A 550,641-nucleotide genomic window follows, 5' to 3' on the forward strand; every position below is an offset into this window, starting at 1 on the left:
AGTATCACCATGATTGTACAAAAAGGTCATCGCTACCTAGACAAGTCTTCCACCAAGCTGTAAACACCTGAGCCCCATCAGAACTGTGTAATCTGCTGCTTGGTTTTTAGTACGACAAATTGCTGAAATAAATTTGCCCAATGTCATTTTGCCAATGTAATACAGTCTAATTACTAGTGTATCGAGAGGGAAATGATTGAAGGACACCTTCATAAACAGTTATTGACGTCAGAGCCACGCAAGACACAGGCCCACTTCTATCTCAGGTGAAATATGTTTCTGTTGCTGGCTCGTCGCCATTGATCAATAATTTGATGATTGAAGGGGTTGGTTTTAATACATGATTTAATCCGTCTTTTTCATTCACTTGCTCATACTGGTTTCAGAGTAAGGCATTCTCTGGCCTGGCATTGCTTTCTTATTGGTTGTAAAAGCCAATCTCTGGATAGTGACAAATTGTTTATTGCCCCTACAAGATGTTCATTTCTCATAAATCATTTATATTTCATGTTTCTGCTTGTCAGTTACAAAATTCATTCATTTCTACTTTGCGTGTGGCAAGACTTGCTTAACGCTTATGTCCATTGGTTTCGTCGATAGCCAATTGTTAACATGATTGATGGGTGATAATTATGACCTGAATTGTATATGGACAAAACTGTGTTTATTGTTGTTTATATGTGTGCAATGGAACCAACGACAGGGTCAATATGACTGATGAAAAATTGATTCATATTACATCTGTGAAAAGATGTAGAGAGTAGCTTACTTCTTCTAATGGTTTTATGTGAAGGGGCTGAGAGCATATGGATCAAGCAATAATTAATATTCATTGTTTTCAGTGTAATCAATACTGGCAAGGTCGACCCACCTTGCCATGCTTTTACTCAGCATATTGACAAGATTTATTGAATCTCAATCATGCTTGATGAAAACCTATGAATCAGCTATTTAATACTTTGATCATTTCATATTAAAAACCATCTCCTGGAAGGAGTGAAATATGCATTTGATGAAAAAAAGTTGTGATTCCATAGAAATCAACATTATGTTTTAGTTGGACAGTTTCATATTTCACTGATTTCTATGCTGGTAATAAATCAAGGGCTGTCATAAGTTGTAAAAAAATGTGTTATTGACCAATTTTTTACTGCTGTATATTTATTTAGGTTGAAATAACAAACATGAAAATGATTGTTTGACGTGTGGGGGATTATCTGAGTGATGCATTACTCTCTGTCAAAGAAGAGATACATGTCAGTTAGTGTGATGTATATTTCACTGAGCTGGGCATTCCTTGTCTGGGTTTAAGTTAAAATGAGTCATGCCTTCATGAGATGGGGGTGTCTATTTCATCCTTGTGTATTCCTGCTCGTTATGTATTCAATTATACTTGCTGTCATTTCAAAAGAAACCCTGATCCTAATGTGTAACTAAAATAAGATGTAATATGCGAATGTGATATTTGACATGTTTCATAGAAGTAATCAAATGTCTGGCTCTGAGATCCATCCTAACACCCACTCCAGGCCTTAGTGCACTGCCTCTACAAACTTTGAGCTTTTTTTGCAATTTAGATTTGAGAGCTTGTACTGCTTCAGAGACCTATTGCTGATAGATGATAATGTCACAAATATGTTTAGCGTTGCTGTAAAAATAGATGATGGGTGATTTAGTCATTTAAACATTCCTCAATGGGGCCTTGCCTTTTGAGTTTTATAGAAGTCATTTCTCAAGGTTTTGAAGTGAATATACATGTCTTCTCTAAAACTTAGAATTTCATCCACACAGTTTGTACAAGGCCAGAAATTATTACACATATCTTTGTCAATTTTGTTAAATGGGTTGTATTCTGTTTTGACCTTTCCAACTGGTCTGTCTGTTTAAGTTAGGAATATGTCAGATTGGTAGTATGTCTCCTGTTTTAGGAATATATAGTACTGGGAGTATGTCTCCTGTTTTAGGAATAGGCAGTACTGGGAGTATGTCTCCTGTTTTAGGAATAGGCAGTACTGGGAGTATGTCTCCTCTCAGGCTGGTTATTTTCTCCTTTAGGATTAGGTCAGGCTGGTTATTTTCTCCTTTAGGAATAGGTCTGGCTGGTTATTTTCTCCTTTAGGAATAGGTCAGGCTGGTTATTATCTCCTTTAGGAATAGGTCAGGCATCATAATAAAACTAACACTCATTTCTGCCCAAGGACGTTAGATCTACCAAGGGAGGCCTGCAGCTACTGATAACAAGACTTCACAGTTGCCCAGTGGAATGAAGCAGGCCATCTTTTTAAATAGAATCTTTCCCTCTCAGTCTCTGTTATAAATATGAAGTATGCGCATCTTTTTGTCTAGGTGTTATATGGGACTTTCCTCCCACATTAAGCTGACACGCCGCGATATAACTGGAATAATGTGAAAAGCGGCGTTAAACCTAACTCACACACTCACTCACTCTAGGTGTTATAAAGGTTCTCATTTTGCAGGGCGGTTGGGTCGCCTAGTGGTTAAAGCGTTCGCTCGTCACCCCGAAGACATGGGTACAATTTCCGACATGGGTACAATGTGTGAAGTCCATTTCTGGTGTCCTAGCCGTGATATTGCTGGAATATTGCTAAAAGCAGCGTAACACCATACTCAATCACTCACTCACTCACTCTTTGTCTTTAGATGCTTTCATTCATAAAAACTCACTCACTCTCATTTCACAAGAGGAGGTTGGGTAGCCTTATGGTAGAAGCATTCACTCTTGCCAAAGCAATATGCCACAATGAATAATGTGTGAATAAAAACAGCAAATACTTTCCATACTTATAAGGAATCTCTAAAGAAATCAGAATCCACTGGAATATGTCACAAGTGCATCCCTGGTGTCCCCATTATGTGCTTGAATATTGCTGAAAGTGGTGTAGAAATCCAACACACTCAGTCATTTTACAGTTTAGAATTGTAAATTTGTGCCATATTTGCCACAAGTGTCATTTGTGTACTGTTACTTTCATTGCCCTGTAGTTGCACAAGAGATCTGGGTTAGAATAGGTCTTCAGAAACCCATGCTTGTCGTAAAAGGCGACTAACAGGATCGGGTGGTAAAGGCTTGCTGACTTGGTTGATGCATGTCATCGCATCCCAATTGCGATAATCGATGTTCATCACTGGATTGCCTGGTCCAGACTCGATAATTTCCAGACCGCCATCATATGGCTGGAATATTGCTGAGTGAGGCCTTAAACAACAAACAAACAAACAAACAAACAAAGCATAGAAGTGAACAGAAAAGCAGGTGCAGTACATTTCTGGCTGAAATGTTCACTACAACCACAATACAGAATGTACAGCATGATGGTACTGTGACAGGCTGGAGGAGTGTAGGGATGCATGCAATTCCATGTTCCAACTAAAATGATCTGAAGTGAAATATCATCTTATTGATGAAGTTAAGTTAATCACTAGACCCCAGATGTTATCTTGATGTAATTACTAGCAAGATGATGACTGATTTCAGAGATGCCTGGGGTAATTGAATTCTCAATGGCTTTAGTCTTATAAGCTGCCGGGTTCTAATATCCTCAAAATATGAATCATATCTAGGTTCAAACAAGTACAAAATAAACAACATTAAGCATGTCAGATATTTATTACAACACTTTATTGATGTATGACAAGTTACGCCATGTAAACCATGTTCATTTCAAGCATGCTGAAATGTACCAGGCTCCAGTTTTCACCCCACTTCTTATGGGATGAGTGAGGGTTTTTGTGAAACATGGGAGATAAACATCTGGTATATCCAGTCTGGACCAGCCTGTACACTTCCCAGAATGCATCTGTGACATTGACATAAGCTCCATGTGTGAGCTGCATGCCACTCCCTGTTTCAACAGCTGGGGAGTGTTGTCTCTTTCGAAATGTACAACTACCATTAGTTAATGACCCAGCTTAGAATGATGATCAGCTTGATGGATGTATTTCACTTCACATTATATAGATTTGGTTAGGTTTTTCAATGTGTTTTACTCTACCTTTTATTGTGTTGGATTCAGTATTACGAATGTTGTACTCTGCATAAAAAAAGTGTTTGTTTCAGTTTTACAGTTGTACTTGACTGTACCATTTGAGAAAGATAAATGGAATAAAACAGATCCGCTGGTCAGGAACAAATAAAACTACATTTGAGCAGATACTAGTCCCTGGATACCTGCGGTATATAAATGTATAATATAATAATAATTACCGACGTAATATAATATTCGACGTAATAAGCGACAAGGGCACTTTCAAAATTAGAAATAGGGGGCTCTTATTAGAATGGTATTTTGGTGGAAAGAAACAGAGTTGAAAGATAAATTTCGTGGTTTATGCTGGCAGCCTGAAATGTTTATATACGACAGATATATTTTTCCTGAATTTAATTGCCCATAATTTAGGGTGCAAATAACACACGAGTGCGTATTGTACACGAATAAATAAGTCTTGTGTACATTGCTCAATTGGAAGGGGTGCTAATTGGGATTGTTCTCTAGCCAATATATTAACAAATATTGCCGTGGGCGCTTATTAGAGCGGGGCGCTTATTACGTCAAATATGGTATATGTGAGAAACAATGGGTAAGATTGACAAGAGGTATTTAGTGTTTGCTTCAGTTTGATATTGTTTTTCACTATTAGCATAATATTTCCCCGGCTGCTGATACAACAAAAATACAATTCAAGAATAGATTTTTTACAAGAGATTGTTCAATGAACTTTATATTTTAGAAATATAATTTTAAGATTTTCTGAAACATGTTGAAATATTAGGAAGAAAAGATTTTAAAGATCCTTTCTGAAAATGGGAGGAATGGGGATTTCAACAAGATGGTACAGTTATGAAAAAAAGATCCAAAGTAGGTTGAACAGCAATTATTCATCACATTCACATCTTTGCTCCCTGAACAAATTACAGTGCAGGAGCCTTTAATAGTCTGTCACTGTCGTGTCAATTTCCAGAAAGTGTGAAATTCAATCAGCTTATTACTTTTCACCATCTTTGCCTTAATCAATGCTTCTTCACTACCTGTGTTAACCACCATCCTACCGCCTATCATATCACTATGGTTACCATAAATAAAAAAGATGAAAAGAATTTGTGATGTATATTTTTGTCTACATAGTATGATAAATCTGATGTTCTTCTGAAGAATCACACTGTTATTCCTATTATTTATGTTAGAGAGTAATTTGATAATGTACCTCGTGTCTCATACAAAACATGTTTATATCTGTCTGAGACAGAACACATTAGTGTATTTCATATAAAATAAATGAAAATTGGTGTTAGAAGTGAAGTGAGCGAACATCATACTGCCTTACATTCTGCACCATCTAACATGCTAGATAGTTTTTAGAGGGTTTTTTTTATAACTTTTTTTAAGAGTATTCTTTCTTCTATTTTGGGGGCAAGAAACTGCAGATGAGGAAAAATATAATTTTATTTTTTCGGAAAATTATCTACATACATTGTTACGTGTGCAGTGCTATTTAAGTTTGTCTCACATTTTTTTTACCTATTGTATCCTCTTGTCTTGAATTTTTTGTGTGGTGAAAAACTAACTTTATATTTCATGGAATAAGTAAAATAGTGCTTCTCAGATATATATGTGAGGTGGATGTAAAAATCTTCTAGCGCCCCCAAGCAGCTTGGGTTGTATACTCCCCAAGGATTTGAGAAATGATAACTAGAATGCAAACGGATCCACTGGTCGAGGAACTGGTCACGAGAGGCAATTTAAATGGATCGGCTGGTAAGACTTGATGACTTACTAACTTACTTACAAACAAGTTGTGACCCGGCTGATTGAGCGTCATCCTACCCTGTAGTAACGTATTGTTGCTCGCACTATCTACCACCATCTTTGTCTCCATGACTACATGTCTCAGGGCAAAAGACTATGTGTAATTTATAGAATAATCTTCCACACCTATGAATTATGGGGGGGCACGGGTGGCCCAGTCGTCTAAGGCGCCGCGATTGGCTGTGCAGAGTTGCGTCCCTTGGGCACGCCAGAAACCTATGATTGTGGGTTCGAATCCCGGCTCGCCACGATCATGTTTCTAGGTTTGTCAGCACCATACCCATGCTCGTGGGTTTCACCGAAGAGGTAAATGTCTAAGACCTGCATCACTTCAGGCTTTCTTCCCACATTAAGCTGACACGCCGTGATATAACTGGAATACTGTTAAAAGCAGCATTAAACCCAACTCACTCACTCACTCACTATGAATTACGGATCATCTAACCTTCGGGAAATAATGTTGAAAGCTCATAGCTCCAAGATTATTCTGTAAGTTTACCTTCTTTGCCTTGTATCCCCCTATTTTCCTATGTTGGAAGAAAGACTATTAATACTGTTACTTTGCAAGCTGAATAGATATCATGCCGGCCCAAGGATTAATCAATACAGATTAAATTGCATCTGTAGTTTTGTTTACTAATGTATTAATTATGCCTTCGCTGCTAATATCAATGTCAAAATTTCTCAATTATAAGCATCCAGGAATAGTCCTGTCTGACAAACCCTCTTCAATTATGGATCGCATAAGCTATTTTCATCAGCAGCAGAAGTAACCTTTTTCTAAATCTACATCTTTATTTTGGTAATTAAGAGCAATAGAAAGTTTTGGGTGTTACCAACCATAGCTTCTGTTGTTAGGCAGAATATTGATTCTATATCTCATGGATAATGATGGATTTATTTAAATAAAATAAAATAAGATTTTTCAGTTTGGCCTTATGTTGTTTAAATCACCAAATACAACTATATGCTATATTTTGAGACTTAAAGTACTTACTGTTTTCGATGTAATAACCGCCCCGCACTAATAAGCGCCCATGGCGATATTTGCAAATATATTGGCTAGTGAACAATCCCAATTAGCACCCCTTCCGATTTATCAATGTACACAAGACATATTTATTCTTGTATAATACGTTTGTTATATGCACCCTTAATTATGGGAAATTAAATTCAGGAAAAATATATCTGTCGTATATCAACATTTCAGCCTGTCAGCATAAACCAAGAAATGTATGATCTTTCAACTCTGTTGTTTTTCACCAAAATGATATTCTAATAAGAGCCCCCCCATTTCTAATTTTGAGAGCGGCCGGTAATTGTCTTCACCTGAAATTGGCATATGGCTTTTCACTCAAAGATAATGTGTTGTCATGATGACGACTAATCAGTCTGAGACGGAAGCCTGTCCGAAAAACGGATGGTGTGAATATTGAACAATTTCTATCTAGGTAATTACCTTGGTTCCTATTTTACCTAAATGGGAAGGTGATCATATTTCCATAGGGACCTACCAGAACTCACTGATGCTGTGACATGGTAAAAGCTTGTCCATTGTAGCTTCATTTGGTCATGTGAACTCCGCAAATGTCAGGATATTGACAGTGATCTGTTCATCTTGTGGTTAATTGAGACACAATACTCCTTGATTTATCAAATGATTTCTACTAAGTAAGCATCAGAGATCGGTCACTTCCTAGTTTGTGTTGAAACTGACAAGTGAGATAGTGAGCAATTGTTTTATGCCGTCAGCAATATTCTAGTAATATCTCAGCAATAGTAATATCTTAATCGCATCTTGGTCATGCAAACGGGTGGGTGAAAGTATGATCAAAGATCCATCAACATAGGTCACAATGACATACAATCAGCAGGTTTACACATTGAAAACGAGCTATTTGTGTCTGCAATCTCAGCAGGTATATTGACAACTGCAGTGACCAAGCTCACACATAGCTCTTTGAAACATGTCACAGGGACGAGCAGTGAGACCAACTGACAACTGCAGTGACCAAGCTCACACATAGCTCTTTAAAACATGTCACAGGGACGAGCAGTGAGACCAACTGACAACTGCAATGACCAAGCTCGCACATAGCTCTTTAAAACATGTCACAGGGACGAGCAGTGAGACCAACTGACAACTGCAATGACCAAGCTCACACATAGCTCTTTAAAACATGTCACAGGGACGAGCAGTGAGACCAACTGACAACTGCAGTGACCAAGCTCACACATAGCTCTTTATAACATGTCACAAGGACAGCAGTGAGACCAACTGACAACTGCAATGACCAAGCTCACACATAGCTCTTTGAAACATGTCACAGGGACGAGCAGTGAGACCAACTGACAACTGCAGTGACCAAGCTCACACATAGCTCTTTGAAACATGTCACAGGGACGAGCAGTGAGACCAACTGACAACTGCAATGACCAATTGGGATTACAATGTCCATGATACAATGACAAACCTACATGAGACTTTTCGTTATCATATCACAACAAAATAACTTCTGTTTAATGTGAGTTTGATTTTACACTGGAAATAAAACCAGTGAAGATAGTTTTAGACATTAAATCCCAGCATCAAAGAATGACACAAAATACTGTTTTTCATCTTGTGGCCAAACAAAAAGAATTTCATTCTCCCACTGCTGAAGATGTGAAATAACTTATTATTGAAGTCTCCATCAGGGTCTGAAACAGAATCAAATTATATGCTTTGTGATTAACTTGGCTTTTTTCCTGTTATTACAGTTCCAATAAAAGCATTGCTTCAGAAAGTTCTATAATTTCAAAAAATCATCCATTTCAAGAGTTTGCCCTTTGAAACAAGCATTCTTTGAACATGCTTGCTTGGCTCTGCAGACAAGCAAAAACTCGTCTCCCTGGAGTCAGGCAAGCATTTCTGAAGGCACACTCAGACAAAAAAATTGCTTCCTATCTATGTCCTAGGGCCGTCTCCACATTCCTAAAGCATTAAGATCTCTTGTAGATGGTATGAAAAAGGTGGCTGAGAATTAGTAGACAAATATGTACCCAAGTAGTCTACGGGTAAGGAAAACTCTGAAGAGATTTCATGCACAAAGAATCATTTTGGATGTCTTCTAGAAAAATTTCATTTGGCTCACTTGAAAATATCAACCAGAAGTTGTGCAAATTGAACTTAGGGCATAACAGAATTGCAGGGCAAACAATCATAGCTTTGATTGTGTGGGGAAGATTGGGAAGAGTGTGGCTGTCGTCTGAAATTTGACAAAAATGAGGAAATTTCTGCTAGACTAGGAAGTACTTGATCATAAATTTGTCACAGAAATACCAAGAATAACCTCCTTCCTATGGAGTCGCTGTCTTCCTCATTTTCAGCATCTGTGTCATTCCTGTAAGTATTGCTGTCTGCCAGACGATAAACGATTTCTTACACACATGCCACCAAGGTGAAACATTACTCACCGAAAGATCAGGAAATTTGGGGGTGGAAGAAAGGGAGCATTTGCTTTTGAAGTCTGCCTTATCTAGCTGGTTATTTGAGCATTTAAATCTCTGCATTTTTTGCTTTTTGTCAGATAGAAATAGACTTTTCGATCAGTTTTCATTCCTGAGCCACTAAACCGATTGATTTGGTCAGGAGGTTGGTATTTTTGTGTTCATGTAGAGGTGTTCGTCTAAGTGCATTTCTAAAATGTTTTTCAGTTGACAATATTTGAAGGTTTGGGGATTATTGTTTCTGTAATTTTGGCACTGTTCCTCCTGTTGTTGTTTTTTCTCTTTTTTTCTCTTTTTTTCAACTTGAAATTTGAAAATGTTGAACACCCCCTGGAGAATATTGTTGGAGCTTTAGAATTTTCTTCACATACTTCTTGCATCTGTTTATCATATGAACATAAATACTCACACAAGTGGGTGCTATGTCAAACAGTCAATTTCAAAAGTTGCAACCTTTCCAAAAAATTGGCAAGAAACCCATTGAAAACAGATGCAGCACTTCAGAAGCTTTTATTAATGTGTCCAAACCCCTTGTTAGCTGTCACACAGCAGGGCTTATCATGTCAAAGACGATCTTGTGACGTCAGTCTTGATAGGAAACTGCAAGAAACCATGGAGAAATCCTCAAGGCTAGTGCACACTTCATGTCCAGCGCTGGTGCTTCGCAAGGACAGTTGATGCTGTGCTGATAAAACTGAAAAATGGTACACACAGAGAAGTTTCTTCCCGCTCTGTCGCAGTCAAGTCTTACAGATATATTAAACTTTATGGCTTGTTTGAGTAACAAGATAAAAAAAGATCTTCTTTTTAAAGTGTGCATGTGTTGATGTTGGTGATAGATGGATTACATCTGCCACGGTTTATCTTTACATCATGATTGTATTTGTTTCATCAGTAACTGTACACTTTTCAACAGGTTTTTTGTCAAGAACATTTTTACCAAAGGAGATGTCCCAGTATATATGGGTTGGAGTACATGTGTTAATAATAGTTTCTCTGATATGCGTGGAATAAGAAGCTGAGTAATTAGATCACCAAACTTAAAGTTGAAATTAGAAAATTCTAATTGAATATCTGGTTGATTGTTGATAAGAAAGCAGAATGTTTCTGATAAAGTCAACCACAATTATATACAATGGGAATGGTAACATTAATGAATAGCTGGTTGATTGTTGATAAGAAAGTTGAATGTTTCTCATGAAATCAACCACAATTATATACAATGGGAACGGTGACACTAATGAATATCTGGTTGATTGTTGATAGGAAAGCAGAATGTTTCTCATGAAATCAACCACAATTATATACAATGGAAACGGTAACACCAATGAATATCTGGTTGATTGTTGATAGGAAAGCAGAATGTTTCTCGTGAAATCAACCACAATTATATACAATGGGAACGGTAACACTAATGAATATCTGGTTGATTGTTGATAGGAAAGCAGAATGTTTCTAATGAAATCAACCACAATTATATACAATGGGAACAGTAACATTAAGGAATAGCTGGTTGATTGTTGAGAGGAAAATAGTATGTTTCTAATGAAATCAACCACAATCATATACAATGGGAACAGTAACAATAAGGAATAGCTGGTTGATTGTTGAGAGGAAAATAGTATGTTTCGACGGATGTCAACCACAATTCAGTATCTATGGTCATATAATTTAGAGCTAACATTGATGAAAACAATCCCTGTCCACTTAACCATAATAAATGACCATCCCTTCACCTGGATTCTTTAGTGCCATGCAACTGTGCACAACCACTTCACCGCCAACCTCGTTCTAGAAGTCCATTAGGATTAAGGTTATTGGGGTCAAGGGGATATTTTGAGAGATTTATACTCTTTGGAAGATCGAGAGGAAAAGCTGAAAAGGAAGTCCTTCGGAATCTGATTGTTTAGTTAAAAGGAATTACTTTTTTCCTTGAAGGAAGCTGAGCCAGGAGGCTATAAACAATGTCTTATCTCTCACATTCCATCACAACAGCTAACATTCAAACCAACTAGGGGAAAAGTACATGTTTTCTAACCAACACTACAACTTGGGAGTATACACGTTTTCCTTACCACCAGATACATTAGGGAGAATATATATAATTCCTAACCAGGAGGAAGAATGTATGTTACCTAACCACCTCCAACACATGGAAGATTATACATGTTTCCTAACCACCTCCAACACATGGAGATTATACATGTTTCCTAACCACCTCCAACACATGGAGATTACACATGTTTCCTAACCACCTCCAACACATGGAGATTACACATGTTTCCTAACCACCTCCAACACATGGAGATTATACATGTTTCCTAACCACCTCCAACACATGGAGATTACACATGTTTCCTAACCACCTCCAACACATGGAAGATTATACATGTTTCCTAACCACCTCCAACACATGGAGATTACACATGTTTCCTAACCACTTCCAACACATGGAGATTATACATGTTTCCTAACCACCTCCAACACATGGAGATTACACATGTTTCCTAACCACCTCCAACACATGGAGATTATACATGTTTCCTAACCACCTCCAACACATGGAGATTACACATGTTTCCTAACCACCTCCAACACATGGAAGATTATACATGTTTCCTAATCACCTCCAACACATGGAGATTACACATGTTTCCTAACCACCTCCAACACATGGAGATTATACATGTTTCCTAACCACCTCCAACACATGGAGATTATACATGTTTCCTAACCACCTCCAACACATGGAGATTACACATGTTTCCTAACCACCTCCAACACATGGAGATTATACATGTTTCCTAACCACCTCCAACACATGGAGATTATACATGTTTCCTAACCACCTCCAACACATGGAAGATTATACATGTTTCCTAACCACCTCCAACACGTGGAGATTATACATGTTTCCTAACCACCTCCAACACATGAAGATTATACATGTTTCCTAACCACCTCCAACACATGGAAGATTATACATGTTTCCTAACCACCTCCAACACATGGAGATCACACATGTTTCCTAACCACCTCCAACAAATGGAGATTATACATGTTTCCTAACCACCTCCAACACATGGAATATTATACATGTTTCGTTAAACAACAAACAAACGAGCAAAACAACACAATGACATGTACATGTTCCCTAAACCACCTCCAATAGGAGGAAGAATGCACATGATTCTCAACCACCTGCCCAGGCTTAAACCTAGGCCAGTGGTTCCACTTGTCAGACAAGCCATTAATATGGCCGCCCTGTAATAGTATGGTCTGTGGCAGTGTGGGAGACCAATGGGAGCTAGGTGCTACCGTCAAATCAGCACAAGCTAGTGGTTAACAGAGCAGCCACTGTGATTACCTTGTCAGATATAATGGGTAGATTTAAGGTGGCCTACACTTTGTGTGGTGATGTTGCTTTCTGTTTGTCTGGAATATTGAATGATGAACGGTGAATGAGGATGTATAACTGTCTTACCCAAAGAGGTAATCAGTAGGACAATATATCAATGTTTAGTTATCGAAATGGAATGTACAGAGCAAGGTGGTTAACTACAGTTAACAAACAACTGAACAACATGTAAAAGAAATGTCAAGCAACAGTTCTAAATCAATCACAATGTGAATGAAAGTATTATGACGAAGAATGTTTCAAAGAAATTGCCATAGGTATGGTTGGTGAGGTTTCATTGTACCTTTTGTTAAATGATTAAAAGTGTGCCAGCATGAAATCTTGGAAAAATATTCAATATTTATACAAACATTAATATATAGAACAGCTTTGCAAAAAAATGTATGGCAAAAAAAAATAAAGGCAAAAAAATGTACTGAAATATTTTGGGATATATATGCATGTGCATACTAGTAAGGCCAGGTTCACACAGTGCAGATTATGGCTCCTGTTTGAGATCAGACAGCGCTATGACACAAAAAGTGAAAAAGTCAGATCACTATCCTCAGTGATCTGGAATGTCCTATCGTTGTCTGAACGCAGTCGTATATGTTCGTAAAGAGATCGGGAAAGGTCCAGAGAGGTCGTCCAAGCACTTCCGACAGTATGGTGCATCCCCATAACATTCGGGAAACATAGCCGATTTTGTTTAGTCGGATTACAATCGTGACTATGTCGTGATAGATTCTGCTGTATCAGATCAAAATCAAAACAATGTCCTGTGTTGTCTGGATGGTGTCCTGTGGATCGGGAAGCTGTTGTGATGAAGGGGCATGAATTGTTCATTGCCATTCCTTGTTGATTGAGTCCAGATTGCATCCAGATCTTGCCAAATGTCTTTGTTGGTTCACTGTCCGGTCACTGTCTGATTTCTGGATAGCATTCTGGAGAATCAGGACCCTGTCTGGACAGTTTCGGTCGTTTTTTATCATGTGGAAGATACAAATCGGATCAGATTCGGATTGAGAACGGGAGAATCGAATCGGGACAAATTCATCTGGAAACGGCTGAATCGGGACGCTTCCTGAACAATATCTGATTGTTTGTGAATTTTCCGCCACAAATCACAGGATCTTGACAAATTTTAATCGGGAATGTTCCTATCAAGGATGGCAGTAATAATCCTAACTGTGTGACTGAGCCCTAAGGCACTAAACATAGTATCAATATTGCCTTACAACATGAAAAAGGACCCAGTCCTTTTAAAAGCTCTCTATGGCCTGAGATGCTGTGACAGAAAACATAAAAAGTGCTTTAAACCAGGATGCTTTGGTCATTGGCGTTATTGACCTGAATTTTTTTGTGGCTTGATTTAAGAAGGTTTCATGTAATCCTTCTGGACACAGAGGACCATGAAGACAGAGAAATGGTTTGACCTCACCTCGCATGAACATTCACTGGCCATTCACTGACCATGTATATGCCTGACTTGGCCAGAACACAATTCTCATTAGCACCTTGAGATTTATCATGCTTGAACATTAATATGACCACCATGATGGCCCCACAGACAACCAGGAATGAGCACTGCAAAAGCTCCCAGATGGTTATGTGTCATGTATTATTAATTTGATGGCCATTGGGTATTGGAAAGAATGTCAAAACTGGCCAAGTGTGAAACTGACCACTCATGTCTGCAGGGTTGGACATAGACGTCAGCTCCTATAAATTGCAGGGTTACAATAAACAGGTCTACATTGGCTTTGGTGCTTATTGGTGATTTGTAGAAATTGATTTATTCTGGTGTATCATACAATTCATTGGGTGTTCATGTGATGTTTGTTGCATTCTGAGTTGTTTTGTACCTTTTAAAATTTCACATGCATCGTTTGAAAATATTCATTTTGTAATATTTAGTAATGTCTAAAGATGCATGTGCAACATTCCATCAAAGACCTATTGAATTGATTTTGGTTTTGGGTGTGAATTTTACTAATAACAAATCAAGCTGGTAAAGGTTTATTTTCATCTTGCAAGGAACATACACTCTCTGCTGGAACTTGACAATCATTGACACGCATGTTACTTTCAAAGCAATCTTACAAAATCCAATTTGGCTTCCATTTTCATCTCTGCATTCATGATTAACTTTGCCGATGTCTTGAGACATCTGTGCCTGGATTAAGGTACAGAGAAGACTTGTGTATGGAGATTCAGCAGCTGAGCTCATTTCTTGCCTGCAGCAAAACATCTGTGCATGTCTCCTCTCTGTAAACAGGGACGTGTTGATTGCAATATTGAAGGCTTGAAATTGACAACTTGTGGTGTAAATATCTTTGAAATTAACACATTTCAACAGCAATTCCATCGAATCATTAACTTAATGAACTCTAGAAGCCAAGCTTTTGATTGATGATTCCTTTCTTCCTTTTCTGGGTTATTTTTTGTCGTAAGTTTATCTGACAGGTTTGAATATGAGATGAATTGGAATAAATAGCGCATGTGAAATGCAACCTGACAGGTACCCTGTCACATGACAGTTACAAGTGGAGGCACTTCAATTGAGGATACACCCCATCCAGAGGAATTTAATAGCAGGAAGGTGTATAAGTTCTGTGTTATCTTTTAGACCGGAAAATGTTGACAAAAATACTTGAAAATGAATTAGATCTGTCAAACTGCCTTCCTTTGGCTGCCTCCACAATGTGTTCGCACCAAGATAGCCATGACACAGACTGAAAACTGGAATGGTATTCTTTACCTTGGAAGAGGTCTGAGAATTTTTGTGAATTTCCAGCCAATGAAAATTCATCTCCACTCCCTTCTGTGCCAGGAATGTATCACAGACCATAGATCAAAGATAGCTATAGTCACAAACCTGTATCTATTTCTTCCATTGCTTTTGTCCTCAGGCATTTGGTTAAGAGTCCCTTGCTAGATATATCATGATGGCCCATTTGGTGGGCAACTGCGGTCTACTGAACTCGCTAGCTTATAAGTAGCATGTCTGCTGTCTGTGCATGCAATTTTCTTTCATTAATTGTAACTTTGGTAAATTTACTTTTGGTAGGCCTCTAATTTTATCCGAGGATGGAATATATAGCAGGTAGCCTTTGTTAATTCAATCTGCTACCTGCTAGGAGGTTTGTTCATCAGATATAACCTTGTGTGTTATGTCTGGGTAAAGTTAATTACGTAGGGCCTCTTATTAGCTGAGGATGTAAGTCTTTGGCATAGCATGCAACTCAGTTCCTTTGAAAATTGTTTCAAGGGTTTTTAATCATTATGGAATGATTACATGGTAAGGAAATTAATAATGATTTTAAATTTAACTTTTGTTACCATTTGCTAGCCTTTTAGTTGAGTAAATCTGAACAAAGTTTTTTTTAAATTTCAAACACTTATGGACATAGGCCAAGCTTTCACAATGATGCAGGAATTGATCACATTCACTGCTGGATTGTATTCTGCTAAAGGTGTTAATGTGCACATTTATATACAGCCTAATGAGGTAAAGATTTCAACTTTCTGGCATGCTTTATGTGAACTCCAGTTTGGGTTTAATTTCCCCCACAGATAAAAACTTGTGTAGCGTGTAGGAAATGTCTGGGCAAGATATATCGGTTCATCATGGGATACGAAATGGCACTAGTTTTCATTCATGTATTCGGGAAGACCGCGGACAAGATTTACACAAATCTTCCCTCGTATGCCCACTTTTGTTCCGCCCCATATTGATGGTCATCTCTTGCTCTCATTCACAATTGAGGTTTCTCCAAATTGTGGAACCGAATTTGTGAATGGAAAGAAAATGAGTGCATCATCCAGTCAGCGCTCTTCATTCACTGAAATCGCGTTGTCTGGTTTTTCTCGTTCTTGCTGAAATTGGTGTCAGGGGTCGCTTCTTGGACAATTCACGTCAAGTTGTCTTTCATTTGCAGTATAAATTGTGTGTAGCAGGGCTGAGGTGACTCTCACACAGTTGTCACGAAGGGTCGGGGATTTGATCAGCTTGTAATGACCTGGTTTCAAGGTCACCCTTGACATACAACCAATAACTTTAGTTGTTTGAAGATCCTGGCTTAATTACTATCTCATTATGGTTCCGGTGAAATTAGTTTGTACACCAATAGGGCTGAAGTGGGTTTCCTTTGTGGTTACATAATGAATTTCTTACAAAAGATTGTCATACTGTTACCTGAACATTTGACTTGAAAGAATCTTTGAAGAATGATCTTATGTAAATAAATAAATAATCTTTTTTGGCTGTTGTCATTTTATTATGCATGAAATCTATCAATTACATAGGATTATATATAATGTCAAATAAGTAAACTAGTGTTGTGTACACTCAATAACATTTTTGTCTAATAGCTGATGCTGATTCCGGTTGTATTCTAAAAACAGGTTTAGACCATACAAAGTTCAGTTTCTAAACAACTATCTCCATATTTTCCATGTTGCACACATTTTCTGCATCCTAAACTTTGCCATTTGAATTAGAATTAATCATACAATAGATGTGCTTCTCTGAAGATACTATATGCCCAATGACAGGTTTTCATCACTGCTTTTGGCAGATTGCTCTTTCTTGATGGCAATGTTTTAATTATAGCCAGAACTGCCTCCTCTGTGAAATCAACATAAAACTTTTTTCACTTTTTCACCTTCAGCTATAAGGGAGTCTGGCCCAGCTAAATGTCAAAGTAAAATCTTCATTAATCTACGAACAAGGATAAGCGTCTCATGTGGGAACCATCAAGAAGCTAACACAGCCTTTGATATGTTCACTGGTAGCCATATCTCTATAATCCTTCCCTTTGTACTCTCTTTACAAATGTATTCTGTTTTCCTGAAAACTACTCTTACTGATTTTGTAACCAAATAGACCTGACAAGAATCTGAATGCAGGGCTGTAAAGACCGTTATTCTGCAAATTGTTCTTATATAAATTTATTTAGTCTAAACTGTTTCAGATGGTAGAATTATTTTTTTTCAAATGAAACAAAACTCAGTCCAGATTATGTTCACATATGGTTGAAAGTTAACATAAACTTCAGAGGTTTCCTTTGGACTATGAAGTAATTATTAAAAGGTTGACTTTTCTAAGTTGGAATGTAACATTGTAAGTAACTGACTGTGTGTTGCGGCAGTTGTGCTCCTCTCCTCAACAGTTTCTATCTGGATGTGAATTTATAACAGAGTCCATTTTGACAATAACATTGTACAGTCCTTATGAATTGTTTGTTTTTGTTATTATATCTGTCGATGGAGGTATTAATAACTATATCATCTGCTGATAATTTATCCTTAACATGTTTCAGTGAATCATTTTTTAAGAATTGGTTACTGGTACCGGTACTTCAAAATAAATTTATTCATATGTATTTTTCCTATTATTGGTACAATTATGTCAAATCAGTGATTAAGATAATGTTCTGATATATAAGTATGTTTGTTACAGAAGTCAAATTCTAAAAGTAAAATGGAAAAATTATTTTTAAAAATACAAATTTAAAGTGACCAAAAATTGTGAGTAAACATTTAAGAAAAATATTCATCCAGTCTGTGTGTTCTGAAATGTTTGTTTATGAAAACAATAGCACATTTCTTTGCAAGCTTACTCTTCAAAACAACAGAAGATCACGGTCCTTTTCCAAATGCTAGACCCCAACAAACATTTGCACACAATGGTAGATGACATCTTGTCAATTTCATCTCGGATATTTCTGCAGTGATTTAATGTATTGTGCCACAATGGAGAAGAATTGTATGAACCATTTTCCAACAGTGGGTATCTGACCTTCTATTCTATTGCTTTTGTACCCTAAGGACTTTCTCGATGGTGATCATCTACAGCTATTAATTGTATCGTTCGGCATTGCAATACACTTGTCAGTATCACAGGGTTTCTGCTTTGTGTTGTCAGCAACAGTTTACTGTACTGTAATCATCAAGTCATGTGCTGCCATTTTTACATTCTTTATCTTATTCTTCATTTATTATATGTCCAGGAATGGTGTTTTCGGCAAGTCTTGGAAATGAACATGCCCAATTCAGTTGATGAAGGACAACGAGATGAAATTGATCGGTATGGATTAATGAAATAGCTGCCTTTAATAATGAATCCTGATTAATTAACTGTGAAATAAATGTGCGCCCATAAAATTGACATGGAAATAGCTTTGTGTACATTTACATTGGATGAAAGCTTATTGATGGAGGTTATCTGCTTTTCAAACAAGTGTCATTATAAGACATACATGACTTTGTCTGAAACCCATTATGAGTATGTGCTAATTCGTGTCACATTTTCCTAATTATGAATTGAGATTGTTATGGCTTCATTGGAAGAGGACTGAACACTGTATACATCAAGTAAATGATAAAAACGACAATCGATGACAGTTCTCAGGCTGGCAGCTGTATTTACCCACTGAATACTACTTTCCTGAGAACACAGTTAATCATATCAGTTAATTCTCTATTTCTATATGTGACATCAAAATAGCTTGGCCATTCCTTCATTTCTGATAACATGGAAGAATGATAATCTTCACAGCAACAATGCTAAATTGTCCATGCTTACTTTCCGTGTACATTTCATTTGATGAATTTATTATAGTATTCATGAAATATTCATGATATATTGATTTTTATATTGATTTTTCATGTGGTTTCATTAAAATGCCTTTCCAGTACATGGGTCGGATACCATTAAAAAAATGTTGTTCTGAATTGGCTATCAATGATTGTTATATGTTATGTAATGATATAATGATGATGATTATAATCAAATCAGGACACATTTTCCATTCTGAACACATGATTAAAAAAATATGTGTTTAGTTTAGTTTGCAGTATCATAAATACTGTCTCAAGTTTGGAAGCAGTTTCAGTTTTCATGTACAAAGGCTCATTAATAGCAATGATTGTTCCAATATAAGGCTACCTGCTGTTGAGGACCGGTTGTATGGAAGACACTGTCCCTGTCCACAACGCATACACAATGCATTGATTTTCCCAATACTAGCTTCCATCATGTGGCCACCGAAGCCACTGTGATTTAACATTAGCGAGACTTTAAAGATTGTCCGAGAAGTCTATATATAGATGGTATGACGTAAAAAGTCATGCGTTGCTTCTGATTTTCTCTTCTTTCATGTTTGGTGCTCTTGAAGTTGACAATTTGCTTGGGTTTAGCACACCTGAGTTTGGGCGTATGGAGTTTTCTATATTGACAAGCAATGTTCTTCTGTATCTGAACATGCTAAACATGTTAATGAACAGTTGCCTTGTGATATGTACACAGGAAAGTTAAAGAAAAATATACTATTTAACTACACTATATATTATCTGATTTCAGAATTTTTATATGTTACATGAAGAATGACCAGCATATGCTTTTAATCATTGCATTCCAACTTTAAAGGGATTTGTTGTCAAATATTTAAACACATTGTTTAATCTGTAAACTATACAAACAAACATGATTTTACATGCCGCAGATATCTGTAGTGGAAGATAACTCTTTTCAGAGTTGCCTCCCTTGAATGTTCTCAAGTTGTCAGTTTATCTTGTTTATTCAACAAGTTTGAACAAATTTCAATAGGTCAACTGATGGATTGTATATAGGGAAATATCTATTCACTGATTTTGAGAATTGTGTCCAAAGAATTTTCTCTTTGACTGACTGTATATTATGTAAATTCAGTTTAATTTTTTTTAAATTTGCCTTGTATGCATGTAAAGCATCAATTCCCTTAAAGTCTGCTTGAGATCTTCATCTTGGAATCAAACCACCAGGAACAGTGAAAGCATTAAAACATCATTACCCCATTGAAATAATACTATGTAACTGTACACATGACCAACTGCTACTAACGACTGCAATCGACATTCTGGTAGTTGTAAATATCAAGAGTGGCGTTGGGAACCAGCTTGAGCCAACTCCTAACCATTTGGCAGCCATCTTGAAGAAACCTGAAGCTAGTAAAGACTGCAAAATGGTGTGTTACCATGTTGAGATAGACTACTGAACCTTCTCACAGATATACATAAGTAGATCAGGGTGCTTACAAACAACAGAGATCTCCAGCAGGAGATTGTACTCCTCCACCTGGGACAGGACTACTGGTAACAGCATGGAGCTTGTATAGAAAATGTACATTGGATATCAAATTCAGTACCATTGTCATTCTTACTTAGTGACATAATGTGAGCTATTTGAAAAGCTTACTTTTATATTTCAAATTCATTACAATTCTCATTCTTTCTGAGCAACATTGTGAGCAGTTATGTTTGTTTAGATTTCATATCATGTACAATTGTTATTCTTCCTGACTAACTTCAGTTGTAGCCACATTGTATTTGTAATGTGTTAATGTTCCCCAACGTGGGATATTTTGTGTCGAATCTATTTCAGTTATAATTCATGCTATTGAAGCCTCATGAACAATTTTATTGTTCCTAAAATTGCCAGCATATACATTTTGAAGAACTTGAATAAAACATATGGATATTTAAATCAAGACTAAGTAACCATGGTAACATGTTGAAAGTTTGTGCAAGGTTCTTTGACAATGGAAATTTAAAAACCTTGTTTTTGACGAAGAGTAAAAATAAAATAGGGAATTTTAGTTACCTTCATCTATGAGTTTTAGTCTATTACCGGTACTAAATTTGAAAGGTTGAGCTAGGTTGACGAGATTAGCACCAGAAAGTTAACCCTACTTTGTGAGGTTTGCTGTCCAGTGAGAAGAATCGGTAAGCAAATCATGAGACCTTCTACAACCATGGTCAATATAGACACGGTAAAGAAAATGGACATTGTTGATAGTTGCAAACCACTGACCAAACCCGAGAGCACAAATGTACTCCCTTGCTTTTATCCCGATGTTTCTTCGATCAGTTGGGGTCAGCCATTTTGTACCACATTTCATTGATCCAGCAGTCTGATGATTAGAAGAGACCTTTTCCCCGTTGTGGTCACTGGAGCCATCAGGTGCTTGTTGGCAATAGCCTTCCCACTGTCCATCAGGTGCCTAACACCACTGGACATTGTCCTCCATGGTCATCAGTGAGTGTGCAACTAGCATCCCTCATTATTGCCTTCTTGGAGGATGTTGGAAGCAATGGTGGTTCTTTTGGTTCTGAAAGATGCAGTTGCAAAGGAGGTTTTCAGGGCATTGTCTGACCAGTGATGGTTCTGCGCTTTAGAGAATTAAAAGGAAAGGATTCAACTTTAATGTATTTATTACATGATTTAATTCATGTGTTTCAACTATTCTATGTCAGAATATCATTCTTGATCATTTTGCTGGGGCTTGTATCTACATATTCTGGTTTGTTGATGTTCTTGTGCTGTAATGTTTAGGGTTCTTAAATCATTTTAACAACATGACTAAGAAAGTTTCAAATTGATTAAATATGGATAAATATGATGGTATAAACGTGAAACATCCAATTAGATTTGACAAAGGAGTGAATCTGTTACATTTGACTTTACTGTTTTTGTGTGGTTCTTCTTCATGATAACATTTCAATTTTCTGCTTGTGTATATAATAAAATCAGCCTTTACCTATTACTAAATTTTCAACAAACAGAAACGATTCGCTTGAATGCAATTTTTGTGATAAAACTGCAATTCTGTTAACACGTTTGCAATTTGTTTGGCCAATTGAATGCTGAGCAATCCAAATAAGGTGAAACAAATTGTAACTAACATCAAAAATTGACAATGGATCATTTCCTGTTACACAATATGCATTGAGTCAAAAGGCTACAATGTGACCTGTATTCTAATAATGTGGTAGCCCAATGTGAGTGTACCTCATGGGCAATACAAATGTAACATTTGCTAATTTATACAATACGTAGATAAATAACACGACAGAGGACCAAGGAGGTATTGATCCTGCCTTGCCCTGTGTGGATTCATGGCATCAATAGCCAAATTGACATGATGTGTCGTGTATTTCACAGCAGTGATACATGCACACAGTTGGGGTTTTGGGGCTGCGAATTTTCCCTTATCTGTACTGATCTAATGGCATCCTTCCGACTTGGCATAAATGCATTTTCATGTTGTCAATAAAACAATCCATGCTATATTTATTCTTCTTATTGCTTCAAGTCAGCTGACACAGTTTCAAAGCATTAAATGATATCAATGTTGGACACATTACAGCATAAGATATTACAAGCTTTGCTGAAAAGGTGATTTGAACAAGAAATACACATGTACACATTCACAATCTTTTTGTCTACAAATTGAGCTGTAGTTCATAAAAATAATATGTGAAATAATTTTGACACTGGAATCATATAAAAATAGTAAATATATATTTTAACCTGAAAATGTAAAAATTATTGATTAATGCAACTATTTTGTGATATTTTTATGAAATAATGGAATTTTCGCAGAAAGCTGTTACAGTTCAAGAAGGTCTCTGCTGAGCCATTTCCAATTTCCAGACATTGTATTAGGGCCACATGTGAAACTGAATAGTCTCTGCTTGTTGTTTAAAGCCACACTCAACAATATTCCAGATATATGACGTAGGTCTGGAAATAATCTTGTGATTGACATCATTGATGTACACGACTGTGATCTGATGACATGCATCACCTGACCACCTAATCCCATTAGTTGCCTCTCACAACAAGCATGGATTGCTAAAGACCAATTCTAACCCAGATCTTTGGTGGGTGGGGTATTGTGGGAGGAAACATCTCTGTGTAATAATTATGGGTAATGATTAACTGCTAGATTGATATATACTAAGCAAAAGATGTTAAGGATCATGAATATACTGGGGATATTTATTTGTAGTGATTTATTATCCCCATCCATTAAGTATATATCTTTATATATAAGTTGGCAGACAAACATGGGTTTTGACTGACTTGAATTCAACATGCTTGGCCTGCCAACTGGCCAGGCTGTAGTCCCCTTAAAGAGCTGTATAATTGTCAAATACCTGTCTCTTCAACTGATGGATGTAAAATATTGTTAGGATTATTTCGTTTGTGAACAGCAACTGAGGTGGAAAAGACCACCAAATCCAATTGCAATATTAATAATATAACATATACCCTCTAAACACCTATAAAAGGATTCTGTATAGTGAATTAGAACTCTGTTCAAAAAATATTTTTTTCCAAACCACAGGTTTAAGCAAGAGTTTTTTCAACATATTTAGATTGACATAAAAAAAGGAATTTGTATGTATGAATGTATGTAATAAGCCCGGATACATTGGTGTTCCTCATTAGTGGTGTGGGTGCTTTGTCAACAATACCTTTCTAGATAAAAGATGTCATCTTAGTAGGTAGTTTATAGTGATTCTCGGGAAGTTCAAGCATAGAGCATGGCTGAATTTGGATGCTGATGGCATTTGTATATATGCTAAGAGCTTGAGACCGACCATTTTTTTAAAAGGCTTACAAAAATCAATCTATGTAGAGAGATGTAAACTTGACAAGCCTGAAAACCATCAATAAGCAATTATGTCAGAAATTTGAAAGTGTTGAGAAAAATTATTTCTAAATCTTAAGCTGACACTAATTATTACGAAACCCATCAAAATCAACTTGGCGCAACACTACTCATTTTGAAGGTGACAAAAATCAATGGCACAAAAAGAGACCCCTGCTGGCAGTGATATTAAGTAGAAATGAGTGTCAAAATTTAGTTGCACTCTGGATGTGGAAGTGGATGAGGCAAGATATTCAATCAGGAAAAACCCAGCTGATTGTTCTTCAGGGTTGTTCCATTTACTCATCAATTTCCTCATCGATTTCTCACATACTGACCATTTTGTCACAACGAAGTGATTGAAATGTCTGTTCACAAATTGTTGGAGGGTTTGTGAAAGATATATCCCCGTTTGAAATTGAAAATTATTATTTGTCAAAATTTGACATGCGTATGGATTTTTCAATGATATTGTTTCTGAAAATTGTATATGAATCCCCAAAATACACCTTTGTTTCATGTGTGAAAAAAGACTTTTGACAGTTTTAAAAGTTTTGCTATAAGATAAAGTTAGAAAGAGATTTCATTGTTTTCAGCTGAAAAAAATCCCATTGCTCTAAGCGTGATGGACACACATTGCTGCAACTGGCAGTGATAAGAAATGTAATGAACACGATCTTCACTGTAAACATAGTATCATTTTCCACACACAGATACAGTTCATGTAGATTTCATATGAAATCAACATTACATATATCAAAGTCAGAAGGTTGGACTCAAGTAAATACACCTAGCTGATTGACAGTCCATTTCCTAATAAAAAAATGGTGTAATTTACTTTGTATTCTGAAAAATGACACCATGGTAAATTGACAGAAATATATTTTATCAGCTAAGTGATTTGACAAGGCTTTTAGTGAAATTGGCAATTGTACAACCCATGATTGGCCAAAAGCCCTTGAGTGGGCAATGGTCAGAAGAGATTGAAGGTTGATGATGCAGGGATCAGAACAATCTGAAACATATGATGACCATGTTGGAAGATAAATATGTTTGTTAATACATTATTTCAAATCCCGAGATATTTGAGACACTTTGTAGTTAACATAAGAACCATTTGGGAAATGTGATGGCAGTTATTACAATGGCACTGTTCAGATGTGGATCACTGTCATTATTTGAAACTAAGACTGTCTTTGCTCTTTGGAACAAAATGACTGATTATATTTTCAACCATTACCTTGACAACTGATACTGTGCATCGAAAAGCCTTTTTGATAATTTTCAGATACAATTTCATTTAAAGTCAGAAATTGTATCCGAAAATATCATTTGCACTCAATAAGATTCACTTGCCAATCGGTAAGCATTGCTAAGTTTTTGGCAGCAAATACAAATTGTTTGATTAATAATTAAAGGCGAAAGATTACAAAGGATGCTTTTTGAGATGTTTTTATTTAATTATTTATTGAAGCTAAATGTTTTAAGTCAAAGACGCCTTTTCTTGGCAAAAGACATTTTATATTTTTGTTAAATCACAGTGCTACAGGAATAGGACAGAAACAGGACAGCATTTTGAGGTGGTTTTGTTCATTCTGTTATTTTGATCATAGGCCCTAACTGCAGAGAACATGATTAAATTGACTGACCTGTGTTCAACTTCTCAATAACACTCGAAATACGAAAATTATGCTTGAGACAGAAATTTCCCAAGTGATACAACGTTCGCCTTGTAATAAAAAAAAAGTTCTTGTAAAAAAATTAAAAATAGTCACCTGTGATCTATCAATTGTAAGAATTCATGTCCATAAAATGATTAATCAGATTCCATGTCAATGATGAAAAATGTTTGAAGGCCTAATCAAATGAATTTATATGCCTTGTATCCTGGACTGTTGACAAATTGGAACAAAAGCATTCGCAGAGTGTTATCATGTTTTCAAAACCAATGCACATATTTGCCAAGTGTGGAACGAAGCAGGCTGCCAGAATTTGCCTTTTGGGAGCAGAGAGGCGTAGTGAAGATGATCAAAGACAAAATATGTAGGATATTGGACAGGCTACTGCTCGGTCATGAGGAATAGGATGTAACTGGCAAAACAGATAATGGAAACTGAAGGCAATAGTAAAACCTTCTCAGATCTGGTCGTAAATCGCTGAACAAACACCGGGACTAAGATGGCTCTTGAATAAGGTTATGCCTGTGTTGAATAACTGTTAACGTAATGTCATACTTTGAGACTTAAACATGCTAGGAAGCCTTGCTTATCTTCGTCTTGAGACTTCAGGACTGTCATGAAAACGAGGTAATGCATGTAGGCATATGGGAGAAAGTAGTTTATGTGAATATCTGATTTTGTTATGGCTACAAAATGAGTCTTCACAAGACATCAGTCGTTGAAATGCTGTTCCAAGTGAAATATTGCCCAGGGAAGACAGTGTGATAACGTGATATCAAAGTGCATGTGGTACATCACTGTTAGAGGTCAGCGTGTACACACTTGTCTGTGGATGTATTGCTGTATTACATTTGACATGTATCTCCAGGGGAGAAAATATATGTTCATTCCCTAAGGAATTTTTTGCTGTTTTAGTGCGTCTGTTTACCCTCAAGGAATATCATTCTGGTGTTGTGTTACTTTTCCCAAGAACGGTCATTTGTGTCTCCATAGAATCATCTTTTACTTCTTCATGGAATGGTCTTTTACTTCTCCTTGGAATGGTCTTTTACGTCTTTGTGCAATGGTCTTCGGCTTCTTCATGGAATGGTCTTTTACTTATGCTTGGAATGTTTTTTTACTTCTTCATGGAATAGTCTTTTGCTTTTCCATGGAATGATCTTTTACTTCTTCACGGAATGGTCTTTTACTTCTTCATGGAATGGTCTTTTACTTCTTCTTGGAATAGTCTTTTACCTCTCCATGGAATGGTCTTTTACTTTTCCATGGAATGGTCTTTTTCCTTCATGGCATTATCTGTAGTTCTCCCTCAAACGGTCTGTTGATTCTTCATGGAATGGTCTATCACTTTTCTCTGGAATGGTCTATGACTTCTTCATGAGATTATTATTTTTTTGTCAAGATTTATGATGATTTAAGACTTACGACAGTCTTAGTGCTAAGATCGCTTTGTGGAACGGGGCCCAGATAATGTAACGGTTGTAATAAGTGGACCAAAGCCTAGAAAGCCTGATTGCAAGATAAATGCTCCTTCTAGTCAACTTCCAGACAGTTGTAAGCAGAATGTCTGAATGCTTTTAGCTACTCTAAAAAAACTCATATATCTTTTGCACTGTTATAAAGGTAAGACGCATAAGAAATGGCCACCACGGCGATGACAGGCAGGTGTATACATCGTCTAATCTTGCCTTGTCGACAGTGTTAAACAAACTCAGCTAAACACCCCTGACCATTTTGGTAAGCACTGGAATGTTTACATCCAGGTTTGTGGGCCAAGAAACCTACTTCTCAACATGAGTATGGCATCTGGCAGGACTGAAACGATTTTTGTGAGGGGCAACCTTTACAATTGGCAGATTGGGTTAGCAGTATGGAATTTGGACAGTCTGCTTGATGTTGGGTCAAGTTGCTCTACACTGTAGTGGCTTTTGATGGTCCCAGTCAGACTTGGTCTACCTGGCCAACAGTTGGCTTTAGTCACACACCACGGTCAGTTTGGAATGTGGTCAGGGAGGCAAGGCCCTTCTCATGATGAGGTTGTGTTTTTCTGAGGGGAGAGTTAGTGTAGGGGTGGATGTATGGGAGGCATGCTTTGGAAAAAGTGGGATGTTCTTGTGGGGTTGTTTTTAAGCAGGGAGATGTGAATCGTGGCTGAATTATTGTGGACAGATGAAGGGGTTTGGAAGTAGTGACTGGTGTTGAGGAGTTGTAATTTAAGGTGGCGGTATGGATGTTGTAACTCAGAGTTTTACATGGACTATGGTCACCGGTCATAGACCGATATAATTTCAATTTGACAGATAGTTAGTTGAAGTAGTCAGACTTTTGACCATTAGAAATTCTAAGCAAGGCATCACTTTTTTCATAATTTCATAATTAAAAAGTAAATAGTAAGGAATAGTCCTACTTACTGTATCAATTTAATAAAACAATACACAGCCATGAAAAATCATAATCGAAATGCTGAGCAGAGCATGTCTTTGCATGATACTTTCTGTGCCATAGGGAAAGGAGCTATAGTGACTTAGTCAACTGCTTTAAAATTTTCTTATGATGTTCATTGGCCAGATCATACATTCATCCAATCATGAATGATTTTGTATGGATTTGCTGTTATGGTTTGTCCACCATTTTGTTTATTTGACTTTTTGACTTTTGCCAGTGACTTATTACTTTTCTTGGGTCCAAGTCATTGACCTATGTACAGCTTTTTATGTCAAAATCACTAACTGTTGGGGTGGATGGGGATTGTAACTTAAAAGGGTGCTGCGAGAGTTTTAAATGAAGCGGGTGAGAAGGAATTGAAACTCAAGTTGGTTCGGTAGAAGTTGGAAAGGGAGGGGTAGGGATGGGGTTGTAACTGAAAGGGATGGGGAGGATGTTGTCACTGAAGGGTTGGGGAGGATGTTGTCACTGAGGGGTTGGGGAGGATGTTGTCACTGAAGGGATGGGGAGGATGTTGTCACTGAGAGGGTGTGGATGATGTTGTCACTGAGGGGTTGGGGAAGATGTTGTCACTGAGAGGGTGTGGATGATGTTGTCACTGAGGGGTTGGGGAGGATGTTGTCACTGAGAGGGTGTGGATGATGTTGTCACTGAAGGGATGGGGAGGATGTTGTCACTGAGAGGGTGTGGATGATGTTGTCACTGAGGGGATGGGGAGGATGTTGTCACTGAGGGGTTGGGGAGGATGTTGTCACTGAGAGGGTGTGGATGATGTTGTCACTGAGGGGTTGGGGAGGATGTTGTCACTGAGAGGGTGTGGATGATGTTGTCACTGAGGGGTTGGGGAGGATGTTGTCACTGAGAGGGTGGGTTGGGAGCTGTAACTGAAAGGATGTGATAGTTGTTAGTGAACAGGAATGCAGTACTGTTGTCCCCATCACCAAGTCTACTGCAACACGTGTCAGGGTCATTCACTGATTGACTTCCAAGTGAGTGGTCTCTATCAAGGGTTCATTACTCGCATCAGCAGCAACACTAATTACCAGTGGGCAAAGATTAGATTGAAGTTGGTAATTATAGATTGTTTTCGCTTAGGGTCACTTCGTTACTGACATGTTCGTACTTTTACACGGTGAAATATTCTCAACTAATAGTTCCATCCAATTTCCAAACAGGCTTGTTTGAACAACAGCAGGAAATAGGTCAGACCAACATTTGAATAAACTGTCTGATCTTCACACCTAGCCAGAACTATTTAAGGCAGTCAAAGAATCTTTTGACAAAGTCCTTTGACAAATCCTCTATCTTGTTTTTCTTGTTGAATATTTCAAGCAGCAGACACTGATAGAGTATTCAAAACATCACATAACAATTGCATATCCTCAAGCAGCAAACAGGGCACAGATAGTCCTGTCATCTAAGACAGTGCAATCTGGTGTACAGAGATGTGTCAGCAAGGTCAGCAAGGTCAGCAAGAAACCAGTGGTTGAATCCTGGTTTCGTCCTGATTAAGTATCTAGGTTTGTCGGCACCATACCCATGCTTGTGAGTTTCACCAAACTGGTAAACGTCTAGGACCTGCATGATCTCTGGCTTTCCTCCCACATCAAACTGACCTGCCGGGATATAACTGAAGAACTGAACTCACTCACTCACTCAAATTGTAGATCCGGGGTAGAATAGGTCTTCAGCAACCCATGCTTCCCGTAAAAGGCGACTATGCTTGTTGTAAGCGGCGAATAACGGGATCAATTGTTCAGGCTAGCTGACTTGGTTGATACATGTCAATAACTGGATTGTCTGGTCCAGACTTGATTATTCACTGACCGCCGACATATAGATGGAATATTGTTGAGAACAAACAAACAAACAACAAAACCAATGCCATGAAAGAGTTGCAAAACATTAGAAAATCAATTTTGGTATCTGTATTTCAGTGTGAGTATTACACTGTGTAATTAAAAACAAATGTATTGCATGAGAAAATTAATACAAGATAGGATTTATTGAAATGGCTATTATATATGGAATTATTTAGAAAGTTGTGCATACTTTATTCCCAGGTGTATTTAACGTATTTAGCCATGAAGCCCCTCTCCATATCATCACTGGAGGGTCTTCATTGTGAACGCACCAGAGCTCCACTCAAGCTGTGCATTACTCACAAGTTTCTTAATGTGTTTCTGATATGGACAACCTGTATCTCATGTACATTGAGGTGTAACAGATTGAATTTCTTTCCCAAAACCTTCAATCGTAATTCCTGATTAAGGTTAGCTTTTGCCACAAACAGCTGCCAAAATATAACTAAAATGTGCCAAATGTCCTTTCAAAGAGAGATTATCATCAAAATGTTCTCACCTTACTTACTTTACTGAGTTAGTTGGTGTGAAATCGTTAAGCGTTAATTTCAATGTTGTATATTTCGCATTTGGATACCTGGTCACATGGTTTTACTTTGAAAGAAAGCCAAATATTTAAAGAAGTGTGTGTTATTTTTGGCGTCAAGTTGAAACATTGAACCCACCTGCTCACACTTTAAGAACAAAAGCTTTCTCGGAGATTCCACCCAGTAGAATATTCAGTTATGAAATACATCTTAACTGTTGGCATGATGCCCGAAACTTTCCCATGAACTATATAGGCATCATATCCATAGTGTTGGTCAGCCAGAAGAGGCTGTGGTCTGCTGTCAGTTTGTTCATCACGTTGAAAAGAAATGAAAACTATGAAACTATTACCAATGTATTTTGCCTTATTTCTTTTTATGTTTTCATAATATCAAGCTGATATTTGAATTAAACTGTCACCATTGATATTTCATTAAATTTATGAGAAAGTTTTAATATTTTTTCAATCAAGTCACTTGCATTTATCTTATTGTAAGTTTGATGTATACGTTTTACCATAATTCATTATTTTCATATATTTGGAATATTTTCATGATGTTTATGAAATTCATAAGTTAACGGTTGAATGTTTATTACAATCAACCATGTTTTATGTTTGTATCATTGTATCATATTTATCGTTGAATGCAAGTCATACCTTGATGGCATGGGTTGCTCATAATATCAGTCACTGGTTTGTCTGGTCTTGACTGAATTAATCACATACTGCCTTCATATAGCTGGAATACTGCTAAGTGTGGTGTTAAACAAACAAACAAAATCAAGTTAGCCTTATTTCAACAGTTCAGCATTATTTCATAACATTACCATATTGTCATTTCTTTATCAAATCTATATGCATGTACCGTATTCTACTTAATAAGCGCCCTGCTCTAATAAGCGCCCACGGCGATATTTGCTAATATATTGGCTAGTGAACAATCTCAATTAGCACTCCTTCCAATTGATCAATGTACACAACACTTATTTATTCACGTATAATACGCACCCGTGTGTAATATGCACCCTTAATTATGGGCAGTTGAATTCTGGAAAAATATATCTGTCGTATATAAACATTTCAGGCTGCCAGCATAAACCACAGAATTTATCTTTCAACTCTGTTGTTTTTCACCAAAATAATATTCTAACAAGAGCCCCCTATTTTTAATTTTGAGAGCGCCCTGGGCGCTTATTACGTCGAATACAGTATTTGTAATCAAGTGAACATTATTGTCCTTAACTCTGATCACATGGTTTGAGCGATGTAGCATGATGGTGATTCTACTCAACTGTCTGACCCTTGGAATGTACAAGCCCTGCGATGACCAAGTGTGCTCCACCACCAGGTGTCGTGTTCTGGAGGGATTTGACCATTTCATATTCGCATTTTTTGCCGTGGAAATGCTAATCAAAATGATTGCAATGGGTATTTGCGGAAAGGATACCTACCTTGCTGATTCCTGGAACAAGTTGGACTGCTTCATCGTTCTGGCTGGGTAAGGTTTGGTTTTCTATTTTCATTTTTTAGAAACTCATTTCCAAATCTATTTTTCAGGGTTTTTGAAGAGAGTTCATGTCATTAATCATTTTAAGTTAGGCAATAGGATCTATCTTGTATTTCCCTCTGTCTGCTTGGATGTATTGACGCAAATCATCTGATTTTTAAAAGGAGCATGAATGAAAACGATAATCATAAAAAATAATTATTTGACGGTATGTGCTCCATAATATTAAAAATCAAGTGAGAATGCAACTGATATGTTGTGAAGATGTGAAGAACTTAATGTTTCATGACAAATTGTATTTGAAATTCTTTTTCTTTAGATAAAAAGTATGACTTTGTGTAATTACTGAAGTCCTGGCATGAACATACAGTGATCGCTCGCTATAACGCTACCAATGGGGTCCAAATAATTGGTGGGCGTTATAGACGATGAGCCGTTTAACCGAGGCCGAGGCGCGTGCGCTCGGAAAATCTCAAATCATCAATATGTGTTTATCTCACGTCACATCAAAATAGTATATATTTTTATGGACCTAGATCTACCTGTAATATCATTCATTTATTAAATCTGTCACATTTCACAATGTCTGAAATACGTAGTCCATTTCAATTTATCATTTTTAATCGATAAATTAAAAAATTATTCACTATTTCCCGCGATGTTATTGAAAATAAAATTCTCTGACACACATTTCGACAACGGGTCCACATCAAAGAGCAAAATAAAGACGTTTTAAACAAATCTTTAAATATATTATACAAAGTGATAAATAAAATCAACAAAAATATATCTAAAAGTAATCAAACTTACATCTAAGTTATTATTTCCATCGTTTCGTGCGATCGCGTGTAATGTAAGTCAAATGACATCTCGGCTTTCGTCGCCTTGAATTCTCGGCTCGGACACAATGTTTAATGCAAAAATTTATGCATGAAAAATCTTTGTCACAGCTCGTAACCTAGCACGATACATTCGCGAAGTTCCATATTTTTAATATATATCGTGATTTCCTGCTTAAAACGTTCAGATTAACACGATTTAACAAAAAATCTTTTGCCAACTTCTGAAATTTATCAAACACGAGCGTGGTATCACAGCTATAATTTGATTGGCTGCCTGAGGTCACATGCTCAAAATTGACCAATCACGAAACTTGTAGTAGATTTCGGCAAGAAAGCGTCATTAGAAACAAATTTTAATCCAATGAAATCGCTTGTTATAACTACGAAAAAAAACAGGCGATGTTACGAAAGCGCGATTACGAAATGAATGACCGCCGTGTTGTGACAGCAACTACATGTGTGTGACAGTGTCGCCTCAAATTTGATTGCCTCACTAATTAAGAATATAAACTTCGCTTGTGGTTCTCTTTTATTGCATGCATGCGCTTCTAAGATCAAAGGTCGATAGTGTGAAAAGTTAACTAGTTGAACAATCGTATTTCCGGGACTTGCCGCGGATGTTTTCAAACAGATTATTAGAACTCCATTCAGCGATAAACGGTTGATTATGCAATGAGAAGCGTTATGTGCAAATGAACAACGAACAACAATACAATTATGTCTGTGTAAAACTATCAGTAATAAAAGTGTACATAAATTTTGGGAGCCATGCGTTACCGCGCGTAGTAACCGAAGTAGCGCTTTATCGAAGAGCGCAATAGCGAGCGATCACTGTAGTTATACTTGACCAAAGATGATAATTGCATGGAGAGAAGGCATTAAGAGCTTCACATCTTTGAAAACTCATGTCAAACTCATTTAGTTATCCTTAGATAGACAAATTTAAGTATAATTAAAATTGTTAAGAAATTGGAAATGTTTAATTACATTTAGAACATATACTATTGAAAAAAGTTAATGATCACCTGATTCTTTCATATCACTATGGAAAATTTGTTCCACCGTGACGGATTAGGTATAGTATTATTAAAAAAATCGAGGGATCCTTAACTTCTTTTGAGTAACATAGTTAATTATCAATGAATCATATCAGTATGGTGGGATATCAATTGAAAAAAAAAGCTATTTTCATTGTCCTACTAGTTTTCAAGATTACAAAATGGTTTTGAAACTTAAGATTGTGGAATTTTGTGAATATGATTGACATGAGTTATGGATCCCATGTTATATATGTGAATTAGATGTTTTTGACTTTGTAACTGCCATTAGTTTCAGCTTCTTGCATGTTCGTTCCCAGTGCTATTGCTTGCCAGCCATGTCATCAGCAGTGGTTGAAATTAATCACTGTAATCGATGTCTCGTCAATTGTCAGTCTGTCAGTATCTTGAAATTTAGAATTAGACCTGTCTGATTTTGACTCAGTTTCATATTGTATTGAGTTTGGTGAAAGTTTAATTGTCAGTAGAGTCCACAGTTGTCATCTGGTCCCATTCCATGAAGCAATCTTAGTGCTAAGATGATTGTAACTCCCGTATTCAAACACTGACCTACGACTGTCTTAGCGCTAAGATCGCTTTTTGGAACGGGCCCCTGGTATTGAAATATTTGTGAATTATTTGTATTTATCTGGAAATCTTTATCAGATCATTTCAGAGAATGAATGGCGTAATAGTGTATGTATTGTTTTCATTCCTGAACAAAAATTCAAAGGTTAATTCATATGACATCTCCACGTATTCCTGTTTGAGTGAAACACATCAAGCATGATGAAACACAGCACTTAACATCAATTTGAAATTTGATTGACATATTGGTGTTGTAAATATGTTTCATTCACAAATACATTTGAAAAACACAAGAAAAGGAAAACACGTTTTTTTCAGTCAACATTTTGATATTCATAAGACAGCACACTTTCATCTAAATTAAATTCACAATCAAGCATGCATTATTTTCAAATATCACAATTTCATATAGATGTGAAATCATTATAGTACACATCACCATTGTTTCATAAAAAGAATTTGATTCACATTCAAATGTGTAATATTGTACCAGTAGAATATAAATTTTATGACATATTTTTATCAAAACTATTGTACAATTTGTACTTAGAGATTTATGGGAAATAATCTCGAGGAACTGATGTTTGCATGTTTTATGAATGGGAAGATATGAAATATGAATATGAAATACTTTTATGAGAGATCTACTGACATTCTGACATAATATGTGGTACTTTGTTATAACAATTTCAACTGCATGAGAATCATTGACCCTTCAGACTACTGAAGGCCTTTAACACACTGTACAGTTGTTGTTATATATAATAAGGTGTTTACCATGAAGCACTTGCATGTTCTCCAACAGGTGGAGAAGGAACTAGGATATAGCAACAGCAAATGCAGTGTTCATGTTGCGTCTGTCCACATTTTACGTTGCAATGCATGTGTCTTCATTTTTCAGATGTATGTGTCAAGATCAACTGTTTCTTCTCCATTGCTATATGCCCCAACCTATCTTAGTCAGGGGTGCATGAATTTGGTTTGCCAAGTGAGATAAGGAAATTAAATTGTGTTCAAATTTCAGGAATCAGGCATTCAGCTTCGTAAGGAATCTACACTAATAACTGAGGGAAGGAAATGATTATTTGAATCATTGAATATTCAGTTGCAAGAGTTCAAAAAATCCCTGCAGTGTTTAATTTAGTAATTTGGGTACTAAATATTTCAGCCATATGTTGATTGTTGTTTAAATATGAAGAGAGGAAATTGCTTTCTTCATAAATGAATTATAGATCAAGAGAATTCAACCTCTTTCATACGATGCAAAATATGTTGAAGTGAAAATAGGATACTGAAAGATCAAGAAATTCAACAGTGAAAATTACCCCAAAGTTAGGTTAGCGTGATGTCTTCATATGCTTGGGGCTTTATATGTTCACGGTTAGAATGTTTATTGTCTTCATGTTGAGGGTCAAAGACATCCCTACATTGTTTCCCAAAGCCTCGTCTCCTTATGAATCTCCATCCTTATCATTTGTATGAAGTATGTTTCTAATTTCTCTTTATCTGTGACCAAACTAAACTCCCATTTCCAAATGTCCATGCTCCAACTCTCATATTGAAATGTCTTTTCTGAGTGTTTATGTCCATGAACCATTTTTATGTTTCATGTTGATGTCCCTATGCCAATGAATAAATAAGTAAATGTTCATAAATGTCCCAATTTTTCATGTCCTTATATGTCCATGTCCCAATCCTCATTTCCATTATGGCTTTGTCCAAGTTTTCATGCCCCTATGTCCATGATCCATATTTATGTCAATGATCCAGTTTTATGTTTCTATGTCCATTTATCTATGCCAATGGTGTCCATAAGTGCCCCATTTCTCATGTCCCTATATCCATGTCCCAATCCTCATTTACATGATGGCCATGACAAAGTTTTCATGTCCCTATGTCCATGACCAAGTTTTCATGTCCCTATGCCCTTGACCAAGTTTTCATGTCCCTATGTCCATGACCAAGTTTTCATGTCCCTATGCCCTTGACAAAGTTTTCATGTCCCTATGCCCTTGACAAAGTTTTCATGTCCCTATGTCCATGACCAAGTTTTCATGTCCCTATGCCCTTGACCAAGTTTTCATGTCCCTATGTCCATGACCAAGTTTTCATGTCCCTATGTCCATGACCAAGTTTTCATGTCCCTATGTCCATGACCAAGTTTTCATGTCCCTATGTCCATGACCAAGTTTTCATGTCCCTATGTCCATGACCAAGTTTTCATGTCCCTATGCACTTGACCAAGTTTTCATGTCCCTATGCACTTGACCAAGTTTTCATGTCCCTATGTCCATGACCAAGTTTTCATGTCCCTATGTCCATGACCAAGTTTTCATGTCCCTATGTCCATGACCAAGTTTTCATGTCCCTATGTCCATGACCAAGTTTTCATGTCCCTATGTCCTTGACCAAGTTTTCATGTCCCTATGTCCTTGACCAAGTTTTCATGTCCCTATGCACTTGACCAAGTTTTCATGTCCCTATGCACTTGACCAAGTTTTCATGTCCCTATGTCCATGACCAAGTTTTCATGTCCCTATGCCCTTGACCAAGTTTTCTTGTCCCTATGCCCTTGACCAAGTTTTCATGTCCCTATGTCCATGACCAAGTTTTCATGTCCCTATGTCCATGACCAAGTTTTCATGTCCCTATGCCCTTGACCAAGTTTTCTTGTCCCTATGCCCTTGACCAAGTTTTCATGTCCCCATGTCCATGACCAAGTTTTCTTGTCCCTATGTCCATGACCAAGTTTTCATGTCCCTATGCCCTTGACCAAGTTTTCTTGTCCCTATGTCCATGACCAAGTTTTCATGTCCCTATGCCCTTGACCAAGTTTTCTTGTCCCTATGTCCATGACCAAGTTTTCATGTCCCTATGCACTTGACCAAGTTTTCATGTCCCTATGCCCATGACCAAGTTTTAATGTCCTTATGCACTTGACCAAGTTTTTATGACACTGCATGTTCCAAAGCTTTTATATCTGTGGCCACATTTCAGCATGGTCCCTGTGGCTATTGTGGAGCTGATTGACTATGTGATATTTCAGTTTTATGATAAGATCCCAAATTTCACCTATCTTGCTATTTTTTTAAAGACACTTTGCTTTCATTTTCCTCCACAGGTAAGTGATATGGATGGTTTTAGTTGCATCATGTGCAAATCAAGAGTTTACTGAAATATATTTACAAATATATATTTTTTTCATGGTTTTGTTGAGGGGAATCATGTTGTGAGATTTTCCTAGCCAAGGTTTGTATACGTATATTGTCAGATAAAGAATCGGTATTTCTCATAATGGGAATGTTCAAACACACTCAGTTGTACAGAGAAGTCGTGTAGGTAACACTTATAAACAAAATGTTTTTCGTGCAACTTCGTATTAAGTTTTTGAATGCCCATTAATGATTAATATACAACTGAAACTGACAGCCACTCACAAGCCACTCTACCAAAAAGTTAAAACATTCTATATAAAAAGAAAGGCGGGAAAAGCAGAGTGCTGAAATTAAATTCAAATTTGAAAATTTAAGAAATGTACTTCGCAACTCAACTTTTGATAACTCAATTACAGTGATTCAAAGTAATCAAGAAAACTAATTAATTGATAAAAACTACAAGAGTTTTTATTCATAGTTTAAGTTAATCATTACACAAGTGTCAATAGCAAAACAAGATAGACAAAAGTTAATTATTGAGTCAGTGTCCTTCAGATGTACATTGTGCTTCAGATAAAAAGATGTCTTAAAGAGTCTCATCCTTTGACAAGAAAATGTTATTATTTCCAAAGGGTAGGATGATTTAAGAGTGAACACACTTACCATAAGCTCAACAAATATGATCAGCTGACAAAAAAGTAGTACATTTCTGAGTAGCAAGGTAGTAATGAATGGCAATGTTGGATAATTAACTTGTTCAGAATATCACGACTTGTTCATTTCCTGAAGTATCTGTCCCCATCTCAGAGGAACATTTGAACTAACTGTGTTGAAAGGTTTTATGTGTGAAGGTAATAGCTGCTCTCTCCTTGAGCTCATCCAAGGGGGTGGAAAGTTTGAACCTATTCTTGAAGGTGTAAGGAGGTTGAATGTCAAATAGGTTCAATTTGAGACCCTGAAACGTTGAAAAATACACTGGGATGAAATGCATTTGGTGACTTTCACCAAGAGCTGCAGCTAAGTGTACCATTGTTAGAGAGATGCTCTTCAACTTATTAACCATAGCACCCTTTCATGACATTTTAAAGTGCTTTCATCCATTGCAATGGACTTTGAATCATCAACATAATCAGAACCGGAATAAAATATAAGTGGGATGCTAGATATACATAAAGTCCCAAATCTGCAACTTTGAATAAGACTAAGTAGGTTATGCAACCTTTTATTACTAATGGTAACACTTACTCCAAACAACTATCCAAATAATTATTAATTTGACATTGACACCATTATAGTTAAAATTGGTTATTGTTTAGTGTTATAATGCCAGTCCAATTTCAATCCTACAAGGTACCCATGCTATAAATGGAGGACTTAGGTTCAACACAGGAACAATATGACAGTTGAATATAAATCATTGACCTCTCGGTAGAAAGGAATTTGTGATTTGATTTAACATCAATATTATCAAATATGAAATATGACTGATAGGAAATGAAAGAGATAATTACAGGAGGAAAAACTGCCTTTTTAAAGATTATGATTTAAATCTGTTCCCTGCAATACTCTTGAAGACGCTCAAAGGTATATCTAAATATAACCTGGGTTCTACTTCACGTGACCAATCACTTGGGATATATGACCTCAATTTGTGTTTCATCTGAGAATCAAAAGTAAATGGGAAACATGTAGATAATAGGGTCCAAAACAAATTCAATCAATTTTTTATGGTGTGACTGCAGTTGAAATATTTCTTCGCCGATGGTCAAGCTGAGCACATTGGCACTGAATGACATGGCTTCAATGTCAACAGAAAATCAACAAGAAATGCAAATTGTTTACTTGTTTACAAACCGGCAGCTTCTGACTCCAGACTCTTCTGTCAGTGTCTCTTTCCCCGATCCTCCCTGTAAAACTCTGGTTGTGTATATAGACCTAGATATACCTATACACCATGTCAATGTCTCCCACCAACGTCTTGTGCGAAATGTTGTCGCGATGCAAATTGTCTCTATATCCCATGCCACTATCCACACCCAGCTGTACGCAAATGTGTCAACTATTTGATGTGATGAAATAAACATCTCACTGCTTTGTGTTACCGTGGACACACGAACCTCCTGTTGCCATCTTCATCATGTGATGTAATTAACCTTTAGTGACAAATATATATCCCAAAATGCATTATTCCTGTTCCATCAAAGGAAATGACCATATTGTTCTGTTGTAATGTAATCATACATTGTACATTAGTGATGGATGTAGAATGCGGTTACCATTGATGTTTTGACTGAGTATTTTCAGTTCTAGTTCAGACCAATCCTGTTTGCTTTCCACCAATTCCACTGGTAAAACTAGTCATCCTTGTTTTAACATTTATGTATGAAGTTTGTTTAAGTCATCGAATATGCTTATCAAATTTTGTCTTATGTTTTTTACATGTTCCATGACCGAATAGCATTGCTGAATATAGTGTTAACAAGTAAGCCTTTTGCCTATTTCTTGTGTTTAATGAAGGTCTGGATTGGGGGTAGGCCGATGTTTTTTTTAGAATAAACATGTTTTTAACTTGTCCATTTTCATAATTTTGCGTGAAATTATTTATCTTTTCGTGTGTTATCAATTGTGGCACTAACAGGTCTGACAAGTTCTGTTTGAGATTATTTTATTTTATTTCAAATTAAGATTTATTTTATCATTCATATCATACCCCCTATCCTGACCCTCATATGATTACTCATGTTTACAGTTAATCCACACTTTGTTATTTGCATGTCTTGCATTTGATTGGCTGGAGCTGAATGCCTTTGCGTTTCATTGGCTGTTTCTGTTTTGCATGTTCAACTTACCATGGCAACCCAAATTATGTTTGGTATACATTTCACAATATATGTAGAAAGTGCACTTTGCTAATTTACTGAAACACCAACACCAAAGTTTAGTTCTTATGAAGAAAAAATGTCTTAAATCAAAATCATAGGTTCAAATATTTCAAATACTATTCTTTCCAAATGCAACATATTCTAATCCTTTGACAAAAAGCAATGAACTACATGGGTTAATTTGAAAACAAACAGATCAAAAATGAGTTTATTCAGGTCCTGATATTGTTGCTTTGGCTGCTTTATCAAGTGATTCTCTGATACATTAATTCTTTTTCAATTCTTGGCATTTTTATTTATCTTCTTTTATGTTTTATCAGCAAAAAGGCTTTTTTTGCTACCAGAGACTCTGCTTTTGAGTGTATTTGCATGATAGAATTATCACTTGCAGTTTAACATCTAACATTTAGTTATTTAAAAACTTTCAACTCTTTAATGTTCTCAGATTAGTAAGAAATTTATTTTAACCTTAAATTGAAATTAACATATGTTTATTACAGTATTGTTCTTTTAGATTTTGTTATGCTCTCTAACAGGTAATGGTACAATGTCCTTTCTTTCTCTTTTATTAATCAATCATTATTAGTTCTTTAGTTGCATTTATTATAATCTTTCCTTTCATTTAAATATAATGTTCAGTTGATTAATTTTTGGATTAATACAAAACCAATTTGACCAGATGGAATGTGATTGACACTTAGGTTGCTGTGGTATATTGCATGAAGGAATGGGGTGTATATTTCATTTATTGCATGTGTTGTATATTGCATTGTCCTGCATGCTCACTGATGGTTCATTTCAGTAGGTGAAATAAACAAATATACAAGTTCTTTTAACTTCTCTGAAGACAAAATTACTCATGGTGATACTTCTTTAGTATTGACTTTCTTTCATTTTATGCTCTGTATGATAGTCATTCCTAAAGAAAACCATTTCAACCTTACAGTCCCGAAAGAACGGAGTTTGTTTTCCTTGTATTACAACAAGTCATGAAATACAAACTCAATAAAACTAGATAGCAATGTTTTTAGTCCTTCTCTTCACTTATTTCTTGTCAAATTCATTTCAATGTCTAATTGAAATCTCTGACATAAGTAGGATGTAGCATCAATAACAAAACTTTCAGAATATAAAAGGCAGTACTGTTTAGAATACCAATATTTGAAAGTTCTTGGAATATCAGGATTAACTCTATAATTCTTAGAATAATAAATTCAGTGATCCCCCAAACTCAGTGACAAGCTGTTCTGTTGGGCCTGCTGAAGCCATTTCTTTTCACAAGTAAGTCCCTTAAATTAGCTTTATGGTGCCATATTCTACCTCAATGGCAAAACAGGATGCTTCAAGTCTTTTGTACTTGGGGATTTGTTATGTAGCATGTTTGAAGGTTTTGAAACAAAAAACAAAATGAACACATGTAGGTTTAATGATATGAATAGTCTGTACAACGTGTTCTAGGAGCTAATTTTAAAACTTTAAAGAGCTTTATACATAATGACAATTTTTATCATCTCATTAAGCCAGAATAGATCCCCAGGCGACGAAGATGCTAATTAGCACTTTGCACCCAGTAAACACTGCACCCATGAAGACTACAGTGCTTGAGAAAGCAGCTGCATCAACGGACCTGGTGCAAGTGATGATGAAATTATTATCTTAATGACTGTTTAAGAATTTATGGGAATTCCTGTACCTATTAATGTGAACTTTGGCCTTTGACTTGTTTGTTTCATGTTAAATTGGCAAGGTCAGCTATTAAGTGTTAAGTAATACTTGCTTGCAGGTGCATTCATGCAGAAAATAACATAATTTTATGTTAATATTAAGTTAAAAAACAAAAAATGTGTAAATTGCTAATGGTTCACCTTGGAGATTGGCAAAGACTGAAATATGGTAAATATTGAAAGTTTATCAAAATATAAAGTAATAAATCAATGAGGTTTTATTTCTTACTGAGTTTTGTCACTGAGTTTAATTTGAAACAACTCTTGATTTGCACATAGTTGTGGTGCACTCTCTTTCTGCTCATATTCGGGTTGAATGTTTATGGGTATTTCTTTTTCCAAAATATATTTTCTACAGCAAGGTATTCCTTTTGCATATTTCAGGCGGCATGGAATGATGTCAATTTCTTGCTTTCATTTTCAACATATTTTTTTGTTTTCATGTCCATATGGGCTAGACAAAAGATAGGAATATTTCCCCACCACAGATGTTAGCATTGTCGTATGGGCTAAGCAAAAGATAGGAATATTTCCCCACCACAGATGTTAGCATTGTCGTATGGGCTAAGCAAAAGATAGGAATATTTCCCCACCACAGATGTTAGCATTGTCGTATGGGCTAAGCAAAAGATAGGAATATTTCCCCACCACAGATGTTAGCATTGTCGTATGGGCTAAGCAAAAGATAGGAATATTTCCCCACCACAGATGTTAGCATTGTCGTATGGACTAAGCAAAAGATAGGAATATTTCCCCACCACAGATGTTAGCATTGTCGTATGGACTAAGCAAAAGATAGGAATATTTCCCCACCACAGATGTTAGCATTGTCGTATGGACTAAGCAAAAGATAGGAATATTTCCCCACCACAGATGTTAGCATTGTCGTATGGGCTAAGCAAAAGATAGGAATATTTCCCCACCACAGATGTTAGCATTGTCGTATGGGCTAAGCAAAAGATAGGAATATTTCCCCACCACAGATGTTAGCATTGTCGTATGGACTAAGCAAAAGATAGGAATATTTCCCCACCACAGATGTTAGCATTGTCGTATGGGCTAAGCAAAAGATAGGAATATTTCCCCACCACAGATGTTAGCATTGTCATATGGGCTAAGCAAAAGATAGGAATATTTCCCCACCACAGATGTTAGCATTGTCATATGGGCTAAGCAAAAGATAGGAATATTTCCCCACCACAGATGTTAGCATTGTCATATGGGCTAAGCAAAAGATAGGAATATTTCACCACCACAGATGTTAGCATTGTCGTATGGGCTAAGCAAAAGATAGGAATATTTCCCCACTACATATGTTATTATTGTCATATGGGCTAGACAAAAGATAGAAATATTATCAGATAAGAATATTTGTGCAGTGCAGTGCAGCGCAGCGTTTAATAACAAACAAACAAATAAACAATATCCTGTGAACATAGGGAACATGCTGTTTGAACAATTTTCGTCAAGGCAAGCAACATTTAACTATGGTTAAAAATCAGGTTTTTATATAAGTTTTATGAATGTCAAATTTTGTCCATTTTTATGGAATATTAACCATTCCTTACCTCAAAGATGGTTGGCCTACATAGATTGTTTTTGGGGTGGCACAAGTGAGCTACAGTGCCATGGCACTACTTTCTCGTGCATTGGAGTGTTCATTTGAGATATATGTGAGGCTTCATGTATATCTGCTATCCTGGTGGGATTGGACTTCAAGAACCTACCTTGTAGAGATTCCAGGTTAGAACAGGTTCCTGTTAACCTATGCAAGTTTGAAGAGGTGACTGAGTGGAACTGGTTGTCAGGCTCAATGACTTTGTTGATAGCATGTCAGCTTACCCCCAAGGGAATGGATGGTTGCTGACAATATCAATCTCATTAAAATCAGATCTTAGTTCTCGCTACCCCTAAACAAAAATCTGCAGACATCCCATAACGGGTCACGTTAGACAGACCTTTCGCGAACTTTGACCGACCAATGGAATGACCAATCAGAAGGTAGCTTTCTCGTGCCTACGGCACTAATTTCAAATTGGCAACTACGCTTCGAAACATATTTTGACAAATTCTCGATTACAAATTTGAAACCTGAACAAAAGAACATTCTGGAATGGCTAATAGATGGTCCAGATGGTAGGGATTCAGTCGTTAAACCCGTAACTATCGTTCAGAGTTAAAGTTTTCGAGGCTGCATGATTAGAAATCACATTCCAACTGTCACTTTCATAATCTGGTAACCGATGCTCTGATTGGTCGGGTGAAAGGTCGTTCTGACGTGACCCCAAATGGGATGTCCTCAGATCTTTGTTTAGCGGTAGCGAGAACTGAGGTCTGATTTTAATGAGATTGTGACAATATCAATCGATGGATTGTTTGGTCCAGATTTTATTATTTACTGGCCAGTCATAGCGAAGGAATATTGTTGAGTGCGGCTGTCATATAGATGGAATATTGCCAAGTGCGGCTGTCATATAGATGGAATATTGCTGAGTGGGCTGTCATATAGATGGAATATTGCCGAGTGCGGCATTAAACAATATACTTATCCAGACTAGGGCAAAAAAAGTGAATTTCATTAACTTAGGCACCCATGGCAAGAACTTAATGTTCCTTTATCGTTTAGACTGACATAGCCAAGTGCTTCTGTTGGATGTTTTTTGTTAAAGCTGTTGATCACGGCATATTAATGAGATACACCATAACGTCAAACGGGTTTATTTTTATCCTGCGCTCATGGTGATAGATGTGCACCATCATTCTGAGCTTGTGTAGGGCGGTGGTTATTAGAGGCCTGGGTTAATTTCCCCACTTGAGCATGATGTGTGGAGGCTGTTCTCTGGGAAACAGAAATAATAATGATGCTGTCTTTTGTTTTTTGTAAGCTAACCATGAAACTTCAATGTTAACAGTCATACCATACCTCAGAAGGTGAGTTAATTTGTCCACTGCAATGATAGAGTTAAAAATCCAGAATTTGAACCGATGCAGTTGTACCATAGATAGTGAAACTATACATGGCTCGTTACCCTGGTATGTATTCTGTAACAGACTCCTTTTATAACCAACAGACACAGTATCACAATCTCATTCAAATCAGATATTTTACTTAATCACTTCAGCTTCATTTTCTTACCATCTTGAAATTTCAATCTTAAAATTTCAATCTTAAAAAAATCAAACTAACACAGAATGCATTTATACAGGTCTGTGGTCCCTTTTTGTGTATATGCCATGGCATGAAACGATGGGGTGTATGACATATCCACAACAATATAATAGTACAGCTTTTATCATTTACATGAGGAACTGTCTGTGTTTGTTCATTTTTTAAGACATAGATTGCAAGTATTGATACAGTGTTAGAGATGACACAGGATATCTCAACACTGTCTCAGTCTCATTGTCTGCTTAGTAAATTCTGGTGTGATTGAAAATCATACTCAATGAATTGCTTGATTTTCCATTTCTTTCTAAAGCTCAACCAGACTGTAAAAGTTTCTCTAACAAAATGTACAGAATGTTATCTTGAGTGAAACAGTTAATCTTCCATTGCCGTTACATGAATTGAGACATGTGAAGATCTGGGGTAAAATAGGTCTTCAGCAACCCATTCCTTCCGTAAAAGGCAACTATGCTTGTCAAAAGAGGCGACTAATGGGATCGGGTGGTCATGCTCGCTGACTTGGTTGATGCATGTCATCAAATCCCGATTGCGTGGATCGATGCGCAGGATGTCAATCACTGGATTGTCTGGTCCAGACTTGATTATTTACAGACCGCCATCATATAGCTGGAATATTGCTGAGTTCAGCGTTAAACAACAAACAAATAAACAAACAAATAAATGTATTTACACTTTGCAACCAGGATTTGAATAACAAAAATGTATTGGATAGATCCTGTAAACTATTTAAAAAAACTGTACTGTGCCATTTCACAGAATATCAATTTAATTTTTTTTTTCAAAATATGTTGCCAATTAATGCTGAAGGGGTGAATAATTGGCAAAAAGTAGTCCTCAATTTTAGTAATCTGTCTACCTCTGATTTAATGCTCTGTATTCATGAAGTCTTATGTTCTATTTGGGGCGGTCGGGTAGCCCAGTGGTTAAAGCGTTCGCTCGTCACCCCGAAGACCTGGGTTTGATTCCAGACATGGGTACAATGTGTGAAGCCCATTTCTGGTGTCCCCCGCCATGATATTGCTGGAATATTGCTAAAAGCGGCGTAAAACCATACTCACTCACTCAATATGTTCTATTTACCTCAGGAAAATCATGCTCTGTGTACCTGTTCCTGTTGGGGATTCCCTTACAGATTGGGTCCCATTACCTCAGTGTCTGTCATAGTACGAGCCCTGTGATGAGGATAGGGAGGTTACAGTGCGTGACCTAGCTGGTTGTGTATGACTATGCCTCAAAATAGGATCATGTTTGTGTTATCAACCCCTGGTTTGGTTTTCCCAGTCTTGGTCATTTCCAGGTCATATGATATAGCTGAATTATTGCTGCTTTGGCACAAAACAACATTCATTAACTCGTCCTCCTCTCAGATGTAATGTTATGTCAACATCCGATTTGATGTTATGTCTACCTTGGACATAACTACCGCAGAAAAATAATGTTCTGTCTGCCTCTCCCCTGTGTAAGGGCTCGTATTCGGGCCTACCTAATGAGGAAAGAGTGGTTACTGGCTCTCTGTGTATGACTCCAATGGCATGGAACTTTGTTCATGTTATCAACCACCGGTTTGGTTGGACCAGTCTTCATTATTTACAGGTCACCATGATACAACAGAAATATTGCCATCTGCAGCACAAAACAACATTCATTCCACTCAGATGCGCTGTCTATTTCTGATACAATGTTCCTTCTACCTTAGAGTTAATGTTCCTTCCATCTTAGAGTTAATGTTCCTTCTACCTTGGAGTTAATGTTCCTTCTACCTTGGAGTTAATGTTCCTTCAACCTTAGAGTTAATGTTCCTTCTACCTTGGAGATAATGTTCCTTCTACCTTAGAGTTAATGTTCCTTCCACCTTGGAGTTAATGTTCCTTCTACCTTAGAGTTAATGTTCCTTCTACCTTAGAATTAATGTTCCTTCTACCTTGGAGTTAATGTTCCTTCTTAATTGGAGTTAATGTTCCTTCTACTTCAGATGTATTGTCTGTCAATCCTGGATGTATTTTCCACCTTCTCTGATTATTTTTTTCCATCAACCCACAATGTTATGCTCTGTTGACCTCTGACACTGTGTTCTGTCAACCTCTGATTCAGTGTTCTTTTGACTATGAAGTTATGTTTTCTTTCATCCTTTCAAATTTTGTCCTCTCTACATTTGATGCTATGTTCAACCTACATTTGATGTAATGTTATCTTTACTTGTGAAGTTTAGTGTTCCTCAATCATTTAACAGTTTGTTCTCTCTACATATGACGCTATGTTCAACCTACTTTTGTTATCTTTACTTGTGAAGTTAAGTGTTCCTTAATCATTTAACAATTTGTTCTCTCTACATATGACGCTATGTTCAACCTACTTTTGTTATCTTTACTTGTGAAGTTAAGCGTTCCTTAATCATTTGACATTTTGTTCTCTCTACTTTTGACGCTACGTTCAACGTACATTTGATGTAATGTTATCTTGACTTCTGAAGTTAAGTTTTCTTTAATCATTTGAATTTTTTTCTGTGTACATTTGATGCTAGGTCATCTACATTTGATGCAATGTCATGTTGACCTCTGACATAATTTTCTTTCTACATGTAAAGTTTCATCTACCTATATTCCACCTACTTGAGATGTAAAGGTTGTCAAACTTTGAGTGGTCGTTCTGTCAACCTTACTTCCGTTTACAAAGTATGTTTATCCTATTCTACCATGACAGAACTAATTTCAATTCTTTGATGGTAGCAAATATAGAAATGAAGTTGTCAAGTCTGAGGCCTTTAGTTGGATGCCAGCTTTAGTAAAGAATCATTTATTATGGTCTTTCAAACAAACATCTACTCAAACATTGATTGTTCATGAGTGGTCACAAGCAGTCATAGAATATCACTATTTGATACTGTCTGTCATACAGGTTTGAGAAAGTGCCTTTCCACAATGCATGTATTAGAGTCATGTTATTGAGATTTGAAACCTCTTTCACCAATCAGATTCAAGCCTTCCCAAAACTTCATGGGTGAAGAAGGTGTTATTTTATTCTGCATGGCCCAGCTCAATCCAATTGCAATAAATTAATAAGCTTCATAACACCAATCTGGACTGACCCCCTCCTACATCCAAAGCCTCCAAACTGTTGCCATGCAGTGCCCATCCAGGTCTCAGTGTTCAATATGTTCTGCAGCTCGCTATCCAACCAGTTCCCACCCATATACACAACTGTCTGCAATGGCATCATTTCTAATTTCCCTCTCTGCATCCTGATCAATGTTTATGAATGTTTGAATGGCCTTTACAAAGTGTGATGTTATACACATGTAGTTTTTCCTTCCCTTCAAGCAACCGGAAAGTTAATTGCAAATCTTTAATTGTAATTGAATAATGCTTGCTACATAAGATCCTTCTGGATGAAGGTGGTTTAAAGTCATGATTTACTTCACAATGGAATGATGCATAATTAAGGTCTAACAAAGACCTGCTCCATTGATGTTCAATAGACCGACATTTGAATAAAAACTTTCCACAGACAAAATCAATCCTACAGAGCTTGAACCAGATAAGGTATCCTTCACATATACTCGGAGGATTGTGTAAATAACCTTTTATTGGTTTGTAATGAAACAGTTTCAGGAGATATTTTTCAAACAGGTTTTCAGAAATAATGTTTCCTAGTATTTCCTTTTATTCTAAGTACAGTCAATATTTGAACATATTAATCAATACAGGTTCATAAGATGGGTGTTTTAATCAGTCATTGAGAAAGTAGTATTACACAAATGTAACTGGGGAAAATAGGGCTTGTATTGACTGGCAACCATATTGGTATGGGTGATTTCTTGAAGAGGAGATCCTGAGACTTAAACATCATGAAATGATATTCAATATATGTCTTGTGTGATGAATGCAATGTTTCATGTGGTTTCTTACCAAAATGTTTTCTATTCATGATGGGAAGTTTAATCTGCTATTAACTTGTGCTAAAGTATGTTAGGTGATGGGCATATTGAGTTGATTTCAGTGTCTACCTTTTGTGAACTTTGATGATAGGAGGAATTAACATTTGATGACGCATTTACAAGAGACAATCATAGTTCCATTGAGAACAAGGCTTATTGTGATTATGCCATTGCTATAAAACCATTATGCCATCTACTCTGTGCATGATGTGATTGACAGAATCATGTTGAATTTGAATGACCAGTCCCCTGTTGCCTTGACAATGCTTTGCATGCGCTTTGCATGATGTCTGTTGCCTAGTAACAGAAAATTAACAATCACACAACTGAATTTAGTGTGGATTTTCACTGTGTTCCAATATGAGAGATGCAACTTGGTGCATGCATTCTTCACAGGAGTATTATCGCCTGTTGATCTTCAGCTGATTGAATAGCAAGGTGTTAACGTGTTTGTCATTAAATTCCTGTGGCATTTTGCTGCTGGTTAAATCAGGAATGATGGGTGAATGCCATCGAGGCACAAAGTTCAAACTGTGTTTATTTTCTGAGTAATCGACTGTTTAGAGGGAATTGCCAAACTCATCAAATGAGCACAAGGCCATTTAGTTTTACAATTACAGATTTATTTTTTGTGTGCTCTCTCATGTCATCAATAAAGTGCATGTCATTATCTTGTACACATTTGCTGGTTATTTTCAGACACAGTAATTCAGAGTAATTATTAGAAATCTTGATTTCAGGCCAGATTTGTTCAGTATGTTTAGAAATGATTGTAATTCCTTGAAGGTACTGAAATAGAAGGCACTGCAACTGCTGCAGATATTGAAAAGGGTTGTTTTGGAATGCTTTAACTGGTTTGGGGTTTGTGTTTGGGTTTGTGTCAAAATGTGATCATCCCAAGGTCAGGGGTTGTGTGAGAGAGGGTGTTCAACCCAGGGTAGGAATTCTAGGGAGAGGGTGTTCACACTTGGATCAGGAGTTGTGGTAACAAAGTGGTAATCACTGAGTCAGGGCTTGTGGGAGGTGTTCAATGGGTCAGGGTTTGTGTGAGAGGGTGTTCACTGAGTCAGGGTTTGTGAGAGAGGGTGTTCACTGAGTCAGGGCTTGTGGGACAAGTTGTTCACCACTGAGTCGGGGCTTGTGAGAGAGGGTGTTCACTGATTCAGAGCTTGTGAGAGAGGGCGTTCACTGAGTCAGGGCTTGTGGGACAAGGTGTTCACCACTGAGTCAGGGCTTGTGAGAGAGGGCGTTCACTGAGTCAGTGCTTGTGGGAGAGGGCGTTCACTGAGTCAGGGCTTGTGAGAGAGGGAGTTCACTGCGACAGGGGTTCATGGCTTTGTCAGGCTTTTTGACAAAGGATGTTTAATGCAAGGTTGGAGGATAGAAGGTAACACCCTTACCTTCCATTTCTCAGTCTGAGATATGTTTGACAAGGGTGTTCAACACCAGTACACAAGATTGTACGACAGGGTGTCAAGGGTTGTTGGAGAAGACAGATGTAGGAAAGGGTATGTAATTTATAGGTAACTCTTCTCAATTACTCACTCAGGGAAAGATCATGGTCAGTGTTTTTATAATATACAGGGTCAGAAGGTTTAACTATTGGGTCAGAGGGTTTAACTATAGAGTCAGAGGGTTGATGGGTAAAATGTTGATGGGTAAAATGCTGACTGTCATGAGTGTTTGTTTGAAATATTTCACAATGTTCGCAAATGTTTAAGAAGGTGATTTGAAGTTAATTTTGCAGATAATGGTGTAAGGGAGGTAACTGCTGTAACAGAGGTATTTGTATTTGTTAAGAAAGCAATTAAATGAATATATAGTTTTTGTGGTCAAAGCATTTTAGTTATAAATATGTATATGTTAAATTCATTTCCTCTCACTTAAAACTTTCAAACCATGCAAATTTTAAGACAGCGTGTTATGTAGGTGTGTCATGTTATGACAGTCTAAGATCTTTTATCTAAAACAGTTAAATACCTTTGAAAGTAGCTTTCTGAAATGGTAATTAGTTGCTGCAAGTACATACAGGACATCAATTATAGCAAACCTGTGTTGCGGCTTCCATTTGTAAACCAGCTTAGATAAACCTTTATCCAATGTTTATTGATACATGCTAGTTAATTCTTCCATTTCTATTCCATTCTGTAGAGGACATAACACTGACATGTTTGTTTCACAGGAATCTGATGACAGAGGTGTCAACAATACAATGTGGATAGCATGTATATTGCATACCACTGATGAAACACATCGTCTATTTCAGAGCTGTGGAGTATGGCATAGATACAGAAAACCTCAGCATATCTGCAATAAGAACAATCCGTGTGCTTCGTCCATTGAGGGCCATCAACAGAATACCCAGTAAGTAGATGATGATGATATGATGATGATGATGATGATGATGATGATATGATAATGATGATGGTACAGTAGACTAACTTTTAGTACCAGAAAAAGTCTTCTTAAAATGTATATCTATAAAATATAACATGGACTCCAAATGGAGCCCAGAACAATGCTTATTTTCAGGAGCGAGGCAATCTAGACTTGCCATATCATTCTAGACTTGAGTTGGATTCCTTTCTTAATTTATTCTCTTGGGTCTGGGAGACCGACTAGTGGTATGGATATGGTTGGATATATATGCTTACCATTTTGAAACCAAATGCCTGCCAAATTATACCTCGGCACCTGCTACATTGGATCCTCCTCCTATGTGTCTGGGTTTAAACAATATCATTCCATCAAGTTGAGGCCCCTGTTCAGCCAGGCACTTGCTGTCAGATAGTGTGGGGCTGCAGGGATGTCCACATCAGCCTCTGTTAGACATTAGTGGGAGAAGCAGGAATATTTTACTGTGCTTCAATTACTGACTGGGATGGAGAACACCAACGTGAGATCTTGTGAATATCTCCATCCAATCATGGATCAATGCATGAGACAATGTTTGTGAAAAGGGACATTGAAAGAATTGAGCAACAAGAAGAAGAAGTAATGTTACAATGTGCTTGACAGTTTGTTTTAATTAACGCACTCAAAGAATGCAAGTACTCTCTGTTCCCTCGGGCACTCCTGTTAAACCTGCAGATTTACATCTGAATTTATGCACAGCAATCTGGCATTGTATTTCGACAAGCCAGTGTTACGTTTGTTTGCCTGGTGAGGATGCAGTATCCGTCACTACCTGTTCACTTGTGTCAGACTGTTAGACGGATACATATGACCCTTATGACAACTGACACATGCCCTCACTATTCAGCACTAGATAATATCAGCAACTCTTACATCAGTGAGTGAGAGATGCAAGTCACTCTTAAAGATGCAAGTCAATTTTGAACCAGTTTGTGAAGATGCAAGTCAATTTTGAACCTGTTTGTGATGATGCAAGCTACTAATGAACCAGTTTGCGTAAGATGCAAGTCAGTGTTGAACCAGTTTGTGGAAGATGCAAGTCAATGTTGAACCAGCTTGTGGAAGATGCAAGTCAATGTTGAACCAGCTTGTGGAAGATGCAAATCAATGTTGAACCAGTTTGTAGAAGATGCAAGCTACTAATGAACCAGTTTGTGGAAGATGCAAGTCAATGTTGATCCAGTTTGTGGAAGATGCAAATCAATGTTGAACCAGTTTATGGAAAATGCAAGCTACTAATGAACCAGTTGGCGAGAGATGCAAGTCAATGTTGAACCAGTTTGTGGAAGATGCAAGTCACTGTTGAACCAGTTTGTGAGAGATGCAAGTTACTAATGAGCCAGTTTGTGAGAGATGCAAGTTACTAATGAACCAGTTTGTGAAAGAGGTCAGCCATTGTTGTTAAGGATGACAGCCAGCATTGAATCTTGAAGAGATTCAAGACATTTTATAAAAGGCTATTGAGAGTTACCAGCCACTACTAAATGTATTGCTCAGACGTGACACTCCCTTTTACATAATATTTGGAGAGGCGACAGTCAACAGAAAACTATTTGTCATAGTCAGTCACTGTTGAAGGGTTTTTGACCACCGGGCAATTATTATGAAAAATAATAAGTTCCAGGTAAATTTAAACCAGGTTGTGAGCTCTGCTCATCCTATGCAATGTGGCAGGAACTATCAAACCTACCTTTATTGGAAATACCTGACACACATAGGACCACAAAATGATATTTAGCTTCCAAACATGTACTTGTAACAACACCATATCTGTGTTGACCACTCCATTACATTTTAGAATGTCATTGTGGCATACAAATTCTTCAGAATACTAGTATGCCTTGCGGGGAATCCATGCTGGAATTGCTCCCAAGCCATCTGTGTTGATTGTAAGATGCAACTTAGTGGATTGGGTGGTCAGGCTTGGTGACCTGGCTGATGGTGTGTCATCATACCCTATGTATGGATCGATGCTCATATTATCAATCACTGGATTGAATATTTACAGGCTGCTGGCATTTAGCTGGAATATTATATGACATTAAACAATGAACAAAGTTAAGAATGCCTTGGCAACAGGTAACTAATTATGAGGTATGATGGTTACAGTGTGCAAGGAGTCATGGGTGGCTGTCGTCTAAGGTGCCGCAATTCACTGTGCAGAGTTGCAGCCCTTTGGCATTCCAGAAACCTATGATAATGAGTTCAAATCCCAGCTCACTGACAAAAAACATTCTCTCAAACTGTATATGCAGTCAAACAGCTATACAACTCTGACCTCTTATCCAGCTGCTTGATTTGATATAACCATTGGGAGCATCAGTGGCCCGGTTGTCCATAACTCCCTGTTATTTACTGGTTGTTTCTCTCAGTATTAGCTCGGGTCACCCCGTTAGAATTAGTGCCCAAAAACCTTTGGTGGTAGTAAGTGAGTGATTGAGTTGGGTTTAACGCCGGTTTTAACAGTATTCCAGTTATATCACGGCATGCCAGCTTAATGTGGGAGGAAAGCCCGAAGTGATGATGTCTCAGACGTTTACCACTTCAGTAAGACCCACGAGCACAGGTATGGTGCTGACAAACCTAGAAACCAAATCTGGGTGAACTGGGATTCGAACCCACAACCATTGGTTTCTGGCGTGTCCAAGGGATGCAACTCTGCACAGGGATTCGCGGCACCTTAGACGACTGGGCCAACCATGCCCCCCGCTGGTAGTAAGACCAGTAAATACATCGGGTAGTCAGGCTTGGTGACATGGTTAATTGCATGTCAACGCACCCCAATGTCTGGTTCGTTGCTTGTAATATCAGTCAGTGCATTATCTAGTTCAGACTTGATTATTTACAGGCTTTTATCATATAGGTGGAATATCGCTGAGTGTAGTTAGGGTCTGTTGTTTGAGGGTTTGAATCCAACATTCAACCTGATCATGATCACCATTGTTATAAACACCTTGGACCTATGTTTCTTATGGCTTCCCTTGCCTATTTTGCTGACAAGACATTTTACACTGTTTAAAGCGGAATCAAACCCAGATGACTCACTCCCTTCTTTCTGTTTCAGGCATGCGTATCCTGGTGATGCTCCTCCTCGACACCCTCCCCATGCTGGGGAATGTTCTCTTGTTGTGTTTCTTCGTCTTTTTTATATTCGGGATCATCGGTGTACAGTTATGGGCAGGGGTTCTACGAAACAGATGTTTTTTAGATATTGGGGAAAATATTTCATATGTGTAAGTATATCACAGGTTATTTTGTCATTTTATTTTTAAATCTTTTATTTCAAAACTCTCATCTCATAAGTGTCACAATTGTGAAATAGCCTTGAGAGGGTATCTAGTAGGATGAAATGATAATGTGCCTCTTGGGCAGCATGGGTTGTATATCGGCTTTGAACATGATGTCCAGCATGGAAAAGTGCCACACAAATGGACTATTATTATTAGTAGTATACCGTGAAGATCCGGGGTAGAATAGGTCTTCAGCAACCCATGCTTGACGTAAAGGCGACTATGCTTGTCATAAGAGGCGACTATGCTTGTCAAAAGAGGTGACTATGCTTGTCTTAAAAGGCAACTAATGGGATCCCAATTGCGTGGATCGATGTTCATGATGTCAACACTGGATTGTCTGGTCCAGACTTGATTATTTACAGACTGCTGTCATATAGCTGGAATATTGCTGAGTGCAGCGCTAAACAACAAACAAACAAACAAACAAACAAATAGTAGTGGTATAGTATTCGCATAAACTTAACACAAGCAACTCGTATTTCACTGATATCAAGTCCAGTAGATGCTTAGTTATTAGTGCTTATTTACATGCCATTGTACCCTGCTGGTGATCATAATATCAATCACAAGTTTGTCTGGTCCGGATCTGATTTTTCCAGGACACCATGATTGTGGTGATAACACCAGTCAAAGAAACATCAAAGCAGAGTAAGACCCATTGCTCGCTCGCTGAGATGATAAATCGCAATTAGTCCGTATGTTTTCTACTTCATTTCAGACATAATCTGCCTTGGTTTTACCAGCCTAAGAAGGGGGATTACATCTGTAGTCAGGAGGGGATGTCAGGGATGCGGACATGTGGCAACATACCTCCATTTGAATTTGAAGGATTTAAGTGCAACGGTAGTGCCAAGGAATACAGCAATAACACTCCCACATCAGAGTCCTGCGTCAATTGGAATCAGTATTATTCGACATGTCAACCTGGAGACAGGAATCCATTCCGGGGAGCTATATCGTTTGACAATATAGGATTAGCATGGGTAGCTATTTTTCAGGTGAGACAATACAAAGAGGATGGTGAAGACAAAGTTTTTCTTTTTCATAAATGCATCATGTAGCAATGTAATACACAAGATAGACTGACATATTGTTTATGAAATCTTTCATTTTCCCTATTTCATGCAGAATATGTCTGACTGGCCTATCTTTTGTATCTAAACTAATTTAATTTAGTGCAGATATTCAGCTGTCAGTCAGTAGGACTTGCCACCTGATAAATGCTGCAATAAGTATTCACCATTGAAATGTAGTGCAATATATTAAGGGCAGCATATAGTTTTTCTGTGCTAACTGCTAAGAGTGAATCAGGTTTTCTTCATTATTACTTCGTTTTTATTTTTGTGACATAATTGCTGAGGGTGTTGTGATGACCTACTCCATTTGAGAATACATAGCATGATACTTGAGTAATGATATGTGATGCATTGAAACATCAGGTTATGTGTCAGTTTTAAAAATTTATTAACATTTTAAAGGGTCTCTTGTCTCTGGAAGTGTACTGCTGTTGGTACTATCTAAATGCCTGTGACCTAACATCTACCTGTGATACCCCTTATTATTGTTCAAGTCACCCCTGATAATTTCTCAAGACACCCCTAATAATTGTTCATGACACCCTAATAATTGTTCATGACACCCCTGATAATTGTTCATGACACCCCAGATAATTAATTGTTCACGACACCCCCAATAATTGTTCATGACACCCCAGATAATTTTCATGACACCCCAGATAATTAATTGTTCACGACACCCCCAATAATTGTTCATGACACCCCTGATAATTGTTCATGACAGCCCCTAATAATTTCATATGATACCCCTAATAATTTCTCATGACACCCTAATAATTGTTCATGACACCCTGATAATTGTTCATGACACCCTAGTAATTGTTCATGACACTCTGATAATTGTTCATGACACTCTGATAATTGTTCATGACACCATGATAATTTCTCATGACACCCCTGATAATTGTTCATGACACCCCTAGTAATTGTTCATGACACTCTGATAATTGTTCATGACATCCCTGATAATTTCTCATGACACTCTGATAAATGCTTCAAGTCCCCCCTCCCATGTGTTCACTGTATGTTTCAAGTGTGTGCTTATTGTATGTTTCAGGTGATAAGTTTAGAAAGCTGGGTGAATATTATGTACTATGTTCAAGATGCTCATTCCTTCTGGGACTGGACCTACTTCGTTGCTCTCATTGTGGTAAGTGGGGCATTTGGAATGTTCAAAAGTGTCTTCCTTCAGTGATGACATCTGGTCAAAGCCATGACTGGCCTGAAAAGCCAGTTGGTTGATGGGAGGGGGTTGGTTGGTCTAAATACCACCCCCTTAGTTTTACCATGCTCACCGAATCTTGGGTTCAGACTCAAATTTGTTCTGATTATGATGTTTGGTTTGTCAGCACCATGCCCCTGCTGGGTACTCCACCTCACTCACTGGGGTAAATATTTTGTCATGTCGTTGAAATATTATGCACTTCAATCAAGGTCATCCCTTTTGAAACAATCAGATGAATAACCTTTCTAGCTGATAGGTTTCCAATTGTCTCCCTAGATAGTTGGGATTTCCAATTGTAGGCCGATATAGCTGGGATTTCCAATTGTAGGCCTAGATCGTTGGGATTTCCAATTGTAGGCCTAGATCGTTGGGATTTCCAGTTGTAGGCCTAGATCATTGGGATTTCCAATTGTAGGCCTAGATCGTTGGGATTTCCAATTGTAGGCCTAGATCGTTGGGATTTCCCATTGTAGGCAAAGATAGTTGGGATTTCAATTTGTGGGCAAAGATTTCCAATTGTAGGCATAGATAGTTGCTGAAATTCAATATTGTTTTGCTTGTTCTCGCCACTGCCTACTATTCCGATGTACAGAAATACTACTATTGTGATTTTGATATTATGGATTACATTTATGACTTTCTTTAATATATCATCTTCTATTTTTATTCCAGATTGGCTCATTTTTTATGATCAACCTGTGTTTAGTTGTCATAGCAACTCAATTTTCTGAAACTAAGAAACGAGAGACTGAGCGAATGCTTCAGGAGAGAAAGCGTTACCAGTCTTCAAGTACTATAGCAAGCAACTCCGAGCCAGGAGGCTGTTACTCGGAGCTCTTGAAACTTCTTGTGCATTACGCCAGGAGAGCAAAACGGAAACTTATACGATATTATTTTAGACATAGAGGCAAAAGGCAGCGAAAAGTTAACCCAGAAAAAGCTATATCTTTACGAAAGAAGAAAAACAGGAAGAAAGGTATTCAAACAGTGTATTTACATCAACCTCATCATCAACATCATCATCACCACCACTTGAACATTGTGACACCGGATATCTTCCCGTCTCGGGCCGCTTCTTTGGATAGTGCACAAGCTCCGCGCGCCAGTCCTGAGGCTTCGGATGTGGATCCTATATCATCGCCACGACGACCCAACTTCTTAATGTTACCGAGTAACAACAATAGTCTTAATCCTTCTTCGGAATCCTTAAACACATTGCCGTATGCAGCAGAGGCTTTGACACCGACGTTGTTCAAACCCCTACCCTCGCCCAACCATCTCACTGCAAATTACTCTTTGAGTCGAACCTCATCCTTTAATTGCGGGGCTATGGGTAGTGCCAAAAATATGCCCTCTCTCCCTGAGGTTCTCGCTGCGCATGGCGCAAAGAACGCTGCCCTTGCCGCCTCAAATTTACTGCTGAATGTCGACACTGATACCAATAAACTCCAATCGCTAGTAGATAAAGGTGAGTTATCTCCCCTCCTGCTCCAGCCACATCACATGACCACACAGAAAGAAATGGAAGTTTGTGGAAATCCATTGAAATTTTTGCAAAGCAGATTTTAGATACTGCATGGAATTAGCATTATCTCATTTTAGATTTGGAACTGTTTTGGAATGTTCAGGTCTTAGAATGTTGAATATAGAAATTTTCCCAAAATATTAGTGTTTGTGCTTTAGAATATCTTCAGAATTTCTATATGTCATATGAAGAAACATGGACATATGTAGCAATGAAATAGTTGATTTCAGTAGTTAGTAGAAAATCTTGGTCAGAAACAGTTCTACATTTCCCATTTCTTTTAGTAATATTTGGAGCAGACATTGACTTCATATATGTATCATGTATAAGGATTCATTTCATATTTATTTGTTCAAGTCCTTTCCATATACAGAAACAACACTTTTTTAAGTGATGGAGGCGTATATAACAATAGCTTTCTAAGTATGTTAACGAATATGTATTCTTCACATTTTAAGATTAAACGAGCTAAGCATTTTATCTCCTATTCCTCATAAGTGTAATTGTTAATTTCTACATTGTCGCCAAATTAAACCATTGTTATGCTCTCAAATAATTTTCTAAGACAAACTCTGAAGTTAGTGTCTGTTCTGCAGTGCAAAGGTTTTCCAAAGACGTATCATATTTCATAATGACAATATAATAATATTATTTCGTAATAATCAGAATAAGGAAGATGTTTTTTATGTCTTTCATGATCATACCTATCAACAGTAATTGACCCGAGTTCATGTGAAACTTGTCAGACACGTGGATGTATTATCTCACTGTCGGTCTTTGGAAGGTCATTGTATGTGATATACACACAAGCACTGAGTTGCTGCACAAGTATACATAAGTGATTGACAGGTCACTGTGACACAACAGGTAAATTTCAAAAACAGTACCACTGGGTTCTGGAGTTTTATCACAAGGATAAAATAATTTTCTTTTTGTTCAACATCAACTTTAGATGAAAATTAACATGATGATACAATTAACCTGTAATATATTTTGTGAAGAAATCCATTGCCACACATTAAAAGATAGATTGAATTTACCTAAACCACAGTAGCATCATCAACTAAGAGAAAATTAAATGATGATATGAGGGAGGGTAAGGGGGGACATTCTTCTCTCCAAAACCCAGTGTGCTGTTCCTAGTATATATGCCTGGATAGACTGGTTTCTCTATATTTATTGGGGTATGGCATCAACATGGCTGTCTGTCTGCTGCTTTCTCATATATCCATTAGAGATTTCTTTTATAATGACACATATATATGCATTTCCTAGATCACGAATATAGTTTTAGGTATTATGACAATTGAATTGAATTTTACCTAATTTTTTTTAAACACAGTCTCAGTTCATGTCATTCACATTTTTGTCTTTTATCCTGCTTTTACCACAGATGAGAAACATATAACCCCACTTTTCAGGTTTACCAGAAATCATAGACAACATTTATGTTTCTTTCAAATCATTTTTTCCAAATTGTTTCTTTTTTACCATTTGTGGATTGGTTGATACATGTCACTCTCTTTGTTAGTGGACATTAGTTTTAGAAGTAGTTTTGATGTATATTCATAGTTCAATCTGTATTTTCTAGACATTTACCGTGCTCCCTTGAATTGTGAATTCTTTTGTCTTTTTTTGTAATTTCAGTCACATTAGAATTAACTTCTTTAATACTGTTTGTATCACTTTGGAAAGTCCAATTTCAAATTATCAATTCAATTGATTCTTTAGTTTTTAATTTCATGAATTGGGAGCACTGTATCTTTTCCTACACTGCTTTTCGTTTGTGCACAGCATGCTTTCCTAAGCTTTTTGGCCAATCCAGTGGCTTGATTCACGTCACATGACAAGCAGTGAGGGCAGATAACGTTTACACTACAACTTCTCTACACCTCCGAAGCCTCACCGTAGACCTCGAACGATGTCGAATTTCCTGTCGTTTATTTCTCGATGCGTGCATTTTTCTATCTGGTTGTCTTCATAAAAGTATTGATCTTGTAAAGTCCTGTATATTTTTCTAATATTACCAGTTTGGTACCGTTTTAATTTCTCCTTACATCTCCCATGCTGATCAGATCTTTTGACTGATTTCAAAATATGAAGCCTACAATGATAAATTTATGAATAATGCATTAATTATTTGGATTAATTGTCAAATTTTGAAAGTTCTGGCCAGCAGAAAAACAACTCCTAGTTAAGAGCTCTCATATGTGGAAATGTTGCAAACCTTGTTTTGGTTGATTCAATGAAAAACATTTTTATCTCTTTCCTGAACTTAAAGGAAAACGAAATCCAACAATTTAAAATTTCTGTTTAGTTACTTCATGTACGAAAACAAGAGAACAACATTTCATGATTGATATTTCTAATGATTCTTGCTTTTACAAAGATGCATCAGCAAACAAGCTTATTTCAATCAAAAGCAAAAATAAAAATCATATATTGAGTTAAAAAAGAAACAGGAGTTTGTGATGACTTTGTGATTAATTCTTGTTTGCTGATATTATATTGTAGATGCCATACTTCTTCCATTCATTCATATAGTATAAATAATTGAATAATTTAAATTATTTTATGATAATGGAAATGCCTGTGGCATCTTTTTTTCGAAGTATGGACTTGTTTATGGGTAAAATTAATCTATTTATTTAAGTTCATTTTCTGGAAGAAATATGGCATTTATGTGTAATGTGATCTGGTATGCTATTTGTACTTATTTGCAGAATATTCTCAAAGTTAACTATTGTCTTTTTGTATGAAGAGGTATGGAGCATGCATCATTTTCAGTTTGATGTTAAGTTAACTTGTGGATATCTCTTGTATATTGTATTTAGTTCTGTAAATTTTTAACTTTTTTCTCGATACTGGTACATATCAGCTTAAAAGGGGTATGATGTGTTCTTTGTGAAAAAATTGACTGTACGTCAGTGTATTTTTTTTCTTTCAAACTTTAATATGACCTGTATCATCAATGCCTTTTATTAGGCAGGATGTTTAATTTTTTATTTGAAAATGATGCATGTTCTTTAAGATTTGAATTCAAGTTTTCATAACTGATGTGTATTTTCATCTGTCTTTTTTATCCTTATTTCAAAGTCTTTCTCCTCGAAGGAAGTAAATGTTCGGTGAGAGTAGAAGTCTATTAAACTAAGCCAAATCTTTAAAAAGAAATATGTGCACTTAAACATGGAAATGAAATCACTAAAATGGAATGGACCTTTACCAACTGATGCTGTGGAAAAAGCAGGATAGAAGAAATAAAATAAATATCCTATTTTTTTGTCTGACTTTGTGAAAATAAATCTCTCTTCAGGCTTGATGGATGTACGTAAACAAACTGAAGTTTTTGAAAAAAAAGTATGAAGAAAGCATTCGATTAAGAATAGTGCATACAGATGGGCAGATGGTTTTCGGTGCTTTTCCTTCGGCTTTGGTTTGTTTTTTGTGACACTGAAAATCATATTTGAACTGTGATCTTCATTCACAGGCCTATTTGCAGATCATCTGCTTGTGGATATCGTGGGCGAGAAAAGAGTGTCTTGCGTATCTCAGAGTGAGTGTGATACCACCCATAACAGCCATACACACTCAGAGTATGAGTTGAGTGACAGCGACAAAAATAACGACAGCGATTCTGATTTTGATTGGAAAGAAGAATCTGAACCAACAAAAAAGCCGACAAGTAAGTACAGGCATTGATGCAGTATTTCCAGGATCTCCTTGTATCAACTCTCTGCAACTACTTTCTTAAACTGTTTGCTTTGGTTTGTGATAATTATTGTAATAAAGGTGATAATATCAATATTCATTCATATAAATATAAAGTAAGACTATTTTAAACTTGTCTAGTTTAGAAAGTGTCTATCTTTGGAGGAGGGTTCAGAGAAGATGTAAAAATATGTTACAGGTGTAATGTTAGGTTAGTGTTTTCATCAGTTTTCATCAGTTTTCATCAGTAAAACTTTGACTAAGTATTGCAAATTCGTCTTAAATGGATAAAGTGACATTAACAGATTGTTTTATGCATTTTCCATACTGCAAATGTTAAGAATGGTGATTCTTTGTTTTGTTGTATGTAGAAAATAAATGAAGCATTTGTGATGTGATGTTTTACTAACATCATTTTGTGTAAAACCTTCACCTGCTGATTTGCATATTGTTGCTGGCACAACCTCATACCTCTCGGTAGATCAAGTATGTTGGAATCTTAACATCCTCTGTGGTTCATTGATCATCTCATCATCCTGGGGTTAATGTTAGTGGTAGTGTCAGATTAGTGTTACATTAGTGTTGGGTATAGGCTAGTGGTAGTGTCAGGTTAGTGTTACATTAGTGTTGGGTATTGGTTAGTGGTAGTGTCAGGTTAGAGTTACATTAGTGTTGGGTATTGGTTAGTGGTAGTGTCAGGTTAGTGTTACATTAGTGTTGGGTATAGGCCAGTGGTAGTGTCAGATTAGTGTTACATTAGTGTTGGGTATAGGCTAGTGGTAGTGTCAGATTAGTGTTACATTAGTGTTGGGTATAGGCCAGTGGTAGTGTCAGGTTAGTGTTACATTAGTGTTGGGTATAGGCTAGTGGTAGTGTCAGGTTAGTGTTACATTAGTGTTGGGTATAGGCTAGTGGTAGTGTCAGGTTAGTGTTACATTAGTGTTGGGTATAGATTAGTGGTAGTGTCAGGTTAGTGTTAAATTAGTGTTGGGTATTGGTTAGTGGTAGTGTCAGGTTAGTGTTACATTAGTGTTGGGTATTGGTTAGTGGTAGTGTCAGGTTAGTGTTACATTAGTGTTGGGTATAGGCTAGTGGAAGTGTCAGGTTAGTGTTACATTAGTGTTGGGTATTGGTTAGTGGTAGTGTCAGGTTAGTGTTACATTAGTGTTGGGTATAGGCTAGTGGTAGTGTCAGATTAGTGTTACATTAGTGTTGGGTATAGGCTAGTGGTAGTGTCAGATTAGTGTTACATTAGTGTTGGGTATTGGTTAGTGGTAGTGTCAGGTTAGTGTTACATTAGTGTTGGGTATAGGTTAGTGGTAGTGTCAGGTTAGTGTTACATTAGTGTTGGGTATTGGTTAGTGGTAGTGTCAGGTTAGTGTTACATTAGTGTTGGGTATAGGCTAGTGGTAGTGTCAGGTTAGTGTTACATTAGTGTTGGGTATAGGCTAGTGGTAGTGTCAGGTTAGTGTTACATTAGTGTTGGGTATTGGTTAGTGGTAGTGTCAGGTTAGTGGTAGTGTCAGGTTAGTGTTACATTAGTGTTGGGTATAGGTTAGTGGTAGTGTCAGGTTAGTGTTACATTAGTGTTGGGTATTGATTAGTGGTAGTGTCAGGTTAGTGGTAGTGTCAGGTTAGTGTTACATTAGTGTTGGGTATAGGTTAGTTTAGGTTATGGCTAGGGTTAGTGTTATGTTAATGTTCTGTCAGTGTTGGGTATAGGGTAGGGTCAGTGGTTGTTTCAGGTAAAGGTTATGTTAATTTTGGGTTTAGGGTAGGGTAAGTGGTAGTGTCAGGTTAGTGTGATGTTAGTGATGGGTATAGGTTAGTTGTTGAGAACAAACCTTCATACCACCAATGCAACACTTCAATTTTATAAATGTAATAGCATGACATAAATAACATGTGTCTGCAAGGTTTCAGTAAAAATTGTCGGACATTGCTTATGATCATTTTCATTGTTTACTTGAACAATGATATTCTGATCTGACATACATAACCCCCAACGCGGATGAGGTTTGAGGTTGTGACTACAGGCAGCTGTGTGTATGTCTCCTGTGTGCCTGGTTTTCTAGAAATGAGTTGGTTTTAGTTAGACTCAGCACATCTCCACCCCTACCACTTGCATCTCCCCCTGTTAAGCAGACAGCTCATGCTTTACTGAGTGAATATTGTTTTATGCTGCTTTTAGCAATATTCCAGCAATATCACAGCCCAGGACACCAGAAGTGGGCTACACACATTGTACCCAACTCATGCTTTAAACAGGAATATGCTTGCAAGTTATTGTAGCGGTATTAAATATATTTAGTGAATGAAAGATTCATCTTTTTTATCCTGTTTTTTTCTATCATTATAAATAATAAAAAATATAAATATTTAGGAAAGCAATAAAATAATATATTATGTGAGGCCAAATTATTTTTTCATATTTTCTTTGTCATTTTTTTTTCTTTTGTTGTTATTAGTCACCGATTCCTTTGTACGTTATATCTTTATATTCTCATTTCCAAGGAAATTTCTGCAAATGCTGATTTCAAGTTTGTATTTAAAGTTTCTTTAGTTCATGTTAGATAAACTGGGTACACATAGTCTAAACATGACACAAAATATACAATAAAAAATATCACCTTCAAAATATGTTCATTTTATGGATTTTATGTTTTTCCAATCAGTTTCACTTATCACCATGGCCCCCAGTGATAAGGCACTTATAACCCAATGTCAATGTTCCGTTTCAATTTATTTCCTATAGATAAGAGGAAATGCAACCTATCTTGCATTGCACGTGAGTTTGTCCATCTCTTTTATCCACTCTCCAGGCCTTTATGCAATAGTTGTCATTGGAACACACAAATGCTTTCTGTGAACAAAAGGTCTCATGTACCCACCAGATATGAAAGCTGTAGCAATTTGACACCAGCCAATCAAAATAAAAAAGGAAAACATTTTTGTGACAACTGACCCAAATGACAAATCTAGGAAGATCACACATATGCAGCATGATACTAGAATAATGAATGGCTAGATGATATATATGGATATATGTAACAATATTGCTTTGGTTGCCTTGAAATGCTTTTCATCACTATGTGTGGTTTTGTACAGGCTCATATTAACATGTCCTAGAGAAGCATGTGTCTTATTGAAAATTAACTTTCAAGTCTTCTGCAGAAACTCACAAGCAAGCTTCTTATAGTCACGGTGCCAGGACAGCAAACATATATTTTATGTTTTATATGAATTACATAAATATGTATCTATATATTTTAAAAATGAAACCAATATTTTATGTAATAATGGTTCCTTCTTTGGATCACATAGTTGTATGTACTGCAGTGTTGGTGTGTGTCAAACTGGACTGTACATTCAAACAGCACAATCCCACTTTTCATATGTGTTCAAAGTGTCTTGGTGAAGTGGGCAGACTTGACAAGGCTCTTGTTGAAATTTAGGAACTTACCAATTTGCTAGGCGTGTGATATGATTGATTTAGCCTAAATCTCCAGTACTACTCCACTCAAACTGAAGTAAAGGCCTGGACTGCCCTGTATGTGTTGAGAGTATGGTCGGTGTACAGTGACATGGTGCTGGTGCAGTTTTCAACTTCGTGATAATTGTGATGACTCAAGTCAATATACTTTTTGTCCCCACTGCCTCCCCTAACCCTCCAGTCTCATTGCCTTTTTAAACCAAACATTACCAGCCTGCTGTATTTTTCGTATATAGTTAAGGCAAGCTTTGTACTCAATACCACATGCTCCCACAAAAATCTCCCCTTCCCAATTCTAGATCAGTATCTTGTACTCCACCCCTACAAGTATACTAGCTTCTCAGTATGTCCCTCTTCCCAATCCTAGATCAGTATCTTGTACTCCACCCCCACAAGTATACTAGCTTCTCAGTATGTCCCTCTTCCCAATCCTTGATGTCAGTATCTTGTACTCCACCCCAACAAGTATACTAGCTTCTCAGTATGTCCCTCTTCCCAATCCTAGATCAGTATCTTGTACTCCACCCCCACAAGTATACTAGCTTCTCAGTATGTCCCTCTTCCCAATCCTAGATCAGTATCTTGTACTCCACCCCCACAAGTATACTAGCTTCTCAGTATGTCCCTCTTCCCAATCCTTGATGTCAGTATCTTGTACTCCACCCCAACAAGTATACTAGCTTCTCAGTATGTCCCTCTTCCCAATCCTTGATCAGTATCTTGTACTCCACCCCCACAAGTATACTAGCTTCTCAGTATGTCCCTCTTCCCAATCCTTGATGTCAGTATCTTGTACTCAACCCCCACAAGTATACTAGCTTCTCAGTATGTCCCTCTTCCCAATCCTAGATCAGTATCTTGTACTCCACCCCCACAAGTATACTAGCTTCTCAGTATGTCCCTCTTCCCAATCCTTGATGTCAGTATCTTGTACTCCACCCCAACAAGTATACTAGCTTCTCAGTATGTCCCTCTTCCCAATCCTAGATCAGTATCTTGTACTCCACCCCAACAAGTATACTAGCTTCTCAGTATGTCCCTCTTCCCAATCCTTAATCAGTATCTTGTACTCCACCCCCACAAGTATACTAGCTTCTCAGTATGTCCCTCTTCCCAATCCTTGATGTCAGTATCTTGTACTCCACCCCCACAAGTATACTAGCTTCTCAGTATGTCCCTCTTCCCAATCCTAGATCAGTATCTTGTACTCCACCCCCACAAGTATACTAGCTTCTCAGTATGTCCCTCTTCCCAATCCTTGATCAGTATCTTGTACTCCACCCCCACAAGTATACTAGCTTCTCAGTATGTCCCTCTTCCCAATCATAGATCAGTATCTTGTACTCCACCCCCACAAGTATACTAGATTCTCAGTATGTCCCTCTTCCCAATCCTAGATCAGTATCTTGTACTCCACCCCCACAAGTATACTAGCTTCTCAGTATGTCCCTCTTCCCAATCCTAGAGATCAGTATCTTATATTCCACCTCTGCAACATGATAGCTTCTCCAGCAGAATCTCCTCTACCCAATCCCACCTCAGGATCTTGTATTCAAGCCTCAGGTTCATTGCTGTAGCCACTCAATGTTCCAAACACTTCCCAACTCTGGCTATGCAAATGTCCAACCAAAGGCTATGTAGACAGATCTCTTGTAGTTCCCTTCTTTTGTACATAGATAGTTTAGGTAGCATAGTATGATATATCTGTTAGGTTTATGAATATGTTACCTGTTGATTTTGACTGCAGTTACATTATGTAGAACATGTTTGTTCTAGTCAAGTGACCGGGGAACCATAGGTGCAATCACATGGTGGTTTTTGATATGAAACATGCATGTTTTGTTGTACAGTTGCATCAAGTAAATTTGATATTCTCTTTATAATTATTTACAAATGAACAGCTTACAGAAGTCATAGCAAGAGTCATTGCAGTAGTCTGCATATGTTTATCAGGAGTTTCGCCCAAATTAATGACACATACATGTGAAGAAATTTTGTGAACAATGTGGTGAACTTCGTCAAATATGGCTGTCTCTTTTTAAAGGGAAAGAACTCATGATCACCTTTGTATCAGTGATCTCCCATTGATTAGTGTTTCATGCAGGTTTAGTCACATTCACCCCTTTGTAATGATGATAATATTGAATAGCTATCTTAATATAATGCCACATTTCGGAAATCCTTTTTTTTCCTGAAATTTCTGAAGTAAGTGCAGGCATTTATAATCTCATCTCATTCTATGAGGTCATACATTCATCCAATATATATATTTTGTAAATGAATTAATTTTTAATCTTTGTTGAATTACAGCTTCATAATCCGATAATCCTTTGTTTCAGATTGTATTAACAAATTCACCAGTTTCATGGTTAAGATAGTGGAAAGCAAATTCTTCCAGCGTGGCATCCTTGGGGCGATCTTGCTCAACACCCTCAGCATGGGAGTGGAGTATCACAAGCAGGTTGGTCGATGTGTGCATGTGTACGTGAATAGGGTAGTGAGTGTGTATGGGAGTGAATAGATCAGTGAGTGAGTACATGTGTAAGTGAATAGATCAGTGAGTGTGTGTATATGAATAGATCAGTGAGTGTGTACATGTGTAAGTGAATTGATCGGTGTGTGTGTGTGTGTGTGTGTGTGTGTGTGTGTGTGTGTGTGTGTGTGTGTGTGTGTGTGTGTGTGTGTGTGTGTGTGTGTGTGTGTGTGTGTGAGAGAGAGAGAATAGGTTTGTGTGTGAGAGAATAGGTTTGTGTGTGTGAATAGGTGTGTGTGTGTGAATAGGTGTGTGTGTGTGTGTGAATAGGTGTGTGTGTGTGTGTGTGAATAGGTGTGTGTGTGTGTGTGTGTGTGTGTGTGTGTGAATAGGTGTGTGTGTTTTGAGTGACTAGGTCAGTGTGAGTGAATAGGTAAGTGAGTGTGTTTGTGCGTGAGGGAATAGATCAGTGAGTGTGTGTGTGAGTGACTAGGTCAGTGTGTATGTGAGGGAATAGGTAAGTGAGTGTGTGTGTGTGTGTGTGTGTGTGTGTGTGTGTGTGTGTGTGTGTGTGTGTGTGTGTGTGTGAGGGAATAGATCAGTGTGCGTGTATGATAGTGAATTGCTGGGGGTGTATGTGAATGAATAGGTGAGTGTGTGTGTGTGAGGGAATAGATCAGTGTGCCTGTATCAGAGTGAATGGCTCCGTGTGTATGTGAGTGGATAGGTAAGTGAGTGTGTGTGTGTGTGAGGGAATAGATCAGTGTGCATGTATCAGTGAATGGCTCCGTGTGTATGTGAGTGGATAGGTAAGTGAGTGTGTGTGTGTGTGAGGGAATAGATCAGTGTGCATGTATCAGTGAATGGCTCCGTGTGTATGTGAGTGGATAGGTAAGTGAGTGTGTGTGTGTGAGGGAATAGATCAGTGTGCCTGTATGAGAGTGAATGGCTCCGTGTGTATGTGAATGAATAGGTAAGTGAATGTGTGTGAGGGAATAGATCAGTGTGCGTGTATGAGAGTGAATGGCTCCGTGTGTATGTGAGTGGATAGGTAAGTGAGTGTGTGTGTGTGAGGGAATAGATCAGTGTGCATGTATGAGAGTGAATGGCTCCGTGTGTATGTGAGTGGATAGGTAAGTGAGTGTGTGTGAGGGAATAGATCAGTGTGCGTGTATGAGAGTGAATGGCTCCGTGTGTATGTGAGTGGATAGGTAAGTGAGTGTGTGTGTGAGGGAATAGATCAGTGTGCGTGTATGAGAGTGAATGGCTCCGTGTGTATGTGAGTGGATAGGTAAGTGAGTGTGTGTGTGTGAGGGAATAGATCAGTGTGCATGTATCAGAGTGAATGGCTCCGTGTGTATGTGAGTGGATAGGTAAGTGAGTGTGTGTGTGTGAGGGAATAGATCAGTGTGCGTGTATGAGAGTGAATGGCTCCGTGTGTATGTGAGTGGATAGGTAAGTGAGTGTGTGTGTGTGAGGGAATAGATCAGTGTGCATGTATCAGTGAATGGCTCCGTGTGTATGTGAGTGGATAGGTAAGTGAGTGTGTGTGTGTGTGAGGGAATAGATCAGTGTGCATGTATCAGTGAATGGCTCCGTGTGTATGTGAGTGGATAGGTAAGTGAGTGTGTGTGTGTGTGAGGGAATAGATCAGTGTGCATGTATCAGTGAATGGCTCCGTGTGTATGTGAGTGGATAGGTAAGTGAGTGTGTGTGTGTGTGAGGGAATAGATCAGTGTGCATGTATCAGTGAATGGCTCCGTGTGTATGTGAGTGGATAGGTAAGTGAGTGTGTGTGTGTGTGAGGGAATAGATCAGTGTGCATGTATCAGTGAATGGCTCCGTGTGTATGTGAGTGGATAGGTAAGTGAGTGTGTGTGTGTGAGGGAATAGATCAGTGTGCATGTATGAGAGTGAATGGCTCCGTGTGTATGTGAGTGGATAGGTAAGTGAGTGTGTGTGTGTGAGGGAATAGATCAGTGTGCCTGTATGAGAGTGAATGGCTCCGTGTGTATGTGAGTGGATAGGTAAGTGAGTGTGTGTGTGTGAGGGAATAGATCAGTGTGCATGTATGAGAGTGAATGGCTCCGTGTGTATGTGAATGAATAGGTAAGTGAATGTGTGTGAGGGAATAGATCAGTGTGCGTGTATGAGAGTGAATGGATCCGTGTGTATGTGAGTGGATAGGTAAGTGAGTGTGTGTGTGTGAGGGAATAGATCAGTGTGCGTGTATGAGAGTGAATGGCTCCGTGTGTATGTGAGTGGATAGGTAAGTGAGTGTGAGTGTGTGAGGGAATTAGATCAGTGTGCGTGTATGAGAGTGAATGGCTCCGTGTGTATGTGAGTGGATAGGTAAGTGAGTGTGTGTGAGGGAATAGATCAGTGAGTGTGTGTTTGATTTAATAGGTCATGTAAGAGGAAGGTATCGTTCATATTCTTCAATACATTACTTTCAAGTTTTACATGTTTCTTTTGAAGTTTTTCTACAATGCTTTAGGCTTGAAAAGCAGCATTTAATTCATGTGAAAGTTTACATAGACAATGAAACCAACTGTAGAAGGAAGGGATCTCAGTATAAGTATAACCAGTATATATCTCAAAAATATTTATGCTAGTATAAAAAAGAAATGGGTGGTCCTTAACTTCTTTTGAGTCGTATATACTGGGAAAGTAGGTAATGGGGTCAATTGACACATTCCCATTTCTATATTCCAATGTCACCAGACAGTTAACGATGACAGTATTTCTGTTTTCCAGCCTGACGAGCTAACACTGATACTCGAGTACAGCAATGTCGCATTCAGCATCCTCTTTGGTGCCGAGATGCTCTCAAAGCTGTTGGCCTATGGCCTGTATGGCTACATCAGCGACGGCTTCAACGTCTTCGACGGCTTCATAGTCATACTCAGGTAAGCTGCCAGAAGTTTCATTTGAGATCTGTCAAGTTTCCTTTTTAATAATTGGGGCAGTGATATAATCCAGTTGTTAAGACGTCCATTTGTTTCCCGAAACACTTATGACAGTGTATGAAGTGGGGTTAATAACAATCCATTCAAAGTAAAACAATGTCTTGTCTTTTGCAGTATTGTGGAACTTGCCCAGGGTGGCGCCAGTGGACTGTCTGTTCTTCGTACATTCCGTTTGTTACGTATCCTCAAGCTAGTGCGCTTCTTGCCGGCACTCCGCCGCCAGTTGGTGGTCATGCTACGTACTATGGACAATGTGGCCACTTTCTTCGCTCTTCTTCTTCTCTTTATGTTCATATTCAGGTATTTAATCCCTTTACATTCATTTTCTGAAAATGCTATAAAGAAAATTTTAAGAAGTAATGTTGAAATTTTATGAAAAAATATGTAACATTTTTATATATATTTATACAGAAAAAAATTACTTGACAGGATTGTATATTATTTCTAGATTCTGAATTTTATGCTCTGTAACATGTTATAAAAAGTGTAATTTATTTAATCTGTTGATCATGTCATACTCATATCTATGCCTTTTTAACAAGGATTTTTCATAAATTATTTCTTTTTTTATTTTTCTGCTCCTGAAAAATTTACGACTTTAGCATCTTGGGAATGAACTTGTTTGGCTGTAAGTTCTGTACTGAAAAACACGGCAGGCGAAAATGTGATCGCCGGAATTTTGATTCCCTTCTCTGGGCAATTATTACTGTCTTTCAGGTATGGTGAGACATGTTAGCATGCCCAAATTATCTCCCAACTAACCCTTGAACCCTGTTCCGTTAGCCCAGTTTTATTCCTCAATTCCTAGAGAGTATCTAGCTATTCTGTTCTGCCATTGGCAGCTTTACTAAAATGGCAGTAGTGTAGTCCAACTTTCAACTCTTTTATTGCAGAGGTAGTTTGTAGGCTTAACCAGCATGAAGCTGAAATGATCCTCGTCAATATGGTTTCATAAGATTTTGAGGAATGGTATTTTAAGTTCTTAGTGTCTTAGCTGTGCCTGATTTTATGTGGCGATTTGTGCAAAATGTTCCACTATGCTGCAGTAATTTGATCTGTAGTTGAGTTGTATGAAGTAACTTTTGTTTTCTCAATTTTATGCAAATAATGCTCACTGCATGATATATCCGATGTACTCTAGCTTGTTATATATTTAATACATAAATGCATTTCATTTGCGTTTTTCATCATATAACCAATCAAATGCTTGTTTGCCTGTTTTAGTTCGTATCTATTTTAACTTTTAGTTGTAATACTGTAAATGCCTCACATATAGAGCATGCGTATCATATAACTTTAATATGTGTTGTTAATGTTTGTACACTCAAGTGAAAAAAAATGACACAAGTGTTTTTGAGAAAAAGAATTGTTGAAAATTTGGCCTTGTAGATTTTTGTGATGTGATTGTATATTGGACTTAACTTTAGCATGTATGACAAGCTGCTGGTACTAATCCTGGCTTAAATGGTAAAATGTCATTCCTCAAGTCTGTGAAACCATATATTAGTGTGTGTACATAGGGCTAGAACTAGGACAGTGCATGATTGATTGTAATACATGTGAAATGTACGTCCTTGTCCCTAAACTGACGTTTTGTCCAATTTGCGTCCAAGTATTTGTCAGCGAGTGAATGAACTATCGCCGAGTCATGTGATCATCCCCGCTGTTGAAAATGTCACCCTTACAACTCACGTCAAACTACACCATTTCTCGTCCAGTCCTAGGTGTGATCCCAAGATGCTTATTTCGAAATTTGTTTTATTAACATTCAGAATGTGAAGCTACTGACAGTCTTAAGTTTGCTATCTGTCTATATTTGTCACGTGACAAAAAAAACATGTGAACATTTCATGTCACTATGACAATATGACAGAAATTGTTATAACTGTCATTTTCATATAGACTTCGCCTAACTGTTAGTGTTTTTTCAACCGAAAAATTACCAAAATTCAAAAGCCACAAAAGTAAAACCTTCAATCATTTGACCATTTCATGTCCATTTCAAATTTCTTGAAATTGACCTCTTACATCCCAGAAAGTCCCTATCAGTGTGGTGTCGTCTCTGTGACAATGACGACATATTTAGCCCTGTGAAACCTCTCCATGGTGTGTGTTTAATTCCCGTTTCTCCCCGTTACCGCATGCAGTATCCTAGGAATGAATCTGTTTGGTGGTAAATTTTGTGAGCGTGAGGACGGATCTTCCTGCACATGTGCAGATCTACGCAGCAATAACGTAACTTGCTTTTGTGATCGGGTCAACTTTGACTCAACTCTGTGGTCACTTGTCACTGTGTTTCAGGTAGAGTATTTTTCCAAATTAACAACTATCAATTACATTATTAATGACTTATTGCCATCAAATATGATATAAATTGTGGTAAATTTTAACTATCTTCAATAGATGGCAAATAAATCATGATCTGGTTTTCTTTTAATGTTTAAAGTTCACTATTATAACAAATTTTCAATTAAGAATCTATTAATCAAAGAAATATTATTCATCTGTGGAAAATGTATTATAACTATGTTTTATTATAAGTTGTATATTTCATGATGTGTGTAACAAATAATATATGACTATGAATACATGAATTATGAAACGGTTAGGTTACAGATGATGTTAGTGTTAGAGTTATGTGAAGTCCTCGAAGTCCTCGTTACTGCATATCTGTAACCACAAACTGCATGGTGTTGAGGCCTCTGTAACAAAACGTACTGAACATGTGTGTTTGCTATGTAGTTTCAAACTGTTCACACACCCCTGTTAACTCATACAGTGTTTTGTTATGGAATTAACTGTTAATATATTAATACCTGATTCTAATCAGATTTCTAATAATTTCTAATTGTATTTTGCAAAAATTTAAAATATTTCTGTAAAGTAATATGTAAAATAATATGTGGAAATTTGCAAAAGAATTTGGGTTACATTTTAGTTGCATTGTAAGTAATGGTAAAACAGTATATAGTGACATGAGAGTTACATTGTTAGGAAGGGTAAAAGTTACAATGACATTTTAATTATTGTAAGTGATAGTAATGTAGTATAGTGTGACATTTTAGCTACATGTATGTAAGGATATAGAAGTATACAGAAACGTAATGATTGATCTATTTCAATTTTGTAGCCTTTTTCCTGTGGTATGCCTTGTTGACATTGTTGTACATTTCAGGTGTTGACACAGGAAGATTGGAACACTGTGTTATATAACGGCATGGCCAAAACATCGCCATGGGCCTCACTATACTTCATTGCTTTAATGACATTCGGAAACTATGTACTTTTCAATCTTCTTGTTGCCATCTTGGTGGAGGGATTTTCAACAGAGGTGAGATAATAGAGACGACCAAACCATAATGAGGGCAAAGTGCTTCTTGAACACAGCCCTTACTATGAATAAATAATAATCGATTGACTACATATTATTTGACTATGTCACTACCTACTTTAGGATAATCGATTGACAGCATTTTATTTCTGCTTTGAGTGAATGAGTTAAAATTTAGCGTCACATCGGCTTTATTTCAGCCATATAGCGACTTCTGCTTTGAAATGACAATCGGTACCTCATCCTCGATTGTCCAGTGTATAATATCTCCATTCTATTTTGATGGCCACCCTAGTGCTCTAGTGTATAGAGCTTCTCCCAGGAGAGTGGAAGATCGGGTATTCAATTCCTAGCCATGTCATACCAAATGATGTTAAAAGTTTATACTTGTTGTTAGGGATGACTATTGGTCTGGAAATCACTATTGCAATAACTATTGATATTGAAAGAAATTATTGCAATAACTATTGATATTGCAAGCAACTATTGCAATAAATATCGATAGTTTTCAGTTTATCATTTTAGATGGATTTTAGAGTTGAATTAAACCTTGGAAGTGAAGTTTCCTTTGAAGTAACCATAACAACAAATAAAAAGTAAAGTTTGTGATATGACTGATTTGTTTTTTCTTTACCCTAATAATTTAAGAAAAAGAAACTTCCACATTACCATGTGTAAATTACTACCACTCATGATCAAAAGAAAAACAAATTTGAACAGCATTGCATGTATGTTGTTGATATGGTAAATACAATCGAAACTGTTGATATTCCTAACTGAAATCGGTACTATTGATCGGAAACTCATTTAACAATCAATTTATTGACTTTAAGTGCTTACCAATAGCCATATATCGAGATTTTTATTTATTGTGACACCCCTACATGTTGTTTGCCTGCCTGGTGCCTGGCACAAGGTGATGAAACAAAGACCGGTCAGCTTGGAGTCAGTATACTGTGGCTGGTATCACATTTGGCTAGCACCGCAAAAGCAACATTAGTCCAGGCTAGGACCAGCTCATGCTACATCGCTATTTAAGTGGAATAATCTTGAACATGACATTTAACCACATTTCACATCACCTCTATTTTTATTTTATAAACCTCCGGTGACGTCATCCTATTGTTCTAAAGTCGGCTTAAATCTCATAAACAGGGATGTTGTAATGTTCCTGGGATTTTATAGGATATTCAAGTCATATTTGCTATATCATGTGTTATAATATCCCAAGGATTTTATATAATGTCCTGGGTATTTTATTAATATAACTTCCGTTCAGATTGTAACATGTAATGAAATGTAAAATCAAATGACAAATATTTTCTTTATATTCCCGAGATTCGAACATGCAACCTTCGTATCTGTAGCCCAGTAAGTGTAGCACTAGGTTAGATAAGGCGTTGATAAGTCGCACTGCTTTTAAGAATGTGCTTTTCAAGATCCGTATGCCAGCAACAGATATTTTACGCCCATTTCCTAATGTTCATGGAAAGTATGTTCGAAACATAAAAAAGGTGATAAATGTTGTTTAAAGGTTTCTTTTTTCGGTTTATAAGTAAGATAAAACACTTCCCCTCGGGTTGTTATGATATTTAAAACCCTTTCCCTCGGAAAATCCCCGGGATGCATGTTTGAAATATCATAACAACCCTCAGACGTGTTTTATCCTATACATAATACTCTGGGCAAATTCGTCACCATGGCTTCATTGTGGAAGTGATGTCACCACCTCCATCACTCCATCTCTAACTTAGCACAATTCGAATTGGACTCAAAGCTATGGGTATGGCCTGGGTATTTGGGATTATAATTTGGAGGTGTGATACACTGGGTAATCGAGGATGTCGATACTTTGGACAAACAGGTGTCACACTTTTCCAAGGAAGACAGTAGCTTCCATACTTGCATGCGCTTTTCAACAACCAAGTTTCAAATTCACTATTGAATAGGCCTCTGATACCCCATGATTAGCATAAGAGCTGCCTAAAATGGGTATTGGGTGGTACAATGTCACCTGGATGATCATGCTCTCGACCACTTGTTGGTTTTGTCAGAACTCTTAGTTACTGGCTGCCATTTTGTTGTTCAGGACGATGAGAAAAAGAAGGAGAAAGTGAAGGAAATGGAGGAACAAGAACTGGAGGAGAAGGAGAAGCAAAGATTGGCAGAAAATAACAACATTGACGATGCTCAAAAGGAAAAAGAAAAACTCAACAGTAGTGAGGTTGATGTCAAGAATAATAAAGAAAAAGGTAAATGTTTATACTTATCCTAATTCACACTATTCATTTCTCATTCTTCCTTTGATCCGGTGACTCGGGTGGCCCAGTCGTCTAAGGCGCCGCAATTCGCTGTGCAGATTTGCATCTCTTGGGCACCTATGATTGTGGGTTCGAATCCCGGTTATGTTTCTAGGTTTGTCAGCACCATACCCGTGCTCGTGGGTTTCACCAAAGTAGTAAACGTCGTAGACCTGCATCACTTCGGGCTTTCTCTAAACACACTGGACATGTGATTTCCCCAGCCAACTCATTCTCTTTCTGATCACAACAGTGTGGTGACATGCTCTTGCAAGAGAATCCATTTTGGCTTTTCTCTTTTCCACTTTTCCCTGTTTGAAGACTTCAAGACTTCTTCCCTTTCGGCTCAGTTTTTCAACGACGTCATATATTTAACGACGTTTGTTTTGAGAGGGAAGTGTCTGGTAATTTGTTCCCTATAGATGTAACTGGGCTACGCAGATAAACGCAGTGGTCGAAAGATAGCATCCAAACACAGGAGAGATATGACAATCGGTAATAGGGAAATGGGTACAGATAATCAACACAAGGATCGTGAGAATATGCAGTAGATACCCAGACTTAACCCACCTGTTCGCAAAATGGGACTTATCCGAGTCGGATTCTTTTCAGGGTGTCATCATTATTAAAATTTGGGTAAATATTTTTAAAGCTTGTACATTTTATCAACATCCTTAAAGATGTGTATGCCTCATTGTTTATTCTCCCTGCAGTGTTTTATTGAATGATAATTTAACAAATCCCATTCGTCAATTACTTCTTAAATAAAGTCACAAGTGAATGGGTTTTGGTAAATAAGGAGGAATATTATATTTGGAAATACTGATATACATTTTAATGCTGATTGCAATATCATTATTGATTTTTATTTGATCTCATTAAGTTATCAGTTTATGGAACATCCATTGTTTGATGACATATGTGTTGTATTGCAATGAAATGTTTAATTAGGAAGGGACACAGTTACTTTATTACTTTTGATCTTGTTCTACGGTTGCATGTGATCTGTAAGATATTTCTCCATAAAAAGACCGCCTCCATGGTCTAGTGGTAGAGCGTCCGCCCACAGAGAGCGGAAGGTTCAGGGTTCGGTCATGCCAAAGATGTTAAAAGATGGCACTTGTTGTTACCCTGTCTGGTGCTTGACATGAAGGGGCTAAAAACAAGGACTGGTCGGCTCGGAGTCAGTGTACTGTGTCTGAGTGGGGTATTCATGTTAAACTGCGGCATGTTATCTCAGTGAGCTAGCACTGTAAATCGGCATCACTCCATACCAGTACCACACACACATGCATGCATGTCGCTATATAAGTGTAATAATATTGGATGTGACGTTAAACCCCATTTCACCTCGCCTCTCCATAAAAATATATGTTTAAATTTGAATAGTATCAAACAAGATGAAATATTGTATTTTAAGTAAAGACACGAATCCTTGGTTTTTCAGAGAAGAAGATGCTTGCCCTTCCCCCTCCAGTCGCAGTCACCAAGGAGGATAACACAGCGCAGGTTTTGACGGCGCAGCCGCAACAACCAGATGGCCCACTGAATCCACCAATCATAACACACACCGCAGCCACGCCCATGGCCACGCCTCAGGGATCACCCAATGAGAGTGCTCTTAAAGATATCAACAACAAGCTTGCTGTATCCATGGGCCGTAGTATTCAACGTAGCACGCTTTCTGTAGAATCAGAGCGAACATCGGTAAGAAGCTGGTATTGGATCTCACATCACAATAAGATTCGAATGACGCCAACAATGCCGTTTAGATGACGGAAAAAATACACTATTGTCTCATGATGTGATATGATCCTAGGGCACATATGATTTTTATGAATCTCGATATGTTTGCGCTCGTAGGTAATAAATAAACATGTATTTCCTCAGTTCTACAGCTGATAGGTCAGGCAATTTTGAGGTGAAGATTTGTTTTAAAGAATTCAGAAATCCAGAACACAACATCGCAATTGTGATTTATTTATCCATAAGAGCTACATTTGAAATATTAACCATTGTGATGTAGATATACCATGATGCCTCTCTTCCACAGACAAGCCTCAGTTTCCGAGGTTCTCCCCGACCCTCGCCCAAACTTCGCCGGACCAGTAGCCGTGGAAGTCAGCGCAGCAGCAGTTGGCGCCTAAAACATCGGCGCCGTGATGCTGAGAAGACCAGTCTTGTTGTAGACAGCCAGTCCGACAGTGGCGACGATCTCGACGACGATGTGTTTACACTGAATCAGTCTCAGTCCCCCACCTACACACCAGGAACCCCCCGCACCCCCAACAACCATGGGTAAATGTCACTTTCCAACTGTACACTCGAAATTAGTCAGCATCAACGTAATGTCCCTGCTTCTTCGCCAAACCTTGTTTGAATATAGAACATTTTTAGAGAGAGTATACATAATAATATTAACTACAATCACAAATCCTGAGCAATCCTTTTGGGATTGCAAGGAAACATGGTTCCCAGGGTACCTCATGCTTGCCATTAGAACTGACCCCGTGAGGTCCTGGGTTAGAATTGGTTTTCAGCAACCCGGGCTTGTCATAAGTGCTGTGGGCGGTCGGGTAGCCTAGTGGTTAAAGTGTTCGCTCGTCACGCTGAAGACCCGGGTTCGATTCCCGACATGGGTACAATGTGTGAAGAACATTTCTGGTGTCCCCCACCATGATATTGCTGGAATAGTGCTAAAAGCGGCGTAAAACCATACTCACTCATAAGTGCTGTTGTAAAGCTGGAATATTGCTGAGTGCGGCATTGAAATGAGGATTTGGTGGTCAGACAGGTTGACCTGGCTTATTATGTGTCACCTGCCTCAGTGGTATGGGTCATTATTCATACTTCTAGTCACTGGTTTGTCTGGTCCAGCTTCAACTATTTACAGAGTGCCGAGTGACTGTGGGGTCCACACACACACACACACACATATCACATATAGAAAAAACTCAAATGTTTTTTAAGGAAGACAATGTTGTGAACCCTAAATATCATTCGTTGGCAAAACTGAATTATATGCTAGTCCTCATTTTTTATGAAGAATTCTATCAAGTTACTGATTAGTTTTTCATGCTAAAGGTCTTATTTTTCATGGGGTAGAATAATTTCATTCACACTTATAAAAATAACCCCTTTTGAAATGTTGATAATAATCTATTATTTACATTAACAATCATCAGGAAGAGTGTACTTTGATACGAATAAATGGGAAAAAGGTTACCGTATTCGACGTAATAAGCGCCTCGCTCTATAAGCGCCCACGGCGATATTTGCTAATATATTGGATCGTGAACAATCCCAATTAGCACCCTTTCCAATTGATCAATGTACACAATACTTATTTATTCGCGTATAATACGCACTCGTGTGTTATATGCACCCTTAATTATGGGCAATTAAATTCTGGAAAAATGTATCTCTCGTATATAAACATTTCAGGCTGTCCGCATAAACCACAGAATTTATCTTTCAACTCTGTTTTTTTCGACAAAATAATATTCTAATAAGAGCCCCCTATTTCTAATTTTGAGAGCACCCTGGGAGCTCATTACGTCAAATACGGTCTATCAGAAATGAAATTATAGAAATTCTAAATCTCATGTAACTATTGTTAGAGTGTGGTTATTATTGTGTATATAAGTGACTGATGATGACTTAGCAAATATCTGTATCAGTATTCATCCTCATCAGTAGCCACCTCACTCTCATCATCACTGTAGAGAATGTATATGTCAATCAATGCCTTGTCTCTTGCAAACTGTCATATGTTCATTTCAGCTACTCTGTCACATATTTCTTCAGGTATTGAATCTGCATGCTTCTGTTGTTCAGTTGGTAGCATGACCCACCCATAGTGACACATTCCCAGTTTTGTTCATCAGTTGTAGTGTGGAAGGTTTCATTATCAGGTAGCAGTAGAACATTTCAAGTAGACCCGTGAAGATTCGGGGTAGAATAGGTCTTCAGCAACCCATGCTTGACATAAGAGGCGACTATCAGGTGGTTAGGCTCACTGTCTTGGTTGATGCATGTCATTTTATCCAAATTGCATGGATCGATGCTCATGTCAATCTCAGGATTGCCTGTCCAGACTTGATTATTTACAGACCGTCGTCATATAGCTGGAATATTGCTGGGTACGGCGTTCAACAACAAACAAACAAACATTTTAAATGATATACAATGATTTTTATATGAAGTTTATGATATATCAGATTGCATTCTCCAAGTGAATGCTGATGTCACTACATTATTATCCCAGTCTTTGGGTCAATCTCAAAAAAAAAATTCCCAACTCCCTGGGGAGTATACAAACCAAGCTGTCATATTACAAGGTATCCTTTCACTGCTGTATGAACAGAGGCATATTGGGAACTAAGTTTAAGTAACCTGTGTTTCAGTGATGGGCAATTGAGTAAAGTAATAATTGGATATTTTAAGAAATATGAGAAAATAGTTATGTTTAGTGTGTGTGTTGTATTTGTCTAGTGATATTATTTTCTGTCCAAGTGCTATTGTTGTCCTGGCTTGTGTTGTAGATAATCATAATTCTGTGGTGGATTGTCTTATGTGACCCTCCCTCCCCCTGTGTTTAAATCCTCCAAATGGCATGAATTTGATTAGTTCCACTACCGCCTAGTGTCTTTATTCTGAAATGGAAACAATAAAAGAATTTCTTCAAAGCATGAAAACATTAATATCAGATTTGCATGTAACCATACTAATTATGACGTCTGCTAACATCCTCATATTGTTTCATATTGAAGCTAATCAATCATATTTCCATCATTATAATCATAGGTATTCAGGACAAATTTGACCCATGTGTATTGGATGGGCACAATGGTGGTTAAGTGTCACTAGACGTGTGTCCTGATGTTTTTGTAAGATGGTTTGAAACAGATTGGATTCTAACAGCATATATGAAGCTGAAATATTGCAGAATATATATAGCTGAAATAGTGCTGATAATTAACTTAACGCAGATACAGTTTTAGCTGACAGTAAAAAGGCCTTTAATGTGGCAAATCAGCAAGATAGGCTGTCATGTTGCAGAAAACATCTAAGAAGTTCTTAAGCTGGTAAGAAACATAGTTATACCAAAAGTCATAGATTGTCAACATCTGTGGTCATGTTCAGTTTGGGGTTTTTGGTTGATGAAAGTATGACATCATTGTTTTCAGTGATTGTAATGGCCATCCACCCCTCAACAACCAAAGAACACTTAGTCCCCAGAATTCAATCAAGGGTCACAAGGCGCTAACGCCCAAGAACTCCATCAAGAGCAACCATAGCTGGAGTCGCAACAACTCCGTCAGTAGCAGTCGCAGTATTTGCAACTCCTTTGAGCTCAGTCGGCAGAACTCGTTCACAAGTCACCGAACTCTCAACTCCATGGGGAGTGGAGCATCCAAGGAGGAGTACAAGCCTAACAACCTGAGTGATCCCCCTGAGGTCAAGGTCAGCAGTGATAAGGAAGACTTTGAAGGAGAGGAGGATCCAGATGCCATTGATGAGACAGTAAGTATACTCCCCACACTGCCTCCCTCTACTGGGAGCTGGGTTCGAATCCCGGTCACCCCGATTATGTTTCTAGGTGTGTCAGCACCATACCCGTGCTCGTAAGTTTCACCGAAGTGGTAAACGTCTAAGACCTGCATCACTTCGGGCTTTCCTCCCACATTAAGCTGACACGCCGCGATATAACTGGAATACTGTTAAAAGTGGCGTTAAACCAAACTCACTCACTCACTCACTCTACTGAGAGCAGATAGCCAGTCGTCTAAGCCGACACAAATCACTGTGCAGAGTTGCATCCCTCAGCTTGCCAATAACCTATGATCATGGGTTCGAATCACAGTTACCCTGTTTCTGTTTCTTAGTTTGTAAGCACCATACAAAGTGGTAAACATCTAACACCTGTATCAGCTACGATCTCCCTATATAAGGTGAGATGCCATGATAATATCAAATAACTGAAATATTGTTCAGAGCAGCGTTCAACAACACTCACTCTCTCATCTTGTGGCGTATTGCAAGATGGCCAAGGGTCATTTGCAATTTGAGTTTACTCATCAATCTGCTTATTGAATGTACATCTGTTGACTATTAAGGATGTGAGAACATTATAAATCAACACTTCAGGAATTGAAATGTTCAGTCTTTCATGTACGTAAGTCTGAAACTGTTCCTGCTTATGTAGCGGCCATAAAATTTCCGAGTCCCGTGATGGGATTTGAACCACGGACCTTCTGATCCGAGGTCGGATGCCTTGTCCACATGACCAAAGAGGTTAACCCCGTCAGCAAGCTGACAAGGTAAGGATGTCATCTGTGGGATGACTCCACACCCTGCTACATACTCCCTCGTCAACAGAAGGCACGTACCGGGCCGCATAGTAGCGTACTGAGGCTTATTTAGCTCAAATTTAATATGAACGTGCTCAGCCCCACGTTGGGCGCCAATGTAGCGGCCATACAATTTCCGAGTCCCGTGATGGGATTCGAATCACGGACCTTCTGATCAGAGGTTGGACGCCTTGTCTACATGACCAAACAGGTTAACCCTGTCAGAAAGCTGACAAGGTAAGGATGTCATCTGTTGGATGACTCCATGCCCTGCTACACTTACAAGGTAAGGATGTCATCTGTGGGATGACTCCACGCCCTGCTACACTTACAAGATATGTTCCATTTGTAGCCCATTTTAGTTAAAATGTTCAGTATATTTATTCATTAAACAGTCCTTAGACATTATGTGTTTGTATTCTTCAGGACTGGAACTGTTCATGGTTACCAGAGCCGAAAGGATGTTTCAAAACTCGAAAAGAATACAGCCTCTACCTCATGTCCATGGACAACCTGTAAGTACACTCGGGTCCGTGTGGTTTATTCCGCTTGCTACAAAAAACCTGGGCAGCCATTTAGACGTGATGTTACATGAATTCACTGTAAACCGTGTTACGACCGATCACACTGCATATAGTGCATACAACATGATGTCTGTTTTAGGTAACAGCTTATAATCTGCTCTCGCCACGAATAAATGCAAAATTGCTGATGCGATGTTTAGAAATATTCACTCACTCACTCACTATAATCTGCTCTACAGAAATTGGATTTATACACTTTCATTGGAAGAAGTATGCAATTGGGAACAATTCTTTCTGTACTTAATAAACATATGCTGTGAAGTACTTCTTCCTAAGAAGGTTTTTGCTTCAGGTTTCCACCTTGGAATTTTTCAAAACTTTAAAAAAATCTAATTAATTTGTTGTGGCGCATTCGTTAGAGAATAACCTGCAAGCTCTGAGGAGTTATGGATATATCAGTCCAAAGTTAATTAAGTTCTAAACCTTGGCGAGGAACTCTCACTTTTAATTTGCAAAGGACAGGTAATTTGTAATTTCAAGTTACAAGTAGGTTATTTGTTATTTTACACATTCTTTTTCTGAGAAAATGAGGGTTTCCTCATCTCCAGTTGAGACATCAGCTCAATCAGTGTGCAGCGAAACTTACGGTACTCAGTGAGAATTGCCAAGAATAACATCCCCTGTATCTGTGCCCCGTGGGTAATATTAGAGTCCTATGTTTCAGCTTGAGGAAAGTGTGTCACCATCTGATCTCGCGGAAGTGGTTCGACAACTCAGTGTTGTTCTTTATCGCTCTCAACTGCATTACGCTCGCCATGGAGAGACCGGACATTCCACCCGAGAGTGTGGTAAGTAGTGGTAGGGAATACACCTTATATCCAATGTCCACTCTGCTACACTCTACTATCCTTCTACCACCTCTGAGGAGATCTCATGGACCATGCAGCACAGTTGGCAAGCATAGTGGTTAAAGCATTCCCACCAAAAGCCCTTTCCAATATGGGTACAATGTGTAAAACCCAATCTGGTGTCCCTTGCGGCTTGAATGTTACTAAAAGCAGCACTAAACTTAACTCACTAACTAACTCACTTATTGACTATGATGACCGTTATCTTGGGTCATGCAATAATCTGAATTTTGTTACACATCCTAAACCTTTGTGTTGCATGTCATGTAAAAGTCCCAGGTTCGATTCCCAAATTAAGTATATGTGTGAAGTCCAACAATGCCATCACTGGTATATATAAAGTAAGTGAAATTTAAACAAATAGGGTTTAAATACTGACTCTTAAGTCCAGTCATTTTTACATCCAGTATACAACATCCCAAATCATCAAGAGATGAAATGTGACACAAAAACATTTTTTTGAAAGTCCTGTTTCTGGATCCAGATGGCCATATAAATATGTACATAAAGGTAATGAAAGAAGTTTTGTGTATGCCTGGGCCCCGTTCCACAAAGCGATCTTAGGGCTAAGTTGATTGTAATTCACTAAGTATGCGATCTTAAATTTTTGTTACGATCAGCCGCCCGTTCCACAAAGCAATCTTAACTAAGAGAGTTGTAAGTTAAGATCAAAATGCTAAGTTGCTCCGGACCAACTTAGGATTGCTAAAATCGATCTTAAATATTGTACCATAACAACAAAGATGGTGACTTTTATTATGGTGTGCAAGGAAATGCGTCGTCTGCTAAACATGACCAAGGGAGGCCACTCCAAGGGAAAATTTCGTATCTTTATGCGTGAAGATTCCGATCTTTGTTAAGACCGGCTACTTAAGAACTTGTAAAGTTACCTTCGCCCTAAGATCGCTTTGTGGAACGGTTGACAATTTTAGAATCGACGTAAGTCTCTAAGATTGATTGTAGTTACGATTGCTTTGTGGAACGGGGCCCTGATCTCAGTCTTATCCTTACTTGGACACCTAAACTTCTAAATGCCTCTTAAAGAAGGGCAATTATCATACGGACAGACTTTTCAATTTTTTTTCAATTTTTGCTGTGGCATTGAGTAAACTAAAGAATGTCACAATTCGTGGAAATATGATATGAGTGGAGGTAGAAGAAAAATAGCACAGATAGGAAACCTGGGCAAGGCCTTTTCTTTTATAAACTATTTCACCTTTTTTATTTTTCCTCTCGGGCGGTCGGGTAGCCTAGTGGTTAAAGCGTTCGCTCGTCACGCCGAAGACCCGGGTTCGATTCCCGACATGGGTACAATGTGTGAAGCCCATTTCTGGTGTCCCCCGCCGTGATATTGTTGGAATATTGCTAAAAGCGGCATAAAACCATACTCACTCACTCTTTTTCCTGTCCCGCGATTCGCTGTGCAGAGTTGCGTCCCTTGGGCACGCCAGAAACCTATGATTGTGGGTTCGAATCCCGGTTCGCCCCGATTATGTTTCTAGGTTTGTCAGCACCATACCCGTGCTCGTGGGTTTCACCGAAGTGGTAAACGGCTGAGACCTGCATCACTTCGGGCTTTCCTCCCACATCAAGCTGACAAGCCGTGATATGACTGGAATACTGTTAAAAGCGGCGTTAAACCCAACTCACTCACTCACTCACTCTTTTTCCTGGCAGTTTTGTTTCCTTTATTTGTCTGGGTTTTTTCTGTCCCTCATAAAATGTTCTTGTTTTGGTATCCAGTTAAGAGAATTTTATTAACCATACATGTACATTTGATATGAAACCATTCAAACCCTTGATTTTTCGCATCTGGTTCTCTTCAAATGACTTCTTTTATGGGCTTGAGTTTTTATTGACTTTGCACCCTGTATTAAACTCTTTTCAGGTTTCTTATCAGGTAAACATTTGCTAGATGACAGATTTTATGAAGTGTTTGAAGTCATTTGTTTTGTTAATTTTGCAAACAGCTTGAAGATCATGCATGGTTTGCCTGGAATATTGTATAGTTTGGAAAATTGAGCAGAAAGTTGTGCTTTTGGTACCCGAAGATTATTCTTATCTGTGTATTTACTCGTAACAGCTCGCCACAAATAGCTGCAAGTTTGTTGATGCGGCGTTGGGCAATAACTACTTACTCAATTACTCGTAATGGTTTTGGAGATTTAATTGGGCAGTTAATTTTTGTTGTTATCTCCAAAGTCAAACATGTTCAATTCAAGAGTCAGTCATATATATAAGAGCCAACTGAAATGTTGATTCTTTGTTTACAATGAATGGAAACCAAAAATGACTGATCACGAGGTCAGTCTCTGTGGCAAATTGTGTGTTACGTAACCACTTTGATCTGGAATGTTGCTCATGCTTTCCATCACTGGTTTGCCTGGTAAATACTTGATTATTTACGGGTCACCATTATGTTACTGGATGATTACTGACTGCATCAATTCCCAATATTTATTGATGAGATTATGTCCTCATACCTTATGAACAATGGCCGTAGTTAAGACCTGTGAAGATGCGGGGAAGAAGAGGTCTTCAGCAACCCATACTTGCCGTAATAGGCGACTATGCTTGTCGTAAAAGGCGACTAACAGGATCGGGTAGTCAGGCTCGCTGACTAGGTTTGTACATGTCATCGTATTCCAATTGCGTGGATAGATGCTCATGATATCAATCACTTGATTGTCTGGTCAGGACTCAGTTATTTTCAGAACACCTTCATATAGCTGGAATCTTGCTGAGTGCGGTGTGAAACAACACACCAACCAACCAACCAACTATCCGTAGTTAAGCATGTTTACAAGTTGACATCATTGACCATTATTTCTATGTGTAAGACTTGCCATTGCTTCTGTAGACTAGCTGGGGGACCTCAGGTTATGGACGTGATGGAATGGCCACAGATTCATACACAATGAATTAATTAATAGTTCACTTGGTTTATTGTGGTTGTTCATAAATAGCTAGTGGTTTCAGCCTTGCCTCAATCCCCACCTCAAATGGAATGCCTCTCCAAATGTCATGTTTTGTCAGATAAAAGTGCATCAGAGATTTTTGGAACCTTTGGGTTTGGTTCTTGCAAGGACTATTTCCATTTTACCAGTTCTGTGAAAATGTGTGCTCCTTGGGCGTGCCAATGTTCACATATTTTTAAGAATAAACTAATTTGAATGCTTTTATATTTTGTCAATATGAAATCAAAGTACCAAAGGTATTATTTATAGATATTTTTTAAATATTGCTATGGTAACTATTTGAATAACTCTTGTGATGTGAAAAGAAACTCTCACCAGTGGAACATGAAATGAACATCACTCTGTCATAGTGTAGTAAATAAACCTTGCCTTGTTGTATTATTCTGATATTTACTCTTATTCTAACATCCTTTAGGAATATTATGTCATGTATTAATAACTGTCTTCTTCTTTTCTTCAGGAGCGTCAGTTTCTCACAATATCCAACTATGTCTTCACTGTCATATTTGCAATTGAAATGGTGCTCAAGGTATGTTGATTTCACATTAATTTCATCGTTAATTTCATCGTCAATTTCGTTGTTAATTACATAGAGATTCTCACTCTTGTGTCTTGCAGAATCAAATATATCAAGACAAGTTGATAAAAGTTGAATATATCTCAGGCTTGAAAAGGATATTTTTACTTTTATCAATGACTTTTGATATATTTTAGCTTGTTAGACATGATGATGAGATTCTGTTTATCATACAAAATCATTCTTCCGACTTTCCATTTTGTAAACAGTATAAACCAGTGTCTTGATTGTAAATAGTACAGCTCACCAGCTTCAGTGGCAAAGATATTAGTGATGTCTACCCATTGTCATCACAGTGGTCTGCAAAGCAGTGTGATGCAATTTCACTGAAGCTGTATCTCTTGAGAGACATCGCTTGATCTCAGGCAAGCGATAAGTCCTGTTGAAGCCTGTTTCCTGTGGTATCATTACTATTTGATAGTGAACATAAACACATGCTCATGATACAGTCGGAACCATACAATCGACTCTGCTTTATGCAGAGATTTCTAGTGGATATGGAAAGAGTTTTGTCGCTTATCATTATTACTATGATGACGATGATGATGATTATTAAGTGTAAGATGAGCTCCTGATTAATTTAATCAATACTTCCTTAATACTAAAGTACTTAAATCTAGCTATTATAAATCAAAATGAGTATTTTTCTATAAATACATTTTTACAAGTTTTTATGGTATTTGTTTATTCTTTCTATGATTAGATGCAGATGTAATAAAAGTGTTCCTATTTAGAAAGATTTATATTTTTGTCAGCAACTAAATTAAAAATATATTGCATTTCAGGTTATAGCTAAGGGTTTCTTTGTGGGTAAGCATGCCTATCTGAAGAGTGGTTGGAACGTGATGGATGGATTCCTGGTGATTATCTCCCTTGTCGATATTCTCATCTCTCTCGTCGCTAACAGCAGTCCTAGAATCTTCGGCATCCTGCGAGTCTTCAGGCTGCTCCGTACTTTGAGACCACTCAGGTTCGTGTGACAAGAAGGTGGCAGTGCCAAGATCATTTGAGAAATTGAAAATATATTAATAACTTTACATTTAGATAGAATCCAATGGCCAGGTGAGAAATTAACATTTTATCCCAATCCTATCAGAGGAACTACAGAAGCATGCTTGAATGTATGGTTATACAGCTTTCCAAAAACTGAAAAAATTGTCACTGTTTGAATTTTTGAAAGGCAAGGCATTAGAAGTGATTAATTATTATATTTTCATCCATTTTTCTTTTCAAATATGATTTGTGGAGCCATTTATTTTATTTTTTTTTTATTTATTTATATATTCATTAATTTCAATTAACTATTTATCTCCCTCTCACCGACCCTTTCTCTTCCCTCCCCCCCCCCCCCCCCCCCCCCCTCCCCCCTGAACTGAACTGAACTGAACTTACTTAACTAAACTGACCACCAGCAACCTATGCTGGTCGGTAAAACATAATCAAATCAATCGGTGACAGCAAGTATCATTGTTCACAATATCAAACATTGGATTGTCTGGTCCAGACTCAATTATTTACAGGGCTTTATCATATAGCTGTAATATTCCTGAGTTCACTGTCAAACAACAAACTTTGTTCTCCTATTTTATTTTGTCGGTTATGCATCTGCATCATTTATTTTTTCTTTGAATTTTATCACTGTTTCAAGATGAAGAGGATGTTAATATAATCGTTGGTTCATTTCAGAGTCATCAGCCGAGCCCCTGGCCTGAAACTAGTTGTACAGACACTACTATCATCACTTCGTCCCATCGGAAACATCGTTCTCATCTGTTGTACATTTTTCATCATCTTTGGAATTCTTGGAGTGCAAGTAAGGCCATCAACATTGTTAAATACAAGTTCATATAAATTTAACTTCATCATTAAGCATTTCAAAATATACGTTTGTATAGCTGGATGATATTTGAAGAACAGCTCATAATGCTGGAATGTTTCCTCGTACATAACTGGAGGGTTTAGAACTGAGGATCACCATAATGTATATATCAATAACCCACAGCAAATATCGTACTCAGCATTTATTTAAGTGGGCAAGAATATTTGTTTAAAACGTTGGCGCCAGAGAAAATATAACCCTGTTAATCCAGACAATATCATTCTCAGGGTCTGAATTATCGGTGTTTCACTATGATGATGTTATTATTTCTCTAAACATGCATTATGTCATTGAAAGGGAACTTGGAATAAGATTCCAGATCAAAAACTAAATATGGTAGCTGTCTCATGGGGGCTGTCATTTCATTTCCAAGTACCTGTAACTTTTTTCTTTTCAATCTTAAATCTATGAAAATAAGTATAGATTTTTGGAAGAAAATAGTGATTAAGGAAGAGAAAAGTGTTAAGGTTTTAGTTTTTTTACAACTGGTAGCCAATCAGAGATGTAGAAGTGTGCTGTAAATCATACAGTGAACATTGGCAGACTTTTCTAATGATTTGATCCATAATCTCTAGTAGTAAGATGTAGAACCATTGATAGTTATTAATCAGTGGTAGTCTTAAACGTCATGTGAAACTCTGTGTTGGTATGGCATTGTTTGACAGTTGACTGTTGTCTGTGTTTCAGCTGTTCAAGGGCACATTCTACTACTGTAAAGGCCCACCGGGGCTTGTCAAGGACATCAGGAACCGGACACAGTGTCAAAACGACACACGCTTCATCTGGATCAATCGGAAATACAACTTTGACAACCTGGGTCAGGTAAACAGACCACATCCTGGCATTGTACAAACAAGACTTCCTGTATAGTCATTCTAACTTATCTAGGGGGCACGGGTGGCCCAGTCGTCTGAGGCGCCACAATTTGCTGTGCAGAGTTGCGTCCCTTGGGCACGCCAGAAACCTATGATTGTTGGTTCGAATCCCGGTTCGCCCCGATTATGTTTCTAGGTTTGTCAGCACCATACCCGTGCTCGTGGGTTTCACCGAAGTGGTAAACGTCTTAAACCTGCATCACTTCGGGCTTTCCTCCACATTAAACTGACATGCCGTGATATAACTGTAATACTGTTAAAAGCAGCGTTAAACACAACTCACTCACTCACTCTAACTTATCTAAATCTGTTGGCAAACCCTTTCAAGTACCCTGAGTATGGTTTCCAATAAGTTGGTTACAACGATACAAATAATTGACAGAATTTTCACATTATCGACTCTTTGGTTTTCTGCAAATTCTCAAAAACAATCTATAAAATCTCAGATAAGGGTATGTCAAAAGGTAATTTCCTTGTTTAAAACAATTATTTGAGTGCAGAAAGTCATAAACAGACACTGTGAACTTTGATTGTTTTGTTAGTTGAATTGAAATGTGGGTTAAACATGACCGGCAATTGAACTACTTTTGATGATTCACACAGGCATAAGGGGATTCAGAGTACATATTATTCGCATCCATTCTTGATTTGTATGCATATAGGACACAATAAAATGTGTTGGGTAAAACCCTATCAGGGTGAAAGAGTTCACCCGCCATTTTGTTGCCACCCAGTGTGCTCTATAGGTAGACATTGTAAGCAAGACTGGTTGTTGCAATCCACCCTTCACTTTGATACTGACACAGTAGTCATCAATCTCATTAAAATCAGATCTAAGTTCTCGCTGCCGCTAAACAAAGATCTGAGGACATCCCATTACAGGTCACGTCCGAACGACCTTTCGCAAACTTTGACCGATCACTGAAATGCCTAACAAGAAGTCGACATCAGCCAATTAGAAAGCAGCTTTCTCGTGCTTCACGGCACTCGTTTCAACCTTGCGACTTCCATTTCAGACTAAGCTTGAAAAATATGTTGACACAGTTCTCGATTAAAATTTTGAAAACTGAACAAACGAACATTCCGGAATGTCTAATATATGGTTGAGATTGTATGGCAGTGCTTCCCGCGTACTGTGCAACGCCTCCCCTATTCAAATGTTTATCCCACGGAAACGAGAGATAGACGATAATTTTGATGGAATCAGTCGTAACTGTCTTTCGGAATACCCCGTCTTAACATTTTCGAGGTTGCATGACTAGAAAACACATTCCAAATGTCACTTTCATGATCTGGTAAGCAACGCTTTCATTGGTCGGATGAAAAGTCGTTCTGACATGACCTGTAATGGGATGTCCTCAGATTTTTGTTTAGAGATAGCAAGAACTAAGATCTGATTTTAATGAGATTGAGTAGTCATTGTCATGGTGCCTTTCTGGAAAAGGGTAAAGCAATATTGGTAGATGTCGACCGTTTTGTTCAACCCTATGTCTCTCACTCATTGCATTACCATCATTGCAGGCATTAATGGCCCTGTTTGTTCTGGCATCAAAAGATGGCTGGGTTAGCATCATGCATACAGGACTGGATGCTGTTGGGATAGATGAACAAGTAAGTAAACAAAAGATAAATTTTGTTAACATTTCTATAGACAAATTGATTTGTAGAATATCATAAATATTTTGCAAGCTAAAAACTGTTCAGGGCCCATTTTAACAAAGCAATCATAGCGATAGATGACTTTGTGAAACATGACCATTCTACAGTTGTATTTCAATAATATGTGGCATATATACCATTCTGAACAACAGATTTATCTATACAAAAAGTGACATGACGAGTTGTATCTAATGTTGTATGTACGTCACAGTAGGGAGCAAATTCAATTAACCTAATTTTGCATTTTATTCTCTAGGGATGTTATTCATAAATATCATTAACTTTGTATTGCAGCCAATAGAAAACTACAACGAGTGGCGATTATTGTATTTCATTTCCTTCCTCCTGCTTGTCGGATTCTTTGTCTTGAACATGTTCGTCGGCGTTGTGGTAGAGAACTTTCACAAGTGCCGAGAATCACAAGAGATGGAAGAGCGAGCTGTACGAGCTGCAAAGCGCCAGCAGAAATTGGAACGTAAACGAAAGAGTGAGGACCCTAAGAATCTCTCTGGTTCGTATTGTCCTACTGAGTCTGGCGACCACATTAACAAGGCTGATTTCACTCAATTTCATCACCATTTCATGATGAGACTGAATGCTGCATGCACAAAACTAGTTTTCTCTCATGTGAATATTTCATCAATAACACAGTTCCAATTCATTACTAATTCTCAACTAATATCTGATACTTGACTAGCGATCCCATATCCTTCCTTTTCTTTAAGACTAAAAACTAATTTCCTAATTCTTGTCATAACTTGTCTGTCTAAAATCTTAGACAAGTTATAGCACTATTATATTTTCTTCTACTATCTCTGTTGCTCCAGCTACTCTTTACATCCTATTTAGAATGTAGTTGGACTTACGGCATGGTCTTCAGCAAAGTTGTGTGCTGAGTCCCTCTCTTTTACTTGCTGATGCAGACCTTACCAAAGCCTTGTTATGTGTTTTAGTTCTACATGAATGCTTGCCTGAAGTAAATTACATGTATTTTTAGGAATGCACAATTTTATCACAAAATAGGATACTGCTCAAAGCACTATATTATTTTATGCTGAAAAGATCTTAACTGGACATGTCAATCTTTCTAATTTGTAAAACTGTTGCTGTCTTTTCTCGCAGCACAAATTATCAAATCATGTGTTTATCTTATCTTTATTAAAGTTGTACAAGTTCATTTTATTTGATTACAATTTTTACATTTTGACAATCTGATTGAAGATATGTATTGAAAAGTTAAGTTTTATGAATGAAATCGGTATGACATGTCAGTTGAAGGCCAATCCACCCCTGCAAGATATAGATGTAGTGTAGTGAGAGATATTCCCAATCTCATTACAATAAGATCTCTTACTGTGATGCAGTACCTCTATTCATGCAGATCTGACTTGTCCTCTATGGAAGAACCTGTCAGGTGAACTTTCTCATCAGCCTCTCAGCATCGAGGCTTCTAAATTCTCTGTAAGAGTGACCGAAGCATTCAGTCCAGCATATCGGACTGCTGTATTTTGAAAATGAACTTAACTAAAAGTTCCAAATGTTCCACGCTGTCATACCCTTGTGGGAATTTTATGTCATTTCTGAGCTCCATTGCATCTACACCCCCGAGGTAGTACCTTCAAAGGAATATTTGTGTTGTGTGTGTGTCTTCTGTTGTTAAAACTGAAAATTCCAAATTAAAAGTAAATAAAGAAATGGAGCAGAATTGTTTTTCTGTAAGCTGACATCTGATTGTCTCAAGAACCCACACGTCCTTCATTTAGGAGGGGGTCAAAGTTCGCTCGGGTTTCACCTGACGCAGCCTTCCATGTTTTGTTGTGAGATCTTCACCCAGAGAGGTTTCATTTCGGAGTAAAACATCTTATTTTAATGAGGTTGGGTTATTGCACATATCATCTGTGAAAGCTGACTTGCTCGCATTACTAACACTCAGGGACATCACCCAATCATCATGTTCATTATTTCATGATTTCATGATTTTTATTTTTGTAAATGATTGAGTTTTGTTGTTGTTGCATTTTATTTGATTAATCCTCTCTTCTTTCTTTAACAAATCACATGAACAGTTTTAACACATGGTACTTGTTTTCATCATTTTCTGTTTGAAGCAGGATTTTTGTTCGTTTCATTGTTTGATTATTAACATTGGCACAGACATGTTTTTGTTCATGTGTTTCACCTCTTTGGTTGTAACATCACATCCGTCATTCACCTTTATACAAACATGTCACTTTAAGGAGAGTACAATGGAAGTCAAATCGTTATAGAAATAAAGTGGCTCACTGTACATGAGAGATGTACATTTAGTTAATTTTACTGGAGAAAAAATCATCTTTGAAACTGATGTCTTGTTTCACATTTCAAATTTGAAAGAATATTTCACAGACTAAAAGGCACTATCTAATCGATTGCGTTATCCAGATGTGAGTTCCTGGTTTCACACAAACTTACGTCCCTTGAAATCTGTGAATTGTGTTTTCCTTAACTGTGTTTAGACGTAGGTTGACCAGTTTTTTATAGATTTAACTAGATCAAAAGCCTCGCTATTTTATGTCTAACTTATTGAATTTTTAGTAGCATCTTATAGTTTTCAAGTCTATATGATTGGCTTCCATTGTAATCTCCTTGCGATAAATATTTCATTCTCATCATAGATAACAACTTGATCATCTCATACTGTGATTACATACCGTATTCGACGTAATAAGCGCCCAGGGCACTCTCAAAATGAGAAATAGGGGGCTCTTATTAGAATATAATTTTGGTGAAAGAGTTGAAAGATCGTAATTTTCGTGGTTTATGCTGACAGCCTGAAATGATACAAAAGAAAAGTCTGTGCATATTATACACGACAGATATATTTTTCCAGAATTTAATTCCCCTTAATCAAGGTGCATATAACACACGAATGCATAGTATACACGAATGCATATTATACACGAATGCATATTATACACGAATGAATAAGTTTTGTGTGCATAGATCAATCGGAAAGGGGCTAATTGGGATTGTTCACTAGCCAATATATATGCAAATATCGCCATGGGCTCTTATTAGAGCGGGGTGCTTATTACGTCGAATAAGGTATATGATTATCCATGCAGAGGTATCATCACAAGAATCTCAGACAAGTGTTAACATTACCAGAACTTAGTCCTTGAGATTCTGTGACAAGGGGTAATTAATTGACCCTATATGTAAAATACACACTTGCTGATCCAGTTATCCCACTAATACTATTTCTTGGTGCTTGAATCCTATTTTACTTGAAAAACATAATGTAATCACACCCTTGAGACCGAATTTTTGAAATCTGAGTGGTCAGAGCCATAGTATATAGAATATGTGTGTCCATGAGGATCCAGTGTTCCATGTCTCCATTTTATTATGACATATACCCTTGACCCACTTGCCACCACAGCTCCACTTTGAATGACACAATGCTAAAAGAAAGGTCTCCAATCAAGTTACACTTTCCTGCTTAAGGGGCGGTCGGGTAGCCTAGTGGTTAAAGCGTTGGCTTGTCACGCCGAAGACCCGGGTTCGATTCCCGACATGGGTACAATGTGTGAAGCCCATTTCTGGTGTCCCCCGCCATGATTTTGCTGGAATATTGCTAAAAGCGGCGTAAAACCATACTCACTCACTCACTTTCCTGCTTAAACTAAGTGGCAGTATCACCAGTACTTGACTTGACTTATTATATATAAATAAAGCAACAAAACCCTTTCGATATCCAATAGAAATCTCTGCATAAAGCAGAGTCGGTTGTACGATTCCGACTATATCATGGGCATGTGTTTATGAAACACTATCAAATAGTAATGACACCTGGTGTTCGCGCAAAGATGAGCGTGCCCCCTGCCACCGGTGGCACCATCACAAACACATGCAAAGGCAAGTCATATGTTCACCTGAAAAAATACGGGAACATATGGTAAAAGTCAAAAAACTGAATTGCATTGGACATCATTTTTGTCATTGATGCGTCAATTTTGGAAATGTCCTCCACATGTCTACCATAAAACTTTTTGAAAGCTTTACTGAGGCCTTGAATATTGTAACCTTGATCCAACGTCTGAGCAAGACTTGTATGACACTCTTTGAAATCTTGGTAGAAAGAGCATGCTTGCTTGTATGTCAAAAGTTGTGAAATGTAAAAATCAAAGGCTGGAGCTGATGGAATATTACTCCACATGAAGGGAAATTAAGCTATTGGAAAGTCATTGGATACATCTGGGAATGCTTGTAGACACCCCTCCCTCCTCATTCTCAGGAAAACATCTTTTCAAGCTAACAGTTCGTTTATGGCAGTCTTCTGATTCGATGCAATTTGTCAAGGGGTGGTCAAGATTTTGAATGTAGAAATGTAGAATGTAGAATCTATGCCAAACTCAAGTTTGAAGGAAGCATTTCGATTGGTTATTGATTTCAAGATGATGAGCAAGAGAAATTCTGAGCGATGGTGACCTCACTTCCGAAATAAAGCCATGGCTGTGAATGGGCCAAGGGTATTTATCATAATAGAATGGAGATGTCATACCATGTCTTATCGAGGATGGTAGGGAACAGGATTATGTGTATGTAACTTATCATGTCTTTGGAAAGGGTAATGAGGATATGTTTGTCTTTCACAAACCCTAAATAGTAAATATTATTCTACAAATGCATTTCATGTCAACATTTACATAATCCCTTCTTTTAACAAGATATTTTCAGTGGCATTATATTTCCACATAAGTTCAAGTAGTAAACTAACCATTCAAGTACGTAAAGGTGTATTTGATCAAACATTTTTTCTTATCTTTATTTTTTATTAGTTGTTTTACAAAATCTTTGGCCTAAAATTCAATGTAAGTAATTTTCTACTTTCAGATTAGTACTGCTACGAATGATTGAAAAGCAAACAAGTTTTAACATTGCAAGATACAGAAAGATAACTGATTGAGATTTTTGTGAAAAATAAAGATTTTTGTATATTTTATTCACCATTCCCAATGAACAGGGGTGAGAATATATCAGCTTCTTTTGGACTTCTTTTTGGACAAAACAAGAAATTGTCAAAAGTCTTACAGTTGTTTTTTTTTGGTCAGTCAGTCCATAAACTAACTAAAAAAATACTCAGGTAGAATAAATACCCTTCACATATCCTCAGGGGGCACGGGTGGCCCAGTCGTCTAAGGTGCCGCGATTCGCTGTGCATAGTTGCGTCCCTTGGGCACGCCAGAAACCTATGATTGTGGGTTCGAATCCAGGTTCGCCCCAATTATGTTTCTAGGTTTGTCAGCACCATACCCGTGCTCGTGGGTTTCACCGAAGTGGTAAACGTCTGGGACCTGCATCACTTCGGGCTTTCCTCCCACATTAAGCTGACACGCCGCGATATAACTGGAATACTGTTAAAAGCGGCGTTAAACCCAACTCACTCACTCACTCACTCACATATCCTCAATTTATTTCAATTTGGTAATAAAAATTATTGTGATAAAGTATTTTTTATACCAGCAATATTAAATGATAGTAGTTAAAATTGTATAATATATTCAATGGCTGAATTAATTTGATCATATGAATTTATTTTTGGCTGAAAATTCATGATTTGGCTGGATGGTTTTACAGGTTGATAAATGTTCTAGTTTTGTACACAACAAACCACCCATAAAGTCAAGACAGCTTTTCTTCCTTGTATTGGGTCAAATAGAAAGTCACACGTCAAATTGTCTGTCATTACCCAGTACTAAGAGCTGTACAACTCTAATGGAGATTAAAAGTAACAAGATATAAACTGTATCAAGAGCACATAAATTACAGGCAGAATTTGAAATAGGATTTTTTTAAATAAAAATTCAAAGAAAAAGAAATCTTTTGAAAGCCTATTAGGGGATCCATATTCAGCCCAATTAAACACCTGAGCACTGTTCCACACAGTCATCAGTGTGGTATATTGTCGTCTATGTTAAAGCATGAGAGTAATTGTTGATTTAGCTTTATCTACAGGGGAGAAGAGAAGAGTTATATGCTTCCAAAAGATCTCAGTATATGATAATAAAAAAATGATCACCGTTACTTTTTCTCTGGGTATATTTCAAAACATGTACTTAATATTATATGCATCACATGAACTGAAGAAAGTTCTCCTGTATATACGATGCTCACGCTTGCATCCCTAGCCAACTCTTGATATGTTATATTACTCTAGCTGCATTTATCTGGAATGACCCCAAGTGTCACGCCTCCCAATGACATGTATCCTCGTTCATTCCCCATGACGCAACCCATCCCTTTTTCTCAGCATCCACAGCATCCTTGTCTTCATGAAATGTACACAAATATGCAGCTCTTCCCAACTGCTCCCATACCAATACCAGTGTGTTGTTAGATAGCTTGCATTGACATGTCCTTGTGCAGCATCATTGTAGTGTAGAATGTTGCCAGGAAAACATCACCACCAATTCTATCAGATTTTATTTGAAGTTTCAAGCTCATTTCTAATTCGCACTTCAATTCTTTATTTCTTCTGGTGTTCACTGAAGGGAATATTTTTGGTAAATGTTAAGAATTTTTCTGGTTTTGTAGTTTTTTTTAAAATATACTGTGGCAGATGTAATTTAAACTGAACAGTCTTTCATTCCTTTTCTTAAGAGGGGATTTTTTTTAAATGAATTGTGTTGGTAATAAAATGGTTCTGATGGTGATGGTGGCTATGCATTTAAGGCAACCCGTCCTTTTGTGTCTAATACCCCTAGTCTAGCTGTCTGATGTCAAATATGCAATAGATATACTCCATTTACACCTGAATGCCCTTAGTATAGCTAGTAGATTTCATATGCATCAATGGATTGATTTTGGAGGATAAAATGCAAAAAGAAATTAACAGATATTTGTTTTTTTAAATCGAACAGTTAGATATTGTTTTGCCAAGATCCTTTTAGAGCTACACATGGCTGAAAATTACAGGAAATTGTACTCTCAACTGGTGTGGGGTTTGATATTTTTGCACTTTCACAATCAGGGTTGATGTTTATGAGGCCCTTAATTCTGCATGTTGTTTGAAGATAGTGAGTAGTGTTTCTTGCATTGTTACAATAACCAGCCAGACTCAGTTTAGTGTTGTTTAGTGTTGTATTGTAGTTCAAATTGGCAATCCATAGTCAAGTGATGAGTCATGTGATCTGGATTGATGAGTCATGTGATCTGGATTGATGAGTCATGTGACCTGGATTGACAAGTCATGTGATCTGGAGATGTCATGTGACCAGGAAGAAGGTGATGTACTGAAGAAAAAAAGTAGTATGTTGAGATGTGTTATTTCTTGTCTTTTGAATAAATGCTTTATGGAAGGGCTATTAATCCCATGTAAATTTGGCATGGTGTTTGGGTTAATGCCATTTTTATAAAACACATTGCAAGATTAGGATAGTTAAGTGGTATTGTATGATGCTGATAAACAGACAAATGATAGTTTAGTAGTGGTAGTGTCATGGACTTGTATGAATTGCATCTGTCAACCATCATGTAGATTATTTGTGAATGTGATTGTAGATTTCATAACAGTAAGGAATATCGTTTAATCATAAATTCATCATTTCTTTTCTCATTATTACTTTCATTGCTCTCTACAAAATGCTGAAAAGATCTGATTTTGATTCTGTTGATATTTCAGAAAAAATGTTTTCTAAAACTTTGAAATTCTGCTTTTGAGTTAGATATAATTATTTTTCTTAAGTTATTTCTTTTTTAAATTCTTAGAATAATTGTAGTTGTTATGCAGCTGTGCTTCTTATACATATGTAAATATATACTGCAGCTTCCGTCTCGGCTTCTTTATTCTTCACCTGTGCTTCAGTGCTGTGGCAAAAACATCGCAACACACAGGAGAGTTATCAGTGTAGTATTCAATACTAGTCCCATTTATCTACAGGTCTGTTCATGTGATTTGTTAAGGAAGGGATGGTAGTGTCAAATTTCTGAAAAAAATATTAATGGTCTTTATCAAACAATTTCTTTTACTAATTCAATCTTTTAAAGATGTGATTTTCTTGTTTGGATGTCTATTCTTCTGTATATAACAGATACTGATAGTATTTCATGTGTACTTTAAATGATTGGATACAAATTTATTTCAGCAATTAAGATTTTTTGTGATGATATGGTTCAGGTTTTCATTTTTGTTTTGCTTGACTATTTCTTCAGAGTTGAGTGAACCTCCATACTGGGCTCCCTACTCTCGTCCACGTCTGCTCATTCATACCGTCATCAACAGCAAATACTTTGACCTTGCCATTGCTGGGGTCATTGGGCTCAATGTCATCACCATGGCAATGGAATATTACATGATGCCCCAGGTAAATATTGGAGACAGATGCATGGTTTAAAGAGGGCATCCAGAGAATCTTTTGATCACCAGTCTCAGATGAATGATTAAGTAACTGTTGTATCAAAGTGTGACGTCAGCATTGTGAACTGCTTGTAAAAGCATTGTCATTCAGGCAGAAGTTACTTTTTTCTTGAAAATGTCACTCACTCATGCATTCATACAAACTAATTATAACCTCTAAGCCTAATTTTATACCTCAGTGCAAAGTTGCAATATATTAACTCTTTATGTGTCAGTAGACAAAACATTTTGATTGTCTAAGGTGCCACAATTCAATTTGCACAGTTGTGTCCCTTTGGCCACGTATGATCGTGGGTTTGAATCATGGTTTGCCCCATTAATGTTTCTTGCTCTGTCAACACCATCCCCGTGCTCGCGGGTTTCACCCAAGTGACAACCATCAGAGTGAGCGAGTTGGGTTTAACGCCCCTTTTAAACAGTATTCCAGTTATATTTCGGTGTGTCAGTTAAATGTCGGGGGGAAAGCCTGAAGTTATGCAGGTTGCAGACGTTTACCACTTCGGTGAAACCTACGAGCACGGATATGGTGCTGACAAACCTAGAAGCTTAATCAGGGTGCAACCATCAGAGACCTGCATCATTTAGGGCTTTCCTTCCACATTATGCTGACTCATGATATAAGTGAAATACTCTTCAAGGCGGCATTAAACCAACCAACTCACTCACTCACTCACAGCTGCTGGATATGTAAACTATTGGAATGATGACCTTTGTGCTCCAGTTGCATTCACATTATCAGTCACTGGTTTGCTTCATTATCAGTCACTGGTTTGCTTCATTACCAGTCACTGGTATGCTTCATTATCAGTCACTGGTTTGCTTCATTATCAGTCACTGGTATGCTTCATTATCAGTCACCGGTTTGCTTCATTATCAGTCACTGGTATGTGTCATTATCAGTCACTGGTTTGCTTCATTATCAGTCACTGGTATGCTTCATTATCAGTCACTGGTTTGCTTCATTATCAGTCACTGGTATGCTTCATTATCAGTCACTGGTTTGCTTCATTATCAGTCACTGGTTTGCTTCATTATCAGTCACTGGTATGCTTCATTATCAGTCACTGGTTTGCTTCATTATCAGTCACTGGTATGCTTCATTATCAGTCACTGGTATGCTTCATTACCAGTCACTGGTATGCTTCATTATCAGTCACTGGTATGCTTCATTATCAGTCACTGGTATGCTTCATTATCAGTCACTGGTATGCTTCATTATCAGTCACTGGTATGCTTCATTACCAGTCACCGGTATGTGTCATTACCAGTGACCGGTATGCTTCATTATCAGCCACTGGTATGCTTCATTATCAGCCACTGGTATGCTTCATTATCAGTCACTGGTATGCTTCATTACCAGTCACTGGTATGTTTTGTCCAGGCTTTGTAACTTTCTACAGGCTAAACGTGATTTTGCTGCACCATTAGACACAAAAATGAACGTTGTATTTCTTAATTACCTCCCTGAACAGGCAGTAGGGGCATTGTCTAGAAGATAGCTTTGATTATCTATTGATGTTGTTTCCTTCAGGAGCTGGAGTTCGCTCTGAAGATCTTCAACTACTTCTTCACCAGTGTCTTCATCCTTGAAGCTATCATGAAAATAGTAGCCCTTGGATTCCTCCGATATATGAGAGACAGGTAAAGAACTCAGTTGCCTTGAAAATAATAGCTCTTGGATTCCTCTGATTTTTTAGAAATAGGTAAGAAATCAGTTGCCGAGAAAATAGTAGCCCTTGGATTCCTCTGATATATGAGAGACCGGTAAAGAAATCAGTTGTCTTGAAAATAGTAGCTCTTGGATTCCTCCGATATATGAAAGATAGGTAAGGAAATCAGTTGCCTGGAAAATAGTAGCTCTTGGATCCCTCCGATATATGAGAGATAGGGAAGGAAATCTGTTGCCTGGAAAATAGCACTTTGATTCCTCCGATATATGAGAGATAGGTAAGGAAATCAGTTGTCTGGAAAATAGTAGCTCTTGGATTCCTCAGATATATGAGAGACAGGTAAGGAAATCAGTTGTCTATAAAATAGTAGCTCTTGGATTCCTCTGATATATGAGAGATAGGTAAGGAAATCAGTTGTCTATAAAATAGTAGCTCTTGGATTCCTCCGATATATGAGAGACAGGTAAGGAAATCAGTTGTCTATAAAATAGTAGCTCTTGGATTCCTCTGATATATGAGAGATAGGTAAGGAAATCAGTTGTCTATAAAATAGTAGCTCTTGGATTCCTCCGATATATGAGAGACAGGTAAGGAAATCAGTTGTCTATAAAATAGTAGCTCTTGGATTCCTCCGATATATGAGAGACAGGTAAGGAAATCAGTTGTCTATAAAATAGTAGCTCTTGGATTCCTCTGATATATGAGAGATAGGTAAGGAAATCAGTTGTCTGGAAAATAGCTCTTGGATTCCTCTGATATATGAGAGATATGTAAGGAAATCAGTTGCTAGAAACTTAAGAGTTCTTAGATATATTTGAAACAAATATAGATATTACTTGTGAAAATTGTAGCATTTGATTATGTTTTGTACATTGCTGAAAGAGATACTTTAGATATGCAGATATGTTTTAATAATATTTTGGATTCATCAGATGCAAAGCGATAATGTCTGGTTATGATCTGGTAGGTATATTGAGATGATGTTCAATGACAATAGTTCTGTACTTCATTAGTACTTAAGGAGTGACATATCTATAGATGTGGACAGCATTACTTGGTGTTCCAGAGACTGTATGACTGAAGACACATTTACATAACTGGGTGTCCTATTGCAGATGGAACCAGCTGGATATGCTGATTGTCATTCTGTCCATATTTGGCATCATCCTGGAAGAGATGAAAACCTACATCATTCCAATCAACCCTACCATCATCCGTGTCATGCGAGTACTTCGCATTGCAAGAGGTAAGACATCAGTCGTTGACATCAACCACATTGCACATGTCCCAATGGTGTTATCTTGTCTTGCAGAGTTGATGTGACTGAAGATTGTTTACCTGTACTATTAGTGTTACCTTGACTTGCAGAGTTGATGTGACTGAAGATTGTTTACCCGTCACAATGGTGTTATCTTGTCTTGCAGAGTTGATGTGACTAAAGATTGTTTTACCTGTCCCAATGGTGTTATCTTGTCTTGCAGAGTTGATGTGACTAAAGATTGTTTTACCTGTCCCAATGGTGTTATCTTGTCTTGCAGAGTTGATGTGACTGAAGATTGTTTACCTGTACTATTAGTGTTACCTTGACTTGCAGAGTTGATGTGACTGAAGATTGTTTACCTGTACTATTAGTGTTACCTTGACTTGCAGAGTTGATGTGACTGAAGATTGTTTACCTGTACTATTAGTGTTACCTTGACTTGCAGAGTTGATGTAACCGAAGATTGTTTACCTGTACTATTAGTGTTACCTTGACTTGCAGAGTTGATGTGACTGAAGATTGTTTACCTGTACTATTAATGTTACCTTGTCTTGCAGAGTTGATCTAACTGAAGATTGTTTACCTGTCCCAATGATATTTATTACCTTGACTTGTTGTGTTGAAGTAACCAAAGATTTTTTGTTCTTCACTCATGACGCTACCCTTTTCTCTTGCAGTGTTGAAGTTACTGAAGATGGCCAAGGGTATCCGTGCCTTGCTAGATACTGTGATACAAGCATTGCCTCAGGTGGGCAACCTAGGGCTGTTGTTCTTCCTACTGTTTTTCATATTTGCTGCGCTGGGTGTGGAGCTCTTTGGAAGGCTAGGTAAGTACCATGTGTTGGTGGCATAGGTAATCGATATTTGAAAGCCAGGTTTCATGTGAATGGACAATGGTAATGTTTAAAGCCTCTACCTTGCTATGTAGGATAGCACAATGGTTAGTGCACATTACTTGTTGTACACAAGGTCCAGGTTTTGATTTCCATCACAACAAGGTGAAGCCAGTTCTTGGTGTACTCTATTTTATGACTTATTCCTTTTATGGTCCCTGATGAAGTGTTTGCTCATGCTATCAGCCACTGGATTGTCATGTCCAGACTGTGTATCACAAATCACTAATGAATAACTGTAATAGTCTAAGCTGCTATAGAATTACGTTCACTCACATTCATATTTGAAAATTGTGGAATTAAATTGAGTGATTTCTCTGGTACTTACTGGGGGCACGGATGGCCCAGTCGTCTAAGGCGCCATGATTCGCTGTGTAGAGTTGCGTCCCTAGGGGTTCCAATTGTGGGTTCGTATCCCAGTTCGCCCTGATTATGTTTCTAGGTTTGTCAGCACCATACCCATGCTCATGGATTTCACCGAAGTGGTAAACGTCTGAGACATGCATCACTTCGGGCTTTCCTCCCACATCAAACTGACACGCCGTGATATAACTGGAATACTGTTAAAAGCGGTGTTAATCCCAACTCACTCACTCACTCACTCACTCACTCACTCACTCACTCACTCACTCTGGTACTTACTTCAATGGATTGGGTGGTCATGCTTGGTGACTTGGTAACTTCATTGACTGTTACAGCATCATACTCCCAACAACATCAATCATGATAATGATCACTGGATTGACAGGTCCAGACCCGATTGTTTACAGGCTGCAAATATGGCTTTAGTATTGCTGGGTGCAGCGTTTGGCATCAAACAAACACTTACTTTTGTTATGAAGTATAATAGGGCAGTTGCTACTGGTAGTGCAGGACATGCTTACCCTTTAAAGAGAACACCTGGTGTCATCACTGATTTTCAGTGATCCATTCATATAATTTTCATCACTGTTTTGCTTTTTAAGCCCCAGAAAATGTTTTGGGAGATAATCAAGACTGATTATTCTTGGATGTTGACATTTTGAATTCCTTTGGCAGAGTGCTCCCAATACCACCCTTGTGAGGGTCTTGGAGAGCATGCTCACTTCCGCAACTTTGGTATGGCATTCCTGACACTGTTCCGTGTGGCTACGGGTGATAACTGGAATGGAATAATGAAGGTAAGACAGTTCGTTTCTGACTTGTATGTTAAATACCGTAATTACAGTTTCATATATCAGGACCTCCAGACAGAAAATAGATTTCCCCTCCTCCCCTGTATATGATGATAGATGGAGTTAGTTGAAGTGACTTTGTGAGATGACTTGACATTTTCACCATACTCATTTTGTTCTCCTCAATGTCAGAATCAATATTCAAGATACTTTTAGCACCTTGGGCTTTCCTCTCTCATCAAGTTGACATCTGTATCACAACTGAAATACTGTTCTAGGGGGATAATTGGGGGGCATTGGTGGCCCAGTCGTCTAGGGCGCCATGATTTGCTGTGCAGAGTTGCGTCCCTTGGGCACGCCAGAAACCTATGATTGTGTGTTCGAATCACGGTTTGCCCCAATTTTGTTTGTTGGTTTGTCAGCACCATACCCGTGCTCGTGGGTTTCACCGAAGTGGTAAATGTCTGAGACCTGCATCACTTTCCTCCCACATTAAGCTGACACACTGCGATATAACTGGAATACTGTTAAAAGCGGCGTTGAACCCAACTCACTCACTCACTCACTCACTCACTCACTCACTCACTCAAGATAATTTTAGCACCATGGGCTTTCCTCTCACATCAAGTTGACATACTGTAATACAACTTAAATACTGTTCAAAGTGACATTAAATCAAACTCACTCAAGATAATTTTACAAATGTCTCCAGACATCAGAACATAGTGTATGTTTGTTTCAGGACACATTGAGAGACAACTGTGACGCAACGGACAACTGTCTGAGGAACTGTTGTGTCAGTCCCATCATCGCCCCCGTCTACTTTGTGGTGTTTGTACTCATGGCCCAGTTCGTCCTCGTCAATGTCGTGGTGGCTGTGCTGATGAAACACCTAGAGGTATGTTCTCATTGTGTACATTTCAGTTGGTAAAAAACTTCAAGCCTTGGCCATTTAACCAAATCAAAATCCATTTCTCATTGAAATAAAAGTCGACAAACATTATTTGTAATTACATACTTGCATACATAAGTAAGTCTAAATGTAATTGTTTATGTATGAGATTAATGTTTCTGTTTCTTAGAGAACATTTGCCAATATAGGTGTGTTTTGTTGTAAATGGTGGAGGTTCAGGATAGATGGATGGTTCTGGTTTGTCTTCACGAGTTTCATGCATTTTAATTCACTTGGGTGTGGGATTTGAAATTTGTTGTGATTTTATGAACATTTGTTGAAATATTTTACATGTATTTTGTGGTGATGGTTTGTTAAGATTGTGATCACGTTTGATATTGATTTTATTATTGATATGTTTGGTAGGTATATTCAATAGGATTTAGAAATGAAATAGAGCAATAGAGGAACTATTTTGCTGTGCAGCATGATAATGAGTGCTGTGTCATCATCATTGCCAGTTGAGCTAGCGTAGGAATTGACTGTTTTGCTTGTGTATTGAATATTACATTTGCAGTGACTCTATCACATTATGACGATCACGTAGACGCCCAATTCAAACCAATGCATCTAGTTCTCATACATGAAACAGGTTATGAATTTCAAACTAATTGTGATTCATCGTTTTGTTAAGTAGTTACAAGATATGAGCCCCATTAGAAATATGAATGGCCTTATGTTGTAGATAATATGAAATAGGTTTGACTTGATGTGAAGATAGGGTTTTCAGCTCTAGGTGCTATGAATAGTTGCTTCTGGTATACTTCACAGTTGACCAGCTATACTTCACAGTTGACCAGCGTTACTTCTGTCCTTACAAAAGTAAATACTGATTGGATGTGACAAACATTTATGATTGTGATATTTTCACTGAAACACAGAGAACAGGATTCCCAATATACGCTCCCTCGGACTTGGAGGATGATGAGGATTTTTTTTCTCTGGATGATGACCATGATGATGATGATGATGATGATGTTGATAAAGAACAGGTCAAAATTTGATTGTTTTGTTTTTTAATCAGATTTCAAATTTCTGAGTGCTTTTTGCCACATATTTCCTGACTGCCTGAAAAAGATGTTTAAGATTTCAAGAAAAACATCCCTTTACTCTGTGCTGTTTTCAACCTTTCTTCACAACATTTCGACACAGGAGCACTTTTGTGTGTGTATATATATATATATGCACCAATTGCTGATTCAGCTAAATAAATCCTTTATCTTCACATATAACACAAGATCTGTTTTTATATCAGTCATTAATTTCTTTTCATGACTCATCACAATCTGCAATTTGAAATATTTTTCACCGCAACTTTCTTTTTTTTTTCCAATTCTAACATTTTGAAACTACAATGACTGTGCCTTCACTTGCATAAATCTATTATCTTCACATATGACCAATATATATTCGTGAATGACCTTGACCCAAAATGACCTACATCTGTCCATCACCTCAACATAAGTCATTGTTTGTAATTCAGAACTTCACGCTTGTCTTACCAGAATGCAAGGGCCCAGATTCCCAAGGATTTGTTGTACAACCATGACCCCAATTTGATCTGACCTTGACACCAATTTGACCTGACCTTGACCCCTATCCCAGTCTGACATAGTGAAGCGCTGGAATATTGTTGCCCCAATTATGTGCCCTAATTGAGCGTGTTACTTGGCTCTTGTTGTATGCTGATGCTACAAGCTCTGCTCTCCTATATTGTAATGTCTTCAGGTATGGAATGGGTTTGAGCTTCTGAGAGTGATTATGTGATTTGTTTGTAATCTACACCTCTTTTCCAGAGCATTTCATGATGTAAAATGACAGATTTTTCAAATTGAAATTCAAAATTTTAATAATTATTTTTTATGTTCCCACCAAGTGTGTGATTTAACACCTCAAAGCAATCGTCACGTTTGAATATTTACTGTTTGAAAATGCACTGTTTGAAAACTCTGTCACTAGATTATTGGTCTACCTATCCCACTTGCTAATGACGTCTGGCATGCATATCTTTCTCTTGTGCACGGCATGTTTAGGAGACGTACAAGTATAAAGAGTTGGATGACGAGGTTGAGGAGGAATTGCGCCTTGAGATGGCAGCACGCAATGAAAAACAGGCAGAAATGATAGAAATGAAGGTGAGATAAGGGAGATAAATCTAATAAGAACTCTCCTGTTTTGTGGAGGTCGGAAACTTCTCCCAGGTGTCTAGTAGCCATTTTGTTTTTCATGTATTGATTTTAGTTTTTTATTAATTAGCAATCAATAAAATATTTGAGGGATTTTATTTTGTACTTCTTACCCTTTTTCTTTTCATCACATATTTGAATTCAGCATTTTCAATCACTTTTCTCCCACATTGCATGGCTGCACTGACACAAACTGCACAAAATCAGATTGACTACTTTTTCCCTATTTTTCACTTTTGGTAGATTTTCAGAAATATATTTTCATCTAGTGTTTAGTTGTACACAGATGTATTCTTCACATTGTATATTTTGTGTATGATTTACATTGTATATGGCTGTACTCGGGTACTCCAGGATATACCACCTGTTTAGCAGAAGCATGTGGATTATTGCATGCCTGTTGCCTTAAGCATGATCCATTGCACAACCTCCATGTCATCCATAAGTTGTTGAAGCCTTCAATAAGACAAATGAATATGAAAAATGTAGGCCTTTTATTAATAAGTGTAAGTTGTATCAGTTAATCAATTATAATGTATTATATTATGACATGTTAATGATACCTGTTGCAATATTGATACTAAAAATTAAAAGATAAAGATTAATTATAATTTTCAGTTGAAACATTTATGTTTCAGTGTTTGTTTCATCATTTGATCAGCTTGATGAAAAATTAAAATGATCCATATTATTTACAAGCAATTACTCCCACTGTGAAGTCTTTCAATAAACTACCACGAATATGTTGTGTTAAATTTAAAAACAGTCCAGCAGAAATAAACAGACTGTGGCTGGACATGTTTATATCAAATTACTCACTTCTTGACTATTAAGAGGAGGGCACATGTGGCCCAGTCGTCTCTGGGTTTGTCAGCACCATACCCATGCTCTTTGGTTTCACGGAAGTGGTAAACATCTGAGACCTGCATCACTTCTGGCTTTTCTGACCGCCTCTGTGGTCTAATGGTAGAGCGTCCGCCCAGAGAGCGGAAGGTCTGGGGTTCGATCCCCAGCCACGTCATACCAAAAGACGTTAAAAGATGGTACTTGTTGTTACCCTGTCTGGCGCTCGGCATTAAGGGGGTATTCATGTTAAACTGCGGCATGGTATCTCAGTGTGCTAGCACTATAAATCGGCATCAGTCCGGACTAGTACAAGCAACCACACACACACACATATATACACGTGCATGCACGTCGCTATATAAGTGCAATAATCTTGGACGCGACGTTAAACCCCATTTCACCTCACCTCTGGCTTTCCTCCCACATTAAGCTGACACGCCGCGATATAATCAGAATACTGTAAAAAGTGGTATTAAGCCAACTCACTCACTCTGTCAAGAAACAATAATGATTTCTTCTATCAAAGCGGTTGTTGGTTTATGATCCTTCTCCAAATTTCATACTTTTTCATAACTTTTTCTGATCTTAAATCCCACGTGAGGATTATAAAATACCCCCAATACCTAATGTAGGTCTTGGGTGGTCTGAATGTCGACTGATGATGAACTTGGATTGTGACCACCAGGGATAACGTCACCTGATCCTTGCTGACAGTGTCCACCACTGGTTCATCTGGCCCGTGCTTGATTAGCGGGACCACCTCCGTGGTCTAGTGGTAGAGCGTCCGCCCCGAGAGCAGAAGGTCCGGGGTTCCATCCCCAGACGCGTCATACCAAAAGACATTAAAAGATGGTACTTGTTACCCTGACTGGCGCTCGGCATTAAGTGGCTAAAACAAGGACTGGTCGGCTCGGAGTCAGTATACTGTGTCTGAGTGGGTTATTCATGTTAAACTGCGGCATGGTATCTCAGTGAGCTAGCACTATAAATCGGCATCAGTCCGGACGAGTACAAGCAGCCACACAAACACACACACATACATGCACGTTGCTTTATAAGCGCAATAATCTTGGACGCGACGTTAAACCCCATTTCACCTCACCTTGATTAGCGGCATGATGTGACTGAAACATTGTTCATCATCATACCAAATACCTTGCACTTCCTGTATACATGTACCTGAACATTTGCACTTTTTCGAATGTGGTATTGGGCTGTCCTCAGTTCATCTGTATGGTATTGGTTGTCTAACGGGAGTTGGTGTGCATAGTTGCATCCCTTAGGCATGCCAGGATCTTATGATCATGGGTTCACATTCCAGATGGTGGCTTTCACCAAAGTGGTTAACATATTTGACCTGTGACTCTTTGGGCTTTCCTCCAAAATGAAGGGGACAGCCTGATGATATGTCAACTCAGTAAATCAGAAGATATTAAGCTGACGTTGACCTAACTTATTGTAATTGTTCAATTGTTGAAAATAGTTTCATTACAGTACAACAATAATTGACTTTCAGGTTTAGATTCAGATCAACCAAAAATATTACCTTGACTAAATATTGATAAACGTAAAGAGGAAATTATGTCTATCAAAAACTTATCAGAGGTATTACTTACATTTATAGAGAATTTTGCAACTCATATACTACAGTTATAATCATATATGCATTTTTAAAGTATTTATCAATATTTATCATATATATATATGTACTCTTTGATATATGGCTGAGCCCTGTTCAGAGATTTATCGATATAGGCAACAGTCTATGGCTACTGTCTTCTCAGAAGAGGCAGACTTTGGGTTGCTTTCTGTTAACTAAAGGGAGAAGAAATGTATAGTGTGCAAGTTGATTTGCAGGAATCGCATCGCAACTTTACGGAGGATGATGACGAAGTTGCTGCCATCACTGAGGGTGGACAGTCGGATGAGAAGGTGGAGGATGAGGAGATAGATGGTGACAAGAAAAGCTCAGAAAAAAGCTCTCAAGAAAATAATGAGGTACATGAATCTTGTTACATTAAAGCATTTATGGAGAAAGAACTATCTTGGTGACATCAGTGGTCAATTTGAGAAAATTTAAAATAAGTGACATATATAATAATTATTGTGAATACTCACTGTCATAATTCCCATAGTATGGCCATCATCACATTAAAATAATTATCAGATTTTCAACAGAAGTCTGCTACACTGTCAAGTATCAATTTTAAGTTTGCAAGAGAATAATATCTTTCCTGTGTCTGTTTTTGTCAACAATAAAATGTATGTTGGGAAACACACTTATTTCTGTGCAAATATATTGGTTGTTAAACAAAAGGAAATATGGATCTTTATCATAAAAAAAGGTACAGCTCAAAGACAGCAGGGAACCAGTCCTTGTCATTAATTTTGTTTTGCTGCACATGTAGGAAACAACATGTAAACAGTTTCAGGATTTAAACATTGCATGCCAGTAAATGAGTGTCTGTGTGAGTTCCGTGCAGACTTATGAGTTACCCAATAGTCCAGGATGCTGCACTTAGTCAGAAATATAAACATGGGTTTGAATCCAAGATTAGCTCTGATTATGTTTCTTGGTTTGTTTGCAAAATACCTGCTCTCCTGGCCTTCACCAAAACACTAAGACCTGCATCACTTTGAGCTTTCTTCCTACATCAAGGCCACCTCCAAGGTCTAGAGGTAGGGCATCCGCCCAGAGAGCGGAAGGTCCGGCGTTCGATCCCCAGCCGCGTCATACCAAAAGACGTTAAAAGATGGTACTTGTTGTTACCCTGTCTGGCGCTCGACATTAAGGGGCTAAAACAAGGACTGGTCGGCTCGGAGTCAGTATACTGTGTCTGAGTGGGTTATTCATGTTAAACTGCGGCATGGTATCTCAGTGAGCTAGCACTATAAATCGGCATCAGTCCGGACTAGTACAAGCAGCCACACACACACACGTGCAAGCACGTCGCTATATAAGGGCAATAATCTTGGACGCGACGTTAAACCCAATTTCACCTCACCTCACCTCCTACATCAAGCTGACAACCTGTGATATAAATGAAATACTGTTTTAAGCAGTGTTAAAGCAAATTCCCTCACTTACTTCTCTGAATAATCAAGCTTAAAACGTCGGCATAGAAGAGAACTCGTTTCCAATGCAACCCTGACATGCTGCTTTGATCACTTGTCCAGTCAACCCTTTTTAGAAAATGGGGACATTCTCAAAGTATTGAAGTCATATCCCAGTTTGACATTTCACTAAGTTATCCTGTAATCTTAATCTAATTAACTTGAAATATATCTGTAAGCATTGGTTGTCTCAAAGAGCCCCTGTTTTGATGAGGGAGCACGGGTGGCCCAGTCGTCTAAGGCTCCGCAATTCGCTGCGCAGAGTTGTGTCCCTTGGGCACGCCAGAAACCTATGATTATGGGTTCGAATCCCGGTTCGCCCCGATTATGTTTCTAGGTTTGTCAGCACCATACCCATGCTCATGGGTTTCACCGAAGTGGTAAACGTCTGAGACCTGCATCACTTCGGGCTTTCCCACGTTAAGCTGATATGACTGGAATACTGTTAAAAGTAGTGTTAAACCCAACTCACTCACTGTTTGGATGAACCAAGAACCATGGGGTAGGTAGAGCTTCTGCCCTGACCCAGGCGAAACTTGAAGCAGGGGTTACGGGTGGAAATCTTGCCAGCCGTGGTTGACACATTGACATACATTGTTATGTCACCCGACGAACATGTAAAGGCTTCATAAACTAGAAGTGTTTGTTTGTAGGTAGAGGTCAAGACTTGTATTAACCATGTTGGATAGAAAAACAATCCAAATTGACCTAAGAGCAGAGTTGTGTCCAGAGCTCCAGATAAGCTGCGTATCTGCGTGAAATATGCATCAGAAATGCAGAAATACACAGTAAAATAAAATCCAAGCGTATCAAATTTGCAACGAACATTACAGATGCGCTACAAAAATAAAACTTGAGAGTATCATCAAAATATTGTGAAGTAACCCTGCGTATTTGATTAGCAAATCAGCAACTGAAATTATAAATGGGCATTCCGTCAACCTTGCCAAACTCCACGATGACAGTTACATCATGATCATTTGCCATCACATTGAATCCACCATTGTTACAGAGTTGTCCCTTTGTCAGAATCCACTGATCATGGGTTCCAACACCGGATTCTCTCAAGTAATCATCCCTGATTCACCAGAGTTACATGACCTGTGAAATTCACCCACATTAAACTGACAATCTGTGATAGCAATGAAATTCTGTTCAAAGTGGCATTGAAAACAGCACACACACACACACACACACACACACATTGAATCCTATTTTAATCTGCTGCAGTCCCCTGAAGCGCAGACCGAGGAGGATATTGAAGGGCTGACCGTGAAGATCCCGGATGACGTCCCGACAGTCCAGGTGGCCCCGAGTTTTACCTTTAGCGTCCGGCCACCCAGCGAGGAACAGTCACAGGCGGAAGATGACAGTATGTAACGACACAGTTGTTATCTTACAATATGATCACAACTCAAATGTCTGAGGCCATTATCTTCTTATTTATTGGATCCTGCATGGAAGAATATTTTGTTATGTTACACCTTTTTTTCCGTTGGCATACCATTGGCATAATTTGTGATTACTCAGCGTTTTGAAAAATCAACACTAATACAATAATCAATTTATCATTCATTTATGGACGAATCATTCATAGCTGATCCAATGCATTATCAGTCTAGAGTTCTGTCCCTTGTCCTTGATACACAAACACTACCGCAATTACCTCCCTTAGTCATCCAAGAAATTATAATAGTAACTCATATATGGAGTTAAAAAATCAAAGGCACCTACCTATATGGTGGATGATGTCATTTTTAAAACATTTTTCCCTCTACCAACTTCTGATTTGGCAAAAAATATTCATGGTCCAACAAATAAAAAATTAATGTCAAATTTGGAATCATTTCTTATTTGTTAAAACAGAAAGTCTCTGAATACTGTAACTATTTGTTTTTTAATTGAATATGAAATTGATGCTATGATATCAGTGGAAGTTCTCAGAAAGGGACAATAGGGGTTTTATTTGATGGAAGTTGATGAGAGTAAATCAGGGAGGAAGCGGTTATGTTGTAGGCAAGTGTCCTCTTCATGTTCTGTTTTTGTGTTATCATGAAGAAAATACATGACAATTAATCTCAACAGGAATCCAAAGACTTATACGAAGACTCCATGGCAACATTCCCAAACATTGGTGTAATTAAGATTTACTTCTAAGTCTGCGGCACATTTTATTTCTCCATCATATAGCTCTTGGAGGATCTGTAGTGGTAGTATGATGTTATGCATGACTGATTTCCCGCTGATAGATAGTCAGGCTGACCCACCTTACATCCTCAGTCCATCAAGGTATGCATACACCATTCCTCCTCAGGTAGCCTCCAGGTTAACAGGCTTTTGCCATTAGGGGAGCACTTCCAAAGTCCAATGTAAGATAAATGAATTAATTTAAGTTTTAAGACGTAACCCCACCCTACAAAATAAAAATAGACAACTGTGTGAACTGTACTTATTTATTTATTTATTTATTTATTTGAAAGTCATTCTCCTGTCGATTTAAGACTGCAGCTGGCTTTTTGAATCACTGATAGTGATGTAGACATGGAACTTATTTAAATAGTTTTTTTGCTATTAGTGGGAGACATGATAAAATAAATATTAATATGTTTCTTGGTTTGACTGCTTTTCATTCCCGTGAAACGAAAATGAAAAATGTGTGGCCTCACTTCATATATAGCTTGATTCAGATGGCACACCTCAAAACCTATTGTCCCATCAGAGCGAAATTCTGAGATTGGAGTGCGGGATGATGTCACTGCACTCAGCAATATCCAGCTCATTGACATCATCAGCATTGATGCAAGCAATTGGGATACATTGACATGCCGACAACCAAGTCACATAGCCTGACCACCAATCCATTTAGTCGCCCTTACAAGACAGGCATAGGTGACTGGGAACCTGGATTCCTACCCAGAAACCCCATGGGTGTCATCACTTCTGAAACAAAACTATCTTTACAAATGGGTCCAGAGTATTTATTATAATAGACTGGACAGTCTAGGATGGATTAAAGTGTGAAATACTGTTCAAAGCAGCACGAAACCCAATCTCATTAAAATCAGATCTTAGTTCTCGCTATCGCTAAACAAAGATTTGAGGACATCCCATTACGGGTCACGTCAGAACGACCTTTCATCCAACCAATCAGAACGTCGCTTACCAGATCATGAAAGTGACAGTGGGAATGTGTTTTGTGATCATGCAACCACAAAATATTTAAGACGGGATGTTCCGAACGACACTTACGGGTTTTATGATTATATCCATTACAATCTATGCCATCTTTTAGCCATTCCAGAATGTTCTTCTTATCAGCTTTAAATTTTTTTATAGAGAATACGTCAAAATATGTTTCAAGGCGTAGTCGCCAGTTTGAAAATAGTGTCGTAAAGCTCGTGAAAGCTGCCTTCTGATTGGCTAATGTCGATTTCTTGTCAGTCATTTCATTGGTCAGTCAAAATTTGTGAAAGGTCGTTCTGACGTGACCCATAATGGGATGTCCTCAGATCTTTGTTTAGCAATAGCGAGAACTAAGATCTGATTTTAATGAGATTGCACGAAACCTCTCGCTGAGACATGAAATATGTATACAGTGAAACCCATATTGACTGTATGTGGAAGGTAGACACAGTTGTATGGATAACTTCTTTAATACTGTGAAAAGCGACGTTTCGGTATAGATCCTTATACCGTTGTCAAGCAGGACCGCAGTATTAAAGAAGTTTTTATCCTTAAAACTGTGTCTACCTTGTCACCCGTCAACTTCTAAGTAATGCCTATCAAACAAGTTGACTGTATGTAGACAACAAGTGTAGTGTATGCATTACCCTGATGGTTTGAAGATACAAATTGTACGTTAAGGTTCACACCTGATGTAAGAAATGACACTTATGTAAGTACTTTGTTTGATTATTTGGTCCACCAATGTTCAAGAGAGAACATATCAAATTTGTTGTCCCATGAAAAAAACAAAAGTTTCCGTCATTGTCCAAAAAAGGTGCTTCACCTGAATATTTGTTTTCAAATCTTCTTCTGCAGTCACGCTAAGAAGTAAACATAGATACCCAATTGTAGATACCATGCAGTAGTTTCATTTATCATAACCATATCTATCAGTTTATGAGTTTAACTTTATGAGCAGCGAAAGCAGTTTTGTAGGCACAGGTTGTGTAGCTACCCCTCACTTTGAAACATACTGACTCCAAACCCAAGTATCTGCTTATAGCTTGTTGCTTACACTCACAAGTCCATTTGTTAAACTTCTTATACATGTAGATATGAGGGGCACGGGTGGCCCAGTCGTCTAAGGCGCCGCAATTCGCTGCGCAGAGTTGCGTCCCTTGGACACGCCAGAAACCTATGATTGTGGGTTCGAATCCAGTTTCGCCCCGATTATGTTTCTAGGTTTGTCAGCACCATACCCATGCTCGTGGGTTTCACCGAAGCGGTAAATGTCTGAGACCTGCATCACTTCGGGCTTTCCTCCCACATTAAGCTGACACGCCGTGATATAACTGGAATACTGTTAAAAGCGGCGTTTAACCCAACTCACTCACTCACTCACATGTAGATATGTATATGTTAGGGCTGGGATGAGTCCAAATTTACTACCCGGGTACCCACCTCCCTATTACCCAACCCTACCCGGGTACCCACTGTAGGTCTCAGGAGATGTCTCAAAATGTCCGATTGGGAACATCTTTAGCATAGCCCTGGCAAACGTTTTAAGAACAACCTGGTCATTCATACACTGAAGTTGAATTGAGTTATATCTTCATTCAACTATATGAAAAATCGGAAGGAATGGGTGCACAGTCAGAAAGAAATGCGAACATTAGTGACTTGTAGTGTTACCATAGAGTTCCAGATTTTTTTTTGTCATTAAACAATATATCACGTGACTAACCACGAGTCCGGGTAGTCCTATGGGTACCCGAGTCCTACTCAGTACCCACCCGACCCGGGTACCTGAGTTACCCGTCCCAGCCCTTGTATTTGTCACATCATCAGGAAATAGCACACATCGTATACAGCTCTCTGCAAGGATATGTACTGAACAACATAGTAAGTGATCATGGATATTTGGGGGGTATTTTTTTATGATGAAGCACACAATTTCATTAAAGTATCCCCAAAAATATTCATGATCCCTAACTTTTTTGGTTCAGTATGTAACAGCGGTGTACTTTTCTTTCAACAATTTAACAAAATGAGATATTGTAAAGCAAGAGCATTTAGAGCATGGTTATGTATCTGCTGTGTTAAGTACTTATGTACCTGGTGTATTCCATAATATCAGCGAAAAATGTATCAAAAAGTACATGCCATCTACAATACTTCCCGGATGACATCAGCAACATGCCTCATGCAACAGGCACCTTGCGGACGTCTTCTCTACACATTTACCCTTACAAGGTTCCTGCGCAGTGTAGGGCTCATTTGACTTCTTGAGTTATACACAACCTCATTTTAGTAGACTAGAATCAGATACACGTCATGATTACTCAGCGTAACATGCGTATGTATTCAAGGTGATAAAGTGTATGCAAACCCGTGAAGTATTGACGACTAGCACACGCATGCTCCATATTCAAACTTTGATGTTACATAATTGATTTCCCATAGATTATTAGTTAATCTCCAGGACTACTAATCCATGTAGACATTGCTTAGTCAAGGTCAACAAAGTAATCTGGTTGAAAGGATCATGCATGGCTTTGACCGTTACGCTTCTTATTACCGTAATGTCTCCATTATTCACATGTATATTATACAAACATCAAAGACTGTTTTCTGAAAAAGCTAACGTATTCGGCGTAATAAGCGCCCCGCTCTAAAAAGCGCCCGCAGCAATATTTGCTAATGTATTGGCAAGTGAACAATCCCAATTAGCACCCCTTCCGATTGATCAATGTACACAAGACTTATTTATTCAAGTATAATACACACTTGTGTGTTATATGCACCGTTAATTATGGGGAATTAAATTCTGGAAAAATATATCTGTCGTACATAAACATTTCAGGCTGTCAGCATAAACCATGAAATTTATCTTTCAACTCTGTTTTTTTCACCAAAATAATATTCTAATAAGAGCCCCCTATTTCTAATTTTGAGAGCGCCCTGGGCGCTTATTACGTCTAATACGGTATAACATAAATAGTATTTCATCCTTCAAATTATAAATTGAATGCTTACATAATTTTAAAGAAATGTTGTTTGTATAATATATTTGTTGTTGCTTATTAGGAGAATTATGGTAAATAGCGGTAGTGAACAGTCAATACAGATTGTCATATAAGGAACATTTATCAGTACACAGGTGCAGTAAGGTATGTTTATGTGGGAATAACTGCACCAATTCACACCTATATCCAGTGCACCAATTTGCTGATGGAATTGCAAGGTTGATATTGATAAATTTAAAGATTTACTGTTTATGAATACAACACTAATGTAGATGTCTGTACAACCAGTGATTCTTTAACCCATTGCATGAAAACCAGTCGTTTGGCTTCCCATCCCAGAGAGCTAGAAATATGAGTGAGTGAGTTTAACATTAATGGCAAAATGGCGATATTTAACCCATATGACCTCTAAAGTTTCGATTTTAAATTTTTAATTTAATTCATGTAAAATGTGTAACCTTGCACTTTTCTTCTAATTCATTGTCAATACATTCAGAGTCTTCGCTTGTTGTGAAAGCAGTTGACTGATTCCAGATATAAAAGCTGAGATTCTAAAAATGTGAAAATGAAATTTTAACAATAATCTTCCCTCACTGTATAATTGCAAGAAACAGGTCAAATAAATGTCAAAAGTATTTATTCCAAACTGCCATTTTTCTATTGGATTGTACCAGCAAACTTACTGTAGCCTTATTTACATAACAAATATTTGATTCTCATTTGAAACTGTTATGAGAGAGTGCTGTGTGTTTGTCTCCAGACTCTCCAGAACGTTGCTAGGTGCTGACAGTGTATCTCCAAGAAACAACTTCTCAATCTATAATGGTTTCTGTGGTGCAACAATTCTGTTGAAGTATCTTTTAAGTTTTTTTCTACATAGAACCTGCATTATCGAGGTCAATCTCCCTGCTTTCATCAATTAATCAATATCTTACATGTCAGCATTGCATGCAGGGGGATGTATGTCAGATAGCTTCCAGGCAGGGATTGGTCTAAACATGTCTGTCGCAGTGACGTAACATCAGCTGTGTTAACACACAATAGCCCACTGTGTCCTGACACTGAGCAGGCAGATTAGGTTCTTTTTTGTAAAGGTTTAAAAATTGCTGGAAATGTCATTTTAATGTAAGTAATTTTACAACAGATTCATTTTGTTTGAAATGATGTTTTAATATTGATGATTTTTAGTTCACAATTTGTAAGATAGACAATAAGCTTTGTCATCTGAGACAGTTTGTTGCTTGGGTAAACGTAGACTACTTGCTTGTAGATTTGTCAGTGTTTGCCTTGTGAACTTCTTGTGGGAAACTGATGATTTATCATATAGAACTGATAGAGTGCTGAAGAGGATGGAGGTGTCATCACAGGAGGGTTTCCAAAGAAGGGAGGGAGGATGGGGCATACCTATTTTAACATGGGGCTGTCAAGTAGATATTTATGGTTATCTTTTTGTTTAATGATAAATCATATCTGTCTGATTTCATGATTAAAGAGCTAGTTTGGAAATTGGTATTAAAACGGTCTTTGAAAAATACATACATTTCTGAATCTTCAAAACAACTCTAAGCTTAATTTCCCAATGTATTTTATAAGACCAATGATTAGTTCCTTGTTATTGAAATCTTCATGTTGATGTGTTAAGAGGTGTAGGTTATAGTTATTTAAGATTAATAATCTATGTTTTGGTCTTTTTCAGCCAACAATTTGTCCCCTGCTAAAATTGCCATCACAGTGGTGAGCATGGAGAACCAGGTAGGGACGGTCCCGGCACCCATCATTGTGCATCCCTGTTCACCAAGTCGCCGATCTATCCTGGACAAGCTGGAGTCACCACCAATGATGCAGATGAAGATCGCCAGTCCTCCAGAGTCGAGGATGGACAGGCGGTTGCTGTCAGATGGGAGGAATCTCGCCACATCCTCACGGCAAGGCAGGCGTCCACTTGTTAAGCAGTACAGTGTGGACATCGGTTCAGGGAACCATCTTCATGGTAGCGTCCCCTCTGTCTGGCAGACATTCGAGGACGAGGTGAAGAAGGCCCAGCCCAAGGGTTTCTCCCAGTCTCATCCCACCTTGCCCGTGAAGCAGGACTCCCTGCAGCAATGTCCGGAGCCAGAGTTTGATTCCCCGAAACATCGCTTGTTGAAAAAACACATGCTGAGAAGCAGAAGTAGTGGTGCCAAGTATAGTCGGTTCAGGGACAAGTATCTCCCCAGAGCAGTATCCAGCTCGGACACAACGGGAACCGACACTGGGGCAAGTCCCTTGATACGGACCTCAACAACAAAAACATCAGAAACAAATATCACTCGCTCAAAGGATGAGCTGAAAACACAACAGAGTAGTGGTGAGACTGGTTCTGACTTGGATGATTCTTTAATCAACGATTGGGCGGAGTTGGAGGCTGCTTGTGACGAGGAGGTGATGAAAATTACGGGAGATGATGACGACGATGACGTCAGACCAACATTGACTTCATTGAACTCGTGTTCCTATGCATCTGAATGCCAAGAAGACAGTTACCCATTTGATTCATCGAATTCAAGTTCAAATTTAGTCCCAGACTCTGAAAAAGACTCGCCATTGACTGACAGTGAACAGATCGGTTGCCATTCCACTTTTAAGACAGAGGATGACCCGTTAGTGGGTATTGCCTCATTATCAGGGGTCCATATACAGATGCCTGACTTGACTACGTGCCAACCAGGCATTGATAATTCCAGTTTCGAACTGGGTGAGGGTTCGCTTAGTCCACCCAACGAGCCTTCCGTGTCTCAATGTACTGAAACTACGTTATGCGTTCCGAGGATCGTGCTAGATGGCGCCACTGTTGACACTCCTGACCTGTCCTCGGTGTCACATGACCGCGTTGGTGACAGGTCACATAGCAATGAACCTGAAATGTGCGAGCACAGCGGGAGCTATGAACATCATGAATATGTTTGACGAATGTCAGCTCCAATTTGTTTTTTTTGTGTGCCAGTTTTAGTGAGTGATTAATGTGTGAATTTGAAATACACATGGCATTATGTTTATGAAGATATATACATTCTTTCAAAACGATGGAGATTAACTCTGAAACAAGGTCGAAGGAGGAAGCAGTGTGCTATGTTCATTTGACGGTTCTGAAAATGATTATGTTTGATTCCGGTTTCAAGGTTGTATGACTGTCCTTGTACAAACAGTGTGATTTTTTTTTATTTTTTTTTTTTATTTTTTTTTTTTGATGTTTAATTTCTTGGATGTGGATGTTGCATCAGTTCCGATGTGAAATGGACAATCGTATGTGTCATGTATAACCCTGATTGATGCCAGTGAAATTAACAATGTACAAGAAATATAAATTAAGTGTGGTTACAATCACGACATGTCTTTCAGCTGTCTCCCAATATTCGCACACACATTTGCAATTGATTACTTATGTGATTGATAGCAGACTTGTTAAAAACACTTGGTATTTCACCGTGTCTTTGTAATCCAATTATCCAAGAGTTGCAAACCTTAGGTGTGCCAGGATCTGCTGATCAGGACTGAATCCCAAATTCACCCTGATTAGGATCCATAGTTTTTCAGCACCATACAGTGTTTTGGGTTTTACCCAAGTGGTAGCGGCCAATGACCTAACGGCTTTACGCCTTCATTAGACTGACACGCTGCAATATAAGTGAAATATTCAAAATGGATTTAAACCCAATTCACTCACTCACTTTGTAATTCAAATGTAGGGGTAAATTTAAATGTATAAATGTTACTTAAGCTCAGTTTTTTTTTTATACAAAGCATTATGTCTCACAGGTATGTAGATATGGTTATGAGTGAGTGAGTGAGTATGGTTTTACGCCGCTTTTAGCAATATTCCGGCAATATCACGGCGGGGGACACCAGAAATGGGCTTTACACATTGTGCCCATGTGGGGAATCGAACCCGGGTCTTCGGCATGACAAGAAAACACTTTAACCACTTGGCTACCCCACCGCCCCAGATATGTTAATGACATTGTGATCATCTGAATGAAATTGACATTTAAATGTCAGGTATTGACAACTGTTTTGAACAAGTCTGTTGTGTTCTCATTAGAAATGCATCTTATAATGGCAACTTGTAATTATGTACATAAATATGAGCAATTCTGCCAAAACCACAAAATGAGGTTTTTGTAAGATTCATATTTATATGATACTGGATGATTTTTCTGATTTTCACCTGAAATTGATCTATATTTGGGAAAGATGTTTTCAATATTTTTTCCAATATATGGTAAAAATTTATGAGACATTTTCATCAAACCAGTTTCACCATAGCGCCTTGACTGCAAACTGATATTCCAATCACTATGGAAACTTAATGCAATCCAGAGTTATCCAAATCTAAAAATGGTTGAAAAATACCACATGCCTTTTTTCTTTCTTGGACCTAGCTGATAATTCAAATTCATATCAGATGTGAACGTACATTTTGATGCTATACAGGAAATAAGTCACCTCCCTGAATAGGAAGCAAATCGTCAGAAAAATTGACCAGTATAGCTGCCCAATATTCATTTCACCAACACACTTATGAACAGATTATTTTTACACTCTATGTATAATGACATGTTTGTAACATATGTATATAGACGACATTATGCACGTCAGTTTCATTATCATCGGCCATTGTTACTCCCGGTCAATCTTTCACATTTCATTGACTCTTGATGCACGTCAAGTTTTTGAGCTTTAGTGACTTCTTTAATACTGTTACCAATTAATTTCATGCCTAAATTGTGTCAGCACATATGTTTGCACAAACTTCAGATCTTGTAAACCACCGTAACTTACATTATATTATTGCATTCTTTTATATCATCAGATTTTCCGGCAAATAGCAGATGTATATACTGTCGTTAAGTTCACTAAGGGAATGATTGGCACTTGAGTCTCAGCAGTCTCTTGCAGTAGTGGCTTGTCAATGTGGAAGCTTACCTGGTTCTGTTATCTTATATAATGACCTAAGCAATTATTTCACATGCTGGATGAATGTCTAAAATGTCTATGGTAGGACAACTTGAAAGACATGAATCTATGGTAGGACTACGTGAAAGAAATGATTCTATGGTAGGACAACTTGAAAGAAATGATTCTATGGTAGGACAACTTGAAACTAATGATTCTATGGTAGGACAACTTGAAACTAATGATTCTATGGTAGGACTACATGAAAAACATTATTATATCCTCTGGGTTAACTTTTTTTTTAAACATTCAGTTCCGTGAATTAGCCTTAAAAAAATATCCAGCAGGTATGGGTTTAATGTTGGTTTCAACTGAATTGTGGTAGGGTTTCTTAATTCAAATGGAAATGAATATGTTTGTAATCTAAATTCAAATGAACAAATCCTTCAATCTTTAATTCTCTTGTATGCACAGGACTCATCCTATTGTGGTATGAAAAGAGGAAATATGCAAGAGATTTAAATGTAAATTTTGTCAGTGAATTAGTTAAACTTCATTTTCTCTTCTTATTTTTTCTAACATTTTGTAATATTTTGATATATGTTACATATGGTTTTATTTTGCTTGAACACTTTCACATTAATCACTATCAAGCACTCACAGGGAAACTAGGGTAATACCTGAAAATATGTATAAACAATAACAGTCAAAGATTTGAAAACATGCCAGAAAAGCTTTAGCAATATTGCAAGAATATTACAATAATTAATAACTATTTTGTAATGTGTGGCTTACAAGTCTGAATAACAAACACCAATTATATTATTACTTCCACACTTCAGTAAATATTTCAATAATGTCTTAATGGAAAGTAATTTTGTAAAATTCCATTGGATATTCATTTCAGGGTTGTGAAGGGGCATAACTCTTCACATGAAAGGGAGACTATTTAATGACTTTGTCACAGTGTGGCAAGACAAAATATGTAGAAAAGATCATCTCTTGCTCTGTGAAACTGTATTTCAGGTATATACCCTGGTTCCAAACTGTTCACAATTTCCTATCACCTTTTTGCCTTGCAGAGTTTAATATGCATTTGTAAATTTCTACTTTGTCTACCTTGTTGTATTGTGTGTATAAATGAGCTTTTAACCACTCTCTGTAGGGTAGTATAGCATAGACCTTTTTTTACACTTTATAAAATGATAAAAAGCTCAGTTTCACAATATATTTACATCTTAAAAGTTGATTTATGTAAAGTTTTCAAAATGGAATTTATAGTCCATTAGATACAAGAATGAAAAAGATGCAATATATATTTCAAGTTGCTTTTAACATCACAATGACATTAGTCATTTTATGATCCTCTATCAACACTATCTATATTAAGTTATGGTTCAACGTCTGTATAAAATCATATTGCTCCATCCTACTTGATAAATTCTTTATTGAGTGTACCGAGACACAAGGAAGTCGGAAGTCTTCTTTTGGAGAATTTGACATATCTTTTCATATTAATATTTGAATTTGTTAAATTTCCAGTTGATTATTACAAGTTTCTTTGCAAATTTACCTTATTGAAAAAAGATATTGTATATATTAAAAACCTTTAAGAAATATTTGTTTTTTGAATTGGAATTTCCCATAGGTATGATATATCTACTGTTAGATGATATGGTAGATGAAAGATGATATTTATATACATATACATTATTTATGGTACCAAAGTACAATATGTCTGGTTTCGGGACTTTTTGGTATTTCACTGAATGGACAGAAATGTCCACTATTTTATCAATTGAATTAATGTTCCCATGCACTAGGACACTTATTTATTGTTTGTTGATCTGACCATTATTTACTGTTCACATGTTGACTTTATGAATGGAAGTAAAATGTCCACTGTGTCCCTTTCCCTTTAAGATCTTTTTAATTTAAATGGTAAGGGGTTAATCAAGAGTTATCCACAATCATTAACTTAATAAGATCCAAATTTTGGATATTTCTGACCATATGAATCGTACATGAAATTTTCATTAATTCCATTTTGAAAATGTTGACTTATGATTAATGTAGAGAAATATGAATAGTGGACCTTTTATTTCAATGTTTTTACTTTTACACCACTTTTTAAGCCTTGAAGACACCATGTGATATGTTGACGAGTGCAATATTGTTTTTAACTTATTGGATGAAAAGTGAGTTGTCTCCCCTTTGATTTCTTGAGTCAAGTCCCTCAAAAACCACTGTCTGCAAACTCAAATTTAAACTGTACATAATCTAACAGTTAGTGGTTACTAATTATCTCATCCATGGAGCAAATTACATTGTGAACACACACAATGGACTTTAGCCTTGGAGAAGAGTGCTCCTTTTCAGAGTGATGTAGAATTTCACTATTATTAGCAAAGTAATTTTAAGGCTTCTGAAATAGACTGCTTCAGAAAACACTTTCTAGAGAGAGAAGGGTTCTGGTGTTATATTTTTACAACAGCTTCTGACAAAATAAAACTCAATCCTATATGCTGCTTGTGCATTAAGAGTCACTCAGCTCCAGTAAAATGCGGATTTCATTGCTTTTATTTCAATATGACTGATATAGATAACTCAGTTATCAAAATCTGTGTATGACAAATATTCCTCTCAAGGTAAAGAAAAACTCATGGAGAATAAATGTAATCACTTGAGGGGTTCCAGGGGAGACAACTGTTGTGTTACACAGCTCATTTGTGATAGTTCCTTCATTAATTGTAGATACACTGCAGGAGAAAACGCCAAGCTTTTATTGATTTGTTTGTTATTTATTTATTTATTTATTTATTTATTTATTTATTTATCTATTTACACATTAATCATTTAAGTTAAAAACCTTTCCTTTTTTTTCATGACACATTTTCATGATATAATAAAATTCCTGTTTTCTAATGTTAAATTATTTATCAAGATTATAAACTGCTCAATACTTACATCATTACAAGGCAAACAAATTGTCATGTATGAGAATCTAGTGAGCATTACCTACACATTTTTAGTTATCCATTATTATAACTTTGATAATTTCCTTGACTACCATCTACCATGGCTTTAAGGGATTTATGTATGTCATTGTTCTCAAATTCACAAATCTATTTATTTTGTTTCTAATTTATTTATTATTGTGTTAATTTTCACACATTAGGTGTGTAGTGTTCGCTCAACATTTTAGCTTTGGTTTGGGAGAATGACGACAAGCTCACAGAGACCCGGTACCAAGATCCATGTTTTCTGTGATAGTCTTAATAAGCCAAAACTAATAACATGAATTATTTGGGTTCTTCAAACATGAATTTAAGAATATTTTGAAAAAAAATATTCAGATATATAAATGAGGAATTCTCAATGTTATCATAAAGAAAAGGTGTTTCTGGAAATAAATAACTGGATTCCAATTGGTCATGAGGATATCCCTTATCACAAATGGGCTTATGAAGACTTGAAAACTATGAGCTTGCTGTCTGATAAATTTTTGCAACATATCAGTGTATTTTCTTATTTTGTGATTCCCATGCAAGCGACACGCCCAATCCCCTGACAGCCGCGGTGACAGCACTCCTGCGCTGGGGGTCATGTAAGTGTGTAAGTGTGTGTGTACGTATGTATGTATTTTGATATAGTTCACTTCTTGCTCCAACTGATGAGTCACCCCTTCAAACTACATCATTCAGGGAGTAACAGTTTTATATGAGAAATTAATAAAAAATGGGATTGAAATAAGGCCTTTGTTGTTTCTGTGCCGAGTAATGGGTACAGTATGAGTGAGTGAGTGAGTCTGATTTTACGCCGTTTTTAACAATATTCCAGCAATATCACGGCGGGGGTCACCAGAAATGGGCTTCGCACATTGTACCCATGTCAGGAATCGAACCCGGGTCTTTGGCGTAATGAGCGAACGCTTTAACCACTAGGCTACCCGACCGCCCTGGTACAGTATGGTGAGATGGCAAGTATCATATACATGTTTAAGGATAAAGTGTCCTAATGAGACAGGTCTTGCTACAAAACAAACTAATTTAAATCTTTACTCTCTTGGTTTACACTGCACGGGTGCCCAGTTGTCTAAGGCGCCGCGATTCGCTGTGGAGAGTTACGCACCTCACACCGTATATGACCACAGATAAGCCGAGGTATTAACTTGACCATTGAAATATGAAAGAAAATTATATGACCCGCAGATAAGCCGAACCAGGAAGTGAAAGGCAAAAAATATTGCGAAGTCGGACTGCAAGACATGTGCCGGTACTCACAGATATTCAATAATATAAGATGAAAAACGTTGCAATTATATTCAAAAAGTCATTATTATTTCTAATAAAGATTTAACAAACCAGTATGTGCCAGAAACTTATGGCTGGGTTTGAGTTCCGGTTCACCCCAATTATGCTTCTAGGTTTGTCAGGGGCAGTGGGCAGCCGAGTGGTTAAAGTGTTCTCTTGTCATGCCGAAGGCCCAGGTTCGATTCCCTACATGGGTACAATGAGTGAAGCCCATTTCTGGTGTGCCCCCATCGTGATATTGCTGGAATATTGCTAAAAGTGGCATAAAACCATACTCAACAATCAATTTAGTTTTGTCAACACTATACCAATGTTCATGGGTTTCACCAAAGTGGTAAACATCCAAGACCTGCATCACTTCCGGCTTTCCTCCCACATTAAGCCGACACGCTGTGATGTAACTGGAATACTGTTCAAAGATGCATTAAAATCAACTCACGCTGTGGTTTAACACTGCGCAAGTGGCCCAGTCGGTGTGCCACAATGAATTATACAGAGTTGCATCCCTCAGGTTTGCCCCGAATCCTCTAATCATGGGTTCTAATTGCAGATATGCCCTGATGTTTTCCCGTTTGTCAGCATAACCCCCATGCTAAAATATTTCAGTAAAGTGATAACCGTCTAAGACTTAGAGCTTTCCTCAGATATGAGCTGACATGCTGTGATATAACTGAAATAGTGTGTACCCTAACAAAACCCTACTCAAAATGGTTTAACCTCTTCTTTCATGGGGGCGGTGGGGTAGCTGAGTGGTTAAAGTGTGTGCTTTTCACTCGGAAGACCCAGGTTCAATTCCCTACATGGGTACAATGTGTGAAGCCCATTTCTGATGTTCCCCCGCCGTGATATTGCTGGAATATTGCTAAAAGCAGTGTAAAACCATACTCCCTCACTCACTCCACTTTCATGTGTACAAGGCACCTGACCTCAGATGAGAAGAACAATGGTTCGAATCCCGGATTTCAACAGGGGCTTCGAACATTTTAAGGTGCCCAATGTCCGGCTAATATCACATTAATGTTTCTCAATAAATTATTGTGACATTTTCATTGGCATTTATTTATATATTTTTTCAGGGGAGCATATCTTTCAGGTTTGTTTGGTAGAGAATTATGTTTTGTTTGTTGTTTAACGCCTCACTTTTTTATTATATCACTGCCGTCTGTAAATAATCGAGTCTGGACCAGACAATCCAGTGATTGTCATCATGAGCATCGATCTACACAACTGGGATACGATGACATGCGTCAACCAAGGCAGCGAAGCTGACCACCTGATCCCATCAGTCACCTATTACGAAAAGCATGGTCACCTTTTACAGCAAACCTGGGTTGCTGAAGACCTATTCACCCCGGAATTTCACTGATAACATAATGATGTATATGTGACTGTTTCTACCCAGGAGAGTTAGGTTTCTCTTATTTCCATACATCTGGTTATGAAAATGGATTGGGGAGGGAGAGCAGAGGGAGCCTAATTTGCCTCTTCACCCAGCAGTGAATGGGTACCAGGTAGGATGAGATGACATGGGGTTGTAACCTCCTAGCCCCTAAGATGAAGCTTGGGTTGTATACTCTCAAGGGAGCTGAGAATGATTGTTTAGTGCACGCTGATCCAGTGACCATGGTAATAATAGCACTTTAAGCTTTCCCCTGGGTAGCATGGAAATATGCACAATATAAATGGACTATTATTATGCTAATATATTGCATCCTGCTCATACATTTAAGAATGTCCCATTGGACACATAAGGGTATGGATAGTGAATGATTGTTTGTTTGTTTGTTGTTTAACTCCGCACTCAGCAATAATCCAGCTATATGACAGCTGTCTGTCAAATAATCGAGTCTGGACCAGACAATCCAGTGATTGACATCATGAGCATCGATCTACGCTATTGGGATCGATGACATGTATCAACCAAGTCAGCAAGCCTGACCACCTGATCAGTCGCCTTTTACGGCAAGTATGGGTTGCTGAAGACCTATTCTACCCCAGAATCTTCACGGGTCTTGAAATGATTGAAGGATATTGGAATGATTGGTGCTGATTAAATCGAAGCTATGATTGTTTACATTTCTGTTTGGATGAGAATGTTTGGACAGTCCATGTCAGATTTTCATCAAGTTTCAGTTCCAACAAGAAAATCCTTTTCATAATAAGCAGATGACAACACACACACACTTTGTTGTTTATTTGCTGTTGATGCAGTTGTCACTCAGGGACCACAGCCATTAGTCACCACTCGCCCCTTTCCGTCACCTGCAAGAAGACTCGTCCCCCTATCGATGAATAATATGTGCGAAAATACGAACCAATCAGGATGCGCGTATGATTTCAAGTTCTTCGTCAAAGAATCCCTCAGAAATAATTTTTGATTTTACATTTGTCTTGCATCTAAAAATATACCCTAGACACAGTTAAATATGTTCAATCATACTGTATAATTCCACACGTCCCGATGTGCTTTAAATTGCATCTGAAATATATATAATATATGGGGGAAATGTGTGAACCATTTCGCAACAAGTTGACAATTGTTTTAGGTATGCCCGTTTGCGCAAAGACGGAACCTGGTCGCCAAAATGGCAACGAGAGGGGCACGAGTCGCTATTCGGCTTGTCCCGGAATAACACGAGTTGGTCACGAATGGGACCACAGCATTTACTATCGAGAGTTGCAAATATATACACGAAGGTAAAGCCTGGATATATCTGGAAAGTTGCTGCGGGAGTCTGTACACACTCACTCATTTAAATGGGATTATTAATGTTCATTTGAACTTTGCTCATTTTAAAGTTATTTTGTAACAAACACATTTGGATTTTCCATATTTACAATCTTTGTGATAACAGCTCTTGCTTGTTCTTTGTAACATAACCTGGGACAATTTGATTGCGTTTTTCGTAATTGCAGGAGTGATTGTTCATGAGATTTTACTGGGGCTTCGAATATATCTCAATTCGGAAGTGTCTAACGTCTATTTCTTTGACAGTGACTGTTACATGCAGATGTAAATGTCGTATAGAATAATACAAATGATAAAATATGGAATTAGTGCATTCAGACAATGGATAGGTGACCGTGTTTGCCACAAGTTGTGTTTATTTTTTATTTATTTTTGTTTAACGGCGCACTCAGCAATATTCCAGCTATATGACGGCGGTCTGTAAGTAATCGAGTCTGGACCAGACAATCCAGTTATTAACATCATGCGCATCGATCCACGCAGTTGGGATCGATGACATGCATCAACCAAGTCAGAGAGCCAGACAACCCGCTCCCGTTAGTCGCCTTTTACGGCAAGCATGGGTTGCTGAAGACCTTTTCTACCCCGGATCTTTTGGTTGATGACATGTCATCGTATCCCAACTGAGCAATTCGATGCACACGAGTTCAATTAGTGAATTGTCGGGTCCAGAGTCGAGTTTTACAGACTGCCGTCATATAACTGGGATATTGTTGAGTGAGGCGTTAAACAACAAACACCTTGGGTGATGCCTAGCCTTGCTCTAAGGCTGTACTGAAATATAAGTCCATGGATGTGTGGTAATTATATCCTTATATTAGGCAAGGTAAGAGAGGCGGACAGTACAATACACATCCTTTGCTTTACCCTAAATACACTTGGCAAGAACATATGGTCCACTGATCCTCGGACCATTTGAAGGACGCCAGTCCTTTTTCGGGACAACTTGTTCTTATCATTTATATAATCTAGAAATAATTATTCAAACTTATAATGATTGCCTTAAGTTGGCACCATTCTGGTATAACCATAATCAGTAACCATTTTTGCCACCCAATCCACATTTCAGTCGGAAATCACGATGGACATGTCCAACAGTAACAACGTTCCTAAAATAGAATCATACCCATATTCTAGGAAATCACGTCAACAATTAGACTGTGTTAACACCTTGCATTCAACACTATCGCTGATATGTTAACATACCCAAAATAGCTTTGATTTATACAGCACTTCGAGCGGTGTGAACTAAAATCTTGACCTCTCTCAGTCTAAAGCTTTATACCACTTACGATAGTCTGTAATTACCAACCTATCGAATACACAGTCCTAACACCTGCATGGCGAGATCGCAATACCACACATGTCTCGCGCTGTTCACACGCCCCTAAAGCCACCACGTCAATGCGGCACGATAAAACATAGCTTACTGAGTAAAATGTGTTTGGCATTTTATAGTAATCATTATTCCATTACTGAACAAACTTCCCTATCTCAAAGCCATCATGTATGCGTAATAATCGCGGGATCAAATACATTAGTAATTCGATAAAGGGTCGGGGCAAACAAGATAGCTATAGGCTTGTGTATCAATTGTTATTTAGCGCGTGATAAAAAGATTTTCACGCCCTGAGCGCGATAAATACACAAGCCATTACCCGAGCCTCACTACTTGAGATTGAATAGACAGTTCAATGATCTAGTTTACAAACTCAATGTCGGTGACGGTTCTGGCTGACCTCGAGAAAGTGTTTTCCACATGCATTATCTACACAAGAAACTGCCCCTTTCACTGCTTACAAATAAAGTAATCCAAAAGAAGACGATTTACATATATCAGCAAATTGTTCTCATTTAAGACCCATAGTCTCAGACTCGTGTAAAAAGATACACCAAACAAACGCTTACAAGATAAATTGGATAATTTGGGGTCACCATTTCGACTGTCACTGTAAATCAGCAAAGCGGCCGTAAAATCTAATGATCAGCGTTGTTTGGCTAGTTGTAGGCGGGGGTTTGTATGCTAGTAGTGAGTGAGTTGGGTTTAACGCCGCTTTTAACATTATTCCAGTAATATCACGGCGTGTCAGCTTCATGTGGGAGGAAAGCCCGAAGTGATGCAGGTCTCAGACGTTTACCACTTCGATGAAACCCACGAGCACGGGTATGGTGCTGACAAACCTAGAAACATAATCGGGCCGAACCGGGGTTCGAACCCACGATCATAGATTTCTGGCGTGTCGAAGGGACGCAACTCTGCACAGCGAATCGCGGCGCCTTAGACGACTGGGCCTCCCGTGCCCAATGTATGCCAGTATCTCGAAGCATATGGTTACCGCGAAACATACAAACATGCAAAAAGTCTTGTGCAGATTGCTAGATGTATTTATGCTCTGCATGTGACGGCGCGCTTACTATTACAGAAGTTTGTCTCAAATGACTCGACAGAGGATTTACACGTCAACGCTAGAATGCAACGGGTTTTATATTTTCAATTATTTAGTCATTAGTCGTGTCTTGTCTCTTGAACAAACCTTGAACACACTACCAGAAGTCTTTACCTGCCAAGAAATGGTTGCGGATCTACCACATCCTACGTATAGAAAAAAAGAGGTTATCACGTAAGTGTGATTTGGGGTGGTATATATTGTTTATTCCTAACACAGGAAATTCCATCCAAAAACACACATCGCCAAAATATTGCATGTTTTCCTGGAACATGCGCATTAATATATATTACGTGATAAGGTCAGTGACTTGTCAGTCCGACAGTGCCGACAGTCAACACAGTTCCAGCTGAAACCAGTTTCTTATATAGTGGCATACTACATATAGGCAAAATAACAATTGCCTACACATAATATTGTTTCTAGTTCCCTTTCGCGGCAATCCATCGGTCCGTCCGCTAGAGTAACTGTCTTTTACCCGCGTATCACATAGCTGGAATAATATGAGAGCAATACACTAACTGTAATTAAGATGAGTATAGTACAGTGTGGTTTGGTTCGGTTTGGAAACCTGATGACCAGTTCTCATCTGGAATCAACCATCTTGGTATGTCTGTCACGTTTTGTCACGAATATCTCATGTCTCAAACAGAGGGGAACCTCTTTGAAACAGACTATTCGGCTTCATCAAAATTATCGGATGTAGGACTTACGGTGTGTTGTATAGAGTAAATAAGTCACAATGTAATGCTTTAACTGCAAGGTTTTAAGGTCAGCTGTATCCAGGCCGCAAGTGTGCATCGTAAATTGGTGTCGTCATGCAAAGGCGAATATGTTATTTCAACAAATCATTCCTTGCCAGTCGTGTCTCATCTGCCGCTGTGTGTCTTCATGGAAAGAATATGCGCTCGAAAACAGTATGCCAAGTGTATGGTGAAATAGAAAAAAACCGAAATCGAAGCAATGTATAGAAGAAATAGAAGAAAATTAACTTTACATTGGTAATTCTTCATATATTGACAAAATAAATGTGCGAGTACCTGCATGATTATAACGCTGAAGAATATTCTAGTTCTGGCATGACAGTTTGTCTTGGTAACACAAAGTAGAGAGAGGTTGATACTGTGTGTGTGTGTGTGTGTGTGTGTGTGTGTGAGAGAGAGAGAGAGAGAGAGAGAGAGAGAGAGAGAGAGAGAGAGAGAGAGAGAGAGAGAGCGTGTGTGTCAGAGTGCGTTGAAACGTCTTCAACCAAGTCACAAAGTCTGACCAGGGCCTTTTCTGACACTATCCAAAACTATGAGTGAGTGCACTGGCATATAATGGGGAAGGTCAGTTTTCCATGTTCTATAACGCCACACTTGTCCTTCTGTTGTAGATGGTGTGAGTGAGATGCGTTTTACGCAGCGTTTTGCAATATTCCAGCTCTATCACAACAGGAGACGCCGGAAGTGCATGAGCTTCACACGTTGTACACATGTGGGGAATCGAACACGGGCTTTGAGCGTGACGAGCGACCGCTTTGACCACACGACTACCCCACAACTTTATTTCTTCAACTACCACCTCCCACTCTTTAAGCATTTGTTCTTTTGTCACTGTACTTTATCTACATAAATCTTTCCTGTTTGCCCCGTACTCTCTCCATGCAACTAGAAGTCTTTATCTGATGTTTTCTTTCAATCACTATAAATCCCTGACCTTTAACATATTAACAACCCGTATTTCCCCCTGTTTATTTGCATATCTCTCTCTTGGTTTATTCTCACTTGAAGTGCGCCTTTGTCTCATGACCTGTCTGTGGATACAAATAGGACACCCCCACCCACATTGACAACACGGTACGTGGCCATGTTCATGACTCCCTTTTCTTCTTCTGTGTATGTTTCATCCTCTGGTTGTCGTGTTCCTACTGTTTCTTCATCTGCGGCTGTCGTGTTCCTCCCGCCTCTTCCTCTGCCATGTTCTTCTTGCCTCTTCCTCTGCTTGTGTTCTTCCTGATTCATCCTCTGCTTGTGTTCTTCCTGACTCATCTTCTCTGTCGAGTTCTTCCCGCCCCTTTCTCTGTCTGTCGTGTTCCTCCTGCCTCTTCCTTTAGCTGTAATGTTCTTCCTGACTCATCCTCTCTGTCGAATTCTTCCCGCCTCTTCCTCTGGCTGTCGGGTTCCCCCTGCCTCTTCCTCTAGCTGTCGTATTCTTCCTGCCTCTTTCTCTGGTTGGCGCGTTCCTCCTGCCTCTTCCTCTGTCTGTCATGTTCTTCCTGTCTCTTCCTCTTGTTGCCGTGTTCCTCCTGTCTGCTTGGGTAAGGTGTTCCTCTCGTATTGGCCTCCGGTTATTATGTTCCTCTTTTTCTGTTCTGTTTATACGTCAGGTCGAGGACCCGGGTTCAATTCCCCTGCTACTCTTCCTCTGTCTCTCGTGTTTCTCCTGCCACTTCCTCTAGCTGCGGTGTTCCTCTTGCCTCTTCCTCTGGTATGTTCCTCGTGACTCTTCCTTTAGCTGTAGTGATCTGTATGTCTCTTCCCCTGGGTGTCATGTTCTTCCTGCTTCTTCCTCTATGTGACATGTTCTTCCTCTGTTTGCCTTGTTTCTCTTGCCACTTCCTTTAGCTGCGGTATTCCTCCTGCCTCTTCCTCTGGCTGCCATGTTCTTCCTCTGTCTGTCGTGTTCTTCCTCAGGCCGCCATGTTCTTCCTGCTTCTTTTTCTGTCTGTCGTGTTCTTCCTGACTCTTCCTCTGGCTGTCGGGTTCCTCCTGCCTCTTCCTCTGGTTGTCGTGTTCCTCCTGCCTCTTTCTCTGGCTGTCGGGTTCCCCTTGCCTCCTCCTCTGTGTGTTCTTCCTGTCTCTTCCTCTGTCTGTCGTGTTCTTCCTGACTCTTCCTCTGGCTGTCGGGTTACCCCTGCCTATTCCTCTGTGTGTTCCTCCTGTCTCTTCCTCTGTCTGTCGTGTTCTTCCTCTGGTTAACGTTGTCAGGTTCCCCCTGCCTCTTCCTCTGGCTGCCATGTTCATCTTGCCTTTTCCTCTGTCTGTCGTGTTCTTCCTGTCTCTTCCTCTGGCTGCCATGTTCTTCCTGCTTCATCCTCTGGCTGCCGTGTTCTTCCAGTCTCTTCCTTTGCTTGTCATATTCCTTCTGCCTCTTCCTCTTGCTGTCGTGTTCCTCCTGCCTGCTTGGGTAAGGTGTTCCTCTCGTATTGGCCTCTGGTTATTATGTTCTTCTTTTTCTGTTCTGTTTATACGTCAGGTCGAGGACCCGGGTTCAATTCCCCAGCGACGTCACATTGCTGATAACGGTGAAAAACAATATTCACCTGTACATTCCTTTGACTGTCGTTTTTCTATTTCTCAAACTTTTTCCTCTCCTCTTCTCAAATTCTTTTCATCCTTCTTTTCCGATGTCTCCCCATCTCTCTCCTGCGTCGGTGGTACTTTCAATGATTCACCCCTACCGGATAATTATTCCATCTATTTTGTGACTATAAACATTCTTTCTTTGATGTAGGAAAGTCGAGCGACCCGAATGTTTACCGATTTATCTACATCTAGTATCCAACTTCAGTCAGGCTCCGGACGAACTGCCAAGAACAATAGACATAGGACTCCCAACTTATCTGCGTCACAGATACAGCTACCAGATCAATCATGCCAAATCAGAAACAGTAGATCATCACTGCACGAGCTTTTCGTTCTCATCCTCACGTGCAAGATACGAAGAAATTGGACACGCAATTTCTTTCTTACTTTTGATATGGGTATTCGGATTTTATCTTCACTGGACTATTTATTCTTGTGTTCCAAAACACATTGCTATCATGTCAAGGGCTGGGTTTCACTTTAGTTGATAGTGTCTGCACGCGAGAGCAGACGACAATTTGTTCCGACCTTCACGATGAATGGATTTGTCGGAACAGGAGATAACTTTATCACTGGATCCTGAGGAAGGTGTCTTGAGTTCATAGTCCGGTTTTGGGTGGAGCTAATAAACATACAAAAGTACAAAAGCCCCTGACAAAATGGTATTTTCTCTCTCAAACATGTTGTTTTCATGAAGGAAATTAATGTGTTTTGATACAAAAGTACACAGTTTTGGTATATATGCTGTTATTTGGCGTGCATTTTAAATGCATGAGAAAAATACTTTTTATTTTTTATGTCAACGAAAGGAGCATTATTGATTTACACGCACTGTGTTATCTGAAGACATTGAATATATAGTTTGGAACAGCTGGTACCGAAATAATATTTTTTTTTAAATTCTGAAGAAAAACAATTTCTACATATATGCTATAATTATATCTGACTAACGATGAAAACAGAAAATAGTAGTGAGAGACATTTAGCACTTCACATGACTTGATGCATTTTGTTATCGCACACGCTATCATGTTACTCCGCATGTTACATATATTTTATGTATATGTATATATATAAAGATGTTTTTAAAAAGTAGGTTCATTGACCCTATGTTGAGAGAGAACCGGGTGGCTGTTGCGCTGAGTCATACCCAGCATGTTGCCTATATATTACTGCTGTGGTATTGAGAAGGATGTGTACTTCAACACTATACAATTACCCTTACGCCATACTCATTAATTTCTGACAGGTCGGTGTCAATAAGCTGTCAATATACAGCCTCCTGGTAAGTCACTGTCAGGCAATCATCACCCGATGTAATGCTATAATTGGGGTCACACCCACCATATACCATATACATGTTTAGTAAGATCACAACTACATTGCCATATTGTAATCTTTATTGAGATCAAAACTACATTGTTTGTCTTGTTTAATGAGATCACCACTACCAGTATTTTATATCGAAATATTGATTGAGATCACACCAATTTTAAATTGTAATGATTATTGAGATCACACCTACCTTATATTGTAATGTTTGAGATAACATCTATCTCATATTGTAATGTTTATTGAGTTCCAAATGTGATAAATGGCTGTAATATTTAATGAGATCACACACAGTTAGTTTACAGGCAGAGTCTAGTTAGTCATTTGGGAAGTAATTTATCACTAACAAATAATCCTAAAAAATAAGTATATGAACAATTTTATCCCCAATATTGCGTGTATAAATACTTTTCCTATTTCATTCAGAAATAGATCTAAAACACTATAAATAGTCCCATTTCGCTTTATCGACTATCAGATTGTGGAAATATTTGTCATCGAGCGTGCTTGCGGGAAGTGTAAATCGCATCTTATGTGTCAGTTGAAATGTTATGAACGCGATCTAACCATCCAGCTTGTGTGTGCCTTTCTAATGTACACTACTCTTGAAAAGTATCGCGTGGCTTCAAGAAAAAACGCTTGGATTTATAGTAGACGAAAACCAGTGTTCTTTGCGTTTGGGGATAGCACATATCATATCTTATTTCAGAACATAAACAGACGTGACATGATCTAAAATCTTCCCATTTCATTATCGGTGGGCGTTTTCCTTAAGGCGATGCTCTAACTCAAAGCCATTGTCGGTCAAAAACGATTCGGAAAGTGTACATAAAGTGGGCGTGGCAAGTTTTCACACAAGTACGGCTCCATCTGCTGTTATCAAATGAATGATGCCATATTGTGTGACCTCTGACCATGTAGACGAAGTGAGATAAAGTTACTGTGAGTTATGAAATGGAATCAGTCAATTAACTAAGCGCAGCGCGACGGTCGTGTTCTGGCTAAATAGAGACAGTTGACTGATCCCGTCTGTGTTTTCTTATGAACACGTGATCCTGAGGCGGGCGCGTGCTCCAGGTAACTGAATGTAACGGAAACGCTGATTGGTCCCTTTGCTACGCTTGCGCACAAGTACCCTTGGGAATATACAAGGGACACATTCGTACAGGTGCGAAGTGTGAAATAGGTAAACTTAATTTCTTTTCACAAATGAGTGAAAATGAAAACTTTTTATTGTGATTCTGACTGGATTATGTGAAGTCGATCTGTGGATTTTGTTTTACAAGTTATTGTGATATTTCTGGAGGTTTTTACCCGAGTTGGCGGCGGTCCGACGACCGACATGTCATGCATGATCACTGTTGAAGCGACGAGACTCCCTCCGATAATCTGAATGAAAAAATAAAATCAACAAGCTGGAAATGGGGAAGGACCTAGATATAATACAAGCTGTTAAAGAGCAGGATATAAGCTCTCTACAGAAACTGCTCCAGAAGGCCGGGAAACTCGCTCATAAAAACAGTAAGTCACTTTACTATCAGCTCAACATGTGTTGATCTATTTATAGTTTTGCTCGTCTATACTATTTTGCTGTTCAGGGTTTTGACTACCAGCTTGTCAAAGCTGGCCAGTTGTCATCGCAAGGGTTGTCACAACTTAGATATATTTTGATGTACCCTCTGTAACCACCCTGTCGAACTTTTACACTCTGTGTGAACTTTGTAATTCTCATCAGCTGTCAACACCAATCAAATTTTCTAGTCATGATGCAATTGACACAGATAGCAACACCTCTGCACTAGGCCTATTAATCATCTCAGACGAGTGTTTTTACACGTCGCATATTGATTAGGCTATTTGTTTAATCAGTTCAGTGATTCACGTCACCTATGAGATAAATAGTTAGAAATATTTGCAACATGCAAAGTGAGTTTCAAGTCCTTTTGAGATGTTTGACAAAACATGCCATTTGAATGTTTTTGAATTTATTAGTGCATATCAAGCAGGTGTGAAAAGAAAACATGACTTTGTATTATTCCTGTTGTGATATTAATACCTGTAACATCGCAAAGGGACCGATGCTCTTGACACATTATTTCTAAGATAGAGAGATATTTTAGTACAAAATAAACAGAACTGGCCAACCCTCCATCTTTGATTCCTGTATTCCCCGGATATTATCATCAGCTCTTAAGCTTGAAGCCTTGTCACTGTTAAAATCTGTTAGTCAAGGCTCATTTATCAAATAGATTTATGATGTATTGTTTTATTGTTTTATTGTTGATAGTGTTAGTGGGATTATTTGTTGGTTTGCTTTGACCTGAGTCCATTCGACCCATTTTAATTACACTGCATACTAGTACTGTACAGTGTTCATAACACAAACTCTAGAGAATAGATATGTATTTGGAAATATATTTCATTATAGATCTATTGAAGTTGTACTTTATGTACTAAAATGAAGTAATAGAAACCATCTGTATCACAGTTGCTGCAATCATATAAATACACATTGTGTAAATTATTTTTACTTATGGTGGCATATAATTATTTTACTCTATTATATAAGAAGTTCATTGTATGTAGAGTTAAGTGCAGAACTATGGAATGGATATTTGTTTCAGGGCTTTTTTAACTGATCATGCTTGCAATGTTTCAATATGTGTAGAACATTTCTGCACTGTCCTCAGCTTTTCTTGCTCAGATAATCTAAGCCACACATCTGCAATGACAGAAAACATTACAGACTGTCTAGGTATGTCTGGTGATGATAAATACTGATGTATTTATCTGCTACAACTGATTTACTCCACAATGATTAGCTAGTGCATCTAGGGGACAACAAGTACATATCACATGGAAAATCTCGCCCTGTGTTACTTTATGACAAATCTATGACTATGATGATATGTATTGTAATCATAGTGATCAAACAATTTCTTCTCGCTTCTTAATATATTGTGAAGACATAAGGAAGGTTTGTTATCTCATGAAAAAACAGATGTTTGTGATTTGCCTCATATTATGCCAGCTGTTTTTGAATACCTTGTATAGATTATACATGGTAGGAAAGGTATCATGTTCGTTTTTTCTCACAGGGAATGTGGACTTCTTATGCTGACTAACATGATACTGAGTGTATGTTTGTTTGCTTTGTGAAGTTGTGATTATGTATGGGCGGACAATTCTCTTGAGTGAAGCAAGTGTAAATAAAAAAAGATAATTACAATTAATTGCAGATGTAAAGCAGAATGCAGTTAATTATAGGTGAATCATTTATCTCCTTGTGGCACGATTACTTAGTCAAACAGAGAATTCCTTCAGACAATATTTCTTTGCAGACTTATAGTGCAATATATAATATGAATTCATTGATATGTCAGGCTCGCTGACTTGGTTGATGCATGTCATCGATCCCAATTGCGTGGATAGATGCTCATTATATTAATCACTGGATTGTCTGGTACAGACTCGATTATTTACAGACCGCCGTCATACAGCTGGAATATTGCTGAGTGCGGTGTTAAACAACAAACCAACCAACCAAATCATTGATATGCTTGAGAACGTTCATGGGAATAAAAATATATGTTCTTTAACACACTAACAAGTGACTTATCAGGAATGGAACAACTAGGCATTTTTTAATAATTCCATTGGTCCTTCGGGGCTTTATGTTGTTTGAATATATGATTTATATTTCTTGTAATCGTTTGAAAGGTTAACAGCTGATTAGATTGACATATCTGATAATTGAATTCAGGCATAGATTAGCTATTTTCCTCGTTCCCAGTTGTCAATGCACAAAACGCTATAGTGTTGGCTATGCACAAATTCATAAAGTGTCCAAGATTAGTGAAAATATTCTGGGACTAGTCGATTTCTTCTAAAATCTATCTATTTTACACGAAATACTAGTCCGAAATGAGCTACAGACCGGTTGAATTTGTCTGATAGTGTCTACCCCTGAACTACATTCAGATATCATGATGTCAGGTGGTATAGCTTGTAACTGGCAAGTGTCCGGATATAAGTCAGTAAGTTAACAAATGTGTGGGGTAGTTACCTGCAGAGAGGCGGTTTGGTATTCTTGTGGTTAAAGCATTTGTTCGTCATGCCCAAGACCTGGGTTTGATTCCCCACATTGGTAAAATGTGTGAAGCCCATATCTGGTGTCCCCCATCATGATATTGCTCTTCAGTCATTCACTCACTCTTTGCTTAGATATTCCCTGTACAAATAGAGTTGTGCTGGCATGGTGGGGTAGCCTAGTCGTTAAAGTGTTAATAAAGGCCTGGGTTTGATTTTCCAACATGGGTACATTATGTGGTGTCCCCCACTATGATGTTGCTGGAATAAGAAAGCAGTATACAAAATCACTCTCACTCACTCACTCACTCACTCAGCAGCTGATGGGTAAAGCGTCAGTTTTGGACATTGTATTATCTTTATCCAATATTTGTATAAAGTATTAAATCTGCTCCCTTGTTAGCGTATACACCAACTCTTTATGATTTTGTGCATAAGCAACACTAACATTTTGTGCCTTGACAACTGGGAAGAAGGAAAATGGTTAATTTATGCCTGAATTCAGTATCAGATATGTCAATCTAATCAGCTGTTACGCGTTTCAGGAAGATTACCAGAAAAATAAATCATATATTTAAACAAGATAAAGCCCCCAAGGATTTGTGGACTTATTTAAAAAATTTATAGTGTTCATTCTGACCCAAGGGTAAACCTTGAAACAAATCACGACAAATGATTTTTGAAGATTTTTGAAATATGGATGCATCTGAATACGAAGATGGATGATGGAGAGGGCTGGTGTCATGACAAAGATGGTTAGGGGCTTGATAGATGTGAGAATTGAATACATAGCATATATATATGTGCATGTTTAGCATACAAGGGACTGTTTTACAGCTGTTTTACATGTACTATAGCTTTAAGCCAGTAATACATACTGTGTGGCGGCTTGATCTTTTAGGCAGGGGAATACCCTTTGGCATTTTGTAATCATTTGTGAGTAACATTCCCTCTTTGTAGTGTTTATCATGTGACGGGTTACATTTGACTGGAGATTGATCACGCTGCCTATTGTATCTGCTAGTGTAATGTATGTTTAATGTATATGGCCTGTTATGTATGTGTCGTGTAATGAACATGCAATTATCATCATCGGAGGTCAGGATGTTGATGATGGTGTACATGGCCAATTTAAGGAATGGATGCTGCAATTATGTGTGTCGTGAGGCAGTGTTGAGGAAACGGGACATCAAAGAGAATCTGCAATGACATGAACCCAGTTTAACAAACGTGTTGTGCAGTAATCAGATTTGCATTTACAACCATAGCATTAGGTATGTCTGGATCAGATTTCAGTGTTGGAGTTCTGGAGAATGTCATCATGTATTTTTGATAAGTTTTCCTTTTCTCTGATGTTTCATCCAAGCTAAATAAGTAGGCTCCTCACTGGCATTGATGTAACTTGGAATGCCGGCTTGTGTATTATAAGCCAAATATGTAGTTTATCATCTATATATACCCAGTGTTCCTGTTTACCGGTAATTACCATTTTTTCCCCTGGTAAAATTAGCCTTGGACCGGTAATTCATGTGACTGCCAGTCCCGGTGGAACGCAAATAAAGTACCTCATAAATCTGTGATATTCATATAAATATATTTTTCAAACAAAGTCAGCTTGTCTGTTACCATCAGGGTTTCCCCTTGTCGATTTTTAGTGCAAGAAAGTAACATTTCGCTTTGCTTCAAGGTTAAACATATATTTGTTGTGACTTTGTCTTGAAGTATTTAAAAAAAGAAGAGAAAATTTTGAACATGAAGTTGAAAGAATGATAACCAGGTAATTTTTTAATGTTTTTTTATTCGTTGAAAGTTGGGACCGAAAAAAATTAGGGGGACTGGTAATTTTTAGAGTTACCAGTCCACCAGGACTGGCAGTTTCAAGAGCCAGCAGGAACACTGATACCTCTTATCACTTGGTTGTACTCATTCCAGCATGGGAATAGTGTAAGAAACTACATCGAAACTTTGCTAATGCAATAAACCAGAAGTTGTCATTCTTAACATTCTACATTTTCGTGTATGTAGGTTATGTTAATAATAAAAATGTGTAGCTTGTGAATGTTAACAGTTATTTTAGTTGTTTTGACCCAGATGCCCCATCAAAGGAAATCATCATTCAAATTTCTATCTTTCAAAAAATAATTATATTCCATCATTGTTGCTATGACAACTAACTGCTTCATGGCACTCTTACTGTTTTATGGCCTATATATAATAATACATCTTTCTTCCATGACTTTGAAAGAACATTATGTCTGTTGAGAAAGTGTTGGTAATCCTAACTGCCTGACCAGGGAGTGAGGTCTTTTTTTACCAGAGAAATGATGAGATTCAGACAGCTGGAATATTTCAGGTGTTCAGGAGTAGGTGATACACTGCTATGATAGCATGGCTTTGATACCAGTTAATTTGGTGCAGGGAGAAATAGGCAGTTGTAAGAAGATTCTGATATGGGCAATCTTCTCTTTCTTTAACATTTAACCTTTTTTTTCCATAGCTTTTTTTATTTGGTAACAAAATCATATAGGAACAGTGTTTATATGTTGACATTATTTGTTGATTTTTATTTTTTCAACCTCAATAGAATTTTATTATGATCTGTTAATTGTATGAAAAGAAAATAGCTGTCGAAGGTCTTGGTTATCTTTGGTCAAATTGTCAAATGTATTAATGTGGTGTGTGTTAACACGATAATAGGTGTTTGGTTTACTGCTTGTTTTAACAGAAAATGTCCATGCCTGCTTTTTGTCTTACATCTTTTTTGGGGCCACCAGTCCAGAAATAGTGTTAATTAGATGTCTGCACTGCATTGCTGACACCTTTTATTGAGCACTAAGGCAGTGGAGTGCATGTTGCACATACCAGCCAGGAAACAACCATTGATGAAAACAAATATGTTTCTTCAACTCAGCATGCCAGTTATTAGAAATGGCACTGTAGGTTCCCAGCAAGTCATTACCAGATTTGTGGCCAATTACTGATGGCAGGTAGATGACCATATGTTACCATTCCATCATAATTTGTTGCAAGGAAAACATTATCGGAACAGTTCGGTCTCTCAATCATAATTTGTTGTGAGGCAAACAGTACCAGAAGAGTTTATCATCTGACTTGAGTCTCTCTTTAGCGATCAGGGTTGCGTTTGATGAGGGAAAGGTTAGTCTGCAGTTAGACAGAAGGGAGTATAAATAATTGACATGTTTTTTGAAAGAGAAGATTGATATTATACCCCTGTCCTAGAGTCCTTTGTATTTAACCTGTTTCTGCAAAAGTTATGATGCTTGGAAGGATGATGTTGAACTTGATTTGTGTACAACAATTTTTGGGAAAATGCATATTGGACTTTAGGTTAGACAGGAGAAGGGAAAGAAATTATCCAAAGTCTACTTGCCTGAAAAAGGATAACATATAGAGATACCCCCAAAAGTGTTTGAAATTCTACAAGCCCTTAGGATACCTTTAACATTAACAAAACTGGTTCTTTAACATTAACAAAACTGGCTGGACTAGTGGGCTGGTGCTAATTTTTATCCCTGAGAAGAAAGCATGGCGTGAACTGATGAAAAATGCATCTATCACCCTGATGAGTCACTTTCATCTAAGTTTCAAATAGTGGTTGTGAAAGTGTTACGTTTTAGATCTCATTGGCCCTGAGTATTACAAATTGTATTCATTTCAACATACTGTGAAAACGATTCACTCTAAATCTTGTATTTAATGTTCTCCCCACCATGATAACCTTTATTATGATCTGCACCCAGTCACGTCTCAGCTAATGCATTATCCATGTTCTAATGAATCAGTTTGTGTTCTCACCCCGGACTTGAAATGTCAGGACTGGGACATCAACAGAACAAGGATAGGACAGTACTCAGTATGTTAATTTGTTTATTTAGAGTTAATCATGGCAGTAACACACTAAGTAAATATGCCTGTCCTCAGACAGAGATACAATTTGGCAGCTGAAACACTTCCTTTAAAGGAGCCCTCCATGTTGATTGGTTAGTTGCTTAACACGGCACTCAGAAATATTTCAGCCATATGACGGCAGCAATACGTAAAAAAATCAAGTCTGGACCAGACAATCCAGTGATTGATATCATGAGCATCGATCCATGCAATTGGCAAGTCAGCAAGTCTGACCTCCTGATCCTGATAGTCGCCTCTTACGACAAGCATAGTCGCCTCTTACGACAAGCATAGTCGCCTTTTATGGCAAGCATGGGTTACTGAAGACCTATTCTACCTCAGATCTTCACGGGTCCCTCCATGTTAGTAGAATATGGAGTCTGTTTCAAATACCTTTAGATTTATAGTCACCGATTATGTCTTTTTACGAATTTCTTAATAGCTTTTGGTGTTAAGTTGTTGTCTATTATGAGCTGAGCTTACAAGACAAGACAAGCTTGCACACACATTCATATTTGTAGCTGCTTTTGATGTTAATTTATAAGCTATTATGAGTTGAGGTTATTTGACAAAAGGAAGTATTGCACAACTCAAGCTTTGGACTAGATAATATAGTCATGATAGTGGCTAAAGCCACAGCCTGAAGATGTGTTGTGCATTGGGTTATCATGTATGAAGGCAGTTGGTCCCTAGACATGGCTTCAGCAGCCTGGTGCCATGCTGTGTATTTCAAAAACAGGTTCATAACTGCTGTCTAACCTCTGGCTGTTGCAAGCCTCTCCACCTGTCTCTCTTCACTCTGCCTATCTCCACTGAGAGGAGGACACAAGCAGGAGTGCCAGTGGTATAAATATTCCTTAATGCAGATTATATCAGGGTTTGCAGGAAAGGTGAACATGATGAACATTCATACCTGCTTGATAAGCGGTGGTGTTGGGTTTCAAAAACTAGTCGTTGGTTTGAAAAAGTGTGTCATGCTTGACTCTACTTGTGTTACTACACTCAGCAACATTCCTGTTATTTCAAGGCAGTCTAGAAGTCACAGAGTCTGGAACAAGTGCAGAAAGCATGAGCAACGATCCAAGCCATCAGGGCATGATGACATGCATTCAGCAATGTCAGAGGGCCTGCATGAACACCTGGTGCCATTTTAGTCAGCTCTTTCAACAGGCAATCAAATATTGAAAAAAACTGTTGATAATAACAAAATTAGAGCATTCTTTCTGGTTATCATTCATGGAAATTGTTTTTAAAATGAAGTAGTGAATCTCTTCATTAATGTTTTACAGTACTCTGCATCACTACAAGCTACCATGGAAGGCTGCAATATTCAACGGCCTTGAAATCTTGTCCGATATCTGACTAAGTCACTTGTGATTCTTTATACTCAAGGCCAAGAAATTCCTTAAGTTAACTGGTATAAATTGAAAATAATTGATGAATCATTTCAGGATTGGTCCCTTGTTTCAAAACAGTAACCAAACAGTCATAGATGAAATTAGAACAGCAGTTACAGCATCATAGGAATTACATTGTTTTTGGTGCAAATGATTGTTTTTAATAACTATAGTAAAACATGGTAAATGAGTACTGTATCTATGTGCATTTCCAGACCATGCAGATACAAAATGTTCTTTTCCTACATATTCATGATGAAGTTGTTTTGGTTATTACATAAATGAATACAAGTATAAAGTTGTTAGAGGGACTAGAATTGATTGTTTCATAGTGTAGGGCTTCCACTTTGTTGCTGTTAGCTAAGTACAGTTATTCTAATCAAGAATGGAAATATACAAACTGCGACTTTATCCAATAGTCCAAACCCCTGTCTAGTAACATTTCTTGTGGTCGAGTAGATAACTAGTCCAAAGAATAATATCAGCTAAAAATAATGTCAAAACACAAGTTATGGCACAAACTGAATGTATTATATCATAAGCAATTCTTTTTATCCAGTCTGTGACCTTGGCCACTAGTCCGAAGCCCAAGTCTAGTAAAATACCTTTCTGTCCAGTAAGCTGAACGACCTGCTAAGATCCGGGGTAGAATAGGTCTTCAGCAACCCATGTTTGTCGTAAAAGGTTACTATGTTTGTCGTAAAAGGCAACTAATTGGATCGGGTGGTCAGGCTCGTGGACTTGGTTGATGCATGTCATCGTATCCCAATTGCAAGGAAAACATTATTGGAACAGTTCAATCTCTCAATCAATGCTCATGATGTCAATCACTGGATTGTCTGCTCCAGAACTTGATTATTTACAGACCACCGTCATATAGCTGGAATATTGCTGAGTGCAGCGTTAAACAACAAACAAACAAAGTAAGCTGAACCCACAATAGCCCATATATCAGAGTTCTGATTGGTTCATTTTCAAGGAGATTGTCCTGTTCTCAAGATATCCCAAACAGTTTGATCTTACTAAACGAGTTCAGGCCAGTAGACTCGATGTCACAGACTCATTTTGTGTATTGAAGAGGGTTCCACATGGCTGGTAAAAAGGTGTAAGGATTGGTAGTTTTACCAAATGTTGAGCTTTATGACACAGAAAAAGAAATAGACTTAAATGAATTGTGGACTTGTTGGATTAAGTTCATGGTGTGTACACCTGCTGATATTAGCTGAGGCTATAAATGTCCAATATCGGTCAGTAATGGCAATATTGTGTTTCAAAATGTTATGAGTTTTGTGCGAGTTGTGCCCATTATGAAAATGAATGATATGGCCAGTATTGAATGTCTTTCAGACCATGTGTTGGCTGATGAATGGTCTTGATATAAGAGGAATTTACTAACAATCATTACTTGCCTGACTAGAAGGAATTATCTACTGCATGATCTGGAGAAGGGTTAAGCCTTACTATTGCCGCCATAGCCCCAGCTGTAGACTGCCCTTTATTAGCCATAAGGTGTGCTTATCATAATGGCTTTAATTAATTGCTCCTTAACTATTTGCTTCGTACATATGCTGGATATTGTGACAGGGTTTTGATATATTTTGTGAGTGTCTGTATTTTTTTATATAAATGTGACTGTTTATACACCCTGATATATTCATCATCTGACACAATGTTATGTCTCCCAGCAATAACAACTACCGTATATAATACCATAGTACACGGCCGTCTATATTGCTAATTAATATACCCTGTCTACAAAGCGATCTGGAATGAAGCACATCACCAGCGCATACACATTCCCTACATTTAGAAATAAAAACATGTTTGTCTTCCGCAGAAAAAAATTACATCGTATCCCTTCAGCAAATTCAGGTAAATGAACAGGTGATAACAATTAAACTTGGCCAATACAAATTTGAAATTTGAGGTAAAACATCACTAGACATGATGATTTACTGCTTAAATTGTATTTCCTGTTTTGCGAGGCATGTTTGGCCTAAATATTATTATTATTAGCGTTATGACTTATCATGGTTTGTACAATGTAAAACAAATCAGTGGCATCAGTGTAAAAAAGTGAATAAAGTTTTCGTACAATGTCAATGAAAGAATGTTTGTAAATTGTTTAACGCCACATTCCGCAATATTCCAGGTAATTGATGGCAGTCAATCAAGTCTCAACTATCCAAGGATCCACAGTAGGCATCAATTCACACAATTAGGATACAATAAGATGCAATTAATCAAGTCAACGAGCCCTACCACCTGATCCATTTAGTCACAGGTTGTAAAGCACAGGTTGCTTATGAATTATTAGTACAATGTAACATAGGTACCTAAAACTAGGGGAAGTAGAGTATTAAAGTGTCAGCATGATGCTTTGTGTCACGATACCATGAGACTATGTATCGATACACAGGATACATGTTTGTTTGTGACTTAGCTCTGCTCTCCGCAGTATTCCAGCTAAATAACGGCGGTCTGTAAATATTCGAACCTGGACCAGACATTCCAGTGATTAATATCATGAGCATCGACCTACACAATTTGGATATCTTGTCATGCTTCAACGAAGTTAATGAGTCTGACCACCCGAAACTGTTAATCGCCTCTTATGATAAGCATAATAGCCTCTTATAACAAGCATGGATTGCTGAAGACCTATTCTTACCTGGATCTTCACGGGTCACATGATACATGTAAAAGGAGGATATGTTATATGGTCTGAGAACAAATCTGTGAATTTTAATATTTGTTTTTATGGTATGTACATTGGTAGAACAGACAGACATTGGTAAAAATTAAGCCATTGGTAAAAATTAAGCCATTGTTTAGTGTAATAGACACAATTTTTTCTTTTCATATATTATAATGCACAACTTTGATCTTGAAATATGTATTCTATCGTGACAAAATCATTACAGCCCTTATGTTTGCAAAGCACACATCTTTCCTTAGTCCTGCAGTTTGTTTTTGTTATTTTTTTTTATTAGTTGAATTGAAAATCAGTAGGCTGGAGAACCAGATGTTTTTACATGATGTGAAATATTAAGTCCTCAAAAAAGAAAAAAAAAACCACCAAGCCACAAATACAGTAAGATATGACCTGTGAAGTGGCAGTTTTTCTTAGGTCAGGTTGTAAATTCATGTAGTTGCCTGCAGCAGGGTTGAATGAATTCCTGTAATATTTGATGTAATAAAATCTGTCTGGCAACAGCAGCCTCGTCAATGTCAGATCACATTTCAATTTGTGGTTGTCACTCATCAGCATCGCCTAGATCAGTGTGCATGTTGTCTCTGCAAGGATAAGCATGCCACACGCATTCAACAGAACGTCTATATCATGGAGGAAATGTACATGCATGAAGCTAGAACGGATCAGTTACTCCTGTTTCTGTACACATGCACCCAGCATTGCAAGATACGAGATATTTCAAAGCTTAACCTGTATCTTCTGAACCAATAAAAACTAGCTGGGGGCACTTTGGTCAAAATGTATCAAAAATCTGTGAGTCATATCGACATTAAACACCTTTAAGATAAGATGTATACTTAGCTCTGGGAAGGGCTTAACTTGTCTTATCAACAGATGATACCCATAAAAAGTGAAAAGAATATTTGAAAGTTGATGTACTTTTTATGTCAAACTCAATGTCAATGTCAGTTTCATGTTTGTTGAATGCAGTTATCAAATGATGTGTTAAGTTATTGATATCCCAAGTCAGTTTTGATTGTGCTGAACCTTGCGGTGCTTTCAAAAGGGACACTAGATGTTTATTTAGGCTTTCAAAGACACCTGTTTTGAAATCCGGAGTCTGCCTAATGTGTGGGCTTCGTATACGCTTTCCCACACATGTTTTATGAAAGCTAAAACTATGATGGGTGTATTTAAAACACAAATGGACAACTTTTCAACAAGGATCAGGTGAAAAACAATAACACTGACTCAGGACATGCACTTAGAGCAGACTGAGTCATTCCACCACACCTTTCATGTTGTTATCAGATAACTGAGAACTTGTCCTATTAACTGAAGTATCGCAAGCTTTCATAAATAAGTCTATTGGTGAAATTCTGATTTCTTGATGCTCTGGGATTTGTGTATTGTTTATGAACGGGAAATACTTCAAGCAAGTTAAAGGAAGCTCATTACTTTATCACCTGTGCCTTGTATGTTATGAATTGTCATAATTGTGCATAAGGAAATGTGTGCCATTTTATCATGTTAAGTTGGAATATTAATTTCTTTTAATTTTATTTGTTTGTTTTGAATTAACAATAATATTTTTAAGATTGATTATTGGATTGGAAAAAGCAATTAATGACTGATAATGAACCATAAATTTGAAAAATAATATTCTTCGAGCATTCCTTGTATCTTTATTTTCATAACAATAAATAGTGAGTGAGTGAGTGAGTTTGGTTTTACGCCGCTTTAGCAATATTCCAGCAATATCACGGCAGGGGACACCAGAAATGGGCTTCACACATTGTACCCATGTCGGGATTCGAACCTGGGTCTTCGGCGCGACGAGCGAACACTTTAACAACTACCGCGCCTACCAATAAATAAAACAGTACACTTTGGTGTGTTTATTTCTTATTCTTCAAAACCGACATCTGGGAGAAAAATTGCAACAGGAACAATATCGTAGCAGTTAGCAGTCATGTTTTACTCAATTTGATCAGTTTATTAATATGGGCTAATATGCCTATTGCCATTGGAAAATATTAAATGCTACATTGTCTTGATGGATTCCTTGGTTGGAAAGTGAAATCGATCATAATTGGAATGGCAACACTACATAAGGTACATGTCTGAGAAATTCTGTTTGGACAAACTCTGCTGATACAGCTTTTGTTTGTTCAATTTTGCTGCAGTAAGCAATATTCCAGCTATGCCACAGTGATGTCTAAATAATGAAAGCTGATCCAGGCAACTAATGGTTGATATTATGAGCAACAAAGCACATTGTCGGGTATGATGATACTCAACCAATCACATTCCCTAACCATGTGATCGAAGTGCTGGGAACCTTTTCTTCCCCGTGTCTGTAGGGAGGACCCTGTAGGCAGCGAGATCAGCGAGATCAACGTGACAGTCATATCATAGACACCAACAAAGGGTAAAGATGATAAGGTACTTTTTGCACAAAAAGGTTTTGTAGTTAAATGTATTGGGGTAATATTTTCAAAGATACTTAACCTGCGACAAAAATATATCAGATTTATTATGCTTAGGCAGCATCCGTTCATGACACATATGATTGTATACCTGGCCATAGATCATAGCTGCCATCACAATGGCTAGGAACTTGGCATTAGGGGATACACAAAGTGCTTTACAATTACATGCATGGCTGCACTGGCTAACACTATACCTACGTCTATTTCATTGCAGTATGTCCAGTACATTGTCATAGTTCCTAATAGTATAGTTATCATTAATAATGGCAGAGTTTAATATCCTGCCACTTGCACAGAAGAGAGAGAATGTCCATACAAAGCACTCCCATTAGCAGGCAGTCAACCCCGAGTCAGGCGCTATGTCCAAGAGCTAGTCAACTGGCCGACTCTATCGATCTATAAAAGCGGCTGTTTTGAGTTGGTGAAGGCCCACAATATTGACATACATGCTGTGCGCTGCTTTGACGTTACGGCTGTGCAGCTTTTGACTTGTACGCTTCTGTGAGTGGGCCAGTGAAAAAAGGTTCTGTGTTTCCCATTACCAACTAACCTTAAAATCAGCCCAACTGTTAGTTTCTTTTACGTTTTTGCATGCTAAAGTTGGTCCAGGTTCCACGTGTTTAGAGTTTTTCTCCATGCCAAAGTCCACTTATTGATACAACCTGTCATGATGACCAATAATGTTTGTTTGTTTGTTTGTTTGTTGCCAGCTATATGATGGCGGTCTGTAAATATCCGAGTCTGGACCAGACATTCCAGTGATTGACATCATGAGCATCGGTCCACGCTATTGGGATGTGATGACATGCATGGCGTTCATGATTTATTTTCTGGTTAAGGTCAAATGAACATACTCTTTACCTCTTTATTCTATTTTTATTTACGAGATTTGTGAATTAGTTTGGAGTGGTTGAAAAAGCGAATTAAGAATTAAAATTAAAATTCAATGAGAAAGGAAATTTGGGGGGGCTGCTCTAAGAAACATTTGTTCACTTGTCCTGCTGAATTTGGCTCCATGGTTGGGATAACTTGACCTCTCAAGCACACTGTCCTGTTTGATCAGAGGGGTTTAATTTACCTGGAACAAGTGTTAACGAGAAGAGCATGCTGGATGTGTGATAAAGAATTATGCAGGTGGTTTTGATCAGAATTTCCTGTTTATCTGGCATTCCATTTTGGTTTGTATAACTGAAACAAGAGTACATGATTGGATAACTTAGGTTTTGATCTGATTGTAAATATTGATAATTCTTGACATTTGAACACTATTACTTGTTGTACTATTGCTGTTAGTGATTATGAATGACCATATTGCCTTCAGTCTTCATTACCTGTAGTTATTGATTTTGAGGCTAGACAGTTGTATATATATGTACATTCTATTGTACGCTAGTACTTGTCGTGTGCAACAGTATTTATTGAACTTGAGAGTAATGTAGTGAAAATGGTTTAATGTTACAATTGTGCAGTTGTAATGGATAGTTATGAAAATGCAGGGTTTTGAATACATTTGTGCTTACCGGCTGTCTATGTTTGAGATGTGGAGACATTTGCTATTAGGGACCTAAACTAACATATGTATATTGTGATAATACCAGATGTGAAGAAAATCTATGAACATATTTTTGTATATATTTGTCTTCTGGAATAAGAATATTGAATGTAATCAGTTTCACTCATTGTATGCTGGAGTTTGAAAACAACCTGTACATGTTGATGATTTTGAATTTGAACTCACTCACTGTTTACTTCATGAGTAAATGATATGTTGTTTAACACTGCAGTCAGCAATATTCCAGCTCCATGACACAGGCATGTAAATAACTGAGCATGGACCAGTTGAACCAGTGGTTGGTATTACCTACAGTGACCAACACTCTTTGAGTACAGTGACACCTAGCCTGACTACCTCATCTATTTTAGTTGCCTTAGAGCTTATTGGCGACCATTTCTATCACTGTATCCCTGAAACTGCACATACATAACACTCGTTAATGTAGCCCACTGTTTTTTTCAAATACAACCTGCATGTCTTTTTTTGCAAGGATTGGAACTTTTTGTTACATGTTACCCTTTTTCCGTTCTAAATTGAAGTACCAATATCTGATCTGTGGAATTGTTGCACTTTTTGCTGAGAATTGCTGCCACCTTCCCCAATACATCTGCTGATTAGATGATGGCTTTAATCAAATTATAGATCAATTTGCAAACATCCATTAAACGTCTTTTGCCATTGGCCTCAAGTCTTTGTTACGGCTCCTGACGCTAGAGCAGAATAATTCCCAACGACATTAATCTGCTTCAAAACTTCCATAAAACTTTGATGACATGTTGACAACGGCTGACCGGGCACACTGGCCCCATGGAGTGATTGGTGATGTTCCGGGTGAGATGGCCATGGTCAGCATATCACAAACATAGCCTTGAGTCTCTCTACCAGCTACAGGCTTATCCTTATTGTCCCACCTGTCATGATACCTGGTGAAACTTACGTGGGTTGTCAGGAGGCTGTCTGGCTGTGTGATGTGACGAGCAGCTGCCCGACCCCGGCTATGGATTTATCTGAAATCAAGTCTTTGGTCCAGCTTGTTAAAAATTGTTTAAATATTTGTAGAAAGTGAGTTGGGATAGGTGGTGTTGAAAGTGTTACAATGAACATATATAACTGTCTGTGACTAAGATTGATGGAATCTTGAATATTTTACTGTAAATATTAGTGAATAGGGTTCAAATAAGACCTTCCAATTAGATTTTTTTGTTGTGGAATAGACTGTTAGATGTTTAATATTCTGAAGCTTTATCTGCTATGTAAATAGTTTAGCCAAATAAATTCAGATTTGTGTCTTGTATATAACATTTTCTTGTATTACATTTTCGATGAGGTGACATTTAGTCTTGACTGCATAACTTATGTTTGTGATTTTCTTGAGTTTATGATATTATTGACTATTCATTACATACCTAGATTTCAGTTGATTTGTATTATACATTTTGCTTCAAAGGCATGTCCAAGAGTTTTGATAGAAGATGTATAGAGAATAAAAAAATTAATTCACATATTTGTGAGTCATATAATGACGTAGGATAGACTGTGTGCGTGTGGGTTAGTGTGTGTGGGGGTGGGTGGGTGGGTGGGTGGTTGGTTGGTAATGGCATGACACCTGGTTTAATTCCCCATGTTGGTGTAATGATGGACCTGCTGCTGAAACTACAACCTATGTGTAACCGTATTCACTCACTCACTTCCCAAGTCAAGGACTGACTGCTACAAGCAAGAACAGATTAGCTCAGTTACAGTTAACTTCCAGTTACCACCAAATCCTTGATTGTAATTACCATCCCTTTCACAGTACATCAGAGTGATTGACAATACTCGATTGAAATGAATCAGAATCCCCCAGCCTTGTTATCCACACCTCCTAATGGCCATAATTACCCAAGATGCTATCAACAATCTCCCCACTTGACCCTAGCAAGCCCAGACTGGACATCGACCAAGGCTGGAAGTGTTCATGGACAGTCTTCATCCAGCATTGGGCACTTCTTCTCCACTAGACCTTGTTACAAGGCATCTCTGGTTGCAGGATAAGCTTGGCTGATCATCACAAATCTCAAAGGTTTAGAAGGGTAGAAAATTACCCACCTTGTCTGTCCATGAGGGGTCATAAGGTCATGTGTGCAAAAAGGTATTATCCCATTTCATCCCCAGCTCCTTTTGCGAAAGGAGGAGTATTTAATTCAGACATGGCCCCAGAGCATCAGCTTTTCCTGCAGCTATTGTTGCTGGGTGCGACACAATAGACAATCTTATAAAGGGATTCTAAGGTCAGCCGGAGATGTTAGCATGGCCTAGATTAAATTTCTCTAAATACATTGCCTGTGTCAGTGTCCAGTGTAGCATTCCTCTATAATTTTGATATGTTGATGACAGCGTCCATAACACCGAGTTGTCGGGCTGGCAGGATTCGTTAGCCTGGCTTAACCGATGCTGCTTGAATCACTGATGAAAAATTAAGCAGATATCGGTGAAAGGAGTCTGGAGGAAATATCCTGATGGTGATATTGGATTGTTGGCGGTCTCGGTGGTTAATTTGCTTCTCTTCACCACCTCTCTACTGACGGTTGCCATACTGAAGACATTGAAGTCCATAGAACGGGTTTCTTTTTAGAGGTCAGCAAAAGATTGATCGCTTGCTTAACGCAGTTGGTGGGAGAGAGTTGTTCCGGAGAAATGCTCCGTGGAGCCGCTATTGCTTCTGTCAATGGGTGTGGATGATACCTTGTGTGCTGTGACAATCTACCTGTGAAGCCATGACCTACTTTGCCTGCACTGGCACTCTGAGAGAAGGTGAGTACGAGCATGTATGATCCTCCATGTTGTCCTAGCGATATTGTTAATATCCTACGTGTGTCTGCCGGCCTGCCACCACTTACACAGCCTCCATTGGATCCATTGATCCCGGAAGTGTCCGTGTGTGGAAGAATTCCGACATGATGTGATGGATTCAGGCATATCTGTGCAAATTTTGAATGATGAAACTATTGTCTGATCAATAAGAATATCAAGGGTATGCATGGTGATATCACTGTGCATTTTATTCCAATTTTAGCTTTGATTTCTCACAGGAATTTCCTAATTGATTGACTGAGTCTGTGAAGGCAGGCTGCCTTCTTGTTGCATGCACCAAGTTTGCACTGTAGAGCTGAAGGTGCACAAAACATGAATGGAAAAGGTTTTGTTAGGAGCTGAGTCTAGAGCTAGTGGTTCACCTGGTAGTTTTAATCTCTTGCAACAGGAACCAAGATCATAGTCCTTGTTTCATTTTTTTATAAACCGAGAAAAATAGTTATGAATATGAAGCCCAGAGACAAGGAAATCAAAATTCATGAGTCACATCCTCATTCAGTATTCCTCATCTTTGAGACAGGAACCAGTGCCATATTCCCTGTTGGTTTGTTCTTTTAGACAGGAATAATAAATCAAACTGAAACATAAAGAATAGCACTCTTCTTCCATGGTTACATGTGGGAACTTGTTATCTGTTGTGAATTGGTATTAACATGTTATCTGCATGGAGAGATTCCAGTCTATAAGGTATGGATACGTTTGATGCAATTAGCAATTAAAATGGTGCTGAGCTATGTTCATGGTGTCTTGTCAATAGCATGTGATACAGGTATATCATTGTCAGTGATTTGCCTACAGCTATGTGGATATATACACAATCTGTGACTGATTATCAACTCTCTCCTCTCAGTAATTGCTTGCACTTAACGAGGCCAATTAGCAATTAACATCTGACAGATTGATATAGGGACCAATTAACCAGGTTTTGATTAGACTGTGAAGTGCAATATACTTTGTTCATAAATGAATTAGATTGGATATACATATGTAGATGTAGAGCACCAAATTGACTAGAGTGTCTCAGGAAGTATATAATTGGTTGAATTTACCTTGAAGTTAGAGACTTATTAGAACAGGAATGTCATGAATTGCATGAAGTTGAAAGAAATGCCTTATATATTTTCATCATTGGTACAGTGGCATAACATGAAAGTTCTTCATCTCCAGATTTGTTTGAAGCTAAACTCTGTTAGTTCATACTAAGTTGATTTGGAAACTTTGCTATCCGGGCGATTGTTGAGCAGTTGGTAATGTCCTCAAATGCCTGAAGTGACATTACCTTGTACCCATGTTTGTTCATCAAAGTGTTTGTAAATCAATATAATTGGTAATCCTTAATGTTTTGATTGTCATGATACTGTACAGTTGGATAGGGTTTCAATGAATATGAAACTTCAGATATGGCAATTCTGGTAACTCTTGCTTACAAATCTTACTGAAGGGTCGCCTTAGTCCCTTTGAGGTTACCCATGAAGATCCAGGGTAGAATAGGTCTTCAGCAACCTATGCTTGCTGTTGGAGGCAACTACACTTGTCATTAGAGGCGGCTAACAAGATCGGGTGGTCAGGCTCGCTGACTTAGTAGATGCCTGTCAGCGTATCCCAATTGCCTAGATCGATGCTCATATCATTTACTGGATTGTCTGGTCCAGACTCGATTATTTACAGACCGCCGTCATATAGCTAGAATATTGCTGAGTGCGGCGTAAAACAACAAACCAACCAATCAATCAATTGAGGTAATTGACTTAAGGCACTGAATGTGAACAAGTTGAAATAGGTCTTAAATGTGATGACAACTGTAAATATTTGGGAGCCAGCATTTTATTTAATGATATTCATATTTATGGCTAAAGTTCAGGAAGAAAGTTTGCTTCCCTCAGACCAACCCTGTGTGATGTGGTTAAGTGTTTGCCATGAGGTGACTGCAGGGAGAATACACTAGCATGTCCATCACTCCTCAGTCCATTACAAGTGTCGTAGCTGCACGCTCATACATAACTCCTGGAAGTGGAACTACAGTTGTGTCTCTGTACTTCTATAATTGAGAATAATGAAGTCTTGTGACACAAGGACCATGAATTAGAGATATATCTTGCTTGAGAATGTCTTGTAAAGAAAAGAATCCCCAAGAATCAGTCTTGTTTGTTTCAGCAGAGCATATATCATGATATATATTTGGTTCTTTTGTGTCAAAATGTTTTTTGAAGTGGCATCTGTAGAAATATGTATCACCTGATGTTCAGCTGTTTTTTACTGATTTGTGGCTATTATTGCAGAAGGACATGTACATCAACTTGTTTTGGTAGGGTAGGCCAGATTTACTGTCTGTGTAGAGTGAGCTTCAATTGTGTTGATTTCACACTGTGTACCATGCTGCTGGTTGAAGTGCATAGTATTCCAGATCACACATTATCATCCTGGGCACAGGAAACATAGACATTCTAATTTCTTTCTCTTCTCTCTGGGGAGAGTCCAACTCATGCTTCAGCTACAGGACTTAAGTGATATCATCCACATTCTCAGCACATCCAGGCCAACAGCTGACTAGATGGAGACTGTGGACCTAGAGAACTGTCCCCAGGGTGGAACGAAGCAATCACAGCTCAACTTGAAAGTTATTAAGTAGAAAGCTCTTTTTATGTACTTAATTTTGAAATTAGAAGTTTAGGGAAGTTGTGTTTGAAAAAGAAACATCTCCCAAATGGGTTTTATTGAGAGCAGAGTGCAGCCTATGCAGGTGACTGAGGGGTGATGAAGATGTCTTTTGACAGCAACATGAATCAAAGGATGGGATTAATTTCAGCATGACTGCTGGAATGGTTCCTCATTTGTCCCTTTGGGTCATACGCTGTAACATAAAGATGTGAATGTGTTCAATTTTGGCAGAAGAATTCTCAATGTGCCCCTTAAAGATTTGTGTATGATCAAAAAGCAAATTTCCTGAATGTTTCTTGGTGACAAAATGTGTGCTTTTAGTCAGCGATACTTTCTGGAAATCATCAGGCCTAACCCAGTGTTTCTGGACAGTCACTCAAATACTGTTAGGTACATCTATACTTTACAAAGGCTGTTACTCATTAACAGTAATATGTGTTCTTCCTGAAGTTACGATATTCAGGACACGTTCACTTGGATTACACTGTGTGATGATAGTGGTAGACCAATAATAAATGGTGTTTGTCCTCAACAGATCCAAATGTGCCTGACCAAATTTCCTATGACAGTGTGACTATAATTGTGGTTAATGAAATAATAAGGGGGACAATTTTATTGACGCACATTACATGTAGGCTACAATAAGTCATAACAAAGACAGACAGTTGATCTTATGGGTCCATCTTTAAGTGAGAGTGTATATTAAGTTATTAATATATTTTCCCAGTGTTATGGGTTTTCGGACCCTTAAGAAACATTCATGGTTTTTTCTCTAATAACATGGACAACTGTAAAACATTTCATTGTCTTATGATAGAGAACTTTCTCTTAAAAACAAGCCATCATCTGAGTATTTACAATGTCTGTGCGGTGCTACCCCCACCTTCTTCCCCCTCCCGTTATTGTCAGTAATCCGAAAAAGGCTGTCCGAAAACATATGATGTCTGAAAACCTATGATCCTACGATAACTATAATCAATGTTACAACATTCCTAAATGTGACACACTGTCAGAATAGTTCTGTCCGAATTAACACATCCTCGATTATCCAGGGTATTATGTCTGTTCTGTTGTTATAAATACCCTGGACCTATTAAATTACTCTTCTGAGCAAGAGAAATTCTGTGCTCTGTGAAGTTATGACGTCATGTCCGAAGTAAAGCTATAATTGCGATTGGGTACAGGGTATTCATCATAATAGCATTGAGCTATAAGAGATGTACAAGTGGATGGTCGTCCCCTGATGAGCAATGAAGCTGCATTACCCCTACCACTACAGGTTACCTGGTTGTCTACCTGGCAGGTATCTTGGCTGCTAATTACCATGAAGACTGTGTTACTGCAGCAGTGTAATGTACATGACAGGTCAGCTGGGATTGACATGGGGAGATGGATGTCAATGCTGGCTTCAGTCATTCAGATCACGCCAGGATGTGGACCACTGTCAAGCTTGTAATGACACTTAATCACAAGCAGTTTCATTATCAGGTTAAAAAGTGCTGCTTTTAGCAAAGATGTGGTGATATATCATATGATTGAATGGATGTTCCAGTGAATGATTTGGCATATAGCATGGTATGGATAGAAATTTAGCTGCCAGGATAAAAGTGTATTTTGTGTGTAATCATGATTAATAGCTGTTTTCTGATGTCCTATTGAATGTCTTTTGTGCAGTAGGGCAAAAACTGACCTATGAAACTCATGAAGCATTTAAATTATTTACAAATCAGATAGTTCCTTGCTAAAAGGATTATAAAAAAAGGGTTTGATCGTAACACATTGCCCTTATAACATGTTGATGATATGTTCAGCATTTTCCTTTTTGTGAAAATGTTACTTTAGTCACTATACCAAAGACAGAGTAGGGTAAAATTCACATTTTCATTGGCAAAGTTTGTTATAGCATTGTTCATTAACCTGAAGCGATACGATAGTGTTTTACCAACAGAAAGAGAGTTTGATGAAAGTGTAACCCATGCATCAGCTGACCCCTTTCTACAGAATCTTTTTTCTGGCCCTCAAAATTTGGCTTATCTACAGTCATATGCGGTAGCTCAGGCCTGTATTGTAACTCTAGAATCTACTGAAATGATGCTACGAGTTTAGTTAGGGCAAGTAGACTCGAAAGATATTGGCACAGACTGTAAGCTGACATTGTAAAATGAGAAAACTGCTCTTTGCAGTAACCTCTATTAGGGATTTGCAGCTAGTGGGTACTTGAAAATGTGCATGCAGTTGATTTGTCTGGGTCAAACTGGACTTCAGGATTGCCTAGACCAGACTTGACCGTCACCAAAGCGATAAAAGAGTTACTTTGGGACTTTACCCATATTAAACAGACAGTTTGAATAGATGACATACTGCCATGTCAGCAAAAACTCCATTATGCAGTCCAGTCCTACATGTATGTTTAACATAGCTGTATAAAATTGTTGTCCTTTATGGGCTTTGAAATTATTGAGGTGTCATGACAGTCATTCTCTTTAACAGTATTCCTATCCCAGAGAATGTAAATTTTTGTCTGAGTATTACATGAAAGGTGCAATCTTCTGGGGATGGAGTATTGCCAAGCTATCTAGTACTTATTCATGTTGCTCTTGCCGGTTGGTATTTATTGAGAATGATTGACTGAAGTCTCGGCAGTGTCTTCGCAATTATTGATTCCTTCCAAAATGGATACAACCATCGTTATTGCTTTGCTTGTGTTAAAACTTAATATCATAGGCATCAATCAGGGTGTAAAAATTGTAACCTGAGTTTGCAGGGAGATATTTTATATTTCTTTTCGATAATATGTTGGCGCCATCCAAAATGTGAAAATACCCCATGCTTTAATGGTTTGAAATCCAAGATGTGCATTTATGGAGAACAATTGCTGCGAACATCATTTGCTGGCAGTGGATAGCTGATAAAAGATCTCCAGATGTCGCTTTTATGCAGTTATGATTGCTAGATGGGAATCTTTATATTAATGTGAAGAAATGGGATTTGTCTTTTGATTTAGACGTCATTCCACAATCATCCTGTCATTTGCATCCATGCCAGAAATTGTCCTGGTTTCATTATAACAATTGAACATGTGGATATACGATGTTTCCTGTCAAAGTTAAGGAGATTATTTGCCAGTTATTCAACATTGATTTATGCCTGAATATTCATATCTTCGATTTACTGACCATGGTAGATGGATTGATTTCAGTTTTCAATTCCATCTGTCACACATACCACCTCGTTTAATTGAATTGTTATTCAAAACCTGAACCAATTTCCTTATTATCAACTATACCTTGAGAATGACTGATATTGGGCACTTTGTTCCAGACAGCTAAAAAGAAGCTCTGACCATCTAACAAACCCTCCAGAGCCCCATGCAGACAGTGTTATGTTATGGCTAGCATTGCGTGGATCGATGCTCATGATGTCAATCACTGGATTGTCTGGTCCAGACTTTATCATTTACAGACTGCTGTAATATAACGGGAATATTGCTGAGCACAACGTTAAACAACAAACAAAGAAATAAACACTTCTGTAGGTGTACTACAAGGTGCTTGGTTGCTGTGCTATGACTGAACATTTAATTCAGGTCTGTGGCATCATCTGAGGCTACACAATGGTAACTGTTGGCATTTCAGAGCGAGTGCCATGGCTAGTGTAAACATTCGGAGTAGCCAAGCAGCTTGTCCCTGTTGGCATATGGCGAGACATGGTAGAGATAACATATGCTGCTCTCCTTGTTCCCTAAGACTAACTTTCATGCCACCCAAAGGTTAGCCGAAGATGTAATAGTGATAATTGTCTCTATGCTGGAATGTTTGAATGATAAATATTAAGTGATGGATGGAATCATTTTGGGATTGTTTAAGAAATGAAGATGTAATGTACTGAAAGAGTTATTTCGTATTGATATTCAACATTGTATGGATTCTTTAGAAGAGATTCGATTTGTAAGTATATATTATTCAGTGGGATTGATTATTTAAAAAATGCATGTTCCTGCTGATACTAGTGATACATCCTAGTGATAGGATGTTGTGCTGTTGATTAGCAAATGTTGAGTATTATTTGTCATTGAAACCCATTACCCATGAAAAGCGGAAATCGTCATTATCATTATGTGCCCCAAATCTTTCAGTCAGATTGTCTTTTAGCATCCTTTTCAGGAGATTTTAATTGTCTGGATTTAATGAAGTTATCAAGAAAATGAGGAGAATGAATTTCTTGAATGTAGAGGATTTGGTTTACAGCAGGGGGGCACGAGTGGCCCAGTTGTCTAAGGCGCCACGATTCGCTGTGCAGGGTTGTGTCCCTTGGGCATGCCAGAAAACTATGATTGTGGGTTCAAATCCCGGTTCGCCCCAATTATGTTTCTAGGTTGTTCAGCATCATACCCGTGCTTGTGGGTTTCACCGAAGTGGTAAACGTTTGAGACCTACATCACTTCAGGCTTTCCTCCCACATTAAGCTGACACGCCGTGATATAACTGGAATACTGTTAAAAGCGGCATAACCCAACTCACTCACTCACTCACTGTTTACAGCAGTTTAAGGTTTGTTTGTTGTTTAACAGCTCACTCAGCAATATTCCAGATATGTGATGGCGGTCTGTAAATAATCTAGTCGTTTTACACAATTGGGATACGATGACATGCATCAACTAAGTCAACTAGCCTCACCACCCTATCTTGTGAATATATAGAGGAATTGTTCAGTTGATGATACAAGGACAAAACTTTACATCAATGTTCCTGTTGGTATGTATATTGAGGAAAAAAACTGTTTACATTAGCACATTAGGGATTCCAAGATGGCCACCAGTTGTATCATGATTTGAACACCTGTATGTATTTCTCCATAAATAGCAGTCTCATAATATTTTACTTTTATTCATTTGAAGGATACTATTAACATGAGATATATTGCTTCAGTTTGTATGTTTCTATTTTTTTTTAAATAATTGAAAAATATAGGTGCCTATGAAAATAACTTAAATAATTCCCATGCTCCTCAAGCATATCCATATAATTAATTATGGTATTGTTCAAAAGGATTCTTCATTCAGATCATTTCGTAAAATAAGATATAAAAAGAAGAAGTCATTGTCAGCTGAATAAGATGAAAAGATTGATTAGGATGACGGAAAAATGTGAAGTATTACTTTTCTGATGGGAGAAATCAACCGATGAGTACCAGCTGCCAAAAGCCCAAATTAGAATCTAAACAGCAAGATGAGCATTTGTACAACACGTTCCCGAAACCATTTCTCATGCGTCGCTGGTATACCATACAAATTGCCATAGACTTTTAACACTTGGCAATTGATTACTTTACACTGAATCGGACTTGTATAATACAATTCCATTGGGATCAAAGAGTGTATTTATGCAAATTGAGTTAAAGAAATGCTTTGATCACCTATTAATCAAGCCATTTGGGTCATCGTTCCGCCAAAATGTCTTTCTCCTACAGGAATGAGTAAAGAGACACAAACTTATTTGAACAGAGTTTATCCCACCAGTGCTGGTTGAAAATCCTTTTTAATGAACTGCATGCTAAAAACTGACATTTATGGCTGCAATCAGTCAGTTGGAAATTATTAGTAAATTTATTACAAAATCATGGCTAGTAATCATGTTCATATGATATTTGTCAAGAATCATCTGGTTGACTTGCCTATGTCTCGCGTCATGTATCGACCATTTTGGTTGTTAAGCAGGAACACAAAACCGCCATCAAATATTTGATTGCTGTTAATTGTCAATCACTTATGTATTTGATTTTTGAGATGCATGGTAATCGCCATTAGTGATATCGATTGTAAAGCATTGCAAGAGATTCACATGGTTTGAATCTGATGGCTGTAGTAGGAATCAAAATGTACAAGTTGCTGGAGGGAGTGTTTGCGTTGAGAATTGACTCTGAAATGAGTGTCACTGGCTCCTCCATGAAAGATAGCGGTCCCATTTACATGCTAACCATTCACATGTAAAACCCTCTCCAGGTCCCCATTATCAAACAATTTGTCAGGCAGTTTGTGGAAAATGCTTTATAGAAGTTGGATATTGCCTGATACTATCGAGAAATAGAGCCTGTTTCTGTAGGATTAGAGCCCGTGGCTTTGTCTCAATACAACCTAAACACCTTGACTGCACTGCTGTATCATATTTGGTCCCTGATTGTGAAATATTGACCTGTTTGACATTTTAGAGGCTTATGCACATTCACACTATGAGGAATAATTATCAGGTTTTATTAATCAATAATTCAGGCATGAGTTTTGTGATGGGAAATATATCGACATGTTTAAATCTTGACAAATTCAGATGGTTTTAACATCAAATTAGCATCATTTCATATTCCACCTAGACTAGAGATCAAGAAACAGTATCTCTAGCTCACTAACAAGTCTAACAAGTCACTAACAAGTTTCGGTCTGGTACATTTTCCCAATAAAAGTCCATATCTGCTGCTGAAGGACGCGATGTCACACTGTAATCAGAGCCAACTTTGTAATGTCTTTTCTATTCAGGAAAACAGTAGGAAACAAATAGTTAACACCCCCTATGTGTGTTATAGTTCTTTTGATGTGTTACTGGAATGACATATGATTTCCAAAATAAAGTTCTATAAGGTTAAGTATGGTAATAACAATTCTATAAGTAGACCCTTGAGTATTAAAGGTCTAGGACCTTACAAGCCCCCTTTCCTAGAGCTTTAAAAGGTTTGAGTATAAGAACTGAGAATGGATAGAAAAATGACTGTTTTATCAAATGTGATCTGGAGTCTGTAAGAGAGTGACCTAATGTTTGTGAGAACCTTGCAGACCATCCCCCACCCATTATGGCATCCCCTGACATGTCTACCTGTGTGCAAGATGATCTGTGTTCTAACTGATGAGCCACTGTAGACAGGTAGACAGACCACAGACCCCACAGGTGTGGAGTGAAACCCGGCCCCTGAGATCCCAATATACATCTGATGAAACCGAGGACACAGGGAATACTCTTCAGTGTCAGACTTGGACAAGGGTTGTGGCAGGGATGGCATCTATGCCCTTGAGTTTTATAACCTTTGTTGAAAAACAAGTTGGACAGCTGAGTTTTTCACATTTCTTCTAGGTCGTGCTTCAGTTTCTATTTTAATCTCAGGATACATAGGATTAGGAGAGGTTGAGTGAATCCAAGCATGAGTATTCTTCTCTTACATATGTCAATGTCTAACAGTTAGCTGAGACTGATGATATACCTGGTGATAATGGTAATTCAGGTTGTTGTACTGTCATCTAATTAGTTGGAATAAGTTGAGATACAAGTAATTGCTTTAACAATATATTTAAGATGGTGCAATTAAAAATGACAGTAATACACAATTTTAGTATAGCTGTGATAATATGCTTGAGGCTATAAGCCCAATCTGTCCACCAAATCCCGTCTTCCTTTCAGCCAGGTGATACATCCCCTGTAATAACCCTGATACTTGTCCCTCTTCTAATCCCTACATTCTCACTGTTGTGATGAGTGATGGTTGTCTCGGCTGACCCCAGTCTGCACCCTGCTTCAATGTGTGGCCGACACTGGTGTTTACACACAAACACCTCACCTCTCAAGGCCACGTGGCTAACCAAAACACTTCCAAAATCTGCCTCAGAGATGCACATATTTTGAATTTTATGGCTAATGTTAGCATTTGGTGTTTAAGATTTTCCATTTCTATGACACTGTCAGTACAATCCTGCAGAACTAAAATGACGGAATGTAATCCTAGCAAGAGGTATTCAGTTCTTGGTCAAGTTATTATTCTTAAATATAAATATTTGTTTGGTCAAAAATGACCTGAAAGGCATGTGCAAATTCTGGCAAGAGGTATAAAATTCAGTTCCTGGACAAGTGAATTTTGTGCACATACACAAATATTTGCATGGTAAATGACAGTATAGTTTCAACCTGTAGAGGCAGAATAACCAGTAAAGAATGTATTAGTCATGGCAAGAGGTATAAATCAGTTCTTTGACAAGTTATTGTGCACAAACACAGATATTTGCACCAAATGACACCACAGGTGCCAACCTCTCTCTGTAGACATACAGCATAGTCTGGATATGTCATGTTGATGTCTGGTGTCACGGTCAGTTTCTGCTGGGTTATGTTTTTGTATAGGTCTGTAATCTGAACATCAGTGCTGTAGGCATCTCAGTGACCCCTAATTTGACCACTTCCCACTGGCTGTTGCATGCCTAACTGAAATATGAAGAGTTGTGCACATGGCTGACGTATTTGTTCAAGTGCTGATGGACTGTTTGAAGAAGTAATAGCCAAGGAGTAAGATGTTTGACAAATCTGGACTGGTTTACATCCGAGTGCTGTAGTTAGAGTACTAGCTGCCAACACAAGGATATTGAGTTCAGTTTTGATGATTTGTAGAATATTGTCTGGCCATTGGATTCTCGCCTGCTGAAGTTCCTGGGGCCATGGTTTGTGATGGGCTTAACATGGTGGCACAACAGTTAATTAACAGCTCATGTCATAACTTTGCCTGGTTCCATAAACATATGATGATCTATGGTTCATCTTCCCCATTTAAAAGTTTTTGGAAGCGAATTATATGATACACACAAATTTTAATTTGTTGAAAGCGTTAAGTAACAAAATCCTTTCCATATCCATAAGAAAATACAGGGGAAATTTTACTTTAGCATATTTGCTGTTACTAAGCTATAAGGACAACTTGGACTGTAATATATTGACTTCTTGTCTGCATGTTAGCTTCCCTAGTCACTTCAATAGATATTGATGAAAGGAACTCTTTGATTTACCATAAACTAATGCTGGTTGTGGAAAAAAGAAGATGACTTTGTAAAGTGGGGTCCTCTGAATGCGACCCATGAAGATCCGGGGTATAGGTCTTCAGCAACCCATGCTTGGTTTAAAAAGCGACTGTTTGTCGTAAGAGGCGGCTAACGGGATCGGGTAATCAGGCTCACTGACTTGGTTGATGCATGTCGTCGTATCCTAATTGCGTGGATTGATGATCATGATGTCAATCACTGGATTGTCTGGTAAAGACTTGATTACTTACAGACCGCCGTCATATAGCTGGAATATTGCAGAGTGCGGCGTTAAACAACAAACAATCAATCAATCCATCTTCTGAATGCAGAATGTTTCTCTCAAAGTAAGGACACAAGGACATATTGATATTTTGTGTTAAATGCAACCATAGAACTTTAGGTTTCTGAGTAACAGGAATTTCTTGTGTAGCTATAGCGTTTGAACACAACGTAATCGTCTGTGTGGCTTAATTTAGCTCCAGCTTTCAATGTGACAGAAGTTTTTCAGGACTATTTTTCATATTGCTGGTAAATGACAAAAAAAAGAGAAACAGGGCATTAAAGCAACATAAGTAAAAATTATAAAGTCCAGTGGGTAAACTAGTTAATATGTTAATAGTGTATTTTAATCGGTTTTGATGTTTTGAAATTGTTTCCAAAATCTTCTGTTTTATTAAAGGTTTTTCATCAGTGCAAGACTATCTGATGTGTTAAATATTCTTTTCATATGCAGATTAACTCATAAAAATAGTTATTCATGTTATTCAAGCCCAACTTGGATAATTTGGTATTTGCCATTAAAATCTGTCCACAAGTCACAATCAGATACCTTTATCTCCCAAATATACACGGATGAACATTGCCATTATAAAACTATAAATCATACATATGGATAGGTTTCTGTCACCTGTATTTCCATTTCCACCATGTATTCATGCATTTATGTTATGTATAGATATCATGTTTTCATCTCTTCATCATATAAATACTCTATTTTTGTACCAGGTCCCAAGTGAGCCATTTTGTACAATAAAATTCTTGATTCTTGATTCTTGCCTTTGCCAAAATGGCTACAGTCGCTGGTGCCATTGTGTGTGTGTTACGAAAGGTTTGTGTTGTGTCTCAACTGACAGCTTTACAGACAAGTGTATGTAACACTTCAGGATGTGAAGCTGGAGGAAATACCAATCTGTCATCACATATCTGGGAAGGAAATGATGCTGACGGGTACATGTCCTGTGTGTTAATTAAGACCTTCAGAGAAGCCAGGTCACACAGAAATAGTCATTGGGAGTAATGGATACCTGTGAGGTCTGTTTGTATGGCTTTAGGTTGTAATTTTACCATTGGAGCGGTGTTTCATATCAGTCAAATATTGTTCTTGTTGGATGGAATAAGTCTATCCTTCATTGATTCATTGATTGTTACAATTTCAAATGTGTTCCCAGTATTCTTGTCCTTGTGAATTTGTTTATTTGAAGGTAATCAGAATCTACGAAATATCATCCTGAATTGTGTTCAAAATTGATGGGGTCCTGGGATCTTTGAGGCTTTTCTCCTTTGGTATTTAAATCTAGGGACCCTTCATGTCAACATTAGAATTATGACGAGGACCCCTTGACCCTTATTCTTGATTTCCAACACTCCCAAAGACATGAAGAAACTTGCCAATATGGTGCCAGCTAGGAAACATTTCATGTAACACAATCTTTATGTTACTTGGCCCATACAAATAATTTCTTTTGTATCAATCATATTTTAATGCTCGGTAATGCCTAAAATCTTCATTTGAATGCATCTGACTAGTGTTGGAACCATCAACAGAATCATTTGCATATTTCTCTGTTGGCTGAGCTGTATCAAAGGCAGATATAATTTTCATATCCATAGGAGGCCAAGACACGGATACTCGTAAATCATAAATTTAGATTTTGTCAAAATAAGGGAATGCATACTAATGTAGGCGGCAGGCTTAATTTTAGATTTAGCTGAATACTTGTTTTCAGGCAGTACATGATTTGCATGGAGAATTACAGTTGTACAGGCGAAATTGAATATCGGTGACAAAATGTGATAATGAGTTTGTCATTTTTCGGCCTTTTCATTTTCCCAACTGCTGTTTGGTGCTGATGTGTCAAGATTCACCAGAAAACATATTCATCATTATCTAATTCGGAAAGTGCTGAAGCCTTTCTTTTGCTTTGGAGAATGCATCTCTCCAATTGTTATGCAGTTGGTGTGAAGTTACTTCAAAAGAACATGAATTCCTGAAATTCCCAGAAAATTTAAGATAACGAATTGGCTTCATAATGATATTAAACTAGGTCTGGTCAGGGATGAGTGGATGATGAAGGACACCAATTTGAGTCATATATGGATATGCTATGGAAATGCACTGCCCATTTGAAATGATTTTAAAGATATTTTGAAAAGAATTCTCTCTTTGATTTTCATCATGAAAAGTGATGGTAAAGAGAGAATGTTTGGTATCGTTGGGTGACAGTGTCAGCCCTTGGGACAGTAGCAGTATAATGATGATGTTAATGCCATACATGTTGGACAGTTTAAATACTTTTCATATTTATTTTTTTGCCCTAATTGAAACAAATATGTGAAGTGCATTACATAACTCGAAAGAGCATTTTGCTGTTTCAAACAGTGTCTCTATATACAATTAATGTTTTGGCTCTGCTAGTCTAAAAATAAATAAATAATTGCTTCTCAGGCAGTGAATTCTGAAAAGGATGACCTTTTCAAAATTTGATAAGGTGTATGTATCTCCTGTAGGTCTGAATTTAAAAAATAAGTCTGATCCAGGAAGACTAATATGACAAGAATATTTATTGTTTGTTTCTTATTTCCTTGTATGCATTTCAAGGCAGTACATAAGAACATATTTATTAGACAAGCGATTTATCATATACTCTTCCATCTTATATATCTCCCATAAAAGGTTAAACGGTAGTTAACAATAAATGTTTCCATATTCTTCAGAAACATTATTTAAGGCTTTTGAACAAAAATATAAATCCAAAGCTCTTGGGATGAAATTGTTTTGTTGATGTTGATATTCACTATTTCACCGTTTCCTGTTGACAGATATTTTTTTTACAGTCTCTTTTACACCTTTAATAGCCTTGCTTAAGTCTGTACTGAATGATAAGTCCATAATATATAGTGATTCCTTCCTTATAATATCCAAGTCTAGATAAGCAGACAGTCTGAAGAAGCCAGTCTTATATAGGGACTTGTTCTCATTATTGATATAAGTTAGTAATTATCATTTAACCCAGTAATAATTTCCTTGGAGGCTTGTGGAAGTCTACACCTTCAAAGTATGAGAGATTTGTCTTCTAGAACTTGCTGATGTAATATTTTATCTCTGCAGGCTACTAAGAATTTCAATTGTGTGTGTGTAACAACTGCCAAGTTAGCCAATGTATGGAGGGAGCTCTGCATGCTTGCCCAGGGTAGTAGTTTGTTGGAGGCTATCACACTTGCCACATAACTGAGTAATCTACACGTAATCCTTGCCTAAGCTTGAGGGATGTATTGTGATTTGTCTTGGGTCCAAACACTTGATCGTTCAACCAAGTTTATCAGGAATTTAGGCAAGATCTGAGTAATCTATTGTGTTTTGCAATCAGCCAGAAAATGGGGCTTAATTACGTATAGATTTTTCCTGTGGTGTGTAAGAATGGCTGGTCTTTGAACAAGGTGGTTCAATTCATGTTACGTACATTGCTCAAGCACAACTGAATTCTATTGAAATATACTCTGTTAGGTGGGAGGTATTTCATGTTTGTCTGATTAAGTTGTTATCACTGTCATAGATAGCTTACATATCATCCAAGGTATTGATGAAGATCAGTGCTTGGATCTACAGATTTCAAGGTCTGTCAGTCTTCAAAAAACCCAACTAAGACTTGACTAATATGAATATTTTTTCAATGTTGAGATAACAGTAAATGTGTTAGATATATAAGTCCTCTGCATTGATGAATTTGCTCTTAACTCCAGAATGATTTTTCTTTACCTAACTGTATGAAAGAATTGAGTGTGGATATTATCAGTAAATTTGTTTGTCATACATGCCTCAAGGCTAGAGTCAACTCATTTAGCACATGTCTCCTCACGAGAGACTAACATTCTTCAAGTATTATTATCAACTTAAGCATATATAGATCTATGTAATGTGCTTGAAATTAGGCATGAAAGCCTAGTGGTTCTTGTCATAACCCTAACTCAAAGATTAAAATATTAAGGTGTCCCTAGATTAAGGACCCTCTTTAATTTCAAACTCTGTACAGTTGTTTAAGTTTTTACTAAAATAGTTGAACGTAGCTGTGTTCTATGAAATAATTGGGTTGGTGTTCTTAAATTAAAAACTCCAATACAAATCTTAGAATTTGAATCATCTGTTATTAGACATATCTCTTTCTCTCTCTCTCTCTCTCTCTCTCTCTCTCTCTCTCTCTCTCTCTCTCTCTCTCTCGTTCGTTCGTTCGTTCGTTCGTTCGTTCGTTTATTCGTCAGATCATAAAATGGCGTTTAGCAGGGATTTCCATTAAATATTAAAGGCTTTTGTCGCTTCTATTTAAAGTAGCCACATTGGTGCCAAAGATTCTCCATGAATGTTCCATGTGCTTTCTTTGGTGCTATGAGATGTTTGGACTCCCCGGGGATGTTTTTTGACAGATGTTTTCTTCAGTAAAAAACTCTTAGACCATATGGTAATGCAACGGTTACTATCATAGACACGGATTAAGAACTTGTTACTATGTCATGAGTATGATGGATAGATTTCCATATCATGCGAAAAGTTTCTGATTTCTGTTCAGTGAGGATTTATCATGTGTTTTGATAACTCTTGACTTGCAAGCTGGTGTGTTGTAACGAAACAAGATTGCTGCTCCCGTTATTATTTCCATGGTTGAGGATGGTAGTTCGCTCAAACAGACGGTGATGTCATACATTGGAGCCACGTTGTGATGCAGCATGTGAAACACCTACAAACATTGCTCCTTTAATGATATGTTTGTTCTGAGATAGATAAGAAGTTAGTGCTCTGTCATTATGGCCTTACATACCTGTCTCTTGTAACCTTAGTTTGGAAATACAATCCCCCATAATAGTCGGTATGTCTAACGCTACATTGCCGCAGTAACCCTGCCTTTGATGTAAGAAGACCCAGCAGAAATATGGCCACAAGGTGAACAAATTTTTTAAAATATGCAACGTTTTGATGGAATTTAGAATGTAATTACATGAGTAAAATTGCCAGTTTGAAGGGATACAGTTTTACAACTGGTGTTACGTTGCGTCTGTCGTCCCTTTAGGATATGAAGGGTGGATACAACAATGTCTGCCATGTTGGGTAGCTCCTACTGGGGGACCAAAGTAGGTTGGGATTAGCCCTGCACCATGTGTGAGTATTCAATTATAGGCATCAAAACCAGTCTAGATGATAGAGTAGGTTTGTCAAGCTATATGCAACAGAATAACAAAAAAAAAGAAATCATTTTGTAAATGATTTCATAGATGACCTGTTAGTCTAGTGGAATTGTGCAAACACCTTTTATGAGATTTCTTTTTTTACTTTAGGTTTTTGAAATATAGGAAATAAACATAGCATTTATAGAACAGATTTGTATGAAGTATTTCCATGATGTTAATCATTTTCATGAGGACTTGTTTCTTCATCATGTTATTACCAAAGTTTTGAAAATTTGATGGAATATTTTCAAAATCTATCTGTTGCTTGAACGACTAGAATGTGAATAAATTTGTAACCCCTAGTTTGAGTAATAAATCTAGTTTAGAGCCTCAGACTGATTCCAAGATCCTAATCAGATCGTATGTTGACAAGGTTATCCACGGGCAGGTAGATATTGCTACTGTTTATAAGTTATAGGCCATGTTCTAAAGTGTTATACTTTGAACGTGTGGGACGTTGCTCATTACATCAATCACTAGTGCATCCGGTCCACATCGTTTAGCTGGAATATGCCTGATTAAAACAACCAACCAAACAAATATATATGTACTGTTCATAATCCTCAGTAAGGACAGATAGATGTTTAATTGCACACTGATCTAACACAACGACACACTGATTGATAAAACAAAATTATGTAAGAGAAGTTGTGAAACAGTAAGATGTTTGACATTTCTTGTGATGTACAAGAATAGATTTATGTTTTTGTATTCCACAGTATTCGTAAAAGAATTCTACACACACTAAGTGCAGGCAGAGACCGGAAACTGTACCAGTTGGAAGTATAGGGTCACCTGAGTGTAATAAGCCAATGTTTGCAGGCTTTGTGCTATGTTTAGACCCTCACCCAAGGTTCTTGTCATTTGATAAAGGATTCTGGTCTTTAGATTGATGTCCATGATTAAATTACACCAACCTTAGTATCATTTTATGGGCACACAATGCTGATAGACATATTTATCAAATTTGATAGGAAAACAACATCGCTCCCAAGGCTAAAAAATCAACAATTTCATATCTATGGAGCTCAAAAACTGAAATGTTTACCAAATGACTTGATGTGAGATGTTCATGATCCAAGCCAGATGGCCTGGATACCGGTTATTGTTTTTTGCTTTGCAACAAAGAAAAACTATCTGCCTGGTAATCAGTCAGATCTCTCAGTTTCCCTCTGATCAAAGTGCAATTGATGTTGTACCTTCCTTGGTAATACTGTCTTAGTCCTGTAGAATCTTGACACAAACATTCCACCAGTTCAATCCATCATTGCCCATGAAGATGATACACAGACGCACTTGATTCATGGTGCTCATTGATTATGAATCTCTTATTGAAAGTCTAGGCTTAGCAGCCAAATTTAGATCCATGATAACATGCAGCTTTGACCAGTCTTCATGGGAGGCTGAGTGTTTCGAGGATCTTTGAAAGCAGCCATATCAGTGATTGGAATTGCGAAACAGTAGGAGTTCTTTTCCATTACGAACAGGTTTCTCTTTGTTTTGTGAAAAGACAAAGAAAATAGAGATTCAGTCTTACCCATGTTACCTGTCCTAAATCGGTGTTATGCTGGGATTGTGGCTCCTGGAGTATGGGGAACGTCTTTACAGTACTGCAAATTGTTTACCATTATCTCAAGAGGTTTACCGTTATCTCAAGTTGTTGAATAGTGTCTCATTTCAGTTTATTACCATTATCTCAAGTTGTTAACCATTTCTCAAGTTGTTTACCATTATCTCAAGCTGTTTACCATTATCTCAAGTTGTTTACCATTATCTCAAGCTTTTGAATAGTCTCATTTCTGTTTATTTATCATTATCTCAAGCTGTTGAATAGTGTCTCATTTCAGTTATTACCATTATCTCAAGTTGTCTACCATTATCTCAAGTTGTCTACCATTATCTCAAGTTGTCTACCATTATCTCAAGCTGTTTACCTTTATCTCAAGTTGTTTACCATTATCTCAAGTTGTTGAATAGTGTCTCATTTCAGTTTATTTACCATCATCTCAAGTTGTTGAATAGTGTCTCATTTCAGTTTATTTACCATCATCTCAAGCTGTTGAATAGTGTCTCATTTCAGTTTATTACCATTATTTCAAGTTGTTTACCATTATCTCAAGTTGTTGAATAATATTTCAGTTCACTTACCAGTATCTCAATCTATTTACCAGTCCCTCAGTTTAGTTTCCTTTACCTTAGTTTGTTTACCAGTATCTCAATTTGTTAATTCTCAGCTTGTATGACGGTGCCTCAAAGTTAAAAGTTCCCAATGAGCCAAACCAGAGGTTTTGGATACCAGGAGTTTGGGATGGAGAATGGTATGAGACCAACTTTAAGATTGGCAATATTTTGAAAAAAAAGTCAGTTTGACCTTTAGGAGACAAATATGAACATGACAAATGTATTGCAAACTTTGGTTTAGACAGAAAAAAAATTGTTTGTCTAACTTTCCCTCCTTGGCATTTTGTGAACCATAATTGCTTTCTCTGTACAAGACAATTTCGAGAAACACAATCCTGCCGTCAAATTGATTTTGCTCAACTATAAAACAACTGCCATGGGACATGAGTCTGAAATATTTTACAGCTAAAATTTCTTTGGCATGACACTTAATAAATCTTCCATCCATTGAAGACAGTTCAGACAGATAATGTAGCCTCATTATTTTAATACTGAATCTTGTCATTTCCAAGACATTAAACTTTCATGTACATCTTTGATCGTTTCTAATACCTTACCTTGAGATTCACTGTTCAGCTTATTGTAAAGTTCATGAAATGTGGTTATGCAAGTCAAGCTTTTTAAATGTCAAATGTTAGCACCCAGATAGTGGAGGTTTAGATTAGCAAGATGAATGAAAGACATATCTTATCCTGAAGACAGTTTTATCTATGGTGAGTATTTCAAATGCCAGCTGGCGATATGGAGATGGGCTTCTTTTCACGTTTACCTCACCCGGCGTTGTGTTTTGGCAACAGTTATCTTGTGTTTTCCCACTAGGGGGCAGTTAAAGCATTAAAAGATGTTCATTGATTGTGCTTACAACACATGCAACGAAGGAGGGAGCATTGGCTTGATGGAAACATGCAGGGGACTGTTTTAGCTAATGGCCATTTTATACATGTTATCGTCTTGTAATTAACTGTTGATGATGGAGAAAGTTTGTTGTACAAAGTTTTGGAGGTTTTATGATGTATTTGTTGATGCCTGAAAGAACTCTAGAAAAAACTTCTCAGCTTGAATGAAGTTGTGTTCATTTGTATGATAGGGGGATAGTTTTGGTATGTGCATTAGCTGTATTCTTCAGAAGAATGTAAAAGAGAATATTTTGAACATATGTTTTGTCAGTGTTGGTTCTAAAAACAATTGGTTGAAGAGACAGTCCTGACAGACTGTCATATTTTATCTGAACACTGAACATCAGTGAGGGAAAATACTATCCAGTTGATCCCCAGCTGATCAGAACTGATCAGCTACAAATCTGGCTTATTGATAGCAGTATGGATTGGGAGATTGTAGAACATTCTTCAAAGACTGGCTCGCAGATTGGGTTTCATTGGGCCTATTCAAGGTTCTTGTCTTTTAGATCCATGCTGTGCTAGTTTGTTGCGTTGAAATTCTGCTGTGTGGAATTTTGTTTGAACTTTTATAGCATGTCTGTTTTTATAGGATGCACTGTGGTGCATAAGTTTAACATTTTGAAAAAGAAATCATTAAAATTCATGCGGTATAGAATATTGATCCTGTTTTGAGATCAAGTCACTCAATTATTCACACTTTCATTATATGCCTCTCTCTGATGGTGTTCATGGGGGTAGATAATAAAAGTACACAATTTAGTCCAGCAGTTGCCTCCTTCTACTTACATAACAACATGATATAGCCCTGTATCCCTCTCAAATGATGAGTAGTATATATTGTAAAAAGTAGACCACAGTATCATTTGAAACTGTTTTAAACTGCAATTGTGGCCCAACCTAGCCGTAACTATTTATGAGGGTTGTGTATTATTACTGCTGTATGTTACAAAATAGCTCTTAATTTGGGATTCGGACATTCACACACTTTCTGTTGATTCTGTACCAATAATACCTGGCCTCATGACAGCAGTCCTATATGATTGACATAATGACTGACATCCATTTGTATATGGCCATGGTATTCAGGTGTAGAACATACAGGATGATATAAATATTGCCATTAACCTTTGCCTGAACTCGCACTGGTTGGCTGGGTACACATGTCTACAGGCTTGTACAGGTCCGGGACACCATGATGCAGATCCGGGACACCATAATGATATCATCAACTCATTTTGTTGATTAATTAACTTGAAGAGGCACAAAACTTCTTACTGAGCCTGCTGAGCTTTACGTTTATCTTTAATGGGTCTGCTTGATTAAATTGATGATGACTGTAATTAACTTGGCTGTAACCTATTTATGTCTGTAGTCAAAACAACTATTATTTTATGATGATACTGAGGTCAAGAGGACACAAGCTTTCATATGGAATCAACATCAACCAAAACAATATCAGCAAGATCCGGTGATGATATTGAACATGCTTGGACGATGGTGATCATAATGGCTGCCAGTTTTGAGGGTTATATAGGGTAATAACAATCCAATCATGCTTCCATTGTAGGAAGGAGCTGTGTTGATTAGGGCAACTTTACGATACTGTTAATCCCGCCTGGAAGGGGAATTATTAATCAGGATAACACATGTGCAGTGGATGACTGTCATAGCTCGTCACAATCGGGGGGGAGATCAGTGTATTGGTCAGTGATTGGCTGATTGGGCTAGCTATCACCAGTATGTGCACTTCCCACGACAGTCACTGTTATCGGGGATGATGGATATATTGATTTCCCTAATACCTTGGACAAGTTTGATTTTCTGAAGCTAGTTATGTGATTTTGAAATTGTTCAGTCCTGGAAGTGATGTGGGGAGTGGACATGAGGAGGTGAAATTGAGGCTTGATGTGTACCACCGTGTGTGATGTGCTTGATTGATGTGTTTGCACGTTGCACTTGCAAATGAAATAGAATGGGGTGATCAAGTTTGGGTCTTTAGTCCACTTTCAGCAACATGGCCTACTGAGTAATGATGCGGCTGCTTTACACGACTTCAGAATGGGGACACACAGGGGACCCCAGTTAGAATAGGCCCCAGCTTTTGTATGCTTGTTGTAAGAGGCGATGAAATTGGGGCATGTTCTCAATGTCCACCACAGGTCTTCCTGGTCCTGACTTATTTCTTTACAGGCTGCCGTTGATATAGTTAGAATGTTGCTGACTTGAACATTCACTCACTCACTTCAGAATAGGGTAGGGATGTAGTGTAGTTCCTGTAAACCTGTGAAAGATGAAGGAATCAGTGTTATTTTTATAGACAAATGACATATTTGGAGAGATATCCAAGTTATCATCGTCTCAAGTGATAGTCTGCGTTATTGTTTAAGAAAGGTATTTTTCACTCACTCACATAGTATGTCTCGCATCGAAACTATTTTGGAGTTCATGAGTGTTATTATCTTGAATGAAGCTATTGCAGTAATCTGTACTTGTTTACTTTAAAGATTGAAGTTCAGATTCTTTTGATCAATGGAAATTAGTTTGGCATTTGAGAACTCAAGGATATCTTCTTAAAATAAAATATCTCCACAAAGTCTCTGTGAAAACCATAAGATCTGTGGTCATCCACTATCACTGTGATATTCTGATTACATCAGGTTTCAGTATGAGCTCCTCTGCAGAGTTTGTTGAGATTGTTTTGGTGGCTGAATTTCCATCAGGGTTTAACAAAGATAATACTGTTCTTTTGCCATTGCATATATAGGTGAAGTTCAGTCAGAAGCTGAACTGAGCATATGGCATGGTGTGTTGTGTGTTGTCTGCCAAGTCAGTCTCTCGTCCATTCATGCATCCAGAATAATGCAACAATCAGAAAACTTGACATGATAATGATCATAAAGAATAAAGTTTCTATTCATCGTCAACACTGAACTTTGACTGTTGGAAAATATGCTTTTGTTTCCCATAACAGCGTTAGAAATTGGCACTAGTCCTATGGTCTTTGCCAAACTGTCCAATAGTTAAGGTATCATGAGGACTAGTAGAAATGTGCCCTTTTTAAGGGTTTTGCTATATGTTATCATTCTAAGGACAAGTGGACTAAAAGTGTTAGTTTCTACCACTGCTATGGTAGATAAATTTAATACTTGCTCTACAAATGAAGAAAACAAGTCTCCAAAACAAAATATGTAATTTCCTTAAATCAAATGTTCTGCAGTATCATATTTGGCAGGTAGTTCCTGTAGTCCATTAACCTTCTTTCAAATGAACATCGTTTCCATCGCTTCATAAGGTAATGTACAATGTATGGAGGACCATACATAAAAGTGTTTTTTTCTTCGGCATCCTTTTGATTTGCACACATATTAATGCCATGCCCCCACATCAGGCAGATCATGCTACACGGTCAATGGTTAATACAATCAGGTCTTTGCCTTGCTTTGTCATGACAAATATATGCCTTCTGACTGTAATTAACTTCCAACTTGTGAACATGGATATATCTCTGAATGGGAGCTGCAGTACTTTTCTGCTTGTTTTCCTCTGTTGTTTTCTCAATAGATTGGATAACCATCTTGCATTCAAATGTTAAAAAAATGCAATTGTAAAGATCAACAGTTATCTCTGTCTCCTTGTTGGCATTTTGCAGAGTTAGACTTACATTGTTAGAGAAGTCTGGTGGGCACCAGTCCCTGTAATGGCAAATGTCATTTGTCTATGTGTCAATTTCAAGTCTTGTTGGAGTTCTTTTGGACATGTTTCGGACATTTTAAAGGTTGAAAAAGAAATTGGAGGGAGAAGTAAAGAATGGGATTGAATGTCAAATTTGTTTAGTTTTGTTTAGTCTTAACATCAAATTAAGCTAGGAATTCTGCATTATTGAAGGATGCTGAAAATACAAGGTACATACTGTGGATATTTCATGCAAATATTACAGTGGCGTTATTTAGTAATAGTTAACATTTCTGCAGTTGTTACCCTTCTCTTGCTTAATTTCAAATGCTGTGTGTCTTTTATGCTATAGCTCAGTGGATGCATGTTTTCGGTTGTGATATATGAGACTGTCAGTGTATCATGAACTTCTGTATATGCAATTCTCTATCATACTTAACATAGGTCCTATCACCAAGATGGTTCTATCTACAGAAACATAAAGAAACTAAAGATCTAAGTGTATGTCAGTAGCAATAGGCATGTGTACTAAGGAATGCTGCTTTGAACATTTCCTAGCTGCTAATCTTATTACTTAATCCCACAAGACATTTGTCAGATCTAATTTGCTACTCGTACTGGAAGTTGCTGGGGAGGCAGTGATAACACAGTAAGACATTAGTCTCAGGATTCAACCCTGGATGGCCATGGTGCAAGAGGAGGAGTTCAGTTGGTGTGAGGCTGTAAATTGTATATGTGCTGGGGAAAATGTCTTGTGCCCCTCCTTGCCTTTAACAGCTCACTGCAGGGTGAGCCAGTGCCATTGGAAGGTCCCTAACAACTGGGGGGTCTTAAGACCTGGATCACTTTGTCTTTGACTTCGACTTTCCTATGACATCAAGGTGACATGCTGTGTTACAACTGAAAAACTGTTCAAGGCGGCATTACTCCCAAATCACTCACTCACTTACTCCAACTAGGAGGAGTAATGCCACATATTATCCCTAATTGATGGTCTTGCATGCACTTTGGGGGCATGGTGGCAATGTCATCTGAGGCACTGCAATTTAGTATGCCAAGTTGTGTGTCTTAGGTTGACAGAAAGCCATGATCACAGGTTTGAATGCCAGATTCACCCTGATTGTGTTTCTAGGTCTTGTCAGCACCATACCCATGCTTGTCGGTTTCATCAAAGTGGCAAATGCCTAACATGTGCATCACCCCGAGCTTTTCTTTCACATCATTCCATGATATAACTGGAATAGTGTTCAAAGTGGCATTAAACCAAACTCCCTCAATCCCTCTTATACCTACCTCTATACCCTCCAGGAGTGATCCCACTTACTTGTAGATGATGCTTTGTGAGAGGACTGATCATTGGTTATGTAGTCCAGATGTTAGGAAAATAACGGGATATTAATAAGTACAGTCCTTTATTACTGTCAGTATCCCTTTAATGATGAAATGCTATGGCTGTAGCCTGTAGTCAGCCATGAAGCAGGCACTGGTGTAGGTGGAAACCAATTTGGAGGCCTTTGCCGAGATACATGATCTGTTACCTGGATCTACTCAGCAGCACTCCTTCTCCACTCCTGTGCCACTCCTGTGCCACTCTTGCATGATAAAGGAGTCTTGCAATAATTACCGGGGAGGGGAACTCGTATTGAAATTTGCACAAAAATTAAATTTGAAAATTTTGTATTTCATTTGTGGTGAAGAGATATATGGAAGTGTCTCTCAGTGCGTTGTAACATGTGGGGTATAATTTGGGATTAGAATTAATATTGATCATCATTGGGATATCAACACCTTGTAATGTGGTTTAAATGCTTTTGTGAACATTTGGTATTGATTTTCACATGATTCCAAGAAAGATGCATGAGCATCTGTTTATCATATTCCTTTATGCCTGTACAGATGTCTCAAAGCACCATAATTCCAAATTTATTGAGTAATGTGTGTGAGGGAATGTGGTGCTTCCGTGGCTGGGACTTGTGGTGGGAGGTACGTGTGAAATGCTCCCAGCGTGTTGGAGCTCTGTCTGCCGCCGTGAGGAAAGGCAGTCAGATGGAATGGAATCGGAAATCAGCTTGATCCTCCGGGTTCATTGTAGCAGCGATGTGACGTCAAGTGTTAAATTGTGTTCAAATTTGGCTCTATAGCATTTGGTAATGTGTTAAATAAAAATGTGCTTGGTTAAAAAAAATATCAGAAATTATTTAATACCCCCAAACTACATTCAGCTTAAGTATTAGTTGCTAATGATTATATGGTTTTGGATTTCAAAGACTTTGTATTTCAAAGAGATGTCAATCTATGATTATTATGATTATGTTTTGTTATGTATGTATCAAAGTAAGGATCAGAGCTATCATAACTTGACATGCAAACAGCGAAGTTATGATGAAATATGTCATTTACAACAAAATACAATGCCTTTGTTAAATTGGCTTGACTAAGCAATATTTTTTTCAGATCGAATCAATTACCAAAATGATTTGCAAGTTTGAAAGGCGACTTTTCTCGGGGTTTAGGCAATGGATAAGCTAAGTTGATTGGCTTTTTTTTGCTTCTCAAAGGATTGTCTTCAGTCAATGTTCATTTTATTAGATTGGTTCGCCACTCAGTTTTGCATTCGAGGCCCAGGGTGATTATTAGTGTCTTTTTTCTGAAAGCAGAGTTGAAGCCTTGTTAGAGACGTTAATGGGGGCAAGCATTTTCATTAAGAATGTCATTCATTACAAGACACTTTCAAGACTAATAAGTTTGAATGGCTAGTTTAGAAATAGTTGGTAACATAAAAGTATTTTGATCAAATGTGAAGAAGTAATTATGAAATTTACTTCATTAAATAAATAAGAGTAATCATCAAAGTGAACACATTAAGTACATTTATCTATTTGATATAAATATTCATTTTCTGTAGCAAGTTGCTTGTTATGAATAGATGCAATATTGCTGATTTTGCGTTAAAAAATATTCACTCCCTCACTGTAGTAAAATCAAAGGTTTGATACTCAAAACCAGTCGAGTCTCAATTATTCTCTATTAAGTTTGAAACTCGACACATTCCAGATTGTTGCAATCCTAATATTTAATTAATGTCCACAGGAAAGTATACACAGGAATTCATCCATGATAGGTAACAACCTTGGAATGTTCTTTGTTGACGCTAAAGTCAAGCTTGTCATCTGTGGGTAGAAAATATTGAACTCTGCCAATGATCAACTTTTAATAAGAAGGTAATGTTGCCACATTGTTGGGACGCTTGGTGGATGACATAATCATCTGGGTTTTTGTCCTTGTTTATCAATGTTTATTGCTGGTTATGCAAACACTTGTCGATTGCGTGGTATTTAGGTGAAGGTATGAGCGTCCCTATCGACACAAGTGTCAGAGATTTTAAGTTTATTGAACAGTATGGATTTTGGAAGAATTTAAGGAATGTTTGATAAGAGTGTTATCTTAAACATTCATTACTTGTGTGTGAAATTAGTAACAAATGATTGGATTGCAATGTAGAAATTAAAATATGGTAAGTATGAATAAGGTTCATATTGTGTGTCTTTTCTATTGTAAATACTGGTGAGGATAAAGGATAAAATTATTGAAACATTCCTCATGAAAGATTTGTAAACAGATTTATTAAAATAACATAAAAACAAGACCACTTGACAGCTCAATATTTGTCAAAACGGGTGACCAGAGAACCAATTGTTTATATTTGGTCATAGAACTCCATTGAACCATAATATTCAGATGCACAGCTTTTGAAATGAAGGATTCAAATTATTAGATGAATACTTTTGACAAAGGCATAATGGTGTCAAAGGTGACACTGGCATAATGGAAGCGGGATACTGTGAGAGGTGGATCTGCTTGGCTGATGCTGTGTTGACAGCTTGCAGATGGCCGGTGTGAATAGATTGAGATGATGCAAGCTGTCTGGCTATCATCTGCTAGGTTGTGGGAGACAGTGGATTGAAGCACAATCACATGCACCTGTTACCATTGAGGCGAAATAGCCTGGAAGTGACATGGTGAAACAAGCAAGTCACCATAATCAGCCTTTGAAGACTAGTCAAGAGGACTAATAGAAGCCTTTTATCACTAGTCCTCACAGTCTGTAGCTAGTCCATCTTGAAGAGACACAACAAATATTTACTATGTATTCTTTTACTTTTATTCAGATCCAATTTGTAGCAAAATTGAAACTTTGAGAACTGGTTTAGCGTTAATGCCCTCGAATGTTCCTTGTCAAGGAGGACTGCATCAATAAATAATTACTTGCCCTTGAAGACGACTATGCCTAAGAGGCGACTTACAGGATCGAGTGGTCAGGCTCGCTGACTTTGTTGATGCATGTCATCGATGCACCCAATTGTGTTATCGATGCTCATGATATTAATCACTGGATTGGCTAGTCCAGACTCGAATAATTTACAGACTGCTGTCATAAAGCTGGAATATTGCTGAGTGCGGCGTTAAACAACAAACCAACCAACTTGCCCTTGACACAATTTACTAGTCTCGGGCTAACAAACTAGCATGGATTTGGAAGGCTGATTATGGGGTTCCAGAGTGACGTGAACACTCATTTTGCCATTACATATGCAGTGAAACCTTTTAAACTGTTTCTTCAGCAACTTGATATGACATTGAGGAAGATGCACCTTTGTGACCTCTGCAGATTATGTACTCTAATACTGACACTCTGTTTGTGTGGAAGTAAGATAACATGAGAGATTTTCATAGGTCCAAGTGTTGGCTTGTCACGCCAAAACCTTGTGTTCAATGTACAAGGAGTGAAGCACGTTTTTGGTGTTCCAACACATTCAAATGGCTGGACTATTTCAAACTGTGGCATGAAACAATACACACTCGCTTTGCTGAGTGATTGAGGAAGAACTACTAAATGTTACAGTAGCATTGGCAATGGAACAACCTCAGTGTACATTGGCAAGGCCATAAGGGGGCACGGGTGGCACAGTCGTCTAAGGCACCGCAATTCGCTGTTGCGTCCCCTGGACACGCCAGAAACCTATGATTGTGGGTTCGAATCCTGGTTGACCCTGATTATGTTTCTAGGATTGTCAGCACCATACCCGTGCTCGTGGGTTTAACCGAAGTGGTAAATGTCTGAGACCTGCATCACTTCGGGCTTTCCTCCCACATTAAGCTGACACGGCGTGATATAACTGGAATAATGTTAAAAGTGGCGTTAAACCCAACTCACTCACTGGCAAGGCCATAAGACAGACGTCTGGATGGGTTTAGACACTGGCCACACTGGCTCTGTGTACCAGTTAGTTTGGTGAAAACTGTTTATCCCTTCAGTTATCCTATGGATTATTCATCTTCATTTGATGTAATTAGAAAGCTGACATGGATCCATCTTGTTGTCTTGTTATGGTTAGGATGTGGTCCATATCCTCTTGTTCAGTCTCATGTTCATTAATTACAAAACATGCTGGAAACGATGGCTACCTGAACTCACTGTTATGAGAATGTTGCCTTGATTGCATCAGCTGTTTTTGAAACTGTTACTCGTGTGACAGTGATTGGCAACAATGGGATGTTCATGAGCTTACTGCTTAATTGTGCCGCCATTTAATATCAGTCTCAGCCAGACATTCTGGTCAGTTGCCAGAAGCTCGAACACTCAGGCCAAAAGTTCTTGTTGAAATAAAGTTACTGCGAACTACAACTTTCACACGCTTTTGAATGAGAAATTGACTGTAATTGTGTAAACTTGATAAAGACATACATAATTCCTCTATTATATCCATAAATCCCATCGTTTGGCTATAATAACTCCATAAAATCTACAAATCTTTCAACAGTATTTTAGGTGATGGATCATCTGTGTCTGAAACAAGGGAGGAGGGGGTCCTGGGTGTCTTGGCCTGGGGTCCTAGACTAACATCTAGTCTCTGAAATGAACATATCTTACAGTTGCTCAGTTATCTTAATTAAAAAAATATAATAAAAGGGAGCCCAGTGACTGATACTGCAGTAATCTAGACTTGCCAAACATTATAGACTTGCATTGGCTGTATTTTATATATATTTGTATCAGGGTCTTTAAGACAGACTACTGGGGCCCATATATCTTCTTATATTAGGGTTATGAAAAGGATCCCTTGATTTTTATGGTTAATTTCGAGCACTGGTATTGTCACTAGTAGTGTTTCTGCCCAGTGAGCAGAAGGTCAGTGGTTTAATACCTACGCCCCTCATATGAAAGATGTTAAAGATGGTACTTGTTTTTACCCTGCCTGACACTCGGCATTAATGGGAAAAACAAGGACTGGTTGCCTCGGAGTCCGTATACTGTGTCTAAGTGAGGTATCCATGTTAAACTGTGGCTGGACTAGTACAAGCAGACACTTTTGGGGTCAGTGAGGATTTTAGCACATTTTTTAGTCTGAGCACTCCTGAAATCCGTTTTGGTTTATATGGCAAGGCACTTGGTTTTCATCCTTATTTTCCAACACTGATCTATCCAAATGTTCTGAATATTAAGTGTTAAGTTGATGAGAACAGCAGATCTTAAGGGTGTATTTTAATCTGTGTTTTCAACCAGCATATGTGTTTTCATAGGGGTTGCACATTTCTGCATACTGTATTATACCTTTCAACTTTGTTGACTCAGATGTTGACTCAGTTGTTTGCTGCAACCCAAGAACATTCGGCTTTCCAATTGGTCCCCAGTAGCATCCTTCACATAAGAGGCAACTAAATGTATTCGATGGTCAGCCTCCGTGATGTGTTTGATTTGATTTTACAGAAAGTTAAAATCTTATTTTTGAGAACTACATGGCATGGGGTTGTATATGAACAGGTTGTCTGTCTCACAGTCCCTGATCCGTTTTGTTTTTCCTTTTGCCCAGCCCTTTCTGTAATGCTGAAGTCCTAAAGGAAGCAAGTCTAGATTTTCTTCAGGTTCCAAATCTGCCATCTCACTGGGGCTCCTTTTCAATTAAAGTGGGGTTATCAAAATTATGTATTTTCAGAGACTATTGAACAGGTTGTCCATATGAATTTTCACTTGCCTTTGGCCTCCAGGCTAGCATGTGACTCACTCCTAGTTCAGCAGTATCCCAAGCATAGCTTAACAGGATGTTTCCCAGAACAGACCTTACATTGTACAATACAATACAATACAATACAATACAATACAATACAATACAATACAATACAATACAATTTTTTGTTGTTTTTTTGTTTAACGCCGCACTCAGCAGTATTCCAGCTATATGACGGCAGTCTGTAAATAATTGAGTCTGGACCAGACAATCCAGTGATTGACATCATAAGCATCGATCCACACAATTGGGATCGATGGCATGCATCAACCAAGTCAGCGGGCCTAACCACCCGATCCCGTTAGTCGCCTCTTAGGACAAGCATAGTCGCCTTTTATTGCAAGCATGGGTTGCTGAAGACCTGCTCTACGCCGTAGCTTCACAGGTCACAATACAATACAATACAATACATGTATATTCACATAAATTTAACTGTATGCTTTGTTATTGGTGATGACAATGATATATGGGTATATACAAAGATGAACATTATATGTATATTGCTCTGAGACCATAGAACTTGTACAAATGGTGGAATATCTGCATGTTTCCTAACTGGTTTTCCTGGCAAGTCTAGATGAAAAAAATGGTAAGTCTAGATAGGTTGAATCCCATCAGCATTTGGCTTTTATGAAATGAAATAATTTTAAAAATCGAGGTATTAATACAGTGTCCTAGAGAATAATGATTTCATGGACCTCTGCATAGCGAGCGCCAAGCCTCACCCTGGCTCCTGATGTGCCGACGCATTAACCCCCATGGCTGCAGCATCACCCCATCCCATACATTTCAAACATGGTTGCCACGATGACAGGTTGTTGTGATGTGTGGACACAATATCACCGATAAACAGCCTGTAAAAACCCTTCTGCTCATGCCTCAAATTGGAATGTTAAATGCAAACACAAAAAAAACCCATTGCTTTGGAATTATGTACAAATTCAATTTATTGATGACATAAACATTATTTCTTCTGAACCGAAAATTCAGAACTGCATGAAAATGCAAACACAAGCTTGCTTTTGAAAAGGAATATGATTTCTTTCGGTAAACAGACACCATTTACAAAAACCAACAGTACAAGAGTCCTGAAAGAGCATATCTTTCTTTGACAGGGATGGAGAATTCGAGAACATGGTTTCCATCAGGGGTCTTGTGAAGGACTGTAAACAAACAGTCATCTTGTCCCTGAAATCCTTCACAAATATGCCTGTAAACATGGCCTCAGATCTGTCTTCCAGCCTTCCGGCCAGTTGGCTGGCTATACTACAGCCTCAGACGCTCGTAGGCACTCTTCCACTATTGTGCAGATAATTTAAGGGTTTGATAATATCGGAAACATTTGTCCCAATTTGATTTGTTTGGTTGTGAGGACCTTGGAGAGAGGGGCGATGTAAATGGAGTAATTGATTTGGAAATTTAACAAATTCAGTTTACGTAAGGAAGCATTTTTTAATGACAGTTTTCCTCATGTTGCACTGTTTTTGTTGTTGAGGGGTTGTTGTGGCATCAGCGCTGTTGCTTGATGGTAACAACAGTTTAACATATGAAGGTAGAGGGCTGTGTTGAGAGGGGTTGTAATGCCAATGGGAAATGACTGAAGAGGAGGAGACATATAGGAACTGTAGCAGGGATTTATCAACACTTGATCAGAGGCGGATCTTCGGCCCAAGTCTGCACCAAATGTCATTAAAAATTTCCAAGTGGGAATAAAAATAAATAAATTACTATTAATGTAGTTATAACTAATATGATTGCTTGATCAAGGTCTGTTATTTTCACTGATAAAGAGAAAGAGGCTGTTGTGCTTTATTTTATGTTATTGTATGAATGCAATGTAAGCATACAATATAGAAATACCTCTGTAATAAAGAAAGTATGAGCAAGTAACAATATTTTCCAAATTTGCATGCTATTACATCATACAGTACGCCAACTGTTATAAAATGCGTATTAATTTGCTTATTGTTTGATATATATAACGCTCTATTTTTAATGATTTGACCTGTAGTCTATGACTCTTGATTGCACTGCTTCATCTTAGCGAGTAACTTAAGAGGTGAGGTGAAATGGGGATTAACATCGCGTCCAAGATTATTGCACTTATAAAGCGATGTCCATGCACGTGTGTGTGAGTGCGTGCGTGCGTGCGTGCGTGCGTGCGTGCGTGATATGTCGTGATACACGCCCGATTAGCGACAGTTAGAGTTGTGAAGTGAACACAAAGCCAGGAAACATCCTGAAGGAGAAGAATTTTACCTCTACCCAACACGTGTTTCTCAGTTCATCAAGTGAACAATTGTCTTTCTTTCTGTGAAAACTGACACACAATTATATGTTCCACACTATTTTCTGGATCAGATTATTTTTTTTAAAAATATACCAGACCCTCATCCCAACACTGGAAGAACACTTAAATGAATGTTGAGGAATACTCCTTTGAAAATCCTGAATTGTTAGACACAACATGGACACTTACTTTGCAGTCAATCTTTGCATCAGCACGAGGACCAATCAAACATTGATTAGGATTGACCAATTGAAGTTCGAGCACCAACACTGGTTTCATGTTAAGTTTCTTAATCACATTTCAACTATTACATCATAATTCTTACCAGTAACATTTGTTAAGAGTTGGGCATTATACTGCTGAATCATGATTAGTTTGAGTTGACTTTAACACCGTTTTGAATAGTACTCAAGCAATATTGTGTCATCTTAATGTGGGAGGAAAGCCTGAAGTGATGCAGGCCTTAGGCGTTTACCACTTTGGTGAAACCCACTAGCACGGGTATGGTGCTGACATACCTAGAAACGCAATCAGGGCGAATTTGGATTTGAACCCACAATCAGAGGTTTCTGGCGTGCCCAAGAAATGAAACTCTGCACAGCAAATTGCATCGCCTTCAACAACTTGGCCACCCATGCTCCCTCAGACTTGTTAGAGTGTCATTTATTCTTAATTAAAGCTAAATAGGATTGAATTATCATCAAACTGCCCGCATGTTATCAAAAATGAGTGGGCCACTGTAACTTGATAATGACCTCATATTGCTTGACGACAGGCCATTATCACGTTAGGTGACGTCATTTTGAATAGTGACGTCATCTGGTTTGTTCTATGATGTTTCCATATTTGTAAAAATGGGTCAGTGACATTCGTGTTGATTGCAGTAAATGTTTCAAAACCGATATTGCTGTTTCTTTTATTTGTTAACTAATTTCAGCTATATTAACGGTAATGCTAATTTTCAGGGTATAATCTTTTGCAGAAGCCCTCGGTTTGGAAGACCTCAGGCTTCTGCAAATCATAGTGCCCTGAAAAATAGCATTACCCTTATAACATAGCCATTTTGGGAATTGTGGAAGGTATGAAAGTGTGCAAACATCATTACCATGTTAACAACAAAGATTGCATTTCTCAAACAACTGATTAAATACTTAGGTTGACATGTTGAAAATTAGAGATTTTCTGGTGATTGTTTTATGTTTAATTTACATTTCAGCAAATGTATGACTGGTGTCATTCATTTAAAGTTTGTTAACAGATTGCATTCATTACGTATTCTCTTTCTGATGGAAACTGACACTTGTTAATTGCATTACTCATTTTCAAATTGATTAGCTATCAATTATTTACAGTTTTCTTTTTCTCTTTTTCAGAGCTTATTGGAAATAATAAAAAGTTCAACGTAAACTTCCAAGATGGCGATGGGTGAGTAAACATCATGGTTATTCATGAGCTTGCTAAAGAGGAAGCTCTAGGCTTTCTGAACAGACAAATTGTCTCCAGATAGGGATAAATTGCTTGTATTTGAAGCCGTCCAGCAGGGAAAATTGGATGTACATTTCAGCCAAAGTGATGTCAATATCAGCCCTCATATAGCTTGATTCACTGCATTCAAGGCCCATGAAATGATGTCTGGGGAAATGTGGACACACAGGCTCTTGACACTTTTGAAGAAATATCAAACCTGTCCGCAATATCAAATTCATTTTTTTCTACACAGGATATTCATTAGATCTGGAGTTTCTCTTGATAACTAATGTAATTGTGTCATTGAATTTGCTCCCATTATGCTTTGTCATCATGGCCACAATTTGTCCAAACTTGGTTTGTCAATTCTCTTGGTAAGATAGTGTAATTGTGTGACATTGCATTCAGTGTGTAACACGTTTAGTGCATTTGTTGGTGCATCTCAAGGGACAGACAGAAGTCTCGTCACCTCATCCCGTCAACCGAAGAGTTAGAAACCAGAGCGATAATAAGATCAACAGACAAAAATGATGGTACAGCAGTAGAAAGTAACTAATTTTTGTCACTGTAGACCTCATGATGTGTACAGGAAAGTTTCTTATTTTAGTAATTTTCACAAGTCCTATGGATAATTTTACTCTCAAGACTTATGGTTTGACAGGTTTCAAATTTAACAAAAGCCTGCATGTCTGAGACTAGTGACATTTCCTAGAGCACTACCACTTTTATAATTAGTAGGTGGCAACTCAGCAGCACATCATTCTTCAGATTAGAGACTCTGGTTGGGATTATATTAGAAAAAAGCCACTTTCTAACATGGTTTGAGAATGGCTGCCTGTCACATATTAGCTACTATCTAAGATGGTTGGTCAGATTGTGGCCAGTTCATTGTTATTGTTTTTTCCTACAAGGTCTGAATAAAGAGATTGGAGTAAAAGGTGTTACATGGGAGCTTGAGTGGATGAAGCTGTTGCAGAGACTGGTTTAGAATATTGGAAGATTGACCGTTGTGTAGGTGCAGTCTTGGTCTAGACTGCCCAATAAGTGGTCACTGTTAACTGGGCAATCTGTCCTCCATTAGACAGGCAATCAGCTTCTTCCAGAATGTATAAGATGATCACAGATGGAGTTTTCAGACAGAGAAAGTGTTGTCAGCTAAACCAATGTCAATCATAATTTACACTATCATAGTACTGTTTTTGACCGTATCATGCAAGGCTATGGCAAATTCTGCTTTAGAAGCTGACTTGAAGTGCTCCCAGATGGATAGTGGTGTCTGAGTCTTTAGGCTGATGCATTTAAGGAGGCCTGACCCTTGGATGGGTGGAATTTCAACTCATTTGTGTTGTAACTAGCCAGCCAAATAGATTTGACTGTAATGCACCTTCCCTTCCCAGTAATTAAGCTTATACAAGGAGCGTCAGGCTATTTTGTCAAGTCTAGCTTTAGCTTCAAGTCCATTGTTACCGAGTGCCTCACATCCACTGATATAAGTATGTAGGATCCATTGACATGAAATACTTCATGTTCATTGATAAACAGAATAAAGGGAACATCTCCCATACCCTTTTGTCATTGTGTCCCCAAGTATACGTTTCATTCATGGGGTAAGTCTTGTGACAGAAGAGGGGAGGACATGGTTGTGGAGTGTCACATGAAAGTTGATATCTACATCTAGTCTGAAGCAGCTCAGCTGGGAACTAAGGATCCATGGCAGTCATTCATAAAATCAACTGAATCAAAACAGGTCCTCATCTCCATCTATTTGTAATCGACAGTCCAATTTTCTGCATCTTTGGTTTACAAGGGAATGGGCAATTCCCACAGTCTGTCAAAATCCACTGATTCTCTGCATGAGCTCCAGTAGAACAAACCCTTGAATTTATATCTTCGTGGGTCTCCCCATCTGCTTTATCCATATCTCATATTGTCTGCTTGATAGGCACGATATTGGCAGTGTAGTTGCTATTAACGATTGTAAATTTCATGCATGTCAGGTTTAAATGCCTATTATGGCAGATACGTTTGGATATACATGCCTAGTTAGTGTCAGCTTCTGAGGGTTATGTTTGTAACCGATGCTCTATGCGTTCAAAGATGGATTTGAATGTGAATCAAACACTTTTTGTTATCATCGGACAGTTAAGCAATTGATTAGTGATTGTGTTAGCATGTATAAAAGATTTCGGTTGAAGTTGAGTTGCAATGGAACACGTTTTGAAGTGTGATTAATAGTGGCAGATTTCAAGATAGATTTTTCATTGATAAGGGATCCAAATATAATGTGTATTTGTATTGTTAACAAGTCTTGACATATTTCACGGTATAGAGAAACCAATTAAAAATGCATTGTGAAAACTTGTAAAATCAGTTTCTGAAAAAGAATTATTTTTTATTTCTGTTGTAAAATCCTTGGTGACTGCACTGCATGCAATGTTTTCAAAAAAGGAAATCATGTTCGATATTATTTTGTTATAATAAGAGCATCGGAGCCTACTTTCACAAATTGTAGAGCCATTTTAATTGGCTAATGGAGGCTTCCATTTGTAAACATAACTTGATTCATGCACTGACTAACAGAACATAGTAATCTACCTGGGATTAATGGCAAATTGGGCAAAAAGGTGAGAACGGAGTTTGGTTTAGGTTCACGTGTGTTGAAGGGTTTTTCCAGGTGCAAATGTTTGCATTTCATTTATTAATCATGTTTCTTTAGCAACAAGGTTTTTTCCATTACATTGCTGCTTGTTCAGATTATATATGTGATCAATAGTGGTAGAATTTGTTTGAAAGTTTTCGATCTGGTTGACCATTGTTATCATGAGGAGGATTAAAACCGTTTCAATGAGGAACCGAGGTGGGCCCAACAAAGTGAATATTTCCAGGTAGGTGTTGGCGAGAAATATGTGATTGTGTTCACTGGGAAGGTTGAACAAGGTCAAGACTTGCCAAGTGTGTTGTTGTTTACTTTGTTTGGTGGAATATTTTGTTTTTCAAAATATTTTCTTGTAGTTGTGTAAAGCCTGGATTATTTCTTCAAAAAGTGTATTATGCCATTTGAAGATGTGGAATTTTTTCGCTGTTGAGGTTGGTTATTACATGACTGTGTCGTGTTCCTGTCAATGTACATTTCATGTAGATTTCTTACTCATAAGGATTTCCAAGTTGGGGATGATATTGGAGCCTCTTTGTGTCACAAGGGAGGATTATGTTATTGGTTGTGTGAAAACCGATACAATACAATCAGACTCTAAGATATATCTCCTATAATCCTCTTTACACATTTAGCAATATCTGCCAAGGTCAGAGAGATCTGTTCATTCACAGAAACCAGGAGCATTGACGTTCCTATCCCACTTGATCATGACCGACCTACGATGGCTAAGTATTTCCTCTTATTGTGTCCGGATTACGTGGAGCCTGTGACAGCTCTACTGAAATGTGTGTCATTGTCTGCTTCATGTCGAAGGACAGTCTTGTCGTAAAGGTGCAACTCCTTTCGCGGCTAATAGCTGGTATTCACTCCTATTTCAATGTCAATTGCGATACCTGTCTCGCTGTTTACACACGCCAGTCATCCTCCCATTGTTGATGATGCTAGTCAGATGAATACAACTTTTCCTTCTGGTATACTATTGAATCACTGAGTGGCTGACTCATGGCTGTCAACTTGTGCGGGGCAGTTATTGGCGATCTTCCAGAGAGAATATATGTGTTGATTAATTTCTCCCAGCCTGACATTTCCCATGCTGATCATGCCAAATAGAACCACGAACATGTCACCCGGGCAGAGGACAAGGATCATGCTCTAGAAGAGAGGACATGTCATAGATATATACCGCTACGAAAGCTGATATCGATTTAGGCTGTGAACGTGTCACTTCACATCACTTTGCACCTATACTACTGAAAAATAAGTTAAGGACATCTGTCATGGTAGGACAGATTAACTGCAGTAATCTGAAAGAAGTGGGTGGTCCTAAACTTCTTTTGAGTAGTATATGTGTGTTCAATGCTATGGGACCAGGGTAGTGTAAACCACCTGGAAATCTGATCTCCAGTAGGGTTTGAATTTTTATAGTAGAGTTGTATCAAAAAAAATATTATATTACAGCATTTATCATCCCAAACTGGTTTTCACAAGGGATATTGCTTGGGTTATATCTCAAAGGAGATATGGCTGCAATGAAATTGCATTACAATACTTTGAAGACAGTTGCAAAGTCATTGGATACCATGAAGTCACAATCAAATGACATCGCTAATTTCTCTGTCACTGAAGCTGGTGAACTGTACTTATACATAAGATATTACAGTTTAGAAACTGAAAAAATTGGAGGATTGATGTTGGATGATAAATAGAATCTTATCCTCCTGTCTTTTGATATCAGTTATTTCAACACTCATCAATAAATATTAAAGATTCCTCAGCAAGCCTCCGAGTTTTAAACATTTATCGACTTGTGTTGATATATATTCTATATATCCCACATTGATGATGCCATACAATATGATTTATAATCAATCTGTTACATTAATGAATATTAAAACTTTATGATAAGGATTCCTGTGGTATGGTTTATTAATTCCAGAATCACTTATTTGCTGATGCGACATTAAATTTGAACTGGCCTAACTCACTCATTTCTTAAGTCTGATGATGTGAGTATTTGACATTAATATTTTGGATTTTTTTTCTGTGCAACTTAAAAATGAAACTTCCCCTTAAAGATCGTCTGAAACGGTGAATGTGGGTCAAACATTGTGTGGTTGTTTGTTTGGATTTTTGTACAAGGAAAGACCTAGGAAGTGCACTGGTGTTTACACTTAGCATGTGAACCACATATTTGAGAACAAACTCAGCTTGCATCGTTGACATTGATTTGCATACAGTTCGCTCATGGTACAACTTGGAGCAACTTGTTCCACAAATGTGTCTCGTAAATCACCTTATTTTCAAATCACACATTTCAGGATTCTTTGCATCTGAATAAACTTTGTTCAGTGCACACACATGCTAGACAATGGAAGATTTCTTCCGGGCGTAAAGAATGGACATTTTTGGACATGGCATCTCCATGAACCATATTGCATGCTGGAGGGAGAATCACTATCAAAACATGTTGTCTGTGGTGGGTTTGTTCAGTTGGGTTCATTGCTGGGGGGATGGGGAGGGGGGGTCATAAGCCAGCCATGTGAGGAGGAGGACATGTATAAACTTCATGTTTTACACGAATAACTTGCTGTTCCATAGAGAATTTTATAGTACAAAAACGCCAACTTGGGACATGTAAATAGAATATTTATAGGGCGCAGTGATAGGAACAGGGCAAATATACATAACATTAATGAATGACAACATTTTGAAAATAAAATACAGGCCACAAAACCCTTTCCGTATATATATTTTGTACAGATTTTAAAGTTATTTTCAATGTACATCAGCTACGTTGATTGTCAGCTTAGTGTAATGATTGTCAGCATTGTTGTTGTCCCCATCATGATATTACTGCATTATTTCTTACAAATGGTGTGAAAGCAAGTATCACACTCTTACTAGCTGTACTAGTCTGTGTCCCATTCACTTCACGCTTTTGATGTTTAGGTGAAAGATCTGGTTGATGCACATTGAAATCAAGCAAAAGAATCAAGAATTTTATCATACAAAAAGGCCCAGTCGGGACAGTGTTTAATTAACAAACAACATGGCACAGTGATAAGAACATGGCAGTTGGTTATACATATCATAAATGCAGCACAACATGATGAAAATAAAAACAACAGAACACTTTCCATACATCTGATTATACAAGTCTCAGGTTATTTGCAATGTATATATATATATACTGATTATCTGATTATAAATATTACATAGATGTAAATAACAGATACAGAATTACCAAGTTTTTCGCTATTACTTAGGTCTCGGCTGAAACATGTGAAAAATGGCTCCTGCAACGAAACTTAAACATTATTTTGAAGGGTCACACATGCCCTGGTCTATCTCACACCATAATCCTTATTATTTTCTCTTCTGCCTTGCCCTTTCTGTAAGGGAAAAGCCCTAAATGTAGCCAGTCTTGATTTTCCTCAGGTTCTGAATCTTCCCTTTCACTGGCGCTCTTTTTCAATTTAAATGGAGTTATTTGCTTCTACCAAAATAATATATGTCAGTGATTAAGCATTAGTCTACAAGATGATGGCACTTGTTGTTGCCCTGTCTGGCATTCGGCAGTTAGGGGCTAAAACAAGGACTGGTCGGCTCGGAGTCGGTATACTGTGTCTGAGTGGGGTATTCATGTTAAACTGCAGCATGGTATCTCAGTGGGCTAGCACTATAAATCGGCATCAGTCCGGACTAGTACAAGCAACCACACACGCACACATGCACATGCACACACATACATGCACATCGCTATATATGTGCAATAATCTTGGCCGCGATGTTAAACCCAATTTCACCTCACCTCACAATAAGAATCTAGCTATTTCACCTTTTTTTTATTCGATATCAGAACCAAACACGCCAACAATATGAATAGGAGTCCAGATTGCATGAGATATTGATTCAACAGCATATCAAAGCAAATGATCCCAAGAGAACAAGCACTTAAGTCTTTGTTAGTTGATAGCTCGTAGAACTAGGACCTTGTCACTATTACAAATCGTGATCAGTGGCTGCTGACCAATGACATATTTATGTGGAACATGTGAGAAACAGCTGTTTGAGATTCTAGGAGTAATCTACATGCAACGAGTGACCTCCCACCCACCCACTTGTATGAGGGAGTTGGATTGTTTTGTTGAGGCTGGTAATCTTTGTACAAACACTGAGGTAGACAATGGCCAGTAGGCCAGTTCAGGCCAGTCTCTATCAGCTGTCTGCTGTACATGGCTGTCACTTGCTGCACCTTCAGCCTACACACACTTGCCTGCCCAGATGGAGTGGAGGAGTACCTTCATTAGGGAAACATTTGTCAGAGGATGGAGATATTTACTGACATAATTTTATTTTGAGGGTAACTTTTCTAATTAAGAGAAGTATTGGCTTGTCAGTATGTTACTGTGTCTCTGTCTTGATTGTTGATGTTTTGTGTAGTCAGACAATTTTTGGTTTATTCTAGAAAACAGATCTTGATAAAATGAGATATGTCAGCCTGGGATTTGGGTAATAGACATTATGCTGTAGAATACTGCTGAATTGCAGAGTGTGACTAGACTTACACTTTATCTCTGGAGTAAAATTATGTATGAAGTTTAACAAAAATAGACCGCCTCTGTGGTCTAGTGGTAGAGCGTCTGTCCAGAGAGAGGGCATTTGGGAGTGTTTGACCCCTGTCCGTGTCATACGAAAGAACATTAAAAGATGGTACCCTGCCTGGCGCTCTGCATTAAGGGGCTAATACAGGGACTGGTTGGCTCAGAGTCAGTATACTGTATCTGAGTGGGGTTTTCTGACATGGTATCTCAGCTAGCACTATACAAGCATGTGCAAACACATGCACACAATATAAGTGCAATAATATTGGGCACAACGTTAAACACAATTTCACCTCACCTCACCTTTAACAAAATGTGTTTTAAAGGAACCCCCAAGTTTCCTAGTGTCAGAACTGAAAAGGTATGAGTATCGCCTGCTGGAGCTGAGAAGGGAGGATGGAATGGGGGTGAATGTTTTATTAAATATAGCCTCAAGGCTCTGTTACAGAGGTAGGAGTGCATCCTTGTGTGATGGTCAAGAAGAATGAGGGAGAGTTGCTGAGTTAGCTGTATTTATAAGTCACGACTTGAGAATCTGCACTTGGAAGTTAGAGTAAATAATCAGATAAGGCTTAATAGGTTTACATGTATTTAGATTATATGATATAAACAGCCACGTGTCTATCTTGAGTTTCATAGGCAGTCAAGTGTTTGCCATATGTCCTCCTTCATGGGGGCCAACCTACCAGCATGTACTCAAAGTGTGTGCGTGCGTGCGTGCGTGCGTGCATGCATGTGTGTGTGTGGTTGCAATGTACACTAGTACGCTACTAACTGTATGCTTGATGTATCCTTACTGTGTGCTACTGGGTATGTTTCCCTGTATGCTGTATGTCAGTTGCTGTATGAGGTTGCTGTCCGCTACCAATGTGTCCCTGCTATGAATGCTGTGTATGTTAGCTTTGTGTAGGTGCCAAGTGCTTATGTATGCTAACTGTGTGTATACTTGTTTTGAATTCTTGTATATACATGCTGACTATGTATACGTATTGTGTGTTTCCTGTCATGCCAGAAGTCACACATTGTTTATGGCAATGCATGCTCTAGTGGAACATGAGGGTATTTCTTTCAAATAATGATTGTGTGTGACTGCACACATTCAGAGTCCCCTGTGCATGGCATCTTATACGCATTTATTGATTTATTGCCTTTGTGTGCTTCCGTACGCCTGCTGTTAGCTCATGCAATGTTGTTGTGCATCATTGTAGTGTCGGCTCTGTTGTGCACATTGGCTAGCTGCAGCCAACATCCTGTAGCAAAATAAATAATAAAATAAGAATGATGTCCATCTATTCCTATTTTTGATGGATATATTCTATTGTTACAGGATTAGAAATGTATATAGTTACAATTACAAAATATAACAAAAGTATCTTATTATGTTTTTTGGATAATAACTGCATGATGAAATACATAATGTGGCTACTCCCTGAGGCCACTGCAGATACACAACAGGGTTATAACTTAGTCTGTCTTACAGACCCTGATACAAATATATATCAAATACAGCCCATGCAAGTCTATAATGTTTGGCAAGTCTAGATCACTGCAGTATCTGAAAATGAAGAGAGTCACTGGGCTCCTTTTGATTATATTTTCATTAAGATAACTGAACAACGTTTTTTTTATGTAAGATGTGTTCATTTCAGAGACTAGATGTTAGTCTAGGTTATAACTTAACACTAGCCCTTTTGCCTGTGGCTAGTACAGATTCGTTTGAGCTGGTATAAATTTCCAAATTTTACATTCTTCTTTACTAAGATCCTTTTGTCATAGCTGATGCCATGTATATCTAGAGTTCTGTCCCTCCTTTATTAACAGATTTTAAAAATGTTCTGAAAGAGTGCCACAGCAGCCATATTTCCAATGTGATTTTGCTCATTGCTCAACCATTTCAGCTTGTGTTCTTCTGAAACCTCCTAAGCAGTTTGTTTGTGTTATTCCATAATTGACACATTCTGTGAGGATGTCTGTTCTTCAGAAACGTCTGTTCTTTCATTTCCTTTTTCCTCCTTACTCAGGATCCTCTATAATATTCTAGACAAATTCAGGTGAGCTACAGAACCATAAGAGTCTATTGTAGTTTTTTTACTCCCATCCTCCGACTTATTGCTTTTGCAGAAAGAAATCTGTGTTCTAGGAAATAAAAAAGTAACAGCCTTTCAGGCTTACCTATGTATGAATGTTCGACCTCTACATGTCTAGTGTTGTTGGCTGTCCATTGTGGGTCAGCATGTCCTCTGGCTGTGTAATACCCAGCTGTCACCTAGCTGTATGCTTCAGTGAATCACGTTTTAGCAGCACTGCAGGCATAATATCACAACGCTGTTATCATAATCATGATAAATATATGCTGATATTGAAAACGCAGGCTCGGCATGGGTCCGGTTCTTTTGTAATGAGTGTTATGAAATGAAAATAATGTGATAATGTTTCATTTGTTAGTTGGTATTAGGTAGACTTGCACAAGGCTCTGAGGCAATAATTATTAGTTTAAATCAAAATTTCTAGATTATAAAAATAATAAGAACAAGTTGTCCCTAATGGCGACTTGCGTCAAGTGTACTGTCTGCTTAGGTAGACTTGCCTATTATAAGGATAGAATTACTACACAGCCATGGACTTTCAGTACAGTCTTGGAGCAAGGCTAGCAACTAGGTATCAAACCATGTTTTGACACTGTCAATTTGTAACGTTCAGTTATTAGTTGGATGGTTATTATTCGAGATTTACTATCAGGGAATATTGTGTTCATTATGTGTGAGGTGTGGGAGTATTGCCATGTGTGTGTCATGCTGAGACTGCAGAATGGTAGCCAGGGATAGTTTACTGGTTGGTTACATGTGATTTAATGCAAGAATAATATGTTGGACTTTATTTCCTGTGTAAAATAAGAGGAAATATGATATTGGAAATATACATCACACTGACATTTTGGAATAAGTGTGGACTTGGCTGTCATCATTGATTGTATTTGATAATTCAATTTTAAGTTTTTCCCTAAAGATTTGAGCCAGTGTTTTATTTGTCAATCTACAAAATCTGCTACTGTATATTGATGTAAAATTTATCAAATGATATTTTGATTCAATAATTCAGAAAGTTTTTTGTAATAGTGACTGCCCTGAGCGTGTACTGTCAGTTTCCATGTTGAAGTCCGCAGGACCAACAATGGTGATTAATCCTGTGAAGACAGGGAACAGTTGCCATGTTTTCCCACACACTTGGTGATGGTGATAAAACTGTTCCATGTCCCATCCACCTTGATCCTGCTACACTTGCTGGTGAAGCAGAGATGTGTTTGCTACCTGAAGGAAGTACATGTAATGTAGGTCACATTGATAGTACATACTTCCTCACACTGACATGGAGATTTTGCCTCTAACATGTGCTCACCTCACATGGGCTGTAGTTTGAATACTGGGACTTTGAAATATTGATTCTTAGAAGCGAATGAGTTTTCGTGGTGTTTTTTTGTTGGTAGAGTTGGACTTTTTAGAAAGGTTAAAAACAAAATTGATTAACTGTTAGGAATGTTGTACATGTCTAGGACTGGCCTGATCTTGTTACCACAACCATCCTGTGGTGACAGTAACCAACATGAAAGAGTTACTGCATGGGACCAAGGTTAGAGTAGTCCCCGATGCAGCACCTATCGCTGAGGTGACCAAGGTTAGAGTAGGTCTCAATGCTGCACCCATTGTTGAGGTGACCCAGGTTAGAGTAGGTCTCAATGCTGCACCCATTGTTGAGGTGACCCAGGTTAGAGTAGGTCTCAATGCTGCACCCATTGTTGAGGTGACCCAGGTTAGAGTAGGTCTCAATGCTGCACCCATTGTTGAGGTGACCCAGGTTAGAGTAGGTCTCAATGCTGCACCCATTGCTGATGTGACCAAGGTTAGAGTAGGTCTCAATGCTGCACCCATTGCTGATGTGACCCAGGTTAGAGTAGGTGTCAATGCTGCACCCATTGCTGATGTGACCCAGGTTAGAGTAGGTCTCAATGCTGCACCAATTGCTGATGTGACCCAGGTTAGAGTAGGTCCCCATGTAGCACCCATTACTGTGGTGACTAAATGGGATCTGTCGTAAAAGGCGACTATGCTTGTCGTAAAAGGCAACTAACGGGATCGGGTGGTCAGACTGGCTGACTTGGTTGATGCATGTCATTGATCCCGATTGCGTGGATCGATGTTCATGGTGTCAATCACTGGATTATCTGGTCCAGACTTGATTATTTACAGACCGCCATCATATAGCTGGAATATTGCTGAGTGCGGAGTAAAACAACCAACCAAGTAACTAAATGGGATTAGAATCTGTCGTTTCGCTCATTGCGTGTTTCATAACCCAGTGCTGTAGATGTTTGCTGATGTTTTCAATCACTGGTTTGCCTGGTCCAGACTAAATTGTTTAAGGGTTGGAGTGATATTGCTTGGATATTGCTGACTGTGGCAGTAAACATCTCACTCTTTCTGAAGTGTTAAATGTGCAGAGACGATGGAGGAATCTACAGTGCAGAAGACCAATGTTAGCATGATGCCTAGTCCTAGTAATGCTCAAAGTGCAGACTTACGAAGGTCCCTACATTTTTTATTTAACTGTCTGTCAATATTTCCTTAAAATCACTAGTTATTTAATTGTTTGTTAAAATTTAAGTGTTTGCTAGGAGTTTTACTTTAAAATGAACTATATTGTTTGTAAATTCCTTTAAACAAATAGGTTCTACACAGTCAAAACTTTTCTATGAAAATGACATTTCTTTGTATCTATTCAAAGATGTTGCAAGAAATATTGCTGAATGTCATGTTGAACTATACTCATTTACTCCTTACAGTTGCCCCTAAAAAACATTGAATGAAGTCTTTCCACTTGGTGTGGTTGATGAGCTTAGACAGAGTAAGAGGAAAATAGATAAAAGTACAATGTCGGAGGACCATACATAATACAATAAACCAATATAATACTTGATGCAGACACTAATAAATTGCTTGAGAAATGTAAAACAGACATGATTTCTCTTTCTGGTGATCTCACTCCAGCAGATGTCATTCATACTCGTGATAAGGCTACAAAAAGGAAATCTACCTAATCAGAGCTATGCTATTTTTGTTCGGTTGATGAGTAAACAGCCTCTGTTTTTGATGGCTACCATACACCATAAGTGACCTGGCCAAGCAAATAGGTATTTGATGGATAGAGATAGAGGAACAATGGATTATGTTGGGTGTCTACAGTAGGTCTTGTCAAGGCAAGGAGCTGGTATCAGTTACAATCAATAGCAGTGGAAGGGTAATATGCTGACTGGACACTATCAGATGAAGTCTTGTCACTGTAGGAGGAGGTTGACGGCTTGTATCACTGAGGAGATGTTCATGTCGCATTTCGTTTGACCTATTCATAATGTGCCTAAGTAGAATGGGCCACAGATTTGGTTACTGTCAAGGAGTTAGATGGCGGAGATATTTTGGGAAGCTTTACTTGCTTCCAAATGCCATGATGGCTTGGTAACTCTGCTATTATGAGGCTTCACCACCAATCTTGTGAAACAAGGTACATGAATATTTAGCATATGTCTTTGGCCAGAGCCATTGTCTTTTCAAGGAATGCATACATCTAGTGTAGAACATAACGCTTATTGTTGATGGGACTTTATATTCACAGCATAGACCAGAACAATCTTTGTCAACTTGACTTCATACTTCTTGCAAAGGCCAGACACTAATTATTGAAATGCATTCCTACATCTAGTATATGTCTTACAGTCCCTGAGACTTTACTGTAATGATATTTCCCTGAAAGTAAATCTAAATATTCCACAGGTTCAGGTTTTGAATCTCCCAACTCACTGGGGCTTCTTCTTAATTTCAGTTTAGATATTTTCAGAGACTAATTATTAGCCTAGTCCAGCATACATCAGAACCCTTGTTGTTGATGGGAGTACATACATCTACCTTAGACCAGAACCCTTTTTGTTGATGGGAGTACATACATCTACCTTAGACCAGAACCCTTTTTGTTGATGGGAGTACATCTATCTAGCTTAGACCAGAACCCTTATTGTTGATGGGAGTAAATACATCTAGCTTAGACCAGAACCCTTGTTGTTGATGGGAGTACATACATCTACCTTAGACCAGAACCCTTTTTGTTGATGGGAGTACATCTATCTAGCTTAGACCAGAACCCTTATTGTTGATGGGAGTAAATACATCTAGCTTAAACCAGAACCCTTGTTGTTGATGGGAGTACATCTATCTAGCTTAGACCAGAACCCTTGTTGTTGATGGGAGTACATACATCTAGCTTAGACCAGAACCCTTGTTGTTGATGGGAGTACATCTATCTAGCTTAGACCAGAACCCTTATTGTTGATGGGAGTACATACATCTAGCTTAGACCAGAACCCTTATTGTTGATAGGAGTACATATATCTAGCTTAGACCAGAACATTTGTTGTTGATGGGAGTACATACATCTAGCTTAGATCAGAACCCTTATTGTTGATGGGAGTACATCTATCTAGCTTAGACCAGAACATTTGTTGTTGATGGGAGTACATACATCTAGCTTAGATCAGAACCCTTATTGTTGATAGTACATCTATCTAGCTTAGACCAGAACATTTGTTGTTGATGGGAGTACATACATCTAGCTTAGATCAGAACCCTTATTGCTGATGGGAGTACATCTATCTAGCTTAGACCAGAACCCTTATTGCTTATGGGAGTACATACATCTAGCTTAGACCAGAACTCTTATTGTTGGTTTCACAAAGTGGTAAACCTGTGTAATATTGGGCTTTCCTCCCACAAGCTGACAAGCTTATACACAGTGATATAGCTGAATTACTTTTAAAGTGGCTTAAAACCCAACTCAGTATCTTTGCTCACTTCAAGTATAGATTAGTTCCTGTGTTGTTGACAGGACAACATAGTTATAGCATTCACTGGGCCTTGATAAACTTACCAATGCTACAACCTACAGACTGACAAAAAGGGGTTTCAGTACACTAAATGAAATAAGATTGAATTAACCTAAAACTTATATGCCATCATGCTATCCCCTAGTGTTGACTAAGGCAATCAACTCACACCTCTTCGACCCCAGTGTGAGCCTACAAGATCCTAGCTAATGACACAGAGAGAGGGGAGAAGGGAGAGGGGAGACAATTAGAAAATGCTATAAGTCTGTCCCTCTTTTATAGATTTTCTGCTGTGAACCAAATCGATAATGAAACACCTAAGAAAATGGTCCGAAGGGACTTTAAAGATGAATGAGTTCCCAACAAGGACAGAAATGTTTATAATAAGTTCAAAGCTTCTATTTGATTTTCAAACTGAAATGCAATCATATTCTTGTGTTGTGAAGGTTTGTTTCACAGGGTTTCATTACATTAGGGTGAAGAAGAGCAAGGAGTCCTTAAATAACAGAATGTTTGTTGTAGTGTCCTTGTGCTGAACGCCCATCTTAACTTGGGTAATTTCTGTTCTTGCCTCTTCTGACACTGGAAAACTTGAGGTTTGTCATATAGTTTTTTGGTGAGGGAATAGAGAAGATTCAGGATTTAAGTGGAAATCATTGTCACGACTCTGTGAGTCGGTATCTCCAATTACATTATGACATAACTCGCCCAGTGTGTAATGCAGCTATCTTACAGAACATGTGGAGTAGACAGTCAGTGTATGGAACTTTCCCTGCAACTGAGACACTTGATCAGTGAAATCAGTGTGATTATAACTCCAATCAATGCACCAAGACCAAGACACTTATGGTTACCTTGCAGAATGTGGAGAATTTTACCTCCTTTTCCCAATATGTTTCATCTCCCATTTCCTTAAGGAGATGACCCGTGGGGATTCTAGGTAAGAATGTAGGTCCCAGCAAACAATGCTTGCCATAAGACGTTACTAATGAATCAGGACTTGTTGATGGCTTGTCATCGTATCCTAATTACGTGGATCGATGCTCATGATTACAGTCACTGGATTGTCTAGCAGAGATGCGATTATTTACAGCCGCTGTTTTATAACTGGAATATTGATGAGTGCGGTGTTAAACAACAAACCAACCTAACCAGATGTAATTCACACCATCTCCAATAGCAGAAGAAGAAACAGGGGGATCATTTAGACATTCTACGAACATGGCTGATGTCCATCAGGAACAAGGTCATAAATATTAACTTTATCACCTGTGGTTTTGCTGTGCCTTTCTTTCATCTCATTTACCAAAAGGGATTTCAGATGTAAGTGCCAACTGGGTTATCTTAACCTAGCAATAAAATTGGCTTGGCTGCACTCTCCTAGTGATTGTCAATTCCGTGTCTTGTTTTGCCTTTTGCTCAGCATCCCTCCAAATTGTGTCTGAAGCACAGCCAGTCCAAAGCTGTTTGCTTTATTCAGAAAAAAACAATGTATTTCCTACAGACTAGGAATTAAGGAGTTGACAAAACCATGTGGGTCTTATGATGGTCATAAATAACGAAGGACAATCATCAAACACTATCATGACAAATTCTATCTGCCTGAGATCTTGTGCCTTGGGGATGTTGGCAAACAATTCTAATAAACCATGATTCATAGGTGTGTGTGTGGATCTCCTGGCTTCATAAAGAGGCTGTAATGGTGGCTCCACTGTGGCACACAGTAGCTGTAATATGTTCTTGTGCATTTTGGCGAACAGAAAAGCAATAATTCTGAAGATGATATTCTCCACCAACAATCTTTGATGGCTGGACAATTGTGTCTTTGTTGCACGGCTAATCTCACATATTTTCCCACAATAACTTAAGCCAGTGATCCATTCAGGGAATTTTCCACCCTGTTCTCCTCGGGTGTACTTAGAGTGACGTCGGGTGTCTGCATCCAGGGCACGGAGAATGGCCGTATTGTGTTCAGGGGCATATAGTTGGGGCTCCAAATTGCCCCATGAAAAGGCAAAATTCCTGCCAGGAAAGGAAGCAAACTAGAAGGTGTTACCTTTCTTAAAAAATTGTGAATGAACTTGGTCATTTCACTATGCTCATCCGTGCTGGACTTCGTTGGGTTTTCACCCATGGATGATTTGGTTAGATTACATTTTTATTTTATGCTCATCATTTGACATTTAGAAATAGCCAGAAGCAGTTAAAGATTCATCAATTTGAAAGAGGTGTTTTCTGGTGAACAATAACTTGACCAGTTGCATACAGTAGTGAATTTGACATGTTGATGTTCATTTCTTACTTACTTACTTTGGAGATTTAACGTGCGCTTTCCGACTGATGCGTATTTCGCACACGGGCCCGGCCAGGCCATTTAATGTGTTTCCGAAAGGGGCGAAAGTGGTGTGTGCAACCCAAGAGGGGGCTTTAGGGGTTGCTTATATAGAATTTGGGAATTTTGAGATTTGGAATAGATGCCGACGGGGTTGGAGAGGAGAACTAAGGGAGCTGGGTATGGTGGATGTTTGTTTGTTTATGTGATTTTGATTTGGTAGATTATTTTGTTTTTAGATGCGTTTTATTAGTTCCGTTTTGATTAACAATACACCTAAGGCCTTGAAGTTTTTTAGTTTATTTTGTGGGTTTAGTATTGCTTCTAGAGCGAGTGCCTTGTTTAGATTGAGGGTTATTTGTAATGCGGTTCGATGTTTTAGGTAGTGTGTGAAGTGGATGAGTGCCTGTTCATTTCAGGGCAGTGTGAGATTTATGGGAGGAAACACTCTGTAGTGTGAGATATATAATTTTGTCTGGTAGGGGTGATATTTACACCTGCAATTCATATGTGTTGATGGATACATTCATATACATAGGATCTGGTTACAGTTAAACTGATACTGCCCATGTGACACTTGGCAGTGCCAGTGCTGTGACAAGGATGTAACACTTGGGTTTCGTGTCAGGATCGTGTTGTAACATTACATGACACCTACATTGGACTTCCTGTGATGAGGAACACTAACACATCTACTCGGTTTCCTTTCATGGAGTTGAAGCTGTTCAAGGCTGTAATATTAGAATTACTTACATGAAAACAAAACAAAATCCAACAGAAAAATTATTTTGGTTGTCAGTTTGTCATGTGGTAGAGATCCAAGTGATATTTGTAATCCCTGAAGAGGAATCCTGTATTACTCAGTTGCATGATATGCATGTGGCGTGTTCTTCAAATAGGGGATGGCTACTTTTTAACAATTTGAACAATTTACAAATTCAAGTTGTTTCAAGAGTCAGGCAACCATTAAAGTTTTATTTAAAACAAATAATGTGATGTGTCTCAGCAACCTGTTTTTACAGAATGGTTTAAATGAGTTTTGTGATCTGTGTAAAATAGAGAGCAGCACTTAAGTGTAGGGTATCTAGTTGAGGTTCATTATCTTTGTAACTTGTGTAAGGCCAAACAGAAATAATCGCCTGTAAGCATTTACTCCGAAATGTTGTATTCTTCATATGGTCTAATGATAAAGAAGTTGACATCCATAAATTCACTCGCTTAGAAATAATATGTGAGGCGGTCGGGTAGCCTAGTGGTTAAAGCGTTCGCTCATCACACCGAAGACCCGGGTTTGATTCCAGACATGGGTACAATGTGTGAGGCCCATTTCTGGTGTCCCCAGCCGTGATATTGCTGGAATATTGCTTAAAGCGGCGTAAAACCATACTCACTCACTCACTAGAAATAATGTGTTTCCTAATTCAGTAGGGTTGTGTTTTAGGGCATGTTTTTGTTTTTTCCACATTGTTTTTTTTTGTCTCTATGAAAACATAATTTGCAGTATTTCAGTAAAAGACTGCTGTCACATGAAGTTTATGACTTGTTTGTCTGTAGTGAAGGGCAACAAATGTACCCAAGTTGCATCAGATACAGACAATACTGGACTGGTGATGGTGCCACGAGAGAAAATAAAGAAAAAAGTTTAGTCTTGGGAGGCTCCTGATTAGGATCTGTCGGAAAACCAGAAACGTGCATTTATTATTTGAGCCTTAGCTGTCGTCTAATGGTGACTTTATGTAATGGAATCCTGCCCAATAGTTTTGTATTTTGAGATGGACATATCTTTGTATCAGTGATAAGAGAACATGAAAAGAGAAAGAAGAGAATGGCTAAAATGATGTTGATCAAATTTAATCTCTATGTTTGTTTGTGTTTTTGTGGCTAGAGTATTTCCTGGCTGCTTTGATGTTTGAGGAGGTGAACTTTATGAGAGGCAGCTCAAGGCTTAGTCTCTCAAGCCCATTGTTTGGAAAGAAAATGAAAGAAGTTTGACCTTGCTGATGTCACAATACCTGAAGGAGTTATTCAATTGAAATGTGGCAGACAAATTTAATAATTCATTGCAAATTTGACAACTAACATGACGTTTTGGAAAGGCAATGGTTGCAGAGTACATGCATATTTCAGTGAGCCTATGTCCCTTGCTTACACAGGACATTATCTGGGCACCTAATCACCTATTGCATGTGTTACTTATAGTCATAATTAGTTTGAAGGGATTTCTTAAAGGCTATCGTTAATCCAGTAAAGAGAAAGTCGAACAAAAGGTTATATCAAAGTTGATAAACGGGTTTGTTCTTTGATAATGCTGGAGTTATCTGTCCTTCGATTAGCTAATCTGAAGTCGGTGATTGCTCTCCAATGTCACGATTACAAGATTAATTCTGTCCCTGATCAAGAGTTAACTCAACATTATGGAAATTGTCTAGACCCCTTGTCTAAATTCACTTTGATCATTTTACTGGTGGAATTTCTTCAGGATCTTTTTTAACACCAGGAATGCAGTATTGATTTCCTGGAATTGATTAACGGTGTCGTGTATGACAGTTGAAAGTATGAGTGGTTCCTCCGAACAGGCTGGAATGAATCTCTTCCGATTAGATATGTGTGTAGTCTATTTCATGCACCATGTTGTAGTTTCATGTTTATGTAAGCTTTTCATGTTGACATGTTAAGATGGCAGAGTTAAGTAAGCTTGTAAACAGTGTTATATTTCATGATAAGGCTGTTGGAATTTCGTAAGAGACAGATCATGATTCAAAGATCTTGATCTTGAGTCTTTTTCATCTCAGTTACATGTTGAAATTAAGTTTGAATTACAATTTACCAAACTGTCAGAGCAAATTCTGGCTGAATGATTTAAAAAATGCTTTAAAGAAAAACACTTAAGATTTAATTCATAGATTTGTGTAATATTTTTAGACCAAATCTGCAAAATCAGATCCTTTTAGACATGAAAAAATCCTTTGATAGATTTTTTCATCAAGTAAGTGCACAGCATCCTTGTTTGGTGAAAATGTTGCTACAGAAAGCAGGAAACAGAAATTGTGATCCGGGATAGGATAGTGAGTGATTGACCTTTTGAAGAGGCATAACTACTGCTCAAGGGAAATGCCTACATTTCTGTAACAGTTAGCTGGACTTGACGCAACTCTATCCTAATCTATTGTACAACTCCCCTGTTTGTTATAGAAGCCCCCTATTCTTGCAAGGGAAGGAGTGATCTTATCCCCACTGTAAGTGCTCCTTACTCCTGGGTAATAGCTTCCTAACCACTAATCTCTTCCTTCGCTCAAGGAGTTGAGAATTGCTGTTTAACTTTTTAAATCAGGCTGCTCCACATTGTTAAGTTGTCTGTTACTCCGCTGAGGAGAGACTTCCCATGGTTCAATTATTGACATTGAGAAACAGCTTAGGATATGTAAAATGACATGATTTGGGGGATTATGATGTATTTGCTCTAGTATTTAGGGTGTTGAATGGAGATGGGGTATGGTTACTGATCTTCAAATTATGTTGCACAACTTGTAGCGTTGCTTGTTGCATTTGCATTTTGTGATGGTCTTATCTGAAAGGTGAAATACATGCGAAGGAGTGGTTTTGAAAAAAGGACATGGGATCACAAAGGGCTGGTTGAATCTGGGCCTGAATATTAGTTGATTTAAATTTTGTTCATCTGATACTAAGCTCTGTACTGTCAGTAACAGCCCCTTGACAGATGTGGGCTAGCCCAGTAGATAGGGTGTTCAACTGTTATGCAGGAGAGTGAGTTTGCTCCTCTACATGTTGTCACCCCTCTAATGGTGCTGGTATGTTGGTGAAAGATGAAACACCTTCCTGTGGTTCACAAAGGCTTTGAAGGCCTTGTTTTGGGCAATCTTGTCTTGAAAAGGACTTAAATTGGAATCTGACTTAAAATGCTGTAATATACTTTGATAAGGCCCTGAATGTGGTGAGCATTGCTAACTCTGATGTCAAATAGATATATAAGAAATATTTTTTCTCTACTAATGTCACGGGATTAGCTTAAAGCTCAAGCAATTTTAAGAATTGTGTACTTGAATATTTTAATAGCGTGTTTGGAAGTACATAGGGAGCCATTCTAACAATGAAATAAAGTGAGATGTCCTAATAAACCTTTGAAGACAAGCTTCGGTTAATAGTGTGTTTGGAAGTACATATGGAGCTATTCTTACAAAGAAATAAAGAGAAAATTATCTAACAAGCCTTTGAAGCTTCAGTGTTTGTTTTGGCCTTGAAATGGCCTTAAATTAGCCTTAAATTTGGAGGCTCTAGTTACTTTCTTGTTATTTTCTTGCATGTATGAAATAAACAAGATTATTTGCAACTTAAATCAATTTGTTGATATGTGTAAAGAAACAGTTCATGTTGTTCTAAGCTACTAATCCAGATTGATTCCTAATACTTGGTTATATGGACAATGTCATTGCCGAGTGTTTGGTTTCAAAACACAGCACATTTCATACATAACTATGTAAAAGAGTGGCTTTTGAAGTAGGTCCTTTAAGGAGAATTATCTCTGCTAATACTCTCCCGTCTTGCAAGTCCCTTGATCCTAAAATCCAACATCAAAAGGATTTGCCTACAAGTTACATAGCCTGTTTACAGGGAGTTGATGTGTGGCTGGTGGTCATGTTTGTGGACACATATGGTGGTCAAGCTTGTCTTGTTAGCCATTGTTACTCAATACCACTGGTCAGTGCGCATGAAAGGGTCAAGTGTTTGGTCAGCCTGCTTGGCCATGGTGTGTTTAGCCTTCTGGGTGAATCTGCGCCAGGTTGACTACAAGAACTGGGCTAAACATTCAGAGGGAAGGTTTATTACAGAAATACCAGAATAGCTGCTCCCGTTGTTATGTGTTGTTTATTAGACGAGGGAGACATGTTTTTCACATAAATGTTTGCCATATTCTCTTTGACAGGCTTTGACAGTAACAGATAGTTGAGTAACCTGTAGGTGACTCACTACTATACATACATTGATCCTCCGTAATAAAACTGTTCATTTGAAAGAAGGTTAATGGACTACAGGAACTACCTGCCAAATATGATACTGCAGGACATTTGATTTAAGGAACTTATTATATACTTTGTTTTGGAGACTTGTTTTCTTCATTTGTAGTGCAAGTTTTAAATTTACCTACCATAGCAGCGGTAGAAACTAACAGTTTTCATACACTAGTCCTTATAATGATAACATGTACCAAAACCCTTAAAAAGGGCAAATTTCTACTAGTCCTTATCATACCTTAACTATTGGGCCAATAGTGCCAATTTCTAATGCTGCCATAGTGATTGAAATGGTTGTGCCTATACTTATGTCACTATGAAAACTCTACTTCTGGTAATTTATCTAGTTGTTATCAAGGTTGTCTTTCAACAATTTTCCCATGCTGTATTGATTTGGTTTTTTTCAAAATGCATACTGTTCCTGTTCAATTCAAGTTTATATCAACACTCCATGACCATATCATTCTGTGTTATATGAATTCATGTCAGTGATCAGTAATAATTTGGCTTCCTGGACGAGTTAACCTCAAGAGAGTTAGTGTGTTAGTAGGGTTAGTGATGAAGGTGAAATGATGGTGCATACATCCTGCACATAATTGATGGGAAGCTGACGCAATCTGTGAAAGGTCATTGCGATCTGCGACCTAGTACATACATCCTTCCTGACATTGGATCATATACCAGGATGATTTCCGTTTATCATAGGGATATGGGAAAATTGTACTTTGTCCCAGTTGTGTTTGCTGTATCCACCTATCTGACCAATGTCCTGTTCAGTTTATCTGAACAGCAACCGATGTTCCTTGTTTGACAAGTGTCCAGTTCTGCACCTTGGACCTATGTCCAGTCTTGTATATGTGATAAAGGTATCATTTGACTTCAGTCCAGTTCATCTGACTGATGTCGTGTTCAGTTCATGTGACCAGTGCTCAGTTCGGTTCATCCGATCAATGTCCAGTTCAGTTCATCCGATCAATGTCCAGTTCAGTTCATACGATCAATGTCCAGTTCAGTTCATACGATCAATGTCAAGTTCAGTTCATACGATCAATGTCAAGTTCAGTTCATACGATCAATGTCCAGTTCAGTTCATACGATCAGTGTCAAGTTCAGTTCATGCTGTCAATGTCCAGTTCATTTTATGTGATCGATACCCATTTCGTATAATCAAAGTCTCGTGCACCTTTCTGACCAGTGTGAAAGATGCATCTAAAACCAAATCATATTATCTGAAACGGTTCAAGGTGATGGATTTCTAATTAGCAAGGCATACTATATTTAACAGGGTTTCACATAGGTTTCACATGGGTTTACTTTTTATCCCTCGCCACTACATTATGCCATCTACGATCTTTTAGGTTTCAGGCAATTGCTTTAATACATTCAAACATTTATCATGATAATACTGATTCCATATGGGACTCGCCTGCAACCCCTGTCCTCTCATTTCGTGAACATCCATAACATTCATGGACCTTTGATTGCATGGGAACTTAGTTGCCAAGGAGATATTCTTGTCTCATGTTTGACAATACAGAAAATTGAACAGCTAATTCCATCTTAAATTAATTCTTACTGAGACCTGCTTGACCTATATTAGTTGCCTTTGAACATGTAAAAGCTTTTATGATGTCAGTATCAGGAGGCACTGTCAGCTGCTAGATGTTGATTTCACACATGACCGCCCCTAGCTGAGTGCTTTATGAGCTTGGAGGGACATCTGAGTGACACACTGACACTCATTTCACAAAATAGAACAAGTATACAAGGAAAACACTGAAAGTAAATACAACAGAATAATCTGGAGTAGTCCATGGAGACCAAGCAGACAGGAAAAACTGTACTGGTCAATACAACTGGCCAATCATGCTGCAAGGGCGGACACTCACTACCTGCGAGGACAGGTCAGCATGAGAAGGGTCAGGTTGACTCACGGGGGATAGCTGACCCTCACAAAGAAAGATATACAGGGAGATTTGGAGGGTCAATGGTAAACAGATCCATCGCTGGCCCAGAATTCGGCTTGTCCTTGTGCTGACAATGGAGAGACAACAATACCAAACAGTCAAAAATCTCTGCTTTATTTCCAGCCAATAAGTTTAAACAAAGCTAGGTTCTGCACAGTTTGAGGAGGCTGTCCTTATGGGCAAGGTGTGGATTCTTCGACTACATCAAACAATGAGCTGTGTGGTGGTGTGAAAAGAATTAGAATTGCTTCATTTGGTTTGAGCACTTTGTGCCAAGCGGATTGGTTTGGGATCTGTAGCTACTTATCTGAAAGCTCTCAACTGAAAATAGTGACAGTAAATACATTTTGGTCATGGAAATAATTCTGAAGGCAATTACAGTGTTGTGGGTGATTGTACAAGAAATCCATGTTTTGAACAACCAAAAACCTTTGGTTCATGACGCAAGTTAATAGCATACTGTGATAGTCTTTGAAAGGCATTTAGAAGTGATACACATAAGGAAGAGAATTTATGGATGTCAACTCATAATAAAGAAGTTGACATCCATAGATTCTCTTCCTTATACTTTTAGGTGTTGTTTAAAATTAAAAGGGTTATTGGCTCCTTGAGTTTGCTCCTATAGTATTTTAAACAAGATACCCTTAATTCTTTCATTTTTACCATCAGGCGTATTGCAACATCCCTTGACTTTCGTCGTGTTGTTTCCAATATAAGTTGTAGTGGTATCAAGAGGGGTGCATGGGGTAATATGCCTCCCATGTTAGGTTTTATACCACGAGCCGGAGATGAGCGGTGTAAAACCTAATGAGGGATGCATAAAAGCACATGTATCTTTGAGTGATACTGCTACAACAAATTTATCTTATTAACATGTTTGAGTAGGACATTCAAATTCAAAATTGATAGAAAACAGCTGTTCGATTGAACTGAGGTGAACTTGTGCTATGTCACGTGACTTTCATTGACTCGGAAAAAGCATGTGTATAAGGGATTTATTATGCCTTTCAGAAATCCACGTGCAGCATGACATGCTCGTGGCGGAGTATAAGTGATAAATTATCCCGCTGAGAAATTTATTTCCCTCCGAGGTGGGATACATAGTATTTTATCCAGATCACATGGACCAATCAGATCTCATCATACTGACATGGAAGTATGATAACATTGCTTGAGACTTTTCATATTCACTCCATCTTGATTGATGTGGTCGAAATGACTCTTAAATGTTTATTGTTACACTTGTTCAAGAAACCATTAGAGGGGTGTTTGTGTTGGTGTCGACCCTTTGCCCCACACAGCGGCCCTAGTGTCGTATGTTGAGTGTACATGTCTATAGAAGACTGTTCCTCCAGTCAGGAGGGTAATTAACTTGCTGGAAAGTGCCTACTTTGAAAATATGACCTCTTTCAGTCAGCGAGCCAAGAACTCAATTTTCTAAGCATTTGCCTGATCAGGTGTATAATACAGGGAGAATATTAGACGTAGGGACTTGCCCTAAGCAATCCGCCTATTTTAAGGTATGCTTCAGGCGAATGAGAAATTCTTATGAGTTATATTTACATATTTTTATTGTACTGTCTCTTTTGCTTACATTTAACCTGACTCATGAAGCCATTAACTGAAGCAGTTGGAGGAAACCTTTGACGTAGGCAATATTTCTTCAAGCGAGGCTACTTCATCTTTCCCTGCCTCAAGTGGTACAAAAAATTCCAAAAGTATTGAGTCTATGGTAACTGAAGTCATGATGCACCCACTCACAGAACCGTTAAAATTTACTGCCTTATACACTCGTCTGTCTTACAGACCCTGATACAAATATTTCAAATACAGTGAGTGAGTATGGTTTTACGCCGCTTTTAGCAATATTCCAGCAATATCATGGCGGGGGACACCAGAAATGGGCTTCACACATTGTACCCATGTCGGGAATCGAACCCGGGTCTTTGGCGTGACGAGCTAACGTTTTAACCACCAGGCTACGCGACCGCCCCATATTTCAAATACAGCCCATGCAAGTCTAGATTTCTGCAGTATCAGGGTGAAGAGAGCCTCTGGGCTCCTTTTTATTAAAGTTTATGTAGATAATTTAACAACTATTTTTTTTCGGTACGGATGTTCATTTCAGAGACTAGATGTTGGTCTAGTAATACGCCAATAACAGAGATATAGTCAGGTTAGCTGGAAAAAAAGTCATAGGCCCCTAGTCTGACACATATAACTGAAATACTGAAGACTCAAAAGGCCGACCACTAATGTGTTAAGCTTACAGTAACGAAACTATTGTGTAGCTGTGGTGACTCCCAAGCCACCTAGTTCTGACAGCCGTGTAAAAAGAACATTTTAGGCTTCATCTGGATATTTGACTTTTGCCACATGGCGTATTTCAGACCATGCAGCAGTACCCTGACACAGTAGTATATCCCTGCAGTAGGAGCTCCCTGTCACGCTGCAGCACCTGTAGTGATAGGGAGCAGTATTTACGATGTTTGCTGACTGCGCTACTTATAGAACTGTTTACATAGGTTGTTCCATGTGGGGGATACAAATATCCTATTTCAGTCATGATGTGCAAAATACATGAACTAGCTACTGCCTTGTCTTCAGGGGTGTACAGTGTCAAGACAGTGACTTAATATTTATTACATTCGGTAGGATGTAAAGTGTGAGTGTGAGTGTGTTTTTACACTGTTTTAGCAATATTCCAGGATTTACCTTAGCGTGGGGGCACCAGAAATGGGCTTCACACATTGTACCAAAGTGGGGAATGAAACCCGGGACTTTGGCAAGATGAGCAAATGCTTTAACCATAAGACTGCCCAACCACCCCTTGTTTTAATGATTAGAGTATGTGCTTTTTGGTGTCAATGTATTTCATCAAGAATGAAAATGTATTTTATCATTCCTAATTGAAGAAGTCATGAAAATCTGTTGGTTCTCCTTACGGAATGAACAATCTCTGTTTAAACCATGTTATGGTTGATATACAATTTCTCTAAAAATTTTCATGCTGACTGAAAGTTGCATCAATTTTACTTGTTCATAATACATGTACAGAATGTCGAGGGACTTCATGGCTTGGAGTCAGCTGCAGCAACAATAGCCTGACATCATCTTAATGGTTTAGTTAGTATAACGAGACAGACAGACAGACAGACAGACTGTCAGACTTTATATTCAGTAATTTAGGAATCAAGGCCCATAGTACAATGCAGATTGGATGCTAACATTTGTCCCGTGATGTACATGATTATATTTTAAATCAAGTTACACATTCCTCATTATAAAGACATGGTTTAAGAATACAGAAACAGCATGGATCATATCAGGATGTTCAGAGTTCAGCAGATTTATCATTAACTGACGGTCTTTAAAAGTACCTTGCAACATGGGGAGAAATTTATACCTTAAATGGGAATACGTTTCACATACAGTAAGACATGATATTCATCCTATAACATCGGTATGCAAGATCTCATTTCATAATTGGCTAAATTAATGTATTGGGACTGAGTAAATATGTAGTAGGGATCATAAAATGTTCAGGGAGTTAAAACCTGAATATCTTTGACAAATGGATGCAGGCAAGTATTATAGAGATGCCATACAGGTATTATCTGCGATCACTTGTGCTAGAGTATTAGCTTGTGGCCTAGGTTCTCGTTTGATGTGTAGAAATGGAGTGAAGATTGCCAGTATTTGATCTTATTATTCCCTGCACATCTAAGCAGAGATTCAGAGCAGGCTTTTAATCTTCTACTGACAATAATCCATGGATGTGCATTCAGTAAATATTTGTTTTAGCTGCATACACAGTTGTAATGGAAGAAGGTAAATAATGTGATTCCTGTGTCCGATTTTAGCATCAGAACACCAGTAGTAGTTGGCTCCCATGTGGCTCCACGCGGGAATACATGAGAAGCATAAATTGGATGTAGCGGGGGGAAATAGAGGAGAAAAACATTTTGTTAAAAAGGGAAACAACTCTTGATGGACTACTTGTCATGCATGTCCTGAGGATCAATGGTTGTATGGTAGAGCACATGTCCATGTTTCTGATCACAATACATTGAAGGTTATAGGATTGCATGTTTGTGACATTGCAAACATTTTTTGAAAGTATGGTACAGGATTGTTTCAATTGTGATCATCCTCAATTATCCAGGGTATATTATCTCACTTCTGATAAATACCCTGGACCCATTCACTGTCACAGTTTCGTCCTATTTGAATGATATGAAGCTGGTCTTAAGCGACCATGCTTGTCATAAATGGACACTATGCTTGTTGTAAGAGGTGACTTTATGGATTTGGAGGTCAGACTCACTGACTTGGTTGATGTATGTCATCGTATCCCAATTGCGTAGATTGATGCTTGTGATGTCAACCACTGGATTGTTTGGTCCAGACATATATATGTCAAGAAGTTTGCCGTGAAAAGTGTGATTGCACAGAAGAAGTCATTTATTTAGTATGTTCCATCTGTCTTTGCAGCATGTCCGCTCTCCACCAGGCGGCGCTCATGGGCAACACTGACGTCATTCAGCTACTGGTGGATAGCGGAGCCTCCACAGAACTCCGTGACAACAAAGGTAAAATTTGTTGAGTTATATATCAATATCAATATAACCTATACTTTACCCCAAGACAACAGAGGTAACACTAACTGAGGTCAAATATCAATATAACCAATACCTTACTCCAAGACAACAGAGGTAACACTAACTGAGGTCAAATATCAATATAACCAATACCTTACTCCAAGACAACAGAGGTAACACTAACTGAGGTCAAATATCAGTGTCACCAATACCTTACTCCAAGACAACAGAGGTAACACTAACTAAGGTCAAATATCAATATAACCAATACCTTACTCCAAGACAACAGAGGTAACACTAACTAAGGTCAAATATCAATATAACCAATACCTTACTTCAAGACAACAGAGGTAACACTAACTGAGGTCAAATATCAGTGTCACCAATACCTTACTTCAAGACAACAGAGGTAAGACTAACTGAGGTCAAATATCAGTGTCACCAATACCTTACTCCAAGACAACAGAGGTAACAATAACTGAGGTCAAATATCAGTGTCACCAATACCTTACTCCAAGACAACAGAGGTAACAAGCCGAGGTCAAATATCAGTGTCACCAATACCTTACTCCAAGACAACAGAGGTAACACTAACTGAGGTCAAATATCAGTGTCACCAATACCTTACTCCAAGACAACAGAGGTAACACCAGCTGAACTAAAAAAAAAGTTCTGTATCATGATACAATTTGTTTATGTTACAATTGAACAAAGAATTACTTACAAGGGACTGCTAAATCACTACCTTGTCCTATTTTGCTGATTGGCTTATATAAGAAGTCTCAAATCTTTATGTTGTTACTGTTTTCATATGTTGTGCTAGCATGTGTCTCACTCCTGAGGTATGAAGAATTTCCCCATTGGCAGCCAGTATTATCTTGTCTTGTGATATACATCTGACCTTATATGAACGGTTTGGGTAAAATATTATCCGTCCCTGAAGAACACTGATTTTTCAGAGTGATTATTGTTAGACAATAGTTTAAGAAGAAAACGGAGTCTTATCTCCATGATAGTATTCTGCATCATGTCTATAGTCCTGAAATTGTGGGAGGATTTTATGGTTTATGCTGAGTTGGACCATGTCAGCAATATGATCCGTGGCAAGAATTGCCTCCCTTTGATAAAGGAACATGTTGTCTTGTTACTTGAGGTACATGGTTCCACCTGTAAATAATCAGTAGCAAGTCTAACATGACTCATTCTAAAATTCATTTTTGTCAGTAAGTAAAAAACTAATTTGATATGAGAATGACAACACCAGAACTAATCAATAATGATGATTAAAGCCTTTGACATTTAACCAGGCTCGTTTTACCTTGTATTGAAGTTGTTTTGAATAGGATATGTTAATATGAGGGATCAAAGTAGCTTCTTCTGTAAAAGTGCCAGGGATGTGGGTGTGACTCACATGTGGGGCGGGGGAGGGTTTGATGGAGGATATGTGACCAGATAGCCACTTCCTGTGCCAGAGATTAAAGGGAGGTTATCTTAGTTTGTGTGTGTGAGGGAGAAAAAACTCCATTCATAGATATGATTCCTCATATTTCTGACAGGGCAGTTCCAAATGGTTTATGTAACATGCTTTCCAAGGTTTGCATGCTTTTTGCACCATTAAAGGGCAAGGTTTATCCTTGTGGAAGTTAGGATATAAATTGAAATGTGTTGGAAAATAGTAAATTAAATCTTGATGTTTAATTTGTTGTATAATATGATAAAGCTGCTTTAGTTAGGTGGTTCAGATTATAGTGTTTGTGGTTGTAGATTACGAAAATATAAATTATATTAAAATAAAAAGGGTTTTTTTTTTACAAATTTCATATGAAGTGCATATGATATCCTCTTCAGCCCATTTAGATATTTCACAGTTTGATTAATGTAACTTTTAGTATAAACTTAGATCTGAAACATTAACTCGCCTCATAGTATTTCACAATCTGTTTGAAATCCAAAACAGCTTGTTGATAAGAACTTGTTTGATATCTTGATATGGCTGTTTTTTGTCAATTCACTGTCGTATCATATACCATGTGATAAAAATTTCACTCAAATGTTTGATATCATTATCACTGCAGCATCATGTATTTAATTAGGTTCAGCCATTTACTGTTGATTAAGGGAAGCAATTTGTTTTCTTTTTTATCCTTATATCAGAATAGAACCACCACTTTTAAACAAAAATACTTTTGCTAGGTTGTGTTTTAGTAAGATTAATCAGTAGGGTGACCACGTGGACCTTTTATGAATGTGAAAGCTTCTGTATGTCAGTGAACTGAACAATGAAATATATAGCTCTTAGTAGTTGTAAATTGTTCACTTTGGGATTTATCAGAGATGGATAAATGTCACAGGCTTGTCCCTGAAACACAGATTAACATTATTGGGACATGAAGACCAAGGTAGGATAAGGATCATATTGCGCCAACAGGATGCATCTTCCCTAGGCAAGGGAGTTAACTGACTATAAAAATCCCTTTTCCACCCTTGCTGAACTAGGCTCAAATTTCTGAGCTCTATCATAGTTTCACCAATGGCTTTTTCGAGTTATGTCCGAGTTATGTCCCTTCTATCTCCCTTCTATCTCCCTCCTGACCAGTCAGATTCCACCTTTCATATCACTTGCATTTGCTTCAAACAAAATAGCGGCGCTCAGTCAAGACGATCTGATCAATAATCAAACTCTATATTGAAATAAAAATGGCCTTACTTCGCAAAATGCATCAAATCACTTGAACTCGTTGTTTAAAAACATGAACAGATTTGGAAAATATTTGTCATAGACTCATTAGTCCAGCCAAAATATAACTCCATGATTCCAGCCTAGTTTGGCTAGGGTGGAAACTGGACTTTTACTGTCAGTTAACTCCCTTGCCTCGGAAAGATGTTTTATATGAAGAAGCACTAGTCTCGACAAAATGGCAGTCTTTCAATAGCAAAATGATTCACATCCCTTAAATAACAGTTTCTTGGTCTGATAGTTTGTTGCTGTTGATTGTGTTGATAGGTATGATTCCCCTGCACTATGCAACATGGCAAGGGAAGTCGCAACCAGTCCACATCCTGCTGCAGAAGGGGTCTCCGGTCAACCTGCAGGCAGAGAACGGGGAGTCCCCCCTCAGTCTGGCTTGTCAACATGGCCATGTCGATGTGGTGAGTACTCATATTGATGATTCATAGAATAGGATCCTACTACCTCTTAAACTAGACCGCTTTCATGGTCTAGTGGTAGAGCGTCCGCCCGGAGAGGGAAGGTCCGGGGTTCAATCCCCGTCCGCGTCATACCAAAAGACGTTAGAAGATGGTACTTGTTGTTACCCTGTCTGGCGCTCGGCATTAAGGGGCTAAAACAGGGGGGTATGTCTGAGAGGGGTATTCATGTTAAACTGCTGGTTTGATAGACCCAGATATACAGGTCTTCCATTGTATTGCTGTATGATTGCTGTCAAACAACATTCACTGACTTGCTAACTCATAGGACTAGCCATCTTCTGCAGCTCCTCACTGTGTCCGTCCGATCACTATATATGAAGGACACTCAGAATCCCTACAAGGAAGAGGTGTTTATTAAGTTATAAGATCTTGGAGATTGAGGGGAAGAACCTGTCACTAGCATATCTTGCTTGCCCTCAGCAGAGACATTAAGATCGGTAGGTCACAGTGTATGACACACAACATGCACTCATTGCTCACCAATCTGTGTGTAATGTGTAGATTTGGAAGTTTGGTCTCAGGCATTCAAGACGTTGGTATGAGGATGAAGTAGATGATAAAATATATGCTCATTGTTAGCCACAGAGCTGACCTGGATTTAAAGGCAACCTAGGCTTAAGCTATTTGGCTGTCTCTGTAAACTGTGGAGCACAATGCCCCTTTAAGACCTGTTCAGTGAAATATGACTTCTGGAAAGTGCGGCCCAGAGTGAGGTAACCTATCAGATGATATGTTACACCTCGATCATCACTGGAGTCATGCACATACTTCCATCAATCAGAGTTCTCCCCCCTGCCCGAAGTAACTCTTTGCCGATTGAGGTGTAAACAGAGAGATCAAAACCCAAATCAGAGTGCCAGGTCCTTTGGTGGGATTACTGCTGTTGGACTTGAAGTGGTTCAGGGTACTCCACCGATCATGGTAATCCTGCTCTGAGGGGATGGGGCAGGGTGGAGAGAGCTTCAGGGTAGCCTCCAGTTGATGACTGCTGGCTTCTGTTTAGATAGCTGGCTTGACAGCTTGCTTCAATATTTGGGTTTCCAATGTATAAAAACATGGGGATGTTCCTTAGTAGAAATGGGTTAGTGGATTACAACTGTTATGTGATTTATAGCAGGGATAGTTTAATGGGTTATACTGACTCACTGTCTGCGGACTGCCTCTGTGGTCTAGTGGTAGAGTGTCCACCCGGAGAGCGGAAGGTCCGGGTGCGAGCTCCTACCGCGTCATACCAAGAGACGTTAAAAGATGGTACTTGTTGTTACCCTGCCTGATTGGCATGAGTCTGCACTAGTACGCGCACTTGCACATGCACCCACATGCATGCAAGTCGCTATGAAAATTCAATCCCATTTCACCTCACCTCACATCACCTCACCTCACCTCACCTCACTGTCTGCGTAATACTACTGCATTCACCAAAAATTGGCCATTTTGTGAAATCATTAACTCTTATCTAACTTCGATTGATCACTTATCACAGAATATTATTGCTAACTACTTTAGATTCTTTCTTGTGTATTTTTGACTCATTGACATAAAATAATACATGACACATTTTTATGGATAACCACTTCTAAGTGCCTATCAAGTGCTTCATTGATATATTTTAGAATAACCTCTGTGTTCAAAAACAGAATCATAAAAGCGAAAAAACAAGAGATTTCCTTGCGAACATTCAGTAGCATAACTTTGAGATGGTCACATTTCTTAAAGGAAAATGAAAATGTTATATATTGATGAAAAAGTGATATTATACTGATGGTTACACAGTTTTCAGTTTTAAGGCCGACTTTTGAAATTTGGGTGATTACAGTGTGCGAACTGGCTGATTATGACATTGTACCCTGGGGGCAGGGAATATTGCTCATGCAGTCAACTGGCCAAGGTTCATTTATTGAAGACCACTGTGATAAGGCTGGGGCACAAAACAACATTCATTCATGCATACGTTTCTAAAGTATTACCTATTCAGCTTATCATGAGTGAGTATGGTGTTATGCCCCTGTATCACAATATCACAGAAGGGGGTCACAGAAATTATCTTGACACGTTGCACCCATGTGGGGAATCAAACCCAGGGCTTTGGTGAGATGAGCCAACTCTTTGACCACTAGGCTACCCTACTGCCTGTTTTGAACGCTGGTGACTGCATCATGCTTATACAGCGCAGCCTCTGTGAGATGTGTGCCTGTAAACAAGGAATGCCGGCCCAGGTGTTCTGAAAGGAACATGTGCATTCACAGCCTGCAGACAGACACCTACGGTGTCAGGCCTTGACAACCTTTAGTCAGGTCAGTCTGAAGTGCCATCAGGTCATCTATAGAGTCGACAGGTCAGCGGGAGTGTCTGCTTCACTAACTGCTGTCTGGTGCTGGCACAATGTGTGGAGTCACCAAGTGATCTTGACTGGTTCATGACTATCTTAAGACTCGAGGGTGAAATCCTCGGTTGAACTTATCGTAGATTAAATATTCATACATAATATTTTTTATTAAATAATGTTGCTGAAATTATTAAAGAGAGTTTCCTTTTCATAAATGATTTTACAAGACAAATTATTCTGACATATTGTAATCTCATCTCCACAAATAGATGCCCTATGTTTCCAATTGGATGGTAGGTATTGTATAATAAAACATACATAGATCCAGATTTGGCTGTGCTGTTGAGAGGGGAGGTGAAGAAAGCTAGACATTTCACAATTTTATAGGTGATATTTTTATTAAATGTTAATGTTGTCCACATTATGACTAACTTTGGGGATATGGTTTCAACTAACATACTATATCTGTCAAATGCTTTTTGCTTTGCGAGTATTTACTTGCATCTAACGCTTGTATATTTATTTGTGAACTCAGAATAGATATTTCATTTCCAAAAAGCTGTATCCACGCTTGTTGTGCAAGCAGTACTGAGAAGTGTGTTGCTTATCTTGCAGACCAATCTGTTGTTGCTTCACCATGCCGACCCCATCATGGCCACCAAGGAGCAGAAGACACCGCTGGACCTGGCCTGCGAGTTCGGGAGATACCGGGTACGTGTTGTTAGATGCACTAGTAAATCTCCATGGACATTATTATTTTATAAAACAATCAAACATAAATCTTCTTTTACAAAATCATCAGCTATTTTCTTCCTATTAGATACAAGGCAGAAACAACATTCCTCGCTTTTTCACCTCCAAGTAGCAACTAAGCAAAAACTGTGACCATGGAAACTAAAATATGAGATGTTACTGTTTGTGTATGGTTAAAATGAATTATGCCCAGGCATTTAAAATGCCTTTGAAAACACAATTGTGGTCTCTTCAGGCCATGGTGCAGACCAAAGTTGTGGACACAAGGTTCTTGAAGATATGAGCCTGTCAAAAGTTCTATTTCCATTATGAATGATTAGATACATATTTGATGCCAATGGCAAATTGAAGACATGAAACTCGTTATGGATAACTATTTCTCTATTGTTTGCAACAGTGTTTGAGTGCTGCTTCAGCCTCTTAATTGTTATTAAAAAAATTATTATTTTTTATCTGGTGAAGGGGCAAGAAGTAACCCTGAATTGCTGTTACAAACATTAAGGAAGCTGTTAAAAATAACCAGTTATATGTCCTCAATGAAGTAAGTAAACCCAGTAGGTACGATATGCGTAAATTGTTTTTATTTGTTAAAAAAAAAATGTAATCAGTGTTATACACATACATTCAAATTAGAATGAAACTTGTAACAGAAAACTAAAGTCAAATTTAAAGTAATAAATGAGCTGTACAAGGTTAAAATAACGCGTTTTCCTGAAGGGTGGGTAACCTTGAATACACTGAGTGCCCTTTAGTATATGAGCTGATGCATATGGTATGGTGTCCTGATACTGCTAGCTGTAGAGACACGCAGATGCTTGGTACTCCAACATTGTAGGTCAAGTATACTGTGGGGGACTGACACCAGACGGGTGTATAACATTAGGATCCTCAGAGATTTGTCAACACCATCACTTATGATTTGATGGTGATAATACCATCTCCATTGCTGATCAAGACAAGCTTTCTGGGCTCGAGATGTATGTTTTTTTATCCTTTAGTGTTTCAAAATTGATACTTGAGGTACTGAGATAGTTTTAAAGTATGGAATTATCACTGAAATGAAATAATGTTAATGTTGATCATAAAGAATGTTGAAGATGCTTAAGTATGAATTGGTTTTTGTGGCAGTAGCTGTGTTTCTTTTCAAAAACAGTTTCCAAGGCATGGATAGACACCATAATTCACTTTCATGTTGAAAACTTGGGTTCGAATTCCATGTTTTCCTGATTATATTTCTAGGTTTGTCAGCAGCATATACCCATGCTTGTGGGTTTCTCCGGATCGGCATTGTTTGCATCAAACTGACTTGCTGTGATATAACTGAAAAAAGTTCAAATCAGCAATGAACCAAACTCACTCATTGTTCAACTAAGAACAGATCTGGTCCTGACACTCATGGGGATTCTAAAGATATATAGGTCTCCATGCTTCTGTGTTGAGGAGCTGATTATAATGTGGTCATAATGGCATTTGTGAGACACCTCCAGGCTCCAGCAAAATATGACTGACTGCGGTTGTAAAGAAGGGCTTCCTTGTGATACGATATGGATCTTGATAGATAGGTCACAATGTCATCTACAATCTGCTACACAAGTTCTGGCACCTGTCATGTTAAGGAGATGTATTAAAAGTGGCCCAACCAAAATATATGAAGCAACTTTGAGTAAATTAGAAGTATAGTACTGGCTTGAAAACTATGTACAATCTTTCAGAAAAGTATGTCATGTCCTCCTGATACACTTCATCATTTTGTATCTTAGAAATGCCCACAAGGTATGGCAATGCACCAAAGCCCTGATAAGTTTCATAATAGACTGCAAATATGTGGTCACATGAATATGACAACAAATGTATTCATTCGGGTGATGTGGCATGTGTTTGCTGTATGTTCAGCAGTGACTTGCCGACACAGTGATCGATGTACTGATTCTGGACAGAACCTGTGTTAGATATGGCACACAAAACATGGATGATAGGTTAATGACACCTTAGCTACCTTAACAAGGGAGATAACCTAGTTAGACTAGTTACCTCCCCTTTACCTAAGACGACCTCCACATCCACCCTTTTGGAGCAAATAATCCATTCTTGTGACCGATTCACCTTGACTTGAACACTATAGTTGTGTATCCTGACGTGGAGATAAAACACATAAACAAACTAATCAGCTTCCCAAGGGTCAGCCTGTCAGTGATGGACAGAAGTATGTGGACTGGACCACCTGTCTGTGTCCATCCCTCCATCCTCATGCAGTCTACCTGCAGTGGTGGCCCCAGCCATGCTCACAGCAGGTCAATGCCACTAACAGAAGCTATTTAGATTTCATATCAAGCAAGATGGCTACATCAGCAAGAATGTTCATTTCCTCCCATCATCACACGGTCTACCTGCAACGGTGGCCTGGCGATGTAGGCTGTCAAGTTCCTTGCAGGTCAATGCCAGTAACAGGAGCTATTTAGATTTCTTCCCAAGCAAGATAGGTAAATTGGCAAAGAACATTTCGTCTGAACTGACACTTGTTGATTGAAATAGGTTACAGATTGGTTTCAGTGCAGTCTCAGAAGAATTCTAAAACACATATATACACCTTATGTGTGTGAAAAAGTCTAAAAATATTGTTGGCCAGGTGGGCTTTAAAAGCCTTAAAAGTTCCTAGTCGGTTTCAATTTCACTAGCTTGTTAATGTGACAGTTTATTAAGGGACACAGCTTGTGATTGGTTAAACTACATATTACAACCATCAAACTACAAGTTGCAACCAATCAAAACATGTTTGTCATACACAGTGCTATAGTGACAACAGTCAAGGCTAACTCTGATATCGCAACATTGATTTGTCACAGATGTTCTTATTTTAAAAATATGTTTGATGGTTATATTTATCTACAGAAATAGGAGGACTTTTTGTATTTGAATTAACTAAGAGATGTGTATTAAAAGTCTCAGTAGCCTGTCAGGCTTGGGACATTTATAGAACCTTGAAGTCAAGCCAAAATTTTGAGAGCCAAGGGCTACCGAGTAGGCAACTATTTCACACACTGTACTGGAGTACAAAGGAACCCAACTTATGCATGGAAACTTCACCTAAGGGACTATATTTACGGGATATAAAATAAATGATACATAATATGCTTCTTGTATCGGAAAATCTGTTTTCTGGATCTGAACAGTGAAATTCACAATATTTGAAAAAAGCATTTGTCTGGATAAGCGAGGTTCAACTGTATACAGTATGGATTAATGTTCAAGAAATAACCTGAAGTACTATAAAGTAAGACTGGAGATTCTTATGCGAGATTTGATAAATAAAAACTCAAAGTATATTAGGACCTGTAGGTACTAACAAATGTGATATGGGGGTGCAGGAGGTGATGTTTGTTGCTGCTTTTCTTTTAAAAATTTTGTCTTGCCCACAATCAGTTATTTACTGGCTGCTATGATACAGCCAGAATACTGCTGACTGTGGTGTTTAACAGCAAACAAACAAACAAAAATCTATTGAAAAAGATAAAGTCGAAAAAATGTAGAAAACGTCTTAGATAATGACTTTGAGCTCTGGTAAGTAGAAATTCATCATGGCTTTCAGTGGTGATGGATTTGTTCTCTGGCCAGTCCTATTAACAGAGTTTTTTAGATGTACCCGGTAATTAATATCTGATTTTAGAATGTCGTTTTAATATGATCATGACAAAGTCGAACAATCCGGAAATGTCATTTAAGAAACCAAAACAGCCTAATCTTGTCTGAGAATCTGTTGGAAGACAAGAAAGTTGATTCTCGCAGGATGATTCTCCCTGAGAGTGAAATGTTGGGCGATGGAAAGTAAACAAAACCTTGAGTATTGTTTATAAACATCACTCTGTGAAAAGGCTTAACACTGATGGAGCTCATTCATCTGTCACTCAGGAATGCTGCGACATTTTGCAGCAATAAATCTTCTTTTTAACCATGTTGTTGTATATGACAGTGTATTTTTAAGGGAGAGAAATTAAGTGAGTTTATGTTGTCTGTGTCTATGAAGCTGAGATATTGATATGTTCAGCTCAGTGAGTTTCTTACAGAGGAGTTTGATGTTGGAAGCCTGTTTTCTTAAAATGATATGGTGGTGTCATGATAGGAATGATTTATGATTTGGTTTTGTATGGCTGATGATAAACATTTGTCATGTTTGTGTGTGTACATTTTGGGATTCATTTCAAGGATACTTAAAAGTGAAATTAAAAACCTAAAAACTTTCTAAAGACAACTGACATCTTATGAAGAGAATCAAACTCTTTCAGAAGTAAATACATACATGTTTTGTTTGTTGTTTAACGCCGCACTCAGTAATGTTCCAGCTGTATGAGGCGGTCTGTAAATAATCAAGTCTAGACCAGACAATACAGTGATTGACATCATGAGCATCGATCCACACAATTGGGACACGATGACATGCATCCACCAAGTCAGCGAGTCTGACCATATCCATACCGTTAGTCGCCTCTTACGACAAGCATAATTGCCTTTTACAGCAGGCATGGGTTGCTGAAGATCTGTTCTAACCAAAACCTTTCACGGGTCATGTACATGGAACTGTACAAATACTACTGCAACATAGGGACAGTATAAGTGTACATTTTGTCTGTTTTACCGCACCACCCAAACAATCTCATACCAAACAAACCAAATATTATTTACCAGCACAAAGGATGAGGCTAGGATAAAAGCACTTTTTGCCCCCTGAAAATGTCAAGTTTTGAAGAAAAAGACTTTTTTTAAAGTATGAGCAAGCCTGTGACCCAAGATAAAATTTTTAATGAACGAGGTTTAATTATCATTCATGTATGAACACATCTAATACCTTTCATAATGATTTGTAAAGATTTTCCTCTTTTCTTAATAATGCCCTTATCATGCTGTGAACCTTTCTTTTTTTTTTATTTCAACTGACTCCAGATAATTGGAAAGCAAATATTTTTAAACCACAAAACGGAAATGCCTTTACATTATATCTGTTTGTATTCCGGGTAAGCATATAGGTCCCCAGCCACCTATGCTTTTCGTAAGGGGTGACTAAATGGATCAGATGGACTGGCACTGAGGCATGGTTGATTGCAGTGTCTGTGTATCCCAATTGCGTGGATTAATGCTCATGATGTCAATCACTGGATTTTCTGGTCCAGATTTTATCATTTACAGACCACTGTGTGCTGCTTTAAACAACAAATAGACAATAGTTGTACAACTGTTGTTTATTGTGATTTTGTTGACAGGAGCACTGCCTTTCATTGTTGATACCCTGGTAGTGTAACATGCATTTTTATTAATGTGGTGCTTTTTCTAGGTCCAACTGAATTTATACCCAACAAGACCGCCTCCGTGGTCTAGTGGTAGAGTGTCCACCCGGAGAGCGGAAGGTCCAGGGTTTGATTCCCGGCCGCGTCATACCAAAAGACGATAAAAGATGGTACTTGTTGTTACCCTGTCTGGCGCTCGGCATTAAGGGGCTAAAACAAGGACTGGTCAGCTCGGAGTCAGTATACTGTGTCTGAGTGGGGTATTTATGTTAAACTGCGGCATGGCATCTCAGTGGGCTAGCACTATAAATCGGCATCAGTCCGGACTAGTACAAGCAGCCGCACAAACACACACGTACATGCACGTCGCTTTATAAGTGCAATAATCTTGGACGCGATGTTAAACGCAATTTCACCTCACCTCATACCCAACATGACATGTTCAATTACAACTTGTGAATCAGTCTTTTAATAGTAGTAATAGTTTGCAGTTGTCATCACATTGACATTAATACAAGCGTTGTGTGACTGACGTGTGTGGTGTTGTTGCAGGTGGTGGAGATGCTGTTGCGGAACAACCTGTGTCTGAAGCTGCTGGAGGTGAATGAGAAGGATCTGGGAGACAACAACCAGACGACATGCATGCACCTCGCTGCCAGGAACGGCCATGTGGACATCATCACGTACGTAGTAGATACTTGGTGCCACAGTCATTCACAGTATTCAAATTCATTCTTCCAGAAACTCGCCCCAATGGATTTATCTATCTAGGATTCCAAACTTAAGTACCATTGGCCAGCAGATTGGAAAAAAATGTTGTTGTTTTTTTATTTGGGGATATTTAATAAACAACTTTTCTTAACTTAAGAGGTATTTACATACTATTCATAATGTAAAATTCTGCATTTAAGCCTCTACCTCTTTATTGGTCCTGTTATCAGCGAAATGAAAGTCACCTGGATCATGTGATCACAATAGTTATAACCATATTAACTTTTATTTAGAAATGTACGATTCACATTTGGCAATTATTACTGACATTTGCTGCAGACTTGGGGCCGGACATCGGACTCTAATCAGGTGTAGATAATATCTGCTGCCGGAGGTGTGTGGGTGGAGATTCCATGTGTTGATGAACGTTCACTCACTGCCCATTATAGCTGATGAAATAACAAATGTTATCATCTTTAAATCGGTCCCGGCTTTAATAATTATCTAAAAATAAATATTTCTGATTTTGATACTTTGTTTTGGCAGACATTATGTCAAGGATTAATGCTCATTATCAGCCCACTCTTCTACTTTGCCAACCCTCAGTATTTAAGGGCCACCTTGATATAGAAGAAATCTTGCCAAATTGAAAAAAACCCAAAACATTCACTGACTCACTGACTCACTGAACCTTATTAAATATGACCACACACAGCTTGTACAAGCCGAGTAGGTTTCTAGTGTTCAGGGGTCGTTCATCAGGTTGGTGGCAAGGACCAGTCTTTCATCTTAAGTTTCAAACACTTGGTAGGTAATTACATGCATCGACATGGCAACCACTTCCAGATTGGAAATCATGTAAAATCCTCAAGAAATCTGCCATATTAATAGGAGGCATTTATCACATGCGATGCTTTATCACAGAGTAGTGAACTAGATGAAAAACGCCCATGTACATCTGTTGGTCTTCAAGATGTCTGGTAATGGTCAGTTTGAAAGTGTTTAATATCATCTTGTCACCATTAGAGGCAGATAGGCTCAAAGGCCATGAAGCATATCAGTCATAAAGCTATCTGCAGTTCCAGTTTCCTCGAGTGGCCCCTGAACTTACTATCAGGTGTGGATCCACCAAGACTGTGCTAATGTGTTAGACATACCGTTATGCTGGAACCCCGCTTGGGTGGCACTGGCTCTGCTATATGTTAGGTGAACAAGTGTAGGTAGGTATCAGTGAAGTATGTCAGTCAATGTAGGATAAGTATAATGGTATGGAGCATGATGAAGTATTAGATATGTGGTTATTAAACAGTGGGGGCCTTGAACTGGTGAAAGACATGGTTATAAAGATAGGTGAGGTTGACTTTGTGCTGATACGACAGTATCCTTATGGGTGTACATATTTGGTTAGTTGGTACGGTTGTCCCAGTCATTCAATATGCTGCAGTTCCTTCTATTAGGTTTGATTCTCCGCATGGTTACAATGTCTGAAGCCCATACTTGGACATGATATGGCGGGAATATTGCTAAAAGCAGAATAAAACTCAACCCACTCACTCACACTGGTGTCACTTTCTCTGATGGGGTCGTTGTTGGCTCATGGGCTTCAAATAGGTCAAATTAGAGCACGACAAGGTTGCCCTTATAACAAGGATCAATTAGCACAGGCCCTCTGAGAAGAATGTGGTTGAATCCCACATCTTGTGATAAGCAGATAAGCAGGGTATTTGGTGAAACGCCCCAGCAAAATATTCAAAACCTAATTACAATCAACGCATGCGTTAATGAAAAACTCAAATGTATAATAACAGCACATGTAAATATCCAATGAAGATTTTTCAGCAAGTGTAAAAAGGAGCTAATTTCTGAAACAAAATTACAAGCTAATTTACTTTCCGAATCAAGCCAATATATTTAGAACAGTTATCATGGTTATATACATCTAAAACATTATCTCATTTTTATCAAATCTTAAAATGTTCACTCTTTTGGATTTAAAAAATATTGGTTACCCAATGGAAAATGTGATAAACCAATTAAAATAGAAACCCTAGAGTAAAAACTCATTGCCCAAATAGTTACCTGGAGCTCTGGACGTATCACGTCTTGTTCTCCTGGTAGAGTTGGGCTGCAGTGATTCCCATGGTAGGCCTCACAGTACTGACTGACAGTTGTGACACGCTGATGGATTAAAGGGAGTTTCATGTGCTGATATAAGTCTTGAAGGTTGATCAAATACTGAACAACTGACCCCATCCACCAAACTGTGGACATTAATACCTTCTTATTTGTTCTCATTCACGGCATAACCTGTAATGCTGTTGATATATAATTCATGTCTGTTGGTCTGCCCTTAGAAAACATTCATGGATAGAGTTGATACAGCTTAAATTACCCTTTCCCGAACTCACCAACCAACCCTCAGCATCGAAAAGGGGATTTAATTCATATTAAGTCCATATTTGAATAAAAACTTTCCATTGGGTCAGGGGTCCGGAAACCGTCATATGCGCCGGACATGTCCGATTGGGAATCTCAAATGTCCGGTCTAAAATATTGCTTACCGGACATTTAAATTTTTCTGTCCGGACATTTTAAAAAGTATTGTCCGGACATTCTTAAATTTTGACCGGACATGATCAACAGTTAGGACTGAGCAATTTCTGTCTGCAGTTGTAACACAATGAAGATTATCTACACTGACAAGCTTTGTTTGTTTTGATTGCTGTAAATACATCGTACCTAGAATGATAGTGCAATCGGTCAATCACTGTAATAGGCAATAAACTGAGTTGACACTGATTAATCGAGGATTTATTACTGAGAACATCTTGTTAATTTGAGTAAAATGTATTTACAACTGTACATAAATACCTTGCATCATCGATATACCTCATTATCCTCACAATGCTACGATACGTAACCTCAGTCAAGAAGCGAAAGCGTGACGACAGCCAGTCGACCGATGCAGATCAGTCGAGCGGATCTGCCAAACCCTCAAAGTCTGAATGATCATTTTGTAAGTCGTGGCTAACGACTTTCACTTGGTTGACATACAACGAGGATTTGCAGATTTTATTGTTTTCAGTAGCTAGTCGTATATTGAATCTTGATTGACCGCCATTTTGCTTTCTGTGACGATCGATAACAATTTTTTTTATGGTCAATAATTAAGTACAGATGAAAAAGTATTCAAATAACTACTGCTATCAACGATAGTTTAGGATTTATGATTATATTATCTGTCTTGTTTTAAATAATCTTTAGTTTAAAAAAAAAACTTTTCCCGTGAGGTCACATGATAACCAAATATGGGATAATAGTCTCGATCCAAATGTTACAACGCGTACACTCTAGCAGACTCATGAATATTAATTAGACCGTTCACAACGTTGACAGATCGTTATTATAACAGAAACAAACGAATGTTTTCCATATAAATCTAAAATGATATTATTTGTTATTAATTGTCCGGTGAATTAAACAATTTAAATTGAAACAATTCATAATTCATCATATTATGAATACGTAACAACTTGTAATTTGTGTGTAAAAAGTCGTACTAAAACACGCTGTTTGAAGGGGGCGTGGCATAAATGTAAATGTCCGATTGGGATTTTAAATTTTCCGGACCCCTGCATTGGGTATATATCTGCATGCAGATATGTACCCGAGGTAGTTCTTTAAGTACCTGTCCTGTAGGGCTGGGATGAGTCCAAATTTACTACCTGGGTACCCACACCCCTATTACCCGACCCTACCCGGGTACCCGCTGTTGGTGTCAAGAGATAGCTCCAAAATGTCCAATTGGGAATAGTTTGACAGCAGCCGTGTATTTAGATACACATATTAAACGCTGTGGTCAGGCATACAATGAAATTGACTGAAGTTTTAGCTTCGTTCAAACATATATAAGTCAGAAGTGTTCATAGTCATGAAGAAATGCAAACATGAGAGACTTAGAATCGTCGTTTAACCATGTAGTTATATAGTGAAATTTGTCATGAAACAATATATCACATGACTAACATCGGGTCCGTGTAGTCCTGTGGGTTCCTGGGTCCTACTCAGTACCCACCTGACCCGAGTTTCCTGTCCCAGCCCTACTGTCCTTACAACGACCCCGTCAGCTTCGTTGTCGCTGCAAGTACAGTTGCTCCTGCTATTGCACAGCTTATGTCATATCCTGCAGGCCTTATCGTGGCCAGCACTATAGATAGGGTATCACAAGCTCCATATAGCCTTCCTCAACAGCCTGTTTTTTTGTGGAGCATCCTTTTTCCTGCCTCGGATATCTATGTTTATTATTTCCTTTCGATAAAAAGGTCAGGCTCAAATTGGCTGAAAGAAGTTCACCCAGGAGTCTTTTTTTTGGCAAACACTCTCCTATTGAATATTGACATTAAGGCATTACAGTAAGTGGAGTAAAGAGAGGATGTTTTGATTGGCTCGTAATGGATGTCATAACCTGACGTTAGAGGAAGAAGCCTGCATACACCTGTCTTAACTGCTAGAAATGCACATGGGGTTTTCTCTTTGAAATTTTGGTGTTGAATTCCTGAAAAATGGTTCATTAACCAGATGGGTTAAATTGTATGGCATCCTATGAGTGTTTCCTACTACAATTGTTAAGATATCTTTGGTTAGTTCTGTTATAGTTTTCTTAAGGGGTGGTCGGGTAGCGTAGTGGTCAAAGCATTTGCCCCGGGTTCGATTTCTGACATGGGTAGAACTGTATGAAGCCCATTTGTGGTGTCCCCCACCATGATATTGCTGGAATATTGCTAAAAGTGGTGTATAACCATACTCACTCACTACAGTTTTCATTGGAAACAATTGAAGTAAATTTTAAAATTGTGTTGATAAATGAGAGTTAATGGGAGTTAATTGTGAAGAAGAACAACTCCAAGCAGGACTGGTGGGGTAGCCTAGTGGTTTAAGTGTTTGCTTGTCATGACGAAGGTGTGGTTTTGATTCGAAACATGGGTACAAGGTGTGAAGCCCGTTTCTGGATCCCTCACTGTTATATAACTGAAGTATTGCTCAAAGCAGCATAAAACCAAACTCACTCACTACAAGCATAATTCCTTGATAGCACTAGCTCAACACTAGATCAAATCTTTTTTATTTCCAACTTGGGCGGTCGGGTAGCCTGGTGGTTAAAGCGTTCGCTCGTCACGCCGAAGACCCGGGTTCGATTCCCGACATGGGTACAATGTGTGAAGCCCATTTCTTGTGTCCCCCGCCGTGATATTGCTGGAATATTGCTAAAAGCGGCGTAAAACCATACTCACTCACTCACATTATTTCCAACTTGTGTTTGTTTCTTTGTGTAATGCTGGACTGAATAGCAGACATGTCGATGAACTTTATCATACATGTAGGTACAGGAAAAGGCTAATGACTGGGGTACTGGGCTCAGGGCTACTGACTTCCAATAATGGCATGCCCTCTGCTATTTCCACAGATCATGGACCACCATTTTCAGACCCTTTTTGTTTCTGTGTAGATGCCATTAAACTGTCATATTAACTACATTGTATAATAGTTTGCTTTTCATGTGTACACAACACAGTGCAAGATAATATATTCTTACGAGTTTTGGGGCGGTCGGGAAGCCTAGTGGTTAAAGCGTTGGCTCGTCACGACGAAGACCCGAGTTCGATTCCTGACATGGGTACATTGTGTGAAGCCCATTTCTGGTGTCCGTGATATTGCTGGAATATTGCTAAAAGCGCCGTAAAACCATACTCATTCACTCTTACAAGTTTTGACTGAATTGTTGAATCTGTTTCAGGTTACTGCTGCAGACAGGAATGGATATCAATAGAGCGACACTGAACGGCACATGTCTACATGAAGCAGCTTTGTATGGCAAGATTGAGGTGGTCAAGTTGTTGCTTGATGTGAGTAGAGCCAGCTGTTTATTTTGTTGTAGTGTTATTGCAGTCAGCCTTATTCCAGCGATATCCACTGGCCTGTATAAGTCTGGACCAGACAAGCCAGTGATTGATATTATGAGCAACATCCCCTGCCATCAGGATAAAATGACATGCAATCAACCAAGTCATCAAGCATGATTGCCGGATCCATTGAGTTGCCTCTTACAACAAGTATTGATTACTAGAGACGTATTCTAACCAAACCCAGATTCCCAACAAGGGGTATATTGTCATCCCTCAAGCTGCATCCACCAGTGTCTCAAGCTTAGCTATGATTTCTGGTGTTGGTGAAATGGTATTTATTGCCCTAGCCAGCAATATTCATCTCAGTCACAGCAGGCTGTGGTGTGTGTTTGGGTCTGGGCCAGGCAAACCAGTGGCTGACAGTGGGAACATCATCGATCCCAGGTAGAACAATTTAATCAATTTATCATCTCTATGAACAACAGGGTATTTAGATGAAGATTATCATGATTAAGGCTGATGGTTGTTGGCCCAGTAGCATAAGCAGACTCTATGGAGTTGTGTCCCAGCTGGTTGTTTGTTTGAATCCCAGCCTCACTCACTGTAAGGTGGGTTTTAACATCACATCCAAGATTATTGTGCAGTTTAACATGAATACCCCACTCAGACACAGTATACTGCCTCCAAGTCCTTGGTTTAGTCCCTTAATGAGCGCCAGACAGGGTAACAACAACTACCTTTTTTAACGTCTTTTGGTATAACGCGGCTGGGGATCAAACCCTGGACCTTCCACTCCCTGTGCGGATGCTCTACCACTAGACCACGGAGGCAGTCCCCCAGCCTCGCCTGTACCATCATCCCTGGTTTGGCATCGGCTTACCTGTGCTTTCGGATTTCACTCTTACTTCCATATTGACAGTGGTGATTGACTGACATGTCGTTGAATGCTCAAGTTCATGACCTTTAAACAGAGGCTTTATTCTGGATCAGTAGCTATGTTCGCCTTTCTCACACTACACAAGTGAATTTGGTATTCAAAAAGGACATTGCCGTTTTATTGCTCAGAATCAAGGCAGTTAGTGTACCAATCTTTACCCTGTGTCTTCAAGGCTAGTTTGACTGGATGACAAGGCACAAGACAGTAGACGACTCAGTTTTACTTTTCAGAGCATGTTTTGAAAACGGATTGCCCAGTCATTAAAGGAGCCATAATTTGCTGTGCAGAGTTAGTTCCCTTGGTGTGACAGAAACCTGGGTCATATGATTCGAACTGATTATGTTTGGTTTGTCCGTGCCCCACCCATGCTCGTGGGTTTCACCAAAGTGGAAAATATCTAAGACACCACTTCTGGCTTTCATACCACATCAAGCTGACACATACATTGATGTACCTGAAATACTGTTCAATGTGGTGTTAAGCCAAACTCACACGCTCACTCTCTTACTTAATCACTATTATGTATAATTGACACATGTGGTGATCACAGTTACTTCCAGAACTGTCAATGGACTTGCGAATGCCCTTTTCCCATTGTCAGGCATGACAAAAACTTTGACTAAAAATATGAATTTGATTAAGCAATATCTGGCTATGGTTACGACCAAATTGTTCACCACAGTCTCCTAACACCTCCACATTTCCGGGACTTCCTACCTGCATTCCCACCCCCACACATCAAAGCGACATCAGGCCAGTTTTTAGGGAGAATTCACAAGTTTGAAAAATATCCTGTTTACAGGGTGAAACTAATGGCAAAATTACAGTCAATCTCCTGCAAATGTGTGTTACAATATGAAAAGGTTGCCACCTCCACAGGTGGTTGATATTACTCGGGATCAGTCTACTCTACACTGACAAAACAATAGACGTGAACCCTCCATTCAACCGACTTGGCAAGGCTGCCAGGTCGATCCTTGTGTACCCCCGGGCCAATGATGAGCAGATGCTTTGTGTTAGGACCAGAATGCTGTCAGGATCCTTGTTCATTTAGACAATAGTAATAGATGGAAAATAGAAGTGTTTCACTATGTGGGAAGGTGTGAAACATTGTATATTGATGTCATGTAGCATATGGGTTTGTGTGTAATATGTTGTTGTAATGCTTTAATGGAGGGGCTTATCGCTTGTGATGAGGTGATGGGGTATGTTAGAGTGCAACAGGTGTCTAAGTGTTTTTGAAATGACTTTTACTCTGCATCTTCAGCTGTTTTCATATATAGATGGTAATGCCTTCAAATGAACTCTGACATTTTGGAGAAAGTAGTATTTTTCTTAAAGTTTGTTTAAAACATACTATTGCAGTTTCAGTTACAGTGAGTGTGTATGGTTTTACGTTGCTTTTAGCAATATTCCAGCAATATCACAGTGGGGGACACCAGAAATGGGCTTCACACAGTGTACCCATATCGGGAATCGAACCCGGGTCTTCGTAGTGACAAGTGAACGCGTTAACCACTCGGCTACCCGACCGCCCCAGTTTCAGTTACAGTATGGAATCTGTGATCTGTCAATGTTTGCTTTCAAACTTTAGGGTTCTACCAGACTATTGCTTCCTATTCGCATGGAAAATGAGAAAGAATGCAAGTCATATGTGCTGTCAGTCCATGGGATGAAAAATGATGTCTGTTTTAATCATTAAAACTAGTTCAGTTGTATACATTTTGAAGAACATTGCCACTGTTTCTTCGTGGAGCATTATGCAATAATCCTTTTATTCAAGGAAATTAACTTGGGGCTTCAGAGAATGCACAATGCTATGTATATGATGTTACTGAAGTTGTGTGTGCCATGTGCTGTAGATGTCCAGTTGGTCACTATATTGAACCTAGACTCACCAAAAGATAGGCCCTGGGTTGACCCTGACTCCTGGAAACATGCTAATACGTTGAATGCACATTGACTTCTTTCAGATCAGTAAGATTAGTCTGATTTAGATTTGAGTTCAGCTTAAACAGCACTCTCTATACATCTCTAGCTGATGATTTCTGTTGCGCATACAGTGTCAGGGAGGTCAGTGTGAAATGTTCATGTTCATGTTCTTGATGAGTTACATAAGCCTTTATTTGATAGTTACCCTTATAAGCACCCATCCCAAAATTATGGGCCCAAAATACCACAATAGCAAAAACAATGTATTAATCGTATTGAAAAATTTCAACAGAACATAAACCTGCTGCTTAGTTCTGTAATTCTTAATGAAACAGTCACAGGTAGTTAAACTTCCTACATCAAGAAAACAAGTTCGGACCATATCTATGCTGCACTTGCATGCCTTTTAAGATCAATGCAAAGAAGAAACTAACTGACATTTTTTTCAATTACAATGTTTTGACAAGACCCCTTATCTATTCCTGGTTTCCAAGTGGAAATGTACCTAAATCTGAATATGATCCCTATGGAAACACAGTTTTAAAGTGGAAACTAGGGAAGAGATAGGAAAGATGAGAACAGGTATGATCAGGGTTGTGACTGAGTCAGATGAAAGCTAGCCATTCCTACACGTGCCAAGATACACATGCAGTGTGAGGAGAGGGTCACAGACACAATGAAGAAAGACATATCACTGAACCGGCACTATTGATGTGTCACGGCCTGACATTTGTACCCCCCAACCTTCCCTTCCCATCCCATGCAAGTATGTTGCAGGCAGGGGACGGTGCGTTACAATCCACACAAAGTAAGACGGTAAACACAAGCATCAGGTTGGCATTATTGTACACCACCCGTGGTACTGCAGCCTTTTCTCTGCCTGCATGTAAAAAATGCAAATAAACAACGATGGTCCCATCATTCCTCCTCCTCTTTTGACCATTTGGATGGAGCGTAATGTCTGGTTGGCATCTGATGGAGATGTCAGTGGTGTATTGACATCCCATCACTGCTATTGACACAAGTCTTCAAGGTGACTGCTTCAGTGCCTCCAGCAGGGCCTCACATGGGACGAGCATGGTGATGCTTTCAACATAACCACAAGATGTTGGGGCTCGTTTACATGAGTGATTAACTCTGCCTTAAGCATTGGTTAATGGTCTGTGGTGGATCTTATGCTTATCAGGTGTATTGTTGGTCTACTTCATCCTGACTTTGATTTTGGAAGAACTACGATGGTAGAGTTCAATCAGTAATACAGGTCTGGCGTGTCTGGGCTTGTTTATGGAAGTAATTATGTAATTGGCATATTTGGTTCTTCATGTTTGTAATCAGTTTAATTGCAATATTATGATCAAATGCATGATTTGAAGTATGTCTGGTGACACTTATTTCTCAATTTTATTTAAACTTTAAATTTGAACTTAACTATATTGAGTAATGAAAAAACATGAAAGCTACTCTATTTATCGACCAAAACAATTTTATACATTCATATAAAGTTATGTTTTGCAGTATTGTACACAATTCAAAAGGTAATTGTTCCATTCCTTATAAGTTCTCAAAACAAGTCCTTGTTTAAGTGTCCAGTTGAGTATGAGTTCCCCGCAGGCCTGAAGTGGACAAACAAACAATGGCCATGAGATCCTGCAGGGTTGTATATTTCCCTGTGTAGGAGCACCCCCTGCCCCATCCCTGACACTAGACACTGCAGGTGTATCAAGACAACACTTGATAACACATTCGCTTGTCAATAGCACTATGGGAGGGATGCTATCAAGCTTTTATGAGAATGGTTAAACCTCAAGGGTGGTTTAGGGAGGATGAGAATCATGTCTGGTGTTGTCAGGATGTATCTTCCCTGTCGTATTTCATATCTCTAGTTCCTGTTAGCACAAGTCTTTGTTCTATTTTCAACAACAACAACAACTTTTTGTCTTTCTTTATCTCTATCATTTTGTTTTTTAATGGTATTTTTTAAAATCTTGAGGATTGCTTAAGTTGTTTTAAACAGTTTCATGTTTTCATAACTTAAAAATTCACATAAATTTAATTATCAAAATTCACTTTCAAACAGCTTCATTTTCTTCTTTACGTCAAATTTCACATAATTTTTTCTTCTTTACGTCAAATTTCACATAAATTTAGTCATCAATATTCACTTTAAACTTTGAGCCTGTAAATGTTTTTGTTGAAACCCATGGCTTTTCTCAGCAGCATAACATATGATCTCCTCTGTAACCAATAGTTACGGTCCCAAACAGAAAGAGACATATATAATTCCCCAAACATATGTTCTGCAAAGCAAAGCAACACATGTACACATCATCAAGCAGCATGTCTTGCTTGCAGGGTACAATGGGTAAATAGACAAGGTGTTAGCTGCTGCTGTAAGTAGTCAAACAGGCTGCTGCTCTTCTTTCATCTTGCCCAGATATATCTCACTAATATCACTGGCTCTTCCATATCAACTAATAACAGTTATCCCACCCCTCCCCTATGCCCATCTTTCATTTAGACGACCTTTCAGGGGCCTAGATATAACCACCGGTTTTTTATCTCCACTCTGGGGCTAGTGGCATAGATATCAACACTCACCTGGTAGTATAAGCAGACCTAAGCCGTTTTGTTTTTTGAGATGGTCGTAGTTATTCAGCAGCAGTGGGTTTGGGTGGCTATCTGCCTCTGATGCCAAAGGTGGCTTGGCCGTTAGTTGGTTCTCAGGAATTCCTGGCCAAATGTGTCTGGAGATCTTCTAATAGGACAACTGGGAATCTTTAGTGTTCAACTTTTAGAAAAGCTGTATTTGATGTTTGAGCTGCTGGCAAGCTGTGCTCAGCTGTGACTGAGCAGCACATTTTGAGGAGCGTTGTTTTATCAATGAAGGAATAAGTAGCTGTTGAATTTTTATTTGTGTTTTCGGATATTCTTTTTGGTCTCGTCTTCAAGTGGATGTGTTAGTGCCATGTATAAAGTGCTTTGTGCTGCAACCGGTCTTGGAGTTGGAGGGAACTTGTGGCAGTGTTGTGCCAGATTGGATCAGACAGCTTGGCTAATGGCGATTTGATATGAAAGATATCCGAAAGAAAAAATTCATTTGTGACATTCATCCTTTTTGGTCATGATTTTGAGCATATTTGAAGGGGACATTTTTAAGATCTATATTTCTTTTCATTAACAAAATGTCATTTGTTCATCAACCTTTTCAAATTTGGAAATACCTTTTTGTAGTTCTGAAGGGAATTGATTATAGACAGGCTTTTTTGTGTGGAATGTAATGACAGACGTAAAAATCATTAGACTTTGTTAGTCACAAATGAATAACCTCCCTTGAGGATGCAGCATATCTGAAGCGTAACAACAAATATGCAGAAGGAAAATAGTATTAGATCAAGAAAAAACCTTAATTGAAAAATCAAAGTTACCATGCCAGCTTCCATCAATATATATCGGAAAAAAATCAGCAGGAACAAGTGGGAATTGGATTAATACTGTCATCCTCATGGAGAAACGTGTGTAACCAGTGTGAGAGCATGGTGAAATACACAAGCGTAGATTGCAGCCGAGGATATGTACGACAGTAGACTGCTACTGGCACCTGATAGCAACCAGCTACTGACGTGACAGCTATCAAATCACAATGGCTTTCAAGGACCATCATCACTCGTTTCTGAAGAAGTGTATGGTACCGAGACCAAAGTACCTCCGTATTAAGATGGGCACGGTAAGGCTTTGCCTGCATGAGTAAATACAGTCACTTGTGTATGTAGTTACAAGATTAAGTAATTCTGGGGAGGTTCTGTCTGTCATCAAGTGCTTGTAGATATGCATCATATATGTATGTGTTACCTGTATGTATGTCTATGCACCCTGGCTTTTTCATTTGTTTTTAGTAATTACAAATACTATTATTGAAAGTTTTCAAAAATTACAGGTAACTTTGGTTCAGTTGGCATGGTTCTTAGATGTCTTATAATGACCTTGACTTTGTTTGTCAACTTCCTGGATTTTCACAATCTTCCATGTGAAATCCTTGGACAATGCGTACAATGAAACTTGCATGGATCATCTCATTAATGGTGTATCGTGAATTTTACCAAATCATCTAAGTATCTGTTTGCCACCCTAGCAGCCAGAATATATTTGTGTTTGATATCAGTTTGTTGTTGTAAGCTAATTAGATCATTTTATCACCTTGAAAACTGAATGACATGGGTAATTTGAAGACTGATGTTTCCGTACTCTTCAGCATATTCTGCATGTGACAGCTCGACACTAGTTAAATTATTTGGACATATTTTCATGTGAGTGAGTTATGAATCTGCAGCATTTTTCCTACAGAGTAACTGTCCGATATCAGTCCTCATTTGTGGCGGAATAACATCTTATTCTAGTTTTTTCTTGAATTTTTTAAATATTTTTATCAATATGTATTTCTGTAATCTTTTATTCCATTCATCGCTTATGTCACTAATCTCTCCATCTTGATTCATATTTAGCCGGGGGCGCGGGTTTCCCAGGCTTCTAAGGTGCCGCGATTCGTTGTGCAGCGTTGGGTCCCGTGGGCACGCCAGAAACCTATGTGGGTTCGAGTCCCGGTTTGCCCCAATTATGTTTCTAGGTTTGTCAGCACCATACCCGTGCTCGTGGGTTTCACCAAAGTGGTAAACGTCTGAGGCCTGCATCACTTTGTGCTTTCCTCCCACACTGCAATGTAACTGGAATACTGTTAAAAGCGGCGTTAAACCCAACTCACTCACTCACTCATATTAAGCCTACCCAGCAGATGTTCTTTGTTATTTGTGTTTCTGTAAACATGGCTTTTAAGTAAACATATGGATATTACTTCGACATTACAGGATATCATGGCAGATGACAAAACTTTCAAATGTTATAGAATGGGAATTACCTATGTGTCCTCAAGTCAACCTATCAAGAAGACCTCACACTAGACAAACCTTCTTAACTGCGTCTCCAGATATCTCACAGTCAGAGCAAATGAAAGAACTAGTTTCCCCTGTATTGCTGCATGTCTTGTACGAGGGGAGACTTATTCTCAGCGATTGTGATGAAGCTGAACCGTCTACCCAATACCTGGTGTGTAGGGAGCAAGGCATGACGTGTGATGAAGATATTAATATTCTCTCAGCACTTGTCAGTATCCGGACCAGAAATAGAGTTGTTTTCCTAACCTTGTAAGCCAGCAACACCCAGCCCCTGCTGAAGCCCATGCAATATTGTGTCATTTCCTTCTCACAAACACTGTTTATAAGACCCATATTTATGTAATATCAGAAACCTGCTTTCAATGAAGTTCATCAATATTGAAATCGTAAGCTGTGAAACATGTCCCAGGGTTAGAATCAACACCAACAGCTGGGAGTGAGCTGTGAGACCATGATGCTCCACAGCTTCACAGTCAACATACCCTTGGCTGATGTAATCTCAGCTGTAATATTGGATTCCTGTACCCAGCATTCCATAGGTTTTCCTTGCCACTGGTCAGAATTAGGAGTGAAAGTTGACAAGTGTTTGTCATAACACTAATGTAATTACTATGGATTTATTGAGTCCCTAGATGCAGATATGTAAGATAAAAATGTTTAGAGCCCCAGGACCCCTTGATTCTAAAACTGCTGCCTGCATGATTATGTTTCTAGATTTGTCGACCATATTTACCCAAAGTTGTAAACGTCTTAGACATGCATCACATTCCTCCTGCATCAAGCTGACAACTGCAATACTGTTCAAAGGGGCGTTAAAGCAACTTCTCCATGATATTGTTGTAATATTACTATATAGACAGTGCACAAAACTCTCCTTCACAAATTTGTTCACTGTTTGCTTTGTGTGAGTAAGAGTGGGTGAACGAATGTTGTTTTACACCACATTCAGGAACATGTAAGTATTTAAATCTGGGCAGAAAAACCTGAGATTGATATGAGCAATGTTTCTATGACATATTGGTACAATGACATGCATGGCCAAATTCACTCACTCACTCTAAACTTGCTGAGACATAGCACTGCAGGTTGTTTTAGATCTGTTAACTGAGTGGGATGTTCCACTCTTATGTCCACAGGACTCATGATGATCCAGGTTAGAAAAGGTCTTCAGCAACCCATGCTTGTTGTAAGAGGCGACTAACAGTATCAGATGGTCAGGCTTGCTGACTTGGTTGATGTTTATAACTGAAATACTGTTCAAAGTAGAGTTAAACCCAAACTCACTCACTCACTCACTCACCCACTCACTCACTCCAGCTCCTTCCTCCCATGTTATACTGACAGGTAGTGATATAACTGAAATACTGCTGAAAGTAGAGTTAAACCCAAACTCACTCACTCACTCACTCACTCACTCCAGCTCCTTCCTCCCATGTTATGCTGACAGGTAGTGATATAACTGAAATACTGCTCTAAGTGGAGTTAAACCCAAACTCACTCACTCACTCACTCACTCACTCACTCACTCCAGCTCCCTCCTCCCATGTTATACTGACAGGCAGTGATATAACTGAAATACTGCTCTAAGTAGAGTTAAACCCAAACTCACTCACTTATTCACTCACTCCAGCTCCTTCCTCCCATGTTATACTGACAGGCAGTGATATTACTGAAATACTGCTCTAAGTAGAGTTAAACCCAAACTCACTCACTTACTCACTCACTCCAGCTCCCTCCTCCCATGTTATACTGACAGGCAGTGATATAACTGAAATACTGCTCTAAGTAGAGTTAAAACCAAACTCACTCACTTACTCACTCACTCCAGCTCCTTCCTCCCATGTTATACTGACAGGCAATGATATAACTGAAATACTGCTCTAAGTAGAGTTAAACCCAAACTCACTCACTCACTCACTCACTCCAGCTCCTTCCTCCTATGTTATGCTGACAGGTAGTGATATAACTGAAATACTGCTGAAAGTAGAGTTAAACCCAAACTCACTCACTCACTCACTCCAGCTCATTCCTCCCATGTTATGCTGACAGGTAGTGATATAACTGAAATACTGCTCAAAGTAGAGTTAAACCCAGACTCACTCACTCACTCACTCACTCACTCACTCACTCCAGCTCCCTCCTCCCATGTTATGCTGACAGGTAGTGATATCACTGAAATACTACTCAAACCTATCTATTTTGTACATTGGAATCTGTCCTTTTTAGTAGTGTAATTCAGCTCTGTATAAAACAGAAGTGAGTCAGTATGGTTTTATGCTGGTATTTTTATATCCCAACCATGTTGTGGCAGGGGACACCTCAGATGTGACAAACTATTGGCCACTCTCCTCAGAAATAAGTTAAAGGCTGGTATGATATAATATTGAGTGAATGAGGTTCTCCAGAAGCAGAAATGAAATTATTGTTCATGTACAGTGAATTCTCCATATAAGAACAAGATTGTAACTTATATGACTTGAAACATTTAATACATATAACTAACTACATTCTGCACAGACTGGTCGAATACATCATTTTATGTAAGCTGTAGACAAATGGATGTTCACTTGATGTGACATGATTGTGTCTATAGATTTCACTGGAGTTACAACAAAAATACTTTTGTAACATATTTTAATGGAGATGTTGGGGATTATGGTAGGAAACTGGATTTTGACAGGTTTAATACGCGCATCTTGATAGGTAATCGACAAGCAAGTGTTTATTGGTGTAACCAACTGTTGGTTAAGAAAAAAACATCAGATATATTTTATGGTAGCATGTCTCAGAAGTTACATAAGTAAGTGTTTCCGTTAGAAGGGGAAAAACGGAAATCCTCTGCAGCCATATTTCACCAAGTTGGAATTTTATTTATCTAGCAGTATGACATGATAAATGTTTTAATGAAGGGCAGAAACCCTGAACCTTGGTTGTGTGCTAGATCACATGGCAGTCTTGATAGCATTTCATTGGTCCAGATCAGATAGAGCTTTCCTGAATGTATCCCCTGTCTTTGTTTTAGGAATCAGTGACTTCCGTGAACTATCAGTAATGACATTGAGAAGGTGTTTTTCAGTTGTCTTTGGTTGTAAGTCAGAGGCCACACAGCCTGATAGGTTAATGACAAGTTTTCATGGATCATTTTCGATGGATAATGTGGTGTTTTTTGTGTCTTTTTGAAATATCTATATATTTTATGCATCACTTTGATTTAGACCTCTGTCCGCTGGTCAGTTCTGAACAGCTTATCATATAAATGTCCTGTATTCCTTTCGAAAAACACATGCAAGTAAAGTAAGAAACAAGTTAAGGTGATTCAGAAGAATGGTTTGGAAATTCTGTCAGTTGGAAATCAAAACAATTAACAGTGATATTAGTCTGTCTTGCACAAGAATGATGTTCCAGCTGAGATCCTTACAGTGTTTGCCCTACTCTTGTTGGTTCAAGAGTAAGCCCATATATCACGGAGGTAACCAGAGCCAGTATGTTGTGACTGATGTTTGCTGTGATAAGTCTACCTGTGGCGTACCTCCAGGTAAACACAAAGTGATTATCACAGCAGCTTCAACAGCTCACAGACACTTCAAACTGTGTGTAGTAGCAAGATGTTGAACCCCCAATCTGGGGAGAGTTTGTAGTGTAGACCTCATCTCAGACCCTCCAAGCTTGGGAGTAGTAGTAGTGTTGTCCTCATCTCAGACCCTCCAAGCTGGGGAGAATTTGTAGTGTAGACCTCATCTCAGACCCTCCAAGCTTGGGAGTAGTAGTAGTGTTGTCCTCATCTCAGACCTTCCAAGCTGGGGAGTATTTGTAGTGTAGACCTCATCTCAGACCCTCCAAGCTTGGGAGTAGTAGCAGTGTTGACCTCATCTCAGACCCTCTAGGCTTGGGAGTAGTAGTAGTGTTGTCCTCATCTCAGACCCTCCAAGCTGGGGAGAATTTGTAGTGTAGACCTCATCTCAGACCCTCCAAGCTTGGGAGTAGTAGTAGTGTTGTCCTCATCTCAGACCTTCCAAGCTGGGGAGTATGTGTAGTGTAGACCTCATCTCAGACCCTCCAAGCTTGGGAGTAGTAGCAGTGTTGACCTCATCTCAGACCCTCTAGGCTTGGGAGTAGTAGTAGTGTTGACCTCATCTCAGACCCTCCAGGCCTGGGAGTAGTAGTAGTGTTGACCTCATCTCAGACCCTCCAAGCTGGGGAGTAGTAGTAGGGTTGTCCTCATCTCAGACCCTCCAAGCTGGGGAGTAGTAGTAGTGTAGACCTCACATCAGACCCTCCAAGCTGGGGAGTAGTAGCAGTGTTGTCCTCATCTCAGACCCTCCAAGCTGGGGAGTAGTAGTAGTGTTGACCTCATCTCAGACCCTCCAAGCTGGGGAGTAGTAGCAGTGTTGTCCTCATCTCAGACCCTCCAAGCTGGGGAGTAGTAGCAGTGTTGTCCTCATCTCAGACCCTCCAAGCTGGGGAGTAGTAGCAGTGTTGTCCTCATCTCAGACCCTCCAAGCCTGGGAGTAGTAGTAGTGTTGACCTCATCTCAGACCCTCCAAGCTTGGGAGTAGTAGCAGTGTTGTCCTCATCTCAGACCCACCAAGCTTGGGAGTAGTAGTAGTATTGTCCTCATCTCAGACCCTCCGAGCTGGGGAGTAGTAGTAGTGTTGACCTCATCTCAGACCCTCCAAGCTTGGGAGTAGTAGCAGTGTAGACCTCATTTCAGACCCTCCAAGCTTGGGAGTAGTAGCAGTGTAGACCTCATCTCAGACCCTCCAAGCTTGGGAGTAGTAGTAGTGTAGACCTCATCTCAGACCCTCCAAGCTTGGGAGTAGTAGCAGTGTAGACCTCATTTCAGACCCTCCAAGCTTGGGAGTAGTAGCAGTGTAGACCTCATCTCAGACCCTCCAAGCTTGGGAGTAGTAGCAGTGTAGACCTCATTTCAGACCCTCCAAGCTTGGGAGTAGTAGCAGTGTAGACCTCATCTCAGACCCTCCAAGCCTGGGAGTAGTAGTAGTGTTGTCCTCACATCAGACCCTCCAAGCTGGGGAGTAGTAGTAGTGTTGACCTCACATCAGACCCTCCAAGCTGGGGAGTAGTAGTAGTGTAGACCTCATTTCAGACCCTCCAAGCTTGGGAGTAGTAGCAGTGTTGTCCTCATCTCAGACCCTCCAAGCTTGGGAGTAGTAGTAGTGTTGACCTCATCTCAGACCCTCCAAGCTTGGGAGTAGTAGTAGTGTTGACCTCATTTCAGACCCTCCAAGCTTGGGAGTAGTAGCAGTGTTGTCCTCATCTCAGACCCTCCAAGCTTGGGAGTAGTAGCAGTGTTGTCCTCATCTCAGACCCTCCAAGCTTGGGAGTAGTAGTAGTGTCGACCTCATCTCAGACCCTCCAAGCTTGGGAGTAGTAGCAGTGTTGACCTCATCTCAGACCCTCCAAGCTGGGGAGTAGTAGTAGTGTTGTCCTCATCTCAGACCCTCCAAGCTGGGGAGTAGTAGCAGTGTTGACCTCATCTCAGACCCTCCAAGCTGGGGAGTAGTAGCAGTGTTGACCTCATCTCAGACCCTCCAAGCTGGGGAGTAGTAGCAGTGTTGTCCTCATCTCAGACCCTCCAAGCTGGGGAGTAGTAGTAGTGTTGTCCTCATCTCAGACCCTCCAAGCTGGGGAGTAGTAGCAGTGTTGTCCTCATCTCAGACCCTCCAAGCTGGGGAGTAGTAGCAGTGTTGTCCTCATCTCAGACCCTCCAAGCTGGGGAGTAGTAGTAGTGTTGTCCTCATCTCAGACCCTCCAAGCTGGGGAGTAGTAGTAGTGTTGTCCTCATCTCAGATCTTGTAATCCAAGTAGCTGTTATATTTTCATAGTTTTTATAGATCGATTGGAGGTGTAGATTTCTTTGAAGTCAGATTTAAGCTTATTGACATCAAGGTTAAGGATATAATAGAACACTAGTGAAGAAGGTTTTGAAATTTTGAAAGTGTTGACAGTTCTGTTTCCACATGGGTGTACACTGTAAAAGCTCTTCTCAGTGCACAGATATGTGAATGAAAGAGAGAGTATGGTATTGCACCATTTGTATCCCTGTTTCTACCATTTAGCACATGCAATAAAATTGCTACAATGATCAATGCTTAATGTGTCACTCACTGAACAATTTGTAAGGTGCTTTTGAGGGTTTAAACTCGTCAAATATTATCCTTGCCTGTACATGCTTGATACAAGTGCTATAGACGACTCTTGGCAGTGAAATATTCCCCTTGGTCAAAGATTCTGATGCTCTAATGAGTTTTATCTCTGTGATTTTAATATACATGTGTACATACAGTGAGAGATGTATTTCTCCGAGGAGGAAGCACCTGTGAGCCTACACGGAGCCACAGGCCTTCTTGATAGCCTTATCTTGTAGTTCCAGTGATAGCCAGCATGCACACTTGCCCCTTTCAGCCATCACGCCCATTTATCTCCTGCTTCCACACCCTGATTATGAGCAGGAGTTTCCTATATATGTCTATATGTCTGTCTTTTACATGAAGGGGCATGGTTGGCCCAGTCGTCTAAGGCGCCGCGATTTGCTGTGCAGAGTTGCGTCCCTTGGGCACGCCAGAAACCTATGATCGTGGGTTCAAATCGTGGTTCGCCCCGATTATGTTTCTAGGTTTGTCAGCACCCTACACATGCTCGTGGGTTTCACCGAAGTGATAAACGTCTGAGACCTGCATCACTTCGGGCTTTCCTCCCACATTAAGCCGACACGCTGTGATATAACTGTAATACTGTTAAAAGCAGCGTTAAACCCAACTCACTCACTCACTCACTTTTACATGAAGAATCTTCAGCCACCACCACTATCCTGATGAACACCAGAGCCCCATTCCACAAAGCAATATTACACTAAGACGATTGTAACTCCCATACTTTAACATAGACTTAGGATAATCATGACGCTTAGATGCTTTGTGCAATGGGGCCCAGGGTGTCGTTGTTCAAAACAACCTAAGCATGAGAGTTACCATCACATTAGCACTAAGATCACCTTTTTCAACGGCACCCTGGACCATATTACATAAGTCTATCTGTATATAGTGTGAAGAGGCTTCGGCCACCTCCCTATAGGTCTCCCTCTCCCCACCCTGAATACAACCAGTACTTACTGAACTACAGCATGGACAGATTCTTCAGCCACCTCCCTATAGGTCTCCCTCTCCACACCCTGAATACAATCGGTACTTACTGAACTACGGCATGGACAGATTCTTCAGCCACCTCCCTATAGGTCTCCCACTCCCCACCCTGAATACAACCAGTACTTTCTGAACTACAGCATGGACAGATTCTTCAGCCACCTCCCTATAGGTCTCCTCTCCCCACCCTGAATACAACCAGTACTTACTAAACTACAGCATGGACAGAGGCTTCAGCCACCTCCTTATAGGTCTCCCTCTCCCCACCCTGAATACAACCAGTACTTACTGAACTACAGCATGGACAGAGGCTTCAGCCACCTCCTTATAGGTCTCCCACTCCCCACCCTGAATACAACCGGTACTTACTAAACTACAGCATGAACAGAGGCTTCAGTCAGTACCTCTATTTTGGTAGAGCCGAAAAAACTTTTATTTCATATAACTTGATTCAACAATAACTAGCTGTCATTGTGTAGGCCAATTATGTGATGGGTTTGTCAAATTGTGCTGTCAATTAGGTAACATAAAGCATGTTTTGTGTTTATTTAAAGAATCATCTGTCATTGGCCTCTTACCATCCCTCCCTCCTTCCCTCTCTACTGAGATTGTAATCAGTACCTATCTGTCAACTGAAGAATCTTCACCAACTTCCTACCCACAAGATTAGACTAAGATCATTATGATAATTACTGGTATCTGTGGTGCAGGGAAGCTGACAAGAGAAACCTACCTGCTCATTGGAGGAAGTGGCTTATATATATATAACAGTCACATCTGTATCCACAGAAGCTCTGTTACTGGGAGTAACAGATCATTATCAACTGCATCATATTGCATGCAGCTGGATACCACCGCCAGCATCTTGTCCATATCATGTCAATTGTGCTATATCTTGATATATACCCTCATATGTGATGTGTCAGGAATCTCATGTCAAAAGTGAGGCGTCTGAGGCATGTATGTATTGACTCCTTCCTTATGGTGGTTTAGAGCCAGCCAGCTTTTCCAAGTCGTATTCATATGAAAGACGAAGTTAGGTAGGTCAGACCCTTTTATATGTATGCCTTGCCTTAGTCTCTGAAAACATATAGTTTTCATAGAGACAAGCAACTACTGTATATCGCGGTGTATGAGTTTTTCGTACCTAGAATTAGGAGGGTTTCAAGGGGGGTCCACCTATGCACAGGGTAGAAGAGTTTTGATAGTTTTTTTCCCTCACACAAAGACATTACCATGAGCACGTAACACCGCAAATACCATGTCAACAAATGCATACTGAAGTACGCAAATTAATCTTGTGATTACACTGTCTGGTTATAAAAAGTGTACATTGTATATCTGGACTTATATTTGTAACCTATTTTATTAATTTTATTAAAAATTTAATTCAATTGTGTTTACATTCATTTCTGCAAAATCGTGTGTGAAGTGATCGGTAGATAGCCAACTCACCGTTATTTACAGCAACCATGGTCAGATTACCGTTTTTGATGCTGTGAAACCAACTTCAGTGGACAGATATATATCATCAATGCCCTACTTTGACATGTTAAAAGTCATATTTGTTGTAGTTTGACAATTATATGTCGACATAAAGTTTTTGCAATCTTGACGTCCTGATCATAGAAAGTGATTTTGTTCAAATTTTTCCATACATAAAAAATATCTGGCAATAGCGAGCAGCTGTAACAAAGTGCTACGCTTATAGTTATTAATTTAATTCAAATATACATATGGTATTTGTATATGGAAAATCTGCAACTGAAATAACATGATGCTGGAATATATCATTCTGGATAAAATAATAGTTCAGATACAATTCTTCTGATCATTGTATCAAAATTCTTTAAAGTTATGTTATTGGGTAGATTTTAACCAAATCACTGGTAGATTCCGAGAAAATGTGTGCAAAGCTAATTGCTGCATCAAGCTTAGTTTATGAGACAATACACACGGTCATCTTAATCTCTGCATATAAAACAATGCTAAGGAGAACAGGAAATACAATTTATACGGTAAATCATCATGTTTAGTGATGCTTTATCTCAAATTTCAAATTTGTATTGTTCAAGTTTAATGGTTATCACCTGTTTGTTTTGAAGGGATATTCGCTGAAGGGATACGATGTAATCTATTTCTACAGAAGACAAACACGTTTTTATTGCAAATTTAGGGATTGTGTTTACTTGACGGTGTTCTTCATCAGGGATAGAAACTAACTGTTTTAATCCACTGGTCCTTATGATGCCTTAACTATTGGGCAGTTTGGCAAGGACTACAGGACTAGTGCCAATTTCTAATGCTGTCTTCATTCCAATTTGCTTTATAGATGGGGTTTATAAATTAGCACTGATTTTCAAGGCTTTTACAGGTGGATCGCCTTATAGGCTGGATCTCTTTATAGACGATATACAGTACATTTAAATTGAGAGTGAGATGGGGAGCTTCATGTAGGGCTAGCATTACATTAAGGACTGGGTGGAAGGGGAAATAATGTGCTTCATGGACTGTGAATCTTAAAAAGATTGGGGCAGGGTTCCAGATTGATTTATTATTGTTGATTCTGTAAAATGTAAAAATGGTACGACAGAGAAGGTAGCTGGTAAGACTTTAGGATGGAAGTGATTGATGGGAGAGGACAGCATCTGTGCTGATATCAATATCATTGTTTACATTTCTTTATTATAATCTGAATTCCACTCTCATCTTGATAAATGACAAACCTGAATCTGTGGCACATCAAAGAGACTGAATGAATTATTAAAAGGTTATCATCTGTATCAAAATATTTCCTTAACTTGTGTGTATATTGAGCCTGAGCAGGATTTGTCAAAATAAGCTATAGATACTTATTTATATACACTGGACATTAAACATTAATTTGAGAAAGCATATATTTATAGTAATATGATTCCAGCATAAACATTTGTTTCATATGTTTAGATAAGAGGATATTTTGCCCAAACAGTTCAAACCAGAAGACTTACCTCCCTTTGCCCAGTGTACATGGGAAGTGTAGAGTAACTGATTAAGAGTGCTGGTTAATGGCTGTCATTGTTCATGTGCTGTTTTAGCTACCAGCTAGTGTTGTACAGACAAACATTTGGAATATATTGTACTGTAGAATATGTTAAAAGGTGCATGATTATCCGTTGGAATTCTGGGTTGGAATAGGTCCACAGCAACCTATGCTGGTTGTAAGGTCCACAGCAACCTATGCTGGATGTAAGATCCACAGCAACCTATGCTGGATGTAAGATCCACAGCAACCTATGCTGGATATAAGGTCCACAGCAACCTATGCTGGATGTAAGGTCCACTGCAACCTATGCTGGATGTAAGGTCCACAGCAACCTATACTGGTTGTGAGGTCCACAGCAACCTATGCTGGTTGTAAGGTCCACAGCAACCTATGCTGGATGTAAGATCCACAGCAACCTATGCTGGTTGTAAGGTCCACAGCAACCTATGCTGGATGTAAGGTCCACAGCAACCTATGCTGGATGTAAGGTCCACTAAGTGGATCGGGTGGTCGGCCCTGGTTACTCGGTTGATGTCACACACACAAATGAACAGTCACACAAGTAAACAGTCACACACACAAATGAACAGTCACACACACAAATGAACAGTCATACAAGTAAACAATCACACACACAATTGAACAGTCACACACACAAATGAACAGTCACACACACAAATGAACAGTCACACACACAAATGAACAGTCATACAAGTAAACAATCACACACACAATTGAACAGTCACACACACAAATGAACAGTCACACAAGTAAACAGTCACACACACAATTGAACAGTCACACACACAAATGAACAGTCAACCAAGTAAACAGTCACACACACAAATGAACAGTCACACAAGTAAACAGTCACACACACAATTGAACAGTCACACACAAATGAACAGTCACACAAATGAACAGTCACACACACAAATGAACAGTCACACACACAAGTGAACAGTCACACACACAAATGAACAGTCACACACACAAATGAACAGTCACACACACAAATGAACAGTCACATGCAAGTAAACACAGTCACATGCAAGTAAACACAATCACACACAAGTGAACAGTCACACACATGAACACAGTCATGCACATATGAACAGAGAGAAACATAGTCACTGCCGCACTGGCATTCAGCGACATTTTGTGCATCGCCTGTGTTGAGTGCACCCCTTGATCACACTTGTGCATGTGTACCCAGCAGTGTGTACATGTACATTCCTTTTGTGGATGTCATGACCCAGCTGGGGACAAGTGGTAAATGCAGCATGTCAGGGTGCAATACCTGCCTGTCCTCGGCTCTACGTGCATACAGATCCTTGCGAGTCAAGTGCATCAGGTATGCAGTGTCACCACTGTTGATAGTTACACACACTGAATCCAGGCTTGTAAAAACATGTTGTCCCTTTAGGCAAGTGACTTTGTTTGAAATATGCTTCACTCATCCAGCAGCTTATGGGTACCCGGTTGGAGGAGATAGTAATGTTAGAACCTTCTAGCCTGAAGCTATATAGCCTACTACTCAGTGGAATGGGTGCATTCTACACTTCATAAGGAGTTTTAATGGGTTTTTCCCACAGTAAAGACGATACTGTGAGCACTAACACCGGAAATATGATGTAAACAAATTTGTACTGAAGTATGCAAGTTAATCATGTAATAACACTCTGGTTATAAAAAGTGTTCATTGTATGTATATGTTATCTATTTTAATAGTTTTATTCCAAATTTCATTCATTACTGTTTAAGTTAATTTTAGCTTGATCGTGAGTGAACTCACATTTACAGCAACCATGGTCAGATTACCGACATTGACGTCTTGATATGAACTTGAGTTGTCAGAGGATTGATACAAAATTGCCATACTTTGCCTCGTCAAAAGTCATATTTGTTGTAGTTTGACTATCATATGTCAACATAATGTTTTCGCTATCGTGACCATGGGAGTCTCGATGGTGATTGGTCGAATTGCCATCAGTTGTACCAATATGTGCTATGCTTATGGTTATTATTATTGTAAATATATATTGTAAAATATGCAAATAAAATAACACAATATCAGAATATATCATTCCTGATAAAATAATAGTTTCAGATACAATTCTCCTGATTATTGTGTTGAAATTCTTTAAAATTATATTATTGAGTATGTATTAACTTAATAACATGCAGATTGAGAAAAAAGGTGTTCAAATGATTGCTATTTCTGGCATAGTTATGAGATAATGCACATTCTTAATCATGACCCCTGCATGTAAAACAATGTAAATCAGAACAGGAAATACAATTTAAATTGTAAGTGATTATGTCAAATGATGTTTTATGTCATATTGCAATTTTGTTTTGACCAAGTTTGTTATCACCTGTACGTTTAGCTGAATTTGCCGAAGAGATACGATGTAGTTTGTTTTTTTCTGCATATAATTCTCAAAAGAGCTTTCTTTCCAAAATACTGAATCCCCAAAAGGGGATTGTACTTTATGCTTAGGTGCACACTATACTCAAGAAATTATGTGTGACCTAGATGATTGTATGTCATTGTACCCCAACAATGTTGATCGGTGATCATACCATCAGATACTGGTTTGCCTGGCCCGGACTTTGTTGTGTGTGAGCTAGCATGATATTCCTAAAATATTGCTGACTGTGGCATGAAATAACATTCACTCTTGATCGCATTATTTGATCAGAAAAACATTGTGTATGTATTCTTTTCATAACATTTTATGTTGAAGCCCAAACTGAGACAAACATGAAATTCAGCCCTCTGATATAAATTAAATTTGAAAAGTGTCAAATTGAATAGAGGCTTATTTATCCACACTCGAAAATGTCCATTAACAAAAACTTCAGTCCTGTTTGACAAGCTGCACTTGACACAATGCCTGTGGTGGGTAACATGACAGAATCCACCAAGCTCTAGATGCTGTTATTGTCAAGTCAAGATGACCTTGTATCTCTCTTACTTCATCAGTTCAGCATTTGATGAAATTACCAACTTGTTATTCCAGTGTGGCATCGATGTCAACAAGCCCAACTCTTATGACCAGACAGCACTAGACATTGTCAACAAGTTCACAACAACCAGAGCTGCCAAGGAACTCAAACATGTACTCAAAGGTAAGAATACACCGTATTGGTATATATAGACATTTATGACTCCTCACGTGGCCTCCCAGTTTATGGTGAGATATTTCTGTAGCTGCCTGTCCTTAAATAGAACTAATTGAAGCCGTGTAATGACTTTACTTGCTCCCCTGCCGGAAAGTTGTATTCTGGTTAATGGTTTTGGTACAGGAAGATTGAATTCTGATGTTCTTTTTGTGATTCATTTAGCTATACAAGTTTATTTTCTTTTACCCTTTTGACATGAAACTGTAGTTTGTTCGGGGTAATTGCAGATATTTTGAGACATGTTTGGAAAGTTAGCTGATCATATTGTCTCCTAATCAGTTTCCCTTGCTATGGAAACAGTACAAAAAGTAGTTCAAATGTCGGGTAAAGGTTGCAAGTACAAAATGAAAGAGACCTGCATGTGATTTTGTTTTCTTTTTGAATTTTTTCTTGTCCCTAGTTTCAGATCATATGTTGTTTTTGTTTTCAAACTTTTCAAACTCATAGCAGTTGTTGGTTTGACCAAGGTCAACCTGTAGAAGGTCATATCAGAAGGCTGTGACTATTTGACATTTTGTGGAGCCATGAATGCTTTCAATGGTTGACTTTTGACGTTATGTCGTGATGTAATAAAACTTCGAAACAACACAATATCCATGAGACGTGTGCTGCCTATTGTTCCTGTGAGTGTTAGGAGAAGCACATGGCAGACATTTAAAGGAAATGTCTTAAGGTGCGAGTTTGACCTGGTCTTTTGCAGGTTTTGTTTTAGTTGAGTGTTCATGTTCTGACATTACTTGAAGTATATTTCTTTTCTTTCTGACAAATTAAGACTTTCAGTGAATATTTCACAAATAAAGGCCCAAAGGAAGTTTTAATGCTTCTGGATTTAAAAAATATATAAATCATATGTAGCATCCTTTTCATGATTCCAACTGTTGTTTAAAAAGTCAAGATGATCTAAGCTTCAGAATTGTCCCTGATATCAATTTATTAGATCAGGAATGTTCCTCATTGAGGTAATGCACCAGCTTTTTAACAGAAGCTGTGCATTCAACATTTGCATTGAGAATTAAGCTGCCTTTTCCTGAACTCTACATAACAGCACAATTGCTTCCGAGTACGACATGTTTAACGGTTTTGATAAATGCGGGGATTGTGTGGTTACAATGGCTGCTGTGTGTGGTCAGTGTGTCATCTTACTATGAGGGCCTGGGTTGTTGCTTCGAGTACGGACCACCTCACATGTAGTTTTCCTTGTCATGTCTGTTTCTGTACACCAACTGTGAAATAACTGTACTGCCATAGATAATACTACAATGGATTAATGATCCTTTTCTCTCTATCACCCTTCTGCAATGTACCTGCATTGTAGGAAGGAAGGAGCAGGTCAAGAAATATGAAGTTATCTGAGGCCTGTAACATAATTCATTGACAACAGTGAACACTTTGTGATGAACTATTTCAACTGCCTTTACCACCAGTGAGGAAGTTTTCAGTTAAAACACTGAGACTTGGAGCACGATCTCGTCAAGCTCACGGGAACTGAATTTTATCCCTCAATGCAAAATATTTGTTATAAAAGAAGAATAGACTTACGTGTCCAACGTTTTAGCAAATTTAACATGGCACACCCAGAACTGCTGTGAACATGAATCAAGGTTAGACTTTTTCTATTTATGTGTTACAATGCGTGTCTATTACTGTGGACACATGTACGAAATGCTGGACCTAGTCAAGCATGACAGACAACAGTTGCCTAACAAAACACGCTCCCCTTTATAGTCGTGTAACATAGATCTGTCACTACAGGATCCCCCGAACATGCAGCGGTTATTGTCCCATATGTCCCATTTCTTCACTACCAGCTTCTGTACATCCTTGCAACATGTGTTTGCTATTCTTGGATTAACTCATTACTTTCACAACATTTCTCTATCATTGATAGGCAGCCCCTCTCTCTCCTGTTCAAATACTTTGCAGGAGGAAGAACACTGATATTCTTCAAGGTGAGGGGTTTAGGCCTTGGGTAATAGGTCAGTACAGGTTATTTAGTCAGGCATGTGTTTGGATCCAGGGTGACATACATTTTATGTGTGAAGTGTATTTTGGTGACACTTACCTGTGAATACCTGAGAAAATTGCATTTGCAGTCTTGTGTGAAAAGTTTTTCACACATGAAATATTGCTAAACAGGATATGCGTAGTTCGTATGATGGCAGTGATACAGTCAGTGTAGAAGTCCGAATGTTGATGAAGGTATGTTATGTATGTACATGCCTCAAGGGTATGCTGGGGCAGAGAGGTTCCCAACTCTCCAGGCTACACAAAACTAGGTGATATGTCATAATGACAGTGAGTGAGTGAGGGAAAGTTTAAGGTCATATTGTCATTGTATCGGCCATACAGTGATGAGAACATGGTATGGAATTAAAAAACGGTTTAGTCATCAAGTTTATGTTTAAAAACTCTGTCAAAAATGTTAGGATAATGACAAAACTTGTCATTCCAATGTTCTGTTGTGCTGCCTGGCTGCCTAGCTGACGGAAGGGACAATGGAGGAGACTTGTTTTGGGGGCTTACAGTTTATTGCACATTGCAGTGTTATTGCTGCTTAGCTGAACCCCAACTCGCTTACTTACTCAAGACAGTTCTGAACGAGGCAGCAAAGAAAATACAATTCTCTCGTGTTCATTTCGTGTAATTTTGTCCGGAGACAGAAATATGTCCTTCAGTAATGGATGAGAACTCGAACAAGATAGAAAAAGATGACATGTTCCAGACATGTTGTAAAGACAAGACGTGCACAAGTATTTCTTGCTACCAACAGCTTTATTTCAATTAAGAATTGTTTATTTAATTATCAGTTGCAGTTGGTGATTATATTAGATAAGGCATTTTATTTGTACGTACAGGGAAAAATGACAACGCATGTACAACACTCTGCCAAACAAAATTATGGAGGCAAACTATCTAAAATAAGAAATGACCACTTGTTGGGAGGTTACCTTTAAGATTGAGCAGATTGCAGCAGGCAAGTTAGGAAGTGCCTAATATTCCCCCTGGTATATTGTGACAGCCGTAAATACCTTTAGAGTCTATTCCAAGAATCGTGAAGAAGATTCTGACTGTACATTACAAGTGATCCCTACTGTTTAAGATGGGCTGCAATAAGTTAAGTATTCGTATAGGACCCCTCCACAATTGTCAGATGACAATGGGTCCTTGGATCAGTTCTGTATTTTGTCGTAACATTCATGTTTTACTAACTAGGTTACATTAGCATCAGTTTGATACAATTCTTATACACATGAATACTTTTAATAAGAACCACATGTGTCATGATATACTGTCATGCAGAACCATGTGTTATGTGACATACTGTCATGCAGAACCATGTGTTATGTGACATACTGTCATGCAGAACCATGTGTTATGTGACATACTGTCATGCAGAACCATGTGTTATGTGACATACTGTCATGCAGAACCATGTGTTATGTGACATACTGCCATGAAGAACCATGTGTTATGTGACATACTGTCATGCAGAACCATGTGTTATGTGACATACTGTCATGCAGAACCATGTGTTATGTGACATACTGCCATGCAGAACCATGTGTTATGTGACATACTGTCATGCAGAACCATGTGTTATGTGACATACTGTCATGCAGAACCATGTGTTATGTGTGACATACTGTCATGCAGAAGCACATCTTTGATGCGATATAAACTGTCATTCAGAACCACATGTGTGATATGCTGTCCATATTCCCTACTATGATCCTAGTGCAGTAATACTATATGGATGGGGTTGATGTACATGGCGAAATCCACACCAACAACTGTCGACAAGTCACATGATTAGCTGCTGGAGTCCCCATATCAACATTGTGATGCAGTCAATATGTGACAAGATTTGAAAAATGATATCATTCCATAACATAGAATTAGTATGACCAAGTAATGATAAGCCTTGTGGGGATTAATAAATTGTGGGTGTATTGTAACCTGGTGTCTGTGCTTGGCGCCAGAGTTCTGACAGTATTTTGAATACCCCAATCTAGATGTATGTAATAATGCATGATAAACATGCACTTTGCATTACATCTGTACACTTTAACATTGTAGAAAAGCTATTCAACCAAAATGTAGACTTCAAAATGTAGCCAGGGGAATTTTTTCTTGATGTACTGTTTAAGGACAAATTGGTCAAGAAGGATGAACATTTCTTATGATTTTCCTTTTTGACGTTTTAGCTCACCTAAACAGTTATGCATGAATCATAACTTTGTATGCTGTATGTCCAGGTCCAGGGTTACAGATTAACATATATTTTCACAAGTCTGCAAAAATGATCTGCCACAGGGTTGCCATCTTTCTAATGGTGAAAGTGGTGGTGGTCTACAAGGAAAGGTCACTGAATCTTGTCCTCCTAGACCAACAGACATAGGTTAAATTTAAACCTTGATGTCTGTTTTGTAGAAAGTAATGATGTTTTTCAATTTCTAATGATGTCACCTGTAGTGCTGCCAAATCAGAAAAGGTTAGGTGAGCTACAGTGTCTTGTGACTGTATTTTATCATTTGTTTCTTTTTGCTTCATTTCTTGAGACAGTCCTGCTTTAAATGCCCCAAACATACTATAGCCCTGAAGGAAAACGTTTCTCAAAGCTGACAAAGGAATCAATTTATGATATTCTTGCCATTACAGTCTGGGACGGGAGGGTGGTGTTTGGGTGATTTAAGGTTGGAGGGAGGTGTTGTGGTAGAAGGGTTGGGGTGAGTTAAACTTAGAGGGAGGTGTCTTTGTAGAATGGTTTGAGTAATTCTCTGTTCTGGTGAGCCTCTAAGCTCAGCTTGTTTGCAGTGCTTCACAGTAGGCTGACTAGTCGTAGATTCATGTAACGTGACGCCAAATTGCCAGGGTGCTGCTAACTCTTCTATGGAGATGCACATCTGAATAATGAATGATTACTGACTGTGAACTGATAATAAGTAAGGAAAAAGAAGGGATGCTCCCTCTGCTAAAGATGAATGCTTCCATTGAAGTCCGTGCTGTTTGGTTTTGGGTTGTCACAGTGGGACATGTCATATTTTGTGGAAGAGCTGAAATAAGTTAACATGTTCTGACTTAGGATTTTCAACAGACACATCTTGTTGGGAATGTGGTAAAGTTGTTCATTTAGTTTGATTTTAAGTTCACTTGCCATGGTGTAGGAAAGAGCAGGATTCCAGGTTAGAGTAGGTCGTTCCAACCTCTGGTGGATGTACAAGAGATATATGGATTGGGTGGTCAGGCTCGGTGACTTGGTTGATTGTGTGTCATTGTACCCCGATGGTGTAGGAAAGAGTGGGATTCCAGGTTAGAGTAGGTCGTTCCAACCTCTGGTGGATGTACAAGAGATATATGGATTGGGTGGTCAGACTCAGTGACTTGGTTGATTGTGTGTCACTGTACCCCGATGGTGTAGGATGTTGCTTATTATTTACATATACAGTAAACTACGTTTATAACAAACACGCTTAAAAAGAAATGGCGGATATAACAAACTGTATTTCTTTTGGTCCTGGCCTTTTACTGTATAAATGCTGTATATATGCTTATAACAAACAACGGTTATTACGAACTAAAATTAGTGGTCCCTTTGAGTTTTTTATAACCATAGTTTACTGTATCACTGTTTCATCTTGCCCAGATTTGATTGTTTTTAGGCCATCACGCATTGCTGGAATACCTTTAGAATAACATTTAGTCTATTTAATCTTATATTACACAATATCCTTCTTGACTCAAAAAATAAAATAAAAATGTCCCTATGCTGGAATAGAGCTAGCTACAGCTGATTAGACTTGCTTTTGTATGCGTTATGAGATTTTAAAAAAAAATATATTCTTCAGTCATGGTGCAGGACTAGAATACCTTATGTCTATGTTTCAACTCAACAAATGGTTGACAGAGAAAACACTGAAAAATGCATGTTGCTGCTAATTGAAAAATAGTCGCAGTTAGCCACATATGGTTGTCCACAGGGAGTGTCTGGCAGGGGGATGTAATGGAAGGGGGTCACCAGGTCTCTCCAGTCCATCAGTGTGACTGAAACAACATGTGCCGCCCCAGGGATAATGCTGGCAGTGGGTGTGGGTCACCTAGTCTCCCTGGTCCACTGGTGTGCCTGCAGCAACATGTGTCACCCCAGGGATAATGCTGGCAGTGGGTGTGGGTCACCTAGTCTCCCTGGTCCACTGGTGTGCCTGCAGCAACATGTGTCACCCCAGGGATAATGCTGGCAGTTGGTGTGGGTCACCTAGTCTCCCTGGTCCACTGGTGTGCCTGCAACAACATGTGTCACCCCAGGGATAATGCTGGCAGTTGGTGTGGGTCACCTAGTCTCCCTGGTCCACTGGTGTGCCTGCAGCAACATGTGTCACCCCAGGGATAATGCTGGCAGTGGGTGTGGGTCACGTAGTCTCCCTGGTCCACTGGTGTGCCTGCAGCAACATGTGTCACCCCAGGGATAATGCTGGCAGTGGGTGTGGGTCACCTAGTCTCCCTGGTCCACTGGTGTGCCTGCAACAACATGTGTCACCCCAGGGATAATGCTGGCAGTGGGTGTGGGTCACCTAGTCTCCCTGGTCCACTGGTGTGCCTGCAGCAACATGTGTCACCCCAGGGATAATGCTGGCAGTGGGTGTGGGTCACCTAGTCTCCCTGGTCCACTGGTGTGCCTGCAGCAACATGTGTCACCCCAGGGATAATGCTGGCAGTGGGTGTGGGTCACCTAGTCTCCCTGGTCCACTGGTGTGCCTGCAACAACATGTGTCACCCCAGGGATAATGCTGGCAGTGGGTGTGGGTCACCTAGTCTCCCTGGTCCACTGGTGTGCCTGCAGCAACATGTGTCACCCCAGGGATAATGCTGGCAGTGGATGTGGGTCACCTGGTCTCCCTGGTCCACTGGTGTGCCTGCAGCAACATGTGTCACCCCAGGGATAATGCTGGCAGTGGGTGTGGGTCACCTAGTCTCCCTGGTCCACTGGTGTGCCTGCAGCAACATGTGTCACCCCAGGGATAATGCTGGCAGTGGGTGTGGGTCACCTGGTCTCCCTGGTCCACTGGTGTGCCTGCAGCAACATGTGTCACCCCAGGGATAATGCTGGCAGTGGGTGTGGGTCACCTAGCCTCCCTGGTCCACTGGTGTGCCTGCAACAACATGTGTCACCCCAGGGATAATGCTGGCAGTGGGTGTGGGTCACGTAGTCTCCCTGGTCCACTGGTGTGCCTGCAACAACATGTGTCACCCCAGGGATAATGCTGGCAGTGGGTGTGGGTCACCTAGTCTCCCTGGTCCACTGGTGTGCCTGCAACAGCATGTGTCACCCCAGGGATATTTCAGTGGGGGAGGAGGGGGCTGCCATGCCACCATCAGTCCATTGTTGCAGTACAGCTTTTAGTTGCATAATTTCTTGAAATCTGTATGTATTTATGCATTCACATAATCATTTTCATAACAATGAAAGAGACAAACATCCTTTCCATATTCATCAGAAGTCTGTGCCAAAAGCAGAGTGAAATGTATGGTTCGGACTATATGAAATACTGATGATAACAGGTGTTTGCGAAAAGGTGAGCGTATCCTGTCCCACCAGGGGCACCTGTCACAAACACATGCAAAGGCATGTCACTTGTTAACTTGATAAAAACAGGAACATATAGTACAAGTCAAAATAGTGACAAAATTATGCATTGGACATAATTTTTTGTCATTAAAAAACATCTATTTAGAATATACAGAAAAATACCTCTACTAAAATAGCTAACTTCCTCAGTAGTTTAATCAAAACCCATCAGAATTTTCGAAAAACTTAGAAACTAGATCCATGAAGGGAACATCTGAAACTAACCATGGTTTAGATTTTGAGATGCCCCCCAAGGTGTTACGACCCTGAGAAAATGTGTACTCTCTGAGAGGTCCCAAGCCAAGACAGAAGGCCTGCCTGAGAGAGCTAGGTGCTCTCTGTTGGTGTGTAACACCTTCCATACACCTGCAACAGGGAACTCTGTAATCCCTAGGGTGAGACAGTTGGCAGCATTTTCAGGTGCCCTTCCCTGAAAGTTGGGATTTTTACTGTCCTTCTGTTTTCGAGATTTTCACCTTTTCAAGTGAGTACTTTGTCCACGTCTCCTTTTTCTTTGTATCTGCTTTGGTTTATTCAGTGATAAAGCTTTTATCAGTCAGGGGATTGGAATGAAGGATTGTCAATGTTTGTATGGATATGCTGGAGGGGAAGCTTGGTCAGGTAGGAGAAAGTCATTGACGGTTATGTATCGTGTTTTCTTTCGGAGATCGACAACAATATCATCTTCTATTCAAGACAGACATGGGGGCTATTTCAAAACTAATTTGAAAACGATAATTGGTCTTTACTGATAAGAATTGTGTTGTGTATTATATACTAATGCATGACAAGACTTCTGATGTGTGTTAGAACTATTTTAGTAGTAAAATCAATCAATGTCCATGATTTAAGGAATGCGTAAAGCTGTATGGAAATCTAACAGTTACAATTTTGAAGGTGGGCTTTGTCATTTCACTTTTGCATTGTGTATTATTTCGCGGCCAAATATAGCCCGATAAATCTGCAGGGGTAGTTTTCAACTGAATTTCTTGGTATTGGAGAGTAAGTCTTGAGAGGATTAGAGACTGTTACACCAACAATGTGTCAAGGAAGATGCTGCTGATATATTTTGTGTGTTTGCATATTTCAGCAGTTATATTTTTGTTATTGTAGGAACTTCAGATTTTTTACTCAACTGTATATGCCCTATGGAAACATTTTCAGATTTTAATCTGAACATAGTTTCTGCTGGACCTGTGCTTCGGACGACTGGTTGAGGGGTCACAGGCTATGTGTATGTCTGTGTGTGCGAGAGTAGAAGTTATGTATTAAACTGAAATGGTCATATGTTTCACTGTGCGTATTGTCGCTGATGCTTTCATGTTACAGTGTAGAGGGGAAAGATTATGCTGTATGTACATGTTGCCATGTCAGTTCTGTATGTCAGTCACTTAAGACAATCTACTGGTCCAACACTTCAGGTTTTTGTCACATACACAGTGAAACCCTCTTAATATGGACAGTATCATTCAAGCTGAAATAGTCCGGATTACCAATATCAGGATTAAAGAATCATTTGTGTTTTATGATATCGCTCCAGTTTCATATAAAGCAGTGATTCAGGATCAACAAGGTCCTGACATCAGTGTATAACTGGTAGGGTATTTTATCACTGCTCACTGTGTTCTCACATACATCTCAGCACAGGGTGGTATAACTTTATATATTCACTTACTGCATGAGTGGCCAGCTTGGCCGAGACAGGGAGGTGATACGACAACATATGTCACTAAGTGTCATCAGGACCCTAGCCTACTGTCAGCCAATGTGGACACACCCATTGTCAGTGGAATATACAATCATAGACACTGTAGGGTGCAGTTCAGGATATACCTGATGGTGTCTTGTAGACTTGCACAAGTCTCTAAGGCAATAATTATTAATTTAAATCATGTTCTAGATTATGTGAATAATAAGAACAAGTTGTCCCTATTTGAGACTGGAGTCCACATATCTAGACTTACCTATTAGGAGGATAGAATTACTACACATCCATGGACTTTTCTTTCAGTATAGCCTTTGAACAAGGCTAGGCGTCTTGTAGCGTGGTCATTAAATAGTTCAACAAAAACGTCTGCTTGAGGTCTGTTAAATGTTTTGAACTTTATTAAAATTTTGTGTTAGATGATAAAAGTTTTGTTTTGAAGTTATATATCAGCTTGATGAACGTAAGCATTTTTGTATTGTCCCTTGAGTGTAATTTGGAAGAGTGATGGAATTGATAAAACACTGTAGCAGCACACATGCATCAGATAACTGCTGTAAAGGCTGACTTAGTTCTCTTTATGCAAAATGACTTGAAAAATTTAATTGTTCCCATGAGAGTGGTCCCCGTGAACAAAGTGCTTTCTATAGCATGTATGCTGTTGTGTGGGACTTGACATGGACGTTGTGTATGTAGAGACTTCTCAGTGAGGTGCGTCAGGCGTTCACGTGGGAAATGCTGGTGATGGGACACATACACAGATCACCAAGGTAAGACACTGGTCCTGCACACAGATGGCATCTGGGAACTAACACAGGGACAGCCAGATGATGTCCTGGTGTGATCGGCAGCTGGTTTTCATGCCACTTGGGTTTCTGCATATAAAAATTCCGGGGTAGAATAGGTCTTCAGCAACCCATACTTGCTGTAAAAGGCGACTATGCTTGTCATAAAAGGCGACTAGCGGGATCTGGTGGTTAGACTCGCTGACTTGGTTGATCAATCCCAATTGCATGGATCAATGCTCATGATGTCAATCACTGGATTGTCTGGTCCAGACTCGCGTATGTTACAGACCGCCGTTATATAGCTGGAATATTGCTGAGTGCGGCGTTAAACAACAACAGCTACAACAACAACAAAAAAAGCATATAATACCTTGAAATGATGCTGATGACTTGTAGGATGGAGAGATATAGTTTTTACTCTGATCACAAATAGGAGAAGATAGTCATGATGGCTGCTTTACTTGGATGTTGCTAGTTTGGATGACTCAGGGCCACGTTTTGCAAAGCGATAGTAGCGCTAAGATGGTCGTAATTCCAATACTTCAAGATAGACTTACGACAGTTGTAGCAATATGATCGCTTTTTGAAATGGAGGCTGGAACTTACTGTCCATTAATTCCTTTTCCGAGAAGCCATGTGGTGTCAGTGTTTCCTGTGAAGGTCAGGGTTAGAATTGGCCTCCAGCCATCCATGCTTGTCGTAAGAGGTGACTAATGGGATCGGGTGGTCAGGCTGGCTCACCTGGTTGAGGCATATCATCATCTCCCAGTTGTGTAAATTGTACTCATGATGACAGTCACTTGATTATCTGGTCTAGAATTGATTATTTGTGCGGTTGAACAACAAACAAGTTTATATACTGAAATCGGTATCATGGGTTCGAATCCAGCTTCATCCTGATTTATCAGCATCATCCCCGTAGTTCATATAAAAGGTGCTTCATTGGTCTGAGGGTGCATGGGTGACCTAGTCTTCTAAGGCACCCCGAGTGGCTGTGCAGAGTTGTTTCCTTGGGCGTTCCAGAAACTTATCATCATGGGTTTGGATCCCAGATTCGCTCTGATTATGTTTTCTTATTTGTCAGCACCATACTCATTCTCGTGGCATGCATCACTTCAGGCTTTCCTCCCACGTTAGGCAAATCACAACTTGAATACATTGTCCTCCACTCATTCACCTCAGTCTTGTCATATGGTATCTGGTCTACCATCTCCAGCTGCATGTTTTAGTCACTGTGAGTGCTGCATGCATGACCTGTATGTCCTTAACTGCTGCTGAAAAGTGGATTTGAAACAAAATATTGTTTTAGGATGAAAATAATTGTGACCACATTGAGATGAAAGATGGAGCTTTATTTAAGAAAGGCTGATGCATCATGCCTATCTTAGAATGGTGGTTGCAAAATGTTTGAATGGAAACTCTGTTATTCTGATACTAACACTTGTCTTGTCTCCTCCCTGTCTTTCCTTCTTCCCAAGGCAAGGGAGTTAACTGACTATAAAAATCCAGTTCCCACCCTTGCCAAACTTGGCTGGAATTGCAAAGTTATGTTTTGGTTGGACTAATGAGTCTATGCATAGTCCAATCAGATTGTGTAACGAAATCGACATCCAGTGCAGATTTAGGTCACTGCAGGATTTGCAAAGCATTTGTACCATCAACTGGGCGTCTACAGATCCAAATCTTTTGATGTTTTGAATCAAGGTGCTCAAATAATTTGATGCATTTTGCGAGGGTAAGACCCATTTTATAACATATCAATCTTTATTATTGATCAGACCACCTTGACTGGGCGCCACCATTTTGTTTGAATCAAATGCAAGTAATATGATAGGGAGAATCTGATTGGTCAAAAGGAGGGACAAAACTCATAAGAGCCACTGGTGGCGCTATGATAAAGCCATGGAATTCCAGCTTAGTTCAGCAAGGGTGGAAACTTGACATTTAAAGTCAGTTAACTCCCTTGCCTCAGGAAGATGTGTAGTTCTGAACTTGTGTGGGGGCCATGTAAGGCGGTAATGTTCCCAGCTATCTGGATAGGGGAAGCTGACTTAAAATCAGTCTGATGTAGAACTATGTAGAAGTTGTTTGTAGACCATGCACTGCTACGAGACATTGGCTCTACATTCCTCAACACAGGGTCTTATTTATTTGTTCCAAATAGACCAATTTGTCTGTGGTTAATGCCCTGCTTTATTTTGCCTTTAGCAAACAACAAACTCATTTTCTCCCCATTAGGTTCCAAACAGAAGGTCCACTAATTCTGAGTTAGGTATTGAATGATGGTGGTAGTGAAATGCAGCTGAAATTAACGAGCTGATGTCTCAATCATTATCAGTCAGTGGAGGGTTTTATGAGGGTCTGGTGTGGGGGGAGCTTTTCGAGATGGCTCCAGATTAAATATAGTTCACAGGGTTGCGTGTAAGGTTGACGCTGACTGGCTTATCATATGGAAGCCTCAATAGTTACTTAATTGATTTGAAATGCCTATCAGTTGAAGTGTGCAATGGCCCACTAAGGTTGACTGATGCATGAAATGAACGAGATTCTTTAGATCTCTTGGGCAACTTAAGCATTTCTCTAATTGTTTTCAATATTGGATTGTGAATATATCTGTGTTGAACCCTATGTATGACTTGTGTCTTTCCTATCCTTCAGAAAATTGGTATTTTATGTTTTTTGAAAATTTGGAAAAAATAGCAAAATAACCATTTATATCAAGTATTGACATCCAGTTCAGTAGATTTAGAAAGGGAAGCTGTTAAATATGTAACATGACTGGTCATGAAAGATATAAGTGATTGAAAATGTGAATTGATATATTCATGTAAAATATCAGAGATATGAACAATATTGAATATGAAATCCAAACTGAAATAAATTCATACTCTCAAAACTTTAGGTTTTATCCTAAATATCCAGTAAAAATTTCCAACATTATCAGTGAGACTGACTTTAGTGAGAACAGTAGTATCTTTATTGTGACAAGGAGGCCAACTAGAACAAATCATCTCCTGTACAACAAGTCAGCACAACACTACTCCCATTTAGGAAACAGAATTCGGGTGTGCATCCAAAATGAACTTTTAAACCTTGATTAGATCTGAGAGGGTTGATGTCTGGACCCAAGGGGGAAAAGGCAGGGGTCCCCTCATAAAGACTGGCGTATTCCCAGAAGAAAGATCACTGAGCCCCCACACACAGGGCTTGTGTCATCCCTGCAGTGAGAGGGGCTGGTCATCATGCTTGATTTACTGGATTAAAAACATCAATGGCTGACTGCTAATTGCCCTGGTCTGGCTTGGATCAGGAAGGTTGTAGGCCTGATAGTGTTTTAGTAGGTAAGGAACACAACCTGATTGCCTTAATTACTGCCATGTGGTTGAAATTAGGCCAGGGAACAGAACATGTACTGCCTTGTAGTTCCAACATTGGCAATTGATGCAAGATGTCAGATTTGTCAACCACAATAATCTTGGCTTTTGTTTGTGTGTGCCGAGCATGGCACATGCTTTGTCTGCATCTGAGTTCATTTGTATTCACGAAAGACGTAATTTACATGGCACATTTCATTGTAAGAAACGTATTTATCATAGAAAACATTTCATACAATGAATATGTCATGTAACTTTTGCAGCTTTGTTCGAAACGGTTAATCATAAAGCTCATGGGAATTCTGGTTGAGAATGTAGGGCCCCAGCAACCTTGTTAGATCAGGTGGTCAGACCCTCTGACTTAGTTGATTGCCTGTCATTGTACAGTAAACTACGGTTATAACGAACACGCTTATAACAAACTAATGGATATGACGACCTAACTTTTTAGTCCCGACTATTTGCTGTAGTTATACTGTATATATACTTATAACGAACTACGGTTATAACGAACTAACATCAGTAGTCCCTTTGAGTTCGTTATAACCATAGTTTACTGTATCCCAATTGCGTAGATTGATGTTCATGTCAATCACTGGATTGTCTGGTCCAGATTTTATTGTTCACAGGCCGCCATCATATAGCTGGAATATTGTGTAGTGTGTCGGTAAACAACAAACCAACAACAAAAACAAGAAGTTGTTAATCCAGACCATTTCAGTGTGAGGGCATTTCCCTGATTGAGGGTGTCTCCCTGTATTTCATCATACAAGGTTCTACCTTGGCATCATCCCCCAATTTCATCTGTGTACCTGAGGTCACAACGACCTGACGAGGTCAGTGTGTGTCCAGGTAGACCTTAATGTAAACAAGGACAGGTGACAACAGGCCATGCCTAGCTGTCAGCCACCAGGTAGAGGAGACTACCTCAGTGAGCATAAACACACATGACTCACCCACCGCCAGTGGAGGTTGTGTGTACGTGAGAAGCAGGCCGGAACTAGGATACTGGGCAGATGTAGTAGGGCCAGAAGCCTCCATTCATGTAGGATCATTTTCCGTTTTGATCTTTGATAAATACATGCTTCTACTTGCTGGTCCAAAATGTTGTTCTGCCTTGCTGTGTGCATTATGCACTGACACAATGCCTTCTACAGGACAACAAGTTTGAGTACACAATAAAAAATACCCTAGCCATATCGTCCTGGTCTTTGAGGTACACCAAGGAGTGCACATGTTGTAGTGTTGCTGTTCTATGTTGAGCGTACTGGTCGGATGGGGAATCCATGTTTATGTCGGTTTGAGGTAGGTCTTATGTGTCATATCTCCCAATTAATGTCAGTCCTTTCAGATTTGCTTATTTAGAATGACTTTATATCTTTAGATGTGACAGGAGTAGTTGGAAGGGAAATGTATATACCCACTGACTTCCACCTTCCCACTCTTAATATTGGTTTGTTAGTTGTATATTGAAATTATAACTGTATGTAATATCTTTTCTAAAGTGATTTATGGTTTTGTGTGATTTTATTCCCTAAAAAGAATTCCCGATTTGATGGGCAAACATTAATGAAGATCCCATGTCTTAGTTTGGATTGTGTGTGGACAGTTGTATTCTTGTTGACACCTGTATTCTTGTTGACAGCTGTATTCTTGGAAGAGTTCTATTCTTGTTGACAGTTGTCTTCTTGCTGACAGTTGTATTATTGGTGACAGTTGTAGTCTTGGAACAGTTGTATTCTTGTTGACAGTTGTATTCTTGGTGACAGTTGTAGTTTTGGAACAGTTGTATTATTGTGACAGTTATATTCTTGGCGACAGTTGTAGTCTTGGAATAGTTGTATACTTGTGGACAGTTATATTCTTGGTGACAGTTGTAGTCTTGGAACAGTTGTATACTTGTGGAAAGTTGTCTTCTTGGAACAGTTGTATTATTGTGACAGTTGTAGTCTTGGAACAGTTATATTCTTGGTGACAGTTGTATTCTTGGTGACAGTTGTAGTCTTGGAACAGTTGTATTCTTTTTGACAGTTGTATTCTTTTTGACAGCTGTTGTCTTGGTGACAGTTGTATTCTTTTTGACGTTTGTATTCTTTGTGACAGTCATTTTGTTTAACGTTACTGTGCTTGTCAGTCATTGGTCATGTCTTACCTTTAGTTCGACTTTAGAGTGAGGTAGGTCAATATCAAACAGAAATATCACTTGTACATATTTTCTTCTGGGTGCTAGTTTAGTTAATGATTCTGAAAACATATTTCTGATATTGCAGCTTTAGATTTTCTTTTAATCAAGTGGTGGTAGGATAGCCAAGTGGTTACAGCATCGCTTTGGATCCAGGTTCGAATCTTCACAAAAACACATTAGCAGAGCTTATTCTGAATGTTGCCTTCTGGGACATAAAACTACGCTCACTCACTCAAGACAAGGGAGATAAGCAAAGCACTTCCTATATAGACTACATCTAAATGATTCCACAAATCACTGCAATGTCAAGGTGACTTGAAGCTGCTTTGCTTATTTCATATTGAACTGTGTTATCTTTACATCAATATGGTAGGTGGATGTCTTTATGCTGTGACAGTCATGCATGCACTTAATCATGGTCTATATATAGATTTTGTACGCCAAGACACCGTGATAAACCTACAAGAGTATATTTACATATCTTGATCATATCTATTTCAAAAGACACCCAATACTATCAACAGCATAAAATTTCCTACACGTTGGTGTAACATATATGTATGTAGTTCTCACCCAGATCACGTCCTAGCTGATTCAAAGCATGGTACGACATTAAACTGCCTTCATTACATGGAATGTCTTGAGTGATGGCTTCAAGTCTCCTTCTGTCCAAGACACATGGGGACGTGTGTAGGATAACAAAACTGTAGTTTCAGTGTGACAAAATATACAAAGCACGATCTGTGATTGAGAAAATGGTATTAATTCTTGGGCAATCAGGGGCGGTTGGGTAGCCTAGTGGTTAAAGCGTTCGCTCGTCACGCCGAAGACCCGGGTTCGATTCCCGACATGGGTACAATGTGTGAAGCCCATTTGTGGTGTCCCCCGCCATGACATTGCTGGAATATTACTAAAAATCATACTCACTCACTCACTTGGGCAATCAGATGGTGTCTCAGTTTAACAAGTTAAACGAGAGACAAAGAATTGTGAATATTTTTTTATATGGTAAGTTTGATCAAATGTGCTCAAGGTAATTTTGGTGAAGACATTAATTGTTTTTATGATTACCTGACGGCTTTTGGTTCTGGGTTATCATAATGCAATCCCTTCTGGAATAATGACCTGGCGTGCTGTTGATAACCGCAATGGGCCTTGCACCTGTGTGTTGCACATGCTGTGTAGATTTCTGAAATGCATACCTGAGGGTGAAATGTACATGATTTATGACCAGAGAATGGGACAACAAAGGGGAAATGTCTTCAAGTTGGGCTCCTAACTTGAGAGGTTGAGGCTGAGACAGTATGTAATGAACATCTCACTGACAGCCCACCATATCACTGAGACACAGGTGTGCGGTGAAATAGACGACTTTTGAATGAAATAAACAGAAAAGGTTAATGGATAAGCACCTGTTGAAGATTCTGTGCCACTTCTGGGAACAATATGATTGCTCAAGGTGGGACCGATAGATTAATACTACTTTCAATGAGACATTAAACCCAATTTCACATACTTCTTTAGAAATTTGAAATTTATAATTATCTTTTTCAAGTTTACACGTTGAATCTTGGTGAAAGAGGTAATATTATGAGATATATTTGTTTGGCATCCAGCATTTTAGATCCTTTGATGTCAGTATTATTTCAGTAATATTGTTTTGATTTCTTTTTATTCCACAAATTAAAAGGACATTATTAGAAAGATAAGATAAGACTTTATAATCTCAAGGGACTTTCTAAGACTAAAATGTGAAGAAAGAAAATATGTGACATTAGAATATGAACACTAGAAACTAAGACACTAATAGGGCTGGGATAATAGTACACCAACCATGCGATACGATACGTATCACAATACCTGGTTCATGATTCAATATGTATCAGGATACATGTATGTGCTCTTATCTGTGGTCCCTAAGCAATATTTTCATAGGCTTGATGGCCAAATACCTAGCACGCTGACGATTTACAGTTGGCAGAATCAAGTATGGCACAATGTATTAGAATATTTACTTTTTCACTACTAAATTTCACTACAAATTAGTTTTTAGTGTAACAGCCATTAAAGAAAATATTTAAGGTATGGGTGTATTGTCCCACCACCACTTACTAATATAACCACAGGTAAAAAATGTAGAAAATTGGACATTATCATGGTGACAATGAGGAATGGTATTTAAAAAGTGTCTGTCTCTGTCTGTCTGTCTGTCTGTCTGTCTGTCTGTGGTGTGTGTATGTCTGTGTGTCTGTGTGTGTGTGCCTCTGTGTCTGTCTGCCTGTGTCTGTCTGCCTGTGTCTGTGTGTGTGATGTAAAGAGAATATGATTACACTTAATGTGTTTATGATTAAGCCACTTTGTGCATCATGTGAAAATATATGATGCATACCTTCAGTGAATAGGTTTAATGAGTTAAACCAGCGTCCCAGCTGAGCAGCTGAGTTATTTATCATGAGTTAAATGAGCATACCATGCAACAATATTGTGTTCATGTCATCTGCAAAAGCAGTGTTGTATTTTAATACTTAATTAATGTTAATCATTTTGAGATGTTCCCTTGATGAGATTTGACCCTTAACCTTCTATCAGAATGATCACATGCATCTATTGTTTATCTACTTAGGAACCTGAGAGTTACCTCCCTTGAGCCATGTGCTTTCCTTTTGGCAACAAGTGCAAAAGATAAGGCACTATCATGGACCATTGCTGTGATATTTGATAAGAGTCTTTACAGCTAGCATTATCACGTCTTTTAAGCAGATGTGGACACAGAAACTGCACTTTGTATGCTTTATCTGGATATGTTGATCTATTAAATATTTATGAATTTGATGGGCTATAGCTATCAAGTTGTTCATCAGGCTGTTGTCATATCTGAACACTCTGTGTTTATCCTTGATTTACAAGATATATTGTATTTCATTGAAAAAAGTTGTAAACATTTTTGATCACTAAGACAGTTTATGAGCTGTGAATATTATTTTGAAAGTTACAAAATCTAGAAATTTCGTTAAGGCCTGAAAAGAAAAGGTGTTTTGGAAGTCAGTCAATCATTGCCCCTGTGTGACACATATCTCATTGTTTGAACAAACTTTGAAAGAACGCTTCTCGCCAGCTTCATTTTATGAGAGTAAAGTTTACGTATGAGCGTAAAGGTGTACTTAAAAACCTCGGCGGAACTAATAAGAATTGGATGGAAAAGACGTTCTCGCTGCGTCATGAGTAAGGAATCTGTATTTCCATGAATTTAGCAGGCAATTAGTCAAGGGATGCCGTCTTTGAATGCCAAAACAAAGATGTTTAGGTGGTAAACATTTTGCTGTAATAAGAGTATTTTGGGAGGAGATTGTAATGAGGAATTTAGGCAGCAATGTGCTTTACACCTGTGAGGAGAGCTTCAGGATTCTCTAGATATCTGTAAACAGGGGAATGAAGGATTTGTCTCGCATGTTTCACAGCTTTTGTACAATTGAAGGGGTCTCATGTGGCAGATCCAGTGTCGGTTCCATACCAGGCATGTTGGTTTGAAAGAAACAAATTATTGAAGTCTTCTTCGAACTATTCCAGATACTGATGTTTTTATAATCAAATACGATCAATCAGTTATCCTGTACAGGTGGTGTGATTGATCACAGATGTCCATAATCAAGTATGTCAAAAAATGGGATATTTTTATGCGCAATGTTCATTTATTCCTGTAAATAATTGTACATAAACATATTTTCATCAATGTGAAAGATAACATGTATTTGTGGAATAGGATTTGTATGATATCAGAGGTTCTTTGACATACAATTTCTGGAAAGTACCAGAAGAAAAGCAACTGATTATTATCATTGATTGATTGGTTGGAAGAACCGATTGTAACCAATGATTAAAACCATGTTTCTCTTCCTAGCAGTGTCATCAGCCTTATTTGTGTCTGTGGTTGTCATGGTCACAATTATCATCAAGTCTCAGTACATCATCCAAATAGCATTTTCCCGAGGCAAGAGAATTAACAGACTTTAAAAGTCAAATTTCCACCCTTACCAAACTAGGCTGGAATTACTGGGCTCGATCGTAGCCCCACCAGTGGCTATTACCAGTTATGTCGCTTCTAAGCCTCTCCTATGGACCAATCAGATTCCACCTCTCGTATCACTTGCGTTTGCTTCACACAAAATGGTGGCGCCGAGTCAGGACGATCTGATCGATAATCAAGATCTATATTGTGATAAAAGTGGTCTTACATCGCGAAATGCATCAAATCACGTGAGCACCTTGATTAAAAACATGAAAAGATTTGGAAAATATCTGCTGACAACGTATTGGTGGTGCACATGGTTTGCAATCCTGCAATTGACCGAAATCTGCACGACAGTTTACGAACTGGATTTCGATTTCGGTGCGTGATTTTGATTGGACTATGCATAGACTCATTAGTCCAGCCAAAATGTAACTCCATAATACCAGCCTAGTTCGGCAAGGGTGGAAACTTGACTTTTATAGTCAGTTAACTATCCTCCCTGGGAAGATGTCCAAATAGAGGTGGGTACAATGAGTGAAGTCCATTTCTGGTGTCCCCTGCCATGATATTGCTGGAATATTGCGAAAAGCGACGTTACACCATACTCACTCACTCATTCCAAATAGGCAGCAATGGGGTAGCCTAGTGGTTAAAAGTATTCACTCATCACGACAAAGGCCTGGGTATAATTCCTTTCTTGGATCCAATGTGCAAGCCTATTTTAGATGTCAATCACTCACTCATCCATATAGATTGAAGCATTTAGATATTCATTCAATCTCTGTACAAGAAGTAAGTTAGTGATGGTCATACAGGGTGGGTGATACAGGGTGCAACCAAGAGTCAGTTAGTGATGGTCATACAGGGTGGGTGATACAGGGTGGAACCAAGAGTCAGTTAGTGATGGTCATACAGGGTGGGTGATACAGGGTGGAACCAAGAGTCAGTTAGTGATGGTCATAGAGGGTGGGTGATACAGGGTGGAAACAAGAGTCAGTTAGTGATGGTCATACAGGGTGGGTGATACAGGGTGGAACCAAGAGTCAGTTAGTGATGGTCATAGAGGGTGGGTGATACAGGGTGGAACCAAGAGTCAGTTAGTGATGGTCATACAGGGTGGGTGATACAGGGTGCAACCAAGAGTCAGTTAGTGATGGTCATACGGGGTGGGTGATACAGGGTGGAAACAAGAGTCAGTTAGTAATGGTCATACAGGGTGGGTGATACAGGGTGGAACCAAGAGTCAGTTAGTGATGGTCATACAGGGTGGGTGATACAGGGTGGAACCAGGAGGCAGTTAGTGATGGTCATACAGGGTGGGTGATACAGGGTGGAACCAAGAGTCAGTTAGTAATGGTCATATAGGGTGGGTGATACAGGGTGGAACCAAGAGTCAGTTAGTGATGGTCATACAGGGTGGGTGATACAGGGTGGAAACAAGAGTCAGTTAGTGATGGTCATACAGGGTGGGTGATACAGGGTGGAACCAAGAGGCAGTTAGTGATGTCATACAGGGTGGGTGATACAGGGTGGAACCAAGAGTCAGTTAGTGATGGTCATACAGGGTGGGTGATACAGGGTGGAAGCAAGAGGCAGTTAGTGATGGTCATACAGGGTGGGTGATACAGGGTGGAACCAAGAGTCAGTTAGTGATGGTCATACAGGGTGGGTGATACAGGGTGGAACCAAGAGGCAGTTAGTGATGGTCATACAGGGTGGGTGATACAGGGTGGAACCAAGAGTCAGTTAGTGATGGTCATACAGGGTGGGTGATACAGGGTGGAACCAAGAGTCAGTTAGTGATGGTCATAGAGGGTGGGTGATACAGGGTGGAACCAAGAGTCAGTTAGTGATGGTCATACAGGGTGGGTGATACAGGGTGGAACCAAGAGTCAATTAGTGATGGTCATACAGGGTGGGTGATACAGGGTGGAACCAAGAGTCAGTTAGTGATGGTCATACAGGGTGGGTGATACAGGGTGGAACTTGTCCTGCACTTGTTGCTGTGTCAGTAATTATTTTAACTACTATATATGATATGGATAAATGTCTCCAGCTTATTTCCTGCTGAGCTGCATTGTATTGTTTGCTTCGAAATAAACAATCAGCCCTTAAAAAGAAAAATGTCTTTCACTTGTGGCCTTGAGAAAAAGCTGGAAACCAAATTTATTTTCCTCCAGGATACAAACCACCTGTGAAAGCAATCAGCTCATTAAAATCTAGTTTTCCACGGAAATAAACACTGGAGTAAACTTAAAGATTTCAGATTTCTAAGCTCAAAATCAGATTTCTAAGAATAAACACCAAACCATAACTGTTCCCATGAAGTGCAGAGTGCATCTCTAAGCATCCGAGACGATATGCGAGACGATATGCAGAGGGAAACTGTGGTGGTGTATTTTTACCTCGCTTCTATTTCTGACCTCCCAACTCTCAGAGAGGGGCCAAACTGGCCTTGTGAAATTGGCAGGCGTAGATTTCACAGTGGTCGCTCCTGACAACAATACTGTGTAGATGGTGAAGCAGTGAGGATTTACCCCCAGTGTGAGATAATATCCCATATCTGATACGAGATGAAGTTTTGCCTGCCTCAGTGCCTGGCCGGCAAAAACTGTGTGAACTGTGCGGGAGCCAATCAAACCTCACAAGGTAAGGTGGTTGTTTTATCGAGGGAAAAACTCCCTTATCTCGTAAAAAAAACTTGATGCCCTCAACGGGATGTTGTACCTGTGGCCAAGTTTGATAAGGTGGACTCATTAGGAAATACCTGATGATGTTTTAGTACTGGCAAGTCAGTGTTGGTTCCCTTGACAACCTGGTGATGGTCTGAGTCAGGGTTGTCAGTGACAGATATAGTGAGAGACACAAGGGGATGGATGTTTCCCTGGCACATGATATTGATGACTTTGTCACGTTATCCAATGTAATAGCCCACTGCGTTTTGACATTGCAAATCAATATTTGTTTGACATTTCCTATCAATTGTTTAATTGAAGCTAGCTTCGACTGTCGTCTGAACATGAAAAAACAACAACTTTTAAGATAAATGTGATCATTTCACTTGACAATTTATCCTTGTGAATAGAGTAACTCCATACCCAGAAATGGGAAAAGAAATATAGATAAGAGTGTTTAGAAAGCTGATATTTGATGAAAGTAGGTTTTAAAAAATCCATGACATATGTAATAAACGCTCTGTTTGATTGTCATGTGGGTAAAACGTCAGATACTCAGTACAAGTTGTGGATTACAGCTGTGTCAGTCTGACCAGGAACATGTGGTACCTACCAACTCAGACAATGTGTTTGCCATCATAGAATGACGTAAACAGTCACTAGGTCAAACAGGAGATGTCATCACAACCACTTGGGGGTGGTTTGGGGCAGGATATATATAGCCATAATTACCATGGGTGATGCTTGTGTAATATTGATAATAATAATAATAATGTGTGTACTTACGTTGTGCATGCTCAAAGTGCTGACATTATTACCTAGGGCAATGGATCAGTGACACTCGATTTTCATTCTCAGCTCCCTGTGGAGTATACAACCCGAGCTGTGTTGTCAAGTGCTATAAGGTTACCAGTCATATTACCATCTCTTCCTACAGGGTATATATATTCTGTTTAAAGTAGCAGCAGCATCACAAGACAGGTGATGTGCTTGTATATATAGATGGCAAGAAACTTGTGTAAGTTCGTTAATAAGTGCCTTGTAGTTTTGTGTGTGGATTGTGGAATGATTTTGGCATTGATTAAAAGGAAACTACCAGCATGGCTATTGGCTAAATATAGATTAGACACTCAATCAAACAAGTCTGACCACCCAATCCAATATGTGGCCTCTTCTGACCAGCATAGTTTTGCTAGGGACGTCTTCTAACCTGGATTCCCCGTTGGGTTTAGAAGTAAAGCATGAATGTCAGGCGGTCTTTGTCATTGTACAATGTTAAAATGTAAAGACTTCAGATTCCAGGAATCAAATAGGAGCAAACCTCAAAGATCCCAGGACCCTCCTTAATGTGAACACTTTAATTCATGTGACTATTGTTATATGTTAAGATGTTTTCACCTGTTTGTTTAAAGAAAAGAAAAAATGACTAGAACCCACATTGTATATATCGTGAAGGACATGTTATATACATCACTTTCGCCCTGGGATAGGGTACAGGGAAAGTGAACCACATGTCCTGACTGTTAACTTCTAATTACATCTGGGGTGCCACAGAAGCTGGTATGGATGGAATGTGTTGTTCTGCTAGTAGTATAGCATCCTCATGCTACTTGTCTGCAACATATCCACAGGAAAACAGAATGGGATTACAGTTTGAATTCTTCCAGTAATTAGATAAGCAGTTTCTTATTCTGCTTCAAAATTGTCGGCATGACTATGATGAGATTTATTTCTGTCTTAACAGTGGATTTAAACCAGATGTAAATATGATTCATTTGGATAACTACTAGTTAGATGGATGTGAATGTTTGGGCATCGAACTTTGTATGTCCAGATTTTTGTCTTCAGTTCATATAGGATAATTCATTAATTTGTTGTGTTTATTGTCCTGCTTAATAAACATGATTGATAATATGTTTGTTTGATGATAAGTTGGAAACCAAGCTTGCAAATGTGCCCTTTCATGACCCGGGTTCGATTCCCGACATGGGTACATTGTGTGAAGCCCATTTCTGGTGTCCCCCGCCATGATATTGCTGGAATATTGCTAAAAGCGGCGTAAAACGATACTCACTCACTTTATTGAGGGAAATATAGTCCAGGATTCAAACCCATGATGATAGACATTTGGCACACCTAAGGGATTCAATGTCCTTGTTTGAAGTACTCAGACAAGTTATAATTTAAGCAGAAGAACTATCATCACAACCCCTTCAAAGATGCATTGTAAAAAGCCATTCTCATTGGAGAACCCAGGCCCCTGAGAGCGAGCATGTACAAAGTTGTAAACTGCAGTAGTGTCACTTCTGACAAGTTGAACAAGTATAGTTCAGTGGCTACCGATGTGTGTCCAGACACCACTGTTGGGTAATATACATACACGTGTGAACTGGGTCCCCTCTCAGAACACAATGATAATAAGTTACGCTCAACTGAGCCTTGTCACTTGCCATCATCTTAATTATGGCAGTGCAAACACTTGTCACACACGTTAACAAGTTGGGTGCGAGTTAGTCTATTTCATTGTGTGTATTCGGATATGTTTGTCAGGTGCTCCATAATTGATTTTTGACTGCGTCAACTTTGTGAAAACTTTGTGACAGAGTTGTTTTACGGCTCATGAACTAACTGATCCTGTTCAAGCTTGACTTGATCTGGGTTTTTAGGATGTAATTTGAATGACCATTTTTTACCAAAAATATAATTGTTTCAGCAATTGATGGCTGAGTGAGATTTGATTTGTGTGAAGTTTTGATAAGTTTGGTGTCTTAAGTTCAACTGACATAATAGCCAGACATGTGTATGCAGTGTTTGAGTCCTTGAGTCCTTGGGTCCTTGGGTCCCTAATGTTTGCTGCTATGTTTTTTTTATTCTAGGGACCTCTACATCTGTTACTTTCAACACATCGGAGTCATGACGAGGACTCCTAAACTTTCATGCTTAATTTCAAACACTTGTGTGTGTATCAAAGATCCTTTGTCTCTCAAGTAGGATAGCACACACCTTCTGTCCAGAGTGGCACAGTTTCAGAAGGGTAATGTCCACAGGGGCTAAGGGGCGGTCGGGTAGCCTAGTGGTTAAAGCGTTCGCTCCTCACGCCGAAGACCCGGGTTGGATTCCCGACATGGGTACCATGTGTGAAGCCCATTTCTGGTGTCCCCCGCCGTGATATTGCTGGAATATTGCTAAAAGCGGCATAAAACCGTACTCACTCACTCCACAGGGGCTAACCAAGATTTTCCTGTGTGGAAGTCAGGATATCAGTGATGAGTGATCGGTCCAGGTATCAAATATCAGGTATAATTGAAATATCTCCCACCTCATGTACATATCACATATGTCACACACATGATCTACACTGAGGTACCTGTTGGTAGCTTGACACTTGTTTACAAGATACTTGCCAGGGGAGACTATCGGCTAGATATACTGGTCCTTGAGGGAGATACAAGACAACTAATGTTTACTTGATGCTTATGAGGTCATTCCTAAAGGCTAAAAAGCAGAGACAGCTTTGTTTAATTCAGGGGAGACAACTTTTTAGCTGTGGTACCATTTCAGATTAACTCTAGTAATATGAAAGTATCAGATGATCATGAACTTTTTTGAGGAGTATACTACATGACACCTGCGAGAAGATTAACCAACAGGAGGATGAAAATCTTTGTGGCTTAAATTCAGCTGGGGCATAAGTAAACTCATGATAAACACACACTTTGAGATAATTATGTCAAGCTTCTCCAACACTCCCCTTTTCTTCCCTGTCAGTTAGTCTTATGTATAGTGTAGGCTAGGGAGAAAGCACATTGAATTCTCCGATACTGGTCTCAAAAGTATGCTGTTTGTGAAATCGGAGAAAGATAACGCCAGGCAATGAATTCTAGCCAAAGCCTGAATTCTCAAATTTCAAATTTTCTTTTTAATGCTGTCATGTTTCTTGCATCCTTCAACCTTGAGTCAAATTTTTGGTGGCAGAGATCCCTTGCATGTGGATTTGCGTCATGGAAATAGTGAAAACAAACCTTGACAAAACAAAACTAATTGAGGGAATCTGATGTAGGAATTATTAGGGGCTATTTTCAGAAGAATGCTAGGTTCATCTCAGTTTGAATGCATTCCCAAAGTTCTTAAGTATTATGGATCATATTTGAAAAACATTATTGATGAATATATCGCTTGCACCGACATCAGTATGTCTGTGAGAAGTGTATTACCTGTGTTGTATAATTACTGTCAGTGCAGAATAAGCCAGATAGACAGATAGATTGGACGTACTGTACTCGGGTTACCTTCAACTTTCATCACCTCAGTGGGGCTTCTTGGTAACTTTCTATGCTGGTTGCCGGTCATAAGAGGCGATTTGATAGTTAGACTTAGTGACTTGGTTGATAGCCTGTCACTATGGATCATTGGTCATAATGTCAGTCACTGGAGTGTCTGGTCCAGACTTTAGTATTGGCAGACTCTGTCATATAGCTGCAGTATTACAGGGCAGGGTTAAACAACAAATAAAAAACCAAATAACTTCTTACGAGGATATATATTATCTTAGGACATGTTTAGAACTCATTCAACTGTGGTGAAAATGAAAAGCAATTTGTTGAGGAAACAGAAATGAAAAAAACACTAATGTTGAGGTGAGGCAAACTGAAAACAGATGGATATATGCTGGTATTTTTTTTACTAATTTTTGAGGAGCAATTTGGGAGTGTTTATTTCATTTTCTATCAGCAGTGCGGAGATCTATTTCCTTAAGTACCCAGCTCTTGACTGTGGCTCTAGTTGCTAAATCGTGCCGTGAGCAACATGTTGAAAACTTCAACTGCTCTTTTGAGTAAAGACGTGGGAATGTAGAGAAGGTGGTTGTTTTTGCAGCGCTTTCTTACAACACCCATGTTGTGTGGCGGGAGCCCCATGTGATACTCCTGCCACAAGTCACATGCAGCGATAAAATCACTCACTCTGCACACTTGACAGGAGGCACTGAGTTGCATGTCATCCTTGTATTAACTATACATTTTTATGTCAGTCTTGTTTATGTGGAGCACAACTTTCCTTATTATGGTAGCTGACATCAGATTGCAGCGACGTGCATGTTGTTTTTTGTTATGATATTAGTTTATGTTGATCCATGTAGGTTGTGTCTGCTTGCTGACATTGATAGTGTGTCTTTTGCAAAGATGCATTACTTGAAATGGATTTGTTGAAATTACACCTGACAAAATTATTTTTTGGAAACTGCTTATCAATTTGACCTTTATGAAAGTTTTAATGATAAGGCCACTCATAAAACACAAGACTACACAGAGTGGAACATGTAGCCTTGCTCAAAGGGTGCACTGAAAGATAAGTCCATGGATGTGTAGTAATGCTATCTTCAAATAGGCAAGTCTAGATAAGCGGACAGCTTAGAGACGCCAGTTTCTTATAGGGACAGCTTGTTCTGATTATTTGTATAACCTAGAAATAATGATTTAAGCTAATGATTATTGCCTTAGAGACTTCTGCAAGGCTATGGGACATGTTGAACACAAAGACGTCGCCTTGTATGAGAGTGCATTCAAATTGTATAGTATAAGATAAAGCAATATTAAATTCACAGTTATATTGCGACGTACCTTTGCCTTAAAGTATGCTACACAATAATTACCTGGTCAACAGATATAATCAGCGTGCACTCAGACTCAGTTCTCAGCTCCCTGAGAAGTATGCAATCAAAACTTCCTTTTAGGTGCTAGAAGGGTTACATTCATGCTACATTCATGTTACCATTTTATCCACCCGGGTACCCATTTGCTGCTGGATGAGCAGGGTAATATTTTGAACATAATCATTTGCCTTACGTGTCACCACACATTAAATTTGGGCAGGGTCGAAGCCCTAGAAACTCTCAGGAATCAATCTTGCCGAATTCTGTTGCTGACCCACCTGATCTCTGCTGCCAGAGTTTCTTAATTTTATCTGACTTGTGACCTGTTTACTATGCACAGAACCAATTGCCACAACCAGAAGAATGTATTTTGAATGTGTTTACATGCAGAACGTTGTTAACATAAAAATTGTCACAATTGGGACAAGATTTGAATTTACATTTACAGGTGAAATCACTTTGTAGAGTTTTGTACTTGGTTGGCAGATGAAAACCGTTTCATTTCTACACCAAGAAACCATACAAAGCATCATTCAAAAGTAGTCCATGGTCAGAGAATTTAATTAATTATCGTGTCAATTATTATATTTCAGAAGCAAGCTGTGCATGTCATGCGAGGGCAATAAAGGATTTCCACAGCATTTATGACCCAGAGAGCCTGGCCTTCAAAGAAGGGGACATAATCACTGTGAGTATCACTTACCTTTAGATGATGAGCAGGCCATATGATGCAACCAGTAGGGGAGGCCCATGATGCCACCAGTAGTGCAGGCCATGATGCCACCAGTAGTGGAGGCCATGATGCCACCAGTAGTGGAGGCCATGATGCCACCAGTAGTGGAGGCCATGATGCCTCCAGTAGTGGAGGCCATGATGTCACCAGTAGTGGAGGCCATGATGCCACCAGTAGTGGAGGCCATGATGCCACCAGTTGTGGAGGCCATGATGCCACCAGTTGTGGAGCCCCATGATGCCACCAGTAGTGGAGGCCATGATGCCACCAGTTGTGGAGGCCATGACGCCTCCAGTAGTCAGGGCCCATGATGCCACCAGTAGTCAGGGCCCATGATGCCACCAGTAGTGGAGGCCATGATGCCACCAGTAGTGGAGGCCATGATGCCACCAGTTGTGGAGGCCATGACGCCTCCAGTAGTGGAGGCCATGATGCCACCAGTAGTGGAGGCCATGATGCCACCAGTAGTCAGGGCCCATGATGCCACCAGTTGTGGAGGCCATGATGCCTGCAGTAGTGGAGGCCATGCTGCCTCCAGTAGTTGAGGCCATGATGCCACCAGTAATTGAGGCAATGATGCCACCAGTAGTCAGGGCCCATGATGCCACCAGTTGTGGAGCCCATGATGCCACCAGTAGTGGAGGCCATAGGATGCCACCAGTTGTGGAGCCCCATGATGCCACCAGTTATGAGCCCCATGATGCCACCAGTTGTGGAGCCCCATGATGCCACCAGTTGTGGAGCCCCATGATGCCACCAGTAGTGGAGGCCATAGGATGCCACCAGTAGTCAGGGCCCATGATGCCACCAGTTGTGGAGCCCTGTGATGCACCAGTAGTGGAGCCCCATGATGCTTCCAGAAGTGGAGGAGGCCGGTGATGTAGACAGATTAGCCTGACAAATCTCCAAACTGCAATTACCAGCAACCAACTCACCTTATGGTTGCAGAACATTTACCAGAAAGATTTCTTTAACTGGTTAGTTTGAAATGTCAGCGAGAGCCATTTCTCCAGATTGATGTTGGGGAGTTTTTTAGAAGCCAATGATTACGCTAGTGTTCTTGCACACAGATGTAAGCAGCACGCCCATGGAAAGTGTTTGTCAGCCATTAAAATGTTGTATCTTTCTTATTGGGTAAGTTTTTGTGGAATATTACAACAGAAAAGGATACTTTTTGTAAGCTAATGTTCCTGGATTAGTAAATTAAGCAGATACGAACTGATGATGAGCATGTGTTTCATTTGGGTTCCCACACTTAACTGTCAGTTCTTTCTTGAGAACAGTTTTCTCAGGTGTATCTGGGTTACGGCACAGCCCCATTATCTTATGGACATCTCTTCATAGCTGTCATTAGGTAAATATTGATGCTAGTATTATGAGAGGTTATGGTAGCCGGTGCCATGCCTCATTTACCAAGTGAGCTATGCTTTGTCTGACACAGGACCATTGCACACAAGACCACCCACCTTCCATGGGCCACAAGTTTAGTTTATTTTTTTTTTTAAAGATGTGAAATTCAAGATTTGGATTTGAAAATGTTATATCATTGTATTTTTCTTGAACTGTTTCTTTATTTTTGTCAAATTTGACAACAATTTATGGCTGAACTTTGCATCAAGGCTGTGTACGTAACATGTCTTTTCTCTGTGATGTTTTTTCCTGGTGGAATCAGACACTTGTCGCACTGCATGGGACTGAAAGCAGTTAACATGTGTTTATGTATAACAGATGGCAAGCTCACTGTGATGTGCTGGCATTACTTTATAACTGTCACCACAATGAAAACTAATTCCTGAACACAAGGGAGAAAGGAGTTTGGTACAATATTTTCTGATGAGGGAGCTCTTTATGAATTCTTGTGTTTCTGTTCTCAGACAAGTCTGTCTGTTGTCTGATTTTTAGGAGTCATAATTAAACAACCCACCCCTATTTTAATAGGATCTTGCACATAATGTGGTATAAGAAAGTCACTGATACACCTACCGAGGACACCCTTAGCAGGGACAATAAAGGGCTTGAAATTAAAACAAGCCATGACACAAATATCGTGAAGTACTTTGCTGTAAATTACAGACATGGCTTTGTGTACTATATACGCCCAGTAATTTGAACTTTTTAACTAGGTCAGTGAATCAGGAAAGCATCATCTCAGATTCATGGTGAGTTTGTGTCATTAAGTAAACTTTTTCACATAGCTGCAAGTAATGAATTTGTTATAAAGCCCAGCTGCTTGTTATTTAATTATAATGAATGTGTAAGCTCAAAGGGTTGTTGTGTCTGTCACTCTCAGATGGCCGAAAGGCCTACTAGAGCGGTAGAAACTAAGAGTTTCAGTTCACTAGTCCTTCTCATGATAACATATAGCAAACCCCTAAATCTGGCACATTTCTGATAGTCCTTGTGATAACTATTGGACAGTTGGGTAAGGACTAAAGGACTAGTGCCAATTTCTGACGCCGGTCTAATTCTCTGCCATTTGCCGTGTCCCTTATCCATTTAAGGTTCCACTAATCAGTGGTTCAAATCCCATCCCAGATTATCGTCATTGGTTTGATGGCAGCAAAGCAGTAAATGTTAACAACATGCATCAGTTTGGACTTAACAATACCAACTCCCCTCCTGAATCTGTGTCAAACATCCTGTAAATACTGCTTCTTGCTTCCCCACCTTACCCAACTAACATTATCAGTTAACTTTACCTGGATTACCGGTAGTTTTTGGCCAGACAGGCTTCAACATGTTATACTGCTGCCATAGATGGAAAATGTTTACAAACAAGGGATTAGCCATGTGTTACAGTAATAGAGAAGGGGAAAGGTTACACCCCTGCCTCACACCTTGGTGGTAAGTCCAGGCTATGTTGTACTGTCTGTGTCTACAAATGACAAACTTCAACACCAGATGATCAAAGTAAAATCTATCACCTTACAACTTTTCCATAGGAATTCTTTTATCTCTTATATCTTAGATCTTCTTATCAAATGTAAAACACTGTGAGAAACATGTCAAAATTTAAAGTCTGCACGTGGTCACAAGAGGATTTTAAAGGTAGGTTATCTGTGGCGTTAGGAAACTTTTGTTTTCTTCTTGTGTGTCAAGGTGAGACTGGGACAACATCCGGTGGGGTAAATGCTGTGTGCGAATTACCACCCACAATGTTTGTAACTCCACGTGAAAAAAGTCAGTTGTCGATAATCAGCTGTCAAGAGAAAACAAACAAGGAAGATTGTCCACTAGAGATTTTTTCGTGTGCACTGGCGGTCCGTGGGTAAATGTTTAACAGTAGCTGGTCAAACATGACGGGATGGGGGCACGAGGCAATGCGGCATCCTATCGTCTTAAGTTCAAATACCATTTTGTTGAGTTTCCACCGGCAATCACAGGACAAGTCAAACAACCTTGTTTGCCTTTTTATTAATTCTTACCCCCTCATAGACTAAGGATTACACATGACTGGTTGCAAGTCTGTTACAAGGATCTGCAGGACACCTCAGAATGCTCCCAGTGGGCCAGGTAGATGATTGGCTTTCAGTGGAGGGACGGACAGTGATATCTCATTGAGCGACACTTCTTTTTTTCGCTTGTAATAGACACTTGTCAATTTCAAATGTAGGACACTTGTTGATTTCAAAGTGATGATAGCCGTTTGTTGATTTCAAAGTATGAACAGTAGTTAATTATGAGATAATGGACACTTGTGATTTCGTTGTAATAGATACATGTTGATTGCAGTGTGAAAGACTAATTTCTGCTCATGATATGATGAACACTTCAATTTCTGATGATATGTGAAATTTGAGAATGTGCAGGTAACGAGTTTTGTTAACATTGTTGGGCAACCTTATTGGTAAATATATGAGGTTGCCTCTTAAGACAATCACTGAATAATGTTATTGATTTTCCGGGGTACTATGGAATTGACATTGGATTTGTCTACGTCCAATGAATAATGTAGCACCTGTATACACAGCAGAGAACACAACATACAAAATGACTTGTGGATATGTTTATATGACTGGAAGGGTTTATTACTAATTCCATCAAGGTAAAAGTGATATATGAGACACCAGATGAAATTGGAAGTTTCACCTGATTCTAGGAATCAATGAATGTCATCTCGGAGTCTACCTAGCAAGTGTAGACATGTCTTGGACTGATGTTGACTGCTCACTCCTTCGGATTAGACGTAAAGGTGCACTTCATTGACGTGTCTGTGAGGACCTTTATAACGGACACTTTGTGTCTGGATCCTGGTACAGTCGGCAAGTAGCATCGTCCTGACAAGTTCACATATTCTATCCGTCAAATGTTATTGACTTTGTATTATTTACCAATGGATTGATTCTGGGTTTGATTGGCAGGTAATCATTTGATTGAAGAATGTTTTTGTGATATTAGACGGCTGTAAATGAAAGTCTGTTAGATATGTGCATCAGTATGTTATGACTGGTGATGATTTAATGTTACATTTTACGTATTGTCAACATTTACAACGAATAACGGAGCATTCTGTCACTGTGTGGAGGAATATGTTGACGGACCCGTGTGAGACATATTGTTTGGTCACCGGAGATGTGTGTGATCAAATTGGTTTCATCGCGCTTTTGTGGCTGCTTCATATGACCACAGAGAGCTGGAGCCACTTGTCGCAGTGAGAATTTTTTATCATATTTCTTCAGTGTAGACCACTAAGTACACGGAAGTTCAAGTTGCAAGACAAGACTGTCATCTCAGGAAATGCCATTACTGAAATAACAACCTACACCTAGGATTGCACTGAGGATTGTGCTATAGCAGGTTTGGAATATATTGCTGACACCTGAAGCAAGTGCTAATGTAATATCAATTGATTTGTGGATTTCAATGGATTGTGGTGCTTTGTTGAAGTGAATTTGTTTTGCTGAGTAAGCGGAACTGGAAAAATCAACAAATGTGTCCGGATTATGTCACGGTTGATTAACTAACCCAGTGTGTAACTGCACACAAGTGAGGACGTAATTATATGTAAATGTCCTGAAGGCAATACAGTAATGTTTGCGGAAATTGTTTCATGGTGAAATTATTGTTCTGTTGTAATTACCAGTAAATTAAGCAGGAATAAATTGGGAACTTGAAATTAGCGATATGATTTTTGTGGTATTGATGGTTCATTTCACATGTAACACTGCTGCTGACAACATGTAAGTGAAGACTTTGAGATTGGCTAAAACGAGGTCTGTATCACAGATCTACTTACCTGGACGGCCAAATTGAAAATAGAAATAGATTGGAATTGGTGTTGTGATGTCCGACATGAGGAAGATTGCTTCTCGTGATTCCCTGCAATAAGTTCAATTTCACAATTCCAGGACAGTGGAAATTCCGTGCAGGGACAAGTAATTTGTAGCAATACCCTCCACAGCATCAAAACCTAAGTTAGGATATTGTGAAATCGGCATCATTAACATTTGCGAACGTTCACCTATGAGTCTGCATCATCATTGGTTGTGATTTAGTGTCCGCTGTTCTGGTGAAACCTGTATCTACTCTTCAGGTGAAATCTGTGCATCTACCATTGTGATCAAACCTGTATCTACTATTCAAGTGAAATCTGTGCATCTACCATTGTGATCAAACCTGTATACTATCTACTATTCTAGTGAAATCTGTGCATCTCCCATTGTGATCAAACCTGTATCTACTATTCAAGTGAAATCTGTACATCTCCCATTGTGATCAAACCTGTATTTACTATTCAAGTGAAATCTGTGCATCTACCATTGTGATCAAACCTGTATCTACTATTCAAGTGAAATCTGTGCATCTACCATTGTGATCAAACCTGTATCTACTATTCAAGTGAAATCTGTGCATCTACCATTGTGATCAAACCTGTATTTACTATTCAAGTGAAATCTGTGCATCTACCATTGTGATCAAACCTGTATTTACTATTCAAGTGAAATCTGTGCATCTACCATTGTGATCAAACCTGTATGTACTATTCAAGTGAAATCTGTGCATCTACCATTGTGATCAAACCTGTATCTACTATTCAAGTGAAATCTGTGAAACCTATTTCAACCCTTGTAGTGAAACCTGCATCTGAGGTCGCAAACCTACTTCGGAATTTCACATTTGGTGACCCTACTTCAACTCAAGTAAAGAATTCTTTTGAATGCAAAGCTTTATTCTACCATTGCCATGGAGATGTATTAAGCTGAGATTTGTTGAATTGTATAAACCTATATATAGGTTTGTATATGTGGTTCACTTGTATCTACTGTGATGAACTTGAATGTGAGGAACTGATATCGGAAATCGTTGTGAACCTGTAGCATGATCTTTTCCTACAAGTGATAACTCCATCTTTCCTCAGCAGTGGACATGCTATGTTTGGGATAATAGATCAGAAACTCTGTAAGTGGGCAAGGACAACAACATCATCAGTGACTGAGTCGGTTCTTCTGGGAAGCACAGGGATGTGGCTGGAATATTGCTTAAAGCTGTGTAAAACCCAACTCATTCACCACTCAGTCCACCTTTGTGTAAGTACAGTTTTACAGAACATGGAGATTGTCTCATGTCCAAACTGTTGAATGCACTAAACAGTTCTCCAAATCCATTTGAGCCCATGTTTGCAGGACAATTCATTTGAAGGCTGGCAAGTAACGAGCTGTCATCGTCCAGGCTCTAAATGAATCCGGGTTTGACTTGACAAGACACATCGCATGGCACTGTTGCTCTTTTCTGCAACATTGAAATTGACAAGTTGATCCCTCGACAAATATACATAGGAGAATTCCAAACACAATTCTATTACAAAGTGACATTTTGCAATAGACGCCTGAGGAAGGTAATTGTGGTGAAGCGTAGGTGAAAAACCAGCGCTGATCAATCTCCATACTGTGAATTATATGGTGAAGTGACTGACACAGACGCATTCATTACATACAGCAACGATGGATCCGTTTGGCTGCGGATGCTGGTTTCCGAAGATGAAGGTAAACAAGTGTGTCAGTATTTGAGATGGCTGTGTCCCGGGCTGTGTATGTGCGACACTGTAGGGGATTTGTTTTACGGGGCCCCCTCGTTAAGGAGATGTACAGGTGCATATACAACTTGTACATTAACCCACTTACACACTTAGGAAGACATGGCAGGCTTCGTTTGCAGGTTGCTGTCACTCTTTCATCATGTCAGCAGATCCAGTGTCATAAATAGTCTGTTGGACTGCCTGTTTGGATATCCTGTGTGTTATGGCATTAAATGGGTGCTCTAAATGATGCCCCAAAACATGTTTAAATCTGTAGCCTGAAGACTCTTCAACGCAGACTGAATTTGAACTCAGCAGGTCATTGTGGGAATATTCAATCCATTTACATTTACTTGTTGAAAATATTTAATTTCATTTTACAAATAAACAGGTTTATGTTCTAATTAAGTTCAGTATTGTGACAGTAGGGAGTTCTACCGCTAAATCTTTAAAGCCTTTCTTGACCACACATGTACTTGAAGCTAACTATTTGTTTTTCTAAGTCCAGATTTAAAAAAAGTCAAAAGTTTGCTCTTCTAAGCACTGTAATATTTTAAACCTGTCCTCTTTTCAAAAATGGCCTATGTTTGATTTCAGTGACATTGGAGAGCCTTATTTTATTATTTTCTATAATCCAGAACCTATATTCAAGGATTTACACTCTTTGGAAAATATTCTGCGATTTTGAACAATACTTTTTTTTATATTGTTACAAACAATTTGTAACATGAAGTAGATTTCGGATGAATTAATCAAATTCTGAGTTTGACAGCTTCAATGCCCATGGCTGCACAATGTTAACAATCAGACTTGAAAGCGGACAACTTTGTTATGTATATCATATTGTTATGTCTCTTGAGAGTGCTGTATATTTCTCCTCGGAAAGCAAATGATGACTTGTTTCCGATTGAGCTGCAAGCTCTGTTACCACTGGGTTAGATGCCAGCCACTATTGTAAGAAGCTTGTAGCATTGTGTGTTTGTTGTGCAGCCTAGAATAGGCTCTGAGATGGGGGAAACATTCCTGGAAGTGGTTTTCTCTACCAAGTAATTTACTTGGTAACCTCAAATGCAACAATGAGGCGTAGAAACCTATTTGAATAGTATATGTGAAGAATGGCTCACATATGTAGCGCCTTCATAAAAGGTAAATGCTGTGCTGTCAGACCTAAATAACAGACATTGCAGTTTTAGAAAACTAAAAAATACACCGTGCTTGCTGACTTTGTGAAAATGACATCTGATCCATCAAATGGGTGGTGAAAACGTTTTTGCGAAAGACGGGTCTTATAAGAAGGTTCCACTGATGGAGGAACAGTATTTGGGAGTTGTCTATCGTGTTTGAGGTCATGTTGTGCAGGTGTGGGTTAAATCGAAATGTCATAGACATTTTGAAATCATGTAAAAGCTTTGAAACATGTCATGCAGTATCTGTAGTGTTGACTGACTCCTTTTCCTGACTGAAGTCACGTGGCATTTCGTACAGGTGGTTTCGTTTCCATTTTGCCCTCTGAAGTGTTCGGACTAGTAAGGATGTGGTTTATTGCAAATAGAAGGATAGAACTATGAATTAAGCAGCCACTGTGTTTTTTCATTTTACCAGGGGGCATGGGTGGCCCAGTCGTCTAAGGCGCCGCAATTCGCTGTGCAGAGTTGCGTCCCTTGGGCACGCCAGAAACCTATGATTGTGGGTTGGAATAATGTTAAAAGTGGCTTTAAGCCAAAATCACTCACTCATTTCATTTTACCGACTTTGATCAAACTCAAACATGCTCAGAATTAAAGACTGTTATACATTTGAATTTTGAAGGGACGAATCAAGTGTGTTCGATGTAAAAACATCTAAGTGAAAAAATGCGTTGAAATGTTGGGAATTTGGGGGCATTCAGGAAAAGACTGTGAAGGGATTGCTTCCTTTTCTACATGTGTAGTTCAAACAAACATGTTTAATTGTCCATGGTTGTGACTAAATGGAACTGGCATTGGTTTGTCTATAAATGAAGGAATCAGATGAAGTATAACAGCATCCACTCCTTCAGTCACTTTGTCTTATATAGATAGACTGCACAAATATCATGGATATTTTTGTGGATATATTTTTTAAGTGACGAAGACTGAGCACACAATTTCATAAAAATGTCCCCCCAAAATGATCATGATCCCTAACATTTTTTGTTAAGTATATGATTCTTGTATATTTTTTAAATTTGCTAAATCCTGACGTATGTCCCCAAAATAAAAATTGTTAGCATCATGAAACAACTGACATTTTGGTACCACTAACATGAAAACAAGTGAGGAACACTGGCGCTACTGTAATAGAAATAATTTTGACATATATGAAAGACAATTACGATAAAGGTCCTTGTGGCATACACTTACAGGCTATAACACTGAGATGTGTGCCTTCATTGTGTGGCTAATCTCATGCTAGACAGCTTAATGTTATACACAAGGTCTGGGCTTAATGGGGGAGAGATTTCCTGTGGAGTGATGGGTAATCTGGCATCATGCAGCCATTGTGTAGGTTGTAGTTTGTAATGGCGATAAAGTTATACAAGGCCTGAATGGCTGTGCCGTTTTGTCGGTAATGTCACTAACTAACCCAATGTTGCTTTTGTGGATTCCTTGTCAATCTCCATGCTTTGAATGCCTCTACTGCCTTGCTGTAGCACACAATAGGGAGACTCGGGGATGTAGCACCTGCTCTTCTGGTTGTGCAGTTAGGGAGATGGGGAAGCTGCTTCCTCTGCCCAAGGTATGGGTCCTATGTAGTATAACCTCTAGTGCTACAAACTAATGGCAGCATGGGGATTGGGTGTCAACAATGGGGCTGATCGATGGCAGATCCCGTGCATGTGGGCGGGGTATTGTTCTTTAGATTATAACTAACACGCACGCATGCACGCATGCCACCCACGCACGCACGCCACCCACGCACGCATGCCACCCACGCACGCACGCCACGCACGCACGCACGCACGCACACACACACACACACACACACACCACAATTTTAAGATATCATTGAGTGAAAGGTCCTGTAGTTATCTCTTACAACTTCCATTTGTTTGTGTGTTTGAACCACACTTCGCAATATTCCTGCTGTATGATGGTGGCCTGTAAATAATTAAGTCTGTTCCATGTGGGTCCACATGTGGGTGTGTGGGTGGGGCTACCTGTAGTACCCTGACCTTCCCTTCCCCTCACACTCTCCACCACCTGTGTTTGGCGCGAAGGGGAAGTTTGTGACCTGGCGAGACACTGACACCATCCAATCACCTGGCAGTACCATCTAGCCCACATCTGATGTTCGGTTGTGGCTCTCTTCACTACCCACCTTCTTCCTGCCCCTGCACAGCCTTAGCACAGGTGGATAGGCAAGGAGCTTGTGAGATGTGGACCTGTCCATGCTATTCCCATGTTGCAGAACAAGGCAAATATTTCAACCTAGGCAGATATCCTGTTACCTACCCTTCCCTGTTACCCCACTCCCTCCTGCTGCGCCACCCTCCCCTGCTGCGCCACCCTGCCCTGCTGCCCCACCCTTCTCCTCTAACCCACCCTTCCTACCACCTACCCTTTCATTCTGTTCTTTGAACAGATGTGAAAGCTCCCGCCTCCTCCACCTACTCTTCCTGTACTCCCAATTCCACAGAGATGAAGGTGTATCCTGTAGTAGTGCATGTTGCTTAATGTCAAGTCAGCCTAGCTGTGATACACTGTTACAGTTATGTAATTCCTGCTACCGCAGCCACAGAGTGATGGTCGATGGCTCAAGCCTTAGTTACATCCCTTTTGAAGTATACAATATGATTAACGCAGCTTTGATACAAGGAGGTTGTGCAAAAAATTGTATATACATAGTTTGTTTGCTTTTGCAGTATTAAAAATTCAGAGAGGTCTGGGCTTCTTCAGATTTTATGTTGTAACATGTAAGCAAATATTGTTTGTATCATTTGGGTTTTGATCCCTTGCTTTCATTTATTTTTCTAACACTGCATATGTTTATTGGCCATGCGATATCACTTATATAGTGGTGCTGATAAATAATAGTAATGACACAAGCACCTTAATGATAACGTAATTTCATGGCACTTGGTGCTGTGAACAGGGCTACAGTCACAACTTCGGTGAAGTTACGCAACGTTGGTCGCGCAGAGCAGTTGCATGGGTGACTGTGATCACAGCTTGACTTCTGAGCATTTCTAAGGCTTTGGTCATACATGCCCCACACCATCTCATTAGGCAAGTGACCTTGTTCAAACTATGCCTTTGTTCAGCCAATAGTGTAGCAATCTAAACATGCTTTAGGGTGTGGATATGGTGCATTATAGATATGCACATTTTTATTACATTATTAATGACTTGTTAATATGATTTGATCCCCATAATTCCAATGTTGGCAATATCAGTGGAATAGTCAGTGGTTTTATTAGTTTTCTTTATACACGAATAGAGATAGACATGTTATTGATGTGTTGAGGTAGGTTGAGGACACCTCTCCGTTGGAACCGTCTCATCTTGAGAGGTGCTAATGATTTTCAAGGAGGTATGAATTCTGCGTGCAGAGATGGATCTTTGATGCCGGAGACAGGATCCGGTGGTCAAAGACAGACGGGGATCGTGAAGGGCCCCATGTGGTCACCAGGAGTAGCATCCACTGGTGCAGTACAGCCTGGGGGAGTATCTCTGATCTGCTGTCGTTACAGCCCGGATCTACCTTGTCTATACCTCATATGATTGATATGGATGTGAAGAGCGATACTAGCTCTGAGGCTTGGTTGAGACATGACGGAATAGAGACTGACAAGTGACACGGGGTTCTTGTTTTATTGAGTTTGGTGAAATTCAATGCTGACTTCTGGTATGTTCAAGTGTGTGATGTTGGATCTACTAAAAAAATGGAATCAAGGATATATCTCTTTTGTTTATTTCTAGATGAGTGAGTGAGTTACGTTTTAAAGCTGCATCATCATTTAAAAAAAATGTTTCAACTTATCAACCGATCCTGTATTCTGGAGTTCATTAATTCCCATGTGAGCACATATTATAGAAAATCACCTCCAAACACCCTCCCTTGTTAATTTAAAAAGATGCAATTATAGGAATTAAAAGAAAAGACCTTGAGTAAGGTAGGATTTTGAATTATGAAAATTTTCAGTATCACTATGGTACTCTCCTAAGGACTATTTAGTGTGATTAGAAGTAGTTGTCAGTGTGTGTTGATGCGATGGAATAGTCTATGTCCATGCTGTCATCCACTGGTTGTCTGGTCCAGACTCAATTACTTACAGGCCGCCATTATTTCATCTGGACTATTTCATACTGTGGTGTAAAGCAACATTTGTTCACTCACAGGTGAGAATGACACCTGATGTGGAATTTGCAAGTATGCAGCAATGTACGAGGTATTTGTCTTGAGATCCCTGTTGGCGGGGACACCACACTCTGCAATGTACATGATAATGACATATACAGCAGGAGGACGGTATTAGCATTCCATGTCACTTTTTATGATGCAATTTATCTGAGTTGGGAGGCCCTTTCACAGACCTGATTGTTGTATATGTGGGTTTTTTGACTGACTGTTGTCACATTGGATGCAATGGATCCAGGCAGTCACGGAGAAAAACGGATCTGCAGGTGTAACGAGAACTGCATGCAGCTTAAATTTTACCTACATACATGTATATCAAATGCATTTTGTATTACATAAAATACTAGCCAAATCAATTGACAGTATGCGTGTGATCACGCATACTGTCAATTGATTTGGCTAGTATTTTATGTAATACAAAATGCATTTGATATACATGTATGTAGGTAAAATTAAGGCAGTCATTGCTTATTTTAATTGTCATGTGAATCTTCACAAGCTTTTCCAGGTTGGGCTGTGCTCATTGTAAACAGTTTCAACTTTTATCACTAGCTGTGAGTAGTTGCTTAGGCTATATTCTGGATGATAGAATTTTGACAAAAAGATGTTATTTGGATAGAAGTTTCAGCTTGTACTTAATTGATTTTTTGCTACAACACCACACAGGTTTTATTCATCTTGTAAGCAGTTTGTTGAAATTTAATGATTTTGTGGCTTGCTTTGATGGCGCTATTGTCAATATTTGTCGGGCTTTTTAGTGTACTAAGCAGGACAATCAGTGCTGATGGAAGCAAAGTCATTATTTTGTATACTTGGTAACAGGTTTTAGTTTGGTTATTCTTAGATCTATTATAGCATGATTTTGAAAACTGTTTTCTTTCGAATAGTGATGTAATGAAGGAAAATGCATCAGTTCTGTTGCCCTCATAGCCCTGTTGTATGAAGCAATCATTGAGCCGTGACTGTGATAAAGCATAGGAGGGGTGAACGAGTTGTCTGAGGCCCTGCAGTTCACTGTGTAGAGTTGTGTCCCTTAGGCTTGTTAGGAACATATTTTCGTGGGTTCAAATCCAGATAGGGCCTGATTATGTTTCTAGCTTTGTCATTCACCACCAAAGTGGTAAACACCTGCATCAGTTTGGGTTTTCCTCCATCATAAGGCTGACACACTGCAGAAATAATGTTTGAAGCGGGATTAAACCCAACTCACTCACTCATTCACTGAAGTATGGGAGTTATATATTCTTAAATGAGTCAGATATTGATAATTATATGTGGCAGTGTGATGTAACATCTAGTGTGGTATAAATCCATTATTCCTATTTTTCATCAAATATAATTCCTGTAGACCAGATCCACATTCAAAATAGAGTTCAAGATATGAACAAATGTTGCTAGTCCTACAGTTATTCTTCTATTGTAGATTGTTGTATTGGTCATCTAGATAGCCCGAGTTAGATCCCTGGTGTTACACACACCCTACTCCCTCCATGAAACAGAGTAGCAGATGATTAGCATTACCAACTCTTCTCATGATAGGGGTGGTTGTGTAGCCAAGTGGTTAAAGTGTTAGGTTATCCCACCGAAGATCCGGGTTTTGTTCTCCACATGGACCTGAGGTGTGAAGCCAATTCTTTTTGTATCATGTAATGTAAAACAGCATTCATTCACTCACTCACTCACATCAGATAATAGTTCATCCATATTTCTGTATCCATGATTCAAACATCTGGAAGATGTCTTCCTTCAGACACTTGTGTCCAGATCTGTAGATGGATAGATAGGGAGGGTGGGTTCAGATGGGCCTGATGTCTGACAGATGAAACCAGTGGAGATAGATAGCATCACACTGCTAGGTCCGTCATAACCACAGTCTACAGCAACTTATTGATTGACCAGGATCTCTCAGCTAAGGTAGGAGAACACAGGATATACACAGTGCCTGATGCTGGCTTTGTTTCTCCATGTAAGAACTAGCGGCACACGATAACACATGCTACAAGGTCATGACGTCATTCCGTTGGCCAACACCAGGCCAGATGTAAAAGTATATATTTATTCAGTACCTTACTTCATATTTGTCTAAGATTGGTTAGAGATTGGGGAACACAAAGTGTGTCTGAGAATTGTCTTGTGCCATTGTATTCTTATTTTAGAGGTTATGTTTTTCTTATGAATGTTATTACAGTCAAACACTGTTGTGTCAAACCTTGATTTGTCGAACTTACAGTTATCTAAAGACTTGGTGCTTGCTTGTTTCTTCTTTATTCATCACTTAAGTTGTGCGGAACCTCAGTTTATTTACGTTGGTCCCTTCAACTTCAGGACAACTGTGTTTGACTGTATGTCACAACTGACGCTGTTGTGCACAGCTGGCTATAACCTATTTTTTTGTTATGCAGTATTGGAAATAAAGGAGGTCTTTGAGGTCTCCTGTGGTATTTGAATCTATTAACCTCCTAAATCTTTAACATGGAACATTAGGTTTACAACAAGGACTTCTTGACTTTCATACATAATTTTGAACACTGGTATGAATGTATAAGAATGTCATAATTGACACTATTGTGAACAGTCTTTGTACATAGTATTTGCATGATGCACCTGCTACCACAAATACCTCTATCCCCTAGAACATCCAAGAAGTCTATGGGTTCCTGAGACTGCATATTAGTGTTTTCATGATAGAGTTTAGTAGCATGATTATATTTCATAAGACGCCTCTCTTTGATCCCAGCATGCCCACGAGTGCCAGCCATGATTTCTGCCTCAGGTGTTTGTCGAGCTACTCACAGCAACTGGGCAGGCTTCAGCAACCTGATTTCATTTCCCATCTTGTTTGATGATTGTTTGTACTTTAGACAAATTTCAAAAGATGAATCCTTTTATTCCGTGACTTTGATATGATCAGGTCCCTAGGGTGATTCCCACACCTGTGTATGTCAGGCGAGTGGGAAGGTACAAGGTGGGGAGGAAGTGTACAAGGCTTGAGGTGAAGGTACAGATGTCCAAGAGGGGAGTTGGATGTCAGATCATGTTGCCAAAATGTTTGGAGGAAACCTATGCTCAAGTATGAAATACAGCATCCTTTATTTATTTAGTTCAGACAACACAATAACTTGCAAACTTCAAAAAGATATCAAGAATGGAGATAAACCTGTCCATATTTCTAAAATAGTTAATGATGGCGTTGTAAACATATCAAATTTAGTTTATAATACAAAACTAGGAAACCTCTGATTAGAATGTTTGTTTGATATTTAGATGCTTTATGCTTTGAAATCTGTTACTTCTATTGTCAGATCAGAAATACAGGGATCTGAAAGGCTTGGAGCAATTCACTTAAATGCCCAGCTACAATGAGCCTAGTGTTCTTGGCACCTTCAAATGTTATGATAATTTTTTTCTCAACCTTCATTCATGCTGTATTGAAAGATGGGATGCCCTTTGATAAGTCTGACATCAGCATGCTGTTTCTCCTTGTTCCTTGTGGGCAATTGTGGACTTGGTGATCACTGCACTGCTGGGCTGTGTTCCTGTGAAGGTGCTGTAATTACTTGACATCTATATCCCACAGTTCACCTAGGAATTTCAATGTTCAGGTTTTGTCTTGCTCTAGGCTCTCGTCTAGATCTGATAGTCGTATGTTTCTTTGAAATGTACATGATTTGTGTAGATGATAGATGGATGTGTCATCACTTGCATGTTTTGAGATGGACGATTTGCTTCTTAGCTCAACATCCAAGCAGAGTTTTTTAAAGGGTTACTGCACTCTTTTTTGATGTGTTGTTATCTTTCCGTGGGGTTAGGGGAATCTGAAGCTTGTGTCATCGGTTGTGTTTATAAGGGTAAATGTTCTGTGATACTGATAGCTTATAACATCATCTGCTTGGAGTGAGGGTTCCAAAAATGCTACATAATGTGCAACCATGCTGAATGATTTTTGCATTCAGGAACAGGATTATAGACCCGTTGATGCAGTAGCTATTAATGATGTAATGAAACGGCTTGTGCCATATGAGGCTCATATTACGTTCTAAGCTTTCTCTTTGAAAAATGTATTTACAGGTTGTATATTATAACTGGCATGATCATCAGGTGGCCTCCTAACTTTCGTGTGATAGACCTGGCTGTCTTAGTGTAATATCATACCCTAATGACCTTGGTCCATACAAACTGGGTAAAAGTATAGGTCGCCAACAGCCTGTGCTTTGTGTAAGAGCAAACTGTATTTAATTGGATGGTCAGGCTCAGTGACGCAGTTGATAGCGTCAAATCCCAATTGCATAGATTGATGTGTTCGATATCAGTCACTAGTTTGTCTGGTCCAGACTCGATTATTTACAGACTGCTGGAATATTGCAGTGTGTGGCATAAAGCAGTCAAGCAAACAAGATATGACTTTAATTCAGAATATGGCTTTCCTTCACAAATATCACTTATATGGTGAGAAATTGCATTTCATTATAGACCAATTCAATTAGAAAGATATATGCTATGCTGATCCCAACATTCTACACCTGATGGTATCTCCTCGGTAAGCTTGGAGGTCCAGTAAATATTTGAGTCCACAGTAAGGCAGTAAGAGTTATCTCCCCTGTGTTACAGGTGTTAGAACAGAAGCCGGATGGTATCTGGAAGGGTTACGTAGTGCAGAGCGGGAGAATGGCAAAAACAGGCTTCTTCCCTGCCAACCATGTGGTTCTTGTTGACAGCCAAGGTGAGAAAATAAAAAAAACATATTCCAAATATTGAATTATTGTATTTAGTATCTACATATTTCACATAGATCTACTTTTGAAGGTCTTCTGTTAAAAATATATTCTTAAATATGTCATCGTAAAATAACAATAAAATCCTAATACAAATATAGTTTTTAATCAGATTTGAATAATATAAATGATCATTATTCAGATGAGATGTTATCACATGACATATTTTTTTTCTTTATGTACAAATAATATTTATATGAAAAGATTATTGTTATTACTTCATGTAAATGGTCTTCTGACAGTGGTTGCCAAACAGCAGCAACAGATAAGCCAGCAGTCGAAGCGTATCAACATGCCGCCGGTCCCCGATCTCCTGAACCGAAGCCCTGGATACATGGGCAGCAGTCAGCATGGTGGAGGCGGACACTTCAGTGGCCTGGGGGTTGACGACAACTTCCCACCCCCTCCATCACCCCTCACACTCGCCAGGTCGCCACACAGAGGTAGGAATGAACTTGCACAATACGTACATTGAGAGACTGTTGGTCTGAATGATGACATGCTTGAAATTGTAACGAGGGCACACTCATGTCTGTGTTCCTTCATTAGCTTCAGTAGTCCAGTGTTCAGTAGGTCTAACTTATCAATATCAATGGTCACTCTTAGTTCACCCAAATCCTGTTAATATGGTCAGTTTAAACTAATCGTCCGTAATGACAAATTAATGGTGTTGTGAAATGGGGTTTAACGTCGTGTTTAAGATTACTGCACTTTAATAGTGACTTGCATGCATGTGTGTGTATGTGGCTGCTTGTACTAGTCCGGACTAATGCTTGTTTTATAGTGCTAGCCTACTGAGATACCATGCAGCAGTTTAACATAGATACCCTACTCAGACACTGTAAACCAGTCCCCTTAATGCTTTTTGCTAGGCAGGGTAACAACAAGTACCATTTTGTAATGTCATCTCACCTCGCAGACACTCTGTTCACTAGACATCAGAGGTAGTCTGGATTAATGAATCTTAGTTGTGGGGTGATGTTCTTTGCATACATTTAGATGTTCCTAACAGTAATGGAAAGGAATGTAGGGTTCTAGACTATGAGAGGCCAGATATGTGATGGATTAATAATGAAAAGTTCTATTGTGAATTTGCTGGAGGTTTGAAATGTCCCCTGGTCTAACAGCCTTGGACTAGATCTACCTCTTTCCAATTTACAGTTAAGATCTAGTGTTTACTTTTATCTTTATCGACCCGTGAAGATCTGGGTTAGAAAAGGTCTTCATGCAGCTACCCATGTTTGCTGTAAAAGGCTATTATGCTTGTCGTAAGAGGCAACTAATGGTATCGAGTGGTCAGGCTCGAAGACTTGCTTGATGCATGTCGTTATATCCCAATTGCGTGGATCGATGCTCCTGGTGTCCATCACTGGATTGTCTGGTCCAGACTCAATTATTTACAGACCGTCGTCATACAGCTGGAATATTGCTCAGTGCGGCGTTAAACAAAATAAAAACAAATTGACCTTGTTCCCTAAAAGTGACACTTTGTGCAAAGGAAAATGACCTTGACAACCTGCTGTAGGTATTTGAAAGGGCAGACATTTGTGGCAGGTAAATATGCTGAATTGTCGTCCATCTGAAATGTAGATTTTGGTGAAAGGGTTTGGTTTTAATGACATGGAAAAGAATGTAAAACAGGGATGTTGTACACTGAATTGGGGATTATTACAAAGAAACGAAGTCCTTGTTATTGCATGGATACTTGTTGCGAGGATGTATGTTTACAAGTCGTATGGACTGAGTTGGGACAGGAGCACGGAGGACTGTGCTGTAGTGACTAGACGCTGACAAAGAGTTGTTGTACGAGATGTAGACTACCTGCAGCCAACGTGATGCAGTACAAAGGAGACATCTGCTGTCTGAGAAATCAACAGGATAAACACGCTTCACACATCTGACCCGTTAAATATTAAATACTATATATTTGTATAGATGTGTGGAGCCACGAATGTATTAGGGAAGAATGAAAGGGGTAGTTTGTGGCAGGATGTCAGGACTGTTCAGTAGCACTGCCTTGTGACTGGCTTGAAATCAGCAGGATTGAATTGTAATGTACAATTTGATGGTTGTCGGCAACATACTTCCAGCAGACTGGCTCTGAATGATGCATTTGTCAAGGTAGGACTGAATCCCTGCATTGATAATACGCACACTACAAATTCTCCTTTCACTTTGTCTGCTTTTATATAGGAATGTTTTCACTAAATGCTCTGTGTCACTGGCCTACAGTCAACCATGGCTGACATTCAGGCCTTGGCAATTAAGTGCTAACTGTATGTTTAGATTGATATCAACCCCTTTACTCTTACACATTTATAGAAATGCAGTAGTACTGTTGCTATAAAACATGTTTTGTATGATTTATCTGACACAGTATGATAAATGTGAGACTCATTTTGGACGGATTACATTGATACTGTGTTTAGTCAGTGCTGCTTGATGTGAGTTGACGGCACACATGGTCTAGTGGACAGTGCGTCTGCCCAGAGAGGGGAAGGTCAGTGGTTCCATCCCCGGCCACGTCCTACCAAAACACATTCAAATATGGTACTTGTTGTTACACGATGTTAAACCCAATTTCATCTTCACCTTTTGACATGGTTAAACTGATGTAAGCTGTACGCAACAGAAGTGTTCAGACAAATATTTACATCTTTCCAGATTTACTTAATTTTGTTGGAAAAGTTGAGCATTTATTTAATTGTTGAAGTAAAATTTATCTGTATGTATCAGAGATTCTATATCTCTAAAATTCCCATATCAATGTTGGGACAATTTTTTATAAACCGAATTCAAATGCCTTGAATTGTACCTAAATGCAAAGATAGTATAATTTTCCTCCACAATGTGAGCGGTTGACCCAATCAAAACATGTCCCATCTGACCACTGTTTGTTTACATGTACGTCAACAATCCTGATGAGACTCTGGTTCGGTGAGCAGCTGGCCTGATTGCTACATATACATTGTAACATTATAAGGTTAAGATTACTTGTATGCCACATCAGAGCTTGTTAACAGACATTTGTCTCTCGCCTCCAAGATGGCTTCTTTCTCTATGTTAATTGGAGGCTTTAACAGAATACGGGGTGTTTACGTTAATTGGTTGCAGGGATTGAAGTGAGTGCCAGCAAAAATCTTCCCCAAAATCCATTTTGCTACCTGAACTCTCATGACTTTCATGTTTATTGTATATTTGTTTCATCTACAAGTGAATAGTTGAAATATCTTTAATGTAATACCTGTAGTTTGCACATTTGCATTTGTTACCATGGAAACTGCAAATATTGCAACTTAAGTTAATGAGATAATATTTATAGTGATGACAATATTCAGACATCATACAGTGTTAATGTTTCTGATGGTGTAGCCAACACAAGGTGTATACATACTTCAATCTGTAAACCATGTATGTAATTAATAACAACTATATATTGTGCATTTAACATGAAAGCCCCACTCATAGATGGTGAGTCATCGATTTCCCACGAAAACGAAAAAAACGCCATTGACCACTATGTAATATTTACCTGAGGCGCTATAACCCAGACAATAATATATGTGTCCAAAATGACTACACTTCAATAAAATGTTTTTCATCTGACCATCATGCAAATAAAGTGTTTGTTTGATCTTTAAGTAAATAGAATTATTAGCAGGCAGTTGACGGGAGATGAGAGATTGCTCAATACAGAAATCCCAGCTGTCCATTACTTGCAAGCCTTCACCATAAATATTGCATCCTGCCCATGGTAGGGATCAATTGCCAGCCGAGTGACGTGGCTAGTGCTATGTGCAGGCTACCTACTCACTACTGGAACCCGCAGGGGGAGCACCTCAATAGTTTAGATGACAGATAAAACACTTTCAGACTTTTAATGAAACACCACAACCTTGATCGACCCTCCCTCACTCCCTCTCTCAACCCGAAATAACACAAACACACACACGCACGCACGCATGAACGCACGCACGCACACACACACACAGATATACTACTCAAAAGTAGTTAAGGGCCGCCCAATTCTTTCATATTACTAAAGTTAGTTAATCCAGCATGGTCACGATATGGCTAAACTACCTCCGATGTGACTCTAAATTTTAAGTCACTCACTCACTGTCACAGCATAAGGTGGTACTCGGTGGTATATCGGGTGGTACTTAACCTCTTTTGAGTAATATATTAATCATTTCAAAATAGATATTTTTGCTTTACTATTCTATCTTGGACGAAAACATTTCAGTTTCAATATACATGTATATAGGTTATGATTGTCTGAGATTACTAGATTTGTGTGTTATTTAACTAGACCCAGGATTCAGAGGAGGGGCTAAGGTCACAGACCTTGTGACAGTTGTCTGTTTTTGTAGACGAGAACCACCTTACATTAATCATAGGAATTATTTTGAAACCATCCGAGAAGAAATATAGATGAATGTTGTACTATCATATGATGATTTGGGATAAACTGCATCTGCAATCACTGAGCTTAATGGGCTAGGAGAAAGAACCCTGCCAGATATATTTGCTTTAAATAGATAACTTGTTTTTGTTGCCAGAAATAGGAAGAATGAAAACAATCATTTCAAGTGCGTACCACAGCATAAATAAATCGAGCTGTATGGAAATGAGAACAATTTTTGGCACGTGTTTGAGATACGTTCAACTGAAATTGCTTTGAAATTGACGAGATACCAAGCTGAAATTGACAAAGGCTAATGAACTATCAGTGTTTACATGTGCTTCTCAAAGTGCGTTTGCATGTTGGAGCAGAAGGAACATATGCATTGTAAAACAGACATGCTGCTTAAATATGAAGGAACAGATTGATATTTGTCATCACAATGATCTATTTTTTGCAGATTGGTTTCAGGATCTGTAAAAACATTAGACAATGGGCTTAATTAAATCTAAAAGTGTTCATTGAATCTAAATCAAAAGTGTTCTTTTATCAGGTAGTGCTTCAACCTTATCAGCAGTTGGGTCAAGGTAAAAGGATTGCAGCATAGTAATTTACGTTAACATGATCTTTCTGTTCGACTGAATTCAGAGATTGTTTTGGCTGAAATGAAAAAAATGAATTCAAACTGCTGTCTGGTGGTACATGGTCACATAGAATATTTCAGTAAGTATTTGAAAATGTAAAGAAGAGCACAGCATTAAGTTTTGATCTATGACTAATGTATCATTTCGCTTAAATAACGATTATGATGTTCAATATTGGTTTAATGAATAATTTTCCCATCAGTTGATACAAAATCAACTGAAGCTGTCGCACGTTAACAAACCATGACACGACGCAAAGCTTCTTTAGAAAGGAAATTGAAAGAGATAATCATGCCATTTGTAGCACAGACGGAACAGAAGGAAAGTGATGTCACGCAACCATCTTTTAAAATCCTCCCAAAGCACCTTGATCTAAAAATACAGACTCATTGCAACTGGTCTATTTTCTGAACTGAAACTAATTTGTTCACATGTTTTAATTTGGTCATAGAGTATCTAACAGCAAGGCTTAAAAGTTAAGTGTCACTGGATTGTAACGAAGAACCTTTAACGAAGGATGCCAGCAATTCCATGTGATGAATTGCAGAACAATGATTGGCTACAATAAACGCCTCACCAGTGAAATTGACGTTAATGGTATATCATTTTCTGCTTTGCCACCTTCAGTCTAGTGATTGGTAAAGCCCTTCACTCTAATTGGATGCATTCTGCTCCTCTCTAGGGCAGACTCACAACTTGTAGCACTGCACTGGCCACTCGGGAGGCTATTTGCCCTATGGCTGAACCCCATCAAAATCTACTGCAGTTTGATATTAATGTTATGATATATATTAAGACTGTAGCATCTCACTTGAACAAGACAACCACTTTGGCTGAAAGAGCCAACCTGGCATTGAATCATTCAAGAAAGTTTTGATATCAAATTATCCATTACATGCCAGAGAATAAAATAATAATCCATTACCCACTGGAAATTGCTTTAGTTTTTTTGAGGGGGACAAAAAATGAAACTGTTTATGATCGATGAATTAACATGAGAGGTTTAAATCATGCCTTGTTTCAAAGTTGGATCATAACAATGGCCACTGAAGATGTCTGTCAAACTGGCCTGCAGTGCCAGTATTTCTTCTGACATTGTTCGTCTTTGAGAAAAACACCATAAGGAACTCCAAACATTGACCATTAATTCTGTCACCGGTGGGAAATATTTCCATTGTTACAAACTTTGCAACTACTCAAGTGATGGAAATGTTGTTTTGTTTTTTTGAATGTAGTCCAATAGACATCTAATCTTGTTCTAGCTTGTGTTAATGTAGACAGTATAAGGTTCATATGAATGTCCAAGAAGATTATATCCACACTTACAAAGTGTCGATTCATGTAGGGTAATCTCCCATCTCTCTGGAATATTGCTGAGTATGGCGTTAAATAACAAACAAACAAACATATATAACAAACATTGACATAAAACCATATCTACTGAAACAGCAGGCAACCCATAGTCACCTACAGCAGATAGACTGGAATCGGGTGGTCAGACTTACGGACTTCGTTGATGCATGCTGTTGTACCCCAATTGCGTGGATCGATGCTCATGATGTCAGTCACTGGATGGTCTTGTCGAGACTCGATTAATTACAGACCGCCGTTATACAGCTGGAATATTGCTGAGTACAGCGTAAAACAACAAACAAACAAACATATATAAGGTGAAACTACTGCATCTGTAAAATGAGACAACTCCATCTCTAACATGAGTGAGTGAGTGAGTATGGTTTTACGCCGCTTTTAGCAATATTCCAGCAATATCACGGCGGGGGACACCAGAAATGGGCTTCACACATTGTACCCATGTCGGGAATCGAACCCGGGTCTTCGGCATGACGAGCTAACGCTTTAACCATTAGGCTTCCCGACCGCCCTCTCTAACATGAAGCTACTGCACTAAGATATAACTGCTACATTTAGAAGACCAGGACAACACCCCATTCGTATTGTGTTGGCAGACTAAAATAGGAATCAGGTTATTACAATGAATATGTGTCATTGTACCCTGACAGCATGGTTGTTTCCCAATGTACAACCACTAGTTTGTCTGGTCCGAAATTGTATACCGCCATGCTGTAATACTTTGAACTGTAGCATTAAACAATATTCACCCACACACTCAACAAGATAGAGGTTTCCTGGCTAGTACTTACCTTACAGGGCACATATAAGAAATTGAAATATACATGCTGTGTACTTGCAATAAAGCCAAGCAATTCAAACATTGATTGTCAGCTCAAGGCTACTTGAAATTCAGGAGTCGAGTTAAGTGTCAACTACCCTCTTTTGAATTGAAAACAACCTCCTACATTATGAAACATTCCGCTGTGCTATACACTATATTATTACATACAATCTTGGCCTACTTGTTACATACTTTAATATCAGTTAGTTTCACTGGGTGTTAAATGCTTAAAACTTTCACTCCCCTCGGGGAAATATTCCTGGTTTGTGCAACAGGATGAGATTGGTGGTAGATTGATTGGGTGGTATATACATCTGATTGGGTGGTATATACTGCTGACTGGATGGTATATACAGCTGATTGGGTGGTATATACTGCTGATGGGGTGGTAGATACAGCTGACTGGGTGGTATACACTGCTGATGGGGTGGTATATACTGCTGATGGGGTGGTAGATACAGTTGATAGGGTGGTATATACATCTGATTGGGTGGTAGATACAGCTGATTGGGTGGTATATACAGTTGATAGGGTTTTATATACAGCTGTTTGGGTGGTATATACAAACTGACTGGGTGGTATATACAAACTGACTGGGTGGTATATACTCCTTCTGGGGTGGTAGATATTGCTGATTGGGTGGTATATACAGCTGAATTGGTGGTAGATACAGCTGATTGGGTGGTAGATATTGCTGATTGGTGGTAGATACAGCTGATCGGTGGTATATACTGCTGATGGGGTGATAGATACAGCTGATTGGTTGATATATACAACTAACTAGGTGGTAGATACAGCTGATTGGGTGGTTTTGTTTGTTGTTTAACGCCGCACTCAGCAATATTCCAGCTGATTAGGTGATGTATACAACTGACTGGGTGGTATATACTGCTGATTGGATGGTATATACTGCTGATTGGGTGGTATATACAACTGACTGGGTGGTATATACAACTGACTAGATGGTATATACTGCTGATGGGGTGGTAGACACAGCTGATTGGGTGGTAGATACAACTGACTGGGTGGTATATACTGCTGATTGGGTGGTATATACAACTGACTTGGTGGTATATACAACTGACTAGATGGTATATACTGCTGATCGGGTGGTAGACACAGCTGATTGGGTGGTAGATACAACTGACTTGGTGGTATATACAACTGACTAGATGGTATATACTGCTAATGGGGTGGTAGACACAGCTGATTGGGTGGTAGATACAGCTGATTGGGTGGTATATACAACTGACTGGGTGGTATATACTGCTGATTGGGTGATATATACAACTGACTAGATGGTATATACTGCTGATTGGGTGGTAGACACAGCTGATTGGGTGGTAGATACAACTGACTGGATGATATATACTGCTGATGGGATGGTAGACACAGCTGATTGGGTGGTAGATACAACTGATTGGGTGGTATATACAACTGACTGGGTGGTATATACTGCTGATTGGGTGGTATATACAACTGACTAGATGGTAGATACAGCTGATGTGGTGGTAGACACAGCTGATTGGGTGGTAGATACAACTGACTGGGTGGTAGATACAGCTGATTGGGTGGTAGATACAACTGACTGGGTGGTAGACACAGCTGATTGGGTGGTAGATACAACTGATTGGGTGGTAGATACAGCTGATTGGGTGGTATATTCAGTTGACTGGTGGTAGATACAGCTGATTGGGTGGTAGATACAGCTGATTGGGTGGTATATTCAGTTGACTGGTGGTAGATACAGCTAGTGTTGTACACATATTTATGTATTTGGCCAATGTGTTGAAAATTTCACCATTATATCAAAATTGAATTCCCACACATCTCTATATCTTTTTTTTAAATGTAGTTTTAAGTTTAAGATTTAAGTTTAAATGTGCCATTGATCATCTAAACGGAATTCTGTTTCTGTTTCTGTTTGCATTTACACCAAATTCCTTCTGAGGGAAAATATGGCACTGATATGGCACTTTGCTTTTGCCAAGAACAATTTAAGATCATCCAATGATTGTTATAATCTGAGCCCCTCCAGCATTTGATTGGCTAATATTGTGCAGTAGTTTATCTAGTATTTCAGGGTAGTGGTGGCTTTAATTTCAGTGTATGAATCCCCATGTGACAAATTGAAATGTTTGGCTGTTCTAATCTGTGTTTATATGCTATTTTAAGTAGTGACTGTGAAGTTAAGTACCAGCAATATTTCTGTCTAATAGAGATCAATATCTGGTATTTCTGATACAGACTATAGCAGTAGACCCCTCTTGTGAGGTTCATATTATTGGCTGTGTACCAAGTGCTAGCTCCATGCTTCTATAGTGAGGGGAAAGAGAGAGAGAGAGCCCTCGGCTTGTACAAGCCATGCACAGCACAGAATAGAATATTTCAGAATGGTGTAGGGGCCTTACACAGTGTGCCTGGAGGAATATGTACCAGCCACTAACAAGTTGGATTAAATGAATTTGGCCTGAATTTCAGAAAACAGCAGAAGAGTTTTTGAGGTGGTGTGCTCAACGGGCCAGTCCTGTTGACAGGTGGAAATAGTCAGTGTCATTTTTTCTGTTTCATTTCAGACGCAATCACGGAGGCAAACCAACATGGGCAACCTCCGCCACCCTACCCTGGGGCCAATCACCAGGTGAGTTCTTGTGGTCCTGTACACGATGATGATTATCATTACCGATTGCTTCATCGGATTATCTGTTGTATATTGTGTGTCTTTTGAGTAATTAATGGTGATAGATTCTTTAAAGCATCACTTGAATGTTTGTGTTATTGAGGTGATGTAATGTGGTGTGATCACCATGTGGATCTAATAATTGAAACTATCTGCACCCAGAGCGACAGGAATCTTCATCATGATGAAGATATCAGAACATGATCATGGTGGTTGTGGGATCAGCTGGCAGTGATGATGAATCATTATTATGTTTAGTGAGAACAGTGTTATGTTTTTGGTTTTGGGAGGGTAATGATGATGATGATGATGTGATGACATCTGATGATGATGCTGTGATGACATCTGATGATGTGATATCATTTGATCATGATGTGATGACATCTGATGATGATGTTGCTATGACATCGAGTGATGTGATACTATTTGATCATGATGTGATGACATCTGATGATGATGTTGCTCTGACATCGAGTTATGTGATATTATTTGATGATGCTGTGATGACATCTGATGATGTGATGACATGATATGATGGCATCTGGTGTTATGATGACATATATAATAGTATGACATCTGATGATGTGATATTATTTGATGATGCTGTGATGACATCTGATGATGTGATGACATGATATAATGGCATCTGGTGTTATGATGACATATCTAATAGTATGACATCTGATGATGTGATATTATTTGATGATGCTGTGATGACATCTGATGATGTGATAACATGATATGATGGCATCTGGTGTTATGATGACATATCTAATTGTATGACATCTGATGATGTGATACACAGTTGATGTGGCAGTGACATCTGTTGATGTAATGAAAATCTTATGATGTAAGATGTTATAATGATGGTTCTCATGATGTTATAAGGACATCTGATGATGTCAGGACATCTGATGATGTGATGAATATCTGATCATGATACAAGGACATCTGATGATGATGTTTCTTGCACAATAAGAATGACCTCCACGTCAGAATGTGACTCCCACTAACCACCCCTTCAAAGTAACCACATTCTAGCCCATCACCTTCACCCCAGACATTCTTGTTCAAAGCTCTTGTTCAAAGCGTCCTCTTAACAGACCAGCATAGTTTAACTTACCATCATAAGACAAAATCTACTTGAGGATTGAAAAATCAATGTAGGGCCCCAAGCCACAGCTCACGTTACAACTCCCAAATGTCAAGTAAAATCATTTCAATTTTTTTACTAGTGTGCCCTGTTGTGGTTTGTGGTTTACAAATTTGATCACTGTGTCAGTGTGTGTAGTTTATGCACCTGCATCCCATGGGGCATGTGTGTTGTCTACCTGTCGACAGGTGAGGGGAGTGTTCATGCAACTCGTACACTGCACCCGAGGTGTTGTATTTCACTTTATCACACAGGTACCCCTACTGGGTGAGGAAACAAGGATGTCTTTATATGTTATTTTGTGCTGGTGATTATCGTTTTATATTTTTTAAATTTTTTACACATAAACAGTGGAAATTTGCCTTAGTCTGCACGCAACCTGATGCCATGGAGAAAGACGCTTTGTATGGAAAATTACATAATTATAACTGCTTGGAGTATTAAATATTTTATGGCAATACTTAAAGGATCATGACTGTCAGAAAAGTTTGAATAAATGTCGTGAAAAGAACGAAATATTGGACACACAAATAACTCAACACAGATTTGATGTAATCTGTATATATTAGCACTGACTGTTTAAGATTTGAGTGTAAGGTATATATGTTGTATTTTGTACACAAGGAAATATAAGTCTAGAGATGTGAGTGTGAGGTAATCCCCGAATGTATGATGGTATGGTCATTTAAGGAGCAGACAACTTAACATGTGATGTTTGGTTTCACAGAGTTGTGTGAATGTACACCCGATCGTCAGAGCTGTTTTTCCTACGAACATTGGTGTCTGTTTGCATATATTACTAAATAGGTCATATGTTAAGCTAAGCAGGCCAGGTAAGACGGTACAAAGGGAATGTCTTACACTACCTGACTTAAGGGAAAGTATTTAGTGCGTACATTTCATCATTGATGAGATATATCTCAGAAGATATGTACTGCATACCTGATAAGCCCCTGCCCCAAATACTGTATTAGACGTAATAAGCGCCCCGCTCTAATAAATGCCCACAGGGATATTTGCTAATATATTGGGTAGTGAACAATCCGAATTAGCACCCCTTCCAAATGATCAATGTACTTATTTATTCGTGTATATTATGTGTGTTACATGCATAATTATGGAAAATTAAATTCTGGAAGAATATATCTGTCGTATATAAACATTTCAGGCTTTCAGCATAAACCACAAAATTTACTATCTTTCAACTCTGTTGTTTTTCACCAAAATAATATTCTAATAAGAGCCCCCTACTTCTAATTTTGAGAAGGCCCTTGGCGCTTATTATGTCAAATACGGTAGTCCATTGGGGTCGTAAATTGCTGTCTGTATCTATATGGGTGGAAAAGTACATGGAGAGTATGTGTGGGAGTGATGCTTCTATAGCCAGCTCTTCAATATGATAGAAGACGAAATGAGCAAGGCCAAGAGGTTTTGATTGACAGGTCAGATGGTGGCTATCCTGTTAGGAGTGGTAGTTAAATGTGTATCATATCTCCAGAAAAAAATGTAACATATGTTGTAAATATTTGGGAACACTGATGCTCTTGAATGTTTTTTTCATTGGAATTCAGCTAATATGAATATGAATATTGATATGACTTTTGAAGTTAACATATTAATGCTTGGTTACAGTTGCTATACTCGCCTGTCTCACAGTCCCTGAACCATATTTTTTCCCTTCTGCCCAGCCTTTACTGTAATGCTTATAGCCCTAGATGGAGAAAGTCAAGATTATCTACAGGTTGAAATTCCCATCTTGCTGGGCTGCTTTTCAATTTAAATGCTATTTTTAAAAAATATATATTTTCAGAGACTAAGCATTACTTTATTTGTTTGCATGCAAGTCGGCTAAATAAATTACCTGATAAATAAACACTGTATTAGACCAGTGAAAACTTGTCATCTATGACATATATCAGCACTCTTTAATGGAATTTGCAAAGGCGAAGTTTTGTTTAATGTGAGTTTTACGCTGCTTTATCAATATTCCAGCAATATTATGGCAGGGACTCCAGCATTTGACGCTCCAATGTTTGAAATCGAACCTGTGCCCTTTCGGACCATGACGAAAAAATGTAAAAAAAATACATATTCTTTTCTGATGTGATGAATTCCTCTGGCAATTTCATCTGTCTCGTTTTGTTAGTTCCAAGATGAATTCTACCAATAAAGGCTAAAACTGTAATGACAACAGGCTTATCTTTATCCAACCAACGAGCTGAGTATAATAATGTGTTCAGCGATGACCATAGAATTGCCTTATCTCTCCACTGTAGGCCATGCCATGATGGAGTGGTCAGCCATGATTATTCCTGTGTCCACTACTGATGGTCAGTTGGCTCCAGATGGACCCCGAGGACCTGGGTTACTGTCAGTAATTGCTCACAGCATAGGATACATCTTGTCATAACAGGATTAGTATATTGCTTGTCAATATTGGCACTCTGGCCACTTCGGAATACCAGCAACAGTGCCTGTTTGTGTTTCACCCACAGAGTCAGATCTGCTGAAATTGAATGATGTTCCTTGGAAGTGCCAACACTTGGAACTGAATGTCCATTATACCAGGAATATATATGATTTGGGTGGTATGCTTTTGAAGCAAGTGGTGAAGTTAGCTTGAGCTGTAAGGTGATCTGACTGAAACAGTGAGTATGTGACTTAATGCTTCAGCAATATTTTAGCCATATGACTACAGGCACAAGTAATTCATTCATTTAGAGCATGCTGAAACTATGATATGACAAGTGGATAAATTCCTATGGAGACATGAGGAAATAATTTCGAGATTTTTTTTATACCTTTGGCAGTTCCATGCAGAATAGGTTCCTTAAGCACTCCATACTTATCTTAGGAGATGACTAATGAGGATTGGGTGGCTGATTGTGTGTCATTTGCCTAGATGGAATGGATTATTTTTCATTTTGGATAATTTCTCGTTCGACTGTCCTGGGCCCAGTTCCGCAAAGCAATGTTAGTGCTAAGACGATCATGACTCCAATTGTTTAATATAGACTTACAAAAGTTGTAGTGCAAAGAACGTCTTGTGGAATGGAGCCCCTGGAGTCCGTTCCACAAAGTGATTGTTGTGCTAAGATGATCGATCATAAGCCCCATACTTTAATATAGACTTACAACAGTCGTAGCTCTAATATCGCTTTGTGAAGCAGGGTCCTGGACTTGATAACTTACATACGCGATGATAAAGGTGGAGTAATGCTGACTCTAACACAAAACAAGTCTGTCATGTGAACATGTTATGGCTAGAAAAGACTTTATACTAATAACGACAGGCATATGCAAGATTTCCAAAGTTTTAGATATTCCCAGTTTGACTAGGATGTCGAGAAAGCTGGAAGCAAAGCTGATGGGAACCTACAGAAGGCAATATATCTGGTGTTCTTCTTGAGACATTTGTTCTGGCAGGAAGGGTAATTGTCTGGAAAAGAGAAGTTTACACCAGCGTGGTCTACCAATAAGTGCTACAGAGTCCCAGCTAGGTAGTTGCCCGCTTGCTTTATTGGTTGTGTGGGTGACAGAGGCCAAGCAGACACTATTGTTTGTGGACAAAAAGACATTAACTTCCCACATGTCAGGAACTCTATTATTCAGCTGTAAAATGAGTGTGTTTTGTCAGTGGTATTTGTGTTGCAGTCATTAGGAGAAATAGAATGTCCATGGCTAATTGTCTAGGAGAGGAGTGTTATCCAGTGACTGGTCTTGTAGTTGTGTGGCTCGCTGTTTGTGATTATGGTGCTGACACATAACTGGGGTAATGCACATATACGTTAGATAGACTGGACATTGAGGAGTCCCCTGTGGATTGTTGCTCATTATATCAATCACTGGATTGTCTGTTCCAGACTGTTTACAGGCCACCATCATATACAGAAATCCGTGTTGTGAAACAGCAAACACACACACACACACAATCCTGGAGGTGTCAGGGAGAATGTTTAGGTTGTGCCATATGTAGTGATTTATGTGCGCTGAGCAATTGTGGGCCCTCAGAAACACTTGTTTTGGGGGTACCACTTTTTATGATCCTAGTGCTTCCGTCAAAGTATGATTATGTTTCTAAGTCTGTCACCACCACACCTGTGCTTGTGGTTTCACCAAAGTGGTAAACATCCAAGACCTACATCACTTTGGGAGTGTCTCCCGCGTCAATGATATGACTGAACTGAAATGTTAAACCACACTCACTCACTCACTCACTCACTCACTCACACACTCACAGCAGTAACCATTCATGACAACCATTGTCCAGTGTAACACTTCTTTCATGGGGTTAAATTACCCCGTAGCTATGTCAGCTATCTGTCTAGAATCTAAGTTACTCAGTCACTGATCCACAACTGAATTGTGATTGAAGAGCAACTCAAACATTTTTTCCTTCTGTGCTGAGCATTTTTCAGATGAATGATATTTGTATATGGAAGAGTTTTCGGATTTGCTCAGTATATGTACAAGTGTGAATAATGGTTCAGTTTGATTTTAGCTGAAGACGGTTTAAGACTCCCTTGGTTGTAGTTACATAATGAGTTATTGAAACTCAGTGTGAGAACATGAATTCTTCTGAAAAACAAATGAGATGTCTCTGCCAGTTGGCAGCATCTAGGTATTTTGAAGTTGTGGATATTTTAGAAAACAAGAAAAAGTGTTCGGTTTCTGAAACATTCCAGTTGTTTCTTGATGACCTTGGTGAATAGCGTATGGCCATTAGTGTGATACTACGTCATGACTCAAACCATTATAAAGAGCCTGAGATACTTCATTGGCAATTAAAAGATTTCATTTGTGGCTAACCTTTAACATAACTGTAAGACTACATTCCCAGCTGGGCTGACCTTAAAGTCATCACATTACCATCCCTCCAACATCAAAGAGTGTGCTCAGTATTACCAGGGTACTTATGCAATAGCCAAGTATGTTTACCCTGGCCATTAATCCCGACTCAGGTCACTCCAGTGGACCAACATTGAGGCTGAGTAGCCATCCGGGCTACAGTGGTCAGCTTGAAGGGCTTGTTTACAGTCCTACAGCGGCTCCAACCCTCTTGACCGTGGCACCACATGCTGGGGGTTTCTTGCTTTTGTTATGTCCATCAGCGCCAATGCTGGCAGCAGCCACAGAAGCATGGACTTGTGGGCTGTCAATCTGCAGGGGATTGGGAGGAATGTAGGAAGAGGGTAGGGGAGATGTTGAGGGGAACTGTAGGTGAATATTGATATATTGACTGTTCCTGTATGTGTATGTCTGTGGGTCCTCCAAAAGTGCCTGATTTCTTTTATCAGAAAAACATGGCAATCTGATGTCTGTTATTGATGTCTATACAGTGTTATAGATGAAGGAGGGAGACAATGGGCAACTGTAAGGGATTGTGGATTGATATTTCAGTGAATACTTGACAGTGTTTGCCTTTGTGTCCTCGATAGGTTAGTATTATGTTTGGGCATTGGAGTTTTATTTTCAAGGTCCCACTGCAGTGGAAAACTCGAGCATAAAATGGATACTTATGGTGGATAAAAGAAACCAAAGAAAATAATTATTTCTTTAAGTAAATGGGGCAAGCCATGAGAGGGAAGGTCATAAGAAATTGGAGAGGTCTTATTGTTTAAGCACAGTCGTGGATAAACAATCTTACGCCCACCTACCCCTATGTCCAGTCTCTGTTCGCAGCAATGGAGACGAAGAATGGGCTTCCCATGTTGTATCCATATGTACCCCAGGAGTTTTTCTGTGGTGAAATACACTGACCGTTAGTCATAATCACTGAATCTTATAGATTATATGTGTAGTACAGTATTACAATGGAATCTTTTCATAATACACGTTCTTGACATAACTAAAGATTTATAAGAATTAATTTAATTCTGAATGTTTTAATGATACTGATATCCCTAAAAATAACTCCACTTCTAAGACATCTGTTTAACAGAAGGGTAACATGCCTAAACGATCCCTTTGATGTTGATGCATATCAATTCAATTTACACTAAATATTTCTTTACATTTTAGATTTGATTAAAAAAGACATTTTCCTTGATCGTGAGACACTTTCAGAGGCTTATGTGAATAGCACCAGCCTAATGCAGCGTTCCAACTGTGGCAATATCCTCAAAAGTGCTGTATTTACTATGCACTTACATCGCTAATTTCATCTTGGTAACTTGTCACATTAAAACTTTTGTCAATATTTGACAGCCATTTCTAAGCTTGGGAAGTGATTGCAACAGTTTAGCGTCTTGAACGATTTAATCAACTGAGTCTTGCAGGTGATAAATAGTACAGAATAGACAAGGGTTTGCTGAAGAGAAAAAGAACAAAATGTATGACAACAGAGCGATGAAATGGAGCGGTGATAAAGAAGCTGATGAAGGGGCATCATGTGAGCTGAGTTTGAATATTCCCCTGCGCCCATGTTAGGTTAATCAAGCAGCTCCAGATGGGACTCCCTGTCCCATCCATGATCAGAAAATGGCAGGTTATTGCAGTGGGTGATCCACAATGGTAAAATCAATGGAGGAAGACTTTCAGACTGTTGCTTTTTACAGGAATTGCAAAGACCTTGAGGCCCTGATGGTAGGAATGTTATAGACACATTCTAGTGTATTAGGATCACTTTGTCAAATTGAGTCCCATAAGTTACTGGATTAAAAACTGAAAACGTGTCTGGCATCACATTCATATCTGTGTGGGCCAATTCTAAGTTTGCAAAGGTGACCAATTTTAGATTCAGGGGATCCTGTCATGAACAGTGTCTTAGAAATAAATATGCTTCGGGTATTCAGTGTTTATCTTACGAGAATCTCAGACACTCATCACCAAACTTTCTATCAGAAGACAATCCATCCTCCGTAATCTAGAGAACTATATATCCATTCTATTATGATGATTGTAAATACTCTAGTCCAATTTCCAACCATAGCTTTGTTCAGCAGGTGACATAACCATAACCATCACCATTTCTCTTGTCAATAATTTCGCACAGAATTCCTTTCGCCCGTGGGTGTACTTTGAATGGACACATGTTTAGCATGGCCTGTTTTGAATCTGACACTAAACAAAGCTATGGAGATGAATGGGTCCAAGGTATTAATCATAACAGAGTGGCCATAGATCAGCCTTCTCAGCCTGTGGTTCCTCTTCACCAAGTCTGATTAAACACATCGCAGGTCATTGTCATGTGAAAAATATGTCAGTTCTATCACCCTTGAGTCCATGGTGAGTTAGATCTGCCTTGCTGCAATGAACGCCTGATGGAAGGGGCCAAGATGGGTACGGTTCAAGGCTCAGACTCAAATTGCTGACAATAAATGAAAATGGTGGTAGCTGATTATCCAAGAACTTATGTATTAGTGAATCTCTGGCCAGATCAGATCATGTTATGCGAGCACAATGTTTTCTGATACTGAGTATGTGTGGTGTAATAGTGAGCTTTGGACAATATTCTCTTATATGATGGCATGTCAACTTCATGTGATGCAGGTTTTCGACAGAACACTATGGGGAAACCCATGAACGCAGGCATGGTCCTGACAAACCTAGAGACATAATCTGGGATTCAAACCCATAATCATAGGTTTTTGACATGCCTAAGGGACATAACGCTGTATAATGCTGTCGGATTGTATAATGGGACATCTGTGCCCCTTTACCTTCTACGAAGATTTTCAGCCTGAAGTATCACTGTATGTGTTCCTTGCCAATGTTATGTTCTATATTACATTTATTATAATATGATGCATACCCCTCTCCTATGTTGATATCCCAGGAACTCACATAACTTTAAATAACTCAATATCAATCACACCAACTGAAAAAAAAAATTCGTTTCTGATTAAATTTAATTTTCTAAGCAGCTGAAGAATTTGTGAGAGCTACAGAGCAAGTGTTACAAGCTTGTTCCAGTGTTCATACAAAGACAGTCATGAATATTTCAAGCCCCATTTCATGGTTTAGGCTGTGATCCAGTGTCCTTGCAACACTGCTCTGCTGCCTATAACATGTCTTAAATGTCCATTTACAGGAAACATAAATCAATATGCTGATGAGAAATGGATGGCCGAACCCAGTCCATAATCAACTTTATGCTGTCATTCAGTTAAATCTTTTCCATGAGAGCAATATAAATTCTATGATTAGTTCTGTCGTATTTTTCAAGCTTGGGACACATTTCAGTGTGGTTCTGCTTTTTTCAGCCATAGTACTGTTGAAGGGACCCTTGGAATTTGGTGTCAATTTCATTACTAGTCATGTCTATTTCACAAGCAGGTCTTATTTTCAGCATCAGTGTTAGGTAAAACTGTGATCACTTTGAGTATTTATGAAGGTAATAAAGAGAATTTAGTGTTCGTCACGATGTTGGAACAGTTCATGTACTGGAGAGTTTGCACTTAGCTGTAATGGATTGAATGAGGTAGAAGATTATGAATGTGTAAGAAGATAGGCGTAAAATGTTCAGGATGGAAAACTTAGATAATGTAGTCACTTGCAATTGATCTTCATCTTGAGCTGTCGACACTTACATTTTTCTATTGACCCTGAAATTTTCACAAATATCTCTTCACTGAAGCATGCAGACAGAATTCATTCTATTTCTATTGTTAGTACCTGTCATATTTTCAGTCACAAAGTTTGATCCCTATGGTAAGTAACCATAACTCAAAATGCCAAACATGGGAGTTGGTGCATTGCTGACATAAATGCTGATTGGTGAGCACCTTCAGTTTTGGTTGTGAGTTTGGTAAGTTGTAGACTAACGTCTCTGAAAAATATAATTTTGATAGAAACAAACAACTCCATATAAATTGAGATGGAGCCCCAGTCAGATGGGAGATTCCTGAACCTGTGGAATATCTAGACTTGTTTCATTTAGGGCTATATCAATACAGAAAGGGCTGGGCGGAAGGAAAAATACGATGGTTCAGGGACTGTGATACAGACTAGTAGACTAACATCTAGTCTCCGAAATGAACATATCGTACAGAAAAAAAAACAGTTGTTAAATTATCTTCATAAAAATATAATAAAAAGGAGCCCAGATACTGCAGTAATCTATACTTGCCAAACATATCGACTTGCATGGGCTGTATTGGATATATTTGTATCAGGGTCTGTAAGACAGACAACAGACCAGATATGTTAGGGACTAGCACGATACTATGAGTGAGTGAGTGAGTATGGTTTTACGCCACTTTTAGCAATACTCTAGCAATCTCACAGAGGGGGACACAAGAAAAGGGCTTTACACATTGTACCCATTTTGGGAATCGAACCCAGGTCTTCAGTGTGATTAGCGAATGCTTTAACCACTAGGCTACCCGACCGCCCACAGGATACTATGAAAAGGGCTCTGGGTGATGATCACAGCTGAACCCGTAGTGTATTGCTAGTTGTCCTAAGTTTCACCCAACATGAACAGTCCTGGCAAGAAGAAAGAACTGTGAGAGTGAAATATTTTGATCCCTGTTTCCATTTGCTGTGTCGGATTGTGTTATGCTCCAACCTGAAAAAGAGAAATCAAAGAAAATTACAGGAAGCTTTTATCCTGATTTTCTTTAACACGTTGCCAATTGAGACCTGTCGCAGTTGTCTGAGTGCGTTGGTGTGAAGAGTTGTCTATTTCACCGTTCGAGTTGTTGATATCGGTGATGCGGTTATTATTATTTCATGTAAAGTTTTTGTGTGCCAGCTCTGATTTGCTTTACACATAGTGATAAAGCTATCATAATGATGATCAGGTATTAAATCCCATTCGATCACTCATTCTAGCTTCAACTTTAATAACCAATGCATTTGCAGTTTTTGTTGAGTCAGCAAAATTGATAAAGTTCAAAGAGAATATTGGGACTTTATTATGAGCTTGTGAAAGGGATTCCAGTATGGAAACTTTTAGTGACTATATTTACCTCATATGAGTGACATGCAGTATAGTTCTTGGCATGAAAGATGCACTCAAGAGGCTGTTGATATTCACCAACCAATTAATATTGTAGATAGCTGATTTCCCTAAACCTTCAGTTTATGTCCTTATGCTTTCATAAAGCGATTATGTTTTCAGTAAATAGAAATTCCACTTTTTTAACCATCAAGTTAAAACCTTCATCTGAAAGATCCCCAACTCAGGAACGTCTATGAAGACATAGTTTATCATGCTGGTAATTCACCCATTTACTTATCGTAATTTCCCTAAAGTATTGGAGTGGCTGGGGTTATTGACGTCGTGAAGAATGTGCATATTCCGCTGTCTATGAAAAAACACTCTGAGAATCTTTGAGTGCCAGGATGCCATGAAAGTTGATGTCAGAGAAGCAAGAATTGGACCATCTTTTCCAGAAAGAATTACCAGTGAGACTGTTTGTTATGGCCATGCACCTCTCCAGCCGTACACCAGTCACCTTTTTAGAGGGATCCTAGAATATTAAAGCTGGTCCCTCATGTCTCCTTAACTAGTACTCCTCAACTTCATTAAAAAAAGACTGAGTGCCATACTTCTTTAAAGAGAGACTAACTGCTGTTGAATTGAGAAAAATATGGTTATAATTTGAAGGTGTGCAAAGACACTGATATTTATGGAATGTTACTTGGTGTCTAATCTGACTAGTGTGTATTAATGAGATCAGTTTATGGTTTTTTTTATAGAATATCTTATCTTTTTCAATGAGATGAAAGATGTGGGTTCCTTTGGTATATTTTATTTTCAGATGTAGAATGGCAGGTGAGGGCCTGGTTAGTGTGTTCACTTTCCAGTCATAAGTCTTGGGTTTGAATCCCTATATGATCCCTCAAATACATGTTTATTCAACTGATCATGCTTACAAATTCAAAGAGAACGTCTGATTGTCATGTTTCAGTTGCAATGATGATTTGTGGCTTCACTCTTGTTGCCAGCTCGTCCATATACTCATCCACCCACTCACCCAACCGCCCGCTCACCCACCCACCCGCTCTTTTGTTATGATGTTTGACTATAGAATGTAGGTACAATATATGTAGCCCAATCCTACATGTTAATTAGTTATTATCTCAAACAACTACCCATCCACCCACCCATCCACCATCTCACTCAGGGGTTTTACCTTGCACAACTCACAAAATACACAGCAAGTATGGGTAGATCTTCAGCAACCCCTACTTGCCGTAAAAGGTGACTATGCTTGTTGTAAGGGGCGACTAACAGGATCAGGTGGTCAGGCTTGCTGACTTGGTGTTTGTATGGCATCGTATCCCAACTGCGTTGATCAATGCTCATTATAACAATCCCTGGATTGTCTCGTCCAGACTTGATTATTTACAGACCGCCGTCATATAGCTGGAATATTGCCGAGTACGGCATTAAACAACAAACCAACCACAAAATACATTTCTCTTGGACTTTGTTGGAAAGGAAAGTGCTAAACCTCGCCAAGTAGTTGATGTCCTGATTCAGAATGATAAACTGCTTTATGCTACTGAGAGCTTAAAGACAGTACATGTGTCTGTAAAAAGATATGTAATAAGTGACACATGGATTATTCTGTTTGGGACAGGGTTGTCTGGTCGTTTGTCTGATTTTCTTATATTGCTAAATTTGGGGGAGAAAAAACTAGCTGCAGAGAGAATTTATCCTTCTGCAAATGATTAATGTGCCTGGTTGTACGTGTCTAGGAACTTAAATCCTGTAAGTTTATGTGTTGAAATGAGAGGATATGTATTGGTTTGTAACCCTGCCGTCTCCTACATTGCCTCCCTGATTGCATATGTATGTAGTAACGCTGGAATGTTATTAACGACTGGACCAATGAAATATACAACTATTTTTTTCATGCTGTCAAGTGTCAAGAGGTTATCAGGAAATGAGTTAAACAGTGTCGGCGACCGTCATCTGGCACCTTTTTCTTTGTAGTAGTTATGTAAGGTAATGCTACTTTCCCAATGGCTTACTGTAAATCTTCAGCAATAAGACATAGGTCATAGCTCGGTGTAAACACAAAATGCAGAGTGTGATGAAGTGCCAAGATGGTAGTATTTTGTGATTTATGAGGATGAAATTGTTACAATGAACATGGAAAAGGACATGATTTAAGTCCTGCCTTGCCATCACCTTATCTTATCACAAGATGTGTCAGATAGATACTTTGTAAGAATAGGTGTTTGTGTAAACAGTTAGGTATGGAGGGGCCAAGGTGCTATAATTCACAATGCAGAGTTCAGTCCCTTTCATGTGCAAGGATCTACTGATTCACCCCCAATATGATTCCTGCACCTTATTCATATGGTTATGGCTTTCAACAAAGTGGTAAACATCTACATCCTGTGTCACGTTGACCTGTTTGCCTCATCAAACTGACATACATGTAGTATGATACATGTATAACTGAAATACTGTTCAAAGTGGTGTTAAGCCCAACTAACACTCACTCAATGTAAATATTAGGAACAATTCATTACCACTAGCCCGAAATAAATCATCCTTTCCAGATTATGATTCCTCCCCCTTGGAAACCAGCATAGCCTGTTTTCTCTGCACTCCTGATATAGCGTAGGATTATGAGTGAAACAGTGCCGGGGAATCTATGTTGTGTCAATACAGTTTTACCAGAGCATCAATATTTTCACCGCACTCCATGCCTGGTGATAGGCTGTGGTGGCTAAACATTTGGTGCAGTGTTATATTTGTAGTGGAAGAATTTAGGATGTTCCTGGAGGATTTAGACTATGTAGTATTTGACTCCTAAATGGGCTACTTTTTTAACATTTGAACCCCTTGACTTTTAAGGGCTGGTTTTGGTACTTTGTCATTTGCACTGTAAAAAATTACATTTGAGTTAGTATGGTTTTATTCTTTTATGCCTTTAACAATATTTCAGCATATTGTGACAGGGAATGTACCCATTTGGGGTATTGAATCCAAGCTTTCAGTGCAACAGGTGAACACTTTTGCCACGAGTCTACCCCTCACTGAGAATGGCCTTGTGTCCTCTTGTTTGTCTCGTACATATTGGATACAGCTAGGCCAACAGGATCTTCTTTCTAACAGTGTTAAAATTGAATATCACCTGATAACCTTTAATATTGTTTTACCATTGCATTCACCTGTCAGCCTTTCTTGTGAAAAAAACCCAGATCCCTGAATCAGTTGATGGTCTTACATGAAGTGTTGCAGGAATGTTGTAACGTTGGCCTGTGGTACACTGACATATATACATGGTTTCTCTACTAAACCAGACAGTTATGTTTCTATGCCTGTTGTTATTCTACTTGAAATAGGTGTATGAATTCCTCTGCCTTTGAAGGCTAACATCAGTGGGGCCAAGTCCATCTGGTTTTATACTGGGTGGACAGGTGATCGCTTGCACTGCTATTTTTGAGCCCCTCACCAAACGTACAGTCTTTCTGATTTATGACCTAATTGAGCTGCCATACATCAGTAAAATCACTTTTCTCGATGCAACTTTGTCATCACCTCCCAAAATAAAGGAGGACAAAATGGTGGAAGGCTTTGAAAAAAATTCATAAGCATATAATAAATTTAGGAATAGCATTAGTGTTTTTGTACCACTTCTTTTTCTGAATTATGATCAATCCGATGGCTGTATTTTTTGTAGCCAAGGGAGAAGAACTTGTAGAGAAGTTGGTATGTTTTTTACGGATGTGATATCTTTTTTGTAGTTCTGCAGTTTTTGTCTCCAGACTGGCTTGTTTCAGATGAAACTGAATATATCTTTTAGCATATCTGCCTTGCTTTGGTTCTGAAAGGTTTCTGTTTAGTAGAGGTGTTTTTCGTATCTATTCTTGAAGTGTCCCTCACTCATCACAGATTATGATGTAGATATGTTGGAATAAATTACATTTTCATATGTCCTTCCTGAAGGATGCCCTTGGTAAGTCCAGTCAGGTGTTCTTCTTAATGTCCAGATTGTACTTCAGTTCGGCCTGCAAGACATTGGGTAGAATAACTCCCCTGTGTACTGTGCAAGCTGCAAGTAGAGACAGCTGAAATGAGTATCCATTGGTAACAATGGCTGCTCATATGAATGATCATTACATTGGAGGGTGAATGTCCTTCCTTGTGCCACAGAAAGTAGGATCTGGAGGTAATTTGAGATATAACTGATGGAGAGGTGTATTCCAGGGTAATTCTAGGGTGGGGCCTTGTGTTTTTAGTCCCTAAATTTGAATAAAAGCCCGCATTTTCAAAGACAATGGGGCATTTTAGCATTGTGCTGTATGGGCAAATGTAGGTGTACCTCTGGAATGTTTAAAATTTTCTGATAAACTTCCTGGAGTGAACCCTGGTGTTTGTTATACCTTCTATGGTACCAACAAACTACTGAATGTCTTTAAAAATCCACAAAACTAGCGATGGAGCTTGTGTATATGTAATCTATTAATTGTTGATAAAAACAACAGAAGATTTGGCCCATACTGTTCACACTGTACATGTGTTTCTGGAAATGAAATAAAGCATCAGAGTGTGAACAATATGTGTTCAAGGTTCATGGTTCACATTTCAAATCAGAACAGGCTCTGGATGATGGCTTAGTCATAAAACCATTGTCACACTGGTTTCGATTTTGCAAGTGGGTACAATGTGTGAAGCTCTCTGCTGTCACCGTGTTGATATTCATGTGATTGCTGGAATATTGCTGAAAGCAGAGCTCACTAAAATCCAAACACGAAACTGCCAGTGGGTATTATTATACTGTAGGTGTTTCTAAATATCTACCATTTCAACACAGCTCATCAGCTTGCGCTGATCAAAGCTAATGCTATCATTGCTGGGTAGATGCAGAATTCTCACATGTCAGAATTGGCAGGCCTATATTCTGGCGATATGAGTGTTTCACTGTGTTCTGAGGATGATTCATGTAAGGAATAATTTCACTCATCACATTTCTTGTATTTCATTTCCTGAAAGTTTTTACTGGAGCATGAAGATCTGTGCGGGCAAGACATGACTACCTGCTTGCTTACATCTGATGAAACAAGTAGAAACATATGTCAAATGGCGCCAGACAGATATCAGTAATTATTTACACACTTTTTTTCCCCTCCTAGGTGGCTCAAGTTATCATCCTTCTAACTTTGGGTATTTTTTTGTCAATAGTTTTAACAATTGCAACACTTTGTAGTGTTGCTTTCAATTAAAATCAACAAGGAGAAGCCCCTGTGTGATTTAGTTCATGTTGGTTGCATTGAAAGATACTTCATGCTGCTAAGATGGGCCCATGCTGAAATTGACAACACATGTATGTAGCATGTGTATTGCGGTGCTAAGTGGCCATGAAGACCGGTAGGGAGCACATGATTTAATACAGGAGCAAGGTACATGTGTGTTAACACACGCAAGGGGTGGCACGGATAATTCGCCAATTTCTCAAGTGTAATAGATGGGAACTTAATGAACTGCTTTGAAAATGGGATTGGCCTGTCTCGCAGTGTCACGATGAGGGATTGGAATTGTTTGCACTGAAAAAGTGTAATGAGCTTGCACTTGTAGCTCTTGAGATTGGATGATGAGAAGGGAAATATTGAAAAAAGCTTTTTTTCTCTGTTGATTGACGGGAGGTGGTTAGGTGGCCCAATGTGTAGTGTGTTCACTCATTAGCCAAAAGGCCTAGATTAGATTCCTTGCAATGACTGAATTATTGGTAGTGACAGCATAATGTCTGATTTGTTCACTTGTGAGTGAGTATGGTTTTACACCACTTTTAGCAGTATTCCAGCGGGGCTGGGGACACCAGAAAACGGTTTCACACATTGTACCATTTATGAACAAACCAGGGACTCTCATGTTACTAGTGAACACTTTAGCCACTATGGAACCCCACCGCCCATGTTCACATGTATGAGTGACTGAGTGAAGGTTGTTTTATGCCACAGTAAGCAATATTCCAGTTTTATCATAGCAGCTTATGGTTAAAAATTCTGGGACCGAAACAAACCAATAGTTGATAGATCAGTACCCTTCGGGTACAATGACACACAGAAAGCCAGGTCTAACATTGTGACACCCCATCCTCATTGTAATCCGCTCTTGTGACATAAATGCAGTGCTTGGAACCTATCCTGACCTAGCGGCGTCACAAGGGCAACTTGCAAGAACATGGTTGACTAATAAACAGTCTTTGCAGATATGTTTCTTTGTAAGTTCTGAAAGTCTTCGTGAATATCATTGATTACATATATATGAATCTCAGATCAAATTTCAACCATGCGTCTGGTTCAATGTACCTGGTTTCAGTAGGTAAGGCTATGTGACCATGTGTCTGAGTGCAAATCTCCAATTTCAGACGAGATGCTGAACATTGGCCATCTAAGTCTGTGCAAGACCCTACTCCAACAGGCCTGCTATATTGCTGGAATGGAAATCTATTCCATATACAGGGGGTTTAGACATGGGTCAGGGTAATCATTGATTTGAAGCCAGGCTGATGAGGGAGTTTTAGGAGCCGATGGAGCCATGGTATCGGCAGAGGCTGAAGTTAACAGTACACACTCCACTCGATTGCTTTCTGAACATGCTGGTCTGGGGTGGCGGAAAGGAATCTGTTTTCAACTGTAATTTGGTGGCATATGGGAACACAGCTGCCCTATTTGGAGACTATAGACTTGGGTCATCTCTGCAGAATTTGTCAATTGGGGCAATAAAATTGCATTTGGCAGTAATTTAGAGTGATTTGATAATAATTGAGGAAGAAATTGTCTGAGCTGGTGAAATAGGGAATGTATTGGCTTAACTGATCCGTTATTGACTATGATAGATCGAAGGGGTACATGTCTGTCGTCTGGTGTTTTCTGTCCATGCTTATGCTTGAAAAAGAACAGATTTTGTTGTTGAGACATATGGCTATGTCTAGTGAGGTTTCCATTACCGTCCTTAAATTTAAATGCAGGACTTTCTGACCTGAAGGCAGGCACTTGATCCATGCCTCCAAAGATATAGTTGGACACTATTTTACACATGGGACTCAAACCAGGGTATCGTTCAATTAGTTTAAGATGAACACCTAACCCACTTGACTATACCCCCACTGCAAGGTTATTCGATTATGTTCAGTTCATTGAAACATAACCGATAAATGTGTTTCCCTTTAAATATGGTCACAAATGTTTCCTAAGCAGTGGTGATAGTCACTGGAGCATGACTGTTTCTCTGTGCAGCATAGAGTCTCACACATAGCTTGTTGTCAAGTGATTGACAGAAACATGTAACCCCAAAACTGGTTTATGAGTCTGGGATATCTTTATTAAATAGCTACTCATTTCCTTTCCTCCCCTGCCTATAGCCCAAGTGTGAATAGCATATACCCTTCTCTAGCCGATCATGTCAAGTGCTGCTGTCTGATTCGCTATCGAAAACATTCATTTCAGATTCCATGAATATTTATAGAATTCAGCAAGCATGGCGTGTCCAAAATAAACGTCTGCCTTTGTATTCGGTGTCAATGAACCTCTTGATAATCCAAATTAGTGTTTAAAAATCCTGCTTTCTCCCTTTGGGCTCTTTTCCTCCATTTTTCATTTGATTTATGTTGTTCCACACTTCTTGTAATATCGATTTCATGTAATCAACGTCCGGTAAATGTCATATTGTCATACTACAAGTTATCCACTATTGAAATTGACACACAAATGCTATAAACTCTTCATATATTGATCTTCAACTAAACACATGGCTTTTACTACTTCAGTTGCCTCCCTTTGAGCTTTCTTTTTTTTTAGCTTTAATTACCATTACAAACGCTATGATCTTATTAGGTTAATCAAATGATGGCATCTGGAATGAATGAGGTTTATTTCAATTTGTATGAGCACTTAAAGGTTAAGATGACAATGTGGGCTCTGAAACAAATGACATGACATTCATTTATGTGCCACATGTTTTGTTTTGTTTGTTGTTTAACGCCACACTTAGCAATATTCCAGCTATATGACGGCGGTCTGTAAATAATCCAAGTCTGGACCAGACAATCCAGTGATTGATAACATGAGCATCGATCCACGCATTTGGAATCGATGACATGCATCAACCAAGTCAGTTGATCACCCGATCCCATTAGTCGCCTCTTACCACAAGCATAGTCGCCTTTTACGGCAAGCATGGGTTGCTGAAGACCTATTCTACCCCGGATCTTCATGGGCCATGGGCCACATGTGGTATGTGTCAAAGATGCATGTGAATTTATGATTTAATTATATGCAAATTTAGCACACTGAGCAATATCTGATGTCCATTGAGATTGTTACTTTTTCTTGTAGACTGGTTCATTGTCCTGTGTACTGGAAAATCTTCTTGTCTATCTCTAAATGCTTTTCAAAATGATTTATCTCAACTTCTGCAAGTAGTTTTTAAGGAATTTAGAAGTTAAGGAATTCCTGTTGGTGGTGATATAACATTTGAAACATTGATTGTGGAAATGCACATCATCACAGATTGGTCGATAAATTAGATCCATTGCATCAATACTGAGTAACCTGCATGGCTTCTTACAAAGATGGGTGGAAAAACCACGCTCGGTGCACGAGAGAAAGTATCGGTCCACAGTCAGCTTTGTTTGTCTGAGAAGAGCTTGTTAGGGACGGATGAGGCCAATTGAAGTGAAATTGAATCACGGAGTTTGGATAAAGACATTATCGCATTTCGACTGAGACCTGATCAGAAGAGTCGTGAAATGTTAAAGGGCAAGGTCAACAGAACTCATTTTCTTGCCAGAATTATCAATTAGTTGTTACAGTTTATGAGATTTTGATTTTTGTATCAGTTTTTCTGCTATCTCACTGGATGACAGTGTTTTGGAGCATGGGATGAATAAAGGGATTGATCCTCATATCATTGTGATCTTGGTAATCTTTTGTAAAGGCCATATCTAAAAGTAGCAGTTTTATGGTAGGAGTTTGGCCATTACTACCACATCCCATTTACTGCTGCCATCGCTGTGTCGACCATTATTCATTCTGTCAAATTACACAGGTTTTTCGGTCAGACACAAAGACTGGGATATTCATTATGAACGGGAATTAATTTCCTATGCATGCAGCATTATCACTGGACACTACGTCGTGCAGTATGATTGCTTCCTTATGTTACAGTAACTTATAATGACTTGAATCACGATTGCTTAGTCAAAGCTCTACAGCACTGATAGGAACGTGTTTACTCTACTCAGAGCCCTCATTGTGCATTGATTAAGTGTGTGTTTTAATAGGACCTGAACATATGCATTGCATGCATGTGTCCTCTCACTCTCAGATGGGACACTTTGTTAGACCGATGGGTCACTGCCAGGCTGGGTGACTTCGGTGATGGCATGTTATTGTTTCCCAATTGCCTGGATCAATACTCATGTCAGTCACTGGATTGTCTGACCCAGACTTGATGATTAACAGACCCTGGTCATACTACTAGAATATTAGTCTGGCATTAAACAACAAACATACCTTTTCAATCTTGAAGTTTCAACATCAGTATTTGTGACCAATGTAAATCTAATGACGTTATTATTCAGACTCATGGTAACTTTGTTTCTATATTTGTTTGTTGTTTAATGCCTCACTCAGCAATATTCTAGCTATATGGCAGCAGACTGTAAATAATCGATTCTGGACCAGACAATCATGTGATTGACATCATGCGCATTGATCTACGCAATTGGGAAATGATGACATGCATCAGCCAAGTCAGCGAGCCTGGCCTCCCGATCCCGTTAGTTGCCTCTTCGGCATGCATGGGTTGCTGAAGACTTATTCTACCCGGATCTTCACGGGCACAGTAACTGATGTATATAGTCACGCATGCTGTGTAAGATGTCTGGCAACACAAGTGAGCAGAACTCTGACACAATAACACTTAGTCTCTCTCTTACAGACCCCTGAGCAATATGTGTAACATTCACCCCCATTTCACGCTCATCCCCCTTTCAGATCTCGGAGAATGAGGGTTCCTAAATACTTAGGGTTTCTTCATAGAATTATTTGATACATAAAGTTATTTGAGGGTCAAATGAATCAGCCATGACATATTTGAAAGGACTGTTTATGTCAATGGACATGAGTCCATAGTAGCTAACATGGTCAGTCATCTGAAACCTGTGGCTGAGCTAGATGCTGGTGTAGGCAGTATTGTTATTTGATAATGCTGGACACATTAGCTTGAAGGCCGGAACTGACAATATTTGCCTGGAGGGACATTGTAGAGGTCAGATGGTAAAACAATGACCCCATCAGCTTAACTGTATTGGCCCTATTGGATAGCTGTCACATCACTCAAACATAGAATCAATGTATTGGAGGTTCCATAAGGGTGACTGCATGCACCATAGAGAACAATAGTGGACCTTGGATCAAACATAGAATCAGTGTATTGGAGGTTCCATAAGGGTGACTGCATGCACCATAGAGAACAATAGTGGACCTTGGATCAAACATAGAATCAATGTATTGGAGGTTCCATAAGGGTGACTGCATGCACCATAAAGAACAATAGTGGACCTTGGATCAAACATAGAATCAATGTATTGGAGGTTCCATAAGGGTGACTGCATGCACCATAGAGAACAATAGTGGACCTTGGATCAAACATAGAATCAATGTATTGGAGGTTCCATAAGGGTGACTGCATGCACCATAGAGAACAATAGTGGACCTTGGATCAAACATAGAATCAATGTATTGGAGGTTCCATAAGGGTGACTGCATGCACCATAGAGAACAATAGTGGACCTTGGATCAAACATAGAATCAATGTATTGGAGGTTCCATAAGGGTGACTGCATGCACCATAGAGAACAATAGTGGACCTTGGATCAAACATAGAATCAATGTATTGGAGGTTCCATAGGGTGACTGCATGCACCATAGAGAACAATAGTGGACCTTGGATCAAACATAGAATCAATGTATTGGAGGTTCCATAAGGGTGACTGCATGCACCATAGAGAACAATAGTGGACCTTGGATCAAACATAGAATCAATGTATTGGAGGTTCCATAAGGTGACAAGATGCACCATAGAGAACAAGAGTGGATCCAATACCAATTTTGGTGTATTTGGTGAAGTCAAGTATTCAGATCAACAGGACATTTATTTGGCTAATTATGAGGACTGTTTCTCACCAAGGTTTTTGTCATGTGTAGTGGTTGATAACAGCATGGGTTCTTCATTAATTCCAGCCAGTGTTACTGTTTAAGAAAAAGATTATTGTCATCCATAGTGCTTGCAGTATAACAACTTCAAGAAGGAAATATAACTGATAGACAGTCTATGACTTTAGCCACCAGTCCGAAACCTAAGTGTAGTCAAATTCTTTTCGGTCTAGTTAGCACAGCTAAAAATTGTCCAAATTGTAATATGACATCAACTGAAAGTGAAGGTAAGAGCCAAGCTTGGGGAGTAGACTCAAATGTTTTTGGTTGGTTTGGTTTGTTTCTTGTTTTATGCCAGACTCAGCAATATTCGGCTGTCTGTAAATAATCGAGTCTGGACCAGACAATCCATGGCACAGACTGACACAATATATTGTTGTACATGGTGGAAAGATACATGTCAGTCATGTAAGAGTCATTACAGAAGCATGTGTTAAGTCTGCCTTGTAATATTCTCCTATGGAGGGAGTAGATTGCATAGTGATGGTTCTGCCTTTCAAGATATACACAGCACAGAGTTTTAACCACTGCCCTCTACCAGCATGTAGTGGCATAAGTTGTCATTCACCATCCACGGCACCAAGTATTCTGGCGAGAAGACTTTGGTTATTCCACTGTCATGCATAGAGTCCAGGCAATGAGAGTGATAGTCGTCAGGGTCCTCATCATCTACAATTCAGATGAGGACAGCGTGGCAGTTGGAAGAATGCTTACTGTCTCAATGGTAATGGCTGGTTAAGAAGATGAGGTCTTTGTACAAGCTAAAGCAACACGTATTACATAAAGAAATGGTGAGCACGTGAAGTGGTGATTCTTGTAGCTTCGTGAAGGGACAACATTGGTTGTGCAGTTTCGCTAAGAGTTGTTAGGATTCATGTGTCTGCGTCTGCTGAAGTGACACTTCAAGATGAATCGGCAGCTCTAGAAGACCAAGTGCTTTGTCTGTCTGTATATCTTTGTGTCTGTGGCATATAAACTGATCAAATTGAAAAATGACATGTGACTGTAGTTGTTCATAGTTCAAAGGTTGTTTACTCTATCAGAACATTTTGGGGTTGTGTGTATATATGGTAGATATATTTGTCTGATATCAACATATAAATGACTGAAGTTATTGACAGCCAGTAGATCATAAGAGTCATATTTACAGCAGAAGTTACAGGATTTGTTTCGTAGTTTTCTCACTGGACCAAGCATCAAGTGATGTTCATGTGTAAGTCAGTGGTTTGGGGGCTCATTTCTTCGGACTCTGATATTGGAAATATGATAATGTGTTATACAGGCTTATCTGATGTAACCACAAAGGGAAATTCGACAAGACAATTTTCCTAGTTCTAAAAAGTAATTTTATCTTGCTTCTGCTTGGCTGGTTATTAGAAATGAATGTGTTTGTCAACAATGGAATTGAAAGTTTGTGTCTTGCAAAATTTGAATTTTATGTTTTTTTAGCTGATTAATAAGTGCAGGAAGTACAATCAACATTGTACTATGACAGAATTTCCGATTGCACGCTTCTGAAGTGCATACCAATAACATTTGTGCCTTGCTTCAAAAGCCTGTTGGATTTCATCTGGTGTGTGGTTTATATCAGTGACACAGTATGCTGATATGGGGAATATGGTATGTATTCCTTGTCAGTGCTATGTTAATTTGCCCACTGACATAGTTCTTACACTGCAGAAATATACAGATTGTCATTTGTTGTTCTCATGAATGTAAAATGTAAGTATTCATGTTAAAACCGTTCTATATTCAGAGTTTACTTTCAGGGAGGCTTTAGAAATACTTCTTCAAATCTGTAAAACAAATTCACAATACATAGCCAGCTAAAACACTGATGGAGATTTTATGCTGAACTTCATTTTAATGTTTATAAATGAGTTGTTTTTATTATGAATTAGTTTGAAACCAGATAGCATATCTCTTCCAGAGTAATTTAATTTTCTGTAACTGTTTTGCGTCTGTGGTGTTCCCAAGAGCTTAAGCTGGTTCTTGTTAATATTTGCACTCAAGATAAACTGTTCATGCAGACAGTGTACTTGAATAACTCAGTGGAAGTCACATTTCCTCTGCAGTTTTCAATATGTTATGTTAAGATGTGACACCTTGCCCTAATAAAGTTTTATCTGTTGATGGCAATAAAAAATCTGGGGTAAATAGATAGGAAACTCACATGTCAATTCCAACTTTGTGCATGATATACAGGTACAGGCAAGAGTGTCTCTGTGACGTTGGTGTGAGTAAATGTACTTAATAACCTGGTGGCATGTAATGCATCTCTCAATTTTCATTCTATGGAGGACCACCTCCGTGGTCTAGTGGTCTGGGGTTCAATCCGAGGCCGCGTCATACCAAAAGACGTTAAAAGATGGTACTTGTGGTTACCCTGTCTGGCGCTCGGCATTAAGGGGCTAAAACAAGGACTGGTCGGCTCGGAGTCAGTATACTGTGTCTGAGTGGGGTATTCATGTTAAACTGCGGCATGGTATCTCAGTGGGCTAGCGCTATAAATCGGCATCAGTCCAGACTAGTACAAGCAGCCACACACACACACACACGTGCATGCACGTCGCTATATAAGTGCAATAATCTTGGACGCGATGTTAAACCCCATTTCACCTCATCTCACCTCATTCCATGGAGCTTCAGGCTTTCAGGACACCAGAAATAAAATATTGTTTAATAAAATAAATAAATAAATAAATAAATAAATAAATAAAAAAGGATAGAAAACTCTTGCGAGTATTCTGTTAAAGTTGAAAATTATTCAGGTCAGTCTGACAGTGTATCAGTGCATCAATATAAATGTTAAATAAGTTTTTATAACATTTAATATTCTTTAGTGCATTGGTTATTCTTGAGTTACGATGTACAAATTGCTGCTTGGACTGCATGGAAACAACTCAGCACTACCCCCTGGCCTGACTTTATCTAATATTATCAGAAAGTATTGTATTAAAGTGCCAGTAGAATTTCACTCTTTTTAAGCTGTCACTGTTCGGGGCAGTAACATTTCATGCTAAGTTGCATCCATGTTGTAAGTTTGTATTTTTCAAATACGCCTGTGCCATGTATTTGTCAGATTTGTGTGTGTCATAATGTCCTATGTTAACTAAGAAACTATACCAGTGTCCGGGGCATGGGTGGCCCAGTCGTCTAAGGTGCCGCGATTCGCTGTGCAGAGTTGCGTCCCTTGGGCACGCCAGAAACCTAGGATTGTGGGTTTGAATCCCGGTTCGCCCCAATTATGTTTCTAGGTTTGTCAGCACCATACCCATGCTCGTGGGTTTCACCGAAGTGGTAAACGTCTTAGACCAGCATCACTTCGGGCTTTCCTCCCTCATTAAGCTGACACGCCGTGATATAACTGGAATAATGTTAAAAGTGGCGTTAAGCCAAACTCACTCACTCATTTCATTTTACCGACTTTGATCAAACTCACACATGCTCAAAATTAAAGTCTGTTTTACATTTGAATTTTGAAGGGACAAATCAAGTGTGTTTGATGTAAAAACATCTAAGTGAAAAAATGCGTTGAAATGTTGGAAATTTGGGCGCATTCAGGAAAAGACTGTGAAGGGATTGCTTCTTTTTCTACATGTGTAGTTCAAAGTGGTAAACGTCTTAGACCTGCATCACTTCAGGCTTTTCTCCCACATTAAGCAGACACGCCGTGATATAACTGGAATACTGTTTAAAGCGGCGTTAAACCCAACTCACTCACAATACCAGTGTCAACACACTGGTCTGCAACTTAGGCTCAGCAGGTACATACATGGAAGGTGGCTGGCCATGTGTTTTCCAGGTTCAGTTTTGGCATTCATCGATAATTTCTTGTTAATATCTGTACAAATTAATCATAGCAAATATAATCCGCTGGTAATCTGCCAGGTGTGAAGTTCCCTGTGAAGTGTTCTCCCATGGATACTTCAGAAATAAGCAAACACACACTTTCTTATCTTCGACCAAATGGCAATCTGTTCATTGCCTCTTAGCACCGTGTTACCATGGATACAGATGTGTAAACCTCCCCCTGCCCACATGATGATATCTCGGGTAGGATTTTCAAATCTACAACACTAATCTAACCTTTGCATGCTGAGTGCAACCAAGAGGACCAGGTCAGTATGGACGTTGGTTTTTCTAAAAGTACTAGTTGTAGTACAATGGGAATCTCTGCTAATTCCTCCTATCAGGCTATTTGTCGAAGAGTAATTCCTGGTTCTGCACATGCAAGAAGACTTAGGCATTGCTACTCTATAGGCATGGAGTGAGTGATGGAGGTGGTTGTAGGTACTGAGCTCTGGCTCAAGTGACAGGCGACACAATTTGCCGTTTTTGCATTGTTTTTTAGCATACTTCTTGGTTACACCCCATGGTAAATCCAGGGTGAAATATATCCCCCCAGTACCCCATGCTTGTTGTAAAAGTGGACAACAAAGAATGGTGTTTTAAATTAAATGTGTGGTTTATCTGATAATGTGTCTTTATACCGTAGTGTTGTAGATTTGTGATCATTCTATCAACCTCATATTTGCCTGGTCTAAGATATCATTCACGGGCTAATATGTTTGTTTATCAAAATATTGCTGATTGCAGCCTAAAACCACACTCACTTGCTCACTCTAAACAGAATTGAGTGAATGAATGTTGTTTTACACCCAGTTCAGCCATTTTGTCAAATGTATCACGTCAACCTCTGAGCTTGGATCAGACAAACCAATGGTTGACAGTATGAGCTACAATCCAAGCCATTGGAGTATGATAACACTCACTAAGCAGGAGTCCTGCCCAGGAATTGAGACAAATTGTAGAAATACTGAGAGGGTGTCATGATACCGTTGCCAATACTTCTGTCACAATAGTATGTGTGTATCATGATCGATACTTTGCACCGTTCCTGCATGATATTCTACATGGTCCTTGTGCCCCAGCTAACAAGAGGTTGTTGCTTTAGACCAGTTTTTGTTTCATCTAATTTAGAAAATAGTAAATAAAAAAAATGAAAAAAATGATTTAGGACCAGTGAAGATGTGGGATAGAATTGTTGTAAGAGGTGATTGCTTGTCGTAAGACGTAACTAAAGGGATTGGGTGCTCAGAATTGCTGACTTTGTTTATGTGTGTCATCGTATCCCAATTACGTAGGCCGATGCTCATAATGTCAATCACTGGATTGTCTGGTCAAGACTCAAATATTTACGATCTGCAGTCATAAAGCTGGAATATAGCAGAGTGTGGCCTTAAACCATGGAAAAGGGTTGACTTAATATTGGGTTCATTTTAGAACTGTGAATAGTATACGCAATCGGATTAGAACTGTGATAGGCACAAGGGTAATGCTATACCAGGAAGACTGCATGCCAGGTAATTGCAGATCTTCTGGATACTTTTATTTTTAAATTGATACAGAATATAAACATGAATCTATTCATACGTAGGCGTATCCTGTACTATATCGTCAAATCTATGATGCATCAAACGTCAGTGGGTCGTGACAACCCTGGTACTGGGGCTATAAGCCTGCTCTTGAGGCTTTGAATTATGCAACAATTTCTTTGCGATGAAATCATTAATACTGTTTATTAATATCCTCCTAGATTGATGGTTTCTTTGAAGTGGTACAGCTGGTGTTATTCTTCCAAATGATAGACCAACTCATAAAATGTATATTAAAGTTTATTTTGGGTTTTATTCTTCGGGAAATATTGATTGCAGGATGTAATATTTCGTTGAATTTTTTTCTAATGTAGAATTTTGTTTGCTGATGATTGTTCAAGAATTCCATGTATGTTATACAAAACATTTGCAGTAGGGCCTTCAGAAGCAGTGGAAAGCTGGAAGAGTCTCAAACTCAGGCATCTTTTAAACAACATGTTTTCTTGCTACAATTCCTGATGTGAATGTAAATACTTGATTCAAAGTTCTTCCATCCATCAATCTTGATTGCTTAAGTCTATTAGGTCCTTTTGTGAAATCTTGATTAGATTTGAAAATCACAGCGAGACTAATGAAATTCTGTTGAATTGTCATATTTCAAGATGGTGGACATTTGGAGCAGAAAGACAAATTTCAGCTAACTTGTCAGTTTTTAGTTTCATTTGTTCATTGGATCAATAGACAACATCTGAATTTGAATCACAGTGCTTGCAACAGTACAACTGAGTAAAGATTAGCAAATAGGATAGTGAGGAATGGGGTCCATGTTTGTCAGTAGAATATGCAGTAGGTGATTGGTATGGATTCCTCTTGTAAATTACACACGATTGGACAGACTGCAATGTGCGATGATTGATGACATGTGGAGAGCAATGAAATTGTTCCATCTCTTTTCCCAGCCAATAAATCGGCCACAGAGGCACCAGCATCTACTGATATACACTGGACAATGACCTTAATCAAGCCTCAGCAATTCATGTCCTTCTCCACTATGTTGTGAAATATGGACTGACGGGTTCTTGTGGCCATTGTAGAAGCCTTGAACTATCTGACTGAGAGTCATTGGATACTTTCTGAAGGAAGCACTTGACAACTGGGAGAGCTCCAGTTTCTCTGTGGCATCAGCTTGGGATGGCATAGTTTCATGTTAGGTCAATGTTTGTTGAAAAGCAAGGAATTACCAAGTCTGTAGTGGCCACAAGTGCTAGAAGATGGAGCGATGAGTTGAGTTTTTGACAAGCAGCGTTTTGTCAGTCCAGACATTTAAATTATTTCCCTAGTTCCTGTGTCATTCAATTCAAAATCAGTCAACACTAAAAAGAAAACTTTGTTACAGTCTTTATTTGGTTAATTCAATTGCAAGTATTCTGAGCTTCTGTTGTGTCAATGATTTTGATCATGCTAAGATGACAAAACCTTGAATAACTTGCCCAAACTGTTATACTGTTTAACAGAGACGTGAGTCAATGACATTGTATCGATTTTCATTAATTAAATTTTCAAAGCAAATAAAACCATCAGTCCAGTTAAGAAAACCAATGGCTTTTTGTGATGTCAAAGGGAGGTAGGATTACTTGGGCTATTTCTGAATGACAAGAGAGCTCTTCCCACTGCTCTGATGTCCTTTGTTTTTTTTCACACATGGATTTTAAGGGACTACTGCTTCACATTAGAAACTTGTGAGTTACTTTGTATTTGTCTTGGGATTCCATATTGACTACTCTGGCATGGAATAATGGTCAGTATGGATGACAGCCGACTATGGCAAGAGCTGTGTACATATTATAGCCTGAGTTCAGTGTGTGAATGTAGTTTTACTCCACTTCTATCAATATTCCCATAATATTATGATGGGGATGTAAAAGGTGGGAAATTAAAGTCAGATCTTTGGCATTATGAGTGAATGGTATAAGATGCTAGAGCGGAGAAGGGGATGAGATGGGGATGCTAGACCTGAAGAGGGGTGAGACTGGGATACTAGAGCTGAAGAGCAGGTGAGATTGGGAACTTGAGCTTAAAAGGGGTGAGATTTGGATGCTAGAAAGGGGGTGAGATTGGGATGTTAGAGGTGAAGAAGGAATAAGATTGGGATGCTGGAGCTGAAGAGGGGGTGAAATTGGGATGCTAGAGATGAAAAGGGGTGAGATTGGTATGTTAGAGCTGTAAAAAAGGTGAGAATAGGATACTAGAGATGAGAAGGGGTGAGAATGGTATGTTAGAGCTGTAAAAATGGTGAGAATAGGATACTAGAGATGAGAAGGGGTGAGATTGGTATGTTAGAGCTGTAAAAGGGGTGAGAATAGGATACTAGAGATGAGAAGGGGTGAGATTGGTATGTTAGAGCTGTAAAAATGGTGAGAATAGGATACTAGAGATAAGAAGGGGTGAGATTGGTATGTTAGAGCTGTAAAAATGGTGAGAATAGGATACTAGAGATGAGAAGGGGTGAGATTGGTATGTTAGAGCTGTAAAAATGGTGAGAATAGGATACTAGAGATGAGAAGGGGTGAGATTGGTATGTTAGAGCTGTAAAAGGGGTGAGAATAGGATACTAGAGATGAGAAGGGGTGAGAATGGTATGTTAGAGCTGTAAAAGGGGTGAGAATAGGATACTAGAGATGAGAAGGGGTGAGATTGGTATGTTAGAGCTGTAAAAATGGTGAGAATAGGATACTAGAGATGAGAAGGGGTGAGATTGGTATGTTAGAGCTGTAAAAGGGGTGACAATAGGATACTAGAGATGAGAAGGGGTGAGAATGGTATGTTAGAGCTGTAAAAGGGGTGACAATAGGATACTAGAGATGAGAAGGGGTGAGATTGGTATGTTAGAGCTGTAAAAGGGTGACAATAGGATACTAGAGATGAGAAGGGGTGAGAATGGTATGTTAGAGCTGTAAAAGGGGTGAGAATAGGATACTAGAGATGAGAAGGGGTGAGAATGGTATGTTAGAGCTGTAAAAGGGGTGAGAATAGGATACTAGAGATGAGAAGGGGTGAGAATGGTATGTTAGAGCTGTAAAAAGGGTGAGAATATAGGATACTAGAGATGAGAAGGGGTGAGAATGGTATGTTAGAGCTGTAAAAGGGGTGATAATATAGGATACTAGAGATGAGAAGGGGTGAGAATGGTATGTTAGAGCTGTAAAAGGGGTGAGATTGGTATGTTAGAGCTGTAAAAGGGGTGAGAATAGGATACTAGAGATGAGAAGGGGTGAGAATGGTATGTTAGAGCTGTAAAAAGGGTGAGAATATAGGATACTAGAGATGAGAAGGGGTGAGAATGGTATGTTAGAGCTGTAAAAGGGGTGATAATATAGGATACTAGAGATGAGAAGGGGTGAGAATGGTATGTTAGAGCTGTAAAAGGGGTGAGAATGGTATGTTAGAGCTGTAAAAGGGGTGAGATTGGTATGTTAGAGCTGTAAAAGGGGTGAGAATAGGATACTAGAGATGAGAAGGGGTGAGAATGGTATGTTAGAGCTGTAAAAAGGGTGAGAATATAGGATACTAGAGATGAGAAGGGGTGAGAATGGTATTGGGCTGGTTCATAAGACTCCAGGGCCTACAAGAGAAACTACCAATTCCATTGCTACTATTCAGCACCTCATAATGGTTTCTGACATGTTTTGTTTTTGTTAAGAATTATTGGTTTCTGACATTTTGACCTGTCACCTATTAGTGTTGCTGTTTCTTCTTAATATCCTGTGCATGTTAAGGTGAAACATATTATATACATCAAAACTATGTGTGTGTCCGTATTATGACAGTTTGCTTGCTATTATCCCAAGACCTGAAACATTTACATATTCCATCTATCTTCGTGGATGTAATGGATATTAAATTGTGGGTGGTTGTCACTTTTATCTTCTTTGAGTAGTCACAGAATATTGCGTTGCAGAAATTTGCAATCTAGATGCGGATGTCTCTGTTCTGCAAACTGCATGGAAATAGCAGTTTGAGAGGTGCCAAGATGTGAATCAGTGATAGAGCAAGATAGCCTAGTGTCGAGTGGTAGGCCCCAGTCAGGCCCGGTATTATTAACAGGTTTCTCAAAATACTGATATAGCCGTGAAAACAGGTGGAAATAAGAAGTTGTTGCTTGAATGCTGGTGTTTGTAATTTTTGGATGCCAACCCAAACAATATGATTAACCTTCCTATACAGAGCGCTTGGTTGGGGTGAATACTTAGGGGTCAAGCAACTCTACCTGTGGAAATTATGGCACAGCCGTCAGATATGATAGGGCCTGGGTACTGTACAGAATTGTTTGTTCACAGGGGTCACTAACCAAGGCCCCTACCCCCACTGCATGTATGATATGTAATGTGTAGTGGGTGGAGGGTCACGGCTACCCAACAATGTATGTATAATATATACCATATTCGACGTAATAAGCACCCACGGCGATATTTGCTAATATATTGGCTAGTGAACAATCCCAATTAGCACCCCTTCCGATTGATCAATGTACACTTATTTATTCGTGTATAATACGCACTCGTGTGTTTTATGCACCCTTAATTATGGGCAATTCAATTTTGGAAAATATATCTGAGTTTTCTTTTGTATCATTTCAGGCTGTCAGCATAAACCACGAAATTTACGATCTTTCAGCTCTGTTTCCTTTATCACCAAAATTATATTTTGATAAGAGCCCCCTATTTTTAATTTTGAGAGCGCCCTGAGCGCTTATTACGTCGAATACAGTAACATATATTGTTGTGTGTTTGAAGTGGATTTTGTTGGAGTCTACGATATGTATTGCCTATCAGAATTAGTGAGATCTGTGACATTAGAACCATAAAAACTGATTTAGTGAGTGAATAACATTCAACACTGCATCAGCAAGTACTGTAGTTAAACTCTATCAACAGTAATTTATTTTCTGTTGCCTTTCTGAAGCGGTTGCACAATTTTTGAAGGTTTAATGACAGTCAAGATTTTGTATGTTTTTGAGTTGAAATTTTTCTGTTCTGTATTTGAAGAAGATTTATCTTGAGAAATGTTGCGAATGGACAGCCCACATTTGTGAATGTCATGTGCTGATTAAAGGAGTAGGGTCATGAATAATGGATAAGGCGCTCTACCCTGAGGACGAGCCATCGTGGCATACCTGATGGTGTTCCTGCTGAAGGAAACCTTCTTCTTGACTGCCAGTATTGGGCTTCAGAACGCTGTGAATATATTTCTGTATATATATGGCTGTCAGGGTCGGACTGTAGCAGGCAGATTAAGGAGCATATCTTGGACTGGTATTATCAGATTGTGTTAACTGTTTTGACTTGCGAGTTATTGTTGGCTGATAAATGCTGTTATGAATAAATGTCGTGTGTGGCTTCCTCTTGGAGAAGGGGCTTATTGTGTAGTGGGCTTATTGCAGCATGATATCATCATCATCATCACTATCATCATCATCATCATCCAATGGGATGAACATGAAAATTGGTTAGCCATGTAGGCAATGTGTTTGCTCATAAATCATAAACTGGGTTTGATTCCATATATGGTTAAAATAATTAGGTTTTTCTTGGTTTGCCCATATATTGGATATTTGAAAAACAATTTTGAGGATGTTCATGTAAAACCCTATCATCAGCATCATTGTCATCATCAGCATCACCAGGCAGTGTTCGAAATTAATGGGACTCCTGGGGTCCTAGAGGCCTTTTCCTTTGATACTTGAATCTAGGGATCCCCTATATCTGTCACTTGTAACTATAGGGTTATGACAAGGACCCCCTGACTTTGTAATCAGTCATGAGTTATTACCATACAGTGTCGTAGGATACACTCAATGGCCCTTCCCTGTTGACTCGGCCTCCAGCGCCCCATGCTTGTTTTAAATGCTGACTACCAGTGATGAGGATACCAAGGTTATTGTGTGTCACTCTGCCCAAACTCCATCGTTTGCTGCCCTTGCTGTCAACCACTGGTTTGTCTAACCCAGATTGGATTGTTTCAAGCTGCCAGGCTATAGCAGGAACACAACATTACTAAATCTTTGAAGTGAATGAATCAGATATTTGCTATATTTACAAATGATACAGTACCCTCACTGCAACTACACAAACACAAAGAATTAACTGTCTCAACTCTCATGATGTACTCTTCCATTAATGTTGATTTGTTTCTTTGTACCTCTGCACTTTGCCATATCCAAGCTATATGACGACAGTCTGTAAATAATCAGGCCTGAACCAGACAATCCAGTGACTGATGATGTGAAGAATGGCCATGCAGTTTTGGCACGGTGACACGCTATCAGCCAAGTGACCAAGTCTTTGTGGGGACCTGTTCTAACCGTGAATACAGTGTTATGTTGAGGCTATGTTCTGCTGTATGTTTATGCCTGGGTGTTTCTCTGCTTGCAGTACCTTGGAGGCAAGGTGTTGGTGAGCCACAGTGAGCATGCTGCCGACTGGCCACCATCATATACATCGTTACAGGCCGGCCAGGGGGACATGAGGGCCTCCAGCCCTGCCAAGGACACCCACAGCCCTGCCAACAGTAACCGCAACAGCGCTGCCAGCAGTGACAGCGGCAGGGGAGTCAGCACTGGACATCTAGAACCTAAGGTTGGCGCATGTGTTGATGTTAGGTTTACTTCCCTCATCAGATGTAGTCGCTGGCTCCAGGCACCATGGAGATCCAGCCACACTGCCATCTAATCTGATCCTTGTTAGCTGCATCAGAAAAATTTGACTGACTTAAGAATGTGTGAATTGATCCGAATGTATGGGAAAGAAGAACACTTGGTCTTTGTTGGGAGAGAGCTGGAGGGTTGTCTCAACATTGCAACCTGCTATGTTCCCACAACCCACAGCCCTGATCCTTGTATGCACCAACCCACCCAGGCCAAGGTGCATATTATCTTACCCCACCCTTCTTGCTGAAGACCTTACCGTACTCCCAACCCCACACCCTATGCTCCACATCACTCTCTCTTCCCCTCCCCTCCCTCACCCCTCACCCCCAATCCCCAACCCCCAAACCCTCACCCCCACACTGCTACTGAATAACGAGATGAATATCTCACTGTCAGTCAACCTATTAGGAGCTGAATGAAATTATTAAATATCTAAAATATAAGTAAACAGTTTGAACACCTGAACAAGCATGTGCTTGCAGTTGCACTTCCATGTGCATTTGTAAACCTAGGATGTGTCAGGCGAGCACTGGCTCGAAGGCAGATGCAGCTATATGCACACTGCATCTATTTACTAACATGGATCTATTCCCAATCTGCAGAGACCAAGTCAGCACTGCAATAACAGACCCACTGACCTGTATGCTCGTCAGTATTTACATCGCCAGTCTTGTGGTGCACCGCCACATCAGCTTCTTTCATCTTCATCGGGTGTAATTTCTAGAGAAATTAACAGCGGATGCTGTGTGCTTGTACGTTTTTCTAATGCCACATTTTTAACAGACTGAGCAGATTTGTAGAGAGTTTGTATTTAATGAAGTCAGAATTGTAATCTCGATCAGACATCAGGTAATGAAATTGAAGACATTTTCAAATTTGATAAGCCAAGTAAATAAATTTGGTTGAAGATTTAACTGATTGTACACACAGACTTCCTTCTGGATTTAAGACTTCAGACAATTTGAATTGATGGTAAACTGAACACCACTGTGCGGATGTCATACTTGTATTTAATTAAGATGTACACTTCTATATCCATACTAGGTTGAGGCAGAATGTTCATCTATCTCTGATGAGAAAGGGGCGGCTGGGTAGCCTAGTGGTTAAAGCGTTCACTCGTCACGCCAAAGACCCGGGTTCGATTCCCAACATGGGTACAATGTGTGAAGCCCATTTCTGGTGTCCCCTGCCGTGATATTGCTGGAATATTGCTAAAAGCAGCGTAAAACCATACTCACTCACTCTGATGAGAAAAACTCTGAAAAGTTTCAAAAGACCTCAAGATGATTGACTTTTCATTTTGTTATGAATCAACTAAGCTGGTATGTCACAGTATGTCAGTGGTGCATTGATATGCATGTTGTCATATCAGCAAGAGCTAGTTGGTTGAAAGATGTTTGGTTCCAAGTCACTGTGAGTTTGGAATATAGGTTTTGGTAATTCAGAATGAAGGAGTTCTTGTCATAATCCTAATGCCAAAAATGACTTAGAAGCTCTCTCGATTAAAGTACTATTGCAGAAACCTCAGGAATCCATTAATTTCTGAATTACATCCATGGTGTCTGTCCTTGTTGGTTATGTGTATTGATTTGTGGCGCAGTTGGGATGTTAAAGAAGTCCTTAGCTTGTCCAAGGAAGTCCTTAGCTTGTCCAAGGATGTCCTTAGCTTGTCCAAGGGAGTCCTTAGCTTGTCCATGGATGTCCTTAGCTTGTCCTTAGCTTGTCCAAGGGTGTCCTTAGCTTGTCCAAGGATGTCCTTAGCTTGTCCAAGGATGTCCTTAGCTTGTCAAAGGGTGTCCTTAGCTTGTCCAAGGATGTCCTTAGCTTGTCCAAGGGTGTCCTTAGCTTGTCCAAGGGTGTCTTTAGCTTGTCCAAGGGTGTCCTTAGCTTGTCCAATGATGTCCTTAGTTTGTCCAAGGGTGTCCTTAGCTTGTCCATGGATGTCCTTTGCTTGTCCAAGGATGTCCTTAGCTTGTCCAAGGATGTGCTTAGTTTGTCCATGGAAGTCCTTAGCTTGTCCAAGGGTGTCCTTAGCTTGTCCAAGGGTGTCCTTAGCTTGTCCAAGGGTGTCCTTAGCTTGTCCAAGGGTGTCCTTAGCTTGTCCTAAGATGTCCTTATCCAAGGGTGTCCTTAGCTTGTCCAGATGTCCTTAGCTTGTCCAAGGATGTCCTTAGCTTGTCCAAGGATGTCCATAGCTTGTCCAAGGGTGTCCTTTGCTTGTCCAAGGGAGTCCTTAGCTTGTCCATGGATGTCCTTAGCTTGTCCAAGGGTGTCCTTAGCTTGTCCAAGGATGTCCTTAGCTTGTCCAGATGTCCTGATGTCAGAGTTATGATGATTCAAATTATCCCAGGCATAGATCTGGTATTTGACATTTGTAGCTGATATCGGAAGATCCATCCTGTAATCAGTCTGTCATTATAAGTTGAACTATTGTCTTGTCTAGCTGTTCTGCAGACAGGTCTCTTAAAGAATTCACCAGAGACAAATGTTGATGTGCCTGGTAATTTTACGCTCCTCTATAAGTTTGAAGTAGAATACATCATTTAAAGTCTTTAACTGAACCTCATGCTAGTCATAAGAGCTGGGGGCGGTGGGGTAGCCAAGTGGTTAAAGTGTTAGCTCATCATGGGGAGGCTGTGTTACTTGGCTTATTGTGGGTCATGATACCCCAGTGGAATGGATCCATACTCGAATATCTACAGGTGCCGTGACAAGCAGATATAGTGCTGACTGTGGCGTATAACAACATTCACTCACTCACTCACTCACTCACTCACTCACTCCATTTCGTGTTTTTTGTTTGTCATTTTACCACAACACTCAACAATATTCCATTTCATAATTGAGTTTCGACCAATTTTACTCACTCACTCACTCACTCACTCACTCACTCACTCACTCCATTTCATGTTTTTTGTTTGTCAGTTTACCACAACACTCAACAATATTCCAGTACATAATTGAGTTTCAACCAATCCAGTGATTGATATTATGAGCAACAAACCATGCTGTTGTGATACGATGACATGCTACGTAGCAAGACCCGGAGCATGATGACCCGATTCATTAAGTCACCTCTTACCTCACCCCTCAAGTCACCTCACAACCAACATATGTTACCGGGGATCAGTTCTGACCCAGAATCCCCATGGGGCCTCCACTCTAAACAACAAGATAAGACTATCAGATTCCCAATAAGATGAGGAACAGCTAGTCTTGATCCTCAGTTACCTTGTTGCTGAATGTATGTGTATGTTTTCTTGATCTCATAATTTGTAGAGCCAAACTTGGCGCTGGGGAAAAAAGATTTGCAGAAACTATCACGATGTTGTTTGAGAGCAATATATTCTTCTCTGGAAACAAATATACACATACGGCGAATCTATTCTTGTGCACAGATGCATTCACATACATTAAAAACACATACACACCTTGAAAAGCATGCATGTAGCTAGTGTGTGTTGACTCATTTGTGTTTCTTATACCAACAGGCTTGCGGACCCTTTACACAAATAATGCACATCTCGGCTTCCGAAACAAGATCACTTCATCAAATGCTCAAACTCCCAAACTGTGCTTCTTCTTGCAGTCTTTCTTGGGAAGGTTTAGCCTAAAGGTTATAGAGACATTGGTTGTTTGTGATGCATATCTATTTATGAAATTAAACCTTCACCATAAACATACATACACTTTTGACAGGAATACATACTGAAACAAGTCAAGCTTTAGCAGTAGATGGCAGAAAGGCATTTTGAAAATACAAACAGTGGCATGATATTTATGGTAATGGCAAATGCTGGATTTGTGTTCGTATGGTGTTGGGAATGCAGAATTAGACATCAATGTTTGCCTGTTCGGGGGGGGGGGTGGGGGTCGTAAAACTTTATTGTTCTGTTGACTGGCTCAATCTTACAGAAAACTATATTCTCCTGGGGTTGCTCCCGAAAGCGATTAGCACAAAGGTGATCATAATGCCCATACTTTAACATAGACCATGACTGTCATAGCGCTATGATTGCTTTGTGGAACCAGGGCCCTGGGTGGGAGACAGTAATGTCAGATCATTCTTTTACAGTTCTGAAATCCAGCTATTTGTGATTCACAGCACACTGTACAAAGCATATGTGTCAGCCAAGAACAGAAAACTCACTTTATCATATTCTACATTAAAAAAATCAAGACAAGGCCAGCCAAAGTTCAACTCTAACTCTTAGGGGATTGATTGCTTTATTGTCAATCAGACATTTGACAGACAGATCACAACAAGAGTCTCGTTTTTGGGTAATTTAATCAGATATTCACAGAGGCCTTTTGAGACCAGGTGTTGAGGTTGGAGGGATTGTGGCCTGATCATATTAGACTTCTTACACTGGGCACTGGATGCAGGCAGTCTGTCATCTTGTACACTCACTATTCTGTAGTGAGTGAGTGAGTTGGGTTTTTAACGCCGCTTTTAACAGTATTCCAGTTATATCGCAGCGTGTCAGCTTAACGTGGGAGGAAAGCCTGAAGTGATGCAGGTCTCACATGTTTATCACTTCTGTGAAACCCATGAGCACAGGTATGGTGCTGACAAACCTAGAAATATAATCGGGACCAACCGGGATTCGAACCCACAGTCATAGGTTTCTGGCATGCCCAAGAGACACAACTCTGAAAAGCGAATCGCAGCGCCTTAGACGACTGGGCCACCCGTGCCCCCACTGTTCTGTAGTAGAGTGTGGGTTGTTCCATGCTCCGTGGACAAGAAGTAGAAGCTGTTGTATCTTGCTTTGTGGAGTTGTATCCCTGGGCTGCTAGATGTGCTGGTTGGGGGTTTGAATCCCAGACTCACCCAATTATGATTTGTAGGATCCAGATCCATGTTCATGTTTTTTTACCAAAATGGTAAGCATGAAAGATGTGAATCTCTTTGAGCTTTCCTGCCAGATTAAAACAAACTGACCATCATGAAATATCTGTTGTTTTGAACTCTAATACCATGTTGTTGTCATGCTGTGATGTTGTTAAATCTATTACCAAATTGTTGTCATATAGAGTTGTTGGGAAGTCCAACATTGCATTGTCATAAAGTGTTGTTGGAAGTCTAAAAAAACACATTGTCATACAGTGTTGTTGGAAGTCTAAAAAAACTCATTGTCATACAGTGTTGTTGGAAGTCTAAAAAAACACATTGTCATACAAGTGTTGTTGGAAGTCTAATATCACATTGTCGTACAGTGTTGTTGGAAGTGCAAGACCATGTGTTGTTGTACAGTGTTGTTGGAAGTCTAAGACCATGTGTTGTTGCACAGTGTTCTTGGAAGTCTAATATCACATTGTCGTACAGTGTTGTTGAAAGTGCAAGACCATGTGTTGTTGGAAGTCCAAGACCATGTGTTGTTGCACAGTGTTCTTGGAAGTCTAATATCACATTGTCGTGCAGTGTTGTTGGAAGTCCAAGACCATGTGTTGTTGTACAGTGTTGTTGGAAGTCCAAGACCATGTGTTGTTGTACAGTGTTGTTGGAAGTCCAAGACCATGTGTTGTTGCACAGTGTTCTTGGAAGTCTAATATCACATTGTCGTACAGTGTTGTTGGAAGTCCAAGACCCTATTGTTGTACAGTGTTGTTGGAAGTCTAAGACCCCGTTGTTATGTTGCAGGTACACAACCTGGTGAATGTGCAGGTGTCGAGCCAGCACCGTCTGTCAGGCCAGAGTTATGAGTCAGGTGTGTCGTCCAGACAGAGCTACCATTCTACGTCCAGTTCCAGCCTCGGTAGTCTTGACCGTCTAGAGGAATCTGGGTACACTAGCACCATCAACGTGGCGGAACTATTCCATGCCGGAATGCAGGTGAGTTAGCATCCCATCTGTGTGCAGTGACAGGTGCATAGCAAGCCAGTTGGTTCAATTCTTTTCTAACATTTCTGATTTTTAAAAATCCTTTTGAAACTTTGATTTTCTCCCTAACTCTTGACAAATTTGTTCAATCGACTTTAAACTCTTACCAAGATTTTAATTTGTTGAGAAAAGAATTAGGACATAACGATCAGTTGAGGTTTTTTGTTTTTGTCTTTCACATTTCTTTTGGGGGACACGGGTGGCCCAGTCGTCTAAGGTGCCGCGATTTGCTGGGCAGAGTTGCGTCCCTTGGGCACGCCAGAAACCTATGATTGTGGGTTCAAATCCTGGTTCGCCCCGACTATGTTTCTAGGTTTGTCATCACCATAACCGTGCTCGTGGGTTTCACCAAAGTGGTAAACGTCTGAGACCTGCATCACTTTGGGCTTTCCTTCCACATTAAGGTGACACGCCACGATATAACTGGAATACTGTTAAAAGTGACGTTAAACCCAACTCACTCACTCACACTCACTCACATATATTTCTTTCCTTAAAAAAAGTCATTTCCATTGTTATAAATAAAAATAATTATATCCGTACAGGCAGACCAGAAGACTTTCATGGATTTTTACAGGACGGCAACTAGCCAATCAAATAGCTAGCTTATTTAGTGAGTAATGATAAATAATTATACGTTTGTATTTCTAGGACCATGAGGTGCTCCACGCATGGCTGTGTGACCTGAAGTTTGAAGAGTACTATGACAAGTTCAGCCAAGCTGGATACGACATGCCCACCATATCACGCATGACTCCTGAGGTAAGTCACATGACTCCTGACAGTAAGTCGCAGCTGAATTTGTTGTACAATATTTTACTACCTTGTGAATATTTTTTTCTATGTTCTGCAATTTATGAAATTAAGAGTGGTTTGGGGTCTTTAAGGACCTACGGCATTTGTATTTAGTGTCAACCCTGAATCTTAAACTTTTAACATTGGGGTTATGACAAAGATTTTCATGCTTAATTTCGAACAATGTTCTGTGTGCATTATCTTAAATACGTAGTGCAGGCAGATCCTTGAATTAAAAAAGTTTGAAGTTAACAAAAACACATACAGGTTGACACATAAGTAGGGGTGACTATTGGTCTGGAAATGCGATAACTATTGATATTGAAAGAAACTATTGTGATAAATATCGATAGATTTCAGTGTATCATTTTAGATGGATTTTAGAGTTGAATTAAACCTTGGAACTGAAGTTTCCTTTGATTGTGATAACCCTAACAACAAATAAAAAGTAAAGTTTGAAATATGACCGATTTGTTTTGTTTTTTACTCAAATAATTAAAGAAAAAGAAACTTCCACATTGCCATGTGTAAATTACTACCACTCATGATCCAAAGAAAAATAAATTTGAACAGCATTGCATGTATTTTATTGATATGGTAAATAAAATCGAAACTATCGATATCCCTAACTGAAATCGATACTATTGATCGGAAACTGATTTAACAATTGATTTATTGTCTTTTAAGTGCTTACCAATAGGAATATGTCAATATTTCGATTTATCGTCACACACCTACACATAAGGTGTCTGAAAGTGCATTTGTGCATTTTCTGGGGGGATGGGAGAAGGGGGTGCCTTCGGGAACCACCGATGAGTGCTAGGATACCACAGTTGTAACAGTGTTTGATGGTCACTCTGAAGCCTACCTAGGTTCACATCAGTATAAATGTGTGAAGCTCATCCTTGTTGTCTTCAGCAGTGTGATGTTTTGTGCTGAACAAAACGTTAAACTATGACAACTCGCTTATTATCTAGACAACTGAAATATGCAATACACACATCGTGAAGATGCTGAACTGTAGATAATGTAAGTATGGTATGTTGTCTTTGCAGGATTTGACAGCTATTGGGATTACCAAGCCAGCGCATCGGAAGAGGTTAAAAGCTGAGATAGCACGCATGAATATTCATGATGGAATACCCGATTTCAAACCGGTATGTAAACATGCAGAACATGCTGTGTAAAGATCTACATGGAGATTGTCAAACCCTGCCCATCTGTAAGCCTTGATTGTGTAACAATGAAAACCTGTTACGTGAGACACTGTCAACCTCGCCTTCTGGGCCATTGTGATGGGAATGTCATGTAATTGAAGGTGGTGGAACAGGACCGGCAAATTGGCAGTCCCAGCGAATATGTTTCATTTAGGTAGTTTAAAGATCACATGTATCTTCTGACTCCAATTTTATGCCTGACAGTTGATAACCCCAACAAACCGGAGACAATGTCTCAAGTTCACACATGGCGCTGATTATGCAGTCTAGACCTGGACTTAAGCCGGGTTCCAAACCAGGGAGCACACTGCCCACTCACTCAAACTATATATCTGTGCTGGGGAAGATCATTATGGAGTAGTTTGGTAGTGAAATTCCCTCCACATCAGTTTAACCCATTAAGGTTTGCCTTAAGTCTTATAAGTCCGAACAGGGGTCATGGGTGGCCCAGTCGTCTTAGGCGCTGTGATTTGCTGGGCAGAGTTGCGTCCTTTGGGCACGCCACAAATCTATGATTGTGGGTTCAAATCCCGGTTCGCCGGTTATGTTTCTAGGTTTGTCAGCACCATACCCGTGCTCATGGGTTTCACCGAAGTGGTAAACGTCTGAGACCTGCATCACTTTGGGCTTCCCTCCCACATTAAGCTGACACACCGTGATATAACTGGGATACTGTTAAAAGAAGCATTAAGCCCAACTCGCTAACTCACTCACTATCAGGGACACAGGGATAGATTTTCTGATGTTCTGTACATAGTACTGTGATAGTGTATATAGCGTCTGAATGGATTTGGGGATTAATGGATCGGGTGGTCAGGTTCGGTGACTTGTTTGATTACATGTCATTGTGCCCCTATGGCATGGATCATTGCACACAATATTTATCATTGGATTGTCTGGTCCAGACTCTATTATTTACAGACCGACACAATATAGCTAGAATATTGCTGAGTCCTCGTTAAAAAACAGTAGTAAACAATTATATCTGTAAGAGACATGTTTTCCTGAAATGTAATGAAACTGTTACCATGGTTTCTGACTCACACGAAGTGGCCTGTGTTCATCCGTGTGTGGAGAAGAAATGTCATCTACAGCTAGTGGTTTAACAGATAGAACACAGGTGTTCACTTGCCTCATGTATAATAATATTAGCATAGCTTAGTGTATATAAGAGAGCTCCATGTTAGGTTGTACCACATACATTAGGCAGAGCTGGCCGGAGGATGTGGAGGGCCTTGGACCTTGGGTCTTGTTTATTTCACTTTGGTGGACTTTGTGTTGTGCTGAGCTGATGGTTGAGTTTGATGTAAAGTTCCAAGTAGAGGAAATTCACTTTGAGCAAGGGTTTAATACCAGCATTTCCACAGCAATTCAACTTCAGATTTTGGAATTTAAAACTTGATGTTTTTTCCTGTTTGTAGACTTGAGAAAGAATCGTTGCACAGCAATTCAGCTCTGACATTTGGAACGTATTGCTTACCTGATTTTCCTGTTTGTTTAACTTGAGAAACATAAGCAACTTTTCAAAATTGTTCTGAAAATTGAAAGTTTTTCACCTTCAAAGCAGGTTTAGGCTCATCTGTTTTGTTGTTTGGCTAAAGTAAACCTGCTTTTCCTGTGAAGAGTGTTTAGTGAAGAACATGATCTCTCGTTAGTTTGACAGTGTTAAACTGGTTGGCTGTGAAGCTGCCTTGCTGGTTCTCTATATAGACACGTCTGTTCAGACCCCCCCTGCTTGTAGGCCTGTACAACTAGACTGGCATCCTGCTGGTGTAGACAGGAGTGGTCACGCTGCCGAGGCGAACACCCGACCTACAGGGCCAACACACCTCCTGACATGAGGACATTTGACACGCACATTTCACGTTCCTTTCACATGCATTGCAGAATGACATGCTAGAGTGGCTGCATCTACTGGGCCTCGGACAATACTGCCAGACATTGACCGGCCAGGGTTACGACAACATCGACTTCGTCACCGACATCACTTGGGAGGACCTAGAGGAAATTGGCATTCAAAAACTAGGTCAGTAAATATTTACGTAGTCATTTTCATTTTCAATTCCAAAACAGGTTTAAGGTACATTGTTAAACCTGTATAGGAGTGGTTATTGTGTTAAAATAGAAAGCTTACCTTCACATAGTCTGTTGATGTGAGCTCTGTTTGGAGGTAAGGCTATGATCATTTCTTGTACTTTCTTGCATATATATATATAGGCTGGTGTAATTGCTGTTGCTAAATTTCTTAAGCGTCATGTTTGGAATGGATGAAGGTATTCCTATCTCCCCAGGGAAAGATAAAGAGAACTTATGTCTGTCTGTTTGAACACTGGAAAGAATTAACAGACATGAATTCAGTTGGTGCTGTTGCAGCTGCTGTGGTTATCGCTGTTAGATTGTAGCCATGTTCATTCTCTGCCCTTGTACAAATTTATCTATCTATAACACAGCTGTTAGTAAAGGTTATATATTCACATTTGCACCTGGGCTTCTGTTGAGATAATATTAAACCTTTGAGGACCTTTCTGTAAAGCTGGCACTAAATCTGTATCGAAACAAATTAGCAATGTAAATATTTTAGATAAGAATTTGTGTTTGTTTTATTTTGGGGAATTAATTCTTTATGGTTTTTATTTAGTTATACACATCAGTGATGATGATTAACTGGTTGTTTATTCCTTGCGTTAAGACTGGAAGGTAAAAAATCTGTCTAAACTGCTTGTATAAGTGAAGGGAAAGTCTTGCATCAAATATCGCTAGACGCCTTCCTCATGCCAAGTCAGTCTGAAGATTGACAAGCTTTAAGACCCAGCAGTTGTTGTCTGTGGGGTATGATTCAGGTGTTATGCTTGGCGCACAGCTGGACTGGGTTTGTTTTAATACATAATGGACCCAGCTATTGTAATCAGGGATGTAGTGATACCATCATTTGCTGATCCAGTAGAGAATGACAGGTTTTATCCTTGCATCATCCTGGAAATACCACCCTCATCTACAACGAGGGCTTCGGCATGGTTTCGGGTTTGTTTGAGCTTCACTGGGAGACATGTGCTAAAACAATTGCATTTTTCCTAAAATAAGTCAACACGTTCACAGTAGATCTGTCTTCTTGAAAAGATTACCGTTTTCATGTTTTGGATGAGGTATTTTTACAAATGTTGAAGGTTGTCAGTGATTAACAAAAAACTCACTATGTATGTTACCGACTTATAATCACCTGAGGGAATTGTGGTGGGATGATTACAGAGTTATCTCCCTTTAACACAGATCAATTATGATAGACAGCTGTGCAGGGGATCTGTGCTTGAAATATTTTACCCGGTTTTGCAATATGAACATGTATACAATTATTTCAGATTTGCTTTTTATTCTCTTAAATAGGTTCAAGTTGTTGAAGATAAACTGAAGTAACCAATTTTATGGATGGTTATTTTCTTTAAAAAATTGTTTGTTTAGGGGGTAGTGAAGTGTGAAGAAGAATTATGATAGACGAACGGCAGCATTGTGATGAAACATTTGAAATTGTTTTGGCAAGGCTCCAGCCCCATAAGGGCCAACGTTATGTGTAGTGAGCTGGTACCCTTGATCTAGTGATGAGTTAGATGATGGCTATATATATCCACCCCCTCCTGGGTAATGTAGGAAGTGATAAGGCTGGAGCTACCTTGCAGGGCCAGATAAGATGACCGCAATAGGAAGATGGGGGATGTAATTTGAAGCCATGTTATCGGGCTGTAGCACCCTGGCCTGCATGGTGGCAGGGCGCAGTGACGAACATACTGACTACAGTTACATAGCAATAAACTTGAGATGGCACAGATAATTTTCATTTATTTGAGATTTGAAAAAAAAAGATTTTGACATATTTTTCAGAATTTGTTTTGTTTTTTTAATGAATTTGACCTCGTAACATTTGATGATATGTGGAATTAGTTGTGTTTGTAATGTGTGCAGAGGAACGTGTGTTAAGAAGGAGAAAAGGGTGTCACAAATGGGAATTAAGATTAGTAATTTCTTCGTTTCTCAGAGATAAAAACATTTGAACTGAATCTCTTTTCTTAAACTAAGGGTGGTGGGGGAGCATAGTGGTTAATGCATTTGCTTTTCATAAAGTAGGCCCAGGTTTGATTCTCAGTATCGGGACCATATGTGAAGCCTATTTCTGTTTGATGTCATGATGGGACCATATGTGAAGCCTATTTCTGTTTGATGTCATGATATTGCTGCTATAACCATACTCGTTCAAATTTTGCTGTTGATGAGATGTGATGTGAGGAGTTTTCAAATGTCCTGAGATGATGCTAGGATTGTTAAAAATGTTTGAATACTCTTTCATTTTACTCTACTCTACATATTCTGTTTTGGCGTTCCAGGTCACCAGAAAAAGATCATGTTAGCCATCGACAGACTCAAGAGAATTATGTCTGGCAGCAAGAGGTTATCATCTGTGGAAAAACGACGTGGCTCACAGGAGTTGCTGGAGCCACCATCCCAGATGAATAACTTGAGGTGGTCAGGCGACATGGCTCCACAGTATGTACAGGAGCTTGGTGTAGGTGCCAAGCCGAAGAAGTCACCATCGGGGGACAGTATTGCCACCGTTAGCAGTGGCAGCAGTGGCACCAGCGGGACCAGCAGCAGCGGTGGCAGTTTGAGCAGCGGGGAGATAAGGATCATGCACATCCGGGATGGGGACAGTGTGTTCACTCGGCAGAACTCAACCGGTTCTGGAGGACCTGATGTTGTTGCCATCCAGGTAAAGAGGTCATCGAGCAGGACACCCAGCACCACAGAGTCAATACCAGAAGGCAAGGACATGGCAGGCCAGCCAATTACATATCAGTCTTTTCAAACTCCAGGAGGTGACCGGCGGTCAGGGAATTCGTTGGATAAGGACATTGCTGGTGGCGTTGTTATGGCGGAACAGCCTCGGGATGAGGACCGTGTGCTAGTGGCTCCAGTTGCACCTAAAGTGCAAGTCAAAGCTAAACCCGTTGCTAAGATCATTGCTAAGACAAAAAGATCAAGTCGAGAGTATTCACCTGATAATATTGAAATTGAGAAACATGAGTCAGAGTGTAATTCTGACGGGAATAAGAACTCGGTTCTTGCAGGTGGAATGGTGTTTTCAGGTACGTTGAAGAAGAATCAGACGAGGTCTGGCTCCCAGCAAGAACACATCTATGATACCCCCCATGTTGCACCTCCGCCGAAAGCTCCAAAACCAAAACCAAACCTTGCGATCCCCAAAATGCCTGTTAATGAATCTACAAGCCCAGGACCATCAAGTCCACTGTTTGTCAACACACAGAACCAAGACTCGGGCCCGTCCACCCCTTCCCCCACAGGAAGGGGCAAGCGAGCACCGCCACCACCTCCCAAACGAACACACTCAATCCGAAATGAGGGACCAACTCCTCGAGACGATATCCAAGAATTGCCCAGTCAACGACCAAGCATGCACCAGAGTGCACACTTTGGGGGGGAGGCTCGGGAACAGACAAGGATGACGGCTTCGGCCGGGCCTCCAGCTGTCAGTGTCAAGCCCCAGCAGCTTGTGCAGGCTCAGCCTCAGGCCTCCCCCCAGCATCATGCTGCACCTCAGCATCAGGCCTCGCCCCAGCATCATGCTGCTCCACAGCATCAGGCCTCGCCACAGCATCAGGCCTCGCCCCAGCATCAGGCCTCGCCCCAACATCAGGCATCACCCCAGCACCAGCAACACCAGCAAGAGATCCCGCCCAAGCAGCAAGCATTTGCCAGCTGTGTTCAAAGTCTCTCTCAAAGATTTGGGTCAAAGCGGGAAGAGAATGGTGCTCAAGAAAATACCTCTTCGGATGGGGAAGAGTTCCCACCTCCCCCTCCTCCCATCGCCATGGATATCATCACACCCAAGATTCACAATTACGGAATTCCTAGTAAATCAGACAAGGCAGCAGCAGGGGAGTTCGGAGGGCTACAGAGTAAGATAAGGAGGGACCTCAGTCACAGTCCTCACAGTCCTCATGACAAGAGGGCCTACGGGGGAGAGAAAAGCGAAGGTAGAACATTTGGGGTGAATCTGCGCAAACACATGTCTCCCCCAAAGGAAATACCGCGGAATAATGTGAATGAAAATGTGAAACCCTCCGAGGTTGAGAACTTGAGAACAGGTTTAGGTGACAAACGCAGTGACTCTACAACTAGTTTCGAATCAACATCATCAACTTCCAGTGTGGATTCAAACACTTTGCCTTTTGCCAATGAAAATGTTGGCACAATTAAGCAAAGAACTCCTGCTGCTAAACCCTCTATAGTAGAAATTTCTGATGGAATGAATGGACAGAGAAGTGTAGATTTAAATTCAAGTATGTTTGAGGAGAATTCAGGGACGTTGAAACGGACTCCGATGGGCTTCGGCCATAGCCCTGTTAGTAAGAACTCAATGATCTCACATTCACAGCCCAATCCAATGATGGCGGCGGGCCCAAGACCAGTAGTGACAGTGTCAGGCATGTCCAACCCTACACAGAAAGGTAATTGTAGGCACTGATACACCTATGTCACAATACAATTTCATTTCTTCCACTTTCTTGTTAAAACAGCCAACTAGTAAATCAGGTTGTTACAGTGTGTGGCATGTTTGAGAAGCTCACCTATGTGTCTTTTGATACCATACATATAGACGAGTGTTGATATGTATAATATCAAAAGACATGAATGTCTTCTATTTATTCAAACCAAATCATTCCTCCAGTTTGTAAACACTTTCTTGGGTAAAACAAATTACAGCTAACCAGACTCAGAGGCAGAGTGATTAGTAATGTTCGATTTTGACGTCATGCTGAAGGTGGATTAAACTGCTTTATTATGTAGCCAGTATGATGTCTAATACAATGGCAGAGAAAAAATGTAAATTTAGCGCTGTTGCGCTGTACATATTTCGATGTCCGTATTTGTTACAACCCAAACGAATATTAAAAGCTCTAACGAGGAGGCGTAGCTTAATTAGCACAGCCGGCTAGGCCTGCAAGCTGATTGGGTATTGCTGCCAGCCGGGTACAGAATATACACGATTGTTTCATTAGTTCTTGGGAGACCTGTGTTGTATATATGATACTGGTATGGATTCCATGCAATGTCAAGAGTATGGCTAGTATGAGCGGGTCAAGTAACCTTGATTTAACGTGATTATGTTTGTCACTTTTGTCGGTCACAGGTATATTTCTTCCTCAGATATCACCTATTCATCTTCTGAAGAAAATTAGCATTCTATGATAACTTGTAAACCAGTGTCACTGTCAGGGTGGGCATATTGAAAAGTTAGGATTGATTTGAGCTCGTGATATTACAAAAAGGAACGAAATAAGTTCTTTTCTTCATCATTTTATACAGATCAGGCAATATGTTAGACAAAGGAAAGTCTCACAATGAAATAAATCAGATTAGTACTGTCATGCAAACAATAAACACAATTGAAGAAATAGTTGTATGTTGCGCACATCGTTTCGCTACCGAATATTGACCTCAATCTGTGATCAAAATAGCCTTTTTCACGTTTCCGTTGTAAGCAAGAGGAGTATATTTGGATCCTTAAATCCCACTCATACAAAGGAAAGTACAGTGTATAACTGGTCATTGCTAATTGTAGAAAGGAGAATGTCTGAGGGTTAAGGGGGAAGAATAGGTTTGCCGATAATGGCTAGAGTGCAAACGGAGGAGCGGGCTTGTTGTGTGATCAAGTGTATAATTTTGGAGGTAGCTTGTGCAATCAACCAAGTTATTTTGAAGGTAATTTCCACCGACAAGACCATATATGGAGGCCTTATATATAAAGGCTCCGCCTCTGCTATATTTTCGTTTCAGCTTTGAAATTGATAGACAGGACAAAAGTGCAAATAAACATTATTTACGCGCCACTTTCGATGGTTTGAATACTATATTTGCGTTAACTACGTTATGTTCTATCCAAATCTGCAAAGTTGTATATGCCCATGAGACTTGCATTTAGAAGCCACATTATCTACAGACTGCAGTGGAAAATAGTGTTCATTGCATCATTTTGCAGTATTTAACTTCATTCAATCACTTAGTTCAATGTAGACTTGTTACATGAAATATAGCTAAATACAATCACTAAGTTCAATGTAGACTTGTTACATGAAATGTAGCTAAATACAATCACTTAGTTCAATGTAGACATGTTACATGAAATGTAGCTAAATACAATCACTTAGTTCAATGTAGACTTGTTACATGAAATATAGCTAAATACAATCACTTAGTTCAATGTAGACTTGTTACATGAAATGTAGCTAAATACAATCACTTAGTTCAATGTAGACATGTTACATGAAATGGCTTGTTTATACCCGTAAAACCTTTACATTTGCCAAGATATATTGTGGGAAATATCCTACAACTGTAACAAAGACAGTAAGATTCTTATCAGGATACACAAATTGGATGCACAAAACAGTCTACACAGTAAGAAATTTTTCCCAGTGAGACCACACTTCCATTTGCTATACAGTGATGTGCCGTATCTAAGCATACTGTGTGAACAGCGGCCGAAGGCCACAGCAGTGACTTGTTTATAAGCTTACTGGATGAACTGCCACCAAATTTTATTTACTTAAAAAATATCTATTTCCCAGTTGTGCCCTGACTTTAATGTCACATACTGTGAAGTGTGATGTCAAGATGTCTCAGCATTGGCTTAGTCATGATAGTGATTTAAAAAAACAACGTCAGTGTCTCTGACGACTGCAAATCCAAGTGTGTTGTTCTTGAATATATGCAACGCCTTGATCTTACAGGAATAGCGCGTCCACCTGTACCGGCCCACAAGCCCAAACCAGTGGTACCCCTGCATCATCAGCAGCAACAACATCAACACCATCAGCATGTGGGCAACCAGGACAAAGCTCCTGTGTAAGTCAATCAGGAATTATGTATGGAATGCCATTAGATTGTGTTTGTCATTTGTGCTAGGGACCGACTATTTAATATTCTGGTGGGGTCACTGCTTCACAACGTACAATAATTACATGTACGTGTATTTTCTCTGGAACGAGGAGCTGTACATTTTTATTTTCTTTAACAACACATGTATTTCTGTAGCTCTAGACCCGGCATGTCCAATGTATAATTTATATTTATACCTGAGGCAAAACTATGTTTTTCTACCATTTTCTGGAACAAATGATCTCTGTGAAACAAAATCCCAGCACCCCGTCCCAGAATATCCAATAACTGGTCCCTGGAGCAAAATGTTCGCCAGTTAACAATGTGAGGCTATCTTTACATTTTATTTTTGATCGGCCCAGAATTATGCATCAGTTTGCACAATTATGAATGGTGTATTGGGTACTGAGACATTAAAAAATATTTTGTTTCATTTGCACTGTGATCAACCATCGAAATCATGATTAATAGCACAAGTAGTCAACCCACTACCAGTAATTTCTACTTGTACCAATATCTGTCAGTTGTTGAAAGTTCATGCCACATTACAAATAATATTTTTTGGTATTGCTTCTGAAAACTTTCTCTACACAATCTCTTACATTGCTTTTGACATGGACCACCCCTGTGGTCCAGTAGAGTATCTGCCTGGAGAGCAGAAGGTTGTGGGTTCGATCCCCGGCCATGTCATATCAAAAGACGTCTAAAGATAGTATTTGTTGTTACCCTGCCTGGCATTTGGCATTGAGGGGAACAAGGACTGCTCGTCTCAGAGTAAGTATACTGTGTCTGGGTGGGGTATCCATGTGAAACTGAGGCACAGCATCTCGTGGGCTAGCACTATGAAACAGGCATTAGTTTGAACACTAGTTTCAAGCACACACATACACGCACGCACGCACACACACACACACACACACACACACACACACACACACACATCGCTATATAAGTGCAATAATCTTGAACGTGACATTAAACCCATTACACCTCACTTCACCTTTTGAAATGTTGCACAATTGTGACATGTAAGTCTAGGTCATGTAAGAGGATCACTCTATATTTACGGCTCTGTTTTCAGTTCGAAGAAGCCTGGCGGTGACACGGGTGATGTGCTGTTTGACATAGACAATATGTTGCAAGGACTGACGGAAGAGCTTGACGCCATGCTGGAGGAGGAGGTTGCCACATAGGTCACCACGGAGGCGACCTCGTACATCGCACGTCACTTTCATGTACATAGACATCGCTCAATGCTTGGAACCTTGTGGTGATGGGGATACAGCCCTTACCATAAGGCTGGCTGGAAACTTGGTGCACAGTGCTAGTGCTTAGCAATCTATTTCACCTGAATTTGACATTGACATATGCAAGTCTTTCAGTGAGGACAGACATGCCAGTTACTGAAATGGACATCTTTGGAGTGAATTAAGGCCTTTGGTGATGTTTATAGCAGTGTTGTGAACGTTTTCAGTTGGATTGAGGCCTGTGAAGGGATTGATATTTCAACTTGCCTTGTGCCAAAAGTTTGACAGTTAAACAACTGGAGTGCTGTGTACATAGTCTAAGGGAGACAACTCTCTTTCCACTTGGAGTACTATGGATAATGCTTTTGGATACAGATTTCCTTGCCAGACTGTGGCACATTTCTTCCTCATGATTATGCATCAGGGATAACCCAAGTGAGCAGCTTCCATTTAAGTAATTCTGATGGATTTTAGCGGTCAGTGTTGCTAAGTTCTAGAAAACGAAATCTAAAATCAACGAGGAACTTCTAATCCAGATGACTCCAATCTCCATCAAAACATGTGACTTGATTTGTTTATGTCTAACAGAACCTGTGGTGTGATATGAATGTTTTAAATGTGCTAAACTGCTGATTGATTGAAGACACCATGTCTGTGCGCAGTTGTTGCTTTTTTAACTGTAACACCATGAATGACCTGGGTTGAGTCCTGCATTAACCCAACACTGTCTATGCACGTGCTTCGTACTGCAGTGAGGTTCCTTCATATCCAAGACACTAGATATTGCAGGAGTTAGTCTCAGTCAGTGTAGTCAAGGAAGCCTAACTTATATCAGTGTATGTTTTCAGGTGCATGAAGAATTTCAACAGAAACAGCACACTGATTGAACAGCAATAACAATGTCAGCATTTTGTGATGTTTTCCTACTTGTGACGTCAGGGCAGGATGTTGTCGAACCGAATTCTTTCGTCTGGTCTGACTCTTCGTACAGTTTCTATATGTGTCTTTCTTTAGTCTAGCATTAGGTACAACAGAGTCTCTGTCCGGCATATTCTGGAATCATGAGGAAGTCCCCCTTTGCCACTTGGCAGTTTATTGAGCTTCAGCATCAGAGATCCAGCTGTAGGACTTGGAGGTTGGACTAGCATGAGATAACTGCATGTGGAGATCTGACTTCTAGCTACGGTACTCCACGATCCTGTAGACTGGAGCATCAGTGAGAAGACTGCCATCTCATGTTGTAGTCACACCAGCAGACAGTAGGGCCAGATGTGGAGCAGCAATGTTCAAAATTAAGCCTGATCATCTAGGGATCCAAGTTAAAGATTCAGATTAAAAGTTAAAGATTTTGGGGTCCCTAGACTCAAATACTCGAACAGCAAACTCCTTACGCCAGGCCCCCTATTATTTTTTAACTCTGCTTCTTCTTACTGTAATCATGGGTTTTGTTTGATATACACCTTACACTAGATATCTTTGGCCGGCCACTGATCTTTGAATTTAGTAAGAAGTGGATCATAATGTGTTAAAAATCATACTCCAAATGAAGATTTCGCATCCTTCTGTGTGGAGAATGTTTGCTTGTGCACGGTCTATATGCTGCTCCACTACAGTGTTAGACCACCTGACTCTGTGAGGAGCCACCTCGCTGTGGTAATGTTGATTTTAGAATCTCTAGTGAGAAGCCCTGGCTTTGGTAGTGATGTAATTGATATGACAGTACATCTCACATTCTTCATACAAACGTAACAACAAATATTGTTTTTAATGCTAGTTTCTTAAATGCTATAATAATATGTTTTTAAAAATACCAAATAGTCATGTTTAGGGCCAAGAGAAAAGAATAATGTTTCACCTATAAGATCTTATGAATCTAAAATTTTGAATTATTTCATACCATGTCAATAAAGACAGATTAATCAGTAAATACCATATACCATTCAGGGCTTCTCACAGACAGATTTTTTTTTTTTCGCGTGTTTCGCAATAATGTTTACCCAAGTTGATTTCAAAGAAGAGATTAGTACGACAAGGGGGGACTGTTTCCTTCTGTCCTGTATAGTGATTAGGTACAAACCAATGTTATGGTATTATTATTTGATAAAAATCTTTACATCACTGGTTGTGTCCGTTCTAAAAATGGCTCATTTGAACTATCAGGTGACCTGATTGTATAAAACTGTTGAATATTTGTGAAATACTTTTTATATTGTACATGGTTCTACAGATGTATTCTCCTTCACAAGTTGCTTGTTAAAAACTAACCTGTCGCTCATCTCTGTGTTATTTTAAGCTAAAAAAAAAGTCAAATGTCTAATTGTCCAAATCAATGTTGAAGTCGCACATACTGTCATATTCACTTGTGTTAATTGAACTGGCTTTTAGTGGGACATTTGTTTATTTGAACATCCTTGCTTACAAAACTGTTGGCTACTTCTGTCCTTAATTCACTGGTGTCTTTTTACTTCATTTTCATTGTAAAGTGACAGTTCTTTCTACTTGATACAAGAATGAATCCTTCTTTTCATGTTTTGATAATTCTTCTATTGACAAGCCTGATCTGTTGTCCATTTCGCAATGTATGACCGGAGCACCTGTCACCCAGATGTCTCTTGACGCCATTGCACTGAGAAATACACCGTTGATCTCTCGGGTTGTATGCAATAGCTGCTGTTCACAACATTAGCAGGAGTGAAATGTAAATACAGAATATCGCCATGTCCATGTCAGTAGCAAGACGAAGCGGTCATGGCATGATGCATCTTCCCGAGGCAACAGTGTCCTCTGGCCTGATATCACAGCCTAGTTTATTCTTGGGAAGGTGGGCACAATGTTGAAATAAAAAGTCGCTGAGATTCCATCCTGCAAAAAATAATGTCATTTGACCATTAAGCTCCTGTCATTTATTTAGTGGGGGGGGGGGGTGGGGGGGTGGCAGAGGGAGGATCACCAAAAAGTATTTATCTCTAGGTGAGACTCGGTTATTAAAAAATAATGCACATATTTGGGGAGCCTCATGAATATTTGGACATTTCGTATTAAGATATTAATTCTTTTCAGGGAGGGCCTTGAAAAAAATGTACAAGGACATTGGGAGGGTCATCCAAAAATATGATAAGCATTAGGGGTTGATCATTATTTTCACTGCAGTAGTTCACCACCACCACCTCCTCCAAATCGTAACATGAAATATTCATATGCTTTGAAACTTTGTTTTATAAAAAACACGAGTTGTTTGTGAACCTTTGATTCAATCAGTGTCATTCAGTCTGTTTCCTTAACCTGTCGGGGTGGTGGGGTAGCCTTGTGGTGAAAGCTTTCGGTCCTCATGCCGATGGGTACAGTCTGAAGCCCATTTCTGGTGTCCCCTGCTGTGATAGTGCTGGAATATTGCTGAAGCAGCATAAACCATACTCACTCACTGTTACAAGATTGTGTCAGCAGGTCTCTTGAGCAGTTATTCACATAAAATCTGTCAGAATTTGACTGTTTGAAGGATCTGAAGATCTAGGATAGTTTGTGTTAATCATCATCGTTGCTTTGGCTTGTGAAGTGATTGCTGCTGGTATGGACACTGGTACAGTTGTACTGATATTGCTGGTGTACAGAAGAGTGTAAAGTTGGGTGTATTCTCGAGGACAAAAATCTCAGAATGTGTAGACACTTTTAGCATAGCAAAATGCACAAATGATAATGTTGCTTATAAAGCTTCCCAGCTATGACGTATTTATTAAGTAGTTTTACTATTTATGTATACATGATATTGTTTATTTTATTAGTAAACCCAAATGATTCAGAATAGTGCATATCCATTCCTCATCCAATGAACTAGCGTGGAGTATATGCAAGGTTTCGTACGAACATTCTAACAAGTCGTGAAGACAAGTCTGTTAGACCACATAGTGGCTCACCAATATGTACAGATAATTATATGCTTTTATGTAATATTCTCCCTAAATCTTACCTCAAGTTATGTGCAGTGCTTTAACGTTCGGTTGTTATTGTTGGAACTACTTAGGATCAGTTCATGCTTTGAGATTTTAAAGTTACAAGTGCCTATTGGACAGATTTGTCTGCTGTTTTAAAGCTATGACATTTTTATGAGAGAATGGTTGCAGAATTTGCAAAAGGACAAATCATTAGAAGAGAGACGTGCTACATTAAGACTGCAAAATGTATTTGGAATGTTTCGTAAGGTAGTTGTTTTCTTGTCCCTATTCAAAGAAATTGAACTGAAAAAATATATTTCGAAGCAGTTAGAAGTTCCAGTGTTAAATCTCTGCCTGCCAACTCCCAGTAGTGTCCCTCTAGATAAGCACATCACTTTGTTATGTATCATATGCATGTTATTACAATGGTTAATGCATTGTTGTTGTCATTGAGTACCAGTTATTTAATAAAAGGAGGTATTTAAACCCTACAAGGTGTGCATGTAGATGTATCACTTCCGACATGTAATATATTGGTCAGAATAAACAGTTGACAGTGGCAGCTCAGTGTTCTGTTGTGACGATGAACATGAAAGGGAGACAACCGACATCCATTTAAGAGAAGTGTTTCATTACATGGCATGGTTTGTTTGATGCAGTGAGCGGGTGTGATGATGAAAGGGAGACAACTGAAGTCCATTTAAGAAAAGTTTTCAAGACATGGCTTGATGCCACTCCACTACATGACTATTGCTTGTAAATAATCCAGCCTGGGCCAAACTGGTGATTGATATTATTAGAAACGTCCCACGTCAAGAATCTTTAAGAAAACCCAAGGCACAGAGATCTTCCAAATGTGTGTGTGTAGCACACATGCAAATAGGGAATGTACATGGCATAAAATTGAAAGGAGAAAAAACAATTAACATGAAAATCAAAGTCTTAGTTTTGTATCCAAGTTTTCAAGCTGGAACCTGTGTAATTAGTATATCATCTGCCCTCAACTTCTAGCCGTTGTCAAGTCTGGGGAAATAAAATCATCTTGGTTGGTTGGTTTTACACAGTACTCAGCAACATTCAGCTATATGATGGCGGTCTGTAAATAATCAAGTCTGGACCAGACAATCCAGTGACTGACATGTGCATCGATCCATGCAATTGCCATCAATGACATGCATCAACCAAGTCAGCGAGCCTGACCACCCGCTCCCATTAGTTGCATTTTACGGCAAAATCATCTTGGACACCAGTGTCCACCATTGTCACAACGACTTGTCTCCCATCGATCAATGCAAGGTGCAAAAACACAACAAATCAGTTCGAATGTGCGTATGGTTCTATATAGATCCTTCCTGAATATTCACAATTGTTCACCATACTGAATAACAAGTACATGTACACTAGAAATGGTAATTGAGTTACATACTGAACTGCAAAAAAAATGTCACTACATGAAAGTTTCCCACTTTGTGGAGGTATCTTGTTTTCGACTTTAGTCTGTATCCAAATTTAATGCTAAGTTGATGCTACCCAAAGAGTGCCACAAATATGGATGTAATGGGTCGCCAAAATGCTGCTTAACTAACAGCCATGGTTTACCATACAAAGTCCCAAATGCTTTCAATGAAAATCAAAATTCATTTGAGTTTCTTTTTGACTTTTCTTATAAATGGGACCCCCAATACAAGGATCCAACATTTTTGTATTGATACAAGCGCCATGCCAAGACTTACGAGGAATCGGAGAAACCAGGCTTTTGGAAGACTGCATGCGTTTGATGACCTGGCATCCTTACTGTAGATAGTTCTCACGTGGACATTAAAAGCATTTCGTGCAGTCTGGCCAGAATGCAGTCCTAAAGCCAGGGTTTCTGATTCTGGGGTGAGCATTATCTGTAGACTTTGCACACACATTAACACACATCTGTATCAAACAGGAGACGAGCCAACATTCAGAAATACTCAAGTATGCAGTCTAGGAGCCTATCAGTGACACTGCACATTCACTAAAGGACGGTCTCGACAACCTGTCATGGCTACATTTTCTTTTCTCACAGGCAAGCAAATAGTGAGTGAGTTGTGTTTAACGCAGCTTTTAACAGTATTCCAGTTATATCACGGTGTGTCAGCTTAATGTGGGAGAAAGCCCAAAGTGATGCAGGTCTCAGACGTTTACCACTTCGGTGAAACCCACGAGCACAGGTATGGTGCTGACAAACCTAGAAAGATAATTGGGGCGAACCGCGATTCATAGGTTTCTGGCGTGCCCAAGGGACACAACTCTGCACAGCGAATCGAGGCACCTTAGACGACTGGGCCACTCGTGCCCCCCCAGCAAATAGAACCACATATTGACCATAAATGACTGAATTATAGCACCTTCTCATGTCTCAAGGATTGTTTTGTGAAAAACAAAGTATTCCAATGTAGAACTGTGAGGCACTTGATTAACTAGTCAATGTACATACATCACTTATACCTATTCTATAATATTTCTAAATGCAAGATCGTCTCTCTCAATGTACAAATGTCTGTTAGGCCTGTGATCACTTAACTGTGATCCTTAAGCAATGAACCAAGAAAAGAGACATTTCCCAGACAGCTTTTATTTGGGTGAAGTTTGTACACAGATTTAGTTCTTGTAGCCTCTGCTTGCCCTGCGACCACGAGCCCGCTCGAATTTCCTTCCCTTGGAGCGTACATATGGACTGAAAGGAAATATTGAACATCAGAGCAAGAAACATTGGCGTCATTCACTTAAAACAAATAAGCGACATAACTAAAGCTGCAAGAAAACAAATGTAAACTGTAAAGACAGAAAGAATTATCTCCCTTCAATTACCTCACACCATTCATAATCAGAACCTTCAATCCAGAATTTAACTTAATTAAATTCATTTATCATGATATTGCCAACATTGAAGAAATAAAATGTGCTTAGATATTTGACAATGTGTTGTACATACGCAGTATTGCTGTGTGGCACACCAGGGGCGGTTCCGAAGTGTCTGTATGCTTCACGGGCCTTTCTGCGACCTACAACAAGTCATGTTCATATTAAACAATGACGTCTTTCTAAAGAAGTGTAAGGGTAAACATTGTTTTAAGCCACAGTCAGCAATATTCCAGCCTTTACATAACCAAGACTAGTCCAGTGGCTGACAAAAGCAATGATCCACGCACTCAGCAACATTCCGGTTATAATATGACGGCCTGTAAATAATTGAGTCTGGACCAGACAATCAAGTAAATCAATATTGTGTGCAACAATCCATGCTGATAGATATGAGGACTTGCTTTCAATGAAGTCGCAGAGTCTAACCACCCAAGGCAGGTCAACACCATGACCTATTCTATTACTAACCAGGAATCCCCAAAAGGTTTTGTCTGCTCTGAAGAGAAGCATTGAGCAATAGGGGCCTTTTCTGCCCTGGAATATTCAAGTGCCTATGAAGAGCCATCTAAAAGAGCAGAGTTGGATGGCAATGTTCAGCTAAGATTTTGTCTTCAATGGGATCAGTCTCGAAAGATGAAAACATCATTACAATGCCATCCTATTTTTAAACAATTAAAATAAATATACCCGAGACCACAAAAATGGCTACTTGAAACCTTCACAGTCCTTGTCAAAAGTTGACAGTCCCAAATCTTATGGAATAAAAAGTGATGGTGCACCATTCCCACACTGGTGGGTTTCACCAAGTGGAGAACACCAAACACTTTGGGCTGTCCTCCAACCTTAAGCTAATACGCCGAAATATAACTGGGATACTGTTAAAAAACGGTGTTACGGCCATCTCAGTACCTCAAACCACATAACAAAATCCAGTCACCTCGTGACCAATCTCATGAAAGTCTGATCTTCGTTACTGCTACCGATAAACAATCCATTACAGGTCACGCCAGAAGGAACCGACCAATGAAATGTCTAACAAGAAGTCGACAGTCGATCAGAAAGCAGTTTTCTCGAGCTAAAGGTGAGGTGAGGTGAAATGGGGTTTAATGTTGTGTCCAATATAATTGCACTTATTAAGCAACGTGCTTGTACATGTGTGTGTTTGTGTGGCTGCTTGTACTAGTCCAGACTGATGCCAATTTATAGTGCTAGTTCACCGAGATACCATGCTGCAGTTAAACATGAATACCCCACTCAGACACAGTATACCGACTCCGAAACGACCAGTCCTTGTTTTAGCCCCTTATTGCCGAGCACCAGACAGGGTAACAACATTATCCAGCTAGATGGCACAAGTTTCAAAATGAAGTTATTTCGGGTTGGGTTTCAGTGAATGGTATTTTTACAAAAGCCAATCACCTGTGGATACATTTCATGGTCTTTGCAGTACACAAACAACTTCCTTGTTCATGAGATGGACAATATCGCGGTGCTCAAGACTACAGCGTATCTTTGGAAACATTATAGGTTTTTTAATTTTTGTACAAAATAGACATGGAGATATGTATTAGTAATTGGCATAACAAAAATGACCATCCACAGGACGGGCTATCATGGACTGAGGGAGGGGGATTATTTGCAACTCTGATTTTAAGTTCTAACCCAAGGGGTTTGTCCGCTCTGAAGAGAAGAATAGGGGTCTATTCTGATCTGGAATCCCCAAATTCATATGAATAGCCATTTAAATGAGCAGAGTTGGAGGGCAATGTTCAGCTGAGATTTTGTCTTCAACGAGATCAGTCCCGAAAGATGAAAACATCATTACAAAGCCATCCTTATTTTAAACAATAAATTTGCTCATCCCAGCTCAATCTTTCTCACCTTGCATCAGCACTGTGTTCTGTCCCTTAGGAGATCTCAGCGCCAGCTGGTCAAATGTGATGATCTCACCACCATTGCTGAGGATACGGCCACGTGCCCGCTCAGTGACACGCAGAGCGCATATCTACAAAGATAAAATGTGCATTTGGAACAGACGGTCAACCACATTATAGTTAGTTGGGTTAAACGCTGCTTTTTACAGTATTCCAGTTATATCATGGTGAGTCAGCTAATCACTGTTAATGTGGTAGGAAAGCCCGAAGTGATGCAGGTCTGACGTTTACCACTTCGGTGAAACCCACTATGGTGCAGACAAACCTAGAAACAAATCCAAGGCGAACTGTGATTCGAACCGATAATCACAGGTTTATGGTGTGCCCAAGGGACGCAACTCTGCACAGCCAATCACAGCGCCTTAGGCGACTGGGCCACCCGTGCCCCCCAACCAAATTATAGATAGCAGTGTTAGTTTGAATATTTATAGAAGTTAGTATATTAAAGATCACATGAAATAGTTATGTACATTATCACAGTAAGGTAATGATGTCAATTGCCCCCCAAAATCAAAACAACCAACAGGCTTACTTATTTACAATTATTGTTGTTTAACACAGTACTCAGCAATATTCCAGCTTTATCACAGAAACCTGTAAAAACAGTCTGGGTCAAACATCCCAGTGATTGATAAAGTCACTGAGCCCAACAAACCAACCATAAAGTCATCTGATTCCACAACCCTAGGTTGCTGTTGACAATTCAGACCTGGAATTCCCATGTGGTCTCACTACAATCAGGGATAGAAATTAGCACTTGTCCATTAGCATGATTAGGACTATCCCTAGCTAGTTTCCCTAATGTTAAGGTTTGGTTTTTGTTGTTGTTTAACGCCGGACTCTGCAATATTCCAGCTATATGACGGCGGTCTGTAAATGATCGAGTCAGGGCCAGACAATCCAGTGATTGACATCATGAGCATCGATCCACGCAATTTTGGATCGATGACATGCATCAACCAAGTCAGCGAGCCTGACCACCCATTCCCGTTAGTCGCCTTTTACGACAAGCATAGTCACCTTTTAAGGCAAGTATGGGTTGCTGTAAAGTTAAGGATATCCTATGGCTGGTAAACTTTCAAACCTTTTGGGGGATGTTCATCTAGTATTTCGGCTAGTAAACTTCCTCCGTTAATTAATATGCCTGCTACAATTGAAGCATTAACTGCACACAGCTTCAAAAACACTGTGCACTTTGTGATTGGGAAAGACTTTGGCCCCGCATTTACAAAATTTACCAGCCATTTTGGTATATATGGGCCATAAATTTCACAACATTGGCCATCAATAATTGCAATGGGCTATAAATTCAATATCATGCACAACTGCATCCACATTCAACAATATCAACATCACCCTAACTATCACTGCTATCTTTGTTTGACGTTCAAAAACAAAAGTTTTCGGTCGGAAACAATCTGTTGTGTCTACATATTCCATGTATTAAGTTGACTGTACCAATAACTTCAATTCTTGTGAAACTGAGCAAAAGCACTTATTTCTGTCAGTGGATCAAGTTTCAGTTGATTTTTTTTTTTGACAGGAGGGAATCAGTGGATATACGATCTTCCCATCGACAAACTGTACAAGTTATTGTCATCATCTTATTCTAAACAGCATGTGCCACCTGATCACTCGCATCTCTTCAGATATACAAATTACAGTCAAGTCTCGTTCATCCGACAATCGGCTTTATCCGACACTAATGATGGGAACTAAATAAATCAGTACTATTTTGACAAGTCTCGCACTGACTCCAAAACACCTAATTTGTGATGAATTAAGGAAATCACTCATTAATCAGTCTTGTTAATCCGACACGGTGATCAGAGTACTCCTTGGTCATCTGCCCGCAAATACACAGCCTGTGTTTTGATGCGAGACGAGTCGGCTACAGAGATAAACTTGCTTAACAATAAACAATTCATGCTTTAACAAAGAAAACAGGATTTATCCCATACTTAGATTACCTCAATCTCATTAAAATCAGATACAAGTTCTTGCTATCGCTGAGGACATCCCATTACAGGTCACGTCACAACCTTTCGCGAACTATGACCGACCAATGAAATGACTAACAGGACGTCAACATTAGCCACTTAGAAAGCAGCTTTCTTAAGCTTTGCGGTACCAATTTCAAACTTGCGACTTCCATTCCAGACTATAATTTTTAAGTATTTTGAATAAGTCATACAGGTCATAAGAGTTTTGTGTTGAGCTTTAGAGGTTGCATGATTAGAAAATCTATTCCGCTAACAATGTAACATAACAATATGAATACTTCATTTGTTTTTTTAATAACACCTTTGTATCGTTATTTATCGTGTAGTTGTTGGATTTCCGATCATGAACAATTGATACTACTTAATTTCGCTTATCCGACATACTTGTCGGATGTCCAACCATGTCAGATAAACGAGATTTGACAGTTCATTTTTTAATATTTTATTTTTTCTAATCACAAAGGGCATGGTGTTCAGCAAAGATCTGACTTCATTAGAATCAGTCCCGAAAGATGAACCATCATTACACCAGATTCTGCTGAAGATCCTCTCGCACCACAACTTAATTGTTAAAGACCCAGGACTGAAGTGATTATTACCTTCAGCTTGGGCACCTTGAGAAGACGGATGTCGTCTGTGACAGTTCCAACAATAACAGCAACCTTTGTGTCACGACCTGGCTTCCTCATCAGACGAACCTGGCCAGATAAACATCACCATTAACAACCACCTCAATTTGTAACAATACCGTCAAAGTCATCAACAGATCCAGTGGATCCTAATGGATGCATACATGGCTATACATGGTTCATACAAATCTTGAGCCAAGAAATTGTAGGCCATTTTCATGGCAGGGGTGGAGTAGCCTTGCGATTAAACCTGTTTGATTGGCATTCTAGTTTTGTTTGTTTATTTATTGTTTAACGCCGCACTCAGCTATATGACGGCAGTCTGTAAATAATCGAGTCCGGACCAGACAATCCAGTGATTGACATCATGAGCATCAATCCACCCAATTGGGATACGATGACGTGCATCAACCAAGTCAGTGAGTTTGACCACTCGGTCCCGTTAGACACTTCTTACGACAAGCACAGCTGCCTTTTGTGGCAAGCATGGGTTGCTGCAGACCTATTAGCATTCCAGTGAGTGAGTATGGTTTTACGCTGCTTTTTGCAATATTCCAGCAATATAACGGCGAGGGACACCAGAAACTGGCTTCACACATTGTACCCATGTAGGGAATCGAACCCAGGTCTTCGGTGTGACGAGCTAACCCTTTAACCACTAGGCTACCCCATCGCCCCGATTGGCATTCAAGAAGTTGGTGAGTAAAAATGAAAACATACAACTTTATGGATAACAGCTTCCGGTTTACTGCGTTAAGCGACATTTTGATGTACATTCTTACGGGGGTCGGAACGATACATTGATGCACTGGTACATAGTGAGTTTTCATGTGACGATACAACACACAGTGCATTTTTCTCTGTATTGATACAAGATGATATTGCTGAAATAAATTACTTACTACTTGTTAATATACCCCTGGCGTTTTTATCAGTCAGATATAGGAAAATGATTAGCGTTTCAGGTTCACTACACACACAAAAAATCAACAACAAAAAATCGCCATTACAAACATGTCTACAGCTAGCTCTTCCTTTTGAACCTGCTCTGGAATATTTATTGTCAAGATGTTTCCATGCGATTTGACGTAATTATGTGTATCGCCATACATATCGCATTGTGACCTATGTATCATATGGGTATCATGCTATATCGTTTCACCCCTAATTCTTACATCGTTATGAAGCTGAAGTGACTACAAGCAAGTAATGAGAAGTATATATTTTACACCTGACACAATTATGTTGTGATAAGCAGCAGATTAATCAACAAAAACAGGTAATGGATAACAGGTACCGTATTTTCTTGAGTATAGTGTGCACCCCCCTCTAGCAGATTCAGTGTTTTGAAAAAAAAATGATTGAATGGCATGCGCAGAAAAAAAATACACCGTAGATCTACCCCTTCAGTGAATTCCGGTAAACGAAAGGGTCATGAGAAACTTGGTCAGTACAAATTCGAAATTTGAGATAAAAAAAAATATATAAAAAAATCTTTAAAAAAAATCACCAGACATGTTTATTTAACGTTTAAATTGTATTCTTTGTTCGGCTAGGCATTGTTTTACATCCAGGGATTAAGATTACCTTGTGTATTTTCTCATAAACTAAGCCGGAAACAGCAATCAGCTGTACACTCGTTTTCTTGGAATCTACTGGTGACACCCCCAATGATATAACTTTACAGGATTTTAATGCAAGGATCGGCTTAAATTGTATCTGAAACTAATTTATTGATTAGGAATAATATATCCCAATATCTTGTTAATTTAGTTGCAGCTTTCACTAAACATGTTTTAAACAATAATACCCCTAAGCAAAGCAGCTGATCGCTATTGCCGGTTATTATTTTTCACATGGAACCAGTCTGACCAGTCACCGTCAAGGCTCCCGCGCACGTGAACTACGTGTTGACATAGAATCGTCAAACTATAACAAATATGACTTTTAACGAGTCAAAGTATGGCATTTATGATATATGTATCCATTCTCTGTCAACTAATGTTTGTTTCAAGGCGTCACTAGTGGTAATCTGACCGTGGTTGCTGTTAATAACGGTGAGTTGTGCCATCTTCAGATCGCTTCACACACGATTTCGCCGAAACTATTTAAAACAATATTAAAAGGAATTTTGAATACAATTAATGAAATAAGTTACATACATAAGTCCGGAAATACAAAGAACACTTTTTATAGCCAGACAGTGTAATTACATGATTAATTTGCGTACATCAGTATGGATTTGTTGACATGGTATTTCCGATATTTCCGATGTTACGTGTTCACTGTAATATCTTTCGATGGGGGGGGGGGGGGGGGGGGGGAAGGAAAAACCTCATATTTTGTGTATAATGCGCACCCCCTTCTACACAGCTTTGTTTTTTGGAAAAAAAGTGTGCACTTATACTCATGAAAATACGGTAGAACAGATAAATGGATTGGACAATTGGACAGATGCACAGCATGAATAACAAATAAGACACGGGTAATGAACATGATGAAGCCAGTTATACAGTAAAGATTAAAAAGTTCAACAAGCTGATTGGATATAAAAAAAATGGATTGCTAGATTAGATCTTCATCGGCAGACGGGACAGCATTATGACATATGCATCCATTCTCTGATAAGTAAGGTTCATTTCAAGGTGTCAGATTTGTTGACATGTTATTTCCTCTTATCACAAGTTACTATAAAGATAACTTCTTTGAGTGGCATTTAGAAGTTGGAATGGTAACTAAGATTTGCTTGATAACGGTGTTGGAATCTACACCGAAACGTCGCCCAATTGTAATAAAGAAGTTGCTCATCCATAACAATTTTGTCTTAGTTACTACAAAGATTCTGCCAATTCCTCAAAAAGGATAGTTATAGATATGTGGTGTTCAGCAAAAACGTGACTTCATTAGAATCAGTCCCGAAAGATGAAACATCATAACACCTGTTTCCTTACAAGCATCAAAACAGATTTCCAAACCTTATTTCATTTTTTTAAGTTACACGCACTACTTACTATTTTAGCCAGTGAGATGGGAGGTTTGTTGGTGTTGCTCATGAACAGCCTCCTGAGGATCACCTTGTTAAACTTGGCATTGGTTCTCCTAGCCAAGAAGCGGTATAGCTGAAAACAGGCAAAAGAAACAGCTGTGCTGAACAAGAGCATTATTTCAAGAAAAATTGAACTGTTAAATCTGTCAAAACATTGATCAAATGGATTTCCATAAACAAGAATTTATTAATCAACACTTGGGGTATGATAGACAGGTAAAGGCATCATGGATTTTCTCAAGTGAAGGTTTTATTTGTGAACAATACCTAATTCTCCATTATTATAGATCCCATCATCAACTCTGTGGTATAATCATGCACAAAACTACCTAAAGGCATCGCATTTCGAGTGAATGTTGATAAGACCTGTGAAGACCTGTGAAGATCCGGGTTAGAATCGGTCTTCATCAACCCATGCTTGCCGTAAAAGTGAGTATGCTTGTCGTAAAAGGCGACTAACAGGATTGGGTGGTCAGGCCCGCCAAGTTGGTTGTAAATGTCATCGTTTCCCAATTACATGGATCAATGTTCATGATGTCAATCACTGGATTGTCTGGTCCAGACTCGATTATTTACAGACCGTCTTAAAACTGGAATATTGCTGAGTGTGGTGTTAAATAACAAACGAATGTTGGTAATGGTATGGGATGTTGGGTGAGAAAGTCAAGGAAATATTTCCAAAAGAAACAGTCTTCCTCCAAGGCATTTTATTTTTTCTTCTTTAAGCTTGGATATTGATGACAATGCAATAAACACATACCTGCAACACACCCTTCTCATCCATGCACACACATTTGGACTCTTCATTAAGAAAAGATGTTTGAAAACTATCCTTTAACTTGTTTAACCATGTTAACAGTAACATTAATAGTACTACTTGTTGCTAGATGCATGTCGTGGGGTTTCTAGGTAAGAATAGTCACTGCTTAATGAGGAATGGGTGGTGAGATTCGTTATGGTAGATTCTGTGTTTTTTTTGTTCATGTTTTCAGTCACTGTTAACGTGGTCCAGAATTTCCACAGGCCAATGTGATATAGCTGGAGTATTGTCAACTGCTAGCTGTTGGTGTTTATACTTGAAATGAAATGGGGCTTGGGGTTTAACACATTCAAGATTGCACTTATATAACGACATGCATATGTGTCTGCTTGTACTAGTCCAGACTAGCAAGTATTACACTGTAATAGTGCTAGCTCACCATGTTGCAGTTTAACACATACCTCACCAGCTTAACACAGATACCTCACTCAGTCTACAGACTTCAAGCTGACCAGTCTTTGTCTTATCCCCTTATTGCCAAGCGCAAGGCAGGGCAACAACATGTAACATCTCTTGATGTCTTTTGGAAAGCAGCTTGGGATCGAAACGAGGTGTCATTCTCCAGGCAGAAGCTCTATCCACCAGACCACAAGATTCATGTTGCAGGCTTAGCTATGATCATGACGACAGCATTGTTTATATTACGTTCATAGATTTACAAGCATTGCTTGTTGTATAACACCAAACACAGCAATCTTCCAGCCATATGACGTTGGTCTCTAAATAAACAAGTGTGGACCAGACAATCCAGTGATTGATATATCATGAGGTTCCTGAAGACCTATTCTAACCCGAATCTTCACAGGTTTCACAAGCATTGAAGCAACGAGTCCGAGAAAGCTAACGAACTGTAAACAGACTTTTCGGTAAGTCGAGGCTAATAGCATACTAGTCAACACGGAATAGAAGACAGCATTGCTAATTTGCAAGTAAATAAGGCATCCTTGTAATCTTGAAGATTAATATAACACGTGTATGAGCATTGTAAAATGTGTAAAAGTTATACGAAGTCATAATTACAACACGATGTCATTCTTGGATCATGAAATAGATCGAAACTTCTAAGTGCTTCACATGTTTCCGTAGTGTCTGGAGAGTCATAAGGTTACACTAACAGTTAAATATAAGTTTCCAAAGAATAACATGAATGAGAAAAATGACACAAAACTTACTTTCACCAAAAGCCTCAGATAGATATCCTGGCTCCTGGGCTGGGTCCTTCTGACCTTTCGGTCATACTTATGTGTAATGTCTATACCCTAAAAAGAAAAGAAAACGATAGTTTAATCATTGTACTTTCAGAAAATATTTATTACTGGAAGTTGAAACAACTGATTGGCACGATACAAGGACGATGATTAGACATGTATTGATGTCTACATGCTCACCATCTTTGGGGTCTTGTTGAAAGGAAGTTGCAAGGGATTTTGGGAAATATTCAAGGGAGGTTACTCTCAGCTAAACATTCATGAGCTATTGGTTCGAAGCGCAGTTTTACCATTTGTTCCCACTTTTATTATAGTTATATATTATACTAAATCATAACTGATATGTATTTTTAAATATCGAAAAATCAATCTGAGATATCCTATGATTTATTTTCTATTTAGAAAAATCAAAATTGTGATAGATCTAGCTCTAGATCTATCTAAAAATGAAATCTTATTGTCGAATTTCCGAATTTGTTATATCAATTTTTCAATAAATCAATAATTGACATAATGAAACGGCAAACAAACCGGCGCCTTATTCTAGGAGTTATCACTCATGAGAAAACATGCATTTTCAATGTTTACCAGTCTCGTAATCCGGGAGTTTTTTTCTACTGCGACATTCAACAAATCAATTGTGCGTTGCGATGCTTTTTGCATTAATGTCTACACCAAGAATGAGCTCCACACAATGTACCCATTTGGGAATCGAACCCGGGTCTTTGGCATGACTGCGAACGGTTTATCCACAGGGCTACCCAACCGCTCCGATGTAACTAATCCCACATAAAATCCTGCGTTTTATGTAGTAATATTCAAGAGTTTTTTTTTTAAAATAATGTGTTTTACTTGTGCTGAAATTATATCGCAAAATCGGATTTTTCGTCTCAAGTCATTGGCAGTTATGGGTTATAGAGAAAACAACCCCTTGCAAAAAAATGTAAAGTAATGGGAATTGTGTGTAATAAAGAAATAAGTACACGATTAACATGACAACTCTAATTATGTGTCCACATACATATATATATTTATGCAAGACAGTGTTAATGAGAGTGAACTGTAACAACGGGAGGTGGGGAGCTATTGGTATGGAGCATTCTGTTTCCACCATCGACTGTCCAGTGTATAATATTCCCATTCTGTTACATCTACCACGGTAGAATGAAAACTAATACACAGGATAATCGAGTGCTGCTCTTGTAAATTTCATTTTTAAGCCATGATGCAACTCGAGAAACACGAGAAAACAGGTTAAGGTTGGAGTTACAGAGTTGAACGGTCGGAAAGTCGGGAACATATATTTATTTTCTGGCCTAATTATTTATAAAAACATGTCATAAATCCATTATTACCCACAAGTAATAACTTTATAAGCTGGTCAAGTGGGCGACACACGGGAGTATGTTTTTGATGTCTATAGCTGGTAAGAGGAAATGCTTGACAAGTCGTGGTCCGTCGGCATATATCAACATACAGGACAGTTCATGTTGTCTTAACTTTTTGGAAGACATTTGTGACTGTAATGGCTGACACCAGTCTTATCCTATCCTATCCTATCCACATTTCTAACAAAGATGAGTGGCCTTTGCTTTATTAACCCACTTCCGTGGTTCTATATTATTTACAGCTGAATTATTATACGTTACAATTAAAATTCTAAGATAATTTACCTGTGAAGATCCGGGTTAGAATAGGTCTTCAGCTACCCACGCTTGTCGTAAAAGGCGACTAACGGGATCGGGTGGTCAGGCACGCCCACTTAGTTGATGCATGTCATCGTATCCCAAATGCGTGGATCGATGTTCATGATGTCAATCATTGGACTGTCTGACCCAGATTCGATTATTTACAGAATATAGCTGGAATATCGCTAAGTGCGGCGTGAAACACCATCGAATAAACACATTTATAAAATTTAATACGAAAACATTGTTACCTTTTGAAGTGTCATAAAATCTGTCATATGGCCCTGAAGGACATACCTTGAACCTCCGGCGATGGGCTGAACTTGACGCTTATCAGTATATATTTGTGTACATTTAGACAGCATTGATACATATAAATTATATTTGTATTGTGATCATATGATAGAAAGATAGATCAAAACATTTGCAAAGTCGCTAACAATTACTTATAAAAGAAGAGACAGAAAGCAATGTTTACCTGATGGTAAAAGTCGCTGAATATTTGCCTTCGGATGTGATTCTTTTTGTTTCATTTATAAACTTCCACCATGGTTTCTAATGTCTTCTGTATCTTAGTTCCATAGATCATGCCAAAGGTACGCGGGTGCAAACATACCATTGTATACATGTTCACATACCGGTAAACCGGTTCACATACTGCTGAACAAACTTTGAAATCACGACCTGGTAAATGAACCCGCAGATCTGCATAATCCGTGCAGCTGATATAACAGCAGGAGGGCTGGAAAGTTTGCCACAGTCCAGCTATGTGTCGAGTCGAGGTGGTGCACTGATGAATGAATACACATGGAGCGTGGACTCTGCCAGTGAAGTTACCATCAGCAACCCATGCTTGTCGTAAGAGACAACTAACGGGATCGGGTGGTCAGGCTCGTGACTCAGTTGAGTCATGTCATCATGATGCTCATGATGTCAGTCGCTGTATTGTCTGGTTCAGACTCGATTATTTACAGACAGCCGTCATATAGCTGGAATATTGCTGAATGCGGCGTCACACAACAAACAAACAAACAAAGACTTGAATGCTTGTGCACAGCAGTCCCTTGTTCAACGGAAATGGGTTCTTACCCAACAGCCCCAACATTCCGTTCACACCGGTGTTTCTTAAGTTCGATAAGCAGTATTCTGAGTTCGATAAACAATATATTAGTGTAATTTAATGTATCCCCTTGTTATTGGTTTTCGGACACTTAAGAAACATTCGTAGATTTCTCTCTAATCACATGAACAACTGTAAAACACCTAATCACTAATAAAAGGAAACGTTCTCTTAAAAACAAGCCATCATCGGAGTATTTAAAATGTCTGTGTGATGCTAAACCCCGTTATATCGCGACTAGCCGCGATGAACATGGCCGTCCGAAAACGTATCATGTCCAAAAACGGTAGAAAAACAACTTACAAACCACTGAAATGTTTGTCACGGGATTGAACAGTCGCGCCTCGTGACTTGCAGAGTAGCGTCCCTTTGAACAGACAACGTCACTATGGCGACGTTTTCATTCGTCATCGACGTTCGCTGAATGTGCACACGCAAAGAACATTGTCTCTGCTTTTGTTTCTAATAGCTTGTCTTATACGTCTACGGGACTGCTCAAACTCTTTCCAAAGAGTTAATCAAGAAGATTATGTCTGGTAGGTGGTAATTTTGAACCTAATATCAATTTGTCTTCAGCGAAAACGTATGCTATGGTTTTAGGTACAGTTCTCACTCTATAATGTTGTGAATGAGTTAACGACGTATCTTCTTGGAAACATATCACACACATAGTGTTAATATATCATGTTGTCAAGTTTTCTAAACCTAACGGAACAATGCTTGGAAGGTAGTAATTTCAGAGTTACATAAATTTGTCTTATGAACTGTTAAGAATATTGTCCCTCATACTCTTCATTGTTTGGGATTAGTTTACGGTTTCTTTCAGAAGTAAGAGGAGTAAGTTGGGTTTAACACGGGTTTCAGCAATATTCCAGCAATACCACGGCGAGGGACACCAGAAATGGACTTCACGCGTTGTATCCTTGTGGGGAATCAAACTCAGGCCTTCAGCGCCTTTATGTTAATACGTGTGGCTATCATATTGGAGTAGACATGCTTGGAAATTGAATCATGCATTTCCGTGAAGAAAAAACTTGAAATAACAAGCAGATCGTGCAATTTATTATTTATCATTTCTTGTATCACCTGCCGTTAATGTATTTATTCTATACCATTGGCAGCCCTCAAACTTGGCCTTGCCGCCTACCTGTCGACAGGTACTGGGGTAGGGAGACTCCCTTCTACCGGACATGCCGCCCAACAGGTAGGTTACTGTTTAACGTCTGTTGGTCTTTGTAAAAAATTCAGCACACGAAACACACAAAGTATAATACACATACGGAGGGGTCATATTTGAAGGCAACAAGTTTCTTAGAAATAAGAAGTCAGAGATTAAATAGGACGGTAGGAATTAAATGGCTCACGTATATGGTTAAATATTTCTTATGTATCACAACGTTTTCATTGTATGTCTTTGTGTCTGCTTTATAACAGTTGTTTGAAGCAATGGATACGCTTCCTGCTTTTGGACCAATTCAGTCCAGCATCTTCGGGGTAAGATTTCTTAATATTCGTCACTGTCATGAGTTTTTGTTTTTGGGGTTATATTAAGGTGTCCACCGAGAAGGATAAACTATATAAATACTGATATTTTGATTTATTTTCTCACGCCATAAGGGTTAGCTTGTTAGCCTGTTTACATGTTGTTTAACGCCGCATAATATTCCAGCTTTGTTGCGGCAGCAAGTAAATAATTTAGTCTGGAGTAGACAAAGTAACGATTGATAATCTGATCAAGGATCCACGAACACAATGGCAATGACAATCAAATCACCGCCTGGCCATCCGATCCCAATGTCGCCTTTTCTTATTATGCGCAAATATAGATGGGGGTGTTTGATAGAGATCAGAACGTGAGATTCCTCTTGCACTGTCCAGGTCAACCAGACAACATTCTTTGTTGAATACACATCATATTCTGGACGGAGCTTTACATACATAAACGTATCATGCTTGTAGGTCACCTTATTGCTTTCTCTTGTATAAAGTTCGGCGCATGGGAGGGAGGCTGTTCTTGTCTTACACGTGTTTTAATTTCAGGAAGAAGCAATGGACACCCAACCTTACACAGGGCACAGCCAGTTTAGTATATTTTCGGTATGTATCATTATTTTCATTGTTACTCTTTCTATACAATCTGGCAGTGGGAAAGAGGGTGTTTGTAACAGCAGACCCATGGATCGTATCATAATGTTTACTTGTTTGTTTATTTCAGAACAATGACATGGACACAGCACCCGCGAATGGGACATGGGCAGTTCAGCATCTTTGCCAAGGTAAGAAACCTTATTTCTGAATTCTGAATAAGGACTGAATCTTAATGCATTTCTGGCTTTACCAATTGTTTATAATCAGCTTAAAGACATAATCAACTGTTCAAAACACTGTGTTAACAAATCACTTCTTTAGTTTTGTTTACATTTCTAACACCTCAAGATGAAATTTCTTTCAAATACTCTACACCACTAAACATATACCACCTTGAACAAGTGGACATGTTAAAGTATACATCTGATGGTATTTCCACTCTTCAGCAATTGTTCCATGTTGTTATAACTATATCATTTTTTGAAGTTTACACGATATACGGCTTTTCCATTGGACGAGAGGTCGGTCACATGACCGCGAAATTGACGTTCATAAGTGTATGAACCACATAATTTGACGTTCATACGTTTTTTACGAGACCGTGTTCTTGAAATGACGTAAACACTGATGAACTAATTCCACATTCCTGGGGAAACCCCTAGCACGAAAACATGCATTAGCGTTCTTTCTGATCATTTTGAACCCTTATTCTTGGTTTCAGGGTTTCAGTGTACGTTGAGAAATGTCAGAGAGCGTGACTGCATGATTGTTCACTGTTCACGAATATCCCCGCTACGGCCCATCCTAACATGCCTAATGAACAAACGAAGAAATGCACATCTAAACTATCGAAGTTTCGACTCGATCCATGCCTAGGCTGACATTGACCGTCTCCAGCAATCTATGAATTTACCTTTGTGTCTATTTGACGCATCTTTATTCACCTTTCAGTGATCGGCCAGTTGATCGATGATGACTTACACATGTAACCGCCACAGGTTCATTAACAACTTCGGAAATCTCTCCCGTCACGTTTATCGTGTCGGCCATTTTGACGTCTTGTACATGATGTAAATGTATTACGATGCGCTGTCATTGTGACTGACTTACTGAGGTAGTTCTTTACATACCCTTCTCATTTAACGAGGATATGATTTGAACACATGTGCTGCGTAAGATGTTTCTGAAGATCAAGTTGTGCATCCATACGCCCATGTCACCTCTCTTTTTGAGGAACTATTTTACTCTCGCGATATAGCTGGTTGTTGTATGTCTGTCAGTGTAAACATGAAGTCGCACGTACTAAACAAAATTGTGTTTCGATCTTGGCCTACATCCTTTGAGGTAAGAAAGTGTGATAATTTTTTTATAAGAATTGACTTTCACTTTGTGTGAGTTTATTGGAGCATGAACCTTCATAGAGTGAGGGCAAGCTCCGACGTTCATACGGTATGGCCCTCACTCTTTCAAGGTTCATACTCCAATGAACTCACACAAAGTGAAGGTCAATTCTTAAATGTTTATTGATAAACATCTTATTAAAAAAAATATGTTGGTATGTTCTTAAAAATATCAAACATGTGATCATAAATAGTACTATTGGTATGCATGTTTATTATTACTTTACATTTATTGATTATTATATTGATATTTAAACAAGAGTCATCCGAAGATGACATATCCCTCCGAAGTGGCATGTCGGTAAACTGTGTCTACCTTCAAATGTTTTTTAGATTGGCAGGGAAATCTTTTCCTTGATGCCAAAACCAGAAATATAATGAATGTTATTAAATATTGGTTCATGTAGCTCACTTTCTGATGATCTCAGATGTCAGGGGCTACAAATTAAAAAGATTAAAATCTATAAATAACAAACTGCACAACTAGTGAAAAAAATAGCTTCCTACATAATCTATGAGTTAATATATATTTATAATGCTGTGAAGCAGAATATTTCCACCTCATAATTAATAAATAATGTGCGCATGGATTCTTTACAATATGATGCATGTGATCTACAATGTTATACTGTTGTTACACATTGTGATTATTACTATACATCTGTTGATATTTGTATTGTTATTTTTTAATAAAGCTTATTGTATTGTTAACGTTTATTGTCTGTCTATTGTTTCCATAATGGAACTGTTGTAGTGCACTTGCTAACTGTCAGCTACAACTGGGAAGTAAACTACACACCCCACACACTAATATTATAGATGTGGGAGTTGGTTAAAATACTACAACATCTATAAGCTTGAATAAACCTTGTCAGTGGCCTCTTTCAGTGGCCTACTGTTGGGAATGTATGTATATAGTGACTGGGACATGCTGTTGTCCAATGACTCGTTAAACCGGATTGTATCACTGGGGATTGGACAATGAAGAATAACGGGGTTTCAACCTCGACTATCCAGTGTACAATATTCTTGTTCTTATACAAAAGTAAATTGGCTGTGTCATATTAAAAGACGTTGAAAGATGTACTTGTTACCCTGCCTGACGCTCGGTATTAAGGGGCTAATACAAGGACTGGTCGTCCCGGAGTCTCGGTATTCATGTTAAACTCAGGCATGGTATCTCAGTGGATCGGCATTAGTCGGCATTAGTCGGGACTAGTACAAGCAGCCACACGCGCACACGCGCGGACACACACACACACACGCACACGCTCTCTCTCTCTGTCTCTCTCTGATCATGATATCAGTCACTGGTTTGTTTGATCCAGACTTGGTTATTTACAGGAAAACGTCATTTTGCATGAGTATTGCTGAGGACTGCTTAACACAACAGTTAAAAATCCAACTTTCAGCAATACCCAAGGCATGACACGACGAGGATACCAAAGATTTGCTTTGCACATTGTGCCCATTTGAAGAATCTTGGTGATGAGTGAACTACTCTATACTAATCGGACCTGACACGTGACGGTCTGGGTTAGTGTGAGTGAGTGAGTTCGGTTTTACGCCGCTTTTAGCAATATTCCAGCAATATCACGGCTGGGGCACCAGAAATGGGCTTCACACATTGTACCCATGTTGGGAATCGAACCCGGGTATTCCGCGTGACGAGTTAACGCTTTAACCATTAGGCCACCCGACCAACCCCCGGTCTGGGTTAGAATTGGTCTTCAGCAACTCATGCTTGTAGAAAGAGACGCCTAATGGGATCGGGTGGTCAAGCTCTCTGACTTGGTTGATGCACGTCATCGTATCCGAATGGAGTAGATCAATGCTCATGTCAATCACTAAATAGTCTGGTTCAGAGTCGATACAATTTACAGAACGCCGTCACATAGCTGGAATATTGGTGAGTGCGTTGTTAAACAACAGACAAGTTAATCGGCCCCTATGGTAAGAAGCAGAACTGTTCCCCAATTAATATCTCTCGCATGTCGTTTTCTAGACTATTAACCCCACGTTGAAATAGCGTAACCTATGTTACAGAAATTCCGTGGTAGAATTCTTCCCTGCAGTAACCTATGTAACAGAAATTCTGTGGTAGAATTGGTCCCTGCAGTAACCTATGTTACAGAAATTCCGTGGTAGAATTGGTTCCCGCAGTAACCTATGTTACGGAAATTGCGTGGTAGAATTGGTCCCTGCAGTAACCTATGTTACAGAAATTCCGTGGTAGAATTGGTCCCTTCAGTAACCTATGTTACGGAAATGCCGTGGTAGAATTGGTCCATGCAGTAACCTATGTTACAGAAATTCCGTGGTAGAATTGGTCCCTGCAGTAACCTATGTTACAGAAATTCCGTGGTAGAATTGGTCCCTGCAGTAACCTATGTTACAGAAATTCCGTGGTAGAATTGGTCCCTTCAGTAACCTATGTAACAGAAATTCCGTGGTAGAATTGGTCCCTGCAGTAACCTATGTTACAGAAATTCCGTGGTAGAATTGGTTCCCGCAGTAACCTATGTTACGGAAATGCCGTGGTAGAATTGGTCCCTGCAGTAACCTATGTTACGGAAATGCCGTGGTAGAATTGGTCCATGCAGTAACCTATGTTACAGAAATTCCGTGGTAGAATTGGTCCCTTCAGTAACCTATGTTACAGAAATTCCGTGGTAGAATTGGTTCCCGCAGTAACCTATGTTACGGAAATGCCGTGGTAGAATTGGTCCCTTCAGTAACCTATGTTGCATAAATTCCGTGGTAGAATTGGTCCCTTCAGTAACCTATGTTACGGAAATGCCGTGGTAGAATTGGTCCATGCAGTAACCTATGTTACAGAAATTCTGTGGTAGAATTGGTCCCTGCAGTAACCTATGTTACAGAAATTCCGTGGTAGAATTGGTCCCTTCAGTAACCTATGTAACAGAAATTCTGTGGTAGAATTGGTCGCTGCAGTAACCTATGTTACAGAAATTCCGTGGAAGAATTGGTTCCCGCAGTAACCTATGTTACGGAAATGCCGTGGTAGAATTGGTCCCTGCAGTAACCTATGTTGCAGAAATTCCGTGGTAGAATTGGTCCCTTCAGTAACCTATGTTACGGAAATGCCGTGGTAGAATTGGTCCATGCAGTAACCTATGTTACAGAAATTCCGTGGTAGAATTGGTCCCTGCAGTAACCTATGTTACGGAAATGCCGTGGTAGAATTGGTCCATGCAGTAACCTATGTTACAGAAATTCCGTGGTAGAATTGGTCCCTTCAGTAACCTATGTTACGGAAATGCCGTGGTAGAATTGGTCCATGCAGTAACCTATGTTACAGAAATTCCGTGGTAGAATTGGTCCCTTCAGTAACCTATGTAACAGAAATTCCGTGGTAGAATTTGTCCCTGCAGTAACCTATGTAACAGAAATTCTGTGGTAGAATTGGTTCCCGCAGTAACCTATGTTACGGAAATGCCGTGGTAGAATTGGTCCCTGCAGTAACCTATGTTGCAGAAATTCCGTGGTAGAATTGGTCCCTTCAGTAACCTATGTTACGGAAATGCCGTGGTAGAATTTGTCCCTGCAGTAACCTATGTTACAGAAATTCCGTGGTAGAATTGGTCCCTGCAGTAACCTATGTTACAGAAATTCCGTGGTAGAATTGGTCCCTTCAGTAACCTATGTAACAGAAATTCCATGGTAGAATTGGTCCCTGCAGTAACCTATGTTACAGAAATTCCGTGGTAGAATTGGTCCCTGCAGTAACCTATGTTACGGAAATGCCGTGGTAGAATTGGTCCCTGCAGTAACCTATGTTACAGAAATTCCGTGGTAGAATTGGTCCCTGCAGTAACCTATGTTACAGAAATGCCGTGGTAGAATTGATCCATGCAGTAACCTATGTTACAGAAATTCCGTGGTAGAACTGGTCCCTGCAGTAACCTATGTTACAGAAATGCCGTGGTAGAATTGGTCCCTTCAGTAATCTATGTTACAGACATGCCGCGGTAGAATCGGTTCCTGCAGTAACCTATGTTACAGAAATATGTATTAAGTGTTAATATATAACAACTTTGTTCCTTGACAAACCAAACTGAAACCGGTGGCAAAATCTGGTTGCGCATGAATATTGACATATGCCCAAATGTGGGCATTGTTGACATTTCTATGCATACACATAAACAACATGCACGTGCAGTTGTGTTTGCAAACAGAACAGCACTGACGCTCAAGTTCCTTTTGGAAGAAATTCTCCAACTTATGGTAATTCAAGCGCCATGTTGATAGTACGCAGAACACCTATAAGAGAATCTGAAAAGTCACATTAGCGCCGCGCTTTGAATATTGGACCAACAGTCGGTCACTCGCACTGCCGGGATCCCGTCCGTGCAGTCAAAATGGTTCGGTTTCCATGATCTATCAGCTGAATTTATATAATGCCCCTACCATTTTGGAAGAAGGAAATCAGAGTGTTCGCCAAACACATTCATGTTAACTGTACCACCCTATATACTGAAGACGTGAAAATCAACAAACTCAAGTCTGCTTGCATGTCAGTGACAGCTTCGAACGATCGAAGGGCAAGGTCACCAACGGAATAAGAAAAGACAACCGGCATCTACCTCACTGCGTTTTACGCTAGAGATAAGGAATGTTATTGTTCACATTTGGGATGTTTGGGGGCCACAAAATCAGAAGTCATGCACACTTCTACGAAGTTTTCGAATGATTTGTATCGGAATTAGTGATTTGGTCGGGAGTCGTGTACGCTTATTCATGAAATACACCTCCCGAAACAGCGCCACAAAAAAAAAAAAAAACGCTTCGAAAGGGACACTGATGGCACAACCGGATCATCCCAAGTAAGTCTCGATATCTGTCCAGATAGTTTAAACTGCCTTCATTTCAACACGCTTATCCTTTTACGTTAAATCAAATTGAAAAGCTGTGAGAGTGGTCGGGTGCGTCACGCTCATAGGGACTCTTGATCGGTAGTCGTGCATTGTAAATGGATATAGCTCGATTATATAATGTCTTTAGAAGCTCTATGCATAACTTATATAGGCTAGAGTGCAAACCGAATTTGACGCATGTGACTATCTTGTTTGGTTCAATAAAGTGTTTGTAAATATCTATCGTTCTCATGAACTCGCGATTTTTTATGAATGAAAAAAGTAGTCCTGGTTATCCAATCACAACGAATAAAACAAAGTCAACCTTGTACGACACACATGTGACGTACGGATTTAGAATATTACCACGTGGGTAATAATTGTACTTCAATATTTTGTCTCTGCACTAACCTATGCCTGTCGTCTGACTACAATTAATTGATCAGATCGTCAGTCTCTGTGACCTGGCAGTCTGTCTTCGTGGCCCGATGGTGTGGATCGCCGCTCAAGCTCTCCGCTTTCCCAGTTTTCCACAGATTTGCTTTCCCGGACTGTTGTATAATGGATTCGGGAAATGGAGAACAAGGGTTTTAATTCACACAGAGCAGATGGCATACATGCAGGCAGACATATTGGAACTCCCCCTTCTCTTACTCACTAACTGAAGAGTACATTTTATAACATAAGCTGCATTCGTCATCACTCGCCCCTTTCCGTCACCTGCAAGAAGACTCGTCCCCCTATCGATGAATGTTATGTGCGAAAATACGACAAACCAATCAGAATGCGCGTATGATTTCAAGTTCGTCGTCAAAGAATCCGTCGGAAATAATTTTTGATTTTATATATGTCTTGCATCTTAAGATATACCCAAGACACAGTTAAGTGTGTTCAATCATACTGTATAATTCCGCATCTCCCGATGTGCTGTAACTTGCATCTGAAATATATACAATATATAGGGAAATATATGTGAACCATTACGCAATTGACAATTGTTTTAGGTATGCCCGTTTGCGCAAAGACGGAACCCGGTCGCAAAAATGGCCACCAGTGGGGCACGAGTCGCTATTCGGCTTGTCCCGGAATAACACGAGTTGGTCACGAATGCATAAGCTGTCCGGAGTTATCTCCCCTAGACCATACCATGAACACATTAAGCCGTCCGGAGTTATCTCCCATAGACCACTACATTGAGTGTACATAAAGACAACACGGACTCAATTATTCATATTGATTATATTGGTGACTGGCGTCACAACACTCACTCACTAACTCCACGAGACATCGAGAATGATGATTAGATTCAATGGCTACTGAGTGGAACTATTACATTACATTGCATATCTTTATTTCTAAGGGCGCTGTGCAGAGTTGCGTCCCTTGGGCACGCCAGACACCTATAGTCGTGGGTTCGAATACCGATTCGTCCCGATTATGTTTCTAGGTTTGGCAGCACAGACTCATGGGTTTTACCAAAGTGATGAACGTCTCATATCTGCATCACTTCGGGCTTTCCTCCCACATTAAGATGACACGCCGTGATATAACTGGAATATTGTTCAAAACGGCGCAAAACCAAATTCATTAGTTTGGGTGGCTTTGTGCCACCGAATACCGTGACGGCATGGATAAATGTTCCAACAATATTTGTGTCCTGTCCGATCCAGCGGCGATAAAGGCCCATGTTTAATGTTTGTTTCAGGACCCGAATTAATGGGTACGGGGTGGTCAGGCTCACGAGTGACGATATGGCTAAACCATTACATAATCCGTGCAGTTGATGACCACAGGAGGCGTGGAAGGTTTGCTGGGGGGCTACAGTACAGTTATGTGTCGAGTCGATGTGACGCACTGACGAATACACTGAGCATGAACTCCACGTGCACCGCGACACACTGCACCACAGTCAACTGTTCAAGGAAAATGGATTCTTCCGTTGCGCGAGAGACGCCCACTGTCCCAAATCGCAGTGTTCACGCCGATATTTCGTAAGTTTGATAAGCAGTATATGAATAAGTATTATCCACTTCAATTTCAGCGTAATTCAGTCTTATTTGTTGTTTAAAAGCATTTAATACAGATATATATTCCATACAGAATCAAATAAAGTGAAATGATTGCCAGAGATTTGTTTTTTCCATGAGTATATTACTAGAGAAGACAAGAAAACCTTTGATGCGTTACATAAACACGGCTGCAAACTCTATTTTTCATCAGATTAAATTTACAATATTTACTGAAATTGATAAACAATGTCTTTCCACAGTAAATGAGTGCGTGAAGGCCGTAACTAGGTCAAAGCGCATTCCGCTTGTGATGAACACACAAGTTGGCACTGTCTCTCTCATTATTGCAGTAAATAAATGTCATGCCTTTCAGGGTTTAAATGAAAATATAACTGAACAACCAACAACATACGAGACATTTAAGGACTAGAAGACCAGATATGGCATGTTATAAACATTTGTTTAAATTACCAATCGGCTTCCAGAGCTTACTCAGAAAAATTGTGTCTCACTCTAATAATTGCGGTAGACTTTCCAACAAATATCATGCATTTCAGGGTTTAAACAAACAAAAAATGAACAAGGAACGAAACGTCGAGGATTTTAATGTTGGAAGCAATTGTTTAAATTATAGAACTACATGTACTTTCTATTCAATTACTCTTAAGGCCATATTTCCATATCCACAAGTCCTATAGATTTTTCAGAAAATTATTTCAAATGGACAATGGCGGCATGGCTGCCGCGGAATAATCACGCCTCGTAACTTGCAGAGTAGCCTCCCTTTGAACAGACAACGTCACTATGGCGACGTTTTCATTCGTCATCCACGTTCGCCGAATGTTGCACGCGCAAAGGACATTGTCTCTGCTTTTGTTGCAAATAGATTGTTTAACACATCTCCCGGACTTCTAGAACTCTTCCCAAACAGAAGATTATGTCTGGTAGGTGATAATTTGAAACTGATGTCAATTTGTCTTCAGTGAGAGGAGCACCTTTAGAATACAGTACCACAACTTCTCGTGAGGACGATCTCTGCCGAAGGTCACATGTCACAAGACACAAAACCCGCGACCTTCGGATTGTTAGCCTGACAGCTAACCGACTGAGCTACGTCCACACTGTTAACTTAGTGCAAATCTACCTAGTCATGCCTATGACGTTACGGAACTGAACGAAAAGGGTCGAATAGGTGACGGACACTTACGAAGGTTACGGGTGGGCAAGGTGTCTCGTGACTTTAGTCTACGGACACTTACGAATGATCCCGTGCCATTTGGCACACTCGTCACATTCCGTAATCTACACGATACCGGGTGGTGAGGAATGAGCCGATATGCCGCGAACTGAAAACGGCTCCAGGCGTCAGACGTCAGACGTCGAACTCGCGAGTGCGAATGAATTATATGGTATTTAATAATTCGTCGGGTGATTTTTGTGACAGAAAAGTGTGGTAGGGAACACTGTAAGGATGATGTGGATAAAAGTAAGGAACGATGGAGGAATAAGCATGACTAGTGTCGGCACAACGGTGAGTTCGCTTTTGAATCAGTACTGAAAAATGTAGCCGGTGAGAGTGGCTTGTGTGAATGTTCCGGGACAGTTTCCAGTTGCCAAAATATTCGACACAAAACCATTTCATCCTTTTTACTCGACGTTTTTGTGGGAAGAATATAAGGAGTCTCTATATAATCTATAATAGCCACTAAACGAGTACCTAGGCCCTAACACTAATGATCGTAAAGGGGTGATTGATCGTAAAGGGGATCCAAGGGTTAAGGATAGACTTAGGGTAATCTAATAGCCACTAAACGGGTACCTAACCCTAATGATCGTAAAGGGGTGAATTATCGTAAAGGGGATCCAAGGGCTAAGGATAGAGTTCGGGGTAACCTACCCTAACACTGGCGATATTTGGATGTGTTCAGCACCACTAAATATCCCTAACAAACTACATTCTTTTGCATAATAATGAAAATTAATGCGCCGAAAAAAATAATATATGTATATTAGTTCCCATTTATAACCCTTTTAGCCACTTGAATTACGAGAAAAACGAAATAAAAAATAAATAAAAAATAAAAGTGCATTCGTAAACTAGCGCTTGCTATAAAATGCACCGCCGCAGGCTATATTCAGTAAACAAATATTCAAAACTCTCCACAGCGCTTGGCATATTCAATGACATTTCGTGTAGAGAAGATAGATCACTGGGAGGAGCTTATGCACACTCGATGACCCCTGACGTCACAGAGCATTGTTTCGCCGGTGTGACTGGCAACAAATTACGTCATAGGGTATGATCACGTGTTTGAAAAGTTTGTGGTACTGTATTCTAAAGGTAGGCCGAACCGTGTACCGTGTCAGTAAAGAAAACGTTTGAAATATCAAGCAGATCTTGAATTTATTATTCATCATTTCATGTCTGACCTGATTTTAATGTATTTATTCCTTACCATCGGCAGCCCTTAAACTTGGTCTTGCGTCTGTACAGAGACTCCCTTCTGCCATCGCCGGACATGCCGCCCAACAGGTAGGTAACTGTTTTACATATGCTTGTTCTTCTTCACAAAAGCCAGTACATTCAACACATGGAACACGCCAAATAATAGTTCAGATACGAATTTTAAAGGGTGGTATTTGAGGGAAACTTATATCTCAAGAAATAAGAAGGCATGCAGAGATTCAATAAGACGACAGTAATTGAATAGGAAGGCGGTGATGAAACATTTTAGCTCACTTACGCTGTTAAACATTTGGTATATATTAGAACTTGCTCATTGTGTGTCTTTGTGTCTACTTTATAACAGATGTTAGAAGCAATGGATACGCTGCCTGCTTTTGGACCAAGTCAGTTCAGCATCTTCGGGGTAAGATTTCCTGATATCCGTCGCTGTTGTCAATTACATTTGGGGTTCTATTAAGACGATATTGTATCGAGAAGGATGAACTATATTTATGATAATATTTATATTATGATCCCTTTCGGATTAGATTGCTACCCTGTTTACTTAAGAATTGACCTTCACTTTGTGTGAGTTCATTGGAGTATGAACCTTTATAGAGTGAGGGCCAAACTGTATGAACGTCGGAGCTTTTATCACAATTTCTTACCTCAAAGGATGTAGGCCAAGGTCTAAACACAATTTCATTATTTAGTACGTGTGACTTCATGTTTACACTGACAGCCAAACAACAACCAGCTATGTCGCGGAATAAAATAGTTCCCCAAAATGAGAGGTGACATGAGCGTATGGGTGCACAACTTGCTCTTCAGAAACATCTTACGCAACACATGTGTTCATATAATATCCCCATTAGATGAGAAAGGTCTGTAATGAACTACCTCAGTAAGTCAGTCACAATGACAGCGCGTCGTAATACATTTACATCAAGTACAAGACGTCAAAATGGCAGACACGATAAACGCGACGGGAGGATTTCCGAAGTTGTTAATGAACGTGTGGCGGTTACATGTGTTAGTCATCATTGATCAACTGACCAATTATTGAAAGGTGATTAAAGATGCGTCAAACAGACACCAAGGTAAATTATTAGATTGCTGGAGACAATCACTGTCAGCCTAGACACAGATCGAGTCGATACTGACGATAGTTTGGATGTGCATTTTTTCGTTTGTTCATTAGGATGGTCCGTAGCGAGGAAATTCGTGAACAATCATGCAGTCAAGCTCTCTTACGTTTCTCAATGTATACTAAGATTCTGAGACCAAGATTAAAGGTTCTAAATGATCAGAAATAATGTTTATGTATGTTTTCGTGCTAGGGAATTCCCAGGGGTTTCCACAGGAATGTGGAAGTAGTCCATCAGTGTTTACGTCATTTCAAGAACAGGGTCTCGTGAAAAACGTATGAACGTCCAATGGAAAAGTCGCAATCGTGTAAACGTCAAATTAAAAAATTATGTGTTGTTTAACGTCGCACAGTATTCCAGGTATATGGAGGCAGCCTGTAAATAATCGAGTTCAGGACTAAGCATGTGTTACATGCATAAACTCATCATGAACATATACTACTATTGCTTTCTCTTGTATTTCCATAAGATCGGTGCATAGGAGGGAGTCTATTCATACACGTGCTCTAATTTCAGGAAGAAGCAATGGACACCCAACCTTACACAGGGCACAGCCAGTTTAGTATATTTTGGGTATGTATCATTATTTTCATTGTTACTCTTTCTATACAATCTGGCAGTGGGAAAGAGGGTGTTTGTAACAGCAGACCCATGGATCGTATCATAATGTTTACTTGTTTGTTTGTTTCAGACCATTGACATGGACACAGCACCCGCGAATGGGACATGGGCAGTTCAGCATCTTTGCCAAGGTAAGAAACCTTATTTCTGAATTCTGAATAAGGACTGAATCATAATGCATTTCTGGCTTTACCAAATGTTTATAATCAGCTTAAAGACATAATCAACTGTTCAAAACACTGTGTTAACAAATCACTTCTTTAGTTTAGTTTACATTTCTAACACCTCAAGATGAAATTTCTTTCAAATACTCTACACCACTAAACATATACCACCTTGAACAAGTGGACATGTTAAAGTATACATCTGATGGTATTTCCTCTCTTCAGCAATTGTTCCATGCCGTTATTACTATATCATTTTTTTATGTTTACACGATACACGGCTTTTCCATTGGACGAGAGGTCGGTCACATGACCGCGAAATTGACGTTCATAAGTGTATGAACGACATAATTTGACGTTCATACGTTTTTCACGAGACCGTGTTCTTGAAATGACGTAAACACTGATGAACTACTTCCACATTCCGGGGGAAACCCCTAGCACGAAAACATGCATTAGCGTTCTTTCTGATCATTTTGAACCTTTATTCTTGGTTTCAGGGTTTCAGTGTACATTGAGAAATGTCAGAGAGCGTGACTGCATGATTGTTCACGAATATTCTCGCTACGGCCCATCCTAACATGCCTAATGAACAAACGAAGAAATGCACATCTAAACTATCGAAGTTTCGACTCGATCCGTGCCTAGGCTGACATTGACCGTCTCCAGCAATCTATGAATTTACCTTTGTGTCTGTTTGACGCATCTTTATTCACCTTTCAATGATCGGCCAGTTGATCAGTGCTGACTTACACATGTAACAGCCACAGGTTCATTAACAACTTCGGAAATCTCTCCCGTCACGTTTATCGTGTCGGCCATTTTGACGTCGTGTACATGATGTAAATGTATTACGACGCGCTGTCATTGTGACTGACTTACTGAGGTAGTTCTTTACATACCCTTCTCATCTAATGAGGATATGATATGAACACATGTGCTGCGCAAGATGTTTCTGGAGATCAAGTTGTGCATCCATACGCCCATGTCACCTCTCTTTTTGAGGAACTATTTTACGCCGCGGTATAGCTGGTTGTTGTATGTCTGTCAGTGTAAACATGAAGTCACACGTACTAAACAAAATTGTGTTTAGATCTTGGCCTACATCCTTTGAGGTAAGAAAGTGTGATAAAAAAATTAGAAGAATTGACTTTCACTTTGTGTGAGTTTATTGGAGCATGAACCTTCATAGAGTGAGGGCAAGCTCCGACGTTCATACGGTATGGCCCTCACTCTTTCAAGGTTCATACTCCAATGAACTCACACAAAGTGAAGGTCAATTCTTAAATGTTTATTGATAAACATCTTATTTAAAAAAATATGTTGGTATGTTCTTAAAAATATCAAACATGTGATCATAAATAGTACTATTAGTATGCATGATTATTATTACTTTACATTTATTGATTATTATATTGATATTTAAACAAGAGTCATCCGAAGATGACATATCCCTCCGACGTGGCATGTCGGTAAACTGTGTGTACCTTCAAATGTTTTTTAGATTGGCAGGGAAATTTTTTTCCTTGATGCCAAAACCAGAAATATAATGAATGTTATTAAATATTGGTTCATGTAGCTCACTTTCTGATGATCTCAAATGTCAGGGGCTACAAATTAAAAAGATTAAAATCTATAAATAACAAACTGCACTACTAGTGAAAAAATGTGATCTACAATGTACAATGGTTCATGTAGCTCACTTTCTGATGATCTCAAATGTCAGGGGCTACAAATTAAAAAGATTAAAATCTATAACTAACAAACTGCACTACTAATGAAAAAAATAGCTTCCTACATAATCTATGAGTTAATATATATTTATAATGCTGTGTAGCAGAATATTTCCACCTCATAATTAATAAATAATGTGCGCATGGATTCTTTACAATATGATGCATGTGATCTACAATGTTATACTGTTGTTACACATTGTGATTATTACTTTACATCTGTTGATATTTGGATTGTTATTTTTTAATAAAGCTTATTGTATTGTTAACGTTTATTGTCTGTCTATTGTTTCCATAATGGAACTGTTGTAGTGCACTTGCTAACTGTCAGCTACAACTGGGAAGTAAACTACACACTCCACACACTAATATTATAGATGTGGGAGTTGGTAAAAATACTACAACATCTATAAGCTTGAATAAACCTTGTCAGTGGCCTCTTTCAGTGGCCTACTGTTGGGAATGTATGTATATAGTGACTGGGACATGCTGTTGTCCAATGACTCGTTAAACCGGATTGTATCACTGGGGATTAGACAATGAAGAATAACGGGGTTTCAACCTCGACTATCCAGTGTACAATATTCTTGTTCTAATACAAAAGTAAATTGGCTGTGTCATATTAAAAGACGTTGAAAGATGTACTTGTTGTTACCCTGCCTGACGCTCGGTATTAAGGGGCTAATACAAGGACTGGTCGTCCCGGAGTCTCGGTATTCATGTTAAACTCAGGCATGGTATCTCAGTGGATCGGCATTAGTCGGCATTAGTCGGGACTAGTACAAGCAGCCACACGCGCACACGCGCGGACACACACACACACACACACACGCACACGCTCTCTCTCTCTCTCTCTCTCTGATCATGATATCAGTCACTGGTTTGTTTGATCCAGACTTGGTTATTTACAGGAAAACGTCATTTTGCATGAGTATTGCTGAGGACTGCTTAACACAACAGTTAAAAAACCAACTTTCAGCAATACCCAAGGCATGACACGACGAGGATACCAAAGATTTGCTTTGCACATTGTGCCCATTTGAAGAATCTTGGTGATGAGTGAACTACTCTATACTAATCGGACCTGACACGTGACGGTCTGGGTTAGTGTGAGTGAGTGAGTTCGGTTTTACGCCGCTTTTAGCAATATTCCAGCAATATCACGGCAGGGGCACCAGAAATGGGCTTCACACATTGTACCCATGTTGGGAATCGAACCCGGGTATTCGGCGTGACGAGTTAACGCTTTAACCATTAGGCCACCCGACCAACCCCCGGTCTGGGTTAGAATTGGTCTTCAGCAACTCATGCTTGTAGAAAGAGACGCCTAATGGGATCGGGTGGTCAAGCTCTCTGACTTGGTTGATGCACGTCATCGTATCCAAATGGAGTAGATCAATGCTCATGTCAATCACTAAATAGTCTGGTTCAGAGTCGATACAATTTACAGAACGCCGTCACATAGCTGGAATGTTGGTGAGTGCGTTGTTAAACAACAAACAAGTTAATCGGCCCCTATGGTAAGAAGCAGAACTGTTCCCCAATTAATATCTCTCGCATGTCGTTTTCTAGACTATTAACCCCACGTTGAAATAGCGTAACCTATGTTACAGAAATTCCGTGGTTCAATTCTTCCCTGCAGTAACCTATGTAACAGAAATTCGGTGGTAGAATTGGTCCCTGCAGTAACCTATGTTACAGACATTCCGTGGTAGAATTGGTCCCTGCATTAACCTATGTTACGGAAATGCCGTGGTAGAATTGGTCCCTGCAGTAACCTATGTTGCAGAAATTCCGTGGTAGACTTGGTCCCTTCAGTAACCTATGTAACGGAAATGCCGTGGTAGAATTGGTCCCTGCAGTAACCTATGTTACAGAAATTCCGTGGTAGAATTGGTCCCTTCAGTAACCTATGTTACAGAAATTCCGTGGTAGAATTGGTCCCTTCAGTAACCTATGTAACAGAAATTCCGTGATAGAATTGGTCCCTGCAGTAACCTATGTTGCAGAAATTCCGTGGTAGAATTGGTCCCTTCAATAACCTATGTTACAGAAATGCCGTGGTAGAATTGGTCCACGCAGTAACCTATGTTACAGAAATTCCGTGGTAGAATTGGTCCCTTCAGTAACCTATGTAACAGAAATTCCGTGGTAGAATTGGTCCCTGCAGTAAACTATGTTGCAGAAATTCCGTGGTAGAATTGGTCCCTGCAGTAACCTATGTTACGGAAATGCCGTGGTAGAATTGGTCCATGCAGTAACCTATGTTACAGACATTCTGTGGTAGAATTGGTCCCTTCAGTAACCTATGTTACAGACATGCCGTGGTAGAATTGGTCCCTTCAGTAACCTATGTTACGGAAATTCCGTGGTAGAATTGGTCCCTGCAGTAACCTATGTTACAGACATTCCGTGGTAGAATTGGTCCCTGTAGTAACCTATGTTACGGAAATTCCGTGGTAGAACTGGTCCCTGCAGTAACCTATGTTACAGACATTCCGTGGTAGAACTGGCTCCCGCAGTAACCTATGTTACGGAAATGCCGTGGTAGAATTGGTCCCTGCAGTAACCTATGTTACAGACATTCCGTGGTAGAATTGGTCCCTTCAGTAACCTATGTTACAGACATGCCGTGGTAGAATCGGTTCCTGCAGTAACCTATGTTACAGAAATATGTATTAAGTGTAAATATATAACAACTTTGTTCGTTGACAAACCAAACTGAAACCGGTGGCAAAATCTGGTTGCGCATGATATTGACATATGCCCAAATGTGGGCATTGTTGACATTTCTATGCATACACATTCACAACATGCACGTGCAGTTGTGTTTGCAAACAGAACAGCACTGACGCTCAAGTTCCTTTATGAAGAAATTCTCCAACTTATGGTAATTCAAGCGCCATGTTGATAGTACGCAGGACACCTATAAGAGTCTGAAAAGTCACATTAGCGCCGCGCTTTGAATATTGGACCAACAGTCGGTCACTCGCACTGCCGGGATCCCGTCCGTGCAATAAAAAAGGTTCGGTTTCCTTGATCTATCAGCTGAATTTATATAATGTCCGTACCATTTTGGAAGAAGGAAATCAGAGTGTTCGCCAAACACATTCATGTTAACTGTACCACCCGATACTGAAGACGTGAAAATCAACAAACTCAAGTCTGCTTGCATGTCAGTGACAGCTTCGAACGATCGAAGGGCAAGGTCACCAACGGAATAAGAAAAGACAACCGGCATCTACCTCACTGCGTTTTACGCTAGAGATAGGGAATGTTATTGTTCACATTTGGGATGTTTGGGGGCCACAAAATCAGAAGTCATGCACACTTCAACGAAGTTTTCGAATGATTTGTATCGGAATTAGTGATTTGGTCGGGAGTCGTGTACGCTCATTCATGAAATATACACCTCCCGAAACAGCGCCACAAAAAAAAAACGCTTCGAAAGGGACACTGATGGCACAACCGGATCATCCCAAGTAAGTCTCGATATCTGTCCAGATAGTTTAAACTGCCTTCATTTCACCACGCTTATCCTTTTACGTTAAATCAAATTGAAAAGCTGTGAGAGTGGTCGGGTGCGTCACGCTCATAGGGACTCTTGATCGGTAGTCGTGCATTGTAAATGGATATAGCTCGATTATATAATGTCTTTAGAAGCTCTATGCATAACTTATATAGGCTAGAATGCAAACCGAATTTGACGCATGTGACTATCTTGTTTGGTTCAATAAAGTGTTTGTAAATATCTATCGTTTTCATAAACTCGCGATTTTTTATGAATGAAAAAAGTAGTCCTGGTTATCCAATCACAACGAATAAAACAAAGTCAACCTTGTACGACACACGTGTGACGTACGGATTTAGAATATTACCACGTGGGTAATAATTGTACTTTAATATTTTGTCTCTGCACTAACCTATGCCTGTCGTCTGACTACAATTGATCAGATCGTCAGTCTCTGTGACCTGGCAGACTGTCTTCGTGCCCCAATGGTGTGGATCGCCGCTCAAGCTCTCCGCTTTCCCAGTTTTCCACAGATTTGCTGTCCCGGACTGTTGCATAATGGATTCGGGAAATGTAGAACAAGGGTTTTAATTCACACTGAGCACATGGCATACACGCAGGCAGACATATTGGAACCCCCCTTCTCTTACTCACTAACTGAAGAGTACATTTTATAACATAAGCTGTCCGGAGTTATCTCCCCTAGACCATGCCATGAACACATTAAGCCGTCCGGAGTTATCTCCCAAAGCCAACTGCATTGAGTATGCATAAAGACATAACACGGACTCAATTATTCATATTGATTATATTGGTGACTGGCGTCACAACACTCACTCACTAACTCCACGAGACATCGATAATGATGATTAGATTCATTGGCTACTGAGTGGAACTATTACATTACATTGCATATGTTTATTTCTAAGGGCGCTGTGCAGAGCTGCGTCCCTTGGGCACGCCAGACACCTATAGTCGTGGGTTCGAATACCGATTCGTCCCGATTATGTTTCTAGGTTTGGCAGCACAGGCTCATGGGTTTCACCAAAGTGATGAACGTCTTAGATCTGCATCACTTCGGGCTTTCCTCACACAATGAGATGACACTCCGTGATATAACTGGAATACTGTCGCAAAACCAAATTCACTAGTTTGGGTGGCTTTGTGCCACCGAATACCGTGACGGCATGGATAAATGTTTAAACCATATCTTTGTCCTGTCCGATCCAGCGGCGATAAAGGCCTATGTTTAATGTTTGTTTCAAGACCCGAAATAATGGGTACGGGGTGGTCAGGCTCACGAGTGACGATATGGCTAATATGTTTTTGTATTGTCGTATACCACGACGACGTTCATCAAACCAATCGATGGTTTTCATGGCCGAGATTCCATTATTTACAAAGTTTCTTTAACAATCACCAGTGTCTTTATTGACTTTTATATCTTAGATCGATAGAACATGTCAACATGTGTACATGTGTATAAAAATACCATTGCATGTATGTATGTATGTATGTATGTTGAAGTATACCGCTACATAATCCGTGCAGTTGATGACCACAGGAGGCGTGGAAGGTTTGCTGGGGGGCTACAGTACAGTTATGTGTCGAGTCGATGTGACGCACTGACGAATACACTGAGCATGAACTCCACGTGCACCGCGTCACACTGCACCACAGTCAACTGTTCAAGGAAAATGGATTCTTCCGTTGCGCGAGAGACGCCCACTGTCCCAAATCGCAGTGTTCACGCCGATATTTCGTAAGTTTGATAAGCAGTATATGAATCAGTATTATCCACTTCAATTTCAGCGTAATTCAGTCTTATTTGTTGTTTAAAAGCATTTAATACGGATATGTATTCCATACAGAATCAAATAAAGTGAAATGATTGCCAGAGATTTGTTTTTTCCATGAGTATATTACTAGAGAAGACAAGAAAACCTTTGATGCGTTACATAAACACGGCTGCAAACTCTATTTTTCATCAGATTAAATTTACAATATTTTCTGAAATTGATAAACAATGTCTTTCCACAGTAAATGAGCGCGTGCACGCCGTAACTAGGTCAAATAAAAATGAACAACGAACGAAACGTCGAGAATTTTAATGTTGGAAGCAATTGTTTAAATTATAGAACTACATGTACTTTCTATTCAAGTACTCTTAAGGCCATATTTCTATTATCCACAAGTCCTATAGATTTTTCAGAAAATTATTTCAATTGGACAATGGCGGCATGGCTGCCGCGGAATAATCACGCCTCATAACTTGCAGAGTAGCCTCCCTTTGAACAGACAACGTCACTATGGCGACGTTTTCATTCGTCATCCACGTTCGCCGAATGTGCACGCGCAAAGGACATTGTCTCTGCTTTTGTTGCAAATAGATTGTTTTATACATCTCCCGGACTTCTAGAACTCTTCCCAAACAGAAGATTATGTCTGGTAGGTGATAATTTGAAACTGATGTCAATTTGTCTTCAGTGAGAACGTGAATGGTATGATTTTAATACTTTCTCACAGTCTTGATTGTTATGAATGAGTTTACGTTTCCCTTCAGAGATATGGCACACACCTAGATGTTGTCACGTGTTCTGTATATTCTTCATTTGTAAGTAAGTTAATACCAGACGGAATTTACCTGGAATCAAAAACAGTCCTTCAGCGCCTTCAAAGTTGATACGGCCATCATATTGGAGTAGATCTACTTGGAAAAGGAACCGTGTACTTCAGTAAAGAAATCGTTTGAAATATCAAGCAGATCTTGAATTTATTATTCATCATTTCATGTCTGACCTGATTTTAATGTATTTATTCCTTACCATCGGCAGCCCTTAAACTTGGTCTTGCGTCTGTACAGAGACTCCCTTCTACAATCGCCGGACATGCCGCCCAACAGGTAGGCAACTGTTTTACATATGCTTGTTCTTCTTCACAAAAGTAAGTACATTCAACACATGGAACACGCAAAATAATAGTTCAGATACGAATTTTAAAGGGTGGTATATGAGGGAAACTTATTTCTCAAGAAATAAGAAGGCATGCAGAGATTCAATAAGACGACAGTAATTGAATAGGAAGGCGGTGATGAAACATTTTAGCTCACGTACGCGGTTAAACATTTGGTATATATTAGAACTTGCTCATTGTGTGTCTTTGTGTCTACTTTATAACAGATGTTAGAAGCAATGGATACGCTGCCTGCTTTTGGACCAAGTCAGTTCAGCATCTTCGGGGTAAGATTTCCTGATATCCGTCGCTGTTGTCAATTACATTTGGGGTTCTATTAGGACGATATTGTATTGAGAAGGATGAACTATATTTATGATAATATTTATATTATGATCCCATTAGGATTAGATTGTTACCCTGTTTACATGTTGTTTAACGCCACACAGTATTCCAGGTATATGGCGGCAGCCTGTAAATAATCGAGTTCAGGACTAAGCATGTATTACATGCATAAACTTATGCACATATATACTACTATTGCTTTCTCTTCTATTTCCATAAGATCGGCGCATGGGAGGGAGTCTGTTCATACACGTGCTCTAATTTCAGGAAGAAGCAATGGACACCCAACCTTACACAGGGCACAGCCAGTTTAGTACATTTTGGGTATGTATCATTATTTTCATTGTTACTCTTTCTATACAATCTGGCAGTGGGAAAGAGGGTGTTTGTAACAGCAGACACATGGATCGTATCATAATGTTTACTTGTTTGTTTATTTCAGACATTGACATGGACACAGCACCCGCGATGGGACATCGGCAGTTCAACATCTTTGCCAAGGTAAGAAACCTTATTTCTGAATTCTGAATAAGGACTGAATCTTAATGCATTTCTGGCTTTACCAAATGTTTATAATCAGCTTAAAGACACAATCAACTGTTCAAAACACTGTGTTAACAAATCACTTCTTTAGTTTAGTTTACATTTCTAACACTTAGTTTAGTTTACATTTCTAACACCTCAAGATGAAATTTCTTTCAAATACTCTACACCACTAAACATATACCACCTTGAACAAGTGGACATGTTAAAGTATACATCTGATGGTATTTCCTCTCTTCAGCAATTGTTCCATGTTGTTATTACTATATCATTTTTTGAAGTTTACACGATATACGGCTTTTCCATTGGACGAGAGGTCGGTCACATGACCGCGAAATTGACGTTCATAAGTGTATGAACGACATACATTTGACGTTCATACGTTTTTCACGAGACCGTGTCCTTGAAATGACGTAAACACTGATGAACTACTTCTACATATATACGAAAACATGCATTAGCGTTCTTTCTGATCATTTTGAACCCTTATTCTTGGTTTCAGGGTTTCAGTGTACATTGAGAAATGTCAGAGAGCGTGACTGCATGATTGTTCACTGTTCACGAATATCCCCGCTACGGCCCATCCTAACATGCCTAATGAACAAAAGAAGAAATGCACATCTAAACTATCGAAGTTTCGACTCGATCCGTTCCCAGGCTGACATTGACCTCTCCAGCAATCTATGAATTTACCTTTGTGTCTGTTTGACGCATCTTTATTCACCTTTCAATGATCGGCCAGTTGATCAATGCTGACTTACACATGTAAACGCCACAGGTTCATTAACAACTTCGGAAATCTCTCCCGTCACGTTTATCGTGTCGGCCATTTTGACGTCTTGTACATGATGTAAATGTATTACGATGCACTGTCATTGTGACTGACTTACTGAGGTAGTTCTTTACATACCTTTCTCATCTAATGAGGATATGATTTGAACACATGTGCTGCGTAAGATGTTTCTGAAGATCAAGTTGTGCATCCATACGCCCATACCACTTCTCTTTTTGAGGAACTATTTTACTCCGCGATATAGCTGGTTGTTGTATGTCTGTCAGTGTAAACATGAAGTCGCACGTACTAAACAAAATTGTGTTTAGATCTTGGCCTACATCCTTTGAGGTAAGAAAGTGTGAAAAAACATTTATAAGAATTGACTTTCGATTTGTGTGAGTTTATCTGAGCATGAACCTTCATAGAGTGAGGGCAAGCTCCGACGTTCCTACAATATATGGCCCTCACTCTTTCAAGGTTCATACTCCAATGAACTCACACAAAGTGAAGGTCAATTCTTAAATGTTTATTGATAAACATCTTATTAAAAAAAATATGTTGGTATGTTCTTAAAAATATCAAACATGTGATCATAAATAGTACTATTGGTATGCATGTTTATTATTACTTTACATTTATTGATTATCATATTGATATTTAAACAAGAGTCATCCGAAGATGGCATATCCCTCCGACGTGGCATGTCGGTAAACTGTGTCTACCTTCAAATGTTTTTTAGATTGGCAGGCAAATCTTTTTCCTTGATGCCAAAACCAGAAATATAATGAATGTTATTAAATATTGGTTCATGTAGCTCACTTTCTGATGATCTCAGATGTCAGGGGCTACAAATTAAAAAGATTAAAATCTATAAATAACAAACTGCACAACTAGTGAAAAAAATAGCTTCCTACATAATCTATAAGTTAAAATATATTTATTATGCTGTGTAGCAGAATATTTCCACCTCATAATTAATAAATAATGTGCGCATGGATTCTTTACAATATGATGCATGTGATCTACAATGTTGTTACACATTGTGATTATTACTATACATCTGTTGATATTTGGATTGTTATTTTTTAATAAAGCTTATTGTATTGTTAACGTTTATTGTATGTCTATTGTTTCCATAATGGAACTGTTGTAGTGCACTTGCTAACTGTCAGCTACAACTGGGAAGTAACCTACACACTCCACACACTAATATTATAGATAATAAAAAAAAAAACTACATCTAAAAGCTTGAATAAACCTTGTCTCTCTTTCAGTGGCCTACTGTTGGGAATGTGTGTATATAGTGACTGGGACATGCTGTTGTCCAATGACTTGTTAAACCGGATTATATCACTGGGGATTGGACAATGAAGACAAACAGCCTCGACTATCCAGTGTACAATATTCCTATTCTATTCCATCTACAATGGTAGATTGGCAACTCTCTCACTCGTGTGTGTGCTTGAGAAATTCCGATCATGTATAGCAACCCGACGTTCCTCTTTCCGGGCAGGCGCTCTACCACAAGACCTCGGGTCATAATATCAATCAGTGGTTTGTTTGATCCAGACTTGGTTATTTACAGGAAAACGTCATTTTGCATGAGTATTGCTGAGGACTGCTTAACACAACAGTTAAAAAAACAACTTTCAGCAATACCCAAGGCATGACACGACGAGGATACCAAAGATTTGCTTTGCACATTGTGCCCATTTGAAGAATCTTGGTGAACTACACTATACTAATGGGACCCGACACGTGACGGTCTGGGTTAGAATTGGTCTTCAGCAACCTATGCTTATCGAAAGACGTGACTAATGGGATCGGGTGGTCAAGCTCTCTGACTTGGTTCATGCCCATATCGTATCCGAATGGAGACGATCAATGCTCATGTCATTCACTAGATACACTGGTTCAGAGTCGATTATATTTACAGAGCGCCTTCACACAGCTGGAATATTGGTGAGTGCGTCTTTAAACAACAAACAAAGTCCTCAACTCCACAATGACGCCACAAACACCTTATCTGAGTTCTGTCGCTCCATATCTATCATTTAAACATCAGGCAGCATCCAAACGTCCAGTTCACACATGGTGGAGCTGTTTCTAAGTATGTCCAGGTGTCCAAGGTTTGAAAAATTCACGGCTTGACCATCTTCCCAAGGCAAAGAAGTTATAAAAGTCCAGTTTCTACTCTTGCCGAACTGGAATTATGAAGTGATACTTTTGCTGGACTAACGAGTCTATGCACATAGCCCAAGCCAAATCGCGTAACGAAATTGACATCCAGTTCACAACCTGCCTGGCAGATTTTGGTTGATTGCAGGATTTGCAAAGCATGTCTACCGCCAACTCTGCATCAACAGATATTTCCCAAATCTTTTCATGTATTTAAAGAGGCTGCTAATCTGATTTGACACACTTCGTCAATTAAGAGACATTCTATCACAATATAGATTTGGATTATCGATCAGTTCGACTCGACTGGGCACCGCCATTTTGTTGAAGCAGATGCAAGTGGTATGAGAGGTGGAATTTGATTGGTCAATAGGAGGGAAAATAGAAGCGACATAATTCGTAATAGCCACTGGTGGCACTGCTTAACACAACAGTTAACAAACCAACTTTCAGCATTACCCAAGGCATGACACGACGAGGATACCAAAGATTTGCTTTGCACATTGTGCCCATTTGAAGAATCTTGGTGAACTACACTATACTAATGGGACCCGACACGTGACGGTCTGGGTTAGAATTGGTCTTCAGCAACCTATGCTTATCGAAAGACGTGACTAATGGGATCGGGTGGTCAAGCTCTCTGACTTGGTTCATGCCCATATCGTATCCGAATGGAGACGATCAATGCTCATGTCATTCACTAGATACACTGGTTCAGAGTCGATTATATTTACAGAGCGCCTTCACACAGCTGGAATATTGGTGAGTGCGTCTTTAAACAACAAACAAAGTCCTCAACTCCACAATGACGCCACAAACACCTTATCTGCGTTCTGTCGCTCCATATCTATCATTTAAACATCAGGCAGCATCCAAACGTCCAGTTCACACATGGTGGAGCTGTTTCTAAGTATGTCCAGGTGTCCAAGGTTTGAAAAATTCACGGCTTGACCATCTTCCCAAGGCAAAGAAGTTATAAAAGTCCATTTCTACTCTTGCCGAACTGGAATTATGAAGTGATACTTTTGCTGGACTAACGAGTCTATGCACATAGCCCAAGCCAAATCGCGTAACGAAATTGACATCCAGTTCACAACCTGCCTGGCAGATTTTGGTTGATTGCAGGATTTGCAAAGCATGTCTACCGCCAACTCTGCATCAACAGATATTTCCCAAATCTTTTCATGTATTTAAAGAGGCTGCTAATCTGATTTGACACACTTCGTCAATTAAGAGACATTCTATCACAATATAGATTTGGATTATCGATCAGTTCGACTCGACTGGGCACCGCCATTTTGTTGAAGCAGATGCAAGTGGTATGAGAGGTGGAATTTGATTGGTCAATAGGAGGGAAAATAGAAGCGACATAATTCGTAATAGCCACTGGTGGCATTACGATTGAGCCCTGAAATTCCAGCTTAGTTTAGCAAGGGTGGAAACCGGACAGTATAAATCCCTTGCCTCAGGAAGATGATGCATGACTTTAGGATGCATATCAAGAACAAGGAGATGAATGGGAAACACACAGGGAGACAAGGACAAAGCAAGGAAACACCCAACAGTTGGGAGGAAAGCAGAAGATATAGCTCTTATTCACACTGAATGATTTTCATCCAGCAGTTCTGAAGAGAGCATTGCTGGCGATGTTGAAACATGTTGTGTGTGTGTGGCAAATTTACCAGTCAGGAGCTTTGGCAATGTAACAATCTTACATTTGTAAGGTAGGCACAGTGCACATCATGTCAACACTAGGTGCATTTGAAGTTTTGCAAGAGCGTGACTGGTGTACTGACATGCGTTCTTCTGTTCCCAATGCCATCCACACCTACAATCCGAGTGATTAAGTCCCATCCACCCTTGGATGTGTTTTCATGCTTTCACCCAGCTATTCTGTTTAATTGGACATGTTTCATTGTAACTTCAGTGGATATGATTTTCATTATGATGCGTGCATGCTTCCATACACAATGACTGTGAATGGCATCAGTGAATGGCAACAATAATTTATCGGTAACTAAATAATGTAACAAGCATACAAAATAGTTATAAAAAGTTGTGATAAAAATAAATCTAACGCTCATTGATTAAAGGCCGGTCATGTCCTTTCACCAACAAAAGATAGAGAAACCAGGGTATATTACATAGATTATTTATTCAATATATAAAATATAATATCCACAATACTTGGTTAAAATTGCATGAGTTTGGTGATATGAGTGAAGTTTAATGAGCAATGATATTAACATAAGGCATTAGTTGCTGGTCTCTCTTATAACAAACTATTAGTTCAATTGCAGGGTTAGAAATTAACACTAGCCTGCTAGCCTGGGGCTAGTACAAATTCCTGTGGGTTAGTACAAATTTGCCCAGTTTCCCCATTGTTTTAACATTATGAGGGTATTTTATCTTAACACGGGCTAGTAAAGTTTTTGAGTTTAGGTCTATCCCTGCAATTGTAAGTACAGTATCACTTTCAATAAGGTACAAAGGTCCTTCTGTCTCATCAAGCTGAGTAGCTTTTTATCAGGTCAAATCAATGATCAGAAATACACTGTATAGCAAAATTCATCTGCAATAAATATGACAAACAAGAATATGAACTTTGGGTTGGTAGTCTCTAATTGTTAGTAATACATCTTATAAAGGTCTATCTATTGCAACTAGAATATAAACTTAGGGAGGCAATTCTTCAGTGTACAGTTTATACAGTGAGGTTTCATAATACACTCATACTACTTTAGCCATGCTATGTGTATGAAATAATCTCTCATCTTTTTAGAGTATTCACAATACATACAATCTTACACAAAAAATATCACAAATTTGTGGCATCAAGTATCATCCCTGAATACAGATTTTCTTCAAAATCTTTCACTGAATCTAATTAAAAATAAACAAGTATCCAGATAGTCTTTCATGCATGAGAACAGACAATGTGATATTTCATTTTTAATTGATTCCTCTTTTGTAACAGGTAAACACAAATCAAGCCAATTTACTTGTACTACAAATGAAGGGTTTAATGTACCATAAACAATGTTAGTGGAATGACAATCCCAAATTTGCTATAGCCTTTGTGATAGTTACACAGCTACTTTATTGATGCTGATTAGTTTATAATAGGACATTAAGATTCAAAGGACTCATATCACATAAACATGTTGACAGAAAATAGCACTGCTATGTACATGCCATTCATGTCTGACATAATGAGTACCAAGGTCATGATACCACAAAGTATTGAAAACATAACATACACTATTAGTACATTCATTCAGAAGCATACCATCAGAATGGATTTCTAAATTACAATACTAGATGTAAACAAAAGGAGAATTGGGTTAACCATGGAAATCAGAAATAATTTGTCATAAGAAAAATGACAGACAAAATTAATCTCTCTTAACATATGAAATGTGTAAATAATTATAAACATTCCCAAAGAGTTCAGTTGCATCAACTTAAAAAAATCATTTCTGATAATTACAAAAAGAGAGTGTATTTCATAAAAATACAGACAAATGCTGTTTCAAGGTGAGCAAAATATGTGCGACATATTGATGAAAGGTGACTGTGATGTTGCAAATCTCTGGCTGAATTATTGCTAAGCTTTGTAGACAGCAGGGTCGTCATCTGAAAGCAAAACACAAAACATGTAGTACATAAATCATCTATGTGAGATTTACAGGCAGGCAATTAATTGCTCGTACCAAAATAATTTGTTCTATATACATAATATATATACATCTTCCCAAGACAATGGAGTTAATTGACTGTAAAAGTCCTGTTTCCACCCTTCCCGAACTAGGCCAGAGTTACAGTTTGGCTGGACTAATGAGTCTATGCATAGTCCAACGGCGCAACGAACTAGACATCCAGTTCGCAACAACATGAACTTCAGTGTGCAGATTTCTGTCAACTGCAGGATTTGCAGAGCATTTGTACTGTCTATTGGGCGATATTTTCCAAATCTTTTCATGTGTTTAATCAAGGTGATCAAATGATTTGATGCACTTCGCAAGGTAATCGGTAGATCTTGTTTATCAATCAGATCGTCTTGCCAGGGTGACGCCATTTTGTTGGAAGCAAATGTAAGTGATATGACAGGTAGAATCTGATTGGTCAGTAGGAGGGACATAGAAGGGACATAACTCATTATAGCCGCTGGTGGTGCTACGATCGAGCCCAGAAATTCCATCCTAGTTTGGCAAGAGTGGAAATTGGACTTTTGTAGTCAGTTAACACCCTTGCCTCGGGAAGATGATATATATATACTTAACAAGTTCATGGGTAGTAAAATTAATTAATTAACAGAATAAGTACATCTTGTTTACTGCTTCTACTAAGTTCTACATGTTACTCATGTAAAATAAGAGAAACTAAAAAATCAGAAACTATGAAAAATATGAAATATAAAAAACATAATATATTAAAATAATCACATCTAATTGCTACAAGTATGGTTAGTATGCCACACAGTATTGGGAAATAAGATGAAACAAATAATATATACCTGTATACAGGTAAAATATGGCTATTTCATTCACTTTCATTCACTTTCTGATCTCAGTTTTATAACAGGACTACATATACTGAGTAGCCTTTCAATGCTGTCCAACAAGAGATGGATAACACTTAACAGTATTAATTATGATTGATGCGGTTCCATTGCAAAACATGCTAAATGTATTGCCTAAGTCCTCCACTTTGCAACAATCATTAACACTAAAACAACTACCGGTACTAGAAACATCAGATTTCCCAGTCATAATCATAATATTTATCCTCAGTTTTCTTGAATAGTTCATAAAAGATACTGTCACACATAGGTAAATACATCATTGTGATGTGTTAGTCAATGAATCATCATCAGAAACATGTCTATCAGTGTACAGTGTGTGTTAAACTGAAAGATTCATGAGGATAATGACACATGACATGGGATAATGTTTTAGTGAACTATCTCCAATTATGTTGCATTAAACTAGTTGAAATATGTCATTATTGTAGTTGATCTACGCACCTCTTCTCACTTATATTTTGTAGTAAATTACATACCTGTGCTCAAATAGGTCATTTTGTATTAAAATTCACACATATGTGCTCAGTTACATCATTATGGAATAAATTAATACACCTGTGATAAGTAATGTTATTTTGTAATAAATTCACACACCCTAGCTCAATATATGTAACCATTGTGGCATATCCATTTACATGTTTTCGAAAATATCATTTTGTCGTAAATTTCAGATACATGCACTGGATAATGTCATTTTGTAGTACATTCAACCACACATGCTCGATATAGGTTACCATTGTATATATAGCCAGACAACAGAATGTGTTATTTTGTGATAAATTCACACACCTGTGCTAAATAATGTCATTTTGTAGTAAATTCACTCCAGTGGTCACTATGTCAGTTTTTGTTCAGATGTTAAATCTGTGCATAACAATACATAAGTGGTGTGTTGAATCAATATCTATCCACTTTGACATACACAATTGCCAGGGTTATACTTGCAAAAGTAAGCCGTGAGGAATTAGATTGTTATTGTACATTTTGAGCCTGAGTTATATACATTTAATCATTGTATACCTTTAGAGTTGATAGACCCTTTGATCACCTGCATGTATAGAATAGTCAATTCTTATTCAAAAGATGTGTATTTTACAGATAAGCTAAAATAAAGTTATACAAACATATCGATCACCCACGTGTCTAATACATCAATATTGCCAGGAAATACATGCAATTGTTTTCAGGACATGAGAATAGGTGGAAAAGGGTGACAGATACTACAACTACAGTCACAAGGCCATATGCTTCAACCAGTATGTTGTATGACGTCATGCAGTATTTCTTAGTTTCGGTTAATTATACATTGATTCTTGTAAGTTGATGGTCTATTATAAATCATATTCAATAATGCATTAGACGCCTCTGTCTATAATAGTGGGTTATCTCTATACAACAGCAGACATTCACAACAAAGGTTTGCAGACAAATATCATAACGGTTGAAAACAGGAAAAGCCAATATAAAGTAGTCACAATTATCACATTCATGGTATTCAATGCAACAAATGCTTAAATGACTAATATTTTCCAATATTGATATGTTGTAAGTTCCTGTTTTCAGGGAGAGAAGATGTAGAAGCGATGATTTGAATGAGTTAGCGAGTAAAGACACTGTCAATATGAAGCCTTGTGTTAGTATTGGACTTGGGAAACAGATACGAAGGCATGACGGAAATCACATGGTTACCTTCCTACCAGGCTCATATGATACTTGTATAATCAACTTCCTGTCGGGTAACCCGGGACCTCACAGAATGGTTGAAAGTAGCTGGGGCTTCAAAAGTTCAGGAAATACATGTTTAGTGTCTTCCCATTATCATATGAAAACATGAGTTTGGCTTAACACAGGTTTGAACACTATTTCAGTTACTTTTATCACAGTGTCAGCTTCAAGTTGGAGCAGAGCCTAAGGTGATGCAGGCTGTGACACCTACAAGCATGGGTATGGTGCTGACAAACCAAGGGTCATTTAGGGAATCCATCTTTGATGGATATTTTTAAAAATGGCATTTCTATCGTAATACAGAAACCGACACTGAAACAAATCATTTCAGAGATAGTGTAATTTGTATAGAACTATGAGCAACAACGCAAAGATTCATGTTATTTGTCTTTTAGATATGTATTATTTTAGTCATGTATATTTGCACCTATTTTCACATTGTTTTTATTTTCTACTTGTTAATGAAATATAAGATTTATATCTTTGATTAGTAGTGCAACTTGCATTACCCAGATTGTTAGCATTGTCAATGAATAAAAATATTCTATCTTAAATTTTTAGAATTACTGCTGAGAGTCATAATATATTGGTAGAAATTAACTAAATAGTAAGAGATATTTGTCAAAATGTACCTGAAATAACATATTGTGGATTATCAAAACTCTTCTCCACAGTTTGCGGCAGCATATATCTTGGCCCACTGATTACTGATGCTGTTTTTGATGGGACATAGGCAAGAGGGTAGTCATAGGGTCCTCTGGTTGCTGCCAGGCTGGCTCGGTCATCATACTCACTGGGAGTCTGCCTTGACGGTGCAGGTCTGTAATAATGATGAAAATAACAATAACAACAACAACACCAACAACATACTCTTTAAATCCTCTTTAACACATATTTGGCCGTATTGGTTAGGGAGAGTCTTCTATGAATACTACACAAATCATAGGATCTTGAACTGTGGAAAGCATGTGTCATTCGGAATAGATTCAACTGGAAAAATTAATTTGTATCATAAAACTGAAATCATCTTACCTTCTTCGACGATACAGACATGCTGCTATAAGGATGAGCAGCAAGATGAAGCCAAGGATTCCGATAACAAGACCCACAATTGTTAATGTCTGCTGGTTTGATACAAGCTCAGCCGCTAAAACAAAACAAAGAATATATGTCTGATATATCTATCATTGGAGACTTAAGGCAAAAAACACACATTTATTACGTTATGATGCTGGTCATGAAAGATATAGAGATAATTCATCGATTGTAGGACATTTCAGATATAATACAAGTTGTCAAGAATGAGCTCACCAGCCCCTACTTAAGTCTCTGAGCCCTCAGCATGAGCTATACTGAGGCAACACTTTTATATTTAATGGCAGCATTGGAAATTGGCACTAGTCCTGTACTCCTTGCCAAACTGCCATTTTTCAGGGTTTTGCTATATGTTATCCTTATAAGGACTAGTGGACTGAAACTGTTAGTTTCTACTGCTGAATGGTTTATGAGTTTACAGATTTAAAGATCAGGAACCAAAGCCACGATCACATAATAAAATAAATATAGTTTTAATTTATTTCCATTTTCCCTAAAGACTTATCTTTGATGGGTAAGATGTATGGTCTCAGACCTTTAACAAATGAACTAAGCCTTCACTGACAGAAGTCAGTACATGTACATCTTACTGTAAAACTAGTAAACATTCTAAACTTTAAACAGAATTAGTGTTATCTTTTACCACTAAACTTATCATCCCAAACAAATTATTGCCAAAGAAAACAAATTGTATTAAGCTACAGAAATTTATTCTTATTCTCCCATTTTCACATAACCAAGCTAATTGGTTACCAAATAGATGTGTTAATTATCAAACATAAAACTTGTGGTCCATGTTTAGGGACTAAAACAGTACTGGAGCTTGTGTAGGGATAGTAAAAAAGAATGTCGTCATCGTGCGTAATTGTCTACTGTATAGTGAGTACGGTATTAGCTGTAAATGCAAAAATTTACAAATGATGGGGGCATTTTTCAAAACCATACACAAGGTAAATCGGTGATAGAGAACAAACTTGGTTCAAACGATTTTATAATGATTGATAGGCAAACAATTTGTAATATACACAAGAACTGTAATATAGCTTATAAAGATTACTTACATGTTGGTGTAGAAGTTGGAGTAGAGTGCTTAACACGGCTAATACAGTACACTAAGTCAAAAATATTTATCAGATATCAATCCTCAGAAGACATTGGACATGCATATGGCTAATATAACAGTCATCTTGGTTCCATATGTTTAAGCTAGAAATATATCTCTATGCAAAGGCATCAAGAACTTTCAGACCTGTGTCTAACAGTAAAATCACTGATCACTGGAAATCCTTGGAAGAAGACATAAGATATACATTAGGATGAAATAACAGATAATCATTCAGGTTTCATGTTCAAGCTAGAAATCTCTAAACAACGCAACAGGAACAGGCAGGCCTTTGTCTAACAGTGCCATCCTTAATCATAGGAAATCATCAGACATGCACTAGGGTATGACACAGTTATCCAGGTCAGGGCTGTAACCATACAGTCCAACCATTGTGGCCACCTAATGCCCATTGGAGCAGCTTGTGACAAACATGAGCGGGCCTATCTGACAGGGCCCAGTGGTCAACTCACCTCGTCTTATATCACACTGGTCCCCCATATAGAACTCAGTACACTGGCACTGTGCAGGTGGGCCACGGGTACAGGTGCTCCCATGTTTGCAGTAGTCCAGGTCACACACATCTGAAACAAAAACAACCAACAGTTGTATGCAGAAAGTTAAATATAAATTGTTCCTTTATCCATTGAACCAAAAATCAGTATAAAATAAATAAAAACATTTTTATTCCACCAAATACAAATAAAACATTATGCATGTTTTCCCATATCTACCAGCCAGAGTTTTTCATATAAATCTTGTAACAAACAAACCCCATCTCTCTTAAAAACAGATTGACATTATCTAAATATTGCTTCACTTTTGGGAGGAGCGTTTTAGAGCCAGATGTGGCGAGGAAATACCAGTATTGTCATATACATACATACATACATACATACATACATACATACATACATACATACATACATATATATATAATTTAGGTATACTTACGGGTGCAGGTAAAACCATTGCCTTGGAAATTGGCATTACATTCACACTTGTACTTGGTAATGCGATCTTCCACACATCTGGCATTAGATGAACAGTTGTTACTTGTGTCACAGAAACCTACAAAGAAAGATGTCATCACTGATAAAGTCACCTTCATTCTTTAGCCAGGCACATTCTTGTTGATATGGAACCCTGTGAATGAGTAACTGAACGTTGTCCAACACTAAATTCAGTAATAAGAATGAATTCCACCTTGAACGCCGCTTCATATTTTGCCTGGGTTAGGACAAACTAACCCTCACCCTACATAAATAAATTTTTAATGTTTGTTTACATATTTATCTAGGACCACTTTGCAGTGATGTATCTTGAAGTAATTTTGAGAGGCATGTGTTGTCATCTTGTAACTCCTTCATATTGAGGGGTGGTTGGGTAGCCTAGTGGTTAAAGCTTTTGCTCGTCACGCCGAAGACCCAGGTTAGAATCCCAACATGGGTACAATGTGTGAAGCCTATTTCTGGTGTCCCCCGCCGTGATATTGCTGGAATATTGCTTAAAGTGGTGGAAAACCATACTCACTCACTCCTTCATATTGACCACTGTGTACATGTATATGTACATGATTTCAATACCAAATGAATCTGGTTGAAAGCCATCTATTTTTGTCAAATTTATCATCTTGGAATAGCATATATGAGTAGGAGCCAGGGACAGATCCACTGACATAAGGCTACGTTGATTTTCTCAGTGCCAAGAACTCTTAGTGGAACAGGGCCCTGGTCAGGTGTTTGATCTGCTAATTGATTTGAATGAATATTCATCTCAACTAATGGAACTTTCCAAGACCATATTTACTCCAACTCAATCAATACAGGTAAGTAAACACTGAATAAACTAGAAATGATAACAGAATGGTAAGGTGGATGCAAGACACCATACTATGATATAAACTTTACTGGTTTATAACTGTGAAATTAGTCTCACCTACACTACTAGTACTACACAACAACACCTCCTGTGGTGCAGAGTCTCGCTGTGCAACTTACCAACGCAATCTGATTCACTTCTGCTGCCCATAGTTGTGGTGAACTTGGAGGAAGGACATCTCTTACACTCAAATGTGGATACTAAATCTTGGTAATAATTGAGAGGGCAGTCAACACATCTACTCTCATCTCGTTTAAAGTATGTTCCTTGTAAGCAGGCAGCTGTAAGAATAGTCAGACCAGGTTAGTCATTGTTGACCAAGTGAAACATTTCATTAAACATTATCATGATACATTAAATATTAAGCCTTCCGTCTATGTTATTTAGTAAGCAATAGGCAATACTTATCAATATCAAAATAATTGTCAAATAAATGTATGTTCGAAAATAAAATTAAAGAAGAATGTTTTATAACATATTGTGAGCTGTTATATTGCAACTTAATAAGTTCATCAAGGCAGTGAGGGCAAAACAAATAGTGGACAGTTAAGAAAAAGAAAGCTAGTTCACAAAAGAAAGCTAGTTCACATCTGAGAAATCAGGCAGAGTGTTACAAATAATGTACACTTTTGGGAACATTATCTGTAGCTAGCAATACATGGTATTTTTTTAACAAGTTTGACTTGACAAACATTGAGCCTGCTGGCAGACAGATATTTCACATACAAATCTTAACCTGACCTGCAGTGTTTGGTACTCCATTAAATTTGTAATAAAAAAAGTAATGTAAAAAAAGGGAAAGAGAATGTTAAATGGAAGGTTAAAATTCCAATGTTCTTTATGTTCGTGAGCAATTGTGATCATTTTAAAGTAAAATTGAAGGTTCACGGTAATACTGAACAAGCTCCGAAACTAATTATCAATACACTGATTATTGCTTATATCTACCATCATAACAACAGTTTCAAAAGAATAAACTGTTTGCTACCTGTTCCTAGATATGACTATGAATCAATTTCTTAACATAAGGCTACGAAAAACAATGTTAATAATAACTGAACAAGGAGGTACTTACACACGTTGCAGGCACTGACTGACGGGGCCCCCACGTTCGAGGTCTTGAGGCCAGCGGGGCATGGTTGACAGGTCCAGGTGGTCTTGTTTCTGTAGAAGTCTGCAGGACAGTCTGTACAGGCATCCCCGATCTGTGTCTTGCCTGCTTCACAGTCACCTAGATAGAACAATTAAATTACCTTTAGACATAAACAAAGGAAATCACAGCAAATTGTCATATACAAGATATATGTGATGGAATAGGTATTTAGAATATTTATACATTGATTGTATATATATTTGTTATGTACAATACATAAGTACTTTTCATATAAATATTATTTCATGTAATATTCAGGATGAGCTTCACACTGTCAACATAAAAGTGTGAAATCGTATGATAACCCCATTTATTGAAAATGCCTAATTTAAAAAGAAATGAAATTTATGTTGATCACATCTAATTCCTTGAGTGATCATGCAAGTGGAAAATGTGTTTATTCTAGGTTCAGATGGACCAGTGTGTTTGTCATATTGTTCAACAAATATGCTGGTCCATAAGAAAACTTCCAGCACAAAATGTCAGAATTGTTTTAAATTGTGGTGGTCTGATAGACTAGTGGAAAAATATCTTTTGCCAAACTGCTGTAGTTTGCTCTTATCGAATGAACAGGGTGACACAAGTGGGATATTTGCTGTTTAGAGGTGAGAAAAACTGATTGTGATTTTTCTGGGGTACCGGACCTTTTGGTTACTTGACAAACTGTATTTGTTGAACCCTGTATTGTGTTTCAAGAGATACGTGGCTACACTTACGAAGACAGCTTGCCGAACTTGGACTTTTCGTGTTGCGTGTGGTGTAACCCGTTGCACATGTCTTGCAAGAATCCTGCCATTTCGTGTCCTGGTAGGTTCTGACAGGGCAGTCTTCACAGAGGTTGGTAGTACTATTTCGGTACTGTCCAGGGGTTGTACAGTTTTCTTGAAAGAGAAAATGAACAGAGAAAATTAATTTGTATTTCTTTGTGAAATGAGTAGGCAATGATGACTTTTTAAAATGAAGACATGCAGAGAAAAGGATCTCTTTAGCATCCGCTCCAAAATGATGACAGAGTGAGTGATTGAGTGAGTGAGTTTGGTTTAACGCCACTTTGAACAGTACTTCATTATAGGATAGTGTGTCAGCTTGATAAAGAGAAAAGCCCATAATGATGCTGGAGTTAGATGTTTACAACTTTTGTGGAATGCAAATGCATGGCCTGCCTTAGAGACAAAACTCTGGTAAGCGAATTGAAGAGACTTAGATAACTGGGCAAACAGTGTCTAAGAAGAGAAGACTTAGGCATGATCAAAGGCTGTATATATTATAGTGATTTGCTAAAAATTGTGTGAGAAGAAGAATTGTATGAGACACAGACTTATTAAGATCCAAATTACTTACTGACAGTACAGCTGGCAGCAGATGTGGCTCCAGGTCCAGCAGTGATAACATTGGTGTCAAAACACATGATACACTGCGACAGTTCGGGATTGAGCTTGTCCTGATAGTAGCCTTGGGGACATGGTTCACATTTACCTGTGCCAGCGTTGAACTGCTGTCCCTTACTACAATCCACTGTAACAGAGGTATGATTGATGGTGTCAGGGTACAAGATACATGGTACAAAATGTTACTCAAGATTTGTGATGAATGATTCTAGATTAATATGACTAAACAAATGCACCTTGACAAACTACATGTATAAACTCCACTGTGACATCTTTAATGAGCCAGAACATGCCAGAATTGAAAGCAGAAATACTTACCAACACAGTCTGTTACAGCCATTGCTCCCAGACTATATGTTGTACTTCCGGTATCACATTTTTCGCATTTTGACTGCCACTTTTGAGGTTGGTAGTATCCGTAAGTACATGGTTGGCAGGAAGTAGAGGAGTCTTGAAAATACCCGGCTGGACAACCAACTGAAAACACAAAATATTTGTCATAACTGTTGCTATGTTCTTGGATTCAGTTATACCTGGCAGACATTGAAAGTAGATATCATATTCTTAAATTTGTCCCACTCTTACAGCAATTTTGAAACTTATCTTCATTTAATATTTTCTTTTGAATAAACAACAAACTTGAATATGGTAAACTTGATAAATAAACAAATTAATCAACAAAATTAAACATTTAGTGGTCTAACCATTTGGAAGATTCTTACTTTGGTTACAGTCTGTTGAAGCGGTGGCTCCATTGCCTGATGTTGTTTTGTTTGTAGGACATTCCATACACGGAGAGGCCTTCTGTTCACTCTTGTAGAATCCCTGCTTACATAAGACACAGACCCCAGCAATGTCTTCCTTGCCTGGAGGACAGCTCACTGGAACACAGGAGAAGTGAAGCTGAATGTTTTTTACCACATGACTCATGTTTTGGGTCCAAAATCATGTACTCCTATTTATGTCCTTCAAAATACTTATTCCAATAGTGTCTTCATTGAGTGAAACTCAGGCCTAAACACTGTCAACAATAGCCAAAATCATTATGGACTTGGGGGAGATCGACCCCATCAGGGCTAAATGTCCTCCAATCTAGGTTTGAGTTCTGCTACTTGTCTGCTAGGAGGAACGTTTATAATGAATTATACACTTTTTGTCTTGAGAGTAAAGACCATAACATAGCTGGTTAATTATTTGATAACCTTATAAATCAGTTGAAACATAACAACTGAATTCTGTCTATTCCTTCAATGTTTGATAAAAAGTATCTTGATGCTTCTTAATGATAGCATATGTCAGTTTTGGTGACTAAGTTCTATATTTGTAACCCATGATCTTTCAGGCCTAGGCCTTACTTTTTTAAAAAGGCAATCCCTCATAACATGCTTTGATGTTTTGACTTGGTTATAATGTAACTTCCCTTCACCTTCATGTTTATTTCATTTTAAAATTAGCCCGTTGTGAAATTGTGTTCCTAAGATATTGAGCTCCTAATATATAGCTTTGGCTTCAACAAAAACAGACCGCCTCCATCCTCTAGTGGTACAGCATCCACCCGGATGGTCCGGGGTTTGTATCCTGGCCTTTTCAAACCAAAAGATGTTAAAAGATTGTACATGTTGAGCCTGGTGCTCAGGATTAAGGGGCGGAAACAAGGACTGGTCGGCTCGGATTCAGTATACTATTTTCATGCTAAACTGTGATGCACGCATGCATCCACCCACCCACACCCATCCTCATCCCACACCGCACGTGAATGCACGTCGCTATGTAACTGCAACCTGGACGTGACGTTTTTAGACCCCATTTCACCTCAACAAATACAAAGGAGTCAGAATAGTTAAACCTACACACAACCTGCCAAAAGACCAAGATACTCACAGATACAGTCAGTGGCTGCTGTGGCCCCACTGGTGGATGTGGTCTTGTCTGTGGCACACATGGAGCAGTTTGTCTGCCACTTCTGTGACTGGTACGATCCTTTGGGACAGTCCACACATCCTGTGCTTGTTGTTTTCTGGCCGTCAGTGCAGTTGTCTGGGAAACCAAGGCTCAATTTAAACACTGATGTCAAAGACAAGTGTGTAGTCAGTTTCAAAGGAGCCCAAACTTCCTGAGATATTCAATGGGCAAATATGATATGAAATATGCTGCAGTCACAAGATGAATGTGACATGATCAAGCAGCTTATTCTCCCATCCTGGCAACATGTCAAACTTCTTATTTCCAAACAACTTATCCAACAATTAAATTGAGGATGAAATCGTCATATCAAAATAAATTGTATATCAATAACAAAAAACAAGTCATACATACAAGATACTTCTTATTTTAATAATGATAGTTCTTATATGCAACTGATATGATACTACTACTGCTGATAAATAAGTCCAACTTACGAACTGAACAGTCACTACTAGATGTAGATCCTGTTGATGCAGTGATGAAGGTAGATGAACACATAACACATTCGCTGAACACACCAGCACTGTTTGCCTTATAGAAACCCCTCGCACATGGATTACATTGGCCTGTGGTCATATCCTTCTCAGAACCAGATGGACAATATCCTGAAAATATCACACAACTGTATTAGAGGACATACATCTGAGAACTGATATGCATGATTTAATGCTGAACTCACTATAAACTACCCATGTTTACTTCTATCTCCACTCACACTGGTATTCACAAACATTACATTTTACTCTCGATAATGTTTGATGTATCTTCATAGAACAACACAGAACATATCTTGAAAACATAGCATTTCAAACCCTGACTTACTAGTACCTGAGAAACTGTTGGGAAAGATGGAGAGTGAAAAGAGATTGGAAAGAGGAAGAAGAGACAGAAAGAAGAGAATCCAAAAAGGTGAAATTTGGATAAGACAAGACAAAGGAGAGAGATTGAACGACCCTATAACAAAACAAGAGCAACAGATGATGGTGAAGAACTATGGGGATAAGATGAGAAAGAGAGAAATAAACCATTTCAAGATAGATGCTAAGAGATTACGCTTAAAACATACAAAATATCTAAACTGAATTCTGCCCATGTAAAAACTCACTGACCTTCACATTGTGTGACATTAACAGTGGCATTCTGTCGGGTGGAGGTATTACTGGGACACATCTTACAGGAACTCTTATATGGTTCTGGTTGATAATAGCCCACAGGACATGCCTCACATCCATTGCCCACAATCTTGTAACCAGCTTGGCACTGGTCTGGAAACAGAAAAGAGTTAGCACTGAACAACTGAGTCAACTGTTGCAGGAGTCCTCCCCTGAGAATACATTCATAATGTGTGTGTGGGTGTGGTATTGTTCTTTAAAGCGGGAGCAATATTGTAACTCCATCAAGGCAGGCTGTCAATAACTGAGTCTGGAACAGGTAAACCAGTGACTGAAAGCATGAGCAACAATTGCATAACTACACACTATCAGCCAAGTCACTAAGTCTGATCACCTGACCCGCCTTCATTGCTAGAAATTAAGAGATTTCACTGTCATAGTAATTGAATCTAGGAACCCCCTTAATTATCAGTTTTTACAATAGGGTTATGACAAGAACCCCTTCACTTTCAATCTTGAACATTGTTCCTTAGTCAGCGCTTACGATGAGTATGATACTGTGTGGACCTCTTCTGCTTTGGAATCTCCACTGGGGCATACTTTCGTAGAAATGAAGTACATTCATACATAGAAATCATTATGAAGATGTAAAATTAATTTAGAGATCAAAGTACTTGTGACAAATTTGTGTTTAAGATGTGTAAATTGACTTTACTTACATATATTGCACTTTGCAGCTGAGTCAGCTCCAGGTGCAGATGTCACGAAATTGATTGGACACTTTTCACATGACATGAACTTATAGCCACTATTGTCCTTGTAGTAGCCTATAGGACATGTCCGACATGAACCATCTGCAAGCTTCTCTTGACCTCCATTACAATAAGCTGCAGTAGAAAACAATATATTCCATACAGACTGGTTGTGACAATTGTATGGGTCAGCAGATATTCTGATGATGCATGAATGAGGTATCAGTTTCAGGAGAAAGAACATAAAAATTAATTCTAGGTCAAACATTCAAAAGATATTGTAGGTCAGTCTGAAAATATGAATCTTTGTTTAAAATTTAAGTTTATCAAACTTTGTTCAATGATTATTATTTCCCTGAAAAACTAGAGGAAATACAAATTAAACGCAATACAATAACTAAAGTAATACAGACTTATAAGAATACTGGCGGCATGGTTGGCCCAGCCGTCTTAGGTGCCGCGATTCGCTGTGGAGAGTTGCATCCCGTGGGCACGCCAAAAACCTATGATTGTGGGTTCGAATCCTGGTTCGCCTAGATTATGTTTCTAGGTTGTCAGCACCATACCCGTGCTCGTGGGTTTCACAGACGTGGTAAATGTCTGAGACCTGCGTTACTTTGGGCTTTCCTCCCACAATAAGCTGACACACCACGATATAACTGGAATACTGTTAAAAGCGGTGTTAAAACCAAGTCACTCACTCACTATAAGAATACTCCACCAATCAGAGGATGTGAATGAAAACATGTGAGATATCTACTGATAACAGGCAGTTAGTTAGAGATATTTATTTGAGGTAGTGAATGTCTGTGGTACTGACCTTCACATTGTGTCCTGCTTTGCGAGCCATTCTGGCGAGTGCTGGTTTGGCCAGTACAGGGGATACAGTTTGGTTGGTTTGACTGATTTTGATATGTCCCGAACGGACAGTTAACACAGTTTGCATTGGTTGAGTCTGGTTGCTGTCCAACTGGGCATTTCACTGAAAAAACATGAACAAAAATACCCTTTAAAATGTTATCACTTCAGAGAATTAGAAAATATGTATGGACAGAACAGTTAATCTAATTCTAGAAGAGAAAAGTCTTAAAGACAAAACATAAAAAATAGACTAAAACATGTATCAACATGTTCTCATATATTTCAGAATTTTTGTTTTTGTTTTCAATGTGGGTACTCACAGATGGAACAATCACTGAATGACTTGGAGTGGGTTGATGCGGTGCTGCGGTCAGGGCCACATGATGCACACACATCATACGGAAGGAGGGTTTTATTCCGATAGAATCCGACCGGGCAAGGGATGCATGTGTCCACATTTTGTTGCACAAACCTTTGAAATCCATCTTCACAAACAACTGAAAAAACATTGCGATCTGATATTAAAGCTGAGATGCAGATTTAACTATGCAGGAATAAACATTCATAATCAATAAAAAACAAAAACATTTCTCATCTAAGTTTGCACAACAGATGTGTACAAATATGACATTTGTGGTTGCAGGAATTAAATTGACAGGGCTGCTGTATTTAAGTGAAGCGAAATACTGATTGAAGATTAATCATTCATATTTGCTAATGATATTTAACTAATGACTGTATCCTTCATCAAGCTAAGTGCAGTAATGACTTCTAGTGACTTATACAAGTCAAGAGAAGAATGAAATCAATGTCAATTTTCAAAAGAAAAACCATATGGTATCAGTCGACCAGCAATTTGAGTGTTACGCCTACATTTTATCGACAGATGGATTACCAACTAGCACACACCAAGTGTGGACCTGGATACCTACATCTACACTCTGCTGCAGATGTTGAGCCATCTCCCTCTGTGATGTACTGAGGGCTGCTGCCACACGCCTTGCAGCTGTACTGCTGCTTCAGATCCTGGTAGGTTCCACGTGGACATTTCAGGCACTCAGTCTGATTCACGTTGTTCCGGTAAAACCCAGCTTGACAGTCCCCTGAAGGAATGGAAGGTCTTAATGGTGAGTGTTTATGCTTTTCGCCATAGTTTCCAAATTGTTGTTTTGTATTCATACATATTCAGACTTCTGCTGCTAGCCTTGGATAAATACTTAAGAATTGACTTTCACTTTGTGTGAGTTCACTGGAGTTTGGCCCTCACTCTATGAAGGTTCATACTCCAATGAACTCACACAAAGTGAAAGTCAATTCTTATAATTTTTTTATCACAATTTCTTACCTCAAAGGAAGTAGGCCAAGGTCTAAACACAATTTTATTTAGTACGTGTGACTTCATGTTTACACTGACAGCCAAACAACAACCAGCTATGTCGCGGAATAAAATAGTTCCTCAAAAAGAGAGGTGACATGAACGTATGGATGCAGAACTTGCTCTTCAGAAACATCTTACGCAACACATGTGTTCATATAATATCCCCATTAGATGAGAAAGGTCTGTAATGAACTACCTCAGTAAGTCAGTCACAATGACAGTGCGTCATAATACATTTACATCAAGTACAAGACATCAAAATGGCCGACACGATAAACGTGACGGGAGAGATTTCCGAAGTTGTTAATAAACCTGTGGCGGTTACATGTGTTAGTCATCATTGATCAACTGGCTGATCATTGAAAGATGAATAAAGATGCGTCAAACAGACACAAAGGTAAATTCATAGATTGCTGGAGACGGTCAGTGTCAGCCGAAGACACGGATCGAGTCGATACTACGATAGTTTAGATGTGCATTTCTTCGTTTGTTCATCAAGGGGTTTCCCCTGGAATGTGGAAGTAGTCTGTCAGTGTTTACGTCATTTCAAGAACACACTCTCGTGAAAAACGTATTCAAATTGTGTCGTTCATACAATTATGAATGTCAATTTTGCGGTCATGTGACCGACCTCTCGTCCAATGGAAAAGCCGTATATTGAGTAAACTTCAAATTAAAAAAATTTAAAATCTTGATCTACTTATACAGAATGTCCAGCACTTACCAACATTGCACAAACTCATAGCATCCGCTCCAGTTGAATTAGTTGTCAGGCCAGTAGCACAGTCTTCACACTTGGACATAACAGCACTGCGGTACTTGCCCAGGGGGCATTCTTGGCAGGTTCCATTTGGGGCCAGCTGATGCCCCTTACCACACCCAACTGGAAAATAGGTCAATGTTCACTAAGGTCATAAGTCAATATTATTTAATCAAAGAGTCAATCCAGTGTCTGTTAATTCCCAAGGTGTTAAAGTTGTTGTTCATGAGATAAGTATAAATGAACTATTACAAACAAATTAGCTTTATACTTATACAGTTTGACAGTCAACAAGTATGACAATCTTACTGTATACATGTCTACAGAGATAATACAAATACAAATGACAATCCTACCACGGAATACGGTGTGACTGAGGTATAATAAACGTGAGTGATTATCTTACCGTAGCACTGGCCTTCAGAGATGGAGGCTGTGGTTCTGGTTGTTTTCTCCACAGAGCAAGGGTAGCAGAAGAACTGGCCTGTCATGTTTTGATAGAACCCGATTGGACAAGGAAGACAAGTGTTGCCAGCATTGTCAAACTTATGACCAGTTGTGCAAGTAACTGTAAGAACAGGTTAAGATACATAAATACAAATAAAGCTTATTTTACATCATGGTTATGACTTCTAGTATATTTTTAAGTTGGATTCTGAAAAACAACTAATCCAAAATATACTTACAATTTGTTTGAAAACCAACATATATTGCTGAACTTGTGGATAAATCAAAATGATTTCCCATACCAGAATTAATAATTGTTAAGTCTGACGCATAACAACATATTTCCTTGCACTCCATCTTTGTTCCCTCAATATGGCATCTATTACTGTAAGTGCAAGTTACGCAGTAAGGAAGTCATCTCTCAATATAAATCTGAGGACATAGTGTTTAGTGCTGCTTTGAGCAGATTTTCAGTCACATGAAAGCACTTGTTTCATACTGTAGTAGACTAACAATTGGTCCCAGAAATAAAGTTGTCATATTTAAAAATGTACATCTGCAAAATAAACAAGCCCAACTTCACACTTGGTACCGATGTTGGAAACGATGGCTGAGCTAATGGAGGAATGACAACCCATCAAATACTCACCTTTGCAGTCGCTTGCACTAGATGACCCAGCAAGTTCTGTTGTCTTGCTTCCACAGGGCAGACAGCTAGACTGAGCCTCATTCGGCTGATACTGACCGACTGGACACAGGTCGCATGTCATTGTGGCAGCATTGTAGTAGGTACCGGGAGCACATTTGACTGTAACAAATATACATTTTTGTCACTAATAGTTAAGCAAATACTAAGAGTCAATTTGTGGATGAGCTATGCTATGGGGATTTCCTGGGTAGCACATTCTACAGGCTATGTTACATTAGGGACCGGCCATTTGATTTCGTGTTCGGGAGGGGGGGGGGGGGGGGGGTCGGAGAGAGAGAGAGAGAGAGGAGAGGAAATGCCATGATTTTATTGAAAATGCATATCCTGCCAAAGCTCTTTTGATGATAAAATGCAGTCAATATGTAAGGATTGATCATGTTGCCTTTATCATAATGTCCTTCACAGTTATTAAATCAGAATATATTTTTGGTGTTAATTGATTCTAATTCTAATTTCTCACACCTATTTTCAACTGAATACATAGTTTATGTTGTCTTATTCTGCTACATACCACATTGTCCGTTAACAACTGCCTGTCCTGTGGCACATGAGATGGAAAGAAGTATCTTAAGGAGGTCCCTTATAGGAACTGCATTTGGGATGTTCCGCTGTGGAAAACAAAGACAAAAATTTTAACAGAATTTACAGAAAGGTTCTACACAAGCACACCAAACTGAACATCAGTGTTACAAATACAGCATGTCCACTATTTTTATCAATAACATATTGCTCCAATTTATACAATACAGTAAACTACGGTCATACCAAACTCAAAGGGACCACTAATTTCAGTTTATAATAACCGTAGTTCATAAGCATATATACAGCATATATACAACAAATGTCCAGAACTAAAAATATGTTTGTTACATCGGTTAGTTCGATATAAGCATGTTTGTTATAAACGTAGTAGGAAATGAGCACAATCCAGTTGTTCAACTGTCTGAATGAATTGTAGTGGTTTAATATAGTCTGAATGGATTCCAGTTGTTCAACTGTCTGAATAGAATTTGGTAGTTTAATTGTCTCTTCAACTCTAGTTGTTCAATATTGTCTGAATGGAATCCAGTTCTCAACATAAATCAAGAGGTTAAATTATCCCATATGGATTCCAGTTGTTCAACTGTCTGAATAAAATCCAGTGGTTTAATTGTCTCTTGAATTCTGATGGTTCAATATTGTCTGAACAGAACCCAATAGTTCAATCATCTGAATGGAATCCACTACTGGGGTCAATCACGTAGTCAAATTATCTGCATTGATTCCAATGGTTCAATTGTCTGAATGAAATTGTTCAATTACTTGAATGGACAATAAAAGTAAAGAAAAACAAACCCCTGGGAAACAAAATCAACTGAATATTTTTTTCACAAAGAACAAATTGAGGTTACTTACTGAGAAGTCAAACTTGCCCTGGTTTAGCACAGCCAGACGGAGTATGTCATCAGGGGTGAGACTTAAAGACCCAAGGCTTGAAGACGCTCTGGGGAGTAAATACTTCCTTATTAGCTGAGTTGATCAGAGTTCATTGAATGTTACAACACAATAATTATATTTATTTACTGATAACAATGATGGAGTATGTTGTCACTGGGTCATATTTGTCTGAATCTTCAAGAAAGTTTTACTTTGCCATTGGGAGGGTGATGTTGACGCTGGTGTCCAGAGTTGACTGCCTCTTCCTCCGTCCAGCTGTTACTCCACTCTGAATGTTGATGACGGCATCAGTGCAGTCGGTTTTATCGCATAGTCCATTACTCCACTCAGCATTGAGTGTTCTCAGTGCTCTGAGTATCTCAGTCCTCATGCTGGTTTCAATGCCAGAAGGGTTGGTGGAGGTTACAGTGTAGAACAGCTGTACTATCACTTGGTATAGATTGTTGTTAACAATTACTGGAAAACAATAAACTTAATTATTTTTAAAACCCACATAAAGCAGTATATAAGCATGATGGATTTATTCAAATTAAAAATTTGCATACCAACCCAATTCCATGCCAACCAAGATACATAAACGTTTCACCATATCATCCTGATTATTAAGTTGTCTAAGTTGATGCCGATAAATCAGTTTTCATATTTTCATAATATTAACATGTGCTCTTAAAACTATAAAAGGCTTCATAAAATGCTGAAAGGCTCATCCATTACTTAGTAATAATTTTTTAATTTGAAGTTATACGGCTTTTCCATTGGACAAGAGGTCGGTCACATGACCGCGAAATTGATGTTCATACAGTTTGGCCCTCACTCTATGATGGTTCATACTCCAATGAACTCACACAAAGTGAAGGTCAATTCTTATTAACTTACAAGATGCAAATATAGAATAAAAGGATAATTTTCATCTTTATAAAAATACTCTCAACTGCATGTATATGAGATAGTGGTGCACCATATAATATTTACTGAGTTAATTAATAAGAGAAGTGCAAAGTGATCACCTCCACATGGTGGTAGCTGGAATGAGTTGTACTTCATTGGTGGGTTGTAACTTCCGATCCTGGGACACGTATAGAGTTTCGGGACTGGGTGTACAATGGAATAGCCAGAATCACAATTGATACTAGTTGTAATCAGAGGGTCACTGATAACACTCCTTTGTGCATTTCCACGGATAGGATTCTGTAGCGGTGTGCAGCTGGAATCTAGGTAAAAATAGATCATTTAGTTGATGTGTCATGAAGATCAAATATTTTCCAGATAAACATGAAGATGCAATGTAGGTGTTAGTCTGCCATAACATGTGAAAATCTTAATACATCTGATAATGACAAGTCTACCTTCGTCTCCTTCCATTGTGACCAGCCAATACAGTAAACTAAGTTTATAATGAACACGCTTATAACAAACTGACAGATATAAGTTATATCATATAACAAACAGTTTTTATTTATTCCTGGCCATTTGCTGTATGTATGCTGTATGTACAGTATAATTAATTACGGTTATAACGAACTAAAATTAGTGGTCCATTTTAACTGTAGTTTACTGTATATATTGTTAAGACATAATGGAACACATAGAAAGGGCAGCATGATATCCTGTATGATTTACACTGAATCAACAATTGTCTTCTCTTATGTTCCTTTCTTTTCCCATCAGCCTGGTTTTGCACTTACATTGGATGAAGATCTTGAAGCTGCAGAGTCCCTTGTTTCCTGCTGAGTTGCTGGCAAGATATACAACCTGATAGCGGCCCCACAGAAACACATCCCCTGGAAGTACATGTGTTCAACGCTACAAGGTGTGAGCACGAACAATCTTGTTCACATTACTAAATCTGGTCTTCTACTAGTAGAGTAGTTTGATATTTTCATCAAGTTACGTGTCATTGAATAAATTTAGCTCTCAAGAGTTTTTGAAGTTTTTATGACCTAAGCAATAAAGAATTGATATATATCAAAACAACAGGTACTTGTTAACAAAACTAACTGAAATATATTGATTGTATTACTTGACTTGTGAGTGGAAATGATGGTTGAATCTTTCCCCTCAAATACAGGATCATCCCAGGTCACTTCAGTGATGCGAGTTGTTCCCAATTGGACTATGTCGCCAGGGCACTTTGTGGGGGACACAAGGAGCTTTTCTGAAATTATCATGCAACAATGAAATAAGGTCATGTCATAAAGCCTATCAAGCTGGATATACCTTATCCAAGGTGAAGATCAGTGTGATCCAAACAGTAAAGCCATCAGTTTGTCAGAGTCTTTGTTTGATTTATGTGTTTAGGGAACAAATCTTTTGATGTCACCATATTCTGTTATGGATGATAAGATCCAATAAAGGTAATGCTGATATGAATTGGGGTAAGACATATGGCATGAAATGAGGGCATTGAAACAATGTATAGATGCAACCACATGCCAATTTTTATGATCCAGAGACTGATACTTGTTAATGATATCTTGTACGGTGTACAAATCATACATGTGAAAATGTTCAAATCGCTGATGTATTTTCAGTGATGCTAAATTCGAGTCAAGCTGATGGCATTGAAACAATTTCAAATCATAAGAGATGCTATACCTGTAATCCCATATTGTACAACACATTTTCTATAATAACAATTTATTTATAGCTCCATTCACTGAACTATAAAATACCAGTGCCATTCTGTCAACAAGAGTAATTTCTCCTGAGGTTACAAATTAATTTCCTTAAATTTCTAAATTCCATATCCAAGTTTACCTTGTTTTCAACTGTTTGTTTTGGGAAACAAGAGAACTAGAAAACAAATAAAATAGTCTTATTTTCACCATTGTTTTCTAGTTACATGTATTTCAATTCTTTTATTAGGGTCAACTAGGAAAGGTGTCTGGAACTGTTGTATTGCCCTTCTCTCTTCAAGGTAAATTTTGATCTAAACTTTAAAATGACAACTAGAGACGAATTATTGAAACAAACTAGAAAACAAAGTATATTTTGATAAGTGAAATATTGATGCCACCATCATGCACATTACAAGATGACTTCTACTTACTCTCATCTGCCACTTCACAGTTCCCTCCTGAGTACCCCCTGGGGCAGGATGTGGACGAAGCAGTTGACGGGATGACAAGAGACACACCCTGGGATCTGCGGAACTCATTCCATGCAAAGATTTCTTCTGTGAAGACCTGTTGTGGGTTCTCCAGCTTCAGAGGTATTTCTGATGTAAATGTGAGATCTCTGTTGTAGAGTGACACCTGACTCAACCAGCCATTGAAACCTTCATTCAGCACAGGCATCTCTGTCACAGGGTCATATTTGCTCCCAAGAACCATCCATACACTGGAGACAAAAAAGGAGTCTGTTGAGAATTTACTGCACTTTTAGCCATATTCCAGCTATATCATGGTTGGGACACGAATCATGGACTTTACACATTGTATCAGTGATGGAAAATGAACAAGGGTCCAAAAGGTGAAGAGAAATATAGCTCAACATATGTTTTGTTGTTCCCAGAAAAGGGTGTCCATTTCTAAGACCTGTTTCAATATCAAGATCATTTAGAAAAATAATACAACTTACCCATGAGAAAGGATTACAACACAAATTAATTTATCACATTCAACTAATGGTCCTCTAAGATCCTAAATTTGTCATATACTCCTTTGACAACATAGAAAACAAATAATTATGATAATTATTATATATATATATATTGGAGTTGGACAAAAAATAACCTTAGGATATATCAGAAGAAAATTCAAAGGATTAATGATGTACTACAAAGCTGAATAGATCAATGTATCACTCACTATTTATCAATCATCATGCCCTTCGCATAGTTTTGAACATCCTCGGCAATAGTGTTGACTACAAAGTTGAGGAGTCCAGTCTCGCCATTCCATGTAACTGCAATCTGGTTCCATTTACCATCGTTATACTTGAAGTATGGCAGTTTAACACTGCTAGTGGTACCATTCACGGAAATGGTCAGTCCGGAATGGTCAATGCGTATCAGTTCCTTCTTGCCAGCCAGGCTGTTGGGACCACTGAAGGTGAAAACAGGTTTCCAAGTCATTTGATTGGAGCTTCGGACAAATGAAGACATCTCACACAGAATGATGTTTAACTTTTAAATTATAACACTGGATAAGAAACTTTATATAGATTTTTACAACAAATGATCATACCGTATATCGCTGTCTATAAAGTGACCCCATGTATAAGGCGACCGACCCCCTTGTACCAGCCTTCAAATTCAATGCTTATTCATATGGAATCTACCCAGTCTCTAAAAGCGAATCATGTTGAAGTACATCACCATCGCATGCACAATCCCTATGTTTGCAATAAAAACGTGCTTGTCATCCGCAGAAAAAACTTAAACTTGGTCAATACAAATTGGAAATGTGAGATAAAACATCAATAGACAGGATGATTTACCGCTTAAATTGTATTTCTTGTTCTGCTAGACATTGTGTTATATGCAGAGATTAAGAATACTGTTTGTTTTGTCGCGTAAACTAAGTCGGAAGTAACAAATCAGCTGTGCACACGTTTCTTGGCATCTATCAGTGATTTGTTTAAAAATTACCCAATAATATAACTTTAAAGAATTCTTGTACAATGATCGGGAGAATTGTTTCTAAAACTCTTTATTTTATCAGGAATAATTTAGTCCAATATCATGTTATTTTTTTATAACCAGACATTGTAATTACATGATTAATTTGCGTACTTCAGTTTGGATTTGGATTTTCAGTGTTACATGCTCACAAAAATGTCTTTGTGTTGGGAGAAAAAAAAACATCGAAACTTTTCAACCCTGTGTATAAGATGATACCCCTTGAAAGCCCCCTAATTCTTGGTATGCAAACTCGCCTTATGCACAGCCATATATGGTATACACCAAGTTAGGAAACAAACTGAAGTAGAACAAGCAAATATACTGACTCGACTGAATACAGAGTGAAGAATGTCCCGGTTCCATCTTTCTCCCAGAATCTGACCCACAGACTGACACTGAGCTTGTTAGCTGTGAGTTGGATCGGGTAGGGGAGGTAAGCATGGCTTGTCTTCTGTGGCAGTTTAAACAGCATGTCATAGTTGCGGTCCAGATCTGTGGAAAAAAGATCCATCCATATTGATATGTTTATACCAATTATGTTTACAGAGATCTGATATAGGGAAATATAACAAATACCTTGATGTGTTACAATTTTTTAAACCAGGGGGCATTACCACTGCTAATGGTTTGCCAGTAACATGATGTCAATAATAACGCTCACCAACTTAAAGCAATAATAATTATTAACTGGTTTACAGATTCACTGTCTCTAAAAAAAATACAAAAGGACAACCACTGAATCTGACCAAGTCAAACTAAAGGGTCACCCAAAGACGTATATAGAATTGTATTTACGTCCGTGGGTCACCACAAAAGAATTGAGCATACAGTATGTTCAACTGCATTGCAAGACTGATGAGGCTTCTCACAGGACATATGGACACATATTTAGATATTTCATTAAGGTCATTTTTATTAAACATTTTTACCCCACTACCTACAAAATCTGTAGACTAAGAAATAAAAACGGCAAGCCTAAGTTGATTCAGAAGGCTTGGAAGTAAGTTTTCTTCAAAAGGATTTCCCCAAAGGCAGTTGTGTTACATTATTCATCTTATCCAAAATTACTGTTACTGCGTCATCTAAAGAAATAACTAGAACACAACAAGAGCATTTGTTTATATAGTTTCAACATAAATGATAAAAAGTAGCTTTGCAAAATACTGACACACCAACAACCAATATCATATGACAGTAGAGAAAAGATAGGAAAACAAGTTTGTTTTCTACGTACCTTGACTACAGTCTATTCCACTTTTGCCAACGGGGCAACGACAGAAATATTGGTCCACTCCATCAATGCATCTCGATGTTCCTGGGCACGACACTCCAGCACAGTTGTTGATGTTGGTGTCACAGTTTGTCCCAGTGAAACCTGTAAACATCAACACACCAATGTAAATGGGCTAACCCAGCAAACCAGATGAGAAGTACATGTATACTGATAAATTGTTTCTGGCTAGAAAGTAAATATATTTAAAAACTTCCAAAGGATATAAATGACACATCAAAACAACCATCACAACTACCAATCGTAATACCAATCGGCCAACCAAATCACTCCATGTGACATCAATTTCTTTACTGATTGGAATACAACTATTTCAAATGTGTATTTGTGCCCATCCAGTAGGCATGAGAATTAACATGATGAATGACAGTGACATGTGATAGAGGCACTAATGACAGTAGTGTATCGGGGCCAATCCATATGATATAAGAACTTTTAAAAATGAAAGTTGTGCATTAGTGCCCATCCATGTGATATAATTGCTACCAAATACTACCCATCCTGGTCCATGAGATATGAGGCTTTTACTAGAATGACATTAGTGTATTGTTACCCACCCTTGGGGCAAGAGCACTTGTAGTTATTGAGTGAGGGAGCACTGCACTCAGCTTTGTTCTTGCATGTACCCGCCTTACAGTGGTGCACCTGCACTTCACAGCCCTTGCCCGTGTAGTCTGAAAATAGATTAGTTTAGCATAAATATATCTTTATAGGTCCAAAGATCAACCCTGTTTTCAGATCTATCCCATATGAAAAAACTGAGGCCTGCAACACAAAAATCTCATTGTGACAGTTTTTCTGATGACCATGTTGTCACAAACAATTAAGTAATACATAGTGGCAAAAGGAACATAAAAATAGGTTCACATCTATCAAAACTTGTTGAAGGTTCTGTAGCTCACTTGAAGGCCATGTGAAAGAATATTATTCATACATTAAACTACAGTTATAACAAACTCAAAAGGACCACTAATTTTAGTTTGTAATGACCATAGTTCGTTTTAAGAATATATACAGCAAATGGCCTGGACTAAGAAATAAGTTTGTTATGTTGGTCAGTTCATCATAAACTTGTGCGTTATAAACGTACCGTAGTTAAAAAACTGAGTTAACTGTATTTAAAGAATTAACATAATTGTTCATGAGAAGTATGAGTAATTTCTGTCTATACTTACCCTGTCCACAGGCACAGGTGGTGACCCCGGCCGATTCGGAGCACATTCCATTGACACATGGGTTGGCATTAGTGCATATGCTGGGAGCAAACTGACATTTCTGACCATAGGTGTTGGCCTTGCATCTGGAAGGGATAACAATGTGAAAAACATCTACATGAAAAACAACTCTGGCCACAGAAAAACCTTTTTAATCACTTGGTTTACAGATACTTCAATTTTTAAAAATAAGAATATAACTTTAAAGACTTCTGAACTATTGTAATTCTTATCCCAGAACACATGCCACAGGGTAAGCCCTGACCCATGACACAAATCCATTGAAATACATATTCAGCAATTTTGAATGTAACCTATAAAAAAAAAAAACAGTCGACAGACACAATTGTGAGACATATCTTAAATGCCCTCAGTGATATGATATTGACGAGTTATACAATTACCTATTTTTAATACACACAAAACATTTTCCTGATCAGTTGGACTAAGTGATCAGAAATTGGAGTTTGGCATTAACTAGTATCGAGTTTGACACATGATAAGAATACCTCCCAACAGCCCTAGTGTTTTACTTTTATCAAGAGACAAAAGTTTCACAAATGACATGAACTAGTGCATGATGTACCTGCAGAAGTAGTTGGAGAAGATGTCAAAGCAGTTTGCATTGTTTATACAAGGGGAGGAGCTGCAGGGGGTAACAAGCCTCTCGCAGCGTTTTCCTGTCCATCCGGGCTTACAATCGCAAGTGAAGTCGTTGATGCCATCAGTGCAGACGCCATTGTGCAGACAGGGGCTGCTGGCACACTCATCAATGTTGTTCTGAGAACATGTTATTATTGCAAGATTATATATGTTCAGTATTTGAAATTATTACTTTTTATGTCAAGAAAAATATTGCATACCAGTAAATGTGTTTCATTATTAATGAAATTTGTAATTTTTGTTTATTTGACTGCAGACAAATATAGTCTCGTTTAAATATCAACAAGAGAGAGAAATGGAAGTACATACACTGCAGACGGGGTTGTCATATCCTGGCTTGCAGTGACAAAATGGACCGATGAGGATGCTTGTACACTGAGAGCTGCCGGTACTGTTACAAGGATTTGGGTTACAGAAGTTGACAGTTCCAGCACAAGTAGGCCCTGGGTTAGAGAAGGGATATATAACATCATTGAAGAAAACAGGTAGATACTATGTTACAGAGAGGATATAATATATATTATAGCATGGTTGTATCAACACAAGTAAGTCCTGGGTTACTCTGGCAAATATAGCATGGTTGTCACCTCATAGTTACATAACAATAGTTGTTAAAACATTGATACAACGTTCTCCTACACATTACCTTCATATCCCGTGGCGCATTTGCAGGTGAAGGTGTTAACACCATCTGTGCAGGTACCGCCATTCAAGCAGGGTTGGTTGGCACAGTTGTCCAGGTTTTTCTGGCAGAGAGAACCTCCATAACCAGGGGCACAGTCACACACGAAGGTCAGCCCAACCTCACGACAGCTGGCACCGTTCATGCATGGGGAACTGGCACAGTATGGGGGAATGCTGCATGTTTTCTCCTTGAATACTGAAACGGGGAAGAATGATGTTGTGATCAGTCAAAGAACAAATCAATAAACAGTATTGTAATCAAGTGTTTCTTACAAGTGAATATCGGAATTGCAAAAACAATAACAGATAAACATACTGTGTTTATAATGTAGAGCTGGGTTACCTGTAGAATTAACTGCTCTAAATTGAGTTTTGAACCGAACACACAGCATATGATGTTTCAAATGTTACATTTAGTACGATAAAGCTACAGGTATTCTAGCACTACATTGGAGACATGCTCATGGGTTTTGAGTAGTTTGAGGAAACACTGATAATAGCGTTAAAAATAGTTTGGTATTGCATGTACTCAAACATGTTTATATAAAAATCTTAAATCATACTTTAATACAGGCATTGAAAGTTTATAGGACAGCTATTTCACAAGCCAACATGACGAGAGCACACCAAAACACAATTATGCAACCTTCGCAAGGTTTAGTTCTAGACCGCACATCACTCTGAGAACATCACACAGTTCATTGTGATGCAGAAAATATGATTTTCAAGTTCTCTGTGGTCCTGTTTCATGCCCAAAATGTATCGCCAAACATCCTTTGAATATTGTCGTAATCGCAAATCTGCATTATCATAACTTATAGTTGTAAATATAACTTTTTTAAAAATGCATACCGACAATGAGAAAAAAGTAATTTTCTATAAATATTAACTTCTTTTGCGCTGTGATCAAATAGTGTGTTTAATCAGAGGGGGTTTACTGTGATTTTATTACCATCAGTAGCAAATCACATTCCAGTAATTTTAAAATTCATTGCAGAATAGAGGTTTAGTGCTTTGAAGGATGAATCAATTCTCTTCTAGCGAAATTATTTTGAGGGTATGCAGTTAATTCAAAGCATTATTTCCATTTTCACCATACCTCTTTCAAGAAAACTTACAATATATGTAGTTATAGATATTGAATCAGAATTCCACAAAGGGTAATTTCTTACCAATTCCACCAGAAGCAACGTCTTACCTCGACTTACTCCACATTTGAAACGAATTTCATGTTTGTTACAGGTGGTTCCAGTTGGTTGTTGGGTATTGTCACAGAGGAAGCCTTGGTCAAGTATACACCGACTTCCGACATTGGTTGAGATCTTTTTGGTGGTGGCGTCCCGACATTGTATATCTATTGGGAAACTACCTCCACAGATGTCCAGCTTCAGCTAAATAAGGGAGAAAGTCAAAATGTGTGAAAAATGATTGGGCAATTTGGTCAAACTGACTGTTATGGAGATACACTGATGGCACACATTATAAACCAAACTGCTGGAGGATCAACCATTGTTGTATTGGCTAAACTTACATGCAACCCATTTTTTAATGTTTAGAAATGATTTGAATCAAAGGATCATTTCATTAAAAGGGAAAAAATTAATTCAGTGGAATAACTAAATGTTAAAATTTACTTTTTGGTGCATTGTTAAACCATGGATTGAAAGATTGTCTTATCACAAACTATGTTCTCATACAGCATGATGTTGTCACAGCTGTCATCATAATGCACACACAGTGTTTATATTATTACTGGGATGTCATCAAGGTATGCACTTCATATAATGATATATTGTGTGATATGTAACTATAGTGCACTTACAGTGTTTCCCATATACTGTGATATTTTAACGATAATTCACATGGCGTTTCTCCAATCATAAGACTACTTAGAGTCTTTCTGTACATAGTTCCTTGTACTTACAGTGTTTCTCATATCATTGAGTAAGACGAGTTCCTTGTACTTACAGTGTTTCTCATATCATTGAGTAAGACGAGTTCCTTGTACTTACAGTGTTTCTCATATCATTGAGTAAGACGAGTTCCTTGTACTTACAGTGTTTCTCATGTCACTGAGTAAGACGTAGTTCCCTGTACTTACAGTGTTTCTCATGTCACTGAGTAAGACGTAGTTCCCTGTACTTACAGTGTTTCTCATGTCACTGAGTAAGACGTAGTTCCCTGTACTTACAGTGTTTCTCATGTCACTGAGTAAGACGTAGTTTCCTGTACTTACAGTGTTTCTCATGTCACTGAGTAAGACGTAGTTCCCTGTACTTACAGTGTTTCTCATGTCACTGAGTAAGACGTAGTTCCCTGTACTTACAGTGTTTCTCATGTCACTGAGTAAGACGTAGTTCCCTGTACTTACAGTGTTTCTCATGTCACTGAGTAAGACGTAGTTCCCTGTACTTACAGTGTTTCTCATGTCACTGAGTAAGACGTAGTTCCCTGTACTTACAGTGTTTCTCATGTCACTGAGTAAGACGTAGTTCCCTGTACTTACAGTGTTTCTCATGTCACTGAGTAAGATATTGTTCCCTGTACTTACAGTGTTTCTCATGTCACTGAGTAAGATATTGTTCCCTGTACTTACAGTGTTTCTCACATCATTGAGTAAGGCATTGTTCTCTGTACTTACAGTGTTTCTCATGTCGCTGAGTAAGACGTAGTTCCCTGATGTGCGGTTGTCTGGGGTGTTGTACCACTCAGTGTAGAAATCATCTGTAGAAATAGGGAAAATGCTCCTATAGAATTTGTACATATCCATATCAATTTTGATAGGAATTGAATATTTTGAAAAGCATAACTAAGTTAGGATTGATGAAGCTTATTACAAATACCTCCAATGAAGACCATCCAAACTGGTTTTCTTGATCAAGATGAAAATGTCAAATGATGTATACAGTGATCTACACTAACACTTGTAAGAGTCTAGTATATTTTGTTAAGGACTGGTAAAATGAAATAAATGGTGGTCCGGTGGTCTAAATTCTAAGCACCATTGTCTAGTAGAGATCCAACAGGACCAGTAGATTTTGTTTTGGTGCTGGTCCTTCGGTCAAATTTCGGTCAGTGTCAAGCATTGTGTATATCTGTACCTTCTTTCATATATTTTCCTCCTTTTCTCAATGCAGGGCTGAACCCAGGTAATCAATGTCAATCATATGAGCTTACTAAACCGACATTGGTTGGCAACGTCACCATGCAATACCTGACCAAGCAGACTTGGCTCATTGTTCAGGTAATGGTTTGTATGGTCTGGACAAGATAACTTACATGCCAGAGAGATATTGCTAAATATTTGCTACAAAAAACATCAATTATTCCCTCAAATGCCTACCTTTGATATAGCTGCACTTCTTGACGTAGTAAGAAGCCCCTTGCTCAGGAACAAGAGGAAGAAGGTTGCCAGCTCTTGTGGAATGAAGCATGCACCTCTGATCAGCTCTGAAGTAGGAGAATGCCCGACAGGAAGATCCTTGACTGTTGCAGGTGTCCCTGCAGTTCATCAATGTCTTCCCTGTTTCATTCCTTGAGAATGTTGGTGTCTCTAACTTTTTGTTCAATGAAAGACTGTACTCACAGTATTCTCCTGAAAAGAAATAAAGTTACAAAACGTTGTACATTTTTCAATAAGTAAATAGTTAAATGAAACACATGTTTGAATATCAATAAAGAACAGACACATAAACACACATTACATGATTAAAATCACTTAGCCCAGAATTTTCACATATGATGAAGAAGATGTGTAACCATAGGGTCACAACTGAAAAAAACGTATGAGATAGGCAACACCCAACCCCCTAAATTGCACTGACTGAAAAAACTACCGTATTTTGACACCATTATTTATTTTATACCCTGTATTATTGTATCTTGTTGCCTTGGTTTCTTTCATAATGGTATTAGAACTGTTTATTAAATGTGAGAAATTGTAGAAGTATATTGTCAATATTGGATCACATAATTCTGCAATGCGATGTCCATCATGATGACACAACATATGTCCTGTCAGCATGGGCCCTCAACTAAAGACAATAATTAGCCTTGAACTTTAACAAATGCACTGACATATTCCAAGATCTATCTTGTTTCCAAGGTTCAGAAGAGTTCATCCCTTGCATGCAACCATTGTCTAACCAAACACTATCTAACCAATAACATGTGCATATAGGTACGATAGCAAATACCATACAGCCAACAGATGCCAGAAATGCATGTCTTGTCGTCGTTGAATAAGAATTTGTTTTCACAAACTTACTGGTTTTGATACTTAATACAGGCATTATCATTCTTGCTAGTGATGGGCTTTGCTAGATAACCACATATCCAATGCTGTGAGACAGTAATTCTTACCATAAGAAGCTTCTGGATTGCAGATACATCGGTATGTGTTCTCCACATGGTCCTCTATACACTGGCCACGATTTCCGCATGTAACACCAGCACATTTGTTTCGTCGTGTTTCACACCGGGAACCAACAAACCCAAGGGGGCATTCACAGGTGTAGTTGTTCACTTTATCAATGCACCTCCCACCATATAAACAGGGGTTGTCTTTGCAGTCATCTGTAGGCATTGGGTGAGCAATGTTTATAGTTGACATAAGACAGTGTTACATCCGATTGAACATATAACAAATGCAACAAATGTTATATTTGGAATTCAGCTTTCTTTGTGCTTGTGATTAGATGCCTCACTCTGAGAGTGTGGGGTCAAGTGCAAGATGGGATTTAACTAAAAAATGTACTAGAATTTGAACTTTACTAAGAAAGTGTAATCCAATATTTGCTTATAAGAATAATAACTAAGGCAATACAAAAAGGCATTTTCAATCAAACATAGCATTTAAAAATGTTATCAATTATACACTAAGGTGGGTTCACCTATAAACAAAGAAAAGAAATAAATATACGGGTAGGTCCTGCCTAAATATCAAAAGTAAACATGTATAAATACAAATCATACTAGATCAAATGGAGATAGTTCAATCCCAGTTTTGTCATGCATCTTGCTGTTACATTAACATCGTATCTAATATACAACTACCACTTGAAACGGGATACTAAAACCTTTTTCAAATTAATAAATCAGAAGGAGTATTGCTGTTTTTAGACACTGATACATACCAATGTTAGTCTCGCAATTTTTCCCAGTAAAGCCAGCTAAACAAGAGCACTCTCTACGGAATGAGCCGATGGGATTACACACACCATTACCACATGGTAGAGAATCACATATAGGTTGAGGGCTGGTGCATCTGGAATAGACAAGTTGAAAATCTTAGAAAACGACAAACATGAATATTTCAGCAAGGTTTTCAATTAAATTGAAAAATTTCTTTCTCTCTATTTTCAGATCTGCTTTCAGTGATGAGGATGTTAACTTTGTGGCATATTTGTCTGAGGCAAGAAACTATTCATTCACCTAATGAAATTCTAGGACTATATAGTGAGTGAGTGAGTTGGGTTTAACACCGCTTTCAACAGTATTACAGTTATATTGCGGCGTGTCAGCTTAATGTGGGAGGAAAGCCGGAAGTGATGCAGGTCTCAGACGTTTACCACTTCAGTGAAGCCCACGAGAACGAGTATGGTGCGGACAAACCTAGAAACAAAATCGGGGCAAACCGGGATTTGAAACCACAATCATAGATTTGTGGCGTGACCAAGGGACGCAACTCTGCACAGTGAATCACAGCGCCTTAGGTGACTGGGCCACCCGTGCCCCCCTCTAGGACAATAAGCCAAATCAGTATTATGATACAAAGAATGGAAAATAAATAAACTATCCTACAACTAAAAGAGAGAATCTTTGGTTAGGTAAGAAATATATGAAACAAAGAAAGCTGATGTTATCTTAGAGAGCCAAAAACACATTTACACAGAGAACACCAGCTTGGAAAACATAACTGTATTGATTTCAAAATGATCTTCATTAAAAAATGTATATATTTCTTTCAAAAGTTTTCAAGATAAACATGTGAAAACATATTTCCCTATTTTTCTTTAAGTTTTAGGTGCTGTTTTTATACCTCTTCCGTCACCCCAACAAAAAGGTTGGTCATACTAGATTGCTAAACAACATGTGTCTCCTATTTCAACCAAAGAAAGGTTTGAGCAAATCAGACATGAAATGATTGGAGCCACTTTGTTAGTCATGGGTTGCGAACAGAAACGATAAGTCTTGGAGATACACATTTAACAATAAGATATTAATACCTTGAGGATTTCAGGCAAACATAAAGATGTTCCATCATGAATTATTTGAAATCATTTGATAAACTATTTACTCTAATGGTTTCTAGTGTTGGGACAATCATACACACAGACACAGTATTCGATCATAGAAGACATAAATAAATAAACATTAAGAATCCTAACAAGGCAAAAATAACAGATTTGATACATCCACAAGAGAAACCTTTCACACTACCAATGCAAATATAATGAGTAAAAGCTTTTTTGAGAATAAATTGAAAATAAGCATGCGTCACAATGCACAAACAGCAAATCATGCATCCTTTTGGATGTTTGCACATCATGCATGTAAATAAGCCTTTTCTTCTCACATACCTCATGCAAATTATATTTACAATTTTTATTATTTTAAATTCCCAATTACATATTTTTTAAATGTTAATTGGTTTCTTTGAAACGTATCATGCAGAGATAAAAACCATCAACACAAAATATTATAACTAGCATGACATAAAGGTAACAAAAACAAGATTTAGTCAGTTAATTAAAAGGCACTCTGAGAAGGAAAGAAACCTGCATCCCGGTAACAAGAAATTCTGGGAACTCACAACCTAGGAAAACAGATGGGAAACCATCATATAGACAATTCATATTACTTTACATGTGATATGACGGACACAGACAGACAGCTATTCTCTCCCTATACCATACAACTTTACCTTGGCAAACCCCTAAAACTGTAAAACAATGCAGTTATATTAGCTAATGACTGTATGAAAATCCATTTGTATAGTAAAGTGTCATTTAGTGAGACTAACTTTCTTACATTATGGACTGAAGAATGTCTTAGAAATTATCACTATTAGGATTTAGAGGTTGGTTGTATGTAATGATATGATGTAATCATTGTTATACCTAAAGTGTTTCATTATTTGGATTATCAGAAAGTGCTTATAGTACAAAATTCCATCCCAAAATAATTTCTTAATCATCTGTGATTGTTTTTTCAATAACAAGCAAAAATAGTACAATGCATGAGTTTTCTGTGTGATGATATGAAATAGCAAATCTACTTCGTGTTTAGGTATAAACAGAATTTACATGTCAAAGACCTTACTTTCTAACTGTGCAGAAGGCATGGTTACAATGACAAAGTCTTCAGTGAGACTGGGCTTAATTTGTTGGCTACAACTTGCATGTACTACAGAGATGTACTGCATGTTTATATGCCTGAATGAAAAACAAGGTTTTGATGAATAGCCAACATATCCTAGACACTACAGTGTGCAGCAATGACTGTTACACCAAAACTCCAGAGAGTCTGATTTTCAGTAGAATGACCTGTGTCATGTTTATGCAAGCAAGTGATAAATTAATCATACATGTGCAATGTCTTAAGTAGTCATGTTAGCTTCACATACATAACAAATGTACTAGCACAAAGATCAAAACAAAGAGAGCTTCCTTCCAAAACACTGTCAAATGTTTTCATGACAGCCATATATATTTTTGTGAGCAAATGAGTGCTTTAACCAACAATATACTGCATTCTTTACATAAGATCATTTCAAATATTCATTTCTCTATTATAAATGATAAATCATATAACACCCTATCACACCCTACTGTATTACCATTTCTACGCTGTAAATCAGTAGTTACACTTTATGAGATAGGTATTATTCACTACTTACAATGTTCCTGTGAATCCATCTTTGCAGAGACATTTGAAAGTGTTGATTTGGTCTTGACACATGCCTCCATTCCGACAAATTGTGCTTGAAGTACAGTCATTAACATCAGTCTCACATCTCGGACCACTGGTGCCTAAACACACAAACAGTCCACTGAGCAACAGTCAATAATTTTATCCTCTAAGACAACTGTAAATATATAAACACAGAAATATTGTCTACAGGAGAACAGTTAAAGGGGCACTGATATACAGCAATGCTCGCTGGCTTTGTTACTGTTGTTTTCCCAGATGATATACCAGAAATCTCAACTAATTCACGACCAGTGCTGCTCCAACCGTAAGCACATTTGTCGCATTGATCAACAAAATGAAATACAGTTTTGCCTTGGAAATAATAAGGAAATGTAGGTATCTTTTGGGGAAGCATCGGTTATGCTGTCAAAGTTTTGAGAAGTCACTTGCTCGGTCGTGTCCAATTTCCGTTTACACTATTTTGACTTGAAACACATCAATCAATGTATTATAGGTAAATCCTTTGAACAAAATGATTTGTTTTAACATAGGCACGTCACTCCCAGATATGGGTGTATCCTGTCTGCTTTAGTAAACCTTCACAAATAAACACTCACTTATGACAAATCCACTGTGCAAGATAACAGTGATTAATCAATCAATGTATTTTCAGTTAATCATCATCTTCCCGAGGCAGGGTATTAACTGACTGTAAAAGTCCAGTTCCCACCTTTGCCAAACTAGGCTGGAATTTCTGTCTTGTATTTTATAAGAAGCAAAATTGAAGTGAAAGCTTGGGTATTTTTCTTACGGATGAATTACAGAATACTAATTACCTGCTTTATTAGATTAGAAGACAGTGTTTATCAAAGTATGCATCGGTCATATGAAGCTAAACACTAAAAACTAGGCTGGAATTTCTGGGCTTGTTTGTAGATTCCACCTCTCATGTCATTTGCATTTGCTTCAAACAAACACTCAAGACGATCTGATCAATAATCAACCTCTATTTTGTCATACAAAGGCTCTTACTTCGCGAAGTGTATCCGATCACCTTAACACATAGTTTAAAAACATGAAAAGATTTGGAAGACATCTGTTGACGCCGAATTGGCGGTACACATGCTTTGCAAATCCTGCAATTGACTGAAATCTGCACGGCAGTTTACAAACCAGATGTCAATATCAGTTATGCAAATTTACTTGGACTATGCATAGACTTGTTAGTTATGCCAAAATATAGCTCCATTATTCCAAGCTAGTTCGGTAAGAGTGGAAACTAGACTTTTATAGTCAGTTAATTCCCTTGACTCAGGTTGATGGTTAATCCTTTGATGGGTGTTTTCTTGTAACTCAACTGATCATCCCTCTCTTGCCACGAGACAATCGACTGATGGCAGCTAGTGATCCCTAGCGGGCAGTGTTAGACAGCCGGGAAGGAGCCAGCAATTAGTGCCCCTTTGGTACTGTCCTCTCAAATCACTAGTGCCTCAACACAGAAACATGTCTACAGGAGAACAGTCATCCTATTGTCCTCTCAGCCCACTAGAGTGTAGTCTATATATTTAGTAAATTGTAGTTTCCCTAACCACCAGTATGCAGTGGATTCTTTATCATAAAGAAGAAAGGGAATTCTGGAATTTATGAGCTGTTTCCTAAAACTGTCTTAGAGCCTTACCTGCTGGGCAGCTGCAGGAATATGTTGTCACATTGAGGATGTTGCATGTCCCGCCATTGTAACATGGACTAGAGGCACAAGGGTTGTCTCCAATCTCACACCGCTGTCCTGAATACCCTGCTCAACAGAAGGATTCTGTATAGAAGCTTGCATCATACACAAATATATATATCTTGTATAGTCCATTGAAAATGAGTGTGTCCTATCTGGCATAAAACAAAATCCAATTTTCATAAACTAGGCTTTTCTTTTCCAGAATCAACTATTACATGAAAACTTCCTCACATACACCAAGCATGTGCCTTATACTGAAGGAACAGTATGTCAACGGTTCTGTGTGTTTTTAAATCATGGATGAAATAATTTCCAAGTGTGATGTCACATGGCCGATGCAATTCTCAAACCAAAACAATAGAGCTCCACACAATGAAGCCGACAAGTGCTGCACAGAATAAACTTGATTCAGTCTTGTATTTTATAAGAAGCAAATTGAAGTGAAAGCTTGTGTGTTTTTCTTACGGATGAATTACAGAATACTAATTACCAGCTTGATTAGATTAGAAGACAGTGTTTATCAAAGTATGCATCGGTCATATGAAGCTAAACACTCTCCTTTCCAGGAATCCCTGCGCCAGCAGACTGGACCTCACATTGTCACAACTTACACAGTGCATTCATGTGTTTTCCATCGCTTTCATTTTGGACGTTTCTACACATTTAGATAAACACACGTCATGAAATGCTTAACTTTCATTGAGAAAATATCCGAAAATGTGAAAAACTATTTCCATTTGCTTATTTATCCTCCACGTCCTGTCGTCAAAAACCTACAGAAAGCTAGCAATACGTTCACTTTGATGTCTAAAGCTATATGGTGTCATGCACCCAACTGTCGCAGTTCTAGTAGTATATCTATATAGTTGTGCCAAACAATATGTAAAGCACACCGGTAGGCTGGCATTAGTGCTGTCTGTTCTTATTTTAGAATAAGTGTGTTTGTCTACAAACATGAGAAAAGTCTGGTCTTGTGATAAGCCTACACCGACAGTGTGGTCACTGGAGCAGAAACGCAATAAGGTGCGCAGAGCCGATTAAGCTTGGGGGTTATCAGCTAGTGTCTACAAACAAAAGTTTCACAACGGTTGACGTCCGGTCCCTTTTAACATATAAGTGAGTGAGTATGGTTTTACGCCGCTTTTAGCAATTTTTAACGTATAACTTAAGTTATAGTAGAACCTTCCAGTCACAAATACAGAAATACACACAATCAACGATAGGTTGCAAAATTTTAACAGAAATCTATCCCCTGCCATCTTGTACTATCTGTATCTGGCAATGTGTATTCAGCAGGGATGTCACAGGTATGTGTGTTTCTCGTATTGTATCGTATCGAATCATATCGTCTGGGAATATTATCGATAGACCAATGTATCGGTGAAAAGTTACATTCCTGGTGTTCAGGCATTCAAAGAAAAGGTCACATTGAGCATCCAGTTTCACATATTAACATGAATGATGAAACTAGTTATTACTTTTAACAACTGAAAAAGATATCTTTTAGATATAATGCTTCACCTTTGAATCAACCTACAACAGGCAAGTTCATCAAAGGCAATTGCCATCACAAGGACTGGCAGATGCATTCACTCTCACCTTTTGGACAAGAGCAGGATGGACTGTGTCGGATAACACTACAAGATCCTCCATTCTGACAGTAGTTGGTGCACACAGGAGACAGAGCTGTATATTGGAGAAAAACAGTTTGGGATGAATACCATTGTTTTGCAAAATATTATGATTACAGTGCATACATTTCTGCATATTGATACTGGAAACATGATTTACTGATACATACGTACTACTGCTACTTGTATAGTTTGTAATGATATTGTATTCCCTGGGTTAATGCCTTGTTCTACATTCTAACCTTCAAATCATTTTCAGATAATGTGCTTTATAAAGTGACTTAAAGGTAACCAATTCAGAAGATCATATCGATTAATATAATACTGTACAAAATGTAATTAGCCAGTGCATAGATTTATTGTTACATCCCCAGGTAAAAGTCTCGTTTATAAATACCTACCTCCGCTAGTGCAGTTCGACTGCGCTGTTGACCCTGGCCCAGCTGTTACTTCATTGGTTGAGCATGCTTTGCAAGTCTTTTGTCCAACTTGGTCCTGGTAAAAGTTTTTAGGACACGGTATGCATTCAGCATGACCATCAATAGCATTGTAGGTTCCTGCTCCACACTGGGCTAGAAAGAGGATAAAAATTGCATAAACAAACATTGACAAGCATGAGAGAAACTGGCATTTTTTTTAATCCCTAATATATGGACCACATCGGATGTGGTGGCCCAGGTGACTGGATCATCTAGTCCACACCTTTTATTGAATTAACAGGCTGCTGTCATATCGGTGAAATATTGCTGAGTGCAGATTTAAAGAAAATCATGCATGCACGCATGCACGCACACACTGTATGTTCTCACCAAAGGCAACCATCTCGGTGGTCAAGTCACAGCAGTGGACTGAGTATCTGCCTAGAGAGTGGAAGGCTGGTGATTTAATCCCTGGCCATATCATACCAAACAATGTTAAAAGATGTTATTTGTTGCTTCCCTGCCTGGTGCTCACCATAAAGAGAAAAAAACAAGGACTGGTTGTCTTGGGGTTAGTATACTGTGTCTGAATGGGGTATCCATGTTAAAACTGCAGTAGTATCTCAGTGGACTAGCACTAGGAATCCGGCATTACTATGGACTGGTACAAACAGTAAAACACAAACAGATACATACTAGTAGTGGGACGATACACTGATGCATTGGTGGATCGTGACTTTTTATTTCCCGATAAAAGTATCGATCCCAATCGCACACAAAGTAAAAACTGACACTGCCAACAGTAAATCGTCAGTGTGCCAGGTATTTGGCTATCCTGTCTATGAAAAAGATGGCTTACACACCACTGAAGAGCATATGCAAGTATCATGATATGTATAGGATCGCGAGCAAGGTTTCGTAATACGTATCGAGTCGCACAGTTGGTGTATTGTCCCAGCCCTAATACATGTATATCGCTATACAAGTGCATTAATCTCGCAAGCCACTTTAAAACCTCTTTCACCTCACTTCACCCCGCATTAAGCTTACTCACCATGATTTAACTGAAATAGTGTGGAAACTCACTCACTTACTCAAAAGGAAATCATACCATTCCCCCTCTATATATAAACTCACCCTTGCACTGAATAGCTTCAGTAGCAGCATAGACACGCGTGATCTCATTGGCGCCACATGAACGACAGTAGGTGCTGTTAACCCAAATTGTATTCAAGGGACACACTTTGCATGGCGGCAGTCTTGTGGAAGAGAATGTGCCAGAACCACACATTGCTGAAATTGTAAGTAAACAATCATGACTAAAAATATGAGTACACATTAGTCAAAATATTGACTACATATATAATTATACTGACATATCCATTGTCAATACAAGTACACCATGTTCCTGATAGAGGAAAGTTGTGTATATAAGCCAAAGTATGGGGAATGTATCTTATTACACAGGTGCGCAGACCCAAATAACCCATAGCAGTTACCTGTCCACAGTCATAACTGCATGATAAGAGTAAAACTAGTTCATGTTTAGTGGCCCATACCTAAACTTTGTTCAGCTAAACAATTTGGGGTATTACCACAACATGTTACCTGATGTTTCAGATAATAGATTGTTACAGCATGGTATATGAAGGCAAGACATATCCTTCTTACTTTCTATTCCCAGTATAGTTTTTACTGTTAAAAATGAAATACCAAAGATTTCAGATCTGTTAAAAGTGGTAGTGCTTACGTCTACACATGAGGTTAGAGCTAGCCCCAGTACTGAATGTCCATTGGCCAGTTGAACAGTCCTTGCAGGTGGTAGCACCCTCTACATCATTGTATTGTCCAAGAGGACAAGCGGTACATGTATTTCCTCCAGAGTTGTAAGTACCAACAGGACATCTCACTAGAAACAAAAATGTTAACATAGAAATAACATTTAAACATAAACAAAATCCACCAAAAATCGTTTTTAGCTTTGTTGAGTGTTATTATAAAAATTCCTAGAAAAAAATCATCCTTCTTTTGACACAAAATATTGGTCTTGTAATCCTTCTATGCACTGATCAAAAGAAAGGTTTGATGTGTTTTCAAAGTTGAGTTTTCCAGTCAAACAGCAACACCAATACAATGTAAATTACATAACTTTTGATTGGGATACTCAAATGGTTTGTACAATTAAAACACACAGAACCCAACTTCTGGAAATATTTTGTTTTTAAATCTTGAAATGAAGATGAAAATATGTCAGTTCAATTACGATATTAGCATTATTTGTATGACTTGTATCAGTCCATGCTGTCAGTCACAGGTCATAATGTGGATACTCAGAATGACCCTATCAAGAGTTTAGTACTGGGATTATTTGTTGGTATTCAGCATTTCAAGATTTAACATTATCCCTCTGGTCATGTCAGTAGTGGAGATATTCACACCTGAGACCGACATGTTGGACTATCACATGACAAGCTCAATAATCTCAATCAGACTGAACTAAAATTGTATGAACAAGACAAAAAGTGAGCAGGGATTACTAAACCCCTGACTTTGACTCCCAGATATTTCTAAGTTCAAAACATGAAAAAAAGCAATATTTTCTCAGAAAATCTTATCAAAATCAAACTTTGCACTGCACCTCTCCTATTGGTATAGAAATTATACCCCGTAATGGAAAAGAATCATGACATAGTTTTTAGGTTATAGGTCGCACAAGGTTATAGGTCGCACAAGTGTTAAAGTAAAGATCAAAGTCTCATAACATCAGAAGTATCTTTTTTTTCTTCAGAATACACATATCATAGCTAAACTTTGCACTGCACCTCTGCTATTAGCATGGAAACTGTTCTCCTAATTTGAAAAGAATCCATGAAGTTGTTTTCTAATTATAGGTCGCACACAAAAAATGTCCTTGAAAGGACGGATGTACGAAATTCCTTTGTATAACTATATTTCCCCACCCTTTTAAGTTGGGGGTATAATAAACATTGGATGATTGCTTTGAGTTATACAATTGAAGGATAGTAACAGACCTGTGGGTTATGCTTTGAAGGAATACCTCAAGTGATACTACTGAAGAAAATAACCTAATACATAAGATATATGTCTGGTACATACAGCAAGCAATGAGGCTTCCCAGAGTAAGTTTCTTTCTGTTTGAAGCACAACTGAAATCCCGGAAGGTTTCTATCCCCGGCGACGTGGAGTTGATAGCTGGACAGGAGACAGGAAGCAGCTGACTGGAATACCCTGCAATTGCTTTTGTCTCATCAAAGTTGAAGTCCTTCAGTATTGTGTCCACTAGAGTCGCACAAGATGCCAGCAAGGCGGTGTCTCGTCCCTCATAAATCAGAGTGAGGTCGATAATAACCTGCAGCAAAGAATTAGTCTCATCAGTGTTTGTTTTTGAGGTTTCTATGAAGTGCCAGGTGTGTTTTAAGCAAGCTGATTGTCTGAGAGGCTACATGAAATAAAATACATAAACCAAACATAGAGATGATTTTAGAATCAATTGGATATCAAGGCAAGTAAATAGTAATACATGATGGTAACATCTTTTCTGAATCAACATCACGCATCTATTAGATAAACACATAATTTCCCATCTATTGAACATAATTCAATATAACATCAAAGTGAAAAAGTCAAAATTCATAAAACACATTACCATACACAAATCGACATGCCAACACATAACGTCAACTTTACAAGTCATAGAAATCCAGATAGGTAATGTTGAACTTTGAACAGTGCCTGATTTTGCGAGCAAATGTTGTATTGCACTGCAGTCATCAGTATCACAGCTATATCACTGCTGCCTGTACGTAATCAATTCTGAGCCAGGCAAACAAGCAGATGACGGTATGAGCAACCCATCCACAGTATCAGTCAAGTCACATAGTGTAACCACTAGATTTTCTTGGGTCAGTTCTTACGACAAACATGGGTAACTGGGGACCTAATCTGTCCTATGGTGGTGCTTTATTGAAGGGCAACTCAGTTTATCCAGCTAATCAAAAACCTGTGCTTTCAGATACAGAGTACAATGAAAACCAATAGGTCCATGTAGTTGACCTACCTTGTTTGTAGCTGTGTTGATGGAAATATCATTCTGTGGGCTGGCAATAAGGAGAATAAGAGTCGGCATTTCTCGTAAATTAATACAGTAATTGTTAAGCTTTGTTCTCTGGTTGTTAAGTACTGGTGTCATCATAGTAGCATAGCCCTGCTTACAGGTATCTGCCAGATTACTGGCTGTACTAGCATCATAAGTAAATCTGATGATCTGTGTGAATTTGGCCGTCTCTGATCCTGAAACAAACAGAAGGCAGAAACATGTTTACTGTGAATACGGGTTTGGAGGAGGAAATGCTGTTGGAACCTCAGGGGACCGAAGTTAGAAGAATAAGATCATTCTCCTACTAACCAGAAGGTCAAGCTTTAAATTTTGAAAAGAAAAGAAAACAACCCAGAAATTAAACCATACACTACTGCTCTCCCTGGTGACTTACGTGTGAAAGAACATGCAGGAATCACAGCTTGAGGGAACGGACTTCCTGTGATACAGGATGTAGTCACGGTTGTCTGGCTAGACTGGTCATAGAAGGCGTAGTTAGCATCACAAGTAAGATTGCATCTGTAGCCACGATCATTGCTGAGGGCTGTGCAGGACTTCTGACCATTCACAGGCTTGGAGATGGACATTGGTGAACAAATGGCAGCTGAAAGTAAACAGGAATCAATGAATTCAAAATCATTTGCTCAAATAATATTGAACCTAGATTTTTCAAGAATGGACCAGTCAACTTCTGTATGAAAAAGGGTAATCAGTTATCAAAATGAAACAATCTATCAAAAATGCTATAACTTCATACAAGCATTTATAAATCCATAGGGGTTTTGCGGACCTTAAAGTTTGTCATAATAGGATTTGAATGCTTGCGCCCATACTTTTTTCATAATTACAATCAGCGTAATGACAAGGACCCTTGGATGTCATGCTTAATTTTGAACATTGTTATACCATGTTTATTCAAACATAGATTAATTATTCTGTATGAAGATATATAGCGTGGAAAGAAAGAAGTAGAGCTTAGCCATTGAATAGATATCCTTCATGTTCAGAATGATACAACATCAAGCTCAGTATTGACACACAAAAACATTTTATGATATGCCAAATTGTTAGATAAATTCAAACACTTCATCATATATTGGTAAGTTCCCAGTTTGAGCCTAAACAAATGAGAAATGGTCTATTATATATTGACAATACAGTATACTTGCTACATTTTGTAGGTGGAAAAACAACTCAATTTGTGTAATTAACAAAAAAGTACACATTTATTAACATTGCATTCCCAAATGTTGTGTATCACATATTGTATATGAATTCTAATTTTGCCACAGCATGTATCCTATCATTTTGTAATATACTAAGCTAGAACATTTGAATATGATCCAGCCTAAATTTGACCCATTTGTCTCTGTCATGGAAGTATAGCCAGTTGATCTCTACTATGAAACTTGACATTATAGTGACATTGTGGATAAGCTTCAGCTGAAGAAAGGTCATCCTAAAATCTTCCTTTGATCTTGATCTTGAACTTGACCTACCTCAAAATAACATTTTCAAGTTATCACTGAAATGATGGTCTTATAACCTTCTTTGGATCTCTAGACAAAACACAACTTTAAAGTGACCATTTTGTATGGACATAATTGAAAGAAATCTGTCATACCTAGATTATTATTGTTGGCTATTTCTACTTTAAACTCACATTTGCTCTAGATGGTAAAACTTTTATTGACTAGTGGATTCGTTAATTACAGGGAACCTGGCTTGCCAAGCTAAGGATTATAGGCAATTCCTTCTTAATACCCACCTTTTGCCATGACCTGGAATCGGCATGTGTTTCTATTTCCTGCAGCATCAATTGCAGTAGCTGTGATCCATTGAACAAAGTTGGCTTGGCTGATGAAGGCTGCAGAAATGTTCAGTGCTGGAGGGTTGAAGAGAACAGAGGGAGTGCTGCCACTGTCATCACTTACAATCATACCTAATGCAGATACATTAAACTGCCAATATTTGTGGTCAGTTTCTTCCTTGAATTCCTCTACCACCGGATCTGGGCATCGAATTGTTGGTGGTACTTCATCTGAAAGAAATAGACAGTAAAACTAAGAAAACATTTAATAAATGGGTATAGAAATATACTGCATGAAACTATAAATGCTACTCAGTACTGTCTGAAAAATATGAGTAAATCTGACATTACTCACATCCATTAGCCGAAGAGAAAAAAACATTGACACATGCCCTCTTTTCCAGTTGTAATGACACATGCAAGGTTGTGCTACACATATTATTCGGAAAATGTTTTTAAATTATAGCATCATTCTAGATTACAGCAAGTTTTGTTCACTCCTCTATACCTTATCTTAAGTCAGTACTGTGACAGACAACAAAGTTATTGTCATGGCAAGGTATGGATATGGTAATGGACATCAGGTAACACTGATCTTAAAACACAGACGTGTGCATTGTAGCATGTTTGTATTTTACACCCATGGTATGACTGAGTCATCCAATAAAGAGAGAAACAGGACTGCCATAATAAACCTCTTTTAGAGTCATTCACATGCAGAAATCTTCCAAAACAAATGCTATTATGATAGGTTATATACAAGTCACGAATCAGAAACCTGTGATTCACATTTCTATAGGATCAACATGCCAGATACCTGTATGAATGTCACTTCCAAAATATCTTTATTCAATAGCGGATGAAATTGTTAAGAAATCACATTATATATAATATAGCTCAAGGTAAAATGCTGTAGATAATTGGTCAGGGCATTTATTTTAGATAAAGTTGAGGCCTGTTTATTGTGGTCAGGAAGTGTGAGATATTTGTTTGAATTTGTTTTAAGAATATAGTGAGTCCTCTCATCAAACAAAACTGCAGAAAGTAAATCCACATCTAAAAACCCAGAAAAGACAGAGACGTGACATGAAAAGTGCTCAGCAAACATCACATTTAAAAGAAAACACTTGATGCCCAGCTTCCAAATTTGGATGTAAGTTAAAGCTCCCTTACAGCACTTGTCAGCTAAAAACAGACTAAAACTTTTTAAGTAAATATGAATAATAACTATACATTATTCATAAGGAGAACCATGAGCATTTCTTTGTAATTAGAAAACAGTATTCAGGGAGAGCAAGTTAGTAGAGAGCAACAAAGTAACAACACACTGCTTCTCAGCTGTCAAGTTTTCTCATGGAATGACAGAACATATAAACAGAACATCTGAAGAGAACACCATATGTCCATGTCACATCTCACCTCGCTCCTCCTCCGCTGGAACCAAAGTCAGTAATGTGCATATTGAATATATACAAGTACACCTGTCATAAAGAAGACTTCATTTACGTATTTGACATTTTATTAAAGATCAAAAGTAAAACAAACCATATCAAAAGGCATGAACTGACTATTGGTTTGTCAGTTCAAAGTCATGTTCCCATCACAGCTTTGTCTGAGATATTGCTTATCATGGCAAGGATTGAAGGAAAAGGCTGCTGGATGTCTGTTGAGGTCATGTTCTCATGACAGCTACGTCTGAGATATTATTCATCATGGCAAGGATGAAAGGAACTGGCTGCTGGTTTGTTTGTTGAGGTCATGTTCTCATGACAACTTTGTCTGAGATATTGCTCACAATGGCAAGGATGGAAGGAACTGGCTGCTGGTTTGTTTCTTCAGGTCATGTTCTCATTACAGCTTTGTGACGTGCACACATGATTTGATGCACTGAGCTAAGGAAGACCCATTTTATTACAAAATAGATCTTGGTTATCAATCATATTGTCTTCACTGGGCATCACCATTTTGTTTGAAGCAAATGCAATTGATATGAGAGATGGAATCTGATCTGTCAATAGGAGTGACAAAGAAGGGACATAAGTCACTAAGGCGCTACAATTGAGCCCAGAAATTCCAGCCTAGTTCACCAATGGTGGAAACTGGACTTTAAAAGTCTGTCAGTTACCTCCCTTGCCTCAGGAAGATGACATATTCTATAAGAAAGAATTTCTATCAAAAGCAAAAAAGCAAAAATTTCAGTCAAACCATGGTTTCCAGAACGTGATTATGTTTTCCAGACATTAAAAAAAAAGTTAATGAATTCAAAATAAAGAAATGACACCAAGATATGATAAATAACTATATGGACTACATGTGAATAAAAGAGATATTCTATAAAGGTAATATAAAAGAATGGATTAATACCTAATACTTTGACTTTTGTAGTGCAAACTTCCCTGTTGCCATTGAAGTCTTCAGCTGTGAAAACAAAGTCTTCCTCGGATGCAATGAGTAGCTGATCTGAAGGCCATGTAGGTGTGATGGTCATTGACTTGATGCCAGTATTGTCAGATGGTGTTGGAGGAATGACAGCATTCGATGCAGTGGTGTATTTCCTGACTGTTTTCTCAGCCACACAGTTGCTGAATGTAGGTTTCTGGGTATCTGTAAAACAACAAGGTAACATATATAAAACCTATATACAAGGTATGTCAATAATACTGAGTGAGTGTACTAGTTTTACACCTATATACTCGGTACATACGAGGTCTTAAAGCCAATAATTGTGAGTGATGAGTTGAGGTTTACTCCTATATACTCGGTACATTCTAGGTCTTAAAGCCAATAATTGTGAGTGATGAGTTGTGGTTTACTCCTATATACTCGGTACATTCTAGGTCTTAAAGCCAATAATTGTGAGTGATGAGTTGAGGTTTACTCCTATATACTCGGTACATACGAGGTCTTAAAGCCAATAATTGTGAGTGATGAGTTGAGGTTTACTCCTATATACTCGGTACATTCTAGGTCTTAAAGCCAATAATTGTGAGTGATGAGTTGAGGTTTACTCCTATATACTCGGTACATACGAGGTCTTAAAGCCAATAATTGTGAGTGATGAGTTGAGGTTTACACTTATATACTCGGTACATACGAGGTCTTAAAGCCAATAATTGTGAGTGATGAGTTGAGGTTTACACCTATATACTCGGTACATACGAGGTCTTAAAGCCAATAATTGTGAGTGAATGAGTTGAGGTTTACTCCTATATACTCGGTACATACGAGGTCTTAAAGCCAATAATTGTGAGTGATGAGTTGAGGTTTACACTTATATACTCGGAACATAGTAGGTAAGTCAATAATTGTAAGTGAGTGAGTTGTTTTACACCCATATACTCGGTACATACTAGGTCATAAAGCCAAGGATAGTGAGTGATGAGTTAAGGTTTACGCCTATATCCTAAGTACGTTCCAGGTAAGCAAAAAAATGGTGAGTAATGAGCTGAGGTTTACGCCGTTTTTTATAAGCATCATTCCAGCCATATAACAGTAGGGAAGACCAAGGATGGCCTTCACACACTGTGCCCATGTGGGGAATCGAACCCGGAACTTAGACATGACAAGCCAACGCTTTTATTAATAGACTATCCCAACTACCTTTAAACAATTGTAGAACATAAGTAAATGAGATTTTAGATGACCAAAGTATTAGTGCCAAATAACTTTTCTCTTCACATGAAAGTTACAGATGACCTCTCCAATTTACTCTACCGGTTTCACCAATGTGATTTTCGAGAGTACATGTAATCCAATATGCTATATTAACATCATAGTGCACGATAACATAGTATGACGTTATTGTGACATCATAGTGCAATCTTACATATTATGATGTCACAGTACAAAGGCTCATAACCTTGTGTGGGGCGTGTATACAACTCATACATGAATACAGATATAAGTATTACAGTAGCAGGAAAATAAACAATAATTGTATGAACTAATTCTATTACCGTATTCGATGTAATAAGCGCCCAGGGCACTCTCAAAATTAGAAATACGAACGCTTATTAGAATATTATTTTGGTAAATGGTGAACGTAAATTTTGTGGTCTATGCTGACACCCTGAAATGTTTATATACGACAGATATAGTTTTCCAGAATTTAATTTCCATAATTAAGGGTACATATAACACACGAGTGCGTATAATACCCCAATAAATAAGTCTTGTGTACATTGGTTAATCGGAAGGGTGCTAATTGGGATTGTTCACTAGCCAATATATTAGCAAATATCGCCATGGGCGCTTATTAGAGCAGGGCGCTTATTACGTCGAATACGGTATTCTATATTCATCATTCAAAACTGATATTTTTATATTATTGAGGTTTGTTCTGTTTACAGTTGACTGTCTCATCATGGAAAGCTTGGATCAGTAATATACCAGATAGGTTAAATGACTTACCAACACATGTGGGGACAGGTCGGTCCCAGTTCAAACCACTGGTGAGTATACAGGTGAGGGGTGTGGCACCTTGTAGGGTGTAGCCTGGGCGATTACATGTATAGTTGACCTGATTATTCTCCTCATAAGAAGTTGCATGTTGTGTGCCATCCACAGGTCGACCAGGGTCAATGCAAGTATTACCTAGGGCAAACATTGATAATGAGTGAGTGAGTTTGATATAATGTCACTTAGAAAAGTATTTCAGTCGTATCATGTGTCAACCGAAGTGATGTATGTAAAAATGTAGACAAACCAAGGATCATGACAAGACCAAGAAATACTGATAAAAATGTTGACTTATATACATGGGTATCAAACCAAAATACAGTCCAACTCAAAAGCATGTATCATAAGAAAATAAAAAAATAACATAATTGGCAATAGGTGTATGTTCAATCTAGCCATCATCTGACAACCAAAGTAAACAGATTAGCCATGAGCTCTGAGTTTTGAGTCATGATAGTATCTATTCATATAACAAAGCTGTTACTCACCAAGACACCTGAGAGTGTTCCATCCCCAGTAGCCATTGCTCTTGCACTGAACAGTATCGTTATTTAGACTGGAGTTTCCCTCTTTTGTGTACTGGTTCTTACAGACAAATTGAAACTGTGTACCGTAGGTTGTTTGGATGCCTGCAGGAATGACAGCTCCAGGGACACCAGATGGTGTGCCACAGTCAATCACTGGAAGAAATAAATGTACAAAAAACATATAATAACTTAAAAAATAAACAATTCGTTAAAGGCTTATTCAGGATAATGTATATGTGTTGAATTAGACAAATGTAGGAACTGATATTAAAACAGTCACTGGGCCTTTGTGGACAGGTGACCTGGATAAGGTCATTTTCAATCATTTAAAACCAATTTGTCTGTCTGCTTATTTAACTTTTATGTAGATCAATAAGCATTTATTCACTACCATAAGTATATAATAACAAGATCTCAGTTTCAGTCAAGGCACAATAATATTACAATGATAAGTATAGTAGCAGATAGTAGAGCATATTCCCTCTTTAATATATTTGAATCTATCCCAATGTGTCACTCACCTCCACACTCTAACTGTGCACCGAACAGCTTGTACTGTTTAGTGTCGGGGTCCAACAGACACTGACGTTGTTTAAGGAAAGATCCTCGGCCAGGCACATTACAAGAAATATTGACATTGCCCAGGTAGTCTACACTACCAGATGGAGTCACAGTAGGTGTGGTCTTCAGGTTGCCCGGGATACTCACACTGGGACACATAGCGGCTGAAGTTGACATTGAAACAATTTTAGTAATAATATCACACTGTTGAAAGTGTCAAATACAACACGGAGGAATGCTGTATTATTGTATGTTTTTTAATGCCAGGGTCAGCAATATTTCAGCTATATCACGGCACCATATAAACAAATTTTTAAGTCTCGACCGGAAAAGCTGGATATCTAAATAATTAGCAACATCCCACACAGCTGGGGTACAATGAAATGCAACCAATTCATCAAGTCTGATCACCCAGTCGCCTCTTTACAAGCATAGGTTGCAGGGGACCAATTCCAAACAGGCATCTCCATCGGGGCGCAGAGAGGACAGTAGCACATGAAACTTTAGATCAAGGCAACAGAACAGATCACTGATACTTTTCATCTTTTGTCAAATGAAATAAAACAGTTTACTTTATTCCTCTAATTGTTGTCATTATATAGTAATTGCATTACTTTATAATTCAATGCAGGGTGGTCGGGTAGCCTAGTGGTTAAAGCGTTCGCTTGTCACGCCAAAGACCTGGGTTCGATTCCTGACATGGGTACAATGTGTGAAGCCCATTTCTGGTGTCCCCCGCCGTGATATTGCTGGAATATTGCTAAAAGCGACGTAAAACCATACCCACTCACTCACTCACTATAATTCAATGCAAGCAGAAAGAAGTTATGAAAGATTCAAACTGGCAGTTTTGAACATCACAGTCAGGGAATGACTGTTGGCTAGTTTTAAACTTACGACTACAGGTGGGTGCTGTCCCATTCCATCGCCCATTGTCTTGGCAGATGCGAAGGGACTGACCCATCAAGTTGAACCCGATGTTACAGGACATGATGATTCTATCTTCAAATCGGTAGTACTTGCGGCTGTTCAGGATGTAGCCATTGTCCAGCGGTGGGGGGTCCATGCATTGGATACCTGGTAAATATAGGTCAGAGCATGTGTCACATGTCATGTGGGTAGCCTTGTGGGCCAGGTTTGATTTCCACATGGGTACATTAGGGTGGGCATATTCTTCATATTCATGTCTCTTTCACATGCAACATTGCTAAAAGTCACTTGTTCACTTTATGTTACTGTCACTTGAGATGCTGCTGAAGGAATGACATTACAAAACAGTTTGCAGACTCAAAAAGAGAAATATTTTAACAATCCAAACCAAGTCTTGCAACATCGATATGGACTTTAGACAAAAGAAACACAATAACAGTTAATATTTCAATTATGGCTAAACATAAATCATTATGCTTTATTCCTTGGTCACATACAAATATGAAATTGATTGCAATGGTTCTACTTACGGACACATGTATGGTTTAATCTGTAAATGTCGCCTGCCATGGTGCCATCCTCATTGTTGGCGAGGGTGTAGTTGAGCTGGCCATCCATGGAGAAGAGTTGATAGCCTGAGCTACACTGACACTTGTAGCTTCCCACCTCATTCACACACTCTTGGCTACAACCACCATTGTCAGCACTACATTCATTAATATCTGGAACAGATCATAATAATCAGCAATAACCACTGTTGTCTTCATCATATTTGTTGTCACTCCTCACATCATGGTCATCATAAAGATGATTATCTCCATTAATATCATCATAATGATGATTATCTCCATTAATATCATCATAATGATGATTATCTCCATTAATATCATCATAAGGATGGTTATCTCCGTTAATATTATCATAAGGATGGTTATTTCCGTTAATATCATCATAAGGATGATTATCTCCATTAATATCATCATAAGAAAGATTATCACCATTAATATCATCATAAGGATGATTATCTCCATAAATATCATCATAAAGATGATTATCTCCATTAATATCATCATAAGGATGGTTATCTCCGTTAATATCATCATAAGGATGGTTATTTCCGTTAATATCATCATAAGGATGATTATCTCCATTAATATCATCATAAGGATGATTATCTCCATTAATATCATCATAAGGATGATTATCTCCGTTAATATTATCATAATGATGATTATCTCTGTTAATATCACGCTGCGCGTTCAGTTCCAAATTCAATTTAGCGGGGTTAAATCTACAGGTAACCTAGCTCTACATTGAAAACACAGTTTGTTTATCTCCTAATTATCATGTGTATCAGGTTGATAAAAATCACCAACTACTACACTTACCATCACAGGTGAGTCCATTAGCATTGAGAGTGTAGCCGGGCCGGCAGGAACACTTGTAAGAACCATCTGTATTCATGCAGTCCTGGGCACATGGTCCAGGACATTCATCGATATCTGAAGACGTGAGAGTTTGGGTGAATATACCTCACATATCACCATACTTTCAAGACTGCAATATTGACGACTTGCTGAATATGATAAAGATTACTTATTATTGGCTGATACACACTTAACACAAGAAATCGGTTCATGATATTTCAGGATGAAGAAGAATCAAGAAAGATTTTCAGAACAAAATAAGTCAAGCCTTTTCAGTCCATTAAATATCTGTGATTAGGAGATAAAATACGTCTACAGCACACTATCATTAGTTACAACCAGGGCCTTCAGAATCGCATTTAGTAATCCCAAATATGCAATATAACTTGAAAACATAAAAAATATTCTGCTCCAGGGATTCCATGTTAGAGTTGTTCCTCTGTAACCTCAGCTTGTTGTTGATTGCATGTCATTGTACACTGAAGGCATGGGTTGTTGTTCATAATATCAATCACAGGTTCGTCTATTTACAGCCTGCCATATAGTTGGAATATTGCTGACTGAAGTGTTAAGCAACAAACAAACAAATTGAAATGATTAACTAGCATTAACAGACTAGTTATGGTATTAGTATCTATTTGGATAACATGGGACAAAGGTCAAACTATTGTAAAGCTGATTGCCATTTAATTTGATTGTACAAGTTGCCACTACCAATTTCACAAATAACTGCATTCACATGGCTCCTAGTGGGTAACTTAATGGATAGTACATTTACGAAACACTAAAGTTAGTTCCACTGGATGGTACAAGTTCATCATGAGGGCAGATGCTGTTAAATAAGTGGCATAAATCTTTACTCACTTGCCCTTTTCTCAGTAACACATTCACTCACCTTCACACGCCATGGTATCCAGGTTTGTAAACATTTGGTCAGCACCACATGTGACCTGGCTGCTGGAGGTGTTCAGCCTGTAGCCGTTGTCACAAGTGACTTGACGGAGGACTCCAAAGAAGGCCTCCTGTGTGTTGGTCAACCTTCCATGAGGGATGCGGGGTATTGGACAATTCAGTGCTGCAGAACAAAACACAAGACATAAACACATGGACAATGACTACAAGGCATGAACTCCTCATCAATATTTCTTTGAAACAGATGAGGATCAGTTCAAATTTGCTCAATAATGTTACATGGTTTCCCCGTGGAATATTTCACTCACTGTTTCACAAACATGGACTCAACAGTGTTGCCTTGTTGAATTATATTTACATGTGAATTAAATAATTTAATAAGATATGCAAGAGTTATATTGTCCCAAACGATATATGTTTACTGTAGTGTAGTATAAGGCACTCTAAGAAAAGGATGTACTAAAACTATGATAATAAATCCAATTAAATCAACATTCAATGGATTATTTTCCATTTTTACACACAGTAAAAGTCGTGATCTTGGAAATCATGGGAATTCAAACCACTGTAAGAGTAACATATTATCTGTTGTTCTGAGTGCTGATATTTGAACTTTGTGACCATAGGGATTCTGCTGGGGCCCATCAAATTACACCATCAACAGTATATCAAGTTACCAGAATCCGAGATCCAAAATGTTCCATTGCATGTGAACATTAACAAAAAGTCAAAAGTGAGATAAGTTTTGATTACCTACACTTTCATAAGGAAGTAATATTAAATAACTAAATATATAAATCTAACAGAATGTTACTGCATTGGAATAATGAAAATATACTCTATTTCTGTAAACTATCAATTTACAAATGTTGATGACATAAACATATTTCCATCTTGTATTGAGAGGTTGATTGCAGTACAACAAATGTTATATATACATTTACAGGGAGATTCAGAAGCAGTCCAAGTACTTACGTATACAGGAAGGAACAGAAGCAGTCCAAGTACTGCTGGAGGTACAGAAGAGTATGACTGCAATACATGTTGTACTTACGTATACAGGAAGGAACAGAAGCAGTCCAAGTACTGCTAGAGGTACCGAAGAGTATGACTGCAATACATGTTGTACTTACGTATACAGGAAGGGACATTAGCAGTCCAAGTACCGCTGGAGGTACAGAAGAGTATGACTGCAATACATGTTGTACTTACGTATACAGGAAGGGACATTAGCAGTCCAAGTACTGCTTGAGGTACAGAAGAGGATGGGCTCTCCTGATATCTGGTAGCCTGCATTGCAAGTAAAGTTAACGATGGATCCAAACTCAGTGCCGTCTCCTTCAACCTTTGTGATGGTTCCAAAGTTCAAGCTTGTAGGTAAAGGATTGCATGAGGCAACTGTAGGAAGACACAAAATGTAGGATGATTATATAAGCAACTCAGAAATACTCAATCATTCTACTGATTTGGGTCAGAATAGGTCTTCAGCAACCCATGCTTGTTGTAAAAGGCGACTATGCTTGTTGTGAGGAGAAAAATGGTTGATGAAAGTCATTGTATCTTAATTGCATTGATTGAATCTCATTTATTTTCAAACCACCATGATATTAGCTTGAATATTGCTGGAGGTGTTGTCAACTTTTTTTATTTTATTGTTACATGGTCCCGTGTGTCAACAAACAAAAAAACTACTGAAGAATTCAATGTCACTGCTGATGTCTTAATGTCTAAATCAAAACTCTCCACTCATATGAAATGACTTATTCTGATATTAAAAGAGCAGTTCAAAGTTTGTGCTTACTGTGTATAAGTGAAAACAAAAGAGGAATTAAACTTTATCTTGTGATAACAGGTTTAAAATTTGAATGCTGCATTCATTGTGGTTATGATCCATGGTGTTTTAGCAGCATATCAGCATACCTGCATGCTTGCTTACGTCTCGCATTCAGCTGACACACCATATCATAACAAAATGATGTTCACAGCGGTGTTGAACCCAACTCACTGACTCACACACATGTACCCATGTTACATTGGCTGCTGGTGACTCACTTGTGCAGGTGGGGGTCGGCCCCCAGGTGCCATCATTACGACAGCTGATGGTAGCAGAGTTTGAGAGAGTGAACCCAGGATAACAGGAGTAGGTGACAGTCCCACCAACGCTGCTGCTCTGGCCAGTTGAGGAGCTGACGTAAGCATTATTCACGAGAGGTGCAGAACCACAGTACTTGGCTGAAATAACAACATAGAAAATGTCATATTCAACCTGACATAATTCTGTTGAGTCACATATTATGTCCACAAAATTCAAGAAAACCAAAAAGTTCTTTCATAGTGAGAAAAAAGCTCTGATGTAAGTCTGCAGTAAGACAAGTTCTATGGATGAACAACTTCTTTATTACAATCAGTGCGACGTTTCGGTGTAGATCCTAACACCTTTATCAAGCAAGTGATGCTGGCTTGATAAAGGTGTTAGGATCTACACTGAATGCTTTTCTTACTTCATCACACAAACTTCTAAATACCACTTAAAGAAGTCTGATGTAAGTCTGTTTTACAAAATGGATTGAATTCCGATAGTCTGGTATAGTTTGCAATACCCTTGTTACTCAGTCAACTATACTTACGCTGACAGCTTGGAGTCGTATCACGGTCCCACTTTCCTCCATACATGCATTTCATGTTTGCAACAGAGAAGCTTTCAAAGGAAGGAGCCTTGCTTTTGTCCTGGTACTCTTGTGAGGTAAACCTGTAACCATCCTTGCACGTCACCACAAACTCGGACATAAACTGCCAGTTTGCGTTTGATGGTGTCAAAACTGTGTTTTCATTGAAGTTAGGGTTGGGGCAGTCTGGAATAAAAATCTCATGTTTGTAACAAGTTGTGAAAAAATAACTTTGTAAACAAGGATTATGTGTCAATATATAGATCAATACTAATACATGTGAATGGTGTTTAATGAATGTCTTATAATAATTCAGATAAAAAACTTCATCAAAAAACAAAAACTTCATCAAATCATATCTACTCCTGTAGATAGTGTATAAAACTGATGAACTGTTATGGATAAACAGGAAAGTGTTGAGAGTATATATACCCAGGGGTATGACATTTATAAGGATGCACAGACAATGCACAGTTTCCTGTTTTACAAGATTTGGGTGAAAATAACCAAATGTTCTGTTTCTCACCTATTGAATATTCAAACAGAAATCCCTTCTCTCTTATTATGGCATTGGTTTTGAAGGTGATATTGAATTCTCCATTGTTTGATCTGCTTTGCACAACGGTGTCCCCAGAGAGAACATCTGGGCTAGCACCTCCATAGTGGACCTGTACAACACATACAGGGTAACTGGGTAACCTGCAGTCAAAATTAAGGTGGGTCCAGGGGTCCTTGTGGTGTGCCCCTATTGTATCAGAGTCTAGGGACCACCAAACCTGTACCTTTTAACATCAGATTACTCATATGAACCCCTTGCTCTTCATTCTTAATTGTGAATACCGGTAACATACCACAGCACCTCAATAACAAATACACACATGAGGCAACATTTAATGACAGAGGATCTAATTACACTCACAATGTGAAAGAAACATTCTGTATGAAATTTATTGGTTAAGAGTAATAAAGACAATGACATCATTTCCTATCTACAAGATATCTCTGATTACCTAGTGTATCATATATTAATGCTATAATAATATACATTCCCAGGAATTTACCTTATTTTATATGCATGATATGAGAATAGATGTATCCTGAACCCATTTGCTGAAGAGATGCATTTTTTTAAATGACACTTGAAATAGTCAAACTGTCCAACAACACTCATGTTTGGGAGACTTTGTGAAGTTATAAAAAAGAGATGGAAATTGTGACATTACTTCCCAAGCAGGACAAACAAATAGGTACAGGTATTCATCATCATGGTATGGGTGACTGTATAAAGCACTAGGTATTTGAGGACTTCTTCAATTCAGGATATTGCACAAAACAAATCTTACAGTCACTACATCTTCACTTGTCTGTGTCTTGAATCCTCTGTTGATGAGTGTGATATTGGGTTTGCCAGGCACGTCCACTCTGAAGTTACATGAGATGTCATTGGTGTAGTTCATGGCAGTGTTACCATCAAGGGCATAGCCAGGTGAGAAGAGTCTGCCTTTCATGGATGTCAGCAGCATGTCACATCCTGAAAAGCATTCATGATTGTTAGGATGCATTGAGACATCAGATGACATTTGATATGTCTTGTGTCATTGAATCAAAAACTTAGAACACTTTCTCAAAGGAGTAACAAAGTGACTCTGAACCCACCTTTGTACGCGTATGAATGTGCATCTGAAACCCACCTTGTCTTTATGTGAATCTGAACCCCCCTTGTCTGTATGTGAATCTGAACCCTCCTTGTCTGTATGTGAATTTGAACCCTCCTTGTCTTTATGTGAATCTGAACCCTCCTTGTCTGTATGTGAATTTGAACCCTCCCTTGCCTGTGCATCCGAACCCTCCCTTGCCTGTATGTGAATCTGAACCCTCCCTTGTCTGTATGTGAATCCGAACCCTCCCTTGCCTGTATGTGAATCCGAACCCTCCCTTGCCTGTGCATCCGAACCCTCCCTTGCCTGTATGTGAATCTGAACCCTCCCTTGCCTGTATGTGAATCCGAACCCTCCCTTGCCTGTATGTGAATTTGAACCCTCCCTTGCCTGTGCATCCGAACCCTCCCTTGCCTGTATGTGAATCTGAACCCTCCCTTGTCTGTATGTGAATCTGAACCCTCCCTTGCCTGTATGTGAATCTGAACCCTCCCTTGTCTGTATGTGAATCTGAACCCTCCCTTGCCTGTGCATCCGAACCCTCCCTTGCCTGTATATGAATCTGATCCCTCCCTTGCCTTTTGTTGCCTGTATGTGAATCTGAACCCTCCCTTGTCTGTATGTGAATCTGAACTCTCCCTTGCCTGTATGTGAATCTGAACCCTCCCTTGCCTGTGCATCCGAACCCTCCCTTGCCTGTATGTGAATCTGATCCCTCCCTTGCCTTTTGTTGCCTGTATGTGAATCTGAACCCTCCCTTGTCTGTATGTGAATCTGAACCCTCCCTTGCCTGTATGTGAATCTGAACCCTCCCTTGTCTGTATGTGAATCTGAACCCTCCCTTGCCTGTGCATCCGAACCCTCCCTTGCCTGTATGTGAATCTGATCCCTCCCTTGCCTTTTGTTGCTTGTATGTGAATCTGAACACACCTTGTCTGTATGTGAATCTGAACACATCTTGTCTGTATGTGAATCTGAACACACCTTGCCTGTATGTGAATCTGAACCCTCCCTTGTCTGTATGTGAATCTGAACCCTCCCTTGCCTGTGCATCCGAACCCTCCCTTGCCTGTATGTGAATCTGAACCCTCCCTTGTCTGTATGTGAATCCGAACCCTCCCTTGCCTGTATGTGAATCCGAACCCTCCCTTGCCTGTGCATCCGAACCCTCCCTTGCCTGTATGTGAATCTGAACCCTCCCTTGCCTGTATGTGAATCCGAACCCTCCCTTGCCTGTATGTGAATTTGAACCCTCCCTTGCCTGTGCATCCGAACCCTCCCTTGCCTGTATGTGAATCTGAACCCTCCCTTGTCTGTATGTGAATCTGAACCCTCCCTTGCCTGTATGTGAATCTGAACCCTCCCTTGTCTGTATGTGAATCTGAACCCTCCCTTGCCTGTGCATCCGAACCCTCCCTTGTCTGTATGTGAATCTGATCCCTCCCTTGTCTGTATGTGAATCTGATCCCTCCCTTGTCTGTATGTGAATCTGAACCCTCCCTTGTCTGTATGTGAATCTGAACCCTCCCTTGTCTGTATGTGAATCTGATCCCTCCCTTGTCTGTATGTGAATCTGATCCCTCCCTTGTCTGTATGTGAATCTGAACACATCTTGTCTGTATGTGAATCTGAACACATCTTGTCTGTATGTGAATCTGAACCCTCCCTTGTCTGTATGTGAATCTGAACACACCTTGTCTGTATGTGAATCTGAACACATCTTGTCTGTATGTGAATCTGAACACACCTTGCCTGTATGTGAATCTGAACACATCTTGTCTGTATGTGAATCTGAACACATCTTGTCTGTAAGTGAATCCGAACCCTCCCTTGCCTGTATGTGAATCCGAACCCTCCCTTGCCTGTATGTGAATCTGAACCCTCCCTTGCCTGTATGTGAATCCGAACCCTCCCTTGCCTGTATGTGAATTTGAACCCTCCCTTGCCTGTGCATCCGAACCCTCCCTTGCCTGTATGTGAATCTGATCCCTCCCTTGCCTTTTGTTGCTTGTATGTGAATCTGAACACACCTTGTCTGTATGTGAATCTGAACACATCTTGTCTGTATGTGAATCTGAACACACCTTGCCTGTATGTGAATCTGAACACATCTTGTCTGTATGTGAATCTGAACACATCTTGTCTGTAAGTGAATCTGAACAAACCTTGTCTGTATGTGAATCTGAACCCTCCTTTTATATGTGAATCTGAAAAACACCTTGTCTGTATGTGAATCTGAACACACCTTGTCTGTATGTGAATCTGAACCCTCCTTTTATATGTGAATCTGAAAAACACCTTGTCTATATGTGAATCTGAACACACCTTGTCTGTATGTGAATGTGAATCTGAACCCTCCTTGTCTGTATGTGAATCTGAACCCACCTTGTCTGTATGTGAATCTAAATCCTTTCCCGACTTGGTAGCCACGTGTCTGCATGGTGATGTACATGCTGTTGCCAGTGGAGAAGATGAATGGGACGTCAGCCACATCTGAATCAGCTGTGAACATGTACAGCAGGTTAGCCTTCACAGAGTCACCGTTTCGGATCATGATTTTGTCCATGCCCTTCAAGTCTACCTCCATGATCTGAAAAAGATCAATATAAAGATGATATACACTGATATCTCCAATTTACAACTTGGACAAGAACATGGCTGACAGCACTGCATTCACCGACAAAGAATCCTGATAAAGATATCTGATTGAAACTCAGTGTTCAAATCACATGACTAATGAAGAAGTGCTTGACAGAGTTATGTCAAGGTTGTGCATTATGTAGCTTGTCATAAACAACTCTTAGTTCTTACGTGGAATGATTCTAGACTCAAGTCACAGAATATGGTCAATTTCCAGAAAAGGAGCTATAAAACTGCCATTCCGGAAAGGGTTTCGAAATACATTTCCAATGAGAGTGACAATCTGCATCAGTGTATCCGTTACTGAAGGCTGGTCAAAAGGTTTAAGCCCACATAATTCTACATATTCTCCCTGCTTTTCAAAACACTTCTCTTATCGATAGTGAAGCTTATCAATTCGAGTCAGGAAGAAGTTTTCAGAAGCCACCCTGATAAACCTCTTCAAGGCAGCTTTGAGGTCATTGTTGTCATCATAGCGCTTTCCAGGTGCCAGAACTGGTGAGTATGGAGGGTGAGGAAACTCTTCAAACCCACATTGTCGCACAACAGCCTTTGCAAGTCGAGAGGTCTGAGAAGAGGCATTGTCATGAAATAGTAGAACACAAGCAGTCAGTATTCCTCGTCACTTTTCTTTGATAGAATATCTCAGCTTAGTAGGCACTGGTAATGGTCTTTTGACTTTCTAAGTAATCCACAAGGATCACACCCTTTGCATCCCAGAATACAGTGTCCTTAACTTTCTTTACTGATCTTGAAGACTTGAATTTCTCTGGTGCTGGAGAAGTGGAATGGTGCCATTCCATGGATTGATGTTTTGACTTTGGATTATAGTGGTAGAACCATGTTTCATCACTCGTTACTAATCTCTTTTTGAACTTGACGAAATCCATCTCAATTAGCTCTAACTTTTCTCTGGAAATGTCAGTTCTTTTTTTCCTTAAGATCAGAATTTAAAAACATTGGCACCCAAAGAGCAGATGTCCTATTTATCTGTAAATGTTCATGAATAATAGATCCATAACTAAGACCTTCCTCAAGTTCAGCAATGGTAACCCATCTATCTCCTTCATTGAATCTTCATTGATGGAAGTTGAGGGACGTCCAGACCTAGGGTCATCATCAATAAGGCTTGTTCTCCCAGCCTTAAACAGCTTGCCATCGTTTAAATGTGGAAATACACTTGTGACAAGCGGTCAAATTACAGCTCTTACTGTGAGAGTGATGCATGATCTGAATCAGTGTCAAAATACAACACTGGCATAAGGTCTATTATTGGCACAATGCTCATCATTTGTGTGTCAATTACTTATGTTGAGTGTGATGGTCTGTGTCTGCATCAGTGTATCAATTACTCAACACTTACATTGAGAGTGATGTTCTGGGTCTGCATCAGTGTGTCAATTACTCAACACTTACGTTGAGTGTGATGGTCTGGGTCTTTATCAGTATGTCAATTACTCAACACTTACATTGAGAGTGATGATTTGTGTCTGCATCAGTGTGTCAATTACTCAACACTTACAGTGAGTGTGATCATCTGTGTCTTTATCTGTATGTCAATTACTCAACACTTACAGTGAGTGTGATGGTCTGTGTCTTTATCAGTATGTCAATTACTCAACACTTACATTAAGAGTGATGATCTGTGTCTGCATCAGTATGTCAATTACTCAACACTTACACTGAGAGTGATGATCTGTGTCTGTATCAATGTGTAAATTACTCAACATTTACACTGAGAGTTATGCTCTGTGTCTGTATCAATGTGTCAGTTACTCAACACTTACATTGAGAGTGATGATCTGTGTCTGCATCAGTGTGTTGATGATCCAGGTGTAGTCCTGATTTCCAAAGTACATGGACGGGTAATTTGGGGCATTGAGGAACTTCGGAGCATCTATCGCCTGGAGATTCTGGAATGGCTGAAGATTGGCACTCCCTGAAGACAAAAACATACGCACACTGCTACCTGTGGACAACTGATACCCTTATTTGAGCAACAATGAAATAACAGGTGAAAACAGTCAACTCTTGTTTCCTGGACACCATATGACCAAATAAATCTTATTAATCTCTGGTGATTTCCTCTTTACTTACCATGTTTTAACACCTGGCAACTAATAAGTAGACATTTTGGACAATTTACGCCTTGCGTCTGAGTGCTTTGACTTTGTAATAGTTCAGGTCAAAACTATACTTTCTTCAGCTGATATTGTTAATGAGTCAGAACTTACACAAATCAACCCAGATATTACACTAAAGCAACTGGTGCAGATAAAACTTACTTCCACTGAATTCAGCTCTGAAGCCAAGCGCACTGCTGCTGCTGTCGGTGGTGAATTTGACAATGATGAAGTTGTTGAAGCTGGTGAACTCAGGGAGACTGGCCTGCCTATCTCCGGACAGGGAGGCCACAAGCTGCCCCTGGGTCTCAGACTGTCCTCCAACCAACACTTGCACTATATCAGCCCCCATCTCCGTGGAGAAGTTGGTGAACTGTTAAGGAGAGGCAAACATAATATTAAGTGCACAGGTTTATTTTTTTCAATTTTATCATATATTTGTGAAGCTTTTTATGAAATAATACTAAAAATGAAGTTAACAAGCTACTAGCAAATTGAGTTGAGGGGTCGTGGCTGTCAAGTACTTAACTACACACAGAGATGTATTGTTTTATACAAATTTGATCACTATATCAGTCATTATATAGCAGACCACCCCAAGAAATGGTTTCACACATTGTACTGCTGTTGGAGTCATTATCTACACAGGGTGTAGCATATTTTGGAATCAAAGTTGCCAATTGTAAAAATACCTTCCATTGAGTTCATTCATGTCACAATACCTGTGCCGACAATGACCCCATCAACCACTTTGCTACCCCGCTTCACAATAGACTCTAATATAATGGATGATAATACAATCATGATATCTGTTGTGGCTATAGAATTGCCAAAAGGCTCTCTGCACAAACCTGTCTACAACAGAATATACTAGATGTCAGATGACAAGTTAGATGAATTTGTAAATTTATGTATTCAAATATTTCCCACATACTTTGAGGTAAACATTCTGTCCAAGCGGGACGTGGATCACCCACTGACAGTTCCTAGCATGTGAGTAGTTGCTTGGGTAGTTGTCGGAGCTGAATGAGCCTGCAGCTTGGTTCAAGTAGTACTTGCATCGACTAGCTGGAAGAGACAGATGGTTACATGAGAACACATGATGTCATATGTCACCTCATACAATGGTACACTGGGAAAAGATACATAGGAAAGATAATAATGTACAAACAGAACCAGTTTGAATATAAAAATTATACTTTTGGCATCTTAGCACACATTTGTTTTTACAAGAAAAGAATTCTTGTCGCTGGAATTTTTTCAGAAATCCAGGAAAATAACAAAGGTAGATCTATTGACACTAGCGATTTTCTAAATCAATGGACACTCTGCAAAACAAATCAAACTGCTAGGCTGGAGGGAGAGAATTAATGGATGTCAACTTCTTTATTTTGAGGAGTACTCCTTCATCATTTTCACCTGATGAAGGAGTAAGCATATCCTCTGAAACATATATTTTCACCTGATGAAGGAGTAAGTATATTATACATGTACTCTGAAACGTTGTGTTCCTCATCATAAAGAAGCTGACATATAAATTCTCTTCCTTATGTGTATCACTTCTAAATGCCTTTCAAAGACTTGCTAGGCTAGAGTTCTTGATCTATTTTCAATATCTACAAACATACAAATTACGAATAGGCTAGGCCTACATCGATACTGTTACGGCGAGTGTAGATGCACAAGCCAGAAGCCAACATCAAGCACTTTGCGCTATTTTTTTATTTAAATGATTAACTAGTTTCCAATTATTTGAATTACATTCGCTAATGGATAAAATGGCAAGTGTTGCGTACCCCAATTTTCTAGCCAACTGAAACCTATTTTATTGACCACAAGCCAGTCACCACACTGGCAGAATATTTGCCATTAGAACCACACAAAAATATAAATTACCATGCAATTTTCATCTCAGAAAGTTGTAACATTTGTTCCTCTCAAAGACATGTATGTAAAACATAAATTAGCTGAATAGTTCTCAACTGGCTATACCAAGCAGACGACAACGGTACACGGGTATGACAGCACAAGAGGGGTCGTAAGTGCGTGCAACGAACGTGTCACGCGCTGGGGAGTTTGACGGTGACCAAGGGTAGATAACTCTAAATTGCAAATAATGTGCATAGGAGGACATGCCACGAAGGAACACCTGTTCAAATCTCTCCTTATGTTTTGGCAAACTTTATTTTGTAGTTTTGTATAATTTTCCCCCAACTTTTGTTGCTATAGTGCTATTTTAGTAGCCCCTTTGATACATATTCCTGTAGACTAAGTGTTTTTTCTTACAAGGTTCTTAGAAACTGACACAAATCTATTACTAGTATTTGTGTTTCTTTTAACAGGTTTCAAAACTCACTGTTTGATGTAAAACATTTTGTTTCAGTAGTTTTATGATTGTTTTTGAGTTTTCGCACATGTTTTTAGTGTGGATTTTGGCTGAATGTTGTCAAGAGAAGCATATGCACTATAGAATTGTAAGTTATATGATCTGTCATTACCAGATCGAATCATAAAACGAAAGGGACGCACACGTAAAAGAGGCTTTACAAGCATTACGCTCTTACCACAGTTCATTTCATCAGAGGCATCTCCACAGTCATCGTCTCCATCACAGACCAGGTTCTGGTTTATACATTGGCCATTAATACAATGGTAGCTCCCTAAAACACAAAATAAATAGTCATCGTCTCCATCACAGAGCAGGTTCTGGTTTAAACATTGGCCATTAGTACAATGGTAGCTCCCTAAAACACAAAATAAATAAATAGTCATCGTCTCCATCACAGACCAGGTTCTGGTTTAAACATAGGCCATTAGTACGATGGTAACTCCCTAAAACCCCAAATGAACCAAATGAAGTATGCACTATTTGGAATACTGAACTTGATATGATACACGTTCTGAACATTAAACAAAGTAAAAAAAAAATTTAAGATGCCTGTCATGATGTATCATATGGTAATTATAGCCTTCATTCATGTAGAGGTTTCCTTACCAGATGGACAAGCTGGTCTCTGACAAACATACGACAACTTCATTTCACAAGGACCAAATGACCAATAATATCTGTCCATTTTCTTCATGACGTAGACACATTTTCCAAATTTGTCAGAATCTGGTTGATCATTTTCCCAGAAACCTGCTGCAATTGATGTTACTTGACCGTCGCTCCAATATCCTATCCGCTGATTACCAGGGAAAGCATCTCTTCGAGTGAAACCTGGCAGAAAGGGGAGACAATCAGTGAGTGAGTCAGTGAGTTACAGTCTTACCATTTTGGGAGGACTCCGTGAATTGGCTACATAGAGTATCCACTCTCTTGGTGAATATGCAGAAATGCGGGCGGCACAACGAAAATTAAAATTTATTGACAAACATCTGTGAAAAACGCATGAATGTACATGGAAGTCAAGACATGATTTTAAATGTCTCTTAACCATATATTTTTTGTTATTCTTCTCTTGACCTAAATGTTTGACCTCGGGACAGGCAAGACATAGAAACCAGTATGCAAGTAATCAAACAAAGAAAACTTAGTACAGAAGCATGGATACATTTAACAACAAACTGGTCAGAAACTGTAAGATGCATCGACTCCCTAGGCAACTGTAGAAACTGCAAAGATGCATGCAGCCAGAAGGTCGTATAGATGCAGCTCGGGTTCAATTCTAACTGTAACATGCAGTCACAGTGCAACGATCTCATTGCAGAATGGGGAGATTTTATACAAAATAACATACCTTTATATTACGCCAATGCATTGGGCAGACATGTTTGGAGTATATATTATAAGTATGGACTTAATTATTAAATTATAACATGATGAACTTCTGTCAATATTCCTGAAATAAATGTCAAAATACATTTTACCTCAGGCTTACAAGAGAATAATATACATAGACATAGATATTGGAGAAAGGAAAACATTGAAAGCAGTGCAGAATGTTATTAATATTAAAAATCGTATATCACTTCTGATAAAATTAATACCTAACGTGTAGATTTAATGAGTCACCTTAAAATTTCGCTGAGATGAATATTTTTTTAATGAATAAACATATTGTGTCATAAATGTTTGCTCACAATTCAATATTCATTATATACTTCATGTCTGTTACATTATGTATCTATACTACACAGTATCAACATTTGACATGCAGGCTTTGAAATACCAAGGGATATATCTCTATATACCTTATTTCGTAACTACCTCCTCAAAATAAGGTACAAAGTGCATTTTTAACACATGCTCATGCAAATTCGTGGAATTCTAATTCTATTTCATTTCAAAATGGCTATATTTAATTCATGAGTTTCATTTCAAATTTATATGCAATCATGCAATAATTCTCTTCCTTGAACTTGAACAAAATTAATTTATTGATTTGATTATAATTTCTTTCTTTTTTTCAGGTTAGCACATCTTATGTAAAACAAATCTATCTTCCGTCAAAGGCCGAACAAATATAGCCATTTATCATTACTATAATGCAATATTTTCATCACAAGTTTAAAGCTATCTACATGAATAATTCTACAATGTGAAATTCATGTTGGGATGTAACGCTCGGATCAACCCGTATGACACTAACTGTGTATGTAAAACTATCTACATGTACATGAATGATTCTACAATACGTAATTACTGTTTGAGTGATCCAAATGTTAGGAACATAACGTACCTATAAGGGTTCTACGCTAGGAACTAGGAACATCTAAATAAATCTGCTTTTAAATCACTATTAAATATTGAAAAGCATAGGTGATCTTTAACAACATTTAAGAGTGAGTGAGTTTGATTTCACGCCGCTTTTAGCAATATTCCAGCAATATCACGGCGGGGGACACTAGAAATGGGCTTTACACTTAGAACCCATGCCGGGTATCGAACCCAGGTCTTCGGCGTGACGAGCGGACGCTTTAACCACTAGGCTACCCGACCGCACCACAACATTTAAGAACCTCCTATTCTAGATTTAAATGTTGCAATTTCAAGCTTGCTGTTGAGACTGGCAGATATGAAATTATAATTTATGATGAAAGATACTGCAGGTTATGTATGCTTAAAGGCTATTTGCTGTTGAAGACGAACTGCACATATCCTGTGTATGTCAGTCAGTCCTACTTTGAAATGCGAAACATGTTTATTGTAAAATATTTTGGTAAATATCCTACAATGAACAATTTCATTTCTGTCATGCCGAGTAACAGCATTGATGTTGTCAGAAATGTCAGCCTATTCCTGTATAATGTGAATACAAAAACAAAAACTCAATTGTAAATATGATAAAATGCGCATGCATTATCATGCTTTTGTATGTAGTTTGGTCCGGAGGCCTTATACTGAACAAACTGTCTGTCTGTCTGAATGATTCAGATGTGAGTATATAACATACCTATGAGGGTTATACGCTAGGATCTAGGAACATCTACGAGTCACCTATTAAAAATAACTCACCATATTTAGAATAAATATATCTGCTATACCCTATAGAAAATAAAAACATGTCACCAAGAGTGCAGAGGGAGTCAACAAAACACATGGCAACAAACATGAATGGTTAGCAACAGAAAATATACAAATCACTGAAAACATATCTGACGACAAGTGACTACATATGCACTTCTTGTTGATGTTTAAGTGAGTGAGTGAGTATGGTTTTACGCCGCTTTTAGCAATATTCCAGCAATATCACGGCGGGGGACACCAGAAATGGGCTTCACACATTGTACCCATGTCGGGAATCGACCCCGGGTCTTCGGCGTGACGAGCGAACGCTTTAACCACTAGGCTACCCGACCGCCCCTGTTGATGTTTAAAGGGATACTGCTTCACGGTCTCCATCTTCAGCAATTCGCTGTGCAGAATTGCGTCCCTTGGACACACCAGAAACCTTTGAATGTGGGTTCGAATCCCGCTCCGCCACGACTTCGTTTCGAGGTTTGCCAGCACTATACCCTTGCCCATGGGTTTCACCAAAGGATTTCATCAAAGTCACAACCGTCTAAGACCTGCATCACTTCCGGCTTACCTGCCACATAAAGCTGACACGCCGTGCTATAACTGGAATGCTGTTCAAAGCGGCGTTAAACTCAACTCACTTAACTCCCCACCTTCAGCCTAGGTCTTGACCTAATAATGAGTGCCCTGTATGAGACTGGGGCGTTTTATATGTGTCATTAGGACAATCATAGACTCTTTCATTTATATACATTCTCATATTTGAGGTTTCAGTTCTCATATATTAGGCAATGCTTCATCTTACTGAATTCACGTTCAGTGTTAACGTTAATAAGCATTCTTTTGCTAAAACTTTAGGATGTTTTCATTGATTTGAAGTGATCACTTAACATCACAAACATTCAACACAACATCAATAAACATATTAGCAACATGAAAAGCCAATAATATACACCATAGCATTAATAAATCAGAGTCAATAAAATGCATATAGTAACCAAGGGTCCGGATTTGAGTGACGGTTGTTAAGTGGTGGGCAGAATGTTATAAATGTTACCAATCACCACAAAAAAAGTGATAACATATTCAAACGAATACCTAACCATTTTAACCTCGTTAGATAGATATGAATGTTTCTATAGCAATTATTTTGCTTATTAATTATAGTTAATAAAAATAGTTAACAAACCGCTGCAACATGTTACAAGCACGTTATATTAAGCACAACATGTAACCGTCTCTGTAGTAAATAATTTCATTAACAAATACGATCGTTGTAACCAGATGTACACACTTCAAGTAAGATATGTCTTATAGTAACTTCCAAATAATTCATTTAAAAGAAATATGGTAAGATCTTAACATCCTGTATTTTAATTAAATTATGTTAATTAGTATATCGTCAGTACATTCGTGAGTGTTCATATGGAAATAAAAAGCATTGTCCAACTTACCAATCCAATACTTGTCTGTACTGAGACTGCTTGCGAAATTGCCCACATCCTGGTTTTCATAAAAGTCTGTGACTTTTGCCATTTCAGCTCCGTAGCTGTAAAGCAATACGAAAACCCCTTACCAATCTGATTGGACATAGATAGCCTCGATGACTCTGATACCTATGATAATGCTGATCAATATATCAGGAGTGAATTAGTGAATTGGATGTATTGAGAAAATCAACAACATACTGATTTAAGATTCCAAAACTTGACGGTTTTGTAAGATAATGTAGGAAAAATAATTCAACATAAATCAACACAATCACCCCTACAGTGTGTGGCAATGGCTCACAACACAAATACGCCTCTATGACACCTAGAGTGTATGACAATGACTCTCAACACAAATACGCCTCTATGACACCTACAGTGTATGACAATGGCTCACAACACAAATACGCCTCTATGACACCTACAACGTATGACAATGGCTCACAACATAATACGCCTCTATGACACCTACAGTGTATGACAATGACTCTCAACACAAATACGCCTCTATGACACCTACAGTGTATGACAATGACTCTCAACACAAATACGCCTCTATGACACCTACAGTGTATGACAATGGCTCACAACATAATACGCCTCTATGACACCTACAGTGTATGAAAATGACTCTCAACACAAATACGCCTCTATGACACCTACAGTGTATGACAATGACTCACAACAATAAATTCGCCTCTATGACACCTACAGTGTATGACAATAACTCTCAACACAAATACGCCTCTATGACACCTACAGTGTATGACAATGGCTCTCAATATAAATACGCCTCTATGACACCTACAGTGTATGACAATGACTCACAACAATAAATTCGCCTCTATGACACCTACAGTGTATGACAATAACTCTCAACACAAATACGCCTCTATGACACCTACAGTGTATGACAATGGCTCTCAATATAAATACGCCTCTATGACACCTACAGTGTATGACAATGACTCTCAACATAAATACGCCTCTATGACACCTACAGTGTATGACAATGACTCTCAACATAAATACGCGTCTATGACACCTACAGCATATGACAATGACTTTCAACACCTATAGCCACCCATATCGTATGACAGTATTATGCAATATTTCTTAGCCTCTACATGTACGAAACCTAAAATGAATGACAATGACTTACAACACACACGGCCTCGCCGACCCTTAGGCCTATGACTAAACCATACTTATCCCATCTTCGAATAGCTGTTAAATATAGCTGTAGGGATCCTTGTCTTCTTCAAATACACAATTAGGACTAAGCTGAAGATCAGGTTACAGGTATCACATCATAATCTTCACGTTTAGGGGCTGGGAGTGCAATATTTTACTTGACTAATCATATGCTTGCGTTTATGAGTCACTATCAAACAGTGACGATACCAGGTGTTCTCACCGCCTCCGTGGTCTAGTGGTAGGGAGTCCGCCCGGAGAGCGGAAGGTCCGGGGTTCGATCCCGGGCTCGCCATACCAAAAGACGGTAAAAGATGGTATTTGTTGTCACCCTGCCTGGCGCTCGGCATAAAGGGGGTAAATAAAGGTCTGATCGGCTCGGAGCGCCTGAGTGGGGTATTTACGGTATCTCAGTGGGCTAGCACTATAACGTCGACATTGGACCTGACTAGTACAAGCAGACACGCACGCACGCACGCACGCACGCACGCACGCACGCACGCACGCACGCACGCACCCCCAAACGTGCATGCATGTCGCTATATGTGCAATAACCTTGAACGCGACGTTAAACCCCATTTCACCTTTCCTCACCCGGTGTTCTCGAAAAGGTGAGCCTTTCCTGTCCCACCCGTGACACCCGTTACAAAGACATGCAAATGCAACATTCAGGCATCAATACATAAATAATATGATTTTCACTCTCCCTTACTACCAAACAACCAGCCTCACAGAAGTCTAACACGCAGAAGAAGAGAACTGCTACATGTTTTCCTTTAACCTTTATTGGGTGAAATAGATCAGATAAATAGTCTCACAAAACATCCATGCTTCACGTGAATCAGATCAACAGGACATGTACATATACTAAACAAAACAAAAATAGGAATCATGAATATTTTGGGGGATTTTTTTATGAAATTATATCAGTCTTCACTACAAAAAACATATTACCAAAATATTCATAATCCCAAACTGCTTTGTTCAGTATAGATATCTTAGACAGTTTGCTTGAATTAAACAAAAGATGAAAAATAAAATGCCTCCCTCCTTATATTCTAAGCATAATTGGATGAAATAATAAATGAATTTGCCTTAAGCATGTCTTTTGGAAACAAGGTCAAACTGTCTCTGGTATGCACCTAATATATCATTTCATCACTAAAATACAGCTCTTGGACAGTTTGTGATTTATGGGCGCCACATTGAGAATGATCGTTGACATAATCAGTAAAATATGCCCCGAAATACATCAAAAACACAGGCAGTACCAATATCTTGACACACCCTTCATAAGAATGTGGACAGCATCGGGGCGTCCTGTACATTGTAATTAGGCGTCACATTGTCCTTGTCATAACTTCTAGCTTGACACCTGTCTTACAGGCCTGTTGATTTGTGTCAGAAATGGATGAAATGTGAGATAAGTGACAATTCGGACATTAGGAATCAAATCATCTTGTCCTGTGGTTTCTAGCGGACAAACCTGTGAAGATCCGGGGTAGAAAAGGTCTTCAGCAACCCATGCTTGTCGTAAAAGGCGACTAACGGGATCGGGTGCTCAGGCTCGCTGACTTGATTGATGCATGTTATCAATCCCAATTGCGTGGATCGATGTTCATGATGTAAATAACTGGATTGTCTGGTCCAGACTCGATTGTTTACAGACCGCCGTCATATAGCTTGAATATTGCTGAGTGCGGCGTAAAACAACAAGTCATCCATCAATCTAGCAGACAATAAATTATCTCCCTCTGATAATGGCTTAAATTCTCTGGTAACAGCGTGATCCCACAACTCATCAGCATATCTACTCTGAATGTCAATAGAAAATACGATTCACCTCCATTATACCGCGTTACAGGCCTATCATGATATGCTCATGCAACCATGAACCTGAGCCTGATGGCCCCAAGGAAGTGAATAAACCACTGAGTGAGTGAGTGAGTTTGGTTCAAAGCCGCTGTTAACACTTTTCCAGTTATATCACGGCGTGTCAGCTTGATGTGGGAGTAAAGCCCGAAGTGATGCAGGTCTCAGACGTTTATCACTTCGGTGAAACCCACGAGCACGGGTATTGTGCTGACAAACCTAGAAACCGTGATTCGAACCCACAATCATAGGTTTCTGGCGTGCCCAAGGGACGCAACTTTGCACAGGGAATCGCGGCGCCTTAGACGACTGGGCCACCCGTGCCCCCCATAAACCATTGAACTCCAATATCTGAATGAGTGGTGAAAGTTGTTTAACTATTCAGTAAGCAGCATCACGATGTGTCACGATGTATCACGATGACCTGCAAGCAGGCAAACTAGTGACTGAAATCATGAACAACAATCCACGTCAGAGGGCACACTATCAGGCAAACAGGCATGTCACAAAGTCTACCACCACATCCGTTTTCTTCGATGCTTACAACAAGCGTTGAAATACCAAGACACTCACGTGGCCTTCTATATCTAAATGGAGTTTTAATATTTTATATCTCACTTACCTTTTACAAATTTTGACAGCACTTTCCCATGGTACGATTCCTTTATATAACTTGTAACACTGAACACCAATGCGCGTCCAACCTATGAAGCAATTGATCATTGAAACTACATGTATCAATTTTAAATATTACAGTAAACTACGGTTATAACGAACTCAAAGGGACCGCTAACTTTAGATTGTTATAACCGTAGTTCGTTATAACTAAAGCATATATACAGCATAACTATTATAGTAAAATAGTCGGGCAAAAAATCAGTTCGTTATATCCGTCAGTTCGTTATAAGCGTGTTCGTTATAAACGTACTTTACTTAAAATAGATATAATACATTATATTATATTATAAAAATAATTTTAATATGATATGAATATTCGCTCAATTTATATATCTTGGTATAGACTTCTTGAAATACAAAACAAATATACAAAAAAATAAAATAGAACCTCCTCAGTCGCAATACATCTTACAATAATATGAGTTGGAAATAAACATTGTTTGATATATGGACATATGAGAAACGATTTGGAATTATAATTTAACCAAAGTTTTGCCTGTTTTGAAAAACCCAACATTATTTAGCACTGATTCAAATTTTTAGATGGTGAATTCCTCCTACCTGACTGGCAGTCCAATGGAACATCATCCTGAAAGTAAAAGGAAAGAATAAGAAAACGATAACAGACGAAGAAACGCATTTAAGCCTTGTTCCCTGTCTTTGACCTGTATTGTCGTAAATTTGTGTATCTCTTTGTTTTCTTTATAAATCAACATGTAAATAAATAAATAAATAAATAAATAAATAAATAAATAAATAGTACTTAAGAATTTACATTCTAAAACTGAACATACTTTAAAAAACATACTACCGGGATTAGGGATGAATTTCATACCCTAGAAATGAAGTCTAGCACTATTGTGCAATGTTACTATGTTCTTTACAAATATTTCATGGAAATTGGAAATTGGAAGCTGAGACTTATACATTCTTTTGTTGACTTAAGTGAGAACACGTCGTAAGATGAAAATGACCTTTGGTTTTCTGTTAAATAGTCCTCAAGCTATACATTTATTTAATCAAATATTCTCCTGTATAGCGTAAGCATTTGTTCTACTCTGTACTTCGCATCTGATGAGCTGTGTGGTCTGGTAAAGCACATTCTCAAGATTTATACGTTCTTTTCCACTGTCAATTTTAACTGTTGGCTTAGTCAAGTTTATGGGGATGGTGAGTGTCAACCCGTCACAGATGCCGCCCCGTGTGTCCCATTAATCACGGGACACCAGGACACTTCAGCCCTGCTGCAGAAACGCGAGATTGTCTCCACAAAGTTGTCGGACAACTCCGAACTACCGCATTTCACAATCCGGAAATGGGGCGCGGTCGACACGTGATCATGGATGTGTCTCGAAGAGCTCTAATAGTGTTATTTTTAAATGTAAATGAACGTTTTCTTACATAGGGATATGATATAACCATACCTTTATCAAAACTACAGTTAATACATTAATTAAAAAAAAGTTATTTGACGACTGTACCTCTTCTCCTAACTCCTTGCACCGTTACTAACTTTATCAAAATGACAACGGAATTTCGGTAGCCAAATAGAATGTACGTCCAATATAAACTTGATGCCGTAAACGCTGATACATAAACTACACCCTCGTACTCTAAAATGTGTTCGTTTCTATTGACGGACAGGATAATGAATAGAAGAACAAATCTGGACCAACACTGTTGCACATATTGTTATGGACATGAACAGAAACCGACCTATGACATGCAACCAGCTTGTTTCATGATACGAAAAGGTGTTACCGTATTCGACGTAATAAGCGTGTGCGTATTATACCGAACAAATAAGTCTTGTGTACATTGATCAATCGGAAGGAATGCAAATTAGGCTTGTTCACTAGCCAATATATCAGTAAATATCGCCGTGGGCGCTTATTACGTCGAATACGGTATGTGTAGATAGGATACTTTTTAGTCGAATTTTAACTTATTATAATGGACATTTTACTTTTAGTATATATATTATCCATTACTGTTTAGGATGTTTTAAATCTAGGGAAGCGCCATGTCCTGCCATTGATATACATCCTATATGATTGTATACAGGGTTGCAAACACTTCGGCTGTTTACTTACTGAGGAATGTGTAAGGTGCTCTTAAATGGGACTAGGATCGGGCAAAATGACAGACACAGCTAATTCAAGTCAAAAATTATTTTTTTTAAAAGTCGGGAAAACATAACTTTATTTGTCCGCAGGCTTAAACTTTTCAGATCTTAGTTCTTCAAAAGGCACTTATAACGACATTTAGAAACTGATCTGAGGTAATGGAGGACAACCATAGCACCCATTTGAAAATTGTTAATGTCCCTGTTACCTCTATATTCCAGACAGCGTGATCAATCTATTCCTCGTGACGACATTTTTTTCTGGATATGCCGGTCATGCAATTGGTGGTTTGAATACACACAATGACATCTTTGCACATCCCTTAGCTTTATGTTTGAGCTTGGTGTGAATGGTTTTCACAAGTTGTATGCACAAATACACTATAGATTCGCAATTTCACCCGGATTTTATATAAATAAAAGCTACAAAAAAACATTTTCATAAACAAAAGAAATCTCTCCTAAACCGGAGATTCCGAGTTAGAATGGGTTTCATGCTTGTCGTAAGACCGGGAGATTATAATATGTGACCTGGCTGGCTGTGTGTATTGTTACGTGTGTGCCGTGGATCATGCGCAGGTCGCTGTGATATCGCTAGAACAGTGCTGACTGCAGCCAAACACAATAACGTCTTGTAATATAACTTCTGTGACACTAAAACGCTAACAACCAGCATCTGACAAAAGGTTGTATCAGTGTAATATTACCATATTATAATACTAGGCTTTGCGTTCAAAGTGTTGTTTTTTATAGTTGAAATGTATAATAGTGGTGTATCGTCTCAATCATTGGAATACATGTAATCCTATTATGTAGACTACAGATGTGTGGCGTTCAAAACCACAACTAACCTTTCAAGAACTATCCCAGGTGATCAAATTCGTGTGCGCTTAGACAACTATCAACGTTCTGTTGTGAACCATTAAGCATTACTGACACCGATATCTATCATTGATTATACACACTACGCTGCTGTTCTGACTGAACATGTTTATACACCACTTCCGGGTTGCGGAACTTCTAAAATCAATGTTTAAATATATTTTTAATCATGGTTTCAACTATTGCCTCAGAGATATATGTTTATTCAGATTCCTTTAAAATTTAGCACAAGGCATAAGGCAGCATCCTTATTTACAGAATGGTCTATTAGCGACGCTCCGCTTGTCTCGAACTATGGATGATTCGATATACTTCGAGTTAACGAGTTTCTCTATATGTTATCATTTCAGCTGGTTTATATACACACACTTCTGTAGTTTTACAGTTCACAACTCACAAGCAAATTACGACAATCTTCAGAAAAAATTAAAAAGTCAACGCCCGAGAATAATCAGTCTGAATTACTTGCCGAGACAGATCCCATTGGGCGTAAAAGTCAAAATAGCGGTGAATCTTATATGAAAGGGTCACTGAAAATCAGTAAGGATAAGAATTTATGGATGAACAACTTCTTCATTACAATTAATTAGCTCTTAATTGTAATAAAGAAGTTGTTCATCCATAAATTCTTATCCTTACTTAGTACTCCAACTTCTAAATGCCTATCAAAGAAGTCACTGAAAATCAGTGATTACACCAGGTGTCATGGGTAAACAAACATTGTTGAAATCTATGTTAAAAGTGACCAAAACTTGTATTCGAAATTTATTGTTTTAAGATATAATACGCAGTGAAGTGTAGCAGGCTTAAATTAAACCTCACTGGCATGAAGCAGGGCACCAAACACCATACTATAGAAACATTCTACCAATGCAAGATTAAGTATCTCCTAATCCGCACACTATTAGTGGTTTATAGAGCAGCACTCTGTTTTTATCCGACAGGCAATATTCTGCTCTGAATGTCAATATATAATGTGGGCAGTGGCATTATGTACAATCGCTTGAAGGGATATGTTGTTTGAATAAAGCTCAATGATCTTAGTCGTGTCAGATTGCGCCAGATACCACATGACATGGAAACCCTTAGGCCTACGAACAATAGCATTAGGAAGAAATCAATTCAACTTGTATGTACTCATGTATGTGGACTATTACGCTTCGTTAGAGAAGCCAGAATATGTTCGTTATTTTCCATTCTTCGGGTTAAGAAGGTATAACAATATGTCGAGATTGGTACTGTCGACTTCTGAAGGGGCCAAAATGTAATAGAATGAATCATCGACTGTAACTTACATCTTGACATACGTATTCCATTAAAGTTGTGATTAACAAGAGTAACGTAAATAATAGCGACAAAACCCTTTCCGAAGACATTATTCTTTTCAATAAAGACATATATATATTGGTTACAAAAATGTGTTTCGAATTTGATTCAAACTCAACTGAAATAACATTTCAGCAATCCTGCTTAGACGTTATATTTTACAGAAAAAATTAAATCTTTGAGTCATATTTTCGTTTTATATTGTGTAACATTCTAGGGTGAGTTTACAATACACTGCGGTCTCCGTACTTTCTTAATACCACAACACCCCGTAGAAATGCCGGGGCAGAACATGGTTCATAAAACAGAGTGTCGTAAGTAAGATGAGGATCGGGTGGCCGATTGGGTGTCACCGTACTCCGACTGTGTATACCGTTGCTCAAGCTATCAACCACTGGTGTTCCTGGCTCAGACCCAGATATTTACACACGGCTGTAGTGTCAAGGTCGTAGTTAACCTTTTTTGACGGGGTGGGGTGGGGGGTGGGGGTGGGGGTGTGAGGGGTGTGTGTGGAGGGGTATGTGGGGTGTGGGGTGTGCATGGCCCCTGTACAACCGCAACTCTGAGTCCACCAGTCGATGAATGAGGCCGTGAATTGTGTTTCAGTCATATCATGGCGTGTCAGCTTCAGCTTGGAGGAATGCCGAAGTGATGTCAGACGTTTACCACGTTTACCCACGACCACGAGAATGGTGCTGACAAATCATGACGGGCGAATCTGTCACTTGAGCCCCCGATCCCTGGATCACAGCGATTTGCAGCACCGCGGACGACTGGGTCATCCGTGTCCCCGTATGCCTAGGGCTGTGAGTGAACGCGCGATCAAATATATGGGCATTAGCCTAAGAAATACGATCCAATACCTTGCATCCAGGGATGCATGACAGCGTTACTGTCAAAGCTGCGACTTAATCATACGCTGCAACCTTAGAATAAGAACAGGCACTCGGCAGTCTCCCAGCTATATGACGTTTACCTGTAAACAATCGATTCTGGACCAAGCAAACCAGTGACTGATATTTTGAGCAACAATCCACGCCGTCGGGGTACGATGACACACCGTCAAGCAGGTCACTGAGCCTGACCAACCGATACATTCTGTCTTCTGCACAGTATTTAATAATATACAAGAAGGAAAGGAACGCCAGTGCAGTACCGGTACTTTTGGTTCAAAACCTTCAATTTTGGTAATCATTTTACACATTAAAGCTAAGTCGTGTTTGTCGCTGAACACAGCACTCAGCAACTGTCCAGCTTTAGACCTTTTTTTCTGTAAAAAGATCGAGTCTGGATCAGACAATCCAATGATTGAGAGATTGAGGAAATATCCACGCCGTCGGAGTCGAGAACACACTTGTCAACCAAGTCACCGAGCCTGGCCACCCGACCCATCAAGTCACCGAGCCTGGCCACCAGATCCATGAAGTCACCGAGCCTGGCCATCCGATCCATTAAGTCACCGAGCCTGGCCACCCGATCCATCAAGTCACCTCGTACGACACACATAGGTTATTGGGTACCTACTCTAACCAGAAGTCCCTACGGGGAGTGGCGATATCCGTCATTCCACTGGTGCTGGTGCCCGCTGTTTTGTGTTGCTGTCGGATTCAGATGTTCTGGGCCCCAGGTGTTAATTATTGAAGCGTTCTTTGTAGAACAATCACCAGACGACATGACTGATGTCAAAACGATCAATAGTGTCACTGCTTCTCCGAAAGACCAAAGTCAGCGGTGAAGATTCAGTCACACATTAAAATTTGGCCACGATATCCATTACCCGAATCATATAAAATAAGCTAATGCAATCCTATCCTTTCTAGATGAATAACATCTGAACAATGGGGTGATTAAGTTGACATAACATAGCTTCCAGACCCAGTTTAGAACTGGTCTTCAGAAACTCAGAAAGAGGCGACTAACGGGATCGGACGGTGAGGATCGCCGACTTGGTTGATGCATGTCATCGTATCCAAGTGCGCAGATCGAAGCTCGTAACATCAACCACTGGATTGTCTAGTCAAGACACGATTATTTACAGACGGTTCATATAGCAGGAATATTGCTGCGTGCGACAAACAAACAAATGTTTGCAGTGATTTTATCGAACTAATAATCATGAATTGAAGTACATTAGGGAGTTACCAATAACACGTCGAAAGTTTCTGTTTTTGATGTTGTCTGTTTTGTTGACTCTTTCAACAACGTAGCCATCCCAGAAACCATAAATGTCAGCGTGATCAAAGATAAGCAAAGGAGTTGTCTCTACCTATATCACTACGTCTGAACACTGACCGTCACGGGTCCTTCCTACTCCACATTCCACCTGCTCACGGCCGTATCATGGACGTGGGGGTACTCAGGGGTTAGCGACAGCCATGCTTGAACTTTGTTATCCTACACGTGGACGAAAATGTCAATGGACATATTCAACATCGTATCACTGTCGTGTGTAACCGAGTACAGCTGAAGTGTTATGTATGGAAGACACTGCGATATCCTTAAACATTTCTAACTATTCCTAGATTTATAAGCTTGGAAATCACTCCGCGAGACGCCATCACAGTCATTAAACGTATTAGATAGTCCTTTTTTTCCCCTGTGTCGTGAATATTCCTGAATTCTTAAGCTCTGGTAACACTCATTGAGACATCATATTGTCACAGCTGCAATCACTGGAAGAATTACACCATATTTCTAAATGCTTTCGGAAGGTCGGTGGTTCGACCCTTTGGTCGTTTCATACTAACAGATGGTGAAAAATATTGGCGCTCTACATTAAGGAGAAAAAAACAAGGACCGACTGACTCGGAGTCAGAATACTGTGTCTGAGTGGGTATTAATGTTAAAATGCAGCACGGTATCTCAGTGTACCAGAACCATGAACCGGCATAAGTCCGGACTGGTTTAAGCTGCCATACACACACACACCTGCAAGCACGTCGCTATGAAGTGAAATAATCTCGAACACGACATTAAACAACATTTCACCTCACCTACCTCCCAAATATAGTGACTATTGCTAAGTTTCTAAGTTCTGGTAACACATAGTCTGCCGCACAGTTGTCATTGCTGTCTTTACTGTATGTGGATACAGAGGTATACACTATTATTCTTATGACATAATGTTAACGTTCTACGTCAAATAAATACAGTGGTTACAACTCTTTGCGTCCTTGGTTTCATTCACTCCACACATACATAAGCATTATCTTTCCTGAACGACAGCTCATCATAACTGTCATTTATGTGTTGGCAATAGGGAAATCATGAACCATTCCATTGTTGTCAGGCCTAAGCCTCAAACAAAGGAACGGTAGCTGATGTCATCCAATGGGCAATCTTGGTGAAATGTATACCAGGTCTAAATGCTTGAAATGGGTTCGTGACATACTGTGTGTTTAGGACATATGCAAATATTACCCCATAACAGGACATTCTCCGAGGCATGGGGTCCGGCGTGGTATGTCTGCCATGAGGGGCCGTGTAACGAGGGGGAGAGGGGAGAGGGAGAGGGGAGGGGGAGAGGGGAGGGGCGTGAGGGGATCGCTGACAGACGGATTACAGTGGTGTCCATATCTATCTTCGTATGGCTTCATCCTTTCTCACATCCAGAAAGTTCTGCTTTATGCCCACACGTTATACCCCAGTCACGTACAATTCCTAAAATAAAGAGGCCCATACATGAATACATTCAAGAATGTATTAGTCCGCCGAATAAAAGACATTTTGTTTGCCCTACATTGAAATGTTTGTGTCTACTGAAATCTATGTTTCTGAGTTTGTTGATTCAAGCCTTTCACGGGAACCACGTGGTGCAGGGCGTGGCCTGTGTAGTTCTTGGGCGTGGCCATAACCTCCAAATGTTTGGTTGTCCCAGTTATGACAACACTAAACTCTTTCACTGTAACACCGAAGAAAGATGCACACACACACACACACACACACACACACACACACACACACACACACACACACACACACACACACACACACACAGACACACACACACACACACATATATATATATATATATATGGAGATCAACTGCTACGTAACTTTACTTGAAGCATATTGACACAGTGATACACATATCATTCTTCGAACAAGCGTAAAGAAATTTCTTTAAGTTTGGATACACGAAATGATGACGGGAGGGATGAAACGCAAACACATCTGCATCTCAGTTTGTTTTGCATAACCAGACAAACGTGCTGATGTCTCCAGAGGACGTCGCTTATGTCTGCAGTCGGCTGGTTGACTTTAACGCTCTGGTGGCTCAGAAAGACGGCCTGCCTGTTGCACTATATACAAGACACTATTCAAGAAGTAAAGAGGGGCCTTCGGGGTACTCGTGGGATATATTTTCTTGTTAACCTCGAGTTCATGGGAGCACTGCCATCGTTAAAGCATATTATCCCCGAAATAACTTATGTATAAAGTGTAATAAATTGATCTAAGACTAGATTCTTCTTTTCAAAGATATCTTTAAGAAATGGGAATATGGGTCATAATAACTTATCGCGATTAGCACATCATCATCATCATCATCATCATCTGCAGTATTAGTATGAAGATAATTCTGTTAAGGAACCCCTGAGTCGCTTAACGTCAAGTTGTCCTCCGAAGGAAGGAAATTTTGAACTGAGAAGGGGATGAGAATGGGATTGGTTGATGAAATACATGCTCTAAGGTATGCAAGAGAGACTCCTAAGCCACAGGGTCCATTGTTCCCCAGGGCTCACGGATGGCCCATTAAAGACAGCACGCTTTTGTTTTGCGACGACGCACTACATAATTTACTACCGTAAGTACACCAAACCTTGCTGGGAGAACTATTTCTAAGGAGTGACGATATTGTCCAGTGTTGTATTGAAGACTATGGTATGGTTTATAGCTTGAATAACATATAGTCCACAAACACATTTTACACTATTTTGAATGTGCAGTCAATGGCAGTCACTGTATCCAAACTGGGTGTTACCTGGGATCTGAATAGACTAGAGCTCAAGGGTGGTGACGAAAACCAATGACCCGGACATACATTCAATGTCACCGACAAAATCTAATTCTGATGTCCCCATGGCCGAATGATGTTAAATGTAGTACACTCCCGTCGAATGCATTCATATTTTAAAATATACATTTTCAAAGCTGCTGACATCCCACCAGATTTGTGTGTGCGTGCGTTCAAGTTTGTGAGTGAGTGAATATGGTTTTACGCCGCTTCTAGTAATATTCCAGCAATATCACGGCCGGGGGCACTAGAAATGGGCTTCACACATTGTACCCATGTCAGTAATCGAACACGGGTCTTCGGCGTGACGAGCGAACGCTTTACCACAAGGCTACCCGACCGCCCCTCTAGTCTGTGTGTGATGCTGACCTACCAGCAGAGCCGAGGGCATACTTCCAGAGAATAGAGCCCTATTCTCTGCCCACCTGTGATACTTTGTCGTTTATCGTGAAGAAAGGGCTTCTCTACACCGACTCCGTTCTGCTGGTATCGTTTAATGTTCCCAACTCAGCGTGTAATCTGCTTCATAAAACGGTTCTACCAAAAGTTTCACTTTTGGTATTTGAAAGGATTCTCCCCACCAATCCATGCATGTTCCAATGCTATTACGCTAGGTATGCGGGAGCCGGGTGGAGGTAATGTAGCATGCAGATCGTAAGGCTCAAGTGACGTGAATATGGGTAGTGTAAAAACCTTAACTCATAAATGTCAGAGTACGCTACTACCATGACTATATCGGTACCATGGTATAGCTATCGTCTTCGTTCTAAACAACTCCACAGATACGGAGTGTCGTCTTACTCATCTGGCGGTATGACGTTACCACCTTAACAAGATCTCATTGGTAACATTATGTTTGGGTGGTCGGATGTTGCTGTAATATAAGCATCGACATATTGAATTCATTTTTTAAACCGTATACAAATCTATGTAAGTAATTCGGATGTTTCGGGTTTCGTATCAGTTCTTTGCGACCCCTTTTTAGTATAGGTATTATTTACCTTGTTTGTTTGTTTGTTTGTTTGTTGTTTAACGCCGCACTCAGCAATATTACATCTATATGTCGGCGGGCTGATAAATAATCGAGTCTGGACCTGACAATCCAGTGATTGACATCATGATCATTGATCCACGCAATTATGACATGATGACACGATGATAGGATGACATGCATCAACCAAGTCAGCCAGCCTGACCACCCGATCCCGTTAGTCGTCTCATACGACAAGCTTAGTCGATTTTACTGCAAGCATGGGTTGCTGAAGGCCTATTCTACCCCGGATCTTCACGGGGCAGTACAGGTATTAAGTACACGCGTATAGTCATATATAGTGCCGGCTAAAAGGCAAACATTAAGTCGACCCCTGTGATTAACACGTCATCAACTACGACAGACGTCGCGATCTCTTCTACGACACGAAAGCTGTACGACATCTACGACGCAGCAACAAGTTGATACAAAAGTTGTGTGGGAAATAAGGAAACACATACGTGAAAAAAGTATATCACAGAACAGAATACCACGGATTTCACTTGAAAGTCAAGTGAATACAAGAGATTATTCGGTCACATACCCTGCAGTTGTATTCACTTACAGAGAAAGAACTATACGTAACAAAGACTGGGGATCCATGCTAATATATTTGATTCCAAATACCCCCAGGGAGGGCAGGGAATAGATTTAGCTATCCACACTACATGTTCCGCCCGTGTTATATCATATTATACAAATGGCGTTGGCTGTCAAAAAGCCATAAACTGTAAATACAAGTGATTTCCATCTAAGCGGTTGTTATCTGGATGCCTAGCGGGGGTACGACAACCCGTTCACCTCGGCGTCTTTGACAGTCGAGTATGACGTAACACGCCGACCTGATGACCACCTGCTAGAGGTTGGATAGTCCTTCATGACCGGTAGTTAAACGGTTGAAGCGTGAACACTTAGCCTCGGGGAACGACCAATAATTGCTGTTGTATATTTGATTGGCGTCTGATTGCAAAGAAGAATTTAATGCTGTTCCTCACAGTTTACATAATTTCGGTATGCTGTGACAATAATGGTGAGACAATTCGTGGGCAATGGGGAGAGAAACAATAAGGTCGGCGTTTCTCAATATCTACGGGCGTGGTTTAATACCCTTTGACTTTCTTTATGCCAGTGCTGTAAAACTGTGGCATTTATGGGGTGCGTTTGTTCCATAACCTCAAAATCATAATACGATCGCCAACACATAACAGGGTCAATAAGACCAGCGTACAACGTTAACTGAGAATATATCAATATCCAGAGATATTAAATTTCTGAACTGAATATTGATTGGACATTAAACACCAAACAGAGACGTCACATGCTCAGCATCTGAGGATAGTTTCTGTTACAGACCTTAAAACATTTATTTGATGAAACAAACCCATTCTTACGCCCACCCATTCCCATTCCCTTTCCAGCGCTAGAAATAAGATATCAATATTGATGTGGAGGTTATTATATGTAAGTTTAAGCATACCGAGGCGGTGGGTAGCCTAGAGGTTAAAGCGTACGCTCGTCGCGACGATGGTCCGGGTTCGATTCCCTACATTGACACAGAGTGTATTTTTACCCATACTTGGTTTCCCCCGCCGTGATATAGCTTGCATAATGCTAAACACCACACATACCAGTAGTTTGATTAACTCTTGGTAACGTTATTCAAACAAGTGTGTGTCTGTTATGGGGTACCGGGGACTCGACTGTTAACGAGCACAGAGGTGTAATAGTATCGACTATAGTATTGTGGTGTTCGTGCACATGTTGAACCTGAATAACATACACATTCCACTTTTGTGAACCTTGTATACAGACCCATCGTAATGTTCAATTTTGCTTCTCAGAAAAACGTGTTACTGCTTTGCATACGTTTCCTGTGTAACATGATCCCAGCCTGGAGCCAGCGTGAGCTAGGCAACCACAAGTACAAGAGGCGGGGGTCAGCCTAGTGATTAAAGCGTTCGCTCGTCACACCGATTCGATTCCTCACATGGGTACGGGGCGGTCGGGTAGCCTAGTGGTTAAAGCGTTCGCTCGTCACGCCGAAGACCCGGTTCGAATCCCGACATGGGTACAATGTGTGAAGCCCATTTCTGGTGTCCCCCGCCCTGATATTGCTGGAATATTACTAAAAGCGGCGTAAAACCATATTGATTCACTCACATGGGTACAATGTGTGAAGTCCATTTCTGGTGTCCCCCGTGGTGATATTGCTCGAACGCTGTCAAAAGCGGCGTAAAAACATACATGTTCACTCATAATCAGTAATTAAAAGAGCATGAGAATCTGTTGATTCTACTTACGTAATCATCATATTCGAGCGATTTCTTCGACTTAAACCATGTTATGGTTGTATTATTTCTCTATAATTTTGCGTAACATTACATGCCCAAAATATACGTTCAGAATGGCCAGTGTGTTCCTTGCTCAGAGCAACACCAAAAACGTTTAATACAACGGAATGCACGTAAGGCGTGTGTGATAAAATGCTACTAAATGTGTTTCACTCTCAAAGAATATTTTTAAATGATGCAATAGATCCCTAGGAAACCATGTTTGTCTCAAGAGCTGACTAATTTGTACCTGATGGTAAGGGTGTGTGCTAGACCACCTGACCACCCGATCCCGTTAGTTGGTTACGACAAGCATACGACAAGCATAGTCGCTTTATACGGCAAGCATGGGTTGCTGAAGACCTATTCTACCCCGGATCTTCACGGGTCGCAACTTGTTAAGGAAACTGACATTGCAAATTCATCACGGTATTTAAGGAAGCAATTGAGAGATACCCAAAGACAGGAAGATCTAAGGTAACACGTGACTTATATACGTCACAATGAAATTAGTTTTCCGAAGTGGACTGATGATAGAAATAAACGCGACAAAAACCCATTATACGCTTTTAGAAGCCAGATAGACTTCTACATCTCTCTACCTGGATGTTAAGGACCCCGTCCAATAAAGCGATGGTGGCGCTCAGATCGTAGCTCCGGTACTTTAACATAGATTTACGACAGCCGTAGCGCAAAGATCGCTTTGTGGAACTGCCCCAAGTTCATAATGGTCAGTAATGAACGATTATATTAGACGGTAACACCATTGACCTGTCCTAATATTTCATTCAGCAGTATCCGCTCAGGCAACAATAGCCCTTAAAGATGTGTACAACATGGGGTAATAATAGATGTTATCGCACCCCTTGTACTGAGGGGTGTATGTAACAGTATCCGATGGGGTTCAACAACACTTAGGTAAGCCCCTCGGGCACATGCTGCTACGTACCCACCATTGATCCGTGAAGGTCACGTTAGGCTTCCATATGAATGTATAATCACCATTATCCGGATCTTCCTTTGTGTAACTACGTTATTGCGCTCCTACATAAGGGTCGTATCAATATGAATGTATAATCACCTTTATCAGGATCTTCCTTTGTGTAACTACGTTATTGCGCTCCTACATAAGGGTCGTATCAATATGAATGTATAATCACCTTTATCAGGATCTTCCTTTGTGTAACTACGTTATTGCGCTCCTACATAAGGGTCGTATCAATATGAATGTATAATCACCTTTATCCGGATCTTCCTTTGTGTAACTACGTTATTGCGCTCCTACGTAGGGGTCGTATCAATATGAATGTATAATCACCTTTATCAGGATCTTCCTTTGTGTAACTACGTTATAGCGCTCCTACATAAGGGTCGTATCAATATGAATGTATAATCACCGTCCATTATCAGGATCTTCTTTTGTGTAACTACGTTATTGCGCTCCTACATAAGGGTCGTATCAATATGAATGTATAATCACCGTCCATTATCAGGATCTTCCTTTGTGTAACTACGTTATAGCGCTCCTACGTAGGGGTCGTATCAATATGAATGTAGAATCACCATTATCAGGATCTTCCTTTGTGTAACTACATTATAGCGCTCCTACATAAGGGTCGTATCAATATGAATGTATAATCACCATTATCAGGATCTTCCTTTGTGTAACTACATTATAGCGCTCCTACGTAGGGGTCGTATCAATATGAATGTATAATCACCTTTATCAGGATCTTCCTTTGTGTAACTACATTATAGCGCTCCTACATAAGGGTCGTATCAATATGAATGTATAATCACCATTATCAGGATCTTCCTTTGTGTAACTACATTATAGCGCTCCTACATAATGGTCGTATCAATATGAATGTATAATCACCATTATCAGGATCTTCCTTTGTGTAACTACATTATAGCGCTCCTACATAATGGTCGTATCAATATGAATGTATAATCACCATTACCCGGATCTTCCTTTGTGTAACTACGTTATTGCGCTCCTACGTAGGGGTCGTTAGTCTGTCTTACAGACCCTGATACAAATATATATCAAATACAGCCCATGCAAGTCTATAATGTTTGGCAAGTCTAGATCACTGCAGTACCGAGCATTATCAGGATCTTCCTTTGTGTAACTACGTTTTCACGTTCCTGTGTAGTGGTCGTAGATGTACATTACTTCTACGACGGACGCAAACCCCCACGGACGAGGAAGTTACCACTTACAGGAGACAGCATCATATACCACTCAAAAGAAGTTCAAGAACACCCGATATGACTATAGTTAATCTGCCATGGCTGGTGGGTATTTCAACACATAGCCTTCCAATTGTGGGTGTTCTTTAAGTTTATTTTGAGGAGTATATTTCATTCATAACATGATTTTGGCCCATTACGTTGGAAGTGATTCCATTCTTTTGTCACTGATTACAATTAACGCGCCATGCTAATTCGCACTTCCAGATAAGGAGAGAATGAAAGCAAAACCTACCCGATAAGTTCATAAACACCTTTGTATGGGTTTCATAAACTGGCCAGCGATCGTCCCCCCTAAACCAACATTGACAAAGCAATATGGACTTCAATATAAGCGATAACATATGTTGTGGTTGACCTGAATAGTCCTTCATTGAGTGCATGCATGTAGCACAAGCCACTTGATGCTATCGTTGTGCTTGTGACCCTGTGTGTGAAAACAGTGGTTTGATCGGGGGATGATGAGGTACTGCTCGCGTGACTGCACTGTGGCCCTACAACTTGGAATTCTCCTACAACCACACGTGTTATGGCCCAAGTTCATGTCAACATCTATCATATCGCTACATTTGTCATTTAAGTATCACTGACAGGTATGTAAAGAAAAGAAAATGTAAGCGACAAAGCTATTTCCATAATCATAAGAAATCTCTGCTAAAGCAGAAACACTGTACGCTTTCGAGTACATCATGGATGTGCTAATGGATGGCTACCAAATAGTGACGACACCGGGTGTTCTAGAAATGGTGAGCAAACCAGTACCGCCGATGGCATCTGTCACAAACACATGCAAGGCAAGTAAATTGTTCATCTGAGAAAAGACGGGAACATATAGTACAAGTCAAAATAGGAAATAGCATGGGACTTCATTGTGGTCTCTGATGTGTCCAATTTGGAAATGTCCTCCGCATGTCTACCATGAAACCCACTGAAAGCTTTAGTAAGGCCTTGAATGTTGTAGCCTTGATCAAAACATTTTTGAGTAAGAGTCCCCAACGTCACTTTACAGGCTGCAACTTGCTTTATATATTTAGCATTTTCAGAAATAGATCTCTCCCGTGAATAGTTATAAAACAGAGATGGTAGTATCGGTGATTGAAATAGCACAATAACATCGAGATCGTAATTACATTTGTATGTGACAAACAGAGATTGTACTAGCATCGAGAATACGTTCGTTCATTAGTCATTGTGCGTGCACAGAAACTCCGACGTATTTCTACCTTTTTAAAACAGTTTTGACTAAACTCCGGAGCTAGCGTGACAAACTCCATTCTACCGAAGGTTGTAGGCAACCGACCAGATGTAAAGAGGCACCCGGGTGTGTGTTCTGACGGTAGCTTGTCTTAAAATAGCAGGGAGGCAGGCATGCGTGTCTCTAACCTGACTGACAACTTTCCTGGGTAAAGTGAATCTGGTCATATGATAACATGGATCTATAAACAATTTCTCTTCCTCTCTTTATACTTTATAACGCAGCACATCCCGCAATTTATATGTACATGTAGCAGTCGGTTTGTTCAAAGACTATATACGTCTTTGGTTTGTTTAATCAATAATTAATTTGACTGTAGGACACAAGACAAGTGTTGTATGATTATGTCGTTACACTTCAGTGATGGTATGTAATGAAAGGCGAAATAGTTTCGTAGGATTAGATTGAACATAGTTTCAACTATAGGACAACTATGAATCTTAAAGTGTGGGTATTGCGTTGCATACCCAGCAAATAACTGAAGGCGTCGATATTTGTAATTCAAGGGCAATCGATGTATTGGCTATTTATTATTCGGTACCCAACAAACCACTGTTTCATAAATCAAGAATGAAATATTTGTAAGGCCAAGTTAAGTGCTGGAATGAGGCCTTTTAGAGGGTAATAGTGCGGGGAATTAAAGAGTTTCAACTGACGTCAAACATTTGGCACTTTCTGCGCATAGGGTGTAAGACGAACAGGTGCTTCAGTGTTGGTATCGTCTACATCTTATGTATGTACATGCATCAATAAGAGTCTGTTTCAATGTTCGTATTTCCTGCAGTAAGAGTATGGTGAAGGGCACATTTATAACTTATTCGGTTATTCGCAAACTGGTTACATCACTTGAATAGAAAAGAACCACAGGCATTGTTATACAAGGAGTCTAAGTTTAAGCTCACGCCATACACCGTGTCCATTTTGCTGCAGCTGTGTAGGTATTCGGGAAAATCAGAGCCTTTGCATTAAAAGTTTTACGCCGATCTTAAAGAACAATAAGGTGATTGTAACGATATTTCATGTGCGAATCTGAGCAGAGAGCAGACATAGGCCCTAGCGTGATGGCGGCCATTCCATTGAAGATGGGATATGGTGTCGCATTCATACACCCGTGCGTGTTTCATGACTAACTTCAGAGGTTCTCACTGACATTGAGCTAAGACTTTTACAGAGACTGTGGTTACCGAGCTTAAATCTTCGGATAAGATGAGGCATGTGTTGCACAATTCGTCTGGTCGTTCAGTCTCGCGGTAATTACTTCGGGTAGAATTTCAACAGAAAAGCACAAATTGTGAAACCGGGTGTACAAGATGATATCTTATTAACAAACTTCTGCTGTCGATTCACATTTTAAAAAGAAATCACATTCTTGGGTAGAGGCAATTTGATATTTGATGCTTAAATATTAGAGTAGAATTCCAAATTCGCAAAGAGATTATCCTGACATATAAGATATATTTTGAAATAAAAAGGACAGAACCAAACAAAACTTCTGTCGATTCATTTTTAAATTAGACCACACATACGTACTGATGTGTTCATCCTTTAAAACCACGGTTCCAGCAATGATAATATGAACATGTACATTCAGACAATATATATAACGTATAGTGATACGTTTCATAACCGTTGTAAGTAGCTTCAAATCTACGATTGGTGTTTGAATCAATCTGACACATATCCTTGTATTATGAGAAAGTGAATAAAAAGAATGGTATAGGTGAACTGCAGAACTGAGGTTTCTACATGCGGAAACATACATTAAATATCATTAACTGTTATATATCTTTCGTCGATGTACACTATCCGTGCATATACCCTGATCAATAGTTCTCATGTTCACAATCTGGCTATCGTTTTTCAATAATTAATAGACCTATATCTGCTTGTTTAAACCTTACCTGAATTGATGTCTTCACTGCTATAAACACCACAAGGGCCGAGACCCACAGAGACACGCCTTGCATGGCTGTTGATAGTCCTTGTCTTGTTTCACACAATCATTTACGCTTAAATCCAACTATTATCACAATCGAAATGAGCCGACACCGAAAGGTTCCCGAAAAAGCTACAACAATTCTGTGTTGTGCCCTGCCAACAGATGTTGTGCAAATGCTCGTCCACAAGCTCCGTCCTGAGTCTACACTGCCCCACCCGACACTGACAGTCAGATACCCGTGTACAGCCGGTTAAGCGTGCGCACTGGGCGAGACGAGAGCCCTCGGGCGTGAGAGAGAATGTAAGACTTTGAAGGCAAAACCGGTAACCTATTTTCAACTGGCAAGCGGGTAGCTTCTGGGATAATTCAACCAGAGAGTCTAGAGTTTCAGAGGGTTATTATAAGGCCCTTAGTGGCACATAGACCGGCACCTGAACTGATTCACTAAACCGGGTAGGACAGGTGGAATTGTCTCCAACTGCCTGATAAGATATTATATTTAGAAAGTGTCTCTCGATAGTGATTGCTTGGATGGACGCTATTCATGTATTCATCCCTTTCACTACATGCTGGGATGGACTTTGTTATAATATTGAGTGGTGTGGCCTGTTCCGCATGAGGGTGTAAGATTCTACGATTATTCTGTTGCATAAACGAATACGCAAGGACCTAGTCTATCTCCTTGCGCAATCCGTGGCTTACGTCAGTAGCCATGCGTGCAGTTACAACCTCTATAGGCCTACAGCATAGGAACTCAAGACTTGATAAAATAATGTGACCTCGGATATCAATGACTTGTGGTGATAATAAATTAATAATAGGAATACAACGATTTCTTGGAAGACGAAATATAAACATGCATATGAATGTTTAAGATGTCAGGGTCCTGTTATAAAAAAAAGAGAACAGAGTTTTTATTACATACTGTCTGAATTGTTGCGTTATAAAATATACAAATTAAATCATAATTGGTTAAGTGTTTCCATGCTTATCTTGGGGACTTCGCAATATATTCCATGTATTAGGAAACATTGATATAATACTACCCGCACTTGAATAACATTTACATCAACACTTTTTATATAAAATGGTAATAATAAGTACGGCATCAACAACTAAAAAACCTGTTAAAATAATAACATAATGAAAAGTGGACAAATAATCATCACAGTAAAATTTAATCAACAAGTACGTAACAGATTTTCTTTTAAATGAGCATATACGCTCTTGATCGGGGCTATGGACTGTCTGAGAGTCAATATTGACACATGTTCTTACAATCCGACTGTCCATTGTGTGCCGTAAGCCCCCTGTATTGCTGGTATATGGCTACCCGGGGGTCATGCTGGACGCCACAAAAGCCGTCGAGGGGCACAACTACCAAACCAAACGATTTCCTGGAGCCACAACAAGGGTATTTCGTATATCTCGTTTCAATGTTTATTTTCGGCTCTCATATTTGGATAAGGTATTTGTTACAGTACTGCCAAGCATCCGTGTCCTCGCCCCTTTATAACAGCAAACTATTGAACCGTAGGTGAGGATTCTTGGGCAGTTGGAAACTCGTTTGGTTAATTATCAATTTAAGTTTTAGTTTTAAAAGACTTGTTTTATTTGGGTTTATAACCTTCGTCTTTTAATGTAGTACCAATTGTAGACCCGACGATGTTATGCTGTGACATTACACACTGATACGAATTACTTTAAGGGAGCCATCAAGCGATTCCCACAGGCTGGAAGACTTAAAGTACCACGTGACCTAAATAAGTCACAATAGGATTCTCTTTCTGCACACGACACCAGTGTTATAACAACCAGTTAGGACGTGACGTTAAAATTGCACGGTAATATAAGCCTCTTTCGGGGATTAAGCAGCGCTTGGAAAGAGCGCTCGATGATTACGTCTAAATGAATGTAACATAACAAACGTGTTTATACTATGTCTTGATGATGGTTTGTTGATGATCACCGTACGTATTATCTTGATTCACAGTTGTATTTTAAAGCCACGCGCTAGGGCAACGAGTACTTATATAAAATGAAAAACTGAACAGTACATGGATGCGTGCGGCAGAGGCGAGTGTAATGCTATTCTGTCTATATACCTAGCAAACATGTGCGCGGTCTGCATTCGCTATCCTTATACTACAGTATTTGTAGCGCTATATTCATCTGACGCAAACACTGTAAGTGTGTTTCAATAACAAGGGGCCTTGCAATACAGATGATTCCGAGTCTGCACTTATATGACACAATGTTTACTTTAACCCATGTTTGCTGCTCAGCATGAACGTCAACCCAAATAATTGTGTGTATTGTGACTGTGTTAAATCCAGATCATAAGACCAGATTTCAGACAAGTTATCTACAGTGATCCGCTACTTCGCCCTGATTCTGACGCTTCGTCAACACCATACCCGTGTTTGTTTTTTGGTTGTTTTTTTTAGAAACGTTGTAAAACTCTTCAACGTCATTTTGCGTTTTCCTGTCACAATCAGCTGACAGGCCATGCTATAAGTGAAATACTGTTTAACGCGTTAACCTATTTCACTCACTCAATGTTTGATTTGAGTGAGTGAGTTGGGTTTAACGCCGCTTTTAACAATATTCCAGTTATATCACAGCGTGCCAGCTTAATGTGGGAGGAAAACCCGAAGTGATGCAGGTCTCAGACGTTTACCACTTCGGTCAAACCCACGAACACGGGTATGGTGCTGACAAACCTAGATACATAATCGGGGCAAACGGGGATTCGAACCCACAATCATAGTCTTCTGGCGTGCACAAGGGACGCAACTCTGCACAGCGAATAGCGGCGCCTTAGACGACTGGGCCACCCGTGCCCCCTTTGATTTGAAGAACATGGATGTTTGCTCCCATGGACATATACATCTGCCATACTACATCTGTATGTAGACTTGGGTGGATTCTGGGTTAGAATAACGTAGGTCCCCAGCAACCCATGCTGGTCGTATGAAGCGACTTGGATCAGGTGGTCAGACTCGGTGACTTGGTTGATAGCATGTCGTCGTTTCCTAGTGGTGTGGCACGATGTACGTAATATCAATCACTGGTTTGTCTGGCCCAGACTTGAATATTTAAAATATAAAGAACTAGTAAACAAAACAAAATGTCTAACTTTGTTTGATTTGCAGATGTTGTAAATACACATGAAACGTTTCCATGAGTCGAATCTAAATGTATTGACATATAATGACATACAAGTATATTGATGTATATCCGTGGAGTAGTTATAGAGTGAGCGAGTTGGGTTTAACGCTGCTGGAGGGTGGCATGCAGGACTGAGACAGTTACCGCTTTAGTGGGACCCTCAAGCAAGGTTATGGTGCTGGCAGACCTGGAAACATTATCGGAGTGAACCAGGATTCGAACCCACGATCATAGGTTCCTAGCGTGCCCAAGGGGCACAACTCTGCATAGCGACGACGACAAATACGACTGGGCCACGGTGTCCCCACTGGTTGGTGAGGAAATACTAAATTCACATACAGGAAATCGAATATCTGATATACACTCGAGCTGGTTTATGAGTGCCTATACTCGATCAGATTATTATTAATAAACTGATGATATCTTAACATGACAGGATTTTAAGTTGGCGTTCTGAGTTAGCAACGTGATCTGAAGTGTAAATAAGTTCAGCTTAAGACGCAGTTGGGTCTCCCCTCGCAACCCCACCCCACACTCCCCCAACACAGGTTTGCCTGTTTCACAACTCGCCGCCTATAGCAAGGTCAAGGGTGAGAGGTCTGTGCTACGGCTGTACAATAGGGACAACGCCCAGTCAGGACCATTATCGAACATTCTCGTCCCAGAATACACCTCGCCCACACCATGGCGTACTAGGTGTTCCCTTGGTATTTGAAACAAGTGATGCATGGCGTCTTATCTGGTTCGCCCATCATTGTGATACATACGGATGTTACATAAACACGTTAAACAAAAATTAATATAGTTGTATCTTCAGGATTTAAAGCACCGATATCATGACGTCACACGGTATTTTACACAGATGATCTTAGTAAATGAACCTGGTCATAAATATTCATACTGATGTGATTTTTAAAAAATCTGGGATACGCTCAAAAATCAAAACAAAGATAAAGAGCAACCATTAGTGTCATGTTAGTTGTATTGAATGACACAAAGGCCGTGAATCTCGTGAAATATTTCTGTAAGTCTATTTCAACTGGACAATATGTGACACTTTTCTTAATTTATCTTACCGTACAATACCGAAGCATGGAGCATGACTGATCGACACGAAAACCATTGTCCATCAAACATGTTTTGGTTAAAGTGTTAGGGGAAAGCTGGTTTAGTTGTACAAAAAGGATAACATAACTATTGCTGTTTTCGCGGTCCTTTTGTAAGGTATGAACAAACATATTTGAAAAGACGCGTGTGTGTTTTACATGTGTTGAACTTCACGTCTTGAAACGAAACACACGACATCGACAAACACGGTGTCAGTGCATCGCCTAGTCACAGGCCAGTGGAGACGCGCAATACGACATTCTCGGGGAGATGAAACATTGCACCTATGACCCAATCAGTACCCGTCAAACTGACACGCAACCCTGGTTACTAGACTGACGCTGAGACTCCGAAACTATAGAACTGGGATAGACACCAGCAGTTACATTTAAAACATAAAGGAACCCCAGCGTGAGCTTCATTTAGGGCTGTAGTATTAGGGCTGGGCGGAAGAAAACTTAACATGGTACATGGACTGTGAGGTGGGTGAGGTGAAATGGGGTTCAACGTCGCATCCAATATTATTGCACTTATATAGCGACGTGCATGTACGTGTGTGTGTTTGTGTGGCTGCTTGTACTAGTCCGGACAGATGCCGAATTATAGTGCTAGTTCACTGAGATACCATGCCGCAGTTTAACATGAATACCCCACTCAGACACAGTATACTGACTCCGAGCCGACCAGTCCTTGTTTTAGCCCGTTAATGCCGAGCGCCAGACAGGGTAACAACAAGTACCATCTTTTAACGTCTTTTGGTACGACGCGGTCGGGGATCGAACCCCGGACCTTCCGCTCTCCGGGCGGACGCTCTACCACTAGACCACGGAGGCGGTACATGGACTGTGAGACAGACTACCCAGTACAACCGGCAACTTCTACATGACACCGAGCTGAACGACACACAGTCTATGTATAATCACACATGTATAAACTATCTTGGACACGGGTGGCCCAGTCGTCTAAGGCGCCGCGATTCGCTGAGCAGAGTTGCGTCCCTTGGGCACGCCTATGATTGTGGGTTCGAATCCCGGTTCGCCCCGATTATGTTTCTAGGTTTGTCGGAACAATACCCGTGCTGGTTGGTTTCACCCAAGTGGTAAACGTCTGAGACCTGCATCACTTCGGGCTTTCCTCCCACATTAAGCAGACACGCCGCGATATAACTCTAATACTGTTAAAAGTGACGTTAAACCCAACTCAGTCACTATAAACTATCGACTAGTATTTAGCAAATCGGTGATTATCACAGAGTCCAAGTATATCTCTGTAAACACTGCAAGGAGACGAATGAATGAACTGCTCACACCGGTACGTTACATTAAATACACATAACCTAACCATCAAGACAAGACCATATCCTCAACACACATTATCAAGCAGGGCCTTATAAGACTGAAGGGACACGTTTTTCTTTAAAACATTAACGTACATATATGTAATTAAAGTTTTAATTTTATATCATAATAATACCCTCCAACACTGCAACACGCATATACTTAAACAACTGAAGATTAAAAACAAAATATAACTTAATTAACATAACCCGTGTCCTTATATTCTAATCAGCCCTATGTAAAGCTTTGACCAAAAAATTACAAACATTTCCAAAATATTACTGAGCTGAAATTGTTGACGAAACACTGCAAAATTTAGGTCCACAACACAACTATAATACCCGTATGATACCCTTCACCATTGAATAACCATTTCTGTTTGTTTCAATTTTACCCGCTATCAGACACGGGTGTATACTTTCTTTTGCCCAACAGTTCGCGTTCGTAACAGATTCGACCAGGTAGGGCCAACTTAAGTTCAGTGTTGTATAGTCTGATGAGTATGAAACCTCGTGCAACGGGATTCATGGGTTTTGTAGAAATTGCCTTACGAAAGCATGATTCAGCGAGTATGAGAGGCGATGAGCAAAGTGGTGTGTTTAAAGCCAGCCATTCAACCAAGTCATTCAACCATAACGAGCGGGTGTCAGGTTCGTAGGTCCCTCAGCAATTTATTCTTGCCATGAGAAGCCATTACCTGGATCGGGTGGTCAGGCCCGGTGACTTAAAGCTGATTCTATGTCATTATATCCCATTTGAGTGGAGCGCTGTTCATGACGTCAGTCACCGAATTTTCTGGTCCAAACCCTTATATGTACAGACCGTCGTCACGAATATCTTAATTGCGAAATTAAAAAAAACCACCACCACACCAACAACAATAACAAAACAGCGTAGTACTTGTTTATTTTTATAAATAGGGAGACGTCAGAAGTACTTGTTTAGATTGGCAGATTTGGTGTATATTCTCAGACTGTCATATCATTGCAATCACTGAACCTCTACGTCTCTCGACATATGTTTTAGCACGCCAATTTCGATCATTAATTGCACGGTTGTTGTTGTATAAAAAATTATCGTGTTGTGCATATGTTACAGGGAATATGTCAAATCAGGGAATAGGTAAAATACCTGAAATTTTCAGGAAATATATTTAATGTCTGATTCACGCAGGGAATACAAATGATCCCTAAAATCGTCAGCTATAATACATATTCCCTGATTAAACATGAAGGTTTAGGCATATTTCCTGAAACTACTCATGGTTATCAGAATTATTCTCTCAGTATCAGTATAATAATGTTAATGAGTTTTAAAAAAGATGTATTGACAAACGATAACATATATGTTTCTGGGATCAGAGCGGCCCCGGCCATTTGGGGGAAATGCACAGTGACATTGTCACCAACTCGCACTGCTGATAAAACACGTTTCACCACTCGTTCAGCTATAGCTGTATCTGTGCATCGTTTGTTTGCTCCCGCATGAGTATTAAGATAATACTGGCTAGAAGTCTTCTTGGGTGTGGCTGTTGCGTCTAACATCTCGCCTATAATGTTGCCGTACTCTTCTTAAAGTAGTCCAGGTTCTTTCGGAAATTCTTCTCAAATTCCATTTTAGAAATGTGAAGGAGTACACCCGGAGGGATATTTTATATCATTGAGTCTTAAACATTGTATTGTATATTAATGTATGTATATTTTAAAATTCAGCTTTTGCTATTTTTTTTATTATGTGCCTGTTTACAATGTACCGTCTCTCATAAATCGCTGTGCGATTGGTTGTATACAACTTTATTGTAACTATATTTTTAATTTGTTTTAACAAAAATGTGGTATACAAGTGAGACGTTAATAAAATCTTATTATTATTATTCTTACACACAATCTCATTAAAATCAGATTTAAGTTCTCGCTGCCGCTTAGCGATAGCGAGAACTAAGATCTGATTTTAATGAGATTGGGAGTACACACTGTCAGCAACATTATACCTTGACTATCGCCACAACCACAAGTATGGGTTGTGTCTACTTACTTATTCTTAGTAAACTCTATTAACATTTGTTATATTTACACCATAATGAATAATGCTTCTAACAACTAGGAATGAAACACACCAACCAGTGTTATATATGTATTTGATATTTTCACAGTTAACTCATTGAATATCAAAATTGTGTATCACTTTTGTACTTTTCATTCCAGCGCTGTGATGACTCTAATGATCATGTGCTGGTACAACAATTAGTGTTCTCTTAGTAAACCCGTGAAGATCCGGGGAAGAATAGGTCTTCAGAATCCCATGCTTGCCGTAAAAGGTGACTATGCTTCTCGTAAGAGGCGACTAGCGGCATCGGGTGGCCAGGCTCGCTGACTTGGTAGATGCATGTCATCGTATCCCAATTGCGTGGATCAATGCTCATGATGTCAATCACTTTACTGTGTGGTCCAGATTCGATTATTTACAGACCGCCGTCAATTTAGCTGGAGTATTGCTGAGTGCGGCGTTAAAGAACAAACAAACACATCTTATGCAGTATAAAGGTGACAGTCATGCTTACACTAACGTTATTTTGATGACAATGTTAGTTAGTTGTTCCATCAACAGACTACAAACATGTGCGTATGTTTTGTATAAACCTTTTCTTTCTAATAAACTCTTCAACAATGTTATCATGATACTAGAGAGAATAATTCTTCTCACAACCATGAAATAGTTTAATGGAATATTTTATTAAAAAAAACCTTGTTGTTAAATCAGGGTATATGTACAATACCTGAAATATTTTTGTATTATATTTTTATGATTTTGTATATTGCCTGCGTGAATCAGATAATACATATATTCCCTAAACATTTCAGGGATTATACGTATTATATTCCCTGCATCAGATATACCACCATCATACACATGTCGGTATAAGGTCGTTCTCTGAAGTCTGTACAGTTAATTATTTGATTTAGCACCTCGTGAAGGAATATCTTGGGTATATGAGCTCTGTATGATTTCATTCACAAGTCGATTCGCCCCGAGACATGCGGCTCACGCGGGCTGAGATAGACTACAAGCGTCTCCGACTCTAACCCCAAGCCACGCCCTAGGGGGATCATAAAGAGCGGGTTTGTTCATCTCAGATCATCTTATCTTTCATGAATTTCCGTCTGAACTCTCCGGTTATAATTGACGATGATATCATATTCCTTGACCCAAGATATAACTATTCACTCAAATTTCCTATGAAGTTTGTTAGACGCATTTAGAAATTGACAGAACATAGAGCTACGTTTTGATGAAATCTTTATTAGTAATTATGATATATCAATAACATAAACATAGTTAATACTTCAGGGATATAAAGCATGGATAAAGTCTACCCCCACTGCTACACACAAGCCACCACCCCACCCCCTCTCCAAACAGCACCATCGTATAGGTCGTCCATGTTCAACCACTACTAATTCGTTTTTTTCCCTTTTTGTGTAAAGTTTTCCATAAAAAAAATCGTTATGACATTTGATGATAAAGTAGCACATGGTGTGTACAAAGCGAGTCGGTTACATATACCACGATAATCGGGGTGGTACCGTTCTTAGTGATAGCGTCACTGTTACAAAATCATTGGTAAGTATTATGACCCGTTAACTATATATACAGGCGTCCTTCGGAATACTGGGTTTCCGGATTAACAGGGTCTGTAATAGAGAGGTTGTACTCTACTGCAATTACCCTTTCTATTGTTGATAAGTAGATAAGTAGTACTGCCCCTTTCAATAATGTGTTACGGTCAATGTGCAAAGTCTGGATTATACTGGATTTATCACACTATTTCTCCTCATTGTTGTGTCCTAAATTCTTTCATCATTATAAACTATTGTAAGTGTCTAATACAGAAACCAAACATCACAAACATATGTGAAAAGTAAGGGAGGTCACATACGTCTCTACCCCATGTCCCCATTCTGTATCAGGGCTCTTTGATGCACAAGATGTGTGACTATCATTCTGAGCATGAAAGTTCACATAGGTTCATGGGCTTGTTAAAAAAGCGCCATTGTAAACCGGTCTGTTGGATCATGTGCGCCTATTATCTCAGCCAGCCAAGTAGAACTTTAGTCATCCCAATTGGATGTGGTTTTTCAGGGTAGAGACCTGCGCCTAGTCAGAATCTGCGATGCGGGACGTTACTCGCTCTGAATAAATGCTTGATACATACACACCCGCACAGTGAGGTTAACCCTATCAGTGCTATAGGACTATTGCTTCATAGTCAAACATAAGTCTTATTTGAAATGTGGTGTGTTTAAAATCGTGTGTCGTCGTTATTCGTCAGCAATAATTGGATTTATGATTGAAAAACGTGCTATAAGTCCTTGGCCCACTTGCCCGAAGCCATGTTAGCGCTAAGACTGTTGTAAGTCTATGTTTGAGTATAGGTGTTACACTGGTCTTAGAGCTAAGATGGCTTTGTGCACGTGGGCCCTGATGTGATGGCTTCTACTAACCTTGGCGTTTTCTGCTTCAGACAAATCATTAACATCCACATATATAAATACAACCAAAGTCAGGCCCCCATGATAAGTCCTGAAATACGTATTTCCCTAGTATTCAATGGTGTTTAAGGGGCCCACCATATAAACATGATTAGCGAACAATTGTTTTTACGGGGGAAAACCTGAGTACAATTTCCCCCTTCTTGAATATTAAATGGTTGGACTTGTATGGTCAACTGGCAAATTGTTGACTAAAGCGAACAACAACATAAACTCACTCACTCCACGTTCTCTATTTATGTCTGTGTTTTTTACATTGTGATTTTCTCAACGAGTATACACAGCGTGAGTGAATGAACTGAGTATGACACCCTGTAAAAAACAACATTCAGATATAACCCGGCGCCATTTTATTACGTGAGGGAAGCCTGAACTGCTGAAACCAATGATCTATGCCATGGTGAGGATCAGAGGATCCTGGCACGGCCAAGGGGCGTAATTCTGCAAGTCACAGATACGACTGCTGGGACATACGAGGTTAACAGCAATCGTTGAGTCCGTGCCCCCATCATGTGTGATATTTCCCTATCTGTGAGGAAGTGGGGATGGGGGCGTGGCATGGTCAATTGTTGACACTAATATCCAGCTGATGTCGTGAAATGCCACACCGTAATATGAGAACGTCTAAAAAGAAAGACAACCTACAGGGATGTGTTAGTGAGGGATCTCCTTTTCCTGTATCATCGCATTCCTTTGGGGTTTAGTGTAAGTATTCTATCACAGAGAACTAGATATGTGGCCCGGAAGCACTTCACTGAGTTGACTATATTACAATCTTTGATTATGTTTGAAGAAAAACTCGTCTTCATCATGGTCATCACGTCATATGTAATGGCGTTAGCTTGGTGTTGACTATTTGATAGTGTCTGTTGCCAATATCTAATGTCATCACGTCATACGTAATGGCGTTGGCTCGGTGCTGACTATTTGATAGTGTCTGTTGCCAATATCTAATGTCACCACGTCATATGTACTGGCGTTAGCTCGGTGTTGACTATTTGATAGTGGCTGTTGCCAATATCTAATGTCATCACGGCGTATGTACTCTACGTTAGCTCGGTGTTGACTATTTGATAGTGTCTGTTGCCAATATCTAATGTCACCACGTCATATGTACTGGCGTTAGCTCGGTGTTGACTATTTGATAGTGGCTGTTGCCAATATCTAATGTCATCACGGCGTATGTACTCTGCGTTAGCTCGGTGTTGACTATTTGATAGTGTCTGTTGCCAATATCTAATGTCATCACGTCATATGTACTGGCGTAAGCTCGGTGTTGACTATTTGATAGTACCTGTTGCCAATATCTAATGTTATCACGGCTTATGTACTGGCGTTAGCTCGGTGTTGACTATTTGATAGTGTCTGTTGCCAATATCTAATGTCATCACGGCGTATGTACTGGCGTTAGCTTGGTGTTGACTATTTGATAGTGTCTGTTGCCAATATCTAATGTCATCACGTCATATGTACTGGCGTTAGCTTTGTGTTGACTATTTGATAGTGTCTGTTGCCAATATCTTATGAGATCACGTCATATGTACTGGCGTTAGCTCGGTGCTGACTATTTGATAGTGTCTGTTGCCAATATCTAATGAGATCACGTCATATGTACTGGCGTAAGCTCGGCGCTGACTATTTGATTGTGTCTGTTGCCAAGATCTAATGACATCACGTCATATGTACTGGCGTTAGCTCGGTGTTGACTATTTGATAGTGTCTGTTGCCAATATTTAATGTCATCACGTCATATGTTCTGGCGTTAGCTTTGTGTTGACTATTTGATAGTGTCTGTTGCCAAGATCTAATGACATCACGTCATATGTACTGGCGTTAGCTCGGTGTTGACTATTTGATAGTGTCTGTTGCCAATATTTAATGTCATCACGTCATTTGTTCTGGCGTTAGCTTTGTGTTGACTATTAGATAGTGTCTGTTGCCAATATCTAATGACATCACGTCATATGTACTGGCGTTAGCTCGGTGCTGACTATTTGATAGTGTCTGTTGCCAATATCTAATGTCACCACGTCATATGTACTGGCGTTAGCTCGGTGTTGACTATTTGATAGTGGCTGTTGCCAATATCTAATGTCATCACGGCGTATGTACTCTGCGTTAGCTCGGTGTTGACTATTGGATAGTGTCTGTTGCCAATATCTAATGACATCACGTCATATGTACTGGCGATAGCTCGGTGTTGACTATTTGATAGTACCTGTTGCCAATATCTAATGTCATCACGTCATATGTACTGGCGTTAGCTCGGTGTTGACTATTTGATGGTGTTTGTTGCCAATATCTTATGAGATCACGTCATATGTAATGGCGTTAGCTCGGCGCTGACTATTTGATAGTGTCTGTTGCCAATATCTAATGACATCACGTCATATGATCTGGCGTTAGCTTTGTGTTGACTATTAGATAGTGTCTGTTGCCAATATTTAATGTCATCACGTCATATGTACTGGTGTTAGCTCGGTGCTGACTATTTGATAGTGCATGTTGCCAATATCTAATGTCATCACGGCGTATGTACTCTGCGTTAGCTCGGTGTTGACTATTTGATAGTGTCTGTTCCCAATATCTAATGTCATCACGTCATATGTACTGGCGTTAGCTCGGTGTTGACTATTTGATAGTGCATGTTGCTAATATCTAATGCCATCACGTCACATGTAATGGCGTTAGCTCGGTGTTGACTATTTGATAGTGCATGTTCCCAATATCTAATGTCATCACGTCATATGTACTGGCGTTAGCTCGGTGTTGACTATTTGATAGTGTCTGTTGCCAATATCTAATGTCATCACGGCGTTTGTGCTGGCGTTAGAAAGCGACACGAATCTGGAATGAATGTAGAACACGTTTATCATATAAGTTACTTTCTTTTCAGTAGAATAAATCTTTGAAGGAATGGCCATTACACAAGGAGGGTTATACACATATAGACTGGGCGTGACATGATAGTTTAAATACAGACATATATATTTCTCCACCTGGCGTTGCCACACCTATAACAGTCAGGGTGTGGATGCTCGCTCCACAGGGGAGCAGTATCACGCAATGGTGTTTATATTTCAGACGTACAGATGTGGACAATTCCAGTGCTGGAGTGTGGCACAGGGTGTATATTCATGACAAAGACAGGTTTTAGTACACTTACAGTACCTTCCGCTTTTTGTATAAATTGCAAAGGAATTGACAGTTGAATGAATGGTTGGATAGATATGGGGTTGGAATTATGGATGCGTAAAGATTTTCAAATTATGTACGTGTCGGTGAGTTAGTGAGTCATACATGACGTCGAACGTGTTATTCTTAGATCACGCAAGAAGTCACGATATGTTCATAATGTCACGGAAATGTGTCGGGATTAATGACAGCGGAAAAATATTGCAATCGTCAACGTGTACATTTAATTTCGTCATTCAATATTACACAGAAAAAACCCGTAAATGTCCGGTTTACCCAGAGGTCTTTGAAAACATTGTAAGGAATTCATAAATATAGCTACATATTATGTCTGCTGCTATTTAAATTTATTAGTTTTAAACATTTTTTACACATATACTACGTAACGATGGATATATGATGGATATAACGAATTTATGTTTTGGTCCCGGCCATTTGCTGTGTATATGCTGTACATATGCTTATAACGAACTACGGTTATAACGAACTGAAACACGTCTAACATAAGTAGCCCATTTGAGTTCGTTATAACCGTAGTTTACTGTATGCTACAACTATGTCAACTCTCGACGACTGTTGGAAGAATCCATTACTTTCTTTCTCTTTCAGTCGCAGTTGTTTAAGTTTGTGTTTTTTGTTTTGTTGTTTAACGCAGCATTCAGCAATATACCAGCTACACGATGGCGCTTTGTAAATAATCGAGTCTGGCCAAGACAATCAAGTGATTGACATCATAAGCATCGATCTACGGAATTTGGATACGATGACATGCATCAACCAAGTCAGCGAGCCTGACCACCCGATCCAGATAGTCGCCTCGTACAACAAGCATGAGTTGTTGAAGACCAATGTTAACCCGGACCTTTAGGGGTAACTGTTTCAGTAGATACATAAATCTATTGTAAGGTATACTAGCATCAGTGCCATTATTCGCCAGTCGATATGATTGTTACGATAACCCAGCATCCGCAATCCTGCAGCTAGCTATAAGCGCCGATATGATGGCTAAACATTAATGCTACCCATTCACTTTCGCGATGTTGTCCGCGATATATCACGATGTTGAGCCCATGTTGAAGATCGTTATACTTCGTGTTAGCTCGTGATATACTCGGACTTAGCTCCCTTATGTTCGTGATGCATCGCGAGTTGGTTCACGGTGTCGGAGATATTTTGGACATGTTCAAAATATCTTCAGTACTGGTGTTAAATCGTGTCCTGCTCGTGTTATACTCGTGTTGTGCTCGGTGTGTGTTCGAAGACAGCTCGTGTATATCATACTACACTCGCAATGACCTCGTGCAGTATTTGTGAACCGACGCGAACACGATAGACACGATATGAGTTTTCACGATAGACACGATATGAGTACGACTTATACGAGTTTTAAATTTTCATCGGGAAGAGCAAACGGCGTCCTTGTCACGAGTATGATCCGATGTTTATGGATACGTGCACAGTACGAATTAGCTACCGTGGTCTTGCCACGATAATCAAGTGTTATAAAAGCTTATGCCTACGAGTAGGCTACGATATGGTCACACATGATCATCACTATAATAAATATGGGCCCCTCGCCAGCATTCAGTTCGAGATGAGTCTTGTGCGATTCCAGAGTTAAATATCCGTTTGTAGTAAGTTTCAGGTTTTCAGTGTTTTGATATCAGTATGCAACCTCGAAGGAAGGCTGGGGACAAGACAGCGGCTGAGGAGGAGTCCCAAGAAGGAGGCTGGGGACAAGACAGTGGCTGAGGAGGAGTCCCAGGAAGGAGACTGGGGACAAGACAGCGGCTGAGGAGGAGTCCCAGGAAGGAGGCTGGGGACAAGACAGCGGCTGAGGAGGAGTCCCAGGAAGGAGGCTGGCGACAAGACAGCGGCTGAGGAGGTGTCCCAGGAAGGAGGCTGGGGACAAGACAGCGGCTGAGGAGGAGACTCAGGAAGGAGGCAGGGGACAAGACAGCGGCTGAGGAGGAGTCCCAAGAAGGAGGCAGGGGACAAGATGGCGGCTGAGGAGGAGTCCCAGGAAGGAGGCTGGGGACAAGACAGCGGCTGAGGAGGAGTCCCAGGAAGGAGGCTGGGGACAAGACAGCGGCTGAGGAGGAGACTCAGGAAGGAGGCTGGGGACAAGACAGCGGCTGAGGAGGAGACTCAGGAAGGAGACTGGGGACAAGACAGCGGCTGAGGAGGAGACTCAGGAAGGAGGCTGGGGACAAGACAACGGCTGAGGAGGAGACTCAGGAAGGAGGCTGGGGACAAGACAACGGCTGAGGAGGAGACTCAGGAAGGAGGCTGGGGACAAGACAACGGCTGAGGAGGAGACTCAGGAAGGAGGCTGGGGACAAGACAACGGCTGAGGAGGAGTCCCAGGAAAGTGGAGGAGGAGAGGGAGAGGTCACCGTTACCAACACACAGCCAGGACCATCCCCCACCCCTGTCCCAGTTTGGGGACATCACCCACAGCTACAGCCACACAGAGCCAGGACCAGGCCAAGGACCAGCCACAGTCCCTCAGGATGAGTCTTGGTGGGAGGGAGAGGTTAGGCACCAGGAGGAGGGTGGTCAGGCGTAGAGCTGACCCAGTGGTTCCCTCATGAAGGTCGTCTGCCTCTATCCAGAAAGAACAATGGGTCAACCCGCAGGGAGTTCTGGAACCCTGTCCTGTCCCCTCGCGCCAGCTCCTGCAGCAAGTTGTCGCAGAAACCATGCTTCGGCCGACGAAGAAAGCGAAGACTTCAAACAAATCTTCCACTGGATTTGACCGCGGCGTCAATCCTCCTCTGCCCTTCGCGCCAAAAAATGGTCCTATTCCGGTTGCGTTTTAGTCGTGTTGACATCGTGATAAACTTGTAGAGATCGTGTAAATATCGTAGTAAGCTCGTAACTCACTCGCACGAAACTAGTCTTTATCGTGCCAACATCGGTATGACATCGCACTGAAATCGTTCTATATCGCGGTCAAAATCGCAAACGTGGGCGAGTGGTTTTACACAAACTAAATTTACTTTTTAGGTTTTTAAGTTTCTACATGAAGAACATGCAATGACGTGATTTCGACTTCTAGCTATGCATATGACGGAAGTAAACTTACATAAATCACTATGGATATTAATAAATTATACAATGGCATATGTGAGTAAATTGTCGTAAAAACGTAGTCGTAAATGAAATCTGAAAAGTACAGAATTTCTGCAGAGTGCTTTTTTTAGATATATTTTATTAATTTCAACATTGGAATCAGATTTACAAATGTGCTTTCTGAGATATGACGACCGACACACAATCTCAGTTGCATCAGTTTCCGGCGAGCAAAGAGCATATATTTTATGAATGCTTCTATGAATAATTGCACACCTGATCGGAATCACATCTTTTGATGCTATTGTTTTCATTATCAACATTTAAAGATGATTGGTAAACAGTTATATCTAATTTCTTAGTAAAACTATTATTTATTTATTTTCCTTTTCGACTGACCTATTGATATACTCCTTCTATTATGAAGTCAGGGTTGACTTAAGGATTTCAACGTCTTTATTCGTTTAATGGTACGTTTCGACACAGGTGATATATTAAAGAACGTTGAAATCCATCCGACTTGTTTGATAAAGGTTGTGCACCTTTACCGAATGAAGAAGTCAACCATGTCTTCACTGATGAAGCTTCTAAATGCTGTATACTAAATGCTTCTATATTAAACTGCCGGGCAAAAGAAAGTATGTACTTGAAACATGGATTTTACCACCAAATTACAAACGTTATCATAAAGCAACTAGGGTGAAACAGACGCCGACACTCTGCAAACATAAGGTCCAAAACATAACTAGGATATCCGTAACAAACACATCACCATCGAATAACCATTTCTTGTTTGTTTCATTTTTAGCCTCCATGAAACAAGGGTGTATACCTTCTTTGCCCTGTAGGTTAATACAGTAAACTACGGTTATAACGAACTCAAAGGGGCACTCATTTCAGTTCGTAATAACCGTAGTTCGTTATAAGCATATATACATCATATACACAACAAATTGCCGGGACTAAAATAAGTTCGTTATATAGGTAGGTTCGTTATAAGCGTGTTCGTTATAAACGTAGTTTACTGTACTTCGTTAAGGTCAGTCGTGTATACTTTATGACGTGACATCCAATGAGTCATGCAAAGAGGGGAATTTTACAGAGCTAGCTAAATCGGTAAATTCTTATCTTATAAATGTGAAAAATATTTTCATTCAGTCATCTGGAATATTTATCTTTTGATTTAAATGACCACAATATTGTCTTTAAAAACGACAACTGTAAAAACAATTAAACATCCGATTCTTCCCCCTTGAAAATTCCATTACGATTTAGGTTGAGTCGGAATGATCATGGTAGCATGCAACGTGGCCTAACACCACCTGTGCAGGTAAGCGCTTGTTGTTGAATCACAACACATGTTGAACACTGATCCTAGCTCCTTATAACAAGGCACGTCAGTTTGAAGTGTGATTATAACAACGTAGCCATATGTCATATTCCACTCCCAGGGTGGTTCCCAGGTCGTAAGCGAGGTTTTTATCGATGACATCTATCTTGATCTGCCAATGTATATCTCTAAATGTCAGCCTCCAGACAGGTCTTCAAAGCCCCGCCGCAAGGAACAGTACTGACCGTTATGATCAAGCCAGGCGCCCAGGGCGTGAAACACAGGTCAAGAGAGCTATAGCGATGGTTGGACCCCGGGACAGAGACATTCATGGGGGCGTGAAATATAGCTTGTCATGGATCAACGTCTGTTGGAGACAATGTAGAAATAGAGGCTAAGGACAACGGCTTCATGCAGTCCCGGGGAGCTCATTTAGCAGTGCAGCAGTGAGTGAGGGAGTGAATTTGGTTTAACGCCGCTTTTAACAGTATTCCAGTTATATTGCGGCGTGTCAGCTTAACGTGGGAGGAAAGCCCGAAGGTCTCAGACGTCTACCACTTCGGTGAAACCCACGAGCACGGGTATGGTGCTGACAAACCTAGAAACATAATCGGGGCGAACCGGGATTCGAACCCACAATCTTAGCCCAAGGGACGCAACTCTGCTCAGCGAATCGCGGCACCTTAGACGACTGGGCCACCCGTGCCCCTAGCAGATCTGAGGAGGTGTTCTACAGTTGTAATGTGTAAGGTATATCTTACAACAGACTGCTCCTGTTTACCACACAACATCTTCGATTATCCACTGTATTGTATTTATTCTCATTGTATTATGACAAAGACCTGGGAGCTGTTGTACAAAGCGATCTTACCGCTAAGGTGATCGTAACTCCCATACCTTAACACAGACTTACGACAGTCGTAGTGCTAAAGTGGTTTTATAAAAGGCACCCTGGACCCATTCGCCACAATGTCGCGTTCCGGAAGTGACGTCACCATCTATATCTCTGTTATCAAGTCAACGGATTACGGTTCACCCAGGCGTGTAATCTGTGGCTATCTGTAACGGGTGTCTTTCGCATATGGTTCAAATCGAAGCCATCGTGACGAATCCAAGCTATATATCATATATCATATAACCGAGTGGAGTTATAATACCCTGGATAATCGAGGATGCACTCTAAGTGACACGAGCATGACCTCCTCGCGAATGACCAGTGGACAGGAATTAAAGACTAAGACCCAGAGTGGGTTAAGGCTGTGTGAAGATGGTCGGATTAAGGGGCTATCTGTTGGATAATGGGCTGTCTGTTGGAGAAGGTGAGGTGAAATGGGGTTTAACGTCGCGTCCTAGATTATTGCGTCCAAGCGAGGTGCACGTGTGTGTACTTGTCCGAACTGATGGCGATTTATAGTGCTAGCCCACTGAGATACCATGCCGCAGTTTAATGCCCCTTAATGCCGAGCGCCAGACAGGATAACAACAAGTACAATCCTTTAACGTCTTTTGGTATGACGCGGCCGGGGATCGAACCCCGAACCTTCCGCTCTCCGGGCGGACGCTCTACCACTAGACCACGGAGGCGGTCATGTTGTTGAAGGGGCTATCTGTTGGATAAGGGGATATCTGTGACGAGTTGAGTCAGCACAAGCTGAAGAGTAAGAACATTTACTTTCATAAGGCCAGGGGCTCTTTAAAGGTCAAGGCTCCTCAGAGAGACGTGTTAGAGTTCATGATGAATTGTTTGATGGATGCTTATGATCTCAATCCCATGAACCAGTTAAAAAAAGTTGCTGTGGACATAGGTGGACCAACGAAAGAAACAACTGATTATCACACAATGGTTAAAATATGCCAGACATATAAGTGACAGTGGGATATTTCGATTGGCATGTAATGATCACCCCGTGGTAGCTAGGGGGGACTTAAGGAAGACAATTCTGTGACACTTGGCATATTGTTATTATGATAAAAATAGGGATTTAACGGGTTGCAATAGAAGTAGCAGCAATAGTTATTGTAGTAGGTGCAGAGATGATGTCCAATCTCACCATTGTCACAACATTAAACACCATACCCTTTTCTCTTAAACCTTTAAAAAATGTTATACTATTTACTAGTACAGAATGTCCGAAGACAGTGAAAACACTCGTAAGCGGGGGCGGTCGGGTAGCCTAGTAGTAAAGCGTTCGCTCGTCACACCGAACACCCGGGTTCGATTCCCGAAATGGGTACAATGTGTGAAGCCCATTTCTGGTGTCCCCGTGATATTGCTGGACTATTGCTAAAAGCAGCGTTAGACAAAACTCACTCACTCAATCACGTAAATGGCCCACAGTTTATTGTACTGCAGGACGTCCAGCGAACAATCTGTTTTGGTACTAATGATTGTTTTCAGGATCAAATAATTTTTAAAGGAAATCCCCGCCGTCTTCCTTCACCAATAGCTTTTAGCAATAGTCCAGCCAGACAATGTGTAGGTCATATTTGTTGTGCACGACATGGTGATATGGCTTGAAAATTACTAAAAACAGAGCAAAACCCAAACTCGCCTTCACAGAGTAGTCGGTACAGGCATAACACTGGTTCACAGCGTCAACTTAGGTTTGCGGACGTGACGACACATTCATAGCCCCGTTTGACAAAGCGATCGTAACAATTGTCGTAACTCCCGCAGTTTGGCATAACTCTACGACAGTCGTAGCCCTACGATTGCTTCACGAAACGAGGCAGCGCTGCTACGGTTTAAGCATCCACGTTTAAGGGAGACTAGGAACGAGCAAATCACAGCTTGATTAGTGAAACGTTTGGTCTGTTTTTCCACATTGTATCAAATATATCAGTGAATCACTTGATTAGTACAATTAGGCTCTAATTACACAAAGGGTGGTCGTGTAGCCTTGTGGTTAAAGCGTTCGCTTGTCAAGCCGAAGACCCGGGTGAGTTTGGTTTAACGCCGCTTTTAGCAATATTCCAACAATGTCACCGCGACGGACACCAGAAATGGGCTTCACACATTGTATCCATGTGGGGAATCGAACCCAAGTTCTTCGGTGTGACGAGCGAGCTTCAACCACCAGGCTACACCGCCCCATCCACAACGTCTAGACTGGACATGGGCTCCAGGCGGTGGAACGTAGTCTGTCTTTAAGCGCTTACAGTGGAACTGCCTATAAAAGGTACCAATGCAGTTCGATTGTTCTTGTACGCCACACTCAATATTCAAGCTATATGGCGGCAGCCTGTAAATAATAGACAATCCGATGATCGATATTATAATATTATCGCACTGACGACTCATCCCAGTCACTGAGCCTGAACACAAGATGTATTAAGCCGCCTCTGACCCGTGAAGATCCGGGGTAGAATAGGTCTTCAGCAACCCATGCTTGCCGTAAAAGGCGACTATGCTTGTCGTAAAAGGGACTAACGGGATCGGGTGGTCAGGCTCGCTGATTTGGTTGATGCATGCCATCGATCCCAATTGCGTGGATCTATGTTCATGATATTAATCACTGGATTGTCTGGTCCAGGCTCGATATTTTACAGACCGCCGTCATATAGCTGCAATATTGCCGAATGCGGCGTTAAACAACAAACCAATCAACCAACCAATTAAGCCACCTCTTACAACCAACATAGTCTGCTTGGAAGGATTTCTAACCTAACCCGACATCCCCATGAGGGGCCGATGTATTAGGCTTGTAGTATAATCCTACTACAAACCTAGGCGACCAATCCTTTTTTTTAAATCCTATTAATGCCGAGCGCCAGGGTAACAACAAGTCCCGACTTTCAGTTTTTGTTATGACGCGGCAAGGTATCTAGCCACCGACCCTCAGTTCTCCGGGAAGACGCCGTATCCACTAGAGTGTGGAGGCGGTTCAGTGAGTGAGTGAGTGAGTGAGTGAGTTGGGTTTAACGCCGCTTTTAACAGTATTTCATTTATATCACGGCGTGTCAGCTTAACGTGGGAGGAAAGCCCGAAGTGATGCAGGTCTTAGACGTTTACCACTTCGGTGAAACCCACGAGCACTGGTATGGTGCTGACGAACCTAGAACATGATCGGGACGAACCGGTATTCGAACCCACGACCAAAGGTTTTTGGCGTGCCCAAGGGACGCAACTCTGTACATCGACTTGCAGAGTCTTTCCACCCGTGCCCCCTCAAGCAATCTGACATCAGTCATTTATGACAGCAATGACGTGTACGAAGGTATGTGTGTGAGGCTGAAACAATAAACCACCTGTAGGGGAGGCGTGATGGAACTTCTTTAATGGAGAAAATTATCATTTTTTGCTCTCGAGGCGTTTCTCACATTTGATGTTGGACGTATTAGGGGTTTAACGGTGACTATCTCCGTGAGTGAATTTTTTATAGGGCCATTTCACATAATACTTGCCCCTGCTAGCCATCGTCGAGATAGCTTCAGATTAGCACATGAATGAAAACGTACATTAAGTTACCTTGTCTTAGAACGCTTGGATAACATTGTTACAAATGAGACATGTCGGAGTCCATGAACGAAGACAGTAGTTACAACGAAGAAGGCTTTATAGGAGTGCACACTTACACATTACTAAAGGAATATCTACGGGCACTTAGCGTGTGGTTTCTTATAACCGACGGGGTCACATATTTTCAGTATATATATTTATTTATCCATGTTGTATATGACCAATATTAAAAAACAACATTTTTACACATGGGCACACATGTGTTAAGGATATTTGTTTTTAATCGCGAGTATTAAAAACAGTCATTACACATTTTGCAAATGCTTATACAGAAATACAGTATATAAAAATACATTTATTTATTTCTTTACTATCGGCATAACATATATTCATATGCATGCACCAAAACACACCAGCATAATCCGTTCACCTTTCTGTCAATATTTAATCATGCATATGATCACATTGAATTATGCATGACAAAACCTTTTTGTGTGAGTGAAGCCTGGGAGAGTTTTGTTCCTAAATTATGCAACATATTCTATAAAACGTTTCACTGGCTTAATGCTCAACATTATAAGAGATCTATAGATTATCGAAAATCTGTTTCAACAAAGGTGTTCTCGTGTCACTTACCCGCTTTACCTGGCCAACACACGTCGATATCGCGATGGTGAAAATCCAAATCAAGGGGTAATTCATGCCTTCTTGGGTCGATGTCCACACATACCACTATTGGAATACCAGTGTCGTCTGCTCCAAGCACCAAGCCGGGAAAAGCAGTTTTGTCGTCTGAAAGTCAATTAAATGCTCCTCTCTCTGAATCTTTGAACAGAACTTCTTTCATTTGACAAACATTCCCCAAATGCACAACCAAATAGTGTGCCAAAGCTTTTTGCAACCCTCCACTAAAATGACAGCTCGGCCGTGTGGAACACCTACTTTGCCTTACACGGTGTCGGTTATAAATTAGTCGGGGGAGGTGGCGGGGATGCTTCTAACTGTCCATGATACACACTGACAGAGTATCTTGCCGGGCGACGTACACCTGATGATTTTACGACAACAACTGTCTGATTTACCTCCAGGCGTAGAGTTACTCAGTAGACGGTGCCAGGAATGTGGATACAATCGCGACAGTCACAATCCGGAGAGCCTCTTTGATGTGTACCCATAACGACATACTTTGTACATATTTCAAGAAGTCAACCTGTCGAATGTTTGCATGTTTAAAATGTTGGTTTCAGAAGCACAGAACTGATAGATGGAACCATGGTTCTTTGCACATATTTAGACCGACGTGTCTTCCATTTAATCCCCGGATAGGTTACGGATAAGGTTAATTAATATATAGATATATAAAGAAACCCCTAGTTCTGAAAGGGGGGTGAGTAAAGGCTGGTATAGCTGAAATGGGGGTGAGTAAAGGCTGGTATAGCTGAAAGGGGGGTGAGTAAAGGCTGGTATAGCTGAAAGGGGGGTGAGTAAAGGCTGGTATAGCTGAAAGGGGGGTGAGTAAAGGCTGGTATAGCTGAAAGGGGGGTGAGTAAAGGCTGGTATAGCTGAAAGGGGGTGAGTAAAGGCTGGTTTAGCTGAAATGGGGGTGAGTAAAGGCTTGTATAGCTGAAATGGGGGTGAGTAAAGGCTTGTATAGCTGAAATGGGGGTGAGTAAAGGCTGGTTTAGCTGAAAGGGGGTGAGTAAAGGCTGGTATAGCTGAAAGGGGGGTGAGTAAAGGCTGGTATAGCTGAAAGGGGGGTGAGTAAAGGCTGGTATAGCTGAAAGGGGGCATGAGTTTAGGCTGAGTGTAGCTGAAAGAGGGGTGAGTAAAGGCTGGTATAGCTGAAATGGGGGTGGGTAAAGGCTGGTATAGCTGAAAGGGGGCATGAGTATAGGTTGGTAGATTTTAAGGGGATGAGAAAAGAATGGAGGGGGGGGGGGGGTAAAAATATATATACTGTCGGGAAAAAGAAAGTATACATATGAATATTGGATTTGACTAACAACAAAAAGTACAAACGCTATCAAGACGTCAAAGATGCCAAACAGTCGTCGAAACGCAATAAACTTAAGGTCCAAAACACCACTATGATACCCGTATCAGTTATATTACCATCGAATAACCATTTCTTATTTGTTTCATTTTTATCCACCGTCTAACATAGGCGTATACCTTCTTTTAAACCCGGCAGTTTATATGCTCTGGGTCTGTGACTAACCACGCAAGCAGAATTTGTTAAAGCACTATATCCGTCAAAATCAAGACAAACACAGGCGTTGCTTGCATATGCATCAGATGCAAGACATGTTGGCTGTCGTGACTGCCACATCGAAACGGCTTCTCAATATAATAAATGGTAAAAAACTCTTCAAAGAGCGCAGGTGTATTTTAATAACTGACAGGAAAGGTAAATTAACAAAATAATCTCTTAGACGTCAATGAATACTCACACTATATTAAAAACGTTTTAAAATGAAGTAACGCTTATCCAGACAAAACAATGCATTCTTGTGTCCACGCTTTAAAAGAAACGTTACGGAAAATTATTTTTCGTGGCATTACCCAAAAATATGTCATCACCCAGATAAACACATCCGTTTCATGACTGTTATGAAGTAAAGAGCCTATTTTGTTTTCAGTGCTAAAATATACTGGAACTCTTAAACCGAAAATAAGGCTGATAAACAAATGCTATACCCAATACATACCTGTGTTCTGAAATGAAACACAAAATGAAAAACCTGTCTGTGATATGCCCCGTCTCTACAGGCATTGCACACCGACGTGGGTAGTTGAGCGATAAATCAAAAACACACATCTCATTTTAACCATGCTACCAATTGATGAATGTTTTGTTCAATAATAGAGATAGGCATTGATTGCAGCATTAACCGGGATGTTAATTTCCCCTTGTGTTGACGTTGATCTAGCGTCAATATCAAAATTACCAACAGCGTTCAGTATTAATGTTGTGGATGGCCGACACCATTAAGCCCAACAATTATCAGAACAATCAAAACATCTCGCAAAAACCTAGGTAAAAAGCTTACCTGTTATCCACACTAGCTGTGTTAACATTGTAAGCTACATGCTGTGTCCACTAATACCCTGTGTCTGCCAGCGTGTTATGATGTAATAATGATTTATCGACGACCGAGACCAATCGATGGATGACTGAATATTTTTTACGGACTTCTAACACTGGCTACAGAGGCTGGAAAGGGAGACGCTTCACACACTGTCTTTGTCATTATTCCAGCCAAATCATCGCGGGGCATGATCATACTTACTTACTTACTTACTTACTTACTTACTTATTGCAACTACCCATTTGATAACTACAGTAAACTACGTTTATAACGAACACGCTTATAACGAACTGACCGATATAACGAACTTTGTTTAGTCCCGACCATTCGTTGTATAAATGCTGTATATATGCTTATAACGAACTACGGTTATTACGAACTAAAATTGGTGGTCCCTTCGAGTTCGTTATAACCATAGTTTACTGTATGTCATTTTTAGTGTTCTACTTATGACGTCATACGAGGAGAATACAATTTCCATATATATACATTTCTGAGTGAGTGAGTGAATTGAGTTTAACGCCGCTTTTAACAGTATTCCAGTTATATCACGGCGTGTCAGCTTAATGTTGGAGGAAACTGTATAATTACTAAGGAGCGCGTGCCAGTCGTCAGGCAGCCAATAGAAATTCAGGAATGTACGTCTGCGTTCACAGTTTGCGAGTTCGGGAACGCCACGCGTTGTTACAACGGTTTTGTAGTTAGATTCCCTGCTCTGGGTTTACAAAAGCAAAATAATACAAAAACAATTTGTTCTCATAAATATTATTATTTACAAGTCACACGGTTCAGAAAATATTTGTTTCCCGCGTACAGGTACATTATATTGGACCACGACCTGTGCACATCACAACGAACGGCAGGATGCTGACTTACATTTACATTAATGCAATATAAATCTCTTGGTTTTCAATTATGGATGATTTGAAGTGGGGGCTGGGCAAAGACATGATTCTATATTGTGAATGAGGTATCTTTTGGGGCAGTGCGAGTGGCATGCTTGTAGTTAGAGGCGACTAACGGGGTTGGGTGGCCAGTTGATGCTTGTCATTGTATCCCAATTCTGGCGATCGCTGATCATGATGTGAATCTTTAGTGGTCCAGACTCGATTATTTACAGAAAGCCTTCATGTATATGGAATATTGTTGAGTGTGGCGTTAAACAACAAACAAACACTTTGACCAAAAAAAGAAAAATAAACAGAATGATTAAAACTTCTTCAGATTCATCTTATCCGAATTGAAATACGCTTTGGATACTTTGAGCTTTGGAGCTTGTTTAAATATCGTATATTTATTGATGGAGTCTGTTTCTCTCCTGTGCCAGTCGATGAGTGAAGTAGTGAGTGAGAGTTTGGTGTTCTTCGATGTAAAGAGTAATAGTAGATGCAACTAAATCACAGCAGCATGGGATTTGTTTGGCGCTGAACTTGTGTGAATTTTCAATTTGAAAATGTGTTAAATACAGTTGAACCCAAGTTAAAAAACAGTTGACAGATAACGAAAAGTGAGTAGGTGAGTTAGGTTTCACGGCGCTTTGAACGGTATTCCAGTTACCATAGATTTCTGGCGTGCCCAAGGGACGCAACTCTGCACAGCGAATCGCGGCGCCTTAGACGACTGGGCCACCCGTGCCCCCTATACATTTCTGAAGGGAAATGAAGTGCATGTTAAAAAACAAACTGCGCAATATTTTGTCTAGTACATGACTCTACGAGGCTTATTCTTTAGTTTATTGTCATCTTGATTTCATCATTTTCAACGTCATATTCACCTTTTCCTTCTGTTTCTAAACTGCCAGGCAAATGATAGTATACATATGTGTTTGATGGTGGCTAAAATGAAACAAACAAGAAATGGTTATTCGATGGTGATGTATTTGATACAGGTATGTTAGTTGTGTTTTGGACCTTAAGTTTGTGGTGTTCCGGTGACTGTTTTCAGCTTTTTCAACTGAACACGGGAATATCTGCTATGTGTCAAGCTACAACTGCAACAGGAAGCATTTTGTATATCATCATATGTCTACCATGAACCTTTACTAAGATCTTGAATGTTGAAACCCTGATCAAACAACTTTAAAAACCAGAATCGTATGCCGTACTTTGGAATATTCGAACAAATTTTAAATTTTAAATATCATCCACATGTCTGCCATGAAGCTATACTAAGGCCTTGCAAGGTCTATAAATCAGTAAAAGGTAAATGGCTATTTTTTACCATTATAGACTTCATGGCCACATTCCCTTGTTTGGATTTTGCCAATACAAGCAGAAATGCCGACTCGTATACACAAAGACACAGATTAGCAAAGAGTGGGGGGTAGTTGGTGCCCATGGGGATGTTTTCTTCTTGCCTAAATGTTCTTTTTTCCAAATTTCACATAGATTTTATCTATGAGAAAATCCAGCATCATGGTGGCTAAAATGAAACAACCAAGAAATGGTTATTCGGTGGTGATGTATTTGATACAGGTATGTTAGTTGTGTTTTGGACCTTAAGTTTGTTGTGTTCCGGTGACTGTTTTCAGCCTTGTGACAAGTGACAAGTGTGTTTCTATTTGAGGCCATATGTAGCTGCATATACAAAAAATGAATAAAGTGTGCTATTTCTAAACATACGTATATCAATAAGGTGCTTATTTGGATAGGTTTCTTTTTAGATATAAAGATACACTTTTAAAAACTGCAGGGTTGGCTGATGACAGAAGCTACGATAGTTTATCAATGGAAGGATAAGTATAATAATAGGGCGGAAAAACATTTCTGCACTCGACTGAAAATAAGGAAATTCCAAGAGAAAATGAAACTCATCATCAATAGAACATGTATTACAGTATGTACACAAAAACATTTGGGGATTATCATATGCTTTAAACCGTTTGTACGGCCCTTTTAACTTATGTGATGCACAACGAAATTTACAATATACTCTTAATAAATCCTTAAAAGGAAATAATTCTATAACATACTTTTTAACACCCATAACAGTGTTGAAACCAAATTTAAAATAGTATGATGATATCAGATATAAATCTTACATGCATTGCATCATCTGTTCATCAGTTAAACTGTTGATCAATAGAGAACTTGTAAATGTTCAAAACTCGTGAATTACAAATCGGACAGTGTGTTGGTTTGGCTACTTTCTATTTTTTTCTTTATTACTATGTTAGTGCTTACTCGCTGTATGCCACAGCCTAATTTAGTTTTTAGCGAAATGGGTCAATTGAATAGTGTATGAGGAAATGTTCATCCGAATCACAAGTTACTGAATGTGGGACGTTGGCTTCACATTGTACAATATTTAGTTGTGTGTTGGTTTGGCACTTGTGTATTCTTACTTTATCATCATTAAGCTATTTTGCTCTTGGTCTTTTCTGTTATATGCCACAAATTTTGGGTGAAGGTTTTACCCCTTTTTTCTGGTGGTAGCCACATGGTGCCAGCTTGTATCATGCGATGCTTTACTTGAAGTTTGTAGAAGCAAGTGTGAGTTTGATTTCAGTGTTTTATGGTTTTAAAGCTTTTAAAGATTCATACAAATATGACTTTCACCCCTTAATGAATCTACACTCAAAGATTCATACAAATATAGCCTTCGCCCCTTAATGAATCTGGACTCAAAGATTCAGACAAATATAGCCCTTGCCCCTTAATGAATCTGGACTCAAAGAATCATACAAATATAGCCTTCGCCCCTTAATGAATCTACACTCAAAGATTCAGACAAATATAGCCCTTGCCCCTTAATGAATCTGGACTCAAAGATTCAGACAAATATAGCCCTTGCCCCTTAATGAATCTAGACTCAAAGATTCAGACAAATATAGCCTTCGCCCCTTAATGAATCTGAACTCAAAGATTCATACAAATATAGCCTTCGCCCCTTAATGAATCTACACTCAAAGATTCATACAAATGTAGCCTTCGCCCCTTAATGAATCTGGACTCAAAGATTCATACAAATATAGCCTTCGCCCCTTAATGAATCTGGACTCAAAGAATCATACAAATATAGCCTTCGCCCCTTAATGAATCTGGACTCAAAGATTCAGACAAATATAGCCCTTGCCCCTTAATGAATCTGGACTCAAAGATTCATACAAACAAACATGACCTTCACTCCTGAAGTGGAGATGGGAGGAGGGTGGGGGAGTGCCTTGAAAAAAGTATGAAGGAAATAGTCGTTTATCATAGGGATGGGGATAATGAAGAAATGGAATTTGTATTGTGGAGGGGTGGGCGAAGGTTATATTTGCTCTTCCCTCTAATAGGTTTTGCTATTCTTTTAGGGGCCGACCATTTGATATACAGAGGGGGTCTGGGATTATATTTGGAAAAATAAATTGTTCCCAAAAATTCTTGAAAAAGCGAATCATACTTCATATTGTTGGGGAAAAAGTAATAGCATATTAAATGGTCGGTCCTTTCTTTACGTATCTTTGCAAAAACAGGTTTTTGTGTGATAAACACCTTCTAAGCCAGTTATTTGTATTCTTACCAACGCGAATGTTTTCAGATAACTACAACACAAAGTGAATCAATTCAAACCAAGTTCAGTTTTACCTTTTATTAAGAGCAAAATTGATCAACTATTTGAATATCATAATTACGACATGAAGTTGAAGCATTGACTTTGAAATATTAGCGTCAAAACCCTTTCCGTAGTTATAAGAAATCTCTGTTGAAAACAGATGTTCAGATGTTGCACGATTCCTACCACGTCATAACAATTTGTTTATGAATCCCTGTTTTTTTATGAAACGTAAGAGAATTCCGCCCCACAGGTAGCAACTGTCACAAACAAATGCAAAAGTTATTCAACTGAACACGGGAATATCTGCTATGTGTCGAGCTACAACTGCAACAGGAAGCATTTTGTATATCATCATATGTCTACCATGAAGCTTTACTAAGATCTTGAATGTTGAAACCCTGATCAAACAACTTTAAAAACCAGAATCGTATGCCGTACTTTGGAATATTCGAACAAATTTTAAATTTTAAATATCATCCACATGTCTGCCATGAAGCTATACTAAGGCCTTGCAAGGTCTATTAATCAGTAAAAGGTAAATGGCTATTTTTTACCATTATAGACTTCATGGCCACATTCCCTTGTTTGGATTTTGCCAATACAAGCAGAAATGCCGACTCGTATACACAAAGACACAGATTAGCAAAGAGTGGGGGATAGTTGGTGCCCATGGGGATGTCTTCTTCTTGCCTAAATGTTCTTTTTTCCAAATTTCACATAGATGTTATCTATGAGAAAATCCAGCATCATACATATTATTTTTTCAGTAAACTTCAGATGGCATTTGCTTTCACTTCTGAAAATTTAACCTGAACCTTAGATAGAGCCGTGATTATATTAATAGCCACCAAGTTTAGTGATAAGTGCCCCATTGATCAAGGAATTCAGTGTTTCCTAAAGTTTGTCGTGAGGGATAGAGGTTTAAGAAGTTGAAAAATGTTTTGACATAATTGAGCCTGTTTCTTTCCTGAGATTGAAAAGAATCAAGCAAATCCTTTCAGATTTTGAGAATCCAAATGCTATCTCTTCCACTTGTCTTATATACTTTCTGTGAATATATGTCCTCCCTTGATGGTATTAAGGATTAGGGTCAATCTTTGAGACAGGGATCTGATTGTACATTTCCTGGAACCAGCAATATATATATATCTCTTTGTGCGAGCCTCTATGGAGCTTTGGACACCAGCACAATAGAGGAATGGTCGTGTCTTCAGGTTTTAGAGTCAAGCCCAAAGGTTGTAGTACTGGTGAGTGGCAGATTATTTCCTCAGTTAACATACTGGCCTTACACGTGGCATTATCTGTTATTTCACTGATACCAAGTTCTTTAATATAACAATGGATGTAGGAATGCGAACACTCGGTGATCCATTCACATAATTTGTATCATTATTTGGCCTTTTGAGCTCAATCTGTTTCGCAGACTGTCGATTTTTTAAATGACATATAATGGTGTATGTTCTTATAAGCAATAGTAGTGGGAACAATTACAATGTAGGACAGCAATATTTTGAATTACAATTTCTCTTGTCTGTTCAACATTTTTAGTAAAACGCTACCAAATTAGTAATATGACTTGGGGTTCAAATACCATTGTATTTGGACTAGGTGCTTTTGTTTCTACTGTAGGGAAGTGTGCTATTTCATCAGGTACACGTACCTAATTAGACTCTGAAACCCTTGTATTCGGATTATCATAATTACGACATGCCGCTTGAAGCACGTACGCGTACTTTATTTGACTATGAAAACTCACTAGCTTAGTCATTCACTGCCTCGAAATATAGAGAAAAACAATCACCAACTTTGTTAATATCTTAAGACAAGGTTGTATACTAAGTCCACTATTATTGGCGTTAAACCAAACTTTGACTTATTCCCCCTCTTCTTGCGTTGCTGTGGTACGGAGTGTTCAGCTGTGCGACAAGGGGAAACCGTGAATCAATTGGCATGTAATAAATATTTAGATATTGGAGTGCAAAAACACCGATGACATTACTTTCGGGGAATGTGGTCGTTTTTCGTTTCATAAGCATGATAATGTTAAAGGTGAAATATTGGCCGGAATTAATAAGGATGCACGATGCGCGTCTCTCCAAAGAAGCTCATACTATGTTGGGTTATTTCTACACTATTGTACATAGAACATGGGCATTTGATATTCGTATGCTGTTGTTGTTTTTTTATGTGGTTAATGTTGAAGATGACACTGCGTTCTCGCGGGTTTTCAAAGATACATTAGTTAGATGTTCAGAAGTTGAATTCTAAAATAAATTCCAGCTCAAAGCACGTGTTATATAAAGAGTATAAATCTTTAATAGAGTTCGAAAAGTAGTTGTCAATTATTACTGAAAATATTCCTCTGTAATATGTGTTGAGGTTAACTGTTGTTCAACTGTGTGCGGATCTGTTGCGACAAAAGAAATAATAATGGAAGATGGTCGAGAATGGCGAAAACAACTAGACCGTGCCGGCCATGTTGACTTTCTGTTGAGGATGAAATCCAATTTAGTCATCTATTAAGCATGAAATGATTTACGAATACATTTTTGTTTGCCAGTTTATTAATCTTGTTTCCACCATCAAAGGTGAACTGCTAAACATTTGTATACGCCTTATTGAAAGTATGTTAAAATATGATATATTAATATATTGTATGGTGGTGAGTGAGTAATGTTTCAAGCCGTTTTTAGCAATATCCAGCAAAACCACGGCGGGGTACACCAGAAAATGGCTTCACACATTGTACTCATGTAAGGAATGGAACCCGGGTCTTCGGCATGACGAGCGAACGCTTTAACCACTAGGCTACCCCACCGCCCCTTATTGTATTATAGCCAAGGGACCTGCATACAAATTAACTTTCCTTTTCTTGGTGAATGTGTCACCCATGTGTGTAAGATGCTTTGTAAGAGTTGCACCCTTTGGTACGCCAGAAACCTATGATTGTGGGTTCGAATCCCGGTTCGCCCTGATTATGTTTCTAGGTTTGTCAGCACCATACCCGTGCTCGTGGGTTTCACCAAAATGGTTAACATCTGAGACCTGCACCACTTCGGGCTTTCCTCCCACATTAACCTGACACACCGTGATGTAACTGGAATACCGGTCAAAGCGCCGTGAAACCTAACTCACTAACTCACTTTTCGTTATCTGTCAACTGTTTTTTAACTTGGGTTCAACTGTATTTAACACATTTTCAAATTGAAAATTCACACAAGTTCAGCGCCAAACAAATCCCATGCTGCTGTGATTTAGTTGCATCTACTATTACTCTTTACATCGAAGAACACCAAACTCTCCCTCACTACTTCACTCGTCGACAGGAGGCACAGGAGAGAAACAGACTCCATCAATAAATATACGATATTTAAACAAGCTCCAAAGCTCAAAGTATCCAAAGCGTAATTCAATTCGGATAAGATGAATCTGATGAAATTTGAATCATTCTGGGTTTTTTTCCTTTTTTTTGGTCAAAGTGTTTGTTTGTTGTTTAACGCCACACTCAACAATATTCCATATACATGAAGGCTTTCTGTAAATAATCGAGTCTGGACCACTAAAGATTCACATCATAATTAGCGATCGCCAGAATTGGGATACAATGACAAGCATCAACTGGCCACCCAATCCCGTTAGTCGCCTCTAACTACAAGCATGCCACTCGCACTGCCCCAAAAGATACGTCATTCACAATATAGAATCATGTCTTTGGCTAGCCCCCACTTCAAATCACCCATAATTGAAAACCAAGAGATTTATATTGCATTAATGTAAGTCAGCATCCTGCCGTTCGTTGTGATGTGCACAGGTCGTGGTCCAATATAACGTACCTGTACGCGGGAAACAAATATTTTCTGAACCGTGTGACTTGTAAATAATAATATTTATGAGAATAAATTGTTTTTATATTATTTTGCTTTTGTAAACCCAGAGCAGGGAATCTAACTACAAAACCGTTGTAACAACGCGTGGCGTTCCCGAACTCGCAAACTGTGAACGCAGACGTACATTCCTGAATTTCTATTGGCTGCCTGACGACTGGCACGCGCTCCTTAGTAATTATACAGTTAGCACCTTTCTTTAGTTATTCTAGCAGTAAATGGTATAGAAACCAACATCGTCTTCACGCTTAGCTGAGTCACCGGAGCTGAAGCACATCGTGTAGGAAGATATCGGATGGTGTCGTAGAGAATTGCCCAAGACTTGGTCAGTGAACAACAACAAAGTTCAACAGTACTACATATTAGGTAAGTTTTACTTCACTGAAACAGTATTTACGTAGGCTCTCATGTCGTTAAAGTTATTGAAACTGCGTTGTAGTGGAATTAATCTCGCACGAAATACTACAATTTTAAAATCATATGATTTTGTTTCTTCTAATTTATGGCTGATTACATTATCGGGCTTTGTGATATAAACTTTTGAAGACCCTGAGCTGTTATCAACGTGTTTTCAATTATATGCCTATTGTGCGAGTAGGCATGACGTTAAATATTGTTAGAGGGGACATTACCGTGTGTTTTTATTCAACGTACACAAGTGATCACAGGCGTTTTCATTTTAATATGTATCGAAACCTGAAATGTATCAAACGCAATTAATTCACTCTGGGACGAACTTTAATTACAAGTGATTTGAAAGTACCGTCTTGCAATATACTTACAGTTGCCACTATGATAGGTAAATTATAGATTAAATGTTAGCCATGGTTCTGTAGATTCTATGGAATCCTAGTAATGACACTGTCGCGTTGTTAATGTCCCTTCTAGGATTCCATACAGTGCCAAGAACGCGTTAGCGTTCGCCGGAATGGGAATGGCCGACTAGTCATGGGTTTGATACTTGCTCTGTGAGAGTTGCCCATGAGGTACTTCTGGATGACGAAAACGCCATTTGTGACGGCCAACATTGTTCTGGGGTATTGCATACGTCAAAGAATAACCATTGATTTCCTGGTTTGGCCTGGGATTTTTCGCTCACTGCACCAAGACAAGCACTTGTTTATCTGAAAGGAATAGCCCAAGAATTTTGATATTTCGTACAGAACATCATCCATCTTAACAAGCCAACACTGTAAAACATATTTTGATACATGATTAAGTATTCTTCATGTCATTTGGTAATACTTTAAGAACTGCTTGACATTAACGTTTTTATTTTTGTACATTTTACTTGTAATATAATACTAAAAAAAGTTAATAACACCCGATTCTTTACTAGTATTATTGTTAATATGTCATGGCATGACAGATCAACTATGTAATATAAAAGAATAAGATGTTCTTTCGCTTCGTTTGAGTAGTATATAATATATGAGGAAAGCGATATTTTACAGAGGGAATTTCGTATTAAGTCAGGTGCAGCCGAGTTAAAAAGTTATAACCTTCATTAAAATTATCATTAACGCCGTGTGGAGCCGTCAGCGTTAGGCGTGAGTCAAGATGAAACAAACACAATCCTGCTTGTTTGTCATCCTGGCTTTTACAAGTGAAGAAGCCGTTCCGGTTAACACGTGAGGCGTTGTTTTCGTCAACTCCACTACTCAGGCTCAACGGGTTGCACATAGGACAATACAAAGGTGGCGAAGCCGATCTATGCAAGCGCCTAGCATTGTAAGGGCCACTTGGTGTTACGTCATCATATAAAGGGATGCGCCGAGGTGCTGTATTTCTCAACATCCGGTGATTGAAGACCTTGTTTGGCAAAGATCAAACGCGTATTGTCCAGTACGGCAATTACATGACGTCATGTAAAGATGGGCTGAAGAATGGCCAGGGCAACAGTTTGTGTTAATTAGCGTTTGCACTCCGAATTTTGTTATTCAAGTAATAATCATATTCTTGAAGACGTGATTTCAGAACGAACAGTTAACTTATTCTATCCTGTGATAGTGATTGTTGTTTAACGCCACAGACGGAACTATACCAGTTACACCTCGGCGGTCTGGACCAGGCAAACAAGTGACTAGTAACATGAGCAACGATTCAAACCATTAAAATATAATTACATTATTCAGCCAACAGGGTTACCATTTTAATTGGCTCTTACAAACATCAGATATTGGGGACCCATAATGACTGGGAGGGGGGTGGCCCACTCGTCTAAAGCGCCCCAATTCGGGTACGCCAGAAACCTATGATTGTGGGTTCGAATCCTGGTTCGCCCTGATTATTTTTAGGTTTGTCAGCACCATACCCGAGCACGTGGGTTTCACCAAAGTGATAAACGTCTGCGAGATCTGCGAGGCGTCTAGGGCTTTCCTCCCAACGACCAACTCTGTGGTCTTGTGGTAGAGGGTGCGCCCGGAAAGCAGAAGGTTGCTGGTACCATGTCGGGATAAAAGGGGATAAAAGAAGGACTGGTCGGCTCGGAGTTAGTATATTGTGTCTGAAGGGGGCATCAACGTTAAACTGTGGTATCTCAGTGGGCTTGAAGTATAAAACTGGCATTAATTCGGAGTAGTACAGGCTGCCAACACACGCGTACATGCACGTGGATTTATAAGGGGAATAATCTTAAAAAGGATTTGACGTTAAACCCCATTTTACCTCACCTCACCTTCAAAAAGATGTACCTAACACATAGTTGTTCAATATTCCAAAGAGTGTGGCGTTAATCAACAAACAGACAATCAAATGAATTTTCAGGGACAACCGATAAAAATCGTTTATTCAAGAAATTTACATAGGCAATTTCCTGACGTCACGGCACTTTTCAGAGGCTTTTCTTTTTTTTAAGATAAAAGTGTCAATACAAGAAAGACGTAATAACCAATATGTTAATATGTGTGAAGCAGAGAAGCAGAACAATACGTCTTTTGTGACGTCAGTAAAACACTTTTGGCATTTTGATCGACGTCACCGCGCCAGAAGCGATTAAAACCTGTTGTGCACGTTGTCAAATGTGCACGAGGTGTTAGAACAACATGTAAGGTATATTCAAAGTATACATTTATACAAGATGGAATAACTCTGAGAAGTAATAAAATTCGTGATATTGATAGAAGGATTTTGGAAGCTTGGTAGCTATGCTCTACGGTTTATGGCCGATTTAAACAAAATGGCTTTTGGATGATTTGCTTGGACTGCCTATTGAACCGAGCCAAGTCTCTATTTAAAACGTATATTTAGAGAACATCTGATAACTTCTATAACAAAGGTATGTGCTTTGCAAGGGTAAGCCGACGACCAAGAACAAACAAACCTAACCTGATTTTATCACTATAAGAATTCTAAAGTCATTTAATATTTTAACAACAGGAATCATAATGTCATAATACTTTTGGTTTATTTGTCAGATCACTGAAATACGAGAATGAACCGGGACACTCCAGAGTCGCTACTGCAGTTCATGAACGACGCCACGCAGTCAGTTCGGGCAGCCTTGGAACGCCCACTAGAAGACAAGAAGGTCGATCACAGCAAATTCCTTCAGAAGCAGACGTTCGATAATCAATCAGTCGTTAAAGAACAACGACGGTATAAATGTCACACCAGACGTCGTCGTAGCAAATTTCCCCAACAGCCCAAGAATAGTCATCCTGACCAATGGGAAAGTGGATTCGCTGCCCAGCCGCAAATCCTCAGCGAGATCTTGGGGATTCCTGATCCGACGCAGCATGGGGTCTTTCAGGATCAGCATCTTACCCAGTGGGAACAGAATCTCCACCGGAGTCCTAACACGTGTAGAGAATACAATGACGATTCGGCCGGTGGTATGTTGGAATGGCAGGGACAGTTTAACATGAACCCTCAGCAAGGATCAGTACCCCACCCTGCAGCGTCCTCATATACTGATTCGCAGACCCACTTTCAGACGGAGGGCCACAGGCGAGGGATGTACTCCCAGATGACCGGAACACAGTTCACGTACACACACAGAAATGCTCCTTGTACGTTAGATGAGGTTGTAAACAGGATGCCTGTCGGGTGCCACCTCCCCCCTCCTGTACCCCATAGCGTCTCCAACTTTACAGCCAATCGTTGTCAGAAGCAGATGGACGTCGTCTCAAAGAGGAGGATGCCGCTTGTATTGAGCATCCCAGAAAATGAAGGGCGGTACTCTCCTCCGCCAATATTAGCACAGCCCTCGCATCCCCAGGTTCAGAATGTGGAGTATAGCCTAAATGACATTGACCTCCTTTCTCAGCTCGTCACGGAACTGGACAAAACGCAGTGTTTGGATAATCTTACTGGGGATAGTGCTTTCCAACCATCGCCCAAAGAAAACTATATTGAGGATATGCGAGCTCTGGGAAGAAGGTGTGTCGGAATATCTGGAGAACACGGGGAACGGATAGACCCACCGGGGCACATATATGCAGATCAGAAGAGATGTAACGGTTTAAACTGGGAACAGTTTGCAAATCAGTCTTCAAAGCAGAAAAGATTTGCGACTAAACAAAGCTCTTTCGATTTGGCTTGCGCATTGCAGGAGACCCACCTGAATAGCTTTGATAATCCTGGGCTTCATGACGCCAGGAACATCCAGTTCAGCAATAATACTGATGTTCGTTTTGGTCTGAATGGGCTTAAACGAAGCTCAGCGTCAATGGAAGCTTTGCAAATCAATACCGGACACAGCCAAGAAAACTCAAACCGGATACACGTACAAAGAAATGACGTAACTTTCCCAAAACTTCGCAAGTCAAATGTTTTGATGGCAATGCATGAACGAAGATCCATGCCAAATTTATACACAAATACTCCTCGACAAAACTCTCTCCCAAGTAACCAAGCTGCTATTGCAAATGCCAAGATTCCCAATGAACGAGTGCGTTCGGTCCAAGCATGGGACGGAACATCTCCAGCTGGTAGGTTGGAAGATTTCTTGAGTCATAGTTTTGACAACGGCTTGGGGTCAGTTGACTTGAATGGTTCTGTTGTGCCAAAGAGGCATCCAAAACTAGTCGATATTAACTGGCCGAGCTTTGATCCCGACTGTAGCCAGCTTTTACAGTATGAACTGAACACAGTGTATGACTCAGACGCAGTTGCAATTGTCAAATCTACGGAAGCTAGCAGTGATGAGGAAGAGGTTGAAGAGGAACACCACAGTGATGTGCTGCAAAGATGCGATGCCAGTTCCTCAGCTGCTATGCCCCTACCTTCTTTCTCATCTGTGTTTTTAGATAAGTAGATCGTTTTCATCTATTGTATTTAATTATTATTAGTGTCCTGGCTATGAAAACAGTGCTTACTTTAGTGACTCTTGTTGTGAAGTTAGTATTTCATAAATTCAGTGATGTACACTGGTGTCAAACATTTTACTATGATATAATATATAACTACAAACACAATGTGTAGTATGATTTCACCCTTGTATATAATGGCACCAAGCAGTCTACATTTACATTTGTCTGAATGGAAATGAAACATTACACTTGTCCAGTTTGGGAACCTTGTCTATCAAATCTTGTTTGGCACATACATACAAGTGTTGCTGTTTATCAAACATTTCGTGAGATATTTCTGACAGTTGGATTTATCTGTGAATATTTCTCTTATAATTGTTGTATGCTTACCGTTTATATAGAAATGTTTGTGAAGTACAACAATGTGAAAATAAAGATTTGTTCGTGGAATATGACTAAACTGTTGTTTTCAAGTTCCATGATAGTATCAAGTCATACTTCCTATTCATGTCCTTACAAAATATATGGCAGTGTATAAAATGAAGCTTGAGCAACAGGCTTCATTAGATATACAGAAAACAGTTATTATTGGAGTGAGTGAATGATTGAGTATGGAATTGAGCTATCTTTAGCTTTATAATAAGTAATGAACATTTCTACACACAAACAATAGATGTTTGTTTGTTGTGTAAGGCCACAAAATGAGCAATATTCCAGTTATATGACAACGTCCTGTATAGAATTTAGCCTGGATCTGACAAACAATTGATTGAAATAATGTGCAACCATCAGTGAAAGGTGACATCAACCAAGTCACCGAGTCTCAACACCTGATCCCTTTAGTCACCTCTAAGGACAGTAAAGATCACTGTGGAACAATAACTGAAACATCCACCCACAGAGCGAGAATCATGCACACACGCTCTCCTTAAAATCTTCAAACAACCAGGCTGGCGAAGCCGCATCAATGCATAAGAGTCTCTTGTGGGTATATGTGTTGAGAAATATGTGGCTAAAGAATGCACAGTGCATAAAGGTATGCATGTGGCATCTAACCTTGGTTGGGGTATGTCTAAGGCACAACAATTCGATGTCCAGAGTTGCGTGCCATTAGTACATCAGAATCATACAATTTCGAGTTTGAATCCCGGGTCATTGAAACAATGATAACTGAAACACCCACTCACAGGGCAAAAATCATGCACACACACTCTCCTTGAAATCTTCCATAAGTGGCTAAAAAATGCAAAGTACATAAAAGTATGCATGTGGCATCTAACCTTGGTTGGGGCACGTCTAAGGCACCACAATTCGATGTCCAGAGTTGCGTTCCATGAGCACATCAGAATGAAAAACATGTGAGACCTGCATCACTACAGGCTTTCCTCACACATTAAACTGACATGCCATGATATTACTGGAATACTGTTAAAAGCAACATTAAACCCCACTCACTCACAGATCCATGACTGTGATTAGATGCCTTTCTCTTGAGAGAAAGTAACAAATCGGTGTAAAAGATCTGATTTTAATGAGATTGGACATGTAAACTAAACTGATACATTAGGAACTGGCTGATTGGAGGATCAAATGTTTCCCACACATAATTGCCTTGGAAGCCACAGCGGTACATAAAGGCTAAAGTTACCCCAAATTTCAAAATGCACAACAAAACACATAACTGAGTAGTCAGCAAACTTGTTGTGCCTGATGTTAATTATTGAATTATACATGCAGAAATGGTTGAGAATTTTGAGAAATGACATTTTGAAGATTTTCAAATATGGTCACCCTGGTGAGTCTTGTAGGATCAGAATTCTGTGGACTATTTGGGATCATCAATGCAAAGTTTAATTTTTACCGTCTTCCCAAGTCAAGGGAGTTAACTGACGATATATGTCCACTTTCCACCCTTGCTGGACTAGGCTGGGCTTTATCATAGTGCCACCAGTGGCTATTACGAGTTATGTCCCTTCTATGTCTCTCCTATTGACCGATCAGATTCTGCCTCTCACATCACTTGCCTCCCGTACTGCATCAAACAAAATGGTGGCGCCCAGTCAAGATAATCTGATCAATAATAAAAATCTATATAGTGATAAAACGGGTCTTACTTTGCGAAGTGCATCAAATCATGTGAGCACCTTGATACAAAAC

The 550,641-nt window shown here is 39.1% G+C and overlaps 5 protein-coding genes and 3 non-coding genes across 20 annotated transcripts; 2 read left to right on the forward strand and 6 right to left on the reverse strand.

Moving 5' to 3' along the window:
- Positions 1–31,963: 31,963 nt before the first annotated feature.
- LOC139468276 (voltage-dependent T-type calcium channel subunit alpha-1G-like) lies at positions 31,964–128,456 on the forward strand. Of its 10 annotated transcripts, none has more exons than XM_071250137.1 (37): positions 31,964–32,204; positions 51,829–51,926; positions 55,042–55,210; positions 55,989–56,268; positions 57,404–57,496; positions 58,244–59,039; positions 62,584–62,778; positions 65,560–65,592; positions 68,637–68,758; positions 71,528–71,679; positions 71,854–72,039; positions 72,342–72,456; positions 74,915–75,070; positions 77,160–77,322; positions 78,818–79,077; positions 79,424–79,668; positions 81,154–81,177; positions 82,560–82,896; positions 84,150–84,238; positions 84,972–85,095; positions 88,594–88,662; positions 89,496–89,680; positions 90,397–90,523; positions 91,277–91,411; positions 92,986–93,075; positions 93,418–93,634; positions 101,317–101,468; positions 103,053–103,162; positions 104,307–104,437; positions 105,130–105,279; positions 106,384–106,505; positions 107,242–107,397; positions 109,485–109,586; positions 112,341–112,481; positions 114,828–114,969; positions 115,683–115,733; positions 121,485–128,456. In XM_071250137.1, the coding sequence occupies exons 1-37, from the start codon at positions 31,978–31,980 to the stop codon at positions 122,732–122,734; spliced, it is 7,194 nt and encodes a 2,397-aa protein (XP_071106238.1). In that variant the 5' UTR covers positions 31,964–31,977; the 3' UTR covers positions 122,735–128,456. The 10 variants fall into 10 exon arrangements, with proteins under 10 accessions (XP_071106238.1, XP_071106240.1, XP_071106233.1 ...); XM_071250139.1 differs by having other exon boundaries at positions 93,418–93,610; XM_071250132.1 differs by lacking the exon at positions 72,342–72,456 and adding an exon at positions 73,887–74,040.
- An 8,325-nt stretch (positions 128,457–136,781) lies between these two features.
- Positions 136,782–137,288, reverse strand: LOC139467703 (octapeptide-repeat protein T2-like). Its single transcript, XM_071249215.1, has one exon. The coding sequence runs from the start codon at positions 137,286–137,288 to the stop codon at positions 136,782–136,784; it is 507 nt and encodes a 168-aa protein (XP_071105316.1).
- Positions 137,289–140,059: 2,771 nt separating this feature from the next.
- On the forward strand, positions 140,060–371,156 carry LOC139468277 (caskin-2-like). 4 transcript variants are annotated; one of them, XM_071250143.1, is made up of 20 exons: positions 140,060–140,429; positions 192,362–192,413; positions 220,464–220,561; positions 223,575–223,720; positions 226,722–226,817; positions 232,688–232,818; positions 238,641–238,749; positions 259,779–259,887; positions 288,545–288,639; positions 305,687–305,798; positions 306,093–306,293; positions 315,670–315,734; positions 349,868–350,071; positions 355,787–355,978; positions 356,678–356,788; positions 357,877–357,978; positions 359,926–360,064; positions 362,412–364,553; positions 366,837–366,951; positions 368,066–371,156. In XM_071250143.1, exons 1-20 carry the CDS (start codon positions 140,330–140,332, stop codon positions 368,175–368,177), a joined length of 4,431 nt encoding a protein of 1,476 aa, XP_071106244.1. In that variant the 5' UTR covers positions 140,060–140,329; the 3' UTR covers positions 368,178–371,156. The 4 variants fall into 4 exon arrangements, with proteins under 4 accessions (XP_071106244.1, XP_071106245.1, XP_071106247.1 ...); XM_071250144.1 differs by lacking the exon at positions 140,060–140,429 and adding an exon at positions 157,778–157,838; XM_071250146.1 differs by lacking the exons at positions 140,060–140,429; positions 192,362–192,413; positions 220,464–220,561; ... (2 more) ...; positions 232,688–232,818; positions 238,641–238,749 and adding an exon at positions 244,541–245,342.
- A 3,589-nt stretch (positions 371,157–374,745) lies between these two features.
- Positions 374,746–384,914, reverse strand: LOC139469322 (large ribosomal subunit protein eL18-like). Its single transcript, XM_071251461.1, has 7 exons — positions 384,876–384,914; positions 384,660–384,746; positions 382,633–382,740; positions 379,592–379,690; positions 376,937–377,060; positions 375,126–375,195; positions 374,746–374,867 (listed from the first exon to the last, which is right to left on the reverse strand). The coding sequence occupies exons 1-7, from the start codon at positions 384,876–384,878 to the stop codon at positions 374,792–374,794; spliced, it is 567 nt and encodes a 188-aa protein (XP_071107562.1). The 5' UTR covers positions 384,879–384,914; the 3' UTR covers positions 374,746–374,791.
- LOC139469933 (small nucleolar RNA SNORD2) lies at positions 375,643–375,708 on the reverse strand. Its single transcript, XR_011653753.1, has one exon. It is a non-coding gene; the product is annotated as a small nucleolar RNA SNORD2 (small nucleolar RNA).
- Positions 379,460–379,523, reverse strand: LOC139469931 (small nucleolar RNA SNORD2). Its single transcript, XR_011653751.1, has one exon. It is a non-coding gene; the product is annotated as a small nucleolar RNA SNORD2 (small nucleolar RNA).
- Positions 382,499–382,562, reverse strand: LOC139469932 (small nucleolar RNA SNORD2). Its single transcript, XR_011653752.1, has one exon. It is a non-coding gene; the product is annotated as a small nucleolar RNA SNORD2 (small nucleolar RNA).
- Positions 384,915–416,431: 31,517 nt separating the features above from the next.
- Positions 416,432–509,957, reverse strand: LOC139468280 (uncharacterized). Its single transcript, XM_071250149.1, has 74 exons — positions 509,459–509,957; positions 491,901–491,928; positions 491,284–491,365; positions 487,560–487,654; positions 483,640–483,864; positions 483,209–483,304; positions 481,579–481,712; positions 480,807–481,017; positions 480,309–480,460; positions 478,267–478,471; positions 475,567–475,754; positions 474,750–474,891; positions 474,185–474,409; positions 473,610–473,789; positions 472,770–472,955; positions 471,541–471,720; positions 470,607–470,720; positions 469,749–469,940; positions 469,186–469,365; positions 468,249–468,452; positions 467,689–467,880; positions 467,153–467,335; positions 465,107–465,346; positions 462,701–462,973; positions 461,327–461,536; positions 460,894–461,126; positions 459,933–460,185; positions 458,566–458,724; positions 457,953–458,108; positions 456,798–456,968; positions 456,365–456,451; positions 454,712–454,828; positions 453,020–453,152; positions 450,255–450,385; positions 449,482–449,694; positions 448,463–448,714; positions 447,761–447,843; positions 446,318–446,510; positions 445,082–445,315; positions 444,745–444,878; positions 444,359–444,552; positions 443,734–443,858; positions 443,116–443,232; positions 442,502–442,642; positions 441,594–441,759; positions 440,453–440,689; positions 439,693–439,982; positions 438,664–438,798; positions 438,329–438,424; positions 437,651–437,854; positions 436,835–437,099; positions 436,602–436,689; positions 435,718–435,814; positions 435,147–435,305; positions 434,457–434,618; positions 434,015–434,173; positions 432,845–433,015; positions 432,233–432,409; positions 431,872–432,033; positions 431,019–431,186; positions 430,297–430,452; positions 429,622–429,792; positions 429,104–429,259; positions 427,945–428,103; positions 427,541–427,699; positions 427,176–427,349; positions 426,551–426,715; positions 425,757–425,912; positions 424,801–424,962; positions 423,755–423,871; positions 423,274–423,384; positions 421,636–421,750; positions 421,236–421,423; positions 416,432–417,929 (listed from the first exon to the last, which is right to left on the reverse strand). The coding sequence occupies exons 1-74, from the start codon at positions 509,522–509,524 to the stop codon at positions 417,901–417,903; spliced, it is 12,063 nt and encodes a 4,020-aa protein (XP_071106250.1). The 5' UTR covers positions 509,525–509,957; the 3' UTR covers positions 416,432–417,900.
- Positions 509,958–550,641: the final 40,684 nt, after the last annotated feature.

The sequence above is a fragment of the Haliotis cracherodii genome, unplaced genomic scaffold, assembly GCF_022045235.1.
Source record: "Haliotis cracherodii isolate W230 unplaced genomic scaffold, xgHalCrac1.p SCAF_2, whole genome shotgun sequence".
Taxonomy (NCBI): Eukaryota; Metazoa; Mollusca; class Gastropoda; order Lepetellida; family Haliotidae; genus Haliotis; species Haliotis cracherodii.

What these genes read in the sequence shown, in the direction of transcription:
- LOC139468276 (XM_071250132.1), top strand. Translation starts at nt 31,978, where the DNA reads ATGATGGTGATTCTACTCAACTGTCTGACCCTTGGAATGTACAAGCCC. An exon ending in CGTACTTTGAGACCACTCAG is followed by an intron (nt 89,681 to 90,396) that starts GTTCGTGTGACA and finishes GGTTCATTTCAG; the next exon opens with AGTCATCAGCCGAGCCCCTG. An exon ending in GTCACAGGCGGAAGATGACA is followed by an intron (nt 114,970 to 115,682) that starts GTATGTAACGAC and finishes TAATCTCAACAG; the next exon opens with GAATCCAAAGACTTATACGA.
- LOC139467703 (XM_071249215.1), bottom strand. Translation starts at nt 137,288, where the DNA reads ATGGCAGCCAGAGGAAGAGACAGGAAGAACACGACAGACAGAGGAAAA.
- LOC139468277 (XM_071250143.1), top strand. Translation starts at nt 140,330, where the DNA reads ATGGGGAAGGACCTAGATATAATACAAGCTGTTAAAGAGCAGGATATA. An exon ending in AGAACTCCGTGACAACAAAG is followed by an intron (nt 220,562 to 223,574) that starts GTAAAATTTGTT and finishes TTGTGTTGATAG; the next exon opens with GTATGATTCCCCTGCACTAT. An exon ending in ACTCAAACATGTACTCAAAG is followed by an intron (nt 259,888 to 288,544) that starts GTAAGAATACAC and finishes ATTATATTTCAG; the next exon opens with AAGCAAGCTGTGCATGTCAT.
- LOC139469322 (XM_071251461.1), bottom strand. An exon ending in GAACACAGTGCTGATGCAAG is followed by an intron (nt 375,196 to 376,936) that starts GTGAGAAAGATT and finishes GACTTGTTGTAG; the next exon opens with GTCGCAGAAAGGCCCGTGAA. An exon ending in GTGCCACACAGCAATACTGC is followed by an intron (nt 374,868 to 375,125) that starts GTATGTACAACA and finishes ATTTCCTTTCAG; the next exon opens with TCCATATGTACGCTCCAAGG.
- LOC139468280 (XM_071250149.1), bottom strand. Translation starts at nt 509,524, where the DNA reads ATGCAAGGCGTGTCTCTGTGGGTCTCGGCCCTTGTGGTGTTTATAGCA. An exon ending in TAATGTCACACAATGTGAAG is followed by an intron (nt 429,793 to 430,296) that starts GTCAGTGAGTTT and finishes TGATATTTTCAG; the next exon opens with GATATTGTCCATCTGGTTCT. An exon ending in GGCTGTAACAGACTGTGTTG is followed by an intron (nt 427,350 to 427,540) that starts GTAAGTATTTCT and finishes CCTCTGTTACAG; the next exon opens with TGGATTGTAGTAAGGGACAG.